This window comes from Rhipicephalus microplus, chromosome X (genome assembly GCF_043290135.1).
Source record: "Rhipicephalus microplus isolate Deutch F79 chromosome X, USDA_Rmic, whole genome shotgun sequence".
Taxonomy (NCBI): Eukaryota; Metazoa; Arthropoda; class Arachnida; order Ixodida; family Ixodidae; genus Rhipicephalus; species Rhipicephalus microplus.
This window is the reverse complement of record NC_134710.1, coordinates 362,938,578-363,515,293: the sequence shown is the minus strand read 5'-3', so window position 1 is coordinate 363,515,293 and position 576,716 is coordinate 362,938,578. Positions and strand designations below refer to the sequence as shown.

The 576,716-nt window shown below is 44.2% G+C and overlaps 2 protein-coding genes across 2 annotated transcripts; one reads left to right on the top strand and one right to left on the bottom strand.

Annotated features, from left to right (window-relative positions):
• Nucleotides 1–33,272: 33,272 nt before the first annotated feature.
• Nucleotides 33,273–34,671, bottom strand: LOC119162307 (dnaJ homolog subfamily B member 6-B). Its single transcript, XM_037414751.2, has one exon. The coding sequence runs from the start codon at nucleotides 34,534–34,536 to the stop codon at nucleotides 33,334–33,336; it is 1,203 nt and encodes a 400-aa protein (XP_037270648.2). The 5' UTR covers nucleotides 34,537–34,671; the 3' UTR covers nucleotides 33,273–33,333.
• A 92,281-nt stretch (nucleotides 34,672–126,952) lies between these two features.
• Nucleotides 126,953–539,071, top strand: Ccn (cellular communication network factor protein Ccn). The gene is made up of 7 exons (XM_075879908.1): nucleotides 126,953–127,720; nucleotides 287,667–287,716; nucleotides 412,743–413,335; nucleotides 492,523–492,757; nucleotides 499,963–500,196; nucleotides 522,165–522,382; nucleotides 537,283–539,071. Exons 3-7 carry the CDS (start codon nucleotides 412,808–412,810, stop codon nucleotides 537,529–537,531), a joined length of 1,464 nt encoding a protein of 487 aa, XP_075736023.1. The 5' UTR covers nucleotides 126,953–127,720; nucleotides 287,667–287,716; nucleotides 412,743–412,807; the 3' UTR covers nucleotides 537,532–539,071.
• The last annotated feature ends 37,645 nt before the right edge of the window (nucleotides 539,072–576,716 follow it).

Below are 576,716 nucleotides of genomic sequence, written 5' to 3'. Positions count from 1 at the left end.
TGTCAGGTGGGGTCCGCATACCGCCAGGTATTATCTTTGAGCTCTCACTCCCTCTTCCATAGCAATAGCAGTGGGCACGTGCGCTTATCCTCGCCATTAGTAAGCGGAGAAGTTGGGGTGGGCGGAGCACGGAGAGTGACTGGAGCGGAAAAGCCTGCTCTGAAGTTTGAGGGCGCTCACATCGCGGGAGTACGGTGGATCTCCCTCGTGTGTGGAGGCAGTGTAGGAGAGGGTAGATGCAGTGCTTTGCCATTTTATTTCTCGCCATTCACTCTCTCTTTTCCCAGCGCCCCACTTTCCTGTCCGCTAGCTCGTACGTATTTATAACTGGAGCAAAGCACGCGCCTCACTCTCGACCGTTCACTGGCTGACTAAAGTGAAAAGAAATATTCGTCTCGTGAATAATTTACGCCATTAAAATTACTACGTCGTGTACTCTCGGCACAAGAAATGCAGTCGCATTCCCTCAGGATTCTTTTCGGGGAGGTGGGGGAAATTGTTTTTTTTGCAATCGCTTAGTATATATTTTCAACGTCACTTCCGTGACGGAAGTACGACAGCAGAACCATGATGAATCCCGGCATAAAACACTTTCGTGTTGAAAAAACAGCAAAATTGCTGGTATAAAATGTCGAATCGAGTATCACGAAAGCAGAGACGTGGCTAACGCATTGTAATGTGGAACGCGCATGTTGTGATGCGTATACTTTCTTTATTGCGAACTGGATTCACCGAGAGATATGCCTGGAGTACATTTTCAACGCAGACATGGCTTCTTAGTTACTGCAAACGGAATTACCCACACCTGAATTCTGTCTCTAATAAAAGAAAAAAGAAATACGAGTGTCACCATATTCTCTCTTTTGTACCTGTGAAAAGGGTGTACGGTCGTTTTCCCCATCGAGCATGTTCCCTCGTGGTGGGCTTTGCCGTACACACACACACACACACACACACACACACACACACACACACACACACACACACACATATATATATATATATATATATATATATATGTGTGTGTGTGTGTGTGTGTGTGTGTGTGTGTGTGTGTGTGTGTGTGTCGGCGAGAACGGCTACTTTGGCCTCACAACTGACGCGGCGTACCGTGACGCCCTGCGACAAGTGTGGAAATGCCGAAAGCCGAGTCCTCAGTAGTCGGCTTGCGTTCCGACGAGGCGAGCGCGAGAGTGAGATATAGTGTTTCAACATTGATTGTACGTGGTGAGCTACAGTTGCGATCTTTTCTGTTTACTGCGACGCGCAGCACTACTAACCGCCGCATCGCTGCGAGAGTCTTGGCTTTGTACAGCCGAATTGAGGCTTATTTTAGTCAAGGGTTCTTCGTTGGGCTAGTTAGATCATAAATATTGCGGTAAAACAGTGCAGGAAAAGGAACAAAGGGCACACAGGACGTGAAGTTGACTATCAACTGTCTTCTTTATTGGAAAGATTGAGAACACATAGGCAGGCAAACAAAAATCAAAAATTGGCACAAACGCTGTCGAGTGACTTGACCGGCCACCATCACAATCAATTTAAATAAGAGTTTACAAGATGCGCCAAAAGCCGATTACATAAAAACGTAAACACGAGCAAAAAGTGACTATGAAGGACCATAAGTTGATGGTCGGTTAAAGCTGATTAAAGCAGTTAGACCAGACAATAAAAAATTAACGGAATACAAAGACCAAAGTCTTAAAAAATTGTTTGTATGCAAGTGACAAAAATGGTAGAAGACGGCAATGTAACAACAAAAAATCGTGTGAAAGTGTGTGGCAATAAGCTTAGCCTTCAGAACTCTCAAAGTAGTTAATGTCTTTGTCAAAGAGTGGTACTGATGGTGCGCTAACACTGGCTGCGCGTATCTTCATCTTTCCAAGGAAGAAGCCAGTTGATAGTCAGCGCTAAATCGTATGTGTTTCTCGTGCCCTTGTCTGCGCTGTTCTGCCACAAAGCTTATTTTGATCTGCACCGTTGCTGTCACTTGTGAGAGTGCACGAGAGGAGCGGAAAACCGAATTCATGTACCGTTGCTGCGTGCACAGTGGAGTTGTTCGCTGAGACGAGCAGCAATGGAACTCCGCTGTGATGCGCCATGTATAGCGCATGGGAGCGGAGGCTCCACACAACTCAAGGCTCGCCACAACCTTCTATAATCAAGGGACTATTTTCACAGCAGCTGCAAAAGCCAGTGAGGTTACCTCTAAGCAGAGCGCGTCGAGAAGCCTCCCACGTGCCGCGACGTCGCTACAAGCGCCTCAGTATGTCGACGGCGCCTACGGCTGTTGACAAAAATGTAATCGCTCCACACCATATCAGATTGTACTTGTACGCCCAATGGTAATGCTGCCCAAATATACCGACTCAGCAATGGCGGGGTTGCCCACTTCTGACCTAGTTTTGTAGCCGAACAGCGCTACACTTCCTTAATCGCAATTGCAAAAACGTACCCAAATGGATTCAAAGCGTTAAAAGCACTCATGTACGTCATGTATACGAAAGTGTACACTGCAAACAGACGCAAAAAGTGTAGCGAGGTCACCGCGCTCAGTAGCATGCTATGGGCGTGTCAGCATTTGAAAAAAAATTAAACAGTGCCGATCACTTTTGCTGTATACCGCCGTACACCTCCGCTGACGCTGGAAACACGAATCTCACAGCACAATTCTTCGCCGTCTAGTGTGCCAAGGAAGCCTTTTCGAAACAAGGACTCGAAAATGCGTCGGCAGTGGGTGCCCACACTCACTAAATAGTCGTCGAATTTGAATCCTCCTGAACTGGAAATAAACTCTCCTTCTTGAACAATGGCTGTCAGTTTGTTCCTCGTCAGTTCTTTCAGCTCTCGCGGGTTGTGGTACCAGTAGGATTTACGGTACGCGGCAGAGACTGGGGTGGTTATTCTGTATGTATATCCTGCAGATTTGCGAATGAAATAATACGCTATAATAACTTTTGCTAGAGTTTGTATACGTACCAATCCGAACAATACGGGTTGAAAGAGGTTGCTCAATAAAGAGGAACTTATCGATGAGCTCGTTTACGTTATATAGAGTCGCATGAAACCCAAGAGAGGTTTAGCAAATCTATACTGCACGTAGTCAATCACGTATTGCTAAGGTTGGTCTGGTCCCCGACCAGAGCAACTTCTTTTAAGGGCGAAGCTCCTTATGGCGCCACCCGTTCATTTCCCGTTATCGTTTGTAACCACTGGTGGCGCATACTCATTTGTAAAGCCTGGTCGCACATACCCGACAGAGCGGGTATGTGCCACAGGGGACAGACTGCTAGTGGCGAAACTACTCAAGCGGTGGGTCGTGCGTCCTCGATGTTTGTAGCAGGTAGCACCTCTCGTTTATTATTTAATTATTTCTATACACAATACTGCAGACATTATTTGGGTCCATGCAGAAGGGCACCACCTAAATACATACATTCACAGAAACCACAACGAAATAAAACAAGCTTCAAAGACCAAAAGAAAAAAAGAGAATAACAATAGCATCAGAACAAAAACAAAAGTAATAATAGAGAACAAAAAGTGCATGCATGAACATTAGATAATACACATACAAGATAGAAGACAGCAATAACACTTTTGAAATTCTCAAGAACAGCAACAGTAAAACTAAGGAATGAAGGGTTAATCAATGGGACATTGTTGATAACATTAAACATATAAACGTTCACTAGAATCTGCGTTTATTATTATTTGCTATACCTCCAGGTTATTCCAATGTTTTACAGTTCGTGGAAAGAAGAACATTTCCGATGGAGGCGGAAATGTTGTAGGACCGTGTTCTCAAATTTGGGTGCACGTTAAAGAACCCCAGGTGGTCAAAATTTCCGGAGCCCTCCACTACGGCGTCTCTCATAATCATATGGTAGTTTTGGGACGTTAAACCCTACAAATCAATCGTGGGAAGAAGAAAAACTTAAATTGGTTAGTTCTGGTGGAGTATGGTGTTAGAGAAAGATCATGACGATGTCTTGTTCGATGTGGTGTAAGTGGGGACATATAAGCCTGTGGATCAAGGGAGAAGCCATTGTTTTTAAGTTGGAAAACAAATTTTAACCGGTGTAATTTCCTTCGGAGTTGTAAAGTCTGAATATTATGATGCGTCAGTAGGAGTGTAGGAGAGTCATGTATTCTATTTTTAGAGAAAATAAACCTAACTGCTTGGCGTTGTATTATCTCTAATGCATTAATGTTAGTTTTTGTGTAGGGGTCCCATAAGATGCAAGCATATTCGAGTTTTGGTTGGATTAGTGATGTGTAAGCCAAAATTCTAGTGTCACGAGGAGCATGTTTTAGTTTGTGCCTGGGAATACAAAGCTTTTTGAAAAAAGAGTTACGGATGTTGGAAATGTGCTTATTCTAGCTTAGGTCACTGGTTATTGTATTCCAATGTATTTATATTGGTTTATTTTTGGTGAGCGGCATAGATCCTAGGTTGTAAATGAACAACAATTCGTTAACCTTTTTTCATTACAGACTTGTAAACAGTTTTTTCAGTGTTCAGTTTCATGCCACACTGCCTGCACCATGACAAGATGTTTTGAAGGCTAGAGTGAAGTATTCACTGATCAATAAGGGAACAAATTTCGTTGAAAAACAAGATCGTCTTTAAATAGCTGAATTCGTACTGGGGGACAAATTTCCATAACATGTCATTTAAACATATTAGAAACAGTAATTGCCCTAAAACACTACCCTGTGGAACTCCACAGGTTACGGAAAGTTCAATAAAATAATTTCTCATTTATACAAACTGATTGCGAATAGACAATCAAGCTGCTACCCGGTTAATAATGTATGCTGTCACGTTAATTCACTGCGATTTTTCTTACGAGTTTGCTATGAGTAACAAGGTAGAATGCTTTTTTTAAACCCAAAAATATAACGTCAATTTGGCTTGACTTGTCATGAGTACTAGCAAGGTAGTGAATGATTGTCCTAAGCTGTGTTACAATGGACAGCCCTTTGCGAAAGCCATGCTAGTGAGGAGACAATACATTGTTATCATTTGGAACCTTCGTTTTTTCACTATCAATAATAAGTTCGACCAACTTGCAGCATGCATACGTCAATGAAATGGGGTGATAATTGATTAGTTGGGGTAATTCACCTTTTTGCGGAATGGGCACGAGTCGTACAGTTAGCCAATGTGCAGGAACAGTAGCTGAGGACAACGAGGAACAGCGAGTTTATGGATTGTCCTCTAGGTGGCGGTACATGTATGTAATCAATATATGATGAAAAGATGCGAGATGGTGGTGCTTGGAGTGTACACTAGACGGGCGGACATACAGGCTGACAGACGCACAGACGCACGGACGGACAGATCGGCCCACTGTTGGACGACCGGTTGAATGGATGCACGAACGGACGGATGCTTCACCCCGCTCATCATGAATGAGCGGGATGAAGTATATACTGATTTTCTATTCGTTCACTGTCGCTTTTCTTGAGGTCTGATTGCTAAACCTGAATTACAGGCTGAAAATGAAAACCCTTGTGTATCGCTCCGCATCCTTGTCTTTTGGCTTCAAAACATTGTACGAAGGCACATAAAACACCCCTGTGAAATTCATAGCTGTGGAGCTTCATGCCTGTACCCTTCTTTCAGTGCTCTTATGTTACAGTAGTTACTTCGGTGGGATGCTACCTACTAATACGTGTCAGCCGCTTCTGGACAAATCCAAGATTTTGCATCGCCACAGACATCAATGCACCCGCGAGCTGTGCGAAACACGTGAGGATTATAAAACAGGCCAGTGCATTCGCTGAGTATCAGTTCTTTTTGCTCACTGTGAGTGGTAATTTGATACGCTACTTTGTAACTTGCGCGCATTTTTGCTGACTGGGCTTGATTCATCCCATGCTCACTGTTTATACGTCACCTTTCTACAATTATTTGTTCTGTTGGGAGTCTGCGTGCATCTTGTCTTTTACTAGTCTTCGTCCGTGTTCAATAGCCTAGTGAATAAGGCTTTAATATGGACACGCATAGTCGAATATTCTTGACGCCGAGAGCGATGACGACATGGTAACGCGTGCGGAAGACGCAACTGAATGTTTCTATGATGCTGGTGCCGCAAAGTGGATATGCATGAGCGAAACGTAGTGCATGGCTCGTCGATTTGCTGACGCCAAAGCTTTGGCACTTGTCACTGCTTTCACGGGATTTCTCTACTACATCGTCAAATAGAAGATTTCTCTCTCTCTCTTGTAGGTCTTGTCAAGAATTTCTCAAATCTTCATCTAAAGCTTTCTTTTGCTGTCTACGCCTATTTATTGTGTGGAATATCGTCACAAAATGAATTCGAAGTCACTACTTTATACGATTGCGTCGGCGGTGAATATTGCACCTCAGTGTAGCTGTCGCACAAAATTTTTTGTTATAGGAGAGGGAGCTCTCACAATATTTGTCTGCCTGTCACTAGTTGCTCAACAAGACAAATAAAAGCGCTAGCATATAGAAGAAACAACCATGGGAAAAGAAACTGTGGGAAAACATTTCTACAAAAACCACTAATGCTATGCTTGCCTCTTAGCCGGTTGTTCGCTCGGCAACCTACTGCTCCAGCCATGGGCACTATACGAAAATCTGGCACAATGGCTGTTTAAGTGACGCGATATATTTCTTTGTCCCGCGCTTCATTCGTAACCAAGGGCGATAATTTACCGCCGGATCTTCGGTTTCGAAGCAAGCAATCTATATTTCTCCTGAGCGCATTTCGCTGCTAAGGAAGCATGTCAGCAGCTTCAGTGACGCCTCGCGGAGTTTGCTTTCACATGGTTCGGAAGGTGCAACCAGCTGCCATATGATCGGGCTCTCCGAGGAAAGAAAAGAAAAACGTTCAAGGAAAACTGAGCGTGACTTCGCCTTGCCTTCTGTTCGGGTTTTCTGCATTCCTCGCACGTCCCTCAGGCAAGGTTTCTGTATGAGCTCGAGGTTTCGCAGTAATCCGGTGTCTCAACTGAGCAGTCGCTTAAGCATTCTGAGAAGAGAGGTAAAGGGGGAGGGGAGCAGCATAGTGCGGGTGACAGACTACGTTGCAAAAGCCTGTCGGATGTCGACACAAACCAATCAAGGATGTATCTGCAAGAGAGTTTGGAAACGAGCGCGAGGTTAGAAACTGCTTGTTCGCTTTCTCTCGGCAAACAATCAGTCATTCGTGGCGCAGCAGTCGCAGCCAAGCGAATGAAGAGAGCAAGCAAACTGAGCCGGCAGGCGCACCACGGCCACGAAATGCAAGCAGGCCAAGAGAGATCGCGGAAAGCGGAAACCATTCCTCCCTTCTCGTCACTCTGCTCACGACAAACGAAGACAAAGCGGAAGCGGCAAAACATGGAAGCACAGATGAAAGTAACCAGTGGGTCTTCCGAGTAAGACGTTGTTTATCGCTGGCTGCGCGGAAATTACGTGGCCCGGAAGCTTGTTTAGTTGCTCCCGTGTTTCTACTTCTAGGCTCACCCGACTTCACTTAGTGGTTTCGTGGTCGAGGCGCAGCACATAGCGGCAGTCTCTCAAGGTTCTGAAATAGTTTTTTCGTTTGGGCGAGTGTGTGTGTGTGTGTGTGTATGTATGTATGTATGTATGTATGTATGTATGTATGTATGTATGTATGTATGTATGTATGTATGTATGTATGTATGTATGTATGTATGTATGTATGTATGTATGTATGTATGAATGTATGTATGTATGTATGTATGTATGTATGTATGTATGTATGTATGTATGCATGTATGTATGTATCACATGTGCGAATGCGGGCATGTGTAGAAGAAGAGGGTTCACCCATCGTGCAACCACACGCACACACACATCTTTCAAGAGTGCTTGCATTCATTCATGAGCTTGCTGAGCCTTTGAGCCTACGATTCAGCCGAAATACGCTTTAGTAGCTTGTCATTAGGAACTATTCATTAAGTCGAAATCTTTTCTGGTGGTACGTTTTGAGCATATATAACGTGCGCCGCATAGAACATGCTATACAGTCCACAGAAAGTCACAAAAACCAAACACCCGAATTAAAGTGGCAATTGCTGAGGCGCTTGGTTCTTAGCACCAAGTCACCTGCTGTGAACAAGCGCTTGTGAGATGGAGCTCTCCTTCCGTAGCCTAAGCAGTAAAAGATAAGAAAAATGCAATTGCATGGAGCAAGCTACAGCTAAAGCAATGTTCATTCACATCTCTAATGAGCTCAAGCCAAGTCTTGATTATTCGACATGTCATTAGGGTCCCTTTGCATTCTGACAAATAAAAGGAGAAAGGTTCCCGATCTCTGTAAATGACAACCGTGTGTGACTTTAGCGAATGGCACTTTTCTTTGGTTCTTTTCACCCGAATATGGCGGACACAAAACAAAAAAGGTTCTGAAACGACATGAGAAATATGGGCTTCTAGGTGGAATTACGAGAATATATTCTTACTGTTGGTAGTGCCTAATTACAGTTGAAAGAGTTGAAAAAACTAACAGCTGAAAAAACGATATGTGATTAGAAAGTGGCCGCCGTTCAATCTAAGTGGTAAGAACGTTTTCACTATAATTTTCAGAAACTAGTTATCTGGGGCCGTATTCACAAAACCCATCACGGAAAAAAATTTGCGCGAGAGAAGTTTTATTGCGTAAACCAATTCACGAAACAAAAAAAAAACGTTGTAAAGGCCATAGTTGCCACATCGGCCGCTGCAATAAAGCGCGCTGTGACTGCCCGGGAACATGTCAGCGATGGTGATGCGGTTGCTATATTTGCTTACGTCACCGAAAAATGATCGTAAGTGGATTCACGAAGCAAAAAGTTTTCGTAAAAAGAGCGTGGCTACGGGAAAATCCTAAGAGTGGTCCTGACTACTCTTAGGATGTGGCTACTTAGAACCTGCCGCCTCGGCGATATACTTTAGTGACCTGGCTGGTTTCGAATTAATTCACGCCCATGAAGGGCTGCCTGATGACTGCTGCTGCGTTTTTTATTTCTTTCGGCGCTTTGAGTTTCGTGTGTTGTTTCCCTTGTACACAGTGGACGGTATTGACAACCACCGTCGTCCAATGAGTTCGAAGTCATAGTAATTGGAGAATCCTATTGGGCGTCAATGGCGTAAAATATGCATGTAAATATTTGTGGTCGGATGAAAACCAATGTGCTACTTAAATGGTCGGTGCACACGAACGCGGCACGGAATATGATCAACCTTATTGGTTATGTTGTTGTGTTGCGTCCCATCTCATCCAATTAAAAGTACGACTCGAGATCCTTGCCTCATTGGTTGAAATTACCACCAAAGAGGTTAATGGGAGCACATTCCTTGCACGCTATTGGAAATCAAATTGAGAGGAACTTTTCAGTGAGTGGTTCATAAAGCTTGTACTCTAGTGTACTTCCATTGGCTCTAATTGTCTAATGGGTGCGATCTCTGAAATACAGCTGTCGATACACTTTGGGACGATCTGGAATGGCGCGTACTTTGTAAACCAAAGCGTAATAGGGGTGTGCGTGATTACGCATGGAACTACAAACAAATCAAGCATTTTCACCTTCACTGTTCTGAAACCACTAGCAGCCGTGATAATATGGTAAGCAGTTTGAATAAAATGGTCATAGTAACTTTAAATGACACCGGAAATATGCAAACCCTCGCGATTCTGGAGCAAACCTTGGCTGAAGTCATTTCTGTGACAATTACCAGCTGTTTACCCTGGCGCACGAATATCATTCAAAGGTAGAGCGGGCAACTGACATGTATTTTGTGTGACGCAGCGACCACTTGACCTGGGAAGAATTGTGTTGCGAAGGCAAATGCCCCGTCGCATGCTCTGATCGAAGCAGATGACAAACGCGAGCAGACGACGGCTAGGCGGACAGGCACAGCTTGTGATGGGTTGTGAAGCAATACCCTCAACATCAGTTCATTGCGTGACGTTGCCAAAACACTTCTTTCATCTGGCACACCTGTTGTGTTCGTCATATCATCTCCCTCGCACATGAGAGCAAATTTAGTCACGCCGTGAAATTGCGCAAGTACTTTCTAAAAGCTATTTTACAGTTTTTCCTCATTTCATGATATCTTACGCGCTGCGCACTTGCCGAAAACAACATGGCGTCGTAAACAGTGTACCGGTCGGTGCGAATTCTAACAAACGCCTCTCGCTCGAGTTCCTTTATTGTTCGACTGAATGTGTTGTGATTACCGCTGCTTTTTCGGTGCTAATAAAGGCTCCCTGAAACGGTTTTTTCACATTCTGTTTTTCATTGGATCAATACTGGAGCAAATGATTGCCACCATAATTTAATCGAAACACCCATTATTAACAGAACTTCGAGTACAAAAAAAGTGCTTTCCTCCTCTGCTCTACCTTTCACCCTCAACTTTCTCTTCGAGCGCTCGGGGCTGAGATGAGCAATGCCAACGGCCCTTGAACAAGTCTGCTGTCGCTACATACCGCAAGTTGTTAGGGAAAGTCCGTACTGCTGCATAACTCGGCACGAAGGGTTACGAAGCATGTGCTTGAACTCCGCTATGCTGAGTGCTGTAGAACGGCGTCGCGGTTGAAAGAGCAGTGCACAGGTAATAGTGTATCAAACAAACAAAAAACAAATTTTGAAGTTGCAGTTGCAGCAACGTCATCTTATGCCTTCTTCAAGGAAACATCGCTTTCTAGTGAACCGCTTCTTCACGCGATGGATTTGGCAGAGGCTTAGGCGACGCAACACAGTTTAATTACCTGCGTGCGTAGTCGCCGCCAACCGGAAGCAGTTCCCGTCAGCCAATTACGTGGGCTTTCGATATACTTCTGTGCGCACGTGAAAGGTTTCATATCATAACTTGAAATTACACTGCAAGCTGCCCAAGCTTTCAACTGCGTGTCAAAGATATCCGCGCATGAATGGTTTCCGCTTTCATGTCCTTTTAGGTTGACCTGTTTCGCACAGGGTTTTTTTTTCGTTGGACTTGTTATGCAATCTTTCGCTCTAAAATAGTTGTGCTTCGTGCATGATTTTTCAAGAGAATAATATGTAGGGCTTGTTTATCGCATCGCTCATGATGATAATTGCAGACTATTTCATTAGTCAACAGTTAAAAAGTAGTTGCGCAATTGCCTAGCAGAAGCAACTGCCAAACAGAAGACTCACCCAAACAAGAAACAAGGGGAATTTCTCAAATACGCCCATCTAGTCATTCTGTCAAAGTTGTGATGCCATCTTAAGTAGATCTAGCTCTGTTTGGCCTGTCTATCCCGCAGCACACAGACACGAAAATAAGATGTAGCTCTCTCGCTTGATTCACACAGTGGCTTTTGTGTGCTGTTAGCCGTAGCACACATGTAAAAATAAGATTTCAGGCACTTCACAAAAGCAATTATGTCTGCATCATTGCCTGACTGCCAGGTAGGCAGTTTCTTCCGTCAAATGTGGCTCTCTCGCTCGATTCACCAAGTGACTCTGTGTTTGCTGCCAGCCGTATAGCACACACGTTAAAATACCATTTGACTGCATTTTCCACAAATCAGTCATGGTTGCATGGTTGCCGAACTGCCAAGAAGGTTTGTTCCATCGTACTTGTGTCAGAAGACTTCAGCTGCGTCATCGCTATAGTTGCATTCTCTCTGTTTCACTGAGCGTTTGGCGTTGCTTCAATCCAGTGAAGCTCTCACGCTCGATTCAAACAGTGGCTATCTGTGTGCTGCCAGCCAGAACACACACACGTGAAAATAAATTCGTTGCCAGTTTGACGGTAAGCTTTTTATGCTGTGCGAAGTATTGGTGACTACCCGCCACGGTGGTCTAGTTATCGTAGCACTGAACTGATAAACCGAAGGACGCTGTATCAAATCTCAGCCGTGGTGGCTGCATTTTCAGTGGAGGCGAAAATGGTTGAGGCCTGGTACTTAGGTTTCGGTGCAAGCCCTGCCGCGGTCGTCTAGTGGCTAAGGTACTCGGCTGCTGACCCGCAGGTCGTGGGATCGAATCCCGGCTGTGGCGGCTGCATTTTCGATGAAGGCGGACATATTGTAGGTCCATGTTCTCAGATTTGGGTGCACGTTAAAGAACCCCAAGTGGACGAAATTTCCGGAGCCCTCTACTACGGCGTCTTTCATAATCTTATGGTCGTTTTGGGACGTTAAACGCCACATATCTGGTAATCAATCAAGTTTCGGTGCATGTTGAAGAACATCATATGACCGAAATTCCACTATAGCGTATGTCATTATTATTGCGTCACTGTTTTGGGGCATTGAACCCAAACCAGCATCATCAGAATAAATGCATGTCACTGATTCGAGGTCGGTTATATTGGAAAGCGTGTGTGCTTCTGCGCAATGAGCTCCTCCTTATATGACCATTCATAGGTGAGGGATATATGCCATGGCTTTGCTGCCTCATTGTTTGTAAAGCTCTGAATATAGAACGAGAGCTCACGGACGTCCATGGCATGTTCCGACAGCTCCTAATGTAGCCTGCATGGTGAAGAGAAACAAAGTCACTATCATGCAAAAACACAATACAAAATAAAAGTAATTACCATATTTACTTGATGGTAGGTCAACCTACCTTATGAATGATATAAATCCCTATTTTGGGGAGGAGGGGTTTGTGTGACAATAAAAATTTTATCTATGAAATAAAAACAAAGACGGCAGTGCGTCAGATTTGAGGGGATGCCTCTTCACATAGCTGCACAAGCACGGAATCGCGTTCGTAGTCTTCCAGCTTAAAGTGGCGTTCGCATACGCGTAAATCCCGCCGCTGATCTGATACGGGCAGTCCGATGCGCAGCAGCCACTCGGAGCACCTGCTGCTTTTTCCCAGGTGCACGGTGTCGTATCTACACTTGTCCCAATCACGGACTTGCAGCCCAGAACGAGGCAAGGGTGATTCATGGTGTCACCAGTGTGTAGGTGTTCGGTGGTGTCACAACAACCGCGTAATGCCCACTCGTTTCGCAACTCACGTCAACATGGAGCGTGTAGGGATTTAAGCGGACAAGACTCGCCTTGTGCCGGAAGTTCCAAAGCTTCGTTGTAAACTGCGATTGTCTTCGTTTTCTTTGTAAAAAAACTTTTAATGAAAATAAATTATAAAGTAGTTTACAAAGTACGAACAACATTTCTTCCCTGTTTATTAGAAAAGAAACACATGTGCTGCGTGTTCCGCAGTCAAGCAGATCAGCTGAAAACAATGACGTCAATAGGGCAGATCGTGTCGCTTGTTGTGTGGATGGTTGAAAATGCGTTTGGCCAAGTCACAGTGATCTGCAGCGATCTCGAGCGATTCGCAGCTTTAAAGCTTTGTAATAAATTACACAGTTTACGCAGAGAGCTCAAATTGGTCTCTAAATTACCCTTGGGACTTGGCCTATCGAACGAATGTGTTAGGGAAAAGTCGCCAAAACCATTTCAGGATGTGAGAACCAGCGGCAGTGTATTGGTGTTAGGTGACGCGTAGCAAAGTCTGTGCCTCGGTGTGTTTATCAAGCGAAATTGGCGCCTGTGCATCAACGACAACTAGCACTCGAGAAGACTGCTATTTGTGTTTGTGCGCTGGTGACAATACGTTCGCTTCACTTTTCAGTATCTCAGCTGGGTGATGTGCGACATTTCGGATTTACAGCGTTTTGGCACGTTACTTGAGCGACCCCAAGTACGCATGGAAACGTATGAACTACGCGCTGTGTTCGGTTCTTGCTTCACCACTGCTTATCCTGTACGCTTCTATTTTATTGTGAGCAATTTAATGTTCGGGAGTGAAACGATGTCTGTTGTGAACAGTGTTGCTGTGTTGGCGTTTCCAAGACTTGCGAATAAGCTGTGCTCGCGTGACCGATAATTGAAAGACAGCATTGATAACTGTTTTTTTTTTTCTCCAAAGTTGTGGTGGTGGAGCTTGGCGGTTTTGTTTGGTAACTCGTCACTTCTCCTTTTTGTGATAACCATAGCCCAAGCACCGGGACGTGGCGAACCGAAGCTGCGAAAGGTTACATTCTGTTGTGGATCTTGTGAATTTGGCAGCACACCTAGACTGGTCTTCGGCAAGAACTTGCGAGTTATATGTGCCAGCGAGAGCCCGCAAATGTCAAGCCTCCCTGCGGCCTGTAGAAAGAGCAAAAGATTTCACTGGTTCCTTGCTTAAGTGAAAGTTGTGAGCCAGTATCGGCTAACTACAGGTTTTCAAGTTCTTCCGGCCATCGTTTTGAAGAGCTCTAGAGCCTTGACAACAGCGGCTGGTGGCCAGTTTCCACACTTTATCAATGGGCATGCACACCTGGCCAGCCTTCATTGCTATTTCATCGGCACCTTCCAGTCTGTAGATGTTCTTTGCCTGTTGGTCCAAGAGCACACTTGGTCCCTGATGCCACTGACGGCTACTAAATGCTGCCACTAGTGAGTTGACTTTGCGGAACTAAATTTGTTGCTATTCAAGTAGTGCTATAACGTGTGGAGGTTTTTCAGCCCAGTAGATGTAATGCTTTCCTATGTGATGTTCAAGAATGAAAAACTCACTACTACTTTTGACATATATTATGGAGAGGGTGGCAGACGCATCAGCAGTTTTTTGTGAAATGATATAAGCGAGGTCTTCTTTGATCAATAAGTTGGACCTGTATATTTATCACGTTTGATAGTTGGAAAGTTCATGTGAACTTATTTTCCAAGAGCCAGGTTGCGCTTGAAGAATTCATGTTTTTTTGAAAAATTAGTTCTATAGACGAATACCGCTTTGGTAGCACTATACTTCACTATGACAATATATTACGGTATGTAAATCCTACATGGTGCTTTAATTTGTTTTCAAGTGATTATAGCAGATTTCATCACCTTGACGAAGTGATAGCTAGCTTCGTCACATAAGTATTAGAAGTGAGTGTTTTTAATGATTGTTTTTATATATCATGTTTTCGGCCCATCTAAGAACGCAAAGTTTATTTTGTTAAGGTCCTGTGGTGTATCGGTTGCATGGACTGGCATATCAAGCCTCCTCATGACCTGGATCTAATGTACAGAAAAGGAAGCACACGTACTCCCTAAATGTGCAAGTCTGTGTCACTGCTGCGACTCTAAATCATTCAGGGGACCTGGAAGTGGCCTGGAAGCATGCATAGCAGCCTCATCTGGAAGGACTGTGATCTGCCTGGGAGCTTCGAGGGCACCAAATTGCCTAAAGGCTGGTTGCAAGGTTAGTTTTCTTTGAAAACTTGTGATTAAGTAAACACCACTTACTGAGCATAAATTGAAAACCCAAGCATGGTTGCTTGCAGTGGATACCTGTGTTATTCTCACACATAATGCTTATTGAACATTATTAGAAGTAAATTGTGAGATAACTGAGAACGTTGAAAGTGGAAATCCAGCAGCTTATGAATGCAGCTCCAATCATCTGAGGCTGATAAACTTGTGCTTTTGAACGAGCACAAATCTTTGATACCTTATTGAGCTCTCGAAGTTGTGACTCACTGTGTGGATCAACTGTTCTGGAGGGCAATAGCAAGTGGGGAAAAATCAGCTGGTTGTTCACAACTTGCAAGGAGAAAGACCTATCGTACAAGCCTCAGACAACATAGGGCCGGTGACTCCACCTTTTTCTTGATGTAGCTTTTTCTCTCTCAGTGCTGTGGCATGTTGTTGACCATGATTGCATAGTGATACATATTTTTTCTACAAATTGTACCTGACCGAAGTATGCATTGTTGATCTCTAAAGATGGTGCTCGGTGTGCCTCAAAGCCATGGCTCCTCATCTCCATGTCTGTAGCTAGCCTACTTCAGCAGCAGTGCTATGCAGCCAGCACCCATGCAAGCCAAGTCATGGATCACTCCTTTGGTATTCTGTGCAGGACACAGAATATCCATCCGACAAGACACTGACATCAGTAATAATGATGAGTGCTGGTGGCAACTGTAGGAGCCCATTGTGTTTGTTGCATATGATTATTTACCTTAATAAAGTGCATCTCTGAAAGGTTTCTTTCAAAGTGTGCATCTTTGAAAGACACTGACATAATAATAATAGTGAGTGTCGGTACAATTATTTCTCTCGGTGAAGTGCACTTTTGAAATGTTTTCTTCACTTGGGATAATATATGTGACAACAAGCACACTCATAATCCACAAGTGCTTTGTGTCATCTAGGCTGCCCAATTGTTCCTCTATGCTGTATTGTGAGCGGGAGATGTTAGAGAGCTTTAAACTTATGAATATTAGCTGTTGTCTTGTAACGCAGTTTTATTTGTGTTCCTTAGTGAACTTATTTGTGGTCAGCTTCTCACACCTAGTGTAAAGTCAAAATAGAAGGTACTTTATTGGCTTAATATGCCTGGCAAAAGTTTCTTGCCTTCATCTATAACATTGCAGTTTTGCTCTTGTGTCATAATAAAACATATTTTCAGTCTTCACTGCTTGTGTGTGTGTTTAGATTTCCTTTCTTTTTTTATCAATCGATCATTTTTTTATTTTTTTCTATTGTATCGGCTTCTGAAATTACAATATATGTAAATATGAGCACATATTTAACAACTGTACACTTTTGCATGTACCATGGTTGTAACGATGCCCTGTATTTTTCAAGTTCCAGCAGTAACAAGGAGTGAGGTGCCCCACGGTCATGTACAGTGTATCACGAACAGAGCACAAAAGACCAACACGTAGAAAGGGACTTCCAGTGACTGTGTTCTCTTGCTCAAAGTTCGCGACAGCAGAAAGAGCACATTGTGATGTCTGGAAGAGTTAAAATTGTATACGTAGTAGCATTCTGTGCAGCTGCTGTTTCACTTCTTAGCAGTGCATTATTCAGCACTTCCATTGCGCTTGAGCATTCCAAATTAAATAAATATCGCATGAAAGACACCGAACTATTGCACTAACCCAAAGGCTGCTATAGTGCTAGTGGGTATATAAATTTAAGCTAATGTTTTAACATGCATGTTATTTAAACTTCTGCGTGTCTCTGCATTTCACTGCCATGAATAACAACATCCATTATTGACAATGGCAACTTTATTTGCATTCTTTGTAATACAAGAAGTAAAGCCATGGACGCGGTAATCATGTACTTAGTCGATATAATCCTTCAGTATACACTAACTTAAATAGCACCAATGGTTTCATGTGTGTATAGGCTCCGGGAAGTGTTTCGAAGTGGATTATTTTATTTGGAAGAAAAAGGATCATCACTACTACTACTCATCACTCTAGCAGTAGATTTGAGTGCTTGTGTATTGTTATCCCACCGCCTGCCCGTCATTCAACAGTCTACTTCTCGGTTTCTACTGTGTAAGTGTAACTTTTTAATCTATACTTTGCTCAGATAAGTTCGTTCATAATTAATTGTGTACTATGCAAGTCACTTATCATCTATGCAGCTTTACTGATAATAGAAATAAAAGCATTTATTTTAATTTATATGTAGCTATAGCATGCATTTACTTATCTTTTTCTAGGTATCTGTACAATTGTTTAGCCCTACAAAGGTACTGGTATAATCTAATATTGAAGCTGGTTTCTTCAAATAATTTGTTAGTGGAAGTAACAATGTGTTTATACCTATTATTACCGTTCTCAGATGAGCTGTGAATACTTCATAGAAATGTATTAACATTATTTGAGCTGTGTGAAGGTAAATGTTCTTATGTTCTTGTATTGTGGTCCCTGTTTCATGGAAATGACAGATAATTACTTTGTAGTGGAATAGTTCTAAGTGTGATTTTACACATATGTGCTCAGCAACATCGCAGTGTAGGCCATCAGCAAAACATACATGCAGTGCACTGGAGCATCACCTCACATAATTTGTGTGCAGTCTTTCCCCACCAGTGAACGGAATTGTTTTCAAGCAGACTAACAAACAGCTGTATAGCAACTGTGTTGATGTGCAAACATTGAAGTCTCTTTGAGAAGTGTTTTCGGGAAACGAAATGGGATCTATAGCTGTCAATATAAAAACTATTTGCACCGAAGAGATTAGTAGCTTAGAACTGTATTATTTATGTATTGTCTAGAATTTCTTTGCGCTGTGCCGACTTTTCAGCGGAAGTGTCCTAACATGTTTTGTTAGTGAGTTGTGAATGAGCCAAGCTATATAAATAAACAAAGTAGTATTGGAGACATGTACGAAATTGTGATGCACAACCCTTTTGATTAGCATGACATTATCAAGGGCTTTATTTTTGTGTTTCTTATAAACTTCTTGTGCCTGGTCAGCAGCAGAAACAATACATCAAGATTTTCCGGGATGGTTCGAGAAACACAGAGTTCATAAATAACAGTGCTGGTGGATTTTTGTAGTAAGTTACTTTCTGTGTATTGAAAATGAGTGCATTATAATTTTTTATAGCCATTCATCCTAATATTTACACTTCAGTCTATGTATGTATGTTTGCATGCATGTATGTATGTATGCACGTATGTATGAATCTTTTAAACGAGAAATTGTTTATCTTTGATGAGTAAGCTTGGTGATGATTTGGCTGAATTTTTTTCTAGTTCTTTTTGTTTTGAAGCATTATTCATTTAATTTGTTTTTTACTGCATCAATTATTGTAACCTTACAAAAAATATCTGCATTCAAAGAAGTTGTTTCATTTGCCAACGTACAGTCATTAGCGAGAAATTGGATAAAAATTAAACCAACTAGCGAATATTTGTTTAGAGCATAGCTACTCTAGATGGCATATCTTGTACACATTGCGTTGGTCGAATATGTCGATTTCGACATATCAATTTTAATCAGAACAAACACGCTATCACCCGTGGTTGTATATGTGTGTGATATTTATGCATATTGTAATACCGGTTGGCAATTACTATTAAGGTTACAAACCTAGTCATGCTGAAAATGAATTTCGTCCATGTACCTTTTATCTGTACTGGAGGTGTTGTTAATAAAAATAAATTTTGGTTTAAAAATTTATTGTATTAACCAAAAGCAGAGTATCTCTCATTGTCACAAATCAAATTGTCATTGTTCTGTTCTGCCCTGGACAATAGGGGACCTTCACAGCAGAACTCGAATAGCTGCTAGACTTCATTTTAACCAATGACAGCGACATTATACCGAAGCGCGCAACATGACAGAGTGTGGGAGAGAAGACACAAACTAATCACTCTGTCTTCTCTAGCTGTCCGTGCTCTTTTTCCCTACTGCATGTAATGATGCCCACCAAATTAGCACGAAAACGTGTCGCGACAAAGGCAGTCAAATTAGCTGCAAGCAATTAGCTCGCTGCTTGTCTAGATTTTCTTTAAAACAGCGTGATGACTGATCGCTGGTCGAATATCCAAACACGTGAAAAGTAATATACCAGGTATGATATTGGTATTTCAGCACTGGCCACTTTTGAGATAAGAGAGGATGGAGGGGGAACAATGAACCATGAATAATGTAATTTATGAAGGAGCACACAACAGCGCTTTTAGGTCAAATGGGTACTGAAAGAAGAGAGCGCGAAAGCCAACTTCTCAAGAAATTAGTACACGCCGCCACGCATAATGTCAGGCCGGGTAACCTCTTAAAAACAAAAAGTGCTCGGCGACATCTGCGAATCGAACCCAGTACCTCCTAGATTGTAGCTGTTCGCTGTAACTGCTCGTTCACTGCAGCAGTGCTTGCATTCACCCAATTGCTGATATATTTTCAATGCTTCGAATGACGCCAAATGCAAAAACGTCCCGTGAAACTTGGTCAAAAAAAATAATTAGAATGCGTTCGCCCAAGATTACTAAAAGATAAAAACCACCGCGTGTGGCTATATAATCGTGCACTGTTTATTTTGTACATTACTGTCATGATGTTGGGATAGCCGGCTCTAACGTAGGCTACTTTCCCTGAGTTTGCCAAATATAAATAAAAAATTAAAGTATATTGGCCTATGACCATTCTAATAAACTATTATGAATTCACTGTCACCAGTATCACTTTCACTAGATGAATACTCAGTTTTTCTATCAGAGTTATTTATGGAAGATTTGGCTCATTAACTCACAACTCCACTAATTATCATTGAGTCTCACGTTTAAAGACAGTCACACTTCATTTAGCTTTCTGCGTGGCTGTCGCTGGCACAAAACGCGTATTCCGCTTTTTTATGCTCTCCGAGCATCCGACGCTGCTATGCGAAAACTCTCTCTCATGTCTGCTGGGCCACAAAATTGTCCTTATTATCTATAGATTTCAAGCTTTAACGAAGAAGAAACATTGTCTCTCTCTCTCTCTTTTCATCCTTTTCGCACGTGTGATAATAACTCTCGACTTCAAGAGTCGTATACACTTTCCTTGCTTTGTAATTGCTCACTCAAACAGCACTGGACGAAATATTTGCACCGTGTTTTGTGAAAAGTATTAGCACTGAAACACGTGCCGGCGATTCTCCATCGTTTTACGTAGACAAATATCTATAGCGTAAGCGTATGCACGTTCTCGCATTCAGGCTTTATGAAAATTCTGCGGTGCATGGAACCTGCGAAATTGCGCTCACAATTTCATGTGATTACTGCTGTTCAATATTTTTGCACAATTCGTCTGCAGGTACAAAAGCCGATCCTGTGTCTTTTAATAAGAATATTGTAAGAAAGGCAACACCTTACGTCTAGCTACAAAGCCCCTTATGTTCACCACTACGCCATGCTCGATTATACCAGATTAATTTAGTAGCAGCGCAGCTTCATTAAAATGAAATGTAACTGGTCACGTTAAACAGGGGAACACATTTGAGGCACATTTTCAAGCTTTGCATGCATCGATTTAGGCGTGGTTTCATAGATGTGGTGCACCTGGAGTGTTGTTTACTTGTACTTGGCGAGATAGTGTATGGATTAACGCTTAAGGCCATCGATAACTTTCTTTTCTAGCTACAGTCATTGATGAAAAGCGAGTGCTTGGCTTTGCACAGCACACCAAGACGTCTATTACAACGTACGCGGCACCCCGTAAGTGCTGTAGCACACGCTCGCGGAACTGAAATTTATATGCAGCAAATCATTGGCTGTCATCGTATATTCTCGATGCTAGACGCTTTGCGTGCTACCTTGATATTATCGGCACACAATTTTTTTTCTTGTTGTTTCATTGGCTATCGTGAGTCCTCCTCACCCTGTTAAGTTTCGAATAAGTTATGTACGTACCCCTGCTATAGTAATCCCTCGAGATAACAGAATTCTTGGCTAAGAAAATGCGTAGCCTTGTGAAATCTTTGTGAATTCGGCCCCTGTATAAGATGCAGCGTCTGAAATTATTCTTGAGGTCGCAGAAAAAAAAAGCGCAAGTTACATGCGCTACATTTGTCGCCAATAAAGCTTATTCTTCATGTAGCACCTCCTTTTACGTTGACAGTATAGCTAGAAATGAAAAAAATCTGAATTTCCTCTCAAAGAATAGTTTCCCTACATCCGTAGTGAGTTGATGTAAACCATAGCAACGTAAAAGACGGAGAAGAGGGCGAGACGTAGTGGGCCTACGTGCAGAGACCGTATTTACTCGAAAGTAACACGAGTTTTTGTTTCAGATATTAGCTACCTGGAGTCCACCTTCACGTTTCAATCGAACAGCGATATTCAAGCCTCAAGGTGATAATGCACCCAATTCTAGATGAGCACAGTTTTGGCCATTACGCAAATTATGTAGACAATATAAGCCTGAATGCAATTATGATGCTCTACAAGCCAATATAGGTTCTCTTCATTTCTGTTCTGTGCCAGCACGCATTTCGCATATGTTTTTAGTCGTGTGTGGGGGTCTCGGTTGTCTTGATTGGCTCGGATATTTCGACTTTCAATTGGCTCCCGTTGCGATGGGAATGTGTCGATAGCCGTTTAAAAAGCCGAGCTATTTTGACGATTGTGGAAATCAACTGCTACCCGAAGCCTCAACCTCAGTGGCTCCTCAGAGCGAGTGGCAGCTCCAGCAGGCATAGATGTTTCTACAGTATTTGCCAGAGGGAACTTAGGCGTTGCGATGATTTGGCTACCACGGCAATGATGTCTAGTTTAAAAATTTGCCTGATCTTCGTGCTTGTGGCTACAGAGTCAATAGCGGCTTGGTTTACCAACGCAATAGCGTTGAAGAGCTCGCTTAGCCGCAATTGTGGGCGTAGGCGTCCTTGGTTATGAGCGAAAAATTAGCATCTTGTCCACGACAGAAGAATCGAAAAAGATGAAATTAAAATAAATAATAAAAGCTTCGTAGTCAAAGTGAGAATTGATACTAGGCTGGCTGCGTGGTGAGCAGGCGTTTTATCTCATAGCCAGAATATTTGGTTGATCTGCTTTGGAAAGAAAAACTACATGAGTCTGATTTGGTGGAACGAGTTTCCTTAAAGCATCATATATATATTGCGTGACAAAAACCTAGAATCACGCCAGGCATCAAAAGCTGTGAGATGAGCTACGAGGGGGTGTTTTAACGGCCAACCCATTACAAAGCGCTCACATATACGTAATCATCATCAGCAGCAAAACCCTCAACAAAGTCAACTGCTGAATAAGTTCCCGCATTGCCCTGTATATACAAACGCGTAGTGGGTCCTTCGCTCGCTAATTCGCAAAGAGGAGATATAGGGCGTATACATGTAGTGGGCACTTAACAACTGTGTTTGCAATAGGCATTCCGTGATACTTTGAAACTGCCAATTATACGTGGCCAAACGGAGCCGAAAGAACAAAGTTTAGCAATATCCGTGTACTGTACTTCCACTCTTTTTCATGCAAGGTGAAGCGCCATGCGTTTCTGAACACATAGGCACTGTATTTATACTGCAATTATAGAGAACTCAATGCCAGCTGAAGTTTCTCTTCGGGCGAGAACATGGCAGCCACTTGGAAATGGAGGACCATGCTGGTGATTTTGGCACTGAGCAGTGAAATAGCCAAAAGGGGTCCATGTTGAATTGACACCGTTCAAAGGGCCCGATGTCGCTCATCAGATTAGGGGGAGACGGGCCGCGGCGTCTCGTGCAGCGCTGCCCGGTTCTTCGCCTGAATCATAAGCATTTTTCGACTGGGAGACTTTTGGCCTAAGTGCTGGTGGTACCTTTCAACTCAGCAAGTGGCCCTGACCTCACCGAAGCCAAGCTTGTCGCAGTGAGTTGATCTTTCGTCCATTCATGCGTGGGACTCCGTAGCTCCGTGGCCGCCCCTACGCGGCTGCTGCTACTGCAGAGTGGTTTCGGCGTCCCATACTACGGGACCGAAGCCGGAATCAGTGCGAAGAGCTCTCAGCCAACTCACGACACTGTGTCGACAGAGCAATCAACGACCGTAACGCCGTCTTCCCATGAGCAAGGTTCGTCGTCGGTGATGGAGAACGCTGCCGGGCGTTGCGCGGCAGTAACGACAACCGAGACGCCCACCATAGGGCTGACATCTGATCCAGCTTTCACCTGTTCTCTTTCCGGACAACAAAATGAAAATTTGACTGGGTAAAGAATGGACGACGATGCTGCCTCGAACTGTCCTGCTGACCACACCGATGAAGACGATGCAGGTTGCTGTTGCAAGACTGTCATCAAGAAGCGACGCGCCCGAAAAATGAACACCCACAAGGAAACCCAACCAAGCGAGAGCATCTCGGGCGTCTCTCAGCGAAATGTACACAAGCAGAGTGGAAACCAGCGTCTGTCTCGACTTCCTATACACGATCAAAACCCTCTACGACCCCGTGGAGGGCTTTGACTGGATAGTTGGACGCGCCCTGAACTCGTCGGTGCTCTCTGGAGCGCTGCTGGTTTGACTACCAAAGACCGCTATTACATCATATTCCGACTGCGACCACTGCAAACCTAGTGATCATCAGCACACCCCATTCCCATGTGGCCGACACGTTATACAGGGTGCGGGAGCTGAGACTTGGTGACCGTGTTTATCCCATCACCCCATACTTTGCGGCTCCGGACAAATCTTGCAAGGGTACTGTTCCTGATGTCGTGCCCGGTACGTCGTTTTCCACGCTAGTAGATGAACTTGTGGCTCCTGCAACCCAAATACTTCAAGCACGCATGATGGGTCTGACCAACATTGCGTTCGTTACTTTCGAAGGATTGAAGGTTCCTCGCTACGTACGCTTCTACGGGTCCGAACGGTGTTCTTACCCCCATCGCCCCCAACAAGTGCTCGCTGAGCACTTGTTGGGGGCGATGGGGGTAATAACACCGTTCAAGATTTGCCTTAAGCTGTGCCATTGGGATGGCCACTGCCCTACACCAAACGTTGTCGTTTGCCCGACGTGCGGCACCGACAACCCCACCCAGTCACATCCGTGCACTCCCAACTGCAAGTCCTGTGACGGACCTCACCCTACGACGAATCCAAACTGCCCTCGGCGTAAGAGGCAAGTACTCAAAAAGGAATGGGTGCGGAAAGCCCTCTAAAATTAACTGCATGAACTCCAACCCTCCAGTGACCATATCGCGTCAAGCAATACAGCCGAAACCCGCCAAACACGCACCCCCCAAAAAACAAGAGTCGCCCTCCAAGAGCCGATCCAAATCATGTCGCAAGTCAAAGGCACGCTCCAAGTTCGAGACCCGCTTCAAGTCGCGAACCGCTTCCAATCACGGACAAGCTCTTAGTCCCGGACTCACCTCAAGTTTCGCTCCTGCTCCTGCGAGGAATCACGGCGGCCATTGGAAACGCGCGCTTCTTCCCCATCTACATGACAACCCTACAAGAAGGCTTTGCAGAGCGAACCTGTTAGCAAGGAGGTACACATTTTCTCCGAGCAGCAGCGGGCTCTGGAACGGAACGCAACCAAGGTGGCTCCTCGGGAGGTAAGTCAGATAGAGGATCCCCCACAGCTTGCTCTGTCTCGCCGATTACTCCCCGCGATGTCCCTTCAGATCACTAAATCCTCGACCCCTGATCCTCTCTTGGAAACGACACGCCTACGTCGAGACATGGAGGCGCGTTGCGAACGCAAGCAAAAGCAAATGGACGCGCTGGTGGCAGATATGGGCGCCAGTATGCAAGCGGCACTCGACAGGATGGAACGCCGCATGCAAATCCTTCAAATTGAGGTGATGCACCGCGTCCAGTCATGTATAGAACGCACGCTCGCACGTACCACTACCGAGCCAACTACCGAGACTAAATTTGATCAAATCTCTCGGCCGTCAACATTCAATGCGAGTGCACGGCACTCACACCCTTACACACGTTCTTCCGTTTCCTCCAGAGATGAATATAGCGTCGCGTGACGCGCCACGACTAGTGGTGTGGCAATGGAACTGCAGGGGATTCCGCCAAAAGCGGAGTTCCCTGCAGAAGTACGTAGCCGCTTCCACTGACGCTCTTGATGTTATCCTCTTACAAGAACCAAATTGTCCGCCTTCTTTACCAGGCTACAACACTCTCTTGCGTGCCTCTCCTCTTGTAGGAGCCCTAGTTTCAAAACATGCCACATGTCATGTGCATACCAATAGTAGTGACATCTTTCATCAAATAATAGAAATATTTGCGCAACGCTCAAACCGTGAAAGCTTGTTTTTACTAAATGTGTACAGTTCCTCCCGTTCACATACGCACTGCTTTCACCGCCTTTTCACGGAATTTTGAAGTTTTGGATGGGTTCGTGTGGTGTGCGGGGATTTTAGCACTCCACATACAGTTTGGGGTCATGTCAAAACACAGGCCAAAATAGCACGCTTGTGGAATGATATTTGTAACATGAGGTACACTTTACTAACTGACTCAGAGCGCCCCACTCGTATTGGAAACAGTACATCACATGACACCTGCCCTGACCTCACCTTTGTACGCAATACGGGCCCGGTGGTAGCCCAGGGTCCTCTAGTGGAGCACTTTGGCAGTGACCTCTATATTGTGGCGAAAATTCTACCAAATACTGGTGCCCGGAGGACCGAGCGGCATTTACGCATTACAGACTGAGTCGAATTCAGGGAACGTCACTGGGACCTGCCTGATGGGCAAGGTTACGAGCGATGGCTTGACTCTCTTACTCAAGATATAGAGGCCACCATGCGCACATTATGTACTATCACTGAAACACCAGACATTGACCCACATTTGCTTCATCTTTAGGACGCGCGAAGAGGACTGACATGGTGATGGAAACGCCAACGTCTGAATCGTAAACTGAGAAAAAGAATAAATCTAATTACGCGGAAATCTCAAGAATACGCAGCGACCCTCATCAGAAATAACTGGCGAGGATTCTTCAACAAAACATGGCCGATTCTTTGATCACCCACAGACCCCAACACAACGAAAACAAAAACATTTCAACAGTTACACATCCTAATACACGAGTATCAAAACGACCCCTCAAAACTTCTCAGTGAGCTCGAAAACCATTTCATTCTGACAGGCCCAACACCGCATTACCCTGACTATCCACACGTAGGCGAGACAAATGAATTGTTGGATGCAGATATCACGGTTGAGGAAGTACGGGCAGTGTTACAAGATCTACATCGTAACATGACACTGGGACAAGACCACATTCAGCTTACCACACTCCGCAACCCAAGTGATGCGGATATCACCCGCCTCACCGGCATATCCAATGAATATTGGCGCCACGGTACGCTTCCTCAAGCTCCGCGACACGCCGATATTTCGTTAATTTTTACGCCAGGAAAACCAGCTCAGGTTCAAAACCTACGTCCCGTATTCCTAACCTCCTGCATTCCATGCTGATGGAGCATGTACTTTTGCGACGTCAGCAGCCCTTCTTAGAACAGCAATCCTTCTTCGCACATTCTCAATTGGGATACTGAGCTCATCTATCGGCCAAAAATGTACTGTTACAGCTACGGGAAAAAGTCCAAGGGTCTCCATCTCACGCCCAAACGAGAGCACTCATTGATTTGAAGGGGGCCTTCGATCATGTTGGACACGACCTCATCCTTCGCAATTTAGCCGAGTCGCATTGTCGAAATCGAATGTATAACTACATCCGCTCATTTATTCGGGATCGTACGGCCACTGTGGGATTGGGACCGCCTCGGTCTGGTACGGCCCACTTTACAGGACGTGGGACATCACAGGGCTCCGTTCTTTCCCCTACATCATTAATTATCGTACTGGCAGGGCTTTCCCGCTTGCTCCACTATATCCCCGATGTCGCCCATGCTATTTATGCGGATGACATCACTATCTAGTCGACACGAGGATCTGATGGAGCCATCGAAAGTCGACTGCAAAAAGCAGTGAATACTGTCGTTGAGTACACTAAAAGAGGAGGCTTGCAATGTGCTCCTCAAAAGTCAGAGCTCATCGTTATTCACTCCCGAAGCAGTAGCCCTCCTCCCCCAAAATATTGTAAAAATCAGAGCCCATCATTATTCAATCCCGAAGCAGTAGCCCTCCTCCCCCAAATATTGTGCACGTGGATGGTATACCCATACCACATGTTTTCGTGTCCGCATCCTTGGACTCCCTATTCAAGCGGATGACAAAGGTAACTACACCGTTGGCCTTTTATCTCGACAAGTTGACCAAATACTGCCCATGATCGGACGGGTTTTGAATCGGCGCTCAGGGCTTCAAGAAAAAGACCTGCTGCGCTTGGTGGAGGCCTGCGTGATCAGCCGACCGACATATCACTTGTCCTTCGAGCGGTTGACCCAATCGCAACAACTACGCATAGACGCCATGATCAGCAAAGCGACCAATCTGGTCCATGGCGTTCCGAACTACACTTCCCCACGTCTTCTTCTCGAGTTGAGGACACAGAACACACCAAGCGAGCTGCTCGAGGCAGATTGTATCAGTCAGCGCCAACGCCTCCGACTCAGACCTACTTGCCGCAATCTCATCTCACGCCTCGGATATACTGTCCCACCACTTGAGATTGAAACCCGCCCCACGCCCATATCGCCTGCGATACGTAAAATACAAACTGTTCATACCTTACCACATAACATGCGCCCCCAGCATGACAAAGGCCGGCGCTAATCCGCGTACGATACCTCAGCCGTATGCTCGAAGACATGCCGTAATGGCGTACTCTCTACACGGAGACAGCCCAAACTCACTAAGGTTACACCTCGGTAGTGTTAGATGGCACCAATTCCCTGCCGGACTCAGCTAAAATGCGTGGGACACATGCCGCTCGCGGCGAAATTCTTGGAATCGCTCTAGCGACTCGATGCGCTATCTGTGTTCACCGTGAAGTCTATATATTGACAGACTCCCAACAGGCATGTCGAGCCTTCCTATCAGGACTTGGCATCCCAAGAGTGGCCCACAAATTCTCAATCAAATTCCACTAATTGAGTCAAACAGTACTTTTCGCATCCACTTACACTGGACTTCTGGTCATGCCTCTGGGCCGGGCAATGAGCGCGCACACGCTGTTGCCCGCGAAATTTCCCTCCGGGTGGCCCGGCAAGGCGAGGTGACCATTTCGGAGTGGGGGAATCTTCTTCTAACTTACAAAGACATTCTTCGTCACTAGAGGAACGTCGGTCGCACTCAAAGCGCCTAACCACCATCTTTCTCGCGAGAGGAGGCAGTAGCGTTACGCCAACTACTGACTAAAACATTTCCCAATTTAGTATCACTTCATAAATTCTACCTGCAGTGCTATGCAGACCGTCGCCCCGGCTGTAGAAACTCGCCCACGACCTTCCATGCCTCCATCGAGTGCACTGCGAACATCTTTCCTCCATTACCTGCTTTCCTTCACCCTTTACTTAAAGAGGATCTGTGGGATGATGCTCTCCGCGATGAACTTCCCGAGGTCCTCCGAGCTGTGATACAGCGGGCCCGGCTCATCGCTGGAGTCGTCCTAGGGAACCCGGACTAATGGTTTCTTCCACGCCCTCCTTGTCCAAGTTTTTATGAATAAAGACGTATCTCTTTTTCTCTCTCTCGACAGATTGGACATTTGTGAACGAAATTGAACGCGTAATGGGGCTTGGTGCGAAAAATGACATATTGAGGCAGTATTTGAATAATAAGTGGGCTGTTTTATGCCTCCGCTGGCCTCAACATGCATTAGCGGTCTTCAATTTACAGCTCAAGCTGTATATGGCTAGGAAAAAAAACGTCCACCAGTGGTCTCACGAGAGGTACACATTGGCTGTCCTATCAGTAACGCCATTCTCAGTGTCGGATACCCAAGCACGTGTACCATTGGCTGAGTGAGGGACTCGACCTTCTCGTCACAGCCGTGGCGCCGCGGGAGTGCGCATCAGTTTCTCCTGAAACATTCTACATGGGTATGCCACGGACAACTCTAGAAGAGCGCCGGCGGTAGAAACGTTAGAGACCTCGCATTTGTCGAGCTGGTGGTGCAGTTCTGGCATAAAACTCAAGTTCTGCGCGGAACGCGCTGTACTGTCACAGCAAAAGCTAGAAGAGCGGCCTTTCAGAGCCTTTTCTTAACACTATTTGAGTAACTGCAACAAACGCACTTGCTGGGTGCCCACTACGCCTTGAATAATCTAACTTTTGCGTAGTAAAGGCTGTAAATATATCTGCTATCTGTAATGATTCTTCGAAGAAGCTTGGTACCGACTACACACTTTCTAGGAATTTTGTTCACTTTTTTATGCTATGGCTGAAGACGATGAAAAAGCTAGCCTGACTAGGGAAGGAAGTAAAATAGGAGAGAAAGAACGGCAGGGAGAGAACCAGCCTACAGGCAGCTGGTTTGCTACCCTACGCATGGAAGAGGGATGGGGGTCTCAAAGATGGAGAGGAGAGAGGGAAGAGAGATAACCACAGCACATTCAGCAGCACACACGCACACATTCAGTCACATTCCAGTCTTGTCTTTCGCGGTGTGTGACATTGCTGTTCATGTGCCACAGTTAATAGGTGAGCAATAACAAGCTTTTGTACTAGGTTGGATCCGTGGACGACCCACTCTTTACGCAATTCACATTTTGTTAAGCGTGGTTGTTCCTTTGATGTTATAAAACGCTCCATTACTCATAATAACGCCATTCCTTTCCCGACATCAATCCTGCCTCAGGCCAGTTTGTAAAAGAGTTACAAGCACCGGAGTGGCTCAGTGGTAGAACACTGTGCTGGCACACGGTGGACCTGAGTTCGAGTTCCCTTGTATTCTTTGTGTTTTTGATTCAATGAATTTTTTTCTTCTTATTCCTTGCAATACCCATTACGGACAACGGTGGTGGTGGCGGCGGACAACTATTGGGCCGCTCGTGACACGTGTTCTGATCTCACAACAGCATCCGCTGTAAAACAGATCCTGGAGGCCGAAGCAGGCAGCCATTGCGTAACGACAATCAGGCAGCCTTCCAAGCCGCGCTGAATTGCGAACGGGAAGGCTAGCGCTAGTTGCGGCCGGATCCTACAAACCACACCGCAGAGTTAGCTCGTGAAGTCAGACGTTTTCAACAACGCCACGCCGAACAATAAATACGTGGTTCTTGGAGAAGGAGAAAAGGCACCCAACTCCTTTTTGCCTATATAGGCGACATGGTTCAGTACCTACGCCGAGCAAATGGCGTTGCGGCGTTCTCTGCGATGAATGCCCGCTTTCGGCTGGAGTTTCTTTAGTAGCACTTAGGCTTCGGCTGCGACGTCTGGGACCGCATGTGGTTCGAGAACAACCACTATGAATAACGCATTGCGAAACGCATTTAACGGCTCATTGCACTTCTCCATGACCATGATTATGTGAGGCACATGGGCGGCATTTGAAATAAACACTGTGGTAAACCCGAGCCAAACTTGCGTCTAACCTCATTAAAAACCACGAAAATGTAATCATTATTTGTGAAAGGCTTCAGCGCCACGTGAAGTTGAACCCACTACTAAACACCGAACCACACGTTTCAGCTTTCGCTGGTTAACCATTTGTACGGAGTGCTTGGGCGGTTATTTTCTTTTTCTGTTAGACGGAATAAAAAGGCCTTCCTCGCATTGCAATCATGGTCACATTAAATTTGAATAAATGCGGCAAGTCTGAATTTCGCTTCACGTGAACCACAAAAAACGCCATGCCTGCACGAAAGGCACAGCACATTCACAGCGAAACCTAGAAGAGCGGTCTTCCAGAGTCTTTTCAAAACACTCATTGGGTAACTACACTCTTAGAAAAAAAAGTTGGTATATTCACTGAGTACTAGCCCGTTACTTGTCACAGAATCCACTAACCAGCTCGTAAATGCAGCTAGTAAAAGTAACCCTCATGAAAGGCAATATCTCGTTGGGCTCGTAACAAACACTAGCCCAAATACTAACAAGCTGGGTAAAAGCACATCGTTGGGTAGTTAAAAGTACTACGTAGTTAGTTAGTGAAAGTGATATGTGCTCACTCAAGTGGTTAGTTCATTACCTAATTGTAGTATTCCGCGCAAAATTATTTTCATGCCTATTTTGTGAAACGTTCGTATGCGTGGCCAAATCAGTATGATTGTATTACAATAGTATAGGATAAAAAACGAATTCACGTGACGCTGGTAAAATATTATTGACTTTTAATTACGTCATGTAACTATACTGGGTAAAGTGCGCATCACAGAAACATACTTATAGAGCATTGACGACATGAAGCATATGATGCAATCAGATTCACATATGTATGATCTTATGTGTATCTCATATGCTCCTATGGACTCTTATGAGGGTATGGTATGCTCATAAGAGTTTGTGTGAGCTTATGGTTTTATACTCACATGATTATATGCTCATATGAGTATGAGAACTCATATGAGCGGATTACGAGAAAACGCATGCAAATGCATGCACAAGTGAATCTTCAATACTTGGACATAGCAGAATTCTATTGTAGCAGCAGCTAGAAGACTACATATGCCCGTGCTTTTGGACCACACACCGCGTACTGGTTAGCAGTCACAGAATTTATAATTGTTGTTCTCTGTCCATCATCATCTGAGTCTACTTATGTGTGTGCCATTACGTAGCACGAAACTTCCATTCCAAGGTAATCAATAAAATTAGAGCTTGCCTACTAATTGCTTACGATATCACCATTACGGCAAAATATACTGCGGAATCTACGAAAGACCTGGCAACGTAGGTGGCTTAGTAGTTGCTTAGTTAAAACCACTATGAAAGGTTCTCTGGCTAGTAACGGCTAAAGTTACTAGCTGTACTAGCTAGTGGCTTGTAAAAGTATGCCACAAAGGTAGTAAAATACTCTAAAAACTAGTAAACACACGTGTTTACTAACTGATTACTAACCTTTTTTTCCAAGATTTTACTGCAAGCACACTCCCTTGATACCCACTAGGGCAGTAATAATAAGCTTTTGGGTATTATGCCGGCATTCGCTATGCTATTTTGCGCCATTCTTCTTAGAAGCGTGGTATCCGCTAAACACGTGCAAGGAATTTCATGTCAATTGTTCATACAGCGACTGACTATTATGAAGAATTATGGCTGAAGTGGGTATGCGCCACATTTAATTGGGGAACAAGAAGAAGCTTTTGTATTGTGTTGGAGCATTGGAAGGTTAACTCGTTACGCTATTCGCATTATGCGACAACTGGTTGTTCTGTCGCTGTTTTAAAACGCTTTATAAGTCGTATTAACGCAATTGCATTACCGACATGAATTCTGCATAAAGCTAGTTTGCCAACAAGTCACAAGCACCATCCTAGCTCAGTGGTCCTGGGCTGGCACCCAGTGGACCCGGGTTCGGGCCCCACTGTGTCTTTGGTGCTAGGTTTGCCAACAAGTCGCAATTATCGGCGTAGCTCATGTTGTAGAATACTACGCTGATACCCAGCAGACCCGGGTTTCGATCCCCAGTGTGTCCTTGGTGAGAGGTTTTTTTTTCTAATTTCGTGCGAAGTCGTTACGGACACCGGTGGCGGTAGCGGCGAACAACGGCGTGTTCGGCAGTGGTGGCAGCGGCGGACAACAGCGCGTGACTCGACTTGTGATATAACAGCTTTCGCTGTAAAAACAGAATCCTTTGACGCTCCAAGAGATTTTTGTATATGACGATGCAAATCCTAATGATTTGTATTGCCAATAAGAGGCCGTTGTATATATTTGCTTTGGCGTTAAGAGAGAAAGTGTTAGCGCGGATGACGATGCAAATCCTAATGATTTGTATTGCCAATAAGAGGCCGTTGTATGTATTTGCTTTGGCGTTAAGAGAGAAAGTGTTAGCGCGGATGCACTTGGGATTGCGGTGTGCATAGGCGGCCGCAATTATGAAATGACCGCTTTATGAAATGACCTTAGCAATATATTACCAAATATCTCGATTCCGGAGCATGAAGACCCCACTGAAGGAAGTACTTTACTTGCCATGAAAAATAATAATTTATTATCGAATTGTGGAAGTAGCTTCTTCTTTTTTTTTCAAGCCGCATGCCTACGCATTTTATCTGAGAATTTGTTTTCTGCATCATATGCGACGAGCTTTTTCACTTGGTGTTCTTCGACGTCTTCCGCTTTAGCCCCACCTGAACGCCGACGCTCCGTTGCGATGCCACCGGTGGTGGCTGACTCGGCGGTGGCTGCAGGATTGCGGTACCGGAGGTGTTGGCCTTCAGGCATTCTGTGTTGCTACATTGTCTGTGAGGTGCCTTGCCGGTGCTCTTGGTTGCGTTGCGGCTGCGGCTTTTGCGCGCGCTGCTCATCTGACGGCTTGGTAACCCCTTGTGTGGGTGCGTGGTTTTTTGCTTGGGCATCATCTCGCCCACGGCGCCACCGGCACTTGCGGCCTTGCTATTGCTCCGGTTGGCGGGACCCTCACCTGAGTTCGAATAGGGCAGGCTCTCACTGACCTTGAGCCCACTTCGGCCAGTCATCGTTGATTCATCCTTGCCGCCGTCTTCCGTCTGTTTGGGCAACTCTTCCGGCGCGCCGTTAACTGTGCGTGAGACCAGTCGACCGTCTTCAAAGCACATCACCGTTTTGATGCCGTCCTGTACGATGGTGCGCGTCTCGCAGCGCTTGCCGTTCATGTAGCGCACCGAGCTCATCTGCTCGGTCGGAATACCGGTGAAGCCGCCAGGTGACGCGAAACCGAGGCCGCAAGGCCCGCTGGGCACGGTGCCACAACCACCGAAGAGCATATCATCAAAGTCGTAAAGGAAGCCACCAGGACGAAGGATCCTGCTGCCGTCTACACCACCCTGCTGCGAATCGGTACTGCCTCTCCACAGTGGGCTTGACCCAGGAACGTTTGCTTTCGACGGCCGGTGCGAAGATTGGCGCGTACTGGAGTGTCCCTGCGCGCCGGTGGTACTGCCCTGACGAGCGGCACGGAATAATTCCTCGAATGGGTCGGCCGTACCAAAAAACTCGCGAAACAATTCCTCGGGGTCGCGAAACGCGGCAGTAAAGAGGCCACCTCTAGTGTTGCGGCTGGATTTGTTGCTCTGTTGGCTCGTGTCGTAGCCACTCGGGCCGTAAAGGTCGTACTGGCGCCGAGTAGTCTCGTCCGAGAGCACCTCGTACGCTTCGGCGATGGCCTTGAAGTGGCGCTCGGCCTCTTCCTTGTTGGTTGGGTTCTTGTCCGGGTGCCACTTAAGAGCAAGGCGCCGATAGGCGCGTCGGATGTCGTCCTGCGTCGCATCCCGCGGCACCTCGAGCACGCGGTAGTACTCTTCGGAGCCGCTCATGGCTGCTCACTGGTCCTTCTAGCCAGCATCAAGTCGTGCCCGCAGATTCGTGCTAGCCAGCCAGATGCTCTTGTGATTTTTGGAATTTGATGCGCAGCTGGCCGCCTTACCGGGCGAGCACCCTCTTTCTTCTCGTCGTCTATTTAGTCACAGGGCATATGCGATGGTGGGTAAGACCCGCTACCACTGCTGCTACTGATATCCTCTTTCTGACTGCACTCACCTACAACCGGAGATGGGCCCTTCAGGTTTATGCAAACACTTGTTGAGAAAAGAGCGATTGATTGGTAGCTGATTCTGCGATATATTACTAAAATTGAGGCAACATGTCGTGCTTTAATTGGTTGACGTGAAGCATCGGCTACCGATCGGGAATGTTGTCTAATCATTGCTGAGAAAGCGTAGAATGGTCTCTCCGGGTGCTGCATCAGAATTTCCGGTTCTTTCAGAATTTTTTACCCTGTTTATTTTACGAACAGTATGAGAGAATAAATTAAGCCTAATGAATAAGCTGAACGCGAATGAAAAATTGGAGGACGCTTGAGCTTCACCTTGAAGAGAAGGTCGTGATAGCGTTATCAGGCCTCATGCGCATCGACTTCTGAGCTGCTAAGCTGCGGTAGTTATCGGTACATGTCTCAACCATGTCGCAAAAACGAATGGATGTGCGCGTAATATTGGCTGTTTCAAACACATTCTACAAGGCACTTCGTCACTTCATGCACCCTACCAGTCTAACGGTGCAAATTTATTACACATACAAGCGCAATATAATAGATGTGAAGACGCTCTTTGACTAGCCTGTGTAATGCTATCCGTCCGTCCGCACCGCTAACCTCACCACCGGTGTTGCAGCGGTGCCCATTAGAACATATCTTCCCAGCAGTGCACGGTGACGTCTTCTCCCTCTTCTGCCACGGGCCCGCCCGGTGTCAGCTCTCTCTCGCTTTCCCCACTCCACTGTGTGCTACGCTGAAGCCAACTCCTCACGTCGCCATCATCTCACCCGCGCCACCTCTCTCCATCAGTCAGTGAGAAGCCACGAGCCGGCGGGTGCGCGCGCCCCACCTCGAGAATATCGCGGCGCCGACTATGTGGACAGCGTGCCGCTGCTTGCTGCGTGATCGCGTCGACGGGCGGACGCCGTCGCAGCATGCTTCCCGCTCGTGTGCGCGTACCTTTCCCGGCTGTCGACAGGTTGGCGAGGGTTAGCGAAGTCGATCGCATTCCCGAATGGTGACGTCAACACTGACGAGGCGTGAGCCAGGGAAGCCGAACGCCAGCGTCGGCAGTGGGAGACCAGTGTCAGCGATGGAGTGCGAGTCAAAAAAATTGCCCGCAGCTTCCCTCGGGGGAACACTGAGGAGGATGCGGAGCATATAATTGGTTAACGGGGTGTTAAAGTGCGACTTACTTGGGTCGATGGCTAAATTGGTTAACGCGGTTGTGAAATGGGGTGTTAAATTGCGACTTACTTGGGTGGATGGCTAAATTGGTTAACGTGGTTGTAGAAGGGGGTGCTAAATGAGTGAACACGTACACACGTATGCGAAAGGGCGGCGCTGGTCGAAGGGACGTCGATCATTGTGTTTGTGGATTCGTTGGAATTCATTTCACCGCGACCTTGGACGTCGACGCGCCGTACAAACCAACCGACGAGCGGCAACTGAGCGAGCGAGCGCCGACCTTGAGTATATATACAGCTCGACGGCGCATGCACTGTCAGCTGTTGAATGTTCTCGAAGCGCGACGCCACATGCGCGTCCACTGGAGAATCAGGAGAATTGTAGATGTCGAACGCGGTGTGTAGAGGAGGAAGGGTGCACAGATGGTGGAGGAGTGAAGCACGCGCGGTGTGTAGAGGAGGAAGGGATGCACAGATGGTGGAAGAGTGGGCGACGGCGCGACGGCGCATGCGCGCGCGTCAGCTGTCAAATGTTCGAGAAGCGGTGCAGACGGCGCGGACGGCGCGGACGGCACACTACAAGGCGAGAGTATAAGATGCTCCGCATCTAAAACACCGATCGCGTTCGAGAATACAGATGGCGCGCGGGTTACACCGAGGAGACGCAAACCAAGGAGGCCGAGCGCAAGCGTCTTCAATGTGCCCCACCTCCCGTATCTTTGCGTTGCAAGTGTTTACTCGAGCAAACGCTACACCGAGTTTCGTTTTAAACCGTTCTGTCAGCACCCGCGTCGATGCCCGTTTCAACCGGGTCAGCGCTTGGGTACAGCTGCTGCTTCGCGTACCACCATGGTTCCCTTCAGGGAGAGAGTTCATAGTTTTTTGGGCCTTGAAGGCAAGTGCATTTCTCAACAAAGAAGTATCACTGAATCCCTGTTGTAAGCTTAAGTTTAGTTCCCACAACGCCATAATTATTCCTTTCGGGAATCGGTGAAGGGCGCTCGCCGCGTCCGTATAGAACCATACAAACCTACCCAGCTACTTAATTTCTAGATAGTTCTGTTGCTGTGGATGATAAATAAATACGTCTGAACATTTCGTAATGGGTGGACTTTTAAAACAACCACTCGTCGCCGAATTCACATCTTTTCACGCCTGCCCTTGTCTACGCTTCTGCCACGTAGTATATGGTGCATTAAAGAGACTTTTTCTACTGCATGAAATTCATGTGGGGTTTTATGGCACGTGCCGGAATCGACCACGCTCCGCTGACGTATTTTGGACATCAATAAGACGTTAAAAATATATACTAACAAAGTGCAAAAAATCGATAATAAAATATTTAGTCGCTGTGCGTCGAAAATACGACCCCTCACTCCACAACACCAAACCGCTCAGCCAAGAAAAATAATTTCTGAAGCTTGCCAACGGCAACCTAGTTATATACATCATATGCCATCTGATGGTCCTCCGAGCTCCACAACTTCAGCGCGTTTGCGTCATCGGTAGCGAGTTGGCGCGAAAAGCTAGTGGTGGACGCTCTCTAAAGGTTGTCGCCTCTCGTGTTTGCATGAGCGCGCGCCACCACGGGCACGATTGCTTCTGTGCGCGGTCTTATCAGACTCGTTATTTGGGTGAGCACGAAGGTCACTTCACTCGCTGCTGCAGCCGCGTTTAAGAAAGGAGCGTGCTGCTCACATATGGTGACGTAAGAATTGTGACAGTTGTTCGTGCGCATCCTGTTCGTAATAGTTGGTTGGTTTCATGCATCTGTCTTTCTGTCAGAGCAGCGTACTTTAAATGTCTAGCTTTGACAGTTGTTAGTCCATAGTCATCTTGTGTGTGTTCTTTCCATGCATGCTTTTTGCTTGAGCGGCACGCTACAAATTTCGAGCTCCTAATTTTTCTTCGTGGTACATTACAATTCGTTGCTGTAGTATTAATTACGTTGCTCTTGTGGCAAAACAATGCAAAAAAAACGCTCAACTGCTTCTATGACGAAATGTCTCACTTTCGTGTTTTACCGATTTCTGAACAGAACATGGATCAGCCACGTTTCTTTAAACAGCTTCAACAAATCTCTTCGCTTTGTGGTAGAACACATGCTGTCACGCAGACGGCCTGTGCTCAATACTCACTTAGACCCAAAAAATTTTAAATCTAATTTTCGTTGCACGTTCCTCAATTTTTTGCTCACGGACAAGATGTTGTTTTTACGCTCACAACCTACAACACCAACGCCGGCGCCGACTCTGGGATTTTTGCGGAACGCAAGCTCTTTAGCGCTATCGCATTACAAAAGCAACGTACTGTTTTAATATATTCTAGTTATAACAGAGTCGTGAGCGAAAAAGAGGATCATGTTTTCACATCTGCGCATCATCCGTGATCTCCTAGGAGACAAGACAAGACAAGACTACTTCAGTATTTCAATATGAAATAATTTGTCTAACTTTTTTTTCTCAGATATCATTTTCAACAACTTTTTGGTGTTCCAAATCGAGAAATCATTGTCTTCACTGGAATTTAAATATAAATATTTTAAGCTACCTGATTATTGGCCATTCACACGCGCTGAATGAGAGCTGAAAATTTATTGACACCTATACCTAATATCTACCTAGCAAGATCTGCCACAACCAATATCTACCAATGTATACATACTGCCAAAACTGCCGTTATCTACCAAATGATACCTAATTATCTCTACCTCTACACTTGGTGTATTACCAAAATCGAACATTTTTTGTTTCTCAAAACACTAGAACATCTGTGTGTTGAAGGTGATAGTAATAAATAATGTTCTTTAAGGCATGATCCTACGGTCATTGAGGGATGCCATCGGCGGCAGCCAGATGATCAGCGTAATGCCATCCATATCTCTCCCTTCCCACAGAACATCCATCTCTACACACACAACGTCGGCAGACACAGGGCTGTAGGCTCAACACGCTCCTTAGAAGCTTTAGGGACAGTTCTCGTTCGGCGTTCTTTGTAGATATGCGGCTAAATACACTCGCTCGGCCAGTTTTTCGTTGTCACCATGAACCACGTAAGTTTTATCGTCAATGCTATGTCACTAAAGGACAGTGCTCTCTTCGGAACCGACCAAGTAGCTATAGCCTCCGCCATTTTGGCCAATAGCAGGTCGCAAATCTTCACCAACTTGACGTCACCAATGAGATTTTTTTCCTCGCGTTCTAACTGTGCAAAATCCTTCCGCATTTATAAAAGTAGAACACTCTCTCTGCCTACGATATGATTTCCTGTACATCTTGCACATGTGTGCTATCACGGCAGGATAGAGCACGTGCTCTCTCCCCTCTCTCATTCTTGTGTTTAATTGCGCTAATTATTACCTTGTGTATCACTAATAAGGTTGTATTTCACCCCTTAGACTCTCTTGACGATACAGTGCTCACTTTCGATCACGTACAACAACCCTCCGCACTGGGGAGGCTTTTGGCCCGCAGCGAAACTGCGGGGCGCTTATGCGGGCTTTATTCATTCAACTGAATCATCAAACATGATCAATTGAGTAGGTAGTCTTATATTAAATGCGAAACATTTTAACAAACTTTGGTGACTTTGATCTTATCTATCTATCTATCTATCTATCTATCTATCTATCTATCTATCTATCTATTTATTTATCTATCTATCTATCTATTTATCTATCTATCTATCTATTATTCTATCTATCTATCTATCATTCTATCTATCCATCTATCTATCTATCTATCTGTCAATTTATCTATCTAGCGGACTACGAGTTTTAGCTCTCTTGGCTGTTTCGATAATGGCGTAGAGTTTCATACAATAATAGCTAGCTAGGAATCTGGTGCTACGATTGTGTACCTCCAAGAGTGTTATGGGAAGCGCAGGCTTTGGATTGGCTAGGGTTAGCAAGCGAACTGTCTATAGACTTTTTTCTACAGTTTCTTATTCGTTCTTCGCGCAGCGCAAGTAGTGGGGTGCTGTGAAAAGCACTGAAGCAGCGCCATTGTTATTCCAATAAGCTGAAAACTACTAGGTCTGAAATTTGTTGCGCCATTGAAACTTTGCAAGTCGTATTTGACAGTTTAAACGGAACGTCGTCCACTCGACACTGCACATAGATATAGCGTCTCATTCAGTTCAGGCTATTGCATTGACTTCATGTTTTTCACCAGCACGTCTTGCGGAGACTCGTTTTAAATCAAAACAATTACGAAGCTAAGTAGACAGACCGTCACGCTCCGCTCATTTGAATTCACAACAAAGTAGAGTTGTGCTGGAGGCAGACCACTTGGACAGGCACACCAAGCACCGTAGAAGACGAAACGTTAAGTGTTCCTTACTAAATACTGTACCGTTACTCTGTTAACTTTATAATGCGTACTTTCGAGAGAAAAAGAAGCACGCTGGATTTCAAGTGTTGTACAAAATAATTCAATAAATCTTGATGCCAAAACTGGAACGCAATGGCAGAGCACTGCATACCCTGGTGGTTATCTTTGCCCAGGTTTCACTTTTCCCACCCCGTCCCGAAAGCTTTTTGCAATAAAGTTTGCGTAAGAATCGAGGAAACAAGTTTCAAATAAATGTATGTTTGTATCAATTTTCTTTACACTGGAACAAGAAGCGTCGCGAATCTGAAGAACCTAATCCATCTGAAGCGGATCCGTAGCACATACTTTCCACTATTTTAAGGGGGTACAAGCGCCGCTGAAGCTTTCCGCGTAGACACTAGCGCCAGACTCCCCACTAGGTATTATTGTATGAAACTCTATGGATAACGGTATCGATACCAAAACTAATATGGCGTAACATGACTGTTAGGCGAGCATAACTGACTATTCATACAGCAAAATCAGGATATGTATGCCAAGAATGTCATCAAATACATTTTATGATCTTGCTGCTCTCGCGGTGGTTTTGTTCCCATGAGATTAAGAAAAGCTGGTACAGAATGACAGGACTACATTGCGAACATAAGTGACAAACCCAAACGTGGAAATTATGTTATCCATGTAATGCATGTCATGTACATGTCATGCTCACGGTGCACTCGCGGTCATTTCGCTAGCTTTGCATATACCAAATTTGGTATTACGGGACGTGCATATATGGCGAAGGTATATGAACGGTGCAAATATGATAATCATGAGATGCGTGTCATGTAAGAACATGACTACATGCCACGCTGATGATGCGCTCGTGGCCGTTTCGCTAGCTTCAAGTATACCGAATTTGGTGTTACGTGACGTAAATGGATCACGAAGGTGATCGATTTACGGCCAAACAGTATAATCATGACAAACCCAGCCAAACAGAATAATCATGACAAGCGTGTAATGTAGGAACATAGCAACATACTACACTCACAACGCGCTCGCGACTATTTCACCAGCTCCACATATGCCAAATTCAGTATCACGTGACCTTTATAGACAACGAAAACGAAAGCCACATCCAAAAATAATAATCATGACATGGAAGTCATGTACGGCATGATTTACTTCCACCTCGTAACATTGTGCTGTTCTTAAAGTGACATATCAACCTCCCTCATGCGTGCTTCGCATGTCATCGATTTCCACTGTACGCTTCATCTTTCAATTTTTCCCCTATGATTAGCAAGTTATATAGACCTTACGTCATGATGTTTAGACTGGCACACACTAGGTCCTTTGTTTGTCTTATTTCCTTAGCATCAAATCTTCAGAGGCTTTCAAATTTATACTGGTACGGACTACGTGGAGGTTAGAGCCGGTAGTCTAGCGGATAAGGTATTCGGCTGCTTACCCGCAGGTCGCGGGATTGAATCCCGGCTGTGGTGCCTGCATTTCCGATGGAGGCGGAAATGTAAGGCCCGTTTACTCAGATTTGGGTGCAAGTTAAAGAACCCCAAGTGGTCGAAATTTCCGGAGCCCTCCACTGCGGTGTCTCTCATAATCATATGGTGGTTTTGGGACGTTAAACCCCACAGATTGATCGATACGTGGAAGTTAGTGACTCTGAACACCTGCTTTTGTGATTACCCTCGTTACGAGGTCTGACTCGGCTCATGGAAGGCACCTGAACATGCCTCTCTGCATGGCAATGAACGCGTTATTTAGGTAGCTCGAGAGCTCGCAAACCAGGTGGCATAAACAGAACTGTCTAACCCTAATGATGATCTACTGCTACGCTGAATGTTGGGACTCGCTCGCTATATCTCGTGCCGACCGGTTGTGCCCCCGTTATCTCCTACGACAGTGCATCTCTGGCCGACTGGGCTACCCCTACGCCATCTCCTGACGCCGACAAGAATTCTCGCCGAGTGGTGCCCTGTCCTTGGACTCCTGCGACCGTGTCCATCTTTTCTATCTCCTCTTTACTTCCGTCGCTCACTGTCTTTGCGCCTCGCTCTCTCCTTTCTCTCTCTCTGTATATACACCCTTTAATTCTATCCTTTTATTTCCTTCTCACCCTCATCCTTGTGAGCTACTGTTGAGGTGTCGCACTGTGATGCAGACGACTACAACTCTCACTTTTCTATTCTTTTCCTTTTAATAATCACATAAGAAGAACTAAAAGAAGACGCTGAATGTTACAGCATCACCGACAAAGCCATATGAATGTATTCCCCAACTCGCAACGACACAGAGCATTCAACCGGAAGGAGGCTGTTACGTCGCGACTGCTTCAGTCTTATTTAATCCCCAGCCTAATAATATGTGATCTTTCTCTCGATACAGTAACATTGAGTCTATTGGAATTTGAACCCGGGGAATCAGCACAACTGCCGAGTATTCCACCTCAGAGTGACGCTGGTGCTTGAAACGCACTTGTACAGGTGTCATGGACCTTATACAGGTGTCATGAACCCTATACACGTGTCATATCAGGCTAGGAATGGCGTGAACGTAAAATAGCGGGGTAGAAAAGGAAAAAAAAAACAATCACACGTATGCACAATACTAATGGCACAAAGAGTGTTTAGTTTAATACTTTCCACCTACTGGAAAGCACCAGTCACCATTCTTGATCGTCATCAGCCACATTCTTTATTACATAGGTTAACGTGATTTTCCTCCTTACATGGCAGGAGTGAAAGACTTTTTCGCAAATGAGTTTCAAGCACCAGCTTAGCTCTGCGGTAGGATACTCGACTGCCACACAGCGCGCCTGGGTTCAAATTTATTTCAATCCTGTATAATCAATTATAAGTTTAAATTTATACAACAGTGCTATAGGAAGAATAAATGTGGTGACAAGGGGTGAGTAAAGGATAACATTTTTTTTTGTAAATCACTTGATACTTCTTTCAAAAGCGTGGTTGGAGATTAACGATAAGTAGACTTTTCTTTTCTTAACAATAACTCATAAGTTCGATGAGGGGCTTTTTATGGTGACTTTTTATTGCCTGCGCCAGTCGTGGTTCACGCGGTTAAAGCACTGAATAACCCTCGAACAATTTAGACATCGTCGAAATCAGATTGCAACGTCTTATTCAGCGCTCAGGCTTGTCAGTGGTCGTGATGGATAGTTGCCCAACGCGGAATGCCGTGCTACACACAAGGACGTGCGGGTGGCCATGTGAGAGTGCCTTGCTGCCCTCTACTGAGAACGCCATCCATCTGGGCCAAGTGGAGTTTATCAGTCTCGAACTATGAAGCCGCCTCTTTCTGATGATCCTCTAAGAATTTCAAAAAAAAGAATAAAGATTTTTATTTTGCGAAAGAAGATGCGGAGTGTCGTAAATGGCACTGCTGGCGGATTTTTATTGCGTGGTCAGCAAACTTCATCGTCCAACCATCCAAATCACACGCTTAGCAAGCTTCATAATGCAAGACGCCGGCGAAGCAGTTGGCCTCAGACTGGTTACTTCTTTGCGTTTTTCTTGACTCTCTCTTTCTTTGTCGAGGTCCAGGCAATGAAGCGCGTGATAAAAAAATGGAAGGTGGCTTACAGAAAAATGGTCACGAATTGTTCAGATGACACTGACTTGAAAAATGCTCGAATTGTTCAACCGACACATTTTTCGCAGTGAGGAGATAAGTGCCAACTCAAGGCACCGCAATATCTGCCCTTTCAAAGTTATGAAGCTTTTATTCCAAAGAATCCTTATTTATGTAGCTGGCAGAGTGTTTAGTTGGCTGAATAAATGGATATACTCTGCTTCGCACGCGTCTACACCGACGCCAGATGAATCTCGTTTGCGCAACCAAGATTCTTGTGCGGTTTAGAAACTGTCGCTTCTTTCGTCGTGGCGCGACAGACACGCAGTCATCAGCGGAGAAGAGTAGAGCCTGTTTTTCTAGCTGTTGCAACAGTTCTCGCATCGCCGCCCGATCAACACAAAAACTGCCAGGCGTACTTACTCGATACAAGCGTTACAATGGGCATTACGTTCGTTAGACCTGGAGCTTACGTTTCAACCTGTTTCAAGAAATTGTCGTTTCTTTAATAGATGGCATTTCGCGCTTCAGCGACACTTTCGCTATGTCACCGTGCCTAGTGCTTCGATCTCGAGGGATCGCTTCATTATTTTTTTCTTTCTTTCTTCCTTCGAGGGGGAATGCTGCGAACGCAAAACTCACGTGGTCTAAACAACACTACCTACCCTCTTCCCCCCCCCACACACACACGATCACACACACACCTACACGGCGTAAGCTTCTAGACATTCCATGATCCCGGCCCGAGAGCGATTCGTTCTCGGTAGAGAGCCGTGTGGAAATCGTGATGGGCACAAATCGCCAGAAGAAAAAAGAAATTTATTTATTTATACAATTTTTAAAGATGGAAAGAGCGACGTGGTATACCTATTTGATTTGCTGAGGCGTTTGTTCGGACCTTTGTATTGCTCACGTGTGCACTTGTATGGGTAGCGTGCTTCCGCTCGAGCCAGCAAAGTCATTCGTATATACAAGCATCGACTATCAGCTGAGAGTGTTTTTTTTTTTTTTACCTTTCGCAAACTGTTGTCTTGTTCTACACGACTTATCACTTCCCGTTTCTTCTTCACGGGAGATTGCGCGAAGCTATCGAGTCGTGAAAAATGCTGGTGCCATAGAAAAGCCAGGACTTCATAAATTACAAAACAAAAAGTAGCGAGAGCTAACCCCCCCCCCCCCCCCTCCCTGGAATCACAACTATACCGAATTGCTGTACACGGAGCTCTCGCTATGGTGTGCCCCTTCAGACGGGATAAACAACGCGGTACACATAACAAACAAAGTGGAGGAAACAGGGAGACCTTAGCGGGTAAAAAAAACAAGAGAAAGAAAAAAAACGCATATAAATTACTTCGAGCCCGGAGAATGAGACACGCCGCTTGGTTCTCGCGTCGTTTTCTCCGAAAACTGCAAAGTACCGCCGAATGAATGGGCTTACGGAGCGTTACAGCGCTGGTTGCCAATTTCCTTCCCCGTCGCAAAAGTGCCTGTTCCACCCCGTTTCTTATCCCAGTTGAAGCAAGCTAGAAGCAATAAATAACAGGAAAAAAAATGAAATCGGCTGCGGCTGCCACTCTAGTTGGCGCATCGCTGCCGCTTGAGTGATGTTCGAGGCTGTCGCTATATTACCGGGAATGTGACAGCCCGTATATATGATGTGTAGTACGCTACACGCCACTGACACTGCAAACAGACATGCTAACACCATCCATGAGAACACGCACGTGTAAACAATATACGTGCACCAGCTGCTTGGAACTGCGTCCTCCGACTGCCTTTCTGATGTTGATAAGTACGATCTTAACAGTACCGAGAGAGAAAACATTTGCGCCCACATTCGCAACCAGCCTCTCCAAGTATTCGAACACCTCTTCAATTTCTGCCGTTAATAAGTGGCGTACAAATCTATAGTCACGAGTATCGTATGTGTATAGCCCCGTCTGCGGCGAGAATGTGGGAACGATTGCGGTGTTGGAGTACATTATTACGTAGTCATGAAGTTGAAGAAGGCGGCATTCAGTGCTTTCAACACGGAAGTTTTTGTTGGGGAGAACTTCTGCCCGCAGAATGAAACGTTAATCGATGCGTGCTGTACATGACAGCCGCTAGTACTGTCGTCGGTCTCAGTAATCTGCCTTGCGATAAAGCCACCGATATTTATCCATGTGCCATCCAAGATTCCGGCATTATCACTGGTGGCTGTGTAAGTACCGTAATGCACTCAGAATGGTTATGTTGTGTGCGTAATTATATCGAAGGCTCTAAAGCAATCTGAAAGGTTCCAATTTACTCGGGTGTCATTTGCGCAAGGCAGCGTTTGCATGTGTAATTGTTCGGACGTTTCAAAAATTGAGAATTTGTCAGAGAGTACCTGGTAATATGCATAAAACCGGAATTAGCGTCGACATTAGGAATGCGCTGATAAACTAGTGGGCCCTGTAAACGAGGTTATAGAAATAATTTTTTTGCGCAGCGCAGTGCATGAAGAAAGCTTGAAGATAGGTAGAAATAAATGCGTATATGTAGAAGAATGCATTAATGTAGATAGAAACATGCAGATACGTGCAGACGTTACGAAGCAAGCGTTTTCACTATCGAAGAAAATTTTGGCAGAAATTTTGAAGATTATTATTTTGTAATTGTTGGCTCCAAATACACGGCTGTCTGCCTCAAAAATATATGTCTTCCGCTGAGGTATGATCTGCACTAAGAATTGTTAAAGAATGTCATTTTTTTATGAACTTGGTCAGAAAGTTTCGATTGCTCGCGACTTGTCCAGCGGGAGCTGCCAGCGCATTCACTATTGTTGCCAGTATACTATTCTCCGGTCTCCACTCAAGGTCACTGCTCCGTTCTCGCCTCTGCGGTTATTCCAACAATGCTCGCTAGATGGCGCGCCGCCACCCAAGGCTTTAGAGTTACTGTATGTGCTGCCTTTAGGTAGCAGAGATTCGTCCCTGTTGTTCGGACGCCGCTCGCCGAGCCTTGCAGAATTTCAGCAGCGCTATTGGTCAAGCGTCATAACGTGGTCATAGGTGGTTCACATGCACTGCGGAGAAAGCAAGATTACGCAGATGACGCCGACCACGCCGATGCTCCGCAGATTCCGGGCAGCTCAAGCGCAGTTGACATCGGCTGCTGTTATTATCCCAGCGCTTCTTCGGTACTGTGGCCACGTTGCCTGTTGGTCACGAGAAATGTGGTAGCAAGGGCATTCTTTGTTGAATATTACTACGTACAGCCCATGTGATTAGACGCTGCTGTAGCGGATGTTGCTACAGAAAGATTAGCGTTTAATGATGAAGAAATAAACGCTTGGCTTCTTTTTATCTATCCACGGCACTGTGGCAATTGCTCTATTTATATTACACACAAATTCAGTGGCTACGTTACACGTAGACAGTTGGTCAGCGTGTGTCGGCTGCGTACGTCCAAATTGGTGTGACTGGCAGAACGCTTAAGATAAGCAAGAATTAACTAAAAACTAGAATTAAGAGAACTTAAACTAGAATTTTTCGAATGACAAGGTCTCGCAGCTAGCGCGTCCACTCAAGGCAGCTTTCAAACCTTAAGCTAAAGGAATGTTGGAGGCGACAAGGCAGCAGAACAAAAATTTACATCAGCTGTTATGAGTCGCGATTGTAATACAAGCGTAAAACGAGAGCCTCCCGTAACACGGGCGTGACACGGCCATTCTGAATCGCTATCTAGCGATTGATTCAGTTGAAAACGATAAAAGTACAGCTGGCTTTTAGAATGAGCCGCAGATGACGAAAAATATGTCATCTCTAACTGGCTTGATCCCGATCAAAAGTGCAAAAATAGTTTCATCTGAAAATGAAAAAAAAACTGCGGAAAAGAAGACGAGGCTAGTGTGATATATATCTCACTGGTTCAACGAGCCGATACACTTTCTATAGATATTACATACCAAGAACGTCAGAATAATGTGAATGCTCGTGTACGTGACTGCAGCAACCAAGTTTTGCTCGCACCTTTATAAACAAAAGAAAAACAGGAAAAAATATATAAACAATGGTAGTACTCTGAAGCACTAGCGCTGTTCCTACGCTGGTTGGTAGTGCCTTTCCTGCAAGACATTTGAACTCAAGATGGCAGACCTTGGCGAAACTCTGCTGCCTAAAGGTAGCTCATACAAGAACTCTACAAGGCGTCGGTTTTCGAGGGCCCGCACGCTCGCCTCCTCACGACTACGTTCACGTTTTTTTTTTTTCGTCGCTTTTTAGGCACGGCAGCACGTGACAAGTTCCTACGATAAGTGTACCGAACGGGTACCGATATCCTCCCAAGCCACCTCACCTGCTCACTCTCAACCTCGTTGAAGAACGCCTGATAACTTCACGTCTGCCATTTATGAGCGTTGGGCCTTTGAGTCACGGTAGCAGCTAGTATACCTTAAAGGGGCAGGTGATTAACGTGCTGATCGACGTGGGCACAACTGTGCAGTGCCGGCCGTGGAACATGCCCAGCAACGCTGCCTTTCACGTACACATCAAGTGGCGGCTGGTTAAAAAGCCTTCCCACAAAAATGGTCTCGCCAAGAAACGCCCCATGCACGTCCGAACAAGCTCCTCTAACATAATTTTCTCGGAGGATATGTCGGTGATTTTTTTGAGTGTGTGTGTGAGTTTGGACCCAAGATCCGTATTCATATTTCTGTACGCTAGTGATGTTTAAAGGACCTCACGCTCGCACATCATGACGAAGAGTATGATAATCGTCAAAACAGGCAACCATTCAAGCAATGATGATGACGACGACGACGACAACAACAACAACAACAACAACAACAACAACATAATAATAATAATAATAATAATAATAATAATAATAATAATAATAATAATTTTTACTTATATTTAGCTTCGTGATCGAAGCCTCAATAGCACTGGCGAATGTTGGGCTGCGTAACCTAGATCACCCATATTTATTCCAAAATATTCCTCTAAAGCGAAAACCTTATGTGCCCCATCAAAAGAGACAGGCGGCATTGCACATTGGCATCTCCGACACGAGTGAAGCGAAAAATCACCATCACGTGGAGACACCTCCGTAACGTCAGAGATCACACCGAGACGTCACGTGATGACGTCCTCACATGACACATTCGCTTAGTCAAATGTCGGCCAGTCACGGAGGCAGTGCGTAACCAGCTGAGGTGTAAAAAGCTTGCAGCGCCTCGTATTGGGCGCGAGGACATACCGTGGCGTTCCATGCGGAGGCTTCCTGTGACGTAAGTGGTTGGATTGCTCCGCCGACTTCTCGCGCACCGCCCGCAGCCGCTCTCGCGCCTGTTATCTTTTATTAGTATTCATGTACTTCACTCCACGAAATCAGTAAAATACTGCTGCCGCTTCTTCCCTGACGGTACGAAGTGCTAAGTAATTTTCCCGGAGAAGTGTAACGCTTCTCACAATGCCTGATTGCCGGCGTCGTCTGCTATGACCACCTCAATTAAACAACCACGACGGCTGAGTGCGCCGCCTCTGTAAAAGGTGACGACTAATTCCGTGTCAAATTAAAGCATCAAATGGGTATTAACGGTAAGGAAACTTATGTTTGCTGCAAGAAATGCGCGTAATGCTATTTCATTCATTGTAGATTTGCATGTAAAGACGGGCCGTGGCTGACATGACAAGCATGCACAAATTTGCATGCACATTTATGTCTAGCACACATAACCCCACGAAGCACAGCGCAAGCGGATTCCGCGCATTGTGGGAAGCAACACAATATTCTAATAGCCGCATGCAGCCGCAACCTATCTATTATGATTGCGCGAAAACACGAGAATGGCGCATGCGCGTGCCTCATTCAGAGTTGTAACTTTTCTCTGTGGTACGTTCCTAATATTTATTGCGTGAAGTTTCTATACGGTGGTCACAAGTACGGGACACGGCAGCCAGTAGGTTTACTGCGTACGCTTTTTGATGACATGAGTAGGTCACGCAGATTTGGCGCTCTTCTGTACGTCAGGCTGCCGTCGTTGCAACAAACCTCGTTGCAAAGTCTGCCAGCATATGACCACTTCACTTATCGCAAACAGCACCGCATCTAACTTCAGCGTGAAAATAAATGGTGACTATAACTGCGACACGCGTAATGTAGTTTACCTCCTGGAATGCTTGATCTGTGGAAAGCAGTACTTAGGCGAAACCGAAACACCCTTCCGATATCGGTTTAACAATCACAAGGCTCTTATCTCTTCACTTCCTCACCTTCCAATATCAAAGCATGCTAACGCAATGGGCCACTCATTTGACCACATTAGAGCCACGATTCTCGAGTCTGGCTTCCGAACGCATTATGACAGGGAAGTGCGCGAAACATTTCTCATCTTTAAGTTCAATACAATCGCAGGCGGTTTAAATGAGAGTACGGGGAAACCCAGCGTCTTGCATCAGTGACCGCTGTAGATGTTATTGCTTGTACCAACTGTAATCCTTGTGCACATGTCGTGACTTGTTATTTGATTGCTTATAAGTAGGATGTGATACGGGGGCCCGCACATAGATTTCATGTCTGATTGTTGTACTTGTCTTTGTGATGTTTCCACTCACGTGATTATTGCAAGCGAAACGTATGCGCTTATATGCTGTTGCACCACTGTTACCTCTATTCTGACAAAGGCCGGTCCCACGGCCGAAACGTAAAGAAACCTTTCTCTTTTTCGACGTGTGTCTTCTTTTTATTCATACTATTTACCGACGTCCAAGAATTTATTCCCTGCAATTATATATATATATATATATATATATATATATATATATATGTGTATATATATATATATATATATATATATATATGTATATATATTGCTATTTAAGTTTAGCCCTACATTAGCCTTACGCCGGCTCACATTTATACTCTCATCTACTCATGTCTCCTCACACATACTTCGCTGTTTTAACATTCATACAGCATCTCAATATTTATTAATCTAAATAAAGTTGGAGTGTTGAGTTCCCCTACTCTTCCTGCAAACTTTTTATTATGAAGTTGTCGTACGAATATGCTGCATGAGTCATGTCTTTGATTTAAGTGATTGTTACTGGATTGCAAGCACTGATATCTCGCACATGTAGGTGTGAGATCGAAAGCCACCATGGAGACCACCGATCGTACAAGACATTGGAACTTAAGAGCACTGACATTAAAGTTGAAACTGCTGCGAATAAAGCGTTTGATGCTCTAAGAGCATCGATTGCATTATTCAAACGCTGCAGGTTCAATTACTGCTCACGGCAAGTTATTTTTTCACCCACTTTTCTGTTTTCTCATTTACATAACATTGGTTCTAATAACTTCCTCTACACATTCGTTGCCATTATTGTCTGTTAGATCTCAATAATGTTGTGTCAAAACACGGAAAAACGAGCCTTTAAGTATACACTTCTTTCTCATATATATATATATATATATATATATATATATATATATATATATATATATATATATATATATATATGTGTGTGTGTGTGTGTGTGTGTGTGTGTGTGTGTGTGTGTGTGCGTGCGCGTGCGTGCGTGCGTGCGCGTGTGTGTGTGTGTGTGTGTGTGTGTGTGTGTGTGTGTGTGTGTGTGAAAGGTGGTATGAAATAAAATTGTGCTGTTAAGATGAGTACTTTTGGATGGGTATTTGGCTGATAAGATATTTGCCAGCAAAACAGAAGGTGAGCCTAAAACTTTTGGAGTATATGACACAGTAGGATCTTTATTACACACGAACGAGAGAAAACAATGCAATATAAATAGTAACTCTACAGTACACCACTCAGAAGTGCCTGTATGACAAAATAGTAAAGAACAGATCACACAACTTCACAATACAATATATTTGACATGAACACTCAAGTCATGGCCCAAACACACACACACTCATAAAAGACCGCTATGCCTGTTCATGTCTGCTATTTCGTTTTTTTTTCATTTGAATCATTCTTCGTTGTTATTCTAACTGTCCCTCTACCCCAGTTTACATAAGAATAAGGTAATGGCTCAGTGCAAGTGTCACGAGGCACATGCCACTTCGTCTGGCTGGCATGAGCAGGAAAAGCACGGTGGTGATAGGTGCCATCAAGTTGTTGAATCGTTGCTAAAATAAATGTCACAGTATTTAACACTCCCACAACACAAAAAGGGGCAGAAAACATCAACAAGAACTTTTCAGTGCCCATTGATCCATGACTGAATCAACTGTTCGAGAAAATTCAGCTGGACTAGTATGAGACGACGTAGTAAAGTGTGCTTGGTAGTGCAGTATGCCAGTACGAGGCAGAGGTGAGTCTGGCTCAGTGTCTCGCTGCAGTTTGCGTCTTCAGATCATTCTTGCGAAGAAGCATTGAAGTGATACAAGTGTTTTGGTGACCTTGGCGTCCTTCCGTTAAGTAGTTGAAATGACATTTTTCATGCAACTTTCTGCTGGAATGTCTTCCCAGCATTAAGAGCAGTGATGTAGTTATCCCAGTCATCACATTAGGGACATATGTCGTATGCAAGGATGTTTTTCGTAGCATGGTAGGTGGTACAATTTATCTATTATTTAGTGGATGAATAGGTGATGCAGCCCGGTTGTGTATTCTACGTCAGGATCTTGACTTCGTGTAGTGTGGCGACATAACTATGGTGCATTTATTGGAAATCTGCAACTTCGGTGTCCCAAATCTGTATACAAGGAATTCTTCATAATGAAGTCCATGACACCTGTGAATGAAAAATTGGGTACGGTGCTAACGTCTACCTACTTGGGTAGTACCACAATTATAGAAGTATTTTAGTACAAGGCTTTGAGATATTTGCTGTATCTGCTGTAGGAATAAGTCGTCATTACTGCCTACCCGCCCCGCCACGGTGGTCTAGTGGCTAAGGTACTCGGCTTCTGACCCGCAGGTCACGGGTTCGATTCCCGGCTGCGGCGGCTGCATTTCTGATGGAGGCGGAAATGTTGTAGGCCCATGTGCTCAGATTTGGACGCATAATAAAGAACCCCAGGTGATCGAAATTTCCGGAGCCCTCCACTACGGCGTCTCTCATAATCAAATAGTGGTTTTGGGACGTTAAACCCCACAAATCAATCAATCAATCAATCATTACTGCCTACCATATGAAATGGAGGAGTGCAATTTTCATAAGGACACAGGTCAGTAGTTTCTGACTACCTTGAGGTGCAGCGTGATTTATCCCGATATACAAAGGAAAACATGTTGATTGATTGATATGTGAAATTTAACGTCCCAAAACCACCATATGATTATGAGAGACGCCGTAGTGGAGGGCTCCGGAAATTTCGACCACCTGGGGTGCTTTAACGTGCACCCAAATCTGAAAACACGTGTCTACAGCGTTTCCCCCTCCATTGGAAATGCAGCCGCCGCAGCGCGATTTGAAATCGTGACCTGCGGGTCAGCAGCCGACTACTTTAGCCACTATACCACCGCGGCGGAGCGGCCTATTTATGTTGATGCTCGTGTTCTACGAAACAAGTTGAACTGATGATTTCAGGAAAGCAAGGCAAAAAAGAAACAGTCCGATGGCAGCGAGACAGAGAAAGATCCAAATTCAAAATCGATTGATAAGTGGTTGCGCGATATGATGATGAACATCAACTACAGAAGTAAAACTTCAGGTGCAGAAGTCAGCAGGAGAGCGTATGTCACCGACATTTGGTAACTCTTTTGAATATTAGGTACAGTTCTCATATTCCAGCATGAACTTGTTACAGTGAACCACGACCAAGACAAGCCGTGTACTGCTGTGGAGATTATGTATAAGCTATAAAAATCCCAATTTTCTAAAGAGCAACTGCATGCAGTAACAATAAATATTTTGAGGTTCGTTCTGCATCATATCTTGACACCAACTACACGCGGACGTTCGCGAAAGAGATGTGCACAAGCGCTATTTATTTGACGGGAAGCTGACCTCTCCGTCGCTAATTTGTGTACGTCGTACTTGACCTTGGTGTGCGTTTTGGCATTCACTTGAACAGCGGTGTGATGCTGAATAATGGTAAGAGTAGCGACTCCCCATAAATAAGATCAGTTAAAGACCAATGAGTGAAAACCACTCTATTTCGCGAAATAATGCACATAAATATAATTGCAGAAGTAAGCAATTGTCAAAAAGCTAAAAAGACGCTGCTGCTCTAGCGTGCAGTTCGCAGCAGTTCACAAGTACGAACTGCAAACGTTAGAGTAGGCACGCTAAAACACCCATGCAACGTTCACGTACGAAAGCGCATTGTTTTCAAACAGCTGAGAATATCTTGCCAGCAATAATTTGACCTAAAATTCCGGCTAATCCTTGTCCCGGCTATTCTGAAGGTCACTTCGAATCTCGTCGGTTTCTCTGGAAACGGCTATGGAGCCGCGTGAAATTGGCGATAATTTCACATGATTTCCTGCCCGCAGGCGTGTATAGTCTAGCCAGGATTTGACTAAGAGTGCTTTAGGATGAACAACTCAGTTTCCAAATGATCAGTTACAATGTGGTACATTCGCACTATCATCGGCCACTGGCTCTTACGGGCCCGTTTCAGGCTTACTGCTATACTTCTGTTTTCCCACAAGGAAAACATTCCGGCCGTCAGCACTAGACGTGCAAGTGCACCATTCAGGCACCTACCCTTTTTTATGAACCGCTTTATATCATACTAGCAGTACGCCCCGCCAACGAGAGACCAGATAGTCTTGACCACATGGCAAGTTTGCCATGCGTGTTCATTATCCTCGTGCTCCCGGCAGTGCACGCACTGCTCAGAGCGGATGAAATGCCATCTGTACATCCAGTCCACCATAGACAAGACGGAACACCCAAAGCGCCACACCACATCCTGAATATTGCCCGGTAGCTAGCTAGGGGTCAGCCGGACTCATGGAAATCCGGGGTTTTCAACCTCAGAGTCAGAATTAACCAGTAACTCCGGTGCCAACTCTGTGTTGCGAATCTCCAGGAACGAAGTATCCAAGTTTAGCACAACTATTCTCCTATAGATACCTATGACATGCCCACAGAAGGGCGTTGGATTCAGAGCTTTGGGCCGCGGGGATTGCGTCTACAAAAGCAGGCGACTTTGCACCCCTAGATACTATGTCACTAGTTTTCTGGTGGAGTGTTGTTCTGGTAGCTGTAACACCATGAGGGTCATCTTCAACGTAAAAGTATTTGCCAAAACGACGGCCAACGGGACGTTCCAGCCGCCTTTCGCGCGAGGTAGACAAAAGTAAACTAAAACCTAATAAGCTGCGATTTGACCTCTCGTGCAACCTTGTAGGACATTACTAGTGAGTCGGACAAAAACCAGAGGTGACCAGTAAAGATGCTCATGAGCGAATAACGGCGTACATAGAACAGGAGTTTAAACTCGAGGGCCCTGTTCATCTGAAGTTTCAGCGCTTTCACCTCCTCCTCCAAGCTTTACCTGATCACTCCGCTGGGCTGATAGCTCACTACTAGAATGGATACTTTATCTATGACGGAAATACCACGCAAGAATATTAGTGGCGACACGTGAAGACGTAAAGATTTACACTTGTGTAGATTAAGTTTTGCTCCGGAGAGATCGGCGTATACTGAAAAACCTTGAGAACAGCCGCCAGGCTGTCCTCGTACTTATGATACGTTGTTATGTCATCTGCGTAAGCAGCTACTTCAATGGTATCACTACCGGTAGTTTGTTTGCAATCTGAGGACACTCTGGTGTTTTTAATCTGAATGAGGAAAGGTTCTATCGTTAACAGGCGGGAAAAGGCGTACCTCCTGTTACTGGAAAAGAAGCTACAATTTCATTGTTTATGGTGAGGTCGCTGTTAATGTCATTTTATATTTCTATTATTAGGTGCACCAACTGCTTGCAAAAAGCAAACGCCAGCAGAGTGTCAAAACTTTACTTATGCTCTACTCTGTCGAATGCTTGTGCTTTGTCCTGGCAGGTGAGCCATCCCCTCGCTTGTTTCTGTATCGTGTATTTTATAGTACTCCTGTTAAGTATGTTCAAGGTTTAGACGTTAGGGCGCACCACTGAACATGACTGCCAAGATGTAATAAGCTAGGGCATGACTCCCTGTAGACTCAGAGTTGGACAGTGGTTAAGATTTTGTAGCCTGTCCCCAATAATGTAATCAAGCGTCAATTACGTGGGTCCCCGAGGTGCTCTTGTGGCTTTGGAAGAAAGATGATCCGGCCGTTCCTTAACGATGGTGAGAGCGTATGTCTGCTTGTAAGTAAGTTTAGCACCTCACACAAGATAGGTCCTATGACGTCGCAGACTGCATTGTGAAATTCGACAGTTAAAATATCGCTTCCCGGTGCAGAACCTCTCTGGAGGCTCTGCACCGGGTGCTCTTGATGTAATTCACTACCTAAGCATGGGAACTAGGACAGTAAATGGCCAGGTAGGAGCTAGCCGTAGTAGACGTCAGCGTTCTTAGTCGTGCTAATCTTAATTTCAAGTTATTAGCATAGGTATTCATAAGAAGAGAGGTGTGTTCCCCTCTTTCACTATCCAGATACGCTGGAGCGTTGTCTCACCAACCCAGAATAGCGTTGTATTAACTTTTTACCCTCGTGGGTACATAATTCTCGTGACGCCTGCTTGAGAGCGTCCCAACTATGATTGCCTATGAAGGCTGCCAAACGGATGCGTAAACTTGCCCTTGCCACCTCATCGTTCAAGAGTCTATTGTCTACTCGCCAAAGGCGGTGGTAAGACAACCTCGGGTTAACTTCAAAGGGCACTACTACGGGCCTGTGGTCGGAAATGCCGAAAGCGTACGAGGGAGGGTCAACCGCCGGACAGTCTACGACCATTTACTGCAGAGATGATGTCACTTACACAAGGTCTAAACGAGCCTGCAAGTTGTTACGCGACCAGGTGTGTTGAAAGCTTATTCCTTGACACAGTATGTACACGTCTAGTAGGTAGAATTTTTCTACAATTTTCTCTATATCTGAGTTGTAAATGTCTCTTTTCTCCCTGCCCGGGCCTATTCTATCATTTCAACTCTGAAAAATGCTGTTAAAGTCACCAGATAAAATAAGGTGTTTTCTTTCACACAGCATCGCGTTTAATTGCCTGTAAAAGCTTGCCATTGCTTGACTTTTTATCGGCGCGTATATACTGACTAGCCTAAATTGCTCCTCTTGAAGATCAAAGTCAAACACTATCATTCGACCATCTGGGTCGAACGTGAAGTGGCCGCCATTAAAAGAGACCACTTAAACAAAATTATTGCTGTGCCACACGCATGTTATGTGGGGAATGAGAAAAATCTACATGCAGAGAACTGCTTTACTAGTCCCCTAGCTTTGCGCAACGAATTTATGTTTGTTTCCTGCAGGCACAAAATGTCACACTGCAGTTTCCTCACTGTTCTATAGAATAGCTTTGCTTTCTGTGGGTCACTGAGACCCCGGACAATCCATGTTCTTCTTTTAAGATACATTTACATTTGCTAAACAACTGAAAAAAACATGGCGTTTTTTTTTCTTTGCAGCCCCTATTTTATAGGACCATGTTATTCTAGAAACTAAGTGAAAAAAACCAAGTTCCTGATTAGCAAGGTCGGCACTGACCCATACAGAAACAATTGAAACGGCTGGAATGTGTGTAAAACCTAGAGAAACGAAAAGCTCTAGACGGAAAGTATCATGCTCACAGTTTACAGCAGGCCCCGTCAACACATCATAGGACAGACCTGAACACGCTGCTTGTGGGGCCATCGTGCAGCGTACCAATTTACTGGCGAGAACAACCTACTCAGAAAAAAAAAGAGAGGGAAGACATAACAGATAGAGCACTCGTGTGTATGGGCATGTGTTCCACTGCACTACATGGCTGCCTGACTTTGAACGTAAAGACATAAGTACGCTCACACAACACTCTCACTTGCCTCCCCGGAGGAGAGAAAAAGAAAGAAAAAGCACCTGCATCACATGCTAATGTTTCGAACTTACCCACTCTACCGCTGCCACCATGATGTTAATCTTATTGGGCAGTGGAATAGTCAAAATTAAGCTTCGCCTGGGAAATGCACCATGAGCTTGTGCGCAGCAGACTCGGCCAACTGCCTCACGTCACCACCTAAAAAGCGTGTGACCGCTCCGGCGCATGCAACTTCGGATACACATGGCATTTGTGCTTTCGCACGACACCGCAAATACCTTATTGAATTGTCCTTCGTGCGCGTCTTAGTAATGATCTTTCTAGGACTTGTCGTCAAAGAAAGAAAAAAAAAGCCCTTCGTATGGCGCCGGCTTCACATTACTTGGCATAGTGGACGCGCTGCAGTGCCGATTCTCGCAAGTAACCTTGTGGCGGCGTTGCTCAGCTGTGCATTCACAGCACACACTTTTCGAAAGGGTGGGCGCATGAAGCTCTTCATGCTCCCAGATGACTAGATATAAGCATTTCCAATGACAATAATTACCACAGTGCAATAAATACGTTGCATATGCAGTTTGAGACAAGTGGAAAAAAAGAAAAACACACCAGGTGCACTATCTCTTTGCCGGTATTAAACCAATGAAGAAACGACATACTCATGGCGCAAACATTAAGGCACATTTCTACGACGAAGAAACAGAAAAAGGCAAAAAAGAAAAAAAAGCGCGGGATTCTGATATGTTCACACACCGCCATGCATGCATGCCTCAGAGCACTTAACTTTTGGCGCTCCTTTCTCGGCTATTTCTTCAAATTATTCACACTTTATTTTCGCAGGACCGAATGTTCTAACCTCGTAAAGAACCGCGTGACAATTATTGCAGAGTCACTGGGGCTTGCGTGCTAGCGTCGTTCTCGAAATGTTCAGCCTTCGGCGCCTCGACAATAAGAGTGGCTGTGGAAACACATGGCGGCGTGAAAGTATGAAACGCACCCACCTATTCGCAAAAGTCGCTGTCTGTGTCCATTTCATGTGTCCACGTCGCTTCTGTGTGTTCGCTTCCCAACGTGCGGTCTCTTGGGCGCCCCTCGGTGTCACGTCGTATCTTTCTGGCGCTCCATTGAGATCGTCCCGCGTCAGCCTTGTGCGCGCCCGGGCCTAAGGGCCTGAGCGACTTGCGGAGCGTTCCACTATGGTCCGTCTCGGGGTTGCGGCTCCCGCTGTTTCGCCCTCGACCGATGCCTGCCGGCATCGAGAACATTTGCTGCCGAGTGCGCTCCTGAAAGTCTGATGATGTCGGTGCAAGCTCGTCAATAACAAGCTCGCTGGGCTCGTGCTCGTCTGACGACGGTGTTGTTGACTTCTAAGTTTCCACAGAAGCTGCCGCCATCTTGTCTTCCCGGCTCGGCCTTCCTCCCGCTTCGCCATGTTGGTCGCCATGTTGAGCTCCCTCCCAGGCGTGCTGATGCGAGGCGCCAGCATGTTTCTGCGCCGATAAACGGTTGGGAGTGTTTCGGAGCGTCTTCTGGTACCTTCACGGACTTGCCTTGCTTGGCTGAGCTGCTGATGTGCTTTGTCATAGGCGGTCTTCAGGATGTCGCGACCGTGCGGCCCGTCGTCTCTTTTCTTGTCCCATTACGTTCCTGGCAGAGCGGTGCTAGTTCCCGGCGTGGACTTGTCCTTGAGGCTGGGCTTGCGCTCTGCTTGCGACCCTTTACATGCCGCCGGGTGGTCATCCTTCGCGTCAGCTGACCCTCCCTCGGCGGCGCTCTCCACAGCGACCATGGATCGCCCAATTCACTGCGCTAGCGGCGGTGTCTTCCGCTGCGTCATCACCACTCGCGCTTTGTTCGCCGTTTTTGTGGTGCTTCCCTCCCTCGCCCCCGACTGCAACTCTAACCCTCTCTAACTCGGCGGCGGTAGCTTGGCTAGGTTCAGAATGGCTGCCTTCCTCCTCCTAAACCCCACGTATCATTGCCTTCCTCCTCCATCCTCTTGTCACAGCGCATGCTCACTGGCGTCTGTACGTCTGCTCTACTGCCTGCTTGCCGCGCCTACGGCGCCCTAATGGCCTGCGCCGGCGTTTTCTCCGGGATAAGTGCCGATTCACTCTAACGGCAAGCATGCTTCCCCGTTTGACGTTTGACGTTCTCAGGCAGTCGTGCGCGACGTCTCGTGCAATGCTCCCCATTTTTTCACCTGCATCATGTGCATTATTTGACTGTGAATTTTTTCGCCTAAGTGCTGGTGGTAACTTTCAGCTCAGCAAGTGGCTGTGACCTCACCGAAGCCAAGCCTGTCGCACTAAGTTGATCTTTCGTTCATTCATGCGTGAGACTCTAACGCTCTGAGGCAGCCCCTATGCGGCTGCTGCTACTGCGGCGTGGTGCCCTCGTCCCATACTACGGGCCCGAAGCCGGCATCAGTGCGAAAGGCTCTCAGCCAACTCACGACACTGTGTCGATGGAGCATTCAACCACCGTAAAGCCGTCTTACAACGTGCAAGGTTCGTCGTCGGCGATGGAGAACATGGCCGGGCGTTGGGCGGCGGTAACGGCACCCGGGACGCACACCATAGGTCTGACATCTGATCCAGCTTTCACCAGTTCTTTTTCCGGACAACAAAATGACATTTTGACTAGAGAAAGACTGGACGACGATGCTGCCTCGAACTGTCCTGCTGACCACACCGATGACGACGATGCAGGTGGCTGTTGGAAGGCCGTCACCAAGAAGCGACGCGCCCGCCAATTGAACACCCACAAGGAAACCCAACCAGGCGAGAGCATCTCGGTCGTCTCTCGGCGCAATGCACGCAAGCAGAGTGGGAACCAGCATCTGCCTTGACTTCCTATACATGATGAAAAGATCATTCTACGCCTACAAGAAGGGCTTCATCTGGATAGGTGGACACGCCCTGAACTCGGTGGCTCTCTGTGGAGCACTGCTGGTTTGACTACCAAAGACCGCGAGGACATCATATTCTGACGGCGACCACTGCAAAGCCTAGCCATCATCAGCACGCCCCAGTCCCATGTGGCCGACGCGTTACACAGGGTGCGGGAGCTGAGACTCGGTGATCGTGTTTATCCCATCACCACATACTTCGCGGCTCCGGACAACTCTTGCAATGGTATGGTTCCTGGCATCGTGCCCGGCACTTTGTCTTCCATGATAGTAGATAAACTTGTGGCTCCTGCAACATAAATATTTCAAGCACGCATGATAGGCCAGACCAACAGTGCGTTGGTCACTTTCAAAGGATTGAAGGGCCCCCACTACGTACGCTTCTATGGAGCAAAACTGAGTTGTTCCCCCAACACCCCCGACAAGTGGTTTGCAAGATTTGCCTTAAGCTCGTCCAACGGGATTACCATTGCCCTACACCAGACGTGGTATGTTCGAGGTGCGGCACCGACCACCCCACCCAGTCGCATCCGTGCATCCCCACTGAAAATCCTGTGATGGGCCTCACCCTACGACGAACCCAAACTGCCCTCCGCGTGAGAGGCAAGTACTCAACAAGGCATGGGTGCGGAAAGCCCCCTGAAATGAACTGCGTGAACTCCAACCCTCCAGTGACCATACCGTGTCATGCAAGACAGGCGAGACCCGCCATTCACACACCCCGACGAAAACAGAAGAGCCGTGCTCCAAGAGCCGATCCAAATCGCGTCGCAAGACAAAGACCTGCTCTAAGTCCCAGACCCGCTTGAAGTCCCGGACCCGCTCCCAATCACGGACCCGCTACCGATCCCGGACTCGCCTTAAGTCCCGCTCTTGCTCCAAGTCCTGCTCCTGCTCCTGCGAGAAATCACGGCGTCCATCGGAGACGCGCGCTCCTTCCCCATCTACACGACAACCCTACAAGAAGGCTTTGCAGATCAAACCTGTTGGAAAAGAAGTACACGCTTTCTCCGAGCAGCTGCGGCCCCGGAAAGGAACACAACCAAGGTGGCTCCTGGGGAGGTAGGTAAGGTAGAGGGTCTCCCACAGCTTGCTCCATCCGGCCAATCACTATCCACCACGTCCCCTCAGATCACTAAATCCTCAACCCCTGATCCTCTCGCGGAAATAGGACGCCTACGTCGAGACATGGAGACGCTTTGCGAACGCCTGCCTGCAAAAGGAAATGGACGCGCTGATAGCAGTAATGGGCACCAGTATGCAGGCTGCACTCGACAGGATAGAACACCACGTGGAAAGCCTTCGAATTGAGATGATGGAGCGCGTCCATTTATGTATAGAACGCACACTGCAAGTACCACCGCCGGGCCAACTACCGAGACTAAATTTGATCAAATCTCTCGGCCGTCAACATCCAATGCGAGTACATGGCCCTCGAACCCTTACACAAGTTCTTCCGTTTTCTCCCGCGATGAGGATGGCGTCGCGTGATGCGCCACGACTAGCGGTATGGCAATAGAACTGCAGGGGATATCGCCAACAGCCTAATTCGCAGCAGCAGTACGTAGCCGCATCCACTGACGCTCCTAATAATATCCTCTTACCATAGCCAAGATATCCGCCTTCTTTATCAGTTTATCAGGCTACAACACGCTCTTGGGTGTCTCTCCTCTTGTGGGTGTCCTAGTTTCGAAACGTGTCACATGTCGCGTGCATACTACTAGTATTGGCACCCCCCCCCAAATAACTGAAATAATTACGCAAAGCTCAAACAGTGAAAACTTGTTTTTACTAAATGTATATATTCCCTCCCCCCGTTCGCGTACGCACTGCTCTCACCGCCTTCTCACGAAATTTGAAAGTTTTGGACGGGTTCGTGTGGCGTGCGGGGATCTTAATGGTCCACATACAGTTTGCGGTTATGTCGAATTGCAGGCCGAAGGAACAAGCTTGGGGAATATTTGTAACATGAGATACACTTTACTAACTGACCCATAGCGCCCCACTTGTATTGGAAACATTATATCACGTGACACCTACCCTGACCTCATCTTTGCACGCAATATGGGCCCAGTGGTAGTACATGGTCTTCTAGAGGAGCACTTTGGCAGCGACCACTATATTGTCGCGACCATTTTACAACTTAATAATGTTGTATGCCCGTGTGCTCAGATTTAGGTGCACGTTAAGGAACCCCAGCTGGTCAAACATTCTGGAGCCCTCTCTACGGCGTCTCTCATAATCATATGATGGTTTTGTGACGTTAAACCCCAAATATCAATCAATCAATCAATCAATTTTACTACTTATTGGTGCCCGGAGGACCAAGCGGCGTTTACGCATTGCATGCCTGGTCAAATTGAGAAAACGTCGCCGGGACATGCCTGAAGAGCAAGGCTACGAGCAATGGCTTGACTCTCTTACTCAAGATATAGAGGCCCCCCCGCGCACATTATGTACTACCACCAAAACACCAGACATTGCCCACATTTGCTTTGTCTTTGGGACCCGCGCAGAGAACCGACGCAGCGATGGAAACGCCAACGTCTAAACCGTCAACTGGAAAAAAGAATAGATCAAAGTACGCGGGAATCTCAAGATTATGCAGCGACCCTCAGGAGGAATAACTGGCAAGGAATCTGCAACCGGCTTTCAGAAACTTTAGGCACCGCAAAAATATGGTCCCATCTTCAATCCCTCACAGACCCCATCGCCACGAAAACAAAAACATTTGAACAGTTACACATCCTAATACACGAGTATCGGGACGATCCCTCTAGATTTCTCAGTGAGCTCGAAAAACATTTCATTCCGACAGGCCCAACACCGCATTACCCTGACTATCTGCACGTAGGCGAGACAAATGAATTGTTGGATGCAGATATCACGATTGAGGAAGTACGGATACTGTTACACGATCTACACTGTAACACGGCCCCGGGAGCAGACCATATTCGGTTCACCACGCTCCGCAACCTAAGGAATGCGGATATCACCCACCTCACCGGTATAATGAATGAATACTGGCGCCAAGGTACGCTTCCCCAAGCGTGGCGAAAGGCCGGTATTTCGTTGATTCCCATGCCGGGCAAACCAGTTAAGGTTGAAAACCTACATCTCATATCCCTAACCTTTAGAAATGGCAAGTGATGGAGCATGTACTCTTGTGACGTTTGCAGCCCTTTTATGAACAGCAATCCTTCTTCGCGCATTCTCAATTCAGATATCGAGCTCATCTAACGTCCAAAGATGTACTGTTACAGCCACGGGAGGAAGTCCTAGGGCCTCCATCTCGCACCCAAACGAGAGCACTCATCGCTTTAGATTTGAAGGGGGCCTTCGATCATGTTGAACACGACCTCATTCTTCGCAATCTAGCCAAGTCGCATTGTGGGACTTGACTGTTTAACTCCATCCACACATTTCTTCGCGATTGCATGGCCACTGTGGGATTTGAACCACATCGGCCTGGTACGATGCACTTTACAAGACGTGGGACACCACGGGGCTCTGTTTTTCCCCTACATTATTTATTATTGCACTGGCAGGGCTTCCCCGCTTGCTCTACCAGATCCCTAATGTCGGCCATGCTATTTATGCGGTAGTGTTACACCTCGGTAGTGTTAGATGGCACCGATTTCCTGCACAACTCGGCTAAAATGCGTGGGACACATGTCACTCACGTAGAAATTTTTGGAGTCGCTCTAGCAGTACGATACACTATCCGTTTTCAGTATGAGGTCTACATATTGACAGACTCGCAACAGGCATGTCGGGCCTTCCTTTCAGGACAAGGCATCCCAAGAGCAGTCCACCAAATTCTTAATCAAATTCCACTAACTGAGTCAAACAGTACTTTTCGCATCCACATGCTCTGGACTCCTGGTCATGCCTATCTGCCGGGCAATGAACGCGCCCACGCTATTGCCCGCGAAGTTTCTCTCCTTGCGGCCCGGCAAGGCGAGGTGGCCATTTCGGAGTGGGGGGATCCTCTTTTCACTTACAAAGACATTCTTCGTCACTACAGGAACATCCGTCGCACTCAGAGTGCCCCACTGCCATCTTTCTCGCGAGAGGAGGCAGTAGCATTACGCCAGCTACAGACTAAAACATTTCCAATCTGATATCACTTAACAATTTCTAGCCGAAGTGCTATGCAGACTGCTGCCCTGGCTATAGAATCTCGCCCACGACCTTCCATGTCTCGGTCGAGTGCACTGCGAACATCTTTCTTCCCTTACCTGCTTTTCTTCACCGTTTACGTAACGAGGAGCTGTGGATTGATTTTCTCGGCGATGGACCTCCCGAGGTCCTCCGAGCTGTGATACAGTGGTCCCGGCTCGTCGCTGGAGTCGTCCTCGGGACCCCGGACTAGGGGTTCCTTCCACGCCCTCCTTCTCCATGCTTTCGTGAATGAAGACGTTTCTCTCTCTCTCTCTCTCTCTCTGCCATTCTTTGACGTTCGAAGAATGTGTCCGAGACCCATTTTTGCGCCGTTTTCTGCTTGCAGGAGTGTGGTTTAGACAATAAGTGATGGAGGAGCGACATGGCTGAGCCACGTCGTCTGCTTTCGCATCCCCTCCTTGTCTTCGTCTTCCGCGGGACACTTCAAGCTGCTTGCTTCTTGCTTCACGGTTTTCACAATATCTCGTACGTGTTCTTTCCAGGCTACGTTCCAGCACTGAATAGAACGTTCTCGCATGTCCAGTACTTAAAAAGCGGATAGAAATTCAAGTCGACATCCCCAAAGCAGGCATTTGGACAAGTGGTGCCAGGTATCCAACGTTAGCAACAACAAACAAACGCCTAATGTATGCCCTCCGAAATTCGGGAAGGCTTGCTCGGGCCTAGAACATCAATTATTTGGGTATGGATTTCAAAAACGGTGCCGAATCGATTCGAGTACTGTGTTGTCGAAGCTGAAGGGTATGTATTTAAAGCAAATAGAAGCATCAGTTCAAAGCTTACGAGCTACAGAGAGCTCGGCGGTAACATGATGGATTCGAGGTGGTCGAACACTACATTCAGAGGGGTTGGCATGTTGGTCGGAGGAGCTTGCCGGGCAATTTAAACAGTGCTCTGGCTGGTGGCGTCGGCCGCCGGTCTACGGCAGTGCACTGTTACGGCAGGCATGCCGCTAGCGTGAACCGGCTCTAACGGGCGGTTCCGGCCATTCTTAGGCATTGCTCGGCTTCAGTCGCTTCGCCTGGTGCAGGCTGGTCATTCGCCTTCGCGTCTGTCCTGTGGGCGTGCCGTGACAAGTATCAGGAACTCGCCGATATCCATCACTGCTGCCATGTTATATGATTTCCTCGCGATGCAGTCGACGCTGGCGTGAGCTCCACCACAGTGTCGGCACGGTTCGGTGCAGGTGTCAGTGCGGTGCCCGAGGACTCCACACCTGGCGCAATTTGGAGTGTCGCATTGGGCCTTGAAGTGGCCTTTTTGGTTGCAACGACGGCAGGGAGGCTTGTAGCCGTGGCAATTGAAGGTCTCTTTATTGCATCCCACTCGCGCGAAGTTTGGAAGCGGGTTCTCCAGCCGCATGTCCACCTTGAGATACCTGGTTCCCGTGCAGATACTTGGGTGGTCCTCATAGCACGCCCCTTCAATTCTTAACATGGTTCCATAGGACTTCAGGCCAATTGCGACCTCTTTGTCTGCCACATACCAAGGCAGGTACAGTCACGTGACGCTGGCTACCCGTCGGGCCACCAGGACAAGGGGGACAGTTCTTGTTCCAAGGTGGAGACTGCCAGTTTTCAAAAAAACTTCAACTGCTCGTGTCGAGTTGACACCGACCAGGAAGTCGAATCCTTCGTGGTACTGAACTCTGTAAATTTTTTGGATGCCGACTAGTGCTTTCATTTCATCGATTTCCTCGTCCAGCGACGTCTGTGCTGGAGTGCAAACATTTAAAAAATGTTCCTTGGGTGACGGCATGGTGACTACCCACGTGCCGCCATTGTGCGGGAACTTGTTGGAGAGTCTTGAGGTTCTGGTGGTGCGGAATCCAGCGATGAAAAGCCTGACTTCTCTGTTTGTCTGCCCTTAGCGGTACCCTAAAAGGCACCCAAGTGACTAAACGATACTCCAAACGGCTGACCCCATCCACGGCACCCACCAATATTTTTCAAGGACCAGCATTCGTACTCGCGCGATTGTCAAATAAAAAGCAATGATTGCGCATATCTGAGGCACGCTAACAACACGTCAATAATATGTGTGTGCAATTTTACTAGAAAAGGCATACATAGCTAATTCTAAGTACCGTAGCCTTTATCACGCGGCGCTCACCATGCAACGCTTGCATGAAAAGGCAAGTGTTTCCAACGCTTTGCTAAGACGACACGTATGGGGCACCTACCCGTCTCCCTGCGTTCTACTCTTTATCATCTTAGAGACGGGTGCGCATGCCGTGCGCTTCGTTTTCCAGGATAAGTGCCAGATAGCGCTCGTGTATCACGTGTAACGTGACTTTATGTGCTCCTTCGCCTACGCTGCGCGCTCGAGTCACTATAACGCAGTGCCTCCTGAATACCACTCACCAATTTTCTTGCGCAGAATATCAAATAAACGTTTGATTCACTCTCTTTAGACGCATCACTATCGTGTTTCGACGACATTTGCAGCGTAACATGCAGATATGGGGCTAATTTCTTTCATGATATCTTGTGGATCACTGAGAAAATCATTAATGATGTGGTAAGCGTAGTTGCATTTTGATTTACGCGTAGCTAAGGTGATCCCCTAAATATCTGGGGGAAAGTAATCGACAGAATAGTTTCATCAATATTTATCCAACGGAACGTGACGAACTGTATTATATGCTTCGGGCAATTTAATATCACCTATTCAACAAAAAAAGAGTCCGAAACAGACCTATAAGGCTCCGCTTACAGGGGACATGATTTTTAAAAAGCAACTTGTTTTTATAATTGTTCTTGACAGTTTGAAGTGGTTGCTGGAGGCAGTTCGTTCAGTTTGTGTAGTGGTCTGTGATGCTTTACCTACGGTGAACTTCTTACCTCAGAAGTACATAGTTGATAGTTTGTGAGCATAACATCTTTATCACATTCGTGACGTACAGGCCTTATAAAAAGTTCTATTGCGGTGAAAGCCCGTATAAGAGCTTGCTTTACCGGTGAAGCAAAGAAGGTGTTTTATGGAAAATAAAGGCTGCGGGTAGAAAAACAATTTATATTATCTTTTCTGCGCCATGTGACCGCAGCTATCACACGACTAACGCGAAGGTCAGTTCCGAACGAGGCAGAGGCATATAAAAATGGCGTATGGCATGCCCATGCTTTGCGAGCAACAAAACCGCGATTGCAAACCGTCTCGTTTGTTCAGGTCTATCACTTATTAGCTTAAACTGCTGCGACAGAGGACACCCATTTTTGCATGTGAAAAAAATGATGACAAAACCGGCACAGCAGCAACTATTTTGTTATCGCCAGCTATTATTATTGTATAGCCGTGCTGAACTCATGAGTGAGGCCTAGCGGTCGAACGCGGTAGCGATGGTGTCGTGGTTTTTGCCGGCGCTGCGGAATGTGCACCGTTGAAGTGTTTATGCACGGCCGCACGGGCTTTGCGTACGATTTAGTTCATTTTACGGATTCACACACAATACCGCTACTGCTAGTGCAGTTTAAGCGACTGAGCATTAGCTAACAATCAAGTTTCGCTTTAATTAAAAAGCACTCAGTATTAGGCAATCTTAACATAAAAGCCGTTTGTGTTAAATGATTTCCATTAGGCCACCGCAAATTCACACCTACACCGTGAATTTTTATCGCTTAAATGTACGTAAAAGAAGGGTTTCTTTAGAGCTACATGAGAGGTCAAAATATGTTGCCTATATATACCCGGCGAATGAAGTGTGGATGTGGTTGAGAGCGGCCAGCTGTGGTCAGTGGGAATGTTATAATATTACGAGAACGTTGGGTGGATGTTTGTGTATGTGTAATCAATATTTTGTGCTTCGCAGGCAATCCTAATTGAAGTACGCATAAAATTGCTGCGGAGGTTTTTTATATGTACAAATTTATTCCCATGCTGACCTAGAATAGCTTCCCAATAAATGTCAATAAAAATTCTCATACACATGCGAAAAAGTTCCCCGATGAAAGTAAATAAACCCACCGTTAAATCCATCCAAAAGCACGGTCCTGGTTGAGAGTAAATTTTTTACTCCCCCCGGACGGTGTTTTTAAAACTCCCATCAGGGAATGCACTAGAGGACAAGTCCTTTACTTACACCTCGGCTTATTTTTGTTCACAATGTATTGACACGCATAGGTTTTCTGCAGTGTTCCGGCCATGGTGAATGAAACAAAAAACACTAAGGATGAACTCTAAGAACACTAGCCGAAAGAATGCGTTATTTACGCGCCCAAGCACTTCGGATGAGCAAGAACGATCAACTCCTTTGCCATCGGCATAAAAAAGTTCGCATATAGGTCTGTTCATCTGAACGCATAGCAAACGTTCACTTTTGGCGAATCTGTACTTAACCACATACTCGGATGGCGGTAATGTGCGTTACCTTAGAAAACCTACATTACAAGCTTCCTGCTGGAATGATTATTTTGCGAATGAATTGGGTTATAAGGACACAAACTCAGATTAAAAAAAACTTCAGTAAACCCAGCTTGCACAGCTGTTGTCCCGCGTAAAAACGAGAAAAAAATATTGAAATTTACGTGTCAAAGCGAACTTGGTGGGTACAGCTTACAGGGCCTGCCTCGAGCATTCACAGTTAACTAGTGGCACTTAGCTTACTCAAAATTATTCATGTGATTTCAAGTACACAAGGTCGGACATGTTGTACATTTGTGGAACCAAGACTTTTTTTTCGTCAAGACAGGTAGCTACTGTGCGAGGGGGATATACATAAACAATACATCTGAACACTCAATGGAAACAAAGTGACTGCGTTTTCTACTTCCACGCTTTCCATCTCCGCGACAGTATTAAACGAATCCGTCGTGGTGGAATCATTGGTTACGGTTTTCTCGTGCTGATCCGAAAATGGCGGACTTGATATTGGACGCGGCGGTCGCATTACAATTGAGGCGAAATGCTAGAGGCCAGGGTCCTGTGCAGTGTCAATGAGCGTTAAAAACACCAGATGGTGAAATTTCCCGAAGCACTCCAATATGGCGTGTCTAGCAATCATATCTTTTTCGTACTAGTAAAATCCCAGCTTTTAATAATAATAATATAGAGTTTGAAAGAGGCACCATATCGTTATAACCGACTCTGTCGGGCCCCTTGCGTGAAATATCACTTGAAGTGTTGGCTTATGGGAACAAAATCTACAAATGTTTTCGGATCACTGACGATTCTCTGGCGTTATTTATACTATCGAAAATCTTTCCTCCACACATTTTAGCCGCTAATCAGTGCGTAAACAGGGCGCGCACGTCCCCTCCATCTGCGCATCGTGTGCAACTCGAAGCTGTAGAGCTCGAAAGAAAATGAAGCAGACATGAGAAAAACAACAAAAACAAACAAGCAAAGCGACAGCTGAGCGAGACGTGCCGAGACTGAATGGTTTAGGTGGAAAAAAAGCTGCAGAGACGAGCCTGCCAGCAAATAAACAACGCACCGCCGCTTCGCTCTGCCAGACAACTCGCAAAAGCGACGGAGGCTGTGGAGGAAGGCTGCGAAAATGAGAGGTTTAATGAAAAACCAAGAAAAGAGGGCAAACAGCATAAGCTCGCTTGACCAAGAAAGCAAAATAAAAAAGAAATAAAAAAAAGAAGGGTAAGTGAGACGTCTTCCCGAGTCGGGGCGTTTTTTATTTCGTCCGGAAAATGAGAGAATGAGGAGAATGTGGGTAAAGTGAGGAGAAATAAGTCAGAATCTAGGGACCCTAAGGCAGGGCGGTGGGAGATAAATTAAGGGAATGAGCGTGAGATTCGGCTGAAAGTCGGCAATTTATCTCCCACGGCTCACTAAAAATGCCCAAAGCAACGCGCGCTCTGTTGCTCCAAAGATAAGGACGTAAAACAGACTACGCAACAACGGCAAGCAACAACAAAGGATATGTCGTAAACACGCACTCAGAGAGAGCCGCCACCGAGGCGAATTTTGTGTGCTACGGTGGGCGTGAGTTTAATACCCTTCTTGTTCTTTTTTCTCCTAATTCGTGTTTCTTGATCTAAATTTTACTGACAGGTATACTTGTTTAGCTTCATGTTGTACTCCCGTAATACGGTGTCGGAATGGGAAAAAAAACTCTTGTCAATGATTTGAGCTCCGAAATCGGCGACGTGAGGGAAAAGAAACCGTGACACTTGCAGGCAACGACATCATTTGGTGCTTATATCTTCTGCATTTTTTTGAACTTTGCTAAGAAAACATGAATAGACAGATGTAGTAATAGCACACAAGAAGAAGGTTTTTGGAAAAAGAACAGCAGGCTGTTTCAGGTTTTTTTCTTACTCTACTCTCAAAAAGAAAACGTTCGTTCTCCTGAAACACCACGGCTATAAATTAAGCCAAGCCATATACGCTATAGTGGATAGCTAACATTGCGACTCAATTCTCTAAGCCCGGAAAACTGTATGGCAGTCTCTAATAGACAGCGCTCAATTTAGAAGACTAATAAAGCATTGAAGTAATGACACCACACTTAAGTGAAAATTCCTTGATTTTTATCAGAACATTTTGCTCTAGCTTGTTTCAAATGAATTTCATGTCTCTTATATGAATTAAATACAACAAAAACCAAGCAGTAAAATTCCTGTAAAGGGCCAGTTACTATGAACGAAAAATTCAAATAGGAAGAAATTGAGGAACTTCTAAAAAAGAAACTCCAGGGCGTGAAAGAACACTAAGTGTTAACCGGCATTGATTGATACACCACGCTTGTTTATTCAAAAACCTGTGCACGCAAACCATGCGTGACAGTTACTACAGTGTGTTTATGTCTGGAAATGAAAAAAAAGGAAAGTCCATGCAGCTTTGCAGGAACAGAAGACAGCATAACAAGCATTTTTGTAAGAAGAGCACTGAGATATGTTTATGAGTTGCTAACCCGATATATTGAAGTTGGCACAAATATTGATGAAAATCTTTCAAGGGATGGTAGTCCAAAAGACCAATAGGTGAAAGAATGAGAGGGTTGAAGAATCGAGAAAGAGCAGCTTGTGAAGCGATGGTGACGTTTGACGTTTGTGCATAAAAGTAAAAAAATGATGTAGCGCCGTTCTTTTGTTTGTCTCGCCAGGCGTTCTCTTTAGCGCTGCGGGAGCTATACATAGGAATAAATTTTGAACTAAGCTGCTTGATTCATGAAGTAACAAGCGATCCTGAGCAAATCTTCGGAGACAGCTGAATAGATGGAGAGAGTAACGGAAGCGGAAGACAAACACGTTTGAAGCATGTCATCGGGTGGCAGCAGTGCACTATCGGCGTCAAATGAAACCCGAACAGTGGCAAATATTCGCAATGGTATAGTGTGCGCCACTAGTCATACCTATTAACAGGTCTGAGCAGGTGGTTTAGCACGCACAATACCATTTAAATGCTTGCTGCTTTTTGGGTTACATTTGGCGCCGATAAAGAATGGGGAGGGGCAGATAGATAAATAGATAGATAGATAGATAGATAGATAGATAGATAGATAGATAGATAGATAGATAGATAGATAGATAGATAGATAGATAGATAGATAGATAGATAGATAGATAGATAGATAGATAGATAGATAGATAGATAGATAGATAGATAGATAGATAGACCTCAGAGAGCTGTGATGGCGTGCGTGCGTGTGCGTGCGTATATAATGCATGCACGCACATAATACATCCACGGGTAAATTGCATGCTGTCCTGCTAAAGCCCTAAATATACATAACGAGGCCTCGAACTCGTTATTATTGGGTTTAGACTGGTCTCAGTATATTCTCATTCGCCACTGGATAGGTGTCAGACACACGAATCTTTTTATGTCGTAGGGATCTTTGCTTTCGCGCACTTAAGCTGCTGTGCAGTAATTCATGTCATGCATATATGTACACTCCTGGCAACGACACTGGAATATTAATAGGCACAAAATCTCGTGGTGACTGGCTTAACCCTGTGAAAGATTGAGTTCGAACCTGGCTTGGCAAGTCAGCTTCTACTACGTTCCATATTTTTAAGATTTCACTTTCTGTTTGTTGCTTAGTTTGCGGTAGCTCTCGTGTTCCATCCTATAAAGAAAATGAATCTACAGCTTTTGTTATAAAAAAGTGTTGGATGAAACAGCCCCTGTCTGACGTGCACTAGCTCCATCAGTGGCAGACAACGGTGTGACCGATGTCTGCAGGCGCTCTCATTCTCAGAATTTCCTGTGCTCTTTTTATTGCCAGTATGCTTCTTGGCCAAAGGTATGAATCCTGTATACATTTGCTGTTTCGTCCACAGCCGGACTTCCTCCCCTATACTCCCAATTTAGTTACAGCGAAAACTTATGTGATCAGAACACGGGTCACGTGCGGTGCCGTAGTTTTCCGCCGCTGCCGGTGTCCGTAACCAGTATCGAAATACAAAAACAAACAAACTCAGTAATTAAAAACATTAGGGACACAGTGGGGGTCGAGCCTGGGTACACTGCGTGCCAACCCATTATTTTGCTACTGAGCCACGCCGGTGCTTGGAACTTGTTCTAAAGTTGCCTCAGGCAGGCTTGATGTCGAGGAAGGAATCGCGTTAATATGAGTAATAACGCATTTTAGAACAGCAGAGCAACAACGTGGTGTGACACATTGGGAATAGTGTAATGAGTCGGTCGTACCATACTTCAACCCATTAGATATAATCTGAAAGCACACAACCAAACATATCGAAAAGGAACAAAAAGTAACGCCTTGTCCACATGAATTTCGAAAAGGTGCCTCCTCAGTCACAAAATTACATGAACTTGTACACGAGGTCTCGACCAACAGAAACAAATCGATCTAATGTTTTTAGATTTCTCATAAGCATTCGACCGTGTGTCACATGACAAACTAGTTCATAAACTGGAATGAACCTCATGGAAAGGGCCCATCGTCATCTGGATAAAAAAATTATCCTATTGACCACACCCAGTTTGTAGAAGTCAACCGGCTGCATTCCCATAAATTCAACGTATACGATCCGGAGCTCTACAAAGAAACGTTCTGGCTGCCATATAATTTTCAAGGCCATAATAACTCACCTAGAAACGAATGAGCTCCTTTACGAACATCAACTAAGCTTCAGATCAGGTCTCTTAACTACAAACCAATTAGTTGAAAAAACTCACGCCGTAGTCAATGCAATTAACGAGAACAGTTGATTAGATGCCGTTTTTTTTTACTTTTTTATAGCGTTCGTTGTTGTTTCACACAAGAATTTAATAAAAAAGTATCGGCCTTTGGTATTGATGATAAAATAGTAGCGTGCATTAACCGTTTTTTAACCAAATGAAAACAGAGAGTAACAATCGACAATCAACTATCGCAACCGCTTGATGTTTACTCTGGAGTACCTCAGGGATCGGTACTTGCCCCACTTTTGTTTTTAATGTCTATAAACAACATTCACTTTTCTGTTAATAATCCTGATTAAATGTGACTATTCGCAGATGACTGTGTCATGTACCCAGTCGTACACAACTTAAACGATCAAGTTAACCTGAAAAATTCATTGCAATTGATCTATTCCTGGTGCGATACTTGGGGCATGAAACTAAACACAACCAAAACTCACTTCATTTCAGTCACAAATAAGGCCAACCCCCTTAACATTATATATACTATAGGAAACACAACTATCGACAAATGCGACCAAGTAAAATACTTAGGCGTTACTTTCTCATCGAACCTCAACTGGGAACCAAACGTTTTAGCCATATGTCATAAAGCGGAGAGGAAGCTATCCTTCCTGACGAAAGAATTGCGCTCTGCACCATCACACCTTGAACTTAATTCATACAAAACACTAATTAAACCATGTTTAGAGTACGCCGATCTCATCTGGAGTCCACATCAAAAGCACCTCACTAATAAAATAGAAAGAATACCAAAATTGGCAGTAAGATTTTTATAATCAGACTTCTCGAGGCAATTTAGTTCTGCAGGCTTGCTCGCAAGAGCCAACTTAAAATCTTTTTCGCAACGCAGAAGTATCTAGTGACTAAAATTTCTTTACCAATTACATCGTGGTCAATTCCGCAAATCGCGATCTCATTACCTGCTAGATTTTCCCAGACACTCATCGAAACTGAACTATTCCAAAACTATCCAACATCCTTTCAGTCGTGTTAACGCTCACAAACATTCTATTTTTCCGTCAGCTATCCACCATCGGAATAGACTAGACAACAATATTGTGTGCCGTAACACTATTAAATCATTCTTGAACTTAATACAGTGTGTCCATTTTGAAATAAGAGCTGTTTGACATTATATCTTCTTTTTTGTCCTTCCGGTATGTATTTTCTTTCGATGCTTAGCATGTATCTTCTTGTCTCCACTCCTGCACAAGCCGTGAAAAGCCTGCAGTATGTTCAAATAAAAAAAAACACTTCCCGCCAGACAGTGGCACATAACCGCGGGCGGGTATATGCCGCTCGTATGCGGGTATGTGCCACAGGTGATTGACAGTTAGCATCTACTCAGGAACGACGAGAACACTCCTGGACAATTTTAACCGGCGGGGACATATTTGTTGAAATAAGGACTAGTGTCACTTCCTCTCAATGTTGTTTTATCTACAGGCGAAAACGTGCTGAGCTTCAAAAACTGATTCATATTTGAAGAGCTGCTGTGGCCCCGCCGGGGTGGTCTAGTGGCTAAGGTACTGAGCTACTTACCCGCAGGTCGCAGAATTGAATTGCGGTGGCGGCGCCTGCATTTCTGATGATGGCGGAAATGTTGTAGGCCCGTGTGCTCAGATTTTGGTTCACATTAAAGAACCCTAGGTGGTCAACATTTCTAAAGCCCTCCACTACGGCGTCTCTCATAATCGTATGATGGTTTTGGCACGTTAAACCCCACAATTCAATCAATCAGAGCTGCTGCGAAATATCACACATCTTATCAATGGGCTGTAAAAAAACTGAATACTGGCTATTTTACTGAAACATATAATTGCTGTTTAGACTACGGTACGCAAGACCTCGTGGAATGCTCCTTTAAAGGCACAAAATGATACGGCTGGCTGATCGATTTTTTTATCACAATATACCTTGTGTAGAAACTATGGAAGTAATCCAATCATTCATAATTTTGTGTAGCTGAATGGCGACCGAATGTGCAACGTGTGCTCAGTGTAGAAATTTTGGGCAACAAATGTTATAATCGTACTGCAAAAAAAGTTGGAACTCTGAATAGAGGAACATGGGTGCGTGATTCTCACGTTTGCCCGCAATCATAACAGAAAGGTTGCGGCTGCACATACGCTGTGTTGCTTCCCACAAAGCGGGTAATCTGCTCGGGCTGTGCTGCGTAGCGCTATGTGCACTCTTAGCCGAAAAGGACGAAATGGGGTCTGTGGTTCGTCCTTTTGGGAAGTAACTGCATTGCCACAACCATTATTCTCCAAATGATGAATGATTCGTCCTTTCGGGAGTAACTGTGAGGGGACGAACTGTTCAATTCTCACTAGTTTTGAGGGACGAAGTGTAAAAAAGTAAAAGTTAGCCCTGTATAGAGGGAAGAAACTGCGTAAGGACGAACTGTCAGTCCCATGAGTTAATGCTTCTAAAATAAATCAATTTACTACAATTTCCGGTTAGATTACCGCGAACTTGGAGGTAGATGAATGCATGTGACGACATATACAATCATTACAAAAAAAAGAATACTCAGAATTAAATTACAGAAAATTCACGAGAAATACGCATGGTTCGAAATCGTGGCCTTTGGATCAGCAGTCGCACAAGCTGACCCTTAAACCACACCTAAGATGATAGCATGCAGAGAGGAAATTATCGGGGCAAATGTAGGCATTGCCTGGACGCTTTGCGTTTTGGCATGTTGCTCAAACTATATATAGGATTCCTTATATTAGATTTAAGCCTTCTGTGCTTGGCAAGCAAACAATCGGTGATCACGTTTGTGAAAATGTGAAATGCGTTGAATGGGTACTTCTGTGCGCGTGGTTCAGGCGCATTTGTGTAATTAATCCGTGCATTTATTTGTAAATGTCCTCGTAATTGTTGCCGTCATTGTGTGAAGCTTGCTCGCTTCTTAGAGTACAGAGCGCGGTTGGTAATGTCATTCAGTGAAAATGTCTGTTTAATAAAAAGGAAGAACAAAACGGGAACGTTTAAAGAAACAGCCAAATTCATTCAATGACTCGTGTCCATTCTGCACCATTGTGCACACGCATTAATTCAGAACCTTTTATCAGTACAGAATATACAATCAAGGAGAGACAACAAAAGAAACTAAGCTTCAATAGAAGGGATGTTGTCCAGCCGTCTTCAAGTAGTGCAACCACCCCATAGACAGCTGCTGAGAGCGTGTTCGCAGTTGCAAGATATTTACTTTCCTCGGAAGGCGCAACACTTTTAGTCATCGATTTCCTGAATAAGTAATTTCGGAAGCGTTTACTATTTCAGAAAGAACTGTTCCTGAACTTGTAGTTACGTCCAATCACGCAAAATTTTGAGGCAAACTGCTTTTTCACAGAACTCCTCATATTCCAATTGAGCAGTTCAAAACGTGTCATAAAATTTAAGAAGCGCGTTCTCGAGTTTAACGCTTCAAGCTTTGACTGCGAAACACTTGTGGGCCCACTTATTTACCGAAGAAGCTACTGCTTCATTTTGGAGACATAAAACTGAAACATACATTGCATCGATACAAACGAGCGAAATCGCCGATGTGGTCACCGACTGCCTGTGTGTGGTGCCAAGCCACGCTAGACATGCAATGCTAACAGCTGACCTTCCTAAATTAGTTGTTTACTTTGTAAAAGATGACATTGTCCAGAGCTCAATTCAATTTTCGCTAAAGTGCGAAAATATCTGATGAACAATACACATTTGTGCTGCACTGCAAGCAAAACAGTATATTGTCGCGACATAGTGCCTGCATTCAAACAACGTGCCCATCACCGCGCGCACAGGGACATACATGCGCGCTGTCTAGTGTTGCGCAGAGACGATGATGATAGCACGAGAACCCAGCTGGCCCTGGCTGATGTGCGCCACGCGCTTGGGACTCTTCTTGAAGAAGTAGAAGAAGGAGAGATCTTTGGTGTTCTGCTGTGACGTGCTACGACCATAGTTCCTTTGAGTTGTGGGCACAGGTTCGCCCTTAATAAATACGTTTTGTTACTCGCCGAGTCCTTCAACATCGTTACATTTCTGGTGGAAGTGCTGGGTAATGAATCAAAGCCCGACGAACGCAAGACAGCGTAACCCCGACCACCAGCGAGTTGATCCTGGGGAGCTGACACCTGTGCATAAAAGGACCAGTCGCCGTCTTCGAGGTGATTCACCAGAATTCAGTCCACTACACTTCACGCCAAGTTGAACTCAGTCAATGGACGCCACCACCATGACAAGTCATGTAACACCAGCCCAAGTGGTGATAAATCAGCCCCACCAGCCACCAGTATTTCATGGCGACTCGTATGAAGACGTAAAAGATTGGCTGAACCTCTTTGAGAGAGTGGCACGTTTGAACGGTTGGGACGAGAGAGAGAGAAGCTCCGCCGCGTATACTTTGCTTTGGAGGACTTCGCAAAGACGTGGTATGAAAACCATGAAACCTCCTTTACGACCTGTTATGAATTTTGGCGACAAGCTCTGATGACTTACGCCAGTGCGGATTGCAAAGAAAAGGCGCAGGCTGCGCTCGAATCCAGAAACCAACTCTTCAACGAAAGTGTCGCAATGTATATCGATGACATGATCCGCCTGTTCAAGCGCGCAGATTCCCATATGACTGAAGACAAGAAGCTACGTCACCTCATGCGTGAGGTGAAGCAAGAGCTTTTCACTGTTCTCGTCCGCGACTCACCACGAACAGTTGCAGAGTTTCATACGGAAGTGACAGCCATCGAGAAAACGCTAGAACAGCGGGCTCGACAGTACAATTGAGACATAAACTACGCACCTGCCAATGTCTTATCTCGAGGCCAGCGAAGTGACATGGACGCCCTTCGAGAACTCATCAGGTCGGTGATCAGGGAAGAGCTCAGCAAGTTGCAAGCACCTCACACTACAGCAACACTGTCTGTCGTCGACGTAGTACGAGATGAACTGAGGCAGATGATACGTGAGCCGGAGCGTGTGCCGCAGCCAATCCAACGCATCGCAACGTACTCTGAAATACACAGACAACCCGCGGCGCACACCAATGTAGCAGTTGCGATGGCCTTTCCTTGCCCACAGACGATACGCAGCGCACCTCGTCCACTAGAACCGACGGCTACTTACCCGCCACGAACCCGTGGTGTAGCTCGCTACGTGGATCAAAGGCCCCGGAAAACTGACATCTGGCGTGACCATGAGCGCAGGCCTTTGTGTTTCCATTGTGGGGAAGCAGGTCACCTGTATAGGTTCTGCTCTTACCGACAGGCAAGAATAAGGGGCTTTCCGTTGTAAGCACCATGCCCTCGAAACGGTGAACGGCCAACGGAGATCGAAGAGTACTTGTCCGCGCGCCAGAGCCCACTCACTCCACGCCAACATCAGCCAAGATCACCGTCGCCCAGGCATTACCGATCACCCAGCCCACGTGCTTCTTCTGCACGGTCTGGGCACCGTTCTACAAGCCCACACCCGGAAAACTGAAGCAAGCGACCTGTGGAGGTGTGGCCCCTGATAACTACAGTTTCGAAGATCCTCCATTATGGTTTCAAAGTGACGATGCTATGTTTGCAGAGGATAAGCGCAGCAGTGTGAAGATTACTTCAGATGTGCGGTTGAAAATAGACGGATACGAGCTAAATGCTTTAGTTGACACCGGCGCTGATTATTCGGTAATGAGTCACAAATTGGCAAAGAAACTGAAAAAGCTTGTGACAAAATGCAGTGGGGCACAGATACGCACGGCAGGTGGCCACACTATTACACCGCTTGGCAGATGCACCTCAAGGCTCGAAATAAGAGACTTTACTTACGTTGCTGACTTCCGTACTGCCGGACTGTTCAAGGGAGCTTATACTAGGAATGAATTTTATGCAAGCCAATAGAGCCATAATTAATCTGCGCAGATCCAGTGTAACGTTTTCGACCGATCAAGCTATGTCGGGGGAGGAATTGGAAAAGCGACGTCTTACTGCTCTGCGCGTTGTTGATGATGACGTCACAGTGCCACCACGCTTGTAGTGTATTGGTGCTTGTGGAAAATCAGGCAATTTGTGACCACGAAGGATTAGCGGATGGAAACGTAGAGCTCTTTTTAAACAAAGCAATTTGCGTGGCAAGGGATGTTGTTCACTTAAGGAATGGCTGCTCAGTTCTCCTCCTTATGAATTTTGGGAATGAATGTCAGCACATCGCGCAAGGTATGGCTATCGCCTATTTCCACGAGTTCTGCATGGCGACTGAACTATGCAGTTTAGCGACAACGTCAACGACTCCACAAGAGACCTGCAATGTCGACGCATCAGCTAACGTCAACCATAGGCTCCCACAATATCAAAGGAAACGATTGTTCGCCCTTATAAAAGAGTTTTCGAACTGCTTTTCAAGATCCTCTAAGGTGCGACGCACGACTATTGCAAAACACAGGTTTATACCAGAGGAAGCCACGAGACCGATTTCGCAACACCCATATCGAGTATCGCAAAAGGAAATTGACGTCATCAAGAAACAAGTGGAGGAGATGCTTTCAAATGACGTGATCCAGCCTTCCAGCAGTCCATGGGCGTCTCCCGTAGTGCTTGAACAGCGTAACGAAACTGAAAAGCGTAACGAAACAGGATGTATACCCTCTGCCGCTTATCGATGATACACTCGATCCACTACGGAGTGCGAAATACTTCTCCTCCCTTGATCTCAAGAGCGGATATTGGCAAATTGAGGTGGATGGGCGCGACCGCAAAAAGAGGGCATTCATAACCCCAGACGGCCTCTACGAATTTAAAGCACTTCCATTCGGCCTGTGCACAGCGCCAGCTGCGTTTCAGAGAATGATGGACGCTGTCCTCACGGGACTGAAATGGCAGTCCTGCTTGGTGTACTTGGATGACGTTGTCGTATTTTCCGCTACATTAGACCAACATCTAGAGCGACTCCGCACAGTATTAGAAGCCATTCGTTCAGCAGACTTGACCATCAAGCCAGAAAAATGCCACTTCGCTTTTGAAGAGCTTCGATTCCTCGGACACGTCGTCAGCTCCGACGGCGTTCGGCCAGATCCCGAAAAGACAGCTGCCATCGCGAAAATCCCGATACCCAAAGACAAGAAGTCATTACTTCGCTTCCTGGGTTTATGCGCGTACTATGGGCGATTTGTGGAAAATTTTTCGAACATTGCTGAACCACTTACTAATCTAACAAAGACGAGGTGCCCATTATGTGGGAAAGTGAACAACAAAAAGCATTTGATGAGTTAAGAACATGCCTGCAGGCCTCTCCAATCCTCGCCTACTTCGATGAGACTGCTGAAACTGAAGTTCACACTGATGCGAGTAACGTCGGCCTCGGAGCCATTCTAGTCCAGCGGCAAAACGGCCAAGAAAAAGTGCTAGCGTATGCCAGCCGCAAGCTTTCGAAAGCTGAGACAAATTACTCTGCAACCGAAAAAGAGTGTCTTGCGGTCATCTGGGCCATAAGTAAATTTCGGCCGTACCTCTACGGTAGACAATTCCGAGCAGTCAGCGACCACCATTGCCTGTGTTGGCTGGCGAATATTAAGGATCTTTCTGGCCGACTAGCAAGATGGAGCCTTAGGCTACAAGAGTACGATGTTACTGTGGTATACAAATCTGGGAAAGAGCACAGCGATGCCGACTGCCTGTCACGCGCACCAGTGGAGACAAGTGAGCCGGAGAAAGAAGACTTCCCGTTTCTAGGCGTCGTCCAGGCATCAGAAATCGCTCAACAACAACAAAATGACCCCGATTTGCTGCCGCTTATACAGCGTCTCCAAGGACTCAACGTTAACAGTCCCGCGCACTTTATCCAGAGGGCTCCCTTCGTTCTGTCTTCGAGAAGGGGTCCTTCACTAGAGGAACTTCAAGCCTCATGGTGACAAGTTTTTACTCGTTGTACCTGCATTTTTACGAAACGAGATTCTGCACGCATGTCATGATGAGCAAACATCTGGACACATGGGTGTCAGCCGTACTGTCGCCAGAATTCACCTAAAATACTACTGGCCAAAACTGTTATCATCAGTTAAGCGCTATGTGAAAACTTGCCGTGAGTGTCAAAGACGCAAAACTCCATCCGTAAAACCTGCAGGCCTCCTCCAGCCAACAAAACCACCGCATGAGCAATTGTACTTGCTGCAGCTAATGGCTACTACGTTTCGATGGCCAAGCCATCACATTTGTAATTCCATAGCTGACGGGACAGCGCTCGCAATGCTGTGTAGCACAAGCTCATTAAGCATGCGCGTTTTGTTCACGAAGCATGAGCGTGTTAAACTAACGGTGCTCATTACATATCAACAGCATAGAGGTAAATCTCGCGGAGTGATGGCAGTCTTGTTTACACTCACCTTTCAGGCAATATTCCAGTCGGCGCGTAGCATTTCGATAGCGTAGCATTTCGTTCCAGTAGCTGATCATGTTTTTTACAGCGCAGAGGTGATTCAGTTCACCGCAAGTGACACCAATCACAACCACATAATGATAAACATATGCACAATGCACGGCTACATGAGCGAGGGTTAGCTTGCCGTGAACACCACGCCACTCATTGATGTATCGAGCGCGAGCATTCTTTTTTGTTTTTCGAGACGGGGGTTGACACATTTGCTTATATTTATGATATATAAACATTATTAATTTGCTCTCGACGTAGTTTCCGTAGTTTTCACGACCATTTACACTAACTGAAACTGTTAACCAGCATTGTGCTGGTATCGTCGCTTCAAAGTTCTTGTAATGTAATGTAACAAGTGGCTCTACCCTCGAGAGCCAGTCCAGTGGTTTTGGTGCGGCACGAATAATTACGAGAAACCAATAGACACTTTCGCAAAAGTACGTTTGTTCAGGCCGCGTGTCTTTGTCAAAGTGGTAGCCTGTCATTCTCGATCTCCATAGAGAGTGGAGGCCCAGCAACATAACAGCGTCATAAGGTACCTCGTTTTCGTTATCAACATTTAGGAACCTGATTCCGTATGGGTCTAGTGGAAGTTCCTTTTTTGTGGCTCACTGCAAGACATCCCAAAAAATGATACCCTCCCAACAATGCAAAAATACATGATCGAGGGTTTCCGGTGATTTGCAAATTAAACAATGCTTTTCCCATGGCAAAAAAACTCTCTTTTCCTCCAAAAAGTCTTCGACTGGTAAGGTGTCTGAGTGCAATTTGAAGAAAAAAGTTTTGACGCCAGGCTGCACTTGCATTTTTTTAACTCTCTTTGTACATTGCTACCTGGGCCTTCACTCTATAAGAACTGGTACAGCGGCACTGGGAAAACGCTACTTAAAGCTACACAAAGTGCTGACATGGGTACTGTTCCGGGTAAGTAGGAAGACGACATGCATGTGGTCATGTTATATAGAGATTACTCTTTGAACGGCGTTAAGTGCCATTGTGACAACGCAACTAGTGTGCCATCGGTTAATACTCCTGATGAAAATATGGTGATCGAAAGATCGCCACATTAAGGCAGTGGTTATGGAGCTTGGCTTCTGACCTACAGGTCACGGGTTTGATCCCGACCGGGGTGGTCACATTTCGATGAAGGCAAAAAATTAGTGGGCCGTGAACTCTGCAATTTCAGTGCTCGTTAAAAAACACCAGATGGTCAAAACTTCCGGAGCCCTCCACTACGGCGTCTTTCATATTCATCTCGTGGTTTTGGAACGTAAAACCGCCGATAATATTAAGATGATCGGGGGAGCAGAGTAGATTGAAAAAAGTACGTGTTCAATGAGTGTTGTTTCACCTCCAAAAAATAGTCCTGAAATCATGCATGCCTCTAGATTGTATTATCAATGCGGTTCCACCACTTTCACTAAAGAATGGCAAGCTTGTTATCAGCCCGAGACATTTTTTTGTTTTATAGAAAAGTTACGAGTGCCGAGAATTCAAGAAACGGAACGCAAGCCAGCAGCAAATAAGCTGATGAAAGATATCTCTGTCGTTACTACGGCAACTACGTGCAGCCACATGCTCTCGCGTTTCCGTGTCTGCTTGCCTATCGTTTTGTCGCGGTTCCGCGCACTTAGAACCGCGCCGCCGTCGCGGCTGAGCTCCGCCACTAAGCGAGGCAAAAGGGAAGGGTATTTGTACATATATAATTTATGCTAGAGCATTTATTTTTAAACGTGCGTGTCTACACGTACGAAACTCTAAAATTTTAAAAAGAGATGAAACACCTCCTCCTCCGCCTGCGCTTATGTTGGCTAGTGAGGAGTACATCACAGCAACGCACCATCTCTGACCCCTGAATGCTGCAAATTTACGTGTATGTACACCGTTATTGCCATCATTTTCTAACAGTAGAAGTCGCCGTAGGTCGTTCGTTTTCCCCATTAATGTTATCATGTGTTTTCTGTCCTACGTTCGCATATGCAATTGCCTTTTTTGGAACCCTCGCTGAGTGCAGGAAAGGTGGAAGCGGAGTAAACCTGTTCGCCAAGGCAGCCGGTATTGCAGTTAACCTAAACACCCCCGCTTCACATCCATTATTCTAACGAATTTTCTATCTCTAGGCTCTACTTTGTTAGAAATGCTGCTTTTATACCTGCAGGTAATCTCTTCACTTCCTTCATGGGCGTGGATACATAAAAATAAAAGTATTAGTGTAGGTTCCTCCAGATTGATCGCAAGGGCGAGGAATTTTTGGCAAGGCATCAGTGGCACGCGCTTCTATCCCACTTCTGCCGCGGTGTGATTAAATATGTTGGCACTCTCGTGACACCATATCTAATGACACAACAAAGAAGTGTGGCATACACATTTATGAACTTAAAATGTGACTATTTTAACGGTGCGCATTGGGCCTGAAATACCGACGATAACAACAGCGTTCGTCTTTGATGTGTGCAATGTTACAATTAGGGCTCCATGCCTTCGGTTAAATAAAAAAAATTTATGAACGCACGCCTGTAAAATGTTTCACCACCCTTTTTTTGACCGTCAACTCCCATTTCGACGCCTTAGGGTTAGAGGGCTTGTTTTGCCGAAATTCCGACATTGGCCTTGTCTTCGGAGTCGCTGGTTGTGAGAGAAAAATCATCAAATGCGTCACCGATGTATCGATAACGATGCAAATAAAATAAAGAACGAAAACTCCTGGATTAGAGGGGGCATTGAACCAGGGTAGTTTGGGGTCGAGTGGAAATTGAAAACGCGTCGTTTCAGTGTCAAGCGGATGTTCTACCACACGGCCAAGCGTCTGCTTGATAATCCGTTGAAAATAACTTCCTCTGCTTGGAAACGCAGTGAAAGTGAGACATGCTTCACAAACGCACGCGTCCTCTATGCATGCTTTACAATGCAACATGAAATATTGCAGTAGTAGTGCGTGGTGCAAGCGCCCATGAAAATCAGGTGTCAGAACATGTGATTATCATAACAACTTTGTGGTTCAATGCCGGTGACCCACTACAAAACGCACACACGCTACTGCGCCTATTTACTCAATGCTATGTAAAGGGTGCATAGCTGATTCGAAAAGGTTTCATGCATAAAGTGTTCGAAGTAAGCGCTATTGGAACAGAAGATCGCTATCGCGTTGAACTCCTAAATACGAAGCTGTAGGGTCTCCTGTTTTTAACCAGAATAATAATTTTGTTCTGCTTTCATAAAATGAGCATGATCTAAGCCGTCATCGACACGTCAGCCACGAGGACGTAAACAGATTTTTTCGGAGGGAGGCAAGGGGGAGCGGGCACTTTTTTATATGGGCCATTTTCGTCGAATATGACAAAGCAAAAAAAAAACAAAATTTGAAAGTGGGGAGGGCACGGGTCTGGTGGCTTGCTGCGACATGGCTACGCTATCGGTCGACCTGTTCGGCTAATCCAAACTTCACCTTAGTTTCGCTGTGATTCAGCGGAATTTGGCTGATGGATCTCTTGGGGTCTTCCGAATGAACCATCCGGTGGCACGCACAATGTCACGTACTGAATAACTATATCAGAAATATAAAAAAACAAAGAAAGGGCAAGATGGAAGCTTGCGTCGAACAATCCGTAAACAGAGCTTGTGTCGAGACTTGTCTTCCTCAAGGCTAGACAAGAACTTCTTTTTAGCGCTAGCGTGCTTACGCTTCGTACCATCTCCTCAATATATAGGTAAATATATGAAGATAATGCGAAAGAAATTGCGTCGACAGACCCTTTTATGAAAAACTTCCCCATTATCATCGAAATTGGTGAGTCACCGAAGGTTCGTGGATAACAGGCAGAGACAGTTTTTGGAACCATATGTGACCAGGAGCTTCCTAAGCAGGAACACCATGATATACTAACAAGTGGTTCAGTTCAGCAAAATATCACTTGGTATGTTGATACACCACCTTTTTGTGAGGCCGGAAATCACCACTCGAATCAAGTACTTTTCCATCAGTGACAACAACCACGTGAAATATTTTTGCGTTGATTACAATTATACATGTCGAACGCATTAGTCACGAACTTTGTAAAGTTTTAGGTGTGTTGCGTCGATGCCAGAACATACTACTTGTGAAACAAAAAATATTAGTGTAGAATGCTCTTTTTTCTTCACATTTACACTATTGTCATCTGGTCTGGTCTACAGGCTCTAAAGCATCTCTAAAGAACCTGTTCGTTTTACAAAAAAATGCCTTGCGGTGCATTGAAGGTGTATCCTATAACGCACACACTGCTTCGAAATTTGCAAAATATAGAATTTTGAGATTTACCTGTTATTGCGAATACCAGCTTCTATCAGCTTTCAAATCTGAAATACGCAGAGTAAGTATCTTTTTACGCACCTTGGCTACCTTGCAACCAAATCCTTCCAGTCGCGTCACTCGCTGTACGGAGACTAGGCACGTACCTTGTCCTCGCAAAAACTATGGATTTGAAATCCTACGTTACCGCCTTCGAAGTGTGATCAACAAATGGAAACTATCAACTGATAATCTGCGTATATTGTCTAAAACTGAAATGTTAAATGGAATGTGCTGATTGTGTTGTAAATGAATGTTGGGTGATTTCTGTAATGGTTATTCAGTTTTTATTCTTTCATGCATTGCTTTGTAATGAATATTTTTGCATGTATTTCAGAGTTGTCATTCTATTATTTGCTGTCATGGGCCACATGCGTGTTTCTTTTTGTATTGTCGCTTTCCGCTGCCTGTAGTTTTTGTATTCTTGTAAATTTGTAGTTTAGATTTTTTTTCTGGGTGAAGGGGCCAGTCAAGCTGTGAAATGCAGCTTTTTTTCCTTCGCACCAAACCACGTATACAGTGTATTTTCGTGTACTTGTCAAGTGGTCAAATAAACTCAAATTCAAACAGAAACTCAAACATTTGCGAATAGTACCACAAGTTTCAGGATTGTTATACGGACTAATTCCTGTATTCAAGTATTTCAACTTAGTTGTGCTTCAGTTTGTGCGCGCATCCCTACAGTTAAATTATACTCCATGTGTTCTGATGTTCTCGTCTTTACATACCACGAAATCTGATTTTGGAGCAATGTGGGAAAACTGAGAAAGCAAACACCACCAGTCCCGACGTGGTCGCGGCCAACAACTGCGGCGGACCCCAATATGGGGGTGTCTGACCAGTTCTCTAGGACCAAATAAAGTTGGTTTGATTTCACTAATTTTTTTTACAGAATTTAGGGTTAGTAGTATATAAACTGCAATAAAGTGCGTATTTTCTCTGAAAAGGTAATAGTAACCTCTAAAAACATCATGCCAATTTTAAGAAATAAGCAACTCTAACAACATGTATCAGGAAACGATTCACCCCGAACAGCGATATTTTGGTAGCCCTCATAAAAGCATTTCTCAGACATGAAATGCCGTTAGTTCGATTGGGGGTGCTTCAATGCCGGGTCGCTCAAAGCTGGAGCCACTCTCATCAGTTTATTCTTCATCCAGTTGTAATATTGTATTTTTTCTTGGACAAACGTCGATTATCTTATTTGTTGAGCTTGTTACAGAGACGTAGTTGCTGTCCACTATTTATATCAGCAATATTAATAAATGGTGATGTAAGATGGTGGTGGTGATGTAAAGGATGATGTAAGGAGTGCTGTAGCGACAAACTAAGTGAGACTAAATTTTTCAACGTGTAGTTCGTATCTGTACAAAACGCTGCTGAAAATAACACAACCACTCGAGTTATGAAAGGGGAATCCGCACAGTCGCTTTTCATTGAGCGCGAATATTGTAAAAGGGTATACAAGCCGCCCGCTGATGTCTGTCAATATAGCGTTCGCCACCGCGTTCTTATAGTCTACTTTTACAGCCGCTGCTCGAACGCTCCATCCCCCCCCCCCCTTCACCTCCGCGTCTTTTCATGCGCCTTCAAAGCAAGCAGGCCGTTTACGCTTCGCTTCAGCATAATTTGATGGCATGCTTCACCCGCAGGTTAATCTTATCGCATGTGCTCTTTGATCAACGGAGATGGGCCGATACGCTTCATGGGCCGCGTTCGTCCCCGCCGTTGACGCGCTTTTACACACGCGTAGATCGTAGGGTACACAGGGGAATGATGTCAATGGGGACTTTTTACGGAACATGACGGTGATGGCGACGTCAATAGCGAAAACCTATCGATAGTGTTCATATGGTTGATGTCGCGATAACACCGTTGAGATAAAACACGAAGTTATCAGTTTAATTTTTTTAGCCTCTCCGATGAAGCCCTACGTTCCGATCCTACATACAGGAGGAAATTTTCGTCATTTTAATCGGCAGATCCCACGTAACACGAGGATCACTGTAGTTTGAAGCATTCGCAAGGAGCATGACCTTGCTCTACCTTTTAATTAAGGCAAACATTATGAAATTATGCTAAATACATGTACAAATTTTGTCGCTCAGATATATGTTGAACAGTAACGTATGCTTTATATAATCAGATGTTCACAGTTGTGCAACGATGCCAACAGGAACATGGTTATTACCAACACAGAAGAGGTAAGCGGATAAAGCGCTTGTGCTTGCGATGATGGTAACTCTGGTTAGTGGTGCGTAGAGTAACTTCAGTGGACGTCGATGAAGTGTGTAACTGACGCTAAGCCGACGTGAATTCTGAGGTGTCATAGGAGCACATACGTGATGTTCAAAAATTTTAATGGCCAGCAACGCAACAACAATAACCGTTTGGCCAATGATAGGGTGTTTCGAGACCTAACGCAGCGCTGTGGTAGTGTACTTGATTGCCGCGCAGAATACTTGGTTTAAATTCCTGCTGCGACCGTAATATTTAACTTTTGCTCTCATCGGGTTTCTTCGTTTCAGTTTTTCTTGGCGCTATTGCACTCAAATAATAAACGTCTATTCGCGCCCCTTCAGGGTCAACAAACTGTCAATACCCTATTTCGTATACCAGCATACCGCCACACAGAGTATGTGGGTATGTGCCAAAAATATGTGGAGGAAAAGGCTTCTTGAAGTACGTAGGCAACAGGACATGCAAGTTAATCGTGTTGATAGATATGTGGGGTTTAACGTCCCAAAACCACCATATGATTGTGAGAGACGCCGTAGTGGAGGGCTGCGGAAATTTCGACCATCTGGGGTTCTTTAACGTGCACCCAAATCTGAGCACACGGGCCTACACAATTTCCGTCTCCATCGAAAATGCAGCCGCGCAGCCGGGATTCGAACCCACGACCTGCGGGTCAGCAGCCGAACACCTTAGGCACTAGACCACAAGTTATTCGTGTCATGAACCCTCAAACGTATTGGCCACGCTTTCTTACCCCTGAATAGAAAATCAGCTTTACCCCAAGATAAGGAGGTGATACACGTAGTATGTGTTGCGGCATATGACAAACGGCAATATACACTACGTATATTGCCTTCTTACATAGCAGAGAAAATTTAGTATGGGATACACAGCGATATATACACACGTGGGTAGATAGATAGATAGATAGATAGATAGATAGATAGATAGATATATATATAGATAGATAGATAGATAGATAGATAGATAGATAGATAGATAGATAGATAGATAGATAGATAGATAGATAGATAGATAGATAGATAGATACTACGCAAGGAAAGGCTTTGTATTCAAGAACCAAAGGCAGAAACGTATAATTTCACATACACTATGCCTCGCTTTTCTACTCTTAGTTCATGTTTTTTACATCGGTGATTTCTTGGGACCTTAGAAGAGCATTACAAAATCACGAAAACAGGAAATAAGTTTACACTACAAATAGTATACGAAAAAACGAAGGAGCTGTGTTCGCCTAACTTGATCAAGTGTTGTTTTCTTTGGGATGTGTAAAAGAACAACATAAGAATTACAAATGTACATCTTAAGACTGTGATATGCGTGCAATATATACAAATGCACTAAAAATAAGGAAAATGGAAGAAAACAAAAGACTTCTAGAGATCACAGTGACAAATCAAAACTGATACAGAAATTTGTGCGATTTCATTTAGGGGGGGGGGGGGGGTGGCGACATTTTGTAGGATGCGGTGGAACTAATTTACGGGCTGGAAAAAAAATTATCCGACGTGCAGCATTGAACCTCTCCCAGCGCGCTGATGTTCCGCCCCGCAACTATGGAATTAACGCACTCGGCCACAAATGCCGCCGAGCCGCCAGCGATAAGGAATAGTTTATCAATACAACAAGCATTTGAAGAACTGCGTCGCAAAAAACACATTAGAAAACAATGTTATGCCAATTGAGGCACGTTGAGAATGACTTCAATCGAAAGCTGAGTGTCAGGACTACATACGCTGCACTGGCCATTAATATCACCTGCTTAGTTTTACTGCAGTTAACGTTTTTGTCTCAAAAAACAGGCCACTTGTTTTGCCGTTCCCTTAGGCTCCCACTGTACGGTCTTTAACTGCTCTGGGAACGAAATTGAAGCTTACCCCAACATGATCGTGGCAGCCTTCTGGTCCTTTTAGTTTGCCAGACGCGCTCTGTTGTCTGCGTGTTTTCAACAATCACACTCTTAAATAATTATTCAAGAGAAACTCACTGAATCCTTTGAAAACGCGCGAGCTTCAAGTCGGGACCGCTAGGGCCGCTGGCTGTTATGTGTTCAGAAAAGCTGATTATGATCCTGTGACTTGAACAGTCATGTTGATACGTGCTAGAAACATTTAAAATAGCAAAAATGAAACACATGTCTTTCGTATTTTGTTATGCTACATAATTTATTAAAAACCATTACATATTGAACGCTCAGTTATTGAATTATCTGGAAAAGCCACCACTATGTGAGGTTATACTGCTATGTATTTGAATAGTAACTCATGCTCTTTCAGAACACATTGAAGCAATCTGTGAGTGCAGCGAGGGAAACACGGCTGTTTCGAATGAAAAAAGTATCTGAAAAGCCTGCAGCAAGTGACCACGCTTTCAGCAACCTCATCCCATGCCCCGACCCTCTACTTGAACTGAAGGTGACAATGTCATTTTTAGAGCCCTTGTTCAAACTTTGCCTTTCAACTGACGTGTATTCAGGTATTAACCTTTTCCACTAGTGATAAGGCCTTGCTATACCAATCAATGTTCAAAAATCTCTTCTATAGAGAATGTGCTAGCTGACCATATTACCCTTAAAAGCTACCACCTGCTGCTTCTTGCACCAATAAACCATTTTTCGGCAGGCAAAGTGACATACAGGTATTGAGGATTGCACTGGCTGACGGTTGAAGCATATGCCTAATGACTGCAGCTGTGCCAGACATGGAATATTAGGTATGTCTGTGCTGCTGTTAAATTGAGAAGGTACACTTGCTTCTCAAAATTTCTGCTTCTCAAATAAAAATATGTTATTTGTTCGTGGCCTTTATGTGCGTTATCTCATCATCATTTCCTTAAGCTATAGCTTCCAGACAGGAGAATTTTGCATTGTTCATTGGTGAGATGCTTAATATCTCTTCAACCATGCTATAAATTTTCATTTATGAGTATACATTTTCTGCAGTCGGGTGCAATGCACTTAGCCATTGAAATTATTAACGTGAGGCATTTTTTTCATGAACGGCACTCGTGTGTGGCTTGCCACAAGCACACAAACATGGCTTAATTTATAATCTCTGCTTTGCTAATGTGTACAAGTCCTCATTTTTTGTTTTCCTTTTCTGCTAAGAAATTGATGATATGGTCACAGATCCTTTTTGTCAGCACCTTGGGCAATTAAAAATGCTTTCGGCTGCAAGTGCAGAGAGCCGCAGCTCCAATTCGCAAGATAATTTGCCCTCATACTTCTTAAATCCTGACGTTTTAAGGATCGCTCGTGGTTTTCGAATCGTGCGTGCCTGCTCTGTAAAATTAAGAGTTTTGTAAGTTTTGATTTATGTTTATTCAGCAGAGTTCTGTTGCATTTGATGATTGATAAAAGTAAATGGTCAAATATCAGACCTCCTTGTACCTTTAAAACTAGTGATAAAGCATTGCTATACCAATAAATGTTCAAATATCTCTTCTAAGTCAATACGAATATAAAATCAACTCTGCTACTTGAGCAGTTGTGAAGCTTAATTTTATTCATCATATTGTTCAAAAAAATTAATTTGAAGCTTTCTTTGGGCCTATTTTTGTTTTCAGAGGGCCACAAAGTTTCATAGAATGTGCAATGTTTACAGCTTGCCTTTCAAGCAGAAATAGGATTTGGAGACAAAGTGGAGACTATGAAGGCTATGGAAGTCTGATAAGCCTTGAAGAATTTCTTCTACCTAAGACGGGCTGATCCTGCGGTTATCACAACAGTAAGGTGACACTTTTGATCTCTTGAATAGAAAAGGACTGATATAAAATATGAAGGCGGTAGGTCTGCGCACGAAATACCAAAAAAAGTATGGAAAAGTAGATTTTAAACCTGAGTTTTGTTAGAAGGTTTACCTCTAAGATGTGTTAAGCATCATAAAAGTGGAAAGCACATACTGATGTAAGGCACACATTTATTTGTTCTGGGAAGGTGTTTGAAGTATGAAGTTCACAAAGATAAGTAAGTATGTTGTGTGGTAACTGAAAATCCCTATATACATTAAAGGCTCATTGATGTTCAGCTCCTTGAAACAGAAAAGCATAACGCTTTTTGAGGGAATAAAGCAGAAATTCCATTCGCACTAAGTAAACGTTGATGTCCCATGCTCATAAAATTCTTGTGCTCACTAGCAACGTTGCTACTTTGACCGAAAGAAAACCAATTGATCGTAGAGAAATCAATCAGTTTTGTAAAAAGAATACCACGAACACCACAACCTAAAGCCATTGCTTAGTTAATATGTCCTGCTTCTCTTTTCCTTAAAGGCCCTATAGCATGGCAACAAGTCTCCACCAGGCATATTGAAAGAGAACGGCAACTTCAAGATCTCCTCCAAGGAAAACATTGTGGTACAAGAAGCATTCGATACAAGGAAGATAACTTCCCTAAATACCTAATCATCCACTGTGAAAGTACAGAAAAGAAAGCTAGAAGCATTTCACCTTTCCTTGTGTCCAGATGCCTTATAGAAACGCTAGGTGCAGGCTACAAAGCCACAAAGACCGCCAGTGGTGACCTGCTACTCGAAATAAAAGACCACGCACAGTACCAGAGACTGCATAAACTTACATCATTTGGGGATCAGCCTATCACAATCACACCGCATCAAACCATGAACACCGTGACGGGTGTTGTATCAGATGGAGACCTGATGGACCTCTCTGATGATGAATTTCTAACAGGCTGGAAAGAAGAAAATGTCATTCAGGTGCAGCGTATCAAAATAAGAAGAGAAAATAAAAAAATCCCAACGAAACACATCTTACTCACTTTCGCATCTAGCACTCTCCCCACTGAAATAGCAACAAGATATCTTAAACTGCCAGTCAGATCATACATACCCAATCCGCGGCGCTGATTCAAGTGTCAGAGATTCGGGCTCGGCTCCCAGAGCTGCTGAGGACAGCTTACCTGCGCGAAATGCGGCACCAAAGGTCATACTGCTGACGATGACTGTCAGCTACAAGTCCACTGCGCAAACTGTGAGGATGACCATCCTGCATACTCCAGGTCATGCGTGGCCTGGAAAAAGGAAAAAGAAATTATAATTACTAAGTTTAAATTTAACATAGGCTTCCGTGAAGCGCGGCAGCGCGTTTCCCCGCATTTTGCTGGGAACAGATCGTATGCCGAAGTGGTGCGAGAGGGTCAGCACCACTTCGGTTTTCGGCAATGCCTTGGACCACGCCGAGCATGCCGAGGCAAACGCCACAAGCCCCCATGGGGGAGCAGCCTCGGCTACACCACCCTCCTTGAATTTAGCCCCAACGAAGGCCCCTTTGAACCCTGGTATCAGCCAGGGCACCACACAAACTAAAGAGTTCCCGTCGACCTCGAGCCTGGTGGGGTCAAAGGCTCCGTAGGTCACGGCGAAGCCTACTACGAAAACAACATTGTCTGTCGTCTCTCCTGAGGCGATGGACACATCAACTGCACCGGCGCAGACTGCGCCAAAGGAGCGGCGGGGTTCCACCTACTGCTCTTAAAAAGACATAATGGTCATTACAGGGCCTTCTAAAGGCTCTGTAAGATAAGTAATTTCTCTCTTTAGACACCAGCCACACTCATTTCGTACACACAGCACTTCTTTACTCCCATAATGAAGACACAAATTATACAATGGAACGTCAGAGGACTACTTCGAAACCTCGACGATGTCCAAGAACTTCTACACAAACATTCTCCTAAAGTGCTGTGTGTACAGGAAACACAATTAAAATCCAAGAATACAAATTTTCAACGTCAATATGTTGTCTTCCGAAAGGACAGCGATGATGCTGTGGCGTCATCTCGTGGTAAAGCCATTATTGTTAATCGAGGAGTAGCATGTAGTCATCTACCACTACTAACATCCCTAGAGGCAGTGGCTGTTCGAGCAGTTCTATTGAATAAGCTCGTCACCATCTGCTCTCTATACATACCACCGCAACACCGCCTGGAAAAACATGATTTCTAGTCTTTAATAGATAAGTTACCAGAATCTTATCTAGTTCTAGGGGACCTGATTGCGCACAGTGGTTTATGAGGTGACTGTCGATGTGATGCACGAGGTCGTTTCATTGAACAGTTCCTCTTTTCATCAGGTGCTTGCCTGTTGAATAGGAAAGAGGCAACATATTATAACCTTTCAAACAATACTTACTCCTCCATAGACCTCAGTATTGCATCTCCTTCACTTCTACCCCTACTCCAATGGAAAATTTTAAATAATCCCTACAGAAGTGACCGTTTTCCTGTCATTCTGTGTACACCAACATCATACCAATGACATTCACAAGTTCCCAAATGGCTGACATACAAAGCCGACTGGGAACAGTTCTATAACACAACTCTTTTAGGTTGGACAGACATATGTGGGTTAAGCATAGATGAAGCTGTGAAGTACTTCACAGCTTTCCTTATTGACGCAGCAGCCAAGTGCATCCCGCAAACATTTGAACTGCCTGGCAAGCGACGCATTCCATGGTAGAACACCGAGTGTTGTAATGCGCGGAAGGAGCAGAACAAGTCATGGAGGTTGTTTCGGAATTCGCCAACAGCCAAAAATCTTGACAGCATTAAGAAAATAAAATCTCAAGGCTGGAGAACGCGCAGGCAGGCCAGAAGAGAAAGCTGGCACAAGTTCTTATCAGGGATCAATTTATATACACAAGAGGCTAAAGTCTAGAACATGGTTCGTAGGGTAACAGGAAGACAAGTACATACACTCCCACTCGTTAACACACAGGGTGACAGCCTGGAAAATCAGGCAAACTTCCTCGGTGGCCATTACGAGCAGGTGTCTAGCTCATCACACTATACTCAAGCTTTTCAAAAATATAAAGCAAAGATAGGAAAGCAGAAACTAGAACACAAGCGTACAAACTACGAGGCATACAATCAGCCTTTCAACTTAGCTGAGCTACAAACGTCATTAAACTCCTGCAGTAATTTTGCCCCAAGCCACGATCGTGTCGTGTATGAATTGTTGAAAAACCTGCCGCTCGCAACGCGAAAAACATTACTCTCCCTACACAATGCTATCTGGATTTCTGTCGTCTTCCCCGCTTCCTGGAAAGAGGCTATAATTATTCCCATTTGAAAAGAGGGCAAGGACTCTTCCTCAGTTTCAAGTTATAGGCCCATTGCTCTTACAAGCTGCCTTTGTAAACATTTTGAAAAGATCATAAACCACCGACTTTTACATCTCCTGGAAACATACAGTCTGCTCGACCGATTCCAGTGTGGATTTCGAGAGGGTAGATCCACCACCGACCATCTGGTGCGTATGGAGACACAGATCCGAGACGCTTTCGCCCACAAACAATACTTCCTCTCTGTGTTCCTCGATATCGAGAAGGCTTACAACACAACATGGCGTTTTGGCATATTAAGAGACTTGTCTCACCTGGGTGCGCGCGGTAGAATGTTTTCCATAATCCAGAGTTACTTGTCCAATCGAACATTCCGTGTCCATGTAGGCAGTGTTCTCTCCCAAACATTTGTCCAGGAGACGGGAGTACCGCAAGGTGGTGTACTTTGTTGTACACTTTTTATTATCAAAATGAATTCCTTGCACCTGTCCATCCCCCGCAATATGTTCTATTGTACATATGTCGATGACGTTCAGCTTGGCTTCAAGTCATGCAACTTGGCAATATGTGAGCGGCAGGTTCAGCTGGATTTAAACACGGTCTCCAAATGGGCAGATGAAAACGTATTTCGACTTAATCCACAAAAAAGCACGTGTGTCTTATTCTCTCGAAAGAGATGCATGCACTCAGTACCTGACATTCGACTGAACGGGCAACGTCTGTCTGTCAAAGCCGAGCATAAAATCTTCGGTTTAATTGACCTTCGTACCACACATGAAGTATTTAAAAACAAAATGTTTAAAAGCCACGAATGTTATAAAAGTGTTGTCTCGTACTACGTGGGGTAGTGATAGGCAATGTCTCATGAACATGTATAGAAGCCTCATTCGCACCCGCTTAGATTATGGGGCCGTTGTTTATCAGTCTGCAACTGAAAGTGCTTTGAAGAAGCTGCATCCCGTGCACCATTTGGGCATCCGCCTTTCTACGGATGCTTTGAGCACCAGCCCTGTAGAGAGCCTTTGCGTTGAGTCGATTGAATGGTCGCTTCATCTACAAAGAACTTACATGACCTTTGTATATTTTCTTAAGGTAAAAGCTGACAAGAAGCACCCCTTATACTCTACTATTAAAGATTTGTCGAGCTCCATTCTGTTTCTAAACAGGCCTTCGATGAGGCAGCCCTTCTCAGTACGCCTGAAGGGTCTAGCTTAAGAAACTGGAGGGTCACTTGAACACAGTTTAATGTCTCCAGTAGCATAACCGCCACCGTGGCAGTGGCAGACTATAGACTGCGATGTGTCTTTTCTAGATGTTAGAAAACATGCGCCTATTGCCCATATCCAAACATACTTCCTGGAACTTCAACACAAATACACACGTCCTGAGTTGTTTACAGATGCTTCTAAGTCTAACTCCTCTGTGTCCTACGCTGCTGTCGTCCCATCCTTTTCGGATGCTGGCCCTCTACATCCAGGCACAAGTACCTTCACAGCGGAAGCTTACGCGATACTTGTGGCTAATAAACACACCAAACAACTACAAATACAAAAAGCAGTAATTTATACGGACTCCCTCAGTGTGGTAATGGCTCTGCACAATCCTAAAAAACGAAAAAACCCTGTACTCGTCTCACTTTACTCCACTGTATGCACACTGTACACACTCAAACAACATGTTGTAGTGTGCTGGGTGCCAGGGCACCGTGAGATACAAGGCAACGTGATGGCGGATCAGTTTGCTGCATCCATCCATGAAAGCACTGCCACTACACCCATATCAATCCCAGCCCTTGATCTGAAGCGGTTTCTCAAACGAAAGCTCAAAGATTACTGGCAGAGCAAGTGGGATAGACACACACAAAACAAACTACACGTTATTAAGCCACACCTTGGCCATTGGCCGCCAGTATCCAAATCACGTCACACAGAGGTAACACTAACGAGGCTCAGGATAGGACACACATACACGACACACCCACATCTCTTGTCCGGTGGCGATCCACCATTGTGTGACAGATGTGGTGAAGCACTAACAGTTCTTCATATTTTATTCCAGTGCAAACAACTAGACACTCTAAGAAAACAACACTTTTTATTACGCTACCGACAACAAATACCTTTACATCCTGCAATGTTCGTCGGTAGGGAACCACTGTTCACTCATAAATCAGTGCTAGCTTTTTTTAAGAGATGTTCGCTTTTATCATGTCATATACCCAGGCAATGCGTAGCGTGACCTCTTAAGAGAGGTTGCTGCTGCAGTGACTACCTTTAAAAGCACTTGCCTTGCAGCCCTTGGACGCAAGGGTGCTGATGAGGCACTTGTGCTAGTGCCAAATATTTTTACACGTTTTTATTATCAAAACTTTTGTCACCCTTTTTTACTATGCATATCACGCCACTGCTATGATCTTAATTTTTATGTTTTTACCCACATTATCGCGAGGAATTTTAAGGCCCCTATACAGCAACGCAACATATCATTGTCCGCATCTCTACTCATCAAAATGGTGCTCTCTGGCCATCAATTGGCCCTCGCGCCACAAAGCGCCACACATCATCAACATTGTTTCAGATAAAATTGTGGAATTATGTTTGAATAACATATAGACTGGCTTTCATGGTAGTGATTGGGATGAGTTACGTTGAACTACACAACTGTGGGTCGAGTAACCCGCCAGGACTGAGGGGCATTTTTAGGGGTTAATGAAGTTTTTTGGTTACGATTAACTTTGCATATTCATTCAACACTGATCTGCCAACTGCATTGTTTCTGGTGTTCATGTTTTTGTGTTGGTAATTTGCCACATCCTTCTGACAAACTTCCGTGTGAAATCGAGTCATTATTTAAATTGCCTTGCACTTTTTTCTTTTATTAACTTGTTCACTACATTTTTTCTTGTTCTATTTCAATGGGGTCAAGCCTGTTACGCCTTTTTCGTATATTTCTTAGAGTACTGAATTTTTTTTTTGAATGGAGATGTGTAAACTCAGTAAATGGCAGATGGGTACTTGTGCATGTGAGTTATTTTATTTCTGTGATAAGACTGCATTTTTATAGCAGTATTAAATGTTCCTTTATTTCAAAGCAGATGTGCAAGCTTATTTGCATGTTCCGCCCCTATGTTGCTGTCCATTTTATTACTAACTTTTTAATTTAGGGGCGTATGTGTAAATTCCACTTAACACCTAGTCTCTTTTATATTTGGTATTTGTCCTCTGTTAACTAGTCATTTTCTGTGAACTTTGAAACAAACATGTCTTCAAGGCAGACAATACTCTCACTCAATAATTTCACTGGTTTTGAAAAGCAGTGTGATAAAATTTCTCTCATTCATGCACTTCGTTTCTTTCATATGCAGGTAAAGGGTAGAACAGGATACGGCAGGCAATGCCAAAGTTACCACTATGCCATTCAAGGTAGTTCAAACCTACTTTTGTATAGAACTGTGCTCTACTAGGGGACTCTTGAGAACTAACTGCCTGGGACCACATTTCTGCTAAAATTTCTCCTTTCCGATTGTTGATATTACCACAGGCTACATGCCAAGCCAGCTTGGCATATGATCTGTGTTTTACTGACAGGGGAAAGCAAAAACATTGCAGGAGTGTGAACCATAGACAGCTTCCTAACTCTTTATTAGAACACTGCTTTATATAAATAGAAGGTCTGAAGGTACCTGAAACGGCATACCGAATATGTCCATCACTATTTTATGTGGATCACCGTTCCAGTAACTAAAACACAGTTTATTTGGAACAGGGTTTTATATATTCTTATGTGGATCACTGTTCCAGAAACTATAACAGCATTTTATTTGGAACAGGTTTCCATATATTCTTATGTGGATCACTATTCCAGAAACTGAAACAGCACTTTCAATTGGAACAGGGTTCTATATATTCTTATATGGAACGATGATCCACAAATAGTGAAAATAAGTGGTGCACTGCTCCATCTATTTGTTGAAGTATGTGGAACAGGGTTCCAAACACATAACTGGAACTTTTTTGTAAAAAAGTTCCAGCTACTAAGAGAATCTTATGTGGATCCAGATTAAGAGTGTAGCCAATCTACCTGAATCACAATGCGATCATGTGAAAAATTTGTGCATCAGCGGGTGAGTGACCGTGTGTCTAGTAAAGCCTGCAGAAAAGCCAGTGCCGACTAACTCTGCTACGCCCCGGCCTTGCACAACTCGGTGAAAGCTGAGCAAATTTTTACCATGTCGAAAGGCTCGGCCGATGGCTGATCTTGAAGTGGTTGTTATACATTTAATGACTCAACAGTTCAATGATAGCATTTTCGCAATTTCGAGATCTAGGTTACTTTTAACGTGTCGCACAGGCTAACTTGTCATCCTCGTGGTTTTCAAGATTTCTTCAATACTTCGCCTTTTTTTTTTTGCTGCACAGAAAGTGGCTTGACTTCTTATAATCATTGTTGGTGGTTTTGCGTCCAAAAACGTTATTTGAATGTGAGAGATACCGTAGTAGAAGGCTCGATAGTTAGACGATGTGTGGTTAACATGTTTCTAAATCTGAGCACACGGGATTCTAGCAGATTGCGTCAATGTAAATATGGCCTCCGCGTCTGAGAATTGGTACCACGAAATAACATGGTGTGATTTTAAAGTTTGGCTCAATGTAGAAACTACGACTGTGGCGGTCGAATTTTCGGTGAAAGCGAGAAGGCTTGAGGTCCATGTGCTTAGTTTTAGGCACACGTAAAGAACATCAGGTAGTCTAAATCATTGAATCACTTCACTACGGTGTCTTGCATAATCATATGGTTGTTTTGGGACGTTACACTTCTACTATTTTTAATAAAGTTATTATATGTTCCCTCTTATTTACATGACGTCATTGTACAGGTTGGCGCAGTGCGCAAGGTGCTCATTGACTGAAGGAGGTGTGTTTCTGTCGAATGTCGTCAAGTCAAGAGAAATGCAAGGTTTTTCACCGGGCCAGTGCATCTTAACATCATGAAATGAATGGTTCTGCAGAAATGTTTATTTGAACATCAAGAGATTTGCTACAATGTAAGTCGCTTCCAATTACTAAGACTGGGATCGTGTGATACCATTCATGACGTATACACTAAAAGCACCCGTACGCATACCAGGACTAGACTCTCCCCTGTCTTCTTCCTATGAGGACTTGAGGCCTCCAGTACGTAACGCCTAATACATCCTTTCCACGCTTATGTAAGTGAGTCAACGGCCATGTCCCAAGCTGCTAAGCATTCAATAAGGTCGCCAGCGAGCCCGTTATCACACCACAGCTTCTAGAAGCTTCAAACGCACCATCTAGATGTCTCGAAGCTTTTTAGCGTTGCATGGCCTTGAATGAGTTTCCACACATTTCCATGTTTTCGTTTGTGAACTGTTTTTCTTTGATGTTGGCTACGTGCTATAGATTGGTTTAGGCTACGGACTAGTCAAGCCGGTTTTCGGCAGCTTTTTTTCGTTGTCCTTCATCTGTATATTGTACATGGTGGAAATAAAATATCATTACGTCATTATATTTGATTTGAGTTGAGGTTTGTGGCTTCTGAGCTATATGCCCGGTCGTCAAGGCACTTGAGCGTTCTTGTAATGTATTATTTAACAATTTTGAAGCATAAGATTGCGCATATGTAACTGCTAAATTTTTTCTATCACTGTACTGTGGTGTTCTGTCCGCAATCACCGAGGATGGCTTTACTTCTGAAAAGAAGTACGTAGGGAGTTTTAGAACACTGTTTTCTTTGCGGTCCTTGTGATTGCCCGCTATTTCGGCCACTCAATTTGAAGCCACTAAAGCTTATCGTATGACACATGCGCAGTGGTGAGCAATGCTAATTCAAAGCGTGGCGCATGTTATCTTAAAACTGCCTATCGTAAAGACCAAAAGCGCCACTGCATTCCGAAGCAGAGAATATTGCTCATCTAGAAAAAAACTAAACAAAAGAAAACGTCAAGTTGGCAACACAAGCTTTGTGCTGGTTCTGTCATTGCTCGCCAGAGTGTAATATTATAATGCGTAATACTTACGCTAAATTAGGCTACAAATAGCTTTCCTGGTGCTTTCCTTGAATCCAAGACAAATTACCTTTGTGGTGCCACAGTGAACTGAACTAGACCCTTTGTTCCCCTTTTGTTGTTAAAATAATGGCTTCCGTAATAAGGAATAATAAGACGTCTGAAGATTACTTGCTCTGTTTCCAAACGATGAACCAGCACTAAAGAAAAAATTCTGGGTGCACTGCTTTAGTAAAAAAACAAGCAACTTAATCTTCAGCAACGAACAAATATTAAGGACGCAATCTACATAGACGAAAAAAAACAATGGAGAAAGAATACAGCCTCAGCTTGCAACTGACTTTATTGAAATAAAAGCTCCTTTTTATATGCGTGCTAATATGTGCGCAGTCACAGTTGTGCAGGACATGACGCACTATTAGGAAACATTGCTGCAGATTCACGTGCCGAAACTACGATACGTTAATGAGGAGCGCCGTATAGGGGGACTGGACCAGAAAAACTATGCCCCACAGGCTACACCATGCATGTGCTGAAGCCCTTTGGGGCATAGTTTATCTCTTTGTTGCGGCAGAGAAGGGTGCCTGAACTTTCGATCATCTCGGGTTATTTCACGTGAATTTACACCTACGTTCACGCTGTGGCGTAACTAGATAGGCCGGCACCCGTGGCAAGTATATTACCGCGTCCCTTATGATCGTAATGACAGAGATTCCTTATCTTGTCATTATTATTGTTCTTTGTGCGATGAAACGTCTGCCTGTTTTGGCCTAGTGAATCAGCGATCTCTTGGTTGATTCATTGGTTGGTTCATTCATTGATTGGAATATGGATGTATTGATTTATTTGTTTATTTATTGCTGATTCAATACAAAAGACTAAAGCCGCCTTGGACGTCCACGCATTGTACGACACACCAAATGTCCACAAGGTTAGAAAAATTGTGAAAGAAGAAATCGACCTTGACGACCACTTGTCGTGTATCTTTACACAAAAAATGCGAAATTTGTAAATTACACGCATCCTCATGAGAGAGAACGATGGAGCATGAAGAAATGATGGCAGAAATGAACGGCAAACTACGAGCACCATATCGTCAAATTACCACGCTGAAAAAACAATTAAGCGACCAAGAAAGAACCAATAAGATAATAAGAAAAGAAGTTAAGAAGCTGCACGACAGGAGCGTCATATCGGAACATAGAAGCCGGAGAAAGAACCTGGTGTTTTATGGGGTCAGTGATTCTGAATCAGAAACATGGCAACTGTCTGAACTATTGATCAAAAGCGTCTGCAAAGAAAATATGATATTAGAATTGCAGTCAGTGGAATGAGTACATCGTATAGTTTGCAATAATGCATCAACAAACAGGCCTATAATCGCCAACATTGCATCCTACTAAGAGAAGTGCCGTGTTCTTTCCGAAGCTAAGAAATTCAAGGGAAGGGCGCACAGTGTTGAGCAATAATATGTACCAAAAACAAGGCATATTCGGAGAAGACTTTGGGAATAAGTCAAAACCAACAATTTGAATGAGAAACATCGCGCTAGGTTCAAGTTTCATAGTTTTGATTGATATGTGGGGTTTAACGTCCCAAAACCACCATATGATTATGAGAGACACCGTAGTAGAGGGCTCCGGATATTTCGACCACCTGGAGTTCTTAAACGTGCACCCAAATCTGAGCACACGGGCGTACAGCATCTTTACCTCCAACAAAAATGTTGCCGCTGCAGCCACGATTTGATCCCGCGCTCTGCGCGTCAGCAGCCGAGTACCTTATCCACTAGGCCACCAGAAGTTTTATAGGTTAATGGGGTATGGTAAAACATAGAGGTGGATCAAAGAAAAAAAAGAGAAGTTGTTCAAATTGCAAAAAAAAGACCCTTGACTGGAAAAAGGGGGCGTCAAATTCAACATCTCGTTACACTGACAGTGAACTGCAGAAGCTTCGTGAGTAAAGTTGATGAAGTCGCGGCTCTTATCAATTCTGTGAAAGCTAATCTAGTATACAGAACTGAATGATGGCTGGACCCTTCGATTAGAGATGGCGAAGTGTTTCCGAAAGACTTTACTGCTTATCGAACAGATAGATCTCACGCCGGCGAGGGAGTTTTTTCTGTTAGTTCGTTACTTTTTAAATTCATTAGAATTAGATATAGGTCATGAAGAAGAAAAATCGGCGTGGTGCAAAGTTACTATGCGAGAAAATTCCTCGTTCATAGCAGGTACTTTCCATCGGTCTCTAAACTCGTCCGTAATCACGTTACAACATATTCATGAAATAATTTTGGAATCTCCTTGTCACGCGTTCATGTTGGCGGGAGACTTTACCTTGCCTAATTTATCTTAGTGTGACAGAACTTGTGAAATGACAGCGGGGGCAATCCTATGATGGTATGATATGTGGGGTTTAGCGCCCCAAAACCCCCATATGATTATGAGAGAAGCCGTAGTGGAGGGCTCCAGAAACTTCGAGCACCTGGGGTTCTTTAACGTGTAACAAAATTTGAGCCCAGGAACCTAGCCGCGGGGAATTTTAAACCTTGAAATAAAGCATAATATAGATGCTTACGGGTTAATCCAATGTGTTTCTGCTCCAACACGAGGCAACAACACATTTGACTTTATTTTTTGCATTTCGCCACATACAGTGATTTCAGTAAGTGTCGTAACAGGTATAAGTAACCGCCATGCTGTCGTCGCCATTAGAAATAGAAAAGCGAACAAACAGGAGACAACAACGGTGTACCTATTAGACAAAGGGGATTAGGCTTGCATATCAAGGAAGCTTCTCCATTATATGCCGCTTTCTGAATGTTTCTCAGTTGTCTGTGACGTACAAAGATTATGAGATAAGTTTAAACAAAATATCAAAAGCTTACTGAAACCTACATTCCCAGTATGAAACGCGGTAGACTTGAAAAGGGAAATAAACTATGGACGACAGCGCGTATCTTAAGAATAGTAAGCAAAAGAAGGCGCATATATTTAAAATGCAAAACGACTAAATGCCACCGTCACTTTGAAAGCTTGAGTGACGCGACTCGAGAGTTCAAGCTTGATATAAAGGAGGCTAAGCGGCAAGATTTCGAAAAACTTGGAAACAGAATAAAAACTAATTCATAGGCGCCCTGGCAATATATAAAGGGCCATGGAGCAGACATCTCGGCAGTGGCCAAAAATGTATTCAATAGTGAGGAGATATTAGACGACACTGAGAAAGCTACATGTTTAAACGACTTTTTTTCCCGTACACTTGCCTAACTATAGTTCTAGTGCTTCGCAATGCCCAAGTTCCATGCCGAAAATTTAATCAGTAGAGTTAAGTTTCAATAGAATACTCAACAAACTTAGTGATAATCAGGCGGTTGGACCAGACGGAATTTCACCTCGAGTCTTAATGCAGTGTGCTCAGTCAATTGTTCTTTACCTGCACATAATTTACACATAGTCTTTGTCCTCCAGTGCCCTTCTAGATGACTGAAAAATTGTACATACAGTTCTTATTCATAAAAATGGGTCCAAGCGAGGCGTAATCAGCTATAGACCTATTTCACTTACGTCCATACCCTGCAAGGTAATAGAGCATATCCTGTATAATTTATCGACAAACAGCTTTCTGACGTCTCAACATGGGTTTTGTAAACGCTTATCTTGTACAACGCAAATAATTAAATTTTAACATGACTTAGTATCTGAAATTAACAATCATGGACAAATTGATTGCCTTTTCCTAGACTTCCTAAGAACTTTCGACACCGTATCGCACTCTTTTCTTTTAAGTAAGCATGCCACACTAAACACTCATCGTGAAGTTGTGATGTGGATAGAAAATTCCCTTTCAGGCCGCCAACAGTGTATACTATAAATGGCAAAAATTGTGCTTTGTAAACATCACTTGAGGAGTGCCACAGGGCTCAGTCCTTAGACCACTTTTACTTTTAATATATATAAATGGCATTTGCTCAGGAATTGATTATAATATACGGTTGTTTGCAGATGACTGTGTCTTGTAGAGAAAAATTAGAAACGACAGATACGTCGCCCTGCTTCAAAGTGACTTATCGCGCACTTAAGAATAGTGTCGAAGGTAGAAAATGACAATAAATGCCCATAAATGCATTCACGCTACTTTCACACATAAAAACAACAACTTAGCTTTAGTATATGTAATCTGCAAAAGTATACTAACAAAAAAACCTCATTATAAATATATAGGTGTAACTTTTTAAACCGACTGTTCGTATAATGCACACGTTAACTCAATTCTTGCGAAGGCCACCAAGTCAGTAAATTTTATACAGCGCAACCTGAGATATGCGCTGTCATACTTAAAATGAACGGCGTACTTAATATAAACTCGAGCTATGCCTAAATACGCTTGTGCTGCGGGGACCCCTGGCAAAGTACCTAAGTGACAGACTCGAAAAATACAAAATAGAGCTGCAAGGTTTGTCCTATATCTGTACTCAAGAAACGACAGTTGCACCAATATAAACAATTAGTTATGATAAGAATTACTCTCGTCGCGTCGAAAAAAACTACGGCTAAAGCTTTTGTACAAAATCTTTCATGGTAAAACCGGCAATTGAAGAGAAAATTACCTTCATGGTCCCTATTATATTTCATCGCAAAATGATCATAGTTTCAAAAATCTAGAGTACCGTACAAGATGTATTTTTATGCTAATTCATTTTTGTTGATTCCAGTAGAGAATGGCATGTCTTATTTAATGAACAAGTGTGCAGTATAAAGGAAGATGCTTTTCTCTCAATATTGTAACCTCCTGCTGCAGTGCCTTCGTGCTAACCGGGGTAATTATTGAATAAAGTATAAAGAATAAAAATAAAGAAGCAGGCAAACAAGGGGTTCTTGTTGTTTTTAGATACAAAAGCATAAAACGTGTTTTTGAATAATTTAATACTTAAATCACATCTGCACACTACGGTTACTGGTTACTATTTTTTATTAATGCTAACGATGCATCCACAAGTTCGTTCTGGCAAATTCTGTTGTTGCATATAATATGTGTTTTGTGGCACCAGTGTTAATCTTGGCAGAGATTAATGGTCGTAAAGGGAACACGTTCTTTATATTTGACACAAAAGATGACACAGGGGCGTCACGAAAGGAGCTGTCCTTTTGGGTCATGCATTACCGCCCTCGGCTGCCCTATATACACCAAGAGGTTCCAACTCATGGCCAGCAGACCTCTCGCCAATGAGCTGCAGCTCAAACGTAGTCATCTCCATCAATGTTTTCTTCTTCGTTTTTTTTTCTTGACAGGGTGCGGTCATAAGCTACAGAGGTATGAGTCGTCTAGAGCATTTTTTCTTGATGGGATGGCTGCAGTAAGCACGTGCTGGTACATAACCACAAAATAGATAGATAGATATGTGGGGTTTAACGTCCCAAAACCACCATATGATTATGAGAGACGTTGTCGTGGAGGGCTCCAGAAATTTCGACCAGCTGGGGTTCTTTAACGTGCACCCGAACTGGAGCACATGAGCCTACAACATTTCCGCCTCCATCGGAAATGCAGCCGCTGCAGCCGGGATTCGATCCCGCGACCTGTGGGTCAGCAGCCGAGTACCCTAGCCACTCAACCACCGCGGCGGGGCATAACCACAAAATAAAACTGTATATTTCAGAAACACATCGTCCAGATATTAAACAGTTATAGCTTACCGGGCTTAGCGGGGTAGGTAGCTTACCGGGATAGCGGGGTCAAAGTGCGCATGCACATTAACGTACGTGAACTATTCCGCTTACCGCAAGCTCGCTGTTTTTCAGATTTAACGTTACCGTGTTAGTATTGTTTACGCAGTGTACGTAGAACACGGTGGTGGTTTCGGACGCATGCTTTGAAGCGATTTGGACGCAATTCTGTGAAGATCCACTTCGTTTGCAGCAAACGACTGTTTTAAATGGCTTATCTTGCCTTCAGTTAGATTCGATGACCGAGTATTACGGGTATAATTGCGTGAGTTTTTAGGTAGCTTCCAATTTCAAACGTCTCAAGGCCTAAATAGAAGATCGATGTAAACAAATCAGCAACACCAATGTTTTTGCGTTTTGTGGGTGGTTCACACTAATTTACTTTTAATATTACAAAAGAACTTGCAACACTGCTTCGCACGGTGACACAGGCAGGCATTCTCGTTTTTTTTTCATTTTCACTGTTCTTCAAGTTATTCACCATCCAACTGGTGGCACCACTGTTAAAGTTGAAGCACGTAAACGCTACCCCGCTAAACTACAAGGCGCTCTCCGCAAGAAACGTTTGCGCCACGATAACGCTATTCCCTTGACCCCCTCTAACACGCTAACGGTAAACTATATATATATATATATATATATATATATATATATATATATATATTTATATATATATAGTTGGAATCCTAGTGCTAAATCGCCTTAAGAAATCACCCATATGTGAGATAGGCAAATGTATTTCAAATGGTAATGCTAGAAATTTGAAACCTAGTCTCTTTTGTGTATCTTTTGTGCCCTGTCCGGAGTCAATATCGACCAGATTACACTGATGCCTTATCATTTAACCGGTTACCATAACCCGTTTATGTGGCACATCCAACAAAAAACCTTAAACTGTATTAGCAGAAAATAAAATGTCATTGCAGCTTGCCGCTTTACTGAAACCGACAGGGAAGTCGATGTTCGAGAACACGTTGTTTCCCATGGTCATGGGAAAACATGAGCGTATAGATATTTTCTGGTGTAACTCTTCTGGTAAGGTATCCGATACACCCAGTCAGGGATCTCAAAGATACGCTAACGAGAAACGTCAAGTTGATGTGGAATTAGCAGGGGCATTGAAGAATGCGTGCAGTTTTGGTTAGGTGTGAAAAGATAAGTTAACAAAAGAGATCAAGTAGCGGTCAAATATCTCTTTTATACTCAATGTACCTCGCCTCAGACTCTGTGCTGAATGAATGCCGTCACGAATCTGATAGCTCATAGCGAATTAGAAAGTGCCATCGCGCCTCACCACACGTCCAATTGGTCGCTGCTTGGTCATGGTGCAGTGAAGTCACTGCTTTAATGATTTCCGTGATTGATGTGGTTGCAGGCTTCAAACCTCGCAGCGGAGTTCTCAACATGGATGCAAGAGCGCATTTCAGTGAGTCTGCATTGATCCCCGTGCACTCGCGGCGGCAGCAGCTCTTTCTGCAAATGAACCCCGGCTCTGTCATTTTTATCTACGGCGTACGCGAGGTGCCCGACTGCCGAATACTTCTTTATGCACACGCGTAATTAATTTTTTGTTTTTATTATTGATGTTTTCGTTTTGTACAACTCGAGCAGAGGCACCCTTCTGTGAAAATGATCGCGGCAGAGCAGTGAAAGCAGAACTATTCAGAGCTGCTCAACCCACCCCTGGAATGCTGCACGCATCCTAAAAGCTGCGGGGAGGGTACCAGTGAGAAGAAATGTAACATGAGATCAAAACAATCGAAGCCCTATAATTCGCGGCAATCAGCGGTATAACACGTGTAAAATCCGACGCTGAATCACTGCGGGGCTGGCTCATATCAACAGTCTCAACATCACTGGAGCCAACTGTGGTTGCTGTTATTGCCAACATGCTCACCGGCAGAAGCACGAAAACAAAACAAAATGAATGTGCGAGATATCAAGATGACCAACTCTCGGCAAAGAATGTCTGGACTGCGTTTGTGATCATTACGAGAAACATGAAGAGATGTTGGTACAATGGGCATGGAATATAGAACGCGAAGGTCGACAATCACTCTAGCAACAGTCTAGTGTGTGCCGTGCAGTCATCACCGCGGAAATGTGCAGTGATGCATAACAGGACTGATGCGCACCTATCAATATTGGTGACTGGAAAGCGCGCAGTATTCGACTTTTATTACTTACCGCTGTTCATACTTATTTTGACATCATTATATCATATTCTTTAGTTTATCGTAATTTTCTTTCTCGTTAGAGCCAAGTTCACAGCAACAATGAAGTTCATTTGATCACAATTGCGTAATTTGCAATTGAAGTTCCGCTTCCTGTATCTCTTAATGCTATTATGCGCGAGACCCACCACTGTAGACTTGGCGCGGCAGTTGACGTATGCTCCGACATAATGATCACATGATGCATGCATTTTCGAGAAGGCAACTTTACCGGTGAACTAGGACCCGCAGGGCGCGGGTTCGAATCCCGGCTGCGGCGGCTGCATTTCCGATGGAGGCGGAAATGTTGTAGGCCCGTGTGCTCAGATTTGGGTGCACGTTAAAGAACCCCAGGTGGTCTAAATTTCCGGAGCCCTCCACTACGGCGTCTCTCATAATCATATAGTGGTTTTGGGACGTTAAACCCAAAATATCAACCGGTGAACTAGGAACACAAATACTAATTTGGGGAGCGACAGTGAGTTCACACGTTACATATCATTCTCTTCGTGGAGACGCAAACACCTCGAAGTCTTCTAAAAAATTACTAGGTACATCAGTTCCCATAGCGAACCCCCTCCTATGCATGCTAATTGGGATTAGTACCATGAGAAAAGTATCGGTACAAACTGGAAAATGAGGAGAGCTGACACAATTTGCTTGAAGAAAGCAGTATGCGCACGCCCCGCAACAGTGGTCCCGCAACAGTGGGCGTGCGCCCCGCAACAGTGGGCGTGCGCATACTACTGGTTATGACACTCAACTCATAACACGCAGCTTGCGGGATCAAGTCCTGGCTGCTGTGGTCGCATTTTTGATGGAGACCAAAATGTTTGAGACCCGTGTACTTAGATTGAGGTGCTCGTTAAACAACTTCAGGTGGTCGGAATTCCCAGAGCCCTCCACTATGGCATCTCTTATAATCATTTTGGTACATTGCTCAACAGATGCTCTACCAGATCTACCTATCTGGTAGAGCTTCGAACCTGTTATTGGAAGGTCGCAGGTTCAGTTCATAGGTCCAGGAACCCATGGCAAGGTAATAATTTAACAGACAATTATGCCAAGGAATGCATAGGGGAAGTTATAAGTACCAATGTATTGTAAACAAGAAGAAAGAAAAGTGGGTGAAAAAATAACTTGCCGTGAGCAGGAATCGAAACTACGACCTTCAAATTTCAAAGGTCGTAGGTTCGATTGCTGGAGTAATCATTATTATCGAGTCAAAGCACGGCAAAACGAGCCCTTGGGTATACACTTCTTTGCCATATATATATATATATATATATATATATATATATATATATATATATATATATATATATATATATATATATATATATATATATATATATGTGTGTGTGTGTGTGTGTGTGTGTGTGTGTGTGTGTGTGTGTGTGTGTTATGTGTGTGTGTGTGTGTGTAACGGTATGATGAATAGGCGACGTTGCCTGGCTTATACACCACGTTTATTTCATTCTCCATCTTCTTCCTCTACCAACCATCCCTGCCTTCTTACGTCACATGATTCCCCCTCCCCCTGAAAGATGGCACCGGTTACAAACTACAACAAATTGAAAAAAAGAATAAACAAAACCATGGCCAAGTTCACAGTTTCACAGCCCGACGGAGTTTCACAATCTCACTGAATCTTCAAGGCTGAGGGAGCAGTCCGTTTATTTCTATGACGACTCTGGTGGACAAGCTTGACTGTTGCATCCTGAATGGCATAACCACACCCTGGAAATCTGAACTGGTGATGACATCGATTGAGTTTTTGTGAGGAACGGACAAGGTTGGGAGTGCCTGTACCATTTTAAGTTCGGATGTCGTCGGGGTTGTCTTTTTCGTCGTGAATGGTGCCATCCCAGTGCTTCTTACTTTCGTGCTTTTCGACAGACTGTGACGAAGTGCCTGAGTGATAGCGGTGTGCAAGCAGGGCTTCCGCGTCTTTCTCGGCGTTTTCTGCGGTAATGCAGTCGGTGTAACAGCAAGTGCAGAGAGTGTCTCTGGTGACTTTTCTTTGTGCGAAAGTGTGTGACGTCTTGAATTAGAGAACTTATTTTCCGATGTTCTCCAATCGGAGAGTGCGCTTCCGTCGAATTTTGCGTTCGTCGATACCCTCGTTGCAGTCTCTCTCGTTGTAGCATGAGTTTGTGAACTGGGCATCGCTTGCTTTGCTGAGGTTGCTCAGGAAATGGCTGTAGTGGCACCCAGTCCGGAATGGGGCATTCATTTCCTTCGGTGTTTGACGCGTCCTGGAGACAGCTGGTGTATGGTGAACTAGTGCCTTGCTTGTCGGGCATAGTTGGCAATGCGTCATCATTGCTAGCATGCTCTTCAGAGGCTTCGGTGACGGGGTTCATTAAGGGCGCTTCCAAAAGACAACTGTGTACGAGGTTTGATGTATCATGCACTTCTGAATTTGTTCGATTCATGAATTGTTGAGCTCTGCATGAGGGCACTACAGGTGACATGGCATTATTAGGTTTGAACTGCAAATTTTGGCAAGTCTCAGGTGCCGTAGAATTGACACGAAGCTCTTCAGGCGCTTCTTTTTCGCTGTTCACTGCGAGTAGTTCTTGCGCCTGGTAGCGTGCGGCGATTCGATGCGTCTGAGCCTTCTGTTTTGTTTGGACTCTCGAGAGTGTGTGCGCCGGACGGTGATGCATGAAACCGTACAGAAGAAGAATGGCTTGACAGGGTATTTTTCCGATGCGTCAACTCGTCTATCGTGAACATGGTGTCCTTATGAGGCAAACGGTGAGCGTCAGGAACACTTGAAGAGCCGCATGATGGAAAACCGGGTGGTGGACCACGTATTCGAGACGAGAAATGAAGTGCATGAGGTGGGTAAGCGACGTCTCGGGTCGTGTGCTGGAGCGACGACTTTGAAAATACCAGCCTTCGTGAAGAGAAACCTGGTGGAAAGCTACGATTCTGGAGAAATAGGCGTGGACTGTGACGGCCACGTGTGGTTGTATGCCGATGGCCGGTAAATAGGAAGTCCTTGTCGTTGTCGTTAAAACGGGCAATCATCTCTTCTCTGATTTTTAGCTATGATTCGTTGTTTTTGAATATGTGTATCAGGTAAAACTTATATGCCTCACCGGAGATGTAGTCAGTGAAGTTGGTGGTCATTTCCCGTTCCGATCATGATGCAGCGGTGGCATGGAGCTCGAACAGGTTGAAGCAATCCTGTACGGCTCCGTCGTGCCCTGATCCGGTGTACTTAGGAATGTCAAGGTCGGCTGATGCTGCTGTCATTATCTTTGCTGGTCTTGGTGGACCGCGTTCTTCTGTGGTTCGCGTTCGGTCACTGCGTCTCGCTGAGGTCTTTGACGATGATGGCCGGGCGATGAAGTGGCTGCCAGGTCTTCATCCCGCCGACTCGTGTAACGCTATGATGAATGGGCGACGTGGCCTGGCTCATACGCCATGTTTATTCCATTCTCCTTCTTCTTTCTCTACCAACCATCCCTGCCTTCTTACGTCATATATATATATATATATATATATATATATATATATATATATATATATATATATATATATTATTGTATATTTATTATAAACAGTCATCAACTCCTCTCCTGGCATCTTTGGTGGTAACTACAGCACATTTATGGAAGAATCTTGCACCCGCAGCTCCCACATCTTGAACATAAAGCCTTTATTTGCTCGTACTAACACATTCAAATTTAGTTTTTCAACCACGTACTATAGACCTCTGGAATTCCCTACCGGGCAGTATACGTTCACTATCTTTACAAAATTTCAGTGATGTCGCTAATGCCCATTTAGAAAATAGGTAAAGGCGTGTTTACAATACCATAGTCATGTTTTCTTTTGTATATCAGTTTTATTGTTGTTGCTCTGTTTGTATTAGTTTTGTATAACTCATCCACTCCTGCTATAGCCCCGCATTAGGGCGGCAGTATATTCAAATAAATAAATAAATAAATATATGACGTTGCAGAATTTCGCACAAGGCTAGAATACATTTAGGCTGATGGGCACCCAGCTACTTGCTGGGTATCGCTTCACTCGGCTTCTACCTTAAATACTAAAAATGCCTATGCTTCGTCTCTTTTTCCTTTTCGTTTCTGTTTACTTCCATTTCCTTCTTTTTCTCACTCTTCTTATCCTTCTTTGTCTTGGTTCTTTCTCTCTCTTTTTAACGCTCCCACTTTTTCTAATTCCATTGTTCACACCGCTCATATTCATGTGGTGATTTTGCAAGTAAAACGTCCGATAACACTATTATCTACTTCTTTCTCTCTTTTTTAGGTTTATTATCATTTTCTCTCTATTTGTTTCTTTATTTCTATTTTATACCATCCTCATCTACCTTACCATTTCCCTCCTGCCCTTCCCGTATCTCATTTCGACCTCAACACCCTTTCGCAACACTTTTCTACCCCGTTGCTCTACTGTACCATTCGATGCTCGCTAACGTGCTTGGACAGTCAAATGGCTAGAGCGCTCGCTCTCGCGAGTTTTACTCATGGATAAGTGGGTTGCAATCTCTCCTCGCCAAGTATTTTTTCAGCAGATATTTCTTTCCCTTACTTACTTGCCTTTTATTCGCTCTCTGCATTCGTTGTCTCGCCCATTAGTGTCATCGCGTGTGGTCTTATTGCACATGCTTTGGAAACGATGAGGAAGCAACACAAGGACTGAAAAGAAGGAAGTATGTGGTCAGCAGTATTTCTTTAAAACCTCGTGTTCGTAAAGTTGTGCTGAGTTTGAAGTCGTGCATACCTTTCTTTTTCGTGCTTCGCATATCATCGATTAACAATGTGCGTGGGATCTGCCAATTTTGATCGACTAGTAGATGACAACTAATCATTTTAACATAAAACTGACAAAAAGTGCAAATTTCTAATAATTGTAAATCTGTCCTTAGTGGACCAAATTCACTACTTTCAGAGTGCAGCAAGGCATGAATTCTTCAACATCCTCTCCAAAAGCAAGAAAAAAACACCGATAGTTATGATACTTTTGATGTGAAATATGAGGGTTGCTGTGGGATTGCTTTTGAATAGGTGTATCAAATAGGTGTCGTATTGAAAACGATAATAATATTTTCAATATTGAAAATCATATTATTGTGGGCATGTCAGAAGGGTTGATTTGGAAGTGTGGCAGTTTGGGCTAGTTCGTACGACATGACAATAGTTATAGAGCGAGAACAGAATGACGACAGGTCTGATTTCTTGATCGCGATAAACAATGATCGTTGCTAAGCGGTGCAAATTAATCTGGATCGAGTTTGCTCGAAACGAGAGTCAAACCGCGATTCGGGAGCCAAATCACGATCAAAAGTGCCCGTGTGACACCGGCAGTGAATTACAACACAATTAGTGCGACGAAACATGCGATGGCAAAAAGGGCTACAAAAGAGAAGACTGCAGACCCCGCTACGTACCCGATCATGCAGCGTGAGGAGTGGTCAGGTGGAAGCCGTTGCCGCCGCCGAACCCCTTGCTTAGTTGTACACGGTCAGAAGGGGGCACTGCAGAACACAAAACCGATAAATGCAGCCACGCAGGCTCTACATAAACTAAAATTTCACATTGTTAACTACTGATTAAGGGACCGTGGCGGAGCCCTTCATTATTTTGAGTGCGAATTGCTATCACGTGACTATAACAGCCCGTGATGCAAAGCGGGACCCAATGTTGACAGTGTACATCCTCCAAGACAAATAAAGCCAATGCCAATCTTAAAGGCTACTGCTTGTTTTATAACTAGGTAATTTTAAGTATACTTCGTGCAAATCATAATATCATTTTCAATCATGACTGCATTGTTGTTTTGCGACATCTGATGAGCGCAACATAGAAACCATCGTGAAAACACATCAAGAGGGTGCGAAAAAAAAACAACGTGACGAGTGCATAACTGAAATCTCAGTTACAGTGTACAATTCATAGCGTTGTCCTACGGATAGATATTTAAGCGCGTACAGTAATTCGATCCTTTGCAAACAACTTCCTTTTGTAGTCAAGAAACTGTATCTATCGAACGGATGGTGATACTCCGACTTTTCGTAGCCGGTGGACTTCTTGTCCTTATATACAACAGTTAAGATTTCGGTCCTCCAACTGAGGTGACTCCACAATCAGAAATGAACACTTCATGCACACTCTACGCTGACACGCCAGAAAGGGTATACCCGCTGCACCCTTCGGTGCTTAAAGCGACAAGCTGAAAAACGACTTGGCTCTTCCCCCACTGCCTCAATCCTAAAAGTACATGAATGTAACAATGAGCAGCAGCGCGACAAGATGATCAGACAACAGACCTCCCCAGGTATGAAACACCATTTGTGCGAACTAGCGACAATAGTCCAGAATTGTCATGTACAGAGCTCGCCAAGTTCACCAAGCAGTGGCAGCTCGCACACGACTTCAAGCTCAAATCAGCCTCAGTTTAATTTCATAGTTGACAGTTTGATAAATGCAGCTGAGCCTTCGTTGTGTTCTGACCAACTAAAAAAACACTGCAGTTGACCAAATGTATTAGTCGTCCAGACAGCCCCATGAACCTGGTGCTACTTATGCGTGTACATCACACTGGAACAGAAAAGGAAGCTCGCCTAACTGCTGACAGGCTACCATACCTACTCTGTCGACAACAAACATGCTGCTTCAAAAACCTTCCCTGCACTAGGAGACCTAGTAGGAAAAAATGGAATTAGTAAGAAACCATTACTGAGAGAAAGCACCGAAGCTTCCTTTACAGAAGAAAGAAGACTCCATTAAGACTGCAACCGTTAACGCCCTGAATTCCATAGCATAAAGGTAGTGTCATTAGACCAGTAACGGCCAGAACTTACAGCCTTCAAGTGCACGGTAGCATGTTGAGGAGAAAGGAGAACACCTGTGACATATGCCTCAGCTATTTGTGTTGACAACTAGAACAACACTGCAGTTGACCAATTATATCAGTCGGCCAGACAGTTGCATAAACCTGATGCTACTTCTACATCTACTACGTAGAAAGCTGCGTAAAGTCTTGTGAAGAAAGAATGGCATCTCATTAGCAGCTTTGCCTCAGTTTTGTGTCTTCTCGCTCGAGCTACTCGAATAAGGGAATCACAATTGGTAAGTGTCTTTGTTCAAGCCGACTTAAGTTACAGTCAAAGCGAAGCTGAAGCCAGGCCTTGGACAAATGGCAAGAGGACTGCAGTGGTCTGATGATGATGATGTTTGATGTTTTGTGGCGCAAGGGCCATTTCACGGCCAAAGAGTGCCAGTTCATTTTACTAAAAATATGGACAATGATTGTGATAAGCGGCTGTATAGGGGCCATAAAATTCCTCGCGGTAAGGCAGGTAAGAACATACAAGTAATAAAATCATGACCATGCCGTGAAAGGTGCGTGTGGTGTGAATAGATGACAAAAGTTGATGATAATAAAAGACAATGGTGGATATGTATGGCATTATCACAAGTGCCTCACTCGTTCATACCCTTGCGTCCAAGGGCTGTGAGGCAAGTGCTTTCTTGTGTAGCCACCGCAGCAACAACCTCTCTGGAGAGGTCGTGCTACGGAATGCCCGGGTATTTGATATGAAAACTGTGAATTTCTTTTAAAAACTCTAACAATGATTTGTGACTAAAAAGCGGTTCCCTACCGACGGACATTGCTGGGTGTAAAGGTATGTGTTGTCGGTAGGGTAATGGAAAATGTTGTTTTCTTAGAGTTTCTAAGTGTTTGCACTGGATTAGTATGTGAAGGACTGTTAATGCTTCACCACATTTGTCACACAATGGTGGATCGTCACCAGACAAAAGATAAGTGTGTGTCGCGTATGTGTGTCCTATCCTGAGTCTCGTTAGTATTACCTCTGTATGACGCGATTTCGATACAGGCAGCCAATGACCAAGGTGTGGCTTAATAATGTGTAGTTTGTTTTGTGTGTGTGTATCCCACTTGCTCTGCCAGTATACCTTGAGGTTTCGTTTCAGAGACGGCTTAAGATCAAGGGCCGGGATTGATATGGGTGTAGGGGCAGTGCTTTTGTGGACGGATGCGACGAGCTGATCCGCCCTCACGTTGCCTTGAATCTCACGGTGCCCTGGCACCCAGCACACTACAACATGTTGTTTGAGTGTGTAGAGTGTGCAGAAAATGGAGTAAAGTGAGACAAAGACTGGGTTTTTGTGTTTTTAAGAGTGTGCAGAGCTGTTACCACACTGAGGAAGTCCGTATAAATTACTGCTTTTTGTATTTGTAATTGCTTGATGTGTTTAGCCGCCACAAGTATCGCATAAGCTTCCGCTGTGAAGATACTTGTGTCTGGATGTAGAGGGCCAGCATCCGAAAAGGATGGGCCGACAGCAGTGTAGGACACAGAGGAGTTAGACTTGGAGGCATCTGTAAAGAACTCAGGACGTGTGTATTTGTGTTGAAGTTCCAGGAAGTGTGTTCGGATATGGGCAATAGGCGCATGTTTTGTAACTTCTAGAAAAGACATATCGCAGTCTATAGTCTGCATTGCCACGGTGGCGGGTATGCTACAGGAGCCATTAAACTGTGTTCAAGTGAGACTCCAGTTTCCTCAGTTAGACCCTTCAGGCGAACTGAGAAGGGCTGCCTCATCGAAGGCCTGTTTTGAAACAGAATTGAGCTCGACAAATCATTAATAGTAGAGTATGAGCGGTGCTTCTTGTCTGCTTCTACCTTAAGGAAATAAACAAAGGACATGTAAGTTCTCTGCAGATGAAGCGACCACTCATTTGACTCAACATAAAGGCTTTCTACGGCGCTGGTGCGAAAAGCACCCGTAGAAAGGCGGATGCCCAAATGGTGCACAGGGTCCAGCATCTTCAAAGCACTTTGAGTCGCAGACTGATAAACAACGGCCCCATAATCTAAGTGGGTGCGAATTAGGCTTCTATATAGGTCCATGAGACATTGCCTGTCACTACCCCACCTAGTACGTGACAACACTTTTAAAACCTTTATAGCTTTTAAACATTTTGTTTTTAGATACTTGATGTGCGGTACGAAGGTCAACTTGTTGTCCAAGATTAATCCTAAGAATTTATGCTCCGTATTAACAGACAGACGTTGACCGTTCAGTTCAATGTCAGGTTCTGAGTGCATGCCTCTCTTTCGGTAGAACAAGACACACGTGCTTTTTTGTGGGTTCAGTCGGAATCCGTTTTCCTCTGCCCATTTGGAGACCCTGTTTAAACCTAACTGAACCTGCCGCTCACACATTGCCAGATTGCAAGATCTAAAGCCAAGCTGGACGTCATCGACATATGTACAATAAAACATATTGCGAGGAATGGACAAGCGCAAGGAATTCATTTTGATGAGAAAAAGTGTGCAGCTAAGTACACCAGTTTGTGGCCCGCCTGTTTCCTGGACAAGTGTTTGGGAAAGAACCGTGCCCACTCGGACACGGAATGTCCGGTTTGGCAGGTAATTTTCGATTATGTGAAACATTCTTCCGTGCACGCCAAGGCGGGACAGGTATCTTAGAATTCCTAAACGCCATGTTGTATCATAAGCCTTTTCGATATCGAGGAATACAGAGAAAAAATATTGTTTATGGACGAAGACGTCCCTGATCTGTGCCTCAATACGAACAAGGTGGTCTGTGGTGGATCTACTTTCTCGAAACCCGCACTGAAATGGGTCGAGCAAATTGTTTGTTTCAAGGATATGTACAAGTCGGCAGTTTATCATTTTTTGAAGACTTTGCACAAGCAGCTTGTAAATGCAATGGGCCTATAACTCGAAGGTAAAGAAGGGTTCTAGCCCTCTTTCAAAATGGGAATAATAATAGCCTCATTCCAGGAGGTAGGGATAGTGCCAGAAAACCAGATAGCATTGTACAAACAAAGTAAGGTTTTTCTTGTTTCGATTGGTAGGTTTTTTAACATTTCAAACACCACATGGTCAGAACCTGGGGCAGAAGTACTACAGGAGTTTAGAGACGTTCGCAGCTCAGCTAGACTGAAAGCTTGCTTATATGCCTCGTATCTAGTGCATTTGTGTTCGAGTTTTTGCTTTTCTATTCTTGTTCTGTATTTTTGGAAAGTGTCAGTATAGTGGGATGAGCTGGACACCTGTTCGAAGTGTGCACCGAGGAAGTTTGCCTGATCTTCCAAGGTATCACCGTGAGTGTTTACGAGTGGAAGTGTGTGTACTTGTTTTCCTACAATCCTACCGACCATGTTCCTGACTTTAGCCTCCTGTGTGTATGAATTGATCCCTGACAAAAACTTTTGCCAGCTTTCCCTTCTGGCCTGCCGACGCGTTTTCCTGCCTTGAGACTTTATTTTCTTGAAAGTGTCGAGATTTTCGGCTGTCGGTGAGTTCCGAAGCAGCCTCCAAGCTCTGTTTTGCTGTTTGCGCGCGTTTCGGCATTCAGAGTTCCACCATGGCACACGCTGTTTTCCAGGGTGTCCATTTGTTTGTGGGATGCACTTTGTTGCAGCATCAATCAAAAAGGCTGTGAAGTAGTTGACAGCAACATCAATGTTCAAAGTACATATGTCATTCCAACCTAGACGAGCGACAGTATAAAACTGTTCCCAGTCGGTTCTATTTATGAGCCACTTGGGTACACGTGGTGGGCACTCAGTTACTGTAGTTGTGCTCAAAACTACAGGGAAGTGGTCACTTCCGTACAGATTACTGACGACATTCCACTGGAGTAGAGGCACAAGAGATGGAGATGCTATGCTTAGGTCTATAGAGGAGTAGGTGTTATGAGCGAGATTATAATAGGTTGGTTCTTTTCGATTCAGGAGACACGCGCTCGACGACAGAAGGAACTGTTCGATCAGTCGACTTCGCGCGTCATACCGAGAGTCACCCCATAGCCTGCTATGTGCATTAAAGTCTCCAAGGAGAACATAAGGCTCCGGAAGTTCATCAATAAGAGAGTGTAAATCACGTCTTTGCAGCTGATAGCTAGGAGGAATGTAAATAGTGCAGATTGTGATCAGTTTATCAAAAAGAACTGCTCGAACAGCCACTGCCTCAAGGAATGTTTGCAGTTGTAAGTGTGTGCATGCAATTCCTTGATTCACTATGATGGCAACACCTCCGGATTATGTCATGGCATCAACACGGTCCTTTCGGAAAATAACGTATTTACGAAGAAAATTTGTGTGTTTTGAATTAAGGTGTGTTTCTTGTACACACAGCACTTTTGGTGAGTGTTCGTGTAAGAGTTCTTGGATGTCGTCAAGGTTTCTGAGAAGGCCCCTGACGTTCCATTGTATAATTTGAGTGTTCATGATGAATGTAAAATAGTGCTGTGTGTACGAAGAGCGAGTGGCTGTTTAGACAGCGAGTTTGAGTTCACTTAACAGGGCCGTCACCAGGCCTTGTTATCTGCTTTTTTGTTTTCTTGGCACGCTCCAAGGAGCCACGCTGCTCTTTCGGCACCACGGGTACCGACGTATCCATTGCCTCCTCAGAGGCACTGGATGCCCGCACGTGCGGGCTGTTAGTTCAAATTTCGGGCCTCGCCTGGTGAGGTGAGGCCTTGAGACCCGAGGACTCTGGAGTCTCCGGTCTCTGTTTGGGAGTAGGCGGTGTAGCCTGGGCTACAGCCGCCTTGGGGGCAGGTGCCACAACCACCGGCTCGGTATGCGCGGGCCGAAGGTGTGGCGAGGGCTGGTGCGGCGGTACCCCCTGACGCGCCACCTCAGCGTAGGTAGGTCCATAGAATGGAGCGACTCTTCGCCGTGCTTCCTTAAATGCAATGTTATCCTTCACCTTCAATGTAATTATTTCATTTTTTTCCAGCATGTGCAGGAGCGTGAATATGCGGCATGGTTTCCTTCGCAGTTTACACAGTGTGGCGGTTGTTTGCAGTTCTCAGACACGTGGCCTAAGACTCCACATTGTGCACAAGTCGGGCGACCACGACAGGTTTTAGAGCTATGGCCATAGCTCTGGCATTGAAAGCAACGACGAGGGTTTGGTATGTACGACCTGATAGATGTCTTCGTGTACCCTGTTTGAATAGATTCCGGTAGTTTACTGGATGCAAACGTGAGTATTAAGTGTTTAGTCGGTGTTTCCTTATTATCTCTTCTGATGATGATTCTCTGTACATTAGTGACATTTTGGCTTTTCCACCCCTCCAAAAGTTCAGTCTCAGTCAAGTCAATTAAGTCCATGTCAGATACCACTCCGCGAGTTGTGTTCATTGATCTATGTGGTGTTATGGTTATTGGTATGCCACCGAAATCTGAAAGACGGTCTAGCTTTTCAAATTGTTCTTTGTCGCGGATTTCGAGGAGAAGGTCTCCACTAGCCATTTTGGTTACCCTGTATTCTGTGCCAAGAGTTTCGGTGAGACATCTAGAAACTAGAAAAGGAGAGATGGTCCTGGCCTGCTTTTCAGTTTTTTCACAGTGGATAACATGAAAGTGAGGATATGTTTCTTTTGGCTGGTTGAAAAAGTTTATATCATCGGTGCGTACCCGCTTTAAGCCGGTACGATCAGACAGTAGGGGGAATGCTCTATGCATGCCTTTCTTACTTTTGCTCAGCAGCGTTGGCGGCCACCCACCACGGAGCCCAACGAGGGGACGCTACAAGTTTACAGATGCTGAAAACTGCAGACGCCAGCCGTACAACGCCACTATAACACAATGCGCCTAGACCAAGGTAGGCTATTTGCACAGGGTTAACCCTAGCCGCCAGGAAGTTTGGAAGTAAACGGAAGAGAGTAGAAGACAGGACAGATAAATAGTAAGAGATAAAGACGAAGATGTAGGGAGAGAGAGATAGGAAAAGGCGACTGCCGATTTCCCCTTGGTGGGTCAGCCCAGGGGTGCCCTCTACGTGAAGCCGGGGCCAAAGAGGTGTGTTGCCTCTGCCGGGGGGCCTTAATGGTCCGATCACCCAGCGTCGACTCAACCCCCAGGATCCCCTTTCCCCGGACATGGCAAAGCCACGCACGGCTAGGCGTGGGAGGGAGTAGAAACTTCCCCGTTAGCTCGGGTCCGTGGTGTCGCTACACACCAAACGCCTGCTTTCACAGGCGCCCCTGCGGGGACTGCAGTGGTCTGGTGTTATTTTTTTTTATTTACTTTTTGTGCTGCATAGTGTTGTGCAGGCTTGGCATCTCATTGTTGGCGTCTCACAGATTTGCTGTGGGTGATATTGTTTAGAGTTTACTGTGCCCTTTCACGATACTAATTGATTGATTGATTTGTGGGGTTTAACGTCCCAAAACCACCTTATGATTATGAGAGACGCCGTAGTGGAGGGCTCCGGAAATTTCGACCACCTGGGGTTCTTTAACGTTTCACGATACTGCAATTTGTGGTTTAGGTTTTCTTACAAACAACACAGTGTTTTCAGCAGGCGTGCTTTCTCTATGTTGGTGTCTATTGTGTTCGTTATGAGTGATCTTCTTTCTGTACTAGTGTGGCGTTTCATCGCGGTGCAATTTGATGTTTATATTTGCTTGCAGACAGTGTGTTCTGCAGGCCTGGTCTTTGCTGTGTATGTCGTGAATGATAGATTTGGCAGTGACAGAATAACACACTTCTTTACGATTGCCTAATTTTTGGCCGATGTTTACTTACACGCAGTTATTAAGAAGACATGAAATGCTTTCATGACGATGCGACTTCCCAACAAAGCCGTAAGAGCAGACCACGTGAAATAGCTGCTCTATTGCACTTCATCAGTCACAGACACTATAAGATAATTGAGTACTGCAGGCAGTTGTCAAGGCAGTTTCGAACCAGAATGGGTACCCTTTTTTGTCCGAAAGCTCAACATGTCTATACATTTATTGCGACTTCAACCGTCCTCCTAAAATTTCTGCGATCGACCCGCCTCGTCGAACGTTTGTGACATTCCAGTATGTGTGTGTTTTCGCTTCCTCCCGCTCTCTTTTTCTCTCTCATTCCGTTTTTTTTACCTTTCGGTCTCCCTTCCCAAGTGCAAGGTAGCAAACCAGATAATTGCTTTCCGGTGAACCTCCCTTCCTTTCTTCATACCATCTCTCTCTCTCTCTTTCGACCTTGATTTTAACCTATTCCAATATCCAGTTACTAATTTTCTTGTTTGCATCTTCTTCCCAAAACATGGGATTGCTTTTTGTGTTCGCCAAGAGTAAGGGCTCTGTGAAACAGATCTTTTTTTAGCCCCATGGTTCCTAATGGTTCCACTTCCATATATCTTGCCAATCGTAAGATTTGTTGCGGCTGTTGCCTTGCATCATTCAAGCATATAGGTACCGTTTTAGTAGATCTGTTTCTGTTATGTTTAATCCGAAAACACTCTTTAAACATGATTGTGGTGAAGCATCAAAATGAAGGCATAGTTGAATTCCACTACTGCTTGCTCACTTCATTATGTAATGGTTCCCATGTTATTTTTACAACCACACAGTAATAATTAAAATAGACAGGTAATTTATTCTTCAAGTCTCCACTAATACATGTTGCCGCGGTGGTCTAGTGGCTAAGGTACTCGGCTGCTGACCCGCAGGGCGCGGGTTCGAATCCCGGCTGCGGCGGCTGCATTTCCGATGGAGGCGGAAATGTTGTAGGCCCGTGTGCTCAGATTTGGGTGCACGTTAAAGAACCCCAGGTGGTCTAAATTTCCGGAGCCCTCCACTACGGCGTCTCTCATAATCATATAGTGGTTTTGGGACGTTAAACCCCACATATCAATCAATCACTAATACATGTGAAGATGAAGCCTGCCTACAGCAGGTTTTTGTAGCCTGGAAGTTTGGGGTCCTAAAAGGCTTGCTCTTGCACATACCTTCTCACTTATGAATTCACTCTGTTTAGTGTATCTAGCTACAGACGTAAGAAAGTGACGCAATGGTCTGCACCATGTGATTCTGTTCTTGTTTCTTTTTTGCCAATGCAGTCACACTGTGTGAAGAACGTATGATGTGGAGCTATAGAGGCCTAGTCAGGTGACTCGTGGTGGTGTTTTTTGTCTCCTGCACTACAGCAATCATGCATTGTCAAGCAAATAAATAAATATTAACATGGAGTGAAGCTGTATAAAGAAATCAGATTCATTGAAGGATTAGTATGTGAAGAACATAGGCCGAGCTGTTGTCTGTATTGTTCATGCTTGTTACATTTCTTACTCAACCACACTAACTAGCCACTGTCAGCCATTAATCAAATTAGTACACGAAGTTGAAAAAGTTGTCAATAGTGTTAATGGATGTTTCAGTCAATTTGTTCTCGATGTTGTCTCTACGTTCGTTGTTAAACATGGGCTTGATGTCTATATACAACGTTGATGCAATGTAATTATTTGATTGTTGTTGTTACATTATTACAATCACGTTAGGGCAACGGGATAATTTGAGTGTTATTGCCTCGTTAAAAACAACACGTTAGGACAACGTCATTATTTGAATTTTGCTGCAACGTTAAAAACACTCTGTTATCGCAACGTAATACTATAAACGTCGGTGCAATGTTATATTTTACCGTCTAACGTTGCCTCACAATCGTTACATTCAAACAACGTTGACTCAACGTTCTGCGTTACCTGGGTTAAGGAGACTCGTTCGACTATACGGCATTTATATAGTGTTTTTTAATGCAGTTTCAAGTGATAGCATCACTCTCTGGAAGAACATCTGCTTTTACGCCGACGGTTTATGTTGGATTCATACTAACACTGAATGTTTTATCAAATATTTTATTAAATAATAATGTTTTTATTTATTTAGTTATTTATTTATTTGGTTTATTAGCGGGTTTCTAGATTTTTAGGTCACGGGAAAAGTGAGAATTGTTTGCTCAAAGCCAATGACGCCAACATGACACCAATGCCATAATTTGCGTGCAGAGTGCTCTATAACGCTATTGTGTTAAAACGAAGCACGGCAGGTAATTTATTACTTAGGGCATTCGGGAAAGAAGGAAACAAGCTGCGATCGATGACGGGAGATGATCAGGTGGCGTGATTGATTTGGAAACTCTGCATGCATTTGTTGGATTAACCTGGTGCAAGAACGTGTGACTGCATATCGCTGGGATTGTTTTCATATCATATTACTACATATTATGTGGACTGCCTCCATTCTGCAGCCCAGGTTCATATATCATTGGTGATAAATATCACGACAATAATGAGAAGGAAACGTAAGTCATTTACTCACCCAATACTAACTCTTGCTATAGTCATACGGCAGCAGAACCTTCTGCTATCAACTTCGTCTGCAGTGCGAAAACAAAAGCAATCATCTACGCTGACGCGTATATCACGAAATGGATCGTCGGCTTTTGCACTTCGCAACTTACCCGTTCTTTATGGAAGCGTATTGTTATCTAACGCCCAACAAACGCCAGGGGATGGCGGCAAAACTAGATTCGCAAAAAACGCTGCTTTAAACTTGATGAATCTCGAAGAATTTTTTCTCACGCACGCGAAATACAAGTGAAAAAGCAAGTAAACTGTGAAATATGTGTACACTCGAAGCTGTCATCCATTTTGTAGGGCGTGTCTTGTATCATTAGCCTCAATTCTAGGCTGGGAGAACAAGAACACAACATTAAAGAGACTAGAAATATGACAAGAAAAGTTATGCATATACGCTCGTGGCGTCGCGCACAAAAGAAAAGGGAAAAGAAGCCATTGCCAAGAAACTTGGCCCTAACTAAAGATAATACGCAAAAGAGTAAAAAAAATTACTTATGCTCACCCAGGCCGCTTTTATTTAGTTACTTCATTTCTAGTTTCGGGTATCAGTTTCGTCCCACTGTCGAGAGGTGGCGCTACGTTCGTCTTGGTTGCTAGTGCTTGATATGTGCATTTTTCCTTTCCCTGTCCGCCGTCTCCCAGGGTCGGCGTTTGTTGTTCCCTTCGCACGCGCGCGGGATTGCCCCCGTCGCTCCCTCTCATGCGTCCTCTTCCCCCTTTCCGGTGGCCACGTGATCGGAACTCCGGGTCTCCGGCCCCCTAAGTCTAAGCGCCCTGGATCGCGGCTCGCACAGTCCCCGACAGAGACTCGTGCACTGCGCTCTGTCGACGCTCTCCGCTCCCGCCAGCTCCGCACAGCAGGAACGGAGCGCCGCGCGGCCGCCGGTTCCGTTTTGCCTCCCACGACTGCGGCAACCGGCACAGTCGGAGGACATCGCCAGCAAGGACATTTTCACTTCAGCGCGTCTTCCTTAAACGTCGCCAATTTTTCTAAAGTGTCATTCTTGGAGGCGTCGCTAATGATTTTCACTGACTAGTTGTCACAGTAGCTTTAACCTCATCGTGAGCAGTCCGCCTCATACGGAAACCCCACTGACTCGTCACGTCTCGCGACGCCAATTGTTGTGACCCGTCTTCGTGCATCCGCGATTTCTCGTGTTCCTCGACAAGACCGAAAGGATGCACTCGCAAGACCCAGCCGTGGTAGCATCACTGCTGTGCATCTCGCGCTGACCTGTGTAACCCTGAGGTGTCCGATACGCTGTCAGTGTGTGGCTGTTGTCTGCTGGACTACATTGCGATATCTGTTTTTTTTTTCGATTCCTCGCGAACTGTGTGTGTGCGCACATTGTTTCTCCCTCACAAATCAATGCGGTGCAGGCCATCACTCGTTTTCCCGCCAAGTTGGTTTGTAATTTGTTCCTGAACTGCGCTGCTGTTCAAAACTGCTGGCTGGTGTTTATTCACTCACCTGCATGTGCGCGACTGAGCGCGTTCAACACAACACCGCCACTGCTGTACTCTTCTACTTTCCAGGTGCGTGACATTGAGCATGCTCTCTCTTTCTTTTCTCGCGTCTGCTCGCGTGTCTGGGCGTGCGTGCATGCCTGATGTATAATGGGGCACCATTGAAGCAAGCTATAATTTGCGATTTTGGCTCGCAGATCACAACAGTTTTCCCTATACTTAGTAAGAAGAAAGGAAAACTGTTGTCACGCGTGAAGAGTTCTCGCGTTAATGCGCTTCTTCGATTCCTGCATGACGAAAACAGAACGATATACTGCCGGCAGCCTGATTGTATGGGACACTGACGAGAGGTAAAATAATAATGCATACGTTCGTTTTGCCTTAGTAAAAATAATGGTTCACGTGAAAATATGGTAGCGGCACATTTACAATAAATCAGAATTACGCGTTGAGCACTACAGAGGATTCACGATTTTCTGTGCGGCGTCCTTATAATAACGCTCATTCCAAGTTACAAATACTCTAGACTGCTTTTCCTGATTCCCTTTTCTCAATGCCAAATACGTACCAACCTTACGCGCAGCAAATTGTTTTGCTCCGTTCGTGCGTCCCATAACTGACGCGATGTTTGGTCGTAATTAACGCAAAAAAATTATTTCTCTTCATCTGGAAATCTTTTTCGCGTTTTAAAAAATTCACACAAATAGGTGAACCATTGTTATGTTGAATTGGCTGCGTAGGCGGTTTTTTATTCACGTATTTAGGACACATGATTCTTTTTTCATCTCAGTGTGTGACGCGTTCTACGGGGTGCTAGCAGTAAGTGACTCTGAATTTTAAGGTGACGCAATCTAGAGTGGCTGACAACCTCCCAGTGTTCTGCTTGAAGCGCTTCGCGGATGGCTGCGGCAACAGCCAATGACGCTTACAATAATTCAGCGTGTGTAATTACAGTAACTATTTCATACCAACTTGTATTATTCGAAGAACATGATGTGCATTGTTCACTGATGGAGCCCTCTGCATTACATATCAATGCATAAATTATTATCAGGTTACAGCCATTCTACCACGCTAAAACAGTAAATAAACACAAAGCCTTGTAAGTGAAGTTGAGTTCCGCCGGCAGAATGACGAATAGCGCATAGACTTCGTGAAGTTGCAACTGCGCCCCCATTAGTGCCTGATATCTATAGCTAGTGCATTGATCAAGTTATGCCGGGGGCAGTTTTTTATACGCTTCCAATACATTACGTTCTTTGGGAGTGTAAATTATTTACGCTGTTATTTTTATCATTTCTTTTCTTGACTATAGTTATAGCCTCACAGTTGTGGGGCCATGAATGGGTAAACTGGCTTTTGTAATATTCGCATCGCGATTATTTATCACAGCTAGTTCCGAAGCAAGATGTAAAGGCTAAATCAACTAATTCCAATTTTGGCACGCACTGCAGGAGTAAACGAAGAGACAAAACGTACCTCTAACTTTAAGTAGCATTTTTAGAATGCATACTATGTCGTTAAATGTCTGAAATTGCAGTAGTGTTTGTGCCCCTAGTATCCAGTAATTTATATAACATTCATGAAGGGAGCATAATTTCGCATTTGCCACGGATACCCTAACCTGGAGATTTTTTTTCCCGGGAATGTAAATTAAAACTGTAGAGGAGCCACGCTGTTGCTCGCCTACGAAGCTGTTATGTTTGTGTCTATAACCATCTACTTTCCGCATGAAAATAGTAAGCAATGGGTTTAAAATGCTTTCACTTTAAAGAATTGGTGTACAGTAGAAAGAATGACCACTGTACGCAAGCACCTAAGACAGCGCATACGTATGCCAACACCACGTCGCTATCACCATTTATTTGCTAGAAATAAAGAGCCAATTTTCGTTCGCACTTCTTACGCCTGGGTGTGTCATGTGTGAAAGAGTGGTTCGTTAGGAGCTCGTCAACAGCGTCTGACAAGCGATGTTATCAAGGCGATTCCGAATGTACCGAGATCTCACACTGGCATGGCGTAACAAATGGCTTTTCGACGTGCTATATCTCTCATAAGGCCTCGTCAAACAAACTAAGTAATTTTTGTACCCTCTCATTTTGCTGCGCTGGGCTCTCTTTTAAACAGGTCTCTGTATTGTCATACATTAACTAACCTATATAATTGTTTTGGTTTAACGTCTAAAAGATGCGATAAGATTATGGGTGGTGGTATAGTGGAGGGATAATGAACTATCGACCACTTGGGGTTAATTAACGTGCACTTAAACCTAGGTACACGGCCCTCAAGCATTTTCGCTTCCATTGTAGATGTGGCTGTCGCGCCGGGATTTGATCCCGTCACATTTGAGTCAATAGACCAGCGCCATAACCACAGTAACAAATAATTATTGATTTTTATATTGGTATTACGCCCTAAACCTACCACTAGATACCATCGAGGCGAAGTGTGGGCGGGAATATGGGGTGAAGTTTTTTGGCGAATGCGATGTGCTGAATTTCACTTTCACGGTCACTGAAGTCACTTTTCTTTAACTTTCTGTAGCCAGTTCATAGATCGTAGATGTGTCGTATGCGTTGCGCGTGTTTCTTTTAAGCATAGAAATGATTGTCCCAGCACTGCTTCATCAAAAACAGGCGCATCGTGCGTACCAAGACGTGCTAACATCTACGTATAGCGACTTGGATTATCGAAGCGAAAATTCATTTCCGGCACTTGGCGAACTGTACTACATAGAAAACTTCCCGTGCTTCTTGACACCAAACAGATGCGTCGATTGGCAGAGCTTTACAGCTTGCTGCGTTCCTTGGATTTTTGTTTTTCACCTCAATTTGAGCAAAATAAAGGTTGTGTGCTTAACTCCTCAAGCAGGATTTTTTTAAATTTAAACAGAACAAAGAATTGCACAAATGCAGTTCGCCGCGATAGTATCATACGACGTCTCGACAGAACAACCTACGATGTTCATCGGCCAAAAAAAATCACTTACACAAAAACACACCTTATACATTTGTTTCTATGTTTGCGCGTGCTTGAATGACTGTTTGTACTGTGTAACTGGTTTTGCGGACTTCTAGTTCTTGCCAAATACCAAATAATGTGGGCCCGAAAACAAACAGTACGTCATAAACACTAAACACTACCTCTGTGTGTCAGTGAAAAGCGTTACGACTCTCTCTCTCTCTCTCTCTCTCTATATATATATATATATATATATATATATATATATATATATATATATATATATATATATACTGAAAGACGCAGGGAGACTTCACTAGGCAGCACCAGCAGGAGCGTTTTCTCAACGATGGTTGCCTTGGCTCAGAAAAGCAACAAACGAGCCCAATCGCGATGATGATGGTCATGTACCAGTGAAAACGATCAAGTACGATAAATGTGCTTACACTAATTTTCCCCCTCTTCGAAGGGGCCAGCCTGGCCACAGCTCAAAGATCAGCTGAACGAGTAATAAAAGGCTTCATGCATGACAAGTGAACGATTTCTGTGCTGCGACGACGGCAGTCAGTGACGGATTGAAGTGGGGTCACGAATAGTTCATGGGGAAACTGTCGTAGGTGTATGGGCCAACGTACCGGTGAAGACATTTTTCGCACAGCCCTAACATTCGAGTCAGGGTCCATAGTAAGACTTTATTTTCGGAATGAAAGGTCACCTGGCGTCTTTTGCTATCGCAGTGAAGTTTGCGTTCTTCTTGAGTGGGTTCCGTGTTGCGCCGAGCGATTTCACGGCATTGTGCGGCTCGAGTTGCGAACTGTTCTGGTAGGAAAGTACTAGACGGAGCTTGTGCAAAGAAGAGTGTCGTGTCGAAGACTGAGGATGCAGATCGTCCGTATACAAAGAAGAAAGGGCTGTGACCAGTAGATCTTCGTGTTGCGGTATGATATGCGAAGGTGACAATTGGTAAAATATTGTCCCAATTTTTTTTTCGTCCAGACGTAGGTACATAAAGATCATGTCAGACAGCGTTCGGTGAAAGCGCTCAGTAAGGCCGTTCGTCTGTGGGTGGTACGTAGAAGTGGTTTTATGCGTTGTTTTACTGTCCCATAGGACTTCTTCGAGGACGTGGGAAATGAAGGCTTTGCCCCAGTTGCTCGGATGATTGCGTGGAGCTCCATGGTTTAAGATGATGGACTGCAAAAAGTATTCGGCGTCTTCTGTAGCCATATCGGAGCAAAGAGATGCAGTCTCGGCGTATCTTGTCAAATGATCGACTGCAGTGACGATTCCAATGGTGACCAATAGACGTCAACGCAAGAGACCATACAAGTTAATTCCGACAAATTCAAAAGGTGTTGTTGGACAGGGAAGAGGCTGCAGTAAACCGGCGGGCAGAGACGTGGATCGCTTACGATGCTGACATGATGCGCACGAGCCAACGTATTTGGCTGCTGACGTAGACAACAAGCCAGGCCAGAAGCAGCGGGTTCCGATGCGGTCGTATGTCTTGCGAAACACTGCATGACTAGAAGCAATACCATCGTGAAATGCTTCTAAAACGCGAAGACGAAGGCAGCGGGGAAGGACTGGCACCCACTTGTTACCCGTGAGATGATAAATAAGCGTTCGAGCACACCGTCGTTGAGGCGAAATTGTCGAATTTGGCGTTTGAAGCGGCTGTTGGGTGGTTTAGTGATGCCGCGAATGTAGTGAACGGATGTTCGACAATAGAAGTCGGCCAGCTGAAATGAACCGAACCGGATTGCGAAGAAGGTGGAATTTGGTCTAGTGAGGTGATCGAGAGGTGTCGTGAGGCAGGCGGGCTGTTGGAGCTCCCAGGATTCGATGCGAAGAGCGTATTGTCGAGAGAAAGTGAAAGTGGGCATCGGGATAGCACGTCGGCATTATGATGACATATTCCAGACTTCTTTGCGACGGTAAATTGATATTCTTGCAAGCGCAGCACCCACCGGCCTAGACGCCCTGACGTATTCTTTATTGAGGACAGCCAACACAGTGCGTGATGGTCTGTGAGGATAGTGAAGTGCCGACCATAGAGGTGCGGGTGGAATTTCCGTATTACCAGATCATAGCCAGGCACTCTTCCTCCGTGATTGTGTAGTTCTCCGCTGTTGACCAAGTCCGACTGGCGTATGCCACAACCTGCTCTTTAGAGGCGGCATCATGCTGCAAAAGTACAGCTCCGACACCTTGCGTGCTTGCGTCAGTGTGGAAGATAGTAGGTGCTCTCTCTTCAAAGTGGCGAAGCACTGGTCCTAAATTCAAGTGTTCTTTAAGGACTTTAAATGCGAACTCGCAGTCATCAGACCAAGCGAAAGGAGCACCAGCGACTAATAGCTTATTTAGTGGAGCCACTATTGTCGCGAAGTTGCGTATAAAGGGACAAAGTAGGACGCCAGGCCAAGAAATACGCGCAACGTATTTTGGGTGGAAGGCCGAGGAAACTACAATGCAGCGGCTATCTTGTTAGGATCTGGCCGGACTCCGTCTTTGGAAACGACGTGACCGAGAACTTCTACACTTTTGCTGGCAAACACCCACTTTGTGGTATTTATCCCAAAGCCAGCGTACTTCGTCTAATCGGTGAACGTGTTGTGTAAAGGTAGACGAAAACACAACAATATCTTCTGAATAACAAAGGCAGGTCTTCCATTTTAGGCCATGAAGAACAGTATCTATCATGCGCTCATTGTTACCGGAGCGTTGCACAGGCGAAATGGCATTACTTTAAATTCGTAGAGTCCATTCGGCGTACAAAGGCGGTTTCTTTTCCTTGTCAGCCTCATTCATGGGGATTTGCCTATACCCTGATCGTAGGCCAAGGGTGTAAAATTAATTCGCTCCTTGTAGTGTGCCCAAGGCGTCATCTATTCGAGGCATGGGATATACATGCTTGCGCGTGATCTCATTTAGCGCACGAGAATCAACAAAGAAATGAACGAAACCATCTTTTTTTTTTTACTAAGGTGACCGGAGAAGCCCAGGAAGTGGAAGATGGCCATATTATCTTGCGTGACAGCATATCGTCAGCTTGTTCATGATTGGTTTTACTTTCAGATTGCGAGACACAATAAGGCTGACGGCGTCTAACACCAGAACCATCGGTTTCAATGCGGTGTACAGCCACGGATTCTGGCTAAGTGTCACGACACAGCTATAAAAGGAAGCCTTATGCTTATCTAAAAGCGCTATTAACGCTGCGGACTGGGCAGGTGTTATATCTGAACCGATGATTGCGCGAAAAGAGGAAGAACTCTCACGTGATGTGGGCTGTGTCAATGAAGACAGGCGAAGTGCTGCGATGGAGGTCAGTCGAGAGGCGTCTATCGTCGCTGCAGTCATCCACTTGTGTAACGTCATTGATTCTGCAGCTGTGTTGCACATGGGCAGAAGCGCGTGGCCATGGGACAACCGAAGAAGACAGGAGGTGACGAGAATCCCACGAGAAGTGCAGCGAGGAGCAGGGGCAACTAGGGCGTCACCATTGGCTACTTGGCTAGATGCAACAGCAACGACTTGTTCATGACCAGAGTGCAAAACACAGTCTTCAGTGACAGCCAAGTGGAAGACCAATGAAGGTGGATCTGACAGAGATGCTTCCGATGTATCCCCGATGTGAATGACGTGTTCTTTGCATAATATGACAGCGAAGGCGGAATGTAGGAAGTCCCAGCCCAGGATAAATTGATGAATGCACGTGCGTAGCACAATCATTCCGATATGATCACGTAAGCCATCGATGAAAATGTGAGCCATACACTGTCCTTCAGGTTGAATGAGTACCTTAATTGCGTTACGCAACACAGGTCCTACATAAAGGGTTCTTACTTTACGGAGCCGCGAGCACAAGTCACTACGTATGAACAGGACGGGACGAACACCACTGAGGATACGAGGTTGGAGCAGGTACTCCACACAGCACAAAAGCCAAATGGCCACAAGTAATGTCAGCAGACCCAGATGTGATTGCAGGAGCTCGCACTGCAGCTATATCCGCGTATGTGGGCGTCAGTGGTTGGTCAACCGATGCGGTAGGTGTTGTCATGGAGGCCACATCAGCATATATATGTGGGTAGCGGGTGTGCTGGTGGAGCGACCGGCGCTGTCGGTGTTGTCATGGCCGTTAACTCCTGCTTCACAAGATTCCGCAAGTAGAATAGTGCGGGTGGAGGGGAGACGTCAGTGGACCACTGCTGTTCCGGGTATCGAAGTTAGTCAGGGATGATCGCGCGGATTAGCCCTTTCAAATAGGATGGAGGCTTAATGCGGGAATCGCTTTCTTCTAGGATGTAATTGCGGCATGCGATATATCTTGGTAACTCTGCTCATACAGAAAAGATACTAAAACTTTTGCGGTGGGTAATTCGTGAGGCAATAACCTTCTTACAAACGCATCTTAGTTGAAATCGAGCAGAAATGGGCATTGGAAAGTTATTTGGCGAGTACGAAACAGTGTGGCAGGGGGCAGAAAAAAGACGTGCCGATAAGGTGAATATGTTTGCGGAGATAACCTTCTCACAGAAGTGCACGACCAGGTCAAATGGAGAAATATTTGAGAGGCAAATGCTATGCAGCGGTCGTAGTCAGATGATTAGGGTTTCCAAGAATTCGGAGTAAAGACAAAATATTTTAGAACGGTTAGGCCAAAGGAACATCACCTGAAAAGAATTTGACGGGGTTTTTTTCTGTTTCTTTACCTTGAAATTGCGGTGGAAGTGGGGAATGTGGAGTTGGTGTAGCCCAGTGGTCAATTCTTTTGCCGTGCACTTCACTTTCACTGATAATAGAATAAACCAAATATTGTTTCCTGAGAAGTCTGGCTATATGGGAAGAATGTTAACACGTGCATGTTGCTGAAATGCGGTGATCAGTCTGATAAATTTAATTTTAGTAGACGTATTAGAGAGATTATGGTCATCCTCATCTATCTATCTATCTATCTATCTATCTATCTATCTATCTATCTATCTATCTATCTATCTATCTATCTATCTATCTATCTATCTATCTATCTATCTATGGCACTACTTTCATGTGCATTTCCTGTTATCGAGAGAGTTTTAAAGATTCGCAGAATACTAGTGGACGTTGCTTTAAAAATGTGTGTGTCAGGTTTATATCAGGCATCGTTTGGAACACCCTTATAAAATGAACATTTATTTCTGTGTTTCAGCACCCCGCCGTGGCAGTCTAGTGCCAAAGGTATTCCGCTACTTACCCACAGGTCGCGGGAGTGAGTTCCAGCTGCGGCGGCTATATTATCCATGAAGGCGGAAATGCTGCAGGCTCGTGTGCTCAGATTTGGTACACGTTAAACAAACCTAAGTGGTCAGAATTGCCGGAGCCCTCCACTACAGTGTCTTTTATAATCACATGGTGGTTTTGGGACGTTAAACATCATATATTAATCTTTCTGTATTTCACTTTTACAGACGACTGAGATAAAAGGATATAACGCACACGGAAGAATTATTACAGTCATAGCATATCTCATTAGGACGTGGCGAAAAAGGGAAAAATGAGGCAGTGCGTGAAGTAAGTAAATACAATAAAAACGCAGTTTTTAAGAGTCCCATAACCTGGAGACAAAGATATCACATAAATTCTGCAAAAATACCTATGTCCTTTCTAAACGCACACAAAATTATATAACGTGCGATAGCCTTTACATGTACTGAACGTTTCTGATGGCACTATGCTCAAATGCATATTTAAATAGGTTGTAAATTCTAACCCGAAATACGACAAGAAGTGTAAGTAAACGAAGGTGGGTGCATAGGGTCCATTCTTTGCTTATTGAGCACATCAAGAACATGCACGATAGCAAATGCAAGAAGCCGAAAATGTCCTTTCTTCTGAACTCAGTCTGTGAAATATTCATGGCCTAGAATTCACGGATGGCAATCTCGCTATACCTTCACATGGCGAATAAAAATACCTATACGTGATGTTTTAGTGTGAAATGATTTACTTAAGTGATAAATAATTTCGCCTGGGTTCAAACTTGTTATTGCAGTGCAAACCCAGGGCTCGAGGTGACAAGATAATGTAGGAATAGAGTCGTTTAGAAGGAAAGAATGGACGAATGTTATGATGGCCCAAGCAGGTACGATCATAGACGCTAGCGTACATTTTGCGCAGACAAAAGTTGCGTTTCACAGCATTACATGAAGCGAATTGCTTATTCACAAAGCGTAGTCTGCGCAAACGAAAGCCTACTAAGAACGCTGTGCGATCTTTACAGAAATAGTGAACAATAGTGAAACGACTCCCTCTTTCGCTGTATCAAATGCTTTGTTTTGCGATTCTTGTTTTCTTCCGGTACTCACCGGCACTTTCTTGTCTTCACACAGCAACACCCAAGGCATATGCAAGAGCATTGTACAGTATGTTATATCAGTGGGACCTTTTGCCGAGCCGTAACCTGTGAACGCAGAAGTTACGTCTTTTACACACGGTCGACCCCGAAGTTACAGGAACTCAGTTGATCACACGTCAGGTGTTGACTCCTATCCCCTCGGTAAAAAAGAGGAACCCCTGGATAATCGCCAAAAGCTGCTTGCCGAAAAGACACCACCTTCGTTTTTACCCAAATGTAGTCGCCGACGTGATCCCATTGTGGCGGGACGTCGAGAAAGGTTATTATACGGCGACGCGTCTGCGTTACTTGCCTTCGTGAAGCTCCTTTCGTCGCCGCAGTTGTGGTCTATCGTTAGGCGCGGTCCACGCAGTGAGTGACGCTAATGGGCGTGTCGAGCTTGAGCACCACTTTCAGCTTCCTGCAGGCGGTTTTGTAGGGCGTCGTCGTCCCGGTGTAGGAATGCAGTGCTGTGTCGGTGGCATAAGCAGTTGACTGAAGGTCAACCTCCAAGTATAGGCCCCACATTTTTGTCAATATTTTCGAGGAAGACGCGAGTCTTGTCCGAATGCGTCGGTCAGTTCAACGTGCGCATCTGTGAATGATATGTGGATGCGTAATGGTGGTGCACCCCTGCTCTACTGAAGTACTTTAGCAGTACACGACGGAGATATGTCGCAGCACGGTGTGATACTTATCTGCTGTTTTTTAAGCTATTCTACACTTGAGTTTGACAAAAATAAAAAATTACAGTGGACTCAAGAAATGGGGCGGCGGCCCACTTGTTCGTATTTCGGCTAATAACATGCAGCCACAAGGATGATGTAGTGATTTGCCACACTGGTGGTGTGCAGAGGTCATCTAGTCGACGCCATTCGTGGGAAAAATGGATTCTAATATCGGGGCAGTTATCATGAATCCTGACTAGCTTATCGACATTCGCTTATACTAGCACACTTCGCAGCGGGCGACTTAAGTCAACACGTCATTTTCGATATTCATCTGATATCATGAAGCGTTATTTTATTTTATCTAGCTTGGCTCGTTGCCACTAATGCCCTCCTTCCTATGGATCATATAATGATTGCAAAGATTTTTCTCTAAAAGATTCAAAAAGCGTGATAAGCTGGCTTGGCAGATAAACTTTGACAAGGTGGCTTAAGTTGCTAGTGCATATAGATTTGATTAATTTGTGGGGGTTTAACGTCCCAAAACCACCATATGATTATGAGAGAAGCCCTAGTAAAGGGCTCCGGAAATTTCGACCACCTGGGGTTCTTAAACGTACACTCCAATCTATAGAAGTACACGGGCCTACAACATTTCCGCCTCCATCAGAAATGCAGCCGCCACAGCCGGGATTTGATCCCACGACATGTGGGCCAGCAGCCCAGTACCTTAGTCACTAGGCCACCGCGGAGGGGCACTAGTGCATATAAAAATATGTCTTTGACAACTTGGTGCGATCAGTGAAAGGTTTGTTGGTTTCACATCTATTACTCACTAATTATGTGAAATAGGGTTGGACAAATAAAGTGCGTTTGGAATTGATATTTAAGGTAATATAAATTGATAATCAGCGGATTGATACTAACCTTGAAATTATATTTCAAAAGTCATCGCATTCTACCGGTATCAGCGTATGAGAGAGAAACTTGAAATGAACCGAAGAAAAATCGGAGTATAAATGAAGGAGCCACGAAACAACAAATGTTACGTGCGGCGTTTAGAGGCAGGAAGACAGCTTCATATATTATAAAAAGCCAGCAATAACAGTCGATCTGCAATGTCATTTCACATTTCTCGGGAAAAATGAAGCCAAGAATCAGAATTGCGTAGGGCCGCTGACGTATGCTTAGATGAGTCACAAGAACAGCTGCCAAGAGAAGCAAGCAGCCAACGATGCTTGCGATTTGAGTGATATGTGGGGTTCAACGTCCCAAAACCACCATAAGAATATGAAAGAAATCGTAGTGGAGGGCTCCGGAAATTTTGACCACCTGGGGTTCTTCAACGTTCACCTAAATCTGAGTACACGGGCCCACAGCATTTCCGCCTCCATCGGTAATGCAGCCGCCGCAGCCGGTATTCAATCCCGCGACCTGTGGGTCAGCAGCCGAGTACCTTAGCCACTAGACCACAATGGTTGGGTGACGATTCTTGCGATAAATCGTCCAGTTTTATGAAAGAAGACGAACTGCCGCAATATATATATATATATATATATATATATATATATATATATATTTATATATATATATACATAGATACATACTTCAACAAGTCTTCCAGGACATAATGGTATTTCAAGTCTTGGAGGTGCACCAATGCTCTTCAGGCGTGTATATATAAATCGACGTGTGTACGTGTTTGTTAAATGAAATGCACGCGCACTGCAAGTTTCATGGCGACAAATACTCTGCGGTGTCACCGTGGCCTGCATGCTGTATGGCCGTCAGGTTAATTCGTATCAAGAGGGCGTGTGCGCCAACCAGCAACCGGTGATGTAACGGCGACTGCTATTTGTGTTCTCCAATCGGTTTAACGACGAATACATGCTGAGCATGTGTCTGCATCTGAAAGTAGGGGTGGGGGGGGGGGGGGGTCACAAACGAGCTTCGCGCGCACAACAGCCCGCTATACCCAACCGCTGCCACGAACCACATGGAGAAAAAAGTAACAACGAAGAGGGAGATAATACTAAGGCGGTAAACTGCTCGCACTGCTATGTTTCCCAAAGCCACTAATCGCTATTGGCTGGAACGTGCATTAAGACGTAACGATGTAAGAATAAAAAAAAACGTGGCGAGAAGGAATCCAAACGCTTGTACGAAGTGCGGAGCAACGGTCCTCCTTCAATAAAAAGGCAATAAAAGAGAGAAGACGTCGTGTGCAAGTGTGGAACCTACTTTTCGCACAACAGCAATAAATTTATGGTTCTTTTCACTGCTTTTTTTTCTGCTGCTTTTTCCTCCTTTTGTTTCTTTTCACTCCTTTTTTTTTTCTTTTCAGGAAGTCTCCTTTCCTCGCAGCATTATTCTTGCTTGTCGACAGCGGTAGCAGCGCCGATTTTTAACCGCGATGCATTGCTGCTGAATAAATGAACGGGGCCATCAGCCTTGCGCTTGACTACTTTTTTGGGACTATAGCATGCGATAAGCATGCGACACACACACACACGTATGTGTGTATGCGTATGTGCGTTCGTGTTTGTGCGGCACTAGCCGGAGAGAAAGGAAAGGCAGGGATGTTAACCAGTTTACAGGAACTGGCATGTTGGGGAAAAAAAGGGCGTCGTTTAGACGATCTAAATAAAGCTGTAAATAAAGAGAGAGAGAGAGAGAGAGAGAGAGAGAGAGAGAGGGAGGGAGGGTGAGAGCATACACTGACGCACAAAGTCACATACCTAACAGTCATGATGATGCCATTGGTCAGTAATCGCTAATGAAAATCTGAGGCTGTCGAAAATTCGAGCAATGCCTTCGCCGCCTTCATCATTCCTGGATCACCTCTCAAGACGACATTCCAAAATGGTTTTAACCGTCATCGCTCTCTTGATCCATGCGAGCTAGAGTGACCACGAGTGATTTTTTCAGCGCATTGTAGCAAAGAAAGTCGCAGAAAATGGGCTCAATTGTCTTCTCGCTAACACAATTTTCCAAAAGGGTCCTCAGCCATTTTTATTCGAAAGGATAACCACTTCGTGAAAGCCACCTTTAGCCATAAACGGCAAAGCCGAGTGGCATCTGGTCGGCGTAGTCCTGTAGGTGTCTGACGACGTGAAGTGTTGGCTCTGCAGTATACTTGCTCCACTCCAAAGGGACGAGTGATTTAATGGATATCGACACCGGACAGGAAAAGGGGGGCCAAAACAGAAACGAATTTATATCTTCAGAGTAGAAACGGGTGAGAAAGAATGGTAGAGAAAGGCTTGCGTGAAGCAGTTGATTTGGTTCGAATTATATATATATATATATATATATATATATATATATATAAATATGTATATATATATATATATATATATATATATATATATATATATATATATATATATATATATATATATATATATATATATATATTTAATCCTAACAGTTTCGGCTGGTGGATTGTTTTGTTTCCTATACTGCACTATTCTCGAAGTTTATAACTTTTTTTACGGTAGCCGGAAGAAACTCTGATCATCTATTTCATCTATATATATATATATATATATATATATATATATATATATATATATATATATATATATATTTAAGCTCTTCGCAGGAGGAAGAACGGAATTGGTCGCGCGGCCTGTTGGTGCCACCCTCCCTCGCACCCCGCTAGAGTGAGCCCTATGTTTACGAAGCGTTTGAGACATTTTATGTTTATAATTCTAATACTCATCAGATTATTTCTGGTAATTATAGCAAGCTAGACCTTGTTCGTTCATTTTAGCTTTTGTTTGAGCCCGACTACTAGCGTTGTTATGGCCTGTACAAGTATCGTGATTGTGAACGTGATCACGCCGCATGAGAAGTACGAATGGAAGACAAGCCGGGCTCTCCAATTGCTTTGAACTAAAAAGAAAACAAAAAAAGCTAGAACTGAAGGCAAATAAAGCCATGACATAATTACGGAATACTTCATCTGAAATGATACTTTGCCATTATGTCCAATATAACCACCACAATAAAAAAGGGAAATCGGGGTCACTTATTAGAACATCTGAGACGAACGCCTGGAATATCACTGAAATGGAAAGCAACGAAAGTAAACATAATTTAATTGGATAGCCCACTGTGCTCCTATTGCAAAGTCATTTGCGTAGCACTAACATGGGTTCCGCAGAGCTTACTCTCGTCGTGGTAATAATGATTTAAGAAGAAGGAAAACCTAAACGTGTGCCATCCAAGTTGCACAGTGGTCATGCAGGTATCTATTTCTGCATTGCTCTGATCAGGACACGTACTCTTGCACGGTTCCCACGAAATTTCCGCTGCTTAGACTCCTTTGATGCTTGCAAGTATTCAGTAAATATTTCTGAAATATTAAGAGCGAGCACCCGTGCATAGGTGTTTACTTATGTGTATTTTACAAAGCTCATGAAAATGTATAGACTGGTGTACACGGCCTGTAGATGTGTTTTGTGGGGGCTGATCGAGGACTACAGGAGAGTGAACACTTATGCAGACAGACACTGTACCCATCTAAATGAAATCTGAATTGGCGAGCCCCTATACCGTACAACTTTGTTACAGTTTCTAGATATTGAGATATCTCGCACCAATTACTAGCACAACCAACTCTGGCCCCCAAGAGATGCGATTATAAGTACTATTGAAATATTATTTCCAACTAGATACGCGCATATTGGACATATGCAGTTTAAACGAGTGCTTGTTACTAGATACGCGCATATTGGACATATGCAGTTTAAACGAGTGCTTGTCTTGCCTTCTTTATAATACAAATAAACCTTGTGTAAAAGAGAAATGCACTTTGAAGAAGAATTTTCGTTGTTAACGGAAGTGCATATGAAGGCGTTCACCTATTTCAGGCGTGCAAGCGTTTAATCTGGAGCGCAGCGAGAAGTTTTTACGGAGAGGGAGGGGGGTTCTGCCACCTTATGTACGTTCGTGCGTGGGTTTGTCTGTTTGCTTGCGTGCGTGCACTATGCTGATCCATCGAAAAAATTTCATCCCCCACCGCTTGCCCTACTAAAGGCATTGTTGCCCTTGCCTCCTTGCACAAAACGGTGGCCATGGTGGTATATGAGCGGTTATGGTGCTCTACTGTTGAACCAAAGGTCGCGTGTTCAAATCCCAGTCATGAAGTCCGCATTTTGTCAGAGGCAGTAGGCCATTGGCTCGTGAAGTCTATGCCTCGTTCACTTGGCACACTTTTTGTTGGTCTGGTTTTAGGTGCGGAGGAACCAACCGGCGGGACAGGTGGCTATCCCTCTATCTCTTGCTCTCTCGAGATGGCGCTTGATTGATTAATTGATTGGTTGATTGATTGATTGATATGTGGGGTTTAACCAGCCAAAAGCACTATATGATTATGAGAGACGCCATAGTGGAGGGCTCCGGAAATTTCGACCACCTGGGGTTCTTTAACGTGCGCCCAAATTTGAGCACACGGGCCTACAACATTTCCCCCTCCGACGGAAAAGCAGCCGCCGCCGCCGCCTGGATTTAATCCCGCGACCTGCGGGTCAGCAGCCGAGTACCTTAGCCACTAGACCACCGCGGCGGGGCTCGAGATGCTGCTGCCACTTTTGCAGTGGGCGTATGGCGCGTTTATTTGAATGATGCGAAACTGTTTTCTGACTTTTTCGCGTGATTTTGTGGTTAAATATCAAGTGCATGCCAGAAGAAAACACATATAATTAGTTCATGGGATATAAATATTCATAATCTTAATAAAAGTTTAAACTTAGTAGGAATATCGACCAAAGTCATGTCGCTGCCACCTTTGCAGCGGGCGTATGGCGCATTCATTTGAGAGATACAGAGCTGTTTACCGGCTTTTTTTTTTCAGTAATGCTGTAGCTGTATAAATACAAATATCTTAGCACGAAAAACACGTTAAAGCAGTTTCTGCAATAAGTTGGTTACTTTCCTCAGAGGTGTGCTTTTTTTTTCGTTCCCTCAAAAGGCCCGTGCTTCCACTAGGTGCGCTATAAAGTTAGGGAGCAACCGGGAAAACACCTACTCTTAGTCCAGCGGCACATACTTCGATAACTGCGGGAAAACTTTGCTACGAAACGTAGCTTTGAAGTCGCGTAGGGTAGCACATGCCGTGACCAAACGGTGATCCACGACACAGTAAACGTGGTAAAAAACGCCAGATGATAAAAATTTACGGAGCCCTCCTCTGAGGTGTCCCTTATAATCATATCGTGTTCTTGGGACCTAAATTTAAAAAAAATGATTAATTAGTCAATGCATCTCCCTTCAGTTGTTAAGAAAATGATGACGTTTAATCGAACCTAGTATGCTTATATTGTCGAGGGTAACTGCTACGTTGAACATATGTCCCTGAAAATTCAAGGATGTGACACTCAATCGCACATAGTGCCGTCTGTACATGTTATGGCTCCGTTACCCTCAAGGACGGGACGCAGCGCCGATGATCATTTTTATGTAAGGAATGAAGGAATATTCGTAAATGCGAGGCCCCAGTTCCAAAGCGGAACACTGACTTCCTCATGAGTCAGGAGAGCCACTAATGCCAGATTGCCGTCTCTATTGCTTGAAATTTTTATCGCGATCCAACATTCAGCCATCGATTGGTGGCTTTGGCCTTTAGATGCTAAGCCCCCGGGACGTGGAATATTTGATCTGCTGCCACGGCTCCCGCATCCCGCATTTCAGTATGTGTCGATATAATTGAATCGCGCTCAAACACGTGCATATCTTGGGTTTCAAAAAGCGCTTCACGCAGTGGACTTTCATCCCGTTCTCTACGTAGTTTACCTATGCGGATATAGCGTAGTAAAGCTCTCAAAGCTCTCTGTAGAAAAACTGTGAAGAACTAAGCATGACGTACGCTAAGCAGAAATAGCTATAAGTAGAGAAAACTAGGCTTCAAGAAGCCTTACGTAATTCTCACATGATGTGCGTTTTTATTTGATTTTTTTGTGTATATTTGCCATCAATTGCCCATTCATACAAACTTCGCGACTTCACTGACTTAGCAGAGTCAATAATACTACTAAACTCCTCCCTTACAGCACAGAAGTCTTGTTCAAATAGTAGCTTTTTGGCCTCGTTTTATGTTATGATGATGATGATGTGTCGATTATATTGGTAATTGTGACGGATGAAAAACGTTTGGATTTTTAGTATGCCCCACCTTGACAGTTCATCTAGAGAGAGAAGGGATGTAGGAAGGTATAGGAAGGTTTACTAGACTACATTAAGTTTGTTACGCTAAACATGGGCAGTCGAATAATGAACTAAAAGACAGACAGAGATACTTTACAACACAGAGTCTCCCTATTATTATAGATGCAGACATTGTGTCATCACTGTTCGTGATCTTTGCTTTGTTGTCTCGTATTTACTTTATTACCTTCACGAACGAACATGGTGCTTGATGAAAGCGCTAGTTTGCACTGATGCTGAATATTCTGCGAAAACTCCGCTGGGGCTGTTCAAGTATGCGCAGGCGTGGGGCCACTTGCACTCGTCGTCCCTTTGGCCTCTGTCATTGACCGTAGTTCCTTTTTCGCCTCTGTCTGGCGCTCCTCAAGCCACTTGACGCTCCTATTAAGGCCCGAGCCTGCCTTAGACGCCACACCAAGCTCGAAAGTTGACCATCAGCTTCGGCTTCGGCGGTGTCAACAACGAATGATGAAGAAAATTATCATCACGTAATGACGTCATTAGGATTTCACAGATAGCCAAATTGTTTAACGACAACATGATGTCAATATGACTTCCCATAACGTGACGTCGCGTGATGAAGTCACACGTCACATAGGCACTCGGTCGAATGTGGGCTTATCACGGGGACAGTAGAAAACAATCAAGGTGGAGAACGCTTTCTGAGGAGGGCGGGGTAAGGTCGATGCTTCGAATGAGGAAAACAATTTAAGAAAAACAACATGTAGTGTTATTCCGTCTTCAAATAGTCCTAGGTGAATGGTTAATAGGACCTGCGAGGTTTATGTTTCTTTCTCTCTTTTTTTGCCGACGCTGGCCAGATTGCTTGAAAACGTTTGCACCGAAACAATAAGCGAACTTGAACAAAAATGAACGCAAAAGTAAAAAAAAGCAAAAAAAGAAAGCGTACGCAACTGCGTTTCGCGCACCGATGTAATGTATAATAAATGTAAAACTAAACAAAAATCACATACAGAAAATTAAAATGTAATAAATGAAAATATAAAATATTTATATATAGAAACTAATCTACAATAACACGTATTTACATGCCTCTGAAGTTCTTAGTCCGATATATCGTCGAAATGAAAAGTAACGCAGCTGCTTCAAATTAAAAAAAAAAGAGCGTGGGTGCGCTTACATTTCACAATGACGAATGATACAATCACCAATAATTTTGCTTTTGCGGCCTTCAGCGTGCTAATGAAAGAGACGTGAGAAAAGTGGGGAGATGAGCAAGACTGCATAATGATTATGCAAACTCTCTTGTACGCTTTCATATTGTGCCTGTTTTCGCGGTAGTCGGTACTGCTGCAGCCGTGCAGCGTTTCTGGGAGACACTCGCCTTGAAAGCTTCGCTGCACTGAACATCACACCACTCCAGATTGGCTGAACGATTGTCACCATCATTTGAGAATACCTGCATATCAGATGGACACAGCGGTTATCAGTACAAACAGTTTCGGCAAATTCACCAACAATAATATCGGGAATCCTACGTGCGGACACCTTCATATGATGTTGCATACTCTCTTGTACGCCTTCATATTGTGCCTGTTTTCGCGGTAGTCGGTACTGCTGCAGCCGTTCAGCGTTTCTGGGAGACACTCGCTTTGAAAGCTTCGCTGCACTGAGCATCACACCACTCCAGATTGGCTGAACGATTGTCACCATCATTTGAGAATACCTGCATATCAGATGGACACAGCGGTTATCAGTACAAACAGTTTCGGCAAATTCACCAACAATAATATCGGGAATCCTACGTGCGGACACCTTCATATGATGTTGCATACTCTCTTGTACGCCTTCATATTGTGCCTGTTTTCGCGGTAGTCGGTACTGCTGCAGCCGTTCAGCGTTTCTGGGAGACACTCGCCTTGAAAGCTTCGCTGCACTGAGCATCACACCACTCCAGATTGGCTGAACGATTGTCACCATCATTTGAGAATACCTGCATATCAGATGGACACAGCGGTTATCAGTACAAACAGTTTCGGCAAATTCACCAACAATAATATCGGGAATCCTACGTGCGGACACCTTCATATGATGTTGCATACTCTCTTGTACGCCTTCATATTGTGCCTGTTTTCGCGGTAGTCGGTACTGCTGCAGCCGTTCAGCGTTTCTGGGAGACACTCGCCTTGAAAGCTTCGCTGCACTGAGCATCACACCACTCCAGATTGGCTGAACGATTGTCACCATCATTTGAGAATACCTGCATATCAGCTGGACACAGCGGTTATCAGTACAAACAGTTTCGGCAAATTCACCAACAATAATATCGGGAATCCTACGTGCGGACACCTTCATATGATGTTGCCCTCTGTATTAATGTGAGAATGAGAAGGAAGAAGCAGGAGAAGAGGAAAAGCATGGCTGTTAAGTATAGTCTAGGAGGACTGGTGTGCTACCCTGTAGAAGAGAAAGAGGGGTAGGTGAATTTTAACGATAAAGAAAGAGAAACACATATGAGAGAGTTCGCACACATTACTGTGAGAAATTCGTGTGTTGCGGGATCGACCTCTTCGATGGCTGAGGAGTAACCCGCGCCCTATTTATGAGCCATAATCAGTCTCCTCACATGAAGTATGAGAAAACCTAAATCAATCAATACTGCCCGGAAGAACCTGAAAGCGCAAGTACCGATGTTGCGTTCAAGTTATTTTCCATATAGTTCCTACTGGAACATCAATAAATAAAAAAGTTGCGTTTAAACAACTTGGCAAGCGCAGTTTAATGTAGAAATCTTTGTTATGACGACCGTAAACAAACCTTGATGCCCTCGCGTACACTGAACTGTGGCTGCCATTTAGGAGCAAGAAACACACATCCGGTGACGGCAAAAAAAAATACTTTATCGTTAGAAGTTTATACACATCTAGCGGGGTATCCATAATGCTGCTCACTGCATCCTCATTTGCATTGGGGTTATTTTGGATAGAAAGAATCTCGATTGATTCAGTACCCCCGAGCTATTTGTTCGCTGTCTGCGTCTCATAAAAACAAAGCAAAAACAAATGAAGTGAAGAAGCCTGAACGAGGCAAGAGCGGACACCGCAGTCGCTGCAATATCGCATTCATGCGTATTGATGAAAGCAGTCGAGGGTGCGTCCGCCGCTTCGGAAGGCGCACACATATAATATGTTCGCAAGAGTGAACGTGCCGTGGTATTTTGAAATGGTAAACAAAGAGAGGCGTCGAGAAAGGCAAAACCGGGGAAAAAAGAGCTCGAAGAGAGAGAGAGAGAAAGAAAAAATTAAAAAAAAACACTATGCTTTCATCGGAAAATGATTTGTAACTTGTTTTTTCCGTGAAGTAAATGACAAATCGATGGCATGCACTGCCCCGAGTTCCTGTGCGTGCCACGTTGAAAATTAAAAAAGAAAACTCCAAGAGGCGCATTTCTGTATGCGTGGTGCGTCGCCTTGACGGTGCATTCGTAGATATAAGGGGCGACGCAATAAAGGCGTTATCGGGCCAGAGTGTGCGCCTGACGGCGACAATTTGATCGTGGCGGCGTTGCATCGTCCCTGGCGAGCGCTTCTTCCTTAGCCTGTGTTTGCGATCACCTCGTGCGCTGCTTTTTTTATGCTTTTCTTTGCCAAACTCCATAATTCTGGCGCTTTCAACGCCCACGGAGTCGGATGTAAAGATTGTTTTCGGAAACTCTCAGTCAAAATTTTATTGCGAGCCGAGGGTGAGAGGAGAGCCAAAAGACTGCCGCTGCGGCGCAAGTTGCCGTATGGCTGATTTCACTGCTATGTAAAACCCCTAGCATCTGATCGGTCAACGAAGTATGTAATGTATGTATGTATGTATGTATGTATGTATGTATGTATGTATGTATGTATGTATGTATGTATGTATGTATGTATGTATGTATGTATGTATGTATGTATGTATAAATGTTACAATGCGCGCGCATGCATGCACACACAAACACACACACACACACACACACACACACACACACACACACACACACACTATCAAGCAATGGAATTGAGTGATGGGTATTCTGGGGAAGTGTATATTAAGGAGCGCGTGAATGGGGATAAAAGAGGGAACGAAAAAAGAAACCGAAGGAGAGAAAGAACTCGCAGGAATCTGGTATGGTTGAATACACAAAAGTAGCACGAGACGCTGTGCGGAAACTGAATACACGACTACCGCCGTGGCAGGAAACATTACTGCGGCTGCCGTAAACTTCAATGCCTAGCAGAAAGCAAATCGCTTTCACTACCCGCGATCTCCGCGGCGCTTTTTTTGGTTGGGGGGCACTCAAAACGCCGGCGGCACAGTGCAGCGGCTTTGTGAGCTCTCAGCGTCGCTCACTGCTCGAATTAGTGATCGGCAGAGGGGCGACTCCTCAAACGACTCCAGGCGTTCTCGCTCGCCGTCGCAGAACTCTAAACCTTCTCTCGACGCCACGAGATGGCACTCGCTGTGCACCTTCCAGCAGGACGGTGCAAGGGACGAATCGGTGCCCGAGAGCTGCGCTATGGCTGTATCAACGTCGAGAATCCTAGCCAGTTTTTCAGACCTCTGCGTTGTCTACCTTATAATTATTATTTTCAAATCTCAAGGTCAGATTTGAGAGCACGCTTGAGCTGCCTTGTTTCAGCTGTCAGCTTGTGGCGAATTTCGGTAAAGCGACATAATTAAACCACCGGTTTCAATACGCGTATTCTCGTTCCAGAAAAGAGACGGGAAGGTGCGTGTGTAATGATTTATTTATTTATTTATTCTTTCCAAACACCTGTCACTATATAATGCACGAGAACAGAACAATGAAGCGTATAATTTTCATGATTTTTTATACGCGATTGCTGCCCCTGGTCACAATTCAATACTTGAATGAATGTCTACGTGCGCATTTCCTGTCACGCAATTTCTTTCCTAGGAAGTCAGCCTAACACATCATTTTGTCCTTCATAGGTTCATGCGGATATTAAGAAGTTGTAAAATAAAGATCCTGAGTACTCGTATTGTACGCACATGTTACGAATGGCAAAGTGACGTTCCATTGGTTCACATAAAAACAGCACCAAAACAGAGGACAAAATATAGAAGCACACTGACATTATCTTGTGTGAACGCGCCCATGCGACCACTTTATCTACTTTTACTTCTAGCATAATGGGCTATTTTAAATGGTTCACCGTGCAACCAAGTGTCATTGTCGCCATGCGCGTTCGTGCCGTGTACAATGCACAAAATTTCTCCTTTCTTCTCCGGTCAGCGCCGCTGTCCGCGTTTTTTTTTTCCTTAAGAATCACTCCCTTCCCCTATTTGTCTTGTCCTTCTTTTTTGGGGCTGTTTGTATGTGAACTATGCCGTCCCAACTCGCCCAAGCAACCACTTTATTCCCATCAGGGCAATCGGCGGCCACATGCATAGAAAATCTGTCGCCGAGCATAGGTTTGAAGCGATACTTAAGGTCATTGGTTTCACGGGGCTATGCTGTAGTTATGTGAGGAACAACGTGATGTTTTGACGACGCCTTCAACTGCTTCGGTCAAGAAGGTATGACCGCGATCAGTGCCATGCTACTGGGGTGAACCATGATGCAGGATGAATCGGTGAGACAAGAAGGCAACAATATGTGCTGTACTTGCTGTCAATGTGGAAGCTTTGGCGTATTGTTTGAGCTGGTCAACTCCCGTAATGGCCCAGTGGTTACCAGCCCATGTCATGCAAGTGGCGGACACGGGCAATCGCTGCTGACGCATTCAAATGACTGGGTAGAGCACCGTAGACGACGCACGAGCTGACCTGTTCGTGGTTGCATGGTTAATATGAGTCTTAACGTTACACAGACGCAATCTGTGTGCCCCCTTTGACTCCTTTTCCCACCCCTACTAAGTCGCAGGTTAACAATATGCACAAATTTAGCAGCATGTCTTACGCACGTGCGAAAATTGGCACGCACACACTCCAAACAAGCACGCACATTCATTAGTACTTATGCACACACAGACGCCATACGCTCACGCAAAAAACAGATACATACAAAACAAAAATAATTCATATGGGTTACCATCCCAAAACATTATATCAATATGAGAGACGCCGTTGTAGCGTTTTGGAAATTTTGACCACCAAGGGCTCTGTTTAACCTGCGCCTATATCTTAAGTATGCACGGATCATTTTCGCCTTCCAAAATCCGGCTGCCGTGGCCGGGATTCGATCCCTCGACCAGCCGATCAGCAGCCGAGCACCGCAACCGATAGACCACACAGAACGCCGAACACATACATACTGAATCACAATACAAATTCTAGAAAAAGCGCGCTTGATTATTAGCTGTTTATTAATTTTTTTATTTGAAGGTCCGGAGTTTAAAATGCGGAAGTTGCCTTTCTGCACAGCTATGGTATAGGTGAGTGTGTGGCGGGTAGTGCATTGTTGCATTTCTCGATGACATTGGCCATCACCCAGGTAAGGCTGATCGAGTAGCACTTTCGTGGCTGGTCGCACGAGGTGATGTGGATGATGGCGCATTTCATACAACCTTGACGGCCACTGCAGCATGCACGCTGAGAAGCGGTGCGGAGCTTCCAAGCCTCACCACTCAGGTTAATTGCTTTTCCAGTAAAACTGCACCTGGGAGGGCACCTACAGATAAAAGAGGCGCGTGTTTGCACGGGTCGCCCGTTCGTGTACGAGATCCCACCGGGGAGTAAGCGGTCCGAGTTGGAACAGCCGGCAGCGGGAGAGCTAATTCGGCATGATTAGTGCACACTTCGTTATACTGTGAACAGCACTTTTTAACAGCACACAGCAACATGTTCGTGCGTGTTTGTCGTGCCTCACCCAGCGTATTTTTACGCGGTTAAAAAAAAAGCACAGCTGCACACTTTTTTTACAATTTGGTTTTGTTTCGATTCGGAGTATACTGTAGCATCCTAACTATGGCCCTTTTTTTTCAGAGTAAGAGTATTGCATGAGCTTAGACATAGCTTGCTTGAATGTATGTGCCGTGAAGGTACAAGAGGGGCGGGGAACAGCCACAGATCAGGTATTAGGTTCCACTTCCCAGAGCTTCGGTATGTCGCATGCCTCTCGAATCGTCTTAGGTGAAGTAACGCGAAAGTGTTGGAAATATCGGTTAAGTCTCTGAGCAGACGGGAATGCTTAAGCCCTTGTTGCAACGTTGACCACAGCTCCTCTGCGTAGAACATCGATTACGCGTGTAGCTAAGCAGACTGCGTAGAGCTCCACGCTTCTCGTCAGTTGGTCCATGCACCATGTTCGTTACAATAGTTTATGTGTTTGCACGATGAACAAAACGAAAGAACGCCAAAAAAAAAAACGAGAAATACGCTCAGGGTGATGTGAAAAGCCCTGTGCAGGCTATGTTTGTGTGAAGATATCCTGCAATGTCAATTAAGGGCTGCCCTCTGTAGAGCATGTACTGGCGGAGAGGAAGAGAAGAGAAGGAAACGATGGAAGGCCAACCAGAAGCGCGTCTGGTACCCCCTCCTCCATGGGGAGAGTTAATGGGAAAGGAAAGCAGTAGGAGAGATAAAAGGCAGGGATGTTAACCAGCTTTGAATAGCATGGGGGAGATCGAAACTCTAAAGAATAAAAAAAGTTGACCGAAAGAAAGACGAAACACACACTGCATCAATGTCCGACGGCAAATAATGATTCTCGCTCTGCACTAGTAAGTGCTGTTCATGTTTATTATTCAGCATTTGATTTTTAAAGACGATATAGTCTTTCTTGGGGACCATAAGTACCAGAGTGCAATAAATACGTTGCACAGTTTGAGACAAGTGATAAAAAAAAACACACCACGTGCACTAACCCTTTGCCGGTAATAAACCACCGAAGAAACAACACCGTCACGGCAGGAACATCAAGGTACAATTTTACAACAAAAAAAAAAACAGAGAAAAAGGCAAAGAAGAAGCAAAAAGAAAACCAAGGACACGGGGGTCCGACATGTTCACACACCGCCATGCATGCATGACTCTTTCAGGGCACTAAACTGTTGGGACTCGTTTATTGCCTATTTCTTCAAATCATTTACACTTCATCTTCGCGTTACTGAGCGTTCATAATCTCGCAAAGAACCGCGTGACAATTATTGCAGAGTCACTGGGGCTAGCGTGCTAGCGTCGCTAAGGAAACGTTCAGCCCTCGGCCCCTTTATGATACGGGTGGCCGTGGAAACACATGACGGTGTGAAAGCATGGAAAGCACCCAACTATTAAAAAAAAAATTGGCCCCGTATCTCTAAGTTAATCTCCAAATGTCGTCGAAAGAGGATAGTCTTGCGTCGGGAGAGAGCGAACAAAACGTTTATTTGATGTTCTGCGCAAGAAACTTGGTGAATGGTATTCTTGAGGCGCTGCGTTATAGTGCCTCGAGCGTGCACCAGAGGCGAACGACCGCATCAAGTCACGTCACAAGTGAGACATGAGCGCTATCAGGCAGTTATCTTGAAAAACGAAGCGTCTGGCTCTGAGACGGGCGTGCGCGCCCGTCTCAGAGATGATAAGTTGTACAACGCAAGGTGACGGGTAGGTACCACCACCGTGTCGTCTTAGCAAAGCGTTGGAAACACTTGGATTTTCGTGCAAGCGTTGCAGGGTCAGCGCAGCGTGAAAAACGCTACGGTCCCTAAAATTACTTAGGTATGCCTTTTCTAGTAAACGACGCACTTACAGAATACATTTGTGTTGTCATGGTGCCTCAGATATGCGCCATAATTGCTTTTTTATTGATAATCGCGCAAGTATGAGACTGAATCTTCAACAACATTGGTGGGCGCTGCGGATAGGGTCGGCCGTTTGGTGTAGTGGCTGGTGCTGTTTAAAGCACCCGGTATCGTTAAGAGTGGACAAACAGACAGATGGACAGACAGACCAAACTTTTTGCGTCGAAGGTCCCCAAGAAAGACGATCATCTTTAAAGGATTATCGTCTTTAAAAGTCGTCAGTGTCCATGTCATCAGCTACCGGCTCTCGACCCGGATGTTGTTTTGACGTGACCTCTTCGTGTTGGCTCCCCGAAGTGCAGCCTCTTGGGTGCCCCGCGGTGTCACGTCATACCTTTCTGGCACTGCATTAAGGGCGCCTCATGCCAGCCTTATGCAAGCCCGGGCCCGAGGGCCTGGGCGACTTGGGGAGCGCTCCACCGTGGTCCGCCTTGGCTTTGCGGCTCCGGCTGTTTCGCCCTCGACCGACGACACCTGCCGGCATCGAGAACGTTTGCTGCTGAGTGTGCTCCGGAAAGTTTGACGATGTCGGTGCACGCTCGTCAATAACATGCTCGCCGAGCTCATGCTCGTCTGACGACGGCTTTGCTGATTTCTGGATTTCCACAGCAGCTGCAGCCGTCTTGTCTTCCCGGCTCGGCCTTCCTCCCGCTTCGACATGTTGGTCGCCATGTTCAGTTCTCTCCCAGGCGCGCTAGTGCGAGGCGCCAGCATGTTGCTGCGCCGACTCAGGCAGCTGTTGCTGTCAGCCGAAAGTGAACGGTTGGGGGTGTTTTGGAGCGTCTTCTGACACCTTCAAGGACTTTCCTTGCTTGGCTGAACTGCTGAGGTGCTTGTAGAATTTAAAAAAAAGTTGTTAAATAGGCAAACTTTTCCGTAAAAGCTTATTTTACAAAGCATACTAACTATAAATCTCCGGTCTCAATTTTGACGACAATTTTTGGCCAAAGAGCACTTAGGTCTGTAAAAGAATTGTTTCAATATCATATTTTCTCATTTGCCTTGTTCACGAAATCTAGCGGGCCAAACTCCTCTGTTTTATTTGTCTTTCGCATTTTCGAATAAGAGTTGCTGCCACCCTGTAAAGAACTTACATAGCTTGCAGTCTATAACCTCCGCTACAAGCATCACAAGAAAGGACGATGAACTTGCTCTTGACACCAATTGCTTCTTCCTGAAGAAATGCCTGCTCTACCCCATAGGTGTTCTCAGATATACAAAGGTTTTCCTTGAAACTTGTAAAACATTGGTATAGCAAACCTCGTATATGGGTCGCGAATATCCTTAGCCTTTGGTGGCTTCAGCAGGCACGCAACAATAACAGTAACAAAAAAAAGAGAACAAAAGTATCTTTCTCAGCGAACTTATTTCTGAACGCTTAGGCTATATAAAAATACTATATTTGCGGACATGATGCATATCACCATAATTCCATAATACTATAATTGCGAACTGACACGCTATTTTCCAGGAAGTCACTTATGCAGAAACTACCCAACAAATTGGCCTGAAACATCATCAGTAAAAGGATCTGCGGAACATTGTGACATTAGTTTGTTCCTCCCGGCTAGAATAAACAGCAACTGGCCCAGTATACTCCGCAGGTTGCATCAGTAATTTTGTTGCTTTAACACGCCGTCACCCACACCTATTCAAGCGTGTGTATAGCCTGAATTGTGAGTGCTATCCAGTGTATCAGACATCGCAACATGTATTTCGCAACTGTCCTCCTTTCTTGTCAAAGCAGAGGACGAGGGCCTCTAGCTGAACTTGTTAACGCAGCGATTTTGGCTTGTGAGTGTGTGATACTAAAGCTCTATTGCAAATGAAAAAAGAAACACTGAGAGACAAAGACATGCACGGGCATTAACGTGTAACAATATTTACTCCAAAAACAATATATATATATATATATATATATATATATATATATATATATATATATATATATATATAAATATATATATATATATATATATATATATATATATATATATATATATATATATATATATATATAAACACTGTAGCATGGAGCATCTTATTTTTCGTGTGTTTTCTCTCTGCATTCTCGGTCAAAGGCGTCAAGTTAACAAGTTAAGCTGGCCCAGTCAAGCGTGAGGAGTTGTTCAAGTGTGACCGATAGTGACAACCTCTAGTGAAGAAAGCAGAGTATCTCCACGCAACAGCTAGGCATCATTAGTGAGCTCACTTGATGCGGATCTTCCTACACAAAATAACGTCCACAGCAGCGACATCTGAGCGCGTAAGTGCATGATCGGCAATTTGTGGGCGAACTGTATGCTGTGCACACAGCGATTTCAGCTTTATTTCACCGTTGCAAGTCAAGAAGCTGCACCTATCGAACGGACAGTGATATTCCGACTTTCCGTAGCAGACGCACCTGTTGTCCTTATCTACAACAGTTTAGACTTCAGTCCTCTAACTGAGGTGACTCTGCAAACAGATATGGAGCTCTCTATTGTGAAGAAGACGCGTCATGCACGCTCTACGCCGACACGCAATAAAACGTATACCCGCTACACCCTTCGCTGTCTAAAGTGGAATGTAAATAACGTCTCGGCTCTTCCCCCACTGCCTCAATCCTAGAAGTGCATGAATGTAACAATGAGCAGCAGCGCGACAACACGATCAGACAACATACCTCCCCAGGTATGAATCACAATTTGTGCGAACTATCGACAATAGTCCACAATTGTCATGTACAGAGCTCACCAAGTTCCCCAAGCAGTGGCAGCTCGCAGACGACTTCGAGCTCAAATCATCATCAGTCTAATTTAATACTTGACAGTTTTGTAAATGCAACTAAGCCTTGGTTGTGTTGTTACCGACTAGAAAAACACTGCAGTTGACCAAATGTATTAGTCGTCCATGCAGCTGCATAAACGTGGTGCTACTTATGCATGCACATCACGCTGGAACAGAAAGAGAAGCTCGCCTAACTGCTGACAGGTTACCATAACTACCCTGTCGACATAAAACATGCTGCTTCAAAAAGCTACCCTGCACTAGCAGACTTAGTTGGAAAAAATGTAATTAATAAGAAACTACTAAAGAGAGAAAGTATCGAAGCTTCCTTTACTGAACAAAGAAGACTCCATTAAGACTGCAACCTTTCACGCCTTGAATTCCATAGGAAAAAGGTGGTGTTGTGGAACCAGTAACGGCCAGAAGTTACAGCATTCAAGTTCACCGTAGCATGTTAAGGGGAAAAGAGCACACCTGGGACATATGCCTCGGCCGTTTGTGTTTGGACCAACTAGAAAAACACTGCAGCTGACCAAATGTATCAGTCGCCCAGACAGCTGTATAAACCTGGTGCTACTTCTACATCTAATACATAGAAAGCTGCGTGAAGTCATGCGAAGAAAGAATGGCATCTCATTAGCAGCTTTGCCTCAGTTGTGTGTCTTCTCGCTCGACCTACTCGAGCAAGGGAATCGCAATCTGTAGGTGCATTTGTTCAAGCCGACATAAGCCTTACAGTCAAAGTGAACCTGAAGCCAGGCTTTGGACAAATGGCAGGAGTACTACAGTGGTCTGGTGTTATTTGTGTGCTGCATAGTGTGTTGTGCAGGCTTGGCATCTCCTTGTTGGCGCCTCTCAGATTTGCTGTGGGTGATACTGTTTGCAAATTACTGTGCCCTTTCACGATACTGAAATTTGTGGCTAAGGTTTTCTTACTAACAACACAGTGTTTTCAGCAGGCCTGCTTTCTCCAGGTTGGTGTCTCCTGTGTGTACTGTGAGTAATCTTTCTTGTGTATTAGTGTGGTCTTTCATCGCGGTGCAATTTGATGTTGATATTTGCTTGCAGACAGTGTGTTTTTAAGGCCTGGTATTTGCTGTGTGTGCTGTGAATGAGAGATTATGCAGTGATAGAGTAACACATTCTTTTACGATTGCTTAATTTTTGGTCGATGTTTACTTACACGCAATTATTAAGAAGACATTAAATGCTTTCAAGTGCAGAGCACGTGAAATAGCTTCTATACTGCATTTTCACCAATCACAGACACTACCGGATACTTGAGTACTGCAAACAGTTGTCAAAAAAGTTTCGAACCAGAATGGGCACCCTTTTTTGTCTGAATGCTCAGCATGTCTATACATTTATTGCGACTTCGACTGTCCTAAAATTTCTGCAATCGACCCGCCTCGTCGAATGTTTGGGACATTCTCGTGTGTGTGTGTGGGTTTTCGCTTCCTCCCGCTCTCTTTTTCTCTCTTATTCCATTTTTCTTACCTTTGTGTCTCCCTTCCCAAATGCAAGGTAGCAAACCAGATACTTTCTTTCCGGTTATTACTATATTACTATAATACTAATTTATTACTATATCCAGTTACTGATTTTCCTGTTTGCATCTTTTTCTCAAATCATTGGATTGCTTTTTATGTTCGCCAAGAGTACGGGCTCTGTGAAACAACTGTTTTTTAAGCTCCATGGTGCCTATTGGTTCCACTTCCATAATTCTTGCCAATCGTAGGGTTTGTTGTGGCTGTTGCCTTGCATCATGCAGGCATGTAGGTCCCGTTTTAGTAGATCTGTTTCTTGTGTGTTTAATCTGAAAGCACTCTTTAAACATGATTGTGGTGATGCATCAAAATGGAGGCAGAGTTTGATTCAACTACTGCTTGCTCACTTCGTAATGTAATGGTTCCCATGCTATTTTTACAACCACATAGTAATATTTAAAATATACAGGTAATTTATTCTTCAAGTCTGCATGCATGCAGGTTAAGATGAAGCCTGCCTACAGCAGGCTTTTCGTTGCCTGGAATTTTAGGGTCCTAAAAGGCTTACTCTTGCACAAATCTTTCTCACATATGAATTCACAGTGTTTAGTGTATCTAGCTACAGACGTAAGAGGGCAACGCAATGGTCTCCACAATGTGATTCTGTTATTTTGTTTCTTTTTTTTGCCAATGCAGTCACTATGTGCGAAGAAAGTATGCTGCAAATCTATAGAGACCTAGTCAGGTAACTCTTGTTGGTGTTTGTGTCTCCTACACTACGGCAATCGTGTATTGTCAAACAAATAAATAAACAAAGACATAGAGTGCAGCTGCATAAAAAATCGAATTCATAGAAGGATTAGTGTGTGAAGAACATAGGCTGAACTGTTGTCTGTATTGTTCATGCTTCTTTCATTTTTTACTCAACCGCACTAACTAGCCACTGTCAGCCATTGATCAACTGAGTACACGTAGTCGAAAAAAGTTGCCATGTGTGTTATTGGTTGTTTCAGCGATTATGTTCTACATGTCTCTACATTCGCTGTTAAACATGGGCTCGATGTCTATATACAGCGTTGATGCAATGTGAATATTTGATTGTTGATGCCACATTATTACCATCACGTTAGTGCGACGTGATAAATTGATTGTTATTGCCTTGTTAAAAAGTTAGAAGTGTGGTAGCTTGGGCAAGTTGGTATGGCACGACGATAGTTATAGCGCGAGAACAAAACGACGACACAGAGACAAGGATTTCGTGTCCTTCTTGTCTCTGTGTCGTGGTTTTGTTCTCGCTCGTTAAAAGCAACACGTTCGGACAACGTCATTATTTGAATGTTGCTGCAACATTAAAAACACCGTGTTATGGCAACGTAATACTATAAACATCGGTGCAATGTTATAGTTTACCGTCTAACGTTGCCTCACATTCGTTACATTCAAACCACGTTGACTCAACGTTGTGCGTTACCTGGGTACCTGGAAAAGCATTTAATCACAGGAATTTTAATAATAATAATAATAATAATAATAATAATAATAATAATAATAATAATAATAATAATAATAATAATAATGCATAGGCAACTACTCACTAATTGCTTCTCACGACATCGATTTCCAAAATGCGCGGAAATCATGAAATTCCTGCCAATGAATCCGCAGCCTGTTCTAACTTGAACGCATGTTTGGGCGCTAATAAACACGCATACGAAAGAAGAACACGGGGACGATAGTGTGGGTGGTACGTTTATGCGATGCTATGCACGAAAAAAAAATCTCTCCGCCGACTATATGGTTGTGCCACCTGGCAGTGTCTCTGGGCTTTTAACATGCTGATGTTTCCTAACACCACTGCCAAATGGCGTCCATATCTTACTCAGCCCCTCCTCCATTTTAACCATTCATGTGAGATGCGGGCTATTCAGTGTGTAGGAGACGGGGTCTGAGGCAAGACAGAAAATAAATGGCTAGGGATAAGACCAGGAATGATATATTACGGCCTGCAGAAGGCTGTCATCTTTCGAAGACATTTGCAGCCAAGCATGCGGATATGCCGCAATTTTTTTAGCTCGTTTTAACACGCATGACTGTCACTTACATCCATAGTTTCTTATGCTGTCCTCAAAAGGACAAAAGTGAGAAAAAAACGACTAAGACAGCTCATATAAAAACTTTGCTAAGCTTGATTCTCTTTAACATATTTTCTGCTTAACTGAGCAACTTGAAAACGGTGGAAAATATAGAAAACAGAATTTGCAACATTTCTGAGAAAAAAAACATTTTTCTAAAATACGAGTGAAATAAGAAATAAAGGTTCGAGAAGAGAGTTTTTTTTTTCTCAAAAGATCTCGTTTTCCCAATAAAAAAGACTAACAAAAATGTCTGTTCTTAATTTTGATGAAAAGTTTTAATTCACTATATAGGTCGTACTTTGAGGGACTCCACTTTGTCTATCTGATTTAGGGTCAGCTTGAAGAACCACGGTCGTCAAAATTTCCGAAACCCTGCACTACGACATTTCTCGTAATCATAATATGGTTTTGGGGCCCATCAATTTGTAATAAAGTGTTGAGACACAGAAGTGTCGAGCCACTATGGGGACTCATCCGGTAGAAACTACGGTGGAAGAAATTTCCTGCGAACGTGCCATGAATGATGAACCCTATAAACTCCACGCTGCCATTGACCATGGCACTATCACTATGTAAATTGCAATGAGTTATGCTTGAATTTTGTCCTTGGAATCTACGTTACTGTCAAGAAATGTAGGCGAAAAAAACTGCGATCACACAGGGAAGCACAGCGCTTGAGGTGACGCTTGGGAGACACCATGAAACATCACACAATAGCTCTGTCTTAGTTTACTCAATGACAGAGTTTATATTTCAAAAAATGTCGGAATGGTACCGGTGAACCACTACTCTGGCCATAAGGAAATAAAAATTTTGCGTAGTAATAATTGAGTGGGAACACTGTTGTGTGCCCATACTTCTTTATGCATGCAACACATATATATTTCTAATTAGCCATAGTCGAGAACAGAGTGTGACCTACTTTTGTCCATTTAAACAGCTGAAGCCCAAGGTTCATTATATTCGATGTAGCGTATTCGCCGTTAGTGTAGTCCGTCTGTGAATGACACTGTCGCCGCGTTAACAACGGTGCTTGCGGTCAATTTGTCCTATAGAACTTGACTGCCTGATGTTGTTCTAAGCATGCAGACTTACTTATTTGTTCTGTTTGGCGTGATCAAAGTCTATTGTGTGAAAAACAGCAAACAACACACCTAAATCAACTCACTGCATGAATTTAGGACAAGCTCAGAAAAGTTCTGCGATAATTGAGACGCAGAATAAGCAAAGCAAGTGCATTGCTACAATACAGCACACGGCGCATGTACGGCATCGTCCTTCGAATAGTATATATCAGAAATAAAAACAGTCACATTAAAACAAAACAGCGGCTTCCTAGTGTACATGCACTCAGTGGGAGCGGCTATGCGCTTTCTGGCGATACGTGTCAATTAGTGTCTTAGTAGCACACATAACATGACTGTTAAATGAGTAGGTTCTGTACAATTATCGTATTTGAAAAATTGATGCGAGCTTTCAGAATGAAATGTGTGATCATCTGAGCTGGTAAAAACAGTACTGTATCACTCAAATGCTGCGCAACTAAGTCCAGCAACCATGTTTCAGTGTCAACGCGAATGTGACAAACATGCGCTTCGATTTTTTGTTTCCTGCGCTTCTTTCGCGTTTTTCCTGTATTCTCAATTCATTTGACCCCTCTTTGCTCAGGCGTTTCTTTACGGGACTAAACGAGAAGAGTGTCTGGTTTCCGTGAGTCCATCTGTCGCGTAAGATGCTTATTTACAAGAAGAGCGATAGATGGGAAATTGCCCGTGCGGCTTGTTTTCTGTATTATACACAACTAACAAAATCTACCACACCTAAGCCGAGGAAAGCACAGGGGACTAAATTCGTGGCTCTTTATCTATAGTGCACTGACTCTCACTTGAATGGAAAGGAATTAAAGTGGTCGAAAAATCAGCATTTATTGTCCATTATTCCGAACCCACAATCTTCCAATTACACATCTGATAGTCTACCACTCGAGCTACGACAGAGGGCGTCGGCTTTGTTCTAAGGCATTTATGTGTGCTTAACTTCTGGGAGTGCTGAACAGCTCAGAAGGCTGTGGCATTGGCTCGGTTAGTTGTGAATTATCCTATAAAAACACATATAAAAACAAACTAATCTTTTGTGTCGTTGCTGTGTTCGAACACTGACACTCACGTTCTAGAGACATGTGCCTTGACACCTGGGCTACAGACTTCTTTTTCTGATTCCTGGGTTACACATACACGTTTTAGCAATGTACATACATCTGAATAATACGGACGCGTAATATACCTGGTGCAAAACAAATGTAAAAAAAATTACAGCAATCTCAAAAAAGGCATTTTCTGATTTTGTTGCAATGAAATGAAAGCCCTCTGTTGGACAACATGTAAAGCCGACATGCGAGATTGCACACATCACGAATATTGTAACCCTGCGACTGTTTGATTTCAAACACGCGTTTTCACGGTCACAGATTGCGCATGTCAAGGGGCCGTTCCAGACGGGAATGAACGACAGACTGAAAGAAGTTGCCATTCAGGTGCTCACTGAAAACAGCGTTATAGGAAATGCAGCAACACAAAACGAAATTCTACCCTTGCGCGTCAATTAAACTATTTTAGAAAGAGTTTCTGCGTAGAATTTGTTTCTGTTTTCTTTTTCTAAACTCTCTGCTTTCGTCCTTGTTTCGAACATTGCCGCCCTCCTGTTTTCGACCACAAAAGCATACAAGCAGACAAGCACCGTATTCTATGAATTGAAGTCACGCGCAATTGATTTGCCGCTCCGACTGGGCATAAATGAAAGGGACGGGGGATCTGTGGCGGCTTTAGCACTTGAGGCTTTCGGGCAAAGCCGATTTCCCTGATGAAGCGGAGCCTATTTCACTTCTGGGTGTGCGTGCGCACGCTTGATTGCGCGCGCGTGTGTGTTACTGCTCTTCTGTATCTCCCAGTCTCTGTTCTGCGCTCTTTATTCTTCCTCTCAACCGCAGTTACAGGAACGCAGGCACAGAACGTTCTGCCCTCTGTAGATTCGGTGGGGTTTTTATTGGGGGCTGGCAAAACTTGTATTACCGGAAGGAGAGCCTCCAACATCAAGAGCCGTTTCAGGACGTTTGAAGCTATAGGCGAAGGGTGAATGCGATATGCTGCGTGAAAAAACTCGAATCGTTGCCGATTCGTAGTCATTTGGCCACGGGCTTTGGTGGGTGGCATGATGCAGTTTGTGTTGGTGCTCGTGTCAGTCAGTTTGACTCATCGACTGTCTTCTTCGCGTCATTCCAATGTTTTTTTGAGTAACGAACCAACTGGCTCATGAACAAGACCTGTAAATTCTTATTTGCACCCTGAAGCTGCAGGGTGCATATAATAATTCCATATGTTTTCATAAAGAATGCATATGTTTTCCATATCTTTTTCCATATATTTCTGTAAGATTCTTACGGAAACATACGGAAATATTGGACATCGCATACGGAACGTTTCAGTAGGGAGGGTGCGTACGCGAATCTACAGATCTCAAGTAACAAACTAGCAGGTTACAACCTGCGAATAAGTACAAGCTACACCTACAGCCATCACCGCCCCTTCCAGAGAAAATTAGCATAAATGTCTCAGCCAATCACATTTGCGCAGCAGAGAAAAAAAAATCGCCTATGGATTGAAAGGAACCCAGCTTACGTGACTCTCTTACGTATGTGATTGACAAAACCTCGGCACCACCTTGTCAAGGTGATGCCAAGGTTCGGAGGGCGGAGCTAGTATCTGAGCTATTCTGAGGTTGTAACCGACCGCTGTGAACCCGGCGTACTAATGAGCAGGGAAAATACGTACTGGACAAAAAGGTTGTTTCTGACCTTGTTTATGATTGTTTTATGTGCATTGTATACATTGATAGAGGGCGAAGGGTAGAGATGGCTTAGAGTTTTAAAGTTCCAGTTACGCTTATTCGGCCATTGTTATAGGGTTTGCTTCGCGTCAATAAGAAACGATTTCAACCGTCTCATTCGGTCGCATTCGCTATTAGCATTTACACGACTAAACTTTTTGTAGCGGTCATTGATATGTTTGCTACTGACATATTGAACATGGCCGTAAACAAAAGTTGCAAGACACTTTTCTCTCTCGCTTTAGTTGATTGATATTTGGGGTTTTACGTCCCAAAACCACCATATGAATATGAGAGACGCCGTAGTGGAGGGCTCCGGAAATTTCTACCGCCTGGGGTTCTTTAACGTGCATCCAAATCTCGCTTTAGTTGGCGGTTACCATTATCTCACTATATAGATCTCGCACACACTCAGCAAACTCACGGAGAGACGCGCAGAAAAGCGTGTCCTAAATAAAGAGAGAGAGAGAGGAAGATCACAATAGGGAAATGAATACAGGAGCGCAATAGCTCTCTAATCAAAGGCATTCGGCTCTTCGCGACTTTTCCCATTAACACTTGAAGACTCCCATAGCGCTGTAGGCACACGTGGAAAGGCAGAAAAATGTGCACTCGCGCCATCCGCGTGAGGACTCGGCGGTGAAAACAAGAGACGCAGTGGCCTTGCAGGCTCAAGACGCTGTGCTTTCAGAGTCATTAGGAACCTTGACAAGAAGAACATTAGCGCGCTAAGCCAGAGCCGCGAAAAGGGTGTTGCTCCTGACGCGCGGCCTCTAGTTACCCCGCTTCTTGTGGACGCGAGGCGAGCGCTGCAACAGCGTTTCTTGAGCAATAAAAGAAGGCGTCCGGCTTCCGCCCAACAATTCGCGAACAAAACGTTCTGTATAACGAATGAGGAGGGAGTGTTTAACGATGTTGTTGTGACACACAGTTCCCCCCAGCCGAGTTCTTTTGTTCTTGTACCTCCTCTGAGTTTAAAAACTGCCTTGTCAGACTGTCGCGAAGAATTCGCGTCAGCGCATGCAGCGTAGCGAAAAAAAAATGAGACGCGATTGACTTGTGGAGCTTGGCAAAAGACTTTCCGGGCGACACGTGTGGGAAAAAGACGCATGCATTGCGTATAGTCAAGCAGCTGCCTAGCGGGGGTGGCGATATATGCTCTTGACAATCACCCGACACGATAGCTTTTCGTTATCGTCTCGAACTGTATAGTAAACGACCTGCACCGCTGCACGGCCGTATCGGACAATGCAGACGCCCCGGAAGTGACTCGACGGACATTGTAACAGCGGCTGTTTTCCTGACAATCGTGTGGAGCCGACGGTTTCCTTCACCACAACCAAGATGCTGCTTTTTCTGAAAAACTTTTATTTTACAGTTTAGTTGACGTTAGCCTACGTGTTGGAATGTTCGGTATGGGAGCTGAAAGAACATCGCGCAACCTGAAGTGTGAGGACGTCATGTTTTGTCGTCATAGTGGAGCAGTGGTTTCCCTCACCATAGAATGAATGTCCTATTTTTTTGATATTGTATTTGTAATAACCATCTTGAATGTAGCACAAGTGTGCAGTATTGAATAAATCTGCGCTGAAAACTAAAGCTTCGAAACAGTAGACTTAGTACTGAATTACTAAAATTGCCCCGCCGCGGTGGCCTAGTGGCTAAGGTACACGGCTGCTGACCAGCAGGTCGCGGGATTGAATCCCAGCTGTGGCGGCTGCGTTTCCGATGGAGGCGGAAATGTTGCGGGCTCGCGTGCTCATATTTTGGTGCATGTTAAAGAACCTCAGGTGGTTGAAATTTTCGGAGCCCTCCACTACAGCGTCTCTCATAATCACAACGTGGTTTTGGGATGGTAAACCCCACATATAAATAAAATTACTAAAATTACTGAATTGCTAGTTTTAAGTACAAGCCATAACAGAGATACTACCGAGAGCACGAGCTTGCTCGGATCTGCCACCAGAACAGAAAAAGCATACAGTGGGGCATAGGGCTGACGTGCCTATTTGACGCTTAACAAACATATTACGCGGATAACGCTTAAAATACGTATCAATGCTGGATGCACTTATTTGCCTGCGTATTGTCACCTGCAACATTCCCAGCGGTGATGTGTGACACCAAAATTGGACGCAGGGTCAATAACACCGTGAACATGTCATGAAATGCCATCCCCATTACCTAGCAGTACAAAAACTCATTTTTTAAATTCTTTTTTTGCGAATGAAGTCTCAGAGGGCGCATTTCTAGCGAAGTCAAGCACCGCGATTTGCTGCTGGATCCACTTGCACTATGGTTAACTTATTTGCGGCGTATTTAGGTGAACGTCCTTCTTTTTTTTATTTGGCATGCCAAAAAAACACCGACATCGCAAACACGCCCTTTGTTTTATCTGGATGGTGGCCCGAAAAATACAAGTTACGCTCTACAGGACATCCCATTTTTTCTTCACATTGCAACAAAACAAAAATGAAAATACGGAACCAGAAGAAGCACGGTCTCGCCTCAAAATTTACCGACAAATTCTACTCTTTTTAGGAAGTTTCGTTTTGATTACACGCTCGTGGAGAATAAACATTATTCAAATAGAATCGTGGGAGCAGCACAAAAGAATTATTTTTAAGCGCGCTTTTTTTATAACTGCGACGATGAAAGATACGCTGCCTCCACCTCTGTTCACGTCACGAGCTCCTATATAATTCAGTGGCACGCACTACGCCTGTTCTTCTTTATATTGCGTAGAGCTGCCATCTTCCAGCACGTCGTCGTCCCAGTATCTTATTTATGGTCTACTATATTTGTTTGCTTTCCTCCGAAAGAGATCTCTCGCATGCATCTTCGGGTGTTCACTATTGTATATGCAGTGGATACTCCACGGTATAGCATAACACTTTCCGGGTGTAATCTCGCGCCTGCTGTTGCGTCAGCACTTTGAATCAAAAGTTGCACGTGCGACTTTCCGGAAAAAAGTGTTCTTTAGGCGCGCACTGAGCTTTTTGTTTTTTTGAGTCACTCAACCAGCGCACGCCAATGTTTGCGAACGGTGATTGTACGCTGATGTTATCAAGCGTTTTACAGCGAAAGCTCTCATGAGATCACAAGAAGGCTCACGTGCACCGTATAGTTGTCCACCACCGCCGCTGTCCGTAACCACTAACGCGCGAAACAAAGAGAAAAAAATTGGGTAAATGAAACACGCAATGCACACAATGAGATTCAAAACCGGGTCTTTTGCGTGCCAGTCCAGTATTCTACCACAGAGCCACGCCAGTTTTTTCTTGTATTATGGATGGAATCAACACCGGTAATTGTAAACTACTTCGTTGCAAACTGGTATTAGACTGGCTTGGTATCGGAAAAGAAATCGCCTTAATATGAGCTATAAAGAGTTTTAGAACAGCAAAGCAACAACTAGGCATCATACAATGCGAATGGTGTAACTATAGTGGGTCACTGAATGCTCCAACCCATTGCAAAAGCTTCAAACGTAGTTCTTCATCTTCGACAGCGACAGCTGAAAAACATCGCACAAAATTATTTGCAAGTATGTACCGGTTACCATGTTTCTCCAAAGAATGAAGAAGAATTGCATACTGATCGACTTCCTGTCACACAGAAATTAGGATGATTTATGGGGCAGTGGGTACCCTGCAAGTGTGCTTGCAGCAACTGCGTTTAACAAAGAGTCTGAAAGGCCACTCTTCTAGCTTTCTCTGTGACTGTGCCGGGCGTTCCGCACTGGCAGTGCTGTTTTTAAATGTGAAACATCTATCTATCTATCTATCTATCTATCTATCTATCTATCTATCTATCTATCTATCTATCTATCTATCTATCTATCTATCTATCTATCTATCTATCTATCTATCTATCTATCTATCTATCTATCCGAATAAGTTAGTATAAGAGGGTAAAAGGGTTTGACAAATACGACGCGCTGGCCATGACCCGCAGGCCATGACATAAATGATGTCTCGATCCCGTCGCGAACGTCGTCAACCACTTTCCATAAGCAGTGGCACATGCCCAGGGGCGAGTACGTGCCACTAGTATGCGGGTAATGTGCCAGAGCTTTCTGAAAGTTTATGTCTACTCAGGAACAGCGAGAACACACATGGGTAATTTTAGGGCTTGATCGTTGAAAAAACAGCCGACATTTGGCTGCATTGACCCGACGAATGCAAAAATAAATTGGAATGTCCCAGCACAAATCAAGTCCTAGCCTTCTGCGTGTCATTCAAGTATTCTACCAAATAGCCACGCCAGGTCTGGCAACTATTTTCCCAATAGACAATGATATTCGTGAAATGTCATTTGTGATTACAGTGCTAGCTTTCCAGTTTATAAGCATTACATATGTACTTGTACAATACAGCCGTCACGTCAAGTTAACAACAAATCTAGTCAGGTGTCATCCACTTAAATTTATTTATGTAGCAGTGTCTAGGACTACGATCCTCACGAGCAGCAGTGCTTTATATGAGCTTACCGGTTTTGGTGTTGCTAATATCCATGTTGCTGTTGGCATCGTTATTCAACTGCAAAGAACTGGTGATATAAAACATTTGCGACTGTTTAACGTATGCGCGTGCGTGCACTTGTACATATCTTTAGCGCAACTGGGCAACGTTTCGCGCAATAAAAAAAAAAAGGTAGATCCCACGAATTGTGGGAATCAGTGATATGCAAAGCACGAACGCGGAAGGTTGAATTGTCACAATAAAATCAGCACAACTTCACGAGGCGGACGGAAAATATGCCGTCCATTACTTCTATGTCTTGATTATCATGTTTGGACTTGTATTTATCTTCGTCGTTCGTTCGCGTCACGTAGTACGAAATGTGGTATAAGTGAAGCTAGCGAAACGACCTCGAGCTCATCATAAGCGTGGCATATAGCCATGTTCTTACATGACATGCTAGTGATAATTATCATGTTTGCACCAGTCATAAACCTTCATCGTCCATTTACATCACATAATACTGAATTAGGTGTATGTGAAGCTAGTAAAATGACCGCGAGCGCATCATGAGCATGGCATGTAGTCTTGTTCTACATGGCACGAATGTCATGATTATAATTTTTGGACGTGTAATTTATCTTCGTCGCCCGTCCGTGTCACCTATTACGAAATCTAGTAGAAGTAAAGCTAGCGAAATGACCGCGAGCGAATCATAAGCGTGGAATATAGTCTTCTTCTTTGATGGGCATGTGATGATTATCATCTTTCCACAAGTCGTATATCTTCATCATCCATTAACCTCACGTAATACTGAATTTGGTGTATGTGAAGCTTGCCAAACGACCACGAGTGCATCATGAACGGGGCGTGTAGTCATGTTCTTACATGACACGCATGTGATGTTTATCATCTTTGCACCAGTCATATACCTTCATTATCCATTCAACTTATGCAATATCAAGTTTGGTGAATGTGAACCTCACCAAACGACCGCGAGCGCATCATGAGCATGGCATGTAGTAATGTTCTTACATGACACGCATGTCATCATTATCATTTTAGACGTGTTATTTATTTTCGTCATCTGTTCGCGTCCCACAATACAAAATGTTGTGTAAGGGAAGCTAGCGAAACAACCACCAGCAAATAGATAGATAGATAGATAGATAGATAGATAGATAGATAGATAGATAGATAGATAGATAGATAGATAGATAGATAGATAGATAGATAGATAGATAGATAGATAGATAGATAGATAGATATGGTCCAACACCCCGATGTTCGCTAAAAATGTTTCGCATTTAAAAACTCCAAAAGAATCAGATTGCACACGCATGCTTTGCTTACCATCGATTCCCAAGTTACGTGGGATCTGGCAAATTTTTCTACACATCTTTGCGGTGCCGAAGCTCATGATGACATGAGTTGTGGTTGTATTCAGGTTCGTAGTTCGGGTTTGGAATATCCATATTTCATATTGACATGTTTCCTTTTGCCACATTTTCGACTGCTTCTTGGCGAAAAATCTCGAATGATTTGCCAAGAGTAAACTATCGACTGAAGCATATCGACCCACTGCGTGTAAGAAAAACAAATAAATAAATAAAAATATTTAACGGACAAATAAATAGAATACCGTGGACTTCATTTCACGAGAAAACAGTCGTCGAGTTAGGAATGAAGAACGTATTTCGCGTGAGACCATGGACCCCTTTAATAACTGGGGAGAGGTGAAGCAAGTAGGCAAGGGTGTTTCAAATCCACTCATGTCAAACATGGGGAAGGGCGATGCACGCAGCATTTTGAGACATTTCTTCGATAAGGCACTACTCGAGCCAAGCCCGAAGCAGGACATGTGGAGCTAGGAGTTTCAGCTCCCTGACGTCACGTCGTCGGGAAAATGCGTCGGAATGCAGCTTGTGCGAATATGCTTATTTTTCTTCCTTTTCTTCTCTACATACCTGGTTTTACTTCCCTAGGACGTGCGGGGAAGCGCATTCCAGCTAGACTAATGCCTTCGGTCATTTGTTGGGCTAACTGTTGCCCTCGGTTTCAGAGGACCGGTGGCGAGTGGGGAGATTCACCCAATATATATGACACATACCCGCTTATGGTAAACTGTGACTACATATTGTGACGACATTAGATGCTTATGAACCGGAAACCTATGGCGCTTAGCGAAATACAAAACAAAAAAGAAGTGAGAAAAAAAACAAATGAAGTCACCAAGGAATGTTAAGACTGCACAGTATACACAAAACTATTCGCGTGTATGGAGTAATGGGATAAGAATTGTCGCTCCAACGGGTAACATGTAGATACATTTCCGAAATATCACGTTTTTGACTTTTTCAATACTAAATTTGGCTGGCTCCTTCAGATGCATGACTCATAGCAACAGCCGTAATAAATTAGCCACGCGTGTAGCGTGAATCGCACTTATCATGATAAAACATCAAGCTGCCCATCCAACTTACATAAAATAGGGAAACGCCAAAAGACTTGTTCTATACCCAGATGAAAATTCGATTCCACGGAAGTCCCACACGGTGCCGGGCGTCCTGAAACGCGACAGAGGCCCACGAAGTGCCTAGTGGTCTTCTTCGTCTTTGACATTTGGCCGCTGCCCGACAAGGAGGGCGTCCAGCAGTTGGCGACAACCTATGAAACTACCGGGTGGACGCAGCCGACCTTGGAGCCATCGCTGTGACATATATGTAGAAGTGACGGAGGAGTCGGCGTTGCTGTTGCACAACCACCGTACCCATGCACGCGTGTAAACAATACAAAGAAAAGCGCTTAAGCTGGATGGATTTGCCAAACATATTGCGGAATTCAGGATAAATAGAGAAACACGGAGCCGCGCGAATAAGAATCGAGGCAGTATACATTCTGAGAGTTGCTTCGCATCTTGATCTAAGGGCTCGTCTTAGTTACATTTCGCCCACTTCTTTTAGAGGCGAAGCTCTTTATGGTGTAGGGCAATCCATCCCTCCGGCGTAGCCAGCACAGACAGACAGACAGACAGACAGACAGACAGACAGACAGACAGACAGACAGACAGACAGACAGACAGACGGACGGACGGACGGACGGACGGACGGACGGACGGACGGATGGATGGACGGATGGATGGACGAACAGACAGACAGACAGACAGAGTGACGGATGGACGGATGCTTTGTCCCACTCATCATTCACTCCGAGAATATGCCTTACTTTTTTGTCGATTTTTTTCCCTTTTTTTCTCTGATGTGGCCTTCACTTTCGCATCAGAACTGAGAAATATTTAATTTTTTTTTCGCTCACCAGCAAAAAAGAAATAAAAAAGAAAAGAAGCCGGAGATTGGTTTTTGACGTTTCCCGTCGATCCCACGAGCACAGCTTCCGTCGGTGCGCTCAGTGACGACTGGCGCTTCGACGAAAGCCCGCTTTACGAGCCATACGTAGTGCTATACTAGCGTCAACAATCTTCAGTAAAACTTGCGTTGGGTCTAGTTGGTACATAGCACAAAAAAAGAAGTTAACTTCTTTGGCGCAAACAATACGGAAAAAGGAAAAAAGAAGGCGAGGAAAGAAACAGATTGACGCCAAACTAACAACTGCTTTATTCTTCACACAGCAACGCATATATATGCCGAAACCACATACATTGCATGCGCACGCACAGCTTCGTATCATATACGTAAAAATGAAAATTCCTTAAACCTTAATACATCACACCACACACCTGAAAGTACACGCGTGTTGTCAAATTACACTTGTAGAACACGATATCTTAACCAAGATGTGTACGCAAAAATTCATATTCGATGGCATGCAAAGAAACGGAAGTATCACTGATACAGTCAGCTCCGCTTTTCTTAATATGATAAGCCTCCAAAGCAAGTCTTGCATCTTCATTCCTGCTCCTGCCCAGAATCATCGTATCATGAAACCGTGGCGAACATCCAATGCAGGACTGCAAGTGAGCAACAAGATGTGCCCCTTTGTCTACCTTGTTAACTATTTTTTGCGCATGTTCCCTAAGACGCTCGTTTATGCAACGTCCCGTTTGCCCGATGTAGATCCTGCCACATACCAGAGGAATGCCATATACCACACAGGTGATGCAAGAAATAAAGCAGACACCGTGTTTTATTTTGCACCCAGTTTTGCTACTACCGCAGGTGCGGGAGCACAACTTCAAGAGTTTGTTGGGCGCAGAGAATACCAAGGAGACCCCATGCCTGTTAGCAACTCTCTTGAGTTGATGTGTGACCTTATGTAAATAAGGTATCACAACAGGCCTGAACGTATCACGTTCACATGTCGCCTTCTTTCTTGTTTTCCTTTTCTGAAGCAGGGCTTCAGCTACGGCTGTAAGGAGCGTCATAGGGTAACCTGCAGCCAAAATACGGCGTACCTGATTTTCAAAACTCTCCTGCATTTTATGAGCGCACGACTTTCTGAGAGCTGAATCTATGCAGGTTGAGACTATTCCTCTTTTAACCACTTTCGAGTGGGCCGACTTAAAATGTAACAGCTCTTTCTGTACACGGGGACTGTAAGCCCAACACACATGCCGGTAACATACCTCTAGACTAAGGTCAAGAGCTTGTAAGACATTTTCCTGGGGCAGCTCATGCGTGAAAGTGAGCCCTTGTCCATGTTGCTTAAAAGCATTTAAAACATCAGTCACCGTATCACTGTAGTCAGAGCCAAAATTTAAAAACACAATAAAATCATCTACATATCTAAAAACTCTTAAAACCTTAAAAACTTTAAACACATTTTGTAGAGACCTATCGACATGGGCTAAAAAAATGTTGACAAGTACAGGAGCAACACAGGATCCGATGCAAATGCCATCACGCTGAATAAAATGCTGGTCATTAAAAACTATAAAAGTGACCTTAAGATAGAAATCTAACAAACTCATAAAATTCGCCACGTTCAACCCGACCTCGTTCTGAAACGAGATAGCACCGTTTTCTTCAATGCATTCATGCACAGATAACAATAACCCTTGCTGCGGTACAGAGTAAAATAAATCCTGGACATCAACCGAGAAAACATAGCCCACTTCTTCGTTCCCACTACAAAATTTTACTATATCTTCAGAATTCTTAGTGCGGAACGGGTCGTTGACACTTAACCACCCCAGCTTTTTCTGCAAAAATTGGCTTACGTTGTGTTGCCAACATGAAAAAGCGTTACAAGCAGTGACAAAAAATTTTGTAGCGGTTAAGAAAAGCGAAATTCGCGTAAAATCAAGATTTGTGGAATTTTGTAACAAGTTGGCGCTCGCGCCGCTTGCGAGAAGTATTCAGAGAAGTAAAGCCAATTGTTTAAATGTGTTTTTCACAGCAAAAACGCACAAGCCTGAAACGCCTTTTAGAACCATTATTAGTGAGTCTGGGTGTTGGCAACACAACGTAAGCCAATTTTTGCAGAAAAAGCTGGGGTGGTTAAGTGTCAACGACCCGTTCCGCACTAAGAATTCTGAAGATATAGTAAAATTTTGTAGTGGGAACGAAGAAGTGGGCTATGTTTTCTCGGTTGATGTCCAGGATTTATTTTACTCTGTACCGCAGCAAGGGTTATTGTTATCTGTGCATGAATGCATTGAAGAAAACGGTGCTATCTCGTTTCAGAACGAGGTCGGGTTGAACGTGGCGAATTTTATGAGTTTGTTAGATTTCTATCTTAAGGTCACTTTTATAGTTTTTAATGACCAGCATTTTATTCAGCGTGATGGCATTTGCATCGGATCCTGTGTTGCTCCTGTACTTGTCAACATTTTTTTAGCCCATGTCGATAGGTCTCTACAAAATGTGTTTAAAGTTTTTAAGGTTTTAAGAGTTTTTAGATATGTAGATGATTTTATTGTGTTTTTAAATTTTGGCTCTGACTACAGTGATACGGTGACTGATGTTTTAAATGCTTTTAAGCAACATGGACAAGGGCTCACTTTCACGCATGAGCTGCCCCAGGAAAATGTCTTACAAGCTCTTGACCTTAGTCTAGAGGTATGTTACCGGCATGTGTGTTGGGCTTACAGTCCCCGTGTACAGAAAGAGCTGTTACATTTTAAGTCGGCCCACTCGAAAGTGGTTAAAAGAGGAATAGTCTCAACCTGCATAGATTCAGCTCTCAGAAAGTCGTGCGCTCATAAAATGCAGGAGAGTTTTGAAAATCAGGTACGCCGTATTTTGGCTGCAGGTTACCCTATGACGCTCCTTACAGCCGTAGCTGAAGCCCTGCTTCAGAAAAGGAAAACAAGAAAGAAGGCGACATGTGAACGTGATACGTTCAGGCCTGTTGTGATACCTTATTTACATAAGGTCACACATCAACTCAAGAGAGTTGCTAACAGGCATGGGGTCTCCTTGGTATTCTCTGCGCCCAACAAACTCTTGAAGTTGTGCTCCCGCACCTGCGGTAGTAGCAAAACTGGGTGCAAAATAAAACACGGTGTCTGCTTTATTTCTTGCATCACCTGTGTGGTATATGGCATTCCTCTGGTATGTGGCAGGATCTACATCGGGCAAACGGGACGTTGCATAAACGAGCGTCTTAGGGAACATGCGCAAAAAATAGTTAACAAGGTAGACAAAGGGGCACATCTTGTTGCTCACTTGCAGTCCTGCATTGGATGTTCGCCACGGTTTCATGATACGATGATTCTGGGCAGGAGCAGGAATGAAGATGCAAGACTTGCTTTGGAGGCTTATCATATTAAGAAAAGCGGAGCTGACTGTATCAGTGATACTTCCGTTTCTTTGCATGCCATCGAATATGAATTTTTGCGTACACATCTTGGTTAAGATATCGTGTTCTACAAGTGTAATTTGACAACACGCGTGTACTTTCAGGTGTGTGGTGTGATGTATTAAGGTTTAAGGAATTTTCATTTTTACGTATATGATACGAAGCTGTGCGTGCGCATGCAATGTATGTGGTTTCGGCATATATATGCGTTGCTGTGTGAAGAATATAGCGTCAACAAAACGACGTCGTTCGGCTTTAAACGAGGAACGAGAGACATTTTTAGATCGCGGTCCGAAATACGAGAACAGTAAACGAATCGACGAGTTCCCTAAGAGACAAGCAATGATGGAGCTTGCAGAATAATGCAATGCAATATAATCGCATATACATATATGTGATTATAATGGCACGTAAACGCGTGATTGTGGTCGTATACCGTGGAATGATATATACGCTATCAAGCCTGATACGAGATGAGGCACGCTGTAGCCACTATTACAATCTGTGACGCGCACGGCGCCACGCCTACGCGGTGAGGTGCAGGACGCAATAAAACTAATGAGGTGGCTCCGAAATCGTTCTTCGCCTCTTTTCTTATCCCATCATAAAAACAGAAGTGGGGGTGAGATGGAAAGAAAATCCTCCAATACCGGGAAACATCCAGCAAAAATAAGATTGAAACATGCAAAGTAATAAGAGATATCAAGATATGAATCACAAGCCTGGAAAAAAATAAAAGAAACGCAAGCTATCATATAAAACATAAGTTCATCATACAATTGAAGTATATGGAAGCGATTCAGTGCTGCCCCGGCGAGCTTCAACCATGCAGGAAGAGGGCCTTTCGTGTTTCGATCCCCAAGGCGATGCGGTCGGGGCGTATAGCGCGAAAAGCGTCTGTGAGTGTGCCTTCGGTGGTTCGTGCTGGGGAAGGCTAAGGGAAGACGTGGGAGGGGATGGTTTAAATAAAAAAAAAAGGTGTGTAAGATACTGAAGCAAAGTAAACAAACAGTGGAAATGAAAAAACTACTTTCTCTTCTAGCGGTGCCGTGCGAGCCGCAGTCAGCGATGATAAGGGCAGCAAGCACGCGCGAGCTTTTGAAAGATAGCGCTGTGCAGGGCTCGTAAAAGAACGGGCGCTCCTTGATTGGTTAATTTACAGCGCTGTTAGGGCATAGGGAAGAAAAAGGGCACAGAGAATCGCTGCCTTCGACGTCGCTTTACCCTTTCGCTTACACCATCAGTAGTGCTACATAACCGTCCCCCCTCCCCCTTTCTTACTCTTTCCATACCGTTCCTCCCCCTTCGGAGCTTTTCACCTAACGTTCTATACTTCTTCCAAGTCTTTCAAAACTTTTTTTTCCGTTTCCCTCCTTCTGGCTTGGCTGTCTCAATTTCTCACTCTCGCCGCTAACGCACGCCAGCTCCAATACTGGCGCTCCTCAGTTATTTTCGGTGCAGCAAGAAGCGTGGCTATGTGCTGCCGCTTGTTTCGTCCCCCTTCCCAGCATCTGCGTTGATTGCATTACTCAATGCCAATAGCGCTGCCTGATTTGTGATATACGTTTACTTTTATTCGTGTTATCTTCTTTCCAATACCGTGAGCCAGTGCCTGAAGAAACGCCGCCTTATTACTGGCCCGAATTTGCCTGGCATCAGTTTTTCGCCTCCTCTCGGTAATCTGCCTTCCCGACTGAGAAGCCCCATACATTTACATTATCAGTTATTCCCGTCACCACACGATATATTTTACAGCAACGGTTATCTCTGCGCAAGAACAACGCACTCAGACTGTCTTCAGCGCGTGCGTGTGTGCGCATGTGAATGAAACGGGAATGTGGTATATGCAGATGCCACCATTGTTGGTATATCGTGAATGGTAAACCAGTACCATTGCCGATTTCGCTTTCATAACGCGGAACAAAACCACTTAACGATGGCCGTAGCACCACACAATATTACAAGGGTGATACTTTCCCTGCATTATCGACGCCTTCTTTCAATCCTATTAGCTTAAACCATCTTTCAAACAGGTGAAATAGAGGACACAAAATAGCGTTTCAGTGGTTTTCAAGCAACGGCGACATATTGGCCGACGAACATGCCAACGCAGCTGCTTCATCAGCACGCGAAGACGTTGTACAGTAGTCCATCTCATTCTCAAGGACAAAAGCTGCCATGAAAATACGATATTGCTAATGAAGGTGTAAATCTTTGGAGAACACACACCATGTTTACGGCACCGCGACTGCACAGGCTAGACCCATCTCATCGACTTCGGAGTCCATGCGGACTCTCTCGACTCGAGACAACGGTGCTTTGCCGACTGGGGTTTGTTGTCGCTTTCGCCAAATATGTTGCCTTCCGAATCAGCAGAAAATAAGGGCTACTTGCGACCTCTGTGGAATGATCAAATGATAGACCACGTTTTTTGTCGCAGGCCTCGTTACAGCACGTACAGTAAGTCTGCTGCTAACTACTGTGTTGGCGCACCTTGACGACAGATCTTTGTCATGAAAGTGAGGGGTCGAACGCCGACATAAATAATTGTCTTCACGCAGAAAACTAATCAAGACCTTATCAAACTTTTTGCGTGGTCGTGGCCTATTGAACAGGCTGTAGATCTCCCTCCGTACACTTTCCTCTTGCTCCCTACTTTATTACTTTTTAATTTTTTTTCGCGTGTCTTCTCTCGTCTTCGTTTTCCTTCCGGTCTTCCTTTCTCTTTAGCTTTAGGACAAGTAAGCAAAGTAGATGCTACAACTCTGATGAACCTTCCTGTCTATATTCTATTTATTCTCTCCCACTCTGTCAAACGAGCCCAAATAGGCTTGGCGATCATTAGCTACGTTGGGATTTGATACGTGAAGCTTTGATATGGTTTTTCAAGTCATATAGTGACGTGGTCTCTTGAAAAAAAAAAGTGACGAGAGCCCCGTTTCGACATACTTGCTCATGTAATAAGGACGATGAAGTGCGACTTCAGGCTTCTGCAGTGCTCATATCCAAGAAAAGCTTCTGCGGTTAATTCGTGGGATGTAAACTGGGCAAGTTGGGGGCACGTTCGTCTTGTCTGACAGCGCAAAGAATACGGACGAAGACGAAAAAGAGACACGACACAGAGCTGTGACTTGTCCACATTTCTTCGTCCACGTTTTTCACGCTGTTGGCCTGGATGGCTCTAATCATGCCTCCTTTAAAAAAGCCAGCCAGTTTCACTTTATTGTACATGTTATTGATGACTTCGAAGCGATGTGAAACATCACTTAAAAAAAACAAAAATGTTGCCATTAATTCTGAAAGCTTCTGAAGTGGAAAACGTTCTTGTAGGTCAAGTATCCGCTGATAGAGCATTTGATATGAACGATAGTTAGCGGAACACACTCGGCAGATCACACGTGCCTTGGGAATCGTTGCTATGCAAAGCAATGCCCATGAAAGGTAACTATGTTGAATTTGTTTTATTGACCGAAACATACCGAACTGCTTGCTGCTCAAGATGTGTACAAATACTCCCGCATACATACGTTAAACAGCCGCATATGTTTTATATAACCACTTGTTTGTACTTGCATAACGGTGCCAATAGAAACATGGATATTATCAGCTCTAGAAATGGTAAGCTGACATGAAGCGCTGGTGCCCGTGAGGATGAAAGCACTAAGCACTGTTACATAGATCAACTTCAGCGATTGGCCCCTGACTACAGTTGACGCTAACCCGGCGTGCCGGCTGAAGCATAGGAGTAAAAATGTAATCTTTAAAAAAATCGATAGCAAGCAATGCAACCACAATTGACGTTTCGCGAACATTGGTGTCTATTTGAAAATTAGTTCCGAAACGAGGTGTTGCTCTGTGATGAAATACATGATTACTCCGCAAAATACTGGGCTTCGATTCCTGCTGGGACCCTCAGATTATTGTTTTGCAATCGTCGGGTAAACGCTGCCGATGTGAGTTTTTTCTTAACGCTTACACGTTAAAATTGCCCATGTGTGTTCTCATCATTCCTGGGTAGATATTAGGTGTAAATCATCTGTGGAACATACCCGCATACTAGTGGCACATACCCACCGCGGGTATGTGCCACTGTTTGTCAGAAAGTGCTTGATTGATTGATATGTGGGGTTTAACATCAAAAACCACCATATGAATACGAGAGACGCCATAGTGGAGGGCCCCGGAAATTTTGACCACCTGGGGTTCTTTAACGTGCACCCAAATCTGAGCACATGGGCCTACAACATTTCCGCCTCCATCGGAAATGCAACCGCCACAGCCGGGATTCGATCCCACGACGTGCGGGTTAGCAGCCGAGTACCTTAGCCACTAGACCACCGCGGCGGGGCGGAAAGTGTTTAACGACGTGCGTGACAAAATTGTGACAATATTGATGTCATGACCAGCGAGTCGCAATCGTCAAACTATCTTGCCCTCTCATACTAGTTTTCATTTACCTCAAGTTAAGAGGGTCATCACAAGAGCACCCAGACGTAGGTGGTTAGATAGATAGATAGATAGATAGATAGATAGATAGATAGATAGATAGATAGATAGATAGATAGATAGATAGATAGATAGATAGATAGATAGATAGATAGATAGATAGATAGACGGAAAAAATGCTTCGCATGTGTTTCATGGGACTTAGTCAGCATGCGCAAAATACAGCTGCTTACTCGGCTTATTCAGCTAATTCATCGAGGACTTGCCTCTGTATGGAGAGAGCGGCCTGACAAAGTTGAAACTTCACGCTCCACCACTATGTGCTTTTTGAAAAGCACGGCTGCAATATTTGGCTGAGTTGTTTCAGCATCGCCTGCTAACCGACGGATGGCGCTTTTGAACAGAGACAAAGGGTCATTTATGAACAATTTAAAAAATCGTAAACAGATAGGAAAAGTTCACCCTGGAATTAAACCATGTGTGTACACCTTTACAAACTATGTTTACCGGTCATTTTGAAATAGCCTTGAAATGATGTAAAATGATTCAAAGCGTGCGAAGGCAAGGGAGGACTGCACAAATTACCTATAGTTACATGTTTATTTTTAAAACCAGGCCGCCAATGTACCACAATCTCCCGACGATGGTACAACATGTGGGACCACTCAGATATATGGAGATGGCTAATTCAGTAATTCACCATTTACGCAAGAAACCCAACTTCTTAGGAGACAGTGGTGATGGCTTGCTAATATACCAATCACTAAGTGCAATGATCAGTTCGGCTTCAACACTCACACGAGAGATCTCTTATTTATATCGACCAACAATGACTCTGTTATCAAACAAATGTCAGAAACCGCACACATGAACGTTGCCGGCTAGAAACTCTTCAGGTGCCAGTTTATTTGGTTTTTAATTCTGTACACTCTCAGTCGGGTGCCGGATAACGAACGGTATATAGGCAGCGCGCTCCTGCGTACTGACAAAAATCCTGTTTATAGAGAGCTCAGCAATAAAAAAATACGCGTGACAGCCGTGTGGCGCGGAAGTAACGCATACAGCCGGTCAGAGCAGGTGCAAGAAGGAAAAAAAGGGGGGGGGGGGAGAGCGGCCATCTCCACGTGCCAGCCTGGCGCCAGGAGCCGGCATCAACTTACGCAGAACCGTTCAGCCACAAGCACGAGTGCGGAAAAAACAGCGGAAAAAACGGTCCTCCCCCCTACCACCGCCGCACCATCTGAGCGCCCGGCGCCGGCATCACGTTCATTGTCGCCTGCATGCCGTGGCATTTGTGCGTCGCCGTTTCGTCCCGCTGTCTTGTGATGGTCGTTTTTCTACAAGATGGTCTAGGACGAAAAAAATTTCCAGTGCTATACGGCACACTTTATTCAAGATATCATACATCTGTCTGCATTTGGGCAAACACTGGGATGTGCAGTCTCATTGTTACTCTTTTGACTTCTATAGAAGACTACAAACAACTTTCCGTTCATCAGTTGTCGAGGTATGACTTTGTGTCATGCACTCATGCACTAAATATAAGAGTACTAGTGCATGCTCGACAGCTTACTGAAGCACTGGCCTATGTATATTCATGCTCATGTTCTACGAAACAAGTTCAACTGATGATTTTAGGAAAGCATGGCAAAAAAGAAACAAAGCGAAGGCTGTGAGGCAGAGAAAGATCAAAATTAAAAATTCATTGGTCGATGTTTGATTAGTGGTTGCGTAATTTGATGATGAACATCAAGTACAGAAGTCCGAAGTCAGGTACAGAAGCCAGCAGGAGAGCATATGTCACCTACATTTGCTCACTCTTTTAAATATTAAGTACAGTTCTCATATTGCAGCATGGATTTGTAACAGTCAACCACGACCAACACAACCAGTGTACTGATGTGGAGATAATGTACCAGCTATAAAAATCCCCATCTTCTTAAGAGCAACTGCATGCAGTAACAACAAAGATTTTGAGGTACTTTCTGCACCATTTCTTGACCCCAACTGCACGCGGACGTTCGCGAAAGAGATGTGCAGAAGCATTATTTATTTGGAGAGAAACCGACCTTTCCATCGCTATAATTTGTGTGTATACGTCATACTTGACCTTGGCGCGCCTTTCGGCATTCACTTGAACAGCGGTGTGATGCTCAATAAAGCTAAGAGTAGCCACTCTCAATAAATAGGATCCCTTAAAGACTTAAAATGAGTAAAAAGTACTCTACATAGCGAAATAATGCGCTTAAATTCTAATTGCGGAAATAAGTAATCGTCGAAATGCTAAAAAGGTGCTGATACCCCAGTCTGCAGCTCACGACAGTTCACGTGTACGCAATGCAAATGTTAGAGTAGACACGCTAAAATACCCATGCAACGTTTACGTGCGAAAGCGCATAATCTTCAAACAGCTGAGAATAGGCGGCTGTCACTGATACGCGTGTACCTCCCGACACAAATCAGCGAAATTTCTCACAGTACACGCACGTACAAAAAACATACACAGGTTTCGACAGCCGAACACAGCCTCATCCGTGAATTTCAGTGAGTGTAACACCCGCAGTTCATGTGGAAGAACTAAAACGACATACAAACACACGTTAATCGTTCTTGAACCGAAGTCGGAGCCGAAAGCGCTCACCGTGGTTGTCACGAGTACATTAAGCCCTACAAACTAATCGCTGATCAAATGCATGTACATGGCACGAAAACATTTCAAACCTCTGCCGACGGTTTGCAAAAAGCCACTTGGTAGATATATACCTCGCAAAAAGACTAGCCCGCGCACGGTGGAGCTGTGGAGCAATGGGCAAAACATCTGCTTCACGTGCACGTGGTCTCGAGTTCAATTCCAGAATTGTGCTTTGCATTTTATACTCGCAGATGAAGGTGATTCTGATACTAATGGTTTTCTAAGTACCTATAGTCGTAATATTCACCGCGTTATCAGCAAGAAACCACTCTCATAAGCGTAATGTTTTTTTTTTATGCCACCGCATCAGGGCCGGGCCGCCTACGGAAATGTAGCGCCTAACCACAGGCCGTACTTTGCCAGGAAATATTTGACTAAAAATCCCGGCTAATCTTTGTTCCGGCTATTCTGAAGGGTACTTCAACTCAGGCCGGTTTCTCTGGGACACGGCTATGGAGCTGCGTAGAAGCGGCAATAATTTGACTTGATTTCCTGCCTGCAGGCGTGTAGTCTAGCCAGGATTTGACTAAGAGTGTACCCTCAGTCGCCCATTCCGACACTAGTATGTCTGCCATATTCTTTTCAGCGTGAGGTCCGGACAATATAAATTGCAAATCTCTTTCAATCAAGAAATTCGTTTGCATGTGGTTTTGTACAACCTGCTTTCTCAGTTCGAGGGGAGTTTGTCATTCATCACACACAGCTTCCAGGGCTTATCTTGCACTGAAAAGGCCACCCTAATATTATCGCGAAGTGCCACCTTCTTGGGATTAAGCGTCAGCTGGTGAACATTGTATTACGACGGTGCATCTTGTTTCGGCTTTTATAAGGGTATATGAGTATTAGAGTGCCTTCAGCTCAAACAAATTCTCTTCAACTGTTCTTCTGCCAATCACACTGAAACATGATCTGGATAGCCGGATGCTTTAAGCATGCGATTTGATTCTGGAAGCACTGCTTCACTAGGCGAAAACAAAATTTGTTCAATGCGTTGTTCAGGCACGTTGTGGTGACACATATTTCCGTCAGTTTGGAATTAAGCAAATGAATTGGGAGTAAAGCTTTTTGAGCGCGCGTTTCATAGCAACAGCATGGCTGTTTGTCAGAACAATGGAGTCATAAGTCTAAAAATTGGGGGACCTTTAAGCTTCCCCTTTCAGAGTTGAAGTCGATAGCGGTATCCTGTCCCATGTGCGTACTTCAAACAATTAGTGAATCAAATGTTTTGAGCCTACTGTATATATTTACGTGGCCTTAAGGAAATAGGCGCAGCAACGAGTGCGCCTTTTGTAGTCAGTGACTGGCTTCAAACTATGACGTCATTATGATAATCACATATTATGACGCCCGCGGTGGCAATGTACGCTTGCACCAGGCATTGTTACTGCAATGTTTCATGTTGTATTGTGAAGCATGTATACAGAACGCATGTGTTTGTAAAGCATGAATGTTATTTTCACTGCATTTCCAAGCAGATGGAGTTATTTTCACTGAATTCACAAGCAGGCAGGTGGCTGTGTAGTAGAACACCCACTTGCCATGCAAATGGCCCGGGTTCGATCTGACCTGGACGCAGGTTTCTTTATTTGCATTTTTGTCTAGTTTTATGTCACGCACAAGATAATGAGTTTTCGCTCACAACCAAGGATGCCATCACCGACGGTGACGCCGACGCCGGAATTTCTGCGAAACGAGCTTTTTTGCGCTATTTCGTTAAAACCAAATACCTTGCTCGCTCGGCTATTGAGCTGTCAGTTCTAGGTGATGAATACCATCGCCAAACTCACTAGACACATTGGTATAGGTTTTTAAAATTTCCCGATGAGCTGTCAAAAAGAATAATAAAATAATCAGCACCACGAAAAACATTATGTGTGCGTGTCTCCTCAAGACCCAAGACGACGGGTCATGCCTCTGTGAAATTCCACTGAAAAAAAAACAACAGATTTGGTTATTTGTGTATCAGCAAATATAAATATCATTGTCGTCTAAGGCGTGGCGCTTCTTAAGCTTGATTTACGATATTATCCTTGGCATCATTTCGCTTAGCCATAGTGACTTCTTCGCGCATGTCTCTAAGAGATCCATGTGTTCAGCTGTCTGCCTGGTGTCTGTGGTATGTAAGCAGTCTGGTTTTGAAACTAAACATGTTGTTGCTGGTGGTGCTGTGGGCTGTCTCAATTTGCTTTCTTGTGTTTCGCTGTCGTCTCGCGCTACTTCAAAGCTGTTCAAATGATTCACCCGGAAGCGAACATTGCAATCCTCGTTATTTGAAAAAGCCAATCAGGTCGCATCGTTTACTCGACACCTTGCATCGCAAAATAATCGGATTGGTGCGGTCGGACCAATGACCCCGAATACGAAACGAACGAACGTTTTGAAGCCGCGGTGGTTCATCACGCCAGATTATTAGGTAGGGACCCCTTTCCGGGAACATCAATCCTTAGAAAGCTAGACGCCGCTAGTCACCCGGAAGTGGCAGCTGTGAATAATACTGGCTCCAAGCTACCGGTCCCAATCAGGCTAACTAGTTATAGTGACTAACGATAGTTTTGGCGCCATCTCACAGCCATTCCCTTTTTGTGTTACCTTCGTTTCTCGCTTTCAGACACATACACATATCGCGTCTCTTCTTTGCAACTCTTATCTTTTTCGTGTTTCTAGCAACTCGTTCCTTTGGTTCGAACACAGACCTTCCGCGCAGACCAATTACTGAGCCCGCGGGAACGACAAAAAAAAAAGTAACAGCGCCAGGCACTGTCGGACTAGACAGGAGGGAGGTGTTCGGCGCCGGCAAAGACAAAACGTTCATGAACGGGCGCAGCGTTCCGGACCGTTTGGCCACGGAAGCAGCGCAGTACCCGGCCGAACTCTTTCAGGCTGTGCACGTCGTCGCACCATTAGGAAGGAAAGCAAAGCGCTATCGAATTACCATAACAGCGCACCGGTTCTCTCCCCGATCAATGAGCGTGGTGCTGCACTGGCCAGTTCGTATAGTTGGGACAAGGTGGTAGAGGGGGCGTCGGGCATTTTACCTTTACCTATAACGCTCTGCTTCGTCCCATTTTCGCCTCTTTCGCCGTATGTTCTCTTTATTTTCTCTCTCTGTGTCACTTTCTTTAGTATGTCCCTCTAAAGAGAAGTGCGCCACACCCTTTTTGTGCTGTTCTACGAGCAAGCACGGTGGCATCGTCATCGACCAGCGCGAAGGGGAGGGGGGGGGGGGGGGGGCTACATTTGCACTTAGCGGAAAAGACTCGGTGGTCGGTCGTGACGCCACGCGCAAGTGATGACCAGAACTAAAAGAAAAATAATAACAAACGAGGCATAGAGACGAATTGATGGAAAGGCATAGCAAAGAAAATTGGAGGCAAAAAAAGTTGTCGCAAAAAATGTATGTTGAGGGGTGCCATAAAATATATAGAAAGTCACAAAATAAAAGAACGATAGAAAAGGGTGTCATAGAGCAATGTCGGAGGAACAGCACAACAACGAAAAAACGATGGCACTCGGCAGTGCATAGTAATAAAAGTTAAGAGTCTGGGCTGGCATTAAAGCGTGAACGCGAAATTATGACAAGAGAACGCATGCTCATTTCCTTTGTTCGCATGTACGTACAACACTTGAGCTTGGAAACAGAAACAACAGTGCCGTAAGAAGTTGCGCTCAGTTGAGCTTGAATGAGGCTACTTAATCGCTTTCGTTCCCTTGTCATCATACGAAACTTAACTGATAGTGATAGGTGGATATATTTTCTCTTTGAGTACGCTTGCGCCACAGTTACTGAGTAGAGAGGGAAAACGGGCATATCGGGGTAAATGCAGGCCTTATATTGGACACCTAAAGCTGGTGGCACTTACGACGCTCCAAGCATCGGTGGGTACACACTAAACGAAAATAACCTGAAATAACCTCAAAAACTAGGTAAACCCTGTGTCCTCTAGCGCACTACCTTTTCTGTTTTTTTTTACCGTTACCACACGAAGTAAACATTTACTCTCATGCTGAGTTTTTGAACGTAGGAAGGGTAGTAATTACATATTCCACTGAGGTTTTGAGTGAGTATAAGAGAGTAAGTCTTTACTGCCTTCACGAAGTTTTTTAGGTGATTTCTGGGATTTATTTCAGGTTGTGTAAAAAATGAAAGCTGACAGGTGAATTCACCCAAAGAGTGGACAAGTTTAGTAAATATCGAATTACGGCAGGAATTATGACACGTCGATTAACATCCAGGCAAACACGCGCACACAGCAAATGCAGAATAAAACACTACTTGGACAGACCGAACGCTTTACTCGATTGTGTTTTGACAATCCGGTATATAGGCACGACATTTTGACCTGCCATGCAGGGCCGATAGGAGAGCTGTTTTTTGCATCGATTAACAATAACGGGTAAAAGTGCAAGCATAAACCTAATGTGAGCTGCAGATCGCTAGGAGTCACACCGATCTTTTATTTTAAACCCACCCGATCTCACCTTTTTGAATATCTCATGATTAGCTGGCACACCGGCCTGTTGGCCCCACCCATGTTAGCACTGTTGATGCACAAGCCCATAAAATATACCTACGCAAACACAAACTATGGCAGCTCAATGATTTTCATTGAGCGGCAGTGGACAAACACAGTAGCAGCCCGTATTCATGACAACGGGCATAGAAGAGGGACGCACGCCTGTATACAAGCCTCTTACCGACGGTGTGCTAGGCCTTTTCGAGGAGCATGGCTATGAGATGAAAGACAGCTGGAGATCACCGAACACATCTCCTGAGTGAATTTCGTCGTCATTTCAGACACAAAGGAACACGTGTCCGCTATCTGCAGAGTCTTACGGGGACGGGGTTGATGTATGCACTTCCAACGAAAGAGGCGGATGTTGTGACCCCCGTCAGTATGCGCCATGCTCTCTTTGAGAAACGTATCCGGGCCGTGCTCCCACGCCAGGAACCCCAGTTCTCTCGGAACCAGCATCCAGCGGTGGGGAGCGACAGAAGGATTAGAAGACAGTCTGTGAGCCAATGTCGCTACAAGCGATTCCTCCGGGCCGGGTTGTTTTAGCGAAACGGCAAAGCAGACCGACTGCACATGTCGTGCCAACGCGATTGAAGTATCCACTCCTTGGCTGCCCTGCCTAGGAAAGGCCGAACAAGCAACTCAACCATCAAATAGTTCTAAGAAGGAACCCCAGTTCCCCTCTCCTCAGAGCATTGTGTCAAGAGGTGTAATAACTATTCGGTGGACCATGTGTTACTGACTGATGACTGGTGGGCAGTGTCTTGTGTGTGTGATTGGCGTTCCAATCAAGGAGGAGCACGACCGGGTTTATAACGATGGTGCAAAGCGCTGGACGTGGCTCTGAACCATGTAACGGTTCAACCACCACGCTCGTGCTTTGTGAAACTCCAAACCTCTCTATGATGTGAATAAGCGTAAATAGTGCCAAAAACCTGTTTGTTTTTCGTATCTTGTCAGCGTTCGTTTCCACCACTCGAAGTAACGCCAGGCTACCACAAGACGCTGCGTCCGACGTATCCCTGACATTCCGGCAACCCACGTCAGCGGGGAAGCGTCGGGTAGACCCCGGTCGTCAACAACTGGTGATCAGCGCTGGGATTCGAAGCTACCACTGGTGAACAGCGCAGAGATCCGCAACACGGATCACCATCCGGGTTTTCTTCATGCTCACCGGCAGCTGCTTGTTGGTTCCATCTGCCGCGTATCGGCTCTCGCCTTCGCGCTACATGTTTAACAACCGTTGGCGCACGCCCCACCGTGGTGGTCTAGTGGCTAAGGTACTCGGCTGCTGACCCGCAGGTCGCGGGATCAAATTCCGGCTGCGGCGGCTGCATTTCCGATGGAGGCGGAAACGTTGTAGGCCCGTGTGCTCAGATTTGGGTGCAAGTTAAAGAACCCCATGTGGTTGAAATTTACGGAGTTCTCCACTACGGCGTCTCTCATATACATATGGTGGTTTTGGAACGTCAAACCCCACAAATCAATCAAATCAATCAACCGTTTGCGCATGGGGTGGACAATTCAGGCTGCACAATACTCCAGCAGACATCGTCTTCTGTGGAACAAAATATATGCGATGCTTCTTTCACCTGCCGCGGCGACGCACTCATACTGTCCACTATATCGCCGGCGCGGTGCCGACGACATAACGAAGCCTTTTGCTTATCGCTTTGGAGTTGTAACCGGTCACTTTCAAGGAAGCAACCACACACGATGACACCAGCTCGACTTTGTTACTTCTGGCAGTTCTTCGCAATTCGGCATGGAAGCGAGGTGTCCGCGACGTACAGGTTCGGAGGCTCGCGCGCAAAAGCATATGGTCGCTCGATGATGTAGAAACACGTGAGATACATTAGCTCAACCAGACACATAGATCCCGAGCTTGTTAGACCATCTGTCTCTAAGTTCGCCGCATAGAAAAAGCCAACAATTTGCGAAAATATGCAGGACAACTTTCCAGCAGGTTTTTTTTTAGAGCGGGCTCTGTTTTTTTTTCGTTCACAGAATGCTTTCCTCACTCGTTATGCTTACGCTGCTCCTAATTCCAGGGAAAGCGCATTGACTGGAGGTCAGTCATGAGGCGTAACGATGCTATACTAAGCTTTGTAAATAATAAAAAAAAAACATCTGTGGTTCTCGTGTACGTTCACGATTCACTCAGAGCGTCACGCAAAGGGTATGGGACAAAAGTCGCCGAAGCATCTGCAGCTTGCAATAACGTGGTAATAAACTCTGAAACGCAGGTTAAAAATCACGTTATAGAAAACTTCACACGAGGTAAAACTGGATTTTGACATAATTTTACTACGTGCCTCAGAGGTGGTGGTAATACTTTGTCATGCACCACCTTTTCTTACAACACGAGGTGGTAATTTTGAACGTGAGAGAGTTTTCAGAGGTCATTAGCCCCAAAAACCCCAAATTCGGACAGTTTTTTTTTGCAGCGTACAATACATCCATGGCATGGTTTCGTGCCCGCTAAGAGCATCGTCATAACTAATATGCAGTGTTGTACAAAATGGCATTCTCAAGAACGACGTTCCAGAAACTAGTTCCTTTTTTTCATGAACGAAGAAATGCCACTGTTCAATTCAAGATCGGGGCAACTGTAACGGTCAGGGAATACAATCACGTTGAAGTTAACGGCAGAGAGAACCACGTTCCTTTTATAAACGTTCGTTGTTATTGAACAGGTGCACGCACGCAGCACATAATGCAGATTAAGGCGGAGAAGTGAGCGCGTGAGGTGCAGCAATCGACCACCCACCTGTGACTTAACTGTGCTGCATTCTGGTCTTTACTTTAACCGGGAGCGCACGGCAGTGCGCGATGCCGAGATGGACTATTTGTGGGAAGAACATCTGATTACTTTTACTATTAGTATGACCCAGTCTGACAGCAATCAAGAGCCGTTCTATAAAGCGTAGGAGTGTTGACAGAATTTGGAGAATTTTACTTGACACTCGAGAATGATCGAATTTCTTTGTAAGGCCAGGAAAGCGCGCACTATTTTTAACCTCGCCGACTTTGCCGGTTATTCATAAGTAGCTTTTGTAATATTGTGTGTGTGTGTGTGTGTGTGTGTGTGTGTGTGTGTGTGTGCCTGTGTGTGCGTTAGTGTGTGTGTGTGTGTGCGTGCGCGCGTGTGTGTGTGTGTGTGTGTGTGTGTGTGTGCTTGCATAATCTGGTGGTTCTGTAACGCGTCCAAGTGACCATGGTGGCATAGTCGAGACACTTACGTGTGGTTCTTTGGTGTACTTGAAAGGCAGGAATGATTGTCACTAAGCGGGCTAATCGCGCACACGACAGAGAAACCAATCACAACGCTTGAGGCACACAAAACTAGTAAAGTCTTATTTGCTAACCACCATAATTTCGCGCAGTGACGTCCCATTGCGCACGAGTAGTATAGGGCCCCAACGTAATGGTGGCAAAGCTACACTCATGAGTTCTATCCCTTGGAAGTCAGCCCCCTTGCCGCCTGCAGTGTACGCTTCGAAAGTCATATATAGATTTATAATCACGCGCTCAGAGATTGCATAACTTCGAAATAGTTCATGGGAGTGTTTCTGTCGTTGGGTGTTTCCATGGCTCATTCCATGGCACAGTCCTCCCTTTAGTACTTGAACATGCCACCGGCAGCTATCTGTGTTTTGACACTTCGGTTAGTGGATGGCAGGAAAGAGGACTGAAACGTAATGATAGTGGGTACCGCAGCGGTGCCTGACCAGTTCCTGCGACGGTTGCGTTTGGCCAGGCATCTTTAACATGCCAGTTATATTCATGGATATCGGTCAGTAATTTCAATTGTAATTTTTTTTCAACAGCCACCGCAACGATAACGACTGTCATGGAGTAAACGATAGACGTGCAATCAGCGTCACATTAAACCCGAACAGCGGCAAGTGTTCGCGATAGTATAGTGCGCGCCGTCCACTTATCACCAGGTGCGCATATGCGCAGAGCTGCCGAACAGGATGCGGCCACCTGCCAATCGCGACGAGTGGACGGCGCGCAATTTACCATCGCGAAGGCTGGCCGCTGTTTGGGTTTCGTGTGACGCTGAGAGTACACCCAGCGATACATTTTTGTTGCAGCCGCTGAGCCTGCCCTGACTCCTGCTACTTCGATTGATTTTCTTGATACTTGTGTACACATAGAAGAACCATCAATCGCTTAATGGAATTACTCCTAAACATTGACGAAGAGTTGCTAACGACAAAACAAAGCTTACCTGTCCGATACAAGCATCCAGTGGAAATAACCCTTGCTAAGAGCAAACAAAGAACTTGTATCTTGGACATTATTTCATATACTCACAATGCAATGTTGAATCAGTACTAGTTAAATGCCGATGTATTGTTTTTTGTGCGTTTTTCTGTGCATGAACCTCATTTATACTGGCGCATGTGTGACCATTTCTATTGAAGAAAAGGTGGATCAGCTTCGCCTTCAAAAGTAGAACGCGATAGCATAATCGGGCTCCATTTGTGCCGCCTCATCAGTAGCTACCGTGATTTCGACTTTCTTCGAATGCTTCAACTGAGCCGCAAAGAAACGAGCGTTTTAGGGAAAACTTCACTGAGCCTCGGTTAGGCAAACATGAGCCCACATTGCAGTTGACTTTGTCTGAGCGCACCCTCTAATTGTGCTGTTTTTATGTGTTGACGTTTGGCCTAGTTGTACGCTCCTATACTACCCAACACTACATGCGTCAAGAAGACTCGTCTAATTGAAATATATTTATATATTTTTGAAGCAGTTTCTAGCAAGTAACTTAGTGGTTGGTAGAACGCCAGCTGCTAAAAGGCTTGGGTTCAATTCGCACTTGAACTGTTTTTAATATTTATTTATTCGTAGTTATGTAAATCAGGGACAGCCCTACTTATTTGCTCGCAACCAACAATGCCCTTAGCGATAACAGAATTTCAGGGATACAAGCTCTCTAACGCTATTGTGATAATATCAGAAATGCAGAATTCTGACTTCATTTGAAGACTCATGCAGAAACTGTGATATGTGTTGCAGTTGTATTAGATGAGCACTAAAATTAAGGTTATATATACTTGAAGAATAATCAGTGACCTCCAAAAAAGTTCATCTACGATTGTTTACATACACTCATCTCTCTCTCTCTCTCTCTCTCTCTCTATATATATATATATATATATATATATATATATATATATATATATATACATATATATATATATATCCTGCCGCTTCCGATAATAAATTCATAAAATATACGTAGCGCTAAGCAAATAATAAATTTGTTACTTTACTTGGCCTCGAGTTCCTCCAGCACTAAATTTATAGCAAATATTCAAATGTAACTTTAAAGTAAGCACACGTTCCAATTTTTGAATTGTAACTGTAACGAGTTTTTTTTTTGCATTCAGGGAACTTTCATCTGGAACTCGTTCCAGAGGTGGGAAGAAATGGGGAACGACGTTTCGTTCCTGTTTTAGAGAACCGTGTACAACACTGCCTATACCGCAGGTCGCAGGCTCGAATCTCGGCGGCGGCGGCTGCATTTTCCATAGAGGCGGAAATGCTGTAGGCCCATGTGCTCCGATTCGTGTGCGCGTTAAAAACCCCGGGTGGTCGAAATTTCCGGAGCCCTCCACTATGGCGTCTCTCGTCATTATATATAGGTTTTGGGATGGTAAACCCCACATATCATCATCAACACTGCCCGTATGGTCTTGAGAAAATATTTGCCGTCGTTCTTGACCGGAAGTTTCGCGTAAGTAACTCTCGTCAAGCTGTGGGACGAGATCATATGAGCCAAACCTAGTCATTTCCCTATATTCAAGTGTCATTAAAGTAATCGACATTTACCAACAAAATACGGAATCAACACACAAGACGCACATTTAGTGCAGTGCAGTGCACGTACCGTTGCTGTTTGTTATTCCGCTTTTTTGGTGGGTTGGAACGACATTACGATATGTCAAGCTAGCTAAATAAGTGAGGCTTATGCGAGCGTGTGGTGTACACTACACACTCAGTTACTTTGAAATGTAAATGCGAGTAGATGGGTACCCATATAGGGTCGTTTCCCATACCGTAGTCGTCACCTGAATCTGCAAGCAGAGTGACAAATCGGTGCCGGTTAACGTCTTCCGTATTGTAATTAAACGTCCGTCGATTGCTTCTCTGAGAATGCAAAGTAGTTTGTATGTCAGTCGATTCAAAACTGGCAGGCACCGTCCATACTTTTTATAAGAGGCCTAAAAATAGCCCAGGAAGGGGACACCTTATTTGAGTCGCATATATCGACCTATCAATGTTGAATGTGAGTGCAGTAATTGTTTTTTTTTCAACCAATCTCATTCTCCAGAAACGAGCCAGGTGAAAAGAATTTCAGAAAAAAAAAGAAAACCCACTTCGACAATACACAGAAACAGGAGTGAAATAAGAGATTCTAGATTCAGTTAGATGAATAAACCATCGCCTGTGTGCCGCATGGATGACGATATGAGGCTTGAAACTTTGCACACAATCGTTACCCTCCGTTAAAAGACTAATCGCCGCCAGGGCCCAATTGGGAGCCTGCCTTCCATAATGCATGTAGTTGGGCGAGTCGGTCATACATCGTTAAACAAGGAGCTGCGCAAAAGTAACATGCACAAAAAGCCCCCTTGCGTTCTTTGTTTATGTTCATGTATATTTTGCGCAGCACCTGGTTTAATGAAAACATGCCCCTAGCGTGTTCACAAGAAATATCTCACGCTTGACTGGTCCCCAGAAAAAAAATATCGTAATAAATCATGCGTTAAAAACGCTAGCGATTTTTACCACGAATCACAGCAGGATATCCGCCTTGGTGGTCAATATCAAACTCAATATCCGAAGTCTGTTTTGTAATAACTAACCATTTAAATAAGCGATTATTCTTTATGACTGATACGCCTGCATCTATGTTGCACTTCATGCTGCGGCTGCCGGCTGCCGACCGAAAGCGATAAGTGACTGCTTTCGTGGCCCTGACGTTCCATTATCAGGTAACAGCAATTCTTGAGTGCATCATAGAACGTTTGCGAGAGTATGGTGGATGATCTACTCCGTCTTCAAAGGATCAATTGATTGATATGTGGGGTTTAACGTCCCAAAACCACTATATGATTATGAGAGCCGCCGTAGTGGAGGGCTCCGGAAATTTCGACCACCTGGGGTTCTTTAAAATGCGCAAAAATCTGGGCAAATGGGCCTACGGCATTTCCGCCTCCATCGAAAATGCAGCCGCTGCAGCCGGGATTCGATTCCGCGATCTGCGGGTCAGCAGCCGAGTACCTCCGCCACTAGACACCACGGCAGGGCTTGCTTCACTGCAGTACAACAGGATGCGCCGGAGCTTCTCGAACACTTCACGCCTGCCTCATTTTTAAAATTTATTCATATACTGATATGATCGTAGCTTTTTTTATCGCACGTGTTTCATCTGTGTTACTACCTGGTTGTGATTTCCAGTACAGAGAGTTTAGCATCGTTACGGCAGTGCAGCTCATTGTGTGGTGTGGAACTATTCCATTGTAATTTGGGTGCACGTTAAAGAACCCCAGGTGGTTGACATTTCTGGAGTCCTCTACTACGGCATCTCTAGTAATCATATGGTGGTTTTGGGACGCTATACCTTACATAAAAAAACTTTTAGTTGTATCGCGAAAACACCGCGTTTTTCCGCGGCTTTCACGGACGACATTCGCAAGCGGCACAGGCGCCTGCGGAGAGACACCGTGGTCCTAGGTCGAACCAACGTGTTGTTGACTAGACTGTTACCCATCGCCCCACCGTGGTGGTCTAGTGGTGAAGGTACTCGGCTGCTGACCCGCAGGTCGCGGGTTTGAATCCCGGCTGCGGCGGCTGCATTTCCGATGGAGGCTGAAATGTTGTAGGCCCGTGTGCTTAGATTTGGGTACACGTTAAAGAACACCAGGTGGTCAAAATTTCCGGAGTCCTCCACTACGACGTCTCTCATAATCATATGGTGGTTTTGGAACGTTAAAACCCACATATCAATCAATCAATCAATCAATCAATCAAACTGTTGCTCATCGACGGGCACCTGCTGCAACGCGTGCACGCTGCAACGAGGCAGAAAGGCCCAGTATTTGCGCCCCTTTATTATTAACTTATGGACGTGCATCAGCGTGATATTCTTTAACTAGAGCCAATGTTTGGGCCCTAATAAACAAAGTCTTGCAAACAGTAGCTTGGTGTGTTGAAACGAAGCAAACGCGGGAAAAGAACAAGAGATAAAAAGAAAATGGCAGTGGAGTCATTCAAAGGCGAGTACGAATGGTTTTGTCTGTCGCGCCGGCTTTCTCCAAGAATCGTGCCGTGTCGTGCTTACTCTTTTGTCTGCTACCTGGACGCAGCTCTCAGCATATAGCCGGCTTTGGAGATAGATGACTGCGTTGATCTTTTCGAGCGAAAGGAAATGTACAGAACGATGAATTTAGCAACTCGCAAATGAAGCTGTTTAGGACCTTAAACCGCCTGGCCAAAATGCATGTTTGAAAGTTTATGCGATTGCTGCCAACAATATTGAATGATTACAGAATAGCGCTCTTTTGAAGGCCGTTCTGGGATATTTAAAAGCAAATAGCAGGCAGCAAACGAAAAAAAAAAGACTGCCGAATAATAAAAATAGATGACTACAAATTTCATGGCTACCTTTTCAATGTGAAGAAGAATTTAGAAGAGGTGGATGGGCATGAGGTACCTTTTCTGCGCCACCGCTGCCTGAAAATGTGCTCCCCACAACCGCACATTGCCGCGTTCACGCTTTTTTTTCTGTACAACGGGCGGCGCAACCAATGAGGAACTTGCTTCGCCTGCCGCTGCTGCTGAACGAACTGCCCTAGCTGAGGCTCAGAGTCGCCCACTGAATAATCTGAATGTGTGAACCGCCGAAGCATACGCAAAGCGACCGAGTCGATAGAACCCTGCCATTTCCGTACCGAGGCATACAAGGCATACATTACGACTATCATGGACCGCGTAAAGAATGTGATCTTAAGGGCTGTATGCTTGATAAAATGAGGGTAATCATCGATTCATGGCCTGTAGTTGAACCCAAGTGCAACATGTCTCCCTGTACAGCTTGCCTCCATATACTGCGATTTCAAAATATTTTTCAAATACACCTAACAAGATGCACTCATATTTTACATTAACAAAGCTTCAGAAAGTAGGTGAATTTTTTCTTTCATTCCCAGATGGTTGTAGCAAATTTAACGCCGTACACGAGAATGACACAAGCCTAAAGCCAATTCGAAGCTTCCGGAGTTTCAATAATTATGTCCCAGAGCAGGAACTACAAATTGGATGGCAGGGCATTTACACGTCCGTAAATTCAACAGCAGTCCATAAAAATTATAAAATGCAGTTGCCTTCCCGATCTTCGCACCACAACCACCAGATGACCATGGTTACTTTTTAGCCTCTCTGTAACATGTACCACTACATTTTGAGTACGGAAAACGCGACGTTAGCGTCGCACCCAAGAGAAGGTTTCGCGCTCATCAGATAAAATGGGCATGGTGCATGCAGTCGAGCAGACACCGGGCACGACTCCTCCCAGAAGGACCAGAACTGGTCCGAAAAGAAGGGTGGGTGAAGCTACACGTATTGCTGCAGTTAAGCAACTAAGCGCTTGTCTCACAGGCGCATAATCGAATTACGATACCTTAATAGTCAAAAGGAGCGCTTTTTTTGTGAGCACCCTGCAAAGCCTAGGAGCGGTAAATGTGAAACGTCGGGTTGATATATATATATATATATATATATATATATATATATATATATATATATATATATATATATATATATATATATATATATATATATATTGTCGCTATGGTAGCCGACAGTGGTCTTTTAATGAAATTCAGTAGTACGAAAGGATGGAGCAGAAAAAAACCATTTATTAAAAAAATACAGACAAAAAGATCACTGCCATATCTGCAAAGTAAGTGAGGACAGAGCAGCTTGCTCGGAGATGATAGGATAACCCGCGAATCACTCGTAAACATCCCCTAACATAAAAAATGGCCCTGTACCTGCGTGCTAATCTGCAAATGTCGTCGAAAGTCGATAGTCTTGCGTCTGGAGAGATTGAAGAAAACGTTTGTTTGTGTTCTCTGCAAGAAAATCTGTGAATGGTATTGTGAAGGCACTGCGTTAGAGTGCCTCGAGCGTGCAGCGGAGGTGAACGAGCGCATCAAGCCCCGTCACACGTGAGACATGAGATCTATCTGGCAGTTGTCTTGGAAAACGAAGCGTGCGGCTCTGAGATGGGCGTTCGTGCCCGTCTCAGAGGTGATAAGGTGAAAAATGCAAGGCGACGGGTAGGTGCCACCACCGTATCATCTTAGCAAAGCGTTGGAAACATTTCCCTTTTCGTGCAAGCGTTGATGGTCAGCACAGTGTGATAAATGCTACGGTCTTTAGTATTACTTATGTATGCCTTTTGTAGTAAAAAAAAAACGCACAGGCAGAATATATACGAGTTGTTATGGTGCCTCAAATATGCGCAATAATTGATTTTCAATTGACAATCGCACAAGTATGAACGCTGAATCTTCAGCAACATTGGTGGGCGCTGTGGATGGAGTCGGCCGTTTAGGGTATCGGCTGGTGCCGTTTGCGGTACGCGGTATCGTTAAGGGTGGACAAAGAGGCAAATGGACAGGCAGACCAAAATTTTTGCGTTGAAGGTCTCCAAGAAAGACTGTCGTCTTTAATATACGCAGGGTGTCCGAGTTATCACGCAGTACGATTTAAAAGAATACAAATGAAGTTGTGCGAATCCAATACAGCGCATTTTTTAAAGTATGCAAACATGGGCGAGTTCGTTTGATGACATCCTTGGAAACATTTTGGTGCACACACAGTCGACGGGAAAACTTTTAACTTTTCTTGTTTTTCAAGCATGCACACTTGAGGTTATATATATATATATATATATATATATATATATATATATATATATATATATATATATATATATATATATATATATATATATATATATATATATATATATATATATATATATATATATATATATATGTGTGTGAGATCTAACAGGCGGCTGGTTATTTTTTCATCCACTTTTCTTTCTTCTCATTTACATTCCATTGGTTCTAATAACTTCCCCTGTACATTCCTTGGCATTACTGTCTGTTAGATCTCATTAATATTGTGTTAGAAACACAGAAAAACGAGCGCTTAGGTATACACTTCTTTCCCTTATTTCATTGAACGAGGGCCTCGTACTGGCAGACTTGGTGTGTTTAGGTTGTATAAGAGGGACAATTAATCAGCTGCCCGCTCATAATAAATTCACGTGCTACGTGACGCCAAACATGCGCATAAGAGTGTTTTCACACTCGTCGTTTGGCTTAAAGATGGCGCTGACTGTCACTCCTACTTCTAAATTCATATATAAACCCAAAAAAGTGGATGGAGGGAAGGCCGACGTGGTAGCTCAGTGGTTAGAGCATCGAACACGTTATTCAAAGGTCGTAGGTTCGATTCCTGCTCACGGCTGGTTATTTTTTCATCCACTTTCCTTTTTTCTTATTTACATTCCATTGGTTCTAATAACTTCTCCTGCACATTCCTTGGCATTACTGTCTGTTGGATATCATTATTATTGTGTTAGAAACACGGAAAAACGAGCCCTTAGGTATACACTTCTTGATTGATATGTGGGGTTTAACGTCCCAAAAGCACTATGATTATGAGAGACGCCGTAGTGGAGGGCTCCGGAAATTTAGACCACCTGGGGTTCTTTAACGTACACCCAAATCTGAGCACACGGGCCTACAACATTTCCGCCTCCATCGGAAATGCAGCCGCCGCAGCCGGGATTCTAACCCGCGCCCTGCGGGTCAGCAGCCGAGTACCTTATCCACTAGACCACCGCGGCGGGGCAGGTATACACTTCTTTCCCTTATATATATATATATATATATATATATATATATATATATATATATATATATATATATATATATATATATATATATATATATATATATATATATATATATACGGACAAGTCAAATCAGCAGCCGCGCGTGCGAAGCAGTTTAATTGACTCGGGGTCCGAGCTTCATCAGAATAAAGTGTATAGCAATATTGCCGTTAACATATGCATGTCCATATCAAGCACAATGAACAAACGCTATCTTATTTTGGATACACTATTGACGACCCACTACTAACTTCCCTAAAACAGCATAACTACCTAGAACTACTGACTTATAATGGTCTTAAATGGGAGGCGCATGTTTACTATGTTACATCTTCAGCCTTCAAAAGATAATTTTTCCTAAAAAGACAACTAACTTCTGCACCACCTCAAATAAAACTATTAGCCTATAAAACCTTAATCCGCCCATTATTAGAATACGCCAATTTAGTCTGGTTTCTGGCAACAAAAAGCCTAATTAAAAAATCTAGAAGGGGTACAAAGGAAAGCAGTTAGATTTACCTGTAATAAATACAGTTTTATTGACTCACCCTTTGAACTGATCGCAAAAGCCGGGATACTAACATTACAAAATCGCGCTAAACTCGCACGCCTAAAAATGCTCTTCCAACTTATTCATAAGCAGCTAAACATCGACAGCTTGAGATTCATACCTACTTCAGAAACACGACAGTCACGCCATAAACATCCACTAACACTAAAAGAATACCGTTTCAGCACCAACTGCTTCAAGTATTCCTTCTTCCCACAGTCAATTAGAGAATGGAATAGATTGTCCGCATGTCTGACTAATGCTAAAGATTTGAATATTTTTTTTAACTTTGCTTGAAACCTCATTGACAGTCATAGCTGAAATGATGTTTTTCCTTTCTATGCTTTTTTCTCGCTTGTACAGTTCTTGGTGCTTCTTGAATATGTCAGTGTTATCAGTGCATTACGTAATATATTACTTTTGTGTATAACTGCCTGACATAGGTTGTGCTTTTATACTCTTCATGTATCATTATAGAATATCTGCTGTCGCGCATTCTCGCATGTAAGTGCAAGTGTATCTATCGTGTATTTGGCTGTATATGTATTTCTTGTGTACTTTGTATGCCCATCTGCAATAGTGCCCTTTGGGACTGGCAGTATGTAAAATAAATAAATAAATATATATATATAAACGTCATCGATGAAAATGTGTGTGAACAGCTCGAGAGAATCGCTGATGCAAATAATACAATAATGATGCTAAAGATATACACGTGTAAAAAAAGTGAAATCGGAAAGCCAAAACCACAGAAAAACAAAGGCACAAAAGCTTCACAAGTCAATAACAAACAATGTACAGTACACTTACTATCACTAAGTCGATTACAGAGACGAACAACCTAATTTGCCAGCGCATTTATTTAAACCAGACGCGATGGTATCAAACTTGCGAATTAGAAAGGATTCCCAGGCTTCCCTGTCATAATTAGAGCAAGAGCCAGATTCAAGTAACGTAACCTTGAGGTTATTGAAAGAGTGACCGGGGAGATGCAGATGTTTTGATATTGGAGGTTCGGCAACGTGTTAGCATGAGGTTTAAGATTGTTAAATCGTATTCGGAAAAGGCCTTCTGTTTGTCCTATATACTGTTTGCCGCATATTGTACATTCAAGCATATACATTACATTTTTGTTGTCACATTCAAAGTCAACTCAAATGTTTAAACGAAATGTTGTACACCTCCTGGTGACCTGTTGGGAAGTGCATATATGGGGACATACCTTACAACGCGGTTTGGGGCCTGGATGGCATCCGATAGCGTTTAGGCGGGCAATCTTAGGTAATGAAGAAGATAATAGCATGTCGTGAAGGTTTCTAGCTCGGCGGTACAATGCTCGGGGTGTTTCAGTAAAAATGTTTCAGGCGCTCACTTTCCATGAGAATGTTATGGTGCTTGTTAAGTACAGCCGGTACAGGGATCGATACACGTGTATCGGTCGGCTGTACTTATCAAGCACCATAACACACACACACACACACACACACACACACACACACACACACACACACACACACACACACACACACACATATATATATATATATATATATATATATATATATATATATATAGTGTATTTTTAAGAAAACTTAGTTTTGACTTCGCGTCTGTTTGTCTTCACGCCTTCCGTTTTTCCGCCTACTGTTTGTGCGCCAAAATTTTCCCAAGAATACTTCATATTGTTCGGAGTATAATGTGGTATCCTCAACTAACGTATTTTTGTTAATGACGATCAATTTTTAGTCATATATATCCTTGTAACTTCGAAAGCACTGACCTAATTTTGAAACGTTGCATCAGGCAGGTGTGCGCATGTTGAAATGGCATCTTTCAGTGGTAGTTTCAACACGGTAGTGTGTGCTGTTTTTTCTTTTTAATAAAGAAAGCCCGCAAAATATAAAAAAATAACACGTGATTGTGCTCCCACCGGCAAAATAAACCGGGATTACTGCAAGCAACCGCTTTATATAAATCGTTTCTGCTGCCAAAGACAGCGTTTCACACATTCACAAGGGCACAGGACGGGTGCCAACAACATGTGTCGCAATGTTGCAGGGATTCCTTCCGCTTGCTTGTACGTCACTATCACTGTTCATATCTCACGGCCAACTGGTCTTATTGATAACGTGGTTGGAGCTCTGTTTAAATTACGCCCTGACTGTGTGATGTCAAAGCGGTGCGTTTCCTTGGATGAAAAGGGCCAATAGCGTGATCCGTATCTTTTTTTTTTACATTTCTTCCATTGATACTGGATACCTCTAAGTGAGTCTGTTTGAGGGCGGCGCTTGATTGATTGATTTGTGGGGTTTAAAGTCCCAAAACCACCATATGATTATGAGAGACGCCGTAGTGGAGGGTCTGAAAATTTCGACCACCTGGTCTTGTTTAACGTGCACCCAAATCTGACTACACTGGCCTACAACACTTCCGCCTCCATCAGAAATGCAGCCGCCACCAAATGATCCCGCGACCTGCGATTCAGCAGCCGAGTACTTTAACCATCAGACCACCGTGGCGGGGCAGGCGCTGCTTTCTAACGCGCGCTAATGCGGGCAGCCGTCCTGTGACAAGTAACATTTCAGATTTTGTCGGCTTTATTTGTCTACAGGAAAATGTGAGTATGCAATAAGTACGTTGTTGAAAGTAGTTAAGTCAGACCTCTCTTCAACATGTTCACATCGGCATCATTGACATATTTATACTTCGATGAATACACTTGAAGTTACAAATATATTTTTGACTGATTAGGTAGTCGCCACAACGAAAAAAACTTAGGAGTGGCTACTACAGTATACCGGGGAAAATATTCACTAGCTACGCTTCACGTACCACCGTTTCTCTCTTTGTAAATTGCGTTAGGGTATAATTGGAACACCCTGTAGATGTGACAACATTGTTATATATTCCGGTATGTCACCGCAGGATTTTTAACAGTGAGCCAGAGCTGCTGCAACCTTGCAAGGCCACCACGTTGCTTCTGAGGTCTCTAAATGTTATGTCGAGCGCGAAAACACGACAGATCAAATAACATTTAGAAATGCTCTACCAACTAGCCCAACAACAAGTTCTTTTGCTTCTGTGGTGTTCATGCGGCCGAGCGGTAACGAAGAGTGTTCACTGCGTAAGCTCCTGGCGTAGAGAAATGAAGCGTACCTACCGAGAGTGGTGTGCGCCCGATGGATGGATGGATGGATGGATATGGCTGTACCCTTTAGATCGGGCGGTGGCTAGCACCACCAAGCCGTAATACCTAATGAACCAAAAACTATATATTTTTTTTCTTAAAAAAGAGTTTGAGAATTCGTACTTTGCAGTGAAGAGTTTAATTTTCACTCGTGCCTTGACTTTAGCCACCAATCAGATAACCTCCTTCTAGTTAAGTCTACCCGCTTAAAGTTTATTTTGCCCTCTCGGTCCCTAAACCCCAGTGCTTTGAAAAACTCTGCGCCATCATCCTGAACTATAGGGTGAAGCCCTTTACAGAACATTATCAAGTGTTCGGCAGTTTCTTCTTTCTCTCCACACGCACTGCATACTGTGTCTACCCCTTCGTATTTGGCCCGATATGTCTTTGTTCGCAGTACTCCCGTTCTGGCCTCAAACAGTAGAGAACTACCCCGAGTATTATCATAGATCCTTTCCTTGGCAATTTCCTGCTTAAGCGTTCGATAGATCTCTAGTGCGGACTTCTTTATCATGCCCATTCTCCACATGTCAGTCTCCGTTTCCTTCACTTTCTTCTTAACCGATAGTTCTTTTTGGTTTGGCCACCTGCTGTTTTCTAAGTATTTACCAGTCAACTTCCTGGTTCGCTTCCTCCATTTTGTATCGACATTCTTCATGTACAAGTAGCTGAAAACCTTCCTAGCCCAACGCTCTTCCCCCATTTCTCTCAATTGCTTCTCAAATTATATCTTGCTGCTAGCTTCCCTGCCCTCAAATGATGTCCATCCCATATCACCTTGTACTCCCTGATTTGGTGTATTCCCGTGAGCTCCTAAAGCAAGCCTACCTATTCCACGTTGCTTAATTTCTAATCTTGCTTGAACTTCTGATCTCATGCACAAGACCGCATTGCCGAACGTCAGCCCAGGAACCATGACCCCTTTCCATATTCCTCTCACAACATCATACCTATTGTAATTCCACAGTGCCCTATTTTTCATGACTGCTGCATTCCTGTTACCTTTAGTCGTCACGTATATTTCGTGTTCCCTCAGATACTCGGTCCCATTGCTTATCCATACACCCAGATATTTGTATTTATCTGTTATCTCTAGCGTGACTTCCTGTATCCTAAGCTCACTACCTTCGTTGTCATTGAAAATCAAGACTGCTGATTTTTTCTTACTGAATCTAAAATCTAACCTATCTCCCTCATTACCGCAGATGTCCATCAATCTCTGCAAATCTTCCTTGTTGTTGGCCATTAGCACTATATCATCTGCGTACATTAATGCTGGTAGTGCCTGATCAATAAGTTTTCCTTGTTTGACTAAAGAGAGGTTGAAGCCCAGTCCACTTCCCTCTAATTTTGCCTCTAATCCTTGTAGGTACATCATGAATAATAAGGGTGACAGGGGGCACCCCTGCCTAAGCCCCCGTTTAACCTCTGCAGGCTTGGATACCTGTTTTTCCCACTTTATAACTACCTTGTTACCTTTATAGATACCCTTTAAAAGATTAGTGACTACATGTTCCACGCCTAGTGTGTCTAGTATTCCCCACAATTCCTCTTGAACCACGCTATCGTACGCTCCCTTGATATCCAAAAACGCTAGCCACAGGGGCCTGTGTTTCTTTTCTGCTATTTCGATGCACTGCGTCAGTGAGAACAGATTGTCTTCCAACCTCCTGTGTTTCCGAAACCCATTCTGCAGTTCCCCCAGCACCCCCTCATCCTTTATCCACGCCTGCAGTCTTTCCTTTATAATCTACAATTTTATAGCCCGCTTTAGCGGTGGCGCGTCATCTAGTGAGCATTCTTGAAACCACTGGAAAAATGATACCTTGAGTTGCGGCGTGCCATCTAGTGAGCATTCTCACAATCATTAGAGAGGACTCCTTGAGCGGCAGCGTGCCATATAGTGAGCATCGTTGGAATCACCAGAGAACCCACGGATGGATGGATTAGATGGATTGATATGGCTGTGCCCTTTATATTGGGCGGCGGCTAACGCCACCTAGCCGTAATACTCAGTGAACCAAAGACTAGATTCATCTTTTTTTCCTTTAAATAGTAAAGTTGAGGACTGGTACTTTGTAGTGAAGGGTTTAATTTTCACTCGTGCCTTGATTTAGCCACCAATCAGATAACCTCCATTTATTTAATTCTACCCGCTTAAAGTCTATTTTGCCCTCCCTGTCCCTAAAGCCTAGTTCTTTGGAGAACTCTGCGTCATCATCCTGAACTATAGGGTGAAGCCCTTGACAGAACATTATCAAGTGTTCGGCAATTTCCTCCTCCCCTCCACACGCACTGCATAATGTGTCTACCCTTTCGTATTTGGCCCGATATGTCTTGGTTCGCAATACTGCCGTCCTCGCCTCAAACAGTAGAGAACTACCCCGAGTATTATCATAGATTCTTTCCTTGGCAATTTGCTGCTTAAAAGATCGATAGATCGCTAGTGCGGACTTCTTAATCATGCCAATTCTACACATATTGGTCTCCGTTTTCTTCACCTTCTTCTTAACCGAAAGTTCTTTATAGTTTGGCCCCCTGCTCTTTTCTAAGTATTTACTGGTCAATTTTCTGGTTCGTTTTCTGCATTTTGTAACGACATTCTTCATGTACAAGTAGCTGAAAACCTTCCTAGTCCAACGCTCCGCCTCCATTTCTCTCAATCACTTCTGAAATTTTATTTTGCTGCTAGCTTCCCTGCCCTCAAATGATGTCCATCCCATATCACCTTGTACTCCCTGATTTGGAGTATTCCCGTGAGCTCCTAAAGCAAGCTTACCTATTACACGTTGCTTAGTTTCTAATCTTTCTTGAACGTCTGATCTCATGCACAAGACCGCCTTGCTGAACGTCATACCAGAAACCATGATCCCTTTTCATATTCCTCTCACAACGTCATACCTATTGTAATTCAACAGTGCCCTGTTTTTCATCACTGTTGGATTCATGTTACCTTTATTCGTTACGTATATTTCGTGTTCCCTTAGGTACTCGGTCCAATTGCTTATCCATACGCCCAGATATTTGTATTTATCTGTTATTTTGAGCGTGACCTCCTGTATCCTAATCCCACTACGTTCATTATCATTAAAAATTATGACTACTGATTTTTTCTTACTGAATCTCAAATCTGACCTATCTCCCTCATTACTGCAGATGTCCATCATTCTCTGCATATCTTCCTTGTTGTCGGCCATTGGCACTATATCATGTGCGTACATCGATGCTGGTAGTGCATGTTCAATGAGTTTTCCTTGTTTGACGAAAGAGACGTTGAAGCCAAGTACGCTTCCCTCTAATTTGGCTTTAATTTTTGTAGGTGAATCATGAATAACAAGGGAGACACAGGACACCCCTGCATAAGCCTGGCATTTTACCTCTTTGGTCTTGGATACTTCTTTTTCCCACATTGTAAATACCTTGTTACTTTTATAGATATCCTTTAAAAGATTAGTGACTCCATCTGCCACACCTAGTGCGTCCAGTATTCCTCCCAAGCCCTCTTGAACCACGGTGTCGTACGCTCCATTGATATCAAAAAATGCTAGCCACAGGGGTCTGTGTTCGTTTTCTGCTATTTCGATGCACTGCGTCAGTGAGAACAGATTATTTTCCAACATCCTGTGTTTCCAAAACCCATTCTGCAGTTCCCCCCCCCCCCACTTCTATCTATGCCTGTAGTCTTTCCTTTATAATCTGTATCACCAGCCTGTAGACCACTGTTGTCACTTTTATATCACGGTAGTTGTTTATTTCTGCTTTGTCCCCCTTTTCTTCATAGATCATGCTCATCCTGCTAAGTTTCCATCCACCGGGGACTTCATCATTGATTATTAGCTGGCTCACTGCCTCTTTCAAAGTCTGCTTAGACTTCGGACCCAGTGTCTTTATCAGCATAATTGGAATGCCATCTGGGCCTGTTGATGTACTACTAGGAACCCTCTTCTCAGCCCTTTCCCACTCTCATTATGAAAAAAGAGCCATTGCGCCACTTGATCCTTCCTTGTCTATTGTGGTGCATAAGACACTTTGTTGAATTTTTTCTGTCACCCTTGTTCGTATATATTCAATAGCTTCGTCCCCTTCAAGCATAGCGCCTTCAGCTGTAGGAAGTTTCTGCTCTAGAATGGTCTCATTTCTTAGTGAGTTTAGATGGTTCCAAAATTTCCACTCCTTGAACGGCGGCATGCCATCTAGTAAGCCTTTCGGATATTACTGGAGATGTGTGCGAGCCACCGCCGTACCAGACGAGAGCATAAAAAGCTTGCCATTCTAGTTCCTAATAAGAAGAAAAGTTAGATGCTTGGGGAGGGGGGGCTTTGGTTCAAGGTTTCACTGGCCTCAGGAGTCTGTCTAACCTGGTCCAGGAGAGCCACTTAGCCCTCATTTGCTTTGCTGAGGCGCAAGGTCTTCCACTGCTCTGTCCTGCATTTTTTGCACCGGAAACTAGGCGTAATAATTTTAGGTGTCCTTAACTCAGTCTCCCACGTAATCTGAGCACGTTTAGGCTGTCCTCCACATCACGGTCAAGAACCATCGTATGTGGTTGGGTGGCCAGCATGTTCTAAACACAGGTGCGAATATATATTTGTCTGCAGGAGGCACCACTCATTCGCTTCTTTTACACTCAGCTGAAAGTAGGGCGGAGAGTATCACTCTCGTTGTCGACGCTGTTGTTCTAAGATATATCGAGGAGTGTGGAAAGCATGGAGTAGCAGACGGGTATATGAACGAGAGACAGAATCTCGGTGAGAAATAGCTCGAGCTGTACTGTGCACTCTATCGTTACTCCTTTCTGCTATATGTCTAGGGCACCATATGATGCAACGATCCAAGTCTAGTGTTCCACCTAAGAGGCGGGCGACACAGGCTGCTACAGGGCCGTTAGTGAAACAACGACCTGTTATTAGAGAGGGCTTGAGGATATAAGATCGCTTCCTCAAAACTTCTCTGGTGTTAATGGCGAGTGCCACCGCGAGGGCTTCCGCCGTGTTCGCAGAGCTTGTCTTGACTGAAACGCACGGGAATGAACCCGGACTGAAGAACGCATTACAGAACGCGTACAAATTTAGCATGACAATTGTTTTTTGCAAATAGTGTTGCCTTTTAGGAAAACTCCTTTCATGTCGTTCTGCATGTAGTGGAAATCATGGTCTTTTATGGTTACATTTAGGCTCACTTATGATTACTTTATGCTTACTTTTACACCTAGAAGTGATCCGCCAGAACATGGTTAAAAATTGTGCAGAAGACAAGGAGCGACATTATAATCATCGGAGATTAGATCACTGTTCGTAATAAAGAGCTCGATGGTGGGTTTCGCGATGTGGATGGTGGCTTGTCTTTTTCTGCACAAACATTACCATATATAGATTCGCTTTAGAAATAATTTAATAATGAATGACTCGGCGCAAGTCTTCTCTTTGACAAACGTCCACCCCGGTGGAACAGTGACTACGGTGTTCGGCTGCTAACCCGAAGGTCGCGGGTTGAATCGTGTTCGTCGAGGTTTCATTTCGATGGAGATGAAATGGTAAAGACCGATGTGCTGTGCGATGTCAGTGCACGTAAAGAACACCAGATAGTAGAAATTTCCGGAGCCCTCCACTACGGTGTCTTTCAAGATCATATCGACGTTTCGGAACGTAAACCTCTACATTTTAATATTATTCATTTTGACAAACGCTGATGTCATACACAAGGGTGTAGAGAAGCAAGGGCCACACTATACGCCTATCAAAGGTTATTTTTCTCAATCTTCAGCGTGACTCCCACAGCATAAAAATATGCTCCTCGTAGCTTACCCACTTGCTTGTGTTGTTCGCTGGTACTTGCGCAATCACGAAGGTGATCGTTTATTGCCACGAAAGTTTTCTCCCAAATACACACACTGCAAGAAAAGACAACGGGTGAAACATGCGTCGAGGGGGGCGTTGATGGGCAAGTAACGAAGACAGTGCATTATAATGCCGTTCACGCGCGTATAACAAGCTCACAATATGATAAATAAGCGAAGTGGCTGAAACGCTGACCGGATACGTATGGCCGAGAACCAGAGAAAAATAATGAGTAGAAAATAGGATATGCATACGCTACAGCGACTGGCAGTTCAGACAAACCATAAACCACTTCATGAGGCCTGACCGCGAGAGACGAGGGGTCACCATCGAAAACAATAACTGCACAGAGTGAAAAAGGTTGAGGACGCCAACAAAACGAAGAAACGTGCTGAGCGAGAAAGTACGAGGAAAAGAAAAGAGCGGGGTCGGCTGGATGGCAGTGGAAACGAAGTGATTGTGGTGGTCGCTTCATGTATTATTCGGGATGCGTGACCCCCAGTTCTTCCCACGTGTGCGCCAAAACGATAGTCTGCTTGGACAGTGACCAGCTTGGAAAGGCGGCTATGGTTATAACAGTGGCAGTCGAACAACACAATGAAGTGAAACGCGAGTGTGTGGAGGTGCAAGGGACTCCGGTCCCAATAAATATATGGGGCACCATCGAAAATGCAACGTTGGTTTCCTCTGTGAACGCGTTCACCGCCGCAAATGCACTTGATTGTTCTCGTTGTCTTAGTACACTGAGCATGTTGTAATCTATAGCAACACCAACAATACTGAAGGCTTTCGTGATGTTTGTATTCACAATCAACAATTATTCTAGTCCCTTTGGATTCTCTTTCTGCAAGCTTCAATCCGACACGTCATGCATTGTGTAGTGCATTGGTGGTAGGCCTACTTTTTTTCTTCATTACATTTTTGCACATCATACACTAATGATGCTGTGCATAAAGAGTGCAGATCGAAGTAACAAGCAGCATGGTTTACATAGGCAATATAATTCCTTTACACGAATAAGTGGCTCAATTTGCCAAAGCCACTTCGATACTGGGTCTCTAATTTTACAATATTGAAATAAATTCGTGATCACTTGGCGTAAATATTCACGAATAGGCAGAATATTGATGTCGGCATGGTGGACTGTCATGTATTTTTCCTAAACACTGTGAAGGCAGAGCAACATAACAGGATTGTAAGGCCCTCCCACACTTCTTCATGAAATAGTAAAAACCTGATCCAGTGGGCATCTAGTGGTAGATCCTTTTTTATAGTTGTTTGCAGAATGTCCCAAATAAACACGTCTTCGCAACAATCTAGAAAGACAGCTTAGAGATTTCAGCCCTATGACAGAGAAAACAGAGCGTTCCCCACGTTAACAACAGGCCCTTCTCGCGCATCCACATTTTACCTTTCACAGTCCTTGAATGGAGCTTGAAAAAAAAAAAGATTTTGGAACTAAATAGGACAGTCAACTTTTTTACTCGTTTCAGTACTTTTTGCCCACGTCCAGCAAAATACAAACACCAGTAAAGTAGTGCCCGTAAAACGAGGTTGACAAGGTCCTCATACAACCATTTTATGTCACACTGCAGAGGAAAAAAACCCAGGAGGGGGACGGGGTAGGATATATTTTGTCAGGGGGAGAGAATTTTATATTGTACACCAAAGGCGCACATCTACATGTCACGAACAACAGATAACGCTATAGGCTGGGAAATTGTAAAGTGCCTAAAAAAATCAAATAGTGCCAACCACGTCCCTTCGCCTCAGCTTCCTCTCTCAACAGCTGCAGCAGTGCCCCTAAAGCGTCAAGCGAAAAACTACGAACACAGGCCACGGCCTGGCTAGACTGCACTTGCGCGCTCGCTTGTAGTATAGCCCGGACGTGCATAAGCACGCCCTCTCCTGGCTTACAGGGGAGGTTAAGCCCGTGCAGCCAGGGTCTATCTAGACTGCACCTGCGCGCGCTTTTTTAGTTACGGCCTTTTCACCCGTCGCGAAAGCAATGAGAGAGCTCCTGAGTATGCTTCGCCCCCTTTTGGTGGTAGAGGGGCTGCGACCCTCCCCTTGAACACTAGGCGTGGAACATGTAGTCACCAATCTTTTAAAGGGTATCTATAAAAGTAACAACGTAGTTATAAAGTGGGAAAAACAGGTATCCAAGCCTGCAGAGGTAAAACGGGGGCTTAGGCAGGGATGCCCCCTGTCACCCTTATTATTCATGATGTACCTACAAGACTTAGAGGCAAAATTAGAGGGAAGTGGGCTGGGCTTCAACCTCTCTTTAGTCAAACAAGGAAAACTTATTGATCAGGCACTACTAGCATTAATGTACGCAGATGAGATAGTGCGAATGGCCAACAACAAGGAAGATTTGCAGAGATTGATGGACATCTGCGGTAATGAGGGAGATAGGTTAGATTTTAGATTCAGTAAGAAAAAATCAGCAGTCTTTATTTTCAATGACAACGAAGGTAGTGAGCTTAGGATACAGGAAGTCACGCTAGAGATAACAGGTAAATACAAATATCTGGGCGTATGGATAAGCAATGGAACCGAGTACCTGAGGGAACACGAAATATACGTGACGACAAAAGGTAACAGGAATGCAGCAGTGATGAAAAATAGGGCACTGTGGAATTACAATAGGTATGATGTTGTGAGAGGAATATGGAAAGGGGTCATGGTTCCTGGGCTGACGTTCGGCAATGCGGTCTTGTGCATGAGATCAGAAGTTCAAGCAAGATTAGAAATTAAGCATTGTGGAATAGGTAGGCTTGCTTTAGTAGCTCACGGGAATACACCAAATCAGGGAGTACAAGGTGATATGGGATGGACATCATTTGAGGGCAGGGAAGCTAGCAGCAAGTTAAAATTTGAGAAGCGATTGAGAGAAATGAAGGAGGAGCGTTGGGCTAGGAAGGTTTTCAGCTACTTGTACATGAAGAATGTCGATACAAAAAGGAGGAAGCGAACCAGGAAGTTGACTGGTAAATACTTAGAAAACAGCAGGTGGCCAAACCAAAAAGAACTATCGGTTAAGAAGAAAGTGAAGGAAACGGAGACTGACATGTGGAAAATGGGCATGATTAAGAAGTCCGCACTAGAGATCTATCAAACTTTTAAGCAGGAAATTGCCAAGGAAAGGATCTATGATAATACTCGGGGTAGTTCTCTACTGTTTGAGGCAAGGACGGGAGTACTGCGAACCAAGACATATCGGGCCAAATACGAAGGGGTAGACACAGTATGCAGTGCGTGTGGAGAGGAAGAAGAAACTGCCGAACACTTGATAATGTTCTGTAAAGGGCTTCACCCTATAGTTCAGGATGATGGCGCAGAGTTTTTCAAAGCACTGGGGTTTAGGGACCGGAAGGGCAAAATAGACTTTAAGCAAGTAGAATTAACTAGAAGGAGGTTATCTGATTGGTGGCTAAAGTCAAGGCACGAGTGAAAATTAAACTCTTCACTGCAAAGTACGAATTCTCAAACTCACTTTTTAAGAAAAAAAAAATATAGTTTTGGGTTCATTAAGTATTACGGCTTGGTGGCGCTAGCCACTGCCCGATCTAAAGGGTACAGCCATATCCATCCATCCATCTATCCATGCATCTTCTGCGCCGCGCACATGGCACAAGAGTGTTGCTCGACGTGTAACTGCGTAATGGGCGTTTTTGATTGTTTGATGGAAAGGGGGGAGGGTAATACTCAAGAAGTCGGGGGTAGAGAAAGAATTGTCTCAATAAAAAATTGTTATCAGACAGCTCACTGCATAATGTAGGTATACATGCGCTCATGAATAATACAAGCTGAAACTCAGTTTAAATGTAGAATAATCGACTGATGAGGCATGATGAAAGAGGCATAAAGCCTTGACAACAATCGGGGATAGAGATAAACAACGCTGCACATCTTCTGCAAGCAGAGTGCCCCTAGTACCTTTGGCCCTTGGTCTCGTTGTATAATGACCCTGCAATTAAAAGAGGTCGCTTACAGAAATAACGAGCATGCCTTGCTTTTGCTTGCTGTTTTCTATTGTCTTGTACTGTTTCGGAACTATATCATTTAGCCCATTCACACTTATTGGAAAATATCGAAGACTATCCTAAAGTATTTACGAACGCATCTGTACTCATCGATGGCCTGAGCGCTTCTGCAGCTTTCTTGTGCCCTTCAACCGAAATCAGGCAGTTGTTTAAAATACCGCACCCCTCATTGTCGGTGACGGCTCAGCTAGCAGCGATTGATGTCGACCTTAAATACGTACATAAAGGGTTACCAGCATCGAAGGTTGTCATCCTCGCTGACTCTCGTGGTGCCCTTAGCAGACTCACCAGCAAGGAGACTGACAGCCCAATTCTGAGCAGCACCATGGAACTCATTAACAATACTTTGTGACGTGGGGTATGCCTAGCTGCACAGTGGGTACCTTCGCACGTGGGTATCGCGGGCAACGATGAAGCGGATCGCCTTGCTTCGTCATGCAACCATGATGGCTGTGACTTTCCGGGAATTCTATGTATGATGGACAGCGCTCGTCTGCTTATACGCCGACACCCCGTAAAGCAGCACCCAGACCAACGTGTGGCGAATGGATCATTCCCTCCCCGTGTTCATGGCCGTGGCTTGCCTCGTAGTTCCCGAGCGCTGTTGTACAAACTAAGAGTGGGCTCTCTGCTGGTGCGTGAACGATTACACCGTCAAGGGCATGTGGACAGCCCGTTGTGCGCAGCTTGTGGCTCCTGTGAAACACTTGAGCATCTCGTAATGCACTGTCCCATATTTGCTACGCAGCGGTCTTTGTTGATTAAGGAATGTAATGTCTTAGGACTCAAGTGTGCGATTATAGACGACTACCTCTTTCCGAGTGGTAGTGCTTCCCGACGCGACCAGGCCCACCGAGCTCTCCTTACTTTTATGAACTAAACAAACCTGGCCACCCGTTTATAGACGGTCTCTTTATTTTGTTTTTTTTTTATTTTTTATTTATGCCTTTTTCACTCATACTCATCAAAGTCTTCGTCATTTTTTTGCCTTCCTCATCTTCTTTCCTCTTTCTCCCCTCTAATCTTTGCTTCAACTGTTTCTTCCCTCCTTCCGAAAGAGTGAGCAGGCGTTGTGGCCCTCCAGGTGGCAGTTGCCAGCTTGATCTCTCCCTCTTTTCTTTGTGTCCTTGTGTATCTGTGTATGCAAATCAAATATAAGGATAAATAATAATAATTTTCCTGGTGATATTTAGAGTGGCTTTCAGGGACACAATTTGTTGTCTGCAGCTTGACAGGTCCTTGAAACACATACGTTGCATGTATCTCTGATGGTTAATAATAACTGTGTGTAAGGAAAAAAGAAAGCAAGAATAACCCATTGCTTCTGAATAACCCATTAAGATGGCACGGCCTTAGAGTGGTCGTGTGCATATTTTCAGGGTGTTAACACTACCTGGAAACATTATTTCTGGGGAGCCCAAGTTCTTTTGTGTTCCTATCTAAACAAGCCACATTCTTAAAGAATGCGAAGAACTCAGCTGCCTACGCTCGCAAGCCGCTTGCCCTCGAACTAAAATTCTCTATTGCAAGTCAGTTCGGCGCTATGCTTCTAATTTGTAGAAGAACATGCTTAGAAAGATAAATTGATAACCTTCCAACTTTCCTGCAAGTAATCAGCTATTTTTTTTCTAAAAACTGTGTATGACTCCTTTAGGGGTCTCGTGCTATAGGCAAGCTGTTGTCAATTTGCCTTTCTCTCTAGTGTAGCTTGCTTTATTCTGAAAATTGTCTACCCCATGTTCATTTTGTTTGATGCTCTCTCATTGTTCAGTCCGCAGTGGTTTCTCCACTCGAGAAGACGGTCGTAGAACCTTCAGTATGCTCAGTACGTACATAAATATATAGTAGCTCTGTGATGGTGAATTGATGTACGTGAATTGAAATACGCACGTATTTCAAATCGCGTTCGGGGAAAGACTATGTGTTTTTTATTATTATTTCCAAAGAAATGCTGTGCTTTGCACTAAATGGCAAAAACTATTGCGATGAAAAACCTCATAGTCACTGAGACGTTTGCATGGACTGTCGTATGTAGCAGACATTTCCACGAAGAAGGCCCTGTGGCTGCGAGCCGCATAAGGAATCTTCTTCCTGACTCTGCGCCTGACCACTTCGAGTGCTATCCTTCTACTTGATTTGAAGTGTAAAAAAGCCACGCAAAGATTCTGCTTCACGAGCTCGACCCCTACGTCAGACATCAAGGAAGCGAAAAGCGGAGACCAATGAACCAAATCTGGAACGAACCAATCTGAATCCAACCAAACTGAACACAAAGCAGTACGCGAACAAGACATTTGTGAAGGGTGGCAAAATTTTTACTTGAAAGTGTTGAGTTATTACAAGTGCTTACGAGCAATAAAAATAGATTTCCACACCTTAGAATGTCTACACGTTTGATGGCGAAGTTGTACTCCAGGCTCTTGCATTTATACGTTTTTCGATAAACTTAAGCTCAATGCACATTGTGCGTATAAGAATTCAAACCATTTGTGCCTCTTCAATGATTAGGCAACTTGTTTTTCACCGTGCGGTGAATGAAGAAGCGCGCCCGAATTCATGTGCCAGTGTAGCCCACGCTGCACGGAGCGGCGAAATATGGTGAGGGTCGCAGCGCCCCCCTAGAAGCAGCGGCGAGAGGCATGTACTACACCCGATGTGAACGCCGTAAGAAGCGAGCGTGCAGGTGCAGTCTAGCCCTGGCACGGTGCAGGCAATGTTACTAGCATTAAACATTGTGAATGCTCCGCTGGGGAAGCAGGCCGCGTGGAGGTCGCAAAAACTAGTGGCGCTGCAGTCAGATTTTGCTCCCGCGACCAGCGCATGTTATGATAGGTGGCAGTGACGTGCGAGCGCTTAGTACGAATGGTGTGCCATATTCACACTTTACGTCTCGGACTGTTTTAAGCACTGCGTAGTTTCTTGTACAAAAACGCGTTTGTCCAGCATGAAGCGTAGCAGAAGGAGCAGATTCACAACGAGGTGCACCGACTCGCTTTGAGCCGTGCTCCAGCAGCGGCAGCCGCAATGACAACTCCACTTCACGCAACTTGTTTGTTTGTTAAATAATGTATTCATTGTCTTTGTAAACATGGTTACACAGGTGCAGGGGCTAAAGTTAAATTTGTGATAAACAGCCTCAGAAGCGCCTCGTTATAGCCGCCAGTTTCTCTGGCCCTCTGTGACGGGCTAGTAGACGGACAATCGTAATAAAATTTCTTGTCTAGCCTTACGCGTTCATATTGTATACCAAATAAAAATTATTATTCAACTTCATTAATAGCAATACCTGTGGCAGCATTTGGCGGATACGCAAGATATTATATATATATATATATATATATATATATATATATATATATATATATATATATATATATATATATATATATATATATATATATTGTGTGACAACAATCACACAACACTTAAAAATGACTACAAAACTTGCAAGAATGATAAACTTTTTACGACGCTTAAGCTTCGCCTTCAGAGGCCGTTTCGTCTTGGTTCTTGATTCATGCTCCATAAGCTATCTCGAACGAACTGGTCCACTACTACGTCTCCAACTGAGTGCCGCCTGCTTTATATTGCCTCGTTTTCTACACTAGTTATGAGAAAGCTATCAAAAGAACCTTCAGCTATTCTTAATCTTGTGTGGTGTGCAGAGTGTTGCCTCTTATTGTGAGCTAAAGACGTGATCGGTCTGTTAAATTTGTAATATATGTTCATTCATAATTATTTTGGCTGACAAAGAGGACCTAGCATAGATTCCTTGAGGGTGTACAATTTTGCATTTACTACTTGCCATTCACCATCATTCAGTGAAGAAGTTCAGGAGAAATGCATGTTAACTAAACAAATGACATGCACTTTATTTCACGTAGAGGCCAATATTGGTTACACTGTTCATACACGCCGGAGCACGTATAGGTACAGAGTGCACGTTTCATACCGATAGACATAAAAATAAGAAAAGTTGTAACTTTGCGTTTCCTTCTTTCTCTCTCTCTTTTCCTCCCTCCGGTGTCGCCACTGTCATCCTAAGGTCAGGATAGGCGTCAACTGCCACACCAGAACAGGGCTCTGTAGCCGATGGATTTGTTGCACCATCAGAGGGATACTGAGTGAGCACTCTCTCCCTCTCCCCCGAGTTGCCATCTCGACTCGCGAGCAGGAGCACGAGGATGGACCCGGCTAGTTGCAATCAGATGACTAAAACAAAAGGCTGGTTTTTTCTTCTAGGACATTGCCCAGCCTCTTTGTCCCTATAACGAAGCAGTTTTCGAGTATCTTGCGTTTTACATCGTTCCTCTTTAACCTAAATAAAACGTTTTCACCATCGAAGACATTCAGCGACTGTTTTTGTGCGACAAAAGTAAGACGTTCTGATGCGTTCAAGGCCGCGAGGGGAAAAAACGTAATTTAGTTAATGTATGAGAACTTTTCTAAAGTTTGTCACACGCGCACGAAAATCGTGCCTTAAACAATTTATTTGTTAAAGACCGAATTACACTAGCAATTGTGTCTTTTAGCGAATACTTAGCATTTCCGTTGGCTTCAGACAGTATATATGCTCCGATCCGTGTACCATTTTAATATTACTTTATCACCGATTCAGCTGATAAACAGGCCCTGCGACACTTTTTCAGTGTGGTCAGAAAGCGCTGTTGACCGGTATCTAGGCTCCTGAAGACACACGAGTCAAACTTCATTACGGAGAACGCAGCCTGGATTTGGGAAATAATTCTTCTCAAAGTCAACTGGAAATCATTCCCTCTTCTTTTAACAAATTATGCCACCACACGACCGCGCCCTATTCTCAATATTATACATGTCCAACTATCTGGCACATCGACTAGTGCGGCAAAGCCGACCCCAATGGGAAGCGCTGGGCGCAATTCTAAAAGGAACGTTCTTAAAAAAAAACCGATTACTGAGAAATGCCTGATTTTTCCTTAATAGCAATTGACGCACTTAATGCTGACAACGTCCTTAAGCTGTAAAACGTGATTAGTTTCAATTGGCTGGCTGTATTTTTTCCCGAGGCACTTTTGTGTATCCATCGAAAATGTATGGGGTGACTTTCGAAAAGCTAATTGTAGCGCAATGATACGTTATTAGCTAATTGATATTTAGTGGCATGTACGGTAGGAAAACTTGCCTTTCTGTTTGCAATTTAGTGGGACTACGCTGGGTGGATTTTTCCTCAAGAGCTTTCCCAAATCAACAGTGCCGTAAAGCAGCATTACAGGGGTAAAACATTCACCTGTTGGTAAATTAATTAGAAAGTGGATGTTGATCATGATAGACCCTCAGCAAAAGTCTGCAGATGTGATGTACATTATGATGTACATCATGAGGTCTGTACGCCACATGGTGTCAAAAACGGTCAACTAAAAGCGAGGTCCCGAGAGAGAGAGAAAGAGAAACGATGAAAGGCAGGGTGGTTAACCATGACTGAGTCTGGTAGGCTACCTTGCACTGGGGAAGAGGTAGGGGGAATAAAAGAGAGAGAGAAAGAGAAAATGAGAGAACTGTTACTCATGCCGTCGACAAAACGGCAGTTATGTGCATCCGAGACGGTGAGTCACACAAGTGTCTTTATCAATTGAGCACATTCTTTGCATAACTTGTATGCGCGGTCCTATGCACCCAAAATCTTGCCGATAAAGAAGGCATCATGGTGCCGCTTGCGTCCTTAAGTAGCAGACATCTGAAGGCTTGCGAGAACTGGAGTGATGGTGTCAAGCAGTTGCCACACGCTTCGAGCTGCCGGTGTTAGCATCTTCCTCAGCAGCACACGCATAGCATTGTCCAGGATGCTGACCGGGCCGATAACTTGTCCGTCGTCTGTCAAGTTATGAGGTACCGATGAAGTGTCCCTCACTTCATCTGATGCCTCCCATCAGGTGCATATCCCGAATAGTTGGGCATGGCTGATCTCAGCATAGTCAGCTGCATAGTTACCGAAGCCACCACTTGCCCACCCCCGAGCTCACAAGCTCACCCAAAGTTAGTCGCGCTTTTGAAAGAAAAATTGTCAAAAAGTGTACTCAAGTTCATGACGCGCGTACGACGTAGCTTCTTTTCCCTGCATCCTTCCTACCTGCCTGCCTTTCAGCGTGCTCGTCGACATAAGAGAATAGAGAAAGCAGTCGCAGTATACGAGAAATCTGTGTAAATCCCCTCACAGATGACCGATTGTAAAAAAAAATGGCGCTATAGTCTCTTCGTGAGCCAATAAACTTCTTTCAGGAAGCCATTTTATGTTTACTTGAAATAATGCTGCAGGGAATGTTTAAACATAGTAAAACGTTGGAGCGTAGCTAATAAGGTGATACTAACTCACAGGGGGCTATCTACATGTGCGCTAGAGCAGTACAGGAGAAGATCATTAAGACGGTGTCCCAACTCAGTTTGCTGAAAGTAATGGGCAAGGGCAAATAAGTGAAACAAAAAAGGCCTCCCATCCTGCTAGGGAAAAGAAAAAAAACTCTCGCAGATCGCGCGGGACTTTCACGCTGATCGGAAATGGATGAGCATCCAGAACGGTGGGTGCCTTGCCGCGTATAGCGTCACTTCTGTGCACCCCATGTGACCCTTTTCTGTTTCCTGCATGCGCGCGCGCACCTAATGGTCGTTCAGCAGTGCTTACTTTCTGCCTTTTGGCGGCGGGAGCTTTGTCTCTGCTGTAGTGACTTTGTCTTTCACGAAGGCAACGGATGCACGGGCGTAGGTTTGAGGCGGAGAGAGGTTGAGCGTCTATGCATCACCACGCCACCTCCTGTCGTCTCCGGGCAATGGAGACATCAGCCAAACCTTCTAATTGCAGCTAAAAAGGAACATAGGGACTGTTTGTTACCTCCCATCGTCCTTTGTTTCTCTCCGCCCGAGTTCCGTGACTGTCTCGAGCCCCGCCAATAACACTAGTGCGGCAGCGGCAGCGACGGCGAGAACACGAAAGCCTGCACCGTCAGTCAGGAAGTGTGCGGTCGTGCCTTAGGAAGGGTGTGGCGGCAAAGGAACAGGAAGAGGGGGTAGAGAGGGTGTTGCCTGCACCACGAGCTGGGGAGAAAGTATAGACTTATCGCTCCGTCAAGTCGTGTCCAGCGCGCTGTGCCCTCCTTTTTTTTCCTCGCGAGCAACGATATCTCTTCCTTTCAGCCTCTGGCCGTCACATTGTTCTGTTTCCTCTATCTTTGCTCCCAAGCCTCCGAAACTGTATCCGTCCATCCCTTCTTTTCTCTTTTTGTTCTCCTAGGTACTTACTCCAAACACTCCCTACACTTTTATTTTTCTTTGTTTTTGCTGTTCACTCACTCTATTTTTCTTTACCATTTATGGAAAGCTTGTACACATTCTCCGCATTTCTTTTTTATTCTCTTTTTTTGTTACGCGTGTTCCAAACATTATTGATACCACATCACCAGTGAAAAAACAAGCAACGCCAGGCCTGGGAGCGGGTCTCTATGATATGTATTGCTTTCGTGGGTCCCGCACTCCTTTTCTCCATCGTGTACAATCAGCCAGAGTACATACAACTGGCATGCCGAGGAGCAAAAGCGTGGTGAGCCGACCGTCTTTTCCCCTATAGAGAAAGCGAGAGACAAAAAGGCGGAACAACAAATAGCAAACACGGAAAACAAGGAAGCACGAGCGAAGGTGCAGCGACCTGAGCCGTAGATCTGAACTCGCGTTCTTGCACAGACCATCGGCGCAGTGCTTTCGCTTTATTAGGTGAAACCCGCTTGAGCGAGTCCCCCAGGTGGCCGGGGCTTGTGTCTTGAACACTCGCGTGCGTTTACCTTTCGCTTCTATTTTCTCTCGGTGACAACGCAACCGAATTGGATAAGGCTTTTACCATGGAGAGAGAAAAGTCTGGTGGCAGTATTGCCTCTGCAGTCTTTGCTGCTTCTGAAATTCTGTTTTTCTTATTCTCTTTACGTCCGCACCAACATTGCCCACTTTGTTCTTGTGAGGCATCTCTTTGAAAAGGTCATAGTTTCCCGCCCCAAACAAAGCAGATCACTGGTGTTTTTTTTCTCGAACCGGGATCGGTGCTTTTGAGAATCCTTAGATACAATAAAGCATCAGGATTAAGAATAGTGAATTAATAGGAAAAAAAAGGATAAATTGGCATGCGCAATATTTTTAAATGGTGAAAGCTGGTATTCGCTATGTTCATAGACTGTCGCGCTACCTAGCGGAATTCAAGAGCGTCCTCTCGAAAATGATCAATAGGCACACGCTCCCAACGCTCCCTTGTTCGGCTGTGTTAGTGCCTCAATGGTAACGTGTTAACAAGAAACGAACACAAACCACTTTGTATGTTGCGTGCATCAGTGAATGTACCGGACCGCCCCAGACACAATAAGTTTGATTCGTTCTTGTGAGATGGGAAGCTTCGTGAAATGAAAAATGTGGCAACTCACGCTTTCAATCATAGCCGCAGAGTACACATATCAGCTTCATAAAGTTTTCTGTAGCCTTGTGGTTCCTTAAATGTTATCGTCGAACATTTGCAGTTGAAACTCACCATGTTTTATGTGCGTATAGTATTCGTTAGTGCTTTTGTAGTTCATGAATCCCATACCAATCTTTGCAAGTGGAAAGTAGCGCAGGCTGACGATTTGTGCATCCAAACATTGATCTACGCTGCGGCGCTTGTATTTTTACGTTCGTTGATAGATGGAAGCACACTGCAAGCGATTCCTTTTTGCCTGGTATCGGAGCAAAATCACAGACCGCCTTCTCCGCACCCCCAGACAAACGTGGTGAGTGACGCCGTGTTGAGGCTGTGCAATGACGCGTTGTTGGTGCTATTGAAGTCGGTCAGCGGAGAAAATTGCTCAGATTACTTTCAGCAGTGATGTTCAAAGAGACCGTCTTAACGTCAAGGATTTTTTATTGAACCTAAAAAATGTTTGTAAACACGCCGAGAGTGACAGCAACGTTGAACGATCAGCTGCTAGCTCACGAGCACCGATTTGCACTTCCCGTCCCGTCATGCGTTAATGTTATAAAGATGATAGTCTTTTTTGGGGACCTTCGACGCAAAAATTTTGGTCTGTCTGTCTGTCTGTCTGTCTGTCTGTCTGTCTGCACATTTGTCTGTTTGTTCACGCTTAACGGCACTGGGTACTTGAAACGCCAACCCCACCGGCAGCGCCCATCAATGTTGCTCAAGGTTTAGCGTTCATACTCTGTGAAATTGTCAATTAATCAGCAATTATTGTTTATGTCTGGGGCACCACAACAACACATATATATTCTGCATGTGCATTTTTTACTAAAAAATGCATACACAAGTTATTCTATACACAAGTTATTCTAAGGACTGTAGCGGTTATCACGCTGTGCTGGCCATGCAACGCTTGGACGAAAAGGCGAGTGTTTCCAATGCTTTGCTAAGACGAGACGGTAGTGGCACCTACCCATCGCCTTGCGTTTTTCACCTTATCACCTCTGAGACGGGCGCGCACAACCAGCTGCCTCAGAGCCAGGTGCTTTGTTTTCGAACAAAACTGCCAGATGGCGCTCATGTCTCACGTGTGACGTGACTTGATGCGCTCGTTCTCCTCTGGTGTACACTCGAGGCACTATAACGCAGCGCCTCCAGAATGCCATTCAGCGAGTTTCTTGCGCAGAACATCACATAAACGAATTGTTTGATATTTTGATAAAACTATGTACGTCAGAATAGATACATAATAATAAATAAATAAATAAATAAACACATTTTTCTGTTACTTTCGACATATAGATACATAAATAGATCTATTCATATAAATATTTATCAGAAACAATCAGAACTTCATTTTACGCCTTTTGGATGCATGAGCGTCTTATTGCGGATAAATGTGAATAATATAGTTGAAAAAAGCGTTAAAATAAAAAATACACGTCTTTTGATTCTTAACACACAGAATAAAAGCTTGCATAAGAATAGAAGGGCAACAATGCTTAATTAAATTACAGTTTGTTACCGTGCACAAGAGCTAAGCAATTCAAGGGAAAGCAGAAAACAAATGCAGAATCTATAAAACGGGTTTTAAAGGAACACTGAGTCTGCAAGACGCAGCCTCAGACAACGGCCGCTAACTTAACTATGCAGACATCAGAAACTACCGTAATTAAAGTAACGCTTTCTTGGTTTGGGGGCATATACTGCGTGCCTCAACCACTTTAGCCAGAGTTTGAAAATATGCCGACACATGCAATTACGACGCGACCAAATGCATGTTGCTGACCATCGTCATGAGTCAATCAGATTATTTTTGTGTTCTGATCATTTGTTTGATTAGACTCTTTTAACTAAATATTTTCTGAAGAAACGAAGATTGGCGAAAATTATCAATAAGAAAGTTGTTTATCGGTTCGGAAAACGTTCCAATCGATAGATATGAGCTTTATATATGTTAATATTAGTGTTTTTCTGCTATCTGCAAGTGCCTGATAAATAGAAAAAAAACTACCACGGGGGAAACGCACTGGGGCGCCTACTCGTGCCGTGATTCTGGTGCTCCCTAACGTGCTGCGTACAAACGATAAATACGCATCCTTCTCACCGTTTCATGACTAGTGGTATGCAGCCACAGCGGCTATCGCTTTTGTGGCCGATAGCGAAACGTGTTCATCGCAAGGCCACCACCATCTTTCCGGCCCTGTCGAGACAGCACAATCGTGCAAATGCTATGGTCGTTCGTACGCGAAATGTTAGAGAGCACTAGAATCATCTTGCGCACTGGCGCTCGAGTGGGCTTGTCACGTGGTATTTTTTCGCATTGCGTGGCCATTTGCCGTTAGTGGAAAAACACTAAAAGTTAACAGATGTAAAGGTCAAAACTGTCTAATCAGACGCTTTGCGAACCCATGAACAACTTTCTCATTGGAACGTCCAGCCCGATTTTGTTCCTTAAAAAGTTGGTTATTAAAAGTGACCTAAATAGGGAACTAATAGGAACAAAATGAATAGCCTGGCTCACTCGAGGAAACAGTCAGCAACATGCATTTGATCGCGTCGTCATTAGTGTGTGGGTAGGCATATTTTTAAGCACTGGTTAAAGATAGCTGGGGCAGCCTCAATGGTCATAATAACTTCGTCACTGTGCATCAACTTTTATGCAGGGTCTTTGTGTCGACTTGGTGCTTTGGTGCTTGGTGCCAATTTAGGGGTCACTTATCTTCATTGCTGATAAAGTTGTCGAGATGTTTCATGGACTGATCACACCCGAAGACGTAGCCGGCTTATCCTCGTAAGGATCGATCGGCTCTTAGTCATTGTCACACACAGGCATGAGCCACTCAGTGAAGATTGCATATTCAATCATATAAGCTGCCACGAAGCTCAGGCACTCATTTAGTGACTAATGGTCGAATATGGGCTTGTTCGACCATTGTTCGACTATTGCAAAGCCGTCTTCTATTACATTGAATTTAGATATGGGTAGCACTAACAGTTGCAGCTTCAACCCGCTCTCATTTGGATAAGTTACATCATTGCTTTGTTTAAACGCAGCCTTGTAGAGCATACAAGCACCAACCGTAACAACCCTACATTCTGAGGGAAAGAAAGAGAAATTCGGGGGTTGGTATTTCTTTGTTAGATACAATATTATGAGAACCGACAAAGATAACAAGAAAAAATAGGGGAATATAAGAGAAATATGCCGTGTGATTTCCTTGACTTTGTTATCTAGTAGCTCTCGTTAACCAGATATTGTATACACAAAGCAATAATTCAAGGGTTGGATGTGATTAGTGTCGTCGCGTATTTTTTTCTGTAGAACACTCGAAGTAGAAGAAAAATCAAGTGTACCAAGTTTCATACGTAATTTACATGGTATGCATAGATTTGATGTCTACAGAAGGCATAATTGCTTGTGAACATGAAGAAATCATACAATTTCCCAGAACAGAAAGAAACTGCGCATTTTTCACTTTACGAGAACAGAAAGAAAAACTTCATTTGCTCACTTATTCACGAGTGCTAGAGCTAGTAATTGTGAAGCTCGGTATTAAATTTATTAGTATTGTCTTCATGTAAAGCATGTCATTAGTAACATTTGGGTACCTGTAGGCAGCCGTAACATAATCTTTCTGTTTCGTTTTTTTTTCTAAACTCATATGCAAAACCTTGCGTTCATGTGCCGTCTGCCTTTCCTGCTTTGCTCGTGTGACAATGTGCGCCACAGTTTCTGTCAAACTTCCTTATCAAAATTGTGTTTCTTTCCTTCCTTTGTTATGTTTCGTTTTATAAGCAACAAGCAGTACCTAGTCCCATTTGAAGGGCGCCAGCCTCTTCTGTTTCATCGTGTCAATAAAAAAAAAGGTAAAGATGTGCATGCAGCCCCACAATGGTAGTCTGGTGGCTAAAGTACTCGGCTGCTGACCCACAGATCGTGGGATCGAATCGCGGCTGCGCTGGCTGCATTTTTGATGGAGGCGAAAATGCTGTCGGCCTATGTGCTCAGATTTGGGGGCACGTTAAAGAGCCCCAGGGGATCAAAATTTACGGAGCCCTCCACTACGGCGTCTCTCAAAATGAAATCTCTCACGTTAAACCCCACATAATAATCCAAAAGGTGCGTGTAATAAAGCTATACGCTTCTGGCAGTGTAGGGAGAAGTAACTGTAGTTAAATGAAAGTCAATTTTGTTTTATGTAGTTATGTTTCATATCTAACTTCTTATGCTGTCTCTATTCGTTGATAGTGCTTTCCTTAATAGTAGTAAATACCCTCGCCTTCCCCTTCGCGCCGGACAAGCTCCATTTATTTTTGAATTGCACCATGTTGTTATCGTGCGAATAATACATTGTTTTATTGATTCTTACCTTCCAAGGTTTTTATCTATGTACCACATTTCTGACTCACAAAACAGGTTTTTCTATGTACTGTTGGCTGCAATCATGAAGCTTGCTTACTAGACAGTACTTCGGAATTGATTACTTAGTCTTGCTCTCTCGGTAGAGATAAGGCACTTCGAACTAGTCGCATAACACAGCTATCTTGAAGTGCATATGTAATATGGTGCAAGTGTAATTATGCACTAGACTGTGAAATGTAACCAGAACCAAGCGGTTCAGACAGCAGGGAAGAAACAACATGCATTCACGGGATCGAAAGCAGCGTTATCTACATAAACTTCTTAAATTATAAAATTTATTGGGTGGACTCTTTAATGTGCACAACATGCGATGCTCAGGAAAACTCAAAACATGTCCAGTAAATTCCGTCTCGGTATTATTCAGAACGACAGACTACGAGGACCGCCATACATTTTCAACGCTGCTTGAGCTTGAAGCTAGGCCACCTCCTCAGCAGCACCGCTCTGGCGATAGTCGACATGGAGTGCTGTTCGTGTTTTTAATGACTACGAAACTGAACGAAACATTACCAATAACTGTGCTGTGCGTAAGGCTACTTGTTATGGTCGTGTATTCCTGCACGCGTATATGTTCATCGCTTCTTTCCTGTAGGGGAACCGCTCCAGGAGGCTCTATTTGAGACGCTACTGGTGACGCTACCGACTATGTCGGTCTACGGGTAGTGTCTTACGCAAAAAACTCACTGCTGCGTTTACATACACGTTAATTTATCTTGATCTTAGGGAGGCTTATATACAAGATGTTCGACCATATCCGTATCATCCACTACCACAGCCTGCTCATGCACTTGGCTTCGTTCTTCTTCTGTCACCTCGCTCGCTATTAATCGTGACTATATATATAGTCACAATCATTAGCCGGCCAGGTGACTGAAGGGGAACTAAGTTCTCTGTTAAGGGGTACAAAGTGACAATTGAAAGGGTGACAGTGTGACAAACACAACATCGTAAACTGGTTTTGGGTCAACAAAAACAGAAATTCCTTGCACCGAAATAGGTTTTCAATAAATACTTGCTTGCGCCGAGAGACATTTTCTTCTACAAGTGTCTGACGTCATGACTTCACACCAAAATACGTCCAAAGAAACAAAACTAAAGGATCAACTAGATGATCTAGGAGAATGAAAGAAACATCTAAGCTCTCTAAATTGCCACGAGCCTATGCAAACAAATACAAGGGCACTTTGCCGCAAGCTGCCATAACATAAAAAGATAGCCTTTAAAAAACCTGAGCGTCGGAGTGTTGAAGTATAGAACATAAAAATTTTTGTTTGAAGGGGATGCAAATCAGAACAGAAAAAAAGTGAGTACAAAGAACGAATACTATACCTAAAGCTTGTTGATCGTGCCATTAAGTGACATTGCAGGTGCAGCGGTTGACAGAAAAAGGGCATGACTCTTAAACCCAGACCATCGAAACGTAGTTTTGTATCGTTCTTCTTTTTCGTTTATGCTTGGTCTGTCAATTTTTCATGCTACTTTCTGTCTTTTAGTGAGCTTAATTTTTGCTTTTGTCTTTCGCAGTGACTAGATAGGCAAGAGGGACTCATCACTGAATGACATTCTCGTTTGGACGATTCTGAGTTGATGATTGTGGCTGCTGGATCGCTCGTTCGCATTTCTGGGCTTAGTCCAATGCTTGTAAATCGGCGACGGCTCATAAGGAATGCCTGGTGCGTAATTCCTCCACCTTTAGTTTGAACGCTTGTTCTTTTATCTGGTAAACAGGAACTTTTATCTTGTAGGTTTTCTGCTCTTTTTCAAGTGGTTTCGGGTGACATAGCCGTGGTTGCCGAATGGGAGTGGTCTTCTATTTTGTCTTGGTGCAATACCCGAGGCATTGGTTGGCTCCTCTACAGTAGCGTATACTAGTGCCCTAATCACGACACCTGTAAAAGTTTCATGTATATTACAATGTCACCTAGGCACAGTCATAATTATGACACTGTGCGACATAGTGAACTGTCATTCTCTAACTGAATGGACTGCCGGACTTATCAGTATTCCGGTGTAAGTGATGACGAATTCACTACAATCACAATGACTGCCTCAGCTTTAAGTTTACACGCAAGATGTCCAGTACACTGACTTCAGCGGGTCGACTTGGTGTCCGCTGTATCTAAATTTGCGATACACAATCTTCTTTTTAGAGTGCGGCAACTGGTGTTTTTCTTATGACTACAGAAATGAGTGCAGAAATGCGTGCTTGAATCTCCTGTAAACAAAATGAACCGGCTTCTTTGTGTCCACCCTGCAGAAAATGGACATCTCAGAACCAGCAATGTTCACTTCATTTATTTTTTCGTTTAAGGCATATTTCGGACAATCTCGTGAGTTGTCATACATATATTCCACATTCGCCGATCTCACTCAAACCTGCGTAAACCTGTGTTAGGCCGAACTGATTGGTTTTCTATAAAACGATAAAAGAACAGGTTGCGTACACACCAATAGTCGGGTATTAGCTAACGCAGTTCATTCATTATCGAGGCCATGGACCATTCTTACAGCAGCGATACGCCTGGCACAATGAATATTTGGTCAGCTAAGGAGCAACATGACAATATAAGGAAGACCAAACGCGGGCTTCGCATGACGACGTCCATCATTCAATAGCACCAGCAGTGAGTCTTTATGTAATCATAATTCTAACCAAACGAACTTGCAGTGCCTTGAACACTGCGCTTTATTTTCTTACGTTTGCTTTTTCTTTTTCCTTTTCTGCCGCCGTGGCAAAGGGTGCAGTGGTTGGTGCGTAATTAAAACCTGGCCCACTCTTGACTTCCCTTTCAAGTCATCTAACCACGACCCCTCGAAGACAAAAGGGAGCCGCGTGCAATCCCGCTCACTTTCTGCTGGCTTCATTATTGTTTTCTCGCCTCTTAATTACGCGCGCCCGGTGCGCCCCATCAGGCAAGGTGCACCTGCGCCGTATATAACTGCGGCTGCTCTTCACTTGCACCATGATGCACGCACATTGCGATGCCATTCTTCGCAGACGCCAGGTTTCACAAGAAGCGGGGTCTCCCTGAAGACGTGCTCTGAATCCCGTGACCTCGGATGTGGTGCAATGTTATCTGGTCGCCTCACAAGAATAACCTTAAAAATGATGACATTTTCACCGACGTTATCCCCCCAATGAGAGCATGCCCGGAAAGCCCACGTCGTCATTTTTAGTTTGCATAATTTAGTCTTTAGTTTGCATAATTATGGCGTGCCTCCAGGGCGTGGGGTATTCTGAAGAAGGGCATAAGGAGTATTATTTGATGAAATTTTAATTTTCCTAGTTTGTTGTCATGATTTCTCTGCTCTCCTGATTATACATGCTATCCAAGGTTCTCTGTTGTAAAAGAGATGGACACTAAAGAATTACAATATTGGGCTAGTTGGTACACAGTTGTCGATGTTGGTGGTTCAAGTGTTACAAAAGTAGAATTTTTAGTCTACAGAATTCGTACATTCAACACAAATCACCTGAAGGCTAGTACTTTTGATAATATCTTGGTGAGTATTTAGTTATAAATTTTCATGAATCATTCCTCATACTTTAGGCCGTCTGTAGTTTTACAGAAACGAAAAGTATACAGTGAGAATATGATTTTTGGTTGCTCTTCGGTACTGTCACCTCCTTATAACTGCATTAGGTTATGTGAACGGTCGCACGGTGTTCTCTATAATCAGACAACACAAAAGAAAAAACAAAGATGTTCCCCGTTGATTAGAATACTACCGAACGCGTATTATGAGTGCAGCATTGTGTTGGGGCAACGACAACTGTGAAGTTTTGGCTTTCGGCAAGGTACCGACAACGCCGTAAATTATAATATTTGTAAAGTAGAACCACGCGTACTACGTCATTATTCTGCGGATATGTGATGTTCTTGTTACATACCGTAAAATATTGTGTGTACGTGGTTGAGGCTCCATCCACTTATAATGATGACGAATTAGAACTGATCGCTTAGCAGTGGCTGGGAAGCAATAAACCCCACACACGATGTGCAGTTGAAATTGTGGGATAACTGGTTGTTATTTTACTCTTCTGGCATGCTATATTACATAGGTTTGGGCGCCTACCTTCCCAGCGTGACGTCTGTATATAGGGTCTTTTCAGAAATCAGCTTCATGCACCAACATCACTCTGTAAAATAAAGCCGTACACAACGTTGCCCGGCTTTACTGTGCTAGTACCAGCAGACCGAAAGCCGCGGGAGCCACAGAAGCAACAGCGGCCATTGATCAATTTCTCGCCAAGGACTCGATATTGCAGCAGTTTTTTTTTCTTCAACTGTCCGCCGCTAGATGGCACCACCTGTCTCTTGTAACCACGCGAAACTTGAATTTTTGAACCACACACGCCATTCCGCAAAGTAACGTCTGGCGATTCTTTTTTTCATGAATCCAGCAGAAACGAACAAGCAACATTTCATTGCGTCTTTCTATGTACAGAATGTTCTTTACTTAGTGCAGTTAGATCGATTACAAGTGATGAATTGTATGCGGTCCTTCTGATGTCATCGAGATCATTTTGAAAATGTTCTACTGCGGTGCTTTTGCTATTGTGTATCAACATGTTTGCACAGCGCAAGACTACGAGCAGTTACGACGTAACTACAGAAGAAGAGACAAGGACAGAAAGAGCGCTGACTTCAACTGAAATTTTATTAGTGAAAACGCTGAAAATATATACTCGTGACAGATCATCACCACGCAATCGCGCAACGTATTGCATCACAGGAAGACAATCATCATCTCATTATATGGTTACGACGCCACAGCTCCGCACAAATTCACGATCTATTGTGCCGAAGCCAGAAATTTGACTTCTTTTTTAGTCAGAGCAGGCGAAGGCATGGTGATACATAGATCACCCAGTATTTGGATTTCATTGGTCTCTATAATTTCTCGTGTTAGCTGGTGACGATGTTTGGCTACGACAGTGCACATTTCGAATTCCGGTCTTCAACCAAAATCTCTCCGATGAATGCCCAAATGACCTTGCAAAGCCGAGTATACATTGTAATGATGCTCCTTTAAACGTTCATTCAGGCACCGGCCCATTTGCCCAACATATATCTTGCCGCATGACAATGGCAGCAAATAAACGACGACTATCACACATTCTACGAATAGACTTTTATGTTTGATTGAGCAGCAGCTTCTTCGTTCGGACTGCGCATTCACCTGTTTGCAGAGCGCTGAAAGCGTTTCCAGGGTAGAGAAAACCACCTTCACATTTACTTTATCACCCATCTTTTTTAAATTGAGAGAAATGCTATGTAGATTACCATTGCTGATCATCGACGACCCTTTTCTGGTGAATAATTCTAATGACATCATCTCATTTCTGTCACGTAACAACAATGGCTTAAGTGCCTGCTCCGTTGACATCAAGGATCTTTACTACTATTTACCACATAACACGCTTCTACGTAGCGTTAAGGACTGCATTGACAACTCCGGTTCAGTTGCGTTCCAGTATGCTTCGGGCATAACAGTCAGAGGCTTTCTTGAGCTCGTTGGCTTTCACCTAAAGACAACGTTTGTATCATGGAACGAAGGCACTTTTATTCAAAAAAGAGGAGTGTGCATCGGTTCATGCATAGCACCTGTTTTAAGTGACATTTTTCTCGCTCACCATGACTGACTCTTAGCTAGCCGCCTCGACAGAACGGTTGTCGTAAGGGGGTTTTGTTTTGTTGACGGTTTTCTTGTGCTTTTGTACTGCGATAATCGGGGATTTGAAGCTGCCGTTTCTAACTTATTACGTCTTTTCGATGAGTGCATGACACCTCTTATTCTGACGCATGAGCTTCCGCAGAATGCTTCGTTAAGGTTCTTAAATTTGAGATTAAACATCTCAAGTGATCGTGCTCAGATTTGGGTGCACGTTAAAGAACCCCAGGTGGTCGAAATTTCCGGAGCCCTCCGCTACGGCGTCTCTCATAATCATATGGTGGTTTTGGGACGTTAAACCCCACAAATCAATCTCAAGTGATCACCTTTGTTGGAAGTATGAGCCTTGAGGAAGCACACCTCTTCTACCGTACTTTTCGGCTCATTCAAAGCTCGTAAAAAGAGGGATTGCAAATCATTGTTTAAGAAATGCCCTCCGAAAGTCTTGCGGCCACTTGTTAATCAGCAGCTTCGTTGAGCAGGCTTCCCGTCTGATCAGCGCTGGTTTCCCCGATCGTGTGCTGGTTTCGGTGGCGGAAAAGATGCTCAGGACAATTAAACAGAGACGAGAAGCACAAGCGAACTGCGTGGCTGGTAGCTGAAAGCGCGTGGCGGTGATTCCCTATCAACATAGGATTTCTCACAATTTGAAAAACATAGGTGATAAGGTAGATGGGAAGTTGGTTTTCTCTGCCCCAGAAAACTTTTCAGCGCTTTGCAAACGGGTGAATGCGCAGTCCGCACGAAGAAGCTGCTGCTCAATCAAACATAGAAGGATATTCGTAGCATGTGTTATGGCCGTTGTTTATTTGCTCCCGTTGTCTCACGGCAAGATATATGTTGGAGCAAAAGGGCCGGTGCCTGAGTGAACGCTTAAAGGAGCATCATTACAATGTATACTCAGCTGTGCTAGATCATTTGGGCATTCATTGCAGGTATTGTGGTTGCAGACCGCACTTCAAAAAGTGCACTGCTGTAGCCAAACATCGTCACTGCTAACACAAGAAATTATGAGGCCAATGAAATCCAAATACTAGGTGATAGATGTATCAGCATGCCTTGCCTTGCTCTGACTTAAAAAGAAATCGAGTTTTTGGCTTCGACATAATGGATTGTGAATTTGTGCTGAGCTGAGGCGTCATAACCATATAATGAGATGATGATTGTCTTGCTGTGATGCAATAGGTTGCGCGATTGCGCTGTGATGTTCTGTCATGAGTATATATTTCCAGCGTTTTCGCTAATAAAATTTGAGTTGAAGCCAGCACTCTTTCTGTCCTTGTCTCTTCTTCTGTAGTTACGTCGTAACTACTCGTAGTCTTGCGCTTTGCAAATATGTTGATTCCTAATCACCAACTAGCCCAAGCATCTCTTTTATCAAGCTATTGTGTATTTACTTGCATTTCTCGGTAAGTAAGGCACCTTGTTTGATAGTATTGTCGTTTTATATGTTGTCAGAAATTTAGCTTTCACTCTGACGTAAACTGTTATTTGACTTTAGTGTCCTTTTAAAGCGCGCTGCTCAAACATAAAGTAGGACAAACTAATTGAACGGACAAGTTCATACACAGAACGAGCGCGTACTAACTGTCACAGTGGCAACTTCTTTGTTTGTGAGATGCGCGCTTCTTTGGCGAAACCAGCTGCTGCAGTGAACAAAGGAATCTTCCTGCTCTTTTTGTCACTCCGACGCAAACTTGCGGTGAGAGCAGAAGACGTACAAATCACCCCTATTGCGAGATGAGCTCGAATGCGTCGCAAAGTGAAGGACGAAGATATGTAAAGCGTGCCTTTCTACGCCTTTCAAGCCTGTCACTCCATCTCGCTAGCGATAACTTAAGATCTGAGTAACACTAACCGTAAAGGGGGTGTATAAATAGCTCTCTGTTAGTACTCTGAATAATGTGCTTCTCGTGGCCAACTGGTTTCGCACCATGCACTGCGGCGTAAAGGGTCATATACCCACGTTGCTTGCCTAAAGTATGCAGTGTTTTGTGATGGCGTCCACCCAATCGTCCCAAATTTCATACGACTGTCCCGACTTTTCGTGCACCGTCCCGAGTCCCATGCCATCCTTGAAGGGACAGCTACATGTCTAGGACATATGCCGGAGCATCCAGTTAAAACTTTTTATGGGTCCCAACGCACGCTCAAAGTACCTCATGCTAAAAACACCAAGTTGGCAAAAATAGCACGCACAAAGCACTGTTCTGGTGGCTAGTAATGGCTATGACAGGTTGTAGCCACCTCAGCTGAACGTCTGCTTGAAATGCGACAACGTTCCGAGTAAATTACGCAGCAGAAAGAAGTGCTGCGAACAAGACGCTGCCAATTGAAGTGATTCATGAGACCGCAACAATAAAGAAACAGAAAGTTTGTTTACACCCCTCCCTCCCCTCGGGTCCCAACTTCCACCATTAAAGAGTTGGTAAAGGTACACCATGACACCAATGACGTATTTTCATTATGATTATGTCGTTGTAAAGTATAAACTAACAGAGGATAAAGAAAAAAGCGCCAGAAGAAAAATGCCACCACCGGGAGTCGAACCTATATGTTCTACTCCCGGTGACGACTCCTGAACTTTGAGGTCCGTCATAAGACACTGTAGTGGTTTATTAAAAAAACAACTTCGCTCTGTGGCAGGATACTCGACTGCCACGCAGAGAGCCTAGATTCAAATCCCACTCGATTCTGTTTGCTCCTTTCCCATTTTATTTTTTTTTCAAGTCCATCAGTAATGCCATCGACAGTGACAGCGATATCCTCCCCTCTTCCCGTATGCTTATGCTCTTACCCGCTTAACGGCATCACTGTCGTATGCGAAATGTCATTCCATATCACATACGCATATCCAAGTTCAGGGAGCTAAACTGTAGCGTAAAATTTGCGGAAAGCTCTTAGATAATTGAGTGAACTCGAGAGCCCAAAACTTCAGATGAGGGAGCAGAAACCCTACTCCGCAACGCGCTTATTCTGATCAGAAAAGTGCAAGGTGGGAAACGTCGATATTATTAGTCTTGAAAATTGGCACAATAGTAAATATTTACTTGAGTAAGAACGTCAAATGTTTGTGTCGTCTCATCATAAGATAGCAACAAAAACATCATCAACATTATTATTATTATTATTATTATTATTATTATTATTATTATTATTATTATTATTATTATTATTATTATTATTATTATTATTATTATTATTATTATTATTATTATTATTATGCACAGGGAACAGTTGTTGGTGAGTGACTCAGCCAATGAAAAAATTATTTGGCATACGAGGGAGCTTATTATACCCGAAAGTCGTATGTGACTAGTTTTCTTAGCTGATTTAGGAAGCTTAACTTGGCAACGCAAAAAAAGGCCTAGAGCTCAGTGGGAGTACTGTTAGTATTAGTATGGATGTACAACTAGAATATAATTGGACGCGGCCATTGTTCTATGCTAAAATTGGTATCATATAGAAGCATAGTGTACTAGAACCATTTTCTAGAGAAGCATCCGGGAAGGTGTGCGCGTGCCCGCTTGTGTTGAAGCCATCAGATACAGTAGCTGCACTGTTTTCGAGTCGACCAGTCACTGGCTCCACCATTACCATACGCCCACTGCGTCTGACGCGGTACGCGTTTAGAGGTTTTCGTCGTCCAGCTGATTTATTATCAAAGCACAGAATAAAAGGGCAAAGGAAGTTTTTGGAAACCACATCAACGTACCTGCCTGAAAACATCGTCTGATTGCTGCCGTGCACCTGTGGATTTATTGCGTTTGCAGTCTATGACCTCACCTGTGGCAGCATCTATTTGCAGTTTTTTATCATCCATTGCGCAAACCTAGAGTATATGTAGGTACCTGTTTTCCTTACATGGCACAATATAGCACAATGGTTTAATCGAGTGCCTATGGCACGTTACACAAAAGTACTAATCAACGTCTGTGCTGTGTCGCTCTGCCAGAAGACGTACGAATATGTAGAATTGTTTTAAAGGATGCATGTTGATGTTGTTAAAATATTCGTGCAATATTTCCGGTAACAACAGGGGGCCTTAAGCCGCCATTGTTGTCAAAAACTTGCATGGCCATAACAGAGCTAAGTAAACAATGATGGGACAGGTCCTACTGAGGAAAGGTACTGATTGATGATTGATATGTGGAGTTTAACGTCCCAGGACCACCACATGATTACGAGAGGCGCCGTAGTGGAGGACTCCGGAATTTTCGACCACCTTGGGTTCTCTTTAACGTGCTCCCAAATTTGAGCAAACAGGCCTAAAAGATTTCCGCCTCTCGGAAATGCCGCCACCTCAGCCGTGATTCGATCCCGTGACCTGCGGGTCGGCGGCCAAATACCTTAGCCTCTAGACCACAGCGGCGAGGCTTAGTAAAAGTATAAAGCGGGGTTTGCGCCCATCCCACTCCCTGGCCGACCATATCCACGCCTATGCTGACCATTACGCGATTCTATAAGGTAGTTGCCGGGAAAAAAAGAGCAACGCAGCCACACGATGGCAGGCTAGGGTGAGCTCGTGTAATTGCGACAGCTACCAGTAGCAGTAACCTGCAATAATAAAGTAATGAAGGAGCGTTCAATTATGTACGCCACTCGTACACCCCTAATGTTTTCTGTGGCGCCGTTGAAACGCTTGGCAGCCTGCGTGCCGGACTATCTATATGGTAAGCTAAAATATTTAGTCTTGCCAGTGTCTTAACAAGTAGTGAACCATTGCCGTTAGTGAATACAGCTGACTTGTCACAAGGAACGCACAGGGAATACAAAGTACGTCACGACTGAACAACGGTAATGTATTTTGACGGCAGACTAGCCTTTGTTGTGCATGTGTGGAAACTGTTCATGAACAAATCACACTGGTGTGCCTGCTCTCACCAATGACTCTGTGGTTCGTGTGCAATAAGAAGTGCGATAAACACCATAATTTTAATTTCAACTTAGCTATACAAAATGTACAGAATTATACTTTTTCATGGGCAGTTTATGCCTAACACCAAATCGAAGAGCCTGAAATGGCTGTCCCTGGACATATAAATATAACACTAAGCAGTTGAAGTGTATTAAACGGTTGCTTCGATCGAAGGGGTACCATTATATTTATAGCCAGCTCCATACTTCTCTGGCACTATCGGAAATTAATCACGGTTTTCTGTGTTGTTCCTTTCTGCCTTAACCACACTAATGTGTTCTTAAAGATACACACCCATAAAGCTCCGCGTACTTCAACTAATTTCTTGTGTCCTGAAAGATGCTAACGGATAGCTACGAACACTACCGGACAAAAACAGTCACCTAAATGCCACGTAGATAAGATAGTTTCGTACACAAAAAGACGAATGGTTGCTCAGGCTTCTTTATTTGTTAGGTACAACCTAATAAAGCGAACGGAGAATTAGGTGATGAAAACTACATGCGGTATTCTTCGTGGTTTTAAACTGCACTTGTGCACTGATGTCGTGAAAAAACCATTGATGACTAATTAGGAGAGAAATTCAGAATATGCTTCACTGATATAGTGAACCCCTCATACAGCTCCGCTTTTGGCAGACAAGTTTTAGGGGCGGAGCTCCTTAAGGCGTGGGTCTGGGCATCCTCTGAGGTATGTAGTTGTAGTAGTGGGTAGCCACTTCTAGTTTAGTTTTTCGAGTATTCACTAGATGGCGGTTCTTGTCGTTGATGAAAAGATGCGAGATGGTATAAATCTAGATGGTGGTACTTTCAGTTGATGAAAGATGCGAGATGTTATAATAGGAATGACGTCACATATGGCGCGTGTCATCGATGGAAGGCAATCGTTCAATTTAGTGCGGCGACGTACGCTAGGGGAAGCGTTGTAATAACATTCGTTCGTTGGTGGCGTGTGATCGGAATCAGCGAACGGACAAGGCTGCAGAGCGGCGAGCGCGCAAGGTGGCGGCAGCGCGCGCTGGCAGACAGAATCCCGATGTGGGAGCCCGCAAGGCAGAAGCGCACCGTGAAGCTGCGCCACGCCGCCGCCAAGATCCTGCCATACGAGAGCGGAAGGCCCAAATGGCACGGCATACACACACAGAGTTTCTCACGTCTTTAAACGATGATTGGCTGGGCGAATTACGCGGAAGATTTCGGCTGAAAGATGATTCTCTACGGAGCTTCGCCCAGTTATCATCATTCACCCTGTGAATATACTGCAAATTTTAAGCCGCCCCTTTTTCTTTTTTGAGCTATTTAGAAGTCCAATAAACGTTAGTAATACTTGCTTGAAGGCGCGAACTTTTCTTTGTATTTAGAAGAAACAACGTTAGTTCTTGTCCTTCATTTTTTTTTGTCCTGACCTCTCACACAACGCTTCAACTCACTGCGCCAAGAGCACGATTATGAAATACTGAACCTGTGCGACGGTGTGTTTAACTTGCAACTCTGTGCGCGTGTTTTGCGCAGCGCCCATGGTTGATGTCTTGCGTTAAAAAAAAGTTTGAGAAAAAAAAACGTTGCCCATACCGAGAACGAACAAAATAAGAAAGCGTGAGAAGCCGCTGGGGCTCCTCACAATCAGAAAATATTTAAACAAAAAGATCCAAAGTGAAATTCCTCTATACCCGTGCGTCCGTTGTCAGTCCTAAGAAGGATAAAAGATAAAAAGGAAAAAAAAGCTGCGAGCTGCGAGTCCCAACGCCGAGAGCAGAAAAAAAAAGGTTATGCGAAAATTTTAACTGGTCATGCTAGTTAAAGAAATAGTAAAGAGTGTACCAAAACAAATTGAGGAACATTCTTTGTTCTAATCATAAGGCGAGCAAAACATGAAACAAAAAAAAGCTTCTATGAACTCCAAGAAAAAAGAGGCATTATTTAAGCGAAAAAGACGAAAACAAGATCGCTTATGGAAAGTAAGCAATTATAAGAAAAGTCTAGTGAAATAATAAAAACAATGACGGCTCCAAGAGTAAAATTTATAACTTCTGTTCCATGTTGTTCGCGAGTCATATCTAATCTCCCAACTCTTTTGGGGGACATCTTTAGGTTAATCGATGCTTTCAGATGAACAATAATGCGCTTGCGTTTTCTTTCTTTCTTTTCTAACCCTTCTTCTTGTTTTGGTCAAGAAATCGTGCGCACATTTCATCAGCTTTGGCAAGCCCTGACTGCATGACAAACCAAAAAACTTATGCGTATACAAACTTGTCGCATTCATAAACCATACGTTGCGTGTGATGGCTTCCTTAGGGAGCAGTTGTTTGCGCTGAGAGGGTTAATTTACGTCAAACGTTAAAAGCAAATATAAATTGAGAAAAGAAGATGAAAAGCTTTCGTGTGAACAGTTTTCGGCATTGCATATCAAGAGACAAAGCTGATGGGGACCATACTTGACAGAAAGAAAAGAACAAAGACAAATACTGTGGCGAGAATGATTCACGTGATAATGGCAGGCGCAGCTTGCACGACCGAGAAAGAACATTGTTGATGGCAGCAAAAATAGCGCGATGGGTGTATGAGAAGGTGGCAATGATGGTAGGTGCCATTTTGTGTTTTTTTTCTCTAAGCACACCGGGTGGGCTCGGAAACATCGAGTGACACTCTTGTTTCTCTTCCAAGTTCACCCGATAGAACACTACCAGTATTAAGAAAATTCAAAAAACAACTCTTCTAAAGCGTAGTAATTGATTGTTAGGGTTCAAATTCAGATCGACCTATATTAGATACATATAATGTCGGAGCATAACGTCATTCAAGGGCCAACCAACGTTCAGAACATGAAAGGAGGATTAAGTGATTGGGGTAAGCCTGCGAGCAGATGGGGTCATGGCGGTGCCTGGCACGGCAAATGTCAATCACGTGCCTCTTTCCATGGCCTTCGAGATGGCTGGTGTGCGGCAGGTTCGTCACTGGTGGTCTCAATCACACAGAGACAGCCTGTTTCCAGAGGTGGGCTGGCCCTCTCTTTTCTCCGCACCGCAGTGCTCCTACGTGAGGTCGAAAACGCTGCCGCGCTGTAGGCGAGGCTTGCATTTGGCGAGAAAAAAAGTGGTATTGCGCTTTTACATAAATTCACACTCATATGGGAGTGTCACGCCAAGGCAAACGAGATGCAAAGTCAATGCTTCGGTGTATTTATTCTCAAAGAGCTTTTTTTGTTTTTGCTGTAGAGATCTGCCACCCATATAAACACCTATAAATGTGATGCCACTGCACGAGATTCAAATGGGCTGGAAACTTGCTGTACTTACAAGTACGCAGGCTCTACACTCTAAAAACTAAAAGAGTGCTGGGCACTCTTTTTGCGAGAGTACTTTCTTGACCCATATTACTCTCTTTTCCAGAGTAAATTAAATCTTCTTGAGGCACAGTAGAGTGATTTCCCCGAACAGGTCAAGGCGCTGCACCTCAACAGAGTAACAAAAGGCTGCATGAAATAAAGTAGCATGACCCCACCGAAAAGAGTAGCAGTACACGCCATGAAAAAATAGCAGAACTTGAACCGAAATTGGGCTTTTTAATTGCTTTTTGATGGATCTCCGAGTGCGCAGATTGTAAGGATAACTAAATACGAACACTACGACAAAAAAAGAAAAAAATATTAAAATTTAAAAAACACAACCGAGCGTGACTCGAACCTTTAACCTCTTGACGTACTACAGTTCGCTAGCCCGCCTCGTTAACCACTAAACCACATTGCTGGGGCATTGCTGTGGTGTGTTTGATGTCATATGCAATTTTTGTGACAAGCTTGCATTTTCTTATTTAGACGCATAAATTGGAGTGTCTCCATGATTCTCAGAAGCAACCGGAATGTAGTTAACGTGTTCACTGTGTTTGTTTTGTGCTTCGAGATCAGAATGTCTATCCGACACGTTTTTCACAGTAGAAAAGGGAATATTAGTGCAACCGATAATATGAACGTCATTTGCACTGCTTCGCTAAGTAGTTATTCATTTCTGCGTACGCAACATCGCGCTTCTATAGTGTATACTAAAAAAATTTAGCTTTTTTCTTACCCCCTTGGGCATATTTTTGGTCATTCTTGTTCCCCTTTTACGACTAAAGCCACAATACTTCACTGCAGTCGTAGCGTATACGTTAGGCTTAGGGCACCATCGCCCGTGTGCTATGGTCGTAACTAAAAACTATAATATTGCTATTAGGCGAATGCCATAGCCGTCTGCATTGATTATCGATCGTAAACTATTGAATGAGATAGTATTCGCTTTTTTCACTACACATATTCAAAGCTAAAAACATGGATATTAGGAGTTCCAAGTGCCTTCCAGTGCGCTGAAACTCACTGGCGTGCGCTGTAAACGCTGTTTTTTTTTTGTTAACCATCTCTAACGCCTCAACAAACAAATGCTGTACGTTTTACTGCATATATGTCCGGTTTTTAGGTAGTGCTAATCACTCGTGGTGTGCTGACGCATCTAAATGTAATCAAAGGCAGAAGTATAATCGCGTTTTACTTTCTCGTGCCTGAAGAATATATGCGTATTTCACTCTCTCAAACAGCGGAAGAGTAAAAAGCTCTTTCACTCTCTCGTTTCATACCGAGTAAATATGAATTTCACTCAATCTGATGTTTTGCGTGAGTAGAAGAACACTTTGAAGAGTAACTTGGCCTTTTTATTCCTGCGATACCCTCCGCAGTATGATGGGCACTGGCGAATAAAAAAATGGCAGCCCGATCAGCAAGTGAAGTCAGAAGAGTGCAGCATTCTACGCTCATGGATTACACGGAATTCAAAGGGTTGCTTTTTCTTTCCTATCATGAAACTGGCGCTGCTTTTCACTGTAACGCCGTTTCAAGAATCTTTTCGTCGAGCTACAGAAGCAGGATACAAAGAGGAAGGTGCAAGTGGTGGCCATGCGTCTATATAGAATGTCTAGATTGAATATCACCTGTTCTGTGACGACCACAGGCTGGTTACAGGCACTTTTTGGTCACTTATGGTCACCCATTCACTTGGTGTATTTTACGGTGTTCAGTCAATACACTGGGAAATGTAAGAACGAAGATCTAAATGTTCTGCTTGCTCAATAATCATGCAACACACGTTCAGAGTTTGATGTGGCTGGTATTAAATACTGCGGTGTTACGTATCAGTGATAATTTGCACTTTTTCTTTCTTTACTAGTCTACTTCAGCGAATTCTTAGCTTTCATTGGAAAGACGCCATTATGCTATATCTGGTACTATTTAATTTGGAAGCAGTCGAGAGTAGAGTAAATGAACACGACACTGATATAGCCATTGTGCTACCAAAACATACTCAAAATGCAGATGACGAAAAAGCAGACGATGGCTACTCATGCAGTTTCACTGTAAAAGACGTGCGGAGTGAATGTTGGTCAGTTAATTGAATCCTTAATTCCGGCAAAGTTACTTCTCACGTGCCATATTTCGGTGAAATGAACAGGGCACCCAGTTATCTAGAGCTTAACTGCGCTTTGGTTGACCACCTCATAGTTATCCGTACGTAATCAATACGATTCAATGACGATAATTAGCCCGGTTTTGCCTCTTACAAGTCTCCAGAAAAGAGGAATGCTCAAATATCTCTATATTTCTTAAATCGGGGTATTCAGCACCGAGAGAAAATGGACCATAATGAAAACAAAAATAATACTTCAACAGACGATTATATATCTGCTTACAATTACTGATCAAAAAATGCACTAGTTGTTATGCTTTTCTTTGTAAAGCGGACCAAAACAAATGTAGTAATAAGAAAAAAGTACTTTCCTTTACTTCAGCCAGAAGATTATGGCGGTGATTCTTGCTCGTACGCGAAGGAAAAAAAATTGCCAGGCCTGCGCGGAATGCGTTGTACCATCACAGCGAAAGCTAAAAGAGCGGTCTTTTATAGCTTTTTGTAAACACTCTGTGGCACGCTCTAAGGACACTGCTGGGTACCCATTGCGCCACAAACAATCATAAATTTCGTGCAATAGGCCAGCGTTGACTATGCTATCAATCGTCATTCCATGAAAAAGTGTGCTATCCGCTACAAACCTGTTGGAACTTTTGTGGAATATTTTTATGAAGAAGCTGTTGATTATGTAAATATATGCGTGAAGTGCGTACGCACTACATTTTATAGGTGATCAAGAACAAGCTTTCGTATGGGTAGGAGGATCGAACGATGCAGTCGTTGCGCGATTCACATTGTGTGATGCCTGGCTTTCCTTTGATGTTCTAAAACGCTTTATTAATCATATTTACGCGATTTCTTTCCCGACAGCAAGCATGCCTAAGTCCAGTGTAAAACAAATTCCAAGCCCTGTCGAGGCTCAGTGGTATAATACTGGGCGTGGCATGCAGCGGAACCAAGGTCGGGTCCCATTGTATTGTTGGTGTTTTTTATTTACAGAGTTCATAGCACTGGCGTAGCTCAGTGGTAGAATACTGAGCAGGCACGCAGCGATCCCAGGTTTGAGTCCTATTGTCTTGTTAGTGTTTTTTATTTACCGTTTCTTTTGTTCGATACTTGTTACGGACACCGGCGGCGTCGGCGGGCAACTACGGCGCCGCGCGTGACCAGCGTTCAGATTTCATATCAGCTTTGGCTTTAAGAACAATGCGCACGCTGGAATTTCATGCACTCTGCTGTCTCGTGGTCCTTATCACAGAGGTAGCATAATGGTATGAGCGTCTGCTTCCAATGTGGGAGTTTCCCGGGTTCAAATCCGTACCGGTGCCTGCCGGATAGCCACCGGATTCAAAGACAGAGGGGTGTACCCGGACGTGGCTCACCCTTACGTGGTACACCTCTCGCCCAGATAGCATTCTCCGGGTTACCGGACGCTCATCGTGGTCGTGCAACGGCAAGGCCAAGATTTTGTCACTCGGGGGAACGCTTAAGCTACATGGCGGCTAATGGGTACCCCGTCTCGCGGTCCCGGCAGCCACCAGAATCCGCGACCCTCGCGGTAGCTGAGCGCGCGAGGTGATACTCGTTCAATTTGCTTGAGAGCGCGGTGATTGGAATGACCTGAGAAAAACACGCAGCGCGCCCACCATCTCGGAGGCCGTGCTCTTTCTACTTGACCTCTGTGATCCACTTCTGCAGCGCTCGAAACACGAAGTAAACCTCGGGAATACACGAGGGCATACGAAGAACGACGTGTGAGTGCCCCTACCGCACTGAAGGATCAAGGGTGTCTATACATTTGTTCAAAATACGTCTGTACAACACGGTAGTAATTCAAAGGTGATCGTTCGTAGATTTCCGGTGGTGCCTATGCTGGTGTCAGCTTCTCCATGGTTGTGCAGCCGTACTACCACCTACAGAGACTAAATGCCGACTATAGTGCCTCTGGGATCGCGTTCCGCTTCTAAGTACAGGTAACATGCTTCCATGTGAGGTCGTGGGCTTGATTTCAGTGACGTGTAGTCACCATCTTCTTAACAGAAAGAAGAGAAGGAACGCTCTTGCATACAGTGACTTCGGTAATCGTCCAAATACTGCACGTTGTCTCGAATTATTGCAGCGTCCTTCACCACGAAGCCTCTCCCTATGATGTGTCTTTGGACGTCTGAATACCTTGCGTATGCCAATTTAGGCAATCGAAGTTATGTCCGTGCTTTATTAGTACATCCTTAGATCATCGTTAGCTTTGTCGTCTGTGAGCACCTGTAAGAAGGACGCATACATTTGCGTTTCCGTAGAGCGGCAACCTTTTGAAGCGGAAGGTCAAGTTGCATGAAGCCGTCATAGCGGGGCCTCACGACACTAGAACGGAGCCTGATGGGGGATCTTGACAGGCTTATAGGAATGACTGGGTGATTCGTAATGGATAATGTAATAAAAAAACTCGCGTTGAAATAAAGATTTCAGGATATCTGACGAACCTTGCGAATAAGTTTTTATTTATTTATTTATTTATTAGAATACCCTCAGGGCCCGTAGGGCATTACAGAGGGGGTGGGTACAACATATATAACACACAAGAAAAAAAGACAAAATAAAGAAACAAGTATAAGATGCGCAAATCAGGAAGGCAACATAAGTCAACTAAAAATGTATAAGAATTCAAGCACATACAAGACAAAGATAGATAATGGAAACTGCGTATAGTTACAAGCATTGCTGAGAAATTGCAGTCTTGAATAACAAAGGGTCTGTTATTGATATTGTTACGCGAAGCATGCGTTGTATATTTTCTATTGAGCGACACGTCTTGAACTGGCGCTAAATAGATGTGTAAATGTACAGACATATGTTGAAGCGTTGCAGATGGTTATATAGGCAGTTCTTTGTGCTAGCGCGACAATGCCAAAATGAACATGAGTATAAGCAATACCAGAGGTGATAAGCTGATATGAAGCGATGGGGCTCACGAGGGTTGCAGCCCTTGACACTGCTACATGAATCAACTTCGGCGCGTGCCGCCTAACTACAGTTGACGCTAGCCCGATGTGAAGTCTTATATAGAAGTACATCTGCCATGTTGATAAAAATGAATAGCCAGCACTGCAATCACAAGGAAGTTCCGCGAACATTGGGGTCTATTTGGAAAGTAGTTCCGAGACCTGGCGTGGCTATGTGGCATAATGTTTAATTGCCATGCAAAATGATTCAATTTGATTTCTGCTTGGACCATGACATTTTTCCTTGCATTCGTCGGGTCAACGCTGCAAATGTCAGGTTTTTTGTAGCGCTCAGACGTTGAAATTGCTCATGCGTGTTCTCGACGTTCCTAGGTATATACTAAGTGCCAACAACTTGTGGCACATACCCACATACAAGTGGCACAAGTTCAATCACGGGTACGTGTCACTGTTTCGCGGAAAGCGTTTGAAGACGTGCGCGACGGGAATGTGACATTATACATGTCGTAACCAGAGAGTCGTATTAGTTAAACCATGAAGCCCTCTTTTGTATACTAATTTTGGTTTACCCCAAGTTAAGGGGGTGATCAGGAGAACACCGAAACGCCAGCGGCTAGACCGAGAGATAGATAGATATGCAGATAGTCGCCAAAAGTGCTTAGAGTTCTAAGAAAAATGCGCCGCATTTAATAATAGTGTCTCTGGTTCAACACACCAAAGCCACAATTGGATCATAAACGATGCTGTAGTGCAGGGCTCCAGACATTTCAACCAACTGGAGTTTTTCGACGTGCACCTAAATATAAGCACTTGGGCCAAGAGAATTTTCGCCTCCACAGAAAATGCGGCGCCATTGCCCCAATTTGATACAGCAACCTTCGGGTTTGCAGTAGAGCACCTTTACTACTTTACTGCCGTTGCGGGTATAGCTAAAAACTTTATAGAAACCTATACTATGCACTTCAAAAGGGACTTTCTTGACAGACATTTCAGATTTGGCTGCAAGGTGTGTGATTAGGAGTGGTTTGAAAGTTTGTGTCACTTCTAAGCCACGCGTTAAACCGCTTTAGTGGTCACCCATCTTCACAGACTAAAACGTAATCTAAGACTTTGAATAATTTTTTATTGCTGTAAAAATCATAAACAAATCGGAAGTATCTCAGCTATTCCCGAGTTTTCAAAAGAAGAAAACTTGGCAGATCCCACATACAGTGGATATCGATGATATGGGATGCATGGATGAGGAACGTTGAATTGTCACATTAAAATCAGCACAGCGTTACAAGGCGGACGCATATTATGCCATACATGACTTCCATGTCATAATGATTATGTTCGCACCAGCCTCATGCCTTCATCCTCCATTCACGTCACGCATTATGAAGTTTTGCATATGTGAAACTATAGCGAAATGGCCGCAAGCGCGCTATGAGCGTGGCATGTAGTCATTTTTTACAGACACACATATCATAATTATCATGTTTGGACATGTCGCTTATCTATGTCGTCTATTCACGTCACCTAATAACAAACTTGCTTTATGTGAAGCTAGCGAAACGGCCGCGAGTGCATGATGAACGCGGTATGTAGTCATGTGAACGAAACCACCGCAGGGGCAGCAAGACTGTGAAATGTCAATATTGACAACTGTGACGTACATGTCATGTTTTTCATGCTATCTGAAGTCACCTATGCTTGTCATACAGTCTTGATATGCCACACCAAGTTTGGTATATATCCCATTATCCAGAGAGCTAGGAGATCTATTAGTTGTCGGCGGCTGGATAGATAGATAGATAAATAGATAGATAGATAGATAGATAGATAGATAGATAGATAGATAGATAGATAGATAGATAGATAGATAGATAGATAGATAGATAGATAGATAGATAGATAGATAGATAGATAGATAGATACTGTCAAACTCAGCGAAGTTCGCTAAGAAATGTTTAGCATTTTAAAAGAAATATTTATTTTGGTTTCGGTGTTATGTTTCATGAAATATCTCCATACAGAAGTTATAAAGCCCCTTTAACAGATACCAGGGCTTGCTATCCTTTACAAGAGACGCTAACTGGCCCTCCCAAGTGAAGCAGGTGCAATTAAAGGTGGTGGTTCCACTCCAGCCGCAACCACTCCACCTTATACGCATTGTTTGCGGATGCACTGGTCTCACTGCGTTTCATAAAGAAAACTGAATGGGGCTACATCAGAAAGCCTATTATTTCTCTTTTTTAATGACATCTGATTTAATGCCTGGTCGGAAGCGTTAAATAGTAGCAATAAAAAAAGTGTGAGCAACAAAAGCATTTTTGCTGTACAAGCCTCTGTTGTACTGCGAGTATGGCGAAACTATTCGACGTAACAAAGCCAAATTTACTGTGCTCTTACACGAAGTGCCACTAAAGGTTTCTATGAAGAGATATTGGACATAAAATAATTAGAAGTTTATTTACGTCCTAATAAAAATGGGGAAAATAATGAAGGTTTGTGTAGGAATATCTTTTTTCTTTACATAGCAGGACCATATATTTTTTAGTGGCTATGTAAACTACAATAGATTTATTTTCCATGCGTAGTCACTTAGTGCTCTGATGAAAACTTGATGAAATATTGTTGTGTGAATTGGGCAGATTATGTTTGTATTTGATCAAGCATTACCGATTAGGTGACAGAACTATGCCAGCCGATACTATGAATTTCTATATAATGAAGCAGCAAGCCCCTTTCTGTGATTCTATGAAGATAAAATTCTTTTATCTTTAATAGAGAACCTACAAGACAGCATTGAATATAGCTAATTTTTCTGCCGGCCAGTTCCATACAAACATGATTTTCACCCTTTAGACGCTAACTACCAAGGAGTATTACAAACTAGTAGATTCATATTATGTCTTTTATCTATTTGTGCTCACTAATTTGACCATTCAGTACTTCAAAGAAAATACCTTCATAGAATCATAAATCTCACAGGCGTTTTTTGGCGGTAGCTCCGTCTATTAAATAAAAAATCAAGTTGCTTTATGTGAGTTCAAACGTTCCCCGAACGTGGTGCAAATAAACATAATAAAACGGGTAGAACAGACATAGATTATATCTGCAGGCTTCATAGTTTGCATCACAAGGTAAGTTTAGTCGCCGTGCGTAGCAAACAGCAACCGTAAAAGGAGGACGGTTGAGTTGTGATTCTTTTCCACTCGCACCACGTCAGCTGGTGGCGCGGTGTCATCAAATGGCAAATGTTTTCGGTATGCCGGAAAATTGCGTGTTCATCACGCACTCGCAGAACCAGCGTTCCCTACCGCGTAGTAATGTGCATCTCTTCGTGGTTCAGCGGCTCGTGTTTTGCGCGTTCCTTTTAGTTTTTCATGCCTGTGAAGTTTGAAATTGTGAAAGGAAGGACGCTGACATGCCGTGCGAATGATATGTATGTAGTGGCGCTTCAAAGGGGGCACGATGTTTTTTTTTTTTTAAATGCGAAGGATTTCTTAGCGAACTTCGGCAAATTTGAGCGTATCTATCTATCTATCTATCTATCTATCTATCTATCTATCTATCTATCTATCTATCTATCTATCTATCTAGCCACCTACGATTTTCAGCTCTCCTGGCCATTTCTATAATGGCATCGATACCGTAATTGGTATGGCATAACATGACTGTATGACGACCATAACTCACGAGTCACAACATAAAAATCATGACATGTGTGTCATGAATGTCATGAGTAACATTTCATGTTCTTGCTGATATTGCGCTGGTTTCGTTTTCATGACATGTTGCGAAATTCGTATGGTATGACATGACTGCATGGCGAACACAAGTGATAGACCCTAACATAAAAATCATAACATGCGTGTCATGTAACAACATGACTACATGCCATCTTATGATGCGCTCGTGGCCGTTTCGCTAGCTTCTCATGAATGAAATTAGGTATTACGGGACGTGAATGGATGACGAAGGTATGAGACTGGTGAAAACATGATAATCATAAAATGGGTGTCATGTGAAAACATGACCACATGCTACGCTCATGAGGCACACGTGGCCGTTTCATTAGCTTCACATATACCAAGTTTACTATTACGGGACGTGATCACGTCCCGTAAAATCTGAATCAATTCGAATAGATGACTAAGGTATGTGACTGGTGCAAACATGATAATCATCAGGTACGTGTCACGTAACAACATGACTACATGCCCCGTTCATGATGCACTCACGGCCGTTTCACTAGCTTCACTTATACTAAGTTTGGTATTACGGGACGTGAATGGATGATGAAGGTTTGTGACTGGTGCAAACAGGATAATCATGAGACGCGTGTCATGTAAGAACACTACACGCCACGCTCATGATGCACTCGCGACCGTTTCGCTAGGTCCACCTGTACCAAATTTAGTATTACGAGACGGGAATGGATGATGAAGGAATGTGACTGGTGCAAACATGATAAGCATGATATGCGTGTCATGGGGCATGATATGCGTGTCAAGGGGCACAAACGCCGTCTGCGTTTGTGCCCCTTGCTTTTCATCGGCCGATTTCTGCCGCCTCGCCCGACATACAAGACACGCGCGAAGCAGGCGACGCTGACTGTACTTGCAAGCGCAATTTTCTCGTTTTTCAAGCGTGGATGAGTGGCGTCGTCTGGTATCGTCTATCGAACTATTGCGAAAAGGAGGGAGTGGAACCGCCACCTTAAATGATAGCCAGAAGGAGTTAATTTCTTACTTTCAGGAATTCTACCATCATCAAAATCTGAAAGCCATGGACGTTGCCATGGACTCCGAAAGCCATGAACTTCGCATTCATGAATGCTGCTCATTTTTAAGATGGGAATAAAAATTTTTTCAGCAAACGCAAATAAATTCAATTCTAACGTAACATCGAAAGAGTCGTTCCGTCACATTCTCGAGAAGAAGCAAAATAACAAGACCCACGCTTAGCCGTGGCAAGAGCAACTCCTGCGTGTTTTATAATTTTTTCTTGCTGCTCAGCCAAATAAGTCTCTGGAAAAGAATTTCGTTGAGAAAGTGCCTAGGCATAAGCCTGGATTAGGTCTTAATCCACATGGCCTGTCTCTTCACTACGTCTAGCCACACTGAGCTTTGGGTGTTCTTATCACGCGCAAAAGTCTCATTACGCACTGATTAGTGTCTGCCAAGATTCGTTTCCATGCGAATTTGTTAAGGCTTGTCAATTTCTTCGCGCAAAGCTAGCCTAGTTGCTGTTCAATTTTTCTTGTGTTTCCCCTTAGTTAATTAGGCTTTAAAGATAAAGCAGCTCTCACTCAGGTTTGCGACATTATTGAAATCATTAAATACGCAATAAAAAATGAGAGTTAGGTCCGGTTGCTGTTTTAGGGTGTCGAAAAAAATGACGCGGTGTGATCTATTAACCTACAGATGCCAAACCTGCAGGAAACGCTTGCGGAACACCAGTTGTCTGGAGCTACATTCTTAATCTTTTCACATATATTCCAGCTTGTAAACGGAACAATTTTCTCAAACTTGCGCTATTAAAGTGCATCATCTTTACCAACTGAAGTTTGAAATATGTAGAATGATGTTCCAGTTATTTTTCACTGGACTCTACTCCAAAAAGCGTTTTGCTTATTGAGTAGCTGAACCACTGTTCCTGTAATTCAATAGGTTAAAATTCGTAGCGCTGTTCCAAAAATTATGTGGAACAATCTTTAGCATACATGTGCAGTTCATGTACCTACGCCCTTGTTCCACAAGAACATGCCTGCGCCATAACCGAGTGGAATAAGTGCTTTCAATGTTCTTGTTGAATTTTGTGTAAAAATAACCCATATGTTCTCAGTTCAGGTGTACAGCAAATATATAACAAACGCTAATTCCAATTTGTGTGATTTAAGAGTTATATCTGTTTAGTTATGCCAGATGGCAGAATCATGGGTGACGCTAACCATGGTCGGCATAAATTGATACTACGAGATGACCAGAAAAGAAAAAAATACAGGTCATCTACAAAATCAATATTTTTCAATGTGGCAATGTGAATTTTAAGGAGTACCTTGACACAGACATGCTATCAAAGGGTTCTGAATAGCAGCAAAGAAACCATTTTCTAAATCATTACCAGGATCATCATAAAGAATGCCGCATTTGCCAAACGTTGTCTTGCTTAGGATACGGTTTCGATGCATGCCTATATTAACCCACATAATTATACGTCACAGTCTTACACAATATATGGGACGATGCTCTTGTGAAGGCTACTTTATGTAGACCAGTTCTGAAAGCTGAAGCTTACTTCTGAAGCTGTCAGTAACACGAAATGCTACGCATAAAACAATAGTGCTAGGAAAACCTGCTAACCTGTCTGCCTGTAAAAGAACGACTGAAAATACTTTTCAGCATGTTATTCTATAGAATACTTTCTGATTTATGATTAGATGCAAGCAAGTACAATATAAATAGATTAAACTAGGCATCCTTTTCAACACAAAAATAAACAAGAGTCCATAACTAAACAGAATGACATTTGTGTAGAAAGGACATCAGTACACTAGAAATAGACAGGTAAACCGGAATGATTATATAGTAAAACAGGTATTGAGAGGCGTTATTTGCTTTGATCTGTTACTAGTCATGTACACTTAAAAAGTTGTGAATTGTTAATATATAAAAGTTATCTGGAAAACACGAAACTGTCTCTGGGTGTAAGCTGCTCGACAAAATAATGAAATAAGTTTTGTAAACGGGGCTTGAGTTGTACGACTATCATTCTAAAGAACTACCTAATTGGGTTTCATGCTAAATCACAACTCTTTATGCAAACGCTTTTATGCTTTGTAATATTCAAATAAAAATAACTGAGCCACGTATTTTGTGTAAAACCAGTTTGAAGCATCTTTCACGAACGTATTTACGACAGTTTTCTACATGTGTTCACCCTTAGGCAGCTGACACACATGCAACATGTCCCCATCGCTTTGCGTACGAATATTCGGTTGTAATGAAAGGTCCGATCTCAGATTTTTTCATGGATTTCTTCTGAATATAACCCGCTATATTTAGTGCGCACGTGAATTCGCTCTGAAAGTTGTGCATGGCTATTACATACTTATTAAGGTGTTGGTATTCAGATAATTAGTATCACAAAATCTGAGATTTTACACAGCTACCGGAGTTGTGTGGCTGATGAAAGTAGTACCTGCTTCGGGTATCTGAGCTTCTCTCGAGAGCTGAGTTATGATGTGGTTAACTTGGCCATCAGGGGAGCCTTCACCCTATCGTGTTGATGATGAAATGCTTGTTTGCATGGGCGAAATCGAGAGCTGCATCTCGATAATGTATGCAAAATTCTATACGTTAAAGCAAAATATAGGAAGAAACATTCTTCGAACGACTAAAATTATTTCAATAATGTTAGGGGAAAATACCCGAAATTCCAATGATGAAAAATCTCTTGTGAGCTCGCACGTACTCGGTTGTAGGGCAGTGTTTACAAGCTTTAGATTACTTTTGATGTAGTTTCGGTGTCAAGACTAGAACCTAATAGAAAACTTGACATACGTGTATGCACCCTTTCTGTATAATCAGACCCACACACGCACATATATACATATACAGGGTGTCCCACGTAATTTTAGACAGAAATTATAAATATGCCGGAACACGTAATTACGACGTGACCAAACACATGTTGCTCACCGTTGCCTGGAGTTGGACAGACCATTTTTGTGTTCTCAAATATTGTTTAATTAGATGTGTTTTATTAACTAACTTTTTAAGCCACGAAAATAGACAAAAATTTTCAATGAGAAAGTTGTAGATTGGTTAGCAAATTGTCCGATCAGACAGTTTTGAGCTTTATATCTGTTAGTAATCAGTGTTTTTCCGCTAATGACAAATTCCCACGAAATACGAGAAATACCACATACAGTGCGACGCTTTCATTGTTTCACTGGTTTCTTGCTTGAGAGGCAGCTTCAGCTCTTTATTTGTGGTTCGTGCTCGTGTATGTGGCCAGCAGCTCCCATCGGAAGTCATCCCACGACCAAATGGCACCTTAATGCTTTTAAAACCACGTTCGTGCGTTGTCCTGCAAAGCGAAATAAACGCTTTGGAGCTTTCGTTCTTCGGTGTGTTCATTGCAGTTGGCGACGTGCTCAAAACCCTCCAGCCAATCCTCGGCGTCTTCACGAGGATCGCCATGAAAAGGGTCGGGCGTACGTGGCTCATCGACAACGACGTGCGTGGCCGCGACTGGAGACGAAACGATGTGCGTGACAGTGGTTGAGGACGATATTTTGGTACTCTCACCGGAGACAGCTGGAGACATTTTAGGCTCCTGTGGCAGGGGAAATTCCGGTGGCTCATCACATAGACGACGTCTGGCTTACTGATGGACCGGCGTGAGCTCAGTTGGTTCTCGTGGTCGTGGTTCCGCGCAACTTCCTCGAAGTCCAACTGGTTTTGGGACCATAGTCCCGGCTCCTCCACCAGAATTTCTACACACTATTCAGATGATTTAGGAAACCCATTATTAGGGCAAACTTGTGCCCGAAAAGTAAAGTAAAATTTAGCAGCGGTTCTAACAGGCGATTGAAAAAGGAATCAATCTCCGACAAGTTTTTGAACGGGGCCCCACTCCTTTTTCGTCAAAATTCCGTGCTGAGGAGTGTTACGAGGCGCGACGCCAGCACGGTCCCGAAGGTGCCACTGCTCCGAAACTCGCCGCTGGCTGTTTGCTATCATGCGTATCTCAACTCGCGGCTGCTTCTGAGCAGAGCTCATAGACGAGCGCACAAGACGACGGGGAATGAAGGCAAGGTTTATGTACACATAGAAATAGAGGCGTTACATATTTGGCACAGGGGCCAACAGCTTAGGGACTCAAAGAGCCGAGATGTCTTCTCTAACGCATACATCGACTTCTCTCTGACGCATAGGACGCATAGGTCGCTGCTTTCCGAAGCGCCGCTTGGTTCTTTATAGGCTCAGGGTTGATGCCTTACGTCAGCAACTTCCAAGAGGAACTGCCGCTCAGTCATGTCAGAATCCTCCAATGGGGACCCACCACTGGGTTTCGTCATGATCCTCAAATCCGGAGCCGCTGCGCTGGGTTGCACCTAAAGATGAGTGATGTTGTCACGCGTTGCGTAAGACTCATCAGACTGGATGGCGTCACTTGCTTCATCGGGCCCGTGGGCTGAGGGAGCTCGCCGTGCTCGTTGCCTAAGAAAGACCGGCGCCGCCGCTTGAGGACGTCGTTGAGTTGATGGCGTCAGGCGGGCTCGCTCGCTGGCCTTAACACAGATTGCCTTTGCAGAAGCAATGACGATTGGTGTGGACTCCCAGGTGCAACAGCACCCCCACTCCCAGACAATGCGCCGGAAAGACAATCTGCTTCCACGTGGCCCGGGTGTTGGACACGCTCGTTCGCCTGGTCGCTCCAGGTTCGCCTCCAGGGTCATGGAGACGATCTAGCTTCTGGCTCAGTTCCGTGAACACATCCCATTCTCGAGGACGGATCCCAGTTCCACTGGATGTCGCCAAAGCTTGTCGACTAGCTTCGATCGTCTCTTCTGATAATTTTTGGTCTCAGCAATTGTCGGTGGTTCTGCAACTTGTGAAGAACGGCTCGACAACAGACAACACACGACACAAGCAAGTGCCCTCAGTTACCCGACAGAACACCAGACAAAGTATAGTACAACTTATACCTAGGTATGTGTCTATCGAGATTTCGTTCTCTCTACATAAAGAGGTACATGTGGGATACAAGACTCTTAAAATGGGAACTCAAATATTTACACGTACAACAACCCGATTAAATTGAATACAACATAAACTTGGCCTCTTGAGATCACTCTGAACGAGGGCGCTCAGCTAAGGCCGTGATGAGGACAAAATTTTGCCCCGACTCGCCAGCGAAAGACCAAAAGGTGGAGAAGGTACTCACTAAAACTCACGGCTGAACGCGTCCGCATTAGCATTTAGCTTTCCTTTTTTGTAGTGAACGTATAAATTGTGCTGTTGGAGTATCATGCTCCACATCAGTAACCGGCCACATTTAGGTGACATGTTATTTATCCAGGTTAGAGGACAGTGGTGCGTTTTGACCACAAACCTGGAAACGGAGACATAACAGGCTAGCTTTTGAACACACCACAGGAGGCAAGCGCATTCCTTTTGAGAGGTACTGTATGCCTCTATCCTGCAGCTCAGCTTTCGAATTAAATAAAAATTTGTCCTTTCGTTACCAGCGCTGTCTTCCTGGCACAATATAACTCCCATGCCGCGATCACTCGCGTCGCATTGAATGACAAATCTCTTAGAGAAATCCGGTGCCATGAGAACGGGCTTTTCGCTTGGGGCCTCTTTGAGCATGCGAAACGCATTCTCTTTTTCTGAGTCCCATACCACTTCAATGGGTTCAGACTTTTGAAGTGTGTTAGTTAGAGGGCTGGCAGTGCTAGAGTAGTTTTGCTCGTATTGCTGATAGTATCCAGCTAGGCCCAAGAATGTCCTTATCTCAAATTTTATGGTTGGTCGTGGATGGGTCACAACGGCGGCTACTTTAATTTCTAAAGGTCTACGCTGGCCACGCCTCACAATGTGTCCCAGGTAAGACACCTCACCGCACCCTAGGTGACATTTAGCAGGTTTCACAATAATACCAGCTTCTTTCAAACTGTTCAGCATGACTCGTAAATGCTCGACATGTTCTTTCCAGCTGTTTGAGAAGTTTGTGACATCATCACGATACGGCAGAGCGAACTCAGATAGGCAATTGAAAACGTGGTCTATTAGGCCTGAAAAAAAGGGTGTATTTTTTAAACCTAAGCTCAGCTTGAGCGGACGATACCTTCCGAATGGAGAAATGAATGCGGCATAGCGGCTAGCGCGCTCCGTAAGGGGGACTTGCCAGTATCCTCGCACGAGGTCTAACGTGAAAATATAACTGGACTGTGACACAATTTCTACCCTCTCCTATAGATTTGGTGTCGGGTAAGCTCGATCTCAAGTTGTGGCGTTAAGACGCCGATAATCAATGCATGACCTCGGATCTTTTGCCGGCACTTGAACCAACACTAGAGGGGATGTATAGTCACTCTCGTCTTGTACTATGACTCCCAACTCGAGCATTTTATTCATCTTCTCTTTCATAATCTGCCTTTGCACAGGGCAACATCGATACGGCTTGCTACGGATTGGCTCCTCACAAGTTAGCTCGATATCATGTTCAATCACCGTCGTGTTTTTGGGACGGTCCGAAAACATGCTTTAAACTCGGAAACAATCCCTCTCAAGTCGTCCTTCTGAACTTGACTTAACCTATGCTATAGGTTCAACGGTTCCAAGATTACCTCCGATCCTCTTTCGATTACATCACTACAGGTCAAAATGTCTGCCCCTTCTTTCTTTGAAACATTCAAAAGCAGATTTGCGACCGCTTGACGTTGAAGCTATGGTTTAATCAAGTTACTGTGATAAATTTAGTTCGGCTGCCTTCTTAATTTCACTTCATAACTGGTATCAGAAAGCTTCGATATTACTTTGGTGGGCCCTTCCCAATGAACCTCAAGCTTGTTCTTTATGGACGGCCGCAGCAGCATTACATGACTACCTACTTCAAAAGCGCGCTTCTTCACAAATTGTCCTAGTACTCTTTCGACAACACTTGTGCAGCTTTCATGTGGCTTTCCACAAGATATTTTGTTTCTCCAAGCCTTTGAAGGAGGATTAAAACATACGCAACCTCATTAGGGTCCTCATCAAATCCCTCCTAGGACTCGCGTAGCAATCGCATTGGTGTTCTGAAACTCCTGCCATACACAAGCTCTGCAGCGCTGATCCCAGTGCTCTCATGAGGAGCTGATCTCAAAGCGAACATAGCGGGAGGAATACATGCTTCCCAGTCGCATTTGTGCTCGTAGCGAAGAGCTCTCAGTATCTGTTTCAGAACGAAATGCATACGCTCTACCGGATTAGATTGCGGGTGATGGATCGAGCTGTGCACTACTTTTATTCCACATTTATCCGAAAAGGTAGCGATAAGGCTGCTAGTGAAGACACTACCGTTGTCGCATTGAATTTCAGAAGGAAATGCGACGCGTGAAAATATAGATAGCAGTGCATCCATGACATGAGGGGAATTAGCTCCTTAAGTGGTATCGCTTCTGGAAATTTTCTGGCTACACAGAGGGCCGTCAGGATGTATTTACAACCTTGTCGTGACTCTCGCAATGGCCCAATGATATCAATTACTAGGCGCCGAAAAGGTTCTGTGATAATTGGCACAAGCGTCATGGTTGCTTTAACTTGTCCGTGGATTTCACTGCTTTCTAACAAGTGTCGCAAGAGCGTACAAAGTCATCGATATCCTTCCAGCATTTCGGCCAATAAAACTCAAGGGAATCTCTAGCCTTGGTCCTATTTGTGCCGAGATCCCCTGCCCCCTCATTTTCATGCGCCAGTTCCTATAGTTGGTGACGATACTTTTGTGGCACCAAGAGCTGCTCATACTTGCAACGTTGCACATTTGTGTAGCTCTGATACAGAAACCCTGCCTTCTCAAAAAAAAAAAAAAAAAAGAAACATTCCTTTTTTTCTTTCCCCAGTTTACGCTTTCCATTAGCACTTTATTCGATAGGTTCTCACGCTGCTCTTGAATGAGCGTTTCTCGATCAATCCTCGACAGCTCACTCAACTTTCCGCTACAGGCGAGAGCGTTGCACCCCTCTCGCTCTGACTCAATGGCACCACGTCGTCTCCTCTGCCGGCTGAAACCGCTTCAGTCGCATGGGCGATGGGCCGCTCGTATAACTCACACGGAAAATTTTCTGTCTGAGGTTCCGTCAACTAGCCGCCAAGGTCACACAGATGAGCAGCTTTTGCAGGCGGTGTTTCACCCCTTTGAACAAGATCAAGTTCCTGCGAAAGCTTCCGCGCTTGCGATCGCGTGAGGGCTATGTACGCTAAGTTGGAGAAGAACGATTTACCCTGCTCTTTGTGAAGCTGCTCGGAGTTATTAGAAAAAGATAAGGAAAACGATCGGGAAGCGGGGCACACACAGCCGCTTCGCTGCAAAGCCTACCGAACGGGCCTTCAATGACAACTAAAGTGATTTGTAAGCAAGCACTCTGCTCCTCGTCGACTTGCCTGATCCACGCGCATTCTCCCGTAAAGTCTTCCGGAGACCCAAACGAAGGATGGACAACATCCATGGTTGCCGCTAAGTCTCGCAGTGCTCGACACGTTTTCCCATTCACACTAATTTGCTGGAGATACGGCTCTAAAAACCGCATGTTCTTTTCCGATTCTCGGATTGTTGCGAAAGCAAACTTTGCTTACAGTTTACCGCTATGTGCCCTTCCTTTTTGCAATTGTAATAGATTAGTGGCTTTTGTGATTCAAACGCCCGTGTGGTATCCGTGCGTTCTTCAGGAACCTCACACTTTTTTCCACTTCCGTTTGCCCTTCCCTCGCACGGTCCTTCATAAGAGACGGGTCCTTCCTGAAATTATGATGCATAGTGGGTTCCCGTTAATCAGGTTTTTTAAAGCCCTCTTTCCTTTCACCCTTTTCAACGTGCACTGCCTTACTATGCAAATTTCAGTGAGTATAATACTCCTCAGCTAACTCTGCTGCCTTGTTCCGCTGTACTTCAAAGTTTGTCCTGCAGCCAAAGCTTGACATGCTCCTCGATGCAGCGGTAGAATCGCTTCAATGCAATGCATTCTACCACTTTATCTCGATCTTCCTAAACACCTTCGTCCTTGAGCCATTCAATTAAATTGGCTTTAAGACAAAATGCGAAGTCAACGTATGACTCATTCTCCTTTTTAGCATACCGGAACCTTTGCCGGAAAGCCTCAGGTGACAGCTTATAACGTCTCAAAAGCATTTCCTCACCCTAGTCATAGCTCTAAAACCCTTCCCTCTACAAGCACGTTATCACGTCGAACACATCGCCGGGAAGTAGAGCTAACAGTTTGTGCGCCCAAAGACACCGCTCCAAAGCATTTTGTTCACAGCCGTGTTGAAACTTTACGAGATACTTCGCCATGTCTTCTCCCACTACGAACGGTGGCAGTTGGTCCCGAATTTTATGATCGCTGACAGGAACCGTCGCAAAAGCTACGCTAGGCACCTGCGAACACTGCAGAATTGCCAATTCTATTCTTTTCAACTCGAAGCGCTCATGTCTCTCGGCCTCCTCACGCTCGCGACATTCGCGCCTTTCTGCTCCTTCATGCTCGCGAACTTCTACTTCTATTGTCGCGCTTAAGGAGACACAATCCCTGAAAATGTTTTTTATTATTCGTGCTAGAGACTTGAAAATTGAGCTAATTAGAGAGTTCTTCATGTAGATTTCAAATCTACAATTATATTTTGTGTAGCTGATATAGTTATTGAGTTAAACTAAATGAAAAAATATAGCTGTGTGTGCGGGCACATTTTTATGTACTAAACTTTCACAAAAAGTATCGTACAATAGTCTATTTGGCTCTTTGTAGATCATAGAGTGCCGATATATAGCAAAGAAATGTCTACAGTTACTGGAAAGTGCTAAAAATTATGACGTTTCAGCCATTGTTTCTGTCAGGTTTCTGAAATATAACTTCGTTTTATTGTAATCACTACTGAAGAGTAGCGCAATTTCAAGTAGACATTGGCATTCGGCATACCTTCAAGAGTATGTACGCTAAATTTTGTTATTATGCGCCAATTCTAAGTAAACGAAAGGTTTCCCGAAAATAATGTAACTTTTCAAAAGTTTCAAAATAAGAAAAACAGGCTTGAAAGTTACAAAAGCATGTATTCTTCAAAATTAAATTGTTACGATGTGAATCTTCGTTAACATTGAATAACAGCCTTTACGGAAAGCATACAAAGTGTTCAGAACCCTCCCGCACTATAGCTTGGCCCATCACGGCTCCTACGGTTGGTCTCCTCGGTGCGAGCGCTTTTCACTGCACTCCTATGGTGTGCCCTTGATTCTGCCGTTCGCTTCAAGTTCATTTTCTTTATGCGCAGGTCATCGCAACGGTCAGTGTCCGTGGCCAACTCTTCTGGGGGAAGCACTCTAATCTCTTGTAGGACATGCTCAAAGCTGGCATGGCCTTTATTATACCACAGCATGGCAATAGCTGTGGCTGTCTCTACAGATGTCCGTGAAGCAAATTTCGTTTTCGGACACAGCAGCCATTTTTATTGTTGGGTGACTCGGCTGCGTTTTGCGTCTTTCCATGGAGGCACCAAGCCAAGAGCTTTTTATCAGTAAGGCGCATATAAATAGACATGATTGCCAAGCCCTGTGCGTTAGTCAACAAGGGGGTGTGGCCCGGTGTAGGCTCCCCCAGTGCTTAGCACGCCTATGCTTAAACCACGAGTATGGTCCAGCTGGGCAAAATTTGTGGCTACTGGCTCCATCACTGGAGCAAGAATGAAAATAGGAGGCCGATAAAGCAGTGTACATGCTGCGGACACTGCGCTTGTTATTTGTTATAGCTATTTAATAATATGTTTGCAGCTTCTGAATGGCTGTGACTTTTAGCTTTTCCCCTCGTTGCAGTGTTGTTGTCATTTTTCGAAAAGCAGTGCCTAGGCGTTTTGAGACGTGGTTGGTTCACTCTTCTTTTTCGATGATAGTATTGCCATACACCTTTGCCTCACAAACATCAGTGTAGGCCTCGCTGTCGCCATCGCTCAAAAAATTTGTGAAGCGCAGTGGGGTATTGTATAACAATGTCCTCTGCCATATGCGCACTGCTGCTTCAGATTCCATTGCATGGGATGAACACTCTGTGTTTTTCCACATACGGGGCGGTGGAAGGCTTCCCATATTTCTTCATCACCACCTCTGTCCTTGGGTATACTGCAAGCGAGGCAGTAATTCGAAAGGACCTCAAAGTCGGGGCAGAGACCGGTGTCCAGAAACACAGCTGTGCCCACTCCGTTGTGGCTTTTATGCCCCCTTTTTTGCTAAGTGCCGTCGAACATGACCGGCACATCACCGCCGCCGACAGCGTCCTTCATGATCCTTCGTGCCTCTTCCAAGTTTTGGCTAACAGCCTTCATAGCAGCACAATGGAGCTTCTTGGCAATACCATGAAATGTCTTATGATGCATCAGTTTTGGCAGGCCAATGATCACAAAAATCGCGAAAGCTGGTCATGTCCTGCACCTAGGGCACGCGCTGCCAAAACAGCCTGCACGTTTATGGTGAAGCCGTCGCAGCGAATGTTCGCGCTGGGGTCGCCGCGCTCGCCGGCCGAGTTGATCCGCTTCGATGTATGCGTAGACGAAAGCACAGACACCGGGCACTCAGCATTGTCGCAATGTAGCTCTAAGAAGGAAGAAAGTCCTTTGCGTTTCTAGGCTACTTCTCGTAAGGCGAGTTTCCGTTCGTGGCAAGCGGGGCATGCTGAACCTGCCATCAGTGCTGTCAATACGCCGATCTCGCACAGCAACGTGCTTGCAGCATAAGCACCAGTCGACCGTGCCTCACTTTTGAAGAATTTCATCTTCTGTGATGCACTGACGAACTCCAAGGCAGCGTCAATTTCAGAAATGTCGTGGTTGCCGATGTCGTGGTGACCGATGTCAACGATAGGCCTAACCGGAGCATCGCGGGCGTCGTTCGCGGCCGTCGTTCTTTGGAGCAGCTGACGTCGTTTTCCTCAGTACTTGTGCCAAGTTCTGTCCTTTTGTACGTTGGAACTGCTCTTTTTCGGGCTTGTCATCTCAAGAAAACGCGGAGTGAACACGGAAAATGCTGCTAGCAAGAACGCGTAGCAGTGGTGATACGGCTGCACTACACGTAAGGAGCGCCGCCCGCGCCGCCGTCCAATGGCGGCGCCGCGCTGGTTGGCGCGCAATTCAAAACACGTGACGGTACGTCTTCTTTCTCGTTTTTCTTTTATTCTCCGAGAACATACAAGACAAGCGGTCATTGAATCTTGGAGGTGACTGGTGACTCTGCGCGCCCGATGATTGCAAATGGCGGAGGACGCTGCCCGACCGCGTCACACCAATGCAAACGGCGTGAACTTTTTCGACTTTTGTTGAATCCTGGTGTCGCCGCCGCTCACTTAGGCGCACTTCTCGGTGATTTCTTGTGCAAACTGCGGCTTGATATTTACAGAAATAAAGGTTCAATTACCAAATATGACAATACAAAGTAAACCAAAAAAGTGATTTTTTCAAAGAAAACCACGAATTTTCGACCCACGTCTCCCGTTAAGCCTCTTCGCGGCATGCTTTGATATCTGCCTAGGCCTCATCGACTTCTTCAGCTGACACTCCCTTATCCTTCATGACCTCAAGGATTGCTCGATTTCATTTCGCACAGCCCCAAAGTAAGGCCAAGTTCCTCACAAATTTCGATCAGTTCCTCCACTTTAAGGTTGTTCATTGTGCACACTAGCCTCTTGCTGTTTGCGCCTGTTAAGAATCTACTTGCCGTACCCACTGTAAGTCTACTAGCAAGACGCGCGAACAATTTTAACACGGTAGTTTACATTTTTCGCATTAACCTTGGTTTCAAAGCGCTCTGACTTGGCTTGAAACGATCAAAGCTCATTCTAGTGCTTCACACAGCCCTTCTCTAAACTACTATAGCCTCTGCTAGAGTAGTCTGGTGAACTAAGGGGAAAACATCAGGCACTCAACACATCGATGTCGCTGACGCCGGCCGATCCCACAGCGGCCATCCAGTGTTCCGAGGCGCGACGCCAACACGGTCCCGAAGGCGCCACTGCTCCGAAACACGCCAACGTCCAGGCAACTGGCTGTTTGGTAGCGTGTGTTCTCAGCTCGCGACTGTTTCAGCGCAGAGCTCACAGACTAGCGGACAAGATGACGGAGAGTTAAGGCAATGTTTATGTACACAGAGAATTAGAGGCGTTACATATTCGGCACTAGGGCTGACAGCTTAGGGACTCGAACAGCCGAAATGTCTTCTCTGACGCCTACGTCGACTTCTCTCTGATGCATAGGTCGGCTGCTTGGCGAAGCGCCGCTTGGTTCTTTATAGGCCCTTCGTTGATGCCTTACTTCAGCAACGTCCAATAGGAACTGCCGGTCGGTCGTGTCAGAATCATCTAATGGAGACGAACCGCTGGGTTATGTCATGATCCTCAAATCCGGAGCCGGTGCTCTGGGTGTCACCCAAGGACGAGTGATGTTGCCATAGAATGCGTAAGACTCACCAGACTGGATAGCGCCGCTTGCTTCATGGGGCCGAGTGAGCTCGCCGTGCGTTGTCTAAGACAGACCAGCGCCGCCGCTTGATGACGTCATTGAGTTGATGGCATCAGGCGGGCTCGCTCGCTGGCTTTGACAAAGATGGCCTTTTCAGAGGCATTGATGGTCCGTGTGAACTCCCAGGCGTAACTTTCATTATCGGACCACTTGTTTTTTGGGGAGCGCACGAACTTGCCTGCGTAGTTTGAATAGCGCGTCAATATATATATATATATATATATATATGACGTAAAAAGGTAGCGAAGGTTGGTAGAAGCAGAGAAGGAAGAAGTTATATGGAATAAACATGGCGTATGAGCCAGGCCACGTCTCCCAGTCATCATAGCGTCACACGAGTCGACAGGATGGAGACCTGCCTGCCCCTTCATCAGTCACTCATCATCGACGCAGTTGCCAGAAGACGCGCTGACCGCACATTGACTACCGAATCATCGCCTAGGAGGACAACGACCAGCACCATGACAGAACTATCAGCTGACCTCGATATCCCCAAGTACACCGGATCAGCGGACGACGGACCCGTACAGGACTGGTTCAACCTGTTCGAACTCCACGCTACCGCTGCATCTTGGTCGGAACGGGAGATGGTTACGAACTTCAGCGACTACGTCACCGGTGAGGCATTCCAATTTTACCTAATTCACATATTCGAGAACGATGAGTCATGGCAAAAAATCAAAGACGAGATGATTACCCGTTTTAATGACTATGACCAAGACTTCCTCATTACCAACCATCTGCATACAACCACACTCGGCCGTCACAGTCCACGCTTATTTCTCAAGAAACGTGGCGTTCCACCATGTTTCTCTTCACGAAAGTCAGCATTTTCAAAGTCGTGGCACCAACATACGACACGAGACGTCGCTCACCCTACTGATGCCTTTCATGCTTCGTCTCGCATACATGATCCACAACCTGGTTTTCTACGACGCAGCTCTTCAATGGCTCCTAACGGTCGCTATTCGTGTCATAAGGATGCCTTGTTCATGGTAGACCAGCTGACACATGGGAAAAATACAAAACAACGCCAAGATGACTCAAAGAGTGAAAATCAGTCTTCACGCATTGGAGCAGCTTACTCCCCATCTCGCAGACTTGGCCCGCCTCCTGGTTTTCCATCGCTTGGCTCTTTCGTGACTCAAAATGTCCATCTCACATCTAGCACGCTCACAATGGTCGGGATAGAGCTGCGGAGCTCGGACGATGCTACGCCAAGCCCTGGACTTACCACCCAGATTCATGCGCCAGAACAGCTCGCATCGTTAGTTGCACAGAAAGAGGGCCATTCACAACTCAAACCTTACCGAACTACTCCTGTTGCAATGTTGCCGTCCAGTGCGCAGCCACCTGAAACTCCCAACACAGAAGGGTCAGACGCATCGAACGTCGCATGCTACCAGGCGCAAGAACCACTCATAGTGAGCCGCGAAGAAGAAGCCCCTGATGAACTATCTGTCAACTCTGAATGTTTTTGTCGCAAGAGTTCATCTCCACGGCACCGCAGACTTGCCAAAATTTGCATTTTCAACCTGGAGATGCGACGTCACATGTGGTGCCCTCATACAGTGGTCACCAATCCAAGAATCAAACCAATTCAGAAGCAAATCATACATCAAACCTCGTACACAGTTGTCTTTCAGAAGCGTCCGTAATCAACCACGTCACAGAAGCCTCCGAAGAGTAGGCTAGCAATGATGGCGCACCACCAACCATGCCCGATAAGCAAGAAACCTGTTCACCATGCATCAGCTGTCTACAGGACGCGTCAAACCTCAAAGTAAATGAATTTCCCATTCCGGAAGGCTTGCCACTACAGCCATCTCCTGAGCAGCATCAGCAAAACAAGCATAGCCAAGCGCGCAACCTCATGCGACAACAAAATAGACTGCAACGAAGGCATCGACGAACGCGAAATTCAACGGAAGCACACTCACGAATTGAAGAACAGCGGAAAATAAGATCTCTAACCCAAAAAGTATTCCAAGACGTCAAAGTTTCTCGCACAGAGGAAAGTCGCCAGAGACGCTCCCTGCGCCTGAAGTTACACAGACCGCAACACCACGGAAAACACCAAGAAAGATTCAGAAGCACTTCTTGCTGACCACAGGCATCACGCCGTCACAATCCGTCAAGAAGCACGCATTTTAGAAGCAAAGCGTCTGTCGCAGCCACGACTCAGAATCCAACGCATGAGACATCCGACCTTCCAACGCTACAAGGACTCCCAACCTTGTTCGTTCCTCAATACTAACCAGGTTGTGCCAAATAAAATAGACTGCAACGAAGGCATCGACGAACGCGAAATTCAACGGAAGCACACTCACGAATTGAAGAACAGCGGAAAATAAGATCTCTAACCCAAAAAGTATTCCAAGACGTCAAAGTTTCTCGCACAGAGGAAAGTCGCCAGAGACGCTCCCTGCGCCTGAAGTTGAGCCAAGCCACGTCTCCCAGTCATCATAGCGTCACACACACACACACACACACACACACACACACACAACACACACACACACACACACACATATATATATATATATATATATATGTATATATATATATATACATATATATATATATATATATATATATATATATATATATATATATATATATATATATATATATATATATATATATATATATATATATATATATATATATATATATATATATATATATATATATATACGATCTTCATCTGAACGGAACCTGGTCACAGGTTCCGTTCCTGCCTAAGGTAAGTTATTTTTTCACCTACTTTTATTTCCTCACAATTACAGTAAAATTTGATCTAATAACTTCCCCTATATTTTTCTTGGCCTTACTGTCTGTTAGGTCTCAATAATATTGTGTCAAAACACGCAAAAACACAACAAGCCCTTAGGTATATACTTCTTTCTCTATTTCATTAACGAGGGTCTCGTACTGGCACACTTGGTACCTTGAGGTTGTGTACGAGGTAATATTGGTCAGCTGCCAGCTCATAATAAGTTCACGTGCTACGTGACGCCAAACAGGCTAATAAAGAGTGTGCCACACTCGCTATCATGGCTACTGGTGGCGCTGACTGACACTCCCATGTTTATATTCACATATATACCCAATAAATTAACTGGTTGGATAGCCGCCTTGGTACCTGAGTGGTAGAACATGGAACGCGTTATTCGAAGGTCGCAGGTTCAGTTCCTGTCCTCAGTTCCTGTCAAGTTATCTTTACACCCACTTTTCTTGCTTCGCATTTACATTACAATTCGGTGTAATAACTTCCCCTATTTTTTCCATGGCAGTACTGTCTGTTAGATCTCATTGTTACTTCTCTCTCTCTCTCTCTCTCTCTATATATATATATATATATATATATATATATATATATATGTGTGTGTGTGTGTGTGTGTGTGTCTGTGTGTGTGTGTGCGTCTGTGTTGTTCTAAGGTGACGTTAACAAAGTCCAAGACAGCTATGCACTAGTGGTGCCGGGTGTGGAGGAATCGCGGTGCTAGACGGCCTGCCTTCATTAGCTTTCTTTGAACACCCAATTGTTTTATGCTAGGATCCGGCAAGACTTTAAGGCACATTTACACCTAGCGCGGACCCGGAAAGTGAACGCGGATTCCCCGCGTAAGCGGAAAATCCGCGGCCACTTCTCGGGACCATGCCAGGACCGACTTTCTCCGCGCGGCAAACATGGCCGCTTTGGCCGCAGCCAATCAGCGGCTCACACGCACGCGCACAGTATCACGCAACACCGCAAGATGGGGACACGTCCCCCGAGGGTTGGGGTATTGCCTCGTGCCCGAGCCAGAGTTGGGAAAAACGACGCAATCGGACTGATGAGCCACGTGCGCTCGCTGCCTCACCGCTTTGAAAATCTGCATGCCCGCATTCGTGATCCGCGCTCGGCGTGAATGCACTTTTACTGACATCGTTTCAGTTAGAAAAGTGATATCTATGAAATATACACGAACAGATTACAAAGAAGAACGAGAAAAAGGATTTTGTTCATTCAGACCATTGAACCCATAACTGCTGGGTACACGGTTACAGAGGCCAGGTGCTCTACACACTACGCCATCGACGCACATGCAGGAGCGTTTACGCGCTTCACACACCATTTTTTTTTGCTGGTGTAGGGTCTGTCACCGTGTCGAAGCAAGGAATTAAAGCACGGCATCTTGACATGCACTAACGAGTGCGGACAGGTCATGCTTCGGTAGATTCCAGCAACATTTGTGTTATATTCATTCTTGTGACGGAGGAATTTATCCTGTTTTTTTTTTGTCTCCCGGTTCTTCCCCCTCTTGGATCCACTTTTCTCTCTTTCCGTTTTTTTACAATTTTTCGCTTTTGTTTATTTCTATTTTTGTCTTCTTCTATTCATTTATTTCTCTTTCTGAATTTTTTCATTTTTACTTTTTTCTCCTTTTTTATCTCTTCTTCAAACATCCTATTTCTCTCAATCTCATTCGTTCTCTTCCTTTTTTTCTCTCTACCCCTGTATCTTCTTTCTATTTCTTATCATTTTCTCTTTTCTGCCTGCTCACTTCTTTGTATTTTTTGTGTGTATTTTTTCTAATGTTTGCATGTCTATTCCTTAATTTTGCTCTGTCTTTCTCATTGTTTCCATCTCTTTCTTGCTGACTAGCAGCGCTAGTATTCTCGCCCATCATAGTTACTCGATCACACGATAAAAAAAAGATCGGTGCGCGTACTTTCAGAGCATAGTAGTTCAAGCAGAGGACGAAAACAAAAAAGTGGTCGAAGAGGACACATGCCGGTTCATGACGACAATAATTTCTTTTCCGTCCTGCACAGACGGTCAGTTGGTTCCGTTGTTTAAACGTAGCACACCTTTATTTCCACGTTACAACCGGAAAGGAGACTTTACAGAGCGTACGAATTGCTTACATTTTCGAACATTTCCAAGCTTGATAAAGACCGTTCCGCGGTCGAAATGTAGAAATACAAGTATGTTCTTTGTTTTCAACGTATATTTGACGAGACCTACTTAACCAGCTGTTGAGGGATCCTCTTCGAAGAATGCATGTGTAATGTATGATTAAAAATATAACGTGTCACCTTTGGTACTTCTCACAAAAAATGGCTGTGAACAAGGACGCAAAAGTGACTTCTTTTTTTTTCTGCTAAACTCGAGACTAGAGTTTTTTGCGTGAAAGTAAAATGAAAATAAAGCCCATGTCGAACAAGCTTTCTGAAAATGTGAGTAGTGTTTGCGCGTAATCTGACTAGCCAGAACTGCCTTGAAAGAAAAACAAAGTAAGAAAAAAAAAAACTAGGCGGCAAGTATAAAGCACAATTATGTGACGGGGAGATCAACTATAGACGCCAATCGCTTGTTCACTTTGCGCCCTGCAAAACAACGACAGGGGTGAAAAAAAATAAACAGAAGACAAAAAACACAGAAGCAGATTATGCTGCACTTAAGTTTTAAAAGAAAAATGACTGGGCTGCAGGAAGAAAAAAAAAACTAGGTGAACTGAAGTGCCATTGACGCTGCTGAAGAACGATCAGCCAAAGGTCGCCATCAAAGGATGCGTTAAAACAGAAAACCCGGAGCAAATGTTTCAGGGGGTTTAGAAGCATTCATCCCTTTTTTTCAATTTTTTTCTTGGCACATCAAAGCGAGGGTGTCGTCCTTGCGTGTCTCTTGAAAACGTTTTATGCACTGCAACATTTTGTTTATCGCTCTTTTTAGAACCATCTATTCAAAAGTGCACGCTTTTCATTTAATCTTCGCTACTTCGTTGTTTACCTTTTGTCAGCTCGGAGGTTGCCTGTCGCAACGGCCATCAGCAATATGGAGGGCTTGTCTGGCTACGCCCTTCCTGTAAAAAGTAGAAAAAAACGTCATAAACTTAACTGGAAGATGGATTGCGAGCAGATCGCAAGCCCTGTTCATTTTATTGTTTTCTCCCTGGGTTCAGAAAATGCACATTGGCCATGGACGCGAGCTTTGATATTCTGAATAGCGATTTGTCGCCCTCCCATAGTGCCCCGCCGCGTTGGTCTTGAACTGACACCACGGGCGACGGTGAGGATACCTGCATCGTGCAGGCGTCCCGTGCAGGCGTCCTCGGGTGGTCATCTTCCCACGTGTTTTTTGTCTTTATCTGTAGCGTTACGAGGTTACATATGAAGCTGCTTACGGAGCGTGATAAGAGGGAGAGCATCAAAAATTCAGGGCATATGGTTGGCGCTAATTAAAGAAAAAATACGTGTATTTCTCGCGATCTTGTTCTACTGCATAAAACTGTAACAGAAACAATTCATTTAAACACGATAACTCACTCGGAATGTCATTTATCCTGCATCATTGGTCTCTTCTTCAGTGATGACCAATGTTGTGGTCTCACTTTGACCCCGCTTTAAGAAAATTAAAGTCGTTTGAACTTTTTTACATATGACTTGCCACGTATATTCCACTGTTTAAGGAGACACGTCAACTCTTTTCGCGGATCAGTATACTCTCTTCAGACAGTCATGGCACCGTAATTAGAGTTGACGTCTTTCTCTAACTGAAGTCGTGTATGTGCTGATGTTTCGGGGGCTGCCCAGAGGACTGGATCTAGCCAGAGTCTCGGGGAGATGTCGAGGAGAGGAGCCCAGAGGCGTTAACAGTAACCTCTATTTACACTATTTACAGGTAGCGTGTTACATGATGGTGGTAGCATCATGAAAGCTCTCGATGGAAGCTTGACAGGAGCTTCTGGGAGGTTGTGAGAGCTTGTCGAGAGTGCCTCGGCGCCCACGTTTTATGTTCTCGTCTTCCCAGGATTCCCTGCAAGAAAAAGAACAGTGGAGGCCAAGACAGTCAAATGAAAACAGCCACCTTCACCTCCACCCCCAAAAGGAAAGGGGAAACGCCACCTCCTTCCCGACCCACGAAAGGGGGAAGAAGCATGCTCACTTCATCGGATGGCGAGGGAGAAAACACTGCACACCGCGCAAGGCACAGCACGAAGACGTTGAGTCCTATCTGGAAATCAACTCTGTTGCCCGTTGCAGTGGTTAGTGTGTGGTTTCAAGCAGACCACTGTTTGCGGAAACGGCGGCATAGGGCACTATGAAGAACGCGGGAATTGCGTAGGCAGATGGCCCTCAGAAGCTGGGCCCTTTGACCAGGGCATTTTGACGTCAAAGCAAACCACCTAGAGGGTCAACAGTGCTTCCTATTCTGTCAATGGGTCAAGTGTGTCTCAAGAGCTTCACGAGGGGCGCCGATGGCCCGGGAGAGTTCCAAGAACAACTTACGTGTTGTCGCTGCTCTTGGTGCATTTCTAGGAGCGCTAACCCGGAAGAAATCAAGGTAGGCTCAGCCGGAATATGTCATACGTCAAAGCGGCGCCAAGACAGGCAGGCTGATCATAACATCTCCACCGCTACAGGAGGTCTCGAAGGGATCGCAGCACCAAAGCACTCTGCAGAGACCGTAGATCTGCTCCCTTGTAGACGTTGACATAAGCTCCGCCCATCTCTGGACCTGACCCAAGGCTAGCAAACGCCAGAAACGAACCATGCAAGACCCGAAGTGCAACAAACATAGAGAACTCAACTGACCTCAAGAAATGCCAGGCTGCATTCTCCGAAAAAAACACCATCGAGTTTTAGAATTAGTGTGCTCGCTCACGAAAATCACGGATCAGATAACGAAGCCATAATAGTTTTAGATCTACTACGTGCGAAGAAAATCAATAGCCTAAGGTTTTGTATCACTTCCCAGAGAGATTCGCAACATCAACGGCACGCAGGTTCTACGGGCGACACAAAAACGACAGGAACTGCTTACTCAAAACACTTCTCACTGCATAAGTAAATCTCAAAATCCTACTTTCACGTAAAAAATATAAAAATAAAATTCTACACCACAGTGATGCGCATAGCAACATGTATACTAGAAATTACAGAAGGTTTCTACAGAGGCTTTTAGTCAGCTACTTTTCTGCTAAAATCTACTTGCGCGTAAAACATAACACAAACACAGAAACGAAAACACTCAGAAAACTTTAAAAACACCAGATTTGAACAGAGGATTTTACCTTCAGCCTGTTTCTCTGTTAAAATCACCGCAAAATACTCTACTCGCGTGCTAGATTTTGCTAAATATAAGAAAATAAACAAATATATAAGTTTAAAATGAGGAGGAAAACAAAGCGCACAAAACCTACATATTCCTTGCTCATCGGCATACGGCAGAACATTGCACAGCAGAACAATAATAAAAAATGGATACAAGATATATTTTTCTCAGAATCCTTTGTTAATATGTGCATAACCCTATGCGGCACTTTTTCAGGTGGGCGTTGGGGGGGGGGGGGGGGACGCGCATATCGCAGTGTTCGATGCGCCAGATCGCGACATAGCGACAAACAGCCAACCTGTCTTTGGCTATACCGAAGCACTCAGTAGCGGTGACCTTTGTTTTGCGGCCCCCAAACTCTCACAAAGAAGCATATGGACGCTCTATACTCAGTTTCGCATATCATCTCCAAAGTTGTGCAAGCCAACGATACTTCTTGCAGTCGTTGCGTTCGCAACAAAAAGTAGTTCAACGTTATTACTACCAATAATTTATTTTTTCTTTCGTTATTACCACGAGAAGTAATTGAAGACGCTATGTGCCTTACAAAGTACAACGCCGTTGAACGTTTGTTATTATGTGGTTGTATAGCTTAGATTTCACACAACGTCATACGCAGGATCTCTACTCTGGGTACGTCACGATGGCGGTCACCTGGACTTTCCGTGTCAGTGCAAGATAAGACACCAGAATGTCATTCGGTACCCGCGGTCTTTTGTGCTCACACCGCTTTTTTCTGTTCGCCAGTCGCGCCAAAGGGGAGCACAAAGAAACGCCAGGGTGCACCGGCACTAATTAGATGTCACGCAATCGACCACGAAACGCGCGGAGGTATACGTTTTGCCGGCCGAACTTTTTGCATAGCTTCCACAGCGTTGCACCTGGTGTATGAAACATGTATAGGTTCCCTGTTGTAAGACTCGCTCGCTGGATTCCGTGCCGACCGGTTGTGTCCTCGCGATCTCCGGCGTCAGCGTAGCTCTGGCCGACTGGGCTGGCCCTACGTCATCTCCTGACGCGGACCTCCGACGACAGTGCAGCTATGACCGACTTGACTTGCTCTACGCCACCTCCTGACGCCGACAAGAGCTCTCGCAAGTGGTGCGCCGTCCTCGGACTCCTGTGACGGTGTTTCCATCTTTCCTATCTCTCCTATCCCCTCGATATGTCGTAGCTTTGTGGCTTACCATCTCATGCCTCTTTTTCTCTCTCTACACCTTTATTCCTATCCTTTCAATCCCTCCTCACCCCCATTCCTTGTGAGCTACCGTTGAGGTGTCGCTCACTGAAGCAGACAGTTATGGGGCTCACTTTTCTCTTCCTTTCTCCCTTAGAACCACCTTGTAGGCTTTCAGAATGCAGTCACTCTTTTTCGAAGTTGGGGGACGGGCTTTGTTGTTCGAGAACGGGTGCACCACCTTGCTTTGCTCTTCTGCCTAGCCTGCACTAAAGATGATGAAACCAGGCGACCACTTCGTCGTCTGAGTTTCTTCGCCTTCCTGACACGCTACATGCCGAATCTCGCTTTTTGCTGGACCCCCAACGTTTGATACGTTTTTTCCTACCGATAACACCCCTCGATGCTTATCGCCGGTCAGTAAACTACCTGCTCTTTCTAATCTTAAATAGAGCTCGTCTGGAGTACGTAACCACATACTAAATCTTGAGGATACGAAACAATTTCGCCCAGACAATTTCGCGAATATATATTTCTCGAATGATATTTAGAATTGTGTGCTGACTATCTTACTGTAATATTAAAAATCAATAATCTTTGTGACAGTTACCCAGCTGAGAAAATGAGAAAACATCGTGCCCGTATTTAAGTCGGAAACAAGCAAATAATATCAAATTATGGGTCAATATTTCTGCTTTATCTCAATAAGGAATGTATAAAAGAATACCTTAATGCACACAATATACTTTGACAATCGTAGCAGGGTTTTTGGACTGGCTGTTCTAATGTTACACAGTTGTTTCAGTTTACGCACGAAATCGCTCTTTCCGTTTATGAACGACCACAGATCAATGCTATATTCGAAGGCCTGTGATAAGGTTCACCATTCCAAATTTCTGCCGTCTTCACAATTTCTTGGGTGACAACAAGCTAGCTGATTAGACAGCCGATGTCTTCCTGTCTCACTCCAAATTTGTCAACTTTAACCATGCGAAATCATCTGACGTGTACATATCACATAAAGAAGGGGTCTCAAGGTTTGTTGTTTGGTTTGATTTTGTTTAGTACTTAATTGACGAAGAATAAGTTATTAGTGATACTCAAGTTAAGCTTAGAATGTAAGCAGATGACTGTGCTATCTGTACAACAATCTCTAATAGTCAAGATCAGGATGCGCTGAATAGTACTTTTTTTGTCTTTTGTAACGGCAGTGAAACATGGCGAACTTCGAAATGACAGTAGTCATGACCTTTTTAATTAAGAAACAGCCTCTTCATTTTACGTATATTGATGTCAGTGTAATGTGTTGTCTAGTTTAAATACACTGGTCTAACACGTGCAGCAAATTAAAAATAGCATGCGCACGTCGAAACAATCTGCAACAAGCACTTTGAAAACGTTGGTGTCTCTGAGGCACGTTAAAGAACTCGACAAAAGAATGCTGACTGACAGTACGTAAGACTTTGGTCAGACTAGAAGATGCATTGGTTGTTTGATTGCCTCACCACAAACACGACATAACTATGTTAGAATATGCTTTTACAAAAAGCAGTACGATTTCCATTTCGTCGCTATGACCAGCATTTCTCGTCTATTTCGCATGCAAGTTTTTATCGCTGTAGCCCCTTTCGAACATCGGTGCACTTGCAATCGTGTCGTCACCAGCATAAGGTAGTTTACACTGCGGTCCGAGTGTTCTAGCACACACATTACTCGATGTCTCTTCGGCTCACTGTACCCGCTGATTTGATCCTCTAAATATTGTGTCCGTTAGATAAATTCAGAATCGTTCTGGTTTTATTTTGTTGAATTTTTGCTTTTCTGCAAAACGTGCATATTCGTAATAAACTTAATGGCTATCTTCCGAGATTCGGTGCTGAGCATTGGAAAAAAATGTGGGTGATCTCTCTTTGTAGGAATCGCTATGAAACAAAAGTGAAGCGGGTCTTCACAGAGGTAGTTGAGTGCTTATTGTGCATTCGCCACAGTGGCGAAGGAATGAATGCAACAGCACCAAATTACAATGTCACGTTAAGTACGACAAGCAGTTCGAAACTTGTAGCTTGCACCTCAAGCAGAAACTAACCACAAGATGAGCATACAGAAGACGTGTGCGTACCAACTGTGAAAGCTCGATACTTAAAGATATACTAAAGAGGAACAGTGAATTGGTTTAGATTGGCAAACTGCACTAAGAGAACTCGAATGCAATATGTTACATGTTTCACGATCATAAGTTCAATGATAGCCGAGAAAATCGTCGATGAAATTTTACTTCTCAATTTCGTGCCAAAAGCTTCATGCGGGACCTCAAAAACTTTAATATGTATTTTTCACATTTTCAAGGAATCAGCTCGATTAAATTTGTTGAAACTTTGCATGCTAAATTTAGGGCACCCACTAATGACAACGTGTTTCGCTTTTATTGGTTGGAAGCCACGTAGAACCTAGAAGACGCCTTTAAAATTTTTTACGTAATGATGTTTTGTGGGGCGTTCTCAAGGTGGCCTCGCTATGCGCTTTTTCTTGTCACATGATTTCGCGCCTACTAAGTGCCATGTCGCTGTAGGAGGGGTGTTTTCGGGAATTTGAAAGTGTACTTTACTAATACGCGAAAAATCGCTTTGCCCCTTTAAAGCTCGCTGTTCAAACACAAAGAGGGATGTACAAAAGGAATGCAGAATTATTCACAAGACAAGCGCGAACAAATGCCACAAACGTCTTCGTGTACGAGCAGCGTGTTCCTTTCGTAAACGTGGCAGCGACAGCAAGAGAGTGACCTTCGTGCGCTCCGGAATCACGAGTTTGATAAGTGCACGCACCGGAGAGATCACACTCCGAGGAGAAGGCGCTAGTCGAAACGCTAGACGCTGTTGCGGATGATTGCGGCAGCGCGACAACAAGCAGGAGAACCAAGGAGAAAGAAGGAAGTGAGGCACGAGCGGTCGGAAAGAAGGGACGTTCTTGGTGCAGGGCTCGGGTCTTGAATACGCGACATCCTTTCCGGTGCCGAAACACCCCGGTCACACCGAAGACTTCTACTTCTGATGCCGTCGTTGAAGCGGCTGCGCAAGAACCATGGCGTCGTAAGGGCAAGCGTCACACGAACTATCACGCTCCTGACTGACGAGCTGCAGGCCTCCATTCCCGATGCCGGTCAGGTCGACTCCCCCGTTGCCTACCTCACTCAGAAGAATGCCGAACTTGACACCTTAAACAAAGAAATCGTCAATGCGACTGACGACGACGACTACGAGGAAGAGCTTGAGGTCGCGGAAGAGTACGACCGAATGATCTCTTACGCCATGTCCCGAGCGCGTTTCTTCCTCCGACACGCCGCAAACAAGGCGACAGTAACGAGTGCTGCGAGGTCGGTGGCTACATCACCCAACGCCGGCACCGGTGGTGACAACACCACAGCCCAGAGTCAGGTCAGTGACTCTTCTCGAGTAGCCTATGCGATTTCATTGCGTAGCCTATGCATTTCAGTGCCACGATTCACCTGAATGAGGACCTTTTACAGATCGAGAAGTTCAAGTACCTTCAGTTTTATTTGAGCGGTGCAGCAAAGAGAGCAATTGAAGGCATCCGACTAACCGAGGACAATTACAACATCGCGATCAAGACCTTGACGGAGCGATTTGGTCGACGCGACTTGCTTGTGAACGAGTACGTTTACCCCCTGCTTGCCTTAGCGCCAGTCAAGTCGTCAGCAGACGTGGAGAAACTTCACTTGCTCTGCGACAAGGTCAACTTTCGAGTCTCCGCGTCGACCGGTTTGGGCGTCTCTCCGGACCAGTACGACGTGGTCCTCAACCGCGTCCTGATGAAGTGTCTGCCGGTTGATCTCGCGATTCTCTACCGCCAGAAGGTGCAGGAAGCGCCGCAGGAAACGTTTGGCATACCAACACCTGAACAGAGAGTTCGCCACGCTGCCGAATAGCTCAATTTTCTGCGCATTCAGATTGAGGTTCGAGAGGAAAGCAGGACAGAACAAACGGCGTCTGGTTTGTTGCGGTCGCGGCCGGAAGAGGTCGAACCTCCGTCGGCATCGATGGGACATTTGCCTATGGCTTCCGCATTTGCTGCCGAATCTGTTACAGTTACGGAAGAGGTGTTCCCTTTACGCAGCAGTTGTCAGCACACCATCGCGGACTGCAACGTTAAACTCTCGGCTGAGGAAGAACGGACTCGTTTGCGCACTGCTCGCTGCTGCTACTGTTGCGGCTTGCAAAACCACATGGCGCGTTTTTGCCGACGTGCATGCAGCATCACCTGAGTAGTAAGTGCAACTGACGACACCTCATTAGCCTCTGTGAATTGTTCACACCGGCAGCTCCAATCCATACAAACGCGACGACAGTGAACATGGGCGACCCGCGCATTGCCAGACTAGGCACTAACATGCCTTCAGTGACATCGGCCCCAAGCGCCCTGAGCGGAATCAACGCCATTCTTCTTAAAGCAGGTCGAGTGTGGATCGAGTGCGGGTCCCGAAAGTGTCTCGTGCGCATTCTTCTTGTTAGCGGCAGCCAGCGCACATTTATTCCAGCGGATGTCTCAAAGGACCTCAGATGCCCGGTTATTGGTATCGAAGAACTTTCTTTGGTTACATTCAGCCACTCGAAGCCCCGCGAAGCAACACGCAGTCGACGGGGAGCTTTGACTCTACGAGGCCAACGCAGGGACATGGCGATAACCGTGGAGGCCTTGAAAGTACCCGAAGTGCGTGCAGTTACAAGTACATGCTCAATACTGATCTTTCGCAGCTTTTGTGCGACAAGAACTACGATGCTGCAGACAACATTCATCCCGACACCTGGCACCCACAGGAAGTCAGCGTTTTACTTGGTTTTGACGTCTACTGGAAAGTAGCAATTGGAAGGATAGATCGCTTGTCCAGTGATCTTACGGCCATGGAAACCAAGTTTAGCTGGGCCGTCCAGGGCACCATAAAACGCGAGAGAAGTTCAGCATACATGAGCGCTCTATTCCTGTATTGTCGCACGATGTTTGTTCCTTATGGTGATCTTTCTGCAATATGGCATCTCGGTGTCATGAGGATCAAGGCGCCTGCCGAGAGGAGGAGCAAGGCTCCACCTAAGCTTGAGGCATCTGAACAGGGCATCATCTAGTTTGACGGCTGCTACAAGGTTCCACTAAAACCACAAGTTTTGGGTAGGCATTCAGGCAGCGATCATCGAAGATTTAGAGAAGGCTATCCACAAGTGCAATTGAACTGGTTCAAGAAACGTTCTGAACTATATAGACACCGTGGCAAGACAAAGAACATACAAGGCGATTCGAAATACCACAACCACAAGACGATGGCTATTGTGCACCTCATCATGCAGTCATTCATGAAAATGCTGCCCCACCAAGACGTCGTGCTGTGCCTGACACCTCAACGCACGCGCTAGGTCATGCCTGCCAGAACAATGCCCTGCTGAAAGGTTCAAAGCTCAACGCTGATGTTATGCAGTTGCTGCTAGTCTTCCAGAGCCAACCAGTCGTCCAGTGGAAGTTCGGCGGAGATCTTTGGCACAAAGACTGGTCATACTGGATCACCCGCTTGACAGGAAAAACATCGAGACGGTCATTTGTGCTACAGCTTGAACGCCGAAGGCCTTGCTGCTGGGAGCTGCGAAGTGAGTTCCTGTGTTGACGGTAGCGTACGTTCAATGCCACAATAGCTGATTGCGGTGGTGAGCGCCCCTAGGAGAGAGTGATATTGCGCGCATGCTTTAGGGTGACTAGCTTCTGGAAAGGGAAGGAAAGTGACTTGTTCAGTTATCATATATTCTGGAGGCAAGTCAGCGAGACAATTGATCTGGACTAGCGAGACTGTCTCGTGATCGTCTTGGCCTCTTGGGAGTATTTTTCGGATGATTGCGGCCGCGCGACAACAAGCAGGAGAACTGAAGAAAAAGAAGGAAGTGAGGCACGAGTGGTCTGAATAAAAGGACGATCTTGGTGTGGGGCTTGGCTCTTGAATATGCGACAGACGCGACGGCCTTTAGAGCACACGAACGCGAGACATTCGCGCTATCTGGATACTGATGACAAAAAGCGCTGAAGTTCAGAAGCTCTGAGGACCACCAATTGGTATATGGCGTATATAAATAGCTTGCTGTTAGCAATCTCACTAACAACATACGTTCCGTGGCGTAGTGGAAGCAACGCGCACTGCGGATTGAGAGGTTGCTGATTTGATGCCTAGCGACAGAGCCTTTCCTTTTCGTTTCTTTTGCAATTTTTCAGCATATAGTTTACAAAGTTCTATTTGTGACGCGAATTCGTCAGTGGAGCCATGGTGCATCCCGGCATAAAACACTTTCGTGTTAAAGATGAATTGTAAACAAAATTTTTGTTAAATTTTATTTCTAAAGTACTGAAGATCTGTATTTACAACTGCTTTTCACAAAAATTAAGAAAGCAATATTTGTAAATAAGATTAAGGAAGACAGGTATCATGTAAACTAATTCGCCCTTTCAGGGAAACAGATTTATATTCCAAAATTCAAGAAACGAGCTTCTATCCCTACCCACACTTGATTCCCCCCCCCCCCCCCCCCGCCTCGCGTCACCCCGCCGCCGATTCGAAGGACCTCACGCCATTGACACGCCGCCGCCGCAGGAGAAAACACCGGTGCGCCACCACCGGCAATTTTGGTACCAGCGGACAGCTCTACTCCAAGCTCGAGTTTGCCGTCTACTACAGGTGTGAAAAAAGCACCAAATACCGAACCCTTGGAACATTACGCAGTTCTTTGTTTGGCCACTACAGATGGCAAAGTTATCTAGTCTGACTCGCTAATTGTTTTCTGCATTTAATACGTGTATTGCACATAACTTTATGCATTATATTTCAGCTAGTTGGATGGATTAAGGAGATAACTTCGTGTATAAAAGTACCTATATGTTACATGACGTTTTGACATTCTACACTTATCTTTTACAAAACACTCAGGCAAGTCGACTCTGCCTTTCTTTTAGTGAAGGCCAGAGAGAGCGTTTTCTGCCATTCCATGGCTGCCCGTAACGCGGTCTTTGTTTGCCTTACTGTGATCACGTGCTTCAATGTGGGCTGTCATTGCATTCTGAAAGATAAGTTTATCAGCTGAGCAACTGCCGCGTCATAATATATTTTTAAGAGTTAAGACACCCGATCATTTGAAGTCAAAACCAAAGAGTTTGTCGGTTAGTCGTCACTGTACAATGTATTAACCAACAATCCCAAGGGTGTTCAAAGTTCAGGAGCTGAGCCTGAAAAAGCGTGTAAGTGTAGTTTTGTAGGCGAATCAACGTATTTCTTCACACACTATAGGCGGTGGCATCGTATAAGTGTTGATCAGTATAAACGGTTCTTCAAGCGGTGCTCGATACAGTGGCGTGTTGGATGCAGCGTATACGATAGGGGTTTCGACACAGTACTAGCGATCTATCAATCTATCCCAGTGAGCCTCCGCCTGTTTTTTTTCTTCGGTACATTTAGCATCATTACTAGACGCCTCTGCACGCGCTTTGCCTTCGCTATCCGCAAGAGCCTTTACGGTGCCTCAACGTGTGGTTATTATCGAGAAATCGGTCGGCCAGTGCTTATTGCTCCTCACCGCTCTAGGCTCCCACAACGACTTGCGCTACGACCACGGCCACAGTGTGGTTCCACTCCGGCGCACTAACCCGCCACACCATGCGGAACCAGCTGGCTTTACTTTCATCTGCCCCTCGCCGTAAATCTCCAGGGCAACGCGACTGGGAAATCCCCGCAGATTCACCCTTGTGATGTGTGCGTGCGTCACTGTATGAGAATAAGCGTACCAGCTTGCGTGCCGCATAACTAGCCTGTATGCGTGTATGAGCGTGCTTCAGAGAAAAAGAAGAGAGAGTGAGCGCTGCCGCTTCAGCATGCGGACTTTAGCTATGTATGTAACGCTGTGAGCTGGGTGAAAGTAGAGTACTCTAAGAAAGGGCTACACAAGTTTCTATCGGCCTTCCATGTTTTGCCAGCGCCTAAACGTCAGGCCGGGCCTTCATTTGTACTCGCCGCTATTAGTATTATACCACAAGCTGTTGAAGGTACCGTGTACTAGGCCGCTTTCTGCAATGAGAGAAGAGAGTTTACGCGGACTATTTTACAACTGAATCCTGGATGGGCATTGGTCTCGCATATGCTGAGCTTTACACTGGCAGCATTCTAATACACGGCATTGAAAAATCTCCCGTGGCATTGGGTCTCATGGCTGAAAAGAAATATTCATGTGCCCAAGCGTGGTGGGTGCTTCATTCTTGAGACAAACTACACTTTCGAGTGCGATGCTTAAGCATCGACGAGAATACAATAAACGATGCAGAAAAGGCTCCTGGGAACGTTATCTTTAGTAGAAAATTCGCTTAACTATGATATATATATATATATATATATATATATATATATATATATATATATATATATATATATATATATATATATATATATATATATATATATATATGTCTGTGTGTGTGTGTGCGCAAATGCTGCGCCGATCGATTGCGCCTAATTTGTTTGCTTTCGTATTTTTTGTTATTCGCGGGCTTTCTTTACAGGAAAAAAATGAACACGCAACTACTGTGTTGTTTAAAGCAGCACAAACAGAAGTCGTTCCAACGTGCACACATCTGCCTCATTGAGGTTTCGATAATTAGGCTAGTAATTTTTAGTAATACATATGAATGTGAATAAATGAATGTTTGTCATTACCGAAAAATTAGTAGCGACTACTGGAGTACATTGGAAACAATTGTCTTGATCTTTGCTTCACGTAACGCCATTCCTCTTTTTGAAAATCACGATGCGTGTTAATTGGGACGCCCTGCATATTGCGATGATGAAGTTTGACACTGGCACTCTGGCGCAGACCCGCCGCCACATAGGTTGGAACAAGCTACGTGGCTCATAGTGCTTCGATGCGACGTCTTTTGTGCGGCAGGCTGTAAGAGCTACCAAACTGTTCCTAGAAGACTTTTAGCGCACTGGACTCCTAATATGGCAACCTCGAAGGGATCTTAAAAATCGGCGTCTATTCATACACTATTAGCAAACGTGTTCTAAAAAGCCCAAGTTAAGTATGAGAGATACAACAAAGATACAGAAAATTAACTAACTGGTCGACATTTATTAATGGTCAACAAGCCAGAAGCTGAAGAAATGGTCAATATAAATGGCTCAAAAATAACCATGAGCATCGAACGCTCGCCTACGTTGCGACACTGTACGTGCATGTGGATTATGAAAATTACCATGTATATGCATCTTCCTGCACTTCCTGCGTCATTCTCACCGGGAGAGAGAAGGAACATGATTATTTCGAGAATAGCGCTAAGCAGAGGCATCCTTACTCCGGTATGACTTCAGTTCGTACAGCGTGCAACGCCGTGGCGACGAGCCTTCCCATCCTGCGGGATAGTGCTGGTGGAGCCTCTCTCGGAATACTCGTTGGCGTGCTATGAAATCTCCGACTAAAACCATGCCCCATCGAGCTATTTATAACAAACACGCCTTAGTTTGCGTACTCTCACTAATTGTTTTCACTGCATGCATAGGTATGGCTGACAACGCCGTCTGTGACTACAACACCAGCGAGTGAATGCCAGCTTCGTTGATCTTCAAAGGCGGATACTCGCGGCGTCCGAGCATCCGACAGTACCCTTGAACGATGTCAGCTGAAGCCTCTCTCCCTCATAGTCTCTCAGCAATCACGTGATGGCACAGCGGCGCGCGCGGCGACGCTCCTTCTTCAGGCACAGGCTACACAGAAGTTTGCGGAACACACTGTGGAATTCACATAGTGTTCTTAAATTTTTAAGTCTAGGCAGCTTTCCGAGCCGACACATTATCGTCGAGTGCCAGCATGTGTGATCGTATCGTGACATCAGACCGTGAAAAGCGGGCTAATGAGCCTCCCATAGGAACCAGCTGCTCACTTAAATGACTCTTGGCACTCGTGCGCCTTTCTTTTATGCGTGTGCTTCGACTCGCCGTCGTTTTTTTTTTTCATCTTTCTGCCTCTTTGTCCTCGCACGGAGTAGCCAACTGGATACAATAATTAACAATATTTGACCTGCTTTTCCATCTAATTGCTTCTCACTTCTTCATGTACGCGTTCAGGTGCACGCGTGTGCTTCCCCGAATGTCTAAAGCTCCTATTCGCCAAGGACCTATATATTCGCCTAGGACCAAGCGAAGACAAGAAGCTACGACGTCCTTCTAATAAGCTCTTGTTCCTGTCATTCCCTCCCCGTCTGCGCTGCTTTGACCGAGGAAGTAAGAAAGAAAATGGACAGTTTTGCCAAAATCTGGTATTTCGCTAACACGAAGGGCAACTATATCTGCTTTTAACACCTTGAATATCCATTTCTTTGTTGTAGTCGAGATTTAAAGAACTGAAACAAAGCTCCACACATGCAATGCTGAAGTAATTTAACTAATGAGGTTCGGTAGAGCTCTCCTTTTTTTTGTACTTTACACCTGACAGGTAGATGAGTTTCCCTTCGGCTGGAGCTGTGATGGGGCGCTGCACCGCGAAAGCGATGTCTCTGTTAACGGCCACTGAGGACGCTTCTGTCACGACTGCCCGCTCTGCGCACCACTGCTCAGTCTGTATAGTTATCCCAACTTCCACGTGTGACAGCGTATCAACGCACTGTGTGCTCAGGGCTAGCGCACCTCACGAGCGGGCGTTTGTACGCGCGCAGGTGTATGAAGTTGGTGCACTAACCCGGGTCTTCCGGTGGGCCATCTCTTTAGGCGCCTTGCTAATGAGCGACCCCTCCTAGCGAGGCCGCGATGGCAGCCGGAAACGCTCAGTGTCGGCGTGCTGATAATAGGATATTCCGGGGCAACTATTAGCCCGGCCTGGCTGCTGTTCTCGAGCGCACACTTTATCCGACGTGGGACACGTACGCTGCTTCTACAAGCGCGCTGAAGAAGCGAGTGGGCTGCCAGCTTCTCTTAGAGCTTACAGGAGCAACTCCAGGTGATTTAATAACGGTGATAGGTATGACATTCTATATTACGAAGACTGTTCAGCTGTTGCCCATTTTTCAAACAGTGAGTAAAATATGCCTACTTTCGGATCCTCGAAATGTCAGCAGCGTCTTGCTCACTATTGACTCCGTGCACGGCGAATGGTGTGCTGCCGCGCGGCTTTCAGAGCAGACATTCGTTGAAAGCCCGAGCACAATAAATTCTCTCTTAACGCTCGCTAGCACGTTGTTTATCGAATTTGAGTGATTGATATGCGGAGTTTAACGTCCCGAAACCACCATATAATTACAGGAGACGCATACTGGAGGGCTCCGAAAATTTCGACCATCAGAGGTTTTTCAGTGTCCACCCAAATATGAGCACACGGGCAACAGTATTTCTGTCTCCATCGCAAATGTAGTAGTCGCAGCCAGGATTCGATCCCGCGACCTCCTGATCAGTAGCCGAGTACTTTAGCCAGTGTAGCACCGCGGCGGGGCGCTGTTTATCGGAATCATGAACTGTTGCGTAGTCGACTGTGTTAACACGTGCACAACGACGTTTTAGAGTTTCTCGACTCGTCCGTGCTTTATTGGCCAGCGAAATATTTGGATCATGGCTGTGCGACGTAAAATGCGTTTGGTTCCGGCTCCCTTTGCCGCCTCGCGTCTGTCTGCTGCATGTTTGAGTTTCTCTGAGACACCTCCTTTGTAGGTGCAATCTTGCGTGATGTTCCTGCTACCATAAAAGTGGTGATATAAGAAATGTATTCAAGACATTTTAATTCAACTCATGGTTGATATAGTTTTTAATTGACCTTAATAATTATTAACCCGCCGTCAACCCTTCGCAGCTTTGGGGATTGCAAGACGAGGCCAATTGACTCTGCTGCGTTGATAGGACCATCAGCTAATGGGCGAACGGAGTGACGTAGCATATTACCGCAAGCATAACCACTCCGCTGCGCTATGTGCACTCGATAGGATCAAGCTAAAACGTTGACTGGTTTGTTGACTCTTATTATCTGGCGCAAAGATCAACCATGAAATGGTTGGTGCCATAAGGCATGACAAACGATCCGATGGCTATAACCCAGTGCTGTAGCCTCAAAAGTAAAAACATCGTAAGTGATAAATTGAATCTCATTCTTCGTAAGGATTCACCTAGAGGTCTTTTTTTTTTCTTTTATTCGTTAACAACCTGCATGTTAGAAAGAAATGACGCCGGGCGTATAGTAGCAGAACTACAGTGCAAAAAACGAATCTTTTCGAATGCTGTAGTGAAGAATGTACATGTCAGTGTTTGTTTTGATTGATTTGATTGATTTGTGGGGTTTAACGTCCCAAAATCAAGATATGATTAAGAGAGACGCTGTAGTGGAGGACTCCGAAAATTTCAACTACCTGGGGTTTTTTAACGTGTACCCAAATCTGAGCACACTGTCTTACAACATTTCCGCCTCCATCGGAAATGCAGCCGCCACAGCCGGGATTAGATCTCGCGACCTGCGGGTCAGCAGCCGAGTGCCTTAGCCACTAGACCACCACGGTGGGGCAGTGTTTGTTTCGTTTTGCAATATGAACAGCGCAGGATGTTGTAGTGAGAGACGTGACTGTGGCCGGAGGAGTGACCGTGCCGTCGTCGTCGACATTTTTCGAGGTGAAGCGAAAGACGAAACGGGGATATGGCGTCCTCTCTGGTTTAAATCTTAGCGCGTACTCTCTATCGCCTGCGCCTCCAGATCTTGGCATAAACTGCGCGAGTGGCGGGGTAAAGACCATGATCATGATGAGTGATGATAATGCCGCGACAATTTCAAGCAAAGCATTTTGCGAGACTCGATTGCTGAAAATCGCCGTGATACGAAGCCGCAACAAACAAGCACTCTGCCCGGCCACTCACCATAATTGCTACGGTGAGTCGGTGGAGCCACCGATATATCTCAATGCTATGAGTATTTTGCAAGTACGTCGGTAGTGCACGGGCACTCATCAAAAACATTCGAAATGTTTAAGAATGTCAGCTTGCTGTGACAGTTATCAAGTAAGCATCTTGCAATAAGCACACCTGACGCACGAATTTAGTTGTCAGTATACTGATGAAGGGCAGCAAAGCGATCACTAACGTGGGAAATGCAGCTGCTTTTGTGAAGGTTTATCCATTTGTTCATGGTGGTATTGCAAAAGAATATCACTGTACGATATCTTTAAATTCTGCTCGAAGCAATGACGTGCCGGCATCAGGTACTTGTGCCGCCATATCAAAGCAATGAGGTGCTACTGTCTGCTAAGAGTCTCAACGTTGCACGTCTACCCCACCACAAGTGGCGCTGTGTGCAACTTTCAAGACGCTCCCTATAGGTCCCAAATGCAGTGTATCAATTCTCACTCACTCGCTGTAATAACCCGTCATGACAGAAACAAGGTCATACTTCTTCGCTGTGCTCAATTACGACTTTCCAGGCTTCTCCAGTGGCTATGAACACATTGCATTGCCTCAAAACGTCTACGCCATTCTAAAGTCGCATTCACTCAGTAGAAGCAGCACTATAAAGCGAAAAAAATCCAAGTGCTCGGATTTATTTGTTTTCGTGCATGTGAAAAATGCTTACCTTTCTTCTGCAGGTGCCGCATACACCGCGTCCACCTACTATTCGTCAGCAAGAGGAAAGAATGCATGCTGCTTTTACTCTTTTCTGAGGTTTCTATCGCAAGCTAAATTTTGATTACGCACGCGGAACACGGAGAAGAGATTGTCTTGATCTTTTGAAGTAGTTGTTTTTAGAGGATAAGCACCAACCGAAGCTACATAAGCGGACGGACAGCCGGTGCCTTGGTTCTCAGGTGCTGACCCAAAGGTCGCAAGTTCAATGCTGGCCGCGGTGGCTACATTTTAGGTGGAAGCCAGAAATGCTAGAGGCCCGTGTATTCATGCCCAAGTGCACGCAAAGAACTCCAGGTGGTCGCACTTTCCGGAGGCCTTGTCTACGGCGCGCCTTATAATCCCGTAATGATTCTGGCACGCAGTACGCCCGAAAATATGAATATTATTGAAATTATTACTTTCATATTGTTATTTATTAGGAATATTATCCATAGTACTTTATTGCTACTAATATTTGAATAAGCAGACACTTCATTAGCGGCGATGGCGTATTTGTGTGTTGGGGAATGTAAACGCACTGCTGCTGCGCAATTGGCCGTTTCCCGTCTTTTTTGTTATTCATAGATGCTTAATGAGACCAGTGTATCTAAACTACAGAAAAAGCATTTGCGGTGCGAGAAGCATGGGCACTGTTTCTTTATGGGTCGCGAATGTCTCTCAGATCAGCACATGATTGTCGTCATAAGCTTTCCGAATCAGCGGGTAGGGGGGGGGAAGCGAATTTTAACCGCAGTGCCTCCCTCTTCCTACTAAGTCAATGTGCGGGGAAGATTTCACGCCCCCCACCTCTTAGTAACTAGAGAGGAGGGCGGCCATTCCCCGCCCCCCTCGTGCACACTCTTATGAATGTTTCTAATGTTCAGTTTCTACATTGAGGATCATCTTTCTAGATTACACAGCCTGCGAGAGAAGATTAAGCGGGTCGATTATTCACGTACGTTGCGTACAAAGTGTCATGGTGAAACCAATCATTTGATTTTACACACAGAATGGATAAAATTTTCAAAGCTAGCAGCTAAACGAATGGTAGTGAATCTATTGTTTTTCTATGCCAACTTCAATAATACAAAGAGGTTTCTTTTAGGTAAAAGCATTGTACCGTATGTAGAACAAGAGGTATTATTTAGGGTATGAGCCTTCCCTTATTTGAAGACATTCCTTGAGTATAGCATTAAAAAATTAGGAAGTCAGCTATTAAGTGAGGAACTCTACAAGTCGGCAATAAGAAACAATGATATCACAATTCCTCAAACTGCTCCTAATAGCACATCCCAGAGAGACGAAATTGATTATTTGCATACTTTGAAATAATACCACTAATTCCCCCAAAACATCAGGAACATTGCAGCAAGCTTGTGTATTACACGAGTTTATTCACTTATGAAATTTGTCCACTCGTATAACGTACTTAGTCCACCAATATATATGGCATCGACCTTCGGTTAAATAATTTTGATGCATAGCTACAGATTTCCTAAGTTCGAGGCTTTATTTTTCTTACCAACTTGAAAATTTTTTCTTAAAACCACATGACACCTAAATAAAAATTTTGCTGAATTCAGTCGCAACGATGCAGCGTTCCTTCTAAAAGGCAAGTTTTATTCAGCTCAATTGAAGTTTTAACTATAAACCACGTCTGTATCCCGTTGACGCAGGACCAAAATAGGCCAATTATATTGTATAAATTATTAGTTATGTGTCTCATTGCATTTAAATCAGGGTCATATCAGTGCGACCTTCTATTTGAAGTTCTCTCAAGTAATTAAATTTTGATCAATACCCGCAGCAAGGCGGAAGAAAAAAAAAACAGTGGCCATCTGTGGGCCTGTTCTAGCAATATTTTGAGAAAATGTTTGTGGTAGAGTTTTGTAAACGCAAAAACATGTATTTTTTCTACCCCTGCAAATGGCAGCGCCGGAAGTGTAACAAAAAAATTGTCTAAAGTTCACGAGGATAGCAACCGGCTTACGTTCGTAGGGTATGCATACAGAAGAACGTTATACGGAATGGTTGTACAGTAGGAACAAAAAAAATATTGCGAAGTTCAGTCAGGTTATTATGGTGACCCTGTTAATCGGTTCGCCTGTAACTGGGCACGTGTCGACCGTCAATGTTGCAGATATCAAATCGTTCTTTCTTTTAACTATTCGTACAGCAAGACAGCCTACTGATTTAACTTACACATGCTTCCACATTCTTTCTCTCTCTCTGTTCTTTAGGTTAACCTGTTTTAGTGGCGACCTAAGAGGACTCCAACTGGACTCGTGCGGTGAGTTGCCCAACCGTTGGTAAATTGTTGTTAACAATAGGAGCTCTGCTTGCATTCTGAAAAAAAAAATCAAGAGGCTGATTTTCACAGCGCAAGCACGGTTTTCGGCAAAAACAAGAACCTTGCTTGAGCTGTTGAATGTGCTAAAGAGATTCGGTGTTACAAACCACAATTAAGGTATCATGGCTGACTTCTCACCGCCGAATCTCAAAGCCACTCGCAAGTCAACTGAACAAAGTTTAGCTCTTAGATTCGGCAATGAACAGCAACTTTCAATTACGAGTGTAATAAACACATAAAAAATCGAAGCTACACACGTGTACAATGTACTGGCACGAACAGACTCACAGGTGAGTGGAATCATAGTCCAAGGCCCGGAGCAAGTGATCGGTGTTGGCACTGCGCACGCGCCGTACGCTGAGGCAGCCGGTGCGCTTACAGAGCGAAGTGTATGTCCACTCGGCTGATCTTTGCGGTGTAGCGTGTCCATCGCGTCAGCACGTTTTTGCGAAACACACATGACGACCACCAGAATTTTTGAAGCGCTGTGCTGGATGCCTACAGGAGTAAAAGCCTTGAAGATGCTCAACTATTGAAGAAGATGAGTAGCTCCTGGTTGAGGTATGCGCAAAGTCACCTAGAATGCGTACATCTTCCTCTACTGAGATGAAATACGTTTCGAAGACACCTCTCTCCATCAAACCAAAAGAGTTTAGACTGCCCAAGTAGTGGGATTCGCAAGACCACCCTGTGAACAACACGCAAAGTGGGCTTTGGCAAAAGCCAAACCTAGGGTGTCTTCACAGTCTAGTTTGTCAATTCATCGCTGGAAATTAATTGCGTGACACCTGCAATGGACACCGCCAAGACACACAAACAACTCAAGCGCTCAATATGTTCGTGTGTGTTCTTTGAGGTATCGCTTTCAAGTGTCACACAATTGTTTTACAAACCTAGAGGTCCTTGATATTTTAATGTCCGCGCCAGACAGTGGATCAAGCCACGTATCATCATCATCAGACTGACTACACGAGCTGTACGGCGAAAGCCTCTCCCATTTTTCACCATGTAAACTGGTGCTGTGCATGCTGTGGCCACGCTCTCCCCGCGAGAATCTTAATATTATCTGTCCACCGAAGCGTGCAGATTAAATATATATATATATATATATATATATATATATATATATATATAAGGGAAAGAAGTGTATACCTAAGGGCTCGTTTTTTTCGTGTTTTAACACAATATTAATGAGATCTAACAGACAGAAATGCCAAGAAAGGTACAGGGGAAGTTATTAGAACCAATGGAATGTAAATAAGAAGAATGAAAAGTGGATGAAAAAATAACCAACCGTGGGCATGAATCGAACCTACGACCTTCGAATAACGCGTTTGATGTTCTAACCACTGAGCTACCACAGCGGCCTTCCCTCCATCCACTTTTTAGGGCTTATATGTGAATTTAGAAGTAGGAGTGACAGTCAGCGCCATCTATAAGCCAAACAACGAGTGTGAAAACACTCTTATGCGTATGTTTGGCGTCACGTAGCACGTGAACTTATTATGAGCGGGCAGCTGATTAATTTTCCCTCTTATACAACCTAAACACACCAAGTCTGCCATTACGAGACCCTCGTTCAATGAAAATAAGAGAAAGAAGTGTATACCTAAGGGCTCGTTTTTTCCGTGTTTTAACACAATAATAATGAGATCTAACAGACAGTAGTGCCAAGGAAGGTACAGGGGAAGTTATTAGAACCAATGGAATGTAAATAAGAAGAAAGAAAAGCGGGGTGGAGCCAAAGGTAAGAGGCTTACCGTCGGTGCATATGACCTCCGGCTTATTTTCCGACCTCACAAGTGGTATTTTTTAAAAAAACAAAAAAAATCACCGTGAGCACTTTGTAGTTGGAATAAATAAGGGAGGAGAAGCGCATGTTTGCAACAACCCCGCTGTTGTCATTCAAATCGACACGCCGTCGCTCGAGACCGGCCAAAATGGCTTACCTCGGCAGAAGCCGCGTGAGCGTACACCACACCTATACTACAATGTGATTAGGGCTCCTATCCTAGTAAGAAACATCAGTATTTTTTGTCTTCTTATTTTTCCGAAAACAGCATAGGAACACGATCCAGCAAGAGCGCCCACAGTATATAGCCGGTCTGCTGCCTTCCAAGAAAAGTGCATGAGTGCATTTTTTTTTCTGCGGCCTTTCAAGTCGCTTCTGCACTTCTGCTGTGTCTTCCAATTCGGCCGTGGCGTTGTTGGTGGAAGCGCATAATCTCGGCTTACAAAACCACATGCGAGAGCACTCCATGCCTCTGATGCCTCCATTTCCCCAAGATTAGGATCGAATCGAACTTTATAAACATTTACTTTCTCTCTTTCTCTCTCAACCCACTTCTGGGTTGTGCTGACACAGGCGCAAGATGCGTCATCCCGTCGAGCGAACGCGGTGACTCGCACGAAATAATGTGGCCTCCGTTGCGACTCAAGAGTTTTGCTAGGATAAGGGGGGGGGGGGGGTTTAACATGGTGTATACGCCAGCTGGTTGGTGAGGAAACCTGGCAGTTACCTGTGTTTCTTTGTCGCATTCAGACAGTTCCTACAGGGAAGAAGAAGTCACAGGGCAGTGTGGATACCTAACATAAGCAGACTGCACTATCAGGGAAACACAAAAGCAAACTAGGCGCTGCCTTGTACTCTAGGGGCGCAGAAGGCGTGTACTTGAGCAGTTCCGAGAATATAGACGGAAACGCGAATGATCCCGAGAAGTTTGGTGCCATTCACACTGCCACAAAAAAAAAAAATACCGTTCCGAGAACACTGAGAAATCTGGTGTATCTGATCTTGATTGTTATTTTACGTGACGCATTTAGTGGGCTTGACAGTCGCATCCTCGCGGAAATCTTTGTCATTTTGTTCGATATTCCTTCGCTAAGAACGTATATCCAATGAAGGGCATTTAAAATTGAATCGAATAATTGCGTACTGGTCTTGCTCGTCATCCTCATGCGCTTCTCAGAAATTACACTAAATTGAAGTTTGTGCAAAAAGAATTGTATCAGTGAAGATGTAATAGGGCTGTTTGACATGGGCCTTTGCATGTGAAATCAAGCATTAAGCCATGAGCGACAATTTCTATCAACAGTCGCACTGAGTTGTGGTAGGCTGGGCCAAATACACTGGTGGGTCTGCACTTATCGTTGAGATCTATCAGCTTCTATAACAACTGATGGGGTTTAAGTCTCAAAACCATGGTACGATTGTGAGAAACGCTGTTGTGGAGGGCGCCAGAAATATCGATCACCTGGATTTCTTTAACATTACCGCATATCTAAGTACACAAGTCTCAAATACTTCCGCCTCGATTGAAATTGCGGCAACGTTTTAGCTTGAGAGTTACCCTGTATCAAAATATACTGCCACGTTTCCTTCCTCAAGTTTTCTTATGAGCCTGGTGCGCTGTATTGAGCGCAAACTGCAGCTACAGTGTTCGAGAGGCTTTGGGACGGCAGTACATCATTTTGTTGAGATTATGCCCACTTTGTGAGCATTGAAGATTATTCTGGAATCTACGTCGCCGCTAGCGATAACGCTAGAATGTTTGATAGCGAGTGCGTAAATGCCGACACGCTTCGCCGCTTGCCAGTTGATCGACAGACGACGCTGCATTCACCGCTATCAGTGCAAGTCTGCTACTGTAACCTCATTTTTCGTTTACTAGGCACAGGTTCGCCCAAATAAACTGCTTGATCTGACCATCCTTACTCGTGCCTTCAGCACGTCACGACCCCATGACAATATCAATGCATCGATATAATCATCGAACTTGTTTCAAGAAACATACCCCCCCCCCACCTCCTTGTAGTCTGAGTGAGTTTTATGCGAAGAAATAAAGGTCAATATGCAACCATGGTCACTCTATAGACATGTCAGCTTGTCTCCTATCTCTGAACTGTAGTGTACAGCAAAATATAACACGCACTCATTGGTTTATTTTTCAATTCAACGCGTGCACCTACTGTATAACTATTTTGTTTGTTCTTTAGTTTTTGCAAGAGTGTGCACCAAGTTCTCTTTCGGGTAGTTGACGAGCGGCCTGCAATAGCTCCGTTGGACGTGCAGTAAATGTGCCGCAACTTAAGCGCTGCAGTAGTAAAGCTTCGAGATTGAGACCGACTGCAGCAAGCAGACGGCGAAGCAGAACAACCGCACAGTGTGCGTGTCTTCGCGATTCAAGTGTTTACTCCTTGGCTGCTCTTCCTAGGAAAGGTGGAAGAAGCAACCCAACCGCCGAATTGTTCCGGGAAGGAACCCCATTTGCTCTATCCTCAGAGCATTGCATCAAGAGGGGCAATGACTATTCGGCGGACCATGTGCTACTGAATTATGCACTGTGGGCGGTGTATTGTGTGTGTGTGATTGACGTTCCAATGAAGGAGGAGGAGCCCGACAGGGTTTAAAAACGACGCTGCAGAATGAAGGACGTGGCTCTGAACCTTGTAACGGTTCAACCACCACGCTCGGGGTTTGTGAACTCCTACCTCATGCTGTAAATAATTGTAAATTGTCCCATAAACCTGTTTGTTTTTCGTATCCCCATCTTGTCAGCATTAGTTTCCTCAACCCGAAGTTACACCACGCTACCACAAGAGACCGGGTAGGCCCCGGTCCACAACAGCCTATAGAACACATTTGTACATCTTTGGATGCCTACAGTGTTCGAAGCCTGCCAACTTCGAATATTGAGTCCGATGCTCCACCAGCTTGTCTATTAGTTCTAATGAAAATACCTAACGCAGGCAAATAAGCACTAAAATTATCCTTATTTTATTAATTAAATACGAGGGTCTCGTTGTGGCAGACTGGATACCTTCAGGTGGTATGCGAGAGATTATTGGTTAGCTTCCAGGTTGTACTACATGGGAAAGGGTTGTTACAGGAATAGAGCTGCATTCTTCTCCCAGAATCATCTCTGTATTCAGATGGTGCCACTATCATTTCTTTAATTCTCCCTTCCTATCTTGCCGAAGCGTTGTCCTGGGTAGTGTGTTCCGCTGATAGAGTAAGGGGCGCACTTTAGGTGCCTTTTGATTGTTGTTTTTTCCCATGAGTGTGCTCTGTCACCTGCGAACGGTTGGCGTCAGGTTTTTGTGCCATCGTTTCAAAAAGGCAACGCGCGCTTTGTTAAACACTGGTTTTTGACAAACACCGTGTACAAGTTCACTTTTGTAGAGCTGCTTGTCTTTTCTGCATTTTCGGCGCAGTAATAGTTGACTTGCACCCGAATAAAGAGAAAATCGTCTTCATCCACCTCCCAAAAGCAAAACAATACATGCCAAGTGTTGTCGTCTGCACGGTTTCCCGAACGTTCTGCCGCTGGCGCCCGCTAGGTGACTTAAAGTGGCGTCTCTATAGGCGATGCACTAGGCGTATAGGCGATGGCATGAAGTGGCGTAATAAATGATTGCGACTTGCAGACGTCATAACTTTACATTATTACGATGTCACAGGCAATACATTCTGATGTCACTATGAGGTCACCGTGATGTCACTGCAGTGGTGTCAGTGTCACACAGTATGATGTCACATGAAGAAGCCATCACACGATATCGTTCCATGATCACAGGTTGGCCGATCGCGAACTCGAAATCCACGGGATGCACGCAGAGCTGTCGGAGGGTATGATGAAATTATACATAAAATAGACTGAGAAAAAAAAAAGGAAGTGGCTCCCTTTCAATTACACGTTTAGGAACACTGTCAGTGCGAGCGCCATTCTCAGACCCTAAGAGTTGCGTTAGGGTCGCTTTAATTTTTGTTGCTCTTGCAACCGAGACCGATTTCTTGCGTTGTAGGTACATTGAAATGTGTATAACATTGAAAGGGTGATAATACTGATGTTAAAACCGCGGGGCAATAAACTTATTCGATGTACCTTTTATCGAAGGCTCTAAGTTCATGACTCTACCAGTAAGTCGGGGGGCTCAGTGCCCACTACGCCTGTCGCATTCCTCTGTGACAAGGACAGCGCTGGCAGGCGCTGTTCTTGTCAGCCTCCTCTGTCCAACCGTTTTTAGTGCGCTTCAACAAAATTTTCAATTAAAAATGTAATCCAACTGGCCCAACTTGCCATCTTGTTGCTACATTGACTCAACGTGCATTAGGGGCAAATCAAGGAAAGTAAGATAGTCGACATCATACCGATGTACCGCATATTTTGGCATGTCTATTAGTATGATTGTGATTTCATTGAGTAACACATCTTAAGTGTATCTCTTGAACATTTGAACTCTAAAGGCTGAGAAATAAATTAAGCAAACATTTTCAGTAGAGCGCGCGAAAGTAGCAGACGCACAGAATAAAAAATGCTCTAAAATTGTCACTGAAGGCCTTTTTATAACTAAAATTGCACAACAACCCAATCGGTGCAATATACACGATGCGCCAGCTATGCTTAGCCAGCGATTGAATATATGCCGACCCACGAAATGACATCGCGATCATATGTGCGTTGCTGACGGTTGCCTAGGATGAGGTATAATAGTTTATTTTCTAAACAATTGCTTAATTAGGCCTAATTGGGTGTGTTTGTAGGCGCATGGTTAAAAAGCACCAATATCATGGCGCACGTAGGAGCGCCGGTTGGTTTGTTAAGTGGTATTTTTCGTGATTTGCGAGCATTCGTAGTTAGCAGAAAAACACTTATATCGGACAGACATATACTACAAAACTGTCTAATCGGACGTTTCGCCAACCGATCTACAACTTTCTCCTCTAAATTTTTGACCCACTTTCATTCCTTCGAAAGTCACGTAGCTACTGAGCGTAAGGAACAATTAATCAGAACAAAAAAGTCACAGCTTTGCCACAAAGGTGAAGCAATGAACGCTACAGCAAGAAATTTGCAGGTCACAAGCCTAATGGCTAGCAGATTGAAACCTGCCTGGCTTTTCTCCCGCACAAATGACGCACGACAGGTACTTAAAAGTACAGATGAACGCAAATAAGCGTCTCAGTTGTTACTTCACTGTGTCTGAAACGCGCGCTCTTTTCGCAAATGAAGACTGTGCAACGATTGCAGTGACCTTTGTGTGACCGTTAACTACAACAGGATTGTTCCGTTGAAATCGCAAAGCCAGCCAAGACGTATGATCCTCCCCACCGTGAGATAAGGGCACGTGAGTGTGCGTCACCCCCTCCTCTCCGCGGGACAAACCACGCGGGGGAGATGAAAGCGCGCGCCACCACGTCAGGACGATGTGGCGAGCGAGCTCGTTGCGACATGTTGTTGCTAATTCTGAAAACACGATAGGTCCCACTTATATGCCCGTCAACAGCGGTAAGTGGTATATATAAGTAGCTTGCTATTTGAACGTTTGAGGAGGTGCTCCTCCGTAGCTCACTGGTTAACACGTCGTATTCGCAATTCAGAGGTCCGACGTTTGATTCACGCTCTGGAGTCTTTTTCCTGATCACTTTTTTTGCTTTTTCATATTGTATCGTCATCATTAGCCTGCCTACGTCCACTACAGGACAAAGGCCTCCGCCATGTTCCGCCAGTTAACCCGGCCCTGTGCTTGCTGCTGCCAATATACCCGCAAACTTCTTAATCTCATCTGCCCACCTAACCTTCTGTTTCCCCCTAACCATATTGTATATATTGTATATAGGTATACAAACACCGTGAGTGATAGCGACGCCGACGCCGGCGGCAAAATCCAGCCGCGAGTTTCCATATCCCTATTGCGAAAACCAGCGCCACTGGGTACCAGCGTCCAGCGCCATGCCTGATTATGGGCCAATTATGGCGCTGGTACCAGCGCCTCCCAGCACAGGTACTGCGACGCTGGTTCCAGTACTCTGCGCAAAATGGCTTCTCAGGGATAAAACGGGAGTGCCCATTTGCCATAAATAAATAAATATATAAGTAAAATAACACGCATTTACAAAAAAATTTGAAAAAATAAAAACTGAAAAAAAATGCAACACCTCTGGCCGGGATTTGAACTTGCAACCTCCTGCAACCTCCTGCAATTCGAACTTGCAACCGAGTACGCTACCAAAAACGCCACGCCACAACGTGCTTGTGCGGTTGTAAAACGACCATTTATTCGAAAAACGCGCCGTTGAACTTCAAGTTTACAAGTCGCACAGTCAAGACTGACACAGTATTCCTTTCCAAATAACGATTGCGCCTCCATTCGACAATGACAAACTGCTTGCGGGCACCGAATGACGTGCAGATATTAGCAAGAGCGCAAAGTTTTTTGAAGCATCTACATCTCAACTCTGAAAAATCTCAAATTGACTGGAGGAGCAGCAATAGATTGTCAGCTGTTGCTGGCGATAGTCTTTTCTCCTTTGATAGTCGTTTTTAGCACTTGCTACTGGTCAACAAGTACAGATGATTTACATGTCTTGTTTGGTAGATATCCACGCGCACGAGTGAATATTTTTTCGTGAAAGCGACGATGTAGCAATACACATCCGGCGTGCAAGATTACATATTTGCAGTTATATCGATATCTGCAACTAAGAAACCGCCGAAGAAATGACTAATGCGACCCGCTGAAGAAGTTTTTCAGTATGTTAGTTCACTAACGCGTACCAAATTGCCAACTCAAAATTGAGCGTTCTTACGCAGGAGTCCGAGAAGTACCGGCTCCTGCGCTCAGAAGGAAGCTTTCGGTGACAGCCTACGTTGCTGAAGCCACGACACATCGATCGTCGCCGCTCCTTGTGATGGCACCGCACGCGCGGATAAATCGTAGATTTAGGCTCGGGAATATCTAAACTGTACTTTATAGTCATTCTTACACTTTAGAATTGTGCCTACTTAAAGTAAAAAGTGCCGGCAGCAGAAACACCGACGCGGCCGGCATGATAGGCCTCGCTGGGACGGGGCACTGGGTAAGGCTTCTTTTGAGGCAGCTGAGTTGCGATGCTTGAAGTTTCTGCATTTAAGCTTCGCAATATTTCTAACTGTCACCTAAACTGTACCTGAAGTAAGTCGAAGGTCAATCATTGCCAGATATGCATTTACGGAGTGGCGATGGCGAGCGACAGCCGTTTTTCTGGCCTCCGCTGGCAGTAAACAGTGGGCTTGCCAGTGTACAGATATATGGAGTTATATCAATACCAACAATTAAAAAAAACACCCATAGAAATACTAATGCTATCCGCTGAAGACGTATGCCAGGGAGCCAGTTCACGAAGGCGCGCCAAATTACCAACTGAAAATTGGGTGTTGTTACAGATCAGTTGGAGATGTACCGGCTAAGTTCGGCCGGCAGCTTTCGATGACCGCCTGCGAATCTGAAAGCGCGACGTTCGATCGTCAGCGCTGCTTGTGCGAACATCGACACAAGACAAAATAGTTGATTTAGGTTCATGGATGTGTAATCTATACTTTACAGTTATTCGCACACTTTAAAGTTGTGTGTGCACGAAGCAAGAAGCGCCGGTAACATATATACCAACGCGGCTGGCACGACACGTTTAATGCTCGCTGTGCCGGGCACTTGGTAAGACCGCTTACGTATGCTCGGTATCTGTTAAAAAAATTACGTATGCTCGGTATCTGTTAGGGTAGCATCTCTCCCTGCCGTCGAATCAAGCGTTTTATATTCAACGACACCAAAACAAACCACGGCACACTCTACAATAACATGCACGCTGCAGCTGCGCTGGTAGAAACAGTGCGTGATTGAGTATTTACCAGCGCCTTCCAGTGAAAATTCCAGGGCTTCCTGCGCTTCGCAGTGCGCACAAGCATCACAGTGGTTGAGCCAGCACCCCTACCAGTGCGACACAGCTTTTTCTCAGAGCGCCCAGTGAAGTGCCAGTGAATACAAGCGTGTACCACCGTCTCCAGCGTGTACCAGTACCAAAAAACGTACCGGCATCAGGCTGTTTTTGCAATAGGGATATAATTGCCACCGCAATAGAGTCTTACCCAGTCCAGGTGACTGTCAGCAACAGGCATTTGTTCTCGTCGTCCCTACGTGTGTCCGCATATTTTTAAACTATGGCTAAAGATAGGTGGGGCACCCTGTATATCCTACCATATTATGCCCATGCGATTGGTTGTTTTGGGCTCGTATCAGTGTAATAGCCGTCAATATCTGAAGCTATATGTCACTTGTCGGCATACGAAATTTGATGTGATATCGCTAAGCTGTTGCCACATACGCTGTTTATATGTGGACTAAAAGCGGTTGTCTGTAATATTTAGTCTAATTCGGCAAGTGTATCACGGTCCCAAAGGCTTCAGGGAGTCAACGCAGGTTTTGGAAGAACGGTTTGAAGCGAAACTCGGCGTAACCTTTACTCGAGTAAGTGTTTGTTTGAAACGCAAAGACACTGGGTGCTGGTTGTGTTTCATGTCAGTTTCGTCGCAGATGAGCGAGCCGAAAGAGCGTTTTCACTTAACGTGCAGTCGAGCGTTGTGAGAAGTGGAGAGGTTGAAGCGAGAAAGAAGTGTGTTGCGAGTGGGCGTTGGAGCAACACCACCTTGAGTGTTGGGAATTGTCGGCAGCTGCTGTGGGTTAGAGAGTGTGACGTCAACAAGCAGCTGCGACTTCATCTACTTGGCATCGTTGCAACAACTGTGGCGGGGGGGGACCACCGGTGTGGAACGTTCGCACGGAGACACAGATGGACAGTGTTACACAGGCTAGTCTAAAAGCTGCTTCGCATCTAGAAAGAAAACATCTCCGTAAAAAACATCTCAGCGGACACTGAACTGTAAAAGGATGAGTTTTCAACAAAGAATGTAATTTTAGGACTTTCTTTCTGAATTTCTCACTTACCCTTTCTTTCTACCTATTTTCCCTCTCTTTCCTCTTTCGATCAATTCTTACTTTTGTCTTGCCTTTTTTATGCACTCTTCCTCACAATCCTCTTTCTCTCCCTCAATCCCCTTTGCAATCCCTCTGAGTTGCTAAGATATGCAAGGATCTGTTACGCTTTGCTAGCATGCGTGGATAGCCGAGTGGTTACGACACTCGCCTTCGGACCATTGGCGGGGTTGAATGTCGCCAACAAATCATTTTCACCAAACATTTCACTCTTTATCTCTCTTTCTTACCTCGGCCTCTCGCCCTTTAGAGTAAGTGCATTCAACGTCAGACAAATCAGCGCACATATTTCGGGAGCGAAGCAGAAGAAGAAGGCGATGAAAAAGAGGACGAAGAGAGCATGCGCCTGTTAATGGTGATGATAATTGCGGTGAACCTTGAGCATAACAGCTCTGCTGTAATAGCAATACGATGCTTCCAGCTCAATCGTTCAACGAATACTAGCAACATTAAATCACTGAGGCGGCTTTAAATTTAAATGATTTATTTTGGCAAGAATCTAAACAACTCCATGAAGAATCTTCTTTCAGGATTGTCTAAGTGATGCGTATACGAGCTAGGGCTTATAGTATAAGAACATCTAAGATGGTGGCGTTCCCTGAAACATTGTTTTTGGGCAGCGTCAGCACGCCGATCTTCGCCCCTAATCACACTTGAGAAGTGAAGCGAAAAGGCAAATTCTAGAGCAGCCGAAAAATCATGAGCGCGCGCATCTTTCTTTCCACGGGTCGTCAGCGTCTGTACCTTCTGTACTAGCCCAGTTGAATACACATAGCGCCACCACCAAAACGCGTATTTGGCATTTAATGTTCGCAAAGTTTGAATTTTCTGTATGCATAAAAGCCTCCACATGTCGGCTATACACCTTGCCCAAGAAAGAATTTGATCCTAGTATCAACAATTATTTCCACGAAGCCTTTGCAGAAACTATTCTCCTCATAAGTTTGTTTGGTACCACCGTTGCGAAGCATTCAGCGCTTTTCTTTTGAAGTAGGTACTGACATGCTTAGGCCTTGCGAATTTTGCCATTGTGATAAATTGTGAAAAAAAGAAATATATGGTTCAATGCGATCTGCAACTTACGGGGCCATCGCTGAAAGTAACAAAAACCTGCCTACAACAATACTCCTTCCTCCCTTCAAAAGAGCAATATATACATATATATATATATATGAGACATCCCTGTCGGGTATATCTCAATAATATTGTATCGAAACACGGAAAAACGAGCCCTTAGGTGTACAGCTCTTTCCCAAATATATAAATAAATATATATGAGATATAACAGACAGTAATGCCAAGGAATGTACAGGGAAAGTTATTAGAACCAATTAATTGTAAATAATAAGAAAGAAAAGTCGATGAAAAAATAACTAGCCGTGAGCAGGAATCGAACCTACGAGCTTCGAATAACGCGTTCAATGCTCTAACCACTGAGCTACCACAGCGGCCTTCGCTCCATGCACTTTTTTGAGTTTATATGCGAACTTAAAATTAGGAGTGACAGTCAGCGCCATCTATAAGCCAAGTGACGAGTATGAACCACTCTTTTATGCGCATGTTTGGCGTCACGTAGCACGTGAACTTATTACGAGCGGGCAGCTGATTAATGGTCCCTCGTATACAACCTAAGGACACCAAGTCTGCCAGTACGAGACAGTCGTTAAATGCAATATGGGAAAGAAGTGTATACCTAAGGGCTCGTTTTTCCGTGTTTTTACACAATATTAATGAGATCTAACAGACAGTAATGCCTTTCCCTGTACATTCCTTGGCATTACTGTCTGTTATATCTCAATATTATCGTCTAAAACACGGAAAAACGAGCCCTTAGGTATACACTTCTTTCCTTTATTTCATTTAGCGAGGGTCTCGTACTGGCAGACTTGGTGTCATTATGTTGTATACGAGAGACTATTAACCAGCTGCCCGCTCGTAATAAGTTCACGTGCTACGTGACGCCAAACATGCGCACAAAAGAGGGGTTCACACTCGTCGCTTGGCTTATAGATGGCGCTGACTGTCACTTCTACTTCTAAATTCACATATAAACCCAAAATAGTGCATGGAACGAAGCCCGCTGTGGTAGCTCAGTGGTTAGAGCATTGAAAGCGTTATTCGAAGCTCGTAGGTTCGAATCCTGCTCACGGCTGGTTATTTTTTCATCCACTTTTCTTTCTTCTTATTTACATTTCATTGGTTTTAATAACTTCCCCTGTACATTCCTTGGCATTACTGTCTGTTATATCTCATTATTATTGTGTCAAAACACGGAAAAACGAGCCCTTCAGTATACATTTCTTTTCCTTATTTCATTTAACGAGGGTGTCGTACTGGCAGACTTGGTGTCATTACGCTGTGTACGAGGGACTATTAACCAGCTGCCCGCTCGTAATAAGTTCACGTGCTGCGTGACGCCAAACATGTGCATGAAAGAGTGGTTCACACTCGTCGCTTGGCTTATAGATGGCGCTGACTGTCACTCCTACTTCTAAATTCACATATAAACCCAAAAAAGAGGATAAAGGGAAGACCGCTGTGGTAGCTCAGTGGTTAGAGCATCGAACGCGTTATTCGAAGGTCGTAGGTTCGATTTCTGCTCACGGCTTGTGATTTTTCCATCCAGTTTTCTTTCTTCTTATTTACATTCCATTGGTTCAAATACCTTCCCCTGTACATTCCTTGGCATTACTGTCTGTTAGATCTCATTATTATTGTGTCAAAACACAGAAAAACGAGCACTTAGGTATACACTTCTTTCCCTTATATATATATATATATATATATATATATATATATATATATATATATATATATATATATATATATATATATATATATATATATATCAGGCAGGAGAAGGTTTGCTCAGAATCGTGTTCTGCATTTACTTTTATGTTCTTTTGTACGCACTGAAGCCGTCAGTATTTAGGTCGACCCTCTGATATTTGCACCACACTAACACGTTTCTTCTATCTATCTTCATTTTATTTTTTTACTACAGACCATGAGCTCCCCATCTCAAGTAAACCGAGACTATTCTGAGCTCTAAGACCTAACAAAACTATGGTACAACTATTCCTCCTTCAAAAAAAGTCTCATAAGTATAAGTACAGGAAGACGGTGCGGCCATTGGCCTGGGAGATTCTCCATGATCCTACGTTCTAATGCAAATACACAGCCGCCTCGCTGTGGTAGTGAGGACTAATAAAAAATGATGTTAGGCCAGAAAAAATATCTGGGTGTGGGTGCGCATTAGACGATTTGTGGAAGCCGTCTTGGTATAAACACCCTCATGGCTCCTAGAAGAGATCCCCGCTCTCCGTAAGGGTGTTCCGCCGAGCGATGTTCGCAGATGTTTCGGGAGGAAGAGTGATATCAGGCTAGGGACATTTTGGGTGTTTCTCTTTTTCGTGCTCGAGGCCGCAGTGATCACTCAAATGCGTGGCTGAGAGAGAACGCACGTGTTCCGCGTTCATTCCTTGCATTTCTTCTGGGCCTCCTCGCTCTATTTACGTTTTTTCGCTCTGCTAAGCTCACATTTTCCCTGCCATTATCCGTTCGACGCGGAAAGCGACAAGAAAGAAAGCGCCAACAGTGGTGCACTTTGCGGTACACGTTCACCAACTAATGACAGACGACTAAAACACAAATGTGCACAAATGTGTGCACTTCGGGCGAAAAAATCGAGATTGATGTTTCATGTCCAAGCAAAAATGTGGAGCATGGCGCCTACTTTTCTATGTTCGAATGGTGCCTGCAGTGAGATGTTATAGTTTTGTGTACTATTCAGTCAGAGACCGTTTTTTTTAGGTACAGTTTTTCTTGGTGAGTTCAAAGCGATTTTGGGGTGAGCTGTACGCCTCCTAAGTTGGAGAAATGTGGACGAAATGCAGCTCTTATCGTTTTATTTTTTAACAGGCAGAGTAGTATAGAGTCGTCAAGGCGCATAAATACTGGGGTAGCAAAAACAAACTAAAACTTCATAAAAAAACACGATCCAAGTATAGGGAGTTTTCCGTATGCAAGATGAAGGGTTAAACTTTCGGTGGTATCAGAAAAGTGGCTGCTAGAGCAAAATATAGACTGCCGGTAGATTGTGAAAAGATGCTCTCAAGAAGGTGAACACGTGTCTATAAACACCCACCTGCACACCTCTCCTATGCAAGCACTCAGAAAATCACGCTAAAACAGTGTGACGTGTAGTCTACCTTCAAACCACTGTATTCTACTCACTTTGCTCAGTTGAAGGTTTTAACGCGCACGGTATTCAGACGTACGCAAAAAGGTTTACGGTATACCGCATTACAGGACGATGGCCGGTGTTGGCATTTTGTGAGTCTTCATGCATCGTCCGAGAGCATTGGACGCGTTACTCGAAGGTCACAGGTTTGGTTCCTGCCAGCGGCAAGTTATCGTTTTGTCTTCTTTGTCTACACGATTACGTTACAAATACTACTAATAGAATGCCCGATGCTTTCCTTGGCGTCCTTTTCTGATGGTTCTCATCAATCATGCAAGTGCAGTTCTATACGCGTTTCTTTCATCGAGTGTCCACAAATGCCACTTCAGTGGTCCGTTGCGCTAGGGTTCTGCAATTGTTAAGTGCTGGCCTGGTTAATATCGGCAACGCTAGGTGGCGCCACCTATGCAACCTCTCAAGTGTGCCACTACGGTAAAGCGGTATTACGTTAAAGAAAATAAATTCGTGGACGTAATGACGCCTATATAGCGTCCATTTACGCATTGTCTAGCCTTATGTTGGGGATTTTCTAAGGCTCCAGCTTTGGCGCAGCTTCCAGTTGAAAGAGACAGAAGCACTTCAACAAGATATTTTATAAAGACAAAATAGGTCTTTCACTAACAAAAACTTTATACCCCATAATATTAACACAGCACTCAAATATCTAATGGTAGCCATTTTTGGTAGTTTTCAAGTTGTGTTCATGGTGATCTATTTTGGTGCTTGTTTGTTTGGGCTGTCACTTTTCTTGTTAAGAGTCAGCTTGCTGTTTGAGTTTTACTGTATTACTGTTCACTATGTGAAAATAAGTCATCAGCGGCTGCCTGAAAACGAATACGTCGTGAACATTGCAAACATTACAAAAACTACTAAGCCAACTTTCCAAATGGAGAACAAGCGAGACATAAAGGTTACTTCAGAAAGATAGATCTTCGTAAAGGTCTCAGTCATAAACGTACATTTTACTTCTGTTGCAATATCTCGAGAAAAACAAATTCCTTAAAATGAAGCCGTCTTGCTGCTGCTATTTATTTTATTCCCAACTTAATAAACGGGGCTACTGACAATTCTAACCAAATTATGTTACACTGATTAAATTGCTAAGCACTTTTCATTTTTTTCCATCGCCTCTTTTTGTTTCTTTTACGGTGAATGTGATATTAAACTCTATGCTCTATTGAAAATTGTGTTGTACACTCACTTAGTCCTACTACAGACTTTTTGTTCTTCTAGGTTAACCTCCCTGTCTCTCCCTTTTAATTATTTTTCTCTCTCTTTTTGTGCGTGTGTGTATTTAGGGGCTTGATCAGCTATTCGTGTACGGTGTCCACCAGGCATGTTTATTTGTTTATTTCGGTCGCAGTGCTAAACAAGATTTTGCACGCAGCCTCTACCGCTGTCTTCCACAAATCCTTGGACGCTGTCTCCTACGTCACCTGCGCTCTTCTCGGCCGCTGCCTCGGAAACACTCGTTTGCAATTCGTATTTTTATAATGAATGGCCACCATGTTCCCAACCAGCTCCTATGAGAGCACGAAGAGGAGACGCCTCCCCTGTGCAACCTCGCTTATCTTCTCCTCCACGTTCGGCTTTGTTGCGTGCGGCTCATGCGAAAACCTGGACTGAGATTGACTGTTGCTCAGTGCCGCTTCATCATGCGCTGTTATGAGTGCAAGTTAAGCAGCTTACATCACTCTCCGTTGATTACTCATTGTGAACCGATGCAGGAGACAACGGGCACCTGAAATTGCAGAGGCGGTACACAATCAAACTGCCGCAAGCGGCGGATGTGCCAGTCAGGCGTCGGTGACAATGTACGATAACGAAATGTCGTTTTCGCATGTGCGATGAAAGGGCTCTGCATTTTCGATGGAGGTGAAAATGCTGTAGGCCAGTGTGCTCAGATTGCGGTGCGTGGTAGAGCTCCTGCAGGAGGTCCGAATTTCTAGAGCCCTCCACTAAGGCGTTACTCATTTACACATGGTTGTTTTGGGACGTTAAACCCCACATATCGACCATGGGGTATCATGAAAGGTGGTCCAGAACTGTGTTTTGGAATTGGTGTGAGCGAGGGTCGGCAAATTTCCGCGTGTATGCATTGTAAAATCAAGTGCTGTATGTATACGTATATCTCATTCGTGAACAAAAACGTAAGTTTCAGTTTGTTCTTGTGAACTCTTTCTATGTGTCTTGTGTCTCTTTCTCTCTTTTGTGATGCCTATTAAGGTGCACCCATTCTTTCTCGCACTTTCATATGCTTTAGCTCAGCTTGGTATAAAAGATAAAAAATCTAGAGACCCTCCCACGATTCAGCTTAAATTGCTTGTCAGCTGCGTCTCCAAAACTGCCGTCGTTTCGAAGGAAATTTCGCATGCCAACGGCGCCACCGCGTTCTGCGCAGACATTGTAGGAAAGGGATGGACGGCGGCAAGCAATGTCGTAAAATTACCATACAGAACCAGTGACGTCTGCTGAAGTGAGAAAGGCGCAGAGAGCGCATGCTTCGGCCCTGTATAGCTAGCGTTGCTGACCGCTGTCGCCGTTTCCGCCATCGGCAAAACGCTGCGCGACGGCAACACCTTCGTGCGCGCTGTCCTTCGAATCTGCATTGAATCTGCGGTGGCCGGAAGGTACATTGCGTCACTAATGGTCAAAGAAGGCTCGCCTGAAATCGCCCCGTCAACGTGCGGGAACTGAAACGTAAGCTAGGTGCTACAGGTTGAAGAGGAACACCAATGTATATACGATCATGACGATTACTATAAAGATCATTCCACCGGTAGAAGGTGGGTGACCAGCAGAGCAGCGGGAAAAACGTTAAGCCTGAACCAGCAACGACTATTTTCACAGGCGCGCGCAAGATTACCCTTAAAAGAAGGAGGGGGGGGGGGCGAATTACGGGACAGACTTCTTTACAGCCCCACCAGCTTCTTTTTCGGTGACTCGGGGGGGGGGGAGAAGGAGGGGGAGAGACCGCACTCCATGCGAACCGTCCCGCTTTTCCGCAGTGATGACGCCTATGGCTGTTGTTTTGGGGGCGAAGCTCCTCCTTGTCAAACCTTCTCCTGCGTCAGGTGTAACCAGCAGTATCTCCGAGACAGTATAATAGATGGCACTGTCTCTTTATCACTTTTTGTCTCATTTTCTAGATGGCGTTGGTCCAGTAAAAGTGTGTGCAATAGGATGGACGGACGCGCGGATGAGTGTGCGGAAGCAGGGGCGAAGCACGGATGGATTGACAGACGGACGCAAGAACAGACAATTGGACGCATGCGCAAACGCACGGGTAGGAGCACGGACGGAAAGATGGACAGACAAACGAACAGACAGACATACGCATGGCCAGACGGACGGACGGAAGCATGGACGGACGCATGGATAGACGCATGGACAGATGAACAGACGGATGCACAGACGGGCGCACGAACGGACGAACAGACGCTTCGCCCCACTCACCATCATTCACTCCATGGATATGCTGTCATTTGTTTCGGCCTACGCGCTTGGTCTACGTAAACAGCTAAGCTATCCAGCTGGAAACCCGTGTAACAGCTCCACTGCAATATCTTCATTTAACGAACGTTTCGCGCCTTAGCATATGGCCAAACATAGACATCCTTTTTATCATTCCCTAAATTTGAAGTTTATCTTTGTACTCCACCCCTTCCATTTATTAGTTTTATTTTCCAACCACGCCAGTGCCTCTTCAACGTTCTCTCACAAACTGAAGAAAGATTACACTGCACTTTTCCTTTCCGTCTCTTACGAGAGCTTGACATCTTCGTATGCGCTTTCGTTCATTTCCATGTTTCCAAAATTTGGGCGCAGCTGACTTCAACGCTTTTTCCGCTGTCACTATTTCTCTGGCGAATGGGCGGGGAAGCGACGTCCCGGCGTGGTGATGACACTGCCCACGATGCTGAGACAGCCTTGCTTACGTGCTGTTTCTTCGTGTACACTAAACCAACTTTTAAAAGTGAGATAAATCAAGAACACTGGAATTACACTTTAAGGAATATGTAGTGTTGACCGGATTCTGTGTGCGATAACAGTGAAATAATAGATACCGACTACTAAAACGGTTTGCGTGGACTAACTGGGCGATACCACACTTTTCAACATAATTAAAAAGCTCCTTTTCCAGAAATCCAGGTTTCAGCAGTGGCGTCACCATCATCTTTCCTAGTTGTGAGTGAAAAAGAAGTGTTTGCAGTGGATGAATATCCCGTGTAGATGCAATAGACACAGAATCCCGGGAACGTCGTACTACGACTTTCCTTGCGGCACAATGTCTGTCTCCACCGAGAAGCGAATCCAAGCTAGCGTTTGGAAGGCAATAGCATGCGCGCACGTCTCTGAGTGTGCGCGCGTGTCTGCGCGCTTTTGTACATGCCCATGCATGTGTTCGTGTGCGTGTGTGCACACACACCTACACACACACGGCCGCGTGTACACATTTTCACACACCTAAACAATATATGTGTGTGTGCTTGTAGGTGTGTGTGAATATGTGCGTGCGCATACACACACACACACATGGGCGCGTCCACACATTCATGTAGACTTATGAATACACGCGTGTACACGCAAAAGCGCCCACGCGCACTTCCACACACAAGCGCGCGCAAAAAACACGCTCTTGCGCGTGCGCACACACACACAGTAATATTTTGAATTCAAGGAGCCTCCGCTTCTCTTTTTTTCGGAGCTTAAACGCTCTGACACAGTTCAGGGCTATTATTTCGGCGCACAAACGCCCATTCACGTTTGAAAGAACAGGCTGAATACACAAGCCCTGCGCTCCAAGGGGATGGTGGCTGACCAATATATATATGTACAGGTTGTCCCAATTATCACGCATCGCGATTCTAAAAATGAGGAACGGCATTCTGGGAAGCACGATTGATGATTGATATGTGAGGTTTCACGTCCCAATACTATCATATGATTATGAGAGACACTGTAGTGAAGGGGTCCGGAAATTTCAACGGCCTGGTGCTCTTTACCGTGCAACCAAATCTGAGCAAATGGGCATACAGCGTTTTAACCTCTCGTGAACCAATGTTACTGCGTATTCTTTCTAGTATAGTGTTGTATCCACTACTAACTTCTTCATTTGGGAGAAATAATGAATTATCACAATTGGAGTTTTCAGTCAAAAAGTACTTGCATAATTATCAAAATGTCAATCAGACTGATGTGCGCATGTTGAAACAACGCTTGCGTGTGCTACTTTCAACGACGTAGAAGTTGCGTGCTCATTTTCTCCTCTATTAAAGAAAGTCCACAAATTAATAAAAAAGCACGTCATTGCGCTGCGAGCCGCAAAAAAAAAGCAGTGCCCTAAAATAAACTTACTGGAAATAGCCGCTTTGCATCTTTTTTCCATTACCAAGGACAGCGTTCCGCACACTGGTAAGGATGCAGGTCGGACGGTGCAAGCAACAAGTGCCGGAATTTTGCAGGCAGTCTTGCCAATTGATTGTACCTCACTATCATTATTCACATCTCACGGTCAACTTCTCTCATTAATAGCACGGCTGGAGCACTGCTCTGGTTACCGCCTGTTTAAGATAAAAACGGTACGTATGTTTGGACGAAAAGCGGCCGTGAGGCGCATTTATTTCTTTATTTCTGTACTTATTTCACTGATAATGGTTGCCTAACAGTAGGCTTGTTTGAGGGCGCTGCTTCCTTATGCGTGCAGCAGTCTGGTCACGTGTTATTTTCATATTTCGCGGGCTTTCTTTTTTGACAGAAAAAATGAGCACGGAATAATACGTTGCCTCGGAAGTAGCGCAGATAGATGTCATTTCAACATGTGCGCATCTGCCTCATTGACATTTTGATGATTAGGCGAGTACTTTTTTGCGTTACAGATACACTTAAACTTATTACTTAGTAGTCTTTCACGAAAAAAAATTAGTCACAGTTACTTCAGTATACTGGGAACAATATGCACTACGTCGTAAACACAAACTAGCCAAACTGGGCATTTTCAGGACGTGATATTACCTTTATTCACACTTCTACACCCCCAGGGTGCAACAAAAAAAGTAATATGGTTCTGCGACCTTATTTTTACATCCTTAGGAAATAACGTGGATAAATGAGGGGTTAAGGAGGTAAATTCACAATCTAGCGTCGTTCGTCACGAACGATACCATCAAAAAACTACCATTTCACTTGCTCTCGCATGTTTTCTTCATATTTTTCGCGTGGCTTTTTGCAATTTGCTTCCAGTGCTGGCCGGCATGCCTTCTTTTGTGCAGGGGGAAGAAGTGCGTTGTCCCACAAAAGCACAACTTTATCAGAAAGCTTAACATATTCACAACGCGCTAATAAAATATTTATTGCTTGAATGATTTGAGGGGTTTAACGTCGCAAAATCATCACATGATTATGGGAGACGCCGTAGTGGACGGCTCCGGAAATTTCGACCACCCGGGGTTTTTTAACGTGCGCCCAAATCTGAGCCCATGGGCTTACAGCATTTCCGCCTCCATCGGAAACGCAGCCGACGCAGCCGCGATTTGGTCGCATGACCTGCGGGTCAGCAGCCGAATACCTTATCCACTAGACCACGGCGGCGGGGCAAGAAATATATATTTCTTCATATCGTTGAATGATATCCGTTGCACGGAATGCTGCAAATGGCAGACTTCAGACAGTTGGGATCGGGTTCAACCAGCACTGCGACCAGAGAATAACTTCGTTTATGTTTTTTTACCATCGAATCAATAAAATGATAAAGAAAGAGCCTGCAGACCTTCGATGCGGCTGATCGGCACCGCATGCACACTAAGTTGAATTTACCGTTTTCAATAACGTATCGGGCAGGCGCAGCGTGCATCAACGCCTGGAATAAAACCAAGTGTTGTGAAGACCTGCAGAAAAAAAAATTGGCCCCATAACTGCATGTTACACTGCAAATGTCGTCGAAAAAATGTACTCTTGCGTCTGGAGAGAGCGATCAAAACGTTTATTTGATGTCCTGCCCCACAAAATTGGTGAATTGTATTCTGGAGGCGCTGCGTTAGAGTGCGTCGAGCATACAGTGGAGGCGAACGAGCACATCAAGTAAACGTCACACATGAGACATGAGCGCTATCTGGCAGTTATCTTGGAGAACAGGGCGCGCGGCGTGCGCGCCTGTTTCTGAAGTGATAAGTTGTAGAACGCAAGGCAACGTGTAGGTGCCACCACAGTGTCGTCTTAGCAAAGCGTTGGAAACACTGGCTTTTTCGTGCAAGCGTTGCATGGTCTGCGCAGCGTGATGAACGCTATGGTCCTGAGAATTACTTATGTATGCCTTTCCTAGTCAAAACTACGCATACATAATATTGAATTGTTATTATGGTGCCTCAGATATGCGCAATAATTGCTTTTATTTGACAATCGCACAAGTATGAACGCGGAACCTTGAGCAATATTGGTAGACGCTGCGGATGGGGTCGGCTGTTTGGAGTACTGTTAGGTCACTTTGGTGCCGTTTAGGGTACCGTTAAGGGTGAACAAAGAGAGAAATGTGCAGACAGACCAAAATTTTTGCGTCGAAGGTCCCCAAGAACGACTGCCGTTTTTATAAAAGAAGAAACAAATGGAGAGAACTCTTCTCAAGTGGCCGCTACGAAGCGAGAAAATGTGCCCTTCGACCGATCACTGTTTCGACCTTTGAAAAGCGACAGCACCACGCGAGAGGGGAGTGACGCACGCGGACACATAAAAAAAAGTCACAGCTTTACCCCAAAGGCGAAGCAATGAACGCGATAGCAACAATTTAAAAGGTCACGCACAAGATGGAAAGCAGATCGAAACGTGCCCCACGTTTCTCGCGCACAAATTACGCACGAAACGTGCTCACAGGTTCGGATGCACGCGAATAAGCGTCTCATTTGTTACTTAGCTGAGTCTGAAAAGCGCACGCTTTTCGCGAACAGAGATTGCAATTATTGCAGTGACCTTTGTGCACCCCGTAACTACAGCAGAATCTTTCCACGTAAAGCCCGCGGCCAGCCAAGGCGTGTGATCTTCCCCTTCTCGCCACCACGAGATAACGGCATCCGAGGAGCGTAGCTCTCTTTCTCTAAGCCGGGCAAACTACGCGTAGGAGATGACACAGACAAGAAGGACACGAAGGACCCTTTTTGTCTGTGTCGTCGTTCTGTTCTCGCGCCATAACTATCGTCATGTCATACCAACTAGCCCAAGAGGCCACACTTCTACGCGTAGAAGATTAGAGCGTGTGCCACTGCGCAATGTGGCGACGTGCGCTCATTGCGCTATCTTTCTTGTAATGCCAAAAACACAACAGCGGTAAGTGGTAGATATAAATAGCTTGCCGTTTGCACGGTCGATAATGTTCTGCAGTGTGGCTCAGTGGTTAACGCCTTGCTTTCACGGCGCAGAGGTCCTACGCACGGCGGAGTCTTTTTTTTTCTGGATTATTTTTCTTTCTGGCGCTTTCTCATATATAGATACGTACACATATATGGTGCATGACATCGACGCCGACGCCGACGGCAAAATTCACCCAAGTGTGTCCATATAAGTGCTATTGCAATAAAAGAACACACGACAAAAAGGCCGTTAATGTTCTGAAATGCCAGCAGAGACTAGAAGACGATCCGAGCAACGCGGGTGAGCGACAGCGAAGCGAAGCCATCACGGTATAACGTTAGCCGCCTTAGCGAAGCGCTTGAGCTGCACGGCTATGTGTCGCGGTGTTGTGCGCGTGTTTTTTTGCGGCAGCGTTACTGTGTTATCGTCACTGGACGTGAAATGTGTGGTTTGAAAACAGTGCAAAACACCGCAATGCGAGTGAGATGGTGTGGCAATGGCCCTGTGACCCAAACAAGCATGCCAGCATGCCACTGTGTACAACCAAGCAGCTTATGGGCGCGCCGCGTTCGTGGCACAATCAGGAACACAAATAGTAGGTAATACTTATGTTTCCTGTGTTCGCGAATCCTAATCATCGCTTGAGCAGCAGTAGGAGGCGTTTTGCACTTTGCGTTGCGTGAAAACAACAATGAAAAGCAAAAAAAAAACAGTCAGTAAGCTCACATAACGACGGGTGGTGCCTGTTTTTAAACTCCTGTGAATATCTCAGAAGCTTTACGGAGTCAGCCAATTCAAGTTAGTGCACCTTAAGAAAGGCAAGTTTGTGCGACATAATTTATTTGTTTACGATAATGCATGATTGAAACAGTGCTTTCAGGTAGTATATACTCAAGCAAAATAAAACAAACAACAGCTGTTATCGTGCTGACAAGTGATGAAGTGTGCCTTAAGACCAAATTTGTTTTCCATTTATTCAGTTCTTATGCTCAGAATATGAGCTACTAGGAAGACTCTACGATAACAATTTTGCATTCTTCACATGCACTGCGTCGTACAGAAAAAAAATTACATCGGATATCAACGTACAGTACGATTATAAGATTGTATTAATTTAGCTTGAAAGATAAATTATGTTAAAGAGATATAATCATGACAATATGATGTTCCAGACATGTGGTTCGTGACACTGTGTTTTTGAGGAAGCACGTGCGTTTTATGATATTGTCACTTCATTACTCACATATCAGCCCTTGAACTTGCCACAATTACATGTGAATATATATAGCATTTATTTGATTTGATTGATATGTGGGGTTTAACGTCCTGAAACCACCACATTAATATGAGAGACGCCGTAGTGGAGGGCTCCGGAAATTTCGACCACCTGGGGTTCTTTAACGTGCACCCAAATCTGAGTACATGGGCCTACAACATTTCCGCCTCCATCGAAAATGCAGCCGCCGCAGCCAGGATCCGAACCCGCTACCTGCGGGTCAGCAGCCTAGTACCTTAGCCACTAGACCACCGTGGCTGGGCTATATAGCATTTAGGAGAGGTGTCACTTATACATGTCTAAATGAATTGCATTCATATCAGTCAGTTGAATCCCACCACCATCTTTGACCACCACCATGCTTTGACCGGTCTTTCGAATATGTTGGAAAATTGCAAGGAAACATTTAAGAGTTCCAAACTGCTTCGTCAAGCCAAGATTCTGACCCAATGACTATGTCAGCGTTCACTAATTTGGTAAGGCTATCAAGATCATCAGTTTTATTCTTAACACTGCGGTAATACATCATTAGAAGGCCAATATCTCGCGCACCTTGCGGTGCCCGAGATATTGCCCTTCTGATGATGATGAGATAAAGCAGCAGGATTTGTTCACCCCCCTGTTTGTGCACAAGACAGTGCATTGTGGGAACACTTCCCTGTGCCTCACTGTACACTAACTTGAACATTTCGCACATCTTAGAACATTTGGGATAATACTCTCACTTCGTTTTGTTATACATGTAGAGTGTTATGCATGGTACTGCATGGAACTAGTCTAATAGCGCGCCCAATTGAAAATTTTGCATCGTTAGAAACGACACTAGGTGGAACCGACTTTATATAGCAAACCTATTTTTAAGATAGACAGTTAGGCGAGTTGATAAGCAATGAGCGTTAAAAGAAGAGTGGAAAAGAGGCCCATGTCATGGTGAAATGAGAATGAAATGCACAGGACAATGCGCTACTAGAAAGGGAAGTGGGATGCGAACCAAAAAAAAAAGATACAAAGACATAGAACGAAAAAATTACAAGATGAAAGTATGAGTATGAACGTGACTAAAATAACCACACACGCAGTAAACTTCAGCTTATAGTACGGCGTTGCCCTGTTCTCTTCATTTCTGTTTCTATGTTGGTTTGTTATCACGCGTTCTTAAACTATAGACTGAAGTCCTGACTGCTTTATACTCTGTATACATTTGTGGTCAAATTAGCTTAAACCTCATGGCATACCAAGCTCTAGGGCGCAATATGCTAACCGCCATCTGCTATATACAGGAAGTTTTAAATTTTAGGTCCGTGATTACGTAGTTTCAAATTCTATGCAGCCAAGGTACCTAGAATATTTTAATGTGGTAATTATGCATAAAGGTTCTAGTGATGAATTAAAGATGAAGAAATTCTTAGGTGGCAGATGGCATTGGCTAACATTGAAATATTGTAAACATTTCTTCACTTCTTATGTACAAATTAAGCATCGGTGTATTACAGCTGTGTGATAATGCCGACAAGTTCCCAAGCATAAGTAATTCCAGAAAATTGCGTTATTTTTCAGATATGTGTGAGCAAACATGTGAAGCCAATACGAATGTAATGTCCCGTGTGCTCAGATTTGGGTGCACGTTGAAGAACCCCAGGTGGTCTAAATTTCCGGAGCCCTCCACAACGGCATCTCTCATAATCATATAGTGGTTTTGGAACGTTAAACCCTACAAATCAATCGATGCCTTGTTGTTATTTTGTTGGCATGACTGAGCGTGGTTGACACTAACGACACGCTGAAATTGAACACTAAAAGATATACCAAAGCACAGGTAGGGTACACACGAGCACAAACTAACAACTGTTACTTCGATGGAAATATGACAAACATATATACGGTGAAAGGGAAAAAAAAAGAGAAAGCGTAAACCTGTGCACTGCCTACCACAAGAAAGCAAACATCGGTGCAACATCAAATCAGGCCTTGTCAACTATCTAAAATATACACGTAAAAAAGCATATTCACCGTTACACAAATGAATAGATGGCGCACTAACACACCTGTCTTCACCAAGCCTGTGCATCATGAAAGCTTTCATGATTTCTCTTTCTTTTGTGTCTTTGTATCTTGATGAAATAATGATTGTAAGGTCTGGCGTCGCAGGCCTCGGGAGTGAGTCTTCTTTGTCACAAAAAGGTGCGCTTCCCAAAGAGCCGACTCTCGAGAGACGATAATCCTGGCGTAAGGACGCTGGTTCTGGTAAGAAGACCACGGTCGGTCGTCGCTTTTGACAATCAGCTAGGTGTCCCTGTGCAGCGCAGTGCCGGCGGGCAACGTAAGGACATCCAGTCTATCGACACCCACCCATATGGATTAGAGACCGCGGGACGGCTGTCACTCTGGACGGCCTAGTCATCTCGCAGTAATGGTATGGGCCCGCAGCCGAAACGGCACCACCATCGTGTGCGTTCGCACAGTTCGCGGAAGGTCGTGTGCAGACCGGTCCTTTCATCTCTCTCTCTTTCCGGCCAAGAGGTCGAGTGCTCGAATAAGAGAGCGAGAGGAGAGGACTGCAACAAGTGTGTTTTAGTCTGTCCAATAAAGGGACTGAATTGTTTTGGTTGGCCGTGAGGAGAATTGGGAGGGGCAACCGAGGGGTTAAAATCTGTCTCCGGTTTCCTCATGGTCGTTTTGTTTGCAGCAAACAGTGCTCTGCACTGTCGGCTCTGTCGAGGCAACATGCGACGGTCCCAAGGGTGAAAGAGTCTTGTATATATGTACATAAGTTCTCGTACATAAAGTCGAGTTGTTACAACGTATCGAAAGGCGCTGCTCTCCATCCTTTACATGCAGCAGCAACCACGACAAGACAAGAGGAATTTCATGCAACCAACCTTCCACTTCTTTCTATATCAACAGCCGCTACGAAGCTGAGAGAGCTCTGCTCAATGGAACAGAGGGAGTGGGTGGAAGGTTGAGCTTTACTCTAGTGTTTTCGAAATTTGGCTTACAATGACACTTCATGCAATGAGTAGCTCAGTTACCGGGGTGACTAATGTGCTTGCAGTGTTAATCATGCTCGCGTAAACGTGAATCAAAACACCTACTAGTTTGCCTGACACCAATTTCCGCATGGCATAGGAGTACCATATGCAACATTTTTTTTCACATGGTACAAACTTGTTGACATGCTTAACAGAACATGTATGATTGTTTTTGTGGTTCTTGCCATTTACTTGATTTGATTGATATGGGGGTTTAACGTGCCAAAACCACCATGTGATTATAAGAGGCAACCGTAGTAGAGGGCTCCGGAAATTTCGACCACCTGGGGTTTTTTAACGTGCACCCAAATCTAAACACATGAGCCTACAATATTTCCGCCTCCCTCGAAAATGCAGCCGTTGCAGCCGAGATTCGACCCCACCACCTGCGGGTCAGCAGCCAAGTACCTTAGCCATCAGACCACCACGGCGGCGTGCCCTTTACTTGGTGACAAAGTGAAATTAATTTGTGAGGTGCTGTGAAGGCCACGGGTATGCCATGCCTACTTGCAAATTTTTCTAGTCCGAGGGAAATGCCGCGGACGTAGGGCATAACGATAGGCCTCTAATTTGACTTGTCTTTTAATCCTACGTTCATTTTTTACATGTTGCTGGCGGCTTTTGAGAGCCTCTCAGCCAAGGCAGTGATCAAGACATCAGGATAATCGTGGTCTCTAAGTCTATCAACTTTTTTTCATCAAATTTCGCGATACCATGTGGTCACACGATTTTTGGCAGCTGGTAAACATGCACGCATCCGCGACGCTTCAGTGTGTCTTTTAGTGTTTAATTCTAGCGCGTCATGAGTGTCAACCATGTACAACCAACTACACCCTACTCTGGCCCTGGTGAATTAAAATTTTTAAAATTTTGGTAAGTAGATGTATACTGAAGCCAACAGGTGTCATTTAGACTTTTATGCAAAAATTGAACTTATGACCATATCACACAAGTTTTTATGCCATAGGTCAAGCTAATGCAATAAAAAACAACATGTCTACCTGGATGGTTGCATATTTTAAACAAGTAGTGCTAGCCTTATTGTACTAATTTGCTAAACTTCATGTGTAGATGGACACCAAGTTTCTTGTGCATTTTATTTCTTTGGATTGTGCTTATATTCCTTGGATTGCGCACTGTGAAGTGCACATGTTAGTGTGTGTTATGACGAGATTTTTTGCTCTAGTTTCATCTTGCTATACTGCGGTTAAAAATATATGATTCTTAGGCCACGCTGTGTAAGTTCCTAGTGTTTTGTTTTATGTTAGGTACTGTATGCAAATATGTAAATATACAAATGCTTACACTGACATGACAACTGATGCTTTTATGGTTGAAATAAAGTATTTCAAGCACTGTATCTTTAATAATTTGAGGTATGCGATAAAAATTGCTGAAATGCTGCTGGCTCAATGTTATGGAATGTGCTTCTTTTACTAAGCAAGTAGAGCAGATGTTTTACTCTTCAGAAATATTGTGCAAAATAAATAGGTGACAAGCAAACAGGCAAAAAGTTTTTGCTCCGCTCATGGATAATTTAGTGGGTGCTGCATCAGTCATAGATTAATTGAAGAGGTTTGTTGCATAAATAAAGTTTCACATAATATTCAGTTGATAACACAGTGCTACAATGAGTAGGATTTTCCAGTTTTGTGTCCATTTTCTACACTTCTTGGGGTTGCTGTGTTACGGCTACAAAATTCTGAATGGCAAAGAAGACAACCTGTGTTCTTCTGTGCGTATGGTTTACTAGCAATTAAAAGCAACTGTTTAATGAAAAACAGCTGTTTCGCAGAGCAAGACTCTAATGCTGCATTTGTTTTTATTTCGTGCTACATCATCTGTACAACATGAGTGCCAAGTACACGTGGCCGTTCAGAAGGCCGAAGTGCTTGTGAACTAACTTCATTATTTTGCGGCAGACTTGTCAACTACACATTTGCGGTGGTTGTGCTTGACATTGGGGCATGCCTTATGCATTGCCTTTAATGCATTTGCCCAATATTTAACAACAAAGGTTGATTGGTAAGATTCTAGGTAGTCAACGAGTACTAAATCAACTAAGTATTGAGTTTGGGTTAGAGAACCAATGTGTGGCGAGCTAAAGTACGAGTTGCGAATAAGTGCTAATTGCGGATATAGATTACCGTTCAGCTGCTCAATAGGCGTTGCTGCTGCTCTTGCGTTTGGCTCTAGACAGTACTCGTGCAGTAAACACACTTAGTGTAGTTACCGTGTCCTTGTAACTTTCGCACCAGCATGGGCGTGCGCACTCTTGCGGGGGGTACCGTCCCTCAAAATCACCTTGGAAGAGGGTGTGAAGTCCGCCGCTGCGTACATTGATTTAGTATACAAAAACACCGCAGACAAAGGTGTTAGAAAAAAGCTCATTTTAAAGGGCGTTTCACTTATTACCTCTAGTATGCACGCTGGAACATAAGCCAAAAACACCTTAAGAGGCTAAAACGTGTTTACAGTGTAGGTTGGCTTCGCGCAACGCCGTTCCTCTTTTGTTAAATCGTGCAACGGTTGCGGGATTACTTACACGCCCAGTATCTATCTATCTATCTATCTATCTATCTATCTATCTATCTATCTATCTATCTATCTATCTATCTATCTATATAAATATGTATAAATATATATACATATATATATATATATATATATATATATATATATATATATATATATATATATATATATATATATATATATATATATATATATATATATATATATATATATATATATATAGAAAGAGAGAGAGAGAGAGAGAGATTGCTAACTCCCCAAGTAGACAGGATTATTCGTGGTCACGTCGTTACTATCCGCGGATCAATGTGACTGGTATACTTGAACGCTTACCCCGCGGTGCACCCTCTGCGAACTGCACCAATGGCAATGCTTCCGAGACACCCCAACATCGTGTTTGCGAGAATGAAGCTATCACTGTCACATAGCATGAACAGTTCAGCACCTACCCAAATATGGCTTGCCTTGCTAAAATTCACACTAAGCGAGCTTCTATTCCAGCCCACCTGCAAGTAACGCAATTTGCACCAGTTCAACTGTTCCTGTCGTCGGCAACTCCACTCTGTTAATTATTTTACCCTTTCTCCTCCCTCAAGAAACCATTACCAAGTGCACCCACCTCGTTTACTCTTTTTTCCAAGGATGACCGTCTCTCTTCCTGAGCCATACACCTCAGTAGCTCAAATGAGTCTCTTTATTTTGGGCAACCCATGAACGGCACTGCAAGAATCGACCTAGCTAAGCATACTTGTAAATATAAATGAAAACAATGAAAACTTTTGCTTTGTCTACACAACTCATGTACAGTGAGTGGTACTAGGCTACTGCCCCTCCATTCTGTACCAGCTTGGTGTAGCAACCCAGTGTAATGATGGTAATTCTTCAAGGAATAATAACTCTTGTTATTACAAGGGCTTACTTTCTGCTTCTCCGAAAGCAGTCATGACGACCACCACAAGAATGCACAGTATAGTTTTTAGATTCATTTTACTTTAATGTACATCATTCGATCACTGTACTTCTAATGAAAAGTCCTGCAATGTCATTGAAAACCTTGATCGGTGCACCAAAGTCAACATTTGCATTGGTCCTGAAGGTTCGGACCCATGAAATAGACATTCAGCGACAAGTGCTGGATATTGCCTGCTAAAGACTACACTAAATATCTCGCACAAATAAAAGACATTAGGTCAAACCAAACTTCTCTGCAACAGAAATTAAGGTGGCACATTGGGTTTAATGAGGTCAAAAGCACGCAATCAGGCTGCCACTGGGGCCTTGACGTACCAATCTGCAGAATATTTGTATTGGTAGCTGTGCAGTTCACACATAGTATAGCGTCAGACCGATAAGGAGGAAATGCTGAGGCAAGAACTTGCGTTCTGACAAGATATAGAGGGTGTTTTAAGAAGTGTGTTCCATGTTGTTTAAAAATCAGCAAAAGACAATATTTGCTCGCTGATTTCACAGTTGGTAGCAGGCATTTTGGGAAGGTTGAATACATCATTTAGAACGGCAATTTAAAAAGTCGACATAATTACCTTTTTAGTTCGTCACAGGGAAGTTTGAAGTTCTTGGGGCAAAAAACACATTGCCACTTTGAGATTTCAGAAAAAGCTTCTAGTACTAAGAATGAATGAAATTCTTCTAATTCTACAGAAAAACCGGAACTAATAGAACAAAGAGCGCCACAAGCGGATGACCTCAATGACGGCACTGTTCAAATCAATGGTTACAGGGTGCAGTTTTTCCCCGTTCGATATTGTATGTGCGTCATGCGTGCTCTTTTGCGAGTGCAGCCCGCACAATTCCCCTACAGAGTTGGTTGATGCTTGATATAGCAACGCTCCTCATTTTTGTTGCGCTCTTTCGCGTTTCAGTTTAGGTTTCACCACAGATTTGGGGAGAAGTTTATTAATTGGCAGTTAGTACTAGATGCCGCTTTCTCGAAATTTCAAAGCGGCAATCGCTTCTTCGCATGATGGACTTCAATTGTCTCTTCTAACTTAACCACCTACTCCACAAATAAATTTTTTACTTGCATAATTACCGTCCCAAATAATATTTTCAACACTCTTAAGATGTATGCCACTATATAAAAAGGAACTGTTAATACAACGAGCAAATAGCACCTTTTTCTGATTTTTTGAGAAACTTGGACTCATTCCTTGAAACACCCTGTATAGAATTATGGGGGCACACAAGTGATCCTATTGCCTGTAATTATGGCACTTTCATTGTTTGGCTATGGCTAATAATAAACTTCATGAAAGATGCATTTTATGACATGTTTCAGCATGCACGGCATGGTTTGCAAAAGTTGGCGAAGCAAAACGCTCAGCAGCCTTTCACTAACATAAAGAACAAAGCATACAATACCAGCAAAAGAAGTATGCAACAGTTATGACCCTATGGCACAACAAGTCGAGTCTTCTGCTGCATTGTTCATGACATAACTATTCTTTTGCATGCTATAAAAGATGCTCCATCTCAAACAAGTACACGCAATCATCACAAGGCCTTCAGCTCATATTGCTACCTTACATTTCTACCACGTCGACCAATTTGATATGCACAGATACTTGCATTATGTGTGTTACAAAACTGTTGGTAAGGTGAAGTGAGTAACTTAACGACAAATACGTTTGCGTCATTGTGTAGCGCAGTTTTCATCGTGCTGTGCTGTATGTAGCATCTTCAAAGCACTCGGGTGAATGCGCTTTTACGTGAGGCTTTTATTTGCAGTGGTGAACCCTCGACTTAGCAAACATGCACAAAACAAAGATCTCATGTACTGTCACCATGTACACATGCATAGCCACACGTCGCAATTTTGTGTGGACAGAGTGTCTGCGTGATTGAGCACAGCCTTGCATTACGTGTAAAAATTTTCGTCTCTCAAGGATGCGTCTCTCAAGTTGTGGGATACGTGGTTTCGCGTTCACGAGCTGGCAAGCCTAGGTGGCGTGGCAAATCGTGGCCAGCGCATTCGGTCTTTGTTATGGACACTACGTGAAGTACGTGACGTCGTAATAGTGTGCGGTGCTGAAAGGTGTTTTCCTGGAGCTGTCTTTACGACTCAACTTCAGCATGAGCAATATGTTTAGCGTACGACGATGTGTGGGTCTGCAGCGTCAATTATGACATGATATTGTTTCTTTTTTTGTTGGAGTCGGTACGGACTTCTCTTTCCCGACCAGTCTGTGTGGATATCAAGAGCAGTGTGAGAACACGTTTGCTCCAGCTGGGTCAGGTTCTCAGTGGGCGAATGGTGGCCGAGAATTTACATTATCGGGACCGTGGCAGGAAGTCTAAATGTCCTTAAAATCACAATCGAACTTATTCATAATGGTGAGGTTAGTTTTACTACTGTGCACTTCTCTAATGGCGAATAGGCAATTACTGCACATAGTGTTTTCAAGCGCAGTTTGCTTGCACTATGCCACTCATTGGGCGAATACACAGCGCAGAGAAGGGCACTGAGGGTACCGTTTGCCTTTGTGACCTGGCGGATGCCTAGCCAACATCAGCAGCTACGTAAGTACATATTGATACGGGTACCTGGCTGACCACGATGACCGAACTATATATATAAAAAAAGTCTTATTTGTTACGGACCATCGGTCAGTTGCATCCGCTTAGAATATGCCTGGCACTATGTTAGTCCCATGTGTGCTCTTACAAGCAATCCTCGTATTACAGTTTTTTGAAAACCTAAGGGCCACTATCGGTACCTATAAAACCCTGCGGTCATTACGAATGACGTGCTTTAGCGAACACCATAACTGGAATACTGCTGATATTTTTAAGCAACACGTTTTCCATAATGCAGAATACAGGTGAGCGAACATGGACACTCTTTCTCCTTTTCAATTTCATTACTCACCTCTCTCTTTTTCGGGGATTCCATAGCGCTTACATGGTCGAAGAAACGAAGCCCCATTTACAAGCGCTGCCATTACTCCCTGCGGTCCAATTTGAAATTCAAATCACCTGAACGAACTATGCCGCGGATTCTGTTTGAACAAGCGTAGCGAACAGCGGCAAAAGATGAAACGCAATAGTGCAATTACGCTCAGCTTTCCCTTGAAGGTACACACACCGCTTCTGTGTTGGCACTTACCTTCCCTTACTCCCTTTATTTTCGTGTATTTAGTGACGTGTCAAGTGAAATCATAATCTTGTTTATGCTGCTGAGATCCGTGTTCCCCACACTCGTATTTGCACAGTTCTCCGCTCGCGACGGCGCCGCACAACTGCGTTTGCATACGCAATGTGAAAAACGAAAAAGCAAAACAACCTAAACAGTAGTGCAGAAAACGTGCCGTGTAAGGAGTTAGTAGAAATACGGGAATAGAAGATTGCATAAAAGAGAGAGAAAGATAAAATACCTGATCTGAAGCTCGTTACAAGAACGCAAAATAGAAAGATAAAAGGTGTCGCAGCGCATTTTAGATTTCAAGGCAGCTGGAGCTGCTAAATCGTTGTGCCCTGACTCAGGAGCGCCAAACAAAGTAAGCCAGCGTTGTCGGCGGCAGATCTGAAATCTGGAAACGGTGAGAAACCACGTGTAAGAGACAGTGCGCAAATCTAAATAAATCTAAATAAACACACACACAGAGACGCACAGACACCAGTGCGCATGCACACACACACACACACACACACAGACACACACGCACACACGCACACACACACACACACAAACACACACACACACACACACACAAACGCGTGCACGCGTATGCTTGTGCGCACAACAAACAAGTATAAGTATTAAACTCGCTTTTCTCTAAAAGATAATAAACAGAAAAAACAAACGGTGCCTATTGAACTGTATGTAGTTCGCTCGTCAGCTGCGTATTCAAACTACCGTCGTTTCGAAGGAAGTTTTGGATGACAACGACGCCACTCGTTATGCACAGACAGTTGCAACAAAGTGGGCGGACGGTGGAGGGTGAAGTCGTGGATTTAGCATACGGAACGAGTGACGTCTGCTGAAGCGAGAGATGCATAAAGAGTGCATGCTTCGAGCCCTCTATGGCTAGCGTTGTTGACAGCTGCCGCCGCCCCCGCCGCAGGCAAAATGCCGCGCGACGACGACGTCTTCGTGCGCGCTGCCCTTCGAATCTACACCAAATGTGCGATGGCCGGAATGTTTATTTCACGAGTCCCGATCAAACGGGGCTTGTCTGAATTCACCCCGTTCGTGCATGGGAACTGAAACGTAAGCTAGCTGCTACAGCTCGGAGAGGCACGAAGATGTATAAACAATTATGAAGACTGTTAAAACGTGAACCTCGTCGCACTGTGTATTTGCCTACTGAAAGGCTGAAAGTAGAAAACTCACAGGCTCCTAAACAAGGTCACCCGTGGTTTTCACAGTGACGATGTCTATATTTGGATGCGATCGTTTAGACATTGTAGTCGATTACTACACATAAAATTTCTAGCGCGAATAAGAAAAAAAGAGAAGACATGTTACAGCGAAATAAAGGTGATACCCTAGGTCGACATTGTAAGTATGACATAACTAGAGACCGTAATTAAGAAAGTAAAGATCAAAGATGTCTGCTTTGATCAAACGCAAAGCATTGCAAAAGTGGCAAGGAGGTTTAGCAGCGTACGAAGAAGGTTCTTATAAAAGTTCTTTTTTTTTTGCGCAACATCATCGGTTCCACTAAAGCACATCGGTTCGTACATGCCGGCTAGGCCGATGTCTGAGTACAGCCACGGCGTTGTTTCGTATCTGCAGGGCTCCACGCGCGGCCAGCGTGGCTAGACGCACGCCGTCACAAGGCCGAAATCAGGTGGCCGCAGACATTCGCGTATGCAGAGCGTTTAGGCGTGCTTACGACATTTGCGCATGCGCGGCCCTCAGAGCGCGTACCGCGCACGCCCGGAGAGTGTACGCAGAGCATACGTGTGGTTGGGGCTTAATACATTTCAACAGGATGAAACTTTAGGTGGGCTGGTTCTAATGGGAGCTTTAAAAGGTGCAAAACGACAACTACAAAAAAAAAAGGCGGCTAACAGGAAGTCGTCCAACTTAAAACTCACGTAGTTATTAGACAAAAAAACCTCAGCAAACGGTCATCCCTAAAAACTCCAGCCATGAAGACCAAACAAAAAACGACAGAATGTAAAACAGCATATGATCATTAGGGAAGCCACATGTTCAGGGAGCAAATGTTTTAGTTCCTTCTAAACTTGTCGAAATGCGCACCTGGCCATGCACTGCAAGGTCTGATATGAAGGTGCTTACCGGCGCCCCAGTTCAGAAGGATATATAAGTAGTTAGATTTGAATAAAAGGAGAAAAAAGTGCCGACCCATAACTGTCTCTCTTTGCGAGGACAGCTCAACAGGTCAGAAAAGGAATGAGGTAGGGGAATAGATATAAGAAAGATAATATTGGATAAAAGAGGGAACAACAGGGAGAGTCACTCGAACTGCAGCTCGCAACGGACTTTCAAGCCCCCGCGCGCCACGCGTAGCCGACCACTAAAGTCCCCCAAGAAGGCCGGAGAAGTATCACCGTCGCAAGATGGAGGACAAACGGGCCAGAATGGCGCGTTGTAGAGAGTGCGCGAACCGCTCGCCGGGTGCATAGCCCCTGCACGGAAACAATCGAGGTCCGTATAGCACTCATTAGTAAGAGTCATGTAGACCTCCATTGGGAGGAACCAAAGGTACTCTAGGTCATAAGTGCTCAAACACCGTAGAGGTCTCGAAGAAGGCGATGAGCGCAGCGTGCGCCTCCACTTCATCAGGAATGCGTGCGCTCGGGGAAAGAGAATTACACCAACAGTGGTGCTGCACTGTAAGCAAAAACTATCCGAGTTTGGGGGTTTTCCGGCTCATGACCTCTGAAAACTCTCTCGGGTTTAAAATTACTACCTCGCGTAGGAGTAAAAGATGGTACATGACATAGTTTTACCACCACCTCTCAGGCAAGTAGTAAAAGGATGTCAAAATCCAGTTTTACCACTTAGGGAGTTTTCTATCACGTGATTTTTAACCTGCGTTTTAGAGTTTATTACCACGTGACTGCAAGGTGCAGCTGCTTCGGCGGCTTTTGCCCCATACCCCCCTTGTGACGCTCTCAGTGAATACTGAAGGTACGTGAAGCCCACAGATGTTTTTCTTTGTTTGTTTTTTTGCATCGCCGTGCCTCTGGACTGACCTCGAGTCAGCGCACTTTTGCTGGAACTGGGGGCAGCATAAGCACAACAAGCGAGAACAGCATTTTTTGAACGAAAAAAAAAGACGGGGGGGGGGGGGGCTCTCAAAAGAGAAAAAAAAGAGAAAGAAAACCTGCTGTGGAAAGCTGTCCTGCATATTTTCGCAAAATGTTGCTTTTGCTCAGTGGTGGCCTTGGAGACAGACAGTGCAAGAAGCTCGGTATCTGTGTGTCTGGTTGGGCTGATGGATCTCCCGTGTTTCCCACATCACCGAGCGACCGTGCTCTTCCGAGCGCCTCCGAACCTGCACGTCGCGGATATCTCACTTCCGAGCCGAATCGTGAAGATCTGCCAGTGGTAACAAAATCAATCTGGTGTCATCGTCCGTGCTTGCCTGCTGGAGAAGCAATAAGCAAAATGCTTCACTCTGTCGTCGTCACCGAGCCGTGGCCACCAGTGACCAATGGGAGTGTGTCGCCGCGGCAGGTGAAAGAAGCATCGCATATATTTTGTTCCACAGTAGGCGATGTCTGCATGAGTAAAGTGCTGCCCGAATTGCCCACCTCATGCACCAACTGTTCTTAAACAAACATGTAGCGCGAAGCCGATACGAGGCAGACGGAAACAGCAAGAGGCTGCCCGAGAGCATGAAGAAAACCCGGATGGTGGTCTTTCGTTGGAAGTGTGCATACACCGCCCCGTCCCCGTAAGATAGCGGTGACATGTTCATTTGTGTCTGAAATGACGACGAAATTCGCACAGGATATGTGTTCTGTGATCGCCAGCTGTGTTTTATCGGATAGCCGTGCTCCTAAAAAAGGCCTAGAACGCCGTCGGTAAGCAGCTTGTATGCAGGCGTGGACCGCTCTTCTACGCCCGTTGTGATGAATACGTGCTGCTACTGTGTTTGTGCACCGTCGCTGAATGAAAATCATTGAGCTACCATGCTTTGTGCGTACTTAGGTATATTTTGTGGACTTGTGCATCAGCACTGCTAACACGCGTGGGGCAAAGAGCCCGGTGTGCCAAGCAATTATTGGATAATCAAAAAGGTGAGATCGTGTAGATTTATAATAAAAGGTTGGTGTGACATTTAGGGCCCTGCAGCCCACCTGAAGCTTACGCTTGCACCTTCAAGCGTTGTTGTTAATCGATGCAAAAAAAGAGCTCTCCTACCGGTACTACATTGCCGGTCAAAAAGTCGTGCCTATATATATACCGGATTGTCGAAGTGTAGTCGAGCAACGCGTGCAGTCTGTGCTAGTGGTGTATTATTCTGCATTTGTTGTGTGTGCGTGTTTGTCTGTATGTGAATATATGTGTCACCAATTCTGCCATTCAATAAATTCAATCAATTCTGCTATTCAATAAATTTGTCGACTCTGGGCGAATGCACCTGTCATTTTTATTTTTTTTACCACAAGAAATAACTCCCAGTAATCACCTCAAAAACCTTGCGAAGGTAGTAAAAATTTACTCTCTCTATACTCGCTGAAAACCTCACTGGGGTAAATAATTACTACTCTCGCTACGTTCAAAAACTCAGTTAGCACGAGAGTAAATTTTTACCTCAGTAGTAGGTGGTAAAAAAAACCCAGGAAAGGTAGTGCGCTAGAGGACAAATGGTTTAATCAGTTTTTGAGGTTATTTCAGGTCATTTTTGTTTAGTGTGTGGAGAGTCCCAGTTTGCGTTAGGCACCGATACACTTGAAGATAATATGACGGAGTGTTTTGAGTTGCGACAATAATGGTAGTTTAGGTCTCCCTGTCCCGAATGGGTGTGTATCCGTTCCGCAGTGCGGTATCAGACGGTACGCAGGCTTGTCGGTTGCTTCGTTGCCGGATATTCTAACGTGCGCGGGTATCCACTGCAGCACAAGGTCACACCTGAGGTACTGCGCTGCTACGAGCTTTCGCGCGATGTGCTAACAACAGGAGGTCTTCGGCCGCCACGCGTGAGCAGTTGGATAGCAGCACAAGAGTCTGAGAGAACGGTAGCTGACAGAACTCTCAGTTGAAGGAGGGCATTGGCGGTGACGTCAAGCGGGGTGAGTTACCTACCGTAGAAGATACCTGGCAGCCGAGACGGTACTGACTGTGGAGCTCCAGTGAGGGCACAATACACGCGGCTGCGGCACAACCATTGTTTAACGCTTAACCGTCGGTTAAAACGGGAAGCCACCCCACGACAAATCCGTCGAACGTAACGGCAGTTTCGTGATGAAGCGCGCTCTCCGGCGTCGTGCACTGCTTGCCACACCTGGTATCCGTGTACGAATGTTCAGTGGACAATGCCGGCAGGGCGGGGCGTTATGGCAATTCACGTTCAGGCAGCTCAATACCAAGGCATTGAATGCTGCAGCACATTGCCCCATCCATAAGTGTAGCAGTGAAGTGAGCCGCAATGCCAGCTGCTGTTCGTGGCGCGAGCGTTTCATTCCCTCTATGTGATTGAGCACTCGACGGTCGGCCCGGAGTGACAGCGGCATGTCTCCTACCTTGGCGAGTGTTGGGCCGAATTGAGATGATCGGGGCAGGCTTAAGAACTCACGGATTGCAGTACGCTGTGCTGCGTCCAGTGACTCTCAGTTGGAACGCGTATGCGTCGCGCAAAAGAGGCTGTACCAACTGCATGCCACAGCCTTGCCGTTGTATATACGGAGGGCTGGAGTCTGTGGGCCTCCATTGCCGCGCGCAAGGAGCACACGAGCGATGGAGGTGAAGCTGATCGCTGACCGCTGGGGGCTATTTGAGTCGTTGGTCCAGCTGCACTTAGAGGAATGTCACTCGCCTTTTCCAAGGGATGGGAGTTGTTTGAAGAGTGAATCTTGGTGTGTTACGTCGGGTGGCATACCTGGGGTACTACAGCATCGCACCCGCTTCACCGGTGAAAGCCTCATCCACGTTTCCTTCATGAACGCGTCAACGGAATGCAGGATGGTTTGGACAGTCGTGCGAACACTTCAGCCACTGGGTACGGGTCCCATAATGAATCCCGCAATGTCATCCGCGTAGACCATGACGCGCACATCACAGGGCAGGGCATGGCGAATTTGGTCGTCGATGCCAAACATGGCGAAGTTGAACAGGAACAGGCAGAGTACACTGCCCTGCGGAACACCAACACTCACGGGACGCGGCTCACTAAGGACTCTACCGATGCGCACACGCATGGTTCTACCACAGTGTAAAGCAGTAATGTTCGTGAAGAAGAGACCGGACACTCCGAGATCGCGTACAGTGTTGAGGATGGTGGGCTTTGACAGGGAGTCAAATGCCGCCCTAATATCAAGCAGGAGGAGGTAGCCGGCCTCTTCGTTGTGTTGCGCCTCCTTTAGCGTTGCAATGACTTTGGCAAGCGCATCGGCAGTGGCACGCGAACAGCAGAAGCCGCACTTCGAAGGCGAAAAAACATCACACGCATGCACGCACAAAAGCTACTTATGAGTTGAGCCACCGGCAAAGTCCGCGAAGTAAAAAATTGTGTGTCCTTCATTGGCGGCAGCCCAACAATGGGGTTCAATTATTCTGGAATGTCAAGAAAAACATATCCAGGGCATGTCAACGAGTTCCTCGGTAATTCATTCGAGTCGCATCAATGTCATGGCCTCGAAGAGCTTGTCCGCTGTGGAGGTAAGCGAAATAGGATGGTAAAACACCGGCAACGAAGCGGGTCCGCCTTTGAGCACGGGCACGACGATGGCTTCGCGCCATTCTTGTGGCACTACTCCCGTACGCCACAAATATAGTTCTAGGCGGCCAAGAGCACTGGGAGCTGGTACTCCTCGATGTTGCGAAACATCTGGTATGTATTGCCGTCAGTGCCGGGCGCCGAGCTCCATTTAGGCGACACCAGAGACACATGCAAATCCCCGAGATTGAAGTCCTCAGTGCACAAAACGCGTACTTGGTTGTGCATGCCGGCTCGCTGGATTCCGTGCCCACCGGTTGTGCCCTCGCGATCTCCGACGTCACCGTAGCTCTAGCCGACTGGGCTGGCCCTACGTCATATCGTGACGCCGATCTCCGACGACAGCGTAGCTCTGACCTACTAGGCTTGCCTTACGCCATCTCCTGACGCCGACAAGAGCTGTCGCAAGCGGTGCCCGTTCTCGGACTCCTGTGACCGTGTTTCCATCTTTCCTATGTCTCCTATTCCTCATATATCCTCGCTCGCTGTCCCAGCACATCTCCCCCTCTTTCTCTCTAAATATACATATATATATATATATATATATATATATATATATATATATATATATAGAGTGAGCATTTTTCATGCGCGTCATCTTATCATATATACATACTCATCATCATCAGTCTGACATGTGTTGTGGGCTCGGCAAGTAACAAAAGTGTCTTGCAGCCAAAAAGTTGCCTTACAAGTGGCGGAGGTATCCTTCAAAAACACAGCGCTTCATTTGATGTCAATTCCAAGCTTTTGAGTCACACTTCCGTCGCCGTACATCGAATTGAAACGCAGGGCAATACGATTGTACGCTGCCTCCCATATCGAGTGTCATCTGCAGAGCGGAAAATCATCGAGAACAATGCTGCTGATATGCTCAAACGAGATGTTATCCGGCCTTCGTCCAGCAAGTGGTCATCACCTGTAGTACTAGTCCGAAAGAAGGATGGTTCGGTGCGATTCTGCGTCGATTATCGACCACTTAATAAGATCACGCGCAAAGACGAGTACCCGATCCCACGAGTCGACGACGCACTTGACTTTCTGCAAAGCGCTGAATTTTTCTCCAGCCTCGGTTTACGGTCTGGTTATTGGCAAATAGCTATGCACGAAGCGGACAAAGAAAAAACTGCCTTTGCAACACCAGACGGGCTGTATGAATTCAACGTTATGGCATTTGGTTTATGTAATACCCCTGCCACGTTTGTATGCATAATTGACACAGTTATACGCGGCCTAAATTGTAAAAACATGTCTCTGTTATCTAGATGACAGCGTCATTTTCTCCACTTCTTTTCGTCAGCATTTTAATTGTGTGGACAGAGTTTTTACGTGTATTTCTAATGCTGGAATTCAGCTAAACACAAAGAAATGCCATTTCGCCAACAAGAACATCAAGGTGTTGGACCACCTTGTCAGCAAAGATGGCGTTCGCCCGGATCCTGACAAGCTTGCTGCCGTGATACGCTTCCCTCAGCCAGAAAATCAGAAACACCTGCGAAGTTTACTAGGCTTCTCGTGTTACTTCCGCCGCTTCATCAGCCATTTTGCTGCCATCGTGTTGCCACTGCATAAGCTGCTGAGATCCGGATTAACTTTAGCTTGGAACGACGACTGAGAGCGTGCCTTTCAAACCCTCAAGCAAGCTTCAACATCCAACCCTGTTCTGTGCCATTTCAACGAGAACGCACCTACATGTCTCCACGCCTACGCGAGTGGCCATGGCATTGGTGCAGTTCTTCTACAGCGGGATGCCACCTCACGGGAAAGAGTTATTGCGTGTTCTAGTCGTGCTCTTACGGCTGCTGAACAGAACTACTCCATAACTGAGCAGGAGTGCTTTACTGTCGTTTGGGCCATACAAAAAATTCGACCGTATTTTAACGGTTGCCACTTCACAGTTATTACAGACCATCACGCCTTGTGCTGGCTAATGACACTGAAAAACTTGTCTGGTCGCCTCGTTCGTTGGGTGCTCCGCCTACAAGAGTACAATTTTGACGTCATCGATAAGGCTGACAAACGACACCAAAATGCAGATGCTATCTCTCGCTGCCCCCTTCCACTGTCATCATCGAGTACGTCAGGTGATTACTCGTCTGGTCGGCAAAACACTGCGTCACCCCTCACATTATCACAACTTTCGGTTATGGATACGCCGGCTTCAAATCGCTACACCGAGTTCACCACACCCCAGCGTGATGATTCATATTGCAATAGCATAATTCAACGCCTAAACGGTCTATCACCTACTCCTATTGCTAGATTGCGCTGACAACTACGGCAATTTAAGCTCGATAACAACGTGCTCCATTGTTACGTTTACACTACTGATGGACACCATCTTGCTAGGAAGCGCAGCCACTATTACAAATAACACCCAACTTGTGTGTGTGTTGTGTGTTCTTTGTAATAGTGGCTGCGCTTCCTAGCAAGATGGATCCTTGCCAACTGGCCCGATACAATTGTTTATTGATAGACTCTGCTGGGTTCCAGTACTTCCACGTTCTCTACGTCAACAAGTCCTCGAAGCCTTTCACGACGACCCATGTGCAGGCCAGTTGGGATTTCACAAAACACAAAGCCGCATCAGGAAACGTTTCTTCTGGCCTGGCATCGCTATCTTTGTGGCCAAGTACGTTGCATCTTGCCATCTGTGTCAACGACGGAAGTGACCAACTTCCTCTCCTGCTGGCGTTCTGCAACCCATCCCGTGTCCCGAGACTCCTTTCGCCATCGTTAGCATAGACCTACTGGGACCTTTTCCCATCACGCCAGCAGGTAATCGTTGGATTGTGACCGCTGTCGATCACCCGACACGGTACGTAGAGACTGCTGCACTACGCACAAGGTCTGCTTCAGACGTCGCAGACTTCTTTCTCAACGCCATTGTATTGCGTCACGGTGCACCTCACGTCCTCCTGAGTGATCGTGGCAAGACGTTCCTGTCCACCATAATCGAAACCCTGCTCACAACTTGTGGTACAGTACGTAAGACGACGTCAGCCTACCACCCCCAAACTAATAGGCTGACACAGAGATTTCACCGGACACTACCAGACATGCTGTCGATGTACATCGCACCAAACCAAGACAACTGGTATACAATTTTGCCTTTTGTGACGTTCGCCCAAAACACCGCTGTTCAAAGAACGACTGGCTGTTCGCCTTTCTACCTCGTGTACGGCCGTTCACCGACATTCACCATCGACGTCTCTTTCCTAAATGTTCCAACTGACGCCTCGGCAACCGTATCAGAGCAGTTCATCACAAGGCTCAAGGAATGTCGGCAACGGGCTCGCCCTAATACAGAAGCCAATCAGCAAGATCGCAAGCAACGCTACGACAGCTCTCATCGCAACGTCTCCTTCAGTCCGGGGGATTAAGTGCTGCTTTGGACGCCAATTCATACTCCAGAATTGTACGATAAATTCCAGTCACGCTTCATTGGACCCTATACAATCAATGAACAAACGTCACCAGTGAACTACCGTGTCACTCCCAGCGACCTTTCTTCGGATCGTCGCTGTCATGGTTCGGAGATTGTCCACGTATCGCGTCTGAAGCCATTCGTACGACGTTCCGTTTCCGTCTAAGACGCGTCCGGGCTGGCTGCTCACGCGTGGGGGCAAAATAAGTGTGAGCAATATTCATGTGCTTCATCTTATTATATGTACATACTCATGATCATCAGTCTCACCTGTGTTGTGAGGCAGAGGCTCAGCAAGTAAAAAAGAAGTGTCTTGCAGCCAAAACGTTGTCTTACAATACTTTTAATCCTTCCTAATCCCCATCCCTTACAAACTACTGTTGATGTGTCGCACCCTGATGCAGACAGCTACAGGGCTCACTTTTTTCTTCTTTTCCCGCTTACAACCACTTCCCCCTGGTGAGAAAAAAGCGACGAGGTTTGTATCATTCTCGGCGATGGTGCAGCGGGAGATGGGGAACATCCGTCAAGCATCAGGGAGCACTGAGGCAAAGGCAGTCAGCTGGCCACTCAGCCTATCGCTAGAAGAGAGTTCATGTGCAACTTCACTCTAAAAAATAGAGTGACGTTCTCTCCATGTAGGAAGAAACGGCGATGTCCCCAATGTTCGTCTTTAAATAGAGAAACAATACTACTTTCGCCACAGAGAAACATGTTTCTCCCTATGAGAATCAAGATGGCTGACCCCAGGTTAGCGAAGCGAGTAGGCTTAGCAAATGCATCGATTCTCGACTAATAAGGAGTACAAGGCACTGACAGTTACAAAAAAACGGCACCGCTGAGCTTGAAGCCATGCATAGAATGCCAACGGCATTCCGAAAGCTGCGCCATCTCTCGACCACTGCGAGAGTAAGTTTTTAAGCCTCCGAGAAAGCAAACGTTTGCCGCGCGCCTGCCATTTTGGAGGTCATGTCTTTTTTATTCATCCACTTGTTACTCGGAGAGGGCGCAGCATTCAGGTAAGACTTGGTCTCAGTGGTGGTAGGTGTTCTGCGGTCACGTCGACCTCGTTTAGTTATTTCATGTTGACCTTTGCTCATATTCAATTCACGTGATTACCACAAGTGTAGGCATTAGCAATGAACACAGTACACCGCTAGACCTTCAAAAACAATGTTTTTTGTGCGGTAACGACCGTCTTCACAGTGTATACGTACCTTACAACGCGGGTCGTGCGAAAAAATTAAGAGATCACCTCGCACCCGACGGTGCTCTTTCGTGAGTGATGGCAGTCGCTGTTTGCGTCGCGGCAGCTCAATTACTTATGTAGAAAATTAGCGCTGCAGTGCGCAAGTAACGTTATTGCATGCTGTACCTACATACTTCTCTGCTTCAGATGCGTCCCGAGATTCGCCTCGCGTGTCAACTTGCAGTCATTGTGCGTGTCACGTTTGCGTTGTTAGCGCTATGGCTGTGGTGGTTACTAATACTCTGGATTTGGAATACTCTTTTCACAAAGGTGAGCGAGAGTGTTAGTACTTACCTGCTGTGCACAGCTGTTACTAGAAGTGCATTTTGTGTTGAGTTTCTCAAGACGAAGGAGAATCATGTGGACGAGAAAGGCATACTGCACGCGTGCATAATTCTGTCCTTCCTCTCAGTGCTGGCATGGGCAAATCAAAACGCATGCGATTGAGAACTTGGTTTAACTGACAGAGGTCATCGGTTTACTTTTCACAAAAGTGTAGTTATGATAGTGTTTATAACGTTTCTGATGACAGTAATCTAGTCTGGCAAATAAATGCTCGGTGAAACTTCGCAGCCTGTTTTTCTTTGTGCTTTCACTTGCCGTGGTAGCATAAGCTCATTGGGTGTCGTGTGACTATGCTGGAATACGGAGGTTTGACTTCCGGCCACGGCGGCCGTATTCGAATGGGGGGAAAATGCAAAGGTCACCCATATGGCGGTAGCGGCACATGTAATCCCACCAATTTTATATGATCGTGCTTTCACGCATGAACTGTACAGTGGGATCACGTTTCCTAGGATGTTCAAAAATTAAGAGCGATGATTATTTATGCGCCTCGTTGAATTCATGAACGCTATTGGTGCCGTGCGAAGCTAAAAATGCGTATGCTTACCAACTTTGTCGACACTGAAAATATTCATTATTTTTGTACAGCCTAAGGTGATTGATAATGCATGACTTTAGGAAAGCAGAGCTCCTTGTATTCGTAACAGATTTGCAGTATGAAACAATGCGAGACACACACGGAAGTTTGCGGTGCATCGTGCGAGTGCCTGGCGATAAAAAAGAAAGACTAAATAAAACAAAAAATAAACGTCACTCTTGCATTGCTTGCATCAATCTTAGGTAAAAGTAATCGTTCGCGACTGGCCGCGACCGGCTAGGTTCGGCGTGCACATGCGCGCGGCCATGATCTCCGTGGCTGAGGAGAAACTTGAGCACTGAAGGAGAAACGTTGCTCCTTCAGTCCTTGCCGCGAGAGGGCGTGACGGGTAAAGCGCCCAAAAAGGAGAAAGTCGCTGCGCCGAAGGAGAAACGGAGCCCGTTTCTGCATTCTCACTCCTTTTTTCAGAGTTTTCAATGGCAAGGGATTGGAAGAGTAATTCAGCGGAGCACATGACAGCCCTGAATAATCCCCATGCACGCGCGAAGCGTTTCGGGTTGTCCAGCGTGACACATAGACTGCCCCAAGAGCTGTCGCGCTTTTGCCGTACGTGTCAGCGACACACAGCGTCAAGGCGTTTGTAAAGTGCTCAGTGCTCTTTGTGGTCATTTTTGCTCCCACGTTCTGGAGCCTCCGGCAAACCTCGCCTCAATTGAAATGTTTAATGTGATAAACTGGTGTTCCCATTGGCACTACGCACTCGCGCGAGGCCGCTTCGACGCAGCAGGCGACGTGCGAAATGTAGGCGACACCGGAAGGTGAGCAAGCAGCCGAGAGTTGCCGAAAACGCCGCCAGTAAGTCAAAGTGTATGTGCGCGTGCCCGCGCGGCGCCGACCAAGTGGTTCTAGGTGGAGGGGGTAGTGATCAGAGTCCTATGTGCCTGCGTCAATCTGCCATTCATAATAGCACTGGTCACTCACAAGTGAGAAGTTTATCACTCTGCTCTTGACGCAACGACGAACGAAAGTCGGACACCCCGTGTTTCTGATAAGCAAGCCTGTCCCACCAATGGTATCCAACAGGTCTATGCCTCTGCAGTCAGTGTAATCATTTCCTCACATCGTATAATTGTGAGAGCTGAAGTTCCTGCAGATAGCTCAATAACCTTGGCGGCGTCGCACCAAACGGTTCACAAAGGCGTGGCCCACCTGTGCACGTGGTTGACATAAACACACGTGACTGCCATGTCGCACTCACTGATACGCACTTTTACCACCACACACTCAACCTCACTGCACAGGATGTCGCAAACGTCAACGGTGCAATGTGCGAGTCCATGGATCATGTGGATAGAAGCTCAAGAGCGGGCGAATGAATATTTTGGGTAGTAGCACACATCTAAATCGCAATCTCACACTTGACACCTAGCTTTGCAATGGTAACTAATGTAACCGATAAGGCTACATTAGCGGCCGCACACATAGGCCTCTTTAGTGCGACAATGTCGTTGAACTGCAAGTACTCGGCGAGCTCACTTAGATAGCGGCTCAAAGAACGATAAATGCGCGGTCGCCGTGCACAGTATTACTTGTCATGGTGCGACATAGCTAGTTGCATAGCCAGCGCTGCTAGGCAGAGTGGGTGAACTGGGAAGTCGCGAGGGAGGATGTCCAACGCGGCGCGAACGGTGGGCGCGAGTACAGAGATCGCCGAGCCGTCATCAGGTGCAGTGGTGGGGCTCGTGGATGGGGAAGAGAAGCCACGAGTGGCCACCGCGTATGAAAACCCCTTTCGAGTGGCAGAGTTCTGTGTCGTGGAGTCGTTCTTTCGAACAACTGCGAATGCCTGGTGGCGTCTCATGGAGCATGCTGATTGCGCCCGGACCTTCAGCAGCTGACTCTCTTGTTGCCTGCGAGGACAGCGGGGTTCTGTGGCCAAATGGGCGGTGCCACAGAATGTACAACGCAGACGCTGTGCGGGCAATCGGCATGAGGGTGCGGCCCGCCACAGAGCACACAACGTTCATGTGCGGTGCAGGTAATGTCCATGTGCCCGTAACGACCGCACCATTCGCACTGCACAGGACGAGGGCGGCAAGGACGAACGCGGGGTCTTTAGAGCAGTTCAATGTCCATCGGAGGTTTCCACTTGGAGAACATCACGACGACACTGCGGCCCGATCGCGTGCATGGAGTACAGGGAGCTGCGATGTGATGTTGTCGCGGAGGTTCTCCTCCGTGAGCGCAAGGTCGACGATGTGGCTTACTCCACTGCAGATCTTGGTGCAGTGGTGGCTTACATACACTACGTAAGAACTAAGACGAAAATCTTGAAAAGTTTTTGTGCAACGAGGGGAAGGTTCTAGCCGTATCAGGCATCTTTCGATTAGTTTAAATAGAACCAAGTAGGCGTTTGTCAAACTACACGTACCCGTATGATGATGTACTGTTTTAGATGGAGTAGTTCTTGAGTCAACATAGTAGTGGTTTCTTGGGATAAGCATTTTGTAAATGTATTTTGTTAAAAGAAATCACGTCAGCTGCCAGTGGTGGGTAGTTATGTTTTCCCTCCTTCTTTCACGGTAGCATTCTTGCCCCTTTTATTTGACACACTTTTATTTATTTATCTATTTATTTATTCATTCGTTTATGCGATCAATCATTTATTCAAGTACATCTCAATTTTTTATTGCAACATTATGTGTAGGCACTGTACATCAAAATTCCAACAGCATGGATCCTGAGTTTACGAATCTACATAGAGATAAGTTATGGCAACGAATGCGAACTTCAAACATATTTGACATGCTGAACTTCACTACAAATGATTGGGCTGGAATCGGCATAGGAAATGTGCAAATGACTGCTGCTATTACAAAAAAAACCACAATCAAGTAAGCTTAAGAAATAAAACTAGCGAGAGAGAGATTTTAGGCACAGATCAAGACATCACTATACAATGACTCTCTGTTCGTAAATATTTGAAAGCAAAAAGCACAAGGACAAAAAACCATGGCAATACAATTTCAACTTTCGTTTAAACGCCCCAGGGTCACGTATGTCGACCCCTTTATCTGGAAGGCCGTTCAAATGTCCTATGGCATTGGGTACAGTATATGAATTTAAAGCATTTGTTTGTCCTAAGACACGTTGCAAGCGTCGACGACTGTAAAGATGGTGAAGTATACAATGCTCACCAGTAAGCGTTTGTGCAACTTGATAAAATTATTGCTTGGGCTGGTTATTTATTTAGAATGGACACGTTTGTACAGCGGAAGAAAACGAGGACATAGGAAGGGACACAACACGGGAACTAATGTTGTGTCCTTCCCTGTGTCCTTGTTTTTTTGTGCTGCAGAAATATGGCCGTAGTGCAGATGTGTTGTGTCCGTTGATTATTTTATGAAAGAGGCTGGCAGAACCATTGTTCTTGCGTGACAACAGCGATGGAAGTGACAGCTTCGAATTCATATCAGACACTCCCGATTCTCGTCTGTTGGCGCCGATGATGAGCTAAGCTCAGTGATGTCGTACAGATTCAAAGGACTGAATTAGGCATGCTTGATGAGGCGACCATACGGATGGTGCAATTTACAGCAGTGAACTCAATTTACAGCAGTGGAGAATAACGCAGAAGCATTCACACAAAAGTGCTCACTCACAAAGTGCTCACTCACTAAGTGAAAATAAAATGGTCTGTATCATCCGTTATATTCATAACAGTTACACAATTTACGCAGCAACAAAAGTTAAAAGAAACGCTTGATTTCTCGTTAGAAAAAAATTCAAAAAGTGAAAAACAAAAGTTTCTTCCTGAAGTGCAAGAGCAAAGATAACAAATAGCTATGGGTGTGTGAGCAGCTGCAAAAACGTGAGCCACGAATACACCAACGTAATTATTCTCCAGACGCAAAAGATATGACGTTACACCCGCAAGGCCACATCAGCATCGCGGAAAAACTAGGTCTGCATACTCCCGCCTTTTCTTTTTAGCACGACACTGTGAGCGAAGTCTAAGCGCGCGCTGCCATCAGACGGCCCTGTTTGCCTTTCACACTTTGACACCGGCGCCTGCATGTTGCCGTTAATGTGAAGTCAACGCTTTGCCCTACATTACCGCTGACCACTGGCACCAGCAAAGAGATCCATGCGGAAGACAGTAAGTACACGACGACGGAAGAGAAGCTTTCAAACGGCGTGCCTAAATAAGCAAGTCGCCGGCTGCCCGAGATCTGAGCAATCCGCTCCGACAAATCCGCCTCCTCCAACCTGCCGGGCCACACCCCTCAATGTCACGCAGCAGTGAACTCGCAGTCGACGTACAATCAAACGAATGAAAAAGAAGAGTACATTGACGTAGAGCAAAGCACGTAGCAAACGAACTCGAAACACTGAACCGATGAGCCACCTCGCTATATCCAGTTGTATAAGGAAAAAGACAAGGTACTCCACGTTGGGGGGAGGGGGGGAGGCTACCCGTCTTTTTCCACTTGAGCCACGCGTTGGCCTCGAGAGCTCCCGTTCGTGTAGAGACGTGTCGCCATCGGTTCTCGCAAGGGCTTGAGTCGAAAACAAACGCCCCGGGAAGTGGTCTTTGTCAGGGTTTTCCTGATGTCAAGAGCAGACCGAGAGGCGGGAAAGCGAAATGCTCCTTTCTTGCAGCGAAGCCGTCGACGCACGATCTTTTCTTGTTGCCGCCGTAGTCACTAGAACTTTGTTAGGGCCTTCCCCTAGTCATGCTGTACACCAGCGAGACGTGCTGTGGGCTTAGTCCAACGAATAAAAGCGGGGGTGGTTGTACGTCGATGTATACACATTTGTCAAATCGTTACTCGTCATTGCCCTCCTGCCAGGAACATTGTCATTGTGAAACTGCTTTTTAATAAAGCAAAAAATAACTAGAAACAATAACAATAACGCTCATTTTGATATTAGGATGTGCATTCACAGTGCCACACTTGAAAGGTATTTGGTAGATGAACTTCTAAAAATTCACTCACGCCAACGCACGCGAAAGTGTTAACTAAAGCTGTTACAGCACGGATAAAGATAGAGTGGTCATGTGCATAAAACTGCAGTCAAAAATCGGGCAAGGGCCAACTGTAGCTTCGTTTTTGACAGCTCAGAGAATGCCTGAATGGGAAATTTACAAGAGCTCGTACGAAATAGCGCCAACGAAAGAAGGTATAGCCAAAAATTCATACTAGTTATTTGAATTAGTTTCCATTTCACCTGAACAACATTGATGTAGCGCGAACGCACTACCGGACACGAAAAGGCACACGAACATATCGTTTTGATTTTTTTATCCTTCTTGGTCAAGCAGAGCAACTGTGCCGTTTATTACCAGCTACAGGGGTAGGCATGAGAAGCGCACAATATTTGCCTAGTGGGGCGTTTCCACAAGATTATATGCACTTCTTGTGATACAACTTGGAAGCTCCCTCTCCAGCAACACATCTCCGTAAAGCACTAGCATTGAGCTTCACATGCAGCGCGTTGATCAGTACAAATGTTGCTTCAATCTGCCCCATCTACAATTTCGTTTTCTTTATCTTTATGACCTTGGCCACCGGGTGTTTTAGCCGCATTTATATAGGTTCATATGTTGCACTGCTCGGCACGAGAACGGCTGTCAGAATGCCGACCGTGACAGGATAAGGACTTAAAGCTGAGGTGCTCCTGTGTTCATAATTAGGTCACCTGAAAGAGCCACAGAGTTTTGAAATTATCCCTAACAGCCATGACGCAGGTAGACACTATCTCAAGATTGACACTTCGGGTTCCAGTATTCAATGATCTCTCAAAATAATGCGTGAATGCATACGTTAGCAAGCACATGTATGCTTGTGTGGTGTGATTTGGTTGTAGATAGAAAATGACAACTCCGCTTTACCATAATAAATAACTACATTTCATTAGGCATGTCTCACATGTTAATTTCTTAACTATCTAATACTCTCTATTTAGTTCGTAAAACAATGCACACTCTGTTATAAATTCTGTAAAGATGTAAAATGTTGGCAGCAGTTTTGACAAACTTTGTGGCACTATCATATATACAGAAACACTCGGCTCCCGGAAAAGTCTTTCAATATTTTTTGTTAGCACACCCTAATTTTACTGGCTGCCGTCTGTTGCACCAAGATTTAATAAGAATCGTGTAAAACATACGTACGGGTATGTGCCGAAAAACCGTCCCTCACACTCGCAAACAGCCCATGAAGTCGCGTGGATGCCATAATGAGAATGTTAGTGTTGAAGTGCATCTTTGGATCTTGTGATTATTGCATTGCACAGGCCTTTCTTCAAGTGCTTTAAGCTGCGTTTTTCCGCAATCGCGCCTGCAATATGAATATTTTCCCACCACTGGTTCTCTCCGGCTTTTTGTTTCGTACTGATCAAGGGAATCTGTCATTTCAATTTGATTATCTTGTGCTGCACTGCAGAGCATGCGAGTGGCAGAAGAAGAAGAAAGGAATGGCATGAATGTTAACAAAACGCACGCCCACTTCGCTACGTTACACTGGCCGAAATTAGAAAGCGGTGATAAAAGAGAGAATGGAAACTCGAATGCTATAATCAAGCGCATACCTGGGGAAGCGCATTCAACTGTACACGTGGTTTCAGAGACCAGTCGACATTAAGCTTTTCAGTAATGCCCTCATAGTCTTTGCCTCCTGAGCAACATCAGGCCATGACCCATGATTATTGGCTGCAGCAAATGGTGTCGGCCCCAGTTGGTTCAGAAGCATCCGAAGTTTTCACGCGTGTTATCGAACGCAACTGCACAGGACTAGTTTGACGTGTCATTTTAAGAAAAACTGTAAGCTGAACACTTTTTTTAGACATCGTCACGAGCTGTGACTTTTACAAAGCGCGATGTAGTGAACCTTATTAGTGGCTGCTACAATAACTCTTTTCCCAAAATTTGCTTTGGTGCTTAGTTTTCTTCGTTTAACGCTTGTCTTATGTTTAGCTAAGGAGAAGCCGTCTTCTCGGAGAGAACAGATTGATACAACAAAGCTTATTTCACCTTGGTAAGCGTGGTTGATGATAGCGCCACTGGTGGTAAAACAGCTTGACCCTAACCCACTGCCTGAAAACACAGAAATAATAACGGACGCGCAGCCTCTTCCTGATGACCTTGACAAAGGCACAGTCCTAAGTTCGAGAAAGCGGCCTTAAACGCAGGTGAAAAATGGCTGCAACGTCAGTGAAGAGCAGCATGGCTCACGACGCTCTTTACCACTAGAAAACGTGCGTTATGCTGGCCGCTACGGATCGCTTTGTTTTCATTTTCTTTTCACCTCATGTCTTGTTTCATTGTCCTCCACGTTATTTGGGCGTCATAAATCAGACACATACGCAGCCAATAAATGGTTCAAGAGGGAGCGTCCACGGGATTAATTATGTGGTCCCGCCACAAATAAGCCCCACCATATCAGTTCTGTAATAACTGTGATAGGCAGTATAGCCTATGCAAAATATGCATAAAACACCAGGGTGCACCTAACGATTGTTGCAGATAGCTACACCCTTGGCACGTAGCCGACATAAGGTCGTCCACAGTTTCATTTAAAGCGCTCGAGTACTGGCCTACATAGGGAGCATTGATGTGCGTACCGGCTCCGTTTCTTAGGGCAGTGTCAGCATTTGACTTTCCAGTAGCCCACCACCCGATAAAACACGTTGCTTTCAGGCTCAGTTTTCATGGCAAGAAGCGCCATGTTGGTTCTCGTGGCCAGACGTTCTTGCGCTTCCGTACTGCGCCAGCTGCATGTTGACGCGGGTGTGCAAGCTGTGGTATGTGCTGTGTTTGAACACATGGTGCACTATGAGGCAAGAGGGTGTTAAAAGGATGTGTGGTTTGTCCTTTTGGGGACTAATGGGGCTGCCACAACCACTATTCTGCACCGGGTGCAAGAGTAAGTCCCCACAGACAAGCTCAAAGGACTAACATTTAGTCATCACATTTACACCTCAGTGAGTAACCATTAGTCCCACAATTCACCTCAAAAGACTAACATTTAGTCCTCACATTTCCACCTTACAGGACAACTGCTAGTCTCCACATTTACACCTTACCGGGCAACCGTTAGTCCTCACGGCTGCACCTCGCTGGACGAACGGTTGATCCACTCAAATACTCCAATCAGATGAACTTTTTATCGCGAGTTCAAACATTCTTTTTTGTTATTTTCTGCCTGGCCTAATACTTTTTAGCCTGTTTTTCTGCGCAGTGAGCAACAAATATCGCAGAAAAGAACACGCAAAACAGTAGTTAGCCACCTATGTGTAACTGCTTTCGCAGTCACGGCAACAATGAAAGGCAAAAGTGAGACATCGAAATCTTTTATTTTCCTACATACACATGAAGTTTCTCCATTCTTTTCAGTAAATTCATAGTGAAGTGTGCAATTCCAGTCTCGTTGTCATATCTTGTTCATTCCTTGTGGAGATCCTTCGACGGAAGCGATAGATGACAGGTATTGCAGACGCCAGCGCACGCAGCCTAATGCCTGTTGTGTTCCCACGGCTGTACGTACAATAAGATAGTAAAAATAGTTCGACACACGAGACAGAAGATGAAGATGCACGCATATGACAAGTACGTGCAAGTTGATTAAAAACATGCGTGAAAAATATGACACACAAATAGCTTTACCTTCACATCTTGCACAGTCCTTCTCAAGCTGCTCTGACGAAAGAGATGGACGACAGGCATCGCAGACGCCAGCGCACACAGCCTTCAGCCCGGTGTGTGCCCACGGCTGCACAATAAGTATGTAAAATAGTTAGTAACACGTGACAGAGGATCCATACAAATGCTAATGAGAAATACTTGCAAGGTGAAATAAAAACATACGTGAGATATGACATGCTAATAATTTCACCATCATGTCACAATCGTCCAACACTCATTTCGATCCCCGTGACGCAACAACTCCACGAACCACCGTGCCGCCAGCAAGCCGGCGAGTCCTAAGCGAGCGACGTCGTTCAGCTCGAGCAAGCGAACGCGAGACCAAACACGGCGCTGCACGTGGAGTGTCTGCCACCAGCGAACTTCGAACAGGAGAGCGAGCGTACGCTTGACCACCACCAGGAACAGCGCCGAGCTGGTTTGGAGCTAGTGCCGAAAAAATCGTCGGTAATGTGGCCCTTTTCTACAAACTCGAGCAAGTGCAGCACGCAAACGAGAGTCCGTCGCCGCGACCAACGAACGGCGCTGAGCTGCTTGCGACCGACTGACGCATGAAAGCCAACTGTAATGGCGACCAGTTTTCAGTGAGTTCCGACGCTAGCGAAAGCACCGCCAGCCCGTGCTGGTGCACTTACAGCGCGCAACATACTACAACCAAGCTCTTCACGAGAACCCGCAACGTGTTTTCGACGACTCCCAACACAGCGACGAGGTCTCAGCCCAATATCGTCAGCCCGGAGCTCATCGTGGCGGCGAAAACAGGCGAGAACTGACTCGATGAGCGAGCGTAAGGGAGGTCGACGGCAATGGCGGCCAATTTTCAGGCGGTAGCAAAGCACAGGTGAACTGCAGATGCCCAAGCTGACCTTCGCGGTGGATTTCGTGCGTGCGATATACAACACGACCAAGCCCGTTGCCGGAGAGCGCGATCCGTATCGCACACGCGACAAGTAGAGTAGAATAAAGAATGATAACGTACTTGATTAAGCTCCTGCGCTGTTTTCTGCCCTGAGTCGGACTGAAGTATATATTCAATAGGCCTGCCGTCTTCTCGGCCGCCATGTTGCCCTTCCCAACTGATGTTGGTCGTGACTATCTTGAAGCCAGAAATATACAGCGTGGCGTGGGGACACGTCAAGATTTGCTCCAGACTTCATGGGTGCAGCGAAAGGTAAAAGCTGCAGCCCACGCTTACCCAAGCGTACACACAAGCACCACGTCGTAATTCCTAGATCGTCGAATCCAGGCGGCCGTGGTCGATCACTCCGAGCGCGACCCAAAGCGAACCGTCGCCAGCGATATACAGGGATAGACTGATTCAGGAGAGGAGCAGGACGGCTAGTGACCTTGTGACGCTTTTCGCGCTGCCTGCGATCCCCAGGTGGTTCATCCCTTTGAAGCATGTTTGCAGACTAAGCGGTTTGCACGCGGCACGCTTCTCTCTGTGGTTCCTCCTCAGCGGTCTATCCATTCATCGCACGCGCCTATTGGGCTCCGTTACTCCTTTTTCGGGTAATTTTGCCTTAGAGTGTAGAGCTGGCTTCCGCTACGACACCATCCTTGCGCTAAGCGCACCTACAAGAACTTTCGAGTGAAAAAGTCGTGGTGCTGCGTACCACAATGCAAAACCAACTGAAGACTACTCCACTTCCCGACTTGCAAATGCAGACGGAAACACTGGACTGCAGAAGTGAAGCGGGATTGCTTGGAGCGGACTACTTTTCCAAGTGTTTGTGGGGTGAGTACTCGCTGTATTGTGAGTGAATTGAGTATGTCGCCACATATTTCATGAAATAATTGACTTCGTCAAGTGACGAAAATCAGCTTGCGCAAAGTAAACGTGACAAATTGTACAGTAAAAAAAACGATGATGCTTCGTTCACTTACGCTGGTTCTGCTAGCTAAAGCTGGTTAACTTGGGCAAGCTTCTTTATCCTCGTAGTTGAAGCGCAGTTCACCAATCGAACGATATGTTTAGTCTACCGTGTCGAACTGCGTACATTCACTACCTTTGTTTAATCGGTTTCCAAAGCCGTCACCGCAATCGTCACAGAAAAGGCCAGACCCATAAACCACCAACAGACGCTCGCGCTCGCGTGTTCTTTTGCTGGCAGATGTGCGCTTTCCTCTACTTGCAGCACCGGGGCTGAGTACGGGCTTTTGTAGAGGTAGGCAGACGAGCCGACAAACCCGTTCCCTGCAGACTTTTGTAGTCTTGAACAGCTGTAATTCGACAACTAAATTTTGTGTGGTTGCCACGGGGTATTCGTTCTTCGCTTCAACGACACGCAAAAATACACACCAAAACTCTCTCGACAATGCCATGGAGACGTTTGCTTTATTAATATAGAATGCGACTGATTTCCTGTTCGTGTCTGTCCGTCCTGCTCTCTGTCTTTCTGTCCTAAACGCTTCAATAGGTGAGCCCTAAGGAAGCCGGTTTTTGCCTATAACTCAAGTAGGTTCTATAAAAAATTGTTTGTGCGTCGGGATTTTCGTCGTCCTTTTCTTTTATACCGGTTCACGACAATTATTTGATATTGTGACGTCAGTTTTTACTTATTCCTTGAAGAGAAAATGTGTATGAACTGCGTATATGTGGTTGGTGCCGTGTATGACTTGTCGCCCTATTGCTTTATGGTAGCCTCGCTGCGAAGACACAAGCTTCCAGCAAAGTAGGCAGGACGGTTTGAAGAAAGTGAGGACAGATGCTGTTCGGATGCTGTTTGCAATAAAATTTTACGTGCTAAGGCCCGGTTTGTTCCTTGTTGCTCTCCTGTATTTTTCTTTACCGTAATTTAGAGGCTTGGGATGTGGGGGAGGGAGATTTTGTGTATTATGATTGAGTGTCGTACTATATTCTGGCAATTCGAACTGCTTGCAAGGTTTTTAAGCAGTCCATTATACATATTTGTTCACACGAAGTAAACTTTCTGCAGAAAGTTATATTATGGACAAAAGCTTTATTTAGGGTATGAGAAACAGGTTAGTGGAGTTACGCAGTCTACAGAGAACATTGCAAGCAACGCGGTTGTTTGATCACCCTCCCTCGAAGCCATTGGTATAACGTCCTATAACACAGAACGATCTCAAGCCCTCCACTAGAAGACCTTTGTGGTATCTGTATGATAAGGTGATTTTGCTTCAGGAATGCCGCAAAGACATTGAAATCTGTTCTCAGTGACAGCGAGGTTTCTTCCTTCGCAAATACTATAAGCTTCTTAAGTATCCTCACTCGGCCTATGTGTTTAGTGTACCTGCTGTGAGAAACGAACTGTTTAAGACTAGTTTATGTACACTCGAGCCAACGAACACTTTTTTCCTGTTTTACAAAACGGCGCCTAACTTGAGAGAACAAACAACCCTCCAGCTTTCAGAACTTAATATATATATATATATATATATATATATATATATATATATATATATATATATATATATATATATATATATATATATATATATATATATATATATGAAGCAAAAACGCAAATCCCAGAGCAGCTGAAAAGTCATGAGCGCACGCGTCCTTCTTTCCATAGGTCGTCAACAGCGTCTGTACCTTCTGTACTAGCCCAGTAGAATGCGCATAGCGTGACCACCAAAACGCGTGTTTGGCATGTAATGTTCGCAAAGTTCGAATTTTCCTCATGCATTGAAGCGTCTACATGTCGGCTATACACCTTGCCCCAGAAAGAATTTGATCCAAGTATCATCAAATATTTCCACGAAGTCTTTGCAGAAACAATTCTCCTCATAAGTTTGTTTGGTACCACCGTTGCGAAGCATTCAGCTTTTCTCTAGTAGTAGGTACAGACATGCTTAGGCCTTGCGAACTTTGCCATTGCGATAAATTGTGAAAAAAAGAAATGAATGGTCCCATGTGATGTGCAGCTTATGGGAGAAGGTATATATATATATATATATATATATATATATATATATATATATAAATATAGGAACAATAAGTATACGCCTCTAATTATTGGTGACGTTTCGATCGGAGACCAATCTTCATCAGACGAAATTTAGTAGGCTCCGACGCGTTTTTATGCCATCTTCCAGCCGAGAGAGACTCAGAGAAAAAGAAAAAAAGAAAGCGAGAGAAAAAAAAAGAAAAATCTACATATACCAGTGGCCCAACTACCCATCATGCACTGATAAGCAGCCGAACGGCCACGTGTGCGTACTACGCATAGGACGTGCACTTAAAAAAGAAAACAAGAAAAAGAGAAAAAAAACGCACCTGGGCCAGTGGCAATACCACCCATCATACACTGATAAGTAGTCAAATGACCACGTTTGCGTACTAATAATGGCAAGTGAATTTTGTAAAAAAAAAAAACGAGTGGTAAACATCATACAATCATGGCAAGTTTTTTGGTCCAGGGGGCTAAATTAAGCCAATTCCAGTGATGAAAAGTTTGACTCTTCAGCTTCACCTCTCATCAGCTTTCCCGATAGCTTGTAAAGAATACCGCAGTACATTCCTTGTGATCATTGTCGCTGTCGCATTCCACCTGTTCTCCCCCTCCATAGCTGCTCTTGAAGCCTGGTGAGGAGGGCTACGTCAGAACGATGTGATAAATTTTAAAAAAAAGAAAAAAAGAATAAATTGGGGAAAAAGTAAAAAAGGAGAGAAGAACAACAAACAAGAGCTACACGTGTCAAAGCTCCGCACGTGCAGGATAGGCACATGCCAGGTAGCTATGATCTCCGGTCTGTGGCTCAAGATTATCAAATATATACTGGAGGTTATTTTTCAAGTTTTTACCTCGGGGCTTGGATGTGTTATTTTACTTCATTTAGTGGTCCACCTTTCTCGGAATGCGCGTGCCCATACCGCACGCCCGAACACGTGCTCCGGGCGAAATCAGAAGAGAAGAAAAATGATAATTAAGGAAACTAAAAAAGAGAGAAGAAGAAGAAGCAGGAAAGAAAAAAAGAAAACTAAAACGTTTGGTTCAGACTGCGGAAACCACCCAAACTACGGAAACCACCCCTTTGATTCCATAAAGGTCACACTCTTACAAAGTAGTTTCTCTAGCACAAGGGAACGTGAACAGCGCGAATCATACATGATTTATAAATTTAATATATTTAGAGCTGGTCTAAATAACACTCCAGGCATACTTTCTTCAATTCACGCTTTGGAAGATTCTGGATAATATTTATCCCAACCAAACGTTTTAGTTTTCTTTTTTTCTTTCCTTCTTCTTCTTCTTCGCTCTTTTTTGGTTTCCTTAATTATCATATTTCTTCTCTTCTGATTTTGCCCGGAGCACGTGTTCGGGCGTTCGGTATGGGCACGCGCATTGCGAGAAAGGTGGACCACTAAACGAAGTAAGATGACACATCCAGGCCCCGAGGTAAAAACTTGAAAAACAACCTCCAGTATATATTTATTATTCTTGAGCCACAGACCGGAGATCGTAGCTACCTGGCATGTGCCTATCCTGCACGTGCGGAGCTTTGAAACGTGTAGGCCTTGTTTGTTGTTCTTCTCTCCTTTTTTTCCTTTTCCCCTTTTTTCTTTTTTCTTTTTTTTAAAGTTATCACATTGTTCTGACGTAGCCCTCCTCACCAGGCTTCAAGAGCAACTATGGAGGGGGAGAACAGGTGGAATGCGATAGCGACAACGATCATAAGGAATGTACTGCGGTATTCTTTACAAGCTATCGGGAAAGCTGATGAGAGGTGAAGCTGAGGAGTAAAACTTTTCATCACTGGAATTCGCTTAATTTAGCCCCCTGGACCGAAAAACTTACCATGATTGTATGTTGTTTACCACTCGCTTTTTTTAACAAAATTCACTTGCCATTATTAGTACGCAAACGTGGTCATTTGACTACTTATCAGTGTATAATGGGTGGTACTGCCACTGGCCCAGGTGCGTTTTTTTCTCTTTTTCTTTTTTTCTTTTTTTAATGCACGTGCTATGTGTAGTACGCACACGTGGCCGTTCGGCTGCTTATCAGTGCATGATGGGTAGTTGGGCCACCGGTATATGTAGATTTTTCTTTTTCTTTTTCTCTCGCTTTCTTTTTTCTTTTTCTTTCACTCTCTCTGCTGGAAGATGGCATAAAAACGCGTCGGAGCCTACTACGTTTCGTCTGATGTAGATTGGTCTCCTATCGAAACGTCACCAATAAACAGTTTTTTAGAGGCGTATACCTATTTTTCCTTAAGTCTACGGCAACCGAAGCCAGACTCTTTATAATCTACGTATATATATATAGATATATTTATATATATATAACACTCCATCCTCGTTAAAACCCCCGCTACCTTCAATGTAAACGAGCGCAGAACCAACGTGGCGGCCCGTCAAGTATGGCGGCCCGGCCTTTATAGCCTAGTGTTAGCAACCATAATCAGCACCTTAAAAAACGGAGGCGCGTGCACATGATGGCTCTTTAGGTCTACAGAGCAAAGAGTAATGATTGACATAACAGCTGCCATAAGGCCTGAGTTCCCAGGGAAGTAGTGTGTGGCGTGCCGCCAAACAGGCAACGAAAGATTGTTCCTCAGTGATCGCCATGGCAGCAGGTTGCGTTTCGATCCCTCCTACGTTTAAATGCACATATTTACCCCATGAAGTGGGCAGGTGGATGACGGCCGCAGCTGAGTGGTAGAGCATCGAACGCTTTATTCAAAGGTGGTGGGTTCGGATCCTACCGGTGGCAGGTCAACATTCTGTCAACTTTCTTTCTTCACAATTACAATAAATATGCTTCTAATAACAGTCCCTATACTCTGCCTGGCAACATTGTCTGTTAGTTCTCATTGATACTGTGACTAACAAAGAAAATGCGCCCTTATATTCACACTTTCCGGCAGTAATTCTGGTTGATTTCGCTTAAGACCAGCAATTTGTCTTTCCAAGACACCAGCAACTTAGTGACATCATTTACCTTCAATCAAATCTCACCGGTTCAGTGCCATATGAGTAGAAATCTGGGTGGCACGGTGGACTCGGAGAGAAAGGGGTGGATTAGAAAGATGTCATGAAGCGTGACTGCTCAGTTACTGTTGGTTGAGCTACTTTAGCATCGAGTGCCAAAGCACAGTAACATTGCGAAGAGCGAGTCGCAGTACAATGGTACAGCTTTTATAGTTGAGATGTTTTAGGCGATGAGAGAGCGGGGATTAGGTGGTTAGAAGTCATGCTTTGAAACCCTGTGTATATTTTACACATAACTTAATGAAGAGTCGTTGTCGTTACCTTTTTAATGCTTAACTGCCAAACCCATGCCGATGTTTAAAACTTTTTTATAGTTTCACTATATATATATATATATATATATATATATATATATATATATATATATATATATATATATATATATATATATATATATATATATATATATATATATATATATATATATATATATATATAAGAGGAACTGCTTCACACATACGTAACCTATGCACAAGCCTCAGAGTGCGTGAGTGAGTAACAAATTTAGTCTAGCATCGGAATAATAGACGTACGAGACCAGTACTCGACTTCTGACGGCCATGGAGCATCTCACAGAACTCCGTTTAAAATAATGAGGTAAATGAGAGAGGGAGCGACTCCCTCAACAGAGCACGGTGCGTGTTGCACATACGGCCGGAAAGACCTTGAGGGACATCTTAACGTGTGCAAATGTGTATACTTTGGTAACGCTCGAAATATTTCTCGTTTTTTTTTGTTATTTACAACAACCTTTTTTCCTCCCGTTTTCTTTTTTTATGCGTATGCGCAACCGGCTTCCTTTCTTTGCGGTCCGATACCTCGCCAGTCAGCATTATTTTTACGCGGAACGCAGACCCGCACAAAGCGTCCAATGGCTCGGAACAGGACAGCACAACTGCCTTCGCGATTCGTGGATAAGGCAGGCCCATTCGAACAAGGCAAAATATTCGAGCATTGTCGGCGCACATCCCTTCTGATCCCATTCACGTGCTCCCGTTTTGGCGCTTGCTCGCAGTTTCCGCCACTTCCCCGCTCAATCCAATCAATGTGACAAAGCGCATACACTCAAAAAAAGGGAGCCGGCTCGGCTTCGAGTTTCTATTTCGTGATGCCTTTCTCTCAGCCCTGCGGATAATACTGCTCTCAAAAAGGCTTTCGAGGACAGTTACACTTTTTTCTTCTTTTTTGTGTGTGTCTACTCCGGCAAGCACAACAAGAAAAGATGCAGCGTGTAAGCCGGGATCACCCTAACAGGACAAACGCTACATTCTTGCCTTCGAAAGCAACTGAGATTGTATGAAAGTTTCACGCAGCATTGGTGTAAACACGTGACGTGTTTTGAGCTTTTAGGTTTTCTGAAGGTATTTTCCCCAGCGAAATATTTTCAATAGAAATAACCATAAGTGTTTCACGTCCAGTAAACTTTCTCTTTTTGTTTTCTAACATCATGTTCAGTGCCTCTTCACGATGGTGCTACCTTTGCATGATAAGCGTCTGCAGCAGTGGTAATTACGCTCCAATGGAACTGAACGTGCATAAAATAACGCGAAAACACGCTGCAACTTTAAAAATACGAGAACGGAAATTTTTGTGCCTCGTACAAACCAAGTTGCATTGGTTATCTGTATGCCGAGTTTTCCAGAAAATAGCAGTTATTTCCTCACCCCCGACTAGCTTCTCTAGCCAAGGGGGCAAAGTGTGGAGGTTCGGAATGAGTCCCCTCGATGACTTGAGCGCTCGGTGGCAGCGCGAAGTCAGAGCCACAGTCCGGTGAAGAGACGCTTTATTGCGAGCTCAGGCGTCTGCTCGGGTCGAAGCCCGAACCTGCGCTCTTAATTTCACATTCAAACCCGCTCACTTCAACCCTACATTGAACAAAGGGTCTCCCCACAAGCCAATCACACGTGTGGTCTCGCATCGCCACAACTATCGCAAAAAGCTTTCATAACAGGCACTGCATTGGTAAAAGCCACGTTACGAATGGTAACAGGAAATGGGATAGGCTCTCCGCATGTCACACTCTCCCAAGTCAGGCCGTGCTGGCCTTCGTCGCTGACCTCCGTTGGTAGCTGTTCTCACGCGGGAGCTCTCTCATCTCTCTCAATAAACGTTGCTTCGTAGAAACCTCCTTAAAAGCGGTTAGTACACCGTCAGTCCCTATGCACTGACCAGGTTTCCATGCGACATCGAGGTGCCCCGCCATCTTAACAACACTTAGTAATGACGCGTAGTGGGAAAGGATAAGCTCGTCTATGTGCTGCAACCACGATCAGCTCAGTGGTCTCATCCCTGCGGCATTCTCAATGACGCACGTGCATGCCCACAATTACTCAAACTCAGATGACCACGCTCGACGTGATTCTTGAAAAACACGCTTTCGAGTAAGCTTCGCCTTCCAGAACAAGAAGGAAAATTCGGGCTAGTTAGTGATAGTTCATTTTCGATAACTCACAGTGGAAGAAGGACAAAGGCGAAGTACAGGAGAACACGAGCGCTTCTAGTTCCCCTTTTAGTCCCAGCCGGGTGTGACCTTGATGAATCGGCCCGTGAACCGTGTGAACGAACGAGTCTCCCTTTTTTTTCCGTGCGTGGGTCTTCCGCGTTCGTCTTCCCGGAACCGATCGGCGCCGTTAGTTGACGAGTGCAGAACGCACTCGACGCTCTGTAGCAGCCGCACTAGTTGCTTCACACACAACACGTCGCTAATGAGTGCTTCATACTAACTATAGCTAAATTAGAAAATGTAAAAAATACGGACACGCTAGTTCTCCTCATGAAAACAAAATACGTCAAATTTACATGGCCAAGGCGATTGAAAACAGCAGGTTTGCTCTTTGTACTGTAAGTACGTATGTTACAAAACAAATAAATGTTTTCGCGCACTACCAAGTGGGAGTGCGGGCGCCAAGAGGCACATTTGTTCCTTCTTTGGTAGATGCAAGGGCGCCAGTAAAACGTTCCGACCACCAGCGCGATCAGATCTTGTCGAGTGTTCAGTTCAGTTTATTTCACCATTAAAACAAATCGTGATAGCCGAAAAGCTTGCAATTAAAGTATATCTTGAATGTTTTAGTATCAATCCCATCTTTCGATATTATATCTAACTTTCTTGTCCTCAAAAAGCAGATGCAGCATTTTTGTTTCCTCCTACGTATAATGTGAGCATGGAGGAATTCCCTCCAACTACATTCACGGCCTCCGAAACGCAGAGAAAATGGAAAGCTGAAGCCATGGTGAAATAAGACGCGGAGATCTTTCAATGAACAACAGAGTCAACCACTTAGGAAGGGACCAAGTTGACCCCGAAACGTCGGCCTCTCTACAAAGTGAGCTGCAGCCATTTCAACCTGATGAAAGTGTCCACATAACCTGAAAATTTCGTTATTTGATGGTATTCTATCACGTGTTTATGATGGGCAGCCACTACTGCTATAGGGATAGTAATGCGATAAATTGAAGCGTCAGGGGCTTACAACTGTGTAGTTTCTTTTTGAAACTATGATTCTGCACTACTTTCTGCTCAAACAGGTCCTAAAAAAGATGATCGTGTAGGAGTCATGACTATGTGCATGTAGGAGAACAAACTAAAACATAACCCTTGAATGCCTATGCAAACTGCAAATTTTTGAGCTGTAGTCCCCCGCAGCTCGGCCTCGATCCATTTACTGCATAACGATTACTAAATTTTAGCGAAGTTACATACCGTCACTTATAGTTTTCTGTTCGATATAAATCAATCAATCAATCAATTAATCACTCAGCTTTATTACAATTTTTTTCTTTATTTTTAACAATTAAGTAGAAAGGAGCAGCTGTTGCAAAGTAACAGTGACAAAGATTCCAGCGTTTATTTTCTAATTCAATAATAAGATACATGAACACTCTATGTTGCTTGCTCCCAATAAAAAACATTTTCTTCGGGAGGCTCGCTTTCAACGAAGCCTCTGCACACCACTCACCTACGGCGAATTGCGCAGCTCAGATACCTTCACAATGCAGTGCCAGATATTCACAATGCAGTGCTGCGATTCGTCGACATCCTCTAATATGCCATGTTTGGCTAAAATACTGCATTTACGCTGATTGGCTGCTGTCAATGTCAGAATCTGCTTTTTTTTCTACTCCCCATTAAAGTAAACATTTTGGCCTGCTTTAACGAGAACTTGAAATTTTCTAAAGCTATATGACTAGGATGCGGTACGTGCAAGCGCGTCCCTTGAAAGTGCACTTTCACGAAACCCTCGTCAGAATATCAATGTGTTTACCTAGAAAACCATTTCCTACGCGAAGCATTTTGCTTGATAACATTATTTACATCAATCAGCTCAATCAGTGCATGTACTTCATGGCAAAGCCAAATATACGCCATGACCATAAATAATGAACAAAGTGATTGAGAAGAGGTAAGTCCCATCTCAACCACTAAAGAAGTTTGCGTTACATATGAGACAGGTTCTTGATGACTACTGATAGAATCTACTATTTATTCCTAATGCCAAAAAGTACCAAAAAGTAGTGTTTGCTATCTTGAAACTTCTTCGTAGTTGCCCTAAGATTTCTTCCCTTCAAAATTGAAGAACTTCGCTTTGAGATAAAGACTAGATTTAATTAAGCAGATGAACACTCACCTTTGATTACATCGGCTAACTGCAATTAGTCGATCATTAGCGAAGGTTTCGGCTCTGCTGATGGCATTGGTTTCTAATACGGATGGTTATTTGCGAATCTGCATCAACACTTATACGTGTGGAGCACTTTAGGGGCCCGGCTTTTCGCGCATATGTTCATCTTATGTGACGTGGTCACGCTCAAAGTAAATCACTCGCCACATGTCAATACAAGGCTAACAGAACTCAAACCCAGGTTAAAATGAATGAAGAAGATCTAAAATAGTATATATAATTAGAATAGTCAAAACGTAACTGCATTAAGTGACTTGAAGTGGGTAAAACTCTCGGAAACCTGGGCCTCATTTCGGCGGGATGCGAAAGAAGGCGTCACCACCTTGCCGAGCGACGCATTGTCCCTTTCCATACAAGCTTCGTACCCCTGTGAGGATTTGCCCTATTTTTTAAAAACGATAGTCTTTCTTGGGTACCTTCGACGCAAAAATTTTGGTTTGTCTGTCTGTCTGTCTGCGCATTTGTCTGTTTGTCCACTCTTACCAGCATCAGGTACTTGAAACGGCCGACCCCATTCGCAGCGACCACCAATGTTGCTCAAGGTTGAGCGTTCATGCTTGTGCAATTGTCAATTAAAAAGCAATTACTGCGCATGTCTGGGGCACCATAACAGCACGCATATATTCTGGATATGCATCACTTACTAGAAAACACATACATAAGTAATTTTAAGGACCCCAGCGCTTATCACGCTGCACTTACCATACAACGCTTGCACGGAACGAGGGTGTGTTTCCAACGCTTTGCTAAGACGAGATGGTGGTGGCACCTACCCGTCACCTCGCGTTCTACAGCTTATCACATCTGAGACGGGTGCGCGCGGCCACGCACTTTGTTTTCCAAAAGAAACTGCCAGATGGCGCTCATGTCTCACGTGTGACGTGACTTGATGCACTCGTTCGCCTCCGCTGCACGCACGAGGCACTCTAACGCAGCGCCTCCGGAATACCATTCACCAGTTTTCTTGCTCAGACCATCAAATAAATATTTTGTTCACTCTCTTCACACGCAAGACTATCGTCTTTCGGCAAAATTTGCAGATTACATGCAGATACGGGGCCATTTTTCTATGAAACGTCTTCCCGAATCCCTGTTTCACTGCGGAAACCGCTTTGACAATCTTTCTTTTTTGTTGCGTCTTTTTCTCCTTCTTTCTTCCACTGTCTTCCAATGCAAGTATGAATTAACTAATCAATCAACCAATGAATCAATCGATCAATAAGCTAGTCACCGCCCGGTGAAGGGGAACTACACTGAATGTTCTGTCTTATTTCACCCCTCCCCCTTTTCTTCTTTGAAAAGGGCTTTTCCGCAGCATCAGCATTAACAAGGGTAAGTACCCTTTACAGGAGGCAGACAGAACCACCTCTACATGATCTTTAACGCTATACTGTCACGGCACTCCCCGCAACATGTGATTATTGCACCGTGTAACCGGTGTGTCATTGGTGATTGTGCACAGTAAAGATAACCACCACATGCCGCTGAGTGGCCAGCGGGGCCGCTCATGCATCTGGTAGTGTTGCCACAGGCGAGGCTTTGTGCTGCTAGCCGAGGCTTATAGTTCCAAGACGAACATTTTGTTGTGCTAAGTTGCACCACAAATGTCTTATATCCACTCTAATATATTGAGGCCTATCCTGATGCTGTATGCGCTGCCGAACGGTATGATGCATGCATGTTCATTTCCACGTGTTCGTACATTTATATTGCCAAATAATAGGACTGACTATTGGGCGATTTTTATCGATTCATAATCCTGAAACTGTGCCATGAAGTGTGACAAACTGACAGCGAACACCCCAAACGCAAACGCCAAACATTCAACTACAATTTAGTATACCCAAACATGACTACATACGTATAACACACAAAATTTATTTTAAAAAATACTGTAATAATTTAAATACGGTACTTTATGGAACAAAATAATAGAAAATTGAAAGATCTTGCAAGTTGTCCGGTCATGATGCGTTGCAACGATGATGGTTTCCCTGAAATGAGTTTGACAGCCTCACTTCCCTATGGGCGGACGAGCATTGACTTCACGGCCATGCCTGCCACCTAGAAGAATGACAAGGATCTCGAGCTTCTAGAAAAGTGGGGCGCCTTTCTGATCTCGGCTGATGTCCTGATTTCTGATTGACACGTGCCCTCCCCCTCCCATTGTAACACTTAGACAGGAGGTCCTTGTTCTTACGTGCCTCTCTTCCGTTGAGTAGTCCTTGATGGTCTATATTCTTTAGCTCACGGTGGCATTCGTACCCTATAGCGACTCATCACTTGTCCTTATTTGTGTCCGAGTATTGACGTGGACTTTCATCGTTGTCAACGCGCGTGCGGCAGGTGCCATCTGTCTAAAGTGCACCGCCACAGTGGGATCTCCCTTGGCACACTGTGTTCCCCGCACGCTCTCTTCAGTCACTTACACGTGAATATTGTCGACCCTCTTCGTCAAGTTGGGGAACATCGCTTCTTGTTAACCTGCACCCTGCAGGTTCACAAAATGACCTGAAGTGATGCCCATTCAAGACATCGATTCGCAGTGGATATCTCGAGTACTCATCAATCTGTAGATTAGCCGCTATGGTGTGCCTTCCATCATTACGACTGACCATGGTCGCCAATTATTTTCCACATTGTTCGCCAATATACATCGGCTCGTCAGTGTCAACCACATGAAGACTACCTTTTAACACCCCATTGACAACAGAGTCATTGATGTTTTTGTCACAAACTGAAGGCAACACTCAGGACTTCCAGTTTTCCTTCATGATGTTGGGAACGCATTCCTTTTGATATGCCCAGCAGCCACCCGTATCTTAGTGGTGACTCTTCCGTAAGCGCTGCCTAGCTGATATTTAGCAACTCTCTTCGAGTTCCCTGTAAATATTCTTCAGCGACTTACCCATGGGATTTGCTGATGTTTTCGAATGCACATGGCACCTACGCAGCGCTATGCCTATCGTTGTTTTTCTACAAAAACGTCGTGTGTATGTTAGCCCTGGCCTGAAAAAACTGCACTTTTTTGTCTGACACAATATTGTGTTACCTCTCGTACAGCACCTGCATGATTCCCCATTTAATGTCTTCAACTACACACCTGCTCGTGAACAGCCGGGAAGATACAATTGCTATCAACCATCTAAAACTTGTGTTCATAGAGATGCTTCAGCAACTTCAGCTCTGATAGTCATCCCATACGTTCATACTCACCATGGATACTTCGCAGGTCAACAATCCGCTTCTAGCCACCCATGCCGTACTCGCGACTTTTTCGCTAAGAGGCGGCCCTAAGCACGCTAGCACGTGCCATAATAATCTAACTAGAAGACGACAACGATACCCCAAACTCGAGATGTGCGTGTTCGTGTCTTCTAAAGCGGCTTCTGAAATGCAAAATAAGAGATCATCTAGCATCGATGTCTATCTGTCCGTTTCCACTGGGTTAGCTGAAAACATGGCTGAAATCTCTGGCATGGAGACGGCGTAACCAGCATGGCAATGATGACGATGATGATGATAGTGATGGTGGTAGTAATGAACCACCGAGTTTCATCAAGTAGTGGTACCCGCGTTAAATCGTATGAATATGAAGCGTTCCATAAGTAACTGTCAACAACAAGTTTCAGCTGAGGTGTATTGAGTTTCGCAGCTATTTGAAATGCGAAGCACTTGTTTCTGTACTGGAGGCACAATATCTATCTATCTATCTATCTATCTATCTATCTATCTATCTATCTATCTATCTATCTATCTATCTATCTATCTATCTATCTATCTATCTATCTATCTATCTATCTATCTATCTATCTATCTATCCATCTATCCATCTATCTATCTATATATCCATCTATCTATCTATATATCTATCTTTCTATCTATCTATCTATCTATTTATCTATTTATCTATCTATTTATCTATCTATCTTTCTATCCATCTATATATATCTATTTATCTATCTATCTTTCTATCTATCTATCTATCAATCTATCTATCTATCTATCAATCTGTCTATCTATCAAGCCACCTACGTCTGCCTAGTCTCGGGTCACTTTCTTAACATGGAGTAAACCAAAATTAGTATGGGAGGGTGGGAAGGTTTGACATCTATGACTTTTTGATCATGGCATGAATGCTGTCACAATCACGTCGCGTTCTTTGTCAGACCCTTTCCGCTAGACGTGAATGCTCTCGAAACATGAAGAGTGGTTGCAGTGCTGGCTATTCAATTTCATAAACATTGCGTCTGTACTTTATGATAGAGCCCTCACGTCTTGTTTACGTAAGTAGTAGCACAGTGCCATCCATGAAGTTGATTGATGTAATAATGTCTAGGGTTATCATTGTCACAACCACCAGCGGTTAACATCAGCTTGTACACCTAATTCATGTTTGTGAACATGGCAGGTGCCGAGTAACGTTACGGCGCCTTGGTTCCGCCCAGTCGTTCCAGCTAAATGCACGCCACGAGCCTCAATGATCACGGTACAACGACCGCAGCAGGTGCACAAGCTAACAGCGCGTCGGGACGCCTCTCGCATGTTAACAAGAGGCATCCGCAACAGAAGAAGTCGAAGTGGCTGAAAAGGGGTGCTGAAAAGAACATATGAGCTATGTTGATTTTTATCTCTAGCTTGGAGAAGCTTATTTCTTTAATGGTGGAATAGTAGCTCACTTACGAAATGTCATCGTCGTTGCTGCAGCCTACGTCACACGTGCACATTTTATTTGTACTAATGGAAAGACAGACTCAGTTCAACAAGAAGCTCAGGGTACAATATGAAAATGCACGGTGTAAAAATATGGAGCCACGAATAGTTACGGGAAATCCTCGCATATACCAATGGTGCCGGAAAAGTTATTCATGCAAACGACAAGGGCGACCTTGGTTACACTTTCATTCGCAATACAATTGCGATAATGCTTCAAAAACATGCTGTGGACAATGCAGTTACGTACCTGCAAGGTCTGCGGCTCAATTCGTGTGCTCAATACGACACCGCAGAATGCGTATGGACCGAAGACAGATGCGAGTTCCCCGAGTGACGTTTTTCTGTGAATTCACGTGATAATGTCGTGTAGCGCATCACAGCCAGAAAAGCCCTGCCTGATGCACTTGTGTCAGGTGTGTCAGCGCCGCTGCACACAATTAAAAATGCATAGTCTAAGTCATCTTTTCGTTCACTGCTACTTTATTGAACCATACCCATTGAGAAAGAAACGCATGCATCACTGTTGGCTCAAATACCGAGTGACACCTTTAGTTTACACGAGTGAGACAATATTGTTTTGACGTCCCGAAGATGTTTGCAGTTATGTAAACAATGGCAACCATAAAAAAATGCTTCGCATATGGCAATGCTATCCAGAACATTAACGTGATTTGAAGATAACGTGCTCAATACGCTTCCACGGCTTTTTATTAAAGTGCGTAATTCCACGTCCTATTTGAGCGCCTGTGAGAACCCATCGTTTTTTCTGAGTATGCTAATCCAAAACATAACCGATGAAGCGGCGTGGAAGGCTAGTTCTCGCATTTCGCAGCTGCGACTGATCTGCGAAAATTTTAATCAACAGAAAACTGAAAAAAAGAAGACAAAATGGTCTGGCTCATATTTTTTTGTGCCTTCCCAGGCAAATCGCTGCAAAATCTCGTTAGTACACCATTTTTTTCTTCTTTGCGTGGCCACAAACAGCACACACACCAGAAATAACACAACAGCAACTGCGGTAGGCGCAGCGACTTTTGCTTACCAAGCGAAACCAAGCGCCCAATAACAACGCCACCGCATTTTGTGACGAGTGTCCGGTGGAATTCGTCTATAGCTTCTGGTATCACTAATATTCATGTTGTTGCTGGCATCATCACACAACGATAAACAACTAGTTATATAAAAATATGCGCCTGTTTAATGTGTGCCTGTGCGTGTAATTTGTACATATATTTAGCCCCACTTCGTAATAATCCGCTCAATAAGAAAATGCAACACACTCAACACACATCCGCATGCTTCACATGTTATTCATTCCCAGGTTATGTAGGATTTGCCGAATCTCGCGCAGTACGTATCCTCTGAATACGTTCTTTTGTGTTTGTAGGCGCAAAAAGGGTTAATTTTGGCTCCACATAATATATATAGCCTCGTGACTTAAGTGGATAAGAAGCATAGTAAAATAAAGTATTGGGCTTGTTAGTTTTGATTTATATGTTGGGTTTAACATCCCAAAACCACCACTTGAGGAATTGTTAGTTTTACATGGATATAAAAGTAAACAACACCGACAAGTGCTCTCTTTCTACTCAAACTTTAGTGCATGCTAAACGGATGTATGTTTCCAGAATATTCTGAAAGAAAACATTGTAACGTGGCATTACATCTTGGTGTATTCACATGCGCTCGTTTAGAAATGACAATGCTTTCCCCGAAATCCTGTCAGCAAGGTACCTGCCTTTTTTTACAGAAATAATTGGCATTTCGGGAGAAGTACGTGTGATTGTGCCAGAAAATGATGTCACACACTAATATTTATTTGAAGAAATTTTTCCTTAACATACATACCTTATATGAGCAATAAAATTTCAGTTGAAAGTCAGCGCTTTTACGTGTCGTTAACTTGTGTTGCCGTAGAGAAAAAAGTGGCAGCGTTACCATTTCATTAAAGAACAAACATTCCATTTGCCAGGTCCACTTTAAAAGACATGTATTATTTTTTTCTATAGCTATGGGAGGAAACATTGATTCCAGTAATTTACCCAAAACTAAACAATGCGAATGTGCGTATATAAAGCTGACAGAAACCGAGTAAAACACTATCCCGAGTGCAAAGGCAATGTGTCACTGTTATGGCCGGACAAGATAGACATTGAAAATGGGTCAACAAGGAAGCACGTGTTGCTTGTGATACACAGAAATGCTGTGGTGACTTAAAGCACCGGGAAAACCTAAACATAAAAAATAAACACTTGACACGCCGCAACGTCTTTCAAGCTGCACACCCAAAAGCACGGCATGGTATACAAGAAGGAGGTTGTGTTGTGTGGCGAAAATCTAATTGATGTGATAACTGTTGTTTGTTACCTGTGTTTTTGTTCAACAATTTCTATTCCATGCCACCCATTTTTCTGACCCTACCGGCGAAGGAGGATCAATAGATGCAAAAGAGAGTCTTGGATAAGGCTCCTTTTTAAAGCCGCGTGTGCGCCATGCACAATTAAATGATATTTATTTGTTGGCAAAAAGTCTCAAGGAAAAAAGCAAGAACAAAAAAACTGATCGCCCTGTATCCGTTCTGCTTCGTCATTACTTATTTCGCCATTTCGTTATTCATTTCTTGAGTTCAAAGAAAGGGCCTTCTTATGTTTCGAGCAGCATTTTCTGTCGAATATTATGTGGCTTAGCGAGATGTTTGTATTTTTTTTGCTTTTTTTAGGTGGATGTTCGTCATTTTTACGGCAGATAGGTCGTCACTTCAAGAAGAACGCTGAGATGTGTCTTTACAAGCCATACGCCAGCTTGAAAGTATTGCGGCTTTCTATAAAGCACACCAACTTGTGCGTTTTTGCGATTATGACAGCATGGAGTGCACTACTCGCTGAAGTGGAAAACAGGCCCGTGTAAGCAGAAATGTATTACGCTAGCATTGTTTGTGAGATAACATATCAGCCAATCGTGATGCTCGACGTGTTCTTAGCGGAGTCGGCTGACTAACGGCAAAGCTCATGGAAGACTGAAATGCTTCGCTCAAAAAGCGTTTCAACCGTAAGAGCTCTTTTCCAGTGCTTAGATAGGTTTGCTAACAATATTACCACGGGCGTTTTTTTGTTTGAAGTTTGCTGTATTCGGTTTACATGCACCCACAAAAACTGTTAGCAATACGCGGCACAGACTACGCCTCAGTGTTCGAGAAGCTTCGCGATCGTAGTAGACCATTTTGTTAAGAACAGGTGCAGGACGCGAAAAGTCAAGATTATTCGAGGGCTTACGCGACCCCAGTAATAATGATGGAATCTTCCATAATCCGTGTATAAAAGCCGATGCGTTTTACGTTTCTCAGTTCATCAGGGGCCGATTCTCTTTTCTCCGCAATTTGTGTGCGTACAGCGTGCATTGCTATAACTTGCAGTTTGACCTTCTGGTTTGCGGCCACAAGTACACCCAAGTAAAGAGTTGTGTATTTTGTATCTATGCTGGAGTCTTCTTCACTCACGACACCATGACAAATTGCGCACCGAGAGGATTGGGCAATTTCTTTTCCTTCGAAAGTATTCCTTCGTATTTCTTTTCCTTCGAACGTAAGACTCCAGCTGCTGGCAGACGTACGCGTGTATGTTTGGTCACTTGTATTATTTTAAAACCAGAGAAGCAAACGTGGTGGCGATCTACGACGTTTTGGATTTGAGCCACCCGAAAAAATGAGAAAAAAATGCCAATAAAATAAAATAAAGTAAAAGAACACTCGACTATTCAAAGTTAAGTGCATGTTAAAGAACTTACGGCCGTAAAGATTATGCATATTTTTCTTGCTAGACAAGTAATATTGTAAGAGTTCTGAAATTACAATATTTAATTACTTTTCTTTTTGTATTGAGTGATTTATTGAATTACTTGTTTGAGATGGTAATGCAGTGATGTAATAAATTGAGTCAAAAACTTTAAAAAATACTCGTTATTCAAGCAATACTTTTGACTATAATATCACACATCCACTTCCTATATGAGATAAGAAGTTAACCCAAGAAAAATAGAAAGAAAAGGTTGCTCCTCACTTAAAGGGGTCATGACTGGGTCACCTAATAATTGACTCTTTTCGGTGAAAAACTAAGCCAGAGGGCCAAATATGCTCGTATACATGTGAAAATTGAACTGTAAAAAATTATTTCAATCCTAAAAAAGCCGTAGAAGCAATTGGCTGCACGCTCCACCCACAACGGCATACGGCCAAATTGTCATGGTGTGCGTGACGTCACAAGCTGAAGGAACAGTGGCGTCGTCTGCTACCAAACAGCACCTTCTGCATGTGGTCAGTGTTGCGAGTGTTGGTTGCCACGTTGTCCACACGTGTCAGTGGGTTGCAAGTGTTGCGGTGTATTGCCAGTACCATCATCATATGCGGCCACGACGTCGTGTACGTTGCGTCTTTTGCCTTCGACTCCATCGCTTCTAGCTCAAGGGTCGAACAAAGCGTCGAAGATGATAGGAACAAGATGGCAACAACCTCGCCATTGTGGCCGACGTTGCTGATGCCTTTCCGCCACAATAGGTAGCTTTGTTTCAAAGGCGTCAGGTTGAAAAACGAGCTTGCGTTATGGGGGCCCGCCGACACTGCATTGGCAAGCAAGTGTTACTTAGCACCGTAGAATTGGTAAAGTGCGCGGATGTTTGTTGGCTATCCTACGTGCATGCATGACTTTCGATGCTGAAGATAATAAATAAGTGGTCATAGCACTGCAGCGTGTTGGTACCGTTGTTTTCCTATCGGTTGTTGCTTGCGGCAAATATAAACATAAGCCGAAGCGAACGTCCTGTCAGTGCGGCGCTAGGGTTACTAATAATGTATATTTTGGCTGAATCTTCGCTTGAATTATATCGACTGCATTCGGTTGCAGCAAAACAAAAGCAACTGTGACGCTCAACAATGGCAGTGTATGTGAGGAGTTTCGGCCTGTATTTATCCATAGTTACAAAGGGCATAGACATTGCACATTCACAGGACCCTTTTACACTTTACGACCTCCCAAATTGCTTGCTGCAAGTACAATCGCTACATGGGTGATGCGGCGGCATTGTTTCATCCCCTGGAAGTCATTTAGTTCCAGTGGCAAGTTGAAGAACGCCGAAAAAGCTCGATTGCAAGTGCAGCCAACCACGGAACACGATCGTCCTCCGGAATGCAGTCTGTGCAGCAGCTCGCCCAGCAAGTGGTTCGGGACCTCTTGGCTAGCTAGAGCGCCAGTGTTTCCAGCCTCTCAAGCCACTCTCTCGTTTATCAATATATTCGATTATAAATTAGCGGCTCGACCAATTTCGCTCAAACTTCACCTGCTTGTCTGTGAACGTGCAGTAATCAGTCCACACAGAATGGCGCAAAATTGGGTGTCATGACGCCTTTAACAAAAGAAATACACATTAGTAAAACACTAAAAAGAATACGAAATATGTTGTGCAGTAGAACACAAGATGTGCAAATATAGTACTAATACAGCTTAAGATTCACGAATATTTGAGCGCAAGTTCCGATTTTTGCGATGAATGTGCGCAATGTGTAACAAACTTCATTTCAAAATCTCCCCAAAATATTTTCAAAAAGTCTTCTTGAATTATTGCAGCTGCTCACTGCAGCAGACGAGATATTTGTTTAGAGTTTAAATGCACTGCCAGTTTTTCCCACTTTCTTGCCCTCTGCTGGAAATATATCAAAAAGTGGATTAGCCTTGCGGCTGGAGCCAAGTACGTAAAGCTATCCGTTAGCAGGGTATACCTGTACTGTCGGCAGACAGCCTTCGCGAATAATACGTTGAGCGTCTACACTTACCGAGATTTGTACTCACGAAAAATCTCAATGTAAGAGTGCGTGTAAATATAATTTATGTCAGCTATATTGTTGTCAAGTTCACAGCCGCACGGAAACTAGGGCGTTTTCGGAAGGTTTTTTTTTTGTTATGAACGTGAAGTAAAAAAAAAAAGGACGCCTAAGACGGAGCTGTTCACAACGTTAATCCGCAGCCTCCTTCAAACCGCTTATTTAAGCTCCCACTATCGCTAATTAATGCAACATGATTGTAGACTCGCACAGACGTCTTAACAATAAATTCCCTTGACATTACAGAAAGAAGGATTATTTCTCTGATCAGGGTGAAAATTCGTTTGGTAAACTTCGTTTGAACGCACGCACTTGCAAGAAGGCAACTTCTCTTTTTTTCATTGAAAAAGTTACTTAAAAATGTAGTGGTGGACATAATTTCAGACGCGATCCACATGGCGCATTTTTCGCGAACGAGAAGTCCGAATGGTCCCGTTGTCACCGACGTGAGAGCACCTACGCAACAGAAAAAAAACATGGCAATTTATCTGTCACAAAAATTTGTATAATACGAAAGTGAAACATGCCTATCACAGAAGTAGCCGAGTGTTTATTGTGCATTGTATTGCCACAAGGGAGTATGAACAATTGCTATAGCAGCGATTTGTAACGTCACGCGAAGACGGGCAAGCAGCTCCAAACATGAAACATCCTCTCAACAATAAACAACGCACGTACAGAACATACACAGGATGAGCGGGAACTAACAACGGTCACAGCTAGACATTTAAAGCTCGCTGCTCACACACAAAGGAGGACGCACAAAACAAACGAACGCGAACCTATGGGTGTTATTCAGACTGGCCCGGGCTTCTTAGGCAGATGAGTTTCCTCCGAGCTCACTCTATGGCGGCCATAGCATGAAGACAATGCGGAGCACATCATGGCCGTGCTGATAAAATGGCTATAAAAACGAAACGAGTGTGGGCCATTTTCGGTAGTTATCAAAGAAACACCACTTGCGAATACGTCATCGTCGCCACTCAGTCCACATTTGAACAGCACAGCGATGCCATCCTGAGTGTCACGCTATCTTTTTACCAACTCACAAAGTGCCTTCCACAAGCGGGTTGGTGGGCGTTTCTTCTCTTATAAGTCGTGAGCGCAATAAAATTGAGTACCAGACGTTATGGCATAACATTTATGTCTACGTGCGTGTGTGAATAGTCTGCCTCATAATGCTGATCGATGAATCGTGCCACTCACTGGCATTGCGGTATGAGCACTGCCTCTCGGCAAGAGCGAACGGAGTGGGTTGACCTGTTTTTTGCGCGGGCGTCTGCCGCTCAAATAGATTGACAAGTGATTTTCGATAAAAGCTCCTTGATTTTCAAAACACCCCAGTTTAACTTGTGATTCTCAGAAAAATGGTATGACTCTCAAGCGTTTGATGCGGTGCACGGTTAGCAGCAGCTTCTTTGCATATAGCAGATTGTTGAGAAAAAGACTCCATTGGCCCAGTTATATGCACCATCATTAAATCTACCAAAAAACGTATTGCTCGTTGGGTGTCCCTCATTTGCCAGTGGATACCTCTGCATGTTGGTTTTTCTGGAAACAAAGAGGCCGATCGCCTCGTTTCAACTTATGCCCACAACGAGTGTGACTGCTAAAAATTTCCATACCGGTTTGACATCGCTAGTCTGCCGATTTTCCGACATCTTCTAAAGCAGCATCCCGATCAGCGTGTCGCAAGCAGATTCTTTCCTCCTGGCATTCGTGGTCGTGTATTCAGTATTCGTGACAAACCCCTGTTAAACAAGCTAAGAGTTGTTTCTATGTTAGTACGCGAACGATTATACCATCAAGGACGTGCTGAGGGTCCAATATGTTCGTCGTGTGGTTCCTGTGAAACAACTAAACACGTTATTTTAGGTGTCCAAAATTTATTGCACAGAGAGCACTATTCAAACAGGACTGTGAACTGATTTGACTTGACGCACGACCCTTGACGATTGGTTGTTCCAAAGAGGATGTGCTTCTAGGTGTGACCAGGCTCATAGAGCCTTTCTAACTTCCCAACAAAAACTGATTTGGCATCATGTTTATGGACATTTTTCACGTGACTATTTTTTGCACGTGTGTTTTTTTCTTTTTTAAAAATTTCCTCTTCTCTCTCATTTCTTCCCTTATTTCCTCTACACCTCCCATTCCTGAAGGAGCAGGTAGGCATTGCGCCCATATATAGTTGCCACTTGTTAGCCTGTTCCCTCCATATTTCCTCTGTTTCGGTGTTTTTTATGTACTCAAACGAAAATATATACAAATAATCAAAGATCTACAATTATTTGTCAGCTTGCACTACTTGTGCAAGGCTGGAGCTATAAAAAGGCTTCAAATAACCCAGCATTTTCCCGCTTCTTAGGTCGGTCATGTACTCATCTGCATGGTATACTTCGAAGGGAAGACCGCATCAGCTCTGTCTTAATTTTCATTATACTAATAAGCTATATGGCCCAAAGGTTATAACACAGAGCAGTTTTGTCTTGAGTGATGGCATTTTACTTAACATGACAATAATTATATCAGATGTCAATATTAAGATTATGACTCGTAGGAAGCTATTTATGTAATCCTAATTAGTAGAATGCTAAGTATTGAAACTTAGTAAGGTCTAATTGCGGTGCCTCGTTTAAAACTGCAGTGCACAAATCGCAATGAAAATTGAGTACGTTAAAATCCATACCATGCCAATATTTCGCAAAACATCTGTCACCGTCAACATACAGAACGTTCGCTTTCGAGGAGGAACATTTTTTTTTGTAACGGCTGCCACCTACGACGAGCAAATCACCACATCTTAACCTAAAAGAGTCGCGCATTATAGGGAGGGACCCTTCCTGGTAACAACGTTAGAAAAACAACAATTTGTCAAAATTTATGTCTGAGCAATGCAGATACACGCAGCCCTGCTACGCGGAAAGATCCTGCTGGTGGAACTGTCTTGCCAACCAGCCCCTGCACCAAGGGAGGGAATGGTGGGCGCAGAGCTCGATGTGACATCAAACTGTTTGCAAACAGGGAGAGGTCTCTTACTTGGGCAACATTTTGCGGAATACATTTTTCAGATGACAGAGTGTACCCGTCCCACATTGATCGTACTGATGTCTCTTGTTCTTACTTTGTGCTGTGCATTACTAGGCATTTAGCCACTATGGCCTTTAAAAGCTAATTTCAGTGTTCTCTCTCGAATCACTGACAACTGTGTCGTAGCACAAATTAGACACAAAAGCACAACAGAAAGGCTGTCACAATATAGATATGTATGACCAACATAGGTATTCTACTGCAAACAAAAGTCGGCACTGGTCCTGTCATTTCTTAGTTTTCCTTCTCTCTTTGCCTTGTTTGTGCTGAAACAGCCAAACACCTGATGAGTTAGATTAGAAATAATAATGCATCGAAAATATAAATGATTGCATCAGCAATTACACAACAACGTGATAATCGCACCACTGCCAAACAGCAGTAAAACATATTTTGAACATGCTGGCAGTACATTAAATTATAAAAAGCAACTCTGGCAAATTACGAAATATCACATTATGCATGCAAGTTTTCTTCAAATTCAGGCGTGCAATGTCGGTGCTGGCCGGTACATTATTAGTTACAAGCAAAGGCGTCCTGCAGGCACAAATACAGATTGCACGCACACCTCTCTCCATATATACACCAGGCACACACGTTATAACATTTAACAAGTACAAGCCACTGTTCAGGGGCAGAATAACGCTCCACCGTAGTAAACGTGTGCTCATCATACCCACTTAGGCAGTTGGCTAGGTGAATCGAGTCAAGTTACAAATCGTATCACCCGCGAACGTGAACAAAATGCTGCTTTGCATCAAATGGCACTGCAGGCTTCGTTTAATCAACAACTTATCAAGTGCCATGTGTGTCCTCTTCGCTACATCGCACATATGAAAAAATTGATCACCACACACATGCATGTTGCCGCAGTTGTCGCGAATCAGCTCCAGTGAGGCCGCGCCGATGCGCGATTGCTCCGCTGGTGTCACCGTTGTCAAAGCGAATCGGTAACCACCCTCGCAAAGGTGCGTACGATTTCCGTTTCACGATGCCTCGTTCGAGTGCGGCAACACACACTTGCGCTGAATGGCATAGTTTTTCTGCATAATTGATAACGTGTCGCCCTTACCTTTAGTTTCTTTCACACTGTCCTGAGGGAAGCGACCACAGGCGTCAGCCATCACCTTGGAATCCTTCGAGCGCCCGCACAATCCGCCGATTCCTTGGACTACTCGCACTTTATCCGCACTCGACAAACCACGGGAATAGTGCGCAAGTTTTGCACATAGCACGAACAAGGAATGGTGCTTCCGTGCCTATATTCATTGCTTTTACCTTCAATATTCTTATGAACGTAGCAGGGCGAACAAACGAGAGACGCACGAAAACTGCATGCCCACGGAAACAAAGAAGGCTAGCAAGATGTGGCTCTAGCTGTGGATGGATTTGAGTTGAATATCTCTTTGCGGTAAAAAAATCTGTCACTGCAATGAACTGAAAAAAAGTTAATATTATCCGGCAAAAAAATTTTAAAAATATTAACCGTTTATCCAAAGAGACAATATACAAAGTTTAAGTTTTTTTGCTGATTTTTTATTGTATTTTTTGTTCTAGCAGACGACAACCTTTTATTGCTTTTACGACAGACGTAGTGCGGTGTTACGTTTGGTGCCTGTCGGCGACGCAAAGCTCTACAGTAGTTGTATCAGAGTTCTCAATGAACCTGAGGATAGCTACAAAGCAGTAACATTTTGACATAGCGCAGTACATGATCTTTAAAGGCATGTCGATTATTTGCTCTGAAGCAAATCGATTCAAGCCGGCCGGCACCATGAGCTGATGTCACCGCTACGCGAGGCACTGTCGTGCGTGTTAGCGTCGTGCCCCGCGCTCGATTTGGGATTGAGCGAGAGAGGTACTAAGTGGAACACAGCTAGAAGCAGGGATTTAGAGTGTATCACTCTAATTTCGTGTGGTGGTCGACTCAATCGCAAGAAAGCCCTGGGAAACAAGCTTACATTGCTCAAGCTTGTGTTTAAGCGTAAAATTACTTGTTTTCATCCGCGAGCGATCGGCAATCTATAGCGAAAAGATATGCAAAAAGAGAGTGGCGTAGATGCGATCGCAACACATATGCACACAGTAATAGACACAGTCGCATATTGTACATGATTATGCGAGCACGTAGCGTGTAAGCACATTTATGTACTAGACAAACCTCATTAGTCGCCTGTATTTTTATAGCTTAGCAAGTTAACGTAGCAAGTTCATACACGCGTGCTGAATGCGGCAGTGCAGGTTGAAGTGCTGCAAAGTTGTACCTTTTTTGTTTTTGTTTTTACTTTTGTTGATGAATAGCTGTTTCTTTTATAGTATTAGGTGCTAAAACAAAATAAAAGTCATTTTACGTTCGAGTACGAATGTGGGACTGTGTTTCTTGCACAATGGTTATTTTTATTTTAATATTTACATTTTTATTCGCTTGGCAACATAACAAAAATAAAGACTAAGGTGAAAATTGGGTCTGCTTGATCGCGGCGGCACTGGAAAGGTGAGGAAACTCCAACCAAAAATTTATTTGAAAAAAAAAACTGAGCATTTCGCAGCCCGACCAGCTTCTTCTTCAAGTGTGGGTCCGAGGTAGGCGCAAGACTTGGTATGACTCATCGCAAGCTGTGGCAGTGGAGGGAAGGCAAAGTCAACATGAAGCAGTTCTGAAGTCAATTTTTGGTTGAAGTTTTTCATTTCTCCAAAATAAGGGTACAACAAATTTGACCGAGCCAAGCCAAGAATCGGGGGCATGAAGTCAACAGACAGAAAGTGAACAATTTTCAATGTTTGAAAAATTACCCTTAATGAAAGGAAGAGTTAAGTTACACTATGTAACTTCACTTGCAGTAGGCATTCTAGGATTGCATATACATAGTTGAAAATGGCCAATGTTACAGGCACACACATTAGTTAAATTTCTTTGCAGCACTGTTGAAGCATCCACTGAGAGCTCAAGGGACAAGAGGAGCTCATGCGTCCTCACTTTATTGCACTTTACATGGATTGTGTGTGTCCATGCAGCCATGATATGTTCTAAAGCGTTTCTTTCAACTATAATATTCTCAATCATTAAAACAAGCCCAAAAGATCTGTCTTATATAGCATACAATTGAAGCGTAATCTACACGGTGGGCTGAAACAATGCTTTTGAAAATCTCAAAACAACACAGCTGTATACACGACCATCCGTGCATCAATGATACGCACCATTATGTGTCCCTACATATCAGTTGTGCTCTCATGCTTAAATATTTTTCCGACCACTCCCTCCTACCCTCGCGCTGTAGCGCAGCAAATCATCAACCTGGTTGACCTACCTGCCTTTCTTTTGTCTTTTCGCTATCTTTTTTTACATTTCATTTTCTCGTGTACCTCACGCAGGCATTATTCAAGTGCATGAAGACTCATTGCTTATCATAGAGTAGAGCAGAGAGGCAACTTTGCTTCATGCATCTGTATTTTGAATTTGCGTACTTAATAACTTGCATGAAAGCTACTAACCAAGCAGCTCGACGTGTGCCCTAGGGTATTCAACAGGGAGCTTCTGTTGGTGGTGCACATGTGTTGTTGATCACCTATCATTTGAGCAAAGCTCAGCACATGCAAGTACACCTAAATGAGTGAGGCACACATTGAACCATATAATGTGGTGGTGGAGGTATAATGGCAGTGGGATCAGAAGTTGAACATGGTCACTCTGGGTGATAGTTTTCTCATGAACAGATGTAAATACACAAATATTACCTCTACGACTGAACTCTGTAAAACATATGTGCACTTAGACAAATTTTGCCCAACTAAATGAGAGAGAATGAAGCCCTTTACCCAAAAGTGAAAATGTTTTTCTCCAACTTTTGACATGCATGGCACTGTGCACATGCATGGCACATAATGGGAGAAAACGTTTTTCACCAAAACTAGTCTCAGAAATGTTAAAAGGGCATCGTATACAGAACACACAGGTAACACTACTAGTTTATAAAGCATGTGCGCTTTCTACTTCAAATTTTCATTTCTGAGAATTTCATCAGGTTCTTCAGGCAGAAGTGTAGTGCATGCGAGTGACCTACTAAGGTGACTGAGTAAGCTCTTATGATGCACATATAATGGAGGAAGTAGTGCCAAATATTATTTAAGAAAAAGTGTTCCTCCAGTGTGAATCTTTCCAATTTGCAGAGCCCAGGGGCCACGGGGCTTTTTTGGTTGAAAACTTTGTTTTTTTGGTAGTACAGAGAATACCAGAAGTTCAATAACACACACCTATGACGAAAAGAAAACAGTTTTCGCATTGTTCTCTTTATGGCAAAGAGAATGTGCCCTTGTTTCCAGTGCTACTACAGTTACACCAGCAATTTGCACTGTGCTTAACCATAGGTAAATAATTTCGTTTCAGTAAGACAGGTCCATGAACACAGACAAATATTTTTTTTTCAATAAAAACCTCACATCGTTTAACTGGATCATTTGGAACTATTCTTGTATATATAGGTCTCCTACTTATAGAAGATGGGACAGTCACAGCTTGGCGTGCACTCACTCATACATTAGGAGTAAGTACACTCATTTGAAAGGTGCAAGTATAATGAGGGGCGTGAGTAAAGTTGAGTATGAAAGTGAGTGAGTACATGTAAGAGTCAGTTGGTATCAGTATGAATGTGAGTGTATAGATACGTGGGAGAAGTTATGAGTGCTTATGACTGCCATCAATAAATAACACTGTTATGTGTGCGTAAACAGCAGGTTGCATTGATGAGTGATTCCTTTTCTGAGCACCTCCACGAATCAGTTCAATGTGCTTAATCTGCCTGTCTTACATATAGCTTTCTTTTTTTTCTTTTTCCCTTATATACCTCTGAAGCCTATTTATGGGTATTATTCATGTGCATCAAGCTTCTTATTGATTAAAAAAGTAAAGGAGGAGGGGCGAAATTGCTTCATATGTATATATCTTAAAACTGGCTACTTCATAACTTGCATGAACACAAATAACCAAGCAGCTCAACATGTGATTTGGGATTTTCAACAGTGAACTTCTGTGTGACAGTATGCATTTAACATTTATCACCACAGACTCATGCCACAACTTGTGAAAGAATAAGGCATTTATTCAGCTGTTTAACCTGATGTTATGTCACTCCTACTTAGAGCATGGAGCTTTCTCTTGGACAGATTTGAGTAAATTAGCACTTCCTTTGTGGCTGGATTGTGTAAACACATGTACAAGTGCTCTTAAACCTTTTTTTTCAATTCAATAGAGAGAGTGAAGCTTCTTCTACAAGAACTATTTGTGTTTGCTAATTATTAAAATTTAGTGTGATATGGCACAACGGACAAAGAATCACACGCTACAAACATTTGTGATGTGTGGTTATATGTGTACATTGTGTCTTTTCACACTACATTATGATTATTAGCAAGCACCAACTCGCTCAAGAACAAGTCATCCTGCATACATTTGTTTCTTGAAGTTTTTGTGTACGACATGGTGCTTATGAACATATAAAGCGTATGTTATCAAGACCAGTGCCTCAGAATGAAATAAATCTGATATATGTGAAGGCCATGCATGTACAGTACCACTATAATATCAACACTCACACTTTTTAAACTAAAATTATCTGTGAGCTACATTTTATGAGGTACTTTAGGCAGAATTTTAGTATTTCCACGTGACATATTAGGGTGACTGAGTATGGTCTCATAACATACATATACTAATGAGGAAAATACTGACTAATACTGCTTAAGAAAAAGTGCTAGTTCAATGCAATTTTTCGCAGTTAATAAAGCCTACAGGCTACTGGGCCTGCTTTCAGTCAAGTTAATGTTCGCGTTTAATACTGAGAATACCACAAGTTCAATAACACAACTACACAGAAAGAAAAACACCTTTCATGAAGTCATTTTACAAAAAAGAGTCTCTGTAGCCTATGTTGTTGTGCTGCTACCAGAGGTCAACTAGTTTTTTATGTACGTCCTCAATCAGAGCTTAGAAACATAATCCACTCCCTGACATGCCCCCCACACACCACCGATTTTTGTACAAAGGCTAACCGATCTCTGTACAAAGGCAAATATTTGTTTGTATACAAAACTAACTTATCTTGAATGGAATCATGTGCAGCCATCAACATACCGCTGGAGAAAATTTTGAAAGTAGCTTGGCATACTCAATTACATTGTCTAGGCAGCTCAATCATTTGAAAGGCATCAGTATGAATATGAGTGAGTGACAAGCGGCATTACGGAACCTTTGTAAAAACATGAGTGATTACTTCTATGAGTGCGTGTTCACACGTAGCATGGATGTGAGTGAGGGTCAATGAGTGTGAGTCAGTGTGAGTTTGAATATGAGGGACTACCCATGACATTCGGTGAGAGAGTGTGAATATGAGTTAGTGACGAGTGATGTGAGTAGACTCGAGCATTAATGTGAGTGAACACTCATTGATGTGAATAGGCATGAGGCGGCGATCGGGTGAGTATTGAAGGGGGTAAGTAGAGGGAATAATCTTCAGTGTATGCATAGATGTGAGTAAAGTGTGGGTGTGAGCCACATAAATACTTATCAGTGCAAGTACCGTAAAAGTACCGTAAAATCAGTGAAAGTACCATAAAGTACACTTTTGTTGTAAGTACTTACGCCTATATAGTTATAAGTATTCACGCTTATAAGTTACTCTTTTGTGCTAAAAAGTTTATGCTTTTATACTTTCGTATATGCAACGCTGTTTTTCCTGTGATACCATTCCCTGTTTGTTCACTCAAGCCTGTGTTTCTTGTAATCTATACACCACCCCTGTTTACTCAAGCCTGTGTTTCTTGTAATCTATACATCACCCCAAGTATCATAACCCTATAAAGCTGCAGTATTGAGAAATAACAAAATAAATATTCTGGATTTCTTGGTATGCCCACAGTTTTCCAACAAGGCGGGGGTTAATATTAAGGTTCGTCGCCACTCCCTTTCCTCTACAAAGTGAAAATATGAGGCAAACTTTGCACACTGTTTTCTTAGGTGAATCTCGCGTTTTAGGTAAAAGCTGAAACCTGTTACACCTCTTAGGTGAAGCCTGTGACTGTATTTTTATGTGCTTTCCGTGCACTAAAGGCCATTTATCGCATGCGCCTTATGAAATCTGTTCATTTCCAAACACTTTGTGTAATACTACTGTCACACTGGACATTTCAATGTCTTTCGAATGAAACGACATTTGCATCTAATGAGAATATGTGACTGCTACACATCGATCTATATTCCCAATAAAATCGAATAAATTAGGCAATCGAATGAGTCCGAGAAACATTGCCATCAACATAGTTCAACCAAATGTATACCTTCTACCCCAAAGACTTAAAGGCGACATTCCGCATTATCAATTTGATCTGCATGCATGCAAACACGGTAATAATGCAGCTTTATTTTTAGGGCATTGATCAATTTAACAAGAATGCTGTCACAAATACCTTTACTCTCCACCTCAGTGACTCTTGGCTTCCGGCACTGTCGGCCATGATGTAAACTAGCAGACACATCTGGGCACGTGTATGCGTGCATCTGCAGTTTTGCCATCAGCTGCACGAGCGCATTGAACACAGGCAGAGATACAGCTACGGCAGTTCCCTTGCAAGCTGTTCGCCAACATGAGCACGTTCGAGACCGTGTTTTAAAGCAAACAAATGCGAAATGCTCAGGGTTTTTGTTACGTGTGTGAATGCACCACAAGATACCAGGTTTCGTTAATTCGTGTCCTAGAAAACCTGAATAGACGCTAGACGTTCATTTTGCCGTATTTTTTTTTTGTCACGCCGCACATGCCGTGTTGCTTGTGGTTATTCTATCGGCTGTGTGTTTACTGGAAAAGCGGGTCATGTTGGTTCAAGGTGGCCATACATTCTGCGATATAAAATGTGTATTTATTTAGCAAAGTGACTTTTCGCATGTTTTTAAAGGAATAACTCAAGGAACAAACAGTTGCTAGTGAGCGCCCGTCCTGTCTACGTGTTTTCTTCGTTTGTGGGGTCGTCATTTTGGCGCGGGACTATTTATTTCTGAATATATCCACTTTTATCACTCTAAGTTTCCCTTCTCCCACTTTTCCGGTCATTTCTTTCTGAATTGTTGACATTGATATCACGTGCAATCACAATGACATTACCTTTTTTCGTCATGTGCTGTCATGTGCTTTTTCATCATGCCACCATCATCTACCAAGCTGCCATCACGCCACAATCATCCACCTTGCTCACCAAGCCTTCCACCAAACACGTTTTGCCTCGCCACCATCAGCCGTAATTTTCCACCGTCACCACCATTGGTTCGCCACCACCACCGCCATCTTCCACACCATTTTTTCTCCTCTGGCCGTCATCAGCAGGAGTTTTTCACTGTCACCACCATTGGCTTGCCACCACCACTACCACCTGCCATAATTTTTTCCACTCTCGCCGTAATGAGCCATTATGCCCACTACAGTTTCCACCATATCCACTAATATTTCCATCATATCCACTATTATTACCACCATATCCACCAATGACTCCAGCATCCGCCAACCCAGGATTTTCAATAGGGAAGCGAGGTCTTTAGCAGTGTTCAGTGGTTCATTAGGTACATATTGCAAAGAACAAAAAAGTGCAAATTTTAGCAAGTGCTGCTTTAAGCCCAGTCTACCAGTCGGCTCAAGAAATATTCGGTGTAGTCAGGCGGAGTGCATACAAAAGTGATTAAAGGGCCTGCATTCCAGATGCCGCTAAGTTACAGGGCGATTGTGTTATGAACTGCGGTATGCTTTGTGTGAAAAGACGGCTGGTTTAGTAGAAATTTACTTGTTCAGAAAGAACTATAATGGAGAAAATATACGTGGCTGTGTCAGCCACGAGCCCACTGAAGTTAGAGTCCTCCGACAGCTTCGTACGTTATAATTGAAATCCAAGGTGTTCACCCACCAAAAGCCGTAGGGGACGTCCTTATTCCACGTGGAATGGGAATCAAGCCAGTCTTATGACGAACTTTTAAAGGGGCCCCGAAACACTATTTCAAGTAACCAAAAAATGGGCTTACTGAAAAAGCTCATTGCCTCAAAAATTCAACGCTGCAAAAACTTTAAGGATCTGTCTAGTACGAGTGGAGTTAAAAAAATTTATCACACACTGCAAACGCATTCTCTCTTCTCTCGTCCCAACCAAAGCGCTGGAAGAAAAGCGTGGAGTGATGACAGCGCCACAGAAAAACGTGACTTGCGCCGCGCGACCTTGAGCACTTTTTAAATCCGAAGTATTTCTTAGCGAACTTCGGTGACTTTAAGCGTATCTATCTATGTATCTAGCTATCTATCTAGCCGCTTACGTTTGAGTTCTCTCGTGGTCACTCCCTTAACTTGGCGTGAACCAAAATAAGCATAGGAGGGTAAGATGGTTTGACGAATGTGACACGCTGGCCAAGTCATAAATAATGTAACAATCCCGTCGCGTACGTAGTCAAACACTTCTCGCTAGGCAATGGCACATATCCACGGGTGGGTATGTTCCATGGGTATGCGGGTATGTGGCACAGGTGATTGACGCTTAGTATCTACACAAGAACGACGAGAACACACAGAGGCAATTTGAACACGTGAGCGTTTAGAAATAATCCCCATCGGCAGCGTCAACCCGACGAATGCAAAGAATAAATTCAGTGCCCCAGCGGGAATTGAACGCAGGCATTCTGCGTCGCAATGTAGAATTTTACCACAGAGCTACGCCACGTCTCGGAACTACTTTTCGAATGGATGCTAATGTCCGTGAAACGCCAATTCTGATTGCATTGCTGCCTACCCAGTTTTATAAACATTACATATGTACTCCTTTGAAACAGCCGTCCCGTCAGGTTAACGTCAATTCTGGATAGTTGCCATGCGCTGAAGTTGATATATGTAGCAGTGTCCAGAGCCAGCATCCTGGCAAACCTAAGCGCATCATATCAGCTTCTGGTGTTGACAATACGCATATTCCAGTTGGCATCGTTGCGCAAGTGCAAACAACTGGTGCAAACACCTGCAACTCTTCAACATATGTCGGAACGTGCAATATTTGTTCATACAATTTGCCTCATTTCAGGACTTTTCGTGCAATAAAAAAAATTGCACATGGTCACCTTCCCTCCGTATGCTTCCCATATCGTCGATGCCCAGGTACGCGGGATTTGCCGGATATTTTTTCTTTCTTTTTCTTTGAATGCGCTGCTTTGTTAGTGTGATCGCACGCACACGTAGACAAGTCGAGACTTACCGCGGCGATCTCTGTAAGCAACGAGTACGCCATGTTCAAATCAGCTAATGGCTCATAGATGGCCTTTCTACGAGCGATTTTATGCTGTTTTTCGTCATTCGTCGAAAGAAGACAAAACAATTTTCGGCTGACTTTGATAATTTATTTAGAATTTCTGACCACGTGCTGAGCTATTATATTTGGCTCACGTGTTGTTAAAAGTCTCTACTATCAATCGGCTGCGTTTTCTGACCATGCTCAAAAAGTTTCGCAGGGCCCCTCTGAAGCAAGAGATAAGTGAGTGGACAAAGGAATTACATTTAAACTATTGCCTAAGAAAGAGGGATCAACAGAGCAGAGTTCTATGCGGCCAGATGTAGCTGCACAATATCGTCATGTCTCCACAAGGAGAAGATAGGTCTGTAATACCAGCGACATCGTCGTAAATGGGCCCCAGAAAAAAGCAATAGGTCCGGCGATTCCACGAGTGGCTCCCAGAGCATACTTGGCCCTGTGACTGAAACAAAACGTCTCGTACGCATTCGCCTTAGATGCCTCGTAAATGAACGTATATTTTTATATTTGCTCTTAGCCGATGAACTAATCCTCAACTCAGCCGCCCTACCACCTCCTAAATGTTTCTGTGCCTCACCTGATTTCACACTGCTTCCACGTGTGAAATCAGCGAACCAACTTTGACCAAGCGATGATTCCTTTTGATGACGTCGCAAAGCCGGAAATGTGTAAAAGTGTCAGAACAGCATTTCGCTGTCGCTCTCTCACATGGGCCAGGCCGTTGGTGGCCGGGACGTGACAATGTGATGTCGTTGGCCCCTGGCATGCTGGTTCCTTTCCATAGCTTGTGCAGTGAGTTTGAGAAATTCTTGTAGCAAAGCCGCAAATGGTTCATAGGAGACCGTGACTCAAAAAAGCGATTAATTCTGCAGTTCGTTTTCGGCACAGTACCTCGTTCTGCGGAGAAACAAGTTGTTATGTGACGGAAATGTTTTATGTCGGTAAAGAGTGCACTGATTTGTGAAAGAAAACAGCCCCCGATAATAACGGAGTGAATGTTTGCAACCATAAAGATAAAAAAGACAGAGGCAAAAACCAACTAAGCTACTAATGCATACAACACGATGCTATTAACACAGTCCGGCTAAGCGACATTTTGTCTCCGAAGAAAATGGTAATAGAAACACGCTTCATCATCAGAATCATGATCCCCATCATAGCCATAATCGTGATAGAAGACATGTTGACGTAGAATAAATTTTAAAAAAATGTTCTACTTTGCAGTGTACAATTACTTCACAATTTCACAGTTGGAAATAAATTGAGGAGAGTGACGAGAGTCATAGTTCAACTGTATTCGCAATGCCCATGGGCTTGAGGTGGCGGGCCGTGCAATCGAAGATGGTTGCGAGAGGAGAGTCAAACCGCAAACTCCCATAGAAAGGTAGGATGCGTAAGCGTATGCCTCGTGGCGCTTTAACCGGACGAACTTTTGATCGTTAAAAGAATGTATATAGGACCAAAGTACTTTCCGAAATGATAGGAAGTGCAAAATGTTCGCTACCTTATTTTTTGACGCAGTGCGAAGGGTGGCTGTGTCAGCTGACCGACCATGCATCAACGATGCCTTAAGTAATCCTGTGCGTGTTAGGGATAACTGCGTGAACTGAAATGAACGTATGAATTTGCAGGAACTCTTAGGCAATCGGTACCGAGCCTGCCTGATAGATTTGCCACAGTAGTAGGAAGCTAGTGATCGTTTGCAAGCAAATTACGCTGTTGTCATTATACTTGCGCTGTCAGCAACAGCAGTTGCTTCTTCAACAGAACTCAAATATTTACCTTCCCATTAGGTAGCGCCTATATCATAATTATGCTCAGACTGTAACCATGCGCAATGCATTGCACTTGGATTTTTCAGGCATCATCAGTGCGATTGAAACAAGAGTATTGAAAAGAATACACACGTATGATTTTCGAAACGCTGAAACTGCAGAACTTTGTCGAACAACGTTGTTAGGTAGGTACTGGTGGAATTCAGGAGCAGAGAGGCGGGGATGGCAGCCGTAACAAAGTGTTTCATTTGTCTAACCATTTCGCTTCGCTGGCCAAGCTCGAGCACATTGGCGGCATGCGGCACTCCGTAATATCGATTGCAATTTAGCTACAAGCAGTGCACAAAAATATGCCCCGCCGCGGTGGTCTAGTGGCTAAGGTACTCGGCTGCTGACCCGCAGGTCGCGGGTTCAAATCCCGGCTGCGGCGGCTGCATTTCCGATGGAGGCGGAAATGTCGAGGCCCGTGTGCTCAGATTTGGGTGCACGTTAAAGAACCCCAGGTGGTCAAAATTTCCGGAGCCCTCCACTACGGCGTCTCTCATAATCATATGGTGGTTTTCGGACGTTAAACCCCACAAATCAATCAATCAGTGCACAAAAATATGTTTGTAATTTGACCTCACTGAAAGATATACATATAAAATATAATCAAAAGGACCTACGAGCACGAAAAATATTACCGCACGAAGGGCTGGAAGTGCAACTCGCTCGTCGTGAGTGATCAGTGTGTTGTTCATCCCCCCTGTTACTCTAAGTGCATTGACAACCTTCTACGCCCAGTAAAAGATCATGGTCATCCAAATGGTTTCTTGCCACATCACTGCTGAAAACAATCTGAGGAATTCCCTCCGCTGAACGACTGCGACCACCCTAGCACCGTGTCATCAGTGGCTCACCATGTTTATATAGGTGCAGAGGACATTTTGCTCTGAAACCCATTCACAATCATGTTGCTTTCAGTGTGCTGCCATCTATCAACGAACGCGCAAAAACAAGTAGCACAGCGTTGGCCATCTTTTCGAAAAAAAATCGCGAGCCCATGCGACTTCCCGCGTGCAATGAATGTTATGGGATTCGTGCACTACAAAAGCACTGACGACTACTATACGCACAAAAAACAAGGTAAGTTTCAACTGGATTGATTGATTGATTTGTGGGGTTTAACGTCCCAAAACCACTATATGATTATGAGAGACGCCGTAGTGGAGGGCTCCGGAAATTTTGACCACCTGGGGTTCTTTAACAAGTTTCAACTGGAAAGGTCGACGATAACAATTAAGGAACGACAAGGGTACAGAAAAGCTCACAAAGCTGATATGTGTACTTTGCAGCTATGATTGGAAGCGCAAGTTGCTACATTTTTCACTTCTGAAAGCAAGAGCGAATCGAACTTATTGTGTCACGGATGGTCAGATTCATTCACAGATTCACGAAACATGGAAAGTGGTCGGTGTTCGTTTTTTTCCAAACGTTTAACACTGACGCTAGTACAGCCCAACAAGGGAGCGTCAGCGTACCGACCATCCTGGAGTGGGCCGCCTCAAATTCCACTTGGCGGCGTGACATTATATAAATATTGCGAATATATTGCACCCCTATCATGTAGAGATTATATATTCTCTTTCAATGTTAATAAATGCGAAGCATTCTAGCGAACTTCGGTGACTTTTAGCGTATCTATCTATCTATCCGCTCACGTTTGGGTGCTCTCGTGGTCACCCCCTTAACTTGGCGTGAACCAAAGTTAGCATGGGAGGGTCAGAGGGTTTGACGAATATGACGCGCTGGTCAAGACATGTTTGGCATGATCCCGTCACGTACTTCGTCGAAAACTCCCGCCAGACAGTGGCACATAGCCACTGTCGGGTATGTGCCGCTGGTATGCGGGTATGTGCCGCAGGTGAATGACACATAGTATCTACCCAGGAACGACGAGAACACACATGGGCAATTTTAAAGCGTGACAGTTGAGTAATAGCACACATCGGCAACGTCGACACGACGACTGCAAAGAATAAATCAGTGCCGCAGCTGAAATTGAACCCAGGCATTCTGCGTTGCTATGAAGCATTTTACCCTAAAGCTACGCCCCGTCTTGGAACTACTTTTCAAATAGACGCCAATCTTCGTGAAATGTCGATTGTGGTTGCAGTCCTGCCTGCCCAATTTTATAAACATGACATATGTACTCCTTTGATACAGTGGTTCCGTCGGGTTAACGTTAATTGTGGTTAGTTGCCATGCGCTAAAGTTCATATATGTAGCAGTATCCAGGGCCAGCATCCTCGCGAGCATCAGCGCTTCATATCAGCTTCTGGTGTTGCCAATACGCACATTCTAGTTGGCATCGTGGCGCAAGTGCAAACAACTGGTTATATAAACATCTGCAACTTTTCATTATATGTCTGCGCGTGCAACATTTGTACATATAACTAGCCTCATTTCAGGATTTGTTGCGCAATAAAAAATTGCAGCGCGCTCACCTTCCCTCCGCATACTTCGAATAACGTCCATGCTCAGGTACGTGGGATCTGCCGAATCTTTTTCTTTCTATTTTTCTGTATTTCTTATCAAAACAGTTGTGAAAACAAAACGCTGACCTAAAATTCAAAAAGCCGAAATTGTTTTTATATGCTTCACCTGACTTCATTGCCTGCTAGTTTCCTCTGGCTTCATCAGCTTTTCGCACGCATCTCGACGACGCGGCGAAGAGAACAAAGAAACAGCATTGAATAACAGCGTTTTGTTTTGGTGCGTCTAAAATTACAAAAGTTACTTCTCCAAGTCACTGCGGAATAAAAAGAGAAGGAAAATATTGTGAGTCTCTCGGGTACAGTCATTCTTCCTTGCGCTTAATTTGTTTTAGGTCTTACTCCTGCGTCTCAAAGGGGATAGTAAAATTGTCGCTAGATAGGTACTAGCCATCAGTTGCTCCTTTTCCTTTTTGTTGTTTTTACTCGTATGCAGGAAAAAGTTCAAAGCTTGACCCTTATACTTTGGATGGGCGTGTTTAGAGGGTATTCAGGAAAGGCTTCGTTTAAATGGAGAACTTTCGGTGCTCGAGGAGCGAATTAATTGCTTTTGAAGGGTTTCCTAAGCAGGTTACAATGTCTCCCACTGCTGGCGAAAGGGTAAAAGATTTAATTGCTTCAGGAAGGCACTCGTTTAACATAACATGCACCTCGCGTGTCACGTTACTTGAGTAAATTTCGCACGAAAGTTGACCGTTGAGGTTCAAGTTTGTTGCTTTCCTACGTGAACGTGTGGCACCGGAAGACAAAATCGGAGCTCGACAAAGATTAATGAGTGTGCTGCTTTGAAGGGGTACGTGTGACTAGAACTAACGCTTCTTTTACGTGTTAGAGTTTTATCCAGCCTGCGGCAAACAGCCGTGCCTTAAAAAAAACGTGAAAGACGAGGTGTTCAATGAACTGCAGGTAAACAACACTTACTATTCGCCTGTAGTCATCGCTTCTTTGGTAAGTGTAAACTACTTTTCCCTTTCTGTCACGTCATACCGAGCGTTAAGAATAATTATTTCAAGTAGTTTGACAGGCATGTGCATTCATTAACTTCACAGAATGAACGCTGACTCCTTAAAACCATGCTTCATGTTTCCTTTTTGGTAGTTAGCCAACGTACCAGACGCTGCTCATTTTCTATTGTCTGCGCGTGTATGACAGGTTGCAACTGGTAAACGTGTAACTACGAAGTGCCCTATGGCAGATCCCTCTGTCTAAAGAATTAATATAAAACAAAAGTAAAGCGTGTGTTCATAGAAGTAGGGCGTTTTGTGTACTCATTTATGAGAGAATATGCTATGTTTATTGGCGTTTCGCAGCTAAAGCACCATTAGACCTGGGAAGAGCCACGTTGACGCCTAGCGGCACGTCTCCGTGGCGATTACTATCACACATGAACATGAATTATCTGGTGTGGTAGCTGAAGTATTGAACATATAGCTGGACACAGCATATCGTTAATCGCGCACAAAGATGACATCAACAAGCACACACTTAACATTGCTACCCAATGTGGGCGTCTTCAAAGATCGTCATAATGTAGAGGAACAGCACGGTGTACACTTATAAAATATACACCAGCGCTGACACACACAGCGCTTCAGCTGCACGGGAGCAAGATGTTCGTAGCTTGAGTCGCGAACGCGCGCCCGCTTGTCACGTCTTGCTTGCCTCAGTTTCACGACACCAAGGCACGACATTCACACGCTGACATCGTTGCCTTGCTGCAGTGCTTACTGTAGCAGTTTTATTAATTAGGCCAGTGTTGTCACACTCGAAGTAATTGGCAGCGAAACATCGTTGGTGCATGTTTTCGTGAATCGTCAAGACCATTCACGAAAAATATTAGAATACCACTACAAAACCCAGTAATTCGGTATAGTTCTTTTTTTCCTAAAAACGATACAGGAATGGAACCATCTACCGCATGATCTCGTCAATGAAACTGATAATGAATCCTTTTTTTGTTCTTTTAACAACGCCTGCAATATCACTGCCACTAAGAATGGTTTGTTGTCTTGAAGCGTGTGGGTGTTTACAAATGCATGACTGTGACGTTGTTTTCGCTCACCAATATTCGAGTGTTTTTTTCTTCTCTTAAAATATATTGAGTGCTGTTGTATTTGTTGTATCTATTGTTTCGATTGAAAACTATGTTGTCAAATTATTATGTGTACCTCCCCTACTTAATGACTTACAGCGATCTAGGTGAAATGTAAATAAATAAAGAAAAATAAATGTGGTATAGCCACACAACTTCAACAACGAGCTGTGGCGCGCAAACACGAAGTCTGGCCTTCATGAGGATGAAGGCCAGACTCTAGGCCAAAACGTCGAAACAAACCATGTTGTGACCGCTCATGGAGGATCTACTTGACTATATGCAACGCTACGGCCACTCAACCACCATACATGCCTGTATATATATATATATATTTCTTGAAAATCTTCCTGGATTCGGGTCGAGTTATAAGTGACCAGAAGAAGCGAACGAGCAAACAAAAAACGATGCTTTATTGCCAACGTTACAGCTGGGGACCAGCCTTCGTCAGGGCATACGTGCATATTACACTCATATATATATATATATATATATATATATATATATATATATAGAGAGAGAGAGAGAGAGAGAGAGAGTTAAGTAGATCCTTCGTGAGCAGTCACAACGTGTTTGTGTAATATGCACGTATGCCCTGACGAAGGCCGGTCCCCGGCCGTAACGTTGGCAATAAATCATCGTTTTTCCTTTTCTCGTTCGCTTCTTCTGGTGACCTATATATATATATATATATATATATATATATATATATATATATATATATATATATATATATATATATATATATATATATATATATATATATATATACCTGATAAATTGGCTGGGGGGATAGCCGCCGTGGGGGTAGCTCAGTTGTAGAAAATCGAACGCATTATTTCATGGTCGCAGGTTCGGTTCGGGCTCACGGCTGGTTATCGTTTCACGCACATTTCTTTCGTCACATTTACATTATAATTGGTCTAATACCTGCCCCTATACCGTCATTGGCATTATTGTCTATTTGATCTCAATAATATGTCAAAACAAGAAAAAACTAGCCCTTAAGTATACACTTCTTTCCTTTATATATACGAATATAAGTATGCTTGCATTATATATATATATATATATATATATATATATATTTATAGTTATTTAGTTAAGTAGATCCTTCGTGAGCAGTCACAACGTGGTTTGTTTCGACGTTTCAGCCAAACTCTGGCCTTCATTAGGATTGAGGGTACAGCTTGTTGGTGCTCAGCATTACACAATCTTAAATAAGAGGGGGAGAGAAAAAAAGAGGAAGAAAGCAAAATAGCCAATATCAAGTGGACTCCCCCGGGCACAACTTTTCAATCTTTTTTCTCCTTCCCCCTTCCTTTCTCTCTCTTTTCTTTTTCTCACCTTTAGGATGCCTGCGGTCTATGTATCCTTTCATAGCTCTGGTGGTTCGGTATTGGGGAAAAGAGCTTTTTTAAGAAGTTTAAGCTTTTAAATACTCAGCGTTTTGTCGAAATCTCGTCGTTAAAAGAGGGGCGCCACGTATTGCCGCAGAGGCTGGCAAGCGGGTGCAATGTTGATTCTTGCCCGCTTCTGGGTTACACGGGCAGTAGGGGCCTCCCGATTGTGCACAGGTTTGCTGTTGGGCATGTTATGCTTGGCACAATTGATTGGATATTAAGGTAAAAAGAGAAGCAGACGACAGCTGCAGTTAGGAAGAGTAGGTACACTTGAAAATATTTTGAGTTTTCCAGTGCCCTTCACAACTGCAGTGCCGTGAACTCAGTTATTATTTCTATTATTGCCGTTATTGTTTTCTAATGCTTTAATTGCTGCAACTCTATCCGGATTCTCAATTATTCCGCAATAGAGGGCGCAAAATTATTGGATAAGGTATGACTATCGTTGTTCACGTTCTCGGTTTGATTTAAATCCTGTCTCTAGGAGTGTTGCTGATAGATTTTCGAATGAATGGTCGGGAAGATTGAGATGTTTTGATAGAGGTAGACTTGGGGCTGAATTTGCATGAGCTCTGTGATTATTGAAATAAATCTTAAATGGTGTTTCTGTTTGTACGATGTACTGCATACTGCACACGTTGAATTCGAGTAGGTATACCACATTAGAGGAATCGTATGTTAGGTTTCCTCGAATGTTAATCGAAAACTTGGATTGTCTGCTGGTTGCCTTGTGTGTTTCTCGCATTGCTTTACATACAAGACATCGTGACTTTAAACAAGGTCGGCATAAATTATTAGGGGTGAGGTATTGATTTGAGAGCTGACAAGTGTGTCTTTGAGGTTGCGTGGTCGTCGGTAAACGACGCCAGGAGCGAATGGGAATGCGCATTGCAAACGTTCGCTTTGTTCCAAATTGTTGTAATGTCGTTTAATGATTTTGTTTACATTGGGGATGTTTGCACTGTAAAGTAAGCAGGGGTTTGTTCGCTGCGGGTCCTCTTGCGGTGGTCGCTTCATAACTAAGTCTTCACGCTCCAGTTTTCTCGCTTTTTGAACGGCATCATCAATTACATGTGGGGGGTATTTTTGTTTATTGAGCATGAGTTTTAGCCTGTGGGAGCTCTTGTCAAAATCGGCGTCTCTTGAGGAGATTCGCCTAATTCGGTGAACCTGGCTGTATGAAATACTGTTTTTGCAGTGGCGCGGGTGATCACTTTGGTAAGGAAGTTATTGTTGTCGATCAGTTGGTTTCCGATATAGGGTTGTAGAAAGCTTGCCTTCTTCTATCGTTATGGTAACATCAAGAATATTTACGGTTGCGTGCGAGTAGGTGTATGTGAAGTGTATGTTCGGATGTACAGCGTTGTAAGTGTCGATAAAGCTGCGAAGTTCATCCTTGCTGTGGGTTCAAATAAGAAAAATGCATCTTTGTACCTTCTGTATAACAGTGCTTTCAAGGAACTTTGTGTTGGAAATTCCGATTCTAGCTTTCCCATAAATATGTTAACATAATTGGGTGCCATTTTGGTGCCTATAGTGGTCCCGCTGATGTGTCGAAAATACTCTTGGTTAAATTCGAATGAATTTAATTCGAGGACCATCCTCGTCAAAGTTGCGATGGCAGAGAAATTTGGGGCGTTAGATTGTCTATGGTATGTGTACATGTTTTGTAATGCAGCTATGCCGTCATCGTGAGGAATCTTTGTATACAATAAAGATACACCAAGAGTAACCAAGTACGAGTTGTTCGGCACACACAGTCCTGGAAGGTCTTGAAGAAAATGTGTGGTGTCTTTTTTTTTTTTTTGCAATGCGAGGGTGCATGGAATGTGGCTTATTAGTTTGTCCACATACCCTGATATGGGTTCAGTTATTGTACCGTTGCTTGATATGATTGGTCGACCTGAGTTACCGGGTTTATGAAAATTTGGGAGAATAAAGAAGCGACCTGGACGATGGTATGCTGCTCGCATTAGTTTGTGGTCAATGTTGGTTATCTTTACTGCATCGAACAGTTTCATTAGTTCGGTTGATACGATACGTTCGGATTCATCTGTCAGATCACTTGGAGGCGTTCGCAAAATTTTGAGTAATCTAGTTGGCGGTATGCTTCTTACAAGTAGTTGGTTGCAAGGACTACAATTTCTCCTCCTTTCTCAGCGGTTTTCATTGTTATGTCTGTCCTAGATGCCAGGTTTCTTATACTCATTTTTCCAGAATTTGACAAGTTTTCTCGTTTTCCTTTCTGTCTGTGGTATTCGTGTACTATATCTTTCTGTACTGTGGTGATATAAAGGTCCAGGCACTTAGGTCTATTGATTGATTGATATGTGAGGTTTAACGTCCCAAAACCACCATATGATTATGTAGTAGAGGGCTCCGAAACTTTTGACCACATAGGGTTCTTTAACGTGCACCCAAATCTGAACACACGGGCCTACAACATTTTCGCCTCCATCGGAAATCGGAAATGCACCCGGCGCAGCCGGGATTTGATCCCGCGACCTGCGGGTCAGCAGCCGAGTACCTTAGGCACTAGACAACCATGTTGGGGCCACTTGTCTTGATTACTGTTCGGTGTGCAATCATTTGTTTTACGACGGCGAATTGCTTCGTGGTTAGAAGGCCTGTCCAAAAAATATTCGTGCAACCTTAAGGTTCTAGCGAAGTTGTCGAGGTCTCAAAGCAAGTGGAATTCATCGAAAAATTTTGTGGTCGGGCAGAAGCTTAGTCCTTTACATAACAGTTTTTCTTCGTATATATATATATATATATATATATATATATATATATATATATATATATATATATATATATATATATATATATACATGGGAAAGAAGTGTATACCTAAGGGCTCGTTTTTTCGTGTTTTAACACAATATTAATGAGATCAAACAGACAGTAATGCCAAGGACTGTACAGAGAAAGTTATTAGAAATAATGGAATGTAAATAAGAAGAAAGAAAAGTGAATGAAAAAATAACCAGCCGTGAGCAGGAAACGAATCTACGACCTTCGAATAACGCGTTCGATGCTCTAACCACTGAGCTACCACAGCGGCCTTCCCTCCATCCACTTTTTTGGGGTTTATATGTGAATATAGAAGTAGGAGTGACAGTCAGCGCCATCTATAAGCCAAACGACGAGTGTGAAAACACTCTTATGCGCATGTTTGGCGTCACGTAGCACGTGAACTTATTATGAGCGGGCAGCTGATTGATTGTCCCTCTTATACAACCTAAACAAACCAAGTCTGTCAGTACGAGACCCTCGTTCAATGAAATAAGGGAAAGAAGTGTATAACTAAGAGCTCGTTTTTCCGTGTTTTAACACAATTTTAATGAGATCAAACAGACAGTAATGCCAAGGAATGTACAGGGGAAGTTATTAGAAATAATGGAATGTAATTAGGAAGAAAGAAAAGTGGATGAAAAAATAACCAGCCGTGAGCAGGAATTCCTGCTCACGGCTGGTTATTTAATATTGGAACGCATGTTTATTCACTCATTTATTGGTAGTCCCCTTTAAACCACAAAAAACTGTTATTAATGCTTGCCACAGACCACGCTGCATGCAGTGTTTGATAATTTGAACGATTATCTGCGATTATTCTGGGAAGAATAGGTAGGACACGAATAATGTGAATTTTTACAGCGAAAGCTGTTTAAGACAAGGAGAAACAAAAAACCAACCAGCAGTGGTGTCACAGGTGGCCTCCATTAACTGTGTTATCAGCTGCATCATTCGCAGTGTCGCACCCAAGGTCACGTGCCATTGGCTGTGATGTGAGTGACATCGCATATCCCACCGCACCATGGCGCTGAGCACGTGCACCTCAGTTTCTATTGAAGATCTCAGATTTGGGAGCACGGCAATGAACCCCATGGGGTTGAAAGTTCAGGAACCCTTCACTACGGTGCCTCTCATATTGATTAGGTGGTTTTGGGAAGTTAAATCCTACATATCAATCAGAAGTCAGTTTGTATTGAAATTTTCCGCATGGATATGCTATGGACAACTCAAGAAAAACGCCGAAAATAGAAACCTGAGAGAGCTCGCATTCGCTGGACCAACGGTACACTCGGGGCCCTAAAGTACGGCAGATCCCACATTGAGTGGGAATGAATGACATGTGAAGCACAAATAAGGAAGGTTGAAATGTCACTTTATTATCAGGCGGATGTAAATTATGACGTATATGACTTCCACGTCATGATTATCATGCTTGGGCTTGCCATTTGCCTTTGTCATTAGTTGACATCACGTAACGCTACATTTGGTATAAGTAAAGCTATTGAAACGGCCGTGAGCGCATCAAGAGTGTGGCATGTAGGTATGGTCTTACTGAAACGCCTGTCATGACTATCTTGTTTCCATCAGTCATATACCTTCGCGATCCATTCACGTCCCTTAACACCAAATTTGGTATACGTGAAGCTAGCGAAACGACTGTGAGCTCACAATGAGCGAGTAAGGTAGTCATGTTCTTACATAGCATGCATGTGATAATTTCCACATTAGGGCCTGTCACATATGTTCGCCTTGTAGTCGTGTCATACCATATCAGTCTTGCAATATATCATGTGAACGAAACCACCGCAAGAGCAGCAAGACCATGCCATGCAAATCATGACAGTCATGACTTAGACGTCATGATTGTCATGTTTTGCCATACCAAGTTTAATATAGAACCTGGCCACGAAAGCTAAATGTTATAGCGGCTGATTATATATATATATATATATATATATATATATATATATATATATATATATATATATATATATATATATATATATCGTCAGAGCAGCTGAAGTTTGTTAAGGAATGCTCCGCATCAAAAACAACACCGGGAGGCCGAAAGCCGGCTGCAACTGTGCAATGATGATCTGACAGCCTTCCTAGCAGCTAAATCGTGAACGCGAATGCAAGTGCCGGTGGCCGCGGCTCTGGCAAACTACGCCACCGAGTTAGCTCGCGATGTGAAACGCTTGAAAGAACGCGACGCTGCAGCGTCAGTGTGATGATTGCGATCGTGATCGGCGCTGCGAACGGCCGCTTTCGGAGGGAGTTTCTCCAGCGGCACATTAGCTTCGGACGTGTCGTCTCTCACCGCTTATGGTTCAGGAACAACCACAATAAAAAAAATTGGCGGAGGTCACATACAGTGGGAATCGATGTTATGCGAAGCATGAATGAGGAAGGTGAATATATCACTCTAAATTCAGCACAACGTTACGAGGCAGACGTAATTTTTGCCGTACTTGAATTACATGTCAAAATATTCATGTTTGAACGTGTCATATTCCTTCGTCGTCTACTGACGTCACACGATACCAAATTTTGTATAAGTGGAGTCAGCGAAGCGGAACGGCCACGAGCACGCTATTAGCGTAGCATATAGTCATGTTTTACATAGCACGTATGTCATGATTATTCAGTTTGAACGAGTTCGTTACCATCGTTGTCTGTTCACGTCACGTAATACCAAACTTGGTATATGAGGAGCTAGCAAAACGGCTGCGAGCATGCAATGAGCATTGCATGTAATCATGTTTTACACAATACGCATATCAAAATTATCATGTTTGAACATGCCATTAACTTTCGTCGTCGATTCACGTCACGTAAGTTGAAATTTTGTATTTGTGGAACTAGCAGAACGGTTGCGATCACGCTATGAGCGTAGCATGTGTTCATGATTTACATAAAACGCATATCATGATTATTATGTTTGGACGTGTCATTTACCTTCGTAGTTTATCCACGTCACGTAACACCAAATTAGGTGTTCCTGGAGCTTGCGAAACGGCCGCGAGCACACTGTAAGTGTAGCATACAGTCATGCTTTACATTACACGCATGACATGATTATCATGTTTGGACGTCGGCATTTCTAGTCACGAAGGAACATTGCTGATGCTGATCACCTCAGATGAATGGCGCTCACCCACAAAGGGGGATGGGCCAAGAACCGGGTGGCAGGATACTTAAATTAAACTAAAATGAAGTTAAAGCCAATCTGAAAAATTAGTTTTGAGATAATACAGCCAATAAACAGAAATGTTTGCTGAGCAAGTGGTCAAATCATCGCTTGTTTCTGACAGACATCACTACGAGTTATTAACTAAAGATCTGAAAAGGTTAGCGTTCTTTTGCACGTAAATCTCTTATTTGCGTTGATGTAGTCAAACACAGTGGAGCATATATCTCTGTGGCAGTAACCAATTGTAGTGCCGCCAAGTGATAAAAGTACTTGTACATTTACTTGTATTCCTAGCTTTCGTAATGGGCCTACTAAAATCTTTTTCCCTGATAAGAGTAACGACAACAGAATAAAAATAAATGTTCAATTGTTTCAATTTCATTGCAAAAATGCACAGCGGTGACGCCATGAGTCGAGCTTTGTTAAGGTAATAATTCAGTTGTGGAACTGTACAGTGCAATCTGGTATAAGTGACCTCTAACTGGCGACATACACACTTCCCGCGTGCAATGACTTCCCGCGTGCAGACTTCCCGCGTGCAATGAATGTTATGGGATTCGTGCACTACAAAAGCACTGACGACTACTATACGCACAAAAAACAAGGTAAGTTTCAACTGGATTGATTGATTGATTTGTGGGGTTTAACGTCCCAAAACCACTATATGATTATGAGAGACGCCGTAGTGGAGGGCTCCGGAAATTTTGACCACCTGGGGTTCTTTAACAAGTTTCAACTGGAAAGGTCGACGATAACAATTAAGGAACGACAAGGGTACAGAAAAGCTCACAAAGCTGATATGTGTACTTTGCAGCTATGATTGGAAGCGCAAGTTGCTACATTTTTCACTTCTGAAAGCAAGAGCGAATCGAACTTATTGTGTCACGGATGGTCAGATTCATTCACAGATTCACGAAACATGGAAAGTGGTCGGTGTTCGTTTTTTTCCAAACGTTTAACACTGACGCTAGTACAGCCCAACAAGGGAGCGTCAGCGTACCGACCATCCTGGAGTGGGCCGCCTCAAATTCCACTTGGCGGCGTGACATTATATAAATATTGCGAATATATTGCACCCCTATCATGTAGAGATTATATATTCTCTTTCAATGTTAATAAATGCGAAGCATTCTAGCGAACTTCGGTGACTTTTAGCGTATCTATCTATCTATCCGCTCACGTTTGGGTGCTCTCGTGGTCACCCCCTTAACTTGGCGTGAACCAAAGTTAGCATGGGAGGGTCAGAGGGTTTGACGAATATGACGCGCTGGTCAAGACATGTTTGGCATGATCCCGTCACGTACTTCGTCGAAAACTCCCGCCAGACAGTGGCACATAGCCACTGTCGGGTATGTGCCGCTGGTATGCGGGTATGTGCCGCAGGTGAATGACACATAGTATCTACCCAGGAACGACGAGAACACACATGGGCAATTTTAAAGCGTGACAGTTGAGTAATAGCACACATCGGCAACGTCGACACGACGACTGCAAAGAATAAATCAGTGCCGCAGCTGAAATTGAACCCAGGCATTCTGCGTTGCTATGAAGCATTTTACCCTAAAGCTACGCCCCGTCTTGGAACTACTTTTCAAATAGACGCCAATCTTCGTGAAATGTCGATTGTGGTTGCAGTCCTGCCTGCCCAATTTTATAAACATGACATATGTACTCCTTTGATACAGTGGTTCCGTCGGGTTAACGTTAATTGTGGTTAGTTGCCATGCGCTAAAGTTCATATATGTAGCAGTATCCAGGGCCAGCATCCTCGCGAGCATCAGCGCTTCATATCAGCTTCTGGTGTTGCCAATACGCACATTCTAGTTGGCATCGTGGCGCAAGTGCAAACAACTGGTTATATAAACATCTGCAACTTTTCATTATATGTCTGCGCGTGCAACATTTGTACATATAACTAGCCTCATTTCAGGATTTGTTGCGCAATAAAAAATTGCAGCGCGCTCACCTTCCCTCCGCATACTTCGAATAACGTCCATGCTCAGGTACGTGGGATCTGCCGAATCTTTTTCTTTCTATTTTTCTGTATTTCTTATCAAAACAGTTGTGAAAACAAAACGCTGACCTAAAATTCAAAAAGCCGAAATTGTTTTTATATGCTTCACCTGACTTCATTGCCTGCTAGTTTCCTCTGGCTTCATCAGCTTTTCGCACGCATCTCGACGACGCGGCGAAGAGAACAAAGAAACAGCATTGAATAACAGCGTTTTGTTTTGGTGCGTCTAAAATTACAAAAGTTACTTCTCCAAGTCACTGCGGAATAAAAAGAGAAGGAAAATATTGTGAGTCTCTCGGGTACAGTCATTCTTCCTTGCGCTTAATTTGTTTTAGGTCTTACTCCTGCGTCTCAAAGGGGATAGTAAAATTGTCGCTAGATAGGTACTAGCCATCAGTTGCTCCTTTTCCTTTTTGTTGTTTTTACTCGTATGCAGGAAAAAGTTCAAAGCTTGACCCTTATACTTTGGATGGGCGTGTTTAGAGGGTATTCAGGAAAGGCTTCGTTTAAATGGAGAACTTTCGGTGCTCGAGGAGCGAATTAATTGCTTTTGAAGGGTTTCCTAAGCAGGTTACAATGTCTCCCACTGCTGGCGAAAGGGTAAAAGATTTAATTGCTTCAGGAAGGCACTCGTTTAACATAACATGCACCTCGCGTGTCACGTTACTTGAGTAAATTTCGCACGAAAGTTGACCGTTGAGGTTCAAGTTTGTTGCTTTCCTACGTGAACGTGTGGCACCGGAAGACAAAATCGGAGCTCGACAAAGATTAATGAGTGTGCTGCTTTGAAGGGGTACGTGTGACTAGAACTAACGCTTCTTTTACGTGTTAGAGTTTTATCCAGCCTGCGGCAAACAGCCGTGCCTTAAAAAAAACGTGAAAGACGAGGTGTTCAATGAACTGCAGGTAAACAACACTTACTATTCGCCTGTAGTCATCGCTTCTTTGGTAAGTGTAAACTACTTTTCCCTTTCTGTCACGTCATACCGAGCGTTAAGAATAATTATTTCAAGTAGTTTGACAGGCATGTGCATTCATTAACTTCACAGAATGAACGCTGACTCCTTAAAACCATGCTTCATGTTTCCTTTTTGGTAGTTAGCCAACGTACCAGACGCTGCTCATTTTCTATTGTCTGCGCGTGTATGACAGGTTGCAACTGGTAAACGTGTAACTACGAAGTGCCCTATGGCAGATCCCTCTGTCTAAAGAATTAATATAAAACAAAAGTAAAGCGTGTGTTCATAGAAGTAGGGCGTTTTGTGTACTCATTTATGAGAGAATATGCTATGTTTATTGGCGTTTCGCAGCTAAAGCACCATTAGACCTGGGAAGAGCCACGTTGACGCCTAGCGGCACGTCTCCGTGGCGATTACTATCACACATGAACATGAATTATCTGGTGTGGTAGCTGAAGTATTGAACATATAGCTGGACACAGCATATCGTTAATCGCGCACAAAGATGACATCAACAAGCACACACTTAACATTGCTACCCAATGTGGGCGTCTTCAAAGATCGTCATAATGTAGAGGAACAGCACGGTGTACACTTATAAAATATACACCAGCGCTGACACACACAGCGCTTCAGCTGCACGGGAGCAAGATGTTCGTAGCTTGAGTCGCGAACGCGCGCCCGCTTGTCACGTCTTGCTTGCCTCAGTTTCACGACACCAAGGCACGACATTCACACGCTGACATCGTTGCCTTGCTGCAGTGCTTACTGTAGCAGTTTTATTAATTAGGCCAGTGTTGTCACACTCGAAGTAATTGGCAGCGAAACATCGTTGGTGCATGTTTTCGTGAATCGTCAAGACCATTCACGAAAAATATTAGAATACCACTACAAAACCCAGTAATTCGGTATAGTTCTTTTTTTCCTAAAAACGATACAGGAATGGAACCATCTACCGCATGATCTCGTCAATGAAACTGATAATGAATCCTTTTTTTGTTCTTTTAACAACGCCTGCAATATCACTGCCACTAAGAATGGTTTGTTGTCTTGAAGCGTGTGGGTGTTTACAAATGCATGACTGTGACGTTGTTTTCGCTCACCAATATTCGAGTGTTTTTTTCTTCTCTTAAAATATATTGAGTGCTGTTGTATTTGTTGTATCTATTGTTTCGATTGAAAACTATGTTGTCAAATTATTATGTGTACCTCCCCTACTTAATGACTTACAGCGATCTAGGTGAAATGTAAATAAATAAAGAAAAATAAATGTGGTATAGCCACACAACTTCAACAACGAGCTGTGGCGCGCAAACACGAAGTCTGGCCTTCATGAGGATGAAGGCCAGACTCTAGGCCAAAACGTCGAAACAAACCATGTTGTGACCGCTCATGGAGGATCTACTTGACTATATGCAACGCTACGGCCACTCAACCACCATACATGCCTGTATATATATATATATATTTCTTGAAAATCTTCCTGGATTCGGGTCGAGTTATAAGTGACCAGAAGAAGCGAACGAGCAAACAAAAAACGATGCTTTATTGCCAACGTTACAGCTGGGGACCAGCCTTCGTCAGGGCATACGTGCATATTACACTCATATATATATATATATATATATATATATATATATATATATATATATATATATATATATATATATAGAGAGAGAGAGAGAGAGAGAGAGAGAGTTAAGTAGATCCTTCGTGAGCAGTCACAACGTGTTTGTGTAATATGCACGTATGCCCTGACGAAGGCCGGTCCCCGGCCGTAACGTTGGCAATAAATCATCGTTTTTCCTTTTCTCGTTCGCTTCTTCTGGTGACCTATATATATATATATATATATATATATATATATATATATATATATATATATATATATATATATATATATATATATATATATATATATATATATACCTGATAAATTGGCTGGGGGGATAGCCGCCGTGGGGGTAGCTCAGTTGTAGAAAATCGAACGCATTATTTCATGGTCGCAGGTTCGGTTCGGGCTCACGGCTGGTTATCGTTTCACGCACATTTCTTTCGTCACATTTACATTATAATTGGTCTAATACCTGCCCCTATACCGTCATTGGCATTATTGTCTATTTGATCTCAATAATATGTCAAAACAAGAAAAAACTAGCCCTTAAGTATACACTTCTTTCCTTTATATATACGAATATAAGTATGCTTGCATTATATATATATATATATATATATATATATATATTTATAGTTATTTAGTTAAGTAGATCCTTCGTGAGCAGTCACAACGTGGTTTGTTTCGACGTTTCAGCCAAACTCTGGCCTTCATTAGGATTGAGGGTACAGCTTGTTGGTGCTCAGCATTACACAATCTTAAATAAGAGGGGGAGAGAAAAAAAGAGGAAGAAAGCAAAATAGCCAATATCAAGTGGACTCCCCCGGGCACAACTTTTCAATCTTTTTTCTCCTTCCCCCTTCCTTTCTCTCTCTTTTCTTTTTCTCACCTTTAGGATGCCTGCGGTCTATGTATCCTTTCATAGCTCTGGTGGTTCGGTATTGGGGAAAAGAGCTTTTTTAAGAAGTTTAAGCTTTTAAATACTCAGCGTTTTGTCGAAATCTCGTCGTTAAAAGAGGGGCGCCACGTATTGCCGCAGAGGCTGGCAAGCGGGTGCAATGTTGATTCTTGCCCGCTTCTGGGTTACACGGGCAGTAGGGGCCTCCCGATTGTGCACAGGTTTGCTGTTGGGCATGTTATGCTTGGCACAATTGATTGGATATTAAGGTAAAAAGAGAAGCAGACGACAGCTGCAGTTAGGAAGAGTAGGTACACTTGAAAATATTTTGAGTTTTCCAGTGCCCTTCACAACTGCAGTGCCGTGAACTCAGTTATTATTTCTATTATTGCCGTTATTGTTTTCTAATGCTTTAATTGCTGCAACTCTATCCGGATTCTCAATTATTCCGCAATAGAGGGCGCAAAATTATTGGATAAGGTATGACTATCGTTGTTCACGTTCTCGGTTTGATTTAAATCCTGTCTCTAGGAGTGTTGCTGATAGATTTTCGAATGAATGGTCGGGAAGATTGAGATGTTTTGATAGAGGTAGACTTGGGGCTGAATTTGCATGAGCTCTGTGATTATTGAAATAAATCTTAAATGGTGTTTCTGTTTGTACGATGTACTGCATACTGCACACGTTGAATTCGAGTAGGTATACCACATTAGAGGAATCGTATGTTAGGTTTCCTCGAATGTTAATCGAAAACTTGGATTGTCTGCTGGTTGCCTTGTGTGTTTCTCGCATTGCTTTACATACAAGACATCGTGACTTTAAACAAGGTCGGCATAAATTATTAGGGGTGAGGTATTGATTTGAGAGCTGACAAGTGTGTCTTTGAGGTTGCGTGGTCGTCGGTAAACGACGCCAGGAGCGAATGGGAATGCGCATTGCAAACGTTCGCTTTGTTCCAAATTGTTGTAATGTCGTTTAATGATTTTGTTTACATTGGGGATGTTTGCACTGTAAAGTAAGCAGGGGTTTGTTCGCTGCGGGTCCTCTTGCGGTGGTCGCTTCATAACTAAGTCTTCACGCTCCAGTTTTCTCGCTTTTTGAACGGCATCATCAATTACATGTGGGGGGTATTTTTGTTTATTGAGCATGAGTTTTAGCCTGTGGGAGCTCTTGTCAAAATCGGCGTCTCTTGAGGAGATTCGCCTAATTCGGTGAACCTGGCTGTATGAAATACTGTTTTTGCAGTGGCGCGGGTGATCACTTTGGTAAGGAAGTTATTGTTGTCGATCAGTTGGTTTCCGATATAGGGTTGTAGAAAGCTTGCCTTCTTCTATCGTTATGGTAACATCAAGAATATTTACGGTTGCGTGCGAGTAGGTGTATGTGAAGTGTATGTTCGGATGTACAGCGTTGTAAGTGTCGATAAAGCTGCGAAGTTCATCCTTGCTGTGGGTTCAAATAAGAAAAATGCATCTTTGTACCTTCTGTATAACAGTGCTTTCAAGGAACTTTGTGTTGGAAATTCCGATTCTAGCTTTCCCATAAATATGTTAACATAATTGGGTGCCATTTTGGTGCCTATAGTGGTCCCGCTGATGTGTCGAAAATACTCTTGGTTAAATTCGAATGAATTTAATTCGAGGACCATCCTCGTCAAAGTTGCGATGGCAGAGAAATTTGGGGCGTTAGATTGTCTATGGTATGTGTACATGTTTTGTAATGCAGCTATGCCGTCATCGTGAGGAATCTTTGTATACAATAAAGATACACCAAGAGTAACCAAGTACGAGTTGTTCGGCACACACAGTCCTGGAAGGTCTTGAAGAAAATGTGTGGTGTCTTTTTTTTTTTTTTGCAATGCGAGGGTGCATGGAATGTGGCTTATTAGTTTGTCCACATACCCTGATATGGGTTCAGTTATTGTACCGTTGCTTGATATGATTGGTCGACCTGAGTTACCGGGTTTATGAAAATTTGGGAGAATAAAGAAGCGACCTGGACGATGGTATGCTGCTCGCATTAGTTTGTGGTCAATGTTGGTTATCTTTACTGCATCGAACAGTTTCATTAGTTCGGTTGATACGATACGTTCGGATTCATCTGTCAGATCACTTGGAGGCGTTCGCAAAATTTTGAGTAATCTAGTTGGCGGTATGCTTCTTACAAGTAGTTGGTTGCAAGGACTACAATTTCTCCTCCTTTCTCAGCGGTTTTCATTGTTATGTCTGTCCTAGATGCCAGGTTTCTTATACTCATTTTTCCAGAATTTGACAAGTTTTCTCGTTTTCCTTTCTGTCTGTGGTATTCGTGTACTATATCTTTCTGTACTGTGGTGATATAAAGGTCCAGGCACTTAGGTCTATTGATTGATTGATATGTGAGGTTTAACGTCCCAAAACCACCATATGATTATGTAGTAGAGGGCTCCGAAACTTTTGACCACATAGGGTTCTTTAACGTGCACCCAAATCTGAACACACGGGCCTACAACATTTTCGCCTCCATCGGAAATCGGAAATGCACCCGGCGCAGCCGGGATTTGATCCCGCGACCTGCGGGTCAGCAGCCGAGTACCTTAGGCACTAGACAACCATGTTGGGGCCACTTGTCTTGATTACTGTTCGGTGTGCAATCATTTGTTTTACGACGGCGAATTGCTTCGTGGTTAGAAGGCCTGTCCAAAAAATATTCGTGCAACCTTAAGGTTCTAGCGAAGTTGTCGAGGTCTCAAAGCAAGTGGAATTCATCGAAAAATTTTGTGGTCGGGCAGAAGCTTAGTCCTTTACATAACAGTTTTTCTTCGTATATATATATATATATATATATATATATATATATATATATATATATATATATATATATATATATATATATACATGGGAAAGAAGTGTATACCTAAGGGCTCGTTTTTTCGTGTTTTAACACAATATTAATGAGATCAAACAGACAGTAATGCCAAGGACTGTACAGAGAAAGTTATTAGAAATAATGGAATGTAAATAAGAAGAAAGAAAAGTGAATGAAAAAATAACCAGCCGTGAGCAGGAAACGAATCTACGACCTTCGAATAACGCGTTCGATGCTCTAACCACTGAGCTACCACAGCGGCCTTCCCTCCATCCACTTTTTTGGGGTTTATATGTGAATATAGAAGTAGGAGTGACAGTCAGCGCCATCTATAAGCCAAACGACGAGTGTGAAAACACTCTTATGCGCATGTTTGGCGTCACGTAGCACGTGAACTTATTATGAGCGGGCAGCTGATTGATTGTCCCTCTTATACAACCTAAACAAACCAAGTCTGTCAGTACGAGACCCTCGTTCAATGAAATAAGGGAAAGAAGTGTATAACTAAGAGCTCGTTTTTCCGTGTTTTAACACAATTTTAATGAGATCAAACAGACAGTAATGCCAAGGAATGTACAGGGGAAGTTATTAGAAATAATGGAATGTAATTAGGAAGAAAGAAAAGTGGATGAAAAAATAACCAGCCGTGAGCAGGAATTCCTGCTCACGGCTGGTTATTTAATATTGGAACGCATGTTTATTCACTCATTTATTGGTAGTCCCCTTTAAACCACAAAAAACTGTTATTAATGCTTGCCACAGACCACGCTGCATGCAGTGTTTGATAATTTGAACGATTATCTGCGATTATTCTGGGAAGAATAGGTAGGACACGAATAATGTGAATTTTTACAGCGAAAGCTGTTTAAGACAAGGAGAAACAAAAAACCAACCAGCAGTGGTGTCACAGGTGGCCTCCATTAACTGTGTTATCAGCTGCATCATTCGCAGTGTCGCACCCAAGGTCACGTGCCATTGGCTGTGATGTGAGTGACATCGCATATCCCACCGCACCATGGCGCTGAGCACGTGCACCTCAGTTTCTATTGAAGATCTCAGATTTGGGAGCACGGCAATGAACCCCATGGGGTTGAAAGTTCAGGAACCCTTCACTACGGTGCCTCTCATATTGATTAGGTGGTTTTGGGAAGTTAAATCCTACATATCAATCAGAAGTCAGTTTGTATTGAAATTTTCCGCATGGATATGCTATGGACAACTCAAGAAAAACGCCGAAAATAGAAACCTGAGAGAGCTCGCATTCGCTGGACCAACGGTACACTCGGGGCCCTAAAGTACGGCAGATCCCACATTGAGTGGGAATGAATGACATGTGAAGCACAAATAAGGAAGGTTGAAATGTCACTTTATTATCAGGCGGATGTAAATTATGACGTATATGACTTCCACGTCATGATTATCATGCTTGGGCTTGCCATTTGCCTTTGTCATTAGTTGACATCACGTAACGCTACATTTGGTATAAGTAAAGCTATTGAAACGGCCGTGAGCGCATCAAGAGTGTGGCATGTAGGTATGGTCTTACTGAAACGCCTGTCATGACTATCTTGTTTCCATCAGTCATATACCTTCGCGATCCATTCACGTCCCTTAACACCAAATTTGGTATACGTGAAGCTAGCGAAACGACTGTGAGCTCACAATGAGCGAGTAAGGTAGTCATGTTCTTACATAGCATGCATGTGATAATTTCCACATTAGGGCCTGTCACATATGTTCGCCTTGTAGTCGTGTCATACCATATCAGTCTTGCAATATATCATGTGAACGAAACCACCGCAAGAGCAGCAAGACCATGCCATGCAAATCATGACAGTCATGACTTAGACGTCATGATTGTCATGTTTTGCCATACCAAGTTTAATATAGAACCTGGCCACGAAAGCTAAATGTTATAGCGGCTGATTATATATATATATATATATATATATATATATATATATATATATATATATATATATATATATATATATATATATCGTCAGAGCAGCTGAAGTTTGTTAAGGAATGCTCCGCATCAAAAACAACACCGGGAGGCCGAAAGCCGGCTGCAACTGTGCAATGATGATCTGACAGCCTTCCTAGCAGCTAAATCGTGAACGCGAATGCAAGTGCCGGTGGCCGCGGCTCTGGCAAACTACGCCACCGAGTTAGCTCGCGATGTGAAACGCTTGAAAGAACGCGACGCTGCAGCGTCAGTGTGATGATTGCGATCGTGATCGGCGCTGCGAACGGCCGCTTTCGGAGGGAGTTTCTCCAGCGGCACATTAGCTTCGGACGTGTCGTCTCTCACCGCTTATGGTTCAGGAACAACCACAATAAAAAAAATTGGCGGAGGTCACATACAGTGGGAATCGATGTTATGCGAAGCATGAATGAGGAAGGTGAATATATCACTCTAAATTCAGCACAACGTTACGAGGCAGACGTAATTTTTGCCGTACTTGAATTACATGTCAAAATATTCATGTTTGAACGTGTCATATTCCTTCGTCGTCTACTGACGTCACACGATACCAAATTTTGTATAAGTGGAGTCAGCGAAGCGGAACGGCCACGAGCACGCTATTAGCGTAGCATATAGTCATGTTTTACATAGCACGTATGTCATGATTATTCAGTTTGAACGAGTTCGTTACCATCGTTGTCTGTTCACGTCACGTAATACCAAACTTGGTATATGAGGAGCTAGCAAAACGGCTGCGAGCATGCAATGAGCATTGCATGTAATCATGTTTTACACAATACGCATATCAAAATTATCATGTTTGAACATGCCATTAACTTTCGTCGTCGATTCACGTCACGTAAGTTGAAATTTTGTATTTGTGGAACTAGCAGAACGGTTGCGATCACGCTATGAGCGTAGCATGTGTTCATGATTTACATAAAACGCATATCATGATTATTATGTTTGGACGTGTCATTTACCTTCGTAGTTTATCCACGTCACGTAACACCAAATTAGGTGTTCCTGGAGCTTGCGAAACGGCCGCGAGCACACTGTAAGTGTAGCATACAGTCATGCTTTACATTACACGCATGACATGATTATCATGTTTGGACGTCGGCATTTCTAGTCACGAAGGAACATTGCTGATGCTGATCACCTCAGATGAATGGCGCTCACCCACAAAGGGGGATGGGCCAAGAACCGGGTGGCAGGATACTTAAATTAAACTAAAATGAAGTTAAAGCCAATCTGAAAAATTAGTTTTGAGATAATACAGCCAATAAACAGAAATGTTTGCTGAGCAAGTGGTCAAATCATCGCTTGTTTCTGACAGACATCACTACGAGTTATTAACTAAAGATCTGAAAAGGTTAGCGTTCTTTTGCACGTAAATCTCTTATTTGCGTTGATGTAGTCAAACACAGTGGAGCATATATCTCTGTGGCAGTAACCAATTGTAGTGCCGCCAAGTGATAAAAGTACTTGTACATTTACTTGTATTCCTAGCTTTCGTAATGGGCCTACTAAAATCTTTTTCCCTGATAAGAGTAACGACAACAGAATAAAAATAAATGTTCAATTGTTTCAATTTCATTGCAAAAATGCACAGCGGTGACGCCATGAGTCGAGCTTTGTTAAGGTAATAATTCAGTTGTGGAACTGTACAGTGCAATCTGGTATAAGTGACCTCTAACTGGCGACATACACACGACTGTTTATTCCAGCAATACCTTAAATGCTCTTATATTTATCCAAATCACTTATCCCCTATTGCAAACAAGCATTTTAGAACCTTAATGTTGTCACGTAAGCCGTATGTGGCAAAACTGGGATGGTGGACCCACTCAGGGATAATGCTGCTAAAAAGTCCGCCATTTCTTTCAAATATAATCCGCAGTGGCCTGGTACCCATAGCAAATGCAGTTTTTTTTACGTTTTTCAGTACTAATAGCCAAAACGTACTCATTAGCTCTGCTGCCCCGCCGTGGTGGTCTAGTGGCTAAGGTACTCGGCTGCTGACCCGCAGGTCGCGGGTTCAAATCCCGGCTGCGGCGGCTGCATTTCCGATGGAGGCGGAAATGTCGAGGCCCGTGTGCTCAGATTTGGGTGCACGTTAAAGAACCCCAGGTGGTCAAAATTTCCGGAGCCCTCCACTACGGCGTCTCTCATAATCATATGGTGGTTTTGGGACGTTAAACCCCACAAATCAATCATTAGCTCTGCATTTGCTGCCGCAGAAAGTGCATTACATACTGATAACAAATCTGTAATGATATCTGCTGATGATTCACTTGAGGACAATTTGTGTAGGGCAAAAATAATAGCCAATAATTCTGCAATGAATACAGGGGTATTATCTGGCAGTGTAATTCAAAAAGACTAGTCAAAACAAGGGCAGAAGATGCCAACCCCTGCTTTTTCTTTTGACGTAGATGCATCAGTCGCTATGATATTGCTTATCTCTTGGTGACCTAGATAATCTGCTAACTGGTCATTTAGGTACCTATGTGCCATATGTTTCGTGTTATGAGGAAATATATAATCACATTTTATGCTAAGCATTCACTTTAGGTAGTGTATTGGACCAATATGTTTAATTTTTACTCGATCTTTCGCCGATGCAACTTGTTTCTGTCTACTACTTGTTGCCCACTTCCATTTTGTTTGTTTTGATGCCTCGGCGAACCTAATATTTTTAACAGATAATGTAATCACCAGTTTTTGTATATTTCAGGTAGATTTTGACAGCGTACGAAAAAACGAACCGAAGCACAATTGTAAGCGACATCTAGCTCCACGCTCCGCAGCAAGCGCCTGCGTCCGTTTCAGCACCCACGCAACCTTAATTCCCCGTTTGAGCTGACAGAGCCGCCACCGTTCCAAAGTCAATTAGTACCATGAGATGTAACAGCAGTGTATTCAAACAAAACATCCTTATTAAAATAAAAACAAAGATTGTAACAGACGCTGATGCAAGGCGGAAATTTGTTTTCAAACATTGGGAGGCTTGAGTGCCATCCAATATTTGATAATTGTAGGAATTAAGGCGTAAATACGTGGTTACTTGTTTAAAAGGGCTCAGCCTTGTGATGCTCGCAATGAATCGTGCATGAGCAAGCGACCGGTACGTTCTTTCGTCAAGAGTCTGTTTTTCGAATATTACGTTTCTAAAGCATTCTATGCAGCGCAAATCAAATACGAAAAAAAGGAAGGCACAGATGGAGAGGACATATGAACAGGACACAGCCTTCTTGTTTCCGTATTTCGCTCCGTGCTACATAAAATGTTTATAAGGGCATCGCAAAGACGCCCACATTGCAATGCTTGCTGAAATGTATAGGGGAAGTTATTAGGACCAATGTAATGCAAATAAGAAGACAGAAAAGTTATTTACATTACATTGGTTCTAATACCTTTCCCTATACATTGCTTGGCATTGCTGTCTGTTAGATCTCATTATTACTGTGTCAAAACACGGAAAAACGAGCCCTTAGGTATACACTTGTTTCCCTTATTCATTAACTAGGGTCTCTTAATGGCAGACTTGGTGCCATTAGGTTGTATACGAGGGACCATTGGTCAGCTGCCAGCTCGTAATAAGTTCACGTGCTACGTGACGCCACAAAGGCTCATAAAAAGAGTGTTCCACACTCGCCGCCATGGCTAGAGATGGTGCTGACTGACACTCCCATGTTTATATTCACATACAAACCCAATAAAGTAGATGGGGGATAGCAGCCGTGATAGCTCAGTGATAGACCATCTAACGCGTCTTCCGAAGGTCGTAGGTTCGATTCGTGCTCACGGTAAGTTACTTTTGACCCACTTTTCATTCTTCCTATTTACATTACAGTGGTTTTAATAACTTCTCCTATATATTCCTTGGCATTATTGTCTGTAATATATATATATATATATATATATATATATATATATATATATATATATATATACATATATATATATATATATATATATATATATATATACAAAAACATACACCACTCGGCCGCCCTTCCCACGATGAACCGCGAACAAGCCACATTCCTTGAGAAGTGGCGGTAAGCAGTTTGCTTGGGCTAAAAAGTGGCATTGCTTGCCAGAGGCATGTCCACCGGTAGAAAGGGGGGGGGGCGCAGGGAGGCAGGGAGCCGGCGCCACCTCTAGCCATCCCAAAAGGGGGGTGGGGGCGCTGAGTCGGCTTCATCATCATCATTATCATCAGCCTAACTAGGTCCACAGCATGACAAAAGGATCTGCCAAGATTCGCCAGTCAACTCAGTCCTGTCTTTGCTGCTGCCACTTTATATCCGCAAACTTCATAATCTCATCTGCCCACCTAACTTTATGTCTCCACCTAACTCACTTTCCTTCTCCGGGAACCCAGTAAGTTACCCTTAATGACCAGCGGTCATCAAGCCTACGCGCTACATGCCTGGCCCCTGTCCATTTTCTCTGCTTGATTTCAACTATAATATCCTTAACTCCCGTTTGTTCCCTAATTCACTCTGCTGTCTTCTTGTCTCTTAAGGTTACACCTACCATTTTTCTTTCCATTACTCCCTGCGTCGTCATCAATTTAAGCTGAACCCAATTTGTAAATCTCCAGGTTTCTGCTCCGTAGCTAAATACCGGCAAGATACAGCTGTTATATACCTTCCTTTTGAGGGATAGTGGCAATCTACCTGTCATAATTTGAGAGTGCTTGCCAAATGTGCTCCATCCCATTCTTATTCTTCTAGTTACTTCAATCTCGGGGTTCGGCTCCACGGTTATTACCTGCCCTAGGTAGACATAGTCTTTTACAACTTGAAGTGCACTATTAACTACCTCGAAGCGCTGCTCTCTAAGGAGGTTGTTGTACATTACATTCGTTTTCAGAATATTAATTTTAAGACCCACCTTTCTGCTTTCCATGTCTTAACTCCCTAATCATGAGTTGCATTTCGTCCCCTGAGTTACTCAACAATGCAATGCCATCGGCGAAGCGCAGGATGCTAAGGTACTCTCCATGAATTCTTATTAATAGCTCTTCCCACTATACGCCTCTGACAACCTCTTGTAAGCACGCGGTAAATAGCATTGGCAAAAGTGTATCCCCCTGCCATACACCCTTCTTCATTGGTAATTTGTTGCTTTGCTTTGGGAGCGCTATGGTGGCAGTTGATACTGTGTGTATTTCTTCCAGGATGTTTATATGTGCTCCATCGATGCCCTGAATCCTTATTGTCGGCATGACTTCTGATATTTCTGCTGAATCAAACGCCTTCTTGTAATCTATGAAGGCTACGTATAGTGGTTGGTTCTATTCTGAGCATTTTTCTATTACCTGATTGATAGTTTGAATGTGGTCGACTGTTGAGTAGCCTGTTAGGAATCCTGTTTTTTCCTTCGGTTGATTAAATTCTCGTGTTGTCTTATTTCTATTAGCAATTACCTTTGTATATAGCTTGTACACGACGGAGAGCAAGCTGATCGGCAAGTAATTCTTCAAGTCCTTTTCATCTCCTTCCTTGTGTATTTGGATAATATTAGCTTGTGGTACTCTTCCCATCAGGAGACACTGCGTAAACAGGGTGGCTAGCTTTTCTTGCACAATCTGTCTCTCAGCTGAGCTGATGTTATCTGGTCCCCATCAGCAGTTTTGCCTCTTTGCATTCCCTCTAAGGCCTTTCTGACTTCTTCTATCATTACTGGTGGGAAGCCATCTCGTATACTGCTAGTTCTTATATTAAGGTCGTGGTTGTGCCGGCTACTGTAGAGAGCTTTGTTAAATGCCTCCTCCAATTTAGGTATCCTATTCATATTGGTAGTAACTTTGCCTTCCTTGTCCCTTAGCGCATACATCTGGTTGTTGCCTATCCTAAGTTTCGTTTTCACTGCTTTTACGCTGCCTCCATTCTTCAGAGTGTGTTCAATTTTTTCTGTATTATACCTTCTTACATCGGATACCTTACGCCCCTTATTCAAGTTCTTAAGCTCTGCCAGTTCTGTTTTGTCTATTGTATTTGAGGCTTTCATGCTTTCACGCTTCTTAATGAGGTTCTTCGTCTCCTAGAGCAGCTTACCTGTGTGCTGTCTAAGTACTGTACCTCCAACTTCCACTGCACACTCCGTAATGGCACTCGTCAGATTATCAATAATTGCGTCAGCGCTAAGGCTGGTTTCCTCAATAAGAGCCAAGTACCTGTTCTGAAGCGAGACTGTGAATTCTTGTACTTTACCTTTCAGTGCTAGCTCATTGATTGGCTTCTTGCGTATCAGTTTATGTCGTTCTTTTACGTCTAGCCGAATTCAAGACCGTACAATTGTATGATCACTGCATCTTACTTTGCCAAGCACTTCCAACTCCTAAACAATGCCTGGTTGTGCACTCAGTATAAAGTCTATTTCGTTGTTACTTTTGCCATTAGGGCTCCTTGATGTCCACTTTTAGTTCTCTAGTTTTCGGTAAAAAGTATTCAAGATCCACATATTATTACGTTATGTGGATTCCACTAATAGCTCCCCTCTGGCATTTCTAATAGCAATGCCATAAACTCCTACTGCCTGTTCTCCAGCTTGCTTCTTCCCTACCTTGACATTGAAGTCGTCCATCAGTATAGTATACTGTATTTTATCTTATTCATTGCCCATTCCACGTCTTCATAGAAGCTTTCAACTGACGCCTCCTCATGGCTGGATGTAGGCGCGTAAGCCTGTACCCCCTTCATCTTTTACCTGTTATTGACCTTAATTATGATACCTATCACCCTTCCATTATTTCTATTGTTTTTCTGTATGTTGCCAGCTATAATTCTGTGAATAAGGAACTTCACGCCCAGTTCTCTTCTGTAAGCCAGCCCACGATAGCAAAAGACATGCCCATTCTGTAGCACTGTAAATGCCCCATCTCTCTTCCAAACCTCAATGAGCCTTACTACATCCCATTTAACTCCCTCTAGCTCCTGTAATTGTACAGCTAGACGTGCTTCACTAGATAAGGTACTAGCGTTAAATGTTGCCAAGTTCATGTTCCAATGGTGGCCTGTCCAGACCCGCAGAGATTATTAGCACCTTCTGCTACGTGGCAGATCTCACGGCCGCCGTGGTCACTTGCTTCGCAGCCGCTGGGGAGTCAGGGCCGTGAGTTTATTTACGTATGCACGCGGGAGATAGAGGACAGATACGGCACCAGGGTGGGCAATCCTTGTCTGGTGAGGGAGTGCGTTACCGGCGGTGGTCACCGGTGAGGCCACACCCCTGTCCCCTTAAAGCAGTTTCATCACCACGCGGGTTTTTTTATACGGCAGGGAACTGCACGGCACCGGGATTCGAACCACGTACCTCTTGCACCTCTTGCACTACAACACCATCGCCACCAATCACTTCATACAATGACTTAATAGGGAGCGGAGCACTACGACAAGCTATCCCTCCCTCCTTCTGAAGAGGAGCCCTGCGCATTCGTAAGATTGTTCCAATGCGTTACTCTAATAGACATGGTCATTATCGAAGTTGTTATCAAAATAATGAACTTTCAGACACGTACTCAGAGTCGTGTTGAAGTCGCAACTATACCGTTGCTAGATCGGGGAAGTTGTTCTTTCTGTTAGAAGGCTGGGAGGTATAAAAAACATAGAAGAAGTGTTCACGCACTTCGTGATTGCGATGAAGGCTTATTTCGAGCTGAAAACAGTGCATCGAGAAAACGCCAAGATGCATTCGAGTGCTCTGTACTTTGGAAAAATCCAACGATGCTTGAACTTCCAGCCTATGTTGCACAGATACATTGCGGTCACAGATACTGATCTTAATATTGCGACAGAATTCATAAGACACGCTTCTGTTGTGCACTTCGTGAGAACACAAAGACAATTTACTTTTTAGGAGCGAAGCTCCTTAAGGCGTGGGCTGTGCGTCCCCTGTATGTAGCCACCTCTCGTTCAGTTCTAAGTGTTACGCTAGCCACCGCCCGATCTAAAGGGTACAGCCATATCCATCCGTCCATCCGTCCATCCGTTTGTCCATCCATCCATCCATCCATCCCTCCATCCATCCATCCGTCCGTCCATCCGTCCGTCCGTCCGTCCATCCATCCATCCATCCGTCCATCCGTCCATCCATCCATCCGTCCGTCCGTCCGTCCATCCATCCGTCCATCCATCCGTTCGTCCGTCCGTCCATCCGTCCGTCCGTCCGTCCATCCATCCGTCCATCCGTCCATCCGTCCATCCGTCCAAAAGATGCAAGATGTTATAAACTAGACGGCGGTACGTGTAGTTGATTATGAAAGATGCGAGGTGTTATAAAATAGGAATGATGCCACATATGGCGCGTGTCATCGTTCGATATAGTGCGGCGACGTACGCTAGGGGGAGCGTTGCAATAAAATCGAGAGGGCAAAATGTACGGAGGATTCATGGTTTACTTGGTTTACCTCCGGAGCTTCGCCCACTCATCATCATTCACTTCGTGGATATGGCGGCATTTTTTTCCTGACGATCTAACACCTTCGTGTGCCACCAGGAACTAAATTGCAAAAGAAAAGCGAAGCCCTTTAAGCGAGGCTCCCCTCTTCTAGTTTTGCGTGCTTTCAGTCTACTAGTTTTTTTCTTTCTTCATCCGGGGAGCAAAGCCGACGACCCCAAGGAAGCTAAATGTAGAGCCCCGGAGACATTTCTTGCGCTTTTCTGGAAAACACTTGTAAACATATTCTATTCTGCCATAAAAAGAAATGGTTTGATCATAGCTCTCTTCTTTCTTGCCGCAACAAAATGCATTTTCCAGCGGCCATGCCACGTCATTCCGGATTCCTGATAATACCGAGCAATTATTATGGGGCATGGCTCCATCAGTATTGACTAAAATTATTTCTTACCAATACTTCTTGCCATAAGCCACTTTTGTGAATGCGAGCCTATGCATAGTATTCCACCGTGTTGATTTACATCAACTACGTGTCACAATGGCGAAAGCCATCTACATGCGTATCAACTCAGGACTATGTAAAATATGCTTCATTTCACTGTAACACCCATAAATATATTACAGCTTACGAAAAACCCGGCCTGCCTATCTTTGTCCAAGTGATGTTATTCGCATGAGCAGCTTTTTGAAATGAGCTCATGTAACCTTACTAACAGCACAGTTTAAACGCTGGAGAGCTTCGTAAGGAGTGGAATTGAGCTGGTAAGACAATTAGGTGTTTACTAAACCAGAATGCAGCTGTCACTTCCTTCCCTAAATATATGCTGAACCTATTATTTTCTGTAAAGTTTTTATTCTTTACTAAATTGAAGTAGGGCTGGCCATCATATTTAAATTTACATAAAATATTTTTATAACCAGTGGTACATTTTTTCAGCTATTTTTCAGCTATAAAATAGCATGATTTTTTAGGTTCGGTATATTGTGGAACAAACGTTTGATGAACTACATCTAAGCAGAGGCAATCAAGTATGGCTCGTGCCCCAGCTTCAAACGTTTTCTTTTCCTATTTTTGAGACAAATTTATTTTCGCTGAACAATACTTGTACAAATATTAGGTAAAGCAACATGGTAACTTGTGCTGGTACAATCGCCATTTGGTCAACATACGCGTTGGCCTCCGAACGTCTATGGGTATATAACTAACTCTAATAATCTAGTTATTTGGCTTGATTTGGACATATGGTGTGCGAGGAAAACACACATACGCGTGAGGTAGGCGTACATGCTTTCCCAAAGAAAATTTCAAGGGGCCCACATGTCGTCATTATTGCGCAGTGTGCATTCCTCTCCTTCTTTATTACGTATTTTTAGCTGCCAATACACGTATGTCGCGTGAAGTAATTGACAAGCCCAAACATGCATCTTGCTCACTGTGTCTTGCAGGCAGCCAGTAAAGCGTGCTCATCGTGCGACACCCGCCATAGCCAACACCGCTTCAGTGCCGCACCATGAACTCGAACGAATTGGCTAGTGTTCGGCCCGTGCCACGTTCTCAATATGGAGGCTGCGCAAGATTTCTGGTTGCAGCGACACTGGCAAGCCTGATCCTATCGAGCTTGGTGCAACCTGCCAATGCGCAAGAGGATGACATTTCACTAGACTACTCAGTCTTTGCTGGGCTGCCAACGGAACCCTCTCCATGCCCAGGTGGCCCTGACTGCGGAGACGTCTTCTTCGACTCCGGTCGTGATATTGGTGTCCCCTCGGCTGAGATGGAGGCACCTTCTTCGGAAGACGGAGGAACAGCGTCGACGTCGTATGCTGGCCAGGATGGGGTCCCGATGACTTCGGTGGCCGAGGTGACAGCGACGGCGCAACCAAGTTTCAACTCTGAGCCGTGGTCGCCCGCGGTGGTGGGAAGCAGACCACCACCGACTGCAGGAGGAGGAGGAGGCGCACCAGCGGTCCCCGTAGAGTACACCATCCGAGCGGGGAAGACAAATATTACGGTCAACGGCACCCGGACCAGTCATAGGGTGAGTACATGCATCCTTTGAATTCTTCTAGTCTGAGCAGAGAATGCTGCCGCTGTGGCATTCGCAGTGGCAGCACTCTCGACCCTATCAGATCTGGTAAACTTACAACAAAACAACTACATTCACTCTGTGCTAAAGTTGAAAAAATGTCAGCCCTGTGAAAACACTGCGGACACAATTGTAGAAAGTTGAGGCTTTCGTTTTGCTGCCTCGGGAAGCCTTTTTGGAGAATCGTACAAGTGTGTAAATTTTCTGTCATAAAAGCTCAATACAATGCATATCTAGAAACCATGGTACTTAAATGAGTAACTAGGAAATCAACCTTAGGCGTAGCGGCTAACTCTCGCTTCCCACTCAGTGAGTGTTGGTCTGGTGTTTTCCGCAATGTCAGAGAAGTTTAATGAACTGGATTTTTGTAAAAGGGCCATGGAGGCACTGAAGGTAGCAATCCTAAAATATTATCCGGAACATTAAAAGTACCGGGACCACAAGAGCACACGCATAGCCCCCGTGTGGCTATATTGATTGACGATTATTTTCTGTTTGCCTTCTGTGTGCCTGTCGTAACTTGCTCGTACGTATCCTGGTCCCCTTCTTAGCCACGATTGGCCAATGCTTGGCATTGTGCGGGATAATATACAACTATTTACAAAAAAAACAATACGCACTCAAATTTATTTAGCTAACTCAGCTTTGTTTCTGCCAACGCCGAGCTGGGAGAGAGCCGTATATCACTGTGACATTGGGCTTCTTACATAATGGGCCGTATGTTTGCTGCTAGTGAGATATACAAACCACAAGGAACCTTATTAACCTCGCCTCGATAGCTGTGTCTTTTTCACTTTTATGCATTTTCCGTTAGGCATCTGATGACTCCGTCGTTGTGTTTTATGTTTGATAAAGTAAACGGCCGTTTTTTATTACAAGAGGGGTGTCGCCTTGTTGGAATAAGCGAAAAAGTATTCCACTGATCACCTACTTGATAGTAGAATTAAGGTAGAAATTGCAATTTAAATGCAATCTTAAAAAGTTCGACGAGATTCACATTAGTGCTTGAGGTGCGCGAGGAAACAAGCAGCATTATTTATTCCTCTGCCTAGTCACGCGCAGGCTTTCTTTACAGCGACTGTTTCTCCATCTACGTGGAGGGTAGCAGAGCGATTAATAATACCAGCTTAACCTCACTGCTTTTCGTTTAATGGCAGAGCACCTTAGGCGTCCTGGCTGTCATATGCTGTCGTCATTGCTTTGTGGTACCTAGGCAAAACGACATATAGCATAGCCGTCTTTAGCGCGCCCTCGAGCCAAGGAAAAGCCACCTACGTCTTGTTCTTCGAGCGTTTCTATGATGATATTTACTTCAAAGCACCTCAGTTCGTGGCTCGGACTGCGTATGCGGACGTATGCTGTCATCGCGTGGCATGACGGAGTAAAAATTGAATATATATATATATATATATATATATATATATATATATATATATATATATATATATATATATATATATATATATATATAAGACAAAAATGAATTATTACCTTAAAATCAACAGTGAAGTGCTTCAGAGATATGCAGTTGAGTACTGTGCCATGAGGGAGAGGGCGCCAAAAGCTCACTGAGCACATGGTTGCTTTGCCTTTCTCACCTATATTTCGCCAGCGATTGGTCGCTGCATCTGCAGGGGGCAAACAACCTGGCTGAACTCGTCGCAGATGAAGCATATCTCAAGCGTTATAACAAGGAGGAAATTGATAGAGTGGATAAAAGCGTAGTCCGATTGTTGCACACAGAGCTTCCGATTCTCCATAATAATATCCTAGTCGGTCTGTAGAAGCTCTACATGCTTACGCCAAACACTAACGTCATCGACAGTTTTGTTAACGAAGCAGTGAGAGCTTTACGAACGAGAAACACTGCGCTACCGAGTGCTACATACATCCCCCTGCTTCGCAGTATTGAAGCTGAAGTGTATATTTAGGGGTTTTTTTCAACAGCCTGGCTGTTTAACCCAGGACAAACTCGGTTAGTTGCGAGCAAAAATATCACCATCGTGAACCAGCACGCGCTGTCTTCATTTTCATCTTTCTCTTCCAGTTCGTTTCTAGAATACGTGCTCCGATTTGTCCAGCGTGGTAAGCGTTAACTTCAATGGGCGAGAGAAAAAGTGGGGCTGTGTTCCAATTCTTAGAGAGCACGTAGCCAATCTGCGCAGACAGCTTGGAAGACAGCATCGTGCCCATGCTGTCCGAGAAACAGAACACGTCTGGACGACTTCTATGGAACAAGGCGCCAGCTCGCGTCGAGAAGAGAAGGTTAAAATAAACAAACGCAACTGTTTTATTTTCTCTCTTATTTCGTGTTGAAATTTACAAAAGAAAAACGTGACTCACATTGAGCATCTGGAGGAGCGTCTGTTTGTGTACGAAGGACAAATCCAGCGAGATCTGATCTATCTGAGCTATTCACTGAATCGCCATCTTTTTTGGACAGTAAAGTAGCCTTCATCGTATTTATCTACGACGAGGTCTTCTCGGAGCTGTCTATTTTTTGGCTACGTGAGAATTAGAATGGGACTTAAGATGACCACCGTTCATTTAGCTGTCAACCTATAGAGAAAAAGAGCAAGAAAGACAGACACAAATAGAGAAACGTATAAAGGAATGACATGCTGAAAAAGACTGGAAAATTATATATAGAGGAAGACACACAAAAAAGATGTAGTGAAACAGCAGACAAAAAATAAAGAGAAAGAGAGAAAAAATTATGGAGAGAGAGAAGAAAGATGAAGAGATAAACAGAGAGAGAATAAAGAAGGGAGCAAGAACAAGAAAGAAATAGGCAGAGAAAGAGAAAGGATGAACTAGAAATAAGCAGGTCAAGAATGTGCGACAGCGAAAACAGAGAGAAGGACAAAAAAGAGAGAAAGAAGCACAAAAATAAAAAGAAACAAGAAGGGTCACCTAGGTCCGAACATACTCCAGGCTTAGCACTACTACTGCCTCAGTTTTGTAACGTGACAATATTTTTTCCTTTTTTCCTACTGCAGTTCCCTCTTTAATTACAGCATGGAGCTGATAGCTTGCCAAGGGTAGCCGCAAAGCAGTTAGCTCCTATTTTTATGTGCCCTTACTTATATGAAAAAGTTCATTGCAATAAAGCGAAGATTTAATATATACACTAAAAACTACAGGCAAGGAGCTCGTGCTATGGTAGTTATGCTACACCGAAGTGAAGTGAATTACTTTGATATGTAAATAATTAGTAGCAGTGTCATTTCCTTTTTTTATTTGTGCACAGAATACTTTCTAACGATAATAAGAGGTAGCAGGTGGTAACAAACAGGCTATTTTAATCATCGTATGTTATGCGGATTAATTCGTAACTGCACGCGTCACTAATATAGGTATATAACTGTATTGTCTATAGGAAAGCCTCGCGGTAACAAGATAACACCACAAAATTCACTTACATAAATTGTGTGCCGTAAGCGTTGTACTCTGTTTCGCTTTTTGATCCAATGGATGCTAGCTACATAAATCACAGTAGACGCAGACATCAAACGAAAAGCTTTTTTTTTTTCTCTAGCCATTTTCCTTGAGAACTATGTCTCACGGAAAAGGTTTTTGGCTACCCCTTTAGGAACAAATTCAGGGTAATCATCTGATTTTGGCCACTGGAGTTTGAATGTCTAAGCGATGAAATTAGCAATATTGACCGGCACGAACGTTCATACTGCGCAAGAAAATAAAATGCATATAAGATAGAGGAAATAAGAACAAAAAAACTGCTGATATGCTTCAGCGGATGTGGTTTCATATGAGGAAGCATGATTCCTTCCACTTTTTTTTCGTACAACTGTTTACGACTCTCATTTTCTTTTTATATCTCAAAGACCACTCGTTCCCTCCCCCTCACTCAGCACAAAACACTGAAATAGAAACTCACTTCTTTATTCTCCTCCGCAACTTTGATTGCAATGCCTGCTATTTTTCTTCATCTGAATTCCTGTATCTATTTCTTTTTTTCTTGCCCTAACTTATACGCCCTCGTATTATGCCCATTAAAATGGCTGAAGAAGGAAGCCTGTCCACCGCTGTGCCGTGCAGAATCAGTGTCGTCACTGACTCAGCGGATGGCGTGGCATAAAGAGAATCCGTTTCATGCCGACATATCCGTCGTCATTCGTTTATTTACGGCGTCAGGTTTTCAGCGCCCCACAACCCCTACTTCTTCATCACCTCTTCGTCCCCATACTTTTCCAGTCACAGGTCTATATCGTGCATTGCAAGTGCCGCTTCTCGCGCTGCGCTGTAATTGTGGGAATGGTCCGTTGCGCATATATTTGAGGACATTGTGTAGTGTAGACGTGCTTCAGAATGTGTCGCAATGTGAAAGAAGCAAATTTCAATTTTAAAAGGTGCAGGCAGGGAAACTTATTCTCACTGAGAAGCAAGCGCCACAAATGCCTCCGAATCGTGTTCGTATATTAGTCGGGATCGTATTGAACAGTGGTGATGTGTCATACACAGGAGGCCACACAGACGTTCTTTCACGGGTGTTTTACTTTAAAGTCAGAACGTCTCCGCTTCACCAACATCACTCAAAGCACGCGGAGCACACCTAAGCAAACATATTTCCGGCTGGGTATTCTTGTGGCCTTTCTTCGTACGCACCGATTGCACTCACTAGTAATCAGTTGCGGTAGTCAGATTATGCTAAAAGCTGCTAGAGGATCATCATTTGCTTCATAAGGCCCGAAGCTACTCATGTCGCTGAAGCATTTTGTCGTATCTGCTGCAGTGCTTTCTCGAAACTTCCCCGTACAGTACTTGAAGCCAAAATGTTGCCCTTCCCATGTATGATCACTCACATTGTAATTGATGCGTCTTCAAGCCAAACACGCGTTATGCAGTTCGCATGTTCTTGCATCTAGTGGAATTGTATGCTTTTGCTACACAATATTACATGCTTTAAGGAAACTACTCGCACTACATAAAATGTTATTATGGGGTTTGTTTTTCAAAGCAGTTTCATTCATCGGGGTGGATTTGTGGTAGAGTGCCTGCCTGTGAACTTCTTGTTTGGATTCCCACTCGGATTGAAGTCTATTTATTTATTTATTAATTTATTTATTTATTTATTTATTTATTCGCATGCGTGTTGAATTCACGCCTACGAACAACGTCAATGTTTCGTCTACGAACAACGTCGATACCGATACGAGCAGCAACACCAGAGTTTTTTTTTTTTTTTTCAAAATGAGCTCTTCAACGTATGACCATGTTTGTCAAGTCTTCAACGTAAAACATCAGTTGATTGAACCGAGTTTAGTATAGTTGGGTGCGACTGTGTATTTGAAAACCGTACACGCTAAAGCTTTCTGCAGGCTTGTTTCGTTCTTGTGATGGCTACAGCGGCCGTCCGAGGTGACCGCTGCCAGATTAAACACGCAGTAAGACGGTAAGTTTGGCCAGTTAATTAGGATCCATCGTGAACTTATTTAGTTAACCATTCGTTTCACTCCATGAAAAAGACTTAAGTGATTTAGGGCAATGTTAATTATTGCCATGAGTGTGCAACGCTACCTCGGTGCACCTCTTGTTCTGCGCATGTCGTGACGTGCGCTGCCAGTACCTATATATACACATATAGCCCCGTTTTTTTCCCACAAACAACAATTTTGAGTCAGTGTCGTCTTTTCTTTCTCTTTTGCTACTTCCCTGTCCTGTGTTTTTCTGGTGTTGCGCTGTAAATAGGTTCACGATGGAGAATAAACACGTGCTGCACTCCAATTTATATTTAATAAGCAATGACATCATACCTAGCATGAGCACCACAAGACATAGGGAAGCATTTATTACAGCGCCAGTGACAATGTCAATGACGCTATGTGCTGCATTCAGAGACCAAAGTCAAACATTTGAAAAAAATTACTTTTTCAAATAATGATAATGGTCTATTGTTGTTGTTTTATGTAATTTTATGTAAAAAAGAAACAAAAAAGATGTCATTATTTCAGGTTGACACCCGCGACGCGGTAAAGTTGGACAAGAAAAAGCACACTGAGGCCCATGTAGAACACACACTTCAAGTTGTCATTGTTTTCATCAAACTTCGACACTATGCGTCAGAATACTATTTTTCCCCGCTTCCGGAGCTGTGGTCCACAGGAACGGGTGAACATTCTCGAAGCATGGTAAACAATGCAGTTCGAGCTTTGAGTGACGTGCACAGATTAAGCAAACTGCGCACAGAAGTGGAACAGTAGAGTGTCAACAAATTAGCAAATGTTAATAGGAAAGATACTGAGGTCCCTAAAAGTACAAAGGCAAAACACTTTTCACCTCGAGAACCACTTCTGCGCACAAGCTACGACGTAAGTGCACCGAGGCAGTAACCGTTGAAAAAAGAGAGCCACCCAGAGGTGTAGTTAACGCGTGTAAAGACTGCTCGAACGGCCTTAATCTAACGAAGAGAATGGTGATGTCACTTACCAGTTATGCCTCCATGAACCCCTGCGCAAGTGATTAACTTGTTGTCTCTTAACACGATTACTAGACATGTTGAAAACAGCGAGGTTCTCCAATAACAAAATGGTATTTTGGCTCTTTTAGGGAAAGCACTTGTTTGTTCTAAAATTTCTTCTTTTAGCCGTCTCGATAAGCACACAGGATTTGCGCAAAGCCTATGAAACGCTTTGTGAAATGCGAACGAGGGTAAGCATTTAGAAAAAGGCAATGCCATTGAAACAACATTCATACATGCTAGGCTGAGCTAGGTGGTGGGTGCTCATGATGACTTTCCTGAACCATTTATTAGTCAGCGTCTGTTCTCAATTGTTCGAGTCATTGGCCATACATACTTGTGAGTGCTGCACAAACTTCGTGACGATGATCCTAAACAGTTTTGTCAAGAGAAAGTGTGAGTGTATAATTTTGTTGCCCTTGTTACTGGAATAATATGCCGGTGACCGCTTCATTGCGAAAAAACCATTGCACAAACATGGCGACGTAAGCCTAAAAATTTAGGTAGAACATTACTAAAATTACCTACTAGGACAAATCACCACGCAGGAGCTGAGGTTCTGACATCTATCTATCTATCTATCTATCTATCTATCTATCTATCTATCTATCTATCTATCTATCTATCTATCTATCTATCTATCTATCTATCTATCTATCTATCTATCTATCTATCTATCTATCCAGTGCCCTACACACCGTGCCTCGCGAGTCGGGCTGGCCGGCGCCAGCCGATCAACGTCATTACCAGCGCAATATCGTACAACTTCCTCACGTCGTCTGCTGTGTCACTCATGGCTGGCTAACACAAAATGTGCGCGTACTAGGCAAGGAAGCAAAAGAACTTTTGTACCGGGCATGTACACAGGCAACAAAACAACTAAGAGCACAATGTGGCTAGCGTCACTGGCAGCATCGCTATATTTAGCAAATGCGTTTAGGTTGTAATTATTTTAATGGTTTCTTTGTCGCATACCTACTTAATAGTGTTTTTTGTAACAACCGCATAACGAGGATTCACAAAAAATCAATAGGGATTAAATTAGAATACTTTTCCGAAAATCAAACACTGCCAGCTGAGCACCCTCGCGGCAACTGTTACAAACTTGTCATTGCCATGTGACACTGCCACAACTCCTTCTCCGTCAGACCCCCTAGGTGATATTTACGTTGACGGTGTTCAACAGAGTTTGGTGGTGGCCGTGTGACAGGCGTATTAAATGAAGATACGGCAGGACTAACGACCACACTGGTGAAAGGGGTCGATGGCATGCGCGCCACTTCTCCTCAGGTACAGGTCAGAATATGCACGATAACAGAGGTACCAGTGCGTGCCGGCAACCTGCAAAGAGCGGTTGTCAGCACAAATCAAGAGATATGGCGGACGAGTCAAGAGAAAGGCTTTGAGCTGATAGAAATAAACAGAGAGGTGCATAGGTGGGGTGGTTTTCAACGAGACCGAATTTACTTCGATGGGCGGCTAGGTCATGAGGTGGGTTGGCGACTTGCAGGACGCGCAGTAGCTTTTTTAGGGGGGCACGCGGGCCCTTTGGGGTGCCGGATAGCTAGTAACGAGAAAAACAACCAGGTAGACTCTTTGACAAGTGGTATAAACAGATACGATTACAAAGTGGCCTCAATATCTAAGACAGGTAGAGTCCAGGGCAGAAATAGACGTAGCCCCGAGGGCCTGGCCAATTCAGACGTAGGGTATATTGACATGCAGGGTGGCAGAAACAGGCCTAAGTGAGAAGAGATAGAAGAACAGCTAAGGGAGGAGAGACTGATGGTATATGGATTTGTAGAAACATATCTCAGGGACATGGAACAACCTCCTAACAATCCGGACTATGCGTGGGAATATTGTAATAGAACAAAAGGCAGCAGAAAGGGGGTAGGTATTGGGGCATTCATTCATAAAAGTACAGACTGGCAAATGGTCACGCAAGAGTGCAAGGAACATTTATGGCTAAAAGGGAAAATGGCAGGGCAAATGACACTCCTTGGTTTCGTGTACTTGTGGACGGGAGCAAAGGCCAGAGAGGAAAACCAGGCCATAGTGGAGTACGTATCAAAGGACATTCAGGAGTTAGGAGGAGAGTGCGAGATAAATATACTAAGTGACATGAATGCGCACATAGAGGATATAGATGGGTATACCAACCCGACAGGCAAAATGATCATGGACATGTGTGAAAGGCTTGATTTGATCATTTGCCACAGTACCGAGAAGTGTGAAGGGCAAATAACATTGGAGGTAGGAAGGCTGCAGTTGACGATAGATTACGCACTGATGTCACAGAGGATGTATGATAAGCTCAGGGGAATGCACATAGATGAAGGTGGCTCCAGAAGTCTGGGTAGTGATCACAAATGTATCAAGCTAAGTTTTGGAAGAGCAGTGAAAGTGGGAAGGAGACAAGATGAGCAACTACCAGATAATTTTTATTCAGAAAGGCAAATTTAGGTAGCCACAAAACAAATTGAGAAAGTAATCACTGAGGATAATAAGAAAGTGTGGGCATACACGAATCTAACTAGACTGTTCGATCTAGAGCTTGCTAAGGCACGTGACAAGTCACCCCGAAAAGGAAGACACAAACCCAAAAGTTGGTGGAAGGAGGAAGGTAAGAGAGTCATAGCAAAACGTCAGGAAGCCTCTAGGGAACACAGACATACTAAGCAGCGGGGTGAACCGACAGTTGATATTGAAAGAAAATGGGAAATCTTTCTAAGCTGTAAAAGGGGTGCATTCCTTCTGATCAATGAAAAAATTGGAATAAAGGAAGCTCAGTGGCTGACAGAAGGACATAAAGAAGATAGAAAGACAGCTTTGAAGTTTTGGAACCATCTAAAATCTCTGAAAAATGAGACGAGCCTAGAGAAGTGGTTTATAACTGCAGCTCAAGGTACTAGGCTAGAAGGGGACGAAGCTATTGAATATGTAAGAACAAGAGTGACAGAAAAATTTCAACAAAGTGCTTTATGCATCACAATAGACAAGGATGAATCAAGTGGCAAAATGGCTCCATTTTCACAACGAGAGGGGGAAATGGCTGAGAAAAGGGTTCCTAGAAGTAGATCAACAGGCCCAGATGGCAATGCAGTTATGCTGATAAAGACATTAGGTCCGAAGCCTTAGCGGACTTTGAGAGAAGCAGTGAGCAAAATAATAATCGATGGTGAAGTTCCCGATGGATGGAAACTTAGCAGGATGAGCATGATCTATAAAGGAAAGGGGGACAAAACGGACAAAAACAACTACCGTCCTATAACAGTGACATCAGTGGTCTACAGGCTTGCGATGCAGATTATAAAGTAAAGACTGCAGGCATGGAGAGAGGATGAGGGGGTGCTGGGGGAACTGCAGAATGGGTTTCGGAAACACAGGAGGTTGGAAGACAATCTGTTCTCACTGTCACAGTGCATCAAAATAGCAGGAAAGGAACACAGGCCCCTGTGGCTACCATTTTTGGATATCAAGGGAACGTACGATAGCGCGGTTCAAGAGGAATTGTGGGGAATACTTTACACACTATGCGTGGAAGATGCAGTCACTAATCTTTTAAAGGATATCTATAAAAGTAATAAGGTAGTTCTAAAGTGGGAAAAACAGGTATCCAAGCTTGCAGAGGTAAAACGGGGGCTTAAGCAGGGGTGTCCCCTGTCACCCTTATTAGTCATGATGTACCTACAAGAACTAGAGGGCAAATTATAGAGAAGTGGACTGGGCTTCAACCTCTCTTTCGTCAAACAAGGAAAACTCATTGAACAGGCACTACCAACATTGATGTACGCAGATGATGTAGTACTAATCGCTGACAGCAAGGAAGATTTGCAGAGATTGGTGGACATCTGCGGTATTGAAGGAGATAGGTTAGATCTCAGATTCAGTAAGGAAAAATGAGCAGTCATGTTTCTTAATGACAATGAAGGTAGTGAGCTTAGAATACAGGAGGTAACGCTAGAGATAACACATAAATACAAATATCTGGGCATATGAATAAGGAATGGGGCCGGGTACCTAAGAGAACACGAAATATACGCGACGACTAAAGGTAACAGGAATGCAGCGGTAATGAAAAACAGGGCACTGTGGAATTACAATAGGTATGATGTTGTGAGAGGAGTATGGAAAGGGGTCATGGTTCTTGGTCGGACGTTCGGCAATGCTGTCTTGTGCATTAGATAAGAAGTTCAAGCAAGAATAGAAATTAAGCAACGTGGAATATGTAGGTTTGCCTTAGGAGCTCACGGGAATACCCCAAATCTGGGAGTACAAGGTGATATGGGATGGACATCCTTTGAGGGCAGGGAAGCTAGCCGCAAGATAAAATTTGTGAAGCGATTGAGAGAAATGGAGGAGTATCGTTGGGCTAGGGAGGTATTCAGCTACCTGTACATGAAGAATCTCGATACGAAATGGAGGAAGCGAACCAGAAAATTGACTGGTAAATACTTAGAAAACAGTAGGGGGCCAAGACAAGAAGAATTATCGGTTAAGAAGAGGGTGAAGAAAGCTGAGATTGATATGTGGAGAATTTGCATGATTAAGAAGTCCACACTAGAGATATATCGAACTTTAAAGCAAGAAATTGCCACGGAAAGGATCTATAATAATACTCGGGGTAGCTCTATACTGTTTGAGGCCAGGACAGGAGTACTGCGAACCAAGACATAGCGGGCCAAATACGAAGGGGTAGACACGGTATGCAGTGTGTGTGGAGAGGAAGAAGGAACTGCCGAACACTTGATAATGTTCTGTAAAGGACTTAACCCTATAGTTCAGGATGATGGCGCAGAGTTTTTCAAAGCACTGGGGTTTAGAGACAGGCAGGGCAAAATAGACTCTAAGCGGGTAGAATTGACTAGAAGGAGGTTATCTGATTGGTGGCTAAAGTCGAGGCACGAGTGAAAATTAAACCCTTCACTGCAAAGTACGAATACTTAACCTCACTACTTAAAGAAAAAAAAAACGAATCTAGTTTTTTTGGTTCATTAAGTATTACGGCTTAGTGGCGCTAGCCACCGCCCGATCTAAAGGGTACAGCCATATCTATTCATCCATCCACCTATGCTCTCATCTCTCAAGCATACTTTGGCACGCTTAGCGAAAAAGGGTGGTACGCTCGATCGAGCGCACAGGTCTTTCATAGGGAAGGATATTACGCAGAACACATACACGGCACTAACTTTAGTTAGCGCCGTGTATGTGTTCTGTGTCTTCTTCTCTGTCCCGTCCTGGATGCGCAATACCTCGAACAGCAGCTGAGAGGCTTGTTTTGGTTCAATTCAACCTGTCAGTACGTTTCGAGCGTCAATTGTGCGTGAGAAATGCGGACCACGTTTCGATCTGCTTGTCATTCTGTGCGTGAGCTTTCAATTTGTTGCTATCGCGTTCATTGCTTCCCCTTTGCGACAAAGCTGCAAATTTTTTTATAATTTGCACGTATTTGTAATTGGCAGAAAAACACTAATATTTACATAACCTATGCTCGTAATGCAGTCACTTATGCTTGTCTTGCAGTCATGTTGTGCCATACCAATTTTGGTATATACGCCATTGCCAAAACGGTCAGAAGAGCTAAAAGCCATAGGTGCCTATAGAGCTAAACAGATATGATCAAAGTGAACGAAGTTCGCTAAGAACTTCTTCAGATAGAAAAAAAACAGTAGATACCACGTACCGCGGGACTCAATGACATGCGAAGAACGGATGAGGAAGGTTGATATATCACTTTAAAATCAGCACAACCTTACGAGGCAGGTGTAAATTAGGCCGTACAAAATTTCTATGTAATGATTGTCTTGTCTGCACATCTCATTTACCTTCATCGTCAATACTCGACCAGTGCAACCAAATTTGGAATAGTGGAGCAAGCGAAACGGCCGTGAGCACGCTACGGGCGTAGAATGTAGTCGATATTACATGATACTGTTGTAAAGGCTATCACGTATTGACGTGTAATTTACCTCGTCGTCTATTCACGTCACGCAATACCAAACTTGGTATATGTGGCGGTAACGAGATGGCCGCAAGAGTGCAATAAGTGTAGAATGTAGTCATGATTTACATGACAAGCATATCATTATTATCATGTTTGAACGTGTAATTTACCTTTGTCGTCCGTTCACGTCACGTAATACCGAATTCGGTACACGTCGAGCGAGTAAAACGACCGCCAGCGCATCGTTATGGCATGTAGTTATGTTCTTACGTGACACACATCACATGATTACTAGGTTTGTACAAGTCATATACCCTCGTACCTTCATCATTCATTTACGCCCCGTATTACCAAATTCGATATAAGTAAACCTACCGAAACGACCATGAGTGCACCATGAGCGTAGCGTGTATTGATAACTTACATGACATGCCTGTGATGATTTCAAGGTTAGCGTCTGTCATTTATGTTCATTATGCACTCATGTTATACCATAGCAGTTTTGCAATATGCCATGTGAACGTAACCACTGCATGAGCAGCAAGACTTTAAAATGTAAACTATGAGATTCATGACATACATGCCACGATTTTCAAGTTATGACTTGTCCTTTCTGTTCTTCATACAGTAATGTTATGTCATACCAATTTTCGTATTGATGTCATTATCAAAACGGCCAGGAGAGCCTAGTCATTAGCGGCTAGATAGATAGATAGATAGATAGATAGATAGATAGATAGATAGATAGATAGATAGATAGATAGATAGATAGATAGATAGATAGATAGATAGATAGATAGATAGATAGATATTCTTCCAAGTCGCTGAAATTCACTAAGAAATGCTTTGCTTCGCAATTAAAAAAATACTAGTGAGGCACAATCACTAGCCCTTAGAAGCGCATAGAATTGTTAGTTTTCACGCGCTCCTTCCAAGACTTAGTCAACGACTTGCTTGTTTGCTTTTGAGCAGATTTCACAATGAGGCGTTCAGTGGCTCTTTGACGCTCCAGCATAACCTCTTACCACGCCGATCGGTTCCAGGTAAAAATTTGCGGCATCTCGCGCCGCAGTCTCTCACCACAGACTGAACAGGATCAAAGATTAAAAGAGCAGTGTCCAAGGCCGACGTGCCCACCTCATTAGTAGTTGGAGCCCGCCGCGTCATTGGATTGGTTCGAAGCCACCTTGCTCTCTTAGACAAGCGCCACAGGAATGAGGATGACGGTAGTAGTGAGCAGTAGTTCATGTCAGCTTACTTTTGTTTAAACTCTTCGTCATGAGTTTGCTGAAGGGTTAGCACTTTCTATGGCATGACCATGCTTCTCGGGCTCTTGCAGTCTATACGATGAACAAAATCCTGCCGAGGGCGCCATTTAGGTTTCGCCGAATTCTTCTTACTGCTCGCCAAGCATAACCAAAAATTTGCTTGCCAGCATGTCCAGCAGTGCGATGCTTATACTCCTGCAAAACTAAGCAAACTTTGTGCTCTCTATGCGAGTGTAGCGCTTTGGGTGGTGCGGAAAGAGCAAACGCTGCACTGCCAAATGCTTGAAGAGGAATGAAAACCGCTTTCAACCCATCGTAAAAAACATAAAAATTTATAATCAATATATTTTGATGAAAATCAAATTTACAAAACACTTGCCTAAGATCACCTGTTCATCAACATTTATGCATAGCGTCACAAGCCATTTTTCAAGCTAATTCATGGCTTTTCTGTACGTTTTTTGTAACCCCACCCCTTACGTAATGTCCCCCTGGGGACCTTTAAGGTAATAAAATGAAATGAAATGAAATAGATACAGCGCAAGAACAAAACGACGAAAAAGGGCAAGAAGAAGACTTTGTCGTTGCTCTGTTCCCGCACTATAACTATCATTATGTCATACCATCTAGCCTAAACGGCCACACTTCTAAGTTACTCACCTTACGACACATCGTATCAGGTCAAGCCGTATTGTATTTGATGGCGAAATGTTGAGTATCTACTCTAACTCGTTTTGTATGAACAGTTAGGTGTCGAACATGCAGACTAAAAGGAAATGTATTTTGTATATTCTATTTGTTGTCCAAACAACCTTCGCCCGTTATGTAAGTCTTGATGCTGCATAGTCACTAACAAGTAAAGTATAGAAATAGGAGCGTTTGCCCCCTCTTGCTTGGTCTTCATAGCCACGATAACTGGCACATCAATAAATTCAATTTAGTGCACTGGCATAAAATTTGTGTGGTTCACGCTAAATATATAAAGAGAGAAGCAAAGAAGTTCTGTGAGGTAAATGAAACGTACGTCTGGTCCTGCACTGGTGAAAAGGAATAAACCAAAATGACAGACTGGGACGGGAAAAACTACAGGGCACTCGGGAGAAAACATTTAGTCTGTAAGCGGTGACCCAGATTCGTTTATTGGAGTATTTCAGCAGAGCTTCAGTGAAACCTACAAACAATAACGTTGAGCCAGTGTGTGAAAATATTAGACGTTGAAGTAATTTTTCCTTGAAGCCATAGAGCGAATCAAATTAGTAAACATTATATAACACCAGCGTGCAATTACCCTCCAACAAGTATGTGACAAGATAAATAATCGAAGTGCTTTTACTTGAACCTACATGTCGAATCTTATTAGCAGAGTTTAGATACTACCAGTGCAGCTTTAGTTTGTTAAATATTATGAAAGAAGAACACCCCACGTTTCTGGACTTGATGATTTTGTTTTTCATTTTTCAATTTCACTATAGCCAACCACTACACATTGCCTTCGTAGACTACGGGAAGGTGTTTGATACAGTAAAAATAGCTGCAGTCATGGAGACACTGCGAAATCATGGCGTTGACGAAGCATAAACAAACATCCTGGAAGAAATATACAGGGGATCAACTGCTACCATAGTGCTTCATAAAGAAAGCAACAGAATTCCATTCAAGAAGGGTTTAAGGCAGACAAATGCATTTTCCTCAAGGCTATTTACCACGTGCTTACAAGAGGTTGTCAGAGGCCTAGAGTGGGAACAGTTAAGAATAACAGTTAATAAAGGGTATCTTAGCAACCTGTGCTTCACCGATGACATTGCATTGCTGAGTAACTCAGGGGACAAATAGGAACTCGTGATTACGGAGTTAGACTAAGAGAACAGAAAAGTAGGTCTTAAAATTAATCTGCAGAAAACGAAAGTGATGTACAACAACCTTGGAAGAGAACAGCGCTTCAAGAAAGGCAATACTGCACTTGAAGTTGTAAAAGACGATGTCTACTTAAGACAGGTAATAACCGTGGAGGCGAACCATGAGACAAACGTAACTAGAAGAATAAGAATGGGATGGAGCACATTTGGCAAGCACTCTCAAATCATGACAGGTAGAGTGTCACTATCCCTCAAGAGGAAGGCATATAACAGCTGCATCTTGACGGTACTTAGCTACTGAGCCCTAACCTGAAGACTTATAAGGAGGGTTCAGGTCAAATTGGGATGACGTAGCGAGCACTGGAAAGGGAAATGGTAGGCGTAACGTTAAGAAACAAGAAGAGAGCAGAGTGTTTTAGGGAACAAACTGGGGTTGAGGATATCATAGTTGAACTCAAGAAGAGGAAATTGACATGGGCCGGGCATGTAGCACGTAGATAGGATAACTGCCGGTCGTTAGGGGAACTAACTGGATTCCTAGAGTAGGCAATCGGGTTAGGACAAGACAGATTGTTAGGTGGGCAGGTGAGATTAAGAAGTTTGCGGTTATGAATAGGCAGCTGCAAGCACAGGACCGAGTTTACTGGCGGAACTTGGGGGAGGACTTTGTCCTGCAGTGGACGTAGTTAGGCTGATGATGATGACGATGATGATGATGATGATAGACTCCACGCCGCGTATCGTAATTGGGAGCTGTTGCGGTGAATCATCATTTAGAGCGGATATTGTCAGCAGCGTGATAATCATGCCTAGCACATGCACACAACTTTGCCGCTCTGTATTTGCATGCACGCTGCCACTTGCTCTGCGGTGGCCGAATGTACGCCGGCCCACTGGTGAAAAATGGACGCGCCGTGCGTCGGTTTGTACAACAGAAGAGAAATGGTGTATTTACGATGAAAATAATAGGAAAAATGGCTACGGAATTCGACAAGTCTGAAGTTCGAAAGTAGCCGGAAAACAGTAGCCATTGATCCAACATGAAATTTTTGATGCCAAACGGTAACAAAGTGGGCAATTCGGTGCGAAGTGTCAACTAACGGCCACCCTGAACGACGGAACACTGATGCAAAGCCGCCGGCGTAGGTTAACTCTTGAGGGGTCTCATAAATAAACCAGTTTTCGCATATAGACGAAAAAGGCAGAACAAAAATACAAGATATAAATCTATTCACCAGCTTTTCTACGGCCAGTTTCAAGGTGCACATCGTACTTCGTGGATGTGCAAGACATTACATTTTTTTTGTCGCAATAATAGAACAAAAAAGCATGACCGTAGGCGTACTTAGCTCTACCTCGAAAGCACGGCTATTTACCCAGACGATTCCGCGTTTGTGAATGACCTACTACGAAACAATGGCGCTTCGCTTTGCGTAGGGTTTCAGTGTTAGCGTGGTTTTCTCTTCATGCGTATATATGGGCGTGTGCGTGCCTGTCCTCTTAATTTAGCCAGCAGGTTAAAGTCCAGTATAGATGAGCTCAGTAGCCAGTTAACGCAGTTCTTGAGACGCGTTGTGCCTGTTGATTGTTATCACGGGTGTATAACCATCCTATAACCACAACTCGATGACACTGAGTAATCTGTCCTTTAAAGGACCACTCAACAGAATTGACAATTTTGAGCCGTCAAGCGCAATACGTAAATGAGGCGTTCATGATCACGTCTGCCAAAACTTGTAACGCTACTTTCCGCGGAAGTGGGTCAAATTTTGAGATGAACGCTTCTCCCCCTCCTTTCTACCGGTGCGTTCCGAGAGAATGAGGGCATGACGCGCGCGTATGAATGGCCCTACGTACACGGCAATGCAGTGACATTGGTCTTCCACGTAGACGACTCTGCCCTGACGTTGCATACAGTGGCACATGACATGGCGAAAATTATTTAGCACGCCATGCATATTTTATGTGTTTGTTGCTTGAAGAGATTAATAAAGCTCTAGATAAATAATTAGACGAAATAGTGAACGTGAGCGTATTTTTCCCATTTTTCTACCGTGTATTGCAGCGAGATGCGGGACAATTGTGTCGGCGTTTTGCATGCGTTCGGGTCTCCGAGGTCAGCGCATCGAGAAGATGATTGCCGTAGAACTCTCCTACGCGTTCGCGCACTCATTGTACTCATCTATTCTACCCCGTCTGAACCAGCGTTTCCAAGCCATCCCGCAGAAACAGGCAGAAGACGACAAAATAACGCTGGTCAACGAAGCAACGCCGCTCGCTTGCTCGGGGGTTGGGCTTGTTTGGGCACCTCATGCGCACGTGACCTCTTGGTTGGATGCCGTAGATGGTGGGGAAGAGATTTGGCTTGCGAAGGCTACGCGGAGGAGCAGCCCAGGTTTCGTGCTTGCCTCCTCTCATCCTCGCTTCGCGCCGCTTCAATAAACCCGTTTCCTCCGCTCGTAATGAACCAATTCAAAACATTTTTGCGGCAAATTGTTCCTGGACACCCAACAACTTCCACTGTCTAACTAAAATTTGGTATGGCACCTGGTGAGTGGCCCTTTAAAAAATGCATGTGGTGCACCACTTTATGCACGTGTCTGCGTCGTGAACTGCCTGAATGTAGCTTTATTTTTCGTTAAACGAATAAAAGTATACATAGAGCATATACGCGTTGATTGCACTCTTAAGATGTCGTGGCTGATTAGTCCGCAGTATTACAATCAGCTTTAAAAAACAGTTGAATTGAACGGATTGAGTAAAGGTGTCTGTGCTAGCCAGAGGTGGCATCCTGCAATAGTTATCAGAAATTTCACCACTCCTGATCGCAAAACATTTGGGAGAGTGCATAAAACAAATTCTACAAAACAGTGTGAAAAAATGAAGAAATACGACGCTTTATAAACAACTATATATTATCTGAGGCTGTATGTATACGTTCCAAAACCCCGATATGACTATGAGAGATGTCGCAAATGAAGGCTCCGGAAATTTTGACCATTTAGGGTTTTGTAACGTGCAACAGCACCGTACACAACAGGACTTCACTATTTCGCCTCTATCAAAGTGCAACAGCGGTTGCCATGATCGAACCCGCAAACTGCTGGTCAGCAGCCGAGCCCTCTAACAACAGCTCCAACATGGTTAACACTTCTAAACATTATGTTTCAATAACGGTTCAAGGATGTGTATTTGAAAAATACGTGCAATTTTTTATTCTTTTGTGATGGGGAATTCGCAGTGCAGTGACTAGTGGGACCATCTCTGAGTGTGAAGCACAAGCGTGTGCACGAGCTGTAGACGCTGGACTGCTCGAGTATTTGTGTCCGTACCGGCTGTCTGCCTCCTACCTGGCGTCGCTATTAAACTCCCTTGCAAATTGGCGGAAATGTGCTGGGTACACGAAGCTGGAACTTCGAAGCGAGAAGCTGCCCACTGCATCAGCAATGCCCGATCAGACAACCGAGCAAGGTGCCACCCAGCAAAGCACGGCCCAATCTCTACTGGTCATTGTGCCTACCATCCAGCGCCAACGGGATCCCCCCTTCTTCAGCGGCACCGTGAACCAAAATGTGGAAGACTGGTTGCATCTGTTTGAAAAGGTGAGCGCTGCCAACAAGTGGGACGACCCCTCAAAATTGTAGTATGTCCCAATTCATCTCGAAGACGTCGCCAGCCTGTGCATCAAAAACCACCGTGCTGAATTTACCCCTTGGGCCACTTTCAAGATCATCCTTGCAGCTGTGTTTGATCGCTCGCACTGCGGAAGCTGCGAGCTGAACAGCGCCCACGCGGACGTGCACAAAGGCAGGGCGAAAGTTTGACAAGCTATATTGAAGATGTTATCGATTTATGCCGGCGCTTTAACCCTGAGATGACCGAACAAGACAAGATCAGCCATATCTTAAAAAGCATAGACGATGATGCCTTTCAAATGGTACTGGCGAAGGTCCCAAGTACCGTATCTGAATTTGTGACGTCGTGCCAGAGCTTGGAAGGGATTCGAAAACAGCGTGCACCAGTTCGGAGGTCGACGACAGCAGACAACTCTCTCGCTGCCCTGGCTTTCGGTGGTGACAGCACCTTGCTGGAGCAGATAAAAGAATATTTACGTGAAGAGGTCAGACGACAGCTTTCGTGTCTCTCGTATCTGCCGACTACCGAAGCACCAACGAACCGCCTAACGCCGACCATGAGACAAGCTATTCAGGAGCAGGTCTCCGAGGCATTGCCATTACCTACGTCTGCCTCTCCACCAACACCTGTTGCCGCGCCACTGACTTATGCGGCCGTCGCGGCAATGCATCCGCCTCGTCTGCCATTGTATACGCCACAACCTGTGCGACCGTGCACCGCGCAGTTTCCAGCTACACAGCAGCATGCCGGAAATCCTTGGCGCGCAGCTGACAACCGGCCCATATGTTACTTTTGCGGAATTCCAGGCCACGTTGCCCGTCTATGTCGTCGACGCTTCACAGTTAACGCACCAAGATACCCTTACTACTCGTTTCGGCCTCCATACCACTCACCTCACATGCCACCTGAAGTTCTCGAACGCGACGCACAAGCTGCTTCCGGCACCCGAACCTCCCCTTTTCGAAGGTCTATTTCCCGCTCGCCTTCCCCTTCAACAAGTCGTCGTTCTGTATCGCCTATGCGTCGACGACCCCCCTCCATTGAGACGGAAAACTAACTGCCGCAGCTCTGGAGGCACGAGCTGCGTCATTGTCTCATCGTTTAAGTCCTCGCCTGTCTCCCGCCAATCTTATCGATGTAATCGTGGAAGGTGTACAAACACTTGGACTTATCGATACCGGTGCCGCGATATCTGTGATAAATCAAAGCCTCTGCCGCTCTCTTCGTGAAGTGACGATGATTTCTCCCGTGGTTTCTCTTAGCACTGAGAACGCCCAACAAATTGAGCCCGTCGCAGCAAGAACAGGAAAAGTGGTAATTCGAGACGTGTTCTCCACCATTGAATTTCACGTGTTAGCCTCATGTTCCCACGATGTCATCTTAGGATGGAATTTCTTATCACGTCATCACGTTGTCGCGGACTGCGCTAGGGCCGAAGTGGAGCTGTTACCGTTTTGTGACGCTCGTTCTGTTGATGCGGCCGTATCTAGCGTGGCTTACCTTGTCGTCGTGACGGACATTGACCTTCCTCTTTTCAGCGCCCACTTTTTACCTGCCTACTGTGCTTCACTTTCTGACTCTACCGTCCTATTCACGCCGTCTAACATCTTCGGTAGCCGCCACCACATATCACTGCCATTCGCTATTCTTGCGCTTTGTCAAGACCTGCGTACTACAGGCTGCTCGAACCTCGTCAGTCTCAACGCTACTACGCATGCGACACCAGTGTTCTTCTGTGATATTTGTAATCATGCCACCTTGAACCTGGTCTCGCCACCATTCAGCAGACATCCAGGTAATTCTACGTCATCGAGCGGAGAGGACTACGCGCATGAGTTGTCCGGGGTGACACCTTTTGAAGAGCCTATAAAGGGACACCCGCTCGACTATGAAGTCACAGGGCATGGTGGCACCGGAACGATCTGGATCGCTCACAACCAGTTTCTTCTTGCCGTGCAGTTTCTTGGCAACCTTCGTACTACGGGTTGCATGAACCTCGTCAAGCTCAACGCTATTTCGTATGCGAAACTGGTGTCGCCCTTTGACATCTGTAATCATGCCACCGTGAACCGGGTCTCACCACCATTCAGCCAAGTGCCAGGTCATTCTATGTCAACGGGCGCAGAGGACTACGCGCATGAGTTGTGAGGGGCAACACCTTTGAAGGAGCCTTAAAGGGACACCCGCTTGACTACTCGGTCCCAGGGCACAATAGAACCGGAACAATTTGGATCGCTCACAGTCACTTTCTTCTTGCCATGCAGTTTCTTGGCATCCTGCGTACTATGACCTGCACGAACCTCTTCACGCTCAACGCTATTATGCATGTGACACCGGTGTTCCTCTTGACATCTGTAATCATGCCACCGTGAACATGGTCTCGACATTACTGCCAGGTAATTCTACGTCTTCGGTCTCAGAGCACTAAACGCTTGAGTTGTGTGGGGTGACACCTTTCAAAGAGCCTCAAAAGGGACTTCCACTAGACTAATCGGCCACAGGGCACGATGGCACCGAAACGATGTGAGTCGCTCACAGCAATTTTCTCCTTCCCGTCCAGTTTCTTGGCTTCCTGCGTACTACGAGCTGTCCGAACATCGTCACGCTCAATGCTACTACGCATGCGACATCGTTGTTCCTCGTTGAAATCTGTAATCATGCCACCACGTACCTGGTCTCACCACCATTCAGCAGACTACCAAGTCATTCTACGTCAACAGGCGTAGAGGACTACGCGGATGGAGGTGGTGAGGTGACACCGTTCAAGGAGCCTGTAAAGGTACACCCGCTCGACAACTCGGTCACAGTGCACAGTGGTATCGGAACGATGTGGATCGCTCACAACCATTTTCTTCATGCCGTGCAGTTACTTGGCATCCTGCGTACTACGGGTTGCTCGAACCTCGTCATGCTTAATGTTTCTACGAATGTGAGACCAGTGTTCCCCTGTGACTTCAGTAATCTTACCACCACGAGTTTTGTCTCGCCACCATTCAGCAGACTGCCAGGTCATTCTACGCGAACGGGCGCAGAGGACTATGCGCATGACTTGTGCGGGAATACACCTTTCAACGAGCCTTTAAAGGGACACCCGCTCGACTACTCCTTCGCAGTGCATGGTGGCACCGGAAGGATGTGGATCGTTCACAACCACTTTCTTCTTGCCGTGCAGTTTCTTGGCATCCTGCATACAATGACCTGCTCGAACCTCGTCATGTTCAACGCTACTACGTATGTGAATCTGGTGTTCTCCTGTGACATCAGTAGTTATGCCACCATGAATGTGGTCTCGACACTGTTCAGGAGACTGCGAGGTCATTCTACAATATCGGGCGCAGAGGACTACGCGCATGAGTTGTGCGGGGTGACACCTCTCAAGGAGCCTATAAAGCGACACCCGCTAAACTACTCGGTCACAGGGCATTGTGGCACCAGAACGATGTCGATCGTTCGCAACTATTTTTTCTTGCCGTGCAATTTCTTGGCATCCTGCGTACAACGGGCTGCTTGAACCTCGTCGTGCATAATACTACTACGCATGCGAAACCGGTGTTCCCCTGTGAACTGTAATCACGCCACCACGAACCCTTTCTCGCCACCGTTCAGCAGACTACCAGGTCATTCTACGTCATCGGGCGCCGAGAACTTTGCACGTGAGTTGTGTGGGGCGGCACCTTTGAACGAGGATACAAGGGAACACCTGCTCGATTACTCGGTCACAGGGCACGGTGGCGCCAGAAGGCCGTGAATCGCTCGGAACCATTTTCTTCTTGCTGTGCAGTTTCTTGGCATACTGCGTACTAGGGGCTCTCGAACACCGTCACGCTCATCGCTAACACGCGTTCGACACCGGTGCTTCCCTGTGAGATCTGTAATCATGCCACTGCAAACCTGGTCTCGACACCATTTAGCAGGTCATTCTACATCGTCGGGCTCAGAGCACTACGCGCATGAGTTGTGTGGGGTGACACATTTTCAGGAGCGCATAAAAGGATATTCGTTTGACTACTCGGTCACAGGGAACGGTGGCCCTGAAACGCGATCGATCACCCACAAGCATTCTTTCTTGCCGTGCAAGTTATAAAATAGCGTGACAAAATGTTTGTTACAAGCGACCTTTTTTGCTGGTGCTGCCATGCCCGCGGCCAAGATATTTACTGCGTGTCGGCACTTTTTCTCCCAGAAAGTTTTTACTTCTGGGAGGGGTTGTTCAATCAAATTCTGGTCCTGATCGTACTCTGATTTTAAAGCTGCTGAAGAAAATAGCGGGTGACATTAAGAATTGAAAAGAGAAGCTGATAGTTAAAATCGAAAATAATGTAGACGCTGTTTCTAACCTGGACGACGAGATGAACTCCTGTGAGAGAGAACTTTACCGCGTAAGTATTGTATCACAGGTATTTGAAAAAAAATTTGGTGAACTACAAAATCACAGCCCGCGATCCAACCTAATAATTAATGAACTAGCTGAGGTAAAACGTGACAATTCTGAAACTATAGAATTGACTGCGAACAAAGACATATTTCAGAGTATTCTTGAGTTAGAGAACCTACCTATGAAATTAATTGATAGATTAGGCAAACTGGACACGAACGAAACCGCCCGGTTTTCGTAAAGCTTTTTAACTTGAGAGACAAGTCTATTATTTCAGGAAAGCGGTATAAACTGAAGAGCAATAGTATTCCAATTGGTGAAGACGTTTCTAAAAACATTAGGGACATCGAACAAAAACTGCGGGCAAGTCCGAAGAAAAAACCAGGAGAAACATGAGAAAGTTACCATCTCATTTGACATGTTGTACGTTTACAGGGTGGCTTATGTCTGGGATAAAGAAAAAAATGATAAAGTACCCATCAAAAACGATGTCGGAAGACAAAATCGCCTAGTGACAAGAGGTCAAACGTTAATGGACACTTCGGTGGGAAAGGCAACATAGTTGGAAGCAGCGCAAGAAGCTCACCTTTCACAGATAACGTTGGTAGTTTTGTTCTCGAAAGTACACATCAAGGAAAGCAGTTGCGTATCGCCAACATAAACGCCCGAGTTGTTTCAATAAGGCAGATTCACTCGAAATTCAGTTGCTCATACTTAAAACTCCCGTGATTGTCATAACGGAGACTTGGTTGCCTAGTCAGGTAATGGATGACCTAGTATTTCTACCGTGTTATAAAGTTTTTCGTAGGACCAGAGTGCATAGGGGTGGAGGTGTGGGTGTTCTTACTAAATAACCGATAAAAGCAACACCTATTGATGAAAATCATCACATGGAGTGCCTGCGAATTCATTTGTCATACTGGGGGCATTCGTTTGTATGGTTTGCATGTTATAGGCCACCAGATGCCACACCTTATTTCATGATAAAGTTGAAAGAATGCATGTCGGCTTTTCAGCACAAAAAAAGCTTTTTCTTGTAGGCGATTTCAATCTATCTAGTTTTAACCGGGAACAAATTCAGGCAGGCTTAAGGAACGACCGAAATACAAACATCATCTTTGATGTTATGCTAGAACACTGTTTAATTCAAACAGTCAGGTAACCCACCCGTATTCAAGGTTCCTCGAGTACTGTTCTTCACCTGCTATTTCTAAATCGTGACTTTTCGGAATGCGTTGTTACAGTTAATAAAGGTCTCTCCAATCACAAGCTTGCAACTGTCTCATTGCCTATACTTGCACCATTTATCACTAAACGCACGATGAAACATTGTTTTGATAATCACTCTAGAGCCGATGATGCAAGCATAGAAGAATACATGAAAACGTGTCTTGGTGACTTTAGTGATACTGAGAACGACGTATTCACGCTCTGGGAAATTATCCTGAATATGTGTCGTCAATGCATAAATACTTTTGTGCCGTACAAAACAAAGAAAGTCAGCAAAAAATGCCGTGGATAACGCGTGAACTATTGCAACTGAAGCGCAAAACTAAAAAAAAACAAAAAGAAGAGCGCTTCGCCCCAGCCTATAAGTGTAATAAAAAGTAAGCTGTCAATTGCAGTCCGAAGTTCAAAAGATTACTTCTTTAGGACGGTAGTCTCCGGTTTTATTAAAAATGCACAGAAAAATTTTGGGGATATATAGGTGAAACTAAAGACCTGTCAGTGACATAATGGTTGACGGAACCACTACAAAAGACGTGAATAAAATTGCCAAACATTTGAACGATTACTTACACAGTGTTTTTTCGTAATCGTATGTAGGTTTCATTCTACTGTTTTTGAGGCGCGCGCAGTGAACTTTATTTCATACAATGGCATTGTGTCAATGCTCTTGAATCTGTAAACAAAGAAATCATGTGGCCCAGATGGTATACCAAATATGTTTCTTAAGCGCTATGCAGAAGTGATAGGTAGATTTCTTTTTACATTTTTTTTCAGAACTTCTTTGTTGTCCTCTTAGGTACCAAATGACTGGCGGACAGCTCGGGTGGTGCCAATTTTTAGAAAGGGAAATAGTTTGTCTGTAGAAACTTATCAATCCATATGCCTAACTTCGTCTTGCTGCAAACTCATCGAGCATATCATTGCCAACCACATCAAATACCTTTTAGAAAGGAATTCAGTACTCACGAATTGCCAGCTCGGCTTCAGAAAAGGCTACTCTACGACAAGACAACTGTCAACTGTAATTCATAGTTTTGCGAAAACATTAGATAATACTGATCAAACTAATACTCTTTTTTAGATTTCAGCAAGGCATTCTACAAAGTAATTCACCATAATTTTATTGAAAAACAGAAAGATTGCAATCTTTCTAGCATCATAGTTTGTTGGAATGAGGCTTATATTTCGGATCGTGTGCAATTTATTTCTATTGAAGGCAACATCTCGAGCTGTCTTCCAGTGACATCTGATGTATTCGAAGGTAGCGTCCTGCGGCCATTGTTGTTTTTTGTTTATATGAATGACATCGTCGTCACTGTAACACCGGGTAAACAAATCAAATTGTTCGCAGACGATTTCGTTTTATTTCGGGAAATAACTACAGTACAGAAACAAACCAACCTTGAGATAAGCTTGGCGAATATACAAGCGTGGTGTGACCAATCAGGCATGGCTTTAAGCAAAGACAAATCAGTCTGTCTTCGTATAACAAGGAAGAAAAGCCAGTTAAGGTACACCTACACACTGGCCACTTCACCGCTAAGAGCAGTTGAAAATTATAAATATTGGGGCGTAACATTTTAAAGCAATATTTCGTGGAATTCACAATATAATTAATATTTGTTCTGTTTTCCGTAAACTTTGATTCTTACAACACAAGCTTAGAAATTCGCATGCCAGCATTAACTTCCTAAGTTACATTACTTTCATTAGACCGATGTTAGAGTATGCTTGCAATACATGGGAGCCCTACACTAAACACAGCATTAAAATAATAGAGAGAATCCAGAGGAAAGCTCTTGGCTTCATTTACTCTAAGTATAAGCGCTCCGGTTCCCCCACACGGCTAATGATGAAATGAAGCACGTAGGCAGATGCTCCGCTTCAATTTTCTACAATCACTCATTAATTGTGAATTATCTATTGACCCTGCGTTATATGTAACACCTGTGTCCTCAAGGCGTATACGTCACGATCACATATATGCATTAACCCCTCATTTCGTCAGAACAGACACTTATAAATATTCGTTTTTTTTTTTTTTCAAGGACAGTGTTGGAGTGGAATTCTAGGCATGTAGTGAATGAACCTTCTTAAATTGTTACGCTACCCACGTGCAGTGTTGCGTTTATAGTTGGCCGAATATTTTGACCAATATTGTTGAAGTTACAACCCTGTATTTATATTTATGTATGACGTATGTGTGGCTTCCTTAGTGGTGAGGGAAAGTTTGCGCATTCTTTGTTCAAATTGTAATATATTTTGGTATTGCATTTTCTTTTTATGTGTATTATGAGTGCCCTTCCTGCATGGACCGAATACTGGTATGCAGTATAATCTAGTTTTCCATCAGGGAAGATCCATGGTTAGTCGGCGATGGATAGCGGCAGGGTTGGGGTGATAGAGAACAGTGGCGCTGCGGGGATGGTGAACGAGCGGTAGAGCAGCTGTTAGTTGCGTCGTAAGCAGGATACTCACGGCTGGGCGAATACCAACGGGGGTCCGCGTATGGCCGAGAAGAAGAAGAAAAATGGCTACAACGGGGGGGGGGGGGGGGGGCGCGTCCAAGTGCTGCGGAGGTAGCGGTAGACGTGGTCAACTCGGTGACAGCGGAAGCAGATTGGCTTGTCGTCTGCTGTTCTCCATTCCATCGGATTGCGGGATCTGGGCAGAGAGTATGGGTCGTGGCGTGGTGCATTTATTGGCATCGGTCTGCAGTCCGTTCGGAAGACGGAGCAGGAGACAGGAAAACCAAGGTTAGCAATTTTTTGCCGCACGACTGCCTGAATAACTGACACCGCCGGAGGTGTTTGCACGGTGTCCTGGTCGATTGGAAGTGCATGGAACGGCACCGGACGGGCCGCCTCAAGCTTGCGCCGAACGATGCCTGTGACATTCTCGTGCAAGGGTGGTGCGGCACCGAAATCGGTACAGGTTGACGTGACAGCCGTGTTAGGGAGCCGTGAAAATTGAGGCCGAACTCGGTGGCATTCCTTAATTAGAATATCGACGGTCGTGGCGTTGTTGGTGTAATATCGACAGTCGTGGCGTCCGCGATGCCCTTGACGCTATTACTCCGGCTGCTCACGCACGCGAAATTGCCCGCACTCGCTTTCTGGCCTCTCAAGAAACCAGCAGCGTTTGTACGGTCAACGGCACCGTGACGTGCACTTCTTACTTGGTTCAATGGTGCTGTTGTGGTCCCCGACCCGTCAAGTCGGCTTTTCGGAAAAACTTCTTTCCCGCTACACAGGTCCATATCGAGTCCTTCGTGAGGTTACTCCTGTGACATACGAAATTGCCCCTGCTGCCTCATCGCCTTCAACTGCCCAACAGACCACCAATATTGTACATGTGGCACGCTTGAAGCCTTACCACTCTCCCGCGGACGTTGACATCTAGATACGCCGAGACGGCGCTTCTGCAGCCGGGGATTATGCTACATGCATGTTGACATTTTGTGGGACGATGCGCGTGTGTGCCTGATGAAGAGGACGAAGAGTGGTGTCCGTTCGGTGTCTGGTCTACCGGTCACGCCGCTGCTGCTGCTGGTTTGCAATATATTTAATCCACAGCCTCGTCGATACGGCGTCTCTCTTCCGTAACAATATAAATATAATTATAAAATAAAAATACAAGCCAACAATAAATTTTTTATATATTCATGGTTTCTAGCGTTTTCTGAGGCTGTAGGCCAAGACAATTTGAAAGAATGCAACATCATATCATAGAAACCTAACGTATACAATGCACAACCACACGTAAACGTGGTTCGGCTCCCCCGAGATAAATTATGAACTCGTTATTTTTTTTATATCAACCCAGTGCGTACCTTGCATCAAGCGTATACAGCGTTCGAATGGCTCACAAGAACTATTTATTAAGGTTGTAGTCACACTTCATTTTACCATGCCACACGATGCCCTATTTTCTTTCCACTGTCAGCTTTTTTTTTCACCCGGTCATGGTGTTTTGAAATGATGTGTATGAAAGGCGCTACAGTTAATCATTCGTAATTTTTCGTCATCGTTTCCATGCCTCGCAAAGGCATGGGCGCTTTGTGACACGTAAGGCGAACATCTTTAAATGCAACGGATTATATAACACGCTTTTACGTGGCGCAGTCTGTCGAATTGCGAGAAAAGAACAACGCTACGTGGGAAAATAAAAGTATACTAAATGATTTGCTTTATTTCTGGTGAAATGCGCGTGCCTTATGAACTCATAGTGAAAAAAAGATACATAAAGAAGCTATGTTTCCTCGACAAATTATAACCCACAATATTTATTATAATTCTCTTCGAAGGCATGCAGCATAAGCAATAATTTTACGGTTATTGTAATCGTAGAACTATTACGAAGCAATACAAGCGTGCTCGAGAAGTGTGAAACAAAACAACGCTTCGAATACCATGTCAGTGTAGTTTCACCCTTGTGAAGAGTAACTACACATCCACTCTTTTGGGCACTTTCAGTGACGAGGCTCCTTAGGCCTTCAAAACATCCGACAATTGTTGTCGAAGCTCGCTGTCTTTCCTAGTCTAAGCGCAGGTGCGAAACATCTGTGTGGAATACCGTCTAGGAATATAGCGCGATCGCTATATTCCTATGTCATGCTTGAGTGCGAGTTTGGTAAATGCCACCTAGAAGATTATTATCTCGCCTGCTCGCTGCCGTCGTGACGTCACTGGTTTTGCTTGTGCGAGCATGCGTACGAGAGGCTGTGAGTTTATGGCCACCATCGTCTCCCATTAAAAGATAGAGCGTTCGCGGTACGTTTAACATGTTTAACAGCTTTATTCTGCCTTTTGTGTCACAGGAGCTGCTGGTTCAAGTTATGTATTGTGCTTGAAAGTGTTTCCAGATTCACCTGTGAGCCATGAGAGCGAAATTGGATTGACCAACAAAGTGACAAAATAAATGTTGTGAATTTCATTCATTCTTTATCTACACACAAAAGCACGCACACACACACACACACACACAGACGCAAACACACACACAAACACACACACACACACACATACACACTATTTAAAGCGTAAAGAACTGTTCCTACCCTTTTGAAATGTTTCTGCAGTTTTATTTGTACTCTTTCGCACAACAGTCTTCATAGACACGTACGTATTGAGGAGAGTGTGTGCTGCTGCCACAATATGTCATTCAGCACAATATAATGGTGATTGCCATTGCTAGAGCAAACAAAATACTTCGTTTCGCAAAAATCCCTTGTGACCAACAGATGAAGCGGCGTTTTCTCTTTTGATCTGGCTCTTCTCGCCATGGTGCGTTGTCGGCCATAAGCCTTGGCCTGGGAATAATATTAGTACTGCGCCTATATTATAATGTGTAGCCCCATCGGACTGCACTGTGGGTTGTTGGATCGGTATATTTGTGGTAATGGTTCCTAAATACTCCAGCTTCAAGTATAGCTCACGCACCTGAAAACCACTTAAGAAAGCACTTTACCGTAAGTGTCTGCATATAAATTTCAAGAAAACACATTAAGTGCTGACGAGACTGACCCAAACTATAATATCGCAATTAGATGGTAAGGACACCGGCAAGAAAATACCATGCACAAAACCGGTGCACTAAGTAATGCAACAGCGTATCCTCCATTTTTCCTAACCAAGTTAAAACAGATAATACAAGAAATCCATGGCACTGATCACCAATAGGAAAATTTTTACCAACCCTGAATAAAAAATGCCTGTTCTGAAAACGTATTGCCACGCGCGTTTATTATTTTATTTCCAGGGCTTACCTCAAGATGTCAGAAGCACACATGACACTTTTAATTTCAAAGCAAGGAGGAACACGGTGGAGATGGGGTATAAAACGACTTAGAAATGTGTAGTATGGACAGATGTATTTTAGAGTCATAAAGAAAACGAATGTTGACGTCAGCTTGGCAATGACACGATCGTATTTCGTCCTCCGGTTGTCCTTAGAAAAAGAGAACACTCTCAACGGTCCCTTTGCCGAGACAACTCGCCTTGCAGCATGGCCTGACTGTTAGATTTGCAACTGTTCAGATTGTGAATATTTAGTGCGCAAAACGCATCGCATATCAACGCTGCAGCTAACGGACACTGAAAAAGACGGTTTTCTCGAGTCGGCAAGAAGCACACCAGAACACTTGGCAATCCATGTGTGTCTAGCGATGAGAGCAAGGGTAGGCACGTCTGTGCAGCGGAACACACTGGTCGAAATAAAGTGACGTCAGAGCTCATGGCCGACATAGTAAGCAGGCCTGAAATTATCTAATTGACACAGGTTTGGCACACGGAGTAGTGTGTGCCAAACCAATGTGTAGTTTGGCACACGGAGTATTATGAAGAGTGGTGCGCTGGCGCGTGGTTGCACTGTGTGGCAAGAAACGCATTTATCCAAACGGCGCTTGTTATTTATGCCAGATATCGGCCAATGACCACAAGCTGCCGCTGTGTTACGACAGACAGCAGGTGCCCACCCACACAAGCAAGCCAGGAGGAGCCTACATATTCGCAGATCGCTCTTAACAAAAGTTCAAAGTTCGCGCTGCGTTTATCAATGCTCTTTGATTCGCAGGACTACAAAAATTGTCTCAGCTGCTCTAAAAAGTGCTCTGCTTTCCGCAAGACATTTTTCTGGATAAGCCAGTCCTAAGAGTTGTTCACGTAATTTTGAAGCACGCCAACCTGCTGCGTCCCAGCAGCATATCTTAGAGAATTGCCCTTGCGTAAACAAACATTTTGTGGGGCATTCAGAGTTGTAAGCACACAACATGCGGCTCGAATCATTCAGCGCAGAAAGAAAAAAAAACAGAAAAGAAGCGTCAACATATGCATGAAATTTTATACCAGCACCTGCCTGTAAACAGCAAATATTGTGTCCACGTCTGAGTGCATTAAATGAGTAATAAGTACATTCGAAAGTTCAGAAACACGATACAATGTTTTGTAAACAAAAGATGCTGTCCTAGCCATGAAATAAAAACTTCGCGCTTAAGCACAACCACTAGTGCGATGTGTTAGTTTGGGTGACAGCATAAATAAACCTAGAATAAAAAAAATAACTTCGAAGAATACAGTCCAAGAAAAAAAAAACAAAGCTTTGCCGCAAAGGTGAAGCAATGAAGGTGATAGCAATAAATTGGAAGGTCACGGGCAGTATGGCAAGCGGATGGAAACGAGCCCCGCGTTTCTCACGCAAAAATGACGCACGAAACGTACTCACAAGTACAGATGAACCCGAATAAGCCTCTCAGTTGTTACATCGCTGTGTGTGAAAAGCACACCCTTTTCGCGAACGGAAGCTGTTCAACCACTGCAGTGACCTTTGTGCACCCGGTAACTACAACAGGATTGTTCCGGCGAAACCCAAAGGCTAGCCAAGACGTACAATTCTCCCCACTGCAAGATCAGGGCGCGCGATCAAGCGTAGCTTCCTTATTCTCTACGCGAGCCAAAGAACGTCTGAGATGAAAGCCGCCGCGCGCTCACGGCGCCATCTTACTGATAATGCTGAAAACGCAATAGTTCAGGATAAAAATGAAGGCAATAGAGTGTGGTTGCCACACAGTATCAAGCTCGAAAACAGGAACGCGAGCTCCGGGTGGAGCTAACGATTTGTTGAAAATTGAAGCAGAAAACTCGGGCTTACATACACATCAACTGCAGTTTGTCAAAAACAAAATTGAATGTCTTGAAGAGGATAAATACAAAGGAACAATTATACGCGCAAGAGCTGAGAGATACCTCGTGGGTGAAACGCCAACAAAGTGAACCTTGTCAGATGAAAAGGCGTAAGCTGGGGCTCAGGACATCTCAGGGATAGAATTGAATGGTAAAGTATTCAGAGAACATAAAGATGTCATGAAAGCTTTTGAAAGCTACTATCAAGAATTGTTTGCTTATCGTGAGCCAAAGTAGCCGAGTTTTGTAGATACTTTCTTAATAGAAATGCCGACACTTGATGCTGAGGACACAAATTTATTAAAAATGTCTATTAGTATAGGAGAAATTGAGAAGGCTATCGATGATCTTGACATGGGCAAGTCGCTTGGTCCAGATGTCATTAATGCCGCCTTTTACAAGGCGTTCAAGGAGGATATGGCTGCAGCATTGCATGAGGTTTGTTCAGAGTCTTTAGATCGAGGGGCTTAGCGTCTATCGTTTAATCTTGCGCACACTGTGCTGACTCCTAGTGAAAAAGAGGAACATCTTTTACGCAAAGCGACAGGATACAGGCCAATAACGCTAACAAATGTAGATTATAAGGTGTTTATGAAATTTTCGGCTAGGAGGTTGCAAGGAGTTATATAGAAGTTAGTCGAGCCACATCAAACTTGTGGCATCAATCCTAGGAGCATATTCACGAATATTCATGTCGCCAGAAGCATTTCGGAGTATTGTAACGCTGCACATATGAAAGTTTCCATGTTACAAATTAATCTAGCCAAGGCTTTCGACATGGTTCCACACATTATACTCTTCACGCTAGCTGAGTACGTTAGTCTTGGTGCGATCATACGTAAAGGTATTACATTTGCATACAATTTTCATCAACCACAAATTTATTTTAAACGGAGAACTCTCACAGCACATACAAGTATTTTCCTCCGTGCGCCAGGGGTGTCCTTTAAGTCCTTTGCTTTTTGCTTTATTTTTAAAACCACTGCGTCAGAAAGTGATTCACCACGCAGGGATTAATGGTTTCAGGTTGCAGTTATCTGAAGTGCGTGTTTGGGCATACGCTGACAAATTTGCATTTTTTGCTGTTGATAGAGATAGTGTCACTTCGTTATTAGAAATCCCTCAAAGGTTTTGTGACACGAGTGTTAGCTTAATGAACAAAAAAAAGCATTACTTTATGGCATGCTCATTGGGACCTCTTGCCCAGTTCCTTTGGAAATATTCAATGGCTCACGACACCTAGTCGTTACCTTGGGGTACCATTGGACAGGTATCAAGACAGTGAAGTGTTCTGGCTTGAAGAGGCCGAGGAAATGCGCGCGACAGCTGAAGGATGGGGCGGTCGTGACATCAATTTTCTCTCCGTCAGCTGTATGTAACGTTTTTTGGCTGCTAAAATTCTGTACCTTTTAAAAGTACTTAGTTGTATGCGTGAAAGCATTCATAAAATCCACAGGATATTTGCCACGTTCATCTGGAGCTCTACATGGGGGCGAACATGTAGAACGAACTTGTTTTGGCGTGCTAAGTAAGGAGGGCTGTCTTTGTGTCATCTGTTTCTTAACCAAGTAATTTCATGTTTCCTGCATATAAGAGACCAAAGAGACGCTTTTTTATGTACTTTATTTTAAACAGCGCTATTACAGCGCATGCCTGACTTCTTTGTCTCTTCAGACAGGGGAAGACGACACACCTTGTTACAGTTCTTGCGCGAAGTTCTGTTCTCATATCGTTACTTAGGGGCAAAGTATTCAATAGATTACCTAACTAAAGTGAAAAGAAAGTGCCTTATGAAAGACTTAATACAGAATGTTTTTCCTGTGCCCCTTCACCGTTCAAAGTATGAAAATATATATGAACAAGACGTACTAAAGCTAGTAAAAAACATGTGGACACCACCCAATGTTAAAAATTTCTTTTTCAAACTTCATACGAGAACCTAGCCAGTCAAATCGTGGCTTGAAGAGAGAGGGATATATGCACCATTGGGAAGCAGCTGCCTCCTGTGTAACAAACCTTAGACAATTGAACATGTATTTATTTATTGTAAGAATGCCATTTTCTTTTGGGACATTTTACTATGGACTTTAAATAGATTTACCTCTTACTCCACGTGGAATCCGTTTTTTGCCTTGTGATAGTTCTGTGCATCATTTTGACGTTATTTTCTTACTTGGTCTTCATTTGGTTCGGTGTAGCATGCTATCGTACTGGCACTGTGATGTAAGAGTTATATCCGTTCATGAGTGTTTCGTGGAAGCTGTTATCAAAGTGCGAGAAGGGCATAAAACTGCCGACTGTGTTGAAGATGTAATATCTTTGTTTCATGCGTTAACACACATGCAACACGTGTGATGTGTAATTGTCAAAATAACTTGACCTGTAGTCAAGAAGGCGATAAAGAAGAAAAAACTTTTTGGTGGCTCAGTGGTTAACGCCTCGCATTGACGACGTGAAGATCTCACGTTCGATTCCGCACGCTGGAGTCTTTTTACTGAATTTTTTCTTTCTGGCGTTTTCATATATATAAAAAAAGTATGCATACACGGTGCATGACACTGACGCCGACGTCGACGCGCATGTCGACACTGACGCTGGTTGTGAAATCCAGCCGAGTGTGTCCATATAATTGCGCAATAAAAAAATCTCTGTATCCCGCAAGGGTACCAGCACTTGCTTGACCGGCTCGAATGACCCGATATAATTCCGCGTTTTTCCAGCAGAAATGCAGTGCCGAAAATCCATGATAGGCACCACTTGGTACACTTCCACGCTATCGTATATCAACATTTTTCACCCCCAATGAATGAAACAGAAAAAAAAAAGACTTTATGAGCAGCCCCGTATAAAGCTGCCGCACAAACGCGGACCTTCGCACAAGTCAATGAACTGTCAGTGAACTGGTCGGCATAAAATGAGAAGTTCGCGCATACTGAAGGAATACATTTCCGTCTTATCGCTCATACACGCAGACTCGCACAAGTTTTCCTCAAGTGGACTCACCCAGACTAAGATTCATAATGCTTTCTCAATTGAATTCACTCTGTCACCAAAGTTTTTTTTTTAATCCAGACTCACTTTTACAGCTTTCCAAGACATGACTCAACCGGGATCTGTCGGATCCATTCACGTCCCGATCTGAGTCTTGGTGAGTTCGAGTGAGTCGACTCGTGTGCTTGGCGACCTACACAGACCAAAGATGGTGCCGCCCGCTAGACAATACGGCGGCGCCCACGAAAAAAAAGAGTCTGCACTATATACAAGTATAAGCTATGCTTTACTATTTTCCTCCTGCTCCTCCTAACACCCCCCCCCCCTCATAAACTCCTCCTAAGCCTTAGTTTCCTTTCACATCATCCCCTTGCTAAGTATACTTTATATGTCTACTCTGTCTTACCCTCTCCCCCTCCTGTTTCTCTATGTTTACGCTCACATCCTTCTTTCCGTTCACGTCACTTGCTGTACCACATGTCATTTCTTCATGCTTGCACTTCGCTTTGCACAGCGAAGTCGAGTTTTTAGCGGTCGCCAGCCGCGGTTGAAAATCAAGCCTAAACAGCTCCAATAGAAGAAAAGAAAGCTTCGAAAATTTGTGAGACATGAGTCACAACAAAAAGAACAGTGATGTTTTCGCCTCGCCAATCACTAGCTACAAGAGAGGGAGAGAAAGACAGAAAGAATATTTTATTGGAAGACAGAGAATTACGCCTGCAGATAAAAATCACTGATGTTGAATTCCAGTGGCAGACCCAGATCAAATTTTTCTGCTCTGTGTGGAGCAACCACATTTAAAGGGCAGATGGAGAGGGCGAATTGTGTGTTCAGATGGCAGATTGAGGGCAACCGCTCATTACGGATTCCTCCGAGTAGCAAGAATTCTCGTACCACCGAAATCAGCGGATTTTACCGGAAGTTCACTTGTTGTAGTCGGTGCGCCCCCCTGCTTTTTATCCCATCACGGCCGGATGTTTGGAGTTGCAGGCAGCCATGGAGGGGCAGGGAAACGCTTCGCCCCTTCTCCCACACGTCCTCTGAAGCCCCCTTGCAAGATTTCCGTGTACCGACAACTACAGCTCAGACACAAAAATTCGAAACCCGGATTCCACGATAGGAAACCCCACTCGGATCTACACGCTTCGTTCACAATCTAGCCGAGCACTCGTGATTTTGCCATTGAAGTTCAACATGACATTGTATGGCGAAGGGAAGGAGGAAACAGAACAAAAAAAAACGGAGAGAAAGACGTTTTTAAATGCAAATGCCAGCTTCTGGTGCTCACCTTATTAATTTTCATACAGCGCTGCAGGTCACGCTCACTGGGCCTCAATTTACGAGGAAGTAATTTTTTTCTTTTATTTGGTCAAGGCAGGTGCGCTGTTACAAGGAATGAAGCCATGATAGATTATGGCTCCGAATGACGAACGCATAAGGGTGGTGGATTGCCAAGTGTACAGTTCAAGAAATTGGGCAGAAAAAAACTAGCATGTACACGACTAATGCGGCAGACACTGCTGATTAAAACCAATGATCAGAACATATGCGGAAGTGGGTGCTGGCGATCACGTTGATATTTGGTTGGCAGTATTATGTAGCATGTAGCACAGCAACATGCATATAGAAGTTCTGACGCGATATACAATTTATTATCCTTGCACTGAGTTCTAGCTCTATTGAGCACACTGCCTAAAAAGCACAGAAGGCAATAGCAGGCTGTCTGGCACCTAATGCGTTACGTGCCTACTTTTCTGCCAGCATGCGAAAAGTGCACGAACTGATGCTAGCAGTATAGGTGCATGCCCTATACTTTCACACGCATTCGCGCAGACGTGCTGCTGAGAAAGGTAGAGGAATGCCGCACACGAAGCTAGTATTGGTTTTCTCACTAATGGCTACCATCTTATCATTCTGTGTCGTTTTCATCTCTCCGGCATTTATTTCTCCTCCACCTCGTGATTATTAGGTTACTGAACACGAGTTCTACTGTAGAAGGAAAGAAACAAACAAAAAGCGCAAGCGGCTGTGTAGGGGTACTGCAGACGAGTGTAGAGCGGCAATAGAAGCATCGCTGTATAGACGCGCGTTAAAAAGTTTGGTGAAGCGCGGTAACCTAATTTCAGTTTTTTTCTGTTGCGCCGATGCTGAGCCACCGTTTTCATGAAGCAAAATATTGACAAGTGAAAGAAAAAAAAAACCACGAGAGACACCACCCTAAGCGAAAGTAGGGGATACATATTCAGAAAGTACAAATTCCACTTCGGCACATCTCTGTGTTTGCGCATGCATTTCGCGGCAGAGAGTCGTTACGCTTGTTTAGCGTACTGCTCGCTGGAAAAGAAGAGAGCAAACTTGTGGTACGAGCACGCCCGCAGACGCATTATAGAGCTGCTGAGTTGCCTCACACCACCTTGTGTGTGATGTTTTTGATGCTGAGCAAATCTATCGCCATCTGGTTTTGTTTACAATAATAAAAACTTGGGAATGTCGCATTCCCAAGTTCTCTGGCATCTACAATTCGTCAACACATCGTTTGTATGCGTCCGTCTTATTAGGGCCATTTCGAATAGGAGAAGGGTTATTTTGTCAGCATCTTAACACAGACTTAACACAGCATCTTAACACAGACTTAACTCTACAGAAAGTGTCGGCGTCGCTCATACATATAGCATCCAAACACAGCTCTGCAACCTCTGCAACGTGCGTGTTTCGCCTGGATGCTGCTCCGCCTTCCTTACTTACAGGACGCATGTCGCGTTTCCCCCCGGTTGGGAACTAGTGTTCAATACCTCAAAATATTCCGCGAGTGGAGGACGTTTGCCCAAGCTCGACATCTAATAAGTGACGCTGTTCTGGATGTCCCACCGCTTCCTCTGGTTGCACTCTCACCGTTAACTGCTAAAGCCACCACAAGCACTTATGACGAAAACGGTTTCTTTAATGATCATTTATGGGCTCTAGACTTCGGGATGTATACGTTAAGTAAGCATCAACGGGGATGCATTCACGACAAATTGTGCTATAGCTGCCTGACACCAATATACACTGCTCAAGTTCTCTTATATCAATTAACAGTAAACCTTACACTACTTCTGTAAGGACACGTTTCGCCTTCATGTTTTACTGATTCCTATGACTGAGGAATGAACCATTTTTTCATGTATTTAGTTATTTTGCATACAGCTTTGTCCTAAGCGTAATACTCACCTCTTCAGCAGAGTGTATATGTGTTGTACGCGATGATGCATAGGTAGGCAAAGTCATGTTAAATTGCTCTAGAAAAAATACTAAATACAAAATAAACGTTTAGAACATAAAAACGCAGAAATAGCGCTGTTTCTGTCTTTTCCAACCTTTTCTAACGCTGTCTCACATTCCACTACATTACTTTATTTAGGTTTTTGGCAGATATCACTTTTTAGTAAGTTGAACAATATGTGCCATGCATGTTTAAAAGTTTGTACGAGATCTATGAAAACAAACACAAATATAAAAACAAAAAAACAGGACAGTTAACTTGCAACAATAGGCACTGCTACTTTTTCTTTGTATGTATAAATGGCGTATGTATGAATAGCTTTGAGAACATCTTAGCGAAAATATTCATGTAACGCAAGGTGCCGTCTTAAGGGCCCTTCAAAATGCACAGAAAGCAATTGAGCGCAAGGCGATAAACGCAAGTGGCGTGTTAACCTTTCTACACCACTTGCTCATACGCTCATCCCAGTGCTAGCTACTGCAATATAGTAAATAACTTGACATTTTGTCTAAATATGAAGGTCAGTAAGCCAAGGCTGGTGTACTTTAAAATGAAATGATATAATTGACCAGGCAGGAAAACGAATTGCTACGGACGCACACTTTCGAAAACTTTTTCTATTACTGCATGGTATTCTTGGGTATACGCCGATATATAGACAATTGACATCATTTACCGTCTTTACCGATTACCCCGCCCCTCAACGTTTGCATACATTTTACATATCAAATTCAATAACAAGGTAGAATCGTTGCGACAGCGGCACATATGGTGCTCTGTTTATCAATAACGTGAGAGCGGCATATAGTGTCAGAACTGCGATCATACACGGCTTAATTTTTGAAGCTATAACCTTATAGATATAGATACAACAATGTAATAATGTCTATAAAAATTATATAGACACTTATTACCATCTAGACTGCAAGAAAAGTAGCACGTAAAGCAGGCACGTAGCCGGCGTTTTAGCATTGTTGAAACTATCCACAATCTCTCTGCTTCTCCGGCAGGGATTCCAAAAACTGACGCATCCGGAGATTGGGAAACTGCCAAACGCTCCTCGGGAAAATCAAAATTCAATTTGCTTCTTTGTGTCAGCGGTCGTAGGGAAAGGAAGACATTCTGCAAAAAGTTCAGTTGATGAGGAGCCGCACAGGAAGCTGCGCTTTGAGAAGTTGAGAGAAACAGAAACGCAGTGCTGCCGCGGATCTTTCAAAGAGTGGCAGTAGTAATGCACACAGGATACACTTTCTCAGTGGCACTCGAAAACGAACTGGGACGCTACGGACACGTCTTTAATTCATTCTTATCTTTTTCTCCATCTCAAAAACGAGGCTACTATAACCATTTGACATTTGACATTTGTCAAAGGCGCTTCAAGGAAGTGTCCCTTTCTTCTGTCATTTCCTTTTTTCTTCAGACGGCGGCGACGAGAGTGTCAGAACAGAGAGAGGGAAAAAAAGGAGAGTCCGGATGCCTTTCGCTTTGCACCAGCCTCTGGCATGGTTTGTGAGCCTCATGACTGGCTTGCGTGCCGACACATCGAAATAAGAGATTTTGAGCTGGCCCGGAGTACCTGGTCAAGACGGTGGAGAATCGTGCTTTGTGAAAATCGCAGCGCAGAAGTAAAAACCTTCAAAACCCCGTCCCTGCAGCACTACCGGCTGTTGCGTGGCTTCAGGAGTTTCGAACCTGACCAGGTTGTCGTATTATTTTCCTGTTTTTTAACGTTTTTTTCGAGCTTCTGTCATAAACGGCTTTACAAAGTTCGCTCCTCCACGTCTGCAATGCTTTCATTGCTTCACTTAGCGGCTCCATAGAACTCTGTGCATAGAGCGGACGCTAGGCCTTCTCATTTTGTGCTATTGCGAAGATTGAACACTTGCAAAGCTCACAGTAAGTACATACGTATCTTCTTTTCAAGAGAGCTTTGTATTCAGTAGGAATCGTTAAAACCATTTCTTCGCCAGCTTCTGAATTTTCCCTCATTCTATACATCCTCCTCATTTCTCTCTCTTTTCATGTCATTAAATGTCTAGATAGGCCATGCTAAAGACATTGTGCAACTTGAATTTTCTGAATATAAATTGTGACTACCTATTATGTCAAATTGTTGAAACATGTACCTGCCGTCATAGCGGTAAAGTGGTGTTAAGGTGCTTGTCTGCGGAATCGAAAGATGTGGTGTCGAACCCTGACGTGGTCATCGCGGTTCGGTGGAAGCGAATTATTAGTGGACAGAAATTGTTTTTCTTAATTGTACCGCGTTTGTTTCCTATTCTGTGGAGGCACGATTTGGAACAATTCGAATTGAGATGCATGTTATTCATTCTCGCGCTTCGTGAGTAGTAAGAATTACACTTTCTGTCACGCTGATACTGATTGTCTGTACCTCCTACAAATATCCGGGCTCTTGTCGTTCCCGTAAGGCTTCCATTACTTTGACGGCCATCAAGGTCAGCGCACAAAAAATAAAAAAAACACACAAAGAAGCGCACGACACAAGTGCTGTTTCTTGTGTTTTTCGTGCGTTTTTTGTGCGCTTATGGTGAGGAGTATGTTCCAACCAGCCCAATTTTCTGCTTTACTTGGGGGGTTTTCTCGCACTTCATTCACATAAATATGTTCATGATAATTATAGTGGTTAGCGTGCAACAGTTTTCACAGTCAGCTTAAACAGGTTCGCTCCCACAGTCGTGCGTGCGTATGGGTCCACACTTACGCATATAATAGGTGTCGGGTGCGGCACGCCTATAAGGCTATGTTCTGGACGTAGGTATCCCACGCAGCCCTCTAAAATCAGCGAGATAAAAAAATCTCGAAAATTCTACACGAAAAAAAAATAATTCAGCAGATCTCACGTACCTGCGAATCGACGTTATGCGAAGCATGAAGAGGGATGGTGATGGTTTTGCAAACTTTTACTGAGCGAGACGTCAAGAAATGACGCTAAATATACGTAAAATTGTTGCACGCTCAGAAATATGTTGAAGAGTTGGAGGTGCTTACATAACGAGTCAATTGCACTTGCGCAACGACGCCAACTTGTTCATGCGTATATATTACCAACACCAGAAGCTGATTGGAAGAGCTGATGCTCGTTATTATGCTGGCTCTGGACACTGCTACATAAATCAACTTCAGAGCATGGTAACTAGCCACATTTGACGTCAACCCGATGTGACAGCTGCATCAATGAGTATATATTTACCAAATTGGGTAGGTAGCACTCCAACCACTGTTGATGTTTCACGAAAATTAGCGTCTATTTGAAAGGAGTTCCGGCACCTGGCGTAACTCTAGGGTAAAATGCTTCATTGCCAGGCAGAATGCTTGTGCTCGATTCTAGCTGAGAACCTGACATTTATTCTGAGCATTCGTTGGGTCGACGCTATAGATGTCGGGTATTTCTTAGCACTCGTGCATTAAAATTTCCCATGTGTGTTCTTGTCGTTCATGAGTATAAACCTTCAACTCAGTGTCAATAACCTGTTGCATTACCCGCATACCAGCGTCACATACCCGCCAGTGGGTATGTGCCACTGTTCGGCGGGAAGTTTTTGACGACGTACGAGAAGAAATTGTGCCAATATTCATGTCTTGACCAGCGCGTCGTATTCGTCAAACCACCCTTTCCTCCCATGCTAATCTTGGTTCACGCCAAGTTAAACGGAGTTGACCTACAGTGCACCAAAACCTAAGCTTATAGATAGATAGATAGATAGATAGATAGATAGATAGATAGATAGATAGATAGATAGATAGATAGATAGATAGATAGATAGATAGATAGATAGACTCGAATTTGCCGAAGTTCAATATGAAATGCTTCGTATTTAAAAGTGGATGTCAGCAATTGGGGAAAGGAGTAAGCTCTAGGGGAAGGAAGGTGAAATTGATGCAGACGGACATTCTGTATACATCTTCTTCAAATATTCGTTTATATGCATATACACGCTATCGAGTAGGCCGTATGTGGTGCGTGTACTGCATGGTAGTCACAAGCATGAGCCCACGAAGGATGAGAAGGAATAGCGCGGTGCGCCTGCTGGAACATTTAGGCTGCAAACGAAAACCGAAGAGCGACTTGAAAAACGTTCATCTTCAGCAACGAGAACCGACAAAAAGGAGAATGCCACGATGCGCGGGCCACCAAATGCGGGAGGTGGCATTGCACGTGACCACCCTCTACAAGAAGGCGTCGGGGAACCACCACCGTTTACGTGTGTATTGAGTGCGCCCCAGTGGTCTCGAAGAAGCACGAGGCCCTATTGACGCACCTATTCGGGGTCTGTGAGGCGTTGCAGTAAGAAATGTCAGTTTACTCGGAAAGCTATTTCATGTTTGTAAACAGTGGTGCGCGTATTTTACATACTGAGGCGCGATAGGAAAAAGAAAAGCGCCGAATTATGAAGCAAACAAACTGCTTTCAATCAAAGCGCATCGGACAGCCTCCCGCGTGCAGTTTCCGGTAACTGCCCTAGAGGGTACTCTGGCGCTAGTTTCTATGCGAGCTGCAACGCACGGCGCTTCGGCGAACATAAATATGGTGGTTGGTACAAGGATTAGCCTAATTTCAATAAGTTGGGCTCCATGGCTTTGCATGGTTCCGAGCTGCTATATCGTGAAACAAAAATCAGCAAATGTTCAGCAGTTCCACTTCACCGCCTTAACCTTTTAGGCTCACCAATTTTAATCGGGTCACGAAGTTCAAGACGGTTTGTTCTTTTATTCAAAACAGAAATAAAAGACTGCAATAAACTAAGCCACAACTGCGTTCGAACATTGCAAGCACAATTCTAGGCAAATCAATATACTACCCCTCATTATCATCGTTGCTCAACGATCGCATCGCCAGGGTCCCCTGTAGTTATTTTTAGGAACCTCTTTGTTCCCGCCCCGGCTGGACTCGACTGTCTCGTCCACTTTCCCCGTATGGCTTTCGCAAAGCGACGGGAGTGAAAGGAATTTTTGCTTGACGAGTTTTTCGGTGGATCCCCGCAAAGGGTCCCCGGCGTGCAGGCTGAGCCGGGTGCTGCCATTTTTCGCTGGCTTCCAGCAAGATCGGTGACTTGCATGTGTGCGGCCCTTCAATCAGAATTGACGCTGATGCTCCCGACGTGAGTGTGGAATTCTCCCATTCAACGCTAGTCCGCTTTGGTGGGTGCAGTGACTCACCACGTCTGTGTATCACAGCGGCGTCTCAAGGAACACCTCTATGCCACCTATCTCCACGTGGGTTTTTATTGTGTACCAGCTTCTGCTGAACTTGTGAGCTTTTTCCGCGTAAACAATAATATAGCCTGTGAACCCTACATGCTGGCAGCTGTTTGCCAGTTTTTAATGCTGTTCCTGTGATTTTTCTTCACGCTGTTGATGCAGACGTCAACGTGGTTCTTCTTTCTGCTTCAGGAGCGATCGCTGTAGGCATGGTGTACTGTTGCGTGCCATTCTGCAGATCTGAACAAGCAAAATGGCAGATGTTTTGTTTCACCAATTTGCTAGTGATGCGGAACTGCGTTTTGAATCACGCAAAGTCATTTCGCGTGAAAATCTCGTCATCAACGACAGGTCAGCGTCAACTATGGCGTGTAGCAAAAACTTCAACGAAAGTGACTGTTTGCGGATGCCGAAAAGGGAAGTGTCTTGATGGATCCGTGCCAACCGTGTTTGAACTATATCTGTAGTGTATGGTGCCAGCAGCAAAGAGAGCGTGTAAGGATCCTGCATGTAGTCTCTTCCCAGATCCTAGAAATTGATCAAAGCGAAAAACAGAGTCGCCGATGCCTCGTCGTGAAGAGTTGTGCCCTGGAGGAGATAACAGACATACGAAAATATCTTTCAACACAAACTATCAATAACGACGCTAACTGAGCTAGTCGCCATCTCGTCATGGTCAAAAGGCTTTGAACTCAGGTTGACTACCAACGCTCAAAATTCGGGAGGCTCCTTAGACAGCTTGCTGTAAAGGAAGATGACAAGAAAGCATATAACGATAAAAACAATGTGCAGATGTCAAGAATATTGTTGCTGATTCAAAGAAAAGTGAAAAAACTTTTTCTCTGCTACCAAATAGAAATGCAAGGCAGTAAACGACCGTCTTATTCAGAAAAACTCGTCAGGGAGTGCGTGATATGGCGCTTCATTTCACTCAAAGGTTGTAACCACGCTCGAACTTTTGACGTCTTGACAGTGCTGGTGAAGTGCAAACTTCAGAGGTATTTGGGGCCCTCACCTAACGTTGTCAGTTGTCAGCTCTTTCACGAAGTAGAGGCGGATATTTGAGGCATCGATACTCAGTGGAACTGCACATCGCATCGCTGATCATAGACGAAGCAGCCATTAAACCAAAATGGGTATGCTGACACAATTTTCGGTCTCAAAAACAAACTTGACAACAGTGTGACATGCAGCTTTACAGACACGTTTGTAAATAGAGTACTGTGGTTTCTCTGCATGGCGTGGTGAATTCATACCGAATACAATTTGTGTACCATTTTACCAAACAGCTGAGGGGAAGAGACCTGTTTGTCTGGACCAAGGAGATCATTCTTGCTGTGCAGTCTTGTGGATTTGTAATTGCCAGGGTCGGTACTAATTATTACTCGGCGAATGCTGTAATGTTTAAATAAACGAGAAGTGGATGTTTGTCTACAGTAGTGCTCCATCCTCATGGTTCAGCTAAAGCGATTTTCCGGAGTTTCGACCTCCAAAACGTGCGCAGCCAGTTTGGAACGTGAGCTTATAGACGGCGCATGGGTCATTACGGGGATTTTCGTCAAGAAACTTTATGAATTTCAAAATGACAAAACCATGATGTTGACCAGAAACTTACCAAGGAAGCACGTTTATCCGTCCAATTTGGAAAATATGAAAATATGAATAAAACATTCTCTCTTCAAGCGACTGCAGCACTGCCCCACCCCCAAGACAACGGCCGCGGCGACCCGCCCTTTACAGTTTCAATGACCTTATTCTTACACTAATGTTGATGAAGATGAAGAAAAAATAGTTCGACATTCACGACACAGTTTAAATGACAACAAAAGACCCATCTCTGACGAAAAATATCCCAGAATGATATGGATGCAGAAAGATTTCTTTTGCTACGTAAATAACGTTCAGGAGGCCTCAATCGCACCAGGAAGAGGTAAATTGACAGAAGAAATGTACAACGCCTTGCTATTCATCCCGAAGGCAACAGTCGAGGTGACAAAGTGTTTCTTAAGGCAATGTATCAAGTATGTCTTGACGGGAAACAACAGCGACCCAATTGAAGCTCCCATCGAATGGCTCAGGTCTATGTGTATGGGAACGATGTGCTTGATCTGGGATGTGACAATGGCCCTTGACAATTCATGTTGATTTATGAAGCAGTGCATGGAGACAAGCACAAAAATGACGGTGCAGCAGTGTCCCTTGCGTTCCTTTTGTGATTGTATCTGTGCACTGCTTCATAAGTAACCATGAACTGTCACCAACTTGGCCAAATTTCAGCTTTACTGGCCCTTGATAACATCGTCAAAGAAAAGGCCATCCACCCAAGGCAGGTCCACCCGATGTTAGATACTGAACCTGAAGAGCGGAGTTAATTTTCTGCTCCTCGACTAGCTTCTGCGTTAGCTAAGGAAAGAAGATGTTTGAGGCTCGGAATGGGTCCCCTCGATGACTCGAGTGCACGGTGGCAGCGTGAAGGAAGAGTGGTAGTCCGGTGAAGAGACGCTTTAATGCAGCCTCAGGCGTCTGCTCAAGTCCAAGCCCGTACCTCCACTCCATCATTTCAGATTCAAACATCTCCCTTTAAACACCCTCTTGAACAAAGGGTCTTCACACAAACCAATCACACGTTGATAATCGCATCATCACAACCAATCGCAGAATCACTTTCACAACAGGCACTACATTGGTAATTATCGCGTTATGAAGTACAACACGAGAGGGGATAGGTTCTCCGCGTTTCACATTCTCTCCCATGTCAGGCCGTGTATCGGCTGATCTCTGTCGGTAGCCGTTTTCACGCTCGGGCTCCATCAACTTTGTCAATACACGTCGCTTCATAGAAGCCTCCTTAAGCGCGGAGAGTACACCGTGAAGCTCTGTGCGCTGACCAGGTGTGTACGCTACATCGAGGCACCCCGACATCCTAACAACAGTCGGTAATGACGTATAGCGGGGGAGAATAAGGTCGTCTGCGTGCCTATGCCACCACCATGTCTCGGTCAGCCCAGTAGTTGCGTCCCCGCGTCATTCTCAATGGCACGCGTGTATGTCAACAATGGCTTAAACTCAGACGGCGGCGCCGTGCCTGCTTCTTGCCAGACGCTCTTGCCGAATGGGGGCGACCTTTACTGCTGCACTCGAGAACCGTTTGAACGAAGGAGTCTCCTTTTTTTCCCGTGCTCGGGTCTTCCGCGTTCGTCTTTGCGGAACCGATCAGCTTTGTTAGTTGACGGGTTCGGAGCTGGCTCCGGGGTCTACATCAGCCGCATTATTTGCGCTACACACAACACGCCGGTAATTGTTGCCTCCTACTAACTTACGGTCTCAGCGGTTTCTTGGAATAGTCATCGACAGAAGTATTTCCTTGCTGAGGGGTAATTCTAGACGCCTAAAGCACCACAAGAAGAAAAGTGCACAGAGAAAGAGCGTCAACGCTCTTTCTCTGTGCTTGACGCTCTTTCTCTGTGCGTATTTCTTCCTGTGGTGCCTTAGGCGTCTAGAATTACCCCTCAGTATGACGAACCAACTAGCCCAACAACAAGTACTTCTAAGTTGTATTTCCTTGTTTCTACAGCTGAAGAAACTTTGAGCAAGAATAGCTGCACTATCAAAGCTCTTCAAAAAATGGCAGGAACATGATGGCGATATAAGTACTGATCATTGGTCCTGCTTGAGAAATCGTATATCAAAGAAACCTTGCGGTATTGAATACTGGTGCTTCATAGATTGTCACCAGCAAACAAGAGAACTTTAGAAGCCGCACGAAACAATTGCCTACGAATATGTCTAGGCCTTCCGAAGACCTCATGAGCCTCGAAAACTGTAGCGGAAGCAGGATGTCTCCGGCTAGATATCATCTGCACTCAATAAATGTCGCGCACGCATTTTCGCCATGTCTTACATGGGAAGAAGCATGCAAGTCACTTCAGCGCTACCAATAGATGTTTGCTGGTGTGACGGCGCAAGAGCGGTTTCACCACAATGCTGTACAAAACTTGCGAAAGTTGTAAAAGCGTGCAACGTTAATATTCGATATCGATTCGTCGTGAGCATGAGCAGATAACTTTTTGCGTCTTATGTTGACGCCTCCGGCATGGGACGCAGTCGGTCAATTTTCACGTTTAAGGAGCCATGTCAAGTTTCTGATTTTACAGTAAAAAATTATGAAGGATAGGTAAAACGTAGTATGAGTAAGCTGCACAGCAGAGTAGACCGAGAAACTACATGGCATGGCCAACCAAACACAGAACGCATTGGACACCGTAACAAAACGGTGTAATAAGTAACGCAAAACAAAACACGAAAACTAGGGAGACGTCATACGACGTATTGGTTGATCCTCATCACTTGCTAAATTGAACGTACTGATTCATTCAAAGTGGCCGTTGGTATAATAAACGCGTATATGTATTAAGATAATACACGTATATAGTTTAAGGTATATATGCATATGTAGAAACACTTAATATATATATAGCCTGGAAGGTTCTATAGGCGCTGTCAAAGTTTCAACCACTGTACTTCCGCGAGGCGTTAAAAACCACCAGAGTCGTCAAAAATATATCTGGATCGTACACAAATGCTCACTACATGCTACAAAAAAAATAAGCACGCTTTTATACCGATAGCATATCTTACAGTGTAATCAGACACCGCCGAATATCATGATTCAAGGCCTCATTCGAAGCCAAATTTCACCGTATTAGAGCTTTCCAGAATATACTTGAAGCTAAAATCACAATGAAGACGTATTCAGCCTTCACGGCTACATTTAATAACTTTTCACAGCTTCGGCACGTGCCATACAATCAGCGCCACGGCCGCTGTGATGTCCCGCCGTGGGTCAGGGCACCCCTAGTGGTTTCTCCTGTCTTCATATCAAACTTTCGCCAAAGATTCATGACCAGTAAAAGAATTGAAGGACTCTGCTATACTATCCTGTGCGACATCATTTCATTTCATTCCTGCGGGCTTCACAATCCAAATAACCCCACAGACTCGTTACAGTTCTCAGCTTTGTTTCCGAAAACTTGGTATCCATTCTATTATTTTGACTAACCAGCAGTTGTCGGGCCTATGCAATATGTTGCCCACTCAGGTTCTATTTCGAGCTAAGCTTGTAGCAACTGTCTTGTGAAGCCAGTGAGGTTAGCTTGAAAGAAAACTACTTTGCAGCTGTATGAGGCAGCTAGACGCGAACAATGCGTCGATCCGCATTCCTAATCTTCTAAATACTACTACTACTACTACTACTACTACTACTACTAATAATAATATTATTATTATTATTATTATTATTATTATTATTATTATTATTATTATTATGACTAATAACAATATGATTATTATTATTGTAATATTGATGACATAAATCCCTCTTGCAGAACACAGTGGTCGCTGTTCAGCAATGCTTTTACGGCTTGTGTCTCGGTAAATTGTTAAGCTATATAAGAAGAAGAGAGCAGAGCCCCCGCTCTCCTTCACCTGCGCTCTATTGAAAAAACGTCCACCATCCACCATTTTGGTGGGTTTTTGTGCTGGAAATGCTGGTGGCACATGGTGTATGGCGGAGCGGGTGGTGAATGGCGCGCTCCAACCCGCAATGCTGAAGCACAAAGCAGTGTCAGAACAACCATGACGACCTGCCAATAAAAAATAATAAAAATAGTTGTATAAAAATGGTGTAGCGAGCACCCAAAAAAAAAAAGGTGCGCGCGGAAACAAACTTGGCGCCTTCGGCTGTGCTGTAATATCATTCCTACTCGTCGAAATTGTGTATTCTGAAACAAAGAAGCACCGATAACACTTGCACAGGCTAGGTCAGTAGGACCAACGTTTGGTAGAAATTATGGTGGTAGAACAGAAGGGTGAAAGTCAACATCGCTGGTGACCGTTTTTACGCATGTCGAAAGTGAAAGTTTATGCATATTAGCGTCGCACGCACTTTGTCAACTTAGAAGTACGGCTCAAGCAATATAGTGTACAAGAATTGCCAGAGTTGCGTTTCTAGCGCGGCGAGATCAAGTGACGGCTGTGTTCTGCTCTAACATTGAAAGGGTAAATAGGGAACTGAAGCGCATTTATTTCTCGACAACTGCACGCCGATCTAAAACATATATTGCCACTGTTCACAGTGACAACTCTAGCCTTCCAAACATCACAACACAGAAACGCATCGCGGATGTCAAACTGATGTACGTACGTGCGCGAAGTGTAAACATATTCACGGCCACATATTCTACACTTCACAAAAATTGAAGCGTTGTTGACACCACGGGAATAAAAAATAAGCGTGCTAGAAAGCGTAATGAGCAGCGTTGGTTTCTTTTAACGGTAAACATATATCTCTCTGCATTCAAGATTAAAGCGCTACAAATAAATGATTTCACATAGTGTCATGTGCTTTTTCATCATGCCACGATCATCCACTAAGCTTCCATCACGCCACCGTCATCGATGTTGCTCACCAAGCCTTCCACCAAACACGTTTTGCCTCGTGATCATCAGTCGGCATTTTCCACTATCGCCACCATTGGCTCACCACCACCACTACCAACTGCCACCATTTTTTCCAATCTAGCCGTCATCAGCCGGCATTTTCTACCGTCACCACCATTGGCTCGCCACTACCACCACCATCCGTCATCATTTTTTCCACTCTAGCCGTCATCAGCCGTCATGTCCACAACAGTTTCCTCCGAATTCACTATTCTTTCCACCATACACGCCAACGATCCCATTGTGTGCACGTTAAAGAACCCCAGGTGGTCTATATTTCCGGAGCCCTCCACTACGGCGTCTCTCATAACCATATAGTGGTTTTGGGACGTTAAACCCCACAAATCAATCAACCAACGATTCCATCATCCACCAACCCGGGATTTTTAATAGGGTACTTATTCTTCTATCACGTTAACAGACCCTTTATTAGTTAATTAATGCGACGGTGTCTTTCTCGCAGCGATCGATAAGCGTAGCCACCTCGAGCGCTGAAGAGAAACAATGGCCCCGTATCCGCACGTTACACCGCAAATGTCATCGAAATACGATAATCTTGCGCCTGGAGAGAGTGAACAAAACATTTATTTGATGTTCTGCGCAAGAAAATCGGTGAATGATATTCTGGCGGCACTGTGTTAGAGTTCCTAGAGCGTGCAGCGTAGGTGAACGAGTGCATCAAGTCACCTAACACGTGTTGCATGAGTGCTATCTGGCAGTTATCCTGAAAATTGGGGCACGTGCTGTGCGAGCCTGTCTCTGAGGTGATAAGGTGTAGAACGCATTGATTGATTTGTGGGGTTTAACGTCCCAAAACCACCAAATGATTATGAGAGACACCGTAGTGGAGGGCTCCGGAAGTTTCGACTACCTGGGGTTCTTTAACGTGCACCCAAATCTGAGCACACGGGCCTACAACATTTCCGCCTCCATCGGAAATGCAGCCGCCGCAGCCAGGAATCGAACCCGCGACCTGCGGGTCAGCAGCTGAGTACCTTAGCCACTAGACCACCGTGGCGGGGCAAGGTGTAGAACTCAAGGTGACTGGTAGGTGCCATCTCAGTGTCGTCTTAGCAAAGCATTGGAAACAATTGCTGTTTCATGCAAGGGTTGCATGGCCACCGCAGCTTCATAAACGGTACGATCCTTAACAATACTATGTATGCCTTTTCTAGTAAAAAATACACATACATATTATAGGCGTGTTGTTATGGTGCCTTAGATATGTGCGATAATTGCTTTTAATTGAATATCGCACCTGTATGAACGCTGAACCTTGAGGAATAATGGTGGGCGCTGCGGATGGGGTCAGCCATTTGTAGTATCGTTTGGTCTCTTTGGTGTCGTTTAAGGTTCCGTATAGGGTGGACAAACAGACAGACCAAACTTTTTGCTTCGAAGATCCCCAAGAAAGTAAAAACGCTCAAACCTGCACGCGCGTGCTCGCCATAAATATCGGACCATGTATGGGCGCTGGAAACTAGTGGCGGTGGCCGGGTGGAAGCACGACCGCGAGTCAAACATGATATGCCTGTGGCCGGGCATCGGTGTTAGTGTGCGGCCGTATCTCACGCTAGGAGAGGCGGACACGTGCATCGCCCACGCTAACGACCGTTTCGTCCTGTCAGACAGCACAAAACTAGCGAACTTTGAACAAGCGGCAGACAACCTGCGCGCACTGGTATATAGGCGTATACAGTACGCGTGGCTTCGGGAGAATAGCTATACAAAAAAATTAAAAAAATTACAAAAAGGATGGAGCTTTACATGCAAGGCAGAAGGCAGGATGACACAGAGATGTGACGTGCGGAACAACACTCTACTTCTCGCGAAGTAAGTGAGAAAGAAGGAAAAAGGGGGGAGCGGGAGAGGAAAAGGTCATTGCGTGGAAAATCGACTGCACTGCGGTAAGACTTGATGGATGCGGGTCTCGCCAATCGCTCGTTTGTGGCCCATCGGGGAAAGCAGCCGTCGTTGTGCGAGCGCACGTCAACGCACAAGAACGACGACCACACGCACGCACAGACTTACTGCAATCGGCCCATCCAACGCCCTTGCGACGTTTTGCCGACTAGCCCCGCCCTACATTTTGCGATTCATCTCCGTGTCGTTCACTTGTTTTATGCGTCTTTTCTTCTTGGTATTCCTCTGTCATTCCCACTCGAGCCTTCCATACGCAAATCATATCGTCCCTCTGAGCCACTCTGCGGCAGGAGAAACGAATGAACGATATATTTCGACACAAAGCGCGTATGTGCCTCATCCAAATACGGCATGTGGGTGGAATTGCGATTTTCCTGCATAAGGTAGACGACGCAGGCACACTACGCCGATCTCACGAGGAGGAGGAAGGATAAGAATCGTTTGCGCGGAACCGAGATGGGAGAGATTACAGCCCGCTGCCAATCCTAACTACGCGTTGTGCCCGATACATGCGGATCGCCTGCGTCTGCTCTCACATTCTATACTTTCGCTTTGATGCTCGTCGGGCATCATGAAGAAATTGCAAAGAAAGGTGGCACCTACATTCATGTCTCTCAAAGATTCATCAAGTGGAAACTGTTTCGAACGAGTTGCAGTGGTTGGGGCCTCGTTAAATATTGTATGGTTCGATGACCACAGGTAATGCAATGAGAATGAGGTTGCCTACTAATGACATGCGATTCGCGACAGATGTTTGGTTGGTATGGGAGTATGGAAATTCCTTGCACAATGTATCCAAGAACGGTACAATCAAAGGACTCCATGGATTGAAGGTTTCAGGCACACAGTGAGTTCTCATCGAGTGCAGATGTGCGCGTAACTATAGCCTAGATAATTCCCTGCAATAGCAAATATAGAGATACCGTGAGCGAATATACGTTGATGCGTGCCCCCTACCTTGCACGTGGTCGAAGGCAGGTGAATTGCGAACCGCAGTAACGACCTATTCCCCAAAATATGCACATTCTGAATGTCTACGTAACGTGATTGATGGTTGTGATTTTGTGGACACTGTAATGCAACGCCCTAAACCAGACATCATTTTGAAGTGTTGAAAAAAAAATGTGTAGCAGCGAACAACTACGCAAAGTATTTGTACACCTCTGACAGCACTACAGGACCATCAAACAAGCTCTATGACACCGAGTATCCATGATCATTGATGGAGATCAATTCACACATATACACGCATGCGTCATACCGTGTTCATCACAGTAGCCCAGCAACACTTTTTCATCATGGTCAGCAAACGCTGCCTATCGCCAGTCGAAGCTTCTGAGAACATGCGAACCTGACAATACAGCAAAACACGTCGCCTAGAATTTACAACCCGTTCTCAAGCGCTGCCACCAATCGTTCCCAGTTTTCTCGATGAAGAATGTCAAGAACCACGCCGTAAACACTAACCCCACGGCAACGGGATGAAGGAGCACACAGTTACGTCGGCGGCCGCAGAATTCCGGCACTTTCCCGCGGACTCGCAATCGCACTGAGCGGAAGTTGCACGTTTGGAAGAAAAATGTCGGAAAGTGATTTAAGTCACCCACGTCGTTTTCTTGCTCTCTTGTCTCCCCGCCACGTGCTTAGCTGTCAGCGTGTTTGCTAGAATGAAAAGAGAGCGAAAGTGTTTGATGCGTGAGACGAATCCCTGTAGCTTCGTTCGTACTTAAGGAATTCTAAAACTTCTAGTGGTAGTGTGTTCCAGATGCAATGCCCTATTGTATTCAATACATTCTACAATCACTAGTTTACGTTTTGCAGAGCTCCTTTAAAGTATCAATAAGGTGAGAATTATTTTAATTAGTTAGCGAAAGTAGCAATAAAACTAAGTTTGTAATTAGAAGTAAATCCTCATCGGTGCAAAACAGCGCCAAAATAACGAGGACACAGAAACACAAGGCACCAAGCGCAGAACTACCTATTGCATGCGTTTCTTTGTGCGAGCAGAAAAGAATACACTTTCTCATATGAGAAGAGGGAGATTCAAAAAGCGCATGCGACTACCGCACACGTCACATATATTTACCATTGCAGATAGCACGTTATGCAGGGTATTTTATAAGTAGGTTACAAGTAGCGAGCGGTCAGCAAACGGTCTAGGACCTGGGTAGTTGGTTAAACATAGCGTGGTTGAGCACGTTGCAAGTACTATTGTGGGGGGGGGGGATATCTCTTCTTGGAAAGATATTAAACATACGCACGCAATACACGGGCCATGTAGTCAGGAAGTTTACTTCACCTGTCGTATTCAGAAGTACGGTGTCGAAGTGGCAGCCTTTGGTCTTCTCATCGGTGCTCCCTATAAGCACTGTTGGCGTTCCCAGGGGTGAAGTCGTCAACCTCCTTGCGGCTAAATCATCACAATAATGTGGCCACTACAACGACACGCTCTTCGCGCGTATAACTCTTCGCACTTATAACCTATCTATATGTCAAAATGGTGTCTTACGTATGAGAACTGCGTCTCAGTAACAGTTGACGTGACTGAGTGGTCGTTCACGCACGCAATATCCTTCATGAAAGCCATAAAAATGTCAGTGTTGCTAACAGAGCCGTAAAAGTGATTGTTTCACCACTAAAAAAAGGTACACTAACATTAAAATTTTTTAGCCTATTACATTTGGTGTTTCAATTGAAAGTACCGCAGCTCTAAACCATAAATATAGCAGTAACAAGGGTGAAACACTACCAATATTTCATTAGGTTGTCACATTTTTTTGTATAATTATCTTTGGTTTCGAACGACACTAAACTAGTTATTGTTTATCAGAGTGCTATGAATTGTCACTATATTTTTCCATGGCTCAGGACTATTTCTCCTGGTAATAAATTAAGCCGGAAATATCTCGCTGGTGCCTCATTTGCATCAGCACCATCGGAAAAACCAATATTGACGTACGCGTCGGGTCTTTTGAATACAGATTCAGTGTTCTGCCTAATTTTCGTCTATAAAAAAAGTTACAAATTTTTCGAAGAAGTCTGGTCACTTCCCTCACAACTTGAGAAAAAAACTTTAAAAAAACAAATAGTACCTAAGAATAACATTTGCGACACACGCCGCCACGGTTTTTACTGCAGGGTGCTCAATAACTCGGCCACAGTAGCATGCGAGAGTTTAGTGCGATAACAGCATAAGTACGGCGTAATACTGATATCTGACGCATAGCATGGTGTGTTTGTGTGTGTGTGTGTGTGTGTGTGTGTGTGTGTGTGTGTGTGTGTGTGTGTGTGTGTGTGTGTGTGCATGTGGGCAGGGGTGTTATTTATTGTTACGTCAGTACCACGCACCTGTTAAAGTGACGGGCACGAGCCCTTGTAGGTCCGTCACAATAGTCGCTTCCGCCTCTGAATTCGGGCACCGACTCATCGTCATGATTCCTCTGCAAACTGTGTGGAGTCATAAAAACAATCGTCTGCTACCCTTTGATGCCACTCGGGTAAGTTCTAATTTGAAATAACAAATCTCATCTAACAATGTTTTTTCATACATGGAGCCGTTACCTTCGCGCTCATGAGAAGCAACCGCCTTTTTTCTCGTAAATGACCGCTTTCCTCCACTGGGCGATGCAGTCAGCTGTTTCACATCTATGCATCAGCTGGGTGCACAGGCCGAGGAGGAGACGGGGTGTTGTAGTGTATTAATGCAAATAACGCGTAATTTTACAGCTGATTTATTTGGAACTTTTAATGAAATTTTATTTAATAAAAGGAATGAAGTAATTCTCAGTATTGCAAGCTCAGATGAGAACAATTTTTGTCCTGGAATGGTTCTGCTTAAGCTAATGTGTACTTTTTGTGTAAAAAAAGTGTCCCAAGAAGAAATCCTTTTAATGAATAAATAATCAGTTGGGCTTTGATGATATCTGCTTCATTGAACCTTGATAGTTACTTAAATTGGTTAGCAGCTGTCAAAGAGACAGCGATAGAATAAATTGTGTGGGTAAGACTTATTATTAGTAGTTTTTTTGCCAGAACCATGAATGGTATGTTCTCATCTTTTGTCTGGTATTACAGCTTCTGTGATCTTTTTATGGTAGCCTCAATTTGCTGTAATTATTTTGAGTTTCACATCTGCTTGAAGCCCACATATCATCAGAGTTATTTTGAATGCAAAAGTGGCATCAAATGAATTGGACTATCACAAGACATGATCCCTCGTTTCCCTTGCTGAAGTGCTTAGTTACCGAAATCAAGGGTACATTGCTAGTTGAAAATAAATACTATGAGAGCAGCCAGTAGCACGAAGTTTGTGTAGTAAGTACTTTTTATAAAACATGTTATACTGGTTGTCACATCGAAGAAGAAAAAAAAACAAATATAGTTAACTTGTAAGAGCCTGTGTCATGCCAGCTTTGGTGTGTACTGCTACCTTCAAAACGACAAAATTCGACAGCTACCATTGTCGTGAGTTTAAGCTCCTAGGCGACAGCTAACTCTCTCATGTCGCTCTCATGACGTTTGTTGCTTTGTCTACACATTCGCTTATGTGCCTCTTGCACTTCATGATCTTACATAAATAAATTACTCCTGAATATTGTCTCACTGCTCTTTTGTTTCGTTTTTTTTTCTGCGCAGACAAGTCCAAATGAGCTAGCTGAGGACATTGGTGGGCTCGAAGATGAACCAAGTCTACGGGATGATATTTTTAATTTTCAACAGTCAGCAAAGTGCACGGTGATTCTGAAATTAGTCAAAAAGGTTCTGAAGATGTCCCAATTATTCGATAGGGATGCTGATCTTAGATTGTATATTAAGACACTCCGAAGTACTACCTTCTAACCTCTCTTCAAGCATATTGAAAGGTATGTGCAGGTTGTTGATTTTGTTGTAGCAACTGGACTGAAATGCACACAGGTGGATGGCTTGCTGAAGCTGCATAATGCAATTTATTAAAAAAAATAATTGCTTCTATTGAGAGGGTTTGAACATTAATTTTAAAAACTCACACAACTCTGCCCTACAAATATCTTTTATATGGTGATGACTATGAGCCTGTGTGAAACTTGTAAAGGCAACGAATATATTTTGTTATCAAATCAAAATAAACTTAGCTAGGCGCACTTTGTCATTTTCATCCTATAGTGTGGTTCTGGTGGCCCCACGCACCAGTATGGGCAGTGTTGATAATGTCGGAGACCAAAACAAACAAAATGGCTGCTTGTACGTCACGAACAGAGCCAACCTTAAAAATGTGGCAATATCTTGAGCTTGGGTGGGGATGGGATAAAAAGCTTGCATCAAGTCGTGGTGTCACGATACAGCAGGAACTGATGCTGACGTGTGCTTTACTTTTCAAGATGCACTAGTGCTTACTAGTGCACTACCTAGGACCCTTGAAGGCTTGGCCTTACATTTGACGCTGAAGAAAGCAACTGGTAATTCTTGCATCATTACCTTTCAGAACAGAATACAAAAACTGCAAACCAATCCATTTGTGCTACTTTTAAAGTCTTGGCAAGCCTTGGGAGCCCCCTATAAGTGAATGAAATTTGTAAAATTATTCTATTTGTAATCTGAATCACCTGTCAACATTGCAGTCAGTAGGATCTTGTGTTCATGAAAGTCAAATTTTCGCGTAGGGAAAGAAAATAATAAATTTTACAATAATTGTTTGGCTCTTCGGATTTTGAAGTGTGCTGCACTGGTGAACACCATATCAAATGCCATCATTGGACCTAGGATGCCATGTGAAATTGTTCATCACGCATATATACACATATGTGTTTGCCGTTCACCAGACATGCACAGGAGCTTGGTATTATTGACTGCTCTAAATCCATGGGCGAAGCTGACTTTGGTATTTGTTTGTCAAGGGCCTACAAGGGCAACAAAAACAACAAAAGTATAAGTTAAAGTACTCATAGGTTAACTCAATGAGAATGATTGAGTCACGAGCCTACCAGCGACCGTCTGAATAATATTTTTGGGAGTTTGAGTCCAAGTGAGTCTGGCTGAGAAAAAAATATTAGGGAGTGTGAGTTCGAGTGCATTTGGTTGAAGAAAAGTGTTAGTCCAATCATCAAGAACAAATTATTATTCTTGCGTCCACCAGAACACATTCGTCCAGAACACATCAAACAAGAACAAATCCCACCAGATTACACCACACCAATGTGGTCTTCCCACCAGAACATGCCTCACCAGAAAGCACCGAACTGGGTCGGCGTTCCCACCAGGGCACACCACCTGGGTCAATAATCGCAAACCAGAGAGGGTCGGTATTTCTACCAAAACACAGCGCACTAGGCTGGCGTACACACCAAAACATACCAGTGCGTTCTCATCTATTGTGTTCTGGTGTATTGACCAGATCACACCAGAACACGCCACACGCACTTTGGTGGGTTTTTCAACTGGGTAGCAAAGTGGACGCCTCTCTGACCTGCCTTTCTTTCATTTTTCTCTTCCTCCTCATCCTCAAGCACTGAAGATGAAAACGTTAGTGGTGCGTCGTCATCAGATTGATACACGTTAACCACCAGGTGATCATGCTACATTGAAATCATCAAAGCTGTAATGTCAGGATACCGGTATATGAGAACTTTAGGTGCAACCTATCAATGCAATATAAGCACTGAAGATGTAATTTTTATGGGCATGTAAGGCCATTTCATGGGAGCTCACGTTTAAGGACCGGAAGAAACACCCACGCAATGAATAGCAGAAGGTTCCGTCCAAGCAGATGTACTTGCATGCGCTGTTGCGGTTACTCTGGCTCACCAAGCTATGCACAAAAAATCCGTTCACCAGAAGAAGTAAATCGCGCTAATTTTAACAGTATTAGTTTATACCACCCCGGAGTGTGATATATGTGTCTACATCTAAATGCATGCGCTAACCTTTCATCATTCTTCAAGACAGTTGATAATTTTGGCTTCGTTGATTATTTATATTCTGCTTTTTCGTTAAGATGTCGCAATTGTTTGCTTCAAGGAAAATGAAAAAAAAATTGCCATGAGAGCAAAAATATATCTTCATTCGGTTTGACAACATATTCATAGTTGTGGTCAGAGAACATAATCACAGGCCAAAATTAATCACACAAAGAGGCAAATATGAGTGGAATGAAAGAAGGACAACCACAATGCCACAAGCACTTAATTGGTTCGCATAGACATCCACTGGCTACGAGGCGGGACGTGGGCGTATATAACGGGCAAAATAAAGCCACGTTTCCTGCGCTCATTCTGACGCCACTTCCCCCTGCGTTATCTGACGGAAGCAGGAGTTGTTGAAGGGGTGGACGATTCAGGAGACGCTAAAGCTGGGAAAAGATGTGGCGGGCGGGAGCAAAATGGGCACACTATGTATACACTGAGAGTGGGATTCATATCGCTTTCATTCACTTTCCCTCCAATCGGTTGATCCTATCGGACGCTGCTTTCTGCTGTAAGCCTCATATCGTTCACACACACACTCTCTCAGCAACTTTCTTCGCCATCAGCGCATTGTTTTCTTCGTCGTATCCACTCCTTCGCGTCCCTTCCGGAAGAACTGGCATAAACCGTGAAGCTTGCTGAGCCGCTACTTCATGCAGTCTCCCCCTCCCAACCTTTGCATACTTTTGCCGTCAAGTCGTCATTAATTATCAACATAGCTCACTCGCCTTCGTAACGTACAGACCTCCATCATGCCACGTTGCTCAGCACGTTGACAACTGCAACAACAAAAAATTGAATAAAAAAAGATGGACAGAGGTTGAAAGTATACACTGCCAAGTTCATTGCCAGTGGTACAGTGAGCGAGTGACTGACTTTCAACTAGCCGTGCTTCCCCACTGCTCCCTATAACTGCGTTAAACTGAAACCTGCTTTTCTCCCATTGCGAGCTCCCGCGAGTTGGTTGGGAAGAATTTTTTGCTGGGCTGGCACTGCCAAACTGGCGTCCGGAGTCTTCCTTGCATACTTTATGAACGCACCCAAGTAGGTCGTTCCACCAAATTTTGCCGCAGAATGACATGAATGAATCACGACTTCTTCTCCCAAGAGTAATGTTATACAGGCTCGAGTGGAACGTACCTTTGTGGCACACGAGTCTACCGGGAGAAGTCGGAACGACATTTGTAATATTTCTGACAGGCTGGTAAGGCCAACGTGCTCTACCGACTATCCCAGCCCACACAGATTAGCTCCCACAGTAAGATGTTTTTCAGCTACTTCGCATGAACTTGGCGTACGTGAAATCTCGGTCTGATCTCGGACACGTAAACATATTTTGAACGCCTCCAGAGCGTAGCAGAGTGAGTATTAAAAAAATATTATGTGATCAAGCAGACAGTATGCGAGAATACCTGAGCAGATACAATAGTAGAAAAGGCGTTCTAAGCGCTAATACAGGAGAAAACGATTCAGTGACACATCACAGTATAGTTCACCGGACTTGTCATGCTGTGGCCTTCACGATACGTTACGAACATATCAGCTGCAGTGGCACCTGTCACAACTGTTATTTCTTACAAGTGCCAGAAACACTTTATGCCCTATTTCATTCGCAAGAAAATGGCGGAAACCAATTTTTTCTACTAACAACTTCTTATTTGGTCACCCACTCATGAGCTTGCGTCGGCCTCCTGAACTGATGCCAACAGTGCAACTGTGACCACAAGAGCGGTTATAGCCTTCCACAATACTTTGGACTTGATGCATGACTATGGCATTGCGTCGCCTATACGTCACAGTATAAGTTTACCTCCAGAACTCACCATTGTCATACACTCTGAAAAAGGGGAGGAAGAAGCGAGAATAGAGCAACAGGTTCAGTTTCTCTTTTGGCGCCATGACTTTCTCCCTTTTGGGCGCTTCACCGGTAACGTCGAACGTTATGGCGGCAAGTGCCAAAAGAGTGAGGTTTCTCCTACAATGCTCCAGTTTATACACGAGAACATAGAAAGCTCAGTGCGTGCCGCCATATTGAAAAGTGCTTCGCACCATCTGTCGCAAGCTTGGCGAAGCAACACCCATGCAGTGCCACGCTAGCAGACACTCCGCAAATCCAATGTGAAACTCCATAACCAGAGTCCGACTGTAAGGATGTTTTGCGCTCTTCCTCTCCTGGACTCTTGTGCTGATTTCGTATGAAACGTTGAGGAGACGTTTCTAGACAGTCCGGAAACTCTACAGCACATTCATTGCAGGCTGCGGAACCAACCTTATCAGGTACGCACTATTGTGATTGAAAGAAAGTTGAACAGCGGAAAGCGCTGCTTTCAACTCAGTCGCACAGCGGCATGCCTTGGCTGTGGCAGGTCAGAATTCGTGGTGCAAGTTGGCGTCAACGTAGCGCTACTATTTCGCTCCAACTTGCACTCATCCACTGCATGTGTTAATCATTTGCCACTAATGCCAAGCACGCAGAACACACACGTGGTGCGGAAGTGCCAACCAGAACAAGATTTTAAACTTCTACGGGGACGCTGACCAAAAGCACAGATTCACATAGTGAATCTATGCATGCCGCAATTAGACTGAGTCGAAAGCCATGATTTTTGCATCGTTCACATCTCTTTGCATCGCTATAGTACGCCGTTACAATTGTATACGCGTATGGTGCTTAAATCTAAGCCTGAGTCTTAATATAACCTATTACTGGCACGCAGCCTGCGAAATAGCTCGGCATTGATTTGGTTCCGCATACTGTACAGGCATACTGCACGCAAATTGCTGCTGTAAAGTGGGACAACTAGCGTCACGCTTGAGTAAACGCAGTAACTACATTTATTCGTACACTTTTACTCGACTCGTAGTTTTTCCTGCCGATTGCGATTATACCCGCTGGCGGTGAAGCTCAGCGTTTTTCGTTGTGGATGGAAATCTGTGCAATCAGAAAACACCGCACAGGCATGATCGCGGTATCGAGCTGGGAGCTTCACACACAGTGCTGAGTAATATCTTAGTGTTACGCAGGTTAATTTTGCACCCGATGACAACGCAGTGGTACCCAGATGACTTCTTATAATTTGGCGCAGCGTGAGCAGGCGCTTTTTTCACATTTTTAAGTCCCAGAGCCACTGCTTGTCATGCTAGCGAGGCATGCTTCGGCAGTTAAAAACAAGTTATAACGTCTCTGGGAACGAGATTATACCGCCGAAGGCACCTAGGTGCGAGATAGGCGTGCTCTCGTATGTTCTCAACCGTAGGGCAGAGAACACCTGCCATTGCAGAGAACGGACATTACTTGGGAACTGCTGCATAAAAATGTGGTAGCGGTGGTGTACTCAATCAAAATAATGCGAGGCGAGGTGGCGCTGCTAGTACTATCATCATCATTAGACAGACGCAATTTTGTTGCTTGTAGGAAGGCCTCCTGCTCGTTTGCGCTATCGTGCTGCTCACTCCTTGTGGTATTTTGTTTTTCCTGAGGCAATGCTAAATCGCGGTTTGCATGTCTAGATAGGCCAGGTTACCAAACTGGCCTTGAGTTGCAAAAACAACGCCAATAAATTAAGGTTTAAATTGTTTATTGTGAGTGCCCAAAGCGGTACAACCAATGTATAGTCAGACCCACACAAAACAAGTCAGTGACAGGTTTCGAAAGCTTTCAACCCATGTGTTAAGACCAAACATATGCATATAACTGACCATCAAGATACCCGAATAAACGTCGCTCTAATTGTGTTGGGGCGTTCGAGCTTAGTAACGTAGCTTCACGACAAGTGTCTGATTTTGCCCTTAGCTGTGTGGTGCTTTCCAAGTAGTGTTGATCTTGAAGTGAAGTGAATGCATGATGTGGAATAAAAAACGAAAGGTGCACGTTGCTGACAGATAGCCCGCACAGTGAGAGCAATGCGTTTTTACTAAATTTCTTACGTAAACAATCTCGGTGTCGGGAAGTTCTCAATCTTTGTCGCTTACTTTGACTACTTTACAAATGGGCAAAGGCACCGTGTGCCAAAAGGGTAGGCACGAGTTTGTAATTCTCCGCCGTGAAACCACATCATAGGTAATTCGCATTTAGGCGACAGGCACAAAATATTTCATAGTTGTTAGCTTTCTCACTATATTTGATTTACAGTGACTACAGTTACAATTTTTCATCGCAAGTGATGATCGGTCTTCTGAGCGTTCAATAAACACGTACACTAAAGGAACCAATTTATGAGGTGAGTGCTTACAAACTAAAGAGGAAAAAAATATAAGAAAATAAGCTTTGAGCGTTCATTGTACACTTTTGTTTTTTTTGTTAACTTTTGTTTCTGCTCATACAGTAAACTGAGCAACTGCTCAGATCTGAGCGCAATGTTTTTCTCATAGACATGTCAATGAAGCTTGAGCACTCTCTTGCAAGCAAGCACTCCCGAAATCAATTGGTGGTGCATGATGTGAACCTGTGCAAATGCTGGGTCAATAAAGGTCAAATATATTAAACACTTGTTATTTTCACATTTATTGCAATAGCACTTATACGGGCAGTCTGGACTGGTTTTAGCTGTCACCGTCAATCACGTATATATATATATATATATATATATATATATATATATATATATATATATATATATATATATATATATATATATATATATATTCGTATAGGAAAGAAGACGCACGTACGAAGTTATTTTATTGACGTTTCGGCCGTGGGTCCGGCTTTCATCAGAATACAGTTTATGGCACGAGTGCTGTTTATATACATGTGCATATCAGTAAGATACAAATGTGAAAACCGGCATGAAAGACGATATATGGGCATATATATATATGCAAGTCACACAATATGAAGGGCACCTAATCTACGAGTAAAAAGATATTGCTACCATGCGCAAGCACGTTGTTTACAAATAAAAGATGAAACGCATAAAAGATAAAGCACATAACATGAAGAGTGGTCCGACCGGTAAAAGCAAGAGAAAAAAAGAAAAAGAACCCATAAAATACTAATAAAAATGACAAAGACGTTACAAAGCTACTACGTAATCAACGGATACAGCCAATGTAGTGCGACTTGCTGAGCAAGGTTGAAAAAAGATGGACAGGGTGATACAGGTTACGCAGATAGGCAACTAAGTTTTCCTACGTTTTCGTTCAGACCAGATGCGACGGCGTTGAACTTATAGATGAGGAATGATTCACGGGCTTCTCTATCATAACTTGTGCGGAAACCAGATTCTATAATGTGACCTGTAGGTTTTCGAAAGAGTCGCCAGGGAGGTGCACGTGTCTTGAAATGGGCAAGTGGGGCAAGGTGTTAGCTTGAGATTTATGGTTGTTAAAACGCAGTCTAAAAGGCCCTTCTGTTTGACCAATGTACTGTATTTCACATAGCGCATATTCTATCATGTATATCACGTTCTTAGAATCGCAGTCAAGATTGCCTTTGATTTTTAAGGAAAAGTTGTAACCAGTGCTGGTGACCTGTATGTATGTGCGCATGTAGGGGCATACTTTGCATCGCGGTTTTTGGCAAGGATGGCACCCGATCGTGTCAGGACTGTCTGCTTTCGATGATGATGACGATGAGAGTATGTCTCGAATAGTTTTAGCTTTGCGATACACTGCTTTAGGTGGTTCGGTGAAAATGTTTCTTAAGCGTTCACTTTGCATTAGAATATTGTGGTGCTTTCTCAGCACATTCGAAACACGCGGAACTGACGCAGAATGGGTAAGGACTAAGTTTGTCTGCGGAGAGGGAGTCGAGTTTTTAGCAGCGCACAATAGCGTTCAACGATTATGCATGTCGGCACGTTTTATTGCGTCATCAATTAATTGCGGCGGATATTTTTGTTTGACTAGAGCATCCTTTAGTGTTCTGCAATTTTTTTGAAACTCTGATTGCTCTGAGCAGATTCTTTTAAAGCGCAAAGCCTGACTGTAAGGGATGCTAGTTTTGCAATGTTTCACGTGGCTACTATCAAAGTGCAAATACTGTTGCCGGTCTGTAGGCTTCCTGTATAGAGCAGTGGATAGCTTATCATTTACAATCGAAATGCTTACATCAAGAAAACTAAGAGTTGATGTGGAATAGGTATGAGAAAATGATATTGATGGATGGGCATCATTAAAGTCAGATATGAAGGAAAGCAACTCCTGTTCACCATGCGGCCAAATAAGGAAAATGTCATCAATGTAACGTTTATAATAAGAAGGTTTCAGCGCACGGGTTCGCAAAAATTCACTTTCAAGCTGGCTCATGAATATATTGGCGTAGTTGGGTCCAATACGCGTACCCATTGACGTGCCGCTAACTTGGACATAGTGTTGCCCTTCAAATTGAAAGTTATTTAGCTCTAAAATGAGCCTGAGCAATACTGCTAATGTGTTGCTGTCGATAAATTTACCGGGTGATGCTGCTTCATAGGACCTGGCGACTGCCGCTATTCCGTCTACATGTGAAATGTTGGTATATAAAGACGCTACGTCTAGCGTGACCAAAAAGGAACCTTGAGGAACAATGAGATCAATTATACCAGAAACAAAGTCGGTTGTGTCCCTTATGTAAGATGAAAGCGATGCTGGGATACTACTGATCAGAGAATCGACATAGCTGGACAATTTTTCTGTGACAGTACCTATACCTGAAATAATGGGACGGCCGGGGTTGTTTATCATGTGTATTTTAGGCAAAAGGCAAAAATGACCAGGAACAGGACTTAGGGGAATAAGAGAATGAATCGCATTGCCAGGCACCTTTTTGTTTTCCCGAAGCTCTAGCAAAGTGCTCTGGACAAGAGATTTAAATTGTTCAGTGGGGTCGTGATCCAGATGCTTGTAAAAATATCTTTTTACTCGTAGATTAGGTGCCCTTCATATTGTGTGACTTGCATATATATATATATATATATACATATATAAATATATATATATATATATATATATATATATATATATATATATATATATATATATATATATATATATATATATATATATGCCCATATATCGTCTTTCATGCCGGTTTTCACATTTGTATCTTACTGATATGCACATGTATATAAACAGCACTCGTGCCATAAACTGTATTCTGATGAAGGCCGGACCCACGGCCGAAACGTCAATAAAATAACTTCGTACGTGCGTCTTCTTTCCTATATGAATAATCTTTCCCGGACCAAGCATCACTTTTGTTTTTGGTATATATATATATATATATATATATATATATATATATATATATATATATATATATATATATATATATATATATTATATATATATATATGGATGCACTGGCCTCCTTTTTCTGGAGAGCATACAACGCCTTTCCGGCCGTGGTCGTGGGCGCGCGTGCTTATCTTGTAAGCGAACAAAGTGGGAGGAGGGCGCTTATGATTGCCACGCATTCGCGCCAACAATCAGCGTGCGGCTCATACCTCCGCAGCAGGCGGCAGCTTCTACGGGCTGCACTCCCAACACAAAAAAGCGGTGTCAAAAGCGTACCTGGAGCATTCGTACACATGTAGACGTGCTCTACACATAACATATTGCCACCAGCGGCGACACACGACGTATAACCCTTAGTACCATCATGCGCTGCCCACGGGAGGCGCTACTCGTCAACGCCATTACTACGCACGGGCCTTGTTGTGGTCATCTACTGTGGCCACGCCGCAGGAAACTTGGTTACTTAGCAAGTGCATGTTCACTAAGAAAATATTGCTGCCAAAATGCTAGCCTTGCTTCGTAAAACATTCGTATTTTGCTATCGCATTCACTGCTTCACCCTTTGGTGAAACTGCGACTTCTTTCAGTATACTTGTGTTCGAAAGCTAAAGTTTTTTTCCCTGTCGATTTTAGAGGTTTCAGCTTGAGATACGCTTTATATTGCAATGTGACTGCGGATAATTCAAGATGACCTGTTGTAGTGGACGTTCAGATGTTTCAACATGCTTGCGGAGTGGAAATGCGGGGGTAGTCATCCTGTCGTTGCATGGCAGTCTGAAAAAGCAAGAAACATCACCAGATATTGATAAGCATATTCAATGCATATTAAATAATTAAAAGTAAGAAATAAACTCAATTATCAGGTAAACAGCAGTATCTAATACATATAAGTAATGGTACTGCATAACACAAGTATCACTCGGGGTTGCTTTTTCACTAGGCATGCCATGTAGCAGCTACCCTGCACATCGCACACATGCTTCTATGTCAGGTAAGCCAAGAGGCTGTGGCAGAAAAAAAGTTAAGTGTTTGGTTTAAGTGACGCTTTCTTTGTCACAATGAAGTGAAAGCACACTCATCATTGTATGATGTTTTTCAAGTGTGACTGCGGTAAACAATTGGCTCCTAGGGAGAGAGAGATAGAGAATTACTTTAATGAAGAGCTGCAGAAGTGTGCCTGGTTTTTCACCTGACAGGCTAGTTTAGGCACCGGGTGACAACTATGATATTATACAGTAATAAACACATAACACATGCAGTTACTCACACGCACTGCACTTTTCAAAACGTTTCGTTCAGGCCTGTTGCCCGTAAGAATGTCAGTAGCGCTTTTGTGGAGTCTAACGCACTGGAGGTGTTCTGCGGTGGGCCTAGAATATTTTTCATTTCCTAGTTTGTGTTCTGTTGTATTTTTAACCCTTCCAGAACTGGGTGTTTTATTTTGGCTGGATACATTTTCGGGCTTGTTTTTTTGTAGTTAAGACTTCAGAAGACTGCAAACTAAAAATTGAGCCAGCGGTGCAAGCATTTCTTGAATAAAAACGTAGTATCGAATTCGTTCATTAGAGCTCCGCGAATATAAAATTAAAAAATGGCTGCATTATTCCTGCTAATCATTAGTGTACACAAAATGGGAACCAATGTTTACTTGTCAGCCTAATACTGATTGAAACAGCGTCAGTACGACGTCCCGAAAATCACGCTTACCCACGTCACCTTACGCACCTCGGCTTCACCGAAGGCTTCACTCGCACTTTTTTTTCTTTGTTGCTCGTACCTCCACAAACTTGCCGCAATATGGAGGACAGTTGCAAGGGGGATCATTGAAGAACTATTTTCTCTAGAATGAGCACTGTTTGTTACATATTCGAGATGCAAGGGAAAATGTGCGGTGGTGTCAACTGACACTACCAGGGCGGACGGGGTCAAGGCCGTCTTCAGAGACTGCCTCTATGATGCGTATATCGTGCACTCACAAAGAACGTGATTGATGCCTTCATTGACGTTACATTGTACACAAAATTATGAGCCTGACAGCCGAATCGTGTTACACTAGTGTATGGGCTAGCTACAAAGGCACGTGCCAGGCGACAGTGATGTTCTCAGATATTTTTAGCGTGATATAGATGAAGATTTAGATGGCGACAATTTAGAGCGATTTAGTAATGTTTAGGCCTAAAGCGCTATTAGAGGGTGATGTATATTTTTTTTTTCTCGTCGCAAAAGCCTGGATAGTGTTACTTGGTGATTAAAATATGGAATTCACTATTAAGCCAGCGACTCGCTCCCACGTGAAGCCATGCCGCAAGTCACGCAGGTTTTTTTTGGTTGACAGATTATGACACCTTAAAAAAACTTAATATTGCGCTGTGCTGCTGCCATGTGACGTCTACGCAAAGTCATAGGCAAAAAATACACATGTTTAAATGAACAAACTAGCCCAGCAAGCAACTTTCTTTAAAATTACAAGTGGTTTTTATTCACTTGTCTCTAATTCCCAGGCCTAAAAAGGGTGCTCATCCAATGAAATTTTCAACGGTTGCTTCGTTCCCACGAAACCAGCTGAAGGTGCTTTGCGAAAGCATTTGAACGAGCCAAAATAAACAGAAGGAAATAGAGTGTCACAGCCGGCCATGGCTCGGTATATTTACGGCAAAAAAAAAAAAACCGCGCGAGACCCATTCGAATGCACTGTGAGCCGTTATCTGCCATCGCTACCGTTGGTCACCATATATTCTGAAAGGAAAATGATGTCGATAGGCTACTCGTAACTATGAGTCAGCTGGTGCAAAATATATCAGAAAAGAATGATGAGGCCGCACATGGCTGGGAAAAACTACCCAGTACAAGTGCAAATTGTTTTATTTAGGTGTAGCGCTAAGCGAATGTGCAGTATTCAATTATTTTCCCATTGAAATTTGGCCCCGACAAGGGCGCCCTACAAGAGAGTAAAATAGCGTGAATGGCAGTGCCCATGTGATCTATAACGCAGAGGTCTGTAGATCCACTTCTGGTGTTTGAAGCCAGAATGCACTGCGGTTGATTTTTTCGCCCCCTGCAGGTGATCAGTTAAACTTGTGAATTTCCGGAGCCTGCATGCCATGGGGTCCCTTCCCCTCTCTATGTTCTCCTACACTCCACCCTACTATCCCCGAGAACGAACACTGGCGTCGCTGCCATAGCGGCAATGTGACGTCACGGCACGGGCTCGCCTGCTCCGCCAGCGCTTGTTGCGTTTTTCTGCACCCGCCGTGTATACGCTTTTTAGCGTTTCGTTGGTGATTATTCATTAATTTCGTGACGCAAATTTCTGAACGTACAAGGTGCAAGGTTCCACATCTAGTGTAAGACTTTAGAGCTATAAGATATTTCCATAATTTAGCTTAGCATAGGTAGACTCCTATATGAATGGAAGATTTATTGTGAACAAGGTGATGCAGAAGTTTGTTGTTTTATCGCGTACACCACAGTTTTGTTGCTAAGAAAATAAGCTAAGTGGTACTAACTGTATTACAACTGTAGCTTTGACTCCAAGGTTAGAACACGCCTGCGCCGAAGTATGAGAAATGAAATTGAGACGTTTTTCACTGACGAAATGCGTTGCGCTTAATAGTGCAAGTTAAGTCTGCACCTGCAAATGCTCTAAATCATTTCACAGAGCTGAGCTTTCTCCAGCAGGTGGCATTACGTAATAATGACTGTCATAGCCGCTCACGTATATTGTTCGTCAATCAAACAAAATACTACTATATACAGAACAATTACTGGAATAATGAGATATTTCTGTTCACTAGGATCATATGTACAGGTTGCTTACCAATAGTCGCCAAGGACTATGTAGTCCTTTACCGTGATTTGTGCGAAATTCTGGAGTATTCAACCACGGCATAACAAACGCTAATAGGAGCTTCACCTGGGAGCACCGCTGATAGCAACGATTTCAACACAAACGTCAGAAAGTCGAAATGCACCCTTTGGCGCAATCACGGACGTAGCCCAAGGAGTGGCGAAACCAGGGGATTTACCTATGCAGAGAGAAAAACAACCATTTAAAGGAGATGTACCCACAAAAAAAGCAAATTCAGCTTATACGCTTGTGAGCCCATGTACTAACTAAACAACATTCGCCTCAATGAGGCGATGGCTGGTCTTGCACGTCGTGTCCACCAAAAGGTGATTCATTGCACGGAAATGTATCATATGCGGTGTTTATCTAAACTGGTAGTTGGGAGCGCAACCACACCATTGATAAAATTCTGCACGAACAAAGAATCTGATAGCAATAACAATTTCCGCACCTCACCTCAAGCGCACTTAACCTCAACAATTTTGGTCAATTAAAGCTTCAAAATGATTGCGAGAGAAGCATAAAACTAAACAACGTGTAGAGTGAGCAAGTACACGAGAAAAACACACAACAGTGGTGGCGCTATTCCATAGGGCGAGAACCTTTGATTATATGTTGCGGCAATCGGGGCTGCACGCTAGTGCGAGGTTTGATACAGTTGTGCAAGCACTGTCCGTAGATACGTGGATTCTTCTGGTAAAGATTATTCTAGGGGAGGAGAAGGCCTTGTATTCCTGAAAAGAATCACCCATGCACATCTTAACCCTATAATGTAAATATGGTGAGTTAATTAGTTCTGAAAATCACATTATTATGCGTCAAAGAGTTTGTTGTACCCAAACAGAAGCGTGTTCTTGATTTTCACATCCATCAGAATGCGACTGTCGTCGCCACGAATGGAATCTTTCATTGGAGTTAGCAGCGTGACACAAGCCTTTTCACTCATCTCACGTTGCTATACCACCCAGCGCGCAATTGTGCCGCAGCAAACGTAAACTTTTTATTGCTTTACCATAAACATTCTAAATATGTTTTCTTGATTCATCTGCAGCTTCAGACAAGCAAAAAGCGACCGCAAACATTGTAACAGCGCACGAAGTGAGCGCATCGCCACGGCTCGAATTAAAATGTTCGTTCCGTGACGTCATATACTAGGCGGCGCCACTCCAGCTTTTCGGGGCTAACATCTTCGCTAGGCATCCCTTCCCACGCCGTTTACATTTCCATTGCACACGCACGTCTCCTTCTCTCTTCTCCTACGTCCCCTACTCTCGTTTTGCATTGTTGACACAAGGAGCCTCAGCTCACGAGTTTCTTGATTGAAAAAAAAAAAATGACTGCTCGCGCTAAATAATCGTTCACTGACCACCCGTATATATAGGCAATGGATCTTGACCTCGAAAGAAGTGCTGGTGGGAGATTTCTCCTGTGCTAGGTTGCCACTGACTTTAAAGGAAAATTTACCATACGATGAGCATAAGTCGCCAAAACTCGCCTTTTTTTCAAGTTTCGCCTAAATGTCGCGACCCTGCATAAGTGTCGCTTGTCTAGTTAGAAAAATTGCTAATTATGTATAACCCCGTGCAGTATAGTATCATCCATACCCCCCCCCCCCTACTATATTCACGTTTTACAATACCAGTCGCGTCAGCCGCTTCGCAATGGAAGCACAGAGAAAGAGCATGCATGCCCCAGCAGCGTTCGTTAAGCGCCTTATACAAAAGTTTATGATGCTTTCAGTTGGGGGGAATACAGGACAAAACAGTCACAACAACAAGAAGGAAAAAATATGCGTAGCCTTCCTGCAAGTTTAGGGAGTTTTCTTGCAGTAGAATCAGGTGTCTGATAATTGAGAAACCTAATTACAAAACATTGGAAATAAATTCGAAGGTAGTGCGTACCCTTCGGAATGCCCGCACCACGATTTCTGTGCACGTGGTCATGATTGCACTACACATTTGACTCAGTGCAGTTTCTGGACTTCCTGAAGGCTGCCTAAAGAAAGCGATTTTTCAACAGCCCCAAAACTGTGTTAATATAAATTGGAACTATACATATCAAATTATTGGGTACTACAGCAGTGAAGACGACAAGCTTTTAAGGATAGCTGGTGCTGTGGTCGAAACACAAAGTCTAACTGTGACCTAGCCACTTCAGAAGCAAACTTTAAAGAACTTTAAAGCTCTTTAAGCACCTAAAAAAAACTTTGTATAACACCGTCCCCTCGTGGCACGAGAAGCAGTTTCTTTACCTAATTTTTGCTGAGAGGTTGCTTGCAGAAGCACCGGAGCGCAAGTGCCTTGAGGATCTGAGAGAAGAGAGGAAATACACAAGAGAAAAAGACGTGCCAAATTACGCGTGCAGTATGCCTCTTACTTGTGGATCTTAAACTACAAAATCAGAAAAAAATGTCACCCAGTGGTTTTGAACACACTGCATAATGCATAATTCAGTCTAGACCTAAGCCGAAAATCGCTAAAAATTTGCCATGTCGCCATTCACAGTTTTAGGTTGCCTTGACCTCTCAAATTCACCAACTTGGCGAAAAGTAGCCACCAGTCGCAGCCTTGCTTCTGTGCGTTGCTGAACAATAAAAATTCGCAGTGTGCGCTTTAACTAAAAACGGACTGCGGGTCTTTGTGTCGAATGAGAATCTTCTGTTTCTGATTGCCCATTAGCAGAACTCGGCATGTTCCAGTAGGAAACACTGGTCCATCACTGCGTGCTTTGCGCCTCCTTAGGTTTCTCTCCGGTAAAATGCCGCGATGAGTGCCAGCGTTAACACCACTGCCAGTGTAAGAGTCAGCGCCCACTTCTTCGTATCTACACATGGTTCCCTTGAGCTGGACATGGTGTAACGTTTATTCGTAAATAATTAAGAAGCGTCACAGTTGTTCGTGAAAAATCACGGACAATCATTCAGCCTATTTTAATATCGTTATGGTGGTTTCTATTAGAACTGCAGTGGTTAGAATCAGATGAGCACGCGAAAACCAATCGCCATGCATTCTGCTACGCTACGCCGAAATAGGTGGCCTTTATTAGTGCAAACTATTCTTAATATATTTTTGAATGGGAAGATTTTATCTATCTATCTATCTATCTATCTATCTATCTATCTATCTATCTATCTATCTATCTATCTATCTATCTATCTATCTATCTATCTATCTATCTATCTATCTATCTATCTATCTATCTATCTATCTATCTATCTATCTATCGATAATAATTAGTATGAGAGAGTAAAAAGGTTTTGCTAATATGAATTACTTGTCATAACATGAATATTGTCACAATACCATCACGTACTAGTCCCACTCTACCAGACGTGTGGCAAATACTTGCAAGCGGGTATGTGCCACATGTATGCGTTTAAGTGCAATATGTGATTGACAGTCTATATCTATACCAAGTAATGGCGACAACTGAGGTGGGTAATTTTAACGCGTGAGCGTTAACAAAAAGCTGAAATCTGTAACAGTCACCCGACGAATGCAAAGAAGAATAAATACCAGAGTCTCAGCAGTAATTGAAATGCTGAACTCGGCACGGCCATCAAGTATTCACCACAAAGGCACGCTAGTTTTCGGAAATAAATTACAAGTAGGCCTTAATGTTTGTGAAATTACAAATGCAGTTTCAGTGCTGGCTATTCAATTTTATAAACATCACATAGTGTTGCGAACAAGGTGTGTGGGTACCAGAGGTCTGGGATAAAGATGTCGAGGCAGGTGGAAGAAAGACTTGAAGAGGGCTTATTTACACTATGTACATGGTGAGCTCTCGTACATGACGAGCTCTTTCTTACATACCAAGCTCTCGAATCTCGTTCCTCTACAAGCGCTCCTTCCAATGAGCCAGGTGGCTCATTATAAAGGGTATGTTCTCCCGAGATTCCTACATCAGGAAACATGTGCAGACAATACTGTCCAATCACAGATCACACAACTGGCAAGGGGGACAAGCATGCATGCCCCACGTGGACGTCCAATATTGAGGCGTGATCACTGCACTCCAAGGTGGCGGCAGTGGAGTTCTTCATCGTCGTATGTGTGCCGCTGGTTTAGGGGTCCAAAGCTTATGACAGCATGCATCAAAGTGTCCGCCGATCTGTTTACTAAATTAGCGGAGCGGTTCGCGCCTGCCACCGCGGCATCTTTCAAGGAAGACGCCGCACTTCTCTTCTCCGGAACCGCTTACGGCGTCGTGGCGACAGGCCGCCTCACCCTCCGGCTAGGAGGGACACTAAATGGCGGACATAGGCAACTGGCCCTTCGGGTACTTGTTGGAGGATTAAAAGAGCGCCGCTCCCTCGTCAGCTGTGGTGCCAGTCACAACAATATGTACTGCTATGATACAGCGGTCCTGTGGGGTTTACGTCAATAGTGAATAGGCACCATTCGCTGAAGTTGATTTATGCAGTAGTCTTCAAAGCTACCATCCTCGCAAGCACCAGCGAAGCTTACCGCTTCTGGTGTTGCTCACATTCATGTTGCTCTTTTCATCCTTACGCAACTGTAAACAAGTAGAAATATGAAGTATATGTGGCTGTTTAACATGCGTTATTGCCACATTGTAAGTTTCGCTCAGCAAAAAAATTACAACAAACTCACCTTCTATGCGCATGCATCCCATAACATTGATTTACCAAGATATATACGTTGCATCTGTCGAATTTCAAAAAATTCATATTTCTCGTTTTTCATTTGCAAGCCATTGATTTATTGGTAAAGAAAGAAGTATAGTTAAAGTCAAAGTTTTTTCTTTCTTTTTTCTGACACCTGCGATTGCTCAGAACTCGAAATCTGTGTTGAGCTTACGGCAAATCCGGTATGGTAAATACACCGTTTTAGTGCGTGACGTTTTCACCATCGCCATTAATTCCTTAAAGACTAAAGCAGCGTAGTGTAGAATTCCTTGAAACGTCATAATTTTTAACAAAGAAAAATCACCGACAAAACGAATTTCGCTTCTTCTGTAAAACGTATCGTCTTAAAAAAAAACTGTTTCCCCAGTGGCAAACTTTTCTTTGCTTCTTTAGATTACATTCAATGGATATTCTCTGTCTCTCTCTTTTTATGCACAAAATCGGTTACCAGATTACTGGCATCGTGTGGTGCTGCGGCATCACAGTATAAACACGAAAAGTAAAATCCAACGTTTTTGAATGGATGGTGCCACAGCAACGGTTCGCACTCTCTCCGGCAGTTGAAAATGCGGCAAGCTGTACAGTACAACGAGGCGTGTACTTTTTTGTTTGATAAAATAAATGTTCAGGCACAGTTGTGCTAACATTTGCGCCGGCATCTTCACCCACCCGCTGGTTTTCGCAGCCAAGTGCGTAGCAACACCTATACAAGTCGCCGCTTAGTCGACGACAGCAATTAAACAAAAATTTCTCTCTTTTCTTAAACAAACTCCGCAAATGTTGAAAAAAACGCGACTTATTTTCAAGCCGTCTTTCGCAATTTCGCGGAACCCTGTTACTCTTAGGCGTAAACAGATTCCCGGCAAGTTGCACGCTGATCAGAATCCGCACACGCGCCCCCGGTGACTGAAAGGAAAATGCCGTGAGTTGCTCAAAAGAGACCCACTAAAATGCCGAGAATAGCATACTCGATGTTGACTCACTGTAGACCAGTTCGAGCGGAGCCCTAAAGAAAAGCGCACGTTCTCTTTGTGTTGTTTATGTCAGTGCGCCGAAGACTTCGAGTAATAGTAGAAGTGAAGGCTGACAATTTTTTTTCTGAGCGTGTGCCTTGAGATGACGGTTCCCTCGCCGAACCGTAGGGAGTTCATTCTTGTTTACGCAACAGACGTGGTCTGAATATAAACAGCGAGAAATTATTAAAAGATAAATACATAAGTATTTCGTCGCTACAACTGACTGAAGAAAGCGCAGGCGATAGAAAAGCTGCCCCGCATGCGGGGCATATAATGCAGCGCCACTTGCTCCTGTGCGGCACAAAAGTAACAGAAACCACGGAGAATGAAAAACCATAGCAATAAAAGAATGAAAGAACTGATAAGAAAACAATGTGCCCGTGAATATTCCGAAAATCGTGACACGTAGCGGGCCAGTGACGACGCAGTTCGCAATTCTAAACACGTACTTTGCGTGCAAAGGCTTTGTGCGTGCAAATTGCCTTCGCAAAATCGTCCCGCTGGAATGTGATTACCTCGTTGCAAGAGCTCCGAGGAGAATACGTGCGAGGCCCTTGTTCATTTCACTGTGATCAACTGTTTTTTTGCGCTTGTTTTTCTTTTGCTTATGCACAAGTATTGAGCCAACGAAAGACAGGCAAAAAGTGAGACACGGGGATTTATTCGATGGGCTTTGATCATTGCACAATAAATATGTATTCCCCTGCATTGTGTTCTTGTCTAACCGTCCTTTACACACACTGTACTTCACGTATAGTATGGCCTAACACGTTTATTATATAGAGCGCGCTTCGAGGAGATGCAAGTGATTAAGGAACGCAAATTAGCTTATCAATTGATCAGCATGCCATTGCGTAGCCTTCTTGCCTTTCGCACTTCGGTTCTCTGTCCCTCCCCATTTGCATGCCGGACTCAGTTTTTTGTGAAAGTGCTAAAAAAGTTTGGCACGAATATACAGATATATAGTGACCATAACGTGACGGCACCGTCAGCGTCGCACACATAAGCACCAATGTTTTCCAACACCCCGAGTCTGCTACGACGTACATACAAAGTGTATAGGAAAAGCCACCGATTTATCTATAGTATAAGAAAGCCGGAGTGAAGAATTGCTCGCTTAGCGAAGAAAAAAGTGAGCAGTCGTATGGAGTCTTTGTTTTGTTTTGAAAACGTTTCTAACTTTTGCATTCTGACTTTATGCACCACTAAAGTTCCGCCGTCGTGTACTTGCGTTTGAGAAAGCTTGCTGTTTATCGCTGTCTGTGGAATGCATATTTGGCGATGCTAGGCATTGCGAATGAGATGAAACGCAGCCTTCTCTTTCTTATGGCGTGCACATTGAGAGGACGGGTTCCGATGATTGTTCGTGCGGCCCGCTACTACCTAAGATACTTATAAATTCAGAACGTGATGAGACATCTCGGGAACAAACCCAGATAAAAAAAATTGAGGCTCATCGACGATGTAAGTAAGTCACTTGTCTCTGAAGGGGGTCACGAAAACAGACATCTGAAAAAGAAACTTTGGAGCTAGGTTTTTATAAACGTTGCTTGATTGATATGTGGGGTTTAACGTCGCAAAACACCACCATATAAAATTAACGTTGCTTGAACATGGCCATGTGCAGCTTTGATGTACGTAAACAAGCTGTGGGGACGTGCTGGTGCTTGCCGACCTACAAAAGACCTCTACTTAAAAAAAATAATGAACTGATTGATGGTGATTGATTGATATGTCGCGTTTAGCGTCCCCAAACCACCATATGATTATGAGTGACGCCGTAGTGGAGGACTCCGGATATTTTGACCACCTGGGGTTTTTTAACGTGCACCCAAGTCTGAACACACAGGCCTACAACATTTCCGCCTCCATCGAAAATGCAGCCGCCGCAGTCGGGATTCGATCCCGCGGTCTATGGGTCAGAAGGACAGTACCATAGCCACTAGACCTACGTGGCGGGGGGGGGGGGGGCTTTTTAAAGAATATACTTTTTGTAAAGGCCTTCTTCTTGTACGCATCTTTATGCATTTATTTCCCAGAAAGTGTGGCGATATTTCAGCTATATGGAGCACTTGCACGAGTAACAACAGAGAAACGCATGCCTGCACGCAACATATTATTGGCCGTGCTATTGTATCGTTGCGTATTTTCCGCGGCATAGGAACAGATGTCTGTGGTTGCTTTGTAAAAATACGTGTCAGCCGTTCGCGACAAATAAGCATAGATAAGTTGGAACAGTTTTGTGCCTCAAATAATTGCTCTCACATCGTGCGAGTGAACGCCGCAGGAATACGAGGTCATGAAGAGGTGCTATTTATGCAGCACTAGCGCCGAGCATAGCTCAACATGTGTAGACGAATGGGCGGAGATAAATAACTATGAGAAGTGAAGATACAATCCACTGATGGGCAGATCCGTGCTTGAAGTTAACCGCAGCACAACTTTATTCCTCTCAGAAGACACAGTAGATGGCAACTGCCGCAAAAGAGGTCTGTGCTGGCCAAAACACCATTCTAGAGCCCTGCTCACGTGAGCTAGGCCAGCACTTCTGTCTGAGGCACTGGCTAGGTATATGCTATATCTGTATGTCTGTCTCTCTTACTCCGCGCGCGCGTGTGTGTATGTGCTATGATGTTACTAATTGGTAGGTTGAGTGAGTAAGTGAGTGAGTGAATGAGTGAGTGAGTGAGTGAGTGAGTGGGCGAGCGAGCGTGCGTGCGTGTGTGTGCGTGTGTGTTTATGTGCGCGCAGGACAACGTAGTGGAAGTTTCATGCCACGTCTACAATGTCAGAAAGAGAAAGCCATACTGATTCAACCAACCGAGGCCCCACATTCTACGCTTTCAAATCAGCGATAAGCGTTTAAGGTACCTCAAGTATTGGGAAGTATTTTCTGTTTTATTCATGTCAAAACAGGGTTGCACATTTATAATGAGCTGCAAAAAAAAACTGTCGGAATATTTAGGGATTCCACTTTCTCGGTAGTGCTCCGGTTAAACATTGCGTTTTCTTCACTCAGTTTCATTTCTGTTTCGTTCACCTTCAACCTCTTTGATAAGTAACTAAAAGCGTTGTTTGTAAACAGCCATAAATGTCCTGTATGCAGGGTGCAGTGCAGTGCGGCCCATCGTGCCGGTGCAGCAGCAGCGGGCCGCAAGAAGGCGGCAGCGAATCGGCCCACTGCCCCGAGGGCGTGAGCCTGGTGCGCGATGGCTGCAATTGCTGCAGCATCTGTGCTCGACAGCAAGGAGACACCTGCGACGCCGTTCAGCTGTGCGATGCCCGGCGGCAGCTGCACTGCGTTTACCCTGACAGAAACGCCTCGGTCGGCACCTGCAAGGGTATGGTGGTGCAACCTCGTCTTGTGCAATGCTCGGGCTATTGTGACGGTGACGAAATGCAGGAACATCTGCGTGTACTTGAGCCTAAGCGCAGGTCAAAGATCCCCAGGTTGCCATCAAAAATGCATCCGCCTCCACCCCTCCATATCGCCTTCAACGACGTGCCTCAGAAGGATTACGTGACGTTTGCACGCAATACCACACAATTTATAACTAATAGGGTCAGGTGGGGGAACATGTGAAAAAAGTTAGTTAATAGTCAATCTTTTTTTTCTATTTAACTCGTTTACATAAAACATTTATGCATAAATTTTCATTAAGGTACAAGGTATATCCTATATGAATGTGACCGTGTTGCCACTGTCCAAAAGTTTATTTCGAAGAGAAATAAAAATGCACTATATGTCTCATTTAACCCGAACCAGCGAAGCAAAACGAGACGATGTGTGGAGTAAAATCAAACATTGTGAAAAAAATTTTTCGTGAAGTTTTCGTAATAAAGCACTTGAAAATCATTCTGTGAGACCACGCGGAGTCTTCATGAGCCTAGTTGCTAATTTATTGCCTTATTTATTAATTAGAGGCTAGATAAGATCTGACGCAGCTGTTTGGTCTCTTTTTGCTGCTTAGATGCAGAACTGGACGGGCGTTGTGTTTTTTTAGTTCATCGTCCGGGCTTTAAAACTGTGTGAAATTCAAATTTTCAAGCGCTTTTTGTAAATTTCGGTATTGGTGATACGTTAATAAAACGTAATTCCAAGATGCGTTTGGGAACAGCTTGAGAGATTTTTCCAGTTTTCCATGTGCCTAGGAAGAGCATCCGTGGGAACGCGGAACAACCTAGATGCAGTGCGAAGTGAGTCCTGTACTGAACAGCAGTCCATGTGTTAGATGCGAAATCTCTTATGAGCTAGTATTATCCCGCGGCGTCCGTGTGCCACTGCGCATGCGCGTTCTCTCCCCTCTTTCTCTCCCCTCCTACGCTGTCCTTATCTCTCCTGTAGGCATCCCTTCCCACAGCGTTCACACCCCCCCTTGCGCATGTCCGTCCCCTTATTCCTCATTTCCTACGCGGCCCCCTCTCTCACCTTACTACGCCGACGGAGGCAGCACCTGCTAGCGGGTTTCTTGATAGAAAAAATTGACTTATCGCGCTGCATAACCGTTCTCTGGCCGCCCCGAATATATAGGCACCGGATCTTGACCTCAAATGTAGTGCCGATGGGAGATTTCTTCTGTGCGTTGTTGAACGATGAATGTTCACAGCGTGAACGTTTACTAAAAGCGGAATGCGGGTCTCTGTGTCCAAATGAAGTCTACTGTCTCTGATCGCATATAGGAAGAAATTGACCTGTTCCAGTAGGATGCCCCAGTCCATCACAGCGCGCTTTGCGCCTCGCCAGGTTTCTCTCCTGCGCACCGCTGCGATGAGTGCCAACGTCAACACCGCCGGCAGTGTAAGCGTTAGGTGACCACTGTTTTGCATCTACACACAATTTCCTTGAGCGGAAGATGGTGTAGTTTTTTTCCAGGCCGTGTATTTCCGAGGAAGCTTCATAATAGTATCTTGTACGTCGAAACCCTGCTGAACGAATAAATATAACATATAATAAATCTAAGTGAATTGTTGACATGATGAAACAATCTTTAGGGCAATTTATGTATTTCTCGTATTTTGCGCCTCTCACATGCCCAAATTCAAAAACAAAGTTTCCATTTATTTCCGGGCACCTAATGAACTATCCTTTTGGTCGTATGTAGCTAGTACAAACACAGAAAATAGCTACGTATGTTGCTGTTCTGCCGCCAGAGTAGCGTAATGCACGGATACGAAAATTTAACTGAGAAGAAATAATTACGCTCTTTTTCACGGGTGACAAACACACCGACACCAGTTTAGTAATTTTTCTCGAGCCGACGCACTGGGAATTTATCAAACTTTTCACGTAAAAACATGGACAACTACAAGCGCCTATCGCTGAAATAAAGAAATAAAGAGAAGCACTTTTTGTGAGGGTTTTTTTTGGAGGCATAGCCAATTCGACAGCCCGGCACGCTGCAGGTCACTTAGAAGTGTGGCAGCTTGGGCTAGTTGGTATGACATGGCGATAGTTATAGCGCGAGAACACAACGATGACACAGAGACAAGAAAGACACAAAAGACACGAGCGCTACGCTCGTTTTCTTCGTGTCCTTCTTGTCTCTGTGTCGTCCGTTTGTTCTAGCGCTATAACTATCGGCTGCAGGTCAACTTGTTTACTACGTTAAACTGGTAATTCACTCAAGCATGCTTGGTCGTCATGTCACATGGTAAATACAGTTTGCGAAAATGCTTTTGCAAATAAATGTTATTTGAAAACTTGCCCCGCCGCGGTGGTCTAGTGGCCAAGTACTCGGTTGCTGACCCGCAGGTCGCGGGATCAAATGCCGGATGCGGTGGCTGCATTTCTGATGAAGGCGGAAATGTTCTAGGCCCGTGTGCTCAGATTTGGGTGGACGTTAAAGAACCCCAGGTGGTTGAAATTTCCGGAGCCCTCCACTACGGCATCTCTCAAATTCATATGGTGGTTCTGGGGCGTTAAACCGCACATACCAATAAATTAAGTACTCTGTCATCTTTTTCACTTTATTCAATTTTTAAAGCTTTTTTCCTTTACTTTTGAAGCCTTTTTCTTCTTCTCAGATTATTTCGGCTACAATTGAAGTATCTTCTCCGTGAAAGGCTCTTTTGCATAAAAAGTATACCACTTATGCCACCTGTGCCCGCTGTGAGCCCAGAGAAATTACCGATATAAAGCATAGCAAGGTTGTGGCGCTAATTTTCGCAACAGTGTGAGTGTGGCCTGTCTATTATCTCTTAGGTGTTCAAAAAAAAAAGCACAACCATTTCTACGTTTCTAACACGGAATTTATACGGTGTGCAATTATAACAGGCTTGTTTTATATAATCAACCACAGCCCGAAGGCGCAGCTGAACGCCATGTATTTATTGCAGAGGCGCAGGGAGAATTTCTTGCGGGGCTAGGGTCACCATTCACCTTGATCTGAAGTCGGTGCCCGACAAGCAAGTGTGGTCGAGTGTGTCACTTCTTGCTCAGTAAAGAATAGCGGGAAAGATTTTTTCGTTTTCGGGGGGGGGGGGGGAGGGGATAATGGCACAGGCCCGGTGTGCGACACCCTGGCCACCCTACTGATTCACTGCAGGCACAGAATTATTCATACATCTGTTAGGTACAAGCGTGGTCCTGATTTATCACTAAGTAGTATGGATTCGACCCTCATCTAGCTGCTTTAGCCAAAATCCGCGTGTTCGGAATCGACTTTCACGCTGTTTCGCATACCGAGATAGCAGACGACGCTTTTTCACTGATCCCAAAGCGGCAGCAGCGCCGCCGCTGCGCGGGATATGAGAGGGGGCCGCTCCTCACCGCTGCGACTGCGCCCCCTTACCCAACTAACAATATTTAAAAACACTGGCGAACCTGTATGTGCGTTTAGGGCAGGAAAAAAAGGAAGAATCTACTCAGATTGAAAGAGAGCTGTGCTAGTTGTCAAAGGGCGTGATTAAACACAAGCACAACACGATCGCCGACTTGCATCAGAAAAGGCGCACAGCTGCGGGGAGAAAAAAAGTTGAAAGAAATGCGCATCTGCACATGGCCAGGCAGCAGGCGATACATATCAATCCAGCACGCATGGCAATGCACGTGAGAGATTGCTTCTTTACTTTTCTGCCGATACGCCAAAGATTCTAAATACCTTTATTGCTGCATTCGGCGTGATCAAGGTGCATGCTCCTATTCAGAGAATTGATAAAATGTGTAATTGTTAGGGCAAACAAGACAAAAGTTCAGGGCAAAATGGAAGGTTGAAGTGATGTGGAAACCACTCTTAGTCTAATGCTGCAGTTCTCCATTCAACGATGTCTCATCATTCGAACGTTACGTGAACTGTCGTAGACCATGCGTAAACATGAAAGTAAATGACAATTGTGTGCAAGGCAGCCTATGTCAATGTAAATTAAATCTGTCAGCGATGTCACTTTTCGTGCTTTTAGATAAACAAAGGTACGATTGCCCAAGCTCAAACGCATGCGTGCTCCTTTGACCAATAATTTATTGTGACAACTTTGCCAGTATACAGGCGCAACAAAAGTAAGAAGTTACATGGAATTCTTTCCACGCGGAACATCACTGTATGAATGCGTTCTTGCTTGTACTGCACGTGTGTGCGCTGCATGAGTCACGGAAAACGACAATACTTACCATGGCTAAATTAGATCGTGCTATTGGGAAGAACTACGGCACGGAATTGGGGCACAAAACTGCAGTGACCCTCAATTGTGTACAGTATTTATTGCGGTAGTGATTTCCATTTCATCAGTAGGGTGAATTCAGTAAGCGCCAGCACTGCTTTGGACGGTGATATTACTATTGCGAATGTTTATTTCATTGCGAAATTATAAGCGTTATTTCCCCCTGGCAGTTCTATTTTTTAGCAAGAAAAAACTTAATGTTCGAAGAATCAAGAATTAGTGTGGGAGGAGGTGAGGGATGCCTAATCAAGAAAGTAGTATTACAAAACATTGGCGTTGAATTTCCACTATGCATGTAACGATTTACTGATGCAGAGTCGTCATACCTGAAATCTTTTCAGTCGCGTAAAACATAACATTCACTGAATTCCATAGGAAACACGCATCATGAACTCTAACTATAGAACCGTTGCAAGCATATATCGTTTTATCGAGTCAACGCCAAATAACTTTTTGAGATGATTTGCTCGTCCGTTCTGCAGCTCTGGTTTGTGAGCACCCATACATGATCACCAGTTTCTTTTATGCGCCGATGACACAGCAATGCATTAGCCAGCCTTACGACTGTTATCGCCACTGCTTTCGTGAGAATGACGGAAATGTGTCGCGCACTTTATAACAGTTTGTTAGCAACTGACGCCCCAAAACCACGATGCGATTATGAGAGGCACCGCCGTGGAGTGCTCCGGGAATTTCGCCACCTCTGGTTTCTTTTTTAACGTGCACCAAAGTCTAAGTACACAGACCTCAGGTACTTTTATACTCATAGAATAAAATGCGGTCGCAGTTGCCGATATTCTTTCTCGTAACGTATGAGTGAGCAGTAAGGTGTTATGACCACTACACCACCTGGCGGGTTTATCGCGCAGTCTAGAAAGAAAGCGTAGGTGCCACGTTGTATTTTTGTTCAAAACATTAGTTAGGGATAGTTTTTCGTGCGCGTATACAGGAGGAAGCAGCGCTATGATTAAGAGACTCGTTGTAGCGAGAAATATACCCATCCCGAGTGTTTTAACGTGCAGCTAAATTCAGGCACCAGGCACATGAGTGTTGTTAACACTTTGCCACCATCATAGTGTGGGTCCCTTGGTCAGTAATCAAAAAAGCGGCCTGGAGTTAGTGGTGTGTGCCCTGCAGCCATAAAACTATACTACAGCGGGTCTCAACGCAGTTCACTGCGTCTTTCTCATTGTACTTTGGCCCATGCTGTAAGTTCGAACCACACGCCATAACCTGTGACTCAGTTTTATTGGTTGATGTTTTATTGGTTCATACATCTTATATTTGATCTGAAATAATTACCATTCTGTTTAAAATACGTACTCATGGCTGGCGCATCTCTTGTAGTAATGCGTCTTTTTGCCTTGCTCGCTTGTGGAAGCATCGGGCTCACCGAACCAACATTGCCTCCTCTCATGCCATTATACCCTTCGTTCCGCAAGTGCGCTGCTACCGCTGCGTGCGCTGACCGTGCCATTCTCCAAACTTCATTTCTTGACCTAAAGAATCACTTTCCGTGCTCCCGCATGGTTGCAGAAGGTATTGAATTGTTTTCATTTTCGACCAAGCACGTCTCATCTTCGAGAAGCTTGTGAAAACTACTTGCGCTCGAAAGGCTTTTGACCAAGCAAGGGTTTCTGTAATAATTTCAAGCTTTTTTCTCAATTGCTTCTTCACATGAATGTGTGCTGTCCGTAGATCGTGGCAGTAGCCCATTCATTTATTCACATTTAATGTGCACGATATAATGGGGTAAAGCATGTCGAATCAAAGTGCAAAAAAGCTATTCTTTTTTACATTTTCTCGACTATTCTTAGAGTGTTCTGTAAAATGTGCCATTGCCTGAATCATTTCCTTGATTTGGTCATCCCTACGACAGTGTTATCTTTAGAATGGCAGTACAACAGGCATGTTGCGCTTTGCATGGGATTTTAACTTGAAGCTTGGATGCAGCTCGATTATTGCACGTGCACAACCGGCGCCGGTGCTTATGGTGCTTATGGTCTGGTGCTTATAGTGCTTAACTGTTGACCCGCAAGTCGTAGGGTCGAATCCCGGCAGTTCACGGCGGCCACATTTTTGGTGGAGATGAAATTGTTCGAGACCTGTGTAGTTCGACTTATGTGCATCTTAAGTAACCCCAGGTGGTTTAAATTTTCGAAACCCTTCAGTACGGTGTCTCTCATGATTTTATGACCACCGTGGGATGTTAAACAGAACAATTTTTATTGCAATTATAGGTGCACACCCTTCAGCTTTTCAACACCCTCACGAACGGCGTAATAACACCCTTATGCCACTCACACCCTTCTTTCAGATTGTACCAGCAAAAAAAGGCTGGTATACTAATTTGAAAAGAGTGTAAGTTTGGAAAACACTCTTTTTACACATATAAGGGTGCAAAAAAAGTGTTACTGTGTTTTTTTTTTTGCCGTGCCGTTGACAAGTCTAATCTTCCCATAGAAATTCTGCGCGGTAACAACCTGGCTGACTAGAAGATTGGGCGATAAAAATCGAGCAGCACAGAGAAAAAAGAGCAATGAAAACGAAAAAAAAAACTGGTGCTAAAACAAACTGTTTAATTTTCATTGCACCTGGTACTGCCACTTTGAGCTTGTTTTTGCTGTCTTACTTTTTCTTTTGCTTTGCGATTTCAATGCCACGTAGCCTATGCGCAGCACCACGAAAGCGCACATAAACTGGCTCGCTGTGACGCAATAAACAGTTGTTAGTACCCAAAGTTTTTTGTCTGCTATATTTTTCTGTAGACTCGTAAATTATTAGCACTTGTTCTTAAAGTGATCATGAATAACCAACTATGGCACAACAGTTTGTTCAACAAACAAAGAATTGCTGAACGCTGAAGTGTTTTGTGTTGTGTCCGGTGCAGTGGTGCAGGGCCAGTCGTGCCAAGTGGAAGGCCTCGGCCAGTACAAGGATGGTGCCACCTTCAAGCTGGACTGCCGCACCCAGTGCTCCTGTCAGAACGGAACCTACGGATGCGTCTCTCTCTGTCCCCACGAAGGAGTGCGGCCGTCGGCCGAATGCCGAAATGCCAGGCTGGTCCGCCTCCGCGGAAACTGTTGTCGCGAGTGGCTGTGCGACAACGACATGATGAAGCAGCGTGCGTTGAATATAACCGTTACTTCATTCCTCAATGCATGCCCTAACTTATCACCCGTCATATAACATTACTACCATGTCATCTAAAAACAGTGTTTACAATACCTGTGGATAGGCATGTAATTGCAGTAATCTCTCAATTTTAGCGTATTACTAGACAGTTATAGTTTATGGTTAGCGTGATAGCGGAGGTGAGGTGAATGGCGTTGCTATTCAGCAAACGTTCAATGGGGAGAGCTCCTTGTTTTCTAGCGGGATAGCGTTTACATCGTTTGCGTGCCCCAGCTGAGATGGTGCTGCCACCTTATAAATGGTTAATAAGTCAAAGAACAGTGAAAAAGCAATTAAAACAAGAATGCTTTAGTATGCTACCGCGTAAGGCATCGTTACAAGATAGATATCAACTATGCACCAAACACGAAAACATCTATGTGGCCGATTTGTTTACATTGATATTGTAGTTAGGCCTAGACGCGTTCAAAATGGGAACCTATCTCAAAAACTACGCCAACGTATTCGTATTACGCGGTCATCAATGCTAACTGGAGGAGCGAAAAGCTACTTTAAAAGTCGTTTGCTTGGAACAAAAGGAATCTATCAACAACTACGACAAAATCACTTCGGAGCGGGCGTCCAAGAGCACCGCCATGTTGTACGTACACTACGTTTACCTACGCTACCACGCTAACGTTAACTCTGAAAAATAGCGCGCATACGGTAAGCGGTGCGGGTAACGTACGTATCTGCGCACGCGCACTTCGTTCCCGCTATCGCGGTACGCCCGGTATCTCGGTAAACCCAGTATACTATAACTGTCTCCTATGTACGGTGTGTTACAGCATTAAATGACGCGAACCATAACTTCGTCCTGCATCAGTAGCCGTAAACATTTAGAATGGAAAAAGAGATAAAGCTATATAATGTAATCAAACGCGCACCTAAAAAATAAACCCTTAATAATTGTGTCGCACATAACTACTTCCTACAAGCTTATTAAGACCTCTCGAGAAGAGCAAATGGAGATGAAAATAATAACCAGGTAGATCATATGACTTCTATATATTCTTGTTTACCTCTATGTCTCCATGAAACTTGCCCGATTGGTACGAATGTCACGTGACAGCTATGGCAGCGAGGTAAAGGTGTCCATTCAGAGCCACTCTGTAACACATTATGCAACATCCACTGCATTATTTCCTCGGTGCGCTTGGCTTTCGGCCGACCAGTGTATGTCACGCACAGTGTCAGTGTGCCATAAAGGCGTCATGCATGTTCGAAGATTTCAGTCATTCGTGATGCGTGACGTCCTTGACTGTATTCTTCTGTAGAACGGGTGACGATGCGTGTGCGTTAGATACTTTATTACGGATGGGTTGTGATGCCGTCATATTGGGCGGCAGCCTTGGCGTTTTTAGATGCGAAACAGCTCTTTGACTGGCTGGTGTAACCACAGAACACCTATACCCTACCATTTAGGGCAGGGAAACTGTACCTTTGACAGTGTAACGAAAATAAAGGTAGCGGTGGCGTTCTCAACTAACTTATCCGACCTAGAAATGGCGCTGCTAGGACTATCATGATCATTGCGTTGAGGCATTATGACGGCTGCTTTGGTGGCGGGGGCGGGTGGTCATGGTGTGCGCCCGCGGGTTTTGGGTATTATTCACTCCTGTTGCAGGGTGTTATACCCGCGCACAGCAGTCTAACGTTACTATAAATATCTCCCCTATGCTGCCAGGAGACCGACAGGTCTCCACTGGCAAAAACACACCAAGCAAGTGAGCTTACATTGTTTATTGACATTTGTGAAGGCAGCAGTATACATGTAAACAAAGAACACAGAGTTCAATAATATATGAAAAAAGAGTAATAGTAATCTGTTTAAATCAATTACCCGCTTAAATTGTGCAACTTCGTCTTTTATTATTTATTTACAGATACTGCAGGCCCTACCCGGGCCCATGCAGGAGTGGGATACAAACAATACATTCAAGCAATAACTAGTAATACACTGAAGTACAGGGCATAAATGAAAGAATACATAACTATCAAGTACAGAAAGGTCAATTATATTTTCTCGCTGTTCAACAGACTGCGCTCAACTAAGAATATTTTCAACATTTGTAGCCGGATGAATTGCACTCGAATGACACTATTTTCAGCATACATCACTTATATGGTGAAATTAATCTTTTCTATCTGTTGAGTGAATGAAGCCGTCGAGGCAGCATTCACTACTTCCGCAGGTAATGCGTTCCAATGAAAAATTGCGCGAGGAAAGAGAGCGAACTTGTGGGCATTAATGTGGCTGGGTGGCTGCCTAAACGTTTTGTTGTGATTTGTCCTAGCTGAAAGTTTAGAAGGCTGCTGAAGGTATCGTTCCCGTGATAATTTAAAGTCCCCGTGATCAAGTTGGCAGACGAATTTTAATCTGCATATTATCCTGCGCTGTTCTAGTATTTGTAGGCTTGCCCTATTACGTAGATTAGTTACACTATGTTGTCGGGAGCAAGTGGAATATACAAAGTGCAGAGCTAAATTTTGGACCCTTTCTATTTTCTTAATCAAATATTGTTGCCAAGGGCTCCAAATAATGTCGGCATACTCCAATTTTTGGTCGCACGAGTGTTTTATACGCTTTTAGTTTTAACGGGGAGGAGTGTTACGCAGTTTTCTTTTCAAAAAGGATAATTTCTTAAGTGCACCCGAACACACATTTTCAACGTGCGTTTCCCAACTGAGGTTACTGGTAAGTGTAACTCCCAGATATTTAACCCGATCAGCTTTCGTGATTGCAGCATTTCCCATGAAATATGTGAAATGAAGGGGTAACGTTTTGTTGGTAAACGTAATGGAATTTGTTTTTGAACAATTTATTTTTAGTCCCCACCTTACACACCATTCGTTAATTGAGTGCAAGGCATCGTTAAGTTTAATTTGGTCTTCTTGGTTATTTATGTATGTGTACAATACGCAGTCGTCCGCAAATAGTTTAATCTGGATCGGTGGCTCGGCACAAAAATAAATATAATTAATATAAACCAAAAAAAGAAGAGGTCCGAGGACTGAGCCCTGCGGAACTCCCGAATGCACTGCCAACTCTTTCGAGAGACAGCCATTTATGGTAACGCACTGTCTTCTGTTACTCAAGTAGCTCGCGATCCATGCTACAACCTTCTGCTCAATGCCTATAGCTAATAATTTTATTATTAAATTCTGATGGGGTACGACGTCAAAGGCCTTAGAAAAATCCAAAAAGATGGCATCGGTCTGACCTTTCAAATTAAGCGTTCTAATTAAATCATCAGTTATTTCAGCCAGTTGGGTGACGGTCGACAAACCAGACCTAAATCCATGCTGCTGGGCATACAGTAGTTTGTTATTTTCTAAGTAAGTGATCATGGCCTTAAATATAATGTGCTCAAATAATTTACAGCAAGTACTAGTTAAGGAAACAGGCCTGTAATTGTTAACTTCCAATGTGGAGCCCGATTTATGTACCGGAATTATTTTTGCCGAGCGCCAGCCATCAGGAATAACTGCAGCGTCTAACGATGCAGTGTAAATGCGATGTAAATATTTTGCCACCCAAACAGCATATCTACTCAAACAACTATTAGATAGTTCGTCTGGACCAGGTGATTTCTTTACATCTAGTTTGTGTAAAAGGCAAAGGACTCCATCCTCAGTGATTTCCACTTCTGGCATAAGGCTATCAGAGTTATATGACCGCAACTGAGCATGCGTGGCTGCCCGTGTAAAAACGGACTGGAAAAAGACATTAAATTTGTTGGCAATGGTAGTCGCGTCAACAATACTTTCTCCCGCGACCCTGATCTCTGAAATGCCTCGTTTATCTTTTGACAGATAGCGCCAGAATTTTCGGGGTTCATTCTTCATGAATGACGGTAGAGTATCTGAAAAAAAGCTTTGCTTTGCCGATCGCGTTAGTTATCGCAACTTAGAAGTAAGGCTTGGAAAATCACTCGTGTTCCGACGCTTGCGCTGACGCTTAATTTTGCGTTTCAAATGAATCATTTCTCTCGTGAACCACGGATATTCCCTATTAACTCGTTTCTTTTTTAACGGCACATATCTTTGCTCGCAAAAGAGAACAATTTCTTTAAAATTTGACCACATTTCATTGACATCATTAACTTGGCTAAAACAATCAAAGCGCGATTCCAAGTATTCTAACATAGCGTTACCATCTGCATGAGTGTAATTTCTCAGAAAGTATCTGACGGTCTAGTGAATGAACGTGTTCCTCAAACAGGACATAACACAGCAAGCAACTTGTGATCGGATATTCCTTCTTCTACATTGGCTGAACAACCTTGGAACGAGCTGCTAACCAGTGCCAAATCAAGGAGAGATGATGATGAACTGTCAACCCTGGTAGCCTCAGAAACTAGTTGTTGTAAGCAGAAGTTGAATGCGGTCGTAATCAGTATATCTGCACTTCGAGATTCTTTGCCATCATAAGAAAAATCAGCCCAGTTTATACCCGGTAGGTTGAAATCTCCTGTTATTATAATCCGGGATCGAGAATTTGTATTATCTGCAAGGTAGTCTTGAATGGCTTCTAAGTATTCGGGCGAAGAACTCGGTGGTCGATACACGCCCCCTAAAAGTATTCTTTTACCAAGAAATTTAATTCTGCACCACACACTTTCGTGGTTGTTGATGCCATCCAAAAGAGTAAATGCGACGTTGCTTTTAATGGCGATTGCTACTCCTCCCCCACGTGACTCCCTATCTTTACGAATAAGCTTGTAAGAAGGCGGTATCACTTCCGAATCTTGCACATCTGCATGTAGCCATGTCTCAGTGATTACTAAGACGTGTGGCTGATAACAGGAGATAACGTCTTCAAGGGAACTGGCTTTGTTAACAACACTACGCGCATTCAGTGAAACAACTCTGAGAACTTTGCTCACAGGCTGTCATTTTTTAGTGCTGCTTCTCTTGTTCACTCGGGTTGTTGCAGAATGACCAGGATTCCGCCGGGCCTGCGCATCCCGTCGTGTAATTTCCAGCCGTTGGTTTGAAAGCTCGTCCCAAATATAAACTTTATCGTCTACTTTCAGTTTATCAAACAAGAGCGAAACCTTTGCTCCATTGGTTTTTTCCACTGCTGCCGAATGCCACAACCTGCGGCGTAAGTCACGAACTCTCTTGGAAAAATCTTCAGATATGGAAATCTGTGTTCCTTTTAGCTTGAAACAAGCCGACATAATTGTAGTTTTCTCAGAGTAATCAAATAGCCTTAACATAATTGGTCGGTGTTTCCCAGCACGTTTAAAACCTACTCTGTGGATGCGCTCTATCGAATTCACTTCGACGCCGAGTAAGTCCTTAAATACTTGTTGTTGAACCCTGTCTTGCAGAAATTTGTTATCTTGTTTTGATTCTTCACTTAAACCTTAAATCATCAAGTTGTTTCTTCGACTTCGGTTTTCAAGGTCATCATCTTTAATCGTAAGCTCGTTCACTAGTTCCCTTGTCCCCTTGCACGCTGCTTCGTGCTCAACCAGCTTTTCCTCGTATTTTTGTAGCCGTCCAAGCTCTTTTTCAATCAACGCTATCTATTCTTGAACACCACCTATAGTTATTTCCACTTGTTTCAGGTTGGCAGAAAGCATGGTGAGCGTCTTATTGGTTTTCGTTTGCTCTTTTTAGATTTTTCTAAGAAGCTGATTGTTTACAGTAGCCTCGGCTTCTGATTCCGAAGATGGACCCGGGTTCCGCTCCACGTCCCCCGATGCTAACAAGAGCAATCTAATGACAATCAAACAGTCACACAGTGAAACAAACAAATATTGTTGTTGTCTCATTCAGTCAAACAACTATATTTACACTAGACATCCCTTAAAGAGTACTTCGTGCCGTGCTGCCCATTGTCTTTCTCACCACACATGCCCCCAAAAACTGCAGTTCGTGTCAGTACAATCAGCCTAAGCCACAATTCGACACTTAACAACACAATGGTGAGTGGCACATCGCGTTGTATAAAAATATGACTCCACAATGTTGATAATGAAAAAATTGGAAGCGCAAACCAACGGGACACAAAAGATGAGACAAACAAGCGCAGACTGAAACTCAGTTTACTCAGAGAAGAAATTATATACCAGAAAGATGAGAAAGGAAAAAAAACTGGAGAGAAGGTTCCACCATGATCAGGTGTCGTCCAGAAACGAGATTTCACAATCTAACAGTGATATAGACGGTGAACTAACACAACTATTTATATTCTATTTAATAAAAAAAGCGCCGGGTTTGCATTTGTCCGCCCATTGCAAAAAGTGTTGCTGCGTACCTGATTTTTCACGCACATTTGTTTTATACAGCCATCGTGACACGAAAACTAGAGAGATTGTGGAAGCCTTCTTTATTAAAAAGAATATGGATATTTGTGTTAGTTCACCGTCTATATCACTGTTAGATCGTGAAATCTCGTTTCTGGACAACACCTGATCATGGTCGAACCTTCTCTCCAGTTTTTCCCTTTCTCATCTTTCTGGTATATAACTTCTTCTCTGAATAAACTGAGTTTCAGTCTGCGCTTGTTTGTCTCTTCTCTTGTGTCCCGTTGGTTTGCGCTTCCAATTTTTTCATTAAGAATTTGTATCAACTAGCCCGCCTGTGAACTCTTCCACAATGTTGTGCTGGATATCTCTGCATTGATTTCATTGATATGTGGGGTTTAACGTCCAAAAATCACCATTTAATTATGAGAGACGCCGTAGTAAAGGGTTCCGGAAATGTCGACCAGCTGGGGTTTTTTAACCTGCACCCAAATTTGAGCCCACGGGCCTACAACATTTCTGCCTTCATCAGAAATGCAGCCGCCGCAGCCGGGATAGGGATATCTCTGTATATAACATTGCTCTCAATATTGTGTTTTAATATCCATGTTCTTGCCTGCGCGTCCGATTTCTTTTACGGCTGACTAAACCAACTTCCAGTTGTGCTAAGCACGCCCATCCTAAGAAAACACCATTTATATGATCATGTTGAAAAGGAAACTTGGTTTACGTTTCAAAAGAAGTAAAAGGTTTGTAGTGACAGGCACATTAATTGAGTAACAGTTGGCGAATAATGAAAGCCTGAGTCAAACATTTCAGCATGTCAACATTCATATGAAAGTTGTCACGGATGACAAGTTAAGGGAATTAGCTACCCTTGCCTTAGCTCGCCTACTCTTGATCAGCTGACGCACGAGATAGAGGATGCCTGTTGGTGCTCCCAAAAGCACTCATTCGTAAAAAAGAAATTGTGCACCAGTGGATAGCAATCGAAACACACTGAAAATGACATATACACATACGATAGGGACATATGGAACACTAGTAACACTAGACAGCTGAAAAGTGCTGGAAGTCACGGCAGCAATGTTGGAAAAATGGGCAGCGAATAATCATCGCACTCAAATCCGCAAAATAAAGTTTCCTACGATGTTTATTCATAAAGTGGGGGCCATTTCCTAATCTTTATGTATTTGCACGTCAGACCGAAGAGTTATGTGCACAGCACAATCTGCTACTTCTAGGCGAAAGTACTGAAGTGATTGTTCTGACTCAGTAGTCATCTGCTTGACGGGGAACGCAGACGGCAATATTGGCGAACACTGTTGCCCCCACTTGTTGTGGGGTGCACACTGTATTTACAATTTTGCATGCAAAAGAATCACTAGCTTTTGTAATTCACGACGAGTTGTGCAATATTCACCGACCAACTGTGAGGAGTGAAACAAGTGTCAGAACGCGGTCTTCTCAAATGGCTGCACAAGTGTGTACTAAAAAGAGTGGAGCACCACGCCAAGCATCCAGACCAACAAACTGTTCAAGTGAACAGGATATTGCAATAGACTGAGGATTAACAGTTAGTTTTCTGTAAGACAAAGTTCCCCTTGTTGGCCTCACTACAATTTGGACAATTGCGGCCAATATGCCCAAATATTGCAAAGCTAGATTCCGACCATCTCAAACACTAAAGGACATCAAGCAGATGAGCGTTCTCGGACTGCTGCCGATAAAACAGGGTTGTCGCACAGGTGACGACGCTTCATAGTGTACGCAATTGCAAAACCAACGCAGTGGTGCCACCACTCCTTCTCACAAAAAACCGAAAGAAATTGAAGCAATTAGGTTACTCCAGTTAGAAAATAATGGCTACCATTTTCCAAGTTAAAAAGCACATTTTTAGCGTTCAATTTCAAAAAATGTGGGCCAAAGTTACAGGTGACGTATACTGTGAAACACTTGTTCTTTCACTAGAAGCAGTGGCACGTGGTTTGATTTGAAGACAGTGAGTCAAGATCACCGTTCACAACAGGTTCACCTACCAGGTGACAATCGTTCATTGAGATTGACTAAAGAAACTACTGCGACGGTACGAGAAGTACTAGGAAATTACCAGTGATTCTATAAAAAAGAGAAGTAGGTTTTTGCTTAACTAAGTTCACCAATAAAAACGTTTGGTAATGAATATTTACTAGCTTGGAGCCAAACGGTCTTTACTTTTTGAATGACCTTCAAAGTTTTTAGGCTTTGCATCACAGATGAATAAATCAGTTTTTAGCCAATGATGCATAGTCATCAAAGACACTACTTAAACGATGGACAATGATAGAATATGAATTCACACTTTTATTCTTCACTACTTCCTAACTATCTGCCTGACTCTTAAAACGGGTATTTTATAAAACTAGTTCTTTTGGTTACATATTTCACAGCAATATCAAGGAAATGGCTGTTAGAAGACAGTCGAATCATCAGCATGTAGAAACACTAGCCAACTGTGATTATACCAACTTAGTTCCCTCAGTCATTGTTCTCCGGAAAATATCATACCTTTAAAATGTCTTGTCATGTGTCAGGTCTTTTACATATAACAAATATTTTTACTGTAAAAGGTCGTTATTTGAACTAAATTAAGTAAATGTGCACAGCCCTGTGTATTAATGGGAGGAAGTCTCTTAACAATTTGAACACATTGGTATCCAAAACAGCTAATTCAAAATGGGAGCCCCTTGTTTGCATTGCTGCTTGCACAAGTCTTTCCAGAGTGATCACCACAATTTGCTAAAACAAACCAAACTAATATTGCTATTGGAGAAAACAACCGAGCAGCAGCTCTTAGACAAGCTACGAATGATGGCCATGGAGTCACAGTGGAAAAAATGCAGGCGAATGCAAATTACTGATTAATTCTCGGTTTCATTGTGTTAACTTTGTCATGTAAACAAACATGTTTCGAAGCGCAAGTATTGACATACGTTTCAACACTAAGACTCACTGCTTGTATGCATGTCGGTGCTTGTTTGTAGCGCATCATCAGCCTGAGAACACTCACTGCAGGACAAAGACCTCTCACAAGATCGGCCAATCAGTTTGGTTTGGTGTGTTTTGCTGCCACGTGATACGTACAAACGTTTTAACCTCATCGGCCTACCTAACAACCTGGTGGATCTCTTCACTCTGTGCACTTTCCTTCTCTGTGAATCCAGTCAGTTACCCTTAATGACCAGTGGTTATCGTGCCGGCGTACTACATGCCCAGCCCGTTTCTAAAGACGATAGTTTTTCTTGGGGACTGTTACAAGCTGCGACTCTAGCGTCGCCAGCACGAAGTGGGCGACGGGAATGACAGCAGGTTAGTTCGTTCCGTACGCAAGCAGAGACAGTGAAGAGATCAGAGACGTGAGAAAACAAAACAAACTTTACTCTAGTGAGATTGCAGCACACAGAATCTAGTACATCACTTCAATACAACTAACAAAATACATGAACACTTGATACAACTAAACAATACATATAAAAACAATAAATCAGCTTACGAGAGAGAACTACTACACAAACTAACAACAATAGAACTACGGAGGAGAATTTCGAAGATATAAACAGGTGAAGGCATACGTGTGATGACCAGCAGTATTTCGTCCCCGACGATCGGATGCGAGAAGTCGAAGAGAGTTCTGGCACGACTGCGATGTCGGCGGTGTTGCAACGCTGGTGGCTCCGGGAGGCTAGTGCTTGCAGGTGACCTCGGGCAGGTTGAGCTAACTTGAGGCGAAGTCCCGATGTCTACATTGCAGACATTAATATCGTGTCACAACTAGATGAACGGCTAAGTTTAGTTGGCCAGCTGATACAGAGCCACACTAAAAACTTGTAGAAGAGATACTTGTTGATCTGTTTCTAAACCATGTTGGTCAGCGACTAGCCTGCCTAGCTGGGCAAAATCCTGCGCTTAAATCCCCCTCGTGTCCCCTCGCTCTCTTGCTTGGGGACAAGAGACCTCTACATGGGTCCAATCATGCGCGTTTCATTGTTGGAAACTCCGCCGCAAAAAATATATTGACTCCACCCCTTTCTAAATAGGAGAGGGCCCTGAACTAGCGAGAGTGACAACCTGTTGGGGTGCTCTAATACGGCTTGGCTACCCGTAGTTTTCCCGTGGGAACGATCGAACTGTTTGGCTCTCAGCCGGTGCGTCCCGTAGTCTAAACCTTGTTCGTGGTACATCGCGGCCTTCCACTACCCTGCAGACGCCGCCGTAGGTACAAAGAATCAAACGTTGGCGGCGACGTTCGAAGAAAAACCCCCCATTCTGCACTTCCCGGCTCTCTTTCATGCGCCCACCGTTCCCACGGTCAGTGGGGGAGTACGGCGCCCGTTAATTGCCGTGACGCCGAGTCGCAAAAATCGCAGTCCGTGACATTGCCCCCCCCCCCACTTTCAGAATGTTATTCATAACATTTGCTCACACGGAGGGGAATTTTTCGACAACAAGGAACAAAACACCACCAACAAGGGAGACATGAGGACTGTCCTTCTCATACACAACATAAATAGGCAGAGTGCATCGAATTAACAACAAAACGGAAAAAACAATTGTTAGAGTACCAGCTTCAGTTACACGCAACAATATCAATGCGCCATACAAACAAGAAAAAGAAATAGCCGTGTACGGCAGCCATCAATGCAGAATACACTACACGAATGTATACTACGAAACAAAACGGAACAGGTTCGCTCCTCTACTGTAGTGAAATCCTTCAATGTGCATTACAACATGTAAAAACAACCAATGCACCAAGCAAAAAGAAAATGACTCAAAATACACTTCTTATACAATGAAATACGCACATACAAACAGAAAACAAACGACGAAAGGAATAAAAAAATAACATGCTCCACAGACCTCACGAACTATATCCGGCTCAAGTAATCGGCTCCCACGTTTTCGCTACCCTTAATATGCGTAAAGGTGAACTGGTACTCTTGGAGTAGTAAACTCCATCGAAGTAATCGAGCGTTCAGCTGTTTTGTCTGTTGGATATAACTCAGAGGCTGGTGGTCTGTCTGGACACAAAAATGTACTCCGTATAAGTACATGGAGAATTTCTGAATTCCCCATACCAACGCGAGACATTCGCGTTCGATGGTACTATAGGAAGCCTCCCGTGGAAGCAGCTTTCTGCTGGCATAAGCTGTGGGGTGGATTTCGCCTTCGTGGGCCTGCATGAGCACAGCTCCGAGACTTGTGTCCGATGCGTCCGTTCGAAGTACGAATGGTTGGTGCGAATTTGGTAGCCGTAGTATCGGCTCTGTAGAGACATGTTGTTTGAGACTTCGAAAAGCCTCCTCATGGGCTGATGTCCATTTCACCGAGTTAGCTTCGCCCTTCTGGGTTAAATCTATAAGGAGAGCGCTGACTTCTGCCTAATTCGGAATAAATTCCCGATAGTACCGTGTCAAACCGAGGAAGGTGCGCATTTGTCACTTGGTTGAAGGACGTGGTGCAGCTTCGATCTTGTCGAGTGTTTTCCTCAGTGGTAGCAATCTGCCCCTGCAAACTGGGTGTCCCAAGAAGTCGACTTCTTCCACACCAAGTTCGCATTTACTGGGGTGCACTGTAAGCCCGGCCCTCTGGATGCGCTCAAAAGGCAGTCCCAGAAATCTCGGGTGCTCTTTCCATGTCTAGGTGGCTACGAGTACATCATCATAGTAATGGTCCACACCGGGTATACCTTCCGCAACCTTCCGCATCAACTTAGCAAATACAGCAGGCGCTGTCTTGATGCCGAATGGCATGAAGTGGAACTGATATAGTCCCGATGTCGTCGAGAAGGCTGTCTTCGCTTTGGACTCTTCGGTCAGCGGGATCTGCCAATAGCCCTTCACGAAGTCGAGCTTTGAGAAATACGTCTTCTTTCCCACTGTAGAAAACACCGCGTCATTTCTTGTCATAGGTTCGGAGTAGGCCACCAGAACGTTGTTCAGGCGTCGAAAATCGATACACAGTCGATTTGTACCGTCGGGTTTCTTTACCAAAATGACTGACCAATTATAAGGTGACTCTGACTTCACAATGATGACGAGCTTCTCAACCTTGCGTACCTCTTTCTCTACACCTTCCAGCGTTGCAAAGGGAAGAGGGTATTGTTTCACGTGGACGGGGTTACTCGTGGTGAGTTCGAGGTTGCAGTAAACCCAGTCAGTTTTGCCCGGGACATCCGAGAAAATACGAGCGTGTTCCCTGACAATTCTTGGCAGCTGTCCGATCTGCTGAGCGTCCAGTTTGTCGGAGATCTTCACGTCTTCTTCCCCTTCCACTTTCAGCCAGTCAGGGGTTGGAATATTCTCGTCCTCGCTCGATTCCACAACACCAAATGTCACGTTGCACACCTTGGTGGAGGGGCTGTCCCTCTCCTCGTATCTTTTCAGTAAGTTGGCGAGGAAGATTTTTCTGCCGCCAGCCGTGTCTACGACGTAGTCAGCTTCACCTTTCTTTTCCCGGACTTCAAAAGGGCCCTTTCATTGCAGCAGCAGCTTGTTCGTGTCGGTGGGAAGTAAAATCAGTACCTTGTCTCCGGAGTTGAAACTCCGCTCCTTCGCCTTTCGATTGTACAACTTCGTGTACCGTGCTCCGGCTCTTTCCGACTCCTCGTTTGTCGAGACAGGTTTTTCAGTCTCCTTTCTGGGATCATTAGGAGGTCCTACGCCATCGATATTGCCCAGAATGAGGTCATACAGTGGATCTTGCAGGCATAGTGCTGTCAGATTGCAAGTAAAGTAGGGGGTGTCAACCTGAATCCGTGCTTCGGGTAGCATTCTCGCTGTTCCGTCAACCAAGTAGACGAGTCTGCTTGTACCTGTCAGCTCGTCTTTCTTCACCAACTTCCTCCACACGATTACTGTGTTGCACCCTGTATCCCGCAACACTGATATATCTGTGCCTCGGAGGGTCCCTCTGGCCACTGGTAGGTTCTCGGCCAAATTTTTTGGTGGTGTCACTCTTACGGCGTTGAGGACGGGGACTTTTTTGCCATTCCTAAGCTCGATATACCCGTCGCATATGGGATCCTCACGCGTTTCCCTTGGTGCGTAGAGGCAGGACACCTGGAGTGAGTTATTTGCTCCTGACCGGCAGTCGTTTGCCCGATGTCCTTTTTTCCCACACTTGAAGCAGACGATGGCTACATTAGCGGCAGGTCTGTTGCTACACAAGAGCGGCGGGTGATTCCCACGATTGCAAATATAGCACCGTGGTAGTCTTGCGTGGCTGTTGCCTCCTTTCTCGTATTTCCCCTTCTCGTCCGTTATGGGACCATATTTTTTTTGTTTTCGCTAGGCTTGCTCCACCCTGAGCGTCCAAAAACTGGTCTGCCAGCTCAAGCATGTCTCCCAGGGATTCCGCCCTTCTTTCTTTCAAATATAATGCCAGGTTCGAACCACATCCAATGCAAAAACCTCTCTCTAATCAACAATGCGCGGAGGGACTCGAGTTCTGTCTCAGCTTTGGACAGCTCAACCCATCTATCGAAGTAATGTCTTAAGCGAGCTGCGTACTGTGTTGCTGTTTCACCCCCTACTGGTTTCTCCTTATTAAACTTGTCTCGGAACCCATCCGCCGTGAAGTGAAAGCACTTCAGGAGGGCGGTTTTAACCTTGGTGTAGTCCGCTGAATCTGTAGGCAGTAGCCTGCCATAAACACTTAGCGCCTCTCCTGTAAGACATGTCAAAAGCGCCGTCGCCCATTGGCATTCAGGCCACTTTTGCCCTCTAGCGATGCTCTCAAACCGGCGTATAAGCGCATCTAAGTCGTTCCTTCCTTCGTCAAAGGTGACGAGCAGTCTACCTGTGTGTATTCTCAGACTTGGCTCCTCCCGGCATCGCCGTGCTCACGGCTGGATCGGCTCACACTGCTACTCTCACTAAGGCGAATCTTTACTTGCAGTAACTTCACTTCCCGTTCTCCGGCTTCCCTTGCCGCTTCCCTTACCGCTTCTCGTTCTTTCTCCCTTCATTCGCGTCCTCTCTCCTTTTCTTTCCGCTCTCTCTCTCCTTTTCTTCGCTCTCTCTCTCCCTTTCTTTTTCCTTTTCCTCCCGGGCCAATGCCCGCTCTTCTCTGGCTAACGCCTGCGCCTGTTCCTGCTGCTACTTAACCCACTGTCTCAGTTTGGCGCCCTCGAGGCCTAACTGTTTACCGTGTGCGATCCACTTATCAAAATCCACACACTACATACTGCAAACTGTCACCATAATGCCACTATAAAAACAGCGCAATCATATGCAGGATGCAGCTGGTTCCACTGTGCGGCTCTATCACCACGCTGTCCACATGGTTCTCGTTCACCCCTCACTGTCTTACTCTTGTACGGAACTTCCTCGTCGCGGACGCCAGTTTTGTTACAAGCTGCCACTCTAGCGTCGCCAGCGCGAAGTCGGCGACGGGAATGACAGCAGGTTAGTTCGTTCCGCACGCAAGCAGAGACACTGAAGAGATTAGAGACGTGAGAAAACAGAACAAACTTTACTCTAGTGATACTGCAGCACATGGGATCTAGTAAAACACTTCAATACAACTAACAAAATACAACACCACTTGATACAACTAAAAAATACATACAAAAACAATAAATCAGCTTACGAGAGAGAACTACTATACAAACTAACAACAATAGAACTACGGAGGAGAAAGTTCGAAGATATAAACAGGTGAAGGCATATGTGTTATGACCGGCAGCGTTGCGTCCCCGACGATCGGATGCGAGAAGTCGAAGCGAGTTCTGGCACGACTGCGATGTCGGCGGTGTTGCAACGCTGGTTGCTCCGGGAGCCTAGTGCTTGCAGGTGACCTGGGGCACGTTGAGCTAACTCGAGGCTAAGTCCCGATGTCTACGTTGCAGACGTTAATATCGCGTCACAACTAGACGAACGGCTAAGTTTGCTTGGCCAGCCGATACAGAGCCACACTAAAAACTTCTAGAAGAGATACTTGTTGATCTGTTTCTAAACCATGTTGGTAAGCGACTAGCCTGCCTTGCAGGGCAAAATCCTTAAATCCCCCTCGTGTCCCCTCGCTCTCTTCCTTGGGGACCAGAGACCTCTACATGGGTCCAATCATGCGCGTTTCGTTGTTGGACACTCCGCCCCAAAAATATACTGACCCCACCCCTTTTTAATTAGGAGAGGGCTCTCAACTAGCGAGAGTGACAACCTGTTGGGGTGCTGTCATATGGCTTGGCCACCCGAAGATTTCCTGTGGCTTGGCCACCCGAAGATTTCCTACGAGACGCACTGGCTCTCAGCCAGTGCGTCTCGTAGTCTAAACCTTGTTCGGGGTACATCGCGGCCTTCCACGACCCTGCAGACGCCGCCGTAGGTACAAAGGATCAAACGACGGCGGCGACGTTCGAAGAAAAACACGCCATTCTGCACTTCCCGGCTCTATTTCATGCGCCCGCCATTCCCATGGTCAGCGGGGGAGTACGGCGCCCGTTAATTGCCGTGATGCCGGGTCGCAAAAATGGCAGTCCGTGACAGGGACCTTCGACGCAAAAGTTTTGGTCTGTCTGTCTGTCTGTCGGTACATTTGTATGTTTGTGCACTCTTAACGGCATCGGGTACTTGAAACGGCTGACCTTATCCGCAGCGCCCACCAAAGTTGCTCAAGGTTGAGCGTTCATGCTCGTGTAAGTGTCCATTAAAAAGCAATTATTGCGCATGGTTGGGGCACCATAACAACACGTATATATTCTGCATGTGCGTCTTTTACCAGAAAAGGCATACATAGGTAATTTTAAGGACCGTTGCGCTTATCACGCTGCGCTGACCATGCAACGCTTGCACGGAAAGACGAGTGTTTCCAACGATTTGCTATGACGAGACGGTGGTGGCACCTACCCATCGCCTTGCGTTCTACACTTTATCACCTCTGAGATGGGCGCGCACACCTGTCTCAGAGCCACGTGATTTGTTTTCTAAGAAAACTGCCAGATGGCACTCATGTCTCACGTGTAACGTGATTTGATGTGCTTTTTTGCCTCCGCTGTACACTCGAGGCACTCTAACGCAGCATCTCCAGAATACCATTCACCAATTTTCTTGCGCAGAACATCAAATAAATGTCTTGTTCGCTCTCTCCACACGCAATAATATCGTCTTTCGACGACATTTGCAGATTAAATGCAGTGACGGGGCCAATTTTCGTCTTCTTGATTTCAACTATGATAACCTTAATGCCGATTTGTTCCCTGTTCTCTTCTTGTGACTTATGGTTACATCAATTATTTTCCTGTTCATCGCTCGCTGCGTCATCCTCAATTAATCTGAACCCTCTTTTTAAGCCTACAGGTTTCTGCTCCGTAGGAAAGTACGGGCAAGATGCAGTTGTTATATTTCCTCCTCATGAGGGTTAGTGACAGAATACCATTTCTGATTTGAGATAGCTTGCCGAATGTGATCTACCCATCCCTATTTTTCTAGTTCTTTCTATCTCATGGTTCTGCTGCGCGATTGCTACCTCTGCAAGCCATGTCTTGCTTAATAAAGGGATGAGTTCTTGCACAGTTTCTTTTTTAGAACTTTGATAGTGGCACTCGCAAGATGCACGCGGTATCAGCAACTGTTCCAAGACTACTGTAGCTGTGCCTTCCACTGCCTTGCAACAGTATTTACATTCATAGCACTCTATACACAAGGTGAAAAATAAAAACTGCTAAATATGCACTATTACAAACTCATTTGTTACCTAGTTATGTGTGATACTATATGCAAAGTTTCACACGTATAGTGAAGTACAGTATGCGCACCTCATGAAAACGGCACATTGCCTGTAAACCGAGTAATTTATAAAGCAAGAAAGAACATTCTGATTGATTGAAATGTCATGTTTAACGTCCGAAAACCACCATATGATTATGAGAGACGCTGTAGTGGAGGGCTCCAGAAATTTCGACCATCTGGGGTTCTTTAACGTGCACCAAAATCTGAGCACACGGGCCTACAACTATGCGTCTGCATCGTAAATGCAGCCGCCGCAGCCGGGATTCGATTTCGTGACCTGCGGTTCAGCAGCCGAGTACCTTAGCCAGTAGACCATCGCGGCGGGGCAAGCAACAATAATCTGTACACCCTATTCAGTACAGCTTGAACTTACCGTACACTATCACTGCTTTTCAGTATAAGGCTTCCATATGCCCACCTGGTATAATGGTGGCGCGTGGGGTTGTCACAATGGCAACTGTTGAGCTTCTTACAACTGGATGTGGGTCGCTAAGAAATCATTGTTCTCTCTTTAGTCCAGTTTTCTGAGAAGAAAGAAAAACAGTCTTGAGCAGGGTAAGAGAGAAGTGGTTGAACCAATTATGTTCAATAAAAAAATTTCTTCAACCATACCTTGCTATTATTTTGGCCCATGAGCTTGCTTTCAGTGGTGACACATTCTCTGCTGACTTGAGGTAGGTTCAGAGTGATGAGGCATCCAAGTGTACACTGATATAAGCAGTTTCTTGGAGGCTGCGATTGGGTTGTAAAACAAACAGTCCTGGTTACTCTGGTAGAAGCGTGAATGAATTTGTGATGCATGACTAAGAAGAATGTATATAGGGACACTGCATATAGGAAAAGTAGTGTGGAAATAACAATATGGTTTTTGTGAATTTGTCTTGTGGATAGCATTATAATGAATTTGTTTCAGTAACGTTCTTCAGAGGACAAAGCTATGTAATTTCCCAACTGGTTAGACTATATGGTTCATGCAAGTGTAATATGCTTCATTGTAAACTTACTAAAAATGTACAAACGAGTATATCTACTAAAGGTTCACTTGGCTCTACTATGCACTGAATTTATGAGCATATACTGCAGCAGACTCATTTTGAGGAGAAACAGGTAGAGCTTACGCTGTGATCTGTGCTAGAAATTTCAGCTGTAAAGGCATATTCAGCGAATGTGACAATGAAGTAAACCATCTCAAACACTTAGCAGGTGTGCATCTCATTAGCTCTACAAGTCGAAAAGCCTTATGAAATCACAAAAGCTGTAGCGCATGAAAAGAAAAGGGCCGTGTTTAGATGCAAAGCAGCACATTTTTACTCACCGGTGAGCACGCCCACATTGTGCAAGATTCCGTCTGCATTATTCCGTCTGTGTAGGCAATCTCTGGGCATGTTGCCGGCGTTGAATTTTCAAGCTGGAGGCTGTTACCCCGGACGTCCGTGAAGCACAACAGCTGACATGGTTTACAGCCTTTAAACACGTTCGCTTTGTAGTAGCGGCCCGTAAAGTCAAGCTCGCATTGATATATCAAAGCTGAATCAAAACGGAGCTTCGCAATACCGATTTACAAAAAGTACCACTGCTAACCACGGTGAAATTTGAACAAAGTAACCGACAAAAATGCAATCGGTGCCAACGGGCTGCTGCTTTTTGAGCGTCAGGTTAATCTTAATACTTGAACTCATACAGTCACTGCTCTTGTATTAATACTAAAAGTAATACAAAAATAATATATCCAATTTTTTAAAAAAACGTGGTAAGTACTCTTTTAGCGGTCTTTTGATAGATCCTGAAATAAAAATTTTAGCTACGTTGACCGCCGCTAAAATGGACACTACACACTAACTTACCCGACCGCTAAAAGAAGAGTTAGTATTTCCACTACACACGCCTATGCCGGAACTCGCCGCGGTCGATTTTTTCGTCCTCTACGGCCATCGCGGGAACTTGAGAGTTTCCGGGGCCTGGTGTAGCGCTCTTATTCCATAAGATTTTCGTCACGCTTCCCTCGCAGTTCGCGCTGACGTCACTCTCTCCCTTGCCGCACTTGCTCCTCTATCGCTAACGCCACTCGCTATACCATCGACTCGTCGGTTCACGTGCAATAAACCTCACGCACGCCTAACTTAGGCGTTGAAACATAGCGGTAGGTGCCACCTCTCTCTCGCTTCATCCTCTCCACCACTCACAACGCTTGATCGCACATCGAGTGGTAACACTCTGTCGGCTCGTTTATCTCGATGGAGAAGCCGCCGGAAGACGACGCTCATTCGCCCGCTGAAACTTCCGCCGATGCGATTATGCCTGTGGTGAACTAGAATATGATCTAGTGACGAGGCCGGCTGGGCTCTGGCGTCAGCTTTCACGTGGATGTCGCCAGGTGACGCCACTGCTACTTTTCATGCCAGCTTCGGCTGCGTTGTCGGGTGGACGCGGACTCCTGCAGAGCTTTGGATGTAGTTACTTCTAACGCCGGTTTGCTTTCTGCTTCGTGGAAACGTAAAACTACGAGGTTAGTCGCTGTATGGACAACCTGGCAAAAGCGTTGGCGTGGCATCAGGAACTATTGACGTCTTTTCTCGGGGAATGAGCACCTCACTGCCATTTATCACGTGCATATTTTCGCGCAGGATGCATCTTGGATCGAATTGATGTTCGCACACCAATGAAGTTTTGGTCAAAAGCTTGTCAACACTCCGAAGGTTGCGCTCCCACTTTCTGCTAAGATCGGCATCCCTTGGAGCTGCAAACAGCGACGTCATCAGAGCACCCCGGTTACTGATTGGGCAACCCAGAGCCCAGAATGAGAATCTGTTCTTTGTTAAACCCCACAAATCAATCAAATCAGAATCTGTTCTTTGCTTCGACATGTCGCAACCTACAAGTTTGTTGGGGCGGGATATCTCACAAAGTACAGACTACACCCTGGTGCTGACGAGAGAATGCAGCAGATTGCACCGGCACACGTGCAGTAGGCTAGCTTGTTACAACTGGAAATGCAATATTCCGGCCTGCAAAAGACCCTCATCGGCTTGGCTCTCTAAAGGCTGTTTCACATGGCACGATTGCAGCAAAAAAAATCGTTTTGTTCACTGACCGTTCAATCTGTTTGCAAACGCCGCTAATGGTGATTTTGTTTCACATAGACTGTCAATCCTCCTCGATTATCGCTCTGCAACTGGAGCGGCGAGTTTTTGCCACCATTATTTATGGCAGACACAAATGTATTGTATTGATCAGTGCATTATGATATCATTAAATTTCCATAGACGGCAACCGTAACCGGCAACGACGAACCCGCCTAAGTGTTTCGTCATACAAGAACACTTTCCAATCTAAATTGATTTTAAAATGCAAAACGTCAGCCGTTACCAAAACAAACACAACTCTGTTTCGATGGCTTGGAAGGCCCTATTGCAACGGCTTCTGACTGAAAATCACTCCCGCCGCTGTGATCAGAGCGAACATTTCCAACATGTTGGAAACTTGCCGCGTACCGCTGCGGAGGGAACAAACTGTCCTTTTTTTCGCTTTCAGCGCATTCGCAACCTGAAAATCCTAACGCGTTTTGTGTGCGCTAGGATTTCTCGCTGGCCGTCGCTGGCCCTCTCTTCTATATCTATCGGGCTAAATGTTATTTCGAACATCTGCGAATGACAAAAAAGCAACATCATTATGCTTACCAGTTATGGTATTGGCTCTAACGCGTACTTCGAAACCCGCACATGAGATAAAAGTGACACGAAATAACACGGTACTAGGTGTAACAGAACACAGGAAACGAAAGAAAAACATGATAAGTACTTTTCCATGTTTCTTTGGGCTGACACTATCCGTTAGGGAAGCCTGTATCTATGCCTTCCGCGCGCTTTGGTCAGTTGGAAACACAAATACGTGCACTCGTGGCCCAGATTCACGGTTTCCACTGAAGTGTGCCCACAACCCATCCGTGGCACCACAGCTGCTCGCAATCAGGTCACCCACCAACGAATACGAGCACAACCACAAGCAGCACACATCACAACTTTGAGAAGCCCGACGGCACACAGAGAATGATGCAACATTCGATGTCACCTGTGGAAGCGCAGTAATGCTGCTGGGAGTGCAACGCCGATGCGAACGCGCCGCCGATTGGTGGCGTTGGTTGCATTGTGTGTCAGTACTGCGCACAACGCAGCCGGTGTCGTCAACCCGTTGACATATGCGGTAGAGCTTCCAGGCATTGACGAAGTTTTTTCAGGTGGTGGTGACTGAACGCGCCGAACTCACACACATACTCACGCACGCGCACTGATTGACTTCCGTGCTGCATGCACTATCCAGAGAAGACGCCGCCGGCGCGCGGTCGCCTCGCGCACATGACAAGAGAAGGCGCAGTGGCACCGCGAGAAATCCTAGCGCCCATCCGTGTTGTTTTAGACCACCAAGGCAGGAGCCGCGGCCTTCCGTTCACGCCACTCAATCATATTCTAGTTCACTATAGAGTACGCCTAACTAGGCCATCGCCACCATTGCGAGGGTTAGTGAAGCCGAGAGTGTTATCGAATCTTGACGTCATTTACTCGAGTAAACGCTGCACCAAGTTTCGCCTCAGACCATTCTTCCAGCATGCACGTCGACGCACGTTAACCGGGTCAACGCCAGCGCACCACTGCTGCTTCGCATCCCATCACAGTTGCCTTCGGGAAGGTGGTCTAAGTTTTTCGTCAATGACTGAACAAACAGTGCTATGGTAGATTCACTAATATTAAAAGTGCGGGATTGATGCGATCGACGTTTCATGGCACTAATACCTCAAGTCGCGATACACAAAAATCTAAAAACACTCATTTCGCAACCCGAAGTGGCGGCCCCCTTGTGTTTCACGTGAAATTGTTTATATGCTCTCGTTGCAGCGCTGGCTCTCGCCCGTGCATCGTGCGAGCGACACGCGGGAGACTGGAGTCCCTGCTCGGCCACGTGCGGCGTGGGGACGTCCCGTCGTATGGTCACCGACTTCCATCTGGGCCAGTGCCGCAGCCGCAACGAGACGCGCATCTGCAACGTGAGGCCGTGCAGTGGCCGGAACGCCGCCGGAATGGCCGGTGCCTCGGGATCGCGCCACAGGACCAGGGTGAGCGATGGACGCGCAACTTCGGCCGGCGTAGTGCGGCGCGCGGCCCTCACATATAGAATGCGAGAAACATAAATACACGAATATGAAAGACAGAAAAATCTATCAAGCTTTGGCTCTGTTGACAACTCTACATGTTAAGGGGTAGGGGGAGGCATAATAATATATAGGAAAAAGAACAACAGTAAGAAAAAAATTACGGCATATTCACGTGGTGAATGATGATGAATGGGCGAAGCTCCGGAGGAATTCATCGGTAAACTGTGAATCTTCCGTGTAATTCGCCCAGTCGATCATCATGTAAAGACGTGAGAAACGCTGTGTGTGTATATACACAAATCAACTTTTATTTGTTCTTAGACGATGGGTGGCTTGCGATGTCCCTTCATTATGACGGATTTATGGTCTGTGAAATGAAGGGAGAGCGGTTCCTGTATGGGTTGCAGTGGGCAATTTGCAAATACTAGGTCTATGCATGTTTCTCGGATCGTGGTAGGTTTCATATGGTCAAACGATATACGTCTGAGTGCATATCTAGAAGCCATATGTTGGATAAGCCAATTATTGTCTATGATAGCCACGTTAAAGTCTCCAAGTAGTACAAATGGTCCATTCTTGTATTTGTTCTCATAATTTCGTAACGCAGTGTCTATGAATGTCTTGATGTTCCCGGTCGACAGGTTGGGTGCGAGGTACATGGTCATGAGGACGATTCCAGAGTCAAAGAGTTTGATGGCTGCATATTCTCCGTTTTGGCTTTGACACGTGAGTGGTAGTCTGAGATCTTCAGCCGTTTCCGTTTGCCTCACGTAGATGGCGACGCCACCTGCAGGACGTTCTGATTCATCGGTACACACGACGGGAACGTATCCTTTGATGAACAATCTCGTCACGTTCCACGTCTCGGTAAAGCACAGCACGTCGACTGCGGTCAGCATGGGGTCCCTTTCTATGTCAAGTGCGTGGGCATTGAGAGAGCGAACGTTGAGGAGGGCAATGGTAAACTCGTTGGAAGAGTCAACGTCTTCTCGCAGAGATCGTTGGTACTGCTGTGTCACGGTCGGTAATCGATGTCGGCCTAGACGTTGAAACTCGTTCAGCATCGCCGTGTCCTCGTTCTTGTCTTTACGGTAGAACCGCTCGTCTCCTTTTGCATTGGTGAGGTAGAGGTTATTTACGTTGGTGCAGCGGCTGAGCGCGACGTTTTGCAGAAGCCTCTCGAACTCTCGCTTCGGGGTTCGCCTGTCGATACGCACGCTTTCTCGCCGCTTCCCGTTGTGTGGCGTTCGGCAGGTCCTGTTCACGCCGCAGCCGTGCCGCTGTGGCCTCTTTTTCACGTACGGCAGGATCTTGGCGGCGGCGTCGCGCAGCTTCACGGAGCGCTTCTGCCTCGCGCGCTCGCACATCGGGATTCTGTCTGCGAGCGCGCGCTGCTGCCGCCTTGCGCTCTCTCCGCTGTGCAGCCTTATCCATCCGGCGACTCCGAGCGCGCGCCAACAGCGAACGGATTTTATTACAACGCTCCCCCTAGCGTACGTCGCCGCACTAAATCGAACGATTGCCTTCAACCAATGACACGCGCCATATGTGACATCATTCCTATTTTATAAGATCTCGCGTCTTTCATCAACTACAAGTACCGCTTTCTAGTTTATAACATCTTGCATCTTTTCATCATCAGCTACAAGTACCACCATCTAGTAAACACTACAAGAATTAAACGAGAGGTGGCTACATACAGGAGACGGTACCGCCATCTAGTGAACACTGCAAGAACTAAACTAGAGGTGGCTACATACGGGGGACGATACCACCATCTAGTGAACACTGCAAGAACTAAACTAGAGGTGGCTACATACAGGCTACAGGGGACGCACAGCCCACGCCCTAAGGAGCTTCGCCCCTAAAAAAGAAACGAACAGTTAGTGTGGTTAGTGCAAACACACACAATACGAGCTCGCGGTGGTAGTTTACAAACGCTCGGGAAATCCAGTTATCTTTAGAGAAGCACAATAGCCATTTTAAAGCAAATGGGTAGCCCCGACGTGCGCGCAAGCGCTCGTTGGAGAAGTGTTTACGCCGAAGCAGATGCCGCGATGAGCGCGCGGGCTTCACGCTCTAGCTTCTTGCCTCAGCTCCCTGCATTTTTCAGGCCATGAGACTTTTATACCTATAAGAATAACTGTTTTCTAACTGTTTGAAGAAAGTATTGTAGTTTCCTAAATATCCAAATTTTTAAAACTCATTTTATTTGAACATATTGCAGGCTTTTTACGACCTATGCATTAGTAGAGACATGTGGACGACCTCCGCGTTTGTCTTTTTAGCAATGTCGACCTGTTTTTTGGCAAAATGATGAATAATACACACGATACCTTGCTTTCTTGAAACGATCAATTAGAGGCTGGAGACTACTTCTCCGCTTATTTTGCACAAGTTTTTTTTATCGGGTGGCATGCGCACGTCGCTTTTACAGCACAATTCTTCGTTTGACGATAGACAGATTTAGTTCAGCGTCTGCAACAGCGCTGCGGACGCAGCCTGCCAGTGCATATAGTTGGCAGGCTGCATTCATAGAGCTGTTGTGGACGTCCGACGGAGTCTGTCCAATAATGGAAAACTCGAACACAAAATTAGCCACCAATTTAGTAGAACACCACCACCATACATGAGCTGCAAGAGAACTTGAAGGCATGTCTTAAAAAACGGCCAATTATCGCAGCAAGGCACTGTGCAAGTGAGTTCTAGTCCCATTCAATCTTCTTTAAACGCATTTAGAATTTGTTCACTTCTTTGTACAGCGCTTGAAATGTCAGTTTAACATAAATAATAAGCTCTTTATGTATACGACAATATTGTACCAGTTATTCGCAGCATGGTGTGTTCCCGACCACAAACCGACACTGTATAAAGACCATTTTTATTTCATTTCATTTCATTTATTTACTCACAAGGCACTGGGCATTACAGAGAGGAGTGGGACAACAAATAACAATAAGAAGTAAAACAAAACAGCAGTATTAGGTTAAATTATAATGCACTTTCAGAAATGACTGATTTGAACGCGTTGGCGTCTGTGATTGAAGCGATCGATGCGGGAAGGTGGTTGCAGTCAGTACATGTTCTAGGGATGAAAGATTTGAAGTGCTGGTTCGTATGGCAGAAGGGAACCCCAACCTTGTATTGATGGTCATTGCGTGCTGATATGTAGGCTGGTGGAAAAAACAGTGAATCAGGGAGGGTTCGGTTAGGGTGATAGATCTTATGAAATAGAAAGAGACGTGAATTTTTGCGTCGTATTGAGAGGTTATACAAATGAAGTTGAGCCTTCATTAATGTGACACTTGCAGTTCAAGAGTAATTGGACAATATGAAACGTGCTGAGCGATTCTGAATGGATTCAATGTTGTCTGTGCGCATGTGAATATGAGGATTCCAGATATACGACGCATATTCAAGTTTTGGCCGCACTAATGATTTATACAGGAGAAGCTTTAGCTCAATTGGAGCAAGAGAAAAATTTCGACGTAAATAGCCAAGAGTTCGATTAGCGTTGCATGTTATGTAGTCAACTGGAGCCTTCCATGACAGGTTGTTAGAAATGTTAACACCAAGGTGCTTGTAAAAAGAAACGTTGTTTAGGGGAGTGTTATTAAGTAGGTACAAGGGGGACGCAACTTTTGAAGGGTTATGAGCTATCCTCATTTATTTGCATTTATTTGTGTTAAGTTTCATTAGCCAATTATTACACCACGAAGAAATATTGTACAGGCCAGATTGCAGGGTGTCAGTGCCGTTAGAGGCAAAAATTTCACGGTAAATACCACAATCGTCAGCAAATAACCTAATGTAGGAGGAAATGTAATGAGGCCAATCATTATTATATATTAAAAAAAGTAAGAGACCCAAAACAGAGCCTTGAGGCACACCTGAGGTTACGGCAGTAGGAGGAGAGTTACATTCATTAGCAGTCACAAATTGCTCGCGGTTATGTCAGGCGCACTCAGTCCATTTTAAGCTGTGTGTGTCAAGATTTAGTTTACTTAACTTTAAAAGTAGTATTTCGTGACAAACTGTGTCAAATGCTTTAGATATGTCGATAAATACACAATCAATAAAAGTACCACGATCAAAAGCAGAAAACAAATCATTAGTAAAGCACAAAAGCTGAGTTTCACACAAGTAACGTTTTCTAAAACCATGTTGAAAGTTAGTAAAAAAGAATTATTCTCAAGAAAGTTGACTAAGTTGCAGTAAATGACATGTTCTCATAGCTTACATGGCACACTAGTTAGTGAGATGGGTCTATAATTGTGGGAATCGTTGGTGTTACCTGACTTGTGAAGTGGAACCACCTTCCCCATTTTCCGGTCGTTTGGCAGGGTTGATTGATATGTGGGGTTTAACGTCCCGAAACCTCCGGTCGTTTGGCAGGGTACTCGATTCCAAAGCCTGTGAAAAAATTCTGTACAGTAATAAGTATTAAAATACTGTACAGTATTATACTGTACAGTATTATATACTGTACAGTATTAAAATACTGTACAGTATTATTCTGTACCATATTGGCTTGTATTAAACAATTTCTAAATAAATATTAACTTGGTGTTCTCACTCGGATACCTCACGATAGTACATTTTGACTACACGTATCCGCACGCTAAAACTTGCATACCGAATAAATGCTCGCTCTGACATACATTAGCTGATTGAGTTTGGATATGTGTGGTTTAACGTCCCAAAACCACGGTTAGATTATGAGAGACGCCGTCGCGGAGGGCTCCGGAAATTTCCAACAGCTGGGGTTCTTTAACATGCACCCAAATCTGACCTCACAGGTCTACAGCATTTTCGCCTCCATCGAAAATGCAGCCGTCACCACCGGGTTTATTTCCCGCGACCGGCTGGTCAGCAGCCGAGTACCTTAGCCACTAGACCATGTACCACGACGGGGCGACATATCTACACTGACAGACTGCATTGTTCCTTTCACATTTCACGCGTAGAAGTTTATGCAAGTGCTTTAAGACATATGTATTATTGAGGACTTATTAGCAGTTAATAGGAACAAAATTCCCGGCTCGGCGGCTGCGGCGGCTGCAAAAATCCCGGCTGCGGCGGCTGCATTTCCGATGGAGGCGGAAATGTTGTAGGCCCGTGTGCTCAGATTTGGGTGCACGTTAAAGAACCCCAGGTGGTCAAAATTTCCGGAGCCCTCCACTACGGCGTCTCTCATAATCATATCGTGGTTTTGGGACGTTAAACCCCACAAATCAATCAATCAAAATTATATAGCGCGAAAAAAAGACGCAGAACTGAGGAGAGACGCACAGGTAACAAATGCTTTTCTGTTGTGTGTCTTTCTTTAGTGCCTAGTTTTTTTTCCTTCTTGCGCTAAGTAATTCCCCTCAGTATGCACCAAGCAGGCCCTCAAGAAGTTCTTAAGTGTATAAAAGGCAACACGTCCTTTTTTTATTCTTTTGTTTGTTTCCCGCAGCATGCGAGGAGCAGAGAACGATAGAACAGTCATGGACAGCCGGCTCGCTAGGCATATACAAGCTTCTTCCATAGTGCTTCGCACACCTGCGGGGTGTTCTGCGATTTCGTGACCAAGGTCTATCGGACTTTGGTGGTTGGTTTTATGCATGCATGAAGCCATGGGCCAAGGTCCCAGCATCTTGTTCTCTGAAAGTGGCTGCAGTGGTCCCAAAAAGCTGTAATCAGGCTTGGCGATCGACTGTGCGAAGTTAGCTATTTTACGATCCCATATGGCAATAAATATTTCAGGTTTGTGCCATGGCTACTGTCTGGATACATTGAACTTTTATTTCGGTGCATAAGTAGCCAGTTTTTCTATTACTTGTCGGTAAACACGCTACTTCCAAGCTGTTCAGCCATATATGCCAGTGTGCGCAAACGTCCTCCCCCAACAAGCAAGCACAAGTGCATAGAGGCACCCTACAGTGATTCTAACTGTGCGCTAGCCAATGCGATGTAGCGAAGGTAACTTCGCTACATCGCACGTTGCACGTTGGCAAGCACGCTTCTCACGCTGCTCACCGTTCATGCTGATACTAAGCGCAAGTTCCTAATTCTGACACGAAGCGAGTGTTCTTGGGTGAAGTTCACAAAAACTGAGATTCACGACAAAATAAGCTGGACAGTTCATTTTAACCAGCTTTCACTAGGAGCAGCTGGACTGGTATAATGGAAGTTCTACAAATCAAATTCAATCCGCTGATCAAAAAAAAAAAAACTGTTTCATCGTTAAATTTTCATACTGAATGGTTGGCTGGAATGCTGCAGAATTACCCTGTATCTAGCCAGAACTTTATCTATTGTACATAAGCTATATACATGGTGCAGATATCAAGTATAATGTATTATTTTATTGGCTGTATATTTGTGGTTTGACGATCAAGCTAGAAAAAAAAACTGTGCAGTCATTTTCGTGATCTCTCTAATTCAAATTGGTAGTATTTCTTGTGAAATAATGAAAACATTATTCATACTACCATTTCTTTTCAACTTCGCTCCAATTTTTGCTATAAAATGAAATTACGTGTCTATTTTGGCTTCTTACAGCTTGAGTTCTGGCTACCCCACACATCTACCTAGCAGCAAAATTGGCAGCAATGAGGCTGGAGCAATACGAGTCAGAAATAATGGAACATGTGCGGTACCCATTACCCTGGTCGAAAGCGCCAGAATCTACTCTACCTAACGAATAGAACAGTTCGAACGCAAACAATCTCTGCTTACTAATTGATGACGAACAAAAATCTATGACTCGTCGAAAAGTTTGGTTTGGCAGTTAAACTGAGCCGAATGCATTGTCAACTAGTTTTATAAAGCACCCTTCAATAAATTATGCTGTCGATACAGTGTACTAGCTTGAGGTTGCTTGGTGCATTAATTATACAAAGAAACGGCGCCTATTGAGGGGTACAAAAAGAGAGTGGGGAGGAGGGGCAGGGAAAAAAGACGATCGATTCTTTTTCGCAAAATCGATATACGGTGAAATCCTGTTGTCCTTATTCGATTTAAAGGTCAGCCTTTTCACGAGAAATTCCGTGCTGGCGTGATAGTATGGTCGCGTTTCGTGTACGTTAGGCGCAATCAGTTTTGGTATCTCCGCCAGAATGCTATTATGAATATCGCAGCTTTGCGTGCAACCTTTATAATTTCTAAAAAAAGTGGGCACGTCATTAGTTGTCATGGAATACAACTTTACAACTGCTTTATAATGAATACGTGTAACGTTAAATAACATAGTCTTCTCAATTATCTGTTTAAATGTCATGTTGGCTGCGACAAGATACTTCCGCCTCGACGTGGAGTTCGCATGCGAAAACGACACCAGCGATTCTGTGGGAGAATTACTGTTGCAAATTATTTATCATCTAACACACACACACACACACACACACACACACACACACACACACACACACACACACACACACACACACACACACACACACACACACACACACACACACACGGATATCCACGCGGATATAACAAGACTATGAAACTTGCCGTTGCAGCTTAATGGCTGTGACGGTGATGCAGAGCTCGATGTCATGGGTTCAATCCTCAAGCTACAGTGGCTGATTTCATGCACAGAAGTGCGAAAATACAGGTCTGTTGAAATTTAGCTAGGTGTGCAATGAAGAAAAATAAAGGGTGATCAATCATAAACATGGAGTGCGTCTCCCAGTTCTTCGTCACTCACAATGAAGTCGCTGTTTGGGCAGATGAAGGGCCCTATTTCCTTTTTTAAGTAAGAATAATCATTTAATAAAAGAATACTGCAGCTGGTAGTTTACGTCTGGGTGCTCGAAGACATGCACGCGTCCGTAGTAGCTGTTTATTTCTCTTTTATGCGTGCGTGAGAACTCGGCAAAACGGAGTTTCTGCCAGCTGCACTTTCAAGAAGCATCCATGGGCAGCCGCATGGCTGCACGAGTTTATGACAGCAAACGGAGGAGGAGGAAAAAATGAAAGCAGAATAAAAAAAACAAAAAGAAGGGAAGGTGAATTGGTTCTCTGAACACCTGAAAATAGGGAACCGGGGAAATTAAATAAAAAAATGAAAGAGAATGCTACAAAAAAAGGGGAATACGACCTGACTAAAAGTCTGTTTCTAAGCTCGGTTGTCGGCAAGAGGCGCAACAGCTCTTTCAACCCTTCACAACGCTCCTGTAGTTCCTGTAGACTACTGTGGCGTTAAGACGCCACAGTAGTCTGTTCTAGATGTAAAAATCAAAACACAATATAAAACGCGTGAACACATGAAAGGAAGATAAGTGCATATAGTCGTTTTGCAGCTGTAGGCGGCCGCTTTTATTTCCCAGGAGCGTCACGAACAGAACCACATAAACAAGAGAAGTAGGCTCCTGTACGACGGTTCTATACTATCGGTTCCGTCCGCGTCGGCCCGTCTTTCGCGTAAAGCGATATCCAAGTGTGCGCGTCTGCGAGCAGCAAAACGGTGATGCCATGCAGCGTAATGGCTCCAGCGGGGATTGAGTGCGGGAATGCGGAGGTAGCATTTCGATTGATACGTCGGAGCACGCGAGCCAGCGAAGAGAAAAACCAACGCAACTGCCGCAAAAGCAGACCTGGCAATGGTGCGATGAAAAAAAAAAAAAACGGCGACTGAGACGCGCTGGAAGCGAATCGCCATGGTGGTTGGCGAGTAATATACTGTATTGCAGCGGCTGCGATTGCTCACCATGGGCGATTACCAGCTGATGTTATTATTGGCGGTTGCACCGAATGATGGCAATGCGCCTACATGGTGCGGCTGCCAGTGCTGTATATTCTTAGACTCTTTAAAAAGAGGCTTGTAGTATTGCTAACTTCGAGGTGCTAATGGTTTGCCACATATGTTACAACCCTTCTAAGTAACTGAAGTTAGTAAGGGTGAGGGTAGTACATTTACTACCCTAGCCATGAATACTTTCTACGCCATTTTTCCGAATAATGAAAGTATGTCGAGATAATCGCGTAAAAATAATACAATAAGTATTAACTACTATTGTACATTCGATATTTAACGGCCGTGTAGCAAAGAGGTTGTAATGGTATATGATAGCTCCAGTTACTACCTATTTATTTCTAGTTACTAATTGTGTTTCGACGTAAGTAGCAAACAGATAGTAAAAAGTTAGTAACGGTTGCAGTTAGTAACGGTCCAAGAAGCGCACCATTTCAACAAAACGATCTGCACCACTAATCGGGAAGCTGCTCGAACATTGAGGTAAAGTTTGCACTGAGCATTCCTGACAGGCTTTGTGGACGAAACAAAAGCGAAAATATGCAGTGCGAGTGGCAATATAAATAGATAAATGAAGTATTATATATATATATATATATATATATATATATATATATATATATATATATATATATATATATATATATATATATATATATATATATAAATTTATATACATATTTAGTGGGAGTAATAATTCAATGGGTCAGTTAGTCTTCGTGAAGGTATGGGATATGGCACAACGGGAGCGTTGTCAACAACGATAAATATATTTATTTCCCAACAGTTTCGGGAGGGATCCTCCCTTTGTCAGGGGCTGCGTTATACTAACATAGACGTTCAAACTTCGTTGCTGTCACGTCCCTGTCGCCTTAAAATATGTTTGCGAGAGTAAGAGAAAACTAAATATATATATATATATATATATAAATATATTTCTGTGTGTGTGTGTGTGTGTGTGTTTACCTGTTTTAGGCGATTGCTTCTGTGTCTATTGGTGCTAGCGCTCCAGGTTGCGGTATTTTGCTTGCGCGTAAGGACTGGAAAGTGTAAGGCCTCACAAAGTATAGCAAAAACTCAGGGGACCTTGTCATGTGGCCTTGTGATGGGCCACTATCATAAGACGTAATGAGGACGTCTCCAAAATTGGTGCCGTGAATATGAAGTCATCGCATGACATCGTCGCTCCGTCAAAGGTGGGCGGATCATGGAAGCAGCACAAAACGCCGTAAGGAGCCGAAGCTTGGAATGCTTCCGATTGAAGAGGCAAACGAAAACTTCGTCTGGCTCTCGAGAGCAGAAAAAGAGTGAATACAATCGACTGAGAAGAAAGAGAAGGTGGCTTTCGCCCTCGAGCTACCCGAGGCGAATGCTTAAGAGAACGTGCCTCGTTCTTTCATATTGCGAGTATTTATCAAGAGATCAGATTGCGAGTGTTTATAAAGAGTTTTTGTCAAGAGATAAACATTTGCTTTGCTCGAAATAGAGTGAACTCAGATGATATTTGTTGGGCATTCAATCGGAATAACACAACAGAAGCACGGAGTACACGGAAAGAGTACAATTCCGTTTATCTGTCTACTGTATTCGTCTGGTAAAATTGACAACACTTCACACAACAGGTATGCATCAGCTCGCCCAACAAGAAGTTCTTCTATAATAAGATGCGCTGAGGGGCATAATCCATTTACTATGATATTCAACGAAACTTCCTTGCGTGGGACATTCAAGTATACAGCAGAATAAGCAGATATCACAAAGATATTAACCCAGTATTATGCTTCTTAATTACTATTCGCGCAAGTGTAGGACCTGTTAAATAACACGCAGCACATACATAATCAAACTCAATATTAGCTTCACCAGGGCACAAAGTTGGAAATACCTTATTTGTAACTCTTTGCGTGCGTGGTTGGCCTAGACAGCAGACATATTTAGAACGATTGTTTCACGCCGTATAGAAGCTGCAAGTGTCCTGACGCTAAGCACGTTCTCAATATGACGTCGACAGGCTCATTCTTCTTTAAGACTGTTTTATACGAAGAAACATTTTTCACCCAGATATAGCTTTTCTTCTCTCCCTGAAATACAATATTCACTTAGCATTCAAGTGACTGATGCATTCAGCGTCAACACTATTGTTTACCTTCGAGAGCATCGCCTATTTACTGTCATTTTACAATATTCTTTCTGAGCGTCACAAACTATGCAGAAGAACCGTCACTTCGTAGTGCCTTCTTCAAAGTCAAGGCCTGCAAAAGCATGTTCAAGGTTAGGATTTGTTGAAATTCCTATATCGTTGCTAGCAATTCCAAGGTAAAGGTGTTTTAGAGTAAGTGCCCGAAAATAACAAATTACACATCTGTCGCCTTATATTTCATGCCAGCACTAGCTGTATCATTGATGTCGTAGCCCGTTTAGAAACATAGTGCTATTTAGCTAGGGTGTGCTTTTCAGAACGCGAAAACGCCGAAAAGCATTAAACGCTGACAGGTAACATCGCGGGGGAATTTAAAGCACGTAGATCATTTGTTGATGCATATCGAGCGGTGTTTAAAAGTCGGTATAATTGAGTTACCTGACCAGACAAATTTTTGTCGTGCTTGACTGCTCGGTATAACTGCGCATGAAATTTCTCGAGGCTTTCGTAAAGAAATCCCAGAGGACAACGTATTGCTGCACTGTTATCATCAACATCATAGATTGACGCGCTGAAGCCCGTGGCATTGGTATTCTTGAACGCCTTAAAAGGGCTCTCAAACACTTCTAGGGGTGACCTGCTTATGGGCTGAGACTTGTCCGTCTACGTCCGCTGTGTCCGTCACGGGGAAGTGCGCAGATGCGTGGAGCTTGTGTGACTCATGGTATTTTTCATGTATACGCCACGACCAGTCTGCGCTTATATGGACGCACCCCAATTCACTTATATCAATAGCGAGAACATCACATGACTTATCGTGATGCATTCATTACTGAGCTTTCTTACTGCGCCACGTTAACACCAACTACGCCGAGTTTTTCCTTTCACCAGAAATAAAGCTGTCGTCTTCATAATATTACTGAACTTATGCAAATACTATGAGTGGGTAATAAAGTGATACTGAAATGAAGTGCAACTAATACTTTCAGGCCTGTTGCAGAGCATTACGAAGAAATATATGTGAGGCGCGTAACTTGTTTCACTTGGGAACAACTGAGGTTTGTGCGTATTAAAAATCTGAAGCTGCATAGGAACAAACAAAATAAATTCATTTGCGGCACTGGCGCAAACGGTAAAACTTTGAATTTTCTTGATTAACATTATAAAGCATAGCATGATGTCAAGAAATTTCAGTCACGAGCTCTACTTAAAAATTAGACTTACTATAAGCTGCAAGCGTATAACCAACCAAGACAGACGAGTGCAAATACTATGCCTAAATCACCTAATTTGCCATGTACATGCATATTCTTGTGAAATTCAGCGCCTCCGTCGTGAGTACATGACTCAATACATTGGACACTTAAGAAGTAAATTGATGGCTTCATTCTGAAAACAACAGATAAAGGAACGTTTTTAGCGGTGCCTACACTTTAGCAAAGATAGCGGCTGCTGAGCGGCTGTAAACGACCTTTCGAAATGATCGATGTGACGTTAGTGTCAATCAATAAACGTTGCTTCCTTTAACGCATGGGTGAAAAACAAATAAACATTGAGAAAAGGGCTTGCACTTTCATCGTCTCCGCTATGAATGATGGTGTAGTGAGAGATTTAGAACTTGTTATCGCTAAATGGCCACAGGGTTGATATTTTTCGCAAGACATACAAAGGGGAGTTAAAACTAACGAATTATTTTTTAGCGACATCAACGACCTACACAAGGATAAAATCCAGAGAACGTCTACGAATAATATATATTAGGAAGATGCAATTACAAAATAGTTTTAATTCATAGTTTCTTAACTGTTAAAAAGAGCTTTTTTTTCCTAACTGCCATGCATTACCATGCGAATCGAAACACGAAGCATAAACAATAAAACTTGTTGAAACATCTCCAGGGTTATTGCTCGCTTGCGCAGACAGTTATAGAAGAGCCTAATTAAAATAAAAAAAACGATCAAGGTAAACTAGGTATTACTGTGTCCCTGCGCGTCTAAAATTGTATGATCGGGAGACATCTTGTTGTTGGGGACTATGGCGCAATAACTTCAGCCACGTACGATTGTTCTGGGTGCACCTAATTATAAGTACACAGATGCTCTTTGAATATGGCCACCCTCCTTTCATTGTAATGGGGCCGCCGTGGCCGGCAATGAAACCCATGCACTAGAACTTATAGAGTAACTCCAGTGCATTTTCCAGCATATTGAAATAATGCTGTTGTCTAATAGTATTAAGAGTTCTGTGACAGGTAGGTTTGTTCATTTTGCTGAAAGACTCGTCAATAGTTTTAAATTAGTAATAAATGGTAAGCCAAAATTCATACCAAAGCAGAGAGCAGTTTTGTTATGTTTATACGATGAGGTCACGAAACACGCTGCATGCCTCCACGGTTGGCCAGGGTGTATATATAGCACATATGCTTCTCTATTGTGCGAAGTGGAAGCCGACGATGTCATCTGACGTAGACTCAAGCTGTACTAGCCCGTCTGAAGTTACATGTGACGAGTTCAGCTATCATTGCAGTTACCATCGGAGCGCGGAAGTATCGTCTTTCAATTTCGAGGCACTGGCATGTAGAGTAAATAACCAGTCCCACATATAACTCCTCGTGACTCAAAGTTGTGCGTGCTTACTCGAAGACACGATGTGAAAGATGAATAACTCGCTATGCCGCAAACAAAACCGAAAAAAAAACTTGCTCGAGTCGCAGTCGTGTCGTTAACGAAGGTGTGCGCTGCACCCGTCTGCTGAGCGAGGCGATGTTTAAAAAGAGTAGGCTGTACGTCACGTAGACATGGTGGGCCACGTTACAAGCGTCATTACAGAATCAGCTTCTCTGTTTTTTTAAACTCGCTTTCTAAATAACTAAATGACTTACGGTTGAAGAGTTTAGCCCATATAACTAGGGTTCCCGAAAAAAAATCATATGTCGAAAGTTTTATTGAAATCGGCAGATACCGCAATATTGCCGAAGTTCACTTCGATAGGGCCCTGCAGCACTTTTTCATCTTGGTCCGAGAGCGCCGCCGGTCGGCAGTCTAGACTCTTGAGAACACGCGAGTCAAACAGCATTGCGCAGCATGTGAAATGCACAATTATTTCTTAAAATCAGCTAAAATTCACTAGCTATACTCCCAAAAAATGAATCTATAAATTCAAATCACAGCACCATAACCCCACCGTCCACTGTCATTGCCTTATTCGTCGGGAAATGCATGGTTACCCCGGTCACCGCGGGATGCCTCCACGTGCCCGCAATCCCAGTGTAAGTAAACCGCGCGTTTGGAGAAAAAAAAAAGAGATAGACAGGAACGTGTGCACAAGACTATGATGCATGCTGGCAAAAATATCAATCTTGTTGCCCCTTTCTCAACCCAGCCCTAATCCCTTCTTTCCAGCTAGAGCAATGAGTAAATGAAAGGAGAGACAGGTCACCTAAAGTGTGCGACATAGTCCTGTAGCTCAGTTCGTATTTGGTTGGATTCTACAAATTCTTGCAGCAGTCGGTTCGTGAAGAAATAAACTCTTGTAATGAAACCATTCAATGATTGCCTGTAAAATTGTATTCAAGCACCTTTAGCAATGAGTGAACCTACGTGTCAAGCTGCCATGGCGGGTTTAAAGACCCGAAAAACCCTGTTGTCACGGTGAGTACCGTTCTGGTCTAACGATAATTGTACGTTGTGAAACGGGGACAATTACAGAAACTGTATTAGTGCTGCAGCTTCCCGAAAATAAATCATCAAGAAAAAGTCAGACGTGACAGGGTTACTTTGCCTTTGATGTCTGTATGAGAACTCGTAGAATAGCTCTAGGCTGCTTGTTACACTCCTAACACAGCATGTCGCCCTTATTGTTTTCGTTCGTTTTTCAATTGCATAACATCTCGCTGGCTTTCTTTTTCTTTCTCGCTCCCTCTGCTTTCTCTGGTGCAATCCCTACTGCGAAATCGGCCGGCCACGATGCGAGCAGAGGAACCACTTATGCCGTGCCACCGTCCGGGCCTCGTGCGCTGCGCCACTGACAGACGGCGCCAACTGCACCTCGGTCTCGCCGCAAACGCCCAAGTACTGCGGCAGCTGCCCGGGACGCCGGTGCTGTTTCCCGGTGCTCACGACGACCACCACGCTGCCATTCCACTGCTTTGAAGATGGAGACTGGGTGACGCGCCACAAGGACGTCATGACCATCGTGCGCTGCCGATGCAAGCCCAAGTGCTAGCGAACGCATTGACGCCAATTTACTTCGTTACCTCCCTCACCTGTTCCTCCAGTACGTGTCGCTTGGCCTCAGTGTGTCGCCAGGAGTAAAGCCGCTCTTTGGTGACTGCCTCCAAGGAAGCCCACGTAATGGTGTCCCCCCCACTCCCTCACCCCCGGCGCGTTTTGTACGCACATCTCTCCTCATGACAAGCGACTTCGTCTTCGGGGCACTTGTATCTTGTTATCCTTCGCCCGGGTTGGCGGCGACTCCTCGTGTGAACGCGACGTGGATGCATGCAAAGGACCTAGTGTCGTCAACTGTTGTCAGAACAGTGATCAGCAGTGTGGCCAACAACTCTTATACCGAACTTTAGGACGGAGAGTGTTCGTTGGCACATTTGTTTTTTTTTGCCGTCATCGCAGACGCACTGCCCCTCAGCTACTTTTTCGACTCCCCGTGAAAAGTTTCAGGGGACCACGCAATACAAGAGTGTTTCGTGCATGTGTGAATGTAGTAAACGTATGGAACGATACCACTGGCGGTTCACGCAAACTGGTCAACTTGCGAAAGCGTCCCACCATATGCACACTGCTCCAAGTGTGACGAAGCACGCGAGTGGAAGTTGTGGTATGCGCTTAAACAAAGAAAAAGTATAGTGACAGAAATATTGCGCGTTTTATTTTCCGCGCTACCGGCAATATAATGCGTGTGCTGCGACACCTGTCAAGTAGCAACGAATGACAGATCCTTTGAAGGAACGCATTCACATAGTCAACAGCTCTTCATGGTGAGTCGCGCATAATTGAAACTCCTGCAGTGTGAGAGTGTGCCAGAGCATTTCTTTGCCGGTCATGAGGTTGACCCTGCAACACTCAAACTCCAACTCTTGAGACGAACGGCTCTTTTAACATAATATTTTTGGCACGAGTTGAAAGCTAGTGTACTTATTTCAATACTGTTCGAAATCCTTGAATGTGGGTGTGGAAAGATAGAGGTAAAAGCAGTCTGTTTTGCGCGCATTAGGAATTCACAGCCTATCTTCTACCATTGGCTGTTCCTCAAGTGGCTGTTTGAGTGGCAAAGTACGAATTTTATCGCAAACAAAAAGCGTGGTGGTCTCAAATACGTGAATACGTCATGTTGCCCTGTATGTGCCATTGCTATAAAGTTTGCCATGTACAAGATGGATAGCCTGGCAAATGCTTGGAAGAATTTACGCCTACCACAATAGTTTCGACTTTACGAAAGTGCGCATTAGTATAACACACCACATTTCAGCGAAAGAAGTAATGCTGAAAATGATATCGAAGCATCAGTTTTCCGTTTCACCAGTTGACGTTACTATGCTGCGTGGTGAAGGCAAACAAAATACCGAGAACTTTGTAACAGTGTTACGATGTGAAAAACACGTTCTCGTTACTTTCAATTTTAAGGTAGTGCGTTATTTTGCTGTTGAGTTGGATACTGGTATGTTGTTTCTTTACTAAAAAAATAGTAGCTGATTGGTATTGCGCGAAGCCGCACGTCGGTTCAATAAAATTGATGATATATCTTGTCACTGTTTCGTTTGGCAACTATAAGAAAGTATTGTCCCAGGACTCCCAGTAGGCTTGTCATCTAACTATTGTTTCAACGTCTGGAACGTATGCAGGTAAGGCCTTTGTTGGTTTCAGGAGTTCTGAAACCAACAAACAGTACCGGTCACACTTGCGGCTTGTGCTGCAAAATGTGACGAAGTGGTGCATTTCGCAAAAAGTTTTTTTTCAGTGAATGTGTTCATGTATTTTTATCATCCGTGCCACCAAGCGTGGCACATAAGGTTGTGCAAGAAACCCCGTTTTTTGTTGAACTAAAAAAATAGACAACAAAAACGAACAAAGAAAAATTTAAGGAAGGAGAATGATGAAAAATAAATGATCACGAGACTCTTCCCTGGCATGCTGCAAGGACTTCAGGTGATCGAAAGAGCACAGTGATTAGTATATAGTATAAGTAACACTTGTAATATGTTGTAGACTGAGCATTGCTGTTATTATTATCGCTCAAGCACGAACCAAACTCACCAATGTCATTTAGTATCTATGACGCTAATGGACTCTAGAGTGAGGGGGTGGGTGGAAACTGTGGCCTCGGCTACCGTATTTTGATTGGGCGAATTGCTAAAACACCGATGTGCTTAAAATGAGGCGCATGTACCGAACCTCAGGTGGTAAACAATTATCCTGAGTCCCCTTCTACGGAGAATCATATCACAGTTTTGCGTGCAGGATCTGCGAAATTTAAAAAAAGTAACGCATAAAAAGGAAGCGAGAAAACTGTTTTTCTCTACAATGAAGACGAGAGCTACTGCACTGTAAACCAAATGACACACATATAGGTGTAATATATTGACTATAACTCACAACCCTACACCCCATGAAATGGATGTAACAAGCAGGACTACATCTATAGGATGGGTGTATTTTCTAATTTCCACCCAAGGGCACGAACATTTCTTTGGGGTGTAAAAGCAAATGTACACCCATGTGGCCTTAAGAGAGTGAGGGTGTTAAAGCGAATGTACACCCAAGTAGTCTCAAGGGCGTAAAGCTGTAATCCATCTATTACGTCGTAACACTCTTAAACAACAGAAGTAACGTAGGGGTGTAATTCACTGAAAGATCTAAAATGGTGTGGGGTTTTTTATGCAGAACTATGTCCCAACACACAGGCGAAAAATATTATAATTCGAGTGTCACCACCTACTAGTAAGCCCCCCCCTCCCCCTGGAAGCACAAGAGAGCTTACTCTTTAGCTAGCCCTTTCAGGCGAAGATGTCCTAATGTAGTGGCTCCTCCCATAGTGTGAAAATCTGGCCCTGGCACTGCTTTTATGGTGCATATATGAAGCAAGGCTCGCACATATATATATATAAGGCTCGCACATATAACATGTACTCCTAGCTAATTGTGAAGGCATCACTCAAAATGAGCTATAACACAACGTTCACAAAATCATTCCTTAGTGCTAAATGAAATCAAGCTTAATTTTATTAGACACAGAGCACATACAGGATTCAGACACAAATTGAAGCTTTACGAAAAACCTTTTCAAGTGTGCAGAGCAGGATTCCACTTGCTACAAAATAAGATAGAAAATCAGACGTCAATGGTATGGCATGAAGCTCTAACGACCAAGGCAAGCGTATAAAAGTACGACAGAAGAAAGAGCCTTTATTTGCACTAAAAATGAAGAACTAATTTAAACCTGCTTCAATACAACACCAAAGTAAAGTGCAGTGAAGCATACTAACAGCAGGAAGAGTGCAATGCAGCATGCCTTCTTTCTCATATACTGAAATATTATATCAAAGCACACTGCAATTGCTACAATGACACGCCACAGTTTGCATGAGTTGTGACATGCCTTATGCATAACATGCAAGGCTAGTGGTATTTAATGAATATGATGAGAAAGCAGTCTTAAAATGGCATTTTCGTTTCCCAATAACCCTTGTGCGTTCAGACAATCCGAATTCTAGAGAAACAATTATACAAAAATGAAAACAATAGGCAAATTACAATGGCTTAACAGTGACGCTACATACTTACCATGCAGAATACTTGATATAAAGATGTAAAATATGAAGCGCATCACATATAACAAGTCGCCTTGGAACAATGCAATATCAAAGAACATGAAACGGAGGTGCAAGTGTAACCACTCACAGCTAGCAAAGGTGGAACAACCAAGATAAGACCTGGAGCAATAACTTGGAGCATCATATCTTGCTTTTCCAGAAAAAAAAATTTAAATTTGGCGCGTGTTACAGGAAAAACAAACGTAGCAATTTTAGCCTGAAATTCTAAATTTACAGTATTGGATGATATGTGGGGTGTTTAACGTCCCGAAACAACCGTATCATTATGAAAGATGTCGGAAATTTCCTAGGGCTCTGGAAATTTCGACCACCTGGGGTTCTTTACCATGCACCCAAATCTGAGTACACGGGCGCGCAACGTTTTCGCCTCCAATGGAAATGCAGCTGCTAAAGCCGGGATTCAATCCCACAACCTGCGCGTCAGCAGCCGAGTATCTTAGCCACTAGACCACCGCGGTGGGGCTCCAAATTTACAGTAGTACAACAAATTAGACTGAATCACACAAAAGGAAAACATATGCAGAAATTATTTACCATCTGCTAATTCAATCAAACTACACAAGAGCACATCTATTTTAGTAAAAGCAGTCCCTTGAACTGTCGCACAGCGCAAGCGATGCTAAAACTCACAATATCATTTGCCGAGCTTGTCAAACTCTTTGACAGGCAAGCCAGAAATTCGAGAGATTCGTAAAGAGCTCAAGGGAATGACGAAAAGAAAAAAAGTGGCGTACAATTTCCTTTATTGTTTCTTAAGGCCGAAAACACCTCATAAATCACTCTGAAAGATGCCCAGCACTCATACTCCTACTCGTTATTGTATGGCATCTGCATGCGTGAGTAATAAAGAGAAAACTTACTTTGTGTCCTGTAACCGCTAGTATTAGTACCCACTTCCAACTCATAAAACACGTTTCCGCAGAGCAAAAGCGTACTGTGGCAAAAGCGACTTGAAAAGCGCTATGGACGTCATAGAAAGGGGTGTAGAACTTCTTTTTAAACCACTCTACTTTTTGCTTTTCTTTTGTCGTGAGGGTAGCGTATAGTCAGTTAAAAGTTAAAATCACAGTTGGCGCATCTGTGTTAGATTGGATGCTTATAGCCTCGCCATGGTGGTCTAGTGGCTAAGGTTCTCGGCTGCAATTTTGATGGAGGCGGAAATGCTGAAGGCCCGTTTCCTGAGATTTTGGTGCACAAGAACCCCAGGTGGTCGAATTTTCAGGAGTCCTCCACTAAGGGTTCTCATAATGTAATGATTTCAGGACGCAAACTGCACAGATTATCAATTAGATGGTGATGCATAAACTTACGGTGATTACTGTATTTTATATTTCTTAATAAAATCAACAATACTGAGAAAATATTTACGCTGATTGGGCGTTTTGAACAGTTTAGTGCAAAAAAAGTTGTATCCAATTGACACTATTAGCGCAGCTGTTGTACTCTTGAACAAGCAAATATGAATACGAAAATAGCATGTAATATTATGCTACAGACATTAAATATGTGCTGTAATTAGATATGAATGCCTGAATTGAATAGTCAATTTCACGACGAAACCACGACCACACAAATGAAGACAACACATGAACAGGACGGGTGCTCACTTGCAGCTGTTTGTACAATATATTCATAAGGTTACACACAACCTTAAAAAGGTGGCGAGTCGGCACGAAATACTGCTGAAATTCGCCGTCCCTAGTAAACAAGCAAAGTTGGGCCGGCGAATCACTGGGAATTATGCTCAGCAGCTGACAAGTTGTAAAAATAAGCATGCGTGGCCGTTCACGAAGTGTGCCACTGAAGTGGTTTACAAAATACCCTTATCGTGCGTAAAGAGACATGTTAGCCAGACGACGGGGTGCTGCGTAAATGATCGATCGAGGGCACACGCTCTTACGGTAAAGAATAACGACGGTGCCCATTCAAGCGTGCATGTCACTTCATGTGGATTCATACCAAGAGAAATTTCGGAGGCCTTACACAAAAAAACAGGGTATCAATTTCGTGATACCCCGTTTCTTCACTCACCCTGTATGAGTCAGAAGCACGGTATCTGGCGATCATGTGCCTTATAGCATGATTGGGTAAAAGACGGCCCGAGTACGTTGCACATGCGTTGAAGAAACGTGGGTTTGCATCAGCCTGTTTCCTAAAGGCAGAAACAATTGCGAATGAGCACAATCCGGTTCATGTGCTTTCTTCGTTTGTGTGGTCATCATTTCGCGGGAAAAGTGACTAATAATTAATTCAGACATGCACTAACTATCCCATCAGCGAGTTCTTCTAGGTATGAATGCCGTTGCTGCTTATGTACACAACTCTGGGACGTGCAGCCGGCTCAGAACTGCGAAAAAAAGCAGTTTTAAACAGCACCCGAGAGGGGGCACTTTCAATATATTTCTTGCTAAATAGAGAGAGAGAGAGAGAGAGAGAGAGATAAAGATGCAAGGAAAGGCAGGGAGGTTAACCAGACGCCCATCCGGTTTGCTACCCTGCACTGGGGAAGGGATAAAGGGGAGAAAAGAGGTTGCAGAAAGATGAGAAGGTACACACAATCACGAGCACACTCGGGGAGCACACACAGTCTACAGGCGGTCGCTCAGGTTTGTTGACTTAAGGTAAAGTAGCAGTGCTTTAGTTGCTTTCTGCGCAACTGAGGCAGATGGCCAAGGTCCTAGTATCTTCTGCACACAAAATGGTCCGGGGTCAAGTCGATTCAAAACTATCCGGAGCTGGCATCGCTGTGTGTCGTAGCAAGCGCAGCTCCACAGGAGCGCAGCTGCACAGTTTAGCAGAGGTAGTTCACATTTCTCCGGTGCAGGAGACAGGCCAGCAGTAGCCAGAAACGAAGCGATAAGTTCCAGGCCACGTTGCAAAGTATCCTGCACGTGGCCGGCACACCCAGACGTACACCAGAGAGTGATGTCGTCTGCATAAAAAATATGGTGGAGGTCAGGTATTTGGTACAGCTGGGAGGCAAGGGGGACATAGACTCTCTTCACGTCACTAATAGTGCCTGATAAGAGACAAAGCAGCAGCTAACTCAACAAGCCTCAATCTAGCAAGGCTGTTATTCCCTACGTACGTGCAGTTTCGCATTGGCTAAAGAGAGTCACTGGCAAAACAGAAGTAAGAGATCTGTTCTGCGCACGTGACAAGCTCGCTGGGCTATGTCGCAGGGTGAACAGCGAAGGACTTAAGACAGAAGCATACACTAAGGAACACGCTACGTGCCATGTTGATTGTGTTTTAGCGATTCTCTACAACATTTTATTTACTTGTGGGCTCGGTTACAGTGGCCAAACAGGGTGATAAATGAATGATCGAATCAGAGAGCACGCTAACTCTTTAAAAGGCTCCCTTCCCGGCCACTTGGTGGACCATTGTGATAAGCCTCGTTGTCCGCCCATTCTTGACAAGTGTTTGATTATAGGGTGATATAAAAATTGGCGCGATCACGAGATTACTGAAGTCAGAGTCTTTCAATGCTTTACGAAAGGACTCTCGTGAACCCATCCACATTCAAAATCTTGATGCTTCCTGTGTTAGCGTACCCTTTATTTTTCTTCACGGCTGTGAAATTCGTTATCTGGGGTCCACTGATATGACTGGTTTTTGATAAGGTACGCCATTGGCGCATGTATGTGCAATTCAGCTTATGTTGCGTGGTTATGCGTAGATTCTGTTTTATATATATTGTTGTTGGTTTGCAATTAACTTTGGTTGTTAGTTCAGCGCTCTGTTCTCGTCTCTTGTATCCCCTCTTGTCGTTTGCACTTTAAGCCCTTTCTTCGTCTACCCTGCAGCACCAACCAGCCCCATCAAGCACTTTGTTAAAGTCTTGGAGGTGCATGTGCCAGTGAAATCACACTAATATTACTGAGCTTCGAACACTTTACACGAGAACCTTCACCCTACATGTACACAAAGTTTGGTAAAGAAACAAAGAGCAGTACTTTTAAAATAATTTCCACAAACAACCCTGAATTGAAATTCCGGTACATTCAGAACGCAACGGCGTGACCAAAAGTTTTTTCACTTGGAAATATCCTACCGTTTCACTGTTTTTAATGCAGTAAATCAGCCCAATTTTTTTCAAATACATTTGAGATGGACGCTAAAATAGCTGGGATGTTTGGCGTGGAATGACCCCATAGTTAATTAACCTTTTAGGTTAGATATCTAGGCTGTATTCACTTTAGCATACAATTCTGTTAACATTATAAATCTGTACATAGTTTTCTACACACACTGCTGTTAATCTTATGGCAAACTGATACTCATATTGAAAAAAAAGTATATAGGTCACAAAGTTTGAGATGAAGCCGTTCCCATCAGACGAACGTTCGTAAAATGTACAAGATATTTAGTGAACCCTTTGAGTAGCTTCCACTATTCCTGCAACTCTTTGAGTGAGGTCGTAAGCCCGGAAGAGCTGCTTTGATGTTGTGACGAAGAGTGCACTGCATCGTCATCGCACAGTCCATCGTAAAAGACGTAGTGTGCTATCCTTTCAGCATTCTGCATGTAAGACATACACAACATTCGACTAAGCATTTAAAAGTACTCCGAACAACCAGAACCTCATTATGATGTCATCATCATCATCAGCCTGACTAAGTCCACTGCAGGACAAAGGCCTCTCGCATGTTCCGCCAGTTAACCCGGTCCTGTGCTTGCTGCTGCCAATTTATACCCGCAAACTTCTTAATCTCGTCTGCCCACCTGATTTTCTGTCTCCCCCTAACCCGCTTCCCTTCTCTGAGAATCCAGTCAGTTACCCTTAATGACCAGCGGTTATCCTGTCTACGCGCTACATGCCCTGCCCATGTCCATTTCTACTTCTTGATTTCAGCTATGATATCCTTAACCCCTGTTTGTTCTCTAATCCACTCTGCTCTCTTCTTGTCTCTTAAGGTTACACCTACCATTTTTCTTTCCATTACTCGCTGCGTCGTCCTCAATTTATTCTGAACCCTGTTTGTAAGTCTCCAGGTTTCTGCTCCGTAGCTAAGTACCGGCAAGATACAGCTGTTATATACCTTCCTCTTGAGGGATAGTGGTAATCTACCTGTCATAACATGAGAGTGCTTACCGAATGTACTCCACCCCATTGTAATTCTTCTAGTTACTTCAATCTCGTGGTTAGGCTCTGCGGTTATTACCTGCCCTAAGTAGACATAGTCTTTTACAACTTCAAGTGCACTATTACCTATCTCGAAGCGCTGCTCCTTTCCGAGGTTGTTGTACATTAATTTCGTTTTCTGCAGATTAATTTTAAGATCCACCTTTCTGCTCTCCTTGTCTAACTCCGTAATCATGAGTTGAAATTCGTCCCCTGAGTTACTCAGCAATGCAATGTCATCGGCGAAGCGCAGGTTACTAAGGTATTCTCCATTAACTCTTACCCCTAACTGTTCCCATTCTAGGCTTCTGAAAACCTCCTGTAAGCACGCGGTAAATAGCATTGGGGAGATTGTGTCCTCCTGCCTTACACCCTTCTTGATTGGTATTCTGTTGCTTTCTTTATGAAGCACAATGGTAGCAGTTGTTCCCCTGTAGATTTCTTCCAGAATGTTTATATATACTTCATCTACGCCCTGATTCCGCAATGTCTGCATGACCGCTGATATTTCAACGGAATCAAACGCCTTCTCGTAATCTATGAAGGCTATGTATAGTGGTTAGTTATACTCTGAGCATTTCTCTATTACCTGATTGATAGTATGAATGTGGTCAATTGCTGAGTAGCCTGTTCGAAATCCTGCTTGTTCCTTTGGTTGATTGAATTCTAATGTTTTCTCTACTCTGTTAGCAATTACCTTAGTAAATAGCTTGTATACTACAGAGAGCAAGCTGATCGACCTGTAATTCTTCAAGTCCTTGTCATCTCCTTTCTTATGTATTAGGATGATGTTAGCGTTCTTCCAAGACTCTGGTACCCTTCCCGTCAGGAGACACCTCGTAAAAAGGGTGGCTAGTTTTTCTAACACAATCTGTCCTCCATCTTTCAGCAGATCTGATCTTACCTGATCCTCACCAGCAGCTTTGCCTCTTTGCATGCTCTCCAAAGCTTTTCTGACTTCTTCTATCATTACTGGTGGGGTGTCATCTGGGTTACTGCTAGTTCTTATAGTATTAAGGTCGTGGTTGTCTCGGCTACTGTACAGATGTCAGTAAAACTCCTCCGCTATTTTAACTATCCTATCCATATTGGTAGTTATTTTGCCTTCTTTGTCCCTTAGTGCATACATCCGACTTTTGCCTATCCCAAGTTTCCTCTTCACTGCTTTGACGCTTCCTCCGTTCGTCAGAGCGTGTTCAATTCTCTCAATGTTATACCTTCTTACATCGCATACTTTACGCCTATTAATCAACTTTGAAAGCTCTGCCAGTTCTATTTTGTCTGTTGTACTTGACACTTTCATGCTTTGATGCTTCTTAATTAGGTTCTTCGTTTCCTGGGAAAGCTTGCGCGTGTCCTGTCTAACTACCCTGCCTCCAACTTCCACTGCACACTCCGTAATGATAGTCGTCAGATTATCATTCATTGTATCTACGCTAAGGTTGGTTTCCTCACTAAGAGCCGAGTACCTGTTCTGCAGTGACACTCTGAATTCCTGTACTTTCCCTCTCAGTGCTAGCTGCTTGATCGGCTTCTTGCGTATCAGTTTCTGTCGTTCTTTCTTCAAGTCTAGGCGAATTCGAGACCGTACCATTCTATGGTCACTGCATCGTACCTTGCCAATCACTTCCACATTCTGCACGATTTCAGGGTGTGCACTCATTATAAATTCTATTTCGTTCTTATTTTCGCCATTAGGGCTCCTCCATGTCCACTTGCGGTTTTCTCGTTTTTGGTAAAAGGTATTCAAAATCCGTAAATTATTGCGTTCTGCGAATTCTACTAGTAGCTCTCCTCTGGCGTTTCTAGTGCCGATGCCATAATCTCCTACTGCCTGGTCTCCAGCCTGCTTCTTCCCTACCTTTGCATTAAAGTCGCCCATCACTATAGGAAACTGTGTTTTTACCTTACTCATTGCCGCTTTCACGTCTTCATAGAAGCTTTCAACTGAAGCGTCATCATTGCTGGATGTAGGCGCGTAAGCCTGTACTACCTTCATCTTCTATCTTTTATTCAGTTTAATTACAATACCTACCACCCTTTCATTAATGCTATAGTATTCCTCTATGTTGCCAGCTATGTTTCTGTGAATTAGAAACCCGACTCCCAGTTCTCTTCTGTCTTCCAAGCCCCGATAGCAAAGGACGTGCCCATTCTGTAGCACAGTATAGGCCTCATCTGTCCTCCTAACCTCACTGAGCTCTATTATATCCCATTTAACACTCTCTAGATCCTCGAATAGTACAGCTAGACTTCCCTCACTAGATAAGGTTCTAGCGTTAAACGTTGCCAAGTTCAGGTTCCAAAGGCGCCCTGTAGTCCCGAAATTCTTTCCACCCTCTGCTGCGTTGCAGATCTAACCGCCGCCATGGTCAGTTGCTTCGCAGCTGCTGGGAACTGAGGGCCATGAGTTATTTGACGTCTGCATGTGGGAGGTAGTGGCCAGATACTGCACCTGGGTGGCCAATCCTTCTCTGGTGAGGGAGTGCGTTCCCGGCGGTGGTTACCGGTGAGGCCGCACCTCAGGCCTCTTAATGCAGTTCCATCAACACACGGATTTTTTTTCCGGTTGGGAACTACGTGGCACCGGGATTTTAACCACGGACCTCTTGCATGCGAGGCGGACGCTCTAACCACTATGCCATCGCCCCACCCGGATTGTTATGTTCTAAATGTAGGTTTCAGCGGTGTATCAGTCAAGTTTGTGGTTGTTTTTAGAAAAATGTTTTAATGAAATGAGATTTCTGCTGATTACCCCTTAATTAAGGGTTTAGAGAGTACGGAATTGGACCTCCGATTAGCCTATGGGGTGCTCTTTATTGATATGTTAAGCGGACAAAATTGAAATTCGTTTGTGAGGTGATGTTACCAAATTGATCTTTTTTAGTGATTAGGATTAATTTTGATGATGATGATGATTATATGATGTACCATATAATAAAAAGCTCTAGCTTCCCCACTTTATCTTTACAACTATTCACTTACACGTTTACAAGCATCTGTGCATATTAGTGTACGAATGCAAGTGACATCTTTGAGTCTGCACCATGGTTCATCGAAAACCTTAGCAAATGTACGTAATGGTGAAAAAGTGCTTCTATCTTCTATCATGCACCTACCAAAAAGTTTGAAATATACCGGGACGCTCGAATTTCAGCGTGTATACCAAAATTTCTTGCTTAGCTAGAATACGCTAACCTATCGGCCACTACAATGGGTGACGCAAAAAATTATATAAACCTGTTCAGACAAAAAAAATAGCAATATTCATCAGTTACTTTGAAGGATCCTGTTGTAGACATGTACCTATCACAGATGTACAATCCACTGCGTAAAACTACTGTAAAGCATCGAGCAAGCCCCAATCTGAAAGGATCAACAGCACTTATACAATAACAACTGCTGCTGAAAGCATAGCACGGTGTGTTTGAGAAAGCTCACCTCTAAATTTCTTCTCCAGTTACATAAATTTAGTATATTGGAAAATTTTATACTATTTTTCTCACAAGGTGCTTATTGGTCAACAAAATGATTAATTTAGGCCTCGAGTAAGGCTGGCTACTCTTAAAGATCAACAAGACATGTTAATTTTATTCTTCTTCGAGTGTATGCATAAGCAGCTATTTTCGCAGTTGATTTTTTAATTCATAAAAATAGCCACGCAACAGACAATGTATCAGACGTAAGTTAAATAGATTCTCAATAAGCTCTTAACTGCTAGACATTAAATATGTAATAATTTAAAAAAATGCACGACTTATTGGAGCAGTAGCTAACGGAAATACATGCATGAAGGGCTTATTAGTTGGATGAGTGTCTTTACATTCGTAAGGATGAAACCTGCAGAAACAAAGCACATGAAACAGAAAAGAGCTGTTAGGTCTGCCTTCTTTCATTCAAAGCCGCCTGTGTCGTCATCATTTGTTTTTCGTGAGCGTACTCTTTTGTAGCTAACTATGCCTACACCCTTATGATCGGTGCTGTATCAGTGAAACTGAAAGTTCTGTGTGGGTGTGTGTTAGTACACTTTGGCCAAGCTTTCATATGAAACCACAGAGCCAAAATATTACACCAAAATATTTGTAAATATTCTATTGTACAATATTGTTACGTACAATCCAAATGGTGTACGAATAACTGTTTATTGGGGCGAACTTGTGCCCGAAAAGTAGCGGCGTCTGTAACAGGCGATCAGCAAAAAGGGATCAATCTCCGAGAGAGAAAAACCCTCGAGTGGTGGTCCACTTCTTCTTCATCAAAATCCCGTGCTGAGGAAGCGCGCGCCGTCACGGCCTTTTCTTGTTTGATCATAAAGCCGCTGATCTCTTGGGGGGGGGGGGGCGCACGAACTAGCGCGCGTAGTTTTAATACTGCGTTCACCTTGCGTCATTATCCCTCCTCCGAAAACGCATCGTTCCGATGCGTAAAAGCAGTGTTGCTGAGATGGTCTGAATGCGTGATTTCCAATGGAGAAATAGGTATTCCTCATAATCGGGTGTGTATAATTCGATGTTCATTGCCTGTCATAGTATGGCTTCATTCTGACTACATGCACGATTTCTGTGCTCCTTCGGCATCTTGATGAGCTCACTTGTCCTTCCGGTGACACCTCGTAGTTTAAGGAGCTGACGCGACGAAGGACTCGGTAAGGGCCGAAATAGCGGCGCATGAGCTTTTCGGAAAGGCCAGGCGTCCGCACAGCAGTCCAAATCCAAACTAGGTCACCTGGTGCGTAGTCGACTCCTCTCCGACGAAGGTTGTAACGGTTTGCATCCACGCGTTGTTGTTGTTTTATGCGATGTCGCGCCAACTGCCGTGCTTCTTCGGCTCGCTGAATGAATTCGCTGATGTCAGGCTTGTGCTCTGTATTATCGCCTACAGGCAGCATTGCATCTAATGGTGTGGTAACTACTCGACCATAGACTAGCTGGAATGGCGTCACTTTAGTAGTCTCCTGCACAGCAGTATTGTAAGCGAAAGTGGCGTACGGCAGTATCTTGTCCCACGCACGGTGCTCCAAGTCAACGTAAATGGACAACATATCGGTTAGACTTCTGTTGAGTCGCTCGGTTAGCCCATTAGTTTGGGGGTGGTAAGCCGTGGTTTTCCTATGACTTGTCTGGGTAAGTTTCATAATGGACTGCGTCAGATTGGCTGTGAATGCAGTTCCTCGATCCGTGATAACCACCTTTGGGGCACCATGCCGTAGTACAATGTTAGTGACGAAAACTTGAGCTACTTCTATAGCCATGCCCCTGGTGAGAGAGGCTGTCTCGGCATACCGGGTTAAGTAGTCTGTCGCCACTACTATCCATCGGTTGCCCATTGATGACGTAGGAAATGAACCAAGTAGATCCATTCCTACTTGTTCGAACGGAGACTCAGGTGGTTCAATTGGTTGGAGAAATCTTGCAGGTTTCAATGGAGGCGTTTTGCGTCTCTGGCAATCTCTACATGTCCTTACATAATGCTGTACAGCATCCAGTAACTTTGGCCAGTAGTATTTTGTGCGGATGCGAGCCAATGTTCTACTCACTCCGAGGTGTCCTGCTGCTGGGTCATCGTGGCAGGCTTCCAGGATTTCGGGTCGCAAGGCGGAAGGAACGACGAGTAGGAATTTCTCCTTGCTGTGCTCGAAGTTTCTTTTGTATAAAACGTTGTTTCTCATGAGGTACGAGGACAATCCCCGGACGAAAACTCGAGGAACACGCACGGGTTGCCTTTCCAGATGCTTGATCAGTTTAAGCAACTCCGCGTCAGATCGCTGATATTCAGTCATGTCTGCGGTGCTCACGGCCCCAAGAAACGGAAAGTCGTCTCCATCTTCCCCAGGTGCAGATTTCATTGGTGCGCGTGATAGGCAATCAGCATCGCTGTGCTTGCGACCCGACTTGTATACGACTGTTATGTCGTATTCTTGCAACCTGAGGCTCCATCTAGCAAGTCGCCCAGAAGGGTCCTTTAGGCCTGCGAGCCAGCACAACGAGTGATGGTCGCTCACTGCTCGAAATGGTCTACCATATAAGTACGGTTGGAACTTCTGTATGGCCCATATTACCGCCAGACATTCTTTTTCCGTCGCCGAATAATTTATTTCAGCTCTCGAAAGAGTGCGACTAGCATATGCGACCACTTTTTCCTCTCCGTTTTGCAGCTGCACAAGGACGGCGCCTAGTCCCAAATTGCTTGCGTCCGTGTGAATCTCTGTTTCGGCTTCTTCGTGGAAATGTGCCAGGACAGGGTGGTGTAGGAGTCGCTGTCGTAGCTCATTGAACGCCTCTTCTTGCTCGCTTGTCCAGGTGAAAGGCATGTCTTCTTTCGTCAGTCGGGTTAGTGGCTCCGCAATCTTCGAAAAATCTTTAACGAATCTTCTGTAATAGGCACAAAGTCCTAAGAATCGTCTCATAGCCCTTTTATCTGTCGGTCTAGGAAACTTTTCTACAGCTGCTGTCTTTTCGGGGTCAGGTCGAATGCCTTCAGAGCTAACCACATGACCGAGGAAAAGCAGTTCATGAAAACCAAAATGGCACTTTTGGGGTTTTATCGTCAGCCCTGCTGAACTAATCGCTTCGAGCACAGTACGTAGTCGTTCCACATGCTGATCGAAGGTGGCCGAAAAGATCACGACGTCATCGAGATAAACAAGGCAGGACTGCCATTTTAACCCGGACAGCACAGTATCCATCATCCGCTGAAATGTGGCGGGTGCGGAACACAGGCCAAATGGGAGTACCTTGAACTCGTATAACCCATCTGGGGTCACGAAAGCAGTTTTCTCGCGATCTCGTTCGTCCACCTCTATCTGCCAGTATCCGCTCTTGAGGTCTAGAGAGGAAAATAATTTCGCGTCTCGTAGTCTGTCAAGAGTGCCATCGATCCTTGGAAGAGGATAGACATCCCGCTTTGTGACGACGTTCAATTTTTGGTAGTCAACGCAGAAGCGCAAGGTCTTGTCCTTTTTCTTTACCAGTACTACAGGTGAGGCCCATGGGCTGGCCGACGGTTGAATTACGTCGTCCCTGAGCATTTCTTCAACTTGGCCTCTGATGACTTCTCTCTCTTTTGGTGACACTCGGTACGGGTGCTGGCAAATAGGTCTAACAGATTGATCGACTATGATGCGGTGTTTGATGATAGATGTTCTTTGCACTTTCGATGACGTGGAAAAATATGAGGCGTACTCCCGTATAAGGCTCTCGATTTTTTGTTTCTGGTTCGGTGATAGGGCTGCTTCGATGTGGATAAATGCGAGTATCGAATCTATACCGTCAGGGTGCAGTGGTGCAGTCTCGGAAGAATTCAAATTCGTAATCGGAACGTAATCATGCAAGTGACCAATCACAGTTCCCTTCGCAAGGTGCTGCACCTCATTTCGGAAATTTGTCAGGAAGACACTCGTACACCCATCACGCAGTCGTACAATACCTCTTGCTGCACAGATCCTTTTCTCGAGTAATAGCCCAGTATTGCTTTCTGCCATTCCTTCATAGTCGTTGTACACATTGCTTTTTACGGTGACAACGATGATGGATCTTGCAGGTACTGTTACATCATCACCTGCAATCTGGAGCGCATCGAATCGTTTTTCACTCTCGAAAGTCGCGATGGCGTGTTTCGTCGAGAACGAGACGCACGTTTTCTGCAAGTTTATCACTGCGCCATTGGCCTGCAAAAAGTTCATTCCGATCATTACATCTCTTGAACACTCCGACAGGACAATGAAGCTGGCGACGTAGGTGAAGCCGCGTATCCCAACTCTAGAGGTACACATGCCTGCCGGATCGATAAGGTGTCCCCCGGCGGTTCGCACTTGTGGTCCTATCCAAGGGGTCAGCACTTTTTTCAGCGTTCTGGCAAGTCCCCTGCTCATGACGGAATAGTCTGCGCCTGTGTCTACTAAAGCATTCGTTTCGTAGCCGTCTATAATTACCGACAAATCAGAAGCAACGTTACCATTTCCGCACGTAGTCTCGTGTCCGTCATCACATTTTGAAATCGGCACTGGAGGTTGTTTTCTTGCGTCGGCAGCGGCCTTACCTCCCCAGGTCGCCGATTCTAGTTTTCCCGAAGCGGGCTTTGGGGAAGTCGCCTCGGAGAGTTTGAAGATGGGCGCGGACTTGGTGATCGATACCTCAGTGGCGCTGTCGACCGAGACTGATGCTGCTGCGAGGAGTGAGCCCCTTGACGCGTTGACAAGTACTCCTCAATTTCAAAAGGTCGCTCCCCATTCCGTGGACAGGCAGCGTTTACGGGAAAACCCCGAAGTCCAGCTCGGCGATATGCACACATCCGGTAAAGATGGCCAGCTTCGCCGCAGTGATAACAAAGCGGAATTCGATCAGGAGTGCGCCATATATCAGCTTTTCGGATCCTAGTCTCGGCTGGGGACGGCGTAAATCGAGGTTTCGGCAGATGCGTGCTTGCTGCGGCGAAATAAGGTCCAGGGGCGGCGAAAGGAGGTCCAGGGGCGACGAAATGAGGTACAGGGGTGTTTCTCAGTACCTCGGCGTACGAGACTGCGGGCTGCATCGGAACTGACGCTTGAACAGGCTGGGCTTGTGGCTGCTGCTCACGGACTGCCTGTCTCACCTCCTCCCGAACAACTTCCCCTAAATACGAGACCATTGAGGGGTTGCCGTTTAGCTTCTGGAGCTCTTCTCGAACCACCGATCGAATGAGCTCTCGTAATACGTCGATGCCATTGCCGAAGACTGCTGACACCGCGTCTACGGATGCGACGTTAACATCTCGATTGTAGTGCCTCGCTCGCTGTTGCAGAGTCTTTTCAACCGCTGTCGCCTCGGTGCGAAATTCAGCGACGTTCCGCGGGGGACATCGGAGCAAACCGGCAAAAATCTCCTGCTTCGCCCCACGCATCAGATGCCGAAGTTTCTTGTCCTCGCTCATATTTTGATCAGACCGGCGGAATAACCGGCACATGTCTTCCACATACATTGCGACGCTTTCATTGTTGCGCTGGTTTCTTGCCTGCAAGGCAGCTTCAGCTCTTTCCTTGCGGTCTGTACTCGGGTATGTGGCCAGTAGCTCCCGTCGGAAATCATCCCACGATCGAATGGTACCTTCATGGTTTTCAAACCACGTTCGTGCGCTGTCCTGCAATGCGAAATAAACTCGGCGGAGCTTCCGTTCTTCGGGCCATCCGTTGCAGTTGGCGACGCGCTCAAAACCCTCCAGCCAATCCTCGGCGTCTTCATGAGGATCGCCATGAAAAGGGTCCGGCGTCCGTGGCTCATCGACAACGACGTGCGTGGCAGCGACTGGAGACGAAACGGCGTGTGCGGCAGCGGTTGGAGACGACATTTCGGTACTCTCACCGGAGGCAGCTGGAGACACTCTGGGCTCTAGTGGCAGGGGAAATTCCGGCGGCTCACCACGTAGACGACGGCTGGAACGCTGATGAACTGGCGTGAGCTCAGTTGGTTGGACTGCTCGTGGTTCCGGGCTGCTTCCTCGAAGTCCAACTGGGTTTGGGATCATTACCCAGCACCTCCACCAGAATTGTTACGTACAATCCAAATGGTGTACGAATAACTGTTTATTGGGGCGAACTTGTGCCCGAAAAGTAGCGGCGTCTGTAACAGGCGATCAGCAAAAAGGGATCAATCTCCGAGAGAGAAAAACCCTTGAGTGGTGGTCCACTTCTTCTTCATCAAAATCCCGTGCTGAGGAAGCGCGCGCCGTCACGGCCTTTTCTTGTTTGATCATAAAGCCGCTGATCTCTTGGGGGGGGGGGGGCGCACGAACTAGCGCGCGTAGTTTTAATACTGCGTTCACCTTGCGTCAATATTCTATGTGCCACACTACAACGGTGCCAAATTGTAAAAAGATGTGTGCGTGAGTGTGGCTGTTCAAGTCCTTATTAAAGCAGATCAATATTTCTATAGCCTGATGATCTACAATGTACACTATAGATATAAACAAACCTTACATTGCATAAAAAGCGCTAATTGCTGACCAAACAAGGTACATATAAATTCTTTGGTTAGCTGAACGGTTTTTAACAAAATACGTGTCATGTCGCCAAATTTGATGATGTGGCTTCACATCAAGCATTTGAATGCGGCTTCAGCAGTCGGCCTTCGTAGCACTTCTTGAGACAGTGGTTAAGACGAACAACGGACAGCATTTTAGCAGCAGCAAAAGTTTCTGAACAACCAGCCACTAACGTTCCCTCGATGCAGTGTTGCCAGTGGGTGGACTTGAAAATGAGCCAGAACTAAAGCTAAAAGTAGCAAGAGTGTAAATGCAATTTACAATAAGTGCTAAATTTAAAGCTGAATAGAAAAAATGTTTGGCACATCCAACGTACCTTGGGAATAGTTGTCATGCGAAGCATGTGAATGGACAGTAACTGTATTCTCATTTTTTGTTGTACGAAACGTTACAAAGTGGTGCTGAAGATCAAGATTGCCGCTGACTTTTTTATTTACAACATACTGCGGTCTTTTGTTTTATTGCAACATACTGCGGTCTTTCACTCTTGAGTGAAATCCACCAAACGACAAGTGATAAGTGGCCAAAAGTCACAATTTTTCTTCAAATGTTGCCAAAATGTCGCCACTTTACATATGTGTGGCTAGTGTGGTTATAGAAGTTACAGTGCCATTCTTAACTTCTCAATTATGTCGACTTTTTTCAATGCCAACAGCATCAGGCGCTTCAACACGGGAGGACAGAGAAATTGCATGCATGCTCCAGCCGCGTTAGTAATGCCGTGGCACCTCATAAAAAAACTTTGTAATGGCTTCAATTTTTGTGAATACCAGGCAGAGCAGTCGCTACGAAAAAAAGGGAGGACGTACGTAGCATTTCTGCGGATATAGAAATTTTCATCGCAATCCAATCATGTGGCCAATAACCGAGCAACTTAATTTACAAAAAAAAACGAAAATAAATTCGGAAACACAATAGCATCAGTGCAGCTTCTGAAGTTTCTTAAAGGTGCCTAAATATACCAATTTCTTAACCAGCCATAAAGATGTGTGTTAATAAAAAATAACCTTACATACCGAATTGAGGCTACTACAACAGTGAAGAAGTCGACAAGATATTCAAGAAAGTTTGTGCTGTGGTAGGAACACGGAGCCTTGCTGTCATCTAGCCACTTCAAAAGCCAACTTTCAATGAGCCTAAAGCTCCTAAAGCACCTAATAAATGTTAGTGTAACACCATCGTCTCGCGGCACGCAAAACAGTCCACTGATCTAAATTTTGATGGTAATTTTATAGCTGAACATTAGAGCGGCAGTGTCTCTAATGTCTGGGTGATTTGAGGAGATACAGAAAAGAAACAGGACGAATGTACTATATTGCGCGTAAAGTGTAGCTTTTACTGGTGGGCTTCAAACTACAAAAATATGAAAAAATGTCACACTATTGTTTTTGAGGATATTGAGCATACAATGCATGACTGAGTTGAGGCATAAGTCGAAATATGTCAATAAATCGCCATGTAGCAATTGATAGTTCTAGGTTGTCAAAGGTCTCTCAAATTGGCCAATTTGGCCAAAAGTAGCCACCAGTGGAAACCCTGCTGAAGATATATGTACAAATGCGCGCAAAGACGCATGGTAAATAGACATATAGATTTTATATAACCAGTTGTTAACAGTTGCGTTATGACGACACAAGAAACATGGATATCAGCAACACCAGAAGCGTTAAGCTGATATGAAGCACTGGTGCTCGCGAGGATGGTATTCCAGAATACTGGTACATAAAGGAACATCAGCTGATGACATTCAACTAGAATTGAAGCACGTTTACCCAAAGTGACGCCTATATCATAGTTGTGCCTATGTAATGTTTATAAAATTGGATAGCCAGCACTGGCAGAACAGTTGATGTTTCACGAACATTAGGGTCTATTTGAAAAGTTGTTAGCAAATCTGACGTGGCTCTGTAGTAGAACCCTTAATTGCTACGCAGAATACGGGGGTTCAATTGCTGCTTGGACCTCAACATTTATTTGAATTTGTCGGATCAACGCTGCTGATGTCAACTTTTCTTAACGCTTGCGCGTTAAAATGAGCCATATCAGTTCTATCCTTTCTCGGTTAGATATGAATTGTCAATCACCTATAGAATATACCCGCATACCTATGCACTACCTGACCTCGAGTATGTGCCACAAATTTGGCGCAAAAAGTTTGACCACGTACGCGACGCGATCGGGACATTATGTCATGGCGAGTGAGTCATATTCGTCAGACCATGTTACCCTCTAATACTAATTTTTATCTAAGTGAAGTTAAGGGAGTGATCACGTGAGCACCCACACGCGAGCACCCAGGCCAGACAGATAGGTAGATGAGCAGATAGATAAATAGATAGGTAGATGAACTGATAGATAGATAAATATATAGAAAGATAGATAGATAGATAGATAGATAGATAGATAGAAAGATAGAAAGATAGATAGATAGATAGATAGATAGATAGATAGATAGATAGATAGATAGATAGATAGATAGATAGATAGATAGATAGATAGATAGAAGCTCGAAGTACCTCGAAACCCCAAGAAATGCTCCATATTTAAAAGACATGCTCCGATTGGCGTTGCTAATATTGAGCTATAAATAATCTTATTTCCAAAAAAGAAAAAAGCAATAACAAGGAGCTGCAAGCACAAAACATTTTTCTCTTGCGTATTCTCTAAGCCACAGGTAATGAAATACCATATTTCTATACGTCCAGCCAAATGGCCCGGAGCTACTGCTCGTCGCGCCTAAACATCTTCGTTCAGCAGTCCCGCTAGAGGTTCACGACAAACCAACTGCCAGCCACTTGAGCGTATCTCGCACGTACGACCACGTGTGTCACAGCTTCTTTGAGCGTGGTTTCGCCTGGTCCGTTCGACGTTACGTGGCATCCTGCTAAAAATACCAGCGCCGGAAGTGGTCTGTCACCCCTCCTGCAGGACTCCTTCACCCATGTCCATCCCTACCAAATCTTTCTTTCGTGCTGGTGCAGACCTTCTAAGCCCTTCTCCTGAATCCAGCTCCTAAAACAAGTGGGTCACTATTGCTATAAGCCATGTCACCAGGTTTGCCCTAACTAGAGCCCTCCTCAGCAGCACTGCTACTGATGTTTCCGACTTTTTGCTCCAAAATGTTAATGTACATCAAGGTGCTCCACGCCAGTCACTCGTCGATGGCGGTCGCGCATTTTCGTCACAAGCAATCGACGATCGTTTGCGATCTTCCTCAACGCAGCAGAAGTTTATCACAACTCGCAATTCTCAAAAAAAATGGCCTTACCGAGCACCAATTTTGCACCCTCATAAAAATGATCTCGGTGTATGCCTCATCTGACCATGATGAATGAGATCTGGAACTACCCCACGCAACGTTCGCCTATATTTCATCACGTCAAGACACCGCCGAATATTCTGATTTTTGACTGCTCTATGTGCGTAGTCCAGCCTTACCACTGGACACCCTAATACCGACTAATACACCCCCACCAAGAGAATAGCCACGCGATGCTATCACTCGTGCCGACCACGCACGTCATATGGCCCGCCTAAGGACATTGGCTTCACAAGTAAACCGGAAGGGTCTCTACGACAGCACACATGTCGACGTTCGCTTCTGACCTGGTTCTCTAGTTCACCTGTGGCCTCCATTTCGACACGTTGGATTGCCGGAAAAGTTGTTACCTAGGTAACAACTTTTCCACCGTATCATAATACGCCGAGTGACGAACAATCCGTATGACATCGTTCTGTTCTTCGAGACTAACCCGTCTGCAAACACTCGAGTGAAGTATACACGTCAGTAGGTTAAAATTATACCACCCTCATTTTGAAGAGAATATGTACGCAGCACCGAGAGGGCGCTTTTAGAGCCAATGGTAAATCTATCTAGATAGATCATTGAGGGTGAGGCATTCCGTGTACAGAAGTCGACGAAGAATACTAGTTTGCCTCCTGTGCATGCTGTGGTTTTGGGACGTTAAACCCCACAAATCAATCAATCAGTCCTGTGCATGCTGCACGTGCTCAATCTTGATCAGTGTATCAGACTAGTAGATGGTCACGTGGCGTCTCATTTACGTAACAATATTATTACAATTTATTGTGCTTGAACAAAGTGTCTCTACAATAGAGTTCTCACCGAAGTACTTTGGGTGCACCCTATGTATTAACACTGTACATAGAAGCTGTTTTTACTTGAACTGAAAGTAACAGAACAAAAATGACAGTTTATTAGTAGCAAGATCGGATCGTAGATAAAGAATCCAACTTCATTTTATTGCTTGGTATCTTCCACGCGCTTTGTTTCAATTTTAGATTATGACGTAAGCTGTGAACTGTAGGGACATTTTTTACATTCTATTTCAACTCTGGGTCCAGCAAGTCTCATTTTGGTAGCAGGCCCTCGACTCAGTACCCATCGTCCAACAAGTTAGATGAGGCACTCGTGAGAACGGGAAAAATTTAGTTACATGGTTAGAAACATGAAGTTTACATAAAGTGATGAAGTAAGTAAGAGCTCGCTTAAGAACCGAACAAAAGGTCTGCTACTTATATGGCCCCGCGTAGCCAACTATGAATCCATTGTCCGTATCTTCAGCCAACACAGCCCCGCCGCAGTGGTCTAGTGGGTAAGGTACTCGGCTGCTGACCCGCAGGTCGCGGGTTCGAATTCCGGCTGCGGCGGCTGCATTTCCGATGGAGGCGGAAATGTTGTAGGCCCGTGTGCTCAGATTTGGGTGCACGTTAAAGAACCCCAGGTGGTCGAAATTTCCGGAGCCCTCCACTACGGCGTCTCTCATAATCAAATGGTGGTTTTGGGACATTAAACCCCACACATCAATCAATCAATCAGCCAACACGGCGCTCAATGGTCTTGGCACTCCTTCCATGGAAGCGGGAAATACACCACACAATGCACATTAACGTCTTAACAATTCCCAAAGTCACGTACACACAACACCGAGATTTAGCACACGCCTGATGATCCTAGCTGATCTTGGTTTCAAGAACTCTCCCGGCAAGTGGGTGATGTTCAAAAAGACCGGCTCCCAGTACACGTTCTCAACTTGCCTGTCTGCGCTCGGCTAGAACAATGTAGCGGTCTGACAGGTTTCTCACCAAACACGCCACTCCATGCACCAGATACTATAGAGAAAGGGTATATGCCCCGTATTTTGCTAGGAGTTACTTCTTAACACCTCTGAATTTCTGGGACTTCGCTCTCCTCGAATGGTGCAGCTGCACCCGGTTTGATTTTAGCTGCCACCACAAGCAGAAAATGCCAATGTGGCTTCGAAAATAAACCCGTCACCTCTTCGCTTGCCCGGATGCATTTGTACTTTGCATGAAGTTGAGGTCACAATTAACTTTCCTGGCTCGTGACTTTGCCCAGCACCAAGCCGGTACGAGGACACCCTTGTTCACGCTTCAGAGAGAGGAAATCAGCCCGTCTCAACTGCACCCATTTGCCTGGACTGAGTCTCGAACTTTGGTTGGGTTGGCAGCCGCAGAAAGAATTCCAGTGCTGATAGCATGCTGATTGCGGTCATAACACAAGTGCGCTACGCCCCGCCTTATCAGTCTTGCCGCGCGTTTGCTGCCTCGATGGTCCCTAACCCGTTTGCACCGGAACGACATGTTGGTATAAGGTAACATGGTAGGAGAGTTTACATACAATGGTTATTGTTATGGTCAACTTGCTATTTTATCTGCACATAAACAAAAAAGTCACTGCTTTGCAGCAAAGGCGAAGCGATGTACGCGATAGCAATAAATTGAAAGGTCACGCCCAGAACGGCCACCAAATCGAAACGTGCCGCGGATTTCTCACGCACAAATGACGCAAAAAAGGTACTCTCAAGTACAGATGGACGCGAATAAGCGTCTCAGTTGTTACTTAGCTGTGTCTGCAAAGCGCGCTCTTTTCGCAAGCGGAGATCACAACGATTGCAGAGACCTTTGTGCGCCCCGTTACCAACACAGAATCGTTCCGGTAAAAGCCACATGCTAGCCAAAACGTACGATCCTCTTTGCCGCGAGCATTCGCTCGCAGGATTTCAAGCTGGACGGTTGTGCCCTCGCGATCTCCGACTTCAGCGTAGCTCCCGCCGACTGGTTCGCCCTCCGCGGTCTCCTGAAGCCGTGCAGCTCTCGCATTGAGGCACCCCGCCCTTGGACTGCTTCGACCGGATCCCCACTTTCCTATCTCCTTCTTTTTTCCTCTCGTTGGCTGGATGGCTTCTTCTCCGTCTATTTTCCTCATATTCTTTTATCCCTCCTTCTTTTCCCTATATCTTTTATTCCCCATATCCCATTCCTCTGCTGACCTGTTGAGGTGTCCTCGTAAGGAGAGACAGTTACGGGTCGGCACCTTTCTTTTCTCTTCTTCTGATATAACCACTTATATATTGCCGCGAGATAAGGACGCGCGAGTGAGCGTTGACCACGTCAAGTTCACTGGGCGAAGTGCGCGTGCGAGATGAGAGCGCGCGCCACCGCGTCGTGACGAGTTTGCTGTGCTCGCTCATCGCGCCATCTTGCTGGTAATGCTGAAAACCTTATAGTCCCCACCCCCATTCGAGATGCCCGTCAGCAGTGGTAATGAACGTCAGAGAGCGTGCTCCTCGATGGCTCAGTGGCTACCGTCTTATTCACGATTCAGACAACCGAAGTTTAATTGCGCACGCCGCAGTATTTTCCTAATTTTTTACTAGCATTTTCATATATGTAGATACACATACATACATGGTGATTAGTGGTCACACTCACATCGATGTCAACGCCAGCAGCGAAATTTAGGCGAGATGGTCAATACAATTCCTATCACAATAAAAAGGCTACGGATTGTGCTAAAACGCAAGCGGAAAGTAGCGTGAAACAGCCGTGGAGCCAACCAGAAGTGGTAGACGCCCGACAGGGTCATGGAATAGAGAATGTTGAACAAAGCAGCCACTAATAGCAATCCTGAATGAATGAGAAGGTCTAACAGCGTGTTGGGGTGCTCTGATGTGGACCAGATTGGGGTACTTAGCATTGTTTCTCTCTGTACACTAAAAAGAACCTTTGGCCAGAATTTCTCGTTGCTGGTAATGAACATGACATTTATTCAGAAAGGCAAGTTGATGATATATAAGGAGAAGCAAAAAACTGCTAATCGACCCAGGCAAGGCCCGATAAAATTGAAACTAAACAATTGGTTGCGAGATCGAGCAGAATCGCCACTTGGCGACAACTCTTGAAAGAGGCGAAGTGTGGATTGCTCCGTGCGTCGTCTTGCTAGCCATGTTGTGTTTCTATGTGTGCGAACGTCATGTAAGTTTTCAAAGTATGGTTTATGCGGTAATTCCAGCGTGAGTGCAACTGTTTCTACGTATGCATGTACTTACATACGAAAGAATTTGGTCTTGGTCGGCGGCTAATGCAATGTAATAAGGTCGACGAGTGCAACTTTCCAGAGTGCTGTTTATTTTATTCGTACCCTCCGTTCCCCAGAATTATTTCAGAGTGGGTGTTGCTATCTCTTTTAAGCACATCGAAAAATGCTCTTGGTAGCCTCCAAAACATTACGACAAATAAATAGTGTGCGAATTCAGCGCTTTAAAGCGACTCGGTCGTAAGAAAAAACGGGCTCTACGCTACGGACTTGCGGGCGGTCGGTATACGAGGACAACTACGGCGCTGTAGTTTATCGATCATTCGAGGAGCCTTAGTTGTGTTTCTGTGGTCGTAGTAACACTACAAAAATAATTCTATCACATAAACTGTGACACATCGGTACTTCAACTGTATTTAAAAGAGAGTTTCCACGTGCAAACTTGTGCTTAGATTCCAGAACGCGTTAAACAGCCCAGACGCTGAAAATAATTCAGACGGCATGCCTTATATATATTGTCATGTTTTTAACTGAAAACTTCATCTTTTTTACATTGTTCTTAGCTTTTGTGTGGCATTGTTAGAGACTGATAGAAAGGAGTGGTCATCTTTTGTCTGAGAACATACTTGTCCCATTGTTGTAGCACAATTATCGATGAAAGCTTTCTGCTGAACTCCTATAGAAGATTTTTTATTTTTCACTGCTGTAAGATTATGTGCGTACACGGGTTAAACACATTGTAGTCAAAGACCTATCAGCCACTGAGCTTTCGTGACTAGACTTATCGACTGGCTAACATCTCATGGAGAAGAGAACGCTAGAGAAAAAAATCATATGTCTACAAGGTGCGAACGGCGGTACTGAACTAACCGCCCACATATTCGGCCTTTCTACGATCTTTATTTTTCTCTTTTTTTGTGGCATGCGGATGACAAAGATGAAAAAAGTAGGTGGGACATAAGCTAACCACGAACAAACAAGAAAGCAAAGGCGTGCTATAGTGCTAAAGCATAAAGAGAATCACCCAGGGCAAGCTTCTCTATGAAAGGCGATTTACTCGCGATTTACTACAAGGCGATTTACTCGCAAGTAATGTTAACATTTAACGTTGCATAGGCGTCGTGCACAGATTTAGTATGGAAGAGCGTAAATATTACCAGTTAACTGTATTCAACGCAATTTCTGCGCTGAAAATCGGCTCAGACCGCACGCAACTAAGCAGCGCTGCGTGTATCTGTATACGCGCCGCCGACCGCCGATCGACACTTGCGCGGGGTGGTGTTGGCACTTATAGCGCGATCTCAACGCGGATAGCTACTTTCACATTTAGCCTTTTTCTAGTCTGAACAGCGCCTTAATAGGAGATCACCTGAATCACAACTGGAGGCCCTTTGACTTCCAAGTTGTCCGTCGCATGCCGATGACCTATCTCGGAGGCCCGCATTTGCGCCTCTCTTGGGGGAAAGATTTGTATGTTTAGGGCACCAGATATCACTTGGTCCGGGCATCTCACCATGTTTTGGACTAAAACAAATCATGGCATGTGCCCCCTCAAGTCCGGGGAGAATGCTCAGTCTACCTACCTGGAAAATTCTCTATGAGCCATTTCCTCCGATCAAAAAGCGAACTACGTTAGCAGAGGATACAGGCAGCTTTATAATTAGTGGCAGATTATGCAGGCGACATCGCAAGCTGAACCGGCAAACAGTTTGTCAATGGTTCTGGTTCTGCGCCTAGCCCCATTGATTTGCTTCAGCAAAGTAAGGAGGAGTCATATTCATGCTGAAACACACTATATTCTCCCGTAGTATGAGGAGCCTTATCAGTCCTATAGTGTGTAGCGATGGCTGCAAATAGACAAATGTTGTGTGTTCATGAGCCTTTAGAAAGCTAAAATTAATACACTGTTTTTTACCCCTCTTTTTATCCGAAAAATCTGACGCTCCCCCACCCCCCTCAAGAAAATACCATAAACGTCCGCTACAATCAAAGACACTGGAAAGAGCACATCTGGAACATGAGGGATTGGGAGAGATTCTGTGTTATCGACGTGTATTTAGAAGGCATGTAAGGCGGGTCGATGTCATTAGTCGTTTTCTTGGGGAGCTAAGGTGCATACACGGAGCAACGACAATAGGCAACTAATATGGAGTACACGTTCGGCCACTAAATGTGTCGCCAGAAGTCGGGGCTGAACGCTGGTCCCCGAGCGAAGCATACAATGAAAGTGGACGGAGCCCTTTCGCGAATGCCTTTCAAATATAAAAAAAGCAGGAGCCATCACTTGCAATAGCCGAGTTCGGATATCGTTGACGTCTTGAAAGCCTTCCGAGGAAAGTGCTCCAGGTGTCTCAGCTCGGAAGTGCTCGCATGTGGGCTGTTATGGCTCCCGTTTCTTTTTTCTTCCTTCATTCTTTCCTTTCTCGTGTGCGATGAGGAACAGAGAAGGGCGCGACCCCGTGTACCGGGATCAATTGAGTAATGTAGCCGGCTCCATTCTTTTTCTTATTTTTCTTATTGCACTGACAAGTAAGCGCCGTTGTTTCTGTCTTGTCCTCCTCTCTATGAGAAATAAAGTGACAGTCACCAAGTTTTCACCCCACGCGTTGCTCAGACAAAAAATACACAAAGAAGAAAGGCAGGAGGAATAGAGAAAACCATTACATGAAAAGGTACCGTGTTGAACGGGGTGAAGGAAGAAGTGAATTAAAGGCGGAATCAACACAGAGATTAAAAAACAGAGGGCTAAAAAGTACCCAGGACAAAAAGCTCATCTTCAAGAGAGATACAAGGAGAACAACAGAAATCAGGGGCACGCGATTGGTCACGAAAAACAGGACTTTCACTGGGGCTTCAGGATCACGATGAAGGAAAGAAAAGCACGCATACGAATCCAAAGAGACGCAACCATTCTGAGAGATCTGTGCGCGAGTGGTTTTTGGCCGCTGCGCAAGCAGGTGACAGCTGGAAAAGAAATGGTGCTTATGGGTTCCTTCTTTATGTCCCGAACTCTTATTGCGTGTCTAGGACCGGAAGAAGAGGGGGAGAATTACGGTATGTGTCATAAGCCACGTCTGTACACGTTGTTCCACAACCCGGCGTGTGGACCCGATTTCGGAACGAGTGCAGAATTTATCCCTTTCTGGTGCCTTTCTTTATTTGCCTTGTATTTTTTCGCGCTCATTTCTCCCCGTTTTTGATTTCGCGCGTACAACGTGAACATCACAGTATATGTTTTCCGTGTAGCGGCTACGTCTCTGAGAGTGCTTAACGACATGTCAAGCTACGCCGAAAGCGAGTGACTAGATGTGAATAGATTTCGAGTGTGGAAAACACAAAAAAGACACAAGTTGACGCCATGTTCAATTACACATTTTTTAGCTAAATAGCGTAGAAACATTTTTTCCGAGCTTTGTTTTTCATAGTGTTCCAACAACGGTAATTCGTTCAGATAGCAAGACGAGGACAAACTTGAACGGTGTTTTAAATGGTAGCCTCTGTATTAAACCTATGACAAAGCGTATAATTTGGTGCATTATACTTTATATACACTCAGCCTTCAATACCCAGCGGATGCCAACAACTGACTATGGCGGCTGTCATATCTGCGATGGAGCAGAGTGTCCTAGGAGTCTCTGGTTGTGGACAGGCCGCCATTGGGACCTCAACTTCGCAACGTTCTACGCTAGGACGATATCTAGTGAGGCAAGTCTAACTGTACTATTTGACATACTGCGTGGTGTTTATTAAGATCTAATAGAGATCAGTGAGGTTAGGAGGACTGATGAGGCCTATATAGTGCTACAGAATAGGCAGGCCTTTTGCTATCGTGGCTTGGCTGACAGGAGAGAACGGGGGGTTGGTATACTTAATCATAGAAATATAGCTGGTAAGATAGAGAAATAATATAGATGTAATGAAAGGGTGGTAGGTATCACAATTATCCTAATAGGTGATACAAGATGAATGTCGTACAGGCCTTCGCGCCCGCATCGAGCCATGATGATGTATTAGTTGAAAGATTTTATGAAGACGTGCAATCAGTAATGAGTAAGGTTAGAGCAGAGTGCACTATACTGATTGGCGCATACAATACCAACTTAGGGAAGAAGCAGGCTGGATACGAGGCAATAAGGGGTTAAGGCATCGATAACAGGAATGTCAGAGGGAGTCATTAGGGTGATTCACAGAACTCAATATTTACTGAATGCAAATATCTTCTATCAGAAACAAGTGAGCTGTAAGTAAACAAGGGTGAGCCTTAAAGGCGAAGAGAAGAGTGAAATAGTGCACACTCAGGCATCATTCAGGATGTGGAAGTGCTTGACAAGGTACAGTGCAGTGGCCATCGAATGGTAAGGCCTCAAATTTGTCCAGACTTGAAGAAGAAACGACAGAAACTGATACGCAAGAATTGAATCAATGAGCTAGAATTGGGAGCGAAAGTACACGAATTCGGAGCCTGGCTTCAGAACAGACATTTGGCTCATATCGAGAACACCAGTCCTATTCTTGGGGCAATTAATGATAATATGACGAACATTATTACGGAGTGTGTAACGGATGTTGGAGGTACGGTTGTTAAGCAAGACACTAGCAAGCTGTGTCAGGCGACGAAAAACCTCACTAAGAAAAGTCAAACCATGAAAGACTCAAACACAACAAGAAAAATAGAACTGGAAATGTTTCGTAGTTGAATAATATGCGTAATGTATCTTATGTAAGAATGTGTATTATAAAAAGAATTGAACATGCTCTAAAAAACGGAGGAAGTGTCAGAGCGGTGAAGACCAAACTTGGGATAGGCAAAAACCACATGTATGCACTAAGGACCAGGAGGGAAGAGTAACTACCAATATGCATAGGATAGTTATAGTAACGGAGACGTTTTACAGAGACCTGTAGAGTAGCCGGGACAACTTTGACCATTATTTAAGAAGTACCACTATCCCAGATGACATCTCTTCAGCAATGACAACAGAAGTCAGGAAAGCCTTGGAGAGAATGCAAAAAAGAAAAGCTGATGGTGAGGACCAGGTAACATTCTATCTGCCGAAAGACGGAGGAGAGGTTGTATTAGAAAAACAGGCCACTTTGTTTAAGAAGTGTCTCTTGAAGGGGAGGGTGCCACAATCTTGAAAGAATGTTAAGATCATCTCATTGCCTAAGAAGCGACACGAGATGTACTTAAAGAATTACAGGCCAATCAGTTTGCTCTACGTCATATACAAGCTAATTATAATCGTAATTTATAACCGAATGAAGACAACATTTTTATTCAATCAGCGAAAAGATCAAGCAGCATTTACTTCAGGCCAGTCAACAATCTGCGACATTCATACTATTAATCAGGTTATGGAGAAATGCGTGGAATACAACTACCACTATACATACACTTGATAGGTTATGAGAAGACATATGATTCAGTAGAGATATCAGCAATCATGCAGACTCTACCCAATCAGGTAGTCGATGAAGCGCACACACATATCATGGAATAAATATACAGCAGATCAACTGCCGCCGTTGTGCTCCATAAAAAAGCGGCATAATAGCAATAAAAAGGGGGTAAGACGAGGGGATAGAACTTCCCAAATGCTATTAACCACGAGCTTACAGAATATTTTCGGAGACCTATCGAATGGGAACACTTAGAGGTACGAGTTATAAAGAGTAACTTAGTAACCTTCGCTTCGCCGATGACAGTGTATTGCTGAGAAACTCAGGGGACGAATTGAATTTATGGTTACTAAATTGCACAAGGAAAGCACAAAGGTTGGTCTTAACTTTATTGTGGTGAAACAAAATATTTTAAAACAACCTCACAAGAGAATAGCGCCTCGAGATGGATAGCAGTGCACAATAAGTTGTAAAAGAGTGTGTTTATTTAGGACAGATAGTAACCGCGGAGCCAAACCACGAGATTGAAGTAACTAGAAGAATAAAACTGGGGTGGAGCACACTCGGAAAGCATTGTCAAATCATGAATGGTGAATAGCCACAATCCCTTGAGAAGGTATATCAAAGATGTATCTTCCCAGTACTTACCTACGGAGCAGAAACCTGAAGGTTTACAAAGCGGGTTCAACTTAACTTGAGGACGACGAGAGTAGCAACGAAAAGGAAAATGATCAGTGTAACCTTAAGAGACAAGAAAAGAGCAGCACGTATCAGGGAGCAAACTGGTGTGAGGACATTATGATTGAAAGTCCTATTTTCAATATATAAATAAAAGAAGCGCCATAGTGGAGGGCTCCGTAAATTTTGATCACCGGGGGTTCTTTAACATGGCCCCAAATCTGAGCACACGGGCCAACAGCATTATCGCCTCTATCAAAAATGCAGCCGCCGCAGCCACGATTCGATCCCGTGACCAGCGGGTACGGCCGAGTACCTTGGCCACTATGCCACCACGGTGAGGCATGACATCATAATCGAAATCAAGAAGAATAAATCGCCAAGGGAAGGGCACGTAGCGCGAAGGAATGATAACCTCTGGTCATTAGGAATCACATACTAGATTCCAAGAGAAAATAAATTGTGTGAAGGGGAGAGAGAACGCTGTTCAGCTAATGAGATTATGAAATTTGCGAGTATAAAGCACAAGACCGATTTGAGTGGTGGAACTTGGGAGAGGCCTTTATTCTGCAGGGGGCGTAGTGATGCTGATGATCATTATTCATTTGAACACATTTATTTCTTTGGCCCCACAACGCTAAAGAAGTTGATTTTTAGCTATCAGGAAAAGCAGATGGGCTATTGCTTAAAGTGGCCTACGACACTTATTGAAGTAATCGACGAAAGCAAGTAAAGAGGTCTTCGCCTAAAGATGCAATCGAGACAATCTTTATTAGAATCTTTGAAGTACGAGCGCCGTTACAGAGATTTATCTTATGCTTCAAGCTCTTTCACTCTCCTCTAGTACCAGAGAGGGCGCTGAAGGTCACCAGACAGTGGGATATCAAGATGTCAAGTGAAAAGCAATGCATTTATAAAACTGTTCTCTTGTAGTCAATGCTGCTATGTCAATTTCAGATTGTACCCCAAAAGCGGTATCATACACTCTGTGATGAGTGCCTTTTTAATACTGTCTCGTGCTACGTAACAGTTTTATAACACTTTTGACACTTCCATAGCAGATCACAAAAATAATCAGCAGCTGATTACGCAACGTTTCCTTGTATGACCAGAATTTTAGCAATAAATATTTCAGAGAAAATTCACAACTACTCACGTAACGTAGCATGAGTATAGAAAACAGATAAAGTGCGCTGAACAACGCAGTTTAAGCGTGACTATGCAATGTGCATAAGCGGCGTAGAATGTAAAGTGAGAATATTGGCACTTTTAGCAGAGCGTTTTTACGATCCGCTGTAGTCGGACCTGCGTATTCAAGCGATCTACAAGCAGACGCGTTGAAGGAACTGTAGGGCACGTCAGTCCACCGCGCATGGTGAGGCAGTTTATGTGCTCAGTTGCTTACCTTAAGGTCGCGGATTCGATCCGACCTTCGGTTGGAGGCACAATGGTAGAAGGCCGTGTACTGTGCGCTGTCAGTGTCCGTTAAAAACACAATAAAGTAATAATTTCCAATACAGTGTCTCCCATAACCATTCGAGGTTTTGACAGTAAAACCGCCAATATTTTTATATGTAAGGGGCCCCACCACTGTGGTCTTTTCGCTAAGGTAATCGGCTGCTCGCCCGCAGTTTACGGGATCGAATCCCGTCTGTGGCTGCTACATTCAATGGAGGCGAGAATGCTCTAGGCCCATGTACTCAGATCTGGGTGCACAGCAAAACACCACAAGTTGTCCGAATATATGGACCCCTCTACCACAGCGCCACTCATAACCTTATGGGGATTTTGGCACGTTAAACGCCACATTTTGATCTAGTATATATAAGACCGTGGCGCAATATACACAATTGCGCGTGAAAAAAAACAGTGTACTGTACATGCGAACAACGATAATGTGATCACCGAGACATAATACGCACCTCTCACTCCGCATGTAAGGTCAACTGCTTTAGCCGTGCGTTGACAGCCAAGCTGATTTCATCTTGATGAGACGCGCTAATTAAAAACGCAAAATCCTTAGTTCTTTACACTGCCTCAGTTTTCTTTATATGCGTGGAGCAGAGTGTAAGCGGTGCACAGATAGAAGTGTCTTAATAAGCATTTCTCTCTCTCAGAAAGCGTCACAGAGGCGAGACACTGCGCTTGTTTCATTTGCTTTGCGTATCCCGTCCTGGCATAGTTTGACCAAGAGACCACTGCCCTTTCATAGGATGGATGCTGGTGCAGGCGGGTCGCAAATGCTAAGTGGTCATCCAATAACGCTTTCTAGTTTTCCAACTTATGGTAATATAGTTATTCTAACAGATCTCTTATTTAAATTTAAAAGGCTGAAAATTTGGCAGATCCCATCTACAGTGGGAACCGATGATATGCGAAGCACGAAGAAGGAAGATCCATATCTCAGTTTAAATTAGGCACAACTTCACAAGGCGGACGCCAATTATGCCGTACAAGACTTCCATGTCATTATCATCGTGTTTCGACGTGTCGTTTACCTTCGTCGTCTATTCACAACACGAGATACCAATTTTGGTATATGAAGAGCTAGCGAAATGGCCACGAGTGCGCTTTGAGCGTAGTGGCCAGTCTTGCTTTACATGACATGCATATAATAATTATCATGTTTCAACGTGTGATATATTTCGTCATCTATTCACGTCACGTAATACCAAAATTGGTGTATGTAGAGCTAGCCAAACAGCCATGAGCACGCTATCAGAGTAGCTTGTAGTCATGTTTTACATAACACGCATGTCATAAATTTTACGATCGAATGTGTCATTTAACTTCATCGTTCAATAACGTCATGTAATACCAAGTTTGGTATAAGTTAAGCAAGCAAAACGGCTCTGAGCGCCTAATGAGAATGGCATGTAGTCGTGTTCTTACAAGACACGCATGTCATCATTACCATATGTGCACCAGTCATCCTTAGTCCTCATGTTTGCACCTGTCATATACCTTAGTCATAAATTCACGTCACGTAACATGAAATTTAGTATATGTGAAGCTAGCGAGACGACCACGAGCGCACTATGAGCGTAGCTTGTAGTCGTGTTTTACATGACACACATGTCAAAATTATTATGTTTTGACACGTCATATACCTTCGTCGTTCGTTCACGTTACGTAATACCAAATTTGGTATGTGCGAAGCTAGTGAAACGGCCTGGAGTGCATCATGAGCATGGAATATAGTCATGGTAAATATATATATATATATATATATATATATATATATATATATATATATATATATATATATATATATATATACCAAGTATACCAAATGTGGTATATAACATATATACCATATATGTATAAATATTAAATATACCACATTTTCATATATACCAAATGTGGTATATATGAAGCTAGCGAAACGACCGCGAGCGCACCTGAAGCGCGGCGTGTAGTCTTGATTTACATTATATGCATGTGATGATTTTCACGTTCGGGTCCGTCATTTATTCACGTTATTTATTCACGTTATTTTCACGTTAGGATCCGTCCGTTGCCTTGGAGTCATGTGATACCATACCACTTTTGTAACATATCATATGAACGAAACCACCGCAAGACAAGCAAGAATAAAAAAATGTGAATCATTGCATTCTTCACATACTTCTCAAGATTTTTGTGTTATGACTAGCCACTTATGGTTCATACAGTCGCGTTATGCCATACGAAATCTGGTATCGATATCATTATCAGAACGCCCAGGAGAGCTAAAAGACGTAGGCGGCTAGGTAGATAGATCGATAAATAAACAGATAGATAGATAGATAGATAGATAGATAGATAAATAGATAGATAGATAGATAGATAGATAGATAGATAGATAGATAGATAGATAGATAGATAGATAGATAGATAGATAGATAGATAGATAGATAGATAGAAATATAGATAGATAGGTAAATAGATAGATAGATAGATAGATAGATAGATAGATAGATAGATAGATAGATAGATAGATAGATAGATAGATAGATAGATAGATAGATACGCTCAACATAAACCAAAATTTGCTAAGAAATGCTTTGCAATTAAAAAGCTGCATTTTGGACAGCAAACTTTACTGTCACCTTTATGTACCGAAATCAAGCACGACTAGAAGTTGACTGTCAAGCAGTTCCCATATCCAGCGCATCATTTGTGGTTTAAGAGACGCATTGCAACGGTGTGATTCAAAATTAGAGAGAAAGACAGAAAAAAAATAAGCCCTTAGCACGGCTCGGCTTTCACCACTGTGACTACCGCACTAGGCAAAACGGCAATAGATAGGAACAAGCGAAGCGGTTAAAACATCATCTAATGAATTTCGCTAAAGAAACAAAATAATAAAGTGAAATATTAGCACAAGGAAGAAGACGAAAGCTTTCAAAACTAAATCAAATCATCTCAGCCTGCTACGTCAGGAGTCGTCTACAGAAAATACAAATAACTGTCTTCAGAGGCAAAGCTGTCTTGAGAGACGTTCTTGAGAAGTTCACTATACACAATAAAGGCAAAGCAAAGAGATGCTACATCTCATATAAAGTAGATGAAAATGTGGAAAAAATATAAGAACAGAGATCAGTCAAAAATAGGCAGTGTACTTAGCTCTCGGCATTGCTTGGAGGTTTTTACGCCAGCGTCTGAATCAGCAAATAAGATTCTCACAGCCTCAATTTCTTCGCCACTTTTGCTATGCGCATAAGCATATACTCAGCGACGCTCGCGCAGCTGCCAAACGCAAGATGCAGACAAAGCCGCAGAAACGTTGAAGGACCTGTATGACGTAGATAATAATAATAATAATAATAATAATAATAATAATAATAATCATCATCATCATCAGCCTGACTACGTCCAATGCAGGACAAAGGCCCCTCCCATGTTCCACAGTTAACCCGGTCCTGTGGTTGCTGCTGCCAATTTATACCCGTAAACTTCTTAATCTCATCTGCCCACCTTACCTTCTGTCTCCCCCTAACCCACTTGCCTTCTCTGGGAATCCAGTCAGTTACCCTTAATGACCAGCGGTTATCCTGCCTACGCGCTACATGCCCGGCCCATGTCCATTTCCTCTTCTTGATTTCAGCTATGATATTCTTAACCCCCGTTTGTTCCCTAATCCACTCTGCTCTCTTCTTGTCTCTTAAGGTTACACCTACCATTTTTCTTTCCATTGCTCGCTCCGTCGTCCTCAACTTAAGCTGAACCCTCTTCGTAAATCCCCAGGTTTCTGCTCCGTATCTAAGTACCGGAAAGATACAGCTGTTATATACCTTCCTCTTGAGGGATAGTGGCAATCTACCTGTTATATTTGAGAGTGCTTGCCAAATGTGCTCTACCCCATTCTTATTCTTCTAGTTACTTCAATCTCGTGGTTTGGCTCCGCGGTTATTACCTGCCCTAAGTAGACATAGTCTTTTACAACTTGAAGTGCACTATTAGCTATCTCGAAGCGCTGCTCTTTTCCGAGGTTGTTGTACATTACTTTCGTTTTCTGTAGATCAATTTTAAGACCTACCTTTTCGCTTCCCTTGTCTAACTCCGTAATCGTGAGTTGCAATTCGTCCGCTGAGTTACTCAGCAGGGGACGTAGATAATAGGAAAGCTCAATAAAGAAATAACAAATACAAAAACTGGTAGTTTCCACATACAGTTCGAATTGTTGATATGTGAAGCATGAATGAGGAAGGTTCAATTGCCCCATCAAATTCAACACAACGTTACGAGGAGGGCGTATATTATGCCGTACATGACTTTCATCACATAATCAATATGTTTGAGCCTATTATTTGTGCTCAGCCATCTGTTCAGGTCACGTAATACCAAATCTTGTATATGTGAAGCTAGCGAAACCACTGCCAGCACGCTATGAGTATAGCATGTCGTCATGTTTTGCGTGACACGCATGCCATGATTATCATGTTTACACCAGTCATATACTTCCGTCATCAAGTCACGTCACGTAACGGAAAATTTAGTATATGATGAGCTCACGAAATGGCCACGAGGGCATTATGAGCATGGCACTTAGTCATGTTCTTACATGACACGCCATATCAAGATTATTATATCACCAGCACACATATGCCTTTATCATTCAATCACGTCATGTAATACCAAGCTTGGTAACTGTGAAATTAGTGAAATGATTGCTAGTGCATCATGATTGATATGTGTGGTTTAACATCCCAAAACCACCATATTATTATGAGGGACACAAGTGCATCATGAGCGTGGCATGCAGTCTTGTACGTTCATGACACATGTGATGATTATCATGTTTGCAATAGTCTTATACTTTCATAATCCATCACGTCACGTAAAAGCAAATTTGGTGTGTTTTAAGGTCGCGAAATGACCACGAGCGAATCATGAGCGTGGCATGTAGTGATGTTTTACATGACACGCATGTCATGATTATCGTCTTTGGACATGGCATTTGCTTTGTCATCTGCTTTCATCAAGTGATACCAAATTCGGTATATGTGAAGCTAGCGAACCGGCCGCGAGCGCATCATGATCGTGGCATGTGTTGGTACTCTTACATGGCACGCATGTCATGATTATCATGTTTGCGCCAGTCACGTATCTTCGTCATCCATTCACGTCACTTAATACCAAACTTGGTGTGTGTATAGCTTGCGAAACAAGAAGAGCGCATTATGAGTGTGGCATGTAGTCATGCTCTTACATGACACGCATGTTATGATTTTCACGCAAGGACCTTTCAGTTATGTCTGCCTTGCAGTCATGTCATACCAAACTAGTTTTGCGATATGCCATGTGAACGAAACCACCACAGGAGCAGCAAGACCATGACTTGTGAATGCTGACATTCATGCACTAGCTCCGCCATCAATGTTAACGTACCAGTAGATGCTTTATTTTTTGATTTTGAGAAGGCCTTTGACAAGGTTCCGCACAAAATATTTTTTTAAAGCAGTGCCACCTAAAGCTTCACCCACTTGTGCTAAAGTGGA

Coding starts and splice junctions, on each gene's coding strand:
- LOC119162307 (XM_037414751.2), bottom strand. CDS start 34,536: ATGAGCGGCTCCGAAGAGTACTACCGCGTGCTCGAGGTGCCGCGGGAT.
- Ccn (XM_075879908.1), top strand. CDS start 412,808: ATGAACTCGAACGAATTGGCTAGTGTTCGGCCCGTGCCACGTTCTCAA. Junction 500,197..522,164: donor CAACGACATGATGAAGCAGC/GTGCGTTGAATA, acceptor CTCTCGTTGCAG/CGCTGGCTCTCGCCCGTGCA. Junction 522,383..537,282: donor GATCGCGCCACAGGACCAGG/GTGAGCGATGGA, acceptor CGATGCGAGCAG/AGGAACCACTTATGCCGTGC.